The 575,104-nt window shown below is 43.6% G+C and overlaps 8 protein-coding genes and 9 long non-coding RNA genes across 33 annotated transcripts; 5 read left to right on the forward strand and 12 right to left on the reverse strand.

Moving 5' to 3' along the window:
• Positions 1 to 8,075: 8,075 nt before the first annotated feature.
• Positions 8,076 to 14,498, reverse strand: LOC137474287 (uncharacterized). Its single transcript, XR_010999274.1, has 3 exons — positions 13,648 to 14,498; positions 13,318 to 13,380; positions 8,076 to 11,215 (listed from the first exon to the last, which is right to left on the reverse strand). It is a non-coding gene; the product is annotated as an uncharacterized lncRNA (long non-coding RNA).
• Positions 14,499 to 18,608: 4,110 nt separating this feature from the next.
• LOC137474289 (uncharacterized) lies at positions 18,609 to 28,280 on the reverse strand. The gene is made up of 2 exons (XR_010999276.1): positions 27,689 to 28,280; positions 18,609 to 18,950 (listed from the first exon to the last, which is right to left on the reverse strand). It is a non-coding gene; the product is annotated as an uncharacterized lncRNA (long non-coding RNA).
• On the forward strand, positions 23,374 to 24,744 carry LOC137474288 (uncharacterized). Its single transcript, XR_010999275.1, has 2 exons — positions 23,374 to 23,893; positions 24,464 to 24,744. It is a non-coding gene; the product is annotated as an uncharacterized lncRNA (long non-coding RNA).
• Positions 28,281 to 67,772: 39,492 nt separating the features above from the next.
• MED21 (mediator complex subunit 21) lies at positions 67,773 to 71,529 on the reverse strand. The gene is made up of 4 exons (XM_068190776.1): positions 71,369 to 71,529; positions 70,985 to 71,099; positions 70,665 to 70,765; positions 67,773 to 68,491 (listed from the first exon to the last, which is right to left on the reverse strand). The coding sequence occupies exons 1-4, from the start codon at positions 71,408 to 71,410 to the stop codon at positions 68,315 to 68,317; spliced, it is 435 nt and encodes a 144-aa protein (XP_068046877.1). The 5' UTR covers positions 71,411 to 71,529; the 3' UTR covers positions 67,773 to 68,314.
• A 1,012-nt stretch (positions 71,530 to 72,541) lies between these two features.
• TM7SF3 (transmembrane 7 superfamily member 3) lies at positions 72,542 to 91,091 on the forward strand. Its single transcript, XM_068190761.1, has 12 exons — positions 72,542 to 72,674; positions 78,751 to 78,905; positions 80,733 to 80,883; positions 82,449 to 82,569; positions 83,336 to 83,507; positions 83,822 to 83,999; positions 85,237 to 85,323; positions 85,738 to 85,818; positions 86,492 to 86,644; positions 87,616 to 87,713; positions 88,276 to 88,438; positions 88,891 to 91,091. Exons 1-12 carry the CDS (start codon positions 72,605 to 72,607, stop codon positions 89,151 to 89,153), a joined length of 1,692 nt encoding a protein of 563 aa, XP_068046862.1. The 5' UTR covers positions 72,542 to 72,604; the 3' UTR covers positions 89,154 to 91,091.
• Positions 91,092 to 93,844: 2,753 nt separating this feature from the next.
• Positions 93,845 to 105,072, reverse strand: FGFR1OP2 (FGFR1 oncogene partner 2). 2 transcript variants are annotated; one of them, XM_068190774.1, is made up of 6 exons: positions 104,930 to 105,071; positions 101,945 to 102,081; positions 100,709 to 100,826; positions 99,632 to 99,774; positions 96,556 to 96,669; positions 93,845 to 96,207 (listed from the first exon to the last, which is right to left on the reverse strand). In XM_068190774.1, exons 1-6 carry the CDS (start codon positions 104,931 to 104,933, stop codon positions 96,070 to 96,072), a joined length of 654 nt encoding a protein of 217 aa, XP_068046875.1. In that variant the 5' UTR covers positions 104,934 to 105,071; the 3' UTR covers positions 93,845 to 96,069. The 2 variants fall into 2 exon arrangements, with proteins under 2 accessions (XP_068046875.1, XP_068046876.1); XM_068190775.1 differs by lacking the exons at positions 93,845 to 96,207; positions 96,556 to 96,669 and adding an exon at positions 96,685 to 97,091 and having other exon boundaries at positions 104,930 to 105,072.
• A 966-nt stretch (positions 105,073 to 106,038) lies between these two features.
• INTS13 (integrator complex subunit 13) lies at positions 106,039 to 123,556 on the forward strand. The gene is made up of 17 exons (XM_068190758.1): positions 106,039 to 106,525; positions 107,607 to 107,838; positions 108,751 to 108,825; positions 109,567 to 109,769; positions 110,017 to 110,097; positions 111,304 to 111,394; positions 112,348 to 112,476; positions 114,131 to 114,215; positions 115,980 to 116,069; positions 116,530 to 116,619; positions 117,581 to 117,759; positions 118,393 to 118,563; positions 118,949 to 119,103; positions 120,037 to 120,267; positions 121,133 to 121,272; positions 121,939 to 122,074; positions 122,859 to 123,556. Exons 2-17 carry the CDS (start codon positions 107,614 to 107,616, stop codon positions 122,896 to 122,898), a joined length of 2,121 nt encoding a protein of 706 aa, XP_068046859.1. The 5' UTR covers positions 106,039 to 106,525; positions 107,607 to 107,613; the 3' UTR covers positions 122,899 to 123,556.
• A 35,662-nt stretch (positions 123,557 to 159,218) lies between these two features.
• Positions 159,219 to 404,035, forward strand: ITPR2 (inositol 1,4,5-trisphosphate receptor type 2). Of its 11 annotated transcripts, XM_068190739.1 has the most exons (57): positions 159,244 to 159,429; positions 187,823 to 187,893; positions 195,017 to 195,132; positions 196,219 to 196,305; positions 196,983 to 197,141; positions 201,008 to 201,106; positions 202,274 to 202,357; positions 203,204 to 203,350; positions 204,557 to 204,652; positions 216,359 to 216,403; positions 225,028 to 225,182; positions 226,582 to 226,681; positions 226,802 to 226,962; positions 229,159 to 229,300; positions 230,063 to 230,221; positions 231,098 to 231,270; positions 233,126 to 233,245; positions 233,347 to 233,532; positions 234,126 to 234,377; positions 235,227 to 235,371; positions 236,288 to 236,438; positions 251,526 to 251,719; positions 254,014 to 254,146; positions 255,038 to 255,095; positions 256,630 to 256,795; positions 258,720 to 258,893; positions 263,306 to 263,395; positions 263,563 to 263,688; positions 264,758 to 264,880; positions 266,386 to 266,586; positions 270,015 to 270,266; positions 271,702 to 271,827; positions 277,176 to 277,304; positions 277,888 to 278,008; positions 287,741 to 287,931; positions 289,185 to 289,327; positions 290,929 to 291,037; positions 325,721 to 325,829; positions 327,398 to 327,585; positions 328,638 to 328,821; positions 329,415 to 329,671; positions 330,573 to 330,773; positions 333,089 to 333,199; positions 337,931 to 338,026; positions 339,195 to 339,314; positions 357,592 to 357,699; positions 359,241 to 359,433; positions 362,381 to 362,506; positions 365,559 to 365,734; positions 367,031 to 367,195; positions 369,254 to 369,449; positions 371,544 to 371,636; positions 376,255 to 376,382; positions 377,721 to 377,886; positions 379,127 to 379,287; positions 399,738 to 399,899; positions 401,135 to 404,035. In XM_068190739.1, the coding sequence occupies exons 1-57, from the start codon at positions 159,338 to 159,340 to the stop codon at positions 401,219 to 401,221; spliced, it is 8,103 nt and encodes a 2,700-aa protein (XP_068046840.1). In that variant the 5' UTR covers positions 159,244 to 159,337; the 3' UTR covers positions 401,222 to 404,035. The 11 variants fall into 11 exon arrangements, with proteins under 11 accessions (XP_068046839.1, XP_068046837.1, XP_068046832.1 ...); XM_068190733.1 differs by lacking the exons at positions 365,559 to 365,734; positions 367,031 to 367,195; positions 369,254 to 369,449; ... (4 more) ...; positions 399,738 to 399,899; positions 401,135 to 404,035 and adding exons at positions 170,426 to 170,794; positions 195,549 to 195,653 and having other exon boundaries at positions 159,305 to 159,429; positions 362,381 to 362,529; XM_068190728.1 differs by lacking the exons at positions 365,559 to 365,734; positions 367,031 to 367,195; positions 369,254 to 369,449; ... (4 more) ...; positions 399,738 to 399,899; positions 401,135 to 404,035 and adding an exon at positions 195,549 to 195,653 and having other exon boundaries at positions 159,226 to 159,429; positions 362,381 to 362,529.
• Positions 284,842 to 289,191, reverse strand: LOC137474291 (uncharacterized). The gene is made up of 3 exons (XR_010999277.1): positions 288,806 to 289,191; positions 286,894 to 287,045; positions 284,842 to 284,948 (listed from the first exon to the last, which is right to left on the reverse strand). It is a non-coding gene; the product is annotated as an uncharacterized lncRNA (long non-coding RNA).
• Positions 298,608 to 304,025, reverse strand: LOC137474292 (uncharacterized). Its single transcript, XR_010999278.1, has 2 exons — positions 303,683 to 304,025; positions 298,608 to 303,265 (listed from the first exon to the last, which is right to left on the reverse strand). It is a non-coding gene; the product is annotated as an uncharacterized lncRNA (long non-coding RNA).
• Positions 404,036 to 431,683: 27,648 nt separating the features above from the next.
• On the reverse strand, positions 431,684 to 448,996 carry SSPN (sarcospan). Of its 2 annotated transcripts, none has more exons than XM_068190741.1 (3): positions 448,480 to 448,996; positions 437,597 to 437,683; positions 431,684 to 432,694 (listed from the first exon to the last, which is right to left on the reverse strand). In XM_068190741.1, exons 1-3 carry the CDS (start codon positions 448,795 to 448,797, stop codon positions 432,329 to 432,331), a joined length of 771 nt encoding a protein of 256 aa, XP_068046842.1. In that variant the 5' UTR covers positions 448,798 to 448,996; the 3' UTR covers positions 431,684 to 432,328. The 2 variants fall into 2 exon arrangements, with proteins under 2 accessions (XP_068046842.1, XP_068046843.1); XM_068190742.1 differs by lacking the exon at positions 448,480 to 448,996 and adding an exon at positions 447,747 to 447,792.
• A 19,589-nt stretch (positions 448,997 to 468,585) lies between these two features.
• On the reverse strand, positions 468,586 to 475,024 carry LOC137474317 (uncharacterized). The gene is made up of 2 exons (XR_010999292.1): positions 473,886 to 475,024; positions 468,586 to 468,775 (listed from the first exon to the last, which is right to left on the reverse strand). It is a non-coding gene; the product is annotated as an uncharacterized lncRNA (long non-coding RNA).
• A 409-nt stretch (positions 475,025 to 475,433) lies between these two features.
• Positions 475,434 to 479,801, forward strand: BHLHE41 (basic helix-loop-helix family member e41). Its single transcript, XM_068190760.1, has 5 exons — positions 475,434 to 475,934; positions 476,192 to 476,255; positions 476,538 to 476,645; positions 476,867 to 476,978; positions 477,103 to 479,801. The coding sequence occupies exons 1-5, from the start codon at positions 475,441 to 475,443 to the stop codon at positions 478,107 to 478,109; spliced, it is 1,785 nt and encodes a 594-aa protein (XP_068046861.1). The 5' UTR covers positions 475,434 to 475,440; the 3' UTR covers positions 478,110 to 479,801.
• LOC137474316 (uncharacterized) lies at positions 478,765 to 484,188 on the reverse strand. The gene is made up of 2 exons (XR_010999291.1): positions 484,086 to 484,188; positions 478,765 to 483,724 (listed from the first exon to the last, which is right to left on the reverse strand). It is a non-coding gene; the product is annotated as an uncharacterized lncRNA (long non-coding RNA).
• An 8,607-nt stretch (positions 484,189 to 492,795) lies between these two features.
• Positions 492,796 to 513,252, reverse strand: RASSF8 (Ras association domain family member 8). Its single transcript, XM_068190768.1, has 4 exons — positions 513,085 to 513,252; positions 500,210 to 501,099; positions 498,146 to 498,290; positions 492,796 to 497,059 (listed from the first exon to the last, which is right to left on the reverse strand). The coding sequence occupies exons 1-4, from the start codon at positions 513,185 to 513,187 to the stop codon at positions 496,938 to 496,940; spliced, it is 1,260 nt and encodes a 419-aa protein (XP_068046869.1). The 5' UTR covers positions 513,188 to 513,252; the 3' UTR covers positions 492,796 to 496,937.
• A 1,004-nt stretch (positions 513,253 to 514,256) lies between these two features.
• Positions 514,257 to 562,926, reverse strand: LOC137474294 (uncharacterized). 4 transcript variants are annotated; one of them, XR_010999282.1, is made up of 5 exons: positions 561,034 to 562,926; positions 560,170 to 560,614; positions 529,609 to 529,691; positions 519,360 to 519,501; positions 514,259 to 514,376 (listed from the first exon to the last, which is right to left on the reverse strand). It is a non-coding gene; the product is annotated as an uncharacterized lncRNA (long non-coding RNA). The 4 variants fall into 4 exon arrangements; XR_010999280.1 differs by having other exon boundaries at positions 560,170 to 560,594; positions 561,019 to 562,926; XR_010999279.1 differs by lacking the exon at positions 561,034 to 562,926 and having other exon boundaries at positions 514,257 to 514,376; positions 560,170 to 560,935.
• LOC137474295 (uncharacterized) lies at positions 549,624 to 554,985 on the reverse strand. Of its 2 annotated transcripts, none has more exons than XR_010999284.1 (3): positions 554,828 to 554,985; positions 553,706 to 553,800; positions 549,624 to 550,330 (listed from the first exon to the last, which is right to left on the reverse strand). It is a non-coding gene; the product is annotated as an uncharacterized lncRNA (long non-coding RNA). The 2 variants fall into 2 exon arrangements; XR_010999283.1 differs by lacking the exon at positions 549,624 to 550,330 and adding an exon at positions 552,144 to 552,640.
• Positions 562,927 to 575,104: the final 12,178 nt, after the last annotated feature.

The raw sequence follows: 575,104 nt of genomic DNA on the forward strand, positions 1-575,104 counted from the left end.
CATGGACAGCAAGCTCCAACAGCAATGCTGAGCTGCAGCAGAAGCCCACCCTGCAGCACACACAGATACAACTTGTACTTGAATCTGCATAGTTTTATGGTCACTTAAACTCTTAAAGCAATGCCCAGTACCTGATCTATGGGAACACATCAGGAACATCCATTTAAAAGCCCATCCTAATTTCTCACACATACCTTAATGCATCTCCTCTCAGTCTACTCAACCTCCCTCCCAGAAGAGTTGTCAGCTCAGGTATCCCTAACAAAACCTCTAATGGTGACTTGAAGTGGATGAATCCTGCAGAATAAAATCACATTAAATTGCTATCAATGATGCAAGCATTGAAGTAGAATATGTGGAGTTTTCTGTTTCTAAATGCAGATGATGTATGTACAGAGGAAGGATGCTCTTGTGGCTACAGCATAGGAAACTACATTAAGTAACAGAGGATCTGGATTCCATTTTATTTCCTATGTGCAAAAACAAACCATACAGAAAGAAAAAGAAAACATGTACTTAGGGTGTGCCTCAGTCACCCTACAAGAAAGCAAACATCATTCCTGTAGCCAGCAGGTCATGTTAGGAGGCTTAAGGAGTTCACAGGCACAAAAGACTGGGGTCTTAAGTATTAAGAAGTTATTAATTCATTCTGAAAATTCAATATTTAACCTAAAACATATGAGACATGTGGGCCCTCCTTTTTAAGTGCACTTGTGTGAGCTGCCCATTTGAGGGCTGCAGCCAAGCATGGATCTGTATATTGTGGGTTTGGAAAGGTGTGTGGCAAGATAAGCACCCGAGACAGCTTGCACTGCTCCAAAGACAGGGCTGAAATCTCCCCATGGATTCAGAAACAGGGGGAAAATATATGGGAAAAAGCAACAGGAAGGACACTGAGTATCAATGCTCTGCAAGAGGCCAAATTTGGTAATAGCATTTTCAAGCTGAGCTCCAACAGCCTCGAAGAAATGCTGCTCTTGTGAATCCAGCTGAGAGCATTCCTCCAATGACTCCCCAGTCAACGTTTACATATTCGGTTGCTCATATGCAAATAACATTAATCAGCTGCTTTTAAAGTACTGATAAATAGGCAACCTTTGGAAAGTTTTACAGTTTCCCAGTAAAGCCACATGCAGTATCAGGAATGTAGTTTGTCACATTGATATAGCACAGGGTAAGAGAGAATATGTCCCAGTTTCACAAATCACAAGGAAGCAGCTGCTCTGCTCTATTCTCTTCACTTCTGAAAATATAAGGAGCACCAAAAAATAACAGAAAGTAGTCTAATAAAGTAGTATTAGCACAGAATCGAAAACATTTACATCTGTGATTCCTCAGATGATTAATTATTGCTTCAATTGAGCCTTAAAATATATTTTAACTTGCACTCATTTACAAAATGAAAAGCAAGTGAAAGCCCTTACTTTAGAACTACCCCTGGCAGCCAGAAAAGGTCTGGGAGAAACTAGCACTTTTTACTCCACAGATTGTGCTCCACTGATACTGAACCCTACCTTCCTAGCCTAGATCCATAATAAAAAATTCATTACTCTTGCCAGATCTAAGATGGTAACTCAGGGTTGAAAGCAAGATCTGGAGGCTAGTCTACTTTTTTTTTTTTTTTTTGGATCCCCTTGAGTAAAATTTTGCAAAATAAATTATGGAAATTTCAGCAAATCCTGAAATCACAGGGAAGCTGCTCTGCTGGCAGCCTCCAGGAAGGAAGGTGTGGACTCCCTCTTCCCAGCATGGCCAAAGCTGCAAAGGTCTCTTGGGGTTGCTAGCAAGCCTCAAGCTGCTTTCCTCTCCTCTGGGTTAGCCCTTGTGTTAATAATGCCAGAAAGGATCTCCATCTGGCAATGAACTGGAGCTGCAGGCTTTATTCTGCTTCCCTGTGTAATGTACCTTCCTCCCAGCCTTCAAGCAAATTATGTTTTGCCCCTTTATAACATTTTGCAACCAGATCTGGAGGTACTTTGCAAAACTGAAACATAAAACATATGATCTTGATAATGCAAGCTGGCAACTGTATCACCTGGACTGAGAAGGAAATGAAGCAAACCCAGCCTTCAGTCCTGGCAGGATTTTGAAGGTGCATGAGCAAGGTGTATGACTTGTAACAAGTATCTGCAGCAGCCTGTAGGGACTAGACCCCTTCCACTTAGTAGCAGAAATTTATCCAAGATAACAGAGAATCCTAAGAATCATCATGGTTGGGAAAGACCTACAAGATCAAGTCCAATCCTTGACTAAACACCACCATGTCAACTCAACCACAGCATTAAGTGCCACCTAAAATCATTTCTTGAACACTTCCAGGGATGGTGAGCCACACATGCTGACACAGCACTCTCCACAAACAGTTCTCAAAAAATGCAGACAATTTCAGTCTGATTTCAGAAATGCAGAAAGCAAGGCAAAACAAAATTAATCAGAGCCACCAAAAATAAATCAGAAGTTAACTATGCAGCACCAGTGTCTGAGGCACAAAGAGTAACTTGCAGAAGCTGCCAAAAACCTGAAGGAAGAGCTGAGACACAGAATGAGTGCATTAGTCCTGAATCTCACCTTGAGTTTAGTATTACAGTCAGATCAGGTCAGCTCTGGGCAAAGACACACTGCTCCTCTGGCAAGGCTTCACACAGACACACGTTTGAAACATAAAGTGTGTGCACTTCAGGAACATAAAAATGCTTTATGGAATCCTATTTTTAACACTAAATGCCACAATGAACTATGGGAAAATCTAGAATTACAGCAGGAAACAGAAGAAAAAGCTCAGTTGACCTAAGCCCGGGGATTTTTCAGAGGTGCAACTGCAGAGTACCACAGGAGCCCTGGGGCTCTCAGCTGCTCTTGAGGGAGCACATTCTTCACGCTCCTCTGGAGAAAAACAAACAGATCCTGACCACTCTGCTGGCAAAACAAAAGGAGGCTGGGAATTCACAAGTTCTTGCATGCACCTGCAGGGATATTTGACAAAAGTGAACCCACTAGATCCTCTTATTGTTGTCATTTCATCTGCCCCAGGGAGCTACTCAGAAGTCACACGGCAGTATCAGGGTGTTCACTCAAGGCAGCACAACTGCAAGTCCACCCAGGCCCTCCCTGCACCCATATTTTTTCCATCACCCTTGCAGGAGGCAGAAGCAAACACCTCCTCCCAGTGCTTTTCCAAGTCCACTGACTACCCAGGATGGTTAAGATGTCCAACTGCATTGGATGTGCAACTTTCAAACACCCAAGGCCAGGTAAATGAATGCTGCCTGGCATCTGACACAACTCCAACTCCCATTGTGCTGAGGATATCTGGAATGAGTTTTTGGATTTAGCAATTTGCCTCTCCTCATAGTCTCCAAAGGCTCTAACTGTTGGCCATGCCTGAAACAAGTTTTTCAAGCACCTTTAGAGACTCATCTTCAGCAAACAGTCCTACAGCAAACAGATTTCACTTTCAGTTAAATTCTGTTCCAAAAGCCCAATGAAGCAAACAAAATAGGTGGCATCCCTCCTCCCCCTCATCCCCATCTGCACCACAGGACACTGGACCCTCCAGCAGAAGAGAGCAAGTCTGTAATGTGGATAGACACAGCTCCCACCTAATTTAAGACATGTTGAATCCAACTGTGGCTTGAGCATCTTGTAATTTTTACAGCCTTTAACTCTGGGCACCTCACAGACAGTAAAAATATTCTCCACAGAAAGAAAGAAGATGAAGATCTGAAGCTCTATATATAGTGTCTGCTAAAAATACCTCTTTGGAGACATCCCTTGCCAAATAGGTGCCAAAACTTCAAAGGCTGAATTATCATGTTGAAATATTTGAAATGCAAGTTGTTATTATTCTTGTGAGGCATGGCTGGCAGGCAGAGATGGCATCTTTCAGCTCCAAGACCTGGTCCAGGCAGTAACTGGAAATTGCTCTTTGGTGGCTTACGTGAAATGAGTCAAGGGATCTCAGTCCAGCTCTCGGCAAATTAGGAACCACATCACAAAAGCATCTGTAAGAGTCACTTCCTTTGTTGATACCATTCTGAAGGCCAAGGGCTGAATAAGGTAGGGAAAAAGAATTATCCTTCCTCAAAATAGCTCTCTCCTTCAAAACACAAATTGCTTTTATCCAACATCTTTTGTGAAAGCATCCCAGTGCATTTTTACTAAATGTGAACTAATCTAACATTTTTTGAGTAGTAAAGCCCAAGACCTGCTGGCTTCCAACATGCTAGAACCATGCAAAAGGAGAGCAGGAATATTACCATCCCACATTCTGCCTGTACTTCTTTATGGAGCCAACAAAAGTTTCAGAGCTCTACAGCATTTTTCTTTAAGAACATTTAGCACAGAACCAGAGGTTCCCCTTGAACCAACCACTTCATTTCACAGAAATCAATCATTAGTTGTATTTGCCTTGTATCTTGCCAGTAAAAGGGCATGAAGCAAGTGATCCAAATTTAGAAAACAGTATTTTAGATTCTGCTTTAAGAAAACAAAGTAATTTTAGCTGGATGTGTCACAATTCAGAGCAATAGCTTTGAAAGCATCAGTCGATTCCATTAATTAACTGGACCTTTTTGGGATGGCACAAGGTAACTGAATCTAATCATACAATATTAGGGGATTGGTGTTGCTCAGTAAATTCAGAGATGCCAAGTTGAGCAAAAAGAATGTGCTTCACTCAGAGATGAAAGCCTTCTGAATTTTGGTGCTTTGTAAACAGCTGCTAAACTGATTGAACGATGCCTGTGAAGTACACAGGGTCAAACATGGTCGTTAGCTCAGAGTACCACATTTCAATATTGAAAAAACACTAGTGAAAAACATCTCAGAACACTCTTATCTGCCTAGCACTTCAAAAAATGTCCTAAGTATCCACAACAGAGGCAGGAATATTCTTTGTCAGTCCCCTCTCCCTCAAAGCTGATGAGAATTATACCACCTAATTCAACATGGGTAGTAGATTTATCAAAAAAATGGAGAATTCTTGGTTAGAATTAGCATTGACTGAGGTACCACAGGAAATCAAGAATTACAAGAAATTCTTATTTTATTCACACATTAGTCAATGCCATTAATCTGGAAAGCCTTTGGAAAGCATTCAGTAAAGCTTCCTTAGCTAAGTTTTATTTCACTAAAGACCCTACAGTCAGGGTCAAGCACAAACTACATTCCTGACCTATCCAAGGAAGAGAAAGCAAAGGCAGGTGCTTGTTACAGCTCAGGACAAAAAGCTCCTGTTTCCCTGCCTTGATGTACATAAATACTGGCAGCCCACTCGTGTCAGTGACTTCATCTTGTAAAACAGGTGCTTTGTTGACAAGATCATCCCCACCCCTGAAGAGAAGGAAGCTGCACCCAAAGCACCAATTCAGATGTTCCAGAGAGGAGTCTGGCCTTCCATCCAAGACATATATGGAGCTTGAGCTGCATTGCTCCTACCTGGGGTTTACTAGTTTGCAATATCTGAGGAGGATTTACTTTAGGATTCAAGGAGAAGGGGGTGGGTGATCCTTAATTAACCAAACTTTGTGGCAAAACCCAGCCTTGCCTTGGCACACAAGTGAGGAAGGGAAAGCACGTGGATTCCACATTGACTTGAGAAAATCTCATCCTGCAACTGCATTCTCCAGCTGCACACAGGCAGATGCAGATTCACTCTCCCTAATGTCCTAAGTAAGGACACAGAAGCTTTTGTCTTCTCCGTCTGTACATCTTTAAAGATGACACAATCGATGAGGAGCACTTCAGCAAAAGAACCAAGAAAATACATTTATGCTCTGGTTCTCAGACAGAGAAAATTACAGGCATAGAGAAATAAGAAAGACACTGTCACAACTAATTCCAAAAATTAGCTTCTACAAGGAAAAAAATACAAATAACACTAACAGCTTTCAGTTTCTTGGATTTTTTTTTAAAGCAAAACAGTATAAGCAAAATTCTCATTATAATTTTTTTCTCTTTCAGCCCTTGCTCCCCAAGCAGCACAAGCTCATTCCATGTCTGGGGGTCAACACCTGAAACTGGACTGCACCATGAACAAAACTGAAATTGGCTTTCTAAATATTGCTGCTTGTTTAACAAAAAAGGCAGAGAGAAAATTAGATAAAACTACTTTGCTTTATTAGAGTATAACAATTTCTTCCCCCCAATTACTTCATAACTACTTCCTTTTTCTTTTGTGACTTTCCACTATGATTTCAATCCTTTCAAATGCAGTGATCCAAAGTACACATTAAAAAAGTATGTGTATCCATTGGTCATTCCCCCAATGCTCCTTTTGACTGTAAAGATTATTTTACAGAGCAGAATGTTATTTTGCTTATTTGAACATTAAAAGGGCAAGCCTATTTCTTCTTTGTACCCTCACAGAGGCCAGAGTTTTGCACGTTACTGAGGACCAAAGGTGAAGGCAGCAGTATTTTTGGCAGGCTCCAAGGAACCTCTTTGCAGCAGAGGTGCTCAGCAAAATTATTCTGTCAGCAGCTAGGCTGCAGCACAAGCTGTGAGCAGCAGTTCCAGTCAGTGCTGTAGATCAGTGTGTATTCAGTCAGGAGAAAGTCTCTCTTCCCTGGTTTTGGTGATACAATGTTCACCTCCTTCTCCTCAGCTCTGAAAGGGATTTGTTCTTTCTTTTTTCATGCGCCTCTACAAAAGTGGCTTACGTGTCTGTGAGCAAAAGCAGACAGTTCACGTGAATCAGGTGCCCTCTGGGATTAAATGGGGCTTAAAGATATCCCAGTGTGAGCCTAAGACTCTGGAGTTATGAATGAAGCCCAGCTGCCAGAGACAATGTTTCCAATGCTTCCAGCCTGACCTGGCAGCAGGGAACAGGGCAGGTTGTACTCAGATGCCTCTGGGAAAAACAAGTGGAGAGTTCCTTTAGGTCACTCTACACCAGCATCAGCACCACCAATCCCCATGGAAGGAGCTGGGATTAGAGCTGAAATACATTTACTTAAATATCCACATACTGGTCAAGCCCACTGACACAGCCATGGCCAGAAATTCTCTGCACTGATCATATCAGTATGGCATTCATTTCACACTCCCCATCATGATAAAGCCCAGAGCAAGGCTGGGCTTGTGACATCATTCCTGTCACAAGAAACTTTCATACAAGCTCACATGCATCTAAATTACATGCCAGGTATAACCAAGCCCTTGGAAGGGCCAGGATTTACCTGCTCAAACTGATTAGCTGGTAAACACATTCTAATCCTCACCTGGACACCTCCATCCTTCCATACATGACTAGCACACCAGCACAGCTGGAATCCAAGGATTCATCCCACAGATTTGTTCTCCTGTAGCACTACCATAGCTACCTGGCCTCAGATATTGGAGACAGCCTTGCACATGGGGCTCCCAGCGACTTCAGTGTGTTCCTTCCTCTTGAAGGGATGGATGAATGTTGCCTGTAAACACTGTTAATTACTGAGAACCAGAGCAGTCAAGAACTGGTACAATGTAAGAAAGGTAAAAAAATTTCCAATTTCTTTGAAGATTTGCCAGCAAAGCTTGACAATTTAAAGCATTCCACTTTGTTATTTTCCCTTTATCACAGGCTCATGGGAAAAAAAAAAGACAAAAAGAAAAGAGAAGATTTAACAGGCAAGAATAATCCCCTTCTGTATTCTCTTCATCTTCCAAACAACTGGTATTGTTTCTCCAGATCTCCTTCTCAAAATCTTCCAGAAATTCAGTCTCTTACCTGAAACTATTTCTGAAGATGCTTGTTCCTACCACCACAGCTCATCATAACTTAGTGGTTTCCAACATGCGGTCCAGAGAGCTGGGAGGTGGATGATGGGCTGAGAACATGCTGTGCCTTGACAGCAGTCTGGGATTCACTGGACTTGGGAACCACAGCCTCAGCCTCTGTTGCTTATTGTCATTTTGTCCAATTTCAACTTCACTTAGATTTCACAAAAAATAAGCAACTTACAGGGGATTATTCCAGGTTTTCTTAACATAACTCTTGCAGTTTTTTTGTTTTGTTGTTTTTCTTTTTCTTTTCTTTTTTTTTTTTTAAGAAGGAAAAAAACCCACAGAAAAGTTTCTAATTGCTACTTAGGCAATTTTGCAGTGAGGTCACCATATCCAGACTACAAGTAGGCTAAGATGCTCAAGTGATACAGACTTTATATGATCTCTCCTTCTCTGTTAAATTAAACACAGAGCAGAAGAGTCCATACAATAACTAACCATAAGAGGAACCATCTAACACATTTCAACATAAAGTGGTCATTTATATTCTTTGCTCACAGCAGATTTGAGAGACTAATTAATGAAGAACTCCTGTTTGAATAAATCTCAATTCTCTGCCCTTAGTCACTACTTCCTAAGACTACCTATGGCTGTGAAGACTGGGGAAAGGAATAAACAAGACTTTACTAGAAACTGTGCTTACAATATCACCAAGGTTGGTTGGTTTGTTTCTCTCCTCTCTCCCCACCGCCCAATAAACCTGAATATTAATATTTCCTTTCCTACAGCATTCATGGAAATGGAGATACATGCTATAACTAATTTCACGAAGTGAAGGCAATAAATTAAACTATCAGCAGACAGATTTGTTTAGCAAGAGAAATTTTCTTTAGGCACAATAAAACTTCTGATTTACACAAGTGAAATATGGGAAGTCAGTCAAGGAACAGCCACAACCTGTACAACCAGAGCTCTTTATCACTTTAGTGGAACCAACCAAGCACAAATAAAACCAATAAAAACCAGTGACAAAGATGCAAGTTAATGACACCAGAAATTACACAATTCCTTTCCTTCACCTTATCTTGAAAGTCGGAATTTGCTGCGACGCACTTGACTGCCTTCCAAGACATGCAACTATAGGATCTGCACCACAAGGCAACCTTACTTCAGAGAATCACAGACTGGTTGGGGTTGGAAGGGACCTTAAAGAACATCCAATTCCAGCCCCCTGCCATGGGCAGGGACACCTGCCACTATCCCAGCCCCATCCAACCTTGAACACTGACAGGATGGGGCAGCCTCAGCTTCTCTGGGCAACCTGTGCCAGGGCCTCACCACCTCTCACAGGGACAGTTTCTTCCTCATATCCAAACTAAACCTCCCCTCTGTCACTTTGGAGCCATTCCCCCTTGTCCTGTCACTCCAGGCCCTTGTCAAGAGTCTCTCTCCATCTTTCCTGTAGGTTCCCTTCAGGCACTGCAAGGCCACAATGAGGTCACCCCAAAGCCTTCTCTTCTCCAGGCTGAACAATCCCAGTTCCCTCAGCCTTCTAAACTGCCTTGCTAAGTCTCACCAAGAGTATTTGCTACACCAGTGTCTGATAAGCCACAGCCATTACTCCACTGAATGGGAATGTGCTCTAACAGCTGCCTGTTACCTGTCTATACCAGCCACGGCTCTCACTGCTGAATGACTGCATCCCACATCCCACAGAGAACCTCGTACGCAGAACACAAAATTCCCTTATAGTTCCAGGTTTCACAGCTTGTTAAATTATACTTTTAATTACTGTTAAACAGGCTTCATTCTACATATCCAGTTGCTACTGTTTGAAGAAACAGGTACTCCTACTAAATCCTTTCCTTGTGATTAAATTTGTTCTCCTTTCCTGATCTGTGAACACCGCAGAGCACAGAACAGAGCAATCTAACTTCAGCTGTTGTTTCTGTTGTAAGAAACAGCAGCTGTCTTTAAACAATGCAGTGCAAGGCTTTTGTCTGGGGAGCTACTAATCTAAGCTTTCCTCTTCATACAGGACTCAGCAGGCTAAAAATTAGTGACATTTTAAGTGGAACAATTCTTTCATCATCAGGCTGATATTTGGCTGCCGTTCTGGTTACCTCCCTTATAAGGCACCAGCAAGAGGGAAGGGCAGGGAAGACATTATGCAACTGTTCATTGTAAAAAGTAATTAAACCAAATTTTAAGAAATGTAGGTAATAAACACTTCTCCAATATACAAAATGAAAAAGGAGTCTGATGTCATTGGTCTAAGGTCTGCCATTTCTACTGGGCTAATATGGGAAAAGCTGAATTTCTCCTGAAAGGAAAGGTTTTCCTCAGTTTTTATAGGAAATAGTGGAACACTGCAGCCTATGAATCACCCCTGCCTTCTCCAGAGTCTGGTTCAAATGTAGCCAATCAGCCAAAGAGGTAGTTCTGCCCTGGGGAGTGAAGGGGCAATACTGGGACATCTGCATCCTGTCCCCTCCTCTGTGCACAGGTGTGATCCATGGAAATCTAAGACATCTAATCCCAAGTAAAGTCTAAAGGGTTCTGCGCTGAGGCCATCCACATCTTGGCTGGTTTGTACACAACAGCCCTCCTGCAGACAAGGAAATATCCTTTGGAATTTACCTATCAGTTCAGACCTAAGCAGGTTTTTACTAGTGAAGTAATAAAAAAACTGAGACTTTTACCCACAGAACAGACTCAAGAGTCTCCGAAGTGGCAGGGATCTGGCAGGAAGAGGCCCCCTATCTGTCCTTTGTGGGGTTCTCAGTGATCCTGGAGAAGTTCATGGCACAGCACAAGCATGCCAGGGAGCTATCTCCCCCTCTGTTGCAACAGGGACAGGGACATGGAGCCTGTAGCACCAGCAGAGCCCCCTAAGCACACAGAGCTGCTCCTGCCCAGCTCCTTGGCTTGTTTCTGCCTTCAGCAGCCATTCAGGGTAGTCAGGTGTCCTACTGAAGTGATGACTTTCATTCCCTCCTTGTCCCTTGGTTATGGGAATGGAGGCTATGACTACTGCCCCTTCCATACACTCCTGTGAATGGAAGCCGAGTGTCTTCGCCACTCCTACGGTTTGGTGTGACCCAATATCTTCATTCTAACTGTGTTTCTCATAAGCATTATTCTACTACAGTGGCTCATAAAAAGGGCCTTCAACCAAGTACAACTCTCTGGGAAGGCCAAGTTTTCCAAGGGTTTGTCTGGGTGATGGTTGGCTGGGTTTTGTTTTCCTACCAGGAGATTTAATTGCTAAAATACCTTGGCACATTTTATAAATGCAGTACTTAATGTGACATTACACACAGTGCTCTCAGAATTGTAAACAATTCTCTTTATTACATGGAGTAGAAAAAGGTTTCACAACCTTTCATCTGGTCAAAGACAAGAAAAATATTTTTTGTTTCCCCTTCTGTGGAAGGAAATTTAACACACTCCAACATGCCAAGGTCTTTGCTAAGACTGGAGCTCCTCTACAGCATGCCAGGCTCAAACTCTGGAACATAAGAGACATAACTAATATAAGTTGCAATACAGTAAAGACTCTTCCTCTCCCATACAGATTCGAGTTATCCCCTTTCTCCTTCCCATTCATTCTGTCACCTTTGATAAACTCCATCTGTTTGCACAACCTGCACACACCAAACTATTACTCCATCTTGGCTGTTCCCTGTTACTAAAAGGTGAATAGTTGATTCCCTTTTTACTACTTCAGGACATTCTCACTCTTGTGAAATCCCATAAAACCAGGCTACCATTTTAATCAACCACTGCTCCTTTTACTAGTAAAAACAAAGACAACTGTTCCTTAGACAATCAAAATCCCACAGAAGTAGTCTTCCAAATTCTAGGTCTCTCTTTTCTTCACAATCTGATCAGTAGTAGCTCTCATAAAACCATGGGTCAGCTAACAAATTTGCAAGTTTGTAGGTATAAATATTAAAGACACGCAACACAAGCCAAGTTTCAAGTCTACAGTTCAAACCAGAATACAAAATCCAACACCTAAATTACCAAGAAACCAGAAAAACAGATATTTGAAGCATAAAAATTAATATTCTTTCTTGATCCACCATTTCCCTTCACTTTTTAATCATTAAGAAGTATTTAATGAGATATCAATGCATGCCTTACAAGACTACCTGATTTCACAAGTACAGCAGTATTGACTATGATAACTGCCCATTTTAATACTTCCCATACTGATCAAATTATTTACAACAAGGAAACAGTTTTTCTTGATCATTTATTTCTTCCCCTAGCTCCTGTTTTGTTTTATATTAAGAGGAAAATGTTCTGTTACTTCCCAATGCAAATACTGGAGCAGTGAGACTGCCAGAAATTATTCTGTAGTTTTAAACTACAGACTTGCAGGATTTTATGCACTTATCAAATTATAAAGACTGCTCTGCTGCACTTGAAAACTAATTTCTGAGTCTTCAAGACAAGACTCTACCACCTTAAATACAGTTCACTATTTAAATTCATAGCACAAAATAAATAACTCTTCCCCGAGTTCCTACCCCACAATACTAAATTGGCTTACCCCAGTATAGCAATTTTTTGCACAACAAAAGCTGTTATTTATTCACCAGACTTAGAAAAATTCTGCACCAACCCATCTCAAAAATTAGACTCTAGTTATTTATCAAACCCATATTTTCAAGCCACAGCAATGCAATTACCACTAGTGGCAGGTCTGCTCTAAGTGCAGCTATATGTTGGAACGAGCAACAAGAGAAGATTAAATGATTTTGTGGACAATTGTATGTTTGATTTATGTCAACTGCCATTACCCTAAGACACAAAGCCTCTTTCTGGGAGACTAAAAGCAAACCATTTACCATATAATATCAGCTTAGCAGGCTTTGTGCTGATGAATACTGCATTCAGAGAAGCAATTCTTTTCATTGCAATTTCCATGTCTACCCTGCACCTCCTGGAATACAAATATCAAAGTTTATCAACTGGCTTCACATTTTAACTAATGCTCAGCTTAAACTTGGTGGGAAGAACAACATTTTTATTGGAATAAACATAGACTGAGCAAAAACTGAATCTGTAGGGAGGAGATAAGCTTTGAAAGCAAGGCAAACCCACTGCCTAGACAGATCCAGCGGACACAGACAGTGACTAAGCTCCTTGTGGTCACTACAGGATTCAAGAGCCATCCCAAACTACAGCAGTAACCCAAATGATTAAAAAAAATTCCTACCCACCATTCAAAGTCTGGGGACAAAAAGACAGATGAGCCAAGGGAGGCTACACAGATCTCCTGAGGAAGAACAGGTGAGCACATCTCAGGCACATGCTCTGAACTCCAGCGTGACATCCCATATTGCTCCAACCCAGGAGAGTCCCACCAGGGACTCCACTGCGGATCAGAGCACCCGAGGGCAGCTCACACAAGCAGGTCCACAACAGATGATCTGACAGACACCCAAAAGCTCTGTTCTCCTGGGAACATTCCCTCACCAAGGCCACAGGCCTGGTCCAAGTCCACTCAAGTTAATGGTGGGGTGTGCATTTGCTGTTTGTTTTTTTAAGACAGACTAACTTTCTGAAAAAAAAAAGGTAGAAAGAAATAAAGCATGATACCTGTCCTCTGTAAACATTTGCTTCTGAATTCTGCTTAGCTAGTGGCTTGGGACTTGTTTTCCCCTGAAATGTTTGAGAAATAAGTGTTCAGAATTTTTTAAAGCTCTGTCAAGCAAAAATATTTAAATTGACCATACAGTATGCCATGTACATTATGAAAAACAAATGAGTTCCCACAGCTATGCAAATCTGACTTTTCCTATCCAAGACATTTCTTAACAAAGCCAGGAAAACATGTCTACATATGGCACAGAAGGTAAAATTGCAGCAATTCTATTGGATACAGTAAAAGATTCCTCACATGCCATGAGGGTGCCCACTGATCATCACCTCTCAGGTCAGTAGCCTGTGGGCTCCTATTTCTTTTCACTCTTCAGAGTCAAATTAAAATCTGATATTCTTTCATTCCTGAAGGATAAGGAATGAAAACAATTTTTCAGATTCCTGCATATATTCAGGCACTCTGCTTTAAGTGACTTTAAAAAACTGTAATCAAAATACTGAATCAGTACACCTGACAAACCCCAACAGCTACAGTCAAAAACCCCACTGCTCTCCAAAAAGAAGGTAAAAGCAAAACCAATACATCCCACCAAATATCTTAGAGCAAACTTCTCTTTAAAAAAACAAATAAACAAAAAAAATCAACAACAAAAACCACAACAAACCCAAAAATGAAACGTCGGCATTGCTTTTGAATCAGAGGCTACATCAAGGCTCACTTACTCGAAGTCTGGATTTTGCAAGAGGAAGCCAGGTACATCAGCGGAGGCACGCGTGTGAACTCTGCTATTCTAACCCAAGGCGCTCCACATCAAGTAAAACCAAACAACAACTGCGCGACCTCTGCAAGTTCCCGGCATTTAACTTTTACCTGAGTCAATGAGAATTGTCTAAAGACACAGAGCACGAGCTGGACAGCCAAACCACGGGGGCCCCAATCCCAAACTCCTCCGGCTCAGCACAAGGTTTGGGATTTGCTCCTCCCGCGAGTGGAAACTTGTGAAGGTTGTTTGCTTTTCTAAGCGCATTACGGAGATAATTTCGTCCCTTTATTTATTTATTTCTAAAGAGGGCAGGACACCCTTAAGCCCAGAGCCACGTTCTGCAGCACGAGTACAGCCCAGCCCTGACCCTGCCGTCGGGGTCTCCGCACGGCCCCGGCCCTGCTCCCCCCGCCGGGCTCAGCTCTGTCCCCGCACCGACACCCCCGGGGCACCTCAGCCCCCAGCCGGCGGCAGGGGGACAAGCCACCCCGGGGGCTGCGGGAAGAGCCAGCCCAGGGGCTGCGGGACGAGCCACAACTCACCCCGGGGGCAGGAACACGAGGCACCCGAGGGGCAGGCGGGCGAAGCGCCCCGCAGCCCAGAGCCACCCCCGATCGTCCCCGCAGCCGAGGCTGAGGCTGCGCTCCCACAGCCTCCACGGCGATGGCTGCTCCTGCTGCCTCACGGTGCGGGGGGGAGGAAAGAGCGGAGGCAGGGGGAAAATTCCCAGTCTCCAGCGGCAGCGTGCCGGGGCTGTTTCCGCGGGCAGCGCCGGGGCGGAGGATGCCCGGCTCCCCTCAGGACCCGGCTCGCCTCAGGACTCACCTCCCGCCCGGTCCGAGCGCGGCGCCGCCCCCGCGCTAATGGCAGCGGGCGGGCCCGCGGCGGGGGCCGATGTTTACCCGCCGGCTCTCGCGAGAGCCGCGCGCCGCCGAGCCCCGCGCCGCCATTGGCCGCGCCCGCCCAGCCCCGCCCCTTCCCTCCCAGCCCCGCCCCTCCCGCCCAGCCCCCCGTCCCGCGGTGGCGGCGGCGGCGGCGGCCCCGGGACGGGGCGGGCAGGGAGCGGAGCGGAGCGCCGGGGCTGGCGCGGCTGCTCTCGTGCTCCAGCCGGGCCGTCCCTGAGCGCACAGCACAGGGTTGTGTGTGTCCAGTCGGCTCTGGAATATCCCCGGCGAGGGAGACTCGCCATCCTCTCCGGACTCGGTCACTGCCCAGGGAAGAAGTTCTGCCTCCTGCCCGGGTGGAACCTCCTGGGATCAGTCCCTGCCCGTTCCTCTGGTGCCATTGCTGTGCCCCCAGAGCAGAGCCTGGGCCCTGCTCGGAGCGCTCCCTGCAGACAGGGACACCCAGGGCTGAGGGCCCCTCTCAGCTGGGGCTCCTCTCGAGGCTGGACAGCCCCAGCTCCCTCAGCCTTTCCCTGCCAGAGATGCTCCAGGCCCTAAATCATGTCTGCAGCCTCCGCTGGCCCCGCTCCAGGAGCTCCATGGCCCTCCTGTGCTGAGGAGCCCAGGACTGGACACAGCGCTCCAGATGTGCCTTGCAGGGCTGGGCAGAGGGGCAGGATCACTCCCTGACCTGCAATCCATGCTCTTCCCAATGCATCCCACGGTCCTGTCCCTCCAGCCCAGCATGAACCTTGGCACTCAGCGTGCTCTGCCAGTCGGGACTCACTGAAGGGTCATGGTTGTGACAGGTCTCACAGTCAGGAGTTAGACTGGCCTCAGCTGTGCAGAAGGCAAATCTGTGAGCTCACACTGGAGGCTTGACAAAGGACATAGAGCATGTGGAAGTGAGGGAAAATTTGTCTTGATGTCATCACTTGACTTGAGGAGAGTTGCTGATGAGGAGGACTTAACTGACAGATTTGATTTATTTTACCTCGTTAGTCTTTATGTAGACATAAGGAACTTAGGAGTTCTGTGCACTAAGGCAGATTTCTTGCCCAGAGACCTCACACTTTCAGGATCTACAGGCAGACCCAGAGAATCCACCATGGACCTCCCTGAGCAGTGTGAACCTACCTGCTGAGACCAGCTTTTGAAAGCATTAGATTTGGTAGGTTTGAAATAAAAGAAGCCTAAAATATGCATGGTTTGACTTGAATGAGGTGCAGGAGTGCTTCCTGAAGAGACTGACTGTCCTTTGGGACATCTGAACCCCGGTCCCACGTTTGAAACCTGAGCTAATGAAGTTGTGCACTCACGTTCACCACGTTGGAAGCACGGACACACAACCCAGAAACAGAATTGGCAAGAGGGGAAAAGACACTCTACAATAAATAAATGCAAAATAAACTGGTTATGGATCTAGAAAAGTGGTATTTCACTAAAGTTCTCTTCCCATAGCAGAAGTCTTTAAAAATCTGTGTCAGTAACAGTGGTCAATGGGAGTGACAGACATCCATACCCCCTAGGAGGAATGGGGACAGGTTTTGACTGGGGAATTTCGGGTGTTTGTGAGTTGTAATCTTTGATTTCGGTACCTTACTCCTGTCTGCTCCCCAAAGCTGCCACAGGGAAGTCAGGAGAGGCAAGGTCAGTCTGGGAGAGGTGAGGAGGCCCAGCTGTGACAATGAAAATGGAATGAATATTCACAATGTGACGTTCCAGTTCCTGCCTTGCTGCCGAAGCTCCTCTGGTGGGTCCTGCCAGCACAGCAGATGGCAAGCACTGAAAGGCTGTGGTGCCAGTGGAAAATTACTGAGTTTTGTTGATCCTGTGCATGTATGTGGATGTGTGAGGGGGGAAGTGGGGCAAACTTCCATTTATTTAATTATTTTCAAGAGAGAAGGGGAAACAAACGGCTCCCTAAGACTAAGAAAATTACTGGCACATAAGAAACCAGTCTCTTGTTTTAGAGGAATGAGGCATGTCCGTTTGCATTTTGAGTGTTCTGAATGATTCCATATAACTTTCCTCATAAGTCAGGAATGTGAATTTTTTCTAAATAAAAGTGCAATTAGAAAGAGAAACAGTATATTAATAAAAGCACTGGCTGTTGCTTAACAGACCTATGGAAAAGCGAAGTATTTCATGTTTCTATTTTTATGTGGCCATAAAGGTATTTATGTTAGCAGACATTCCATTGCAAAACACACACGGTTTATTTTAATTTTCTAATTTTAAATATATGTTTTTAACAGAGCTGTACACATAGAAGATCATCTCACTGCTATAAAAGTCTGATTATTGGGTTCACCGCTGTTGCAGTTGAAGTTAGAGGGCTGGTGCCTCGTGAATATTTGAACTTGTCCATAGTTTTTGAAGGTCTGCACACCTAAAGAAACTTACAACCAAATGTTCATCCTGAAATGAACCGTGGCAGAGCCAATCCAAGCAGATGAATTTGTTTGTTGTTGAAGGAGAGCTGACAGAAATACCTAAGGTTTTAACCCAAACTGCGACACAGTGTAACCATAACTAACAGCGCAACAAACATTTATTTCTGTGTATTGCCAGAGTGAGCCCATAACATAGAAATATAAGCACCTATTCACCGTGTAGAAGGGCAGCAGCTCTTTAAGCTGCCAGGCACAGGAGTTAGACAGACATTTGGAAACAGAATCTTTCCTCTGAGCATGCAAACTTCTGCGGGCTGTGTGCTGTGCCACTCCTGCAGGCTGTGACAGCCAGCCAGGGTCCTGCGCCCTCTGCTCCGGCGGCCCCGGCTGCAGCAGCAGCGGGATCCACCCCGGCGCGCAGCAATTAAAGGCAAACACAAAAGCCCAAATGCCTCTTGTCAAATTCCACCGAACCTCTGGAGCCTTCAGAAAACTCAGGGGAACGTCTGTGGCAAAGCAAAACAAGGTTGCCCTCGTTATTGTAGTTCAAAGGAGGGAGAGCTTGTCAGAGAAAGGACATTTATGCGAGGGTTTGACATTTCTTTCTTTGCAGTCAATTGGTGTAACAAATCCAAATTGCTGTATCAGAGTCATGCTGGAGGTGTCTCCTGGATAGATTCAGAGGGGGTTTTAACCATGAAAGCTCCCTCTCAGCATCAGAAATAACCTAGAAATGTTTAATTCACGAGTAGTTTGCGTCTAACTACTTCACCAACATTTAGGAATCAATTCTGACTTTCCTTTCTTTCTTTCTTACTGTTTTCCTAATATAGACTAGGTGTATTTCTTAAGAATAAGCCAGAAAAATTCCAGAACACTTGAGATTGGTCAGAAAACAATGCAGAGCTAGTTAAGCATAGTGCAAGCCATTCAGAGACATTCTCACAAATTTTCTACTGGTTTATTATGACCTTTTTAGCTGCTGTTGATACTACTTGTAAGCCAAATTTTACTTGTAGCTCCCTGGTGTGTCTGAATAACAGAAGTCTATGGTTTTTATATTCAACAGGTAGAAGGCCAGGGAAAAAAAAAAAACAACAAATGCTTTAATCTGTTTTTATAACACTTTAGCATTGTGCTGCTACACAATTCTGATAAGATCTCACACCCGCTGAGTGCACTGTAAATCTCTAGTTGTCTGATTCCTGTGGGGCACAGAAGTGAATCAAATGTTCAGAAAATGCTGCAGCACAGACAAAAATGTAATTTCTTAATAGGTGGAATGCAAATTTAAAAGGAGGCACAAACTTCATATACAGTGTCTCACAGTTGTATTAAACAGTTAAAATCTTGGGTCTGCAAACTCTTGAAGAACGAGACAGCTCAGAAAGTCATTGGGTTTACTTCTGTGAGACCTTTCATAGAAGTAACATTTGCTCACCCTGTTGTTTGCTGCCATGCTCCATCTTTAGGAAATCATCATCAATATTTAAAAATACCTAATGACATTGGAATGTCTGCCCTGGTTCAGAGCTGGGCTCTGTCTCAGTCACATTTCTGCCTTCCTGGTTATCATGGCCTGACATCTAGGGAAAAGGAAGAATGGAAAAAATTCACAAAGGATTCCTTTAAAACCCTCTCACCCTTCACCTATCCCAAGGCAGATGTTGTCTGTCTAAATAATAACTTGAAGGCTTTTTGCTCCTCCAAATGTTTGTGCAGTCTACTCTTAAAATCCTGGAAACATCTTGCATTCCCAGCACATGGGACAGCCTGTTGAATGAAATTCACCTCCTTTGGCTTGTCCTGAACCTGGTTCTGAGAGCATCTTGGTGTGGATCCTGAATTTGTTACCAGCACAGATGATATCAATCCTGGCAGTGCTACGCTTTATATGCTGTTCCTTCTCAGTTTTCTTTATTCCTAGCCTGGAAGCCATTCATACTCTCAACAGTCATGTTGCAATGTTGCAATTTCTATTACATTTTTGGAAGGAAAGGAACCAGAATTTCACCATTCAAAGTATGGCCAAAATGTGAATTTAACCAGGGGTACATAATTTTTACTTCATCTCTTAATCCAAAGGCAGAGCACATAATTTGCTATGTCTCTTAAAAATTGGAAAAAGTTAAATTATGTCAACATATAAGTAATATTAGTTCAGTTCTAATAATGAGGTGCCTTTTGAGGGTATTTGAAACAGTCCAGCTCTGTTCCATACAGGCAACCACAGACTGTTCTATATCCACACCCTTTCTGAGAAAGTTCTAGTTTATACTTTCCTGAAAGCCCAGATAACATTCTTTATATTAATAGCATCTATGTCAGAGGGAAACTGTTTATATTTCCATGTGTATAGTTTAAGGAACAAAGCAACTCATTCAGCTCTGCAAAATCAAGGAAATTGGTATAGTCACCTTACAGACTGTCAGTCATATCCTGAACATCTTAGCAACTCCCAGCAGCCCTTCCAAAACCTTTCACCAATTTTCAATACCTTTGAAATTACTTCTTTCCTATATAAGTAGTATTATTTTTTTAGCATGAATTTTTGTCTTGGCTGTGACTTTTGCAGGCAATTTGGAACCTACAGCATAGTTCTTCCTGGCACAGAGATACCAGATTCCTCAGGCAGGAGTTAAGGATGTGACAAATTTGATTTGTTTTTTAAGCAATTAAAATATTTATAGCTGAGTTCACTTAAACTACGTCATCTCTTAAAATATTATTCCTGGATTCTCCTTGGAGAAAATCCTTGGTGTACTTGCAAGAGACGTATTTAGTACATGATCTTTTTCCATAAACAAAGAAACATGGAAAGTCTGGAACAAACAGTTAATGAATACACTAACGAATTTAAACAAATTTTTAATTAAGGAAGCTCAGTATTATTTATCAGTTAGCACAGTCAGCACTGTCCTTTCTTCAAAATTCCAGAGAAAAATGAAGGTGACAATTTTCCCAATCAATCCCAGGGATACAAAATAATACACTAAACAAAAATACTTGTGTTTTCCAGACACCTTATTCTTAGTCAATATATTTGATCTGTTCTTACACTGGTTCAGCAGTGATCCTATGCTTTTTTCTTCTTAGCAAAGATTCTCTGCAGATTCTTTGCTAAATCCATTGTTTTTTTCACATTATCCCAAGACATGGAAGATCACTGTGTGTTGCAAGCTTAACCACAGTCTGTGTTCTTACTCAACGTTTGCTTCCTATATGGTGACCAAGTGCAGCTTTTCTGTCTGACATAAAGCTCTCAAAATAAATTAGGGAAAAAAGAAACTGGAACAAGATGTAAACAAAATGATGCAACTTGCTGTTACATTCTGTTCCCTGTTTTCCAACCCTAATGCATCTATTTTAGGGCCTGATACTGAAGTCCCAGTGAACACAGTTTCTGGAAGAGCCTAGGGAGAGGATGTTCTTGCTTGGAGGGGCTGGCTGGCATCACAGCACGGTGTAGCTGACACAGGAGCACCAAGGACAGCCAAACAGGCACAGGAGGCACAGAGACTGACCAACCTGACTGGAATTGGAGCTGCCACGTCTTGTGATGTGACTCAGAACACCACACTTCAGTCAGAGGGCACAGGCTGGCTCTGGTGCCACAGAATGGGGCTGAAGTGACAAGCTCTCCCTCTTGGTACTGATGTTCAGTATTGATTATCTCCTCTCATGGATTGATGTTCAGGTGCAGGAGAGTCAAAACCTGTGGTTCCAGAGCCTGTAGCTCAGTGTATGGGAGGTAAGAGGATGGATTACAAGGAAATGGGATAACTGTCAGTGAGGCTGTGAAGAAGCACTTCTGGAACCATGAAAGGTTTGTGCAGAAAGGACTGCTGTAAGCTTAGACCGTAAGCTCTGTGGTCATGCTCAGGCACTCCATTGCTAACATGAATGATCCAGCTGTACCTCGGAGGAGCTGCATGGAAGGGAGGAGAGTTTGGTGAGGGAAGAGATCAGAGCAATGGTCAGAGATAATCAGAGAAAACCACAGGTCCAAGGATCAAGGAGTCTTGAGAGCAGGGCTGCTGTTTCCATGGTGGAAGAAGCAAGGGACCACTGGAAAGAACTTGGAAGGTTTTTCTAACCCAGAGTTAAGCTAATCCAAGGTTAGGGAAGCACTGCAAATCCTTAAGGGCTCAAGAATCTTAAATCAGCTCTCCTCTCCTAAACTTTCACAAAATTCACAGAACCATGAGTCTGGAAAAAACGAGATGATTGTGATGAAATCCCAGGGTTTAGGCAACTGCTTTAGTTATTTAATCTTTTCTGCCCCGCTCCCCCACTACTCTCAATTTCAGTGGAATAATTGAAAGGCTGAAAAACTCCATCCTGAGTACTCACACAGATATGCAACCCCTGCTCTGCTGCGTTCTTGATTTACACTTTCAGACCTTTCACTCTCTGTCTTCCAGCTCCATTGCCCAGAGCCTTCCCTGTTTCCTAAGTCCACTTCGCAGTACCTGACTGCTCCTACATTTCCCCAACCACTGACAGCCTGGCAGAGGTTCTCCTCTGTTTCCAGGGCGTGTGAAGCATGTTCTTGTCATGCCTCTCATCACTGGTTCTTCTTACTGAAGAGGATAGGGGATGTTCTCCATGTTGTTTGCTGTTTGTTAACAGCAGAAGTCTGTTCTACATTTTTAATGCTAATCTGATCTTCAGTGACAAAGATGCAGAAAGCACATTTCTCCAACCAAAGAGAGAGAGAAAAATCTTCACAGAACTAGAGCTATCAGCCGTTGATGTCTGGGTATTTCTCACACATTAATGAAATGCAGGAAAAATCTTCAGGGTTAAAAAAATGTTAGTTCTCAGTTTGGCAAAGGTCAGTTCTGAAATGAGCTGGCTTTGCAAATTGGCTTAGCTACCTTTAGCACCTAATGTGAAGCAGGAGATTCTAGGTAAAACACTTCAAAACCAAAGTGTAATTCTGATTTGAAGTGGGGGTTTAAGAGCCAGTTTTTCTATGTCTTACACAATCACTCTGAATATACAGAAAACTAACCCATTTTTTAGGAGAAGATTAATTGTTTTGCTGGTGAAGTCTTAATAAGCTATCAAGAATCAGCTCTCAGATGACCAAAATATTATGGGATCCCCGTCCATTTATCTGTTCTAGTTACAAACACATCCACGCACAGTCTGTAATTGAATCTGGCACATGAAGATTTGAGTGTGCTGGCCTAACCCAGCAAAATCTCTGGCATTCTGGAGCTTTAATGTCAATAAAGAACACGTACTCTCTCCCATTCACCTCAAAAGTGACCCTCTGAAGGTTTCCAGATGAAGCACTTAATGCTCTGACAGCTTCCCAACAGCTTTGGCATTCCATCAAGAGTTCTCAAAGGTTCCTAAGAAGATGGACTGGTCAACCACTGCATCTGTTGGTCAAGCCTGTGTGAAATTGAGACAATCACTGTGTGAAGACCAACCTGCTAAATGGGATGACATTTTGGGGGCTCACCTGTGTTGCAGACAGTTTTTGCAGTGATACCAACATCTGCCCAATTTACCCTAGAGATTTGTTCAGATAGTGTTTTATGCCATTTTTCACAAAAAAAAAAAAAAAAAAAAAAAAAAAAGTAAACATGCTGTAATTTCCTTTTTGCTGCTTTTCTTTGTGAAACTTACTTTTGTTGCCATCCTTTTCCACTAGCAAGGTAATTGCAAGCATAAATTCCGTAAGTAGCCTTTTCACTTTTAATATACCACAACTGCACCCTGGAATATAATGATCTAAGCACAGTCTCCATCTGCAGAAGAGAAGAAAGTGATTTCAAGCTAACAAAATAGCTACAAACTTAATGCAGCCTCACACTTGTTTAGACTGCTAATGAGGGAGAGCAGGGAAAGGAAAACAATTCTGTTCCATTCCACTTATCTTGTGGCTTGGATCTTTAAATGAAAATAATCCAATTAATTGTCACAGCATGAAGAAAGTAGTTGGGTCTGATAAAAACGAGGCAGAACCCTAAAGAAAAAAATGTGCATAACCCTAAAGAAAAAAAATGTATGTTTAAGGTCTTAATTTAAGCCAAGAAAAGATCTGGTTCCCATGAACTGATTTCAGAGCTTTGTGTGCATTGTCCCTGAATGGGTCCAATGTCACAGAGAGGTGGAGCAGTCAGCTCAGGCACATTACACAGGATGAGTAGGACCAGTTGTGTAATGCTGGATCTCTCACTGTCCTGTTGGATGGAATTCTCATGGAGCCCTCAGGAGCACAGAGTTCTGTGTACTAATGGAAGCTGAGTAATTAAGCCTGCAGTGCTTAAGCCTGCTGTCAAAAAAGGCCATGGGGGGCCCAGGGCAGGAAAGCTTTTTAAAACTGCATCAAACATCAAATCCCCAGAACTCTCTTCTTACCCTGCCAGTTCCCAGTCAGGGATCTGCCATGTTTTTCAGGAATTACTGCGATTCAGAAGCACAGGCAATGAGCTGCCAGCAGGGTGTCAGTGGAGCTGGAGCTGCCAAAGCTGTTTCTCTGTCTCTCCAAAGGAACAGAATGTTAATCAATGTACTCATTTTTCTCCTTCCACTGTAATTAGCCATGCATGACCACAGCTTGACCACCTGAGTTAACTCAAAACTGTGGAAAAAAATCAGTGTGCTCAGAAGGATTACTGACCAAAGAGAAGAAGTCAAATATCTGGCCTAGTTTGGTGAGGGTCAAAGCAAACAGTCAGACGATAGGGAGTGCAGACAAAAAGGTGTAAGCATGGACAAAACCTCTCTTAGGTTTCCATGGTTTAACTAGTCTCCTGTCTCCCTGGGAAAGCAGCATTCCTTAGTAAAAAACATAGCTCCAAGGCTATTTCCAAAGAGACTGCATATATTAGAGTTCTTCCACTAGCTGGGAATTTTTCATCAGCTGAACAAACTAGGAAGCCCTGCTCTTTAATGAGACTCCTGTCCTCCTTCCAGAGTAGCTGTGGCTGCCCCATCCCTGAAAGTGTCCAAGGCCAGGCTGGATGGGGCTCTGAGCATTCTGGGATAGTGGAAGGTGTCCCTGCCCATGGCAGGGGATTGGAAATGGTTTTTAAGGTCCCTTCCAATCCAAATCATTCTGTGATTCTTTTCCATACAGAGGTCGGGGACTGACCCACAGAGCAACTGTAAAATCACAACTGAAACCTTTATTTCTGCATCCTAAGTACTGGCTACTAAGAAAACATGGCAGTGAATATGGAGAGGAAAAATGTGTTGAAAGCAAACAGCAACCAAATTCTTCAGAGAAGCTGGAGAAATTTCTCATCAGAAGAGAATATTTCAGAAGTGAACAACTGGTCAAATAGTTGAAGGGGGGAAAGAGTATCTTAACTCACTTTTCATAAACATTTGTTGCAACAAGTAAGATCTGGAAGTGTACACCAACAAGATAACATGGCAGAAATACTACCACATCATGTTTACCTCCTAGCATAAATGGAATTACTTTCTAAATTCCCTTCTAGATCTGTCTGTGCCTGTGAACCTGGAGCACAGCAACACTGGCTGGCAGGGACTCTGCAAATCATTATGTCCAAACACCCACTTGAACTGGGGCTGCCACCAACTCATGGGTTGTCTTGTCTAGCAAGGTCCTGGAAACCTCCAAGGCCATCTACTGCAGTGTTTTTCCATCCTCCCATTAAAAACATATCCTAATGTCCAAACTGGACTATCCAGAACACTTTGTGGCCTCCACGTCTTCATATACCATCTTACAGTGCTGAGAATTTGGCTCTTCTTTGGCTTGACATTTTTGTAGCTCCTCTCCAAGCAGTTTTGTTTTCTTTTTAATTTATCATTTTTAAATGATTATGCTACTTTGCAGGATGCCAAAAGTGCTATGTGATCCTCTTTGTAACTGGCAGTGGGGAATGGGTCTGTGCACAAGGAGTGTTTGCTTATCCTGTGGCTGTTTGCAGGAGGAGCACACCCAGTGAGGTCCAAGGACATCAGTCAGAGAGAGGAGAGTAGAATAAGGAGATCCAGAGATATTTGTTTTTCTTTAGGATGAAATGCCTTCTTTTAATTTTGAGGCATTTGCATCCTATATTACAAACCTATTAATCAACTGGTAAACATTTAAACCTCATAGCTGGGACTATGAGTTGCTTCTGCAGCTGATAATCTTCAACCAGCAGCGGCCAGCAAGGAGTGTTGCTTCTTTACTATTCCCTGAAAGGTGCATTGGCTGTAATCTCTAATAGCCTTGAGCATATCTGAAAACTCATTTTTCTACACATATGCCTATGGATATTGTAAGAATCACACTGCTCTCAGCTTCTGGGATCACCTGGAATCTTTCTGGAGAGCTCTAGGACTGGTGCAATGTATTCCTGTTAAACCATCTGGCTGAGAGATTTTTTCCCCCTAGAAGTTGTACTGGAGCCTGAGTTTAGAGCTCTTGATGGCACACCGAATGTTGCATAGATTTAGTCAGGCCTTTTATTGCTTTTTATTGCCCATTAGAGGTTTTCTGGCAATGGCATGCTGGCACTGAACTGCTGTCAGTGTGTTTCTTAGGCTGCCCCTGAGGGTGGTTTTGCTCTCTTCTAGTCTCATCTGATTTTGCTTTTTTAGATGATTTTTTGTTAGACAACATCAGTTGCTGCCAAAACAGGCACAAAACATACTTTGCAATAAGCAGGTATTTAGGTGAAACATTTTGTGGAAATGGACTTCACTGAACATTTCTGTACCCTGAGGTTTGGAGCGCTTTGGGCAAAATCCAAAGCTGTGACTCTCCACACTAATTTCAGGTGTAGTAATAGAGGTTTTATCACAAGAGATGCTGATCAGAATGTTCTGCTTGTTCTTCCCCTCTCTGGAAGGGCCTGTTTTATTAAAATCATGTTAAAGTAATTCCTTGCAGTCCTCTGCAAAATATTGGTGAAACTGAACATTGCAATCACCTCTACTTTCCCCTCATTCAAGAAAAAATCTATTCCAAGCAGGTTTTTTTTTATGCTCCTGCTGTTCTGGCTTCTTGGTCTGGTAAGCCACACCATTAATTTTAGCTAAGTGATCACTACGTTTGTGCTTTTTGGAGCTTGCTCTTTTATATCCATTCTTCATTTGATTTCAAGTTCACATGCTGTATTTTGCATGTAATTCATAATCTATCAGCTACATGAACAGAGGTAATCCTGTCAAAGAACAAACTATCACTATAATAATCACTATATAATATAATAATTATAATCACTATAAATAATTGTCTGAAGCCTGGTCCAGGATTTCTTTACTATTCTTGATTAGGTAAAAAGATGAAAAGCTACTTGTCTTGCCAGTAAAAATCACACTTCAGTAGATGGACTTTTAAAAAGATCATGATGTAGCGTAACTAAACCCAAGAAGGCAGAGCTTATGCCATTGTGTTATTACCCTGTCCCATTGTGCTATTCCCCTGTCCAAGAACTATTTTGAATCAAGTAGAATTGAAAAGAAAATCACTTAAGAACTCTTGGAAAATAGAACATTCACCAAGGAATAATTAATAAATAACCTACTGATAAAGCTGCTTCATGCTTCAAATGTTACCACATCTGGTCCAGCAATTTTGACTTATCTAATGGTAAAACTTCCTGGTTTTGTTTTAAACTGCTGCAATTTCTTCCCCTTATGTCTAAAGCACCAGGCAATGCCTTCTGTAAGCCAGAGCAAGTGGCCAAATGTCCCAGTTCTTTGTGGAGCAGTGGCAAATCACTTTTAGTACAGTAACTCCGGAGTTGCCACATCTTCTCCAGGCACAGACTTACCTCGTGGAGCAGATAGATACAAGCACTGATAAAACAGGGCAAATAGCTGGAGATCTGCAAGATTAACATGTCATTTGTAAAACTACATCAGCTGTAAGCAGGAGAGTTTCCCAGAGACTGGATGGCTGCAATGGCATGAAGCAGGTGACATATTTCTGCTGCTCTTGCCTGTAATGCTGCTCTGAGGTGTGTGGTAACATCAGTGAGACAATCAGGAATAAAAACAACAAATGCATCTCAATTAAAAATTTCAGCCAAGACTACACCCCTTTGCTTGTGAAAATTTAATCACACCTTTCTTCAAGTGACACCTCTGAACAAGTTTGGGATCTGCCAGGAAAGGGAGACCTTTGAGAGACAGCTCCCAAATGTGAGCGACTAACAAAAGTTGAAGCAATATTTAAACAGGCACTGAAACTCTCAATCCTGTTTCTTAATCTCTCTTAAAAACACTCTCTTCAGCAAGACTCCTGATTAGTGCCAAAATAAGGTATTTTCAGGTAAAGTGTTCAGAGAAGCAGGCACCATCCACGTCATTGTCAATGACAGAACATGGCAGCACTTACCCAGTTCCAGTTCCCAGCTGAATTTCAGTCCTACACTGTTGAACTCAAGGGATGCTGCTCTTCTCATCCATTGTCACCTCTGCCTTCTTATTCCTGCAGCAAGGTTGGCCCCTTCTGGCATCACTTGTGGGACGGAGCCTCCCTGACTTCTGTGCATGTGTGAGGTTTTGGCTTTAGTGACAGAGCTGAGGGCAGCAACCACATTGCTCACACCTTGCCTCCTTCTCTCTCATTAATGGGTTTTATCACCACAGTATCTCTTCTTCCAGTTGTTCTTCAGAGTGGGAAGGACCCTGTTAATTTCACCTGTCTTCTCTTATGTGCATTCTAATGATGAGATTTTAATTAAAAACACAGAGAAGGGCTTTGTTGTAAGGCAAGTTGACTACTAGAATGACATGGAGAATTAAGAGCAAACCAAATTGCAGGTCTTGTTGAGCTAAGGTGCTTGAAATAAAGGGAATTAGAAATGCAATAAGTTGTTGGTGATTTTTATGTAATATCTATCTTGCCAACAGAAGGTGATTTATCTTGTACTCAATGCCAATCCTATAAACACACAACAAAAGGAACTTTTTAAACTTTACCCGAATGTGGGAAGAAACAAGACCAGCATTAAGGGAATTAGCAGGAAATTTCTCAGGAGCTGTGCTAAGGGGCAGCTTTTTAAAATGCCTGTGTGTGCACGTGTGTGCATTCATGTGTATTTGAAGGAATCAGGTTTACAAAAAAAGTATCTATCAAAATCTCAGTGCTGGTGGAATGAAGTTTGACTCACACTCCTTAAGAAGGGTGGAGTGTGTGGATTCAGACCTGGCCCTTTGGTTTATGTATTTCTCCATTTGGTTTTACTGTATGAGTCACAAAGTACCTAAAAATTCACAGATGGAAAAGGCTGAGGAATAGCACATATTTTTTTTTTTACGATCAACTGGACCAATTTACCATCCCAGACAGAAGGACAATAAAATGAAATTAAAAATCTAACCTTTTACTGAAACTACTTCATGTATTTCCCTCATTCACTTAGGAAATATGAACTGTTCTAGGAAGCACCAAGAAACATTAAGTCATTTGCAGAAAGCTCAGATTATTACATCATCTGTCTGAACAGAGATTTATTGCTGCTAAAATTCTGTGCTGCAGAAACACAGCATCAATAAATCATCATTTACCTCGTCAATAGCTTTAATAGGAGAGGGAACAGATTTTTCCGGATGCAGTGATACTCCAAAAAAAAAAAAAAAAAAAAAAAAAAAAAGACTTGGAAAGGACTTGGACTTGAAAATTCTGCTTTGTGTCATTCCTTGTGGATGTTGCCACCTCTCTGGCTGCCAGAATTGCTCATGAAGGTACAGGTGAGTGTTTCTCACTCACACCAGTGGAAGTGACTGATAACCTCCAGCTTGTGCCAAAAAGCACCAGACTGGGAGGATTATTTATGCCCAAATAAATAATTGTGAAGCCTTTGCAACTGGAAGTACAATATGAATTCTGAATACTGTTGGTTAAGTGTGTTGAGCTCTTTGCACAGTTGAGGAACTGCAGTTTACAATGTGGCCTGTCTTTGTGGGGAGAGATTTTAAATGATTTGCTGTTCTCCAACTTGTGTTTAAGGTAGTTACTGTGTAATTCTGCAAAACAACAGGACTGTAATTTGAAGGTTGGTAGGATGGGAGTTTGTACAACTGAGGCATTACTAACTCATCTATGGTCTCATATGTACTTTCTATTTCTTGCTTTTATGCTATCCCTTGGCATTTTGTCATCTTTTTGAGTATTCCCTTACTGATTGGGGATTTTGCTCCAGAAATTTATTCCTTTATCTATCTTTAAAGAAGACTGGATAGGCAATAGGTTTTTTTCCCTATGTGATACTTCTGCTTTTCATTGTACTCATTAAAAAGTACACCCTACATTTAACTTTCCTTAAATTGTATTCCTAGAACTCTTAATTCTGAACTCCTTTCAATATAGTTTACATTTCTGATATTTTTAATCATCTGAGTGTTTAGCAACCACAGTCAAATACCCCTCAGTTTCATCCCAAGAAGACTTAAAAACACCTTCAAAAAGAAGTAGAATTTGTTCCAAAAGAAATCTTCAGTAAGGAACTGAAAACAAGCCTTGCTATTTCTAATGTCAAGCTATTTCACATCTGCTTTTACATCAGAAGAGAAACGAAAGTGAAAACACTCAGCATCTTTCCTCTTTGCAGGTTGTCTTTAGAAAGGAGCTCAAGGCTGGAATGGGTAGAGTGGCCCTGTATTTATTGATCTCACCTCAGTTGTCACCTGTCAGCTATAAAAGCTCTTAATGTATCGGAGGGAAATGCTTCAAATGCAACATGGGGATTTTACAGCACGAAAATTGCTTTAACTGAATGTCGGGAATTGCATCATTAAGCAGCAGTCTCAATGCAGAGGTCACAGTAATAAACTGATAAGTCCTTATATTTTTTACTGCATCAGAGCTGAGGGATGGAAGCTGCATGACTAAGGATTTATAAAACCAATCTCGTGGTGACTGCAGTCTTTAAACTAAAGAAGGAATTTATGCTGCCTGCTCATATTCACAGATGCTCAGTTTCTCTATTACTGTTTCAAATGCTAGAAAAAGTGAAGCTGTGGACATGGGATTTGTAAAATTTTTCTGTCTGCTTTACAAACTGTGGGACAGCAACCCATAAATGGTTTAATGCACTGCAGTACATGGACATTGGAAAATGAGATTCTGAGAAAGCAGCCAGTTAAGCAAGAAACTCCCCAAACCAGCCAGAAGGAAATGCAGAGAAGTATGCCCAAGGTGAGTGCCCAAAGTCAGTGCAGAGATTAAGCAGGTGATTCTCTGTGTGCTTCTTCCTCCGCATAAACTCCCTTGTTGAGTCTGGTGCCTAATCCAGGTGAGCTCCTGGCATATTAAGGAAAAGGAAAAAGCCCAAATCCAAAGATAAATTGCATCTTATTTCAACTGCATGTTAAGGCAGTTGGTAAGGCATAGACACTTAAAAAACCACAAATTTACTGGTTTGCAGTGGAGCTGTAAAAATAAGTCTCCTAATGCCAGTCTTGTTTGTGTTTTGGCCTGAGCCTCTCTTGGTTTCCATTGTGGGGGTTGCTTCCATTTGTATCCCTCATGAAAAGGTATTGGAGCAAGGAACCGTCCTTTTCCCAAGGAAAGGGAGAACAGCAGGGCAAAAGGCACAGAAGGCTGAAACTTAGAATCTGTGATCCCACCTGTGACAGGTTTTTTTGTGACCAAATATTTATCAAAGGCAGGTAAAGCACATCTGTTTTCATCCTGTGTATGGTTCAGGGTTCTATTTAATTGTTTTCCTGGAATCAGAGCTGAACAAGCCAGAGCCAGTTTTGTCTTGCAGGTGCCTCAGGGCTAAAGTGCAGATTGAGCACTCTTATATTTCTTTACAGGTAAATACAGGTGTGCCAAGAATTCATGGGTGCAGAAGGAAGTACCCAGAGCCCCTGCAAGCAAGGGGGGGAAGCTCCCTTAGGAAGCTTTGTTCTTGTCTGGGTTCTCTGTTCAAGGCATTTCATGGGAGGTGTTCCATGGATGAGCACTCGCTCCAGTTCTGATCCCAGCAGATCAGCAAATCCCATGTGGAGCAATGCAAACCTATGGCATGTGATCTTCCCCAGAATAAAACCAGGCATATTTGAAACCTGCACTGTTCACACTTGGAGGCTGAAGAGCATTTCCATCAAACACAAACTCCAAGTAGACAGAGGAGATCCTTCAGGGACTGGGAAGACCTCAGGAGGTAACAAAATTGGACTGGGCTGATCAGCCCTCCAAAACATGGTGCTTCCACTACTTGAAAGATGATTCTTGACAAAAAAAGCCTGTATCAGGGAAAAACTAAAAGACTAGATGGATTTTATGGACCCTTATGAGTGCTATAAAAAATTTATAGCTTTTTGTGGGTTGCTGGCTCATGGTTTGGGACGAAATCTTTAAAGGGAGGATGCATGTTCATTAAGATACAGTGACACTGGGAAACCAATACTTTTTCTGCAAGGGTATGAACTCTGAGCTGAGCTTGCTCTTTGCTTTGTTCTGGGTTTTGGAGTGCTATGGTTTACCAGCACAGGTGCTCCATCACTTTATTCTTCTTGACAGGATTTTTGGGGTTACTCAGTACTCCACGTGGGATCAGACATTCCTATGATCTCAAAAAATCAGCTGAATCAACTAAAAATGTAGCCTTGAGCATAACAAGAAGCACTAGTGTATGATGGACTTGTGAGAGCTGGATCCATACATGACAGCTTGATCTCTTGGCAGTCTGTGTTGTCAGGGACCAGAAGAAAACACCCAGCCTAAGATGGGAGCTCAGTGTGTGCAGAGCGTGAGTAAACATCTCAGTATCTCTCCACAGGTCCTCTATGCTTAGAATTGAATCACACTCTTCCCCCATATCCCTTATGGAAATGGGAACAGTTTTTACAGTAGAGGGATGATGCCAAGAGGGGCACCTTGTGGGTTGTTCGAACCTCACCACTGGAGAGCAAATCCAAGAAAAGCAGACAAAAGGCAAAGGCTTCCCTGTGGTTGAAAGGTTCAGCTTTGTGAGTGCTGATGCAGACCTATTTTGTTTACACACTTGCTAATTAATGGTGTTTGCCTAGTTGTCTCACTAGACTAATGGTTAGTTTTACTCTGTAAATAAGGCAATCTGTGGTTATAGCAGAACAGAATCTCTCACTGTGAATTTGTCAAATAAATGCAGATTGCAAAATACAAATATCTACTCTGTCCTGTGAGCAAAAACCCACATTGTAATTCTGCAAAGAGTTGTCTGGTTGAGCAATAAACCTCCTGTGAAACACACAGGGTCGAGAAAATACAGGTGGTGAATTTCAAATCCATGAGTAATTCCAGACTTGGTTACATCCAGCTGGTTTGTGTTGCTGAAAGCATCATTGCTTTCCCGGAGTAGGAAGGAAGGGCAGCATTATGGGGTAGATCACCCAGCATTTGTCTGATCACCCAGCATTTGTTGGGTGCACAGCCCTCAGAGCCTGCTGCAGACCAAGAGGTTGCACGGGATAGGGACCATAGGAAGCAAATATGACTTTGCAGTGAGGATAAGGATGGTAATCCTGGAGTAAGAGTAAGGCAATACCATAACATTGTGCTTGCTTATATGTTATGATGATGCTAATTTATATTTTATGATGACACACTGCCTCTGCCAACTGCTTAATCCTTAGGAGAACTTAGCACCTGCAAGCTCTTGTGGCTCTTGCAAGTGGTTGTGAGTAGATGTGAGCTGAGAACATCTCCCCCATGACCTTGAAAGGCAGGTCACAGAACTAGTCCAGACACCTGGTGCTTTAGGTGAGAGAAACTCCATCTTCGTGTGGCAGCAGCCAAAGTTGCAGTGCAGAGGTGTGCAAAAGGGCTGATCACTTCCAGTGACTGGGAGTTCAGGAGGTGCCTCAGAAAGCTCATGAGCAGCTTTATGTTCACTCCAGGCTTTTCCTGCTCTGCTCCTCTCTGCTGGCTGTGTGCTCTCATATCTCACTGCTACCTGCTGCCCTGGCCTATCATGCACAACATCCTTAATTAGCAAAAGCGCGAGAATGAGGCAGCACATGAAATTGCTGATGTGGATGAGTATTTCACAGACATTTCTCCTTCAAGTCAGTGAGAAAAGCAAGACTGAAGCTGAAGATGTGTCAGCATACTCAGAACAGCATCACTCAGGATGACCATGCACGTGATTAAGCAAATTGCTTTCAGGGAAGTGACTTATTGCTTTGGGTTGGCTTTTTTATTTTTTCGTGCATTATACATAATAAGTATATAACTGTGTTTTTGTTTATGGATGGCTCTGGGACAAAAATACACACTGTGTGTATCATCAGTTAAGTAATCCATGTCTGCCTTTATCCAAGGGTGCAGACATCAGGAAACTGAAACAACTGAAGAATGACCATCATGTAATAATTGTTTCAGTGTCTCCTCATATTGAGTCATATCATTTTGATGGAGGATAACTTCTGGGAGATTGTTCTTCCTAAGCATATCTTAGAAGTTGTGAGAATCAGCATGTTTTGCCTTGTTGTGTTTATTCTGAAGTACTCAGACCTATTTTGTCCTGTTGTTCTGGTTAATTTGTTAATGGATAATTGATTTCAAGGGAGAGGAAAGGTTCCTTTTCATAGTCAGCTTTACAATCCTGCCTGCCTGGATATGTAGGATGGCAAGATACTGGCTCCCAGATCCTATTTCTGATCTTCCACCTCCTCCCAGTAGGTATCTGATGTCCTGGTTTACCATGTGTCCCAGCCACCAATTATGCCTGAGCAAGTCAATACTGAACAGGTGTCCCAGGGTGCAGCTTATCAGGTGCAGATTATCATCTCAATTCTACTGGATTCAGGGACTTGTGTGCTCTTCAGAAACACACAGCCAGTCACTGTAGGAGAAGAAAGTTGGGTTAGTGGCTTTTTTGTTTATTTTCCCCCACTAACCAGGAATAGAGAGCTGTGAATTTAACATTGTGTTTTATGTAAAACTTCCCGTGTGGTCTGCAACAAGTCGTTAGTTGAATTTGCTGTTGTCTGTAAAGAAATAATGTTTCACTGCCATTTTTGCCCTTGAAAGTCATCCTTCAGTTCACTGGGCCTCTGCAGCCATTTGCAAATTGTTTCAATTTAGGAGCACGGGACAAGTGTTAGAAATCCTCTCTGCTTAAGAATTCTCTGCTTAAGAACATTAAGAAGCATTTCAGTACTCATAAAAGTGAATGCTGAGCAAAGGTAATTTGAAAATTATTGCTGTGATTATCAAACTGCAGTACCAGTAAATAATGTGGTATCATAAATGTAGTAAATAATTTGCATCCAATTTCCACATTTTATTACAGCGTCTGTCTGGAATTTGAAGTGCTTCATCTCAGCCAGTTTTTGTAGCTCAGCCCTGGGGGAAGATTAGGGTTTGCTGGTTTTGTTAACTCTTGAAAGCAAAAATCAAAGATGGCAATTGCATCAACTTCCTACAACCAGGGGTGGAGGAGGCTCCCCTCTCAATAGCTTCAGTGCCAAATTCAAATCCTCCTTTAACCCCAGAACCAAATCCCTTGAAGTTTAGCCCTGGTTTTATTGCTGATAACCCACCTAAGACTTCAGAGAAAATACTCTGTGCAGAAGGCAAGAGCCCATGGCTGCATCCAGCTCTGGCAAGGCAGCTCAGACAAGCCAAGCTGGCGGGACCTTGCTGTGCCAAGTGCATCCTGCTGGTGACTCACCTGCGTGGCTGGGTCAGTGGCACCGTGAACTATTTCCCTACTTACCGGAGCTGCAGGTGCAAGCGGGATGTGTGTGCAGGTTTTGCTTTTGCTAGAGAGAAGCGTAGCAAAGTCTGGTGAGCACTGACACGGCGCCATGCTTGTGTTATCCAGAGAGGTTTATTGTGGGAATAAATGCAGATGAGTGGTTGTGTACCTCACTTGCCACATGGCTGACAGCTCGGCAAAGCCCGGGGTCTCCAGCTGTCACACGCGGTGCCACAGCTGACAGCAGCACGTATCTCGCTCTCCCCTTGCCCCCACTCAAGATGTTTTGAGGCTGAACTTGATCTGTGTCACTACATGCCATCAATTTACCACTTGGCTTGCCTAAAAAGCTGTCACAGCTGCTTGTGGCTGACATCTTTCAGTTCCCAATGTGAGACAGTCTCTTAGGGCCCACCACTGAGTTCTTTGTCAGCCTCTGGCTGGTTTCATGGGAATGAGCAGATAAGGTTGCTTTTTTCTCCCATTGCACCCATTGTGGTCATTCCTCAAAAGGCTGTGGCTGCTTTTCTGAGTTTATAAGAATGTCAGTGTCAGAGACAGCTCTGCAGGCCACCAGTATGTGCTCCCTCAGCGTCATCCCACAGGACAGGTGGTTTCCCTGAAGCAGTGGGAATGCATTCGGATGCCTGTGCACCTGTGTTGTTCAGCATTCCCCCCAGTCGTGACAGTCACCCCCCTGCTTCAACATCTGATGCTGTTTCTGTCCCAGGTGGAAGAGGACATGCCCCTCCTCATCAGTGCCAGCATATCCAGTGCACTGTCACATGGTTTCTCTCTGAATTTCCTGCAGCTGATGAGGCTGCCATTGTAGGACAGCTGTAGCAGAAGAGCTGGATTCATCCCCACAATTTCCTTCTGCTGGATTCTGCTCGCACAGTGCTTTTCCAGAGTCATCTGTTCCAAGGGAATGTGTAACCAGCTATTGTCAGGATGGACCCATATTATGGACCCATGCTGGTCCCACATATGGCCAAACCAAGCTGAGGAGTAGCAGCTGATACACTGCACACACCTTCCATACCATCAGTACAGGTCAAATCTTCAGCATCCTTTAGTCTGGCCATCATAATGAAGATTCCTTTGGGAGAGCAGACCCAGAGATGCTTCTGCTGCTCAGAACTTTTTATGGATTAAATAATCTACTTCATAGACTCATAGGATCTCAGAATGGCCTGGCTTGGAAGGGACCTTAAAGATCATCTTGTTCCAACCCCCCTGTCAGAACAGGGACACCTGACACTATCCCAGCCAACCTGGCCTTGGACACTGCCAGGGATCCAGGGGCAGCCACAGCTTTTCTGGGCAATCTGTGCCAGGGCCTCACCACCATCACAGGGAAGATTTTTTTTTTTCCTGATATCCAATCTAAACCTGCTCTCTGTCAGTGTGAAGCCATTCCCCCTTGTCCTGTCACTCCAGGCCCTTGTCAAGAGTCTCTCTCCATCTTTCCTGTGGGCTCCCTTCAGGCACTGCAAGGCCACAATGAGGTCACCCCAAAGCCTTGTCCTCTCCTGGCTGAACAATCCCAATTGCCTCAGCCTTTCCTCATGGCTCAGAGTACAGTGCACTGTGTCTTTAGGTGGTTCTCCTAAAGGGACCTGCTGAAGTTTTTGGTGAGTTGCTGGGTGTATCAGGAGAACACAAGAATCTGTTGACTGACAGGCAGCCAATTCATCAGATCCATGCAGACATTGTTTGTTCAGAGCAGTTTAGTAGATTTAACTGGCTGCCATAATGCATGGGCATGTGTCTTTTAGCCTGGATTCAGCCTCACACAGGCTCAAAGCAGGTAGGTCACATCCACACCATGGCTCCTCTGCTATGCTCTGGAGCTAATTTTAGGACCAGAACATAGTTGTAACAGATAAGGAGCTGCATTTGTGAATTGGTACCAGCAACATCACCTCACACTGAGACGACCCCACTGTGGGTGTCCCAGAGCAGTGTCCTCAGAACAATGGCCTGTCCCCACCAGGTGTGGGGCAGTGGGGATGGCAGGCTGTGGGTGAGGAGCTTGTTTTCTCCTCACCAGCCTGTGGCTGCACCTCCATGCTGAGCTGCACAGCCTCTCTGGGGACCCAGCAGATGCAGCCCTGTACAACAGTGACATCCTCCTTTTGCCTGTGTCCCTCACATTCAACACAGGGAGCCCCTATGGCTGCCTCGGCTGTTTTGGCTTTCCAAGTTCAGTTTAGACATAAACCTAGCCTGGGTCCCGTTAGGCTTTTCAAAGGGATCTAGGTGAGCCTGAATCCCTCTTTTTTCAGTCTTGTATTCACAGGCTTCATAAGATCCCAAACTGAGATTCGGCTATTCTAACAGATTGTTTATGCTTTTCCTCATGTTTTTCTCCTCTAATCTGAAAATTCACATTTTGCTTTGTGTATGTACTGTGTTTTACCTTTCTTTACTTGAGTCTTGGGCATGCCATGCAGTCAGGCTGTTAATGCTGGCCTTGCTTCTCTCATCAGCAGAGCTCGAGCAATCCTTCCATGCTGGGCAGCAAGATCTGCTTCCAGATCTTGCTTCTAGGATCTGGCCCCACCTTTTGTAAAACTTTTTGCCAACAGAAAGATTTCATGCAGCCTGGACAAGGATTTTATGCCCGAGAGCTGAAGTCTGTCAGCTCTTTGTTTCGGCTGTGGAGAAAATCTCTTTTCAGCATCAAATGTAGGTGTGTCTGGTGCTCTGGTTTCCAGCTTCTGACAATGAAAGGACAAAACAAAAGGCCTTCTGTTCTCAGATGGTTTCAGAATAAGGTGAAGTGCTATATTTCTTGCAGTTATATCACATCAAGTGATTTTGCCCTTGAGGACAGCATTACCTCACACACAACAAGAGAATGTCTGTGTGCTGAAATGTCAGGCCTCATGAGACAAAGATTTCTCTTTCTAAGTGCTGTAGCTTTCCACAGATCTCCCTCCTGGTTGATATTTTATTGGTTCTTGTGCACAGCTGTGCCCAGGTTTCCTTAACACAGTGGACAGTTTTTATTTAACACAAGGGAGGGATCAGTCACAGCAAGTGGAGCAGCCAGGTCAAACTTTTTTAACACCAGAGCTCTCCTGCACAGCAGCGTGTTTGCAGAGCCCTGCTTCTCCCTTGGCACATTCTTGTTTAACAAATATCGCAATCTCTGTGGCTCTGCTTCAGCTCTGCCTCGTTTGTCTTGTCTTTCCCTGGTGCAAGTTCAGAAGGGCAGCACCTGCCTTCCTGTTTGTACACCAGTGCCTTCACCTCAGCCAGGGGCTCTTGGCACTGTGAGCTGCAGAAGCAGCATCTCCTTAGGCCACGAAGGAGAAAGGGAACACAGCTGACATCTGATTCCCCAGTTAATCCACAGGCCCCATGCTAATTGCCTTTACACACTAGGCTGCACAGCCTAAGTGCAGGAAAACAGCTTGTGTCAATGCAGAGAACAGCTAATGAGAATAACCAGCCATTAACACTTCAAATCAGATAATAAATGCTGGAGAGCACATCTGATGGCTCAGAGCCTCTCATAATTTGTGAGGGTTGTTGGTTTTTTTACTTCCCAGTAAAAGAGCAGCCACTCCTGCACAACTTGGCTTCATAGGAAGTGGCTTTTCTGAGGATTACAGATCAAATAAAAATGTATGGTGAATTACAGCAGCTGGGATTAAAATCCTAGACTTACCCATTAAAACTGTAGTCTACCAAGGCCATGTTTCACTCTGCAGGTCAAGGACTTCAGAGCCAGCTGGGGAAAGCTGGGGAGTCTGGAGCTCTGTCAGTCCAAACACTTTTACCAACAGGCTCAGGTGTGGGGACTGGGGGAGAAGGGGCAGAAGCACACCAGTGAAGTGTGCCAGAATTCCCTCATGTGCTGCTTTACCCTGGCCTAACTCACCAAGGGTCTGTATGTGAAGATTAGTCCTTACTATAACCACAGTGAAACTAATGAAACACATCTGCAAATAAACTACCTGGAGCTGGAACTTTGGGAATAGCAATTGGAGGAGTTTTCTAAACATTGGTTAGATATTTTGCTTGCCAGTTTCAAAGCTCTCCCCAGTCAATTAATGTATTTGTGTGGCACCTCTTCACAGTAGAAATTGGCAGATGATGAAAAGCCCTTCTCTTTGGTGTGGGAAATAGCTGAAAATCAATAGTCTGGAGAGTATAAATGCAGAAAATGAAGACTGCTGAGTGCTTTCTAAGCTGGTCAGTGGTGAGAAGGGGACTTGTATAGGCAATGCCATCACTAGCTGGGATTTGCTGTTCCTCTTCCAGATGAAGCTGCTGTAGGATCTTTCATGACCCGTTCCCATCACTAGTAATGTTACTGGAGTGGGTGAGAGCCTTTCAGCTTCTAACTTCATCCAAGGAAGGAGTCTTGCAGTGGCACAGAGCTGCTGGAAACCTTTCTTGGGTAATTGCTCCAGCAGATGGTCACTTGGAAGGGGCTGGAGCTGCCTGTTGCCTCATCCAGCTGCTGTGCAGAGCACAGAGCTTTTTTGTCTTGCAAGTGTCTCCTAAACACAGCTGATTTCCCCCCTGCACCATGCCTGCCTCTGGTGAACCACTGCGACCCTGGCCTTTCTCCTGCCTCAGGGCTTTTTTAGGATGGATTTCTTCCCTCCTGGTACAGCACTGTGGAGTAAGACACTGCTCATTTTTTTGTGTCTTTTGTGTGCATCCACTATGGGATAGAAGACCACAGTTCCCACCTAGGAGCAGAGCAGCATAACAGGATCTGCAGCTGGACCATTTTCCATACAAAGCCATCTTCTAAAGCATTATTCTTCTTTTTAATGTACTCATGTGGCTGTAGAGCTGGAAATAATATTGGTATGTTTTGGTATTGAGGCAGATTAATTGTATTCCAGCCATGTATTGTGCCAGGATGCTCTTTCCTGCCAGTTTTTAATGTCACTCTGAAGCAGCACATGCCCACAGCTCAATTTCCTCACCTGTCCCATGGGCATTATTAGTTTGGCATAATCAAGCAGTTGACAGCAGCTGCCTGGGTGAGTTTCATCAGAAGGACTGGCAGAAATATTTCCTCTTCCACCAGAGGACATATTTGAAATACTGGTGGATTTATAAAGCCTGCTTCATTGCATGGAAAGGCAGCGAGGATCCTTTCTTGGAGAGCTATTGAGAGCCCCACAGATGAAAATCCTGCTGACAAGCTTCAGTTATCACTAAAGTGAAAACATACTGTGTTTTTCAGTTATTTCTTGATCCCAAAATGAAAAATATCAGAGCAAAAGAACTCTTTATGAAAATTACAGGAAAATTGTCCCATGAAATTTGAGACCTTCAATTAGTCCACATCAGGTCTTCAGGGGGCAGAGAGTATCAATGAACAAGGAGAACATTTCTATTTCTGTGGCTCTAACTTGTTTTCAAATTGCTTTGAGCCATTTCCAGCCAGCCTAAATCCTAGCTAAATGTCTGTGCCTGTAGTGGGTTTAGTGCCTCTGGAGAGCAATTCAGAAAGCCTGAGGGAAGTGCAGAGTGAGTGTTTTGAATCAGACAGCAGGAAACAGGAGACAAAGATGACACTTGGTGGCGTTTAAGCCAGCTGAATATGCCCATTTTCTTCTGTTTGTTTTTTCTAACAGTGATACCAGCTGGTTTGTTTAAACATTTATTTCTATCCTCTCTTTTTTAGGAGATGGGCTGTGTAGGAGGATGAGAAAATTCTTTTCTTCTAAGGGGCACAAGGTACAAACTCAACCTTTGTCCAGTGGATGCTGTAGGATCCTTCCAGAAGGAGGCTCTTGTCCTGCTTCACATTGTATCTCACAAGGCAGTAGGACTTCTTCTAAGTGACTACAAGACCAGCAATTCAGAAACAATCATCCATTTGAGCTGCACAGGTTAAAAGATAATAAATATTTGTACAGTAATTAGAGTATCAAATAAAAGGACATACAAAGTTCTGGTGAGGAGGGAAGTGGGGGGTGCTATGTCAGAGTAACCCTTTGGGGGCCGGATCTCTGCATCCTCCTTTATGCAGTGCCAGGGGCTGTAGGTGCTCTGGAAAACCCGTGGTTTCCTGGATTTTCTTAGGCATGATGCTGTTAACCACAAGGATGTTATGCCTGTTGTCCTACCAGCTCTTCTCAGGAGGAAAATTATGGAAAGCATGGGTGTGAACCACATTGATTGTAGGACCAGTGCCAATCCTCCATCAAAAATATGTCATTTTAGACCATAAAAAAGTTCTGTCAGAGTTGCTGTGTGGTTCTGGAGACCTAAGAGCCTTAATATTTTAGGCAGGTTCTTTTTCAGTCATCAGACAGCAACAGCCACTTTCAGTTCTTCAGGGAATTAAAACCAAAACACCCAGTGATGTCAAACAATGACATGTCTCCTCTCTGGGGACTGCAGCCATCCAGAACACTGCTGGGAATAGGAAAGGAAAGGCAGAGAAGAGTAAAGTAATTTGTGCAGTGGAAACCAGACTGCCTTTTCCTAACCCCTGCTCCTGGGGGCTAACACCAGAGGCATTACTGGCATGTCCAGCCTGTGGCCCCAGGGTGCTCAGCTCCAGCCAGAGGTGTTGGATAAACCCATAAACCCCACCTCTTCCACAGGGACAAGCATTTGGCTTCTGCTGAGGCTTTTGGGAGGATTTTGTTTTGCTCCCAGAGCAGACCTGGCCTTCTCCTTTGTGAAAGGCACTGGCTTTGCTGTCATCTTTCAAACTGAGAACCCCTTATTGCCCTACAGGGAAGTGTGCCATGAGGATGGGCAGGTCTCTGAGATCCCATTTCTTTCTTCCTTGATTCCAGCCCCTGCACTCTCTCCACACTCACAACTCCGGGAAGGCATTAAAAACTGTGGCTTGTTTCTTTCTATCTTTGCTACTTGCACGGCCCTTTACACTGCAAGTATTTGAATATTTTTAATGTATTTATCTTCCCAGTAGCACACTAAAATAGGGAAGGATCATTATCCAGAATTTACAGGTGAGTAATTAAGACATAGCAGCCTTAATTCCTAGATTCTAGGATGCATCAAAAGCAGCATGGCCAGCACAAGGAAGAGATTCTTCCCCTCTACACCTGGTGTGCTGCGTCCAGCTCTGGGGTCCTCAGCACAGGAGAGGCATGGAGCTGTTGGAGTGAGTCCAGAGGAGGGCCACGAGTCAGAGGGATGGAACAGCTCTCCTGTGAGGAAAGGCTCAGACAGTTGGGTTTTTCAACCTGGAGAAGAGAAGGCTCCAGGCAGACACCGTTGTAGCCCTCCAGCACCTAGAAGGAGTTTGTAAAAAAGACGGGGACAAACATTTTGTCAGGGCCTGATGTGATAGGACAAGGAGTAATTGGTTTTAAATTGCAAGAGGATCGATTCAGACTACATATAAGGAAGAAATGGCTTTACAATGAGGGTGATGAAGCACTGGTACAGGTTGCCCAGAGATGTGGTAGATGCCCATTCCAGGAATGTGTCCAGTTCCTGGAAACATTCAAGACCAGGCTGGCTGGGGCTCTGAGTAATGTGACCTGGTCGAAGATGTCCTTGCCATTGGAAGTTCAAAGAGCAGTTTCCCCTGGTTTTATGATTACATGATTATGATTATAAACACAGCATGACCTTTACACAGAAATACTATTACAACATACAATCGTATGGAAGTGAAAAAAAGGGAAAAGCTTTGCTACTTCACAGAAAATTTGCTGTTGCTTTTATATTCCCCAGCCTTGTAAAAAGCCTTTGTGAATTTTCTCACCTAATGCTCCAGCAGTAGCTCTCCTTTGAGGTTCTTATCTGTCAGCCAAAGCATTTTAGATAACACTTTTTCCATACACCCAACTTTTCAAGCACCTTTTGCATGCAAAGCTGTGAATGAAAGTGGCAACTACAATGTGTCTCACATGCAGCCACCTGAGCACCTTCTTTCATTCTGCTTTCTGTATGAATACAGGATCATTTCCACCTTGTGCACCCTCAGAAACTTGGGGGTAGGTAGAATGGTACCTCCAGTGTGTTTTTGCCAATGAATCTTTATCTACACAACAGTCTTTGGCAGGATTAGAGATCCCAGCAACTGGATTGTCCCTACACAGATCCCTACCATAAAAAGAACCCTCTTTTGAATGAGGCAAGAAAATCATAGAATCACAGAGTGGTTTGGGTTGGAGGGGACCTTGAAGATCTGCCAGTTCCAAGCCCCTGCCATAGGCAGGGACACCTTCCACTAGCCCAGGATGCTTAAGGCCAGCCTGGCCATGGACACTGCCAGGGATCCAGGGGCAGCCACAGCTTCTCTGGGCACCCTGTGCCAGGGCCTCAGCGCCCTCACAGGGAACAATTTCTTCCTAGCATCCAGTTAAAACTATCCTCCTTCAGCTTAAGACCATTGAATATATGCATTTAATATCTGCCAAACATATGCTTTGGCTGATCAGACCATGACTGGTTTGCAGGCAGAGAAATGCAGTTAATTGTTTGCTCTTCAGGCACATTTCAGAGTATGTCTAGAAATTCTCCTTGAGGCCCCACAGTCCCGTGCATCACAAGCTGTTTGTTTATTTTCTTCTGGAGCATCTAACTGCAGTGCTTTGAGGTGAGGACACCAGTCAGTAATGTCTGTTTGGAGCAATGGGTACTTGGCTGAGGGAGACCTGAATCCCTGCTCAGATTCCAGAGTGGCATCTGGGAGTTTTGTAAAGCAACAGTTCTGATTTTTATCCCTTCCATTTTAGTTAAAATTTAAAAACTAAAGCAGGGAATGTAGGGGACTCTTCACCTCATAAATGCATCTGTAAGGGACACATCTATTTCAAAAGGCTATTTTTTGGAGAAAGAACCTGTAGCATGAGAGCTAACTTCAGTAACTATCCCCTAACATTTATGTAGGGCATTGTAAATCGGTGCAGCATAAACCAAGGTGGTTGTCCAGTGAGAAGGCTGATTTCCCTTTGTCCTTCACCAGTGTTTCAACTACAGACCTGTGAGGAGCATTTCTGGTTTGGAGATAAGATTACCCAGGAGAACACTATCTGAAAGGGAAAAAGAAGGAGAGCAACTAGTCTGAGTTATTAAAACATGAGAGTACCTTAATTTCATCTTCTGCTCTCTGCTGACTCACTTTGACCTTGAACAAGGCCTCTTTATGTTTTCCTGACTGTAAGAAAGGAGTAATAATATTTTCTGCTTCCTGGAAAAGGATGTGAATATAGCTCAACATTTATAATGTGCTCATATGGCATGAATGGAGGGGGGACCACAAAATTATTTTTTCCATGTGACACATGCAGGAAGGTTTATAACCACAATATCCATAGCATTACCTTTTTTACCTCTCTATAATTGTATTCTGGGTTGTTTGTTTTCTTTTTCTTTTTCTTTTTCTTTTTCTTTTTCTTTTTCTTTTTCTTTTTCTTTTTCTTTTCTTTTTCTTTTTCTTTTTCTTTTTTTTCCCTGAAAGAATCAATCAAAACAACTCTTCAATTCCAAGATTCAAGCTTGGAAAGAAAAAAAAAATAAATTTTTGTCCTCTTACAAATAGTTTGGTGATTTTGCTCAGAGAGATTCTGGCATCACTGTCTGATTAGGGGCAGTCACTACTGATTTGGGGTAAAGTCCCTTTTAGATCTTCTGTCACAAAACATCTGGCAAAGAAGTGCTCAGCAATGGAAAACCCTGGAAATGTCACTCCTGCCATGCTTGAGCCTCTGATGAGATTATAATTTGATGGTTGAAAAAGTTCTGAGCAAACAGTAGCAGCATTTCAGGTGGGAAAGGAGACCTGTATTCTGAAATGAGGATTTTGGACACTCTGTATTTTTATACAAGAGAAGGTATTACTTCTTTGGACCTGTCAGGGTGACTTTGATTGCTGAGAAGGTTCTGAAACAGCTGTTAAAAAAATAATTTTGCAAGTACCTCAATGATATAAACTGATAAAGGAAATAGCCCGCAAGGATTGTTGAGGATGGATCATGCCAAGCCTGTGGAGTTTCTGCCTTTGGCTGCTTATATGGCCGTGTGGGAGAAACAAGGAGGCTACAACTCATGTAGTATAATCTCAACCCCAGTGACATTTCTGCCACTTCTTAGTGACATTCCTAAGAGCAAACTAAGGAAATCGAGTGTTGATGTGGTTGTGAGAAGAAAGGTGTGCAGTGGTTGGAAACTTGCTCCCAAAGAGTGCTCACAGATCTTTTATAATGCCCTGTTCTGGCCCTGGCTCTGTTCAGAACTGCTGAGTTTGGAGGACAGTGACAGAACATGGTCATAGTGTTAGGGATTGGGAAAATAAATCAAGGTTGCAAGTGCTGTGAACACAAGCATCAGAATTCAACACATGCTTGAAAATTTAGAGGGAATCTGAAATGAAAGCAGCTAAAATTCATCAAAGTCTTTCTCCTTTCAGATGAGAAATTCAGTAAACAAGCACAAAAATGGAAGTTATCAGCTAGGAAGCATCACAGCAGGTTCCTCTGACTGCTCCCTACTGATTTAAGGTAGCATTTTGTCTCTTAAAACCTGAATGTGAGGACAGCGAAGCACTGGAATGGATTGCCTATGATGACAACGAAATCTCCACTTGGACATTTTTTAAGAACAAGGAAGACAAACATCTTTTGAAGATTTCTAGGTATGATTCACTAGAGAGTCTCTTTTTATCCCCTCACATTCCTGGTGTTCTGTGATCCACACTACAGAGCTCCAGTCAGGTACATGTCAATAATCGGATACTGCTGAGGAAGAGAAGAGCTTTGTTCTGACAATAAAACTCTCTTTCCTAGGCAGCAGTAGCAATTGTTCCACTTTCTGAAGTAGCAGTGAACTGCCAGCTGGAGTCCTTTGTCTCAGCTGGAAGCAGTAAGTAGAAACAGGCAAGGGAAAAGCACAGGAATGTAATCACCATAAGAGGGGTAGAAAAGAAAAGGCTGAGAAATGCTGCAGCAGCTTGGAAGGGATTGATGCAGGTGGAGCAACAACTTTGCATGTCCATTTTGGGATGAGCAAAAAAGAATCAGTTTCCCTTTCACCTGAAGGATTTCAGCAGGATATCAGGATATCTGTCTGAAAGTGTGGCAAAGCATTACTACCCAGGGATATCGATTTCTTAAGGTGAAGGTAAAAACGTCAGGGTGGTGTCCAGATACTTTTAGGCTGCTTCAGTGCAGGATGTTGGGCAAAATGATCTCCTGAGACTTCTCCCAGCCTGCCAGATCTGTGAATTTATCTCTGGCAAGCATTTCTTTTGGCATGGTGGGAAAGCATAGGGAAATGGAGCCAAATGAATGTATCCGGGAAAATCACTGACTCTGGTAATGAGTGTGAACCTTTCTGAAGGAAAGAAAACAACTCTGTTGCAACATCCCACTGCCAGGATGCTTTATAAACATCATTATTTTTATGTTGTTTTTGCAACTCAGACCCTTCCAGGCTCCTGTTAAGGCCTAAAATTTCTTACAGGGGCTAGACCACGCTGTAAACGCTGTAGTGTTTGTGTCCTGCTCTCATTTATGCTCTGATAAGTCTCCTGAATTTTGGAGGACATCTCTTGTGAAGCTCTCCATGGGTCAAAATGTACTTTCAGAAACAGAACATGATGCACACAAGGGTTGCTTTTGGTCTGCCAATATGGTAAAAAGTACATTGAAAGCTCATTCCATTGACAGTTAAATACATTTCTGGAAATTCTCATCCTGCACATTTATTTCCAATTTGCTAAAATCAACTGGTGAGGACTAGGACTGCTGCCAGAACATGCCTTAACATCAAAAGTCTTCTCATCTTCCATCAGCATCTGCTTAATTGAGGCTGTAGAAAAAAGCATCTGCTGCTTCCCCTCTGTTCAGTGGTGAAAAGAAACTGCCTTGGCATTTGACAAGCTGGAAAAAGTTGAAATATTTGACTGTTAGATGGAAAATCATCCAGTGAATGTGAACCCAAAAAATGACACTGTTTCATGTGTTTCAACATAGAAATCCAAGTGCAGGCGATACACGCTGTGCTCTTTCAAAAGCCAAAGACATTCTCTGCTTTTCCAGTTAGCCGGATTGCTGTTCATTTTTGAGAGGCAAACCTTTCAGTAACTTTTCCTTTTACCATAATAATTTTTCTGGAGGAAAAACGATTTCATGGTGTATTACTGGACCTGTCAGCAGGAAGAAATAATGAGCCTCACTTTGCCATTCTTTAGCAGAGAATTTGTTGAGAAAACAGCCCTCACCACTCTGCAGTTGCATTGATGTGAAAACAGCCATAAGAACTCTGGGATGTGGATTATTGGTGCAGTTACCTGGGGACTTAAGCAGCAAAAAGATGAAAAACATAGTAACAAACACTTTAGCCAGAATATCTGCTTTTTGTAAGGTAAAGAAGGGAGCTTAGAGGCAGGAATTCTTCCATGAACTGGCATTAGAACTGTGCATCTCAAAGTGGGGATCCAGCACCTGCTAGATCAGTCTGCCCTTCTGAAGACACTGAGATGGTTCCTCTGGCACACATTTACCCCTGGCATGCCTCTCCATGTCCCTGAGCAAGGCTGTCCTGAGCTCTCCTGATCCAGCAAGGTGGAACAGCTGCCTCAACCACACAAACAGCTCCACCCTGAGCCATGTCCTGTTGCCTCCTGCCCACCTGGGGCTCACACAACTGAACTTCCCATCCAGGCGGGGGAGCTGAAGCTGCTGGGGAGAAGGACAGCAGCACTGTGGTTGGATGGGGCAGAAATATCAGGGAACTTCCATTCTTTGGGAACAGAACTGTGTGCTCCCAGCCCCACCGTGGGTTTGCCCTGCAAGAAGAGCCATGGAGGGATTTGCAGTTCAGATTGATGCATGGTTTTATCTGAGAGCCTGGGATCACAATACTAGATTTGCCCATCACTCAGATTTAAATGTATAGAGGATTAAGGCTTTGATTCAGGAAAACATTTCAACAAAAAGTCATGTCTTTAGCAGAAGAACATTTCAAGGACTGTGTTGAATCTGTAATTACCCTTTTTCTTTGATACTGTAAAATCTCTGTCAGGAAAGGCAGATATCTCAATGTCTTTAACTGCACTAGATAACTTGTGCAGTTAGAAAAATGGAATAAGAAAAATGCTCTTAGAAGCAAAATTAAAAGTATTTGGCACTTATCAAAAACATTTTAAATGCATTTAAATGTGGAAAGCAATGGCATAAACCTGAATCAGTCACTACAAATCTGAAATTCCCATTAAATGCTGATGAACATTTTGCCTTAGTGAAGAGTGCAGAACTCTTCCCCCTGATGGCATGGTCTGATCTACAGTCAGAGTGCCTTTACTCTAGACACTTCTGGAACAGCTTTACCAGAGGTTGCTTTTTTCCCTCTTCACGTTTTTCTGAAGCTTATTCTGTAGGTCTGAAACTTTGGTTCTCCCCACGTTTAGAGTCAAATCTCATTAGATACAACTATATATAACTGAGGGATGAGCTCATCTTTCCCTTTGACAGAGGAAGGCAAAAACCAGACCAGGCTGGTACATAAGGTCAGGAAAAATAAAATCCATGTCTTTTGAGTGTCATTAGGCATTGGAGCAGACTAATATGGAACACAACAAATTCTCTTCCAGAAGTTTTAAATCAAGACTAGATCCTTTTCTCAAACCAGGCTTTAACCAAAAAATGCATTACTGAAGGAAATTGGATGAAGTTTAGTTGTTTCTATTACGGAAAGGGTCAGATAAGATGATACTCATGGCCTTTTCCTGCTTTAGAATTGCTGAGTACTTCATTGAATGAGCAAGAGAGTGAATTTTAAGTACTTTATTATTTTAAATTAAACCTCCCTTGCATAATGTGGCACTATATTTTCTCCTGCATTACCTGATGAAATTTTTCCTTCCCGAAAATAAATAAGGAAGTATGTCAGCTTCTCACAGTCTCTCTAAAATGAATAATGCACCACTGAAAGGGATCTGTTTTCTGTTTATTTCTGGCCCAAAAATTATTAGGACCTCTTAAGAATTTTTAGAAATATCCCATTTTTGCAAAGTAGGCACAGCAGAATTTGAGGGCAGATAGTAATTTCTCTGGATGTGTGTCACTGACATTTTGAATGTTTGTCCCTTGCTATAGGAGATGAGATAAACAGCATAATATTAATCTCATATTTCAGTGAAGAAGTAAACATTTAAAAGCCTGTGAAGGATGGATGACACCATCACAGAGCTGTAACACAACTCAGAGGGTCATTTCGTATTTCCAACTACACCTCTGAAGCAACCTGAGGAGGTATTTCATATTAGACCTGCTGGTTTGGGGGTGGGCAGACTCCAAGAGGGGCACTGAAATGTTACAGCACTCAACATGAAAAGTGCTGCAGGGCCCTGAGGAGGGAATGAACACAACACACCTTCACATTCCTTCCTCACTGTCCCTGTGGCTGTGCTCTGACCAGGATTATAAAAGGTTCAGGTTGGACATCAGGAAGAATTTTTTTTCATTGAAAAGATGGTCAGGCATCAGAAGGAGCTGTCCAGGGAGGTGGTGGAGTCCCCATCCCTGGAGGTGTTCAAGAAATGACTGGATGTGGCACTCAGTGCTCTGCTTTAGTTGGCAAGGTAGGGATGGGTCAGGAATTGGACTCAGTGATCTTGGAGGTCTTTTCCAACCTGAATGATTCTGTGATTCTATTTAAATAAATCATCAGTAGTTTGGATAATTTCTGTGTTTTGTTCTTCAAAGTCCTTCTTTTTGGCCACCTTTATTATATTTTTACATTGAATCTGCCAGAGGTTATGATCCTTTCTATTTTCTTCCTTTGCATGTGCCTCCAGCTTTTGAACTTCTTCCTCCTGCCCTTTCTCACTTGCTGCTGATCAGCTGCTGATCAAAGCTGGCTGTCCTCTGCCCTTTCCTCAATCCTTTCTGCAAAGGCACTGATCTATTGGCCTGGCACCCCTCAGCAACCTCCATCCAGCTTGCAGGAACTTAATTCTCAGAGTTGCCCCTTTTAAATCCTTTTAAAATGGTTTTTAATTCTTATATGGTTCCTCTTTCTGGAGCTGAGTACATCTCTAATGGATATTTGGCCTCTGTAAATACTGTACATTGCTCAGGTCTGAGCCAAGGGCTGGGTCTTCTATTAAGAACTCCTTGACATGGAAGTATTTAAAAATTCAGTTCCAGGAAGGGAAGGTGACCAGTGTGCACTGAGTGAAAAGTATTGAGGCATTGCCTCTGAAATTGCAGATGACAAACCAGTCTGTTTGTCCTGGCACGTGTGAGGTCACTGTTTGTGCACAGCTGGAAAAGCTTCCTTGAGGGGACAAGCTGGTTAAGTGGCTGATATTCTCCAGAAAATCAGGCACAAACCCTTCTCTCAAGCTGCAGTTCACAGGGTGGCAGGAATGATGCACATGTAAGGAAGTCAGTTCGGTGTCTTATCAGCCAGATAAAGCAAAAGGAAATAACAGACTTTTGTTGTATCCTCATAATTTCCCTGAAGCACGGGAGTAGATTCTGGAGTGATGGGAAAGGGTGGCTCTTATCAGAAAGAATGACTGTGCATTTATCAGTATAATGAACATGTGGCCACACCCAAACCCACTTCTGTTCCTGCCTCCTTTACCTAAGGATAGAAGGGAAGGCTGAGGATGCAGTCTTACCTGCAGACCCATTCTGAGAGCACAGGACACTGTCACATCCAATTTCAACATTCTTTCTAAAAATTTAGATCCTGAAGGATCAAGATCAAAAAACTCAAGCTCTCAGAGTGCCTGTCATGAATGTACCAAGTTTGTCTGGAAACATGCCAGGAGACCTTGTATCAAAGAAGTCTGGACCTTCTTTACATAAAATTCCTGTGTAATCCAGAAGAGCTTTTGTGTAGGGCTGGCTTTGGGTGCATTTGCATACATCCAGGAAAGGGAGCAAGCCTTAACAGTGAAGCCCAGTGTAGTGTTAACTTGGACAGGCAAATTTTGAGGGCAACTGATCAGGTGGGGAAGCGATGCAAAAATGTAAACTGAAAGTACTGATAGCAATTGCTTAAGGATCTGTTGCAGCAGCAGAACTGTCCCATTTACTAACATTTCCAGGTCTGTGTGAGGGAATGTCAGCTTCAGGATTCTTACCTGGCCCCCATGGAGCTGCCACTGCCGGAGGAATTGTCAAGTGCTCTCTCCATAGGGGTAGGTGCACAGGGGTTCTTTTTGCTCAGTAAATATGCAATCTCAATTCCATAGCTTCAAACAGAAGGAAAAACCATGCAAGTCAAGCTGAATGTTCCCCTTGACTTCTAAGCATTCTTGGAAGCCTCACAAGTTTCCATGTGAAACTCAGAAGGATCTCTTGTGGTACTGCTGTGATGGGAAGAGATGCTCCATGTTTCTTGGCTCCAACTTTGGATGAAGAAATTTAGCAAACAAAGAGTGAGCTAAAAGAGAAACAACCTGAACTGCAGCAAGCCAGAATTTGTTGTGGCATCATCTGGCTGAGGTAACTGCTGCCATTTAACTTATTCCTATGCACTGTCTTCCTCCTCACTTGAAGAAATAAGCTCTTTAATGACAAGATCCAGACAGCTTCATCAGGAACTGGCAAAGGGGGCAAACACGGCTGCACAGGGAAATTCCATCTGTGGAGCACTGCCACAATCCTACAAAACCTACACAAAGTTACATTTACCTTTCTGATGATGCTCTCCTGACTTAAATAGAGCTGCCTCAATAGTAGCAATATTGTTAAACAATTCTTTCCAAGGCTGGAATATGCAGAGCACCAAGTGGACAAGCTCGGGAAGGCTCAGGGCTGGGTGGAAATGACTAGCTAATGGATGCTTGTTCAGGGAATATCAGTTAACTCTTGTGACAGCTTGATACCAACTTGAAAAGCAAAGAATGAAAAAGAATTTATAACTGGTAAGCAGAGAAAGGGTTTAAAAAGCTGTCTGGGTTTTACCCACGTGGCTGCTCTTAGTCAAGGATTCCTAGGAGAAAAAGCACGAGGTCAAGTGGTGGCTCAACCCCACTTTATCTCCAGGACAGTGACAAATGAAGGGCTGGATGGAAAATCGCTTGTGACATGTGCAGACTTTTCCACAGCTAGTCTGAAACTCTACATTTAACTGGTTTGGAGCATATGGAATGAAGATGGAGCAGTGAATAATAATGTATGCTTCAGTGACTTTCCCATAACACTGCAGTAACAAATAGGTAATAAAAATGTCACAGACATTGACAAAATACAGACTATCCTGTTCCTTTGTTGTGTTTTTGTCCCTAAATATAACTCAATATTGTGGCCATGATCTTTGCTTAATGGTGACCTTCAAGCTTAAAAACAAATTGGTTTTGTGCCTATATAAACACACACACACACACACAAAGGCACTCTGCTTTCTGACAGCAGAGGTAAAAATCCATTTCCCCCATAGGCTTTCTTGCTCAGAAATAATAAGAAAGAAGCATAAAATGTTTTGGCTTTCCTGAGATATTTATGGGAACTGTCAGAAATACTGTTTTCCTAGCTTCTCCCTGAAGGCATTAGGGAATCACATCTTTAGTATACACATATTTAATCCTAAATGTTTCCCCAAGTTGTTACATTGTTTATTCTCAGTTATTGTCCTTTTTTTCCCCCAATGTAAACCATAGTGTACAGCCTGAATTAGCCAGTCTTTTCTCTATTCCTATTGTTTACCTCATTAACCTGTGGCAGACAGAATTAATAGAATTCAGGAAATTTTTTGATCCTCAAAGTGCCCCATCTCTCTCTGGTCCTTTTAATTCTCTTTCCTGCCCCTTCTTTGTCCTTTCCAGCCTCCTTCTCTGGTATCTTAAAACTATTTCAGGATACAAATCAATGTGTGTGTTATGGAGGAAAAAAATATTCTTTAGTGCTTTGGCTATGAGTAATATTGAAGAGGTTTTTATTTCAAAGGCTTGAAAGACAGCAAAACCTAAGGCAAAAAAAAAAATGTTTTTAGAAGGGAAAAAACAATCAGAGTTTGCCAATGGGGTGGCTCTCCTTCCTCCCACAGGAAAAGAAAAAAAAAAAAACCTGCAATGGCTTTTCCAAGATTTTTGGTTTTAATAGGATTTTATACCAGGAAAAGAACTAGTATGAATAATTTCTAAAAAAAGGAAGATAAAGAGATTGGTTAAGGAGCCTTCAAGGCAAACAGTGGTCATCACTGTAGGTCCCTGGCAAGATATTCTTGGGGAGGGCTGATGGGGAAGGCAATTTAGCCTTTGACTTCCTCGAGGCTGGGATTTAACCCTGAAGGAAAGGGAAAAGATGTGAAAACCTTCTCCTGTGCTGCACTGCAAGTACTTCTCAGCTCTTCCTTTGGGCAGGAGCAGCCAAAGGTTAGAGCCAGCTCTGGAAGAGATTTTGGAAGCCTGACAGCACTCCCAAGAAGCAGATGCTGTCCTGAAGGCAAAGAACTCTGAGCTGCACCATTGAGTAAGTGAAGAGAGCAGGAAAAGGAGCATTGGCATAGGAGGCTCCATAAGGAGACTTTGCTCCTTCAACAGAAATCACTCCTGATGAAAGCAGCATTTTCAGGATTACTCTGAGATGTCAGTGAACCCCCAGACAGCTCCTTGGCATCTCTGCTGGAACTCAGATGTGACCTGTGGGCACGGCCTTTCTGTACTCTCTTTCCAGAAGGCTTAATTAACTCCAGCTGGATTTGCAGGAATCCTGAGGATTTTCTCTAGGAGCACAACCTCTTGGAGCACAAAAGCTCTAACAAACACCTGGAGCTTCTGACAGCTGTATCATTATCTCACCTTCTTTGTGAAGCCAGGAATAAAAGAGAAATCTTTTGTGCTGTGTGTGTTACTTCCCTACACTGCACTTTTAAGCCACTCAGGCTGAAAATTTAAGTTTCTTTTCTATGCTCTTATTCTGAAAATTGCAGGTGTTTACCTCTGGCTTCAACTCTTATGGATATAGTTACATGGTTAATCACATGTACTTCTGTGAAATAGCTTTTGTAGTGCTGCTTCTTTCCCCCAGTGATACTAAGAGTGGATATTTCCCAGAACTGGTGTGCCATCATTTCTTCATGATGCTGCCTAGATTAGTTTTGAAAACACAACCACAGGTGCTACTACAGATTTCAGACTTTTATCACGTGCAGGGTCAGCCAAATGGGAGTTTTCCACGTAAGGAAACCCTCTTGAGGGTTTGTCTTTCCCAACTCTAGTTTCTCATCCAAATCCTAGAGTTAAAAGAGTTTTTGAAGTCCCACCACAAGCACGTGTAAGCACGAGGCAGCTTTTTCTCCAAACAACTTCTCTCTTGATCATCATCAGCCAGATTTCCAGGCTGCTCCCTGGGGATGCAGCAGGAGCATCAGGAAGCCCTTGCTGTTGTTCGGTATCAGCTCCACAGCATATCTCAGAAGGGCTTCTGAGGCCATGGTTCTGAGAGGTCTGAGAGGTTCCTCTCAGGAGGAAGTGTGAGTAAATATTTAAAGATGCAGTCAGTCTGCTCAAAGGGCAGAGTTCGCTCTAGATGGGCTCCTAGAGCAGAAGAGAGAGATTCAAGCACTTGAGAAGGTTTCTGACAAGCTCCAGCCATGGATGACTGGAATTATTCAGATCTAACAATTCAGTCTGATCACATTTCTAGCTTTGATAAGACATTTTTTGTAAATACAAAACATTGTGCCCATTGATCTCCAGCTTCATTTTAGAAAGTGGCTGAAAAATTTCCTGGACAAAGTGATATAGAACTGAAAAAAATAAAACAAGCACTTGACAAAACCAAGAAGTGATTAAAAAACCTCAAAGCAAATACAAGATTATGGTCCTTTTTCCATGAAGCATCATTTATATAACAACATTTATCACATCTATATAACATTTTTAAACTATGACTGTTTATTCTGTATGACTACATGAAACAGCATTTCAGAGGGTTTTTTCCCAGCAGATTCAAGCCATGAAATGCTAGAAACCTTGCAAGCTGGTTCTCTCAGAGCTTGTTCCCACTGCGGAGCAGGCACTCGCTGTTGGTGTGATCCCACAGCGTTCACTGCAGGGATCTGAGTTCCCTGCTGCAGGAAGTGAGTAACTCACTTTGACTTCAGTGGTGGTTACTCATATCCTGTGAGAAGATGAGTGGGAAGGGGGGAAACACACAAGGAGAGGAGGATCCAAGAAAAGAGGGAGACTGTGGTGGGAGGGAGATGCACTGACAGTGAAGCCTCAGTCATTAGTGGTCCTCACTTTTTGGCACAACCTAGAGAAATTTCTCCTAATGGGGGAAACACAAGTGGTAAGACACTAAGATGATCCCAAATCATTATAATTTCCTTGTGTTTCTTTTTACAGCTTATCTTTCAGTCACACATAGAAGAAAATGAAAATGTTAAATGCAGGTGCAAGTTTGTGTTCAGAGACAAACAATGTACATGTGTGGGGTGGCTATGCACATATATATATGCACAAGATATAGGACTGGGTTTGGATATTTAGGGGTAAAGCTGGAAAACACACTTAGGAGTGAAAGCCTTACTGCATGCACTACTTCAGTTATCAACCCTGACTTGCCTTTGCTTTATGGATCAGATCCAGGAATAATTGTGTGTAATACTTGACAAGAAGAGCCCTTACTCTGTGCAGCAACATGTCACTTGGAAGTCCATAGAGCACTTGACAGCTAGATTCAGGCTTGCTCAGTGCCCAGTTCAGGTACAGAAATGCTGGATCATAGAAATGGCCATCAGCCTTGGACCAGTGGTGACAGGAACACAGCAGCTGCCTTTGATGGGGCAGGAACCATCTGTGTTTCTATAACATTCATTCTGCCCCTCCAGCAGAGCCATGAAGGGGTGCAGCCAAAACTGAGAGAAAGCTGGCTGCACTAAAGCCATGCTTGGATCCACTTTCCCCTGTCATGTAGGGATGCTAGGGTCTGGCATTTGGGTTCAAGCTGGTGTTTTACTGCACTGTGTGGCCAGGCCAATAAACAGAGCTGGCTACAGCAGCCCCAGCTGACACTGGCATTCTCCAGTGTATATAGCTGGGATTGAATTGATTTAATCCCTTGCTTGGATCATTAATTTCTGCACCAAGTCTGGGGGCAGACAGGGAGCATGATGAGAAGCTGATCCGTTGCTTCCCAGCAGAGGCAGTTCAGGATGTGCACAGCTCGGAGCGAATGGTATTGTACCAACAAGCCAGGCTGTGCACACATTAAGTGCTGAATCAGGCTCAGAAAGAAGGCCAAGTCTAATGCACTGTACTTAAAATGCTTCCTGAAAGGTTTTGGAAACCTCCAACATCAGTGGAGATCGTGTTCCTAAGAAATGGGTTCAAAAGAGGTCAGGACAGGTTTATTTTTATATTGTGAAAAAGCCAGAGGCACTTAAAAAGCTTCAGCAAACCGCTTGTCTGCCATTAAGGAGACCTGCAGTGCCACCTGGGAAACACTGTGCCTAAAATCACAGGGGGACAGAGCTTCCCCAGGGGAACAGTGCTGCCATATTTTAGAGCTGGTTTAAATCACTGTGACCCTACAGCCCACTGCACACACAGTATCCATCCTGCCTGGGAGGGAACTATAAGCTCACAGAAACCTCGACCTTCACAAGTGAAATCATTTATAAGGGAGAAGAAAAATTAGAAAGGATGGGAAGAAACAGCTGAAGACAAAAATTATTCCTCTCCTCTCCTCTCCTCTCCTCTCCTCTCCTCTCCTCTCCTCTCCTCTCCTCTCCTCTCCTCTCCTCTCCTCTCCTCTCCTCTCCTCTCCTCTCCTCTCGCAAAGAATCCCCTTCCCCAAACCTTGACAACAGGCACAATAAAGCCCATGGCTAAGATGTTTCTGATCTCCTCTGTTCCTGATAACAGCTTCTCTTTCCTCAGACAGCAGCTCAGTTTTTCTGGAGGAAGCCCTGCTTCCACAGCAGCATGAAGGGTTTTTGGGCAGCAGAGCCAGCTGCGAGGCTGCTGGGTTTTGGGAGGACAGCTGTGCCAGGTCCTCGAGGGCAGAGAGCCTTTGAGGAAGCACAGGGAAGTGACTGGAATGAGGCGCCACGTGAGTTTGGCAGACACAGACAGCACCTGCCAGGCAAAAATGGGACATGAAAAGCTTTGCAGAGTGGATGTAGGAAATGCTGTGTTGAGGGGGAGCATCCATGGGATCAAGCTGGTGAATCCAGCTGCCTTAGCTTCAACTCAGTGTAAAGGTAGAAGGGGTGATGGGTCAAGGAGACCAGATGCAGAAATAGTAGGTGTACAATTGTGTGATGCCTGTAGTATGTTATCTTTATAATCTATTAGTGAATTACTCTCCTCCCTCTTTCTATCTCCCATCTTCTGACATTTGGAATCATTTTCCTGTATGACACACCTCAGTTTAGAATAATAATCTGTATTTCTCATGAGTCTGGAAATAGAGTCTGGCCCCAGGGACTGTGGGACAAGCACATAATTCACTGGCCTGAAGCAGAGGTACCAAACAAAGACTCCTCCATACCTGGAGACCCACCCTGGTTCTCAGGTGGCACACGACAAGCCCTAAGGGAGAGAAGTTGTTGAAGTCTGATATGGTGACCTCAGTACTCAATAACAAACATTGTGCACAATGTTCACCTTTTCCTTTCTATTACCTGCCCTATATTTATTTTAATTAGCCACCAAATCTGGCTAGCTGTGTCTGGGAGCTTCCTGGTTAAAGTCTGTTCCAGGAGTATGTAGGTCAAGCCAGCCTACCCTTAAGAGAGGCATAAGTTGTATCCCTCCAAATGCTGTGCCTGTGGAGTGAATCTGAGAACTCCCTCAAGTCTCTCAAATGGGATTATTCTTCTCCCTGCTCAGCACCTGAAGCTGTTTTTAACATTGATATGCCAAAGTAGGTATCTCCAAACATGTGAAAAGTAAACACAGCAGACTTGGGAATGAGGTACGTCTGCAAAGCCCCTGCCCCACGGCCTCTCCAAAAGGACATCAAAGAAAATGTGATCAGTGAGAAATGTCTGGTCAGCTTAACCATTAACACAGATTGAACTATTCAACCTTCTTTATAAAGGCAAACTTGTGGGCAGCTCTGGTGGGATGACATTTTCCTTGAGTGACATCACTCTACAGTAATTTCTTAAAAATACTGTGATGAAACATGCAAGGAGAAAAGTATTCTGGCCTTTCCAGACACCTGTGAGTCATCCTAGACCGCTTTTTCTACCTCCAAACAGAGACAGTTAGAAAAGGTCATTTTCTGAAAGCTGTAGCAGTGACAGAGGCATTAACACAAAGAGTAATTAAAGTACATTGTTGATATGTTCTGGCTCTCTAAAACCTTCAGGCAATCAGGCTATTTTCCCCCTAACTTATACCCATTTCACAAAGTTTATTTATTGTAAATCTCCATCCTTTGCAATATTAAGGCATGCAAGCTTAAAACACCTGATTAAATGGTTTCCTGGGTTGTGGAGCATTACTGTGCTGTCTGTGAGCTGGTGACACCTCACTGGCTGCATGGGGGAGAAAATCAGCCTCCGACAGGAAACTCTAAAAATACAGCTTTCATGTTGTAGTCTTATGTCCAGAGGACACTGTGGCTTTGGTCATTGTTTGCATCTGGCCCTGGTGACAAAGGGACACACCTCCCCTTTAAGCTGTTGTTGAATTACAGCAGGCCCTAGTCCTTCCCTGGTCCTTTTATCCTGGAGGGATGAAAGGCACAGCTGAAGCATGGTGGGCACACAGATCCTGTCTGCACTGGGGAACCTGACTGATTTGTCTTTTGAGTAACTTGCCCCATCCTTGCCCCTCACACACACATTTGCCACCCTCCCAGGTAACAAAGGCCAGCTTTGTCCCCAGCTGATGCCACCTCATCTTGTGGCCAGCGTGGAATGGAGCAGTTCTGTGGCTGTTTGTGTAGATCTCCTTAAAGCTGTTGATACGAGGGACACAAAGGAAATCCTTTCCCACTGCTCCAAGGCAAAATGCTGGGTTTGGATGGACAAACAGTAACACCTGTCCCTCCAAATGGGGTATCAGTGCAATCTATTACTTCACTAATAAAACCTTGTGCACAATGTTCACCTTTTGTTTTCTAATAACTCTTCTTTGTTTGTTTTGTTTAATTAGCCACCAAATCCAGCTGTCCTAGGGGCTTCCTGTCTCAAGTGTCTGTTCCAGGAGTATGTAGGTCAAGCCAGCCTACCCTTAAGAGAGGCATGAATCGTATCCCTCTGAAAGCTGTGCCCACGGAGTGAATCTGAGAACTCCCTCAAGTCTCTCAAATGGGATTTTATTCATCTCCACGCTCAGCACCTGAAGCTATTCATCCTGGGGTTACAGACTGTTCTGGAATGGTGAATCTTTGCATCCCTTTTCCACTTTTACTCTGTGTCTGCATGCAAGGAATATAGGCTGTGACTCCCCCCTCCTCTTGGATATATTGACTCACACTGGAACATGGACCACATCCATGCATTCTCAATCCATCTGTCTGGATAAGTGACAATGTGAGTGATTCCAGGCAAGGTGGAACATTTTTGAGAGAAAATCTGGCATTGAATCTAGTGTTTGACAGAGTGGTGTGTGGGTATCCCTTGAAAACCGTAAGCAAGCATGACCACAAACAGTTCAGAGACTCTTTGTTCTCTACAACTGTGTTCTTCTAGACTAAGAGACTGGCCTGAAGATGTGCTCTCAAAGGACTGAGCTGAAGATTTTGAAAGAAAGGAATCCATTCAGGTGCTCACAAGGAAGAGTGCGTTCTTATAACCAATTTTGGCACACTTCTCTCCTCAGCACAAGGTTAAGGAGGGTTAAAACACCAGAACAATGCATTTCTGGCAAGTGCAGCAGCTGCCTCTATTGTGTCTGGTCGAGAGTTCCTGAGTACATCAGGATTATGAATCATAAGGAAAAAAGAGAATTCAAAGCTGTGCAGTGCAATGTCTCATCACAAGCATTCCAGTGCAATCCTGCAGTCCTGTTTCTGGGAAATCCCATCCCCTTTGGCCTCAGTGGGGCAGAATAATAAATCTCTGCTAACACCAGAGATCAGGTTTTGTGCGTACGCTGGTCAGAATTAACGTAACCAGGGCTAAACACAGGATGAAAGTGGAAGGGGCTGCCAGAGTGAGCAAGACCAACTGCACAGCACCACGTGGTGTTTAGTTCCAAGAATCCAGTGACACAACCCAAACACAGAACCCAAACCACCATGGCCCAGGAGCTACCAATACTGGAAAACCACAGGAAGTGAGCACAGGTGATCAAGGGCACAGTTAAGGTGCCCATTCCCTGCAGGAGTAAGAAACTTGTTAGGTGAAGTGCCTGGATAATCTAAGAAATAATCCAGTTATTTCCAGTTACCATGAAGAGGTAACAAAGAATTTTAACAATCCCTGTCACTAAAGTTTGGGCTGAAGTATTTTTGAAGAGCCATGTCACAACATGCTTGGTCTGAACACAGGAGACTCTGGAAAATGTACAGTTAACTGCCAAAATCCTGCTGTCCCTCAGTGTCAGATGGGATGGACAGAAAGGAACCACAAGTTCCCTTTATGAGGGGAACAACAACTTGTTTGCACTTTAACTTCATTATTTCAGAAGTTACATTATTGCAGCTTTATTCTGGCAGCCACCAAGCATAAAGATCTGTGCAGGATATAGGCACAATCTTGTTTATCGTGGTAAATATTATCACTTCATTACTCTAATGATCAGATTCATTTCTGACTCTGCTCCATAGGATTCTTCCTGATAGATCTTCTCTGAAAGGAAGGGTTTTTTGCATTTTAGCCTACAATTTACTGTGTATTCCACAGCCCATCAAAATCTGGTTTTCAGATGAGGTTAATATCCACTGTTACACAACAGACAATTAAATATGACCTAGTCATAAAGAACAAGTCACACAGTTCAGGATCACTGGCATCTACAGATGCCAAGTCATTTTGTTAAATCATACAAGCTCATGACAGCTTTTGTGAAGAGAAAATTGATCCCTCACTACACCCAGCTACACCTGAGATTAAAACCACTGCCTTTTATCATGCCTCACTTCCTGAATTCCTTCTCCTGTTAGAGAGGTTGGCAGGGATTTATTACTCAAATACTTATAATTGGTCAATTAAGGACCAGGTGGAAGGAACCACACAGGTGCAAGTGGATCCCTACTCATTCACCTGAAGCTGCTTCAAAATACCTGCAGAGGAAGCAGCCAAACACAATTGTCCTCTGCTGAAAAATACTAATGCCAGAGCAGAATTGCCCTTCGCACACTCAAGCACACCAGAATAAGTTAGAACTGCTCCTTCTGCCTCACTGGAGGATTTCACTCCCTCTCATCACACAAGCCAGCCTGTTGGAACCACAGGAAGGACTTCTCTTGCTGTTGACCAACACCAGCAAGGGCAGATCCCACCCTGTGCTCCCCATGGATCTGTCTGGCACACTGAAAGCTTCAGGACTTATAGAGTGCCTGGGAGTGTCAGTTCTCCTTAGCTAAAGCACTCAGGTTTGGGCTCTTGGATGCCTGAAGCAAGCTGGAACACTCCACCCAGACCCACTGTAGGCACATTTCCATAGCTGGCTCCCACAGCACAAGTTAAAACCACGTAATTTGAACCAGTTCCATCATTTTATGTTCAAACTTGGTGCCTTTTGGGGAAGGAGGATGACATCATGCATCCTTTAGCCATCAAATTTAGGTGTGACCTGGCTTCTCCACTGCTGAGGATGAATGCACATCCATGCTGCAGCCCTAGCCCTGACTGATGCTGTAGGGAGCGAGGAGGAGGGACACCAGGAGATCTGCTGTGTGGTGGGCATTAACACTCACTCACTGCCCCTTGAATTAATCCAAGATGTTTTTTCTTCTTCTCTGCAGTGTTTCCCTTCCATGATTTTACACTGTGCCTCTGTAAACCGCACAGGAGCTGCACAGAGAGGCACATGCCCCACTTTGTGGTGCCAAGGACAGCCAGGGTGCCTCCTTAGCTTTACACACACGTACCTGGTACCAGGGAAATACAGAATCTGCTTCCACTCCATCAATCACCGTTTGACAACACCTGGACAATTCTGGTGGCTTTTCTGTAGCTGGACAAATTACTGCACTCTCACTGCACTGCCACACAGGGAAAGCTTCCAGGCAGCAGCCTATTGCTGTTTTTAGAACACCACCAAGAGAAAACCTCCAATACCAAAGCTGTGCCTTCAGCTTCAAGACCAGTAAACACCCAGGGAGCTCACTGGCATCTGAGCACTGTCCAGTTTTTGGAATGAATCCTTGCTTATATTGTTTGCTGACATCAGCATTCAAAATAAAATGGCAGGCTGACTGTTAGGAGAGCCCACACTTTTTCTGATACTTCCGGAAAGAAAACAGACAGATGGAACAAGATTTTTTTCTTTTCAGCAAGATTTGTTAGGTTGGGACCAATTGTATCCTGACTGCCCTGACATTTTTCCTTTTATATCGACCTTCTTCAGTGCTGCCTTCCCCTGTCTTTCCCAGTGGAAGGCACCAAGCACATATACTGTTACTTTTGCTTATTCATCATTCTGCAATACCTGGAGAAAGCACCAGAGAAACTCCTGCAGAAGCCCTATCTCCACAATCTCAAGTGTAAAAGCCCTCTTCTTCTGAGCTCTTAGCTACAAAGGTGTTGTACTTTCTTTTAATGAATGTAGCTTCTCTCTCTTGGATCATGGTTTGAGAAAACAATTGGGATTTTTCTCTAGCACTTGTGGAAAGTTAATGTGCATTTAATTGCTTTCCCACACAGCCACAGAATGGAGTACGTGTTTTCCTGAAAGATGGCTTTTATTCCAATCTTCTCTTTTTAAGTGGGCAGAGTGGAGGGAGGATGTTTCACAGCCAAATGACACAGTCCCTACTCGGCTACAAATTTCTACTTCACAAAATTATTCATTTAGGCCATCAGTGAAGCGTGTAAGAGGCTAAACCCCGGACCTAAGTAATATTTACAGTAAGCAAATATCAAGTTAAAATGGTCAGCGTAAAACAGTTTGCGCTGTTGTGTTATGCTTTTTGAGTGTTGGGTACAAACAGAAATTCAGAAGAAATGTGGTTCTTGTGTAAACAGCTGTAAAATAGACAATCCTTTGTGCTCAGAGCATGAGGTGAATGCATTCAGTTACTTGTCCATGCCAGGTGAGTGAGCAGCAGCAGCAAGAATATAAAATTCCTGGTCTAGCTACAGTGAACAAGCCTACAAAGCTTTCCAGGAAACAAAAATAAACATAAAACCTGCATCTAAGTGTACACAAACACCATGCAGTCATTGTCAAGCTGCACTCCTTCAAAGCATGTTACACTAAAAACATTGAAACAGACAGAAGCTTCCTTAAGATCATTTCCACTGTGGATGCCACTTACTGCAAGCATCTAAAACAGTGTCTGACATACCTGAAATGTGAACAAAAGCTCGCAAACTTTGTTTTCTGTGCTCTTTGTTGCTAGAACATGGGTTACAGGTAAAAAGTTACTGTCAGTCAAGCAATAAAATGTTTTTAAGTCAATGAAAGTCATTCAAGCTTTCTTCCACAGATCTTAAAGAAAAAGCTAGAATAAAACTTTTCCTCTAGCCTCAGGTTTGATGCCTGAAAATTGCACTTTTGTTCTTTCTTATGTAAGACTATATAACAAGTGATGTAAAACACAATTTCTTTCTGTAGAGGAGTCTGCCTTTGTCTAACAGTGAGTCAGCATCATCTGACAGATCAATTTTCTCTAAGTGTAGGATGTGGATTTTGCATATCACACTCTCCAAGGGCACCTGTTGGAAACTTGGGTCACTACAGCATGGAATTTCACACCACGCATAAGGTCAACTCAGTGCCCTCCCAGCACATCACAAAGTCTCATCAATTGGAATGAGGCTGATATGAGATACCTCAAGTTCTCTGCCCTCCAGATCTGCCTTTCTATAACGGGGACACAACATTCCTTAACACTTGACTGGTTCTTTCTGAAGCTGTGTGGGTCTCGTATCCACAGGATCAAGAGGAGGGACCTCAGGAGGAGTCTAATTCCACCACCTGAGCAGAGGTCAGTCAGCTGTGAGGTCAGATGAGGCTGGCCAGAGCTTTAAGCAGCCAAGTCTTGAAAAACCTCCCAGGATTTTCAGCTTCTCTGGGGACCGTGTTGCAAAATTTACTTGTCCCAATGTGGAAAACGCTTTTGTGACCAGTCTGAACCTCTGTTGTTCCAATCTCTGTCCACCATCACCCTCCTGCCAAGCACCACTGTGAACAGCCTGGTCCTGTCTTTTCATATGCCCCCCATAGGTGTGGGCAGGCTGCTGCTAGGCATCCCCAAAGCCATCCCATGGGCAGGCTGCTCTTAGGTGTCCCAAAGCCATTCCTGTACCCAGCCTAGCTCCCTCAGCCTCTCCTCACGGGGGATGTGCTCCAGCCCATGCTGAGCCCAGGGGCCCACAGCTGTTGGGAGTGTTCCAGGTGCACTCCAACACGTGCTTTACACAGGGAAGGGATCACCTTACTCCAGCTCCAGGCTGTGCTCCCCCTAACACAGCCCGGGATGCTGCTGGCCCGTTGCATTCCCAGGGCCAGCTGCTGGCTCACGCTCAGCCTGCTGTGTACCAAGGCCCGAGCTCCATCTGAGCAGAGCTGCTCTCCAGCCTGCCGGTCTCTGGCCTGTATTGTTGAAAACTCCCAAAATCTTTTGGTGTCAAGTCTGTGGCGATGGCCAAGACACTTTCCCCCATGCCATACACAACAGAAGCTCCCAGATCTGCCAAGATCATCTGCAATAGAAGCCAAGATTAACTCTATGTACACATTAAGCTAAAATAATGTTAATGCACTTTTCCCAGTACCTTTAAAAAGAAGTGTAAAAATTCCTCTGCATTCTTGTCTCTGAAAAAGAGAACAGCTGCTGTGAGGTGTCCCTTTCCTCCAAGCACAGTTGTTTATAGTAAAGAAGACTAGGCTTTGATCAGTTGCTTATGTTTACTAAATTGATTGCAACATCTTTGCCAGTGGGCTGTATGGATTCCCAGAGTGAGATGCTCTTGCTCATTTGAAGTGGTTGAGATTGTTTTTCAATGGAATCTTCCATTATGCTCTGGACTATCTTTCTTCAAAGCACAATTTGTTCACTGGGCAGTACTTCTTGTCCAACATAACATGCAGAACCATTGCTCAACACTTTTGTTTTCTTCCCACACGCTCTACCTCCATCTATTCTCTTGTCTCAACCTGAGTTTCCTTTCACAAATCTCTTGCAGGTAATGTGATACGTTTGTTACCAGCTGCTATGTCCACTTTGTTTCCCCCTGCTTCCTGCCCCTTTCTCTGGTATTAAAATTTGGGAAGCAGTCAAGGCTTCTCATGGAAGACACAATGTCACACAGGCTGGGGATGAGCAGAGGGAGCAGCCCTGGCAGAAGGACTTGGGGGTGCTGTGGGTGAGAGCTGGCCCTGCCCCAACCCAGAACCCCCCTGTGCTGGGCTGCACCCAGAGCCCCAGGGCAGCAGGGCAGGGGGGATTCTGCCCCTCTGCCCCGCTCTGCTGAGACCCCCTTCCCTGCAGGGCTGCATCCAGCCCTGGGACCAGCACAGGAAGGACAGGGAGCTGCTGGAGCCAGAGCAGGGACACCAAGGGGATCAGAGGGATGGAGCAGCTCTGCTGGGAGGAAAGGCTGAGGGAATTGGGATTGTTCAGCCTGGAGGAGAGAAGGCTTTGGGGTGACCTTGTTGTGGCCTTGCAGTGCCTGAGGGGAGCCCACAGGAAAGATGGAGAGAGACTCTGGACAAGGGCCTGGAGTGACAGGACAAGGGGGAATGGCTTCACACTGACAGAGAGGAGGTTAAGATTGGATATTGGGAAGAAATTGTTCCCTTTGAGGGTGCTGAGGCCCTGGCACAGATTGCCTAGAGAAGCTGTGGCTGCCGCATCCCTGGAAATGTCCAAGACCGGGTGGGATGGGGTGATAGTGGAAGCTGTCCAGCAGGAGGTTGGAATGAGATGAGCTTTAAGGTCCCATTCCATTCTATGATTCTATGACTCCCACACTTCTAATGCACTGAAGGTAGGAGTGTTATAAATGACCCCGACTCTGTAATCCTGCATGCCCTACAATTCTTGCTTGAGTACAAAGAGAGCCCTACCATCACAGTGTGTTCTGAACAGAGATGTTCAAACCCCAATAGCAGCAGCTGGACAAATCAGCACATGATAAAAAGCAAAGGAATCCACATCTCCAGCCCCAGTCTAATGCTTTGTCCATTAAAAAGCTGTAGCAAATCAATGTTTTTCCTCTTTTGTTGTGTCAGACCCAACAGAAGATACACACTTTGCTGACCAAGCTGCAAACTGTGAAAGAGCAGGTGAAAATCTACAACAGCTCAAGTGCTGAAATATCAAATATACTTATGAGGCAACTTATTTATACCTCTGGTTAAGGTTTACTTCCAAGTGTGACTACTTATTTGATGCTTAAACAGCAACTAGAAGTAAGAGCTTCCACAGTTAGGCAGTATCAGGCCGCAGAAATAGAGTAACTTTGAAGAATAAAAAAATAGAAGGCTATGAAATGAAAAGAACTGTGGTTCCTGAAGATGTACTGTCTCCCACAGTTCCCAAGATAACAAGTGTGAGGTGATGCACATGTTAAGCTGTAACAGGGAATCTACTACGAAGATCAAATTCCTTTTCCAGCAACATACAAATCTCAATTTAAGACTTCTAAAAAAAAATCCACAAAACCCAAACTTTTCCCTCTTTTCAAGTCCACTAATTCAAAAAGCAAACAAACAACAAAAATTCACCCCACCCTAAAACCAACCATCTTGAAATGCACTGGATGCAATTTTTCTAGGAAGAAACAAAAACCAGGCCCCAGGACTGACTTCAAATGAAAATTTAGCCTCTCAAACCTCCCCAGGACATGGGCAAAATAAATCAAGGACAAGCTGCCACAGGCCTGGGGCTGTACTGTAGTCTGTTCACCCTCCAATCTTTTTTTCCTTCTGCAGAATCTTATAGTACAAGAGTTCCACAACAGCAAATTAAATTTATGACTACAGATATGCACATTTTGTAAAATATTATTAAGCAATGAAATACCAATCTCATTAAGTACTTCCAGTTTCAGTATTTGTTAGAGGTAGGAACAGCTTTGTCTTTTTTAATCCTCCAAACATTGTTCGGTGCTACACTTGTTGCATGCTAAAGGCACTTTTGAATTGCTCTGATTTGTCTGGGTGCATTAGCAATATGTGTAACTTTCAAGTCAATAACAGCCTAGTCAATCTATAGAAACAGGCGGTTTTGATCAGGAAATGAGCAGATGTTATGTGGCAACAAACAACATCCTGCAATAACAAGGCTGGTAACTCAAAACAACAGAAAATGAGAACGTTTAACCCCAAGCTCATGCTTTGAACCCTACATTAGCTGCTGGTTTGGTGTTGGGGTTTTATTTTGAATATCATAAGAGATACTAGTATTCCTGTAGTCCCACAACAAAGAGCAGAAATTCATTCTGTGATTGAGTGTGTGAAGATAAATACACCTCCCTAGAGCACCCTGGGGACAACGGGAATCTTGCTGCTTTTGATCACAGCATTCATATGGCAGCCACTGCTTACACTGAAAAGCAACTTTATGTAAATAGCTATTTTCAGTTTTCTCACTGCTGATTTTTATCCAGTCATCCAATGCTTCCTCATCACTGCCTGCTTTAGAAGCACTCACCAGTTGACAAGAGAATACAGAATATCAGTAAAAGCAGAGAAATAGCACAAGCAAAAGCAAGTGTGTCAGTGGCAACAATGGACTCAAAGGCTCACTTGTGAATTACAAATACTAAATGTCAATATCAGACACCTGCAGGTTTATTTCTCTATAAATGCGATGCCAGTGACAAGAACAATCACTCTGTAAACATCAGAGCTTACTTATCCTTTCATACGCTCTGTAAAGGGTAGCAAACCAGCCAATCAACATTACCAGGGCTGTTAATTAAAACATGACCATCACTGCATTCACAGCATTGTCTCCAGGGAACTCTGCCCAACTAGTGTGTGTCTGAGGCTTACAGAAAAACATACCATGACCATAGTGGGATTAACTTATACAAATACTTCTAATATGTAACAAATTCGATTGAAGTCATATTTGTGAACAGAAAGCTCGTTCTAAGTCAAGGAAACAGACATCAATCCACGCAGATCCGTACCAGAGCCCCTGTAGAAGCGTTTCTCACACAAAACCCGCAGCCGAGCTGTGCCAAAGCCGCCGCTCCCGACGGGGAGCAGAGCGCGGAGCAGCCCCGCGGGAGGGCCGGGCCAGCCCATCCATTCCCGGCGCAGCCAGAGGCGTTCCCGAGGCTCTCGGCCAGGGCCGCGCTGCCCCCTGGCGCTACGAGTCGGGCAGGGGCTGGCTGTGGGTGCCGCTCCGCGTCTTCAGCTGCGACTGGGCGATGTCGGCCAGGGCGCTCTGGATCTTCTCGAGCAGCACATCCCCGCGGTACACGACCTCCTCCAGCCGCGCCGCCGCCTCGTGGTTCTCCTCCTCCAGCCGGTACAGGCTCGCAGCCTTCAAAGCAAAACCGGGATGATGCCCAAAGATTTTTGGCTTTTTATGTATTTTTCATTTTTTCGTAGCTCTGGATGCTACTATCGTAGTCCTAGTAATTTTTTCTACCGTTTCCCTTTAGAACAATAAGCTAACCCTTCTAATGCACACTTGGAATCTGTTTAGTCTTTTTCTTACAAAGAAGCCTGACCAGGATGTTTTGTTTTCCAACCAGAATCTGAGAACACACAAGAAATGGGGCAAAGAAGCCCCTACAACAACTCCAATGGGGTAGAATGCAGGGAAAACTACCTAACCAACTACTCCTCTAATTGGACAATATTTATTAGAGATGCTAATTTGTTAAACTCATAAAATTGTAGGAAGCTGATGCTGGGTGTGCCCATGACCATTGGGACACCTGGAAGCTTCCAATAAAGGCCTGCTTTTTATTTTACTATTTTAACCCTGTTGCAAGAGTTTCCTCTTTTGATATTAGGCAACAGGGAAAAGCAAGGCTCTTCAACAGAATCCTGAAGTGACTTTGCTGCTCAAGGATGCTGAGAGAACAGCTGGTGCTCCCTAAAAAGAAAAAGGTTCTCTTGTTTCATAGTTGACTGCAACTAATTCACAGATTAGAGCAGAATTTGTGCTGTCAACTTCACCAAAAGGGAACTCACAAGGGGCAGGTAAATTGTGTTGAGCATTCATGTAGCAGCTCCTTTTATCATTTAAGACAAGACTCAGATCTGAAACATACACCAAGACAACTTCAGTATAAAAAAAGCAGATTTCTATTAAACAAGTATTATCTACCACTTCTCAACTAAACCTAAAGTGCCTATTTGACAGTGTTTCAAGCATCCTCAAAACTATTTCTTTGAACACTATCAGAATATTCAATGCTGCACAAAATTATGCAACAGAACATGAAAATCAAAACTGGAATCCAAGTGATGGAATCCAAGCTAATTTGTCTTAAAACCACAACAGACAGAAAGTATCAGAAATTTCTGTGACATGAAGTTCTTCATTAAGACAGCAAGAAACTGTTGAAGTATCACCTCTAAGGAAAGCATATCCCTGCTGGATAACTAGCTCCTCCTTCTGGAGCACCCTGCTTTGCCCACACCAGCTGCCACTTTGATCAGACCTTGCTCAGTCATGGAAGAAACTGGAATTTGTCTGCAGCAGGCATTCTATCTTCAGCTATTAAAAATGCACTTACAGGAAATTATGCTAATGTTAACGAGGCTAATTATGATGTTCAGCAATTACTGTGACTAGCAAAGTTCCCAAATTTAACCTCCTCTGTTTAAAACCAAAGGTGATGCCACTGCCAAGTCATTTCTCTTTGACCCATTCAGTGTCAATCTTCTGTAAAACACTTTTGAATGGTTACAGAGTATGAATGCAAGTTTAAAACTTTCAGGTGATCTTAAAGGTGATCATCAGGTTTGTCAGAGAAACAGCACTCAGCATCCTTTATGCATTCCAAAAAGAAAATACTTGATGTAAATCTAGCCATTAAGAATCACAAGAAAAAAAAAAAAAGTTGGTTTTAACAAGTAAAATCTGTGAAAAAAATAGGAAAAAAAAAACAAAACAAGTTTGACTGGTTCAAAGGAAGACTCCTTGTTATTGAAAGGTGATGGTATTGTTTTGTGACAGAGCTGAAGAACTTAAATGACACCCTGCAAACTCTTTAACCAGAAACAATGTGGAAAAACAAAAGACTTCTGTAGCGTTGGCTCTGCGGCTACAAAATGAAATGTGAGAAAATATGAAATATTACCCAAGGGGAAAAAAATGATTAAAACAACACAAGCATCATTACTGTTATATCTGTTCTGTTAATATCTGAAAAAAAAAAAAAAAGGGTGAGCAGTTTCCAGTGTACTGGTGGTATGATAAAACCACCTTTTTTTTTTTTTTTTTTTTTTTTACATTTTAACAGAAAACTATGTCTAAAATATTGTCACTTACTATAATCTTATTTGGAGCTAGATGCAAGGTCAATATTTCCACTAAGCCTACAAAGTACTCACAGGCTACCCTAATGAAAAATTCAGGCTTGTACTAAAATCATTTTTCAATGATGACAGGGCTTAGAGGTGAAAAAATGTGTAAAAAAAAAAAAGGAGGAAGTTTGCCTTCAGGAGCGTTCTGATGCTGGAATTAGGAAAACTCCTACCTGCAAAGCTGCTGTGGATTCTTCACTGGGCAGGGAATCTATGAGAACATCGATATCCTTGGCAGTGCGAGCGATCAGAGCTGCGAACAGCTGGGCATACTCTGCACAAAACACAGCACAACTCAGCCAATCGCTCAGGGAATTTTTAGAAACAGGCACGACTCTGCTGTTACGCAGAAAGTGCAGCCGCCATCCATTCACGACTTAACCTGCACCACTCCCCCAGCTCGGGGGGAGCTCTTTGCGAGGCCGGATTTTGCGTTCCCGAGCGCACCACCCCGGAGCACGTTCGCGTGCGGGGAGCAGGGAGCCGGACTCACCCTCCGTGGGGTTCACGGGCTGATCCTTGTTTATGGCCGTCTGGATGTTGCTGAAGGAGGCCGGCGGGCCGCACTGCTGCAGCACTCCGATGGCGTTACAGAACTGGTCCGCGAGCTGCCGGCACCAATTAACACGGCGTTAATCACCCTGCCCCGCCGCTACAGCCACCTCCGCCTCAGGGCGCACCCCCGCCCGCCCAGCACCCCGGCCATGTGCAGGGTGCGCGCCCCACACGCGTGGCCGTTCCCCCGGCCGGGGGACTGCGGGCGGGGGGGGGGGGGGGGCGCATCACCGCATCACCGCATCACCGCATCCCCGCACGGGCGGCGCAGCCCGTGCCGTGTCCCGCGGCCCCGGGAGAGCGGAGGCAGCGGCCGCCTTACCGAGTTGACGGCGTCCTGCAGCTGGGTCAGCCGGTCCGCCATGGCCGCGCCGCCGCCGCCCCTGAGGCGCGGGCCCGCGGGGCGCGCGCGCCGCCTGGCGGCCGGGAGGAGCGGTCGGACAGCCCGGGGAATCCGCTCGCAGCCGGGCTGGGCAGGCCTTGGATCGGCTGCCCGGGGCGGCGCTGCAGTCACCGCCCCGCCGGGTGTTTAAGGAAAGCCTGGACTTGGCGCTCAGTGCCACGGTCTGCTTGGCACGGCGGTGTTCAGTCACAGGCGGAACTTGTTGACCTCAGAGGTCTTTTTCAAACCGAAGTGATTCTGTTACTGCCGCGGCCCGGGCAGCTTTTGCTGTGCAGCAGCCGCTCTGATCCCAGCTGGAGGCTGCAGCGGCGCTCGGGCGCTCCGCTCCAGCCCCGATCTGAGCCGGGAAAAGCCAGAGTGTAGTGCTCCCAACAAGCCAAATCAGAGCCAGCATCCGGCCTCCGAGCTCAGGGGTTGGAAAATAAATGCCATTCGTGCCAGTCGGTTTGTGCCCAACTCTCTTATCTCTGACAGGTGGGTAGAATGCCAGGCTTCTCCCAGGTGCACCTTAGAGATCATCTCTTTCCGAACCCCTGCCATTGGCAGGGACACCTTCCACTGTCACTGGTTGCTCCAAGCCCCATCCAACCCGGCCTTGGACACTGCCAGGCATGGGACAGTCACAGCTTCCCTGTGCCAGAGCCTTGCCACCCTCATAGGGAAGAATTTCTTCTAATATCCAATCTAAATCTTATTTTGAAGCCACTTCTGCTATCCTGTCACAACACGCCTCTGGAAATAACCGCTCCGTAGCCTTGTCACTGATGCTGCGGGTGCGGCAATGATACAAATAATCCGCCCGACGGCACGGACGGGTGAGGATTTTGTTTGTCCGCGCACGTAAACTGGGAGGTGGGCTCTCTTCACGCTCTGAAGTTAAACGCCAAGTCCCAGACCGCCGGTCCAAACCCCACCGTGCATTTTTAGGAGTTCGCAGCTGCTAGCGCGGCCAAGCGCTTCCCCTCCGCCCTTCCCGGCAGGGCCCTCCCGCCGGTGCCGGTGCCGGTGCCGGTGCCGGTGCCGGAGCCGGAGCGGGGCGGGAGCGGCCCCAGCCGGGCGGGCCCCGCCTGCGGCCCGCCCCCAGCGCCCGCCCCGCCCCGGCCGCCCGGCCCTTCCCCGGCCTCAGCCGCCTTCGCCCGTTCCCTCCGCAGCGCCATGTGGGTCTCGCCTCGCCCCGCGCTGCTCCTGCTGCTCATGGGGGTCCTGCGCCATGGCGGAGCCTCAGGTGAGGGCGGTGTGGGCCGGGGCGGGGGCGCGTGGGGCTGTGGCCGCCATTAAGCGGCCGGAGGAGCGCGGCTCGTACCGGGAACTGCGGGGCTGTGCCCGGGCTCACGGCCAGCGGCAGGGGCTTGCTGCGACTGCAGAGCCTTTCGGGGTGTCCCCGCTGCTGGCCGCTCTCCGGAGGGATGAGCAGGAGTGCGGAGCAAAGCTGCCTGCGGCGCTGCAGAAGCGCTGTGTGTATTCCTGGTAATCTTAATCTTCCATGCGGACAAGGAGAACCACCCTCTTTTTTAAATCCCCTTTCCCTCCCTATCCGCTTCTTCTTTTTTTTTTTTTTTTTTTTTTTTTTTTTTTTTTTTTTTTTTTTTAAACACCTTAATTGCTATGAATGCCATAATTTAACTGTTTCATGGATAATTCGGAATCATTTTGGCCGTGTCGTTGCGGGGGTGCGGTACAGCTGATGCGCTGGCGTAGGGCTGTATCCGCGAACAGAAACAAGGTGGCATTCTCCACCTGAGAACGTGAGTTTACATGACAAAGGGAACATGGCTAAAAGGAGGCTTGGTTTTATCCCCCGACTATGTACAGGTGTTCATGGGTTCCCACCACCATAGTGGATGGGGGGGTTGAAAACCACTGTTGCTATAAAACTAGGGAAAGGAGCAAAACCTAAAATTTGCAGCTTGGTTCCTAAACTTACTTTTTGTCCGTACTGATGTAATCTGACTTTATTTGGCATGGGCTTTTTTTTTTTTTTGTAATTTTCCTGTGTTCCTGCATGTGACTAAAATAGGAGTCCAGAGTTAAGTGTACTATAATAAGTATAGTTCAGGAAGATTTACAGTAACTTTTTTTTTTTTTCTGGTTAAACTCTTATCTGTTCAAATAAAGGAAAAAATAAACAGTTTCCACTCAGAGATAATTCAGAGATAAGCAAGCAGTCCTTTGTATCAGGGCTGATGTAAGCCTCCTCCTCTTAGTTTTGCTTTATTTTTATACTGCTTCTAGCCTTAGACTCATAGGATGGTTTGGGACCTCATCTCATTTCAACCCCACTGCTGTGGGCAGGGACACCTTCCACTAGACCAGGTTGCTCAATGCCCCACCCAACCTGGCCTTGAATGAATGAAGCTTAATTGTCCCAAAGGAGACTCTTGGGATACTTTGCAGGGCTGCATGCAGGACAGCATTTGGAACCAGTCTCAGGTGTGGAAGGCTTCTCTCTGCCCAAGTCTCATACCCAAGATCCTAACGGAGAGCCAAGTATTCCCTGTTTCTTGCAGGACTAAAAGCTTTGGCTGGGCACCTGATGGTGGCAAGCAGGTGTGAGAATGAAAGCTCTGCTTTCTTAGACCTTAATGTCCTTAAGATAACTTAAAGGATGCTAACAAGCAGTTTGTCTCCTGAACTTGATGAAAATGGGTCATGTGTTGAGTAATTTTTTTACATTATGTAAAAAGGCAAAGCAACTATGAGACTAAGCAAATGGCTTGGCCTTGAAGGAACCTGTTGCTGTTTTTCCTTGCACGAATGAGGGTGGAGGTGGAAAGTATTTCCCTACTGAAAAGCTAATAGGCTGTGTAATTTGTGTACCAGAGTCTAGCTGATCATTAGGGCCTTCAAAAAAGGCCACTTGCTTAATGGTTCACTGATTTGAAATTGTCTTGTGGTTGGTTATTCAGTTGTGGACACCCACTTTGCAGGGATGGGCTCTGCTAACTCCTAATTCCTGAAGATCCTGCTTCATTTTAAAAGTGCTGATTAGTGAAGTCTTTGTAAGATGGCTGGTGTTACCTCTCTGGGCTTCTGATGGGCTGCAGCTCTTCAAACTTGGTCTTTGTGCAGAAGTGTTTTATACATTGTGTTTGTTGCCTTCCAGGAAGGTCTGCCTTCCTGAGGAGGAGTTCAACTGGCTGTGTTTGCTGCATCCAAGCTGGGCTGTTCAGTTTTGTAAAAACTAAAGTGCATTTATAGTGTAATCAGGACTGAGCGGTGCTTTTGTAAAGGGAGCTTATCTGGGTGAAACTTTTTGTGCCAGCTGTTTAGTCTATGCAGAGACGATACTTTATAATAAGAAGTTCACGCAAATCTCTTCCCTCACTTTTCAGGCTGTAAAAGACCTCTAGCCTGGTGAGCAGAATAGTCCTCTGGGATGGGAATGGTGCAGATGGTGACAAGCCACATTCTGTGGTGCCATCTGCTTTAAGCATCGAGCAATTCTAAGCATGAGTTTCAGTACACACACAATCAAAGTTTAGAAGCTTTCAGAAATGTTCCTGCTTCTTTTGGGAATGGGGTAGGTGCTGTATTTTTTGGGGGGGGGGTCAGTAGTGTGGGAAGACAGATCCTGTAGCCAGACTCTCCCATTATCTGTGTCTGCATGGCCTTACAGGTCTGATAGGATATGGCTCCAGGCTTTATTCTGTTAAGTAACTGTATGCTAATGTTTTTCTTACTCAAACTGGTTGTCAGTCTGAGCTTGCACTTCATTAAATGTCTTCATGTGACTACTTGTTGTTGTACTCCCTGCACTGGAAAGTTCTCCTTGGCTCCTGGGGCTTGCTTACATCAGGTTGTTCTGCATATCCACTGCAAGGTGCTTGGCACCCAGTAGAAATGTGTTTTCTCTGACTGCACAGAACCTCTCTGAGGGAAGGATAATGTTTGAGCATGGCTCTGCAGGTGAAGACTGTTCTGTATGGGCAGAAGGGGCATTTCTTCAGTTGTTTTTCTTACTGGAAATTGGACTGCTAGGTGTAATCAAAACCCTGTGTGGTTAACTGCTCTGTGGTGGAGGGGAGTGACACTTGGCTATTGGAGCTGGAAATGTGGTTTACTCAAAGCATCAGAGGAGCCAAGAGCTCAGCACTGAATCAGCACAATGAAAACAGTTCAAACTGGGTGTAGCCTGGTGGGGAAACTGTGTGTCACAGGGAAGGGATAACAAGTGCAGAGGCTCTGGAATTGTTTGTCTTGTTGTTTAGAGTTAGGAATAAAGACTTTTGCTTTCAGAAGAGTTCCAGGAGGTTCTATTTCTCTGCTGTCTTTACCGGTTTTGCCCTTCATGTGGGAGAAGAGATACTGTGGGGTGACAGAGTGGGCTGTTTGCTCTGTTCACCAGTTCTGTGTGCAGGACTATCTATGCTACAGCTCTGGTGCTGTTTATGGAGTAATACATGCTCAGTGCTCCATCTCTGCTCTGCTGCTGCTTGGTTTCAGCAATGCTGACTTCCTTTCAGCATCTGTTCAGTTGATAAGTTCTGTAATAGTTTGGGTTTCTCTCATGTATCTAACCCCAAATTACTCTGATGTGCAGTGACTGTTACAGTCCTTCCTAGAGGTCAAGGATGAGAACATAGCCTCACACCATAGAGTGTGTCCAGGCCTTCACTGTTGGAAGCAAAAAAACAAGTTGGGATGCCTGGATTTTGCTCCTCTGTTGCTGACTTGCTGGATCAACTCTCTCACTTGTGAGGTGGAGTTAACTGTGCTGCTGGTCCTGCAGACCTGTCTGGTGGGCCACCTCTGGGCAGGTCAAGCTTGCCCAAAGGAGAAGGTTGCATGCTGTGACCAGCATTATGTGGTCGTTGAGGTCTCTGTGTCCTTCAAAGGACGTTTGACAAGACCGAGCTCTCTGTGGCTCAGGGAGTCTAATACCTGTCTGGTATTAGACCCAGAGAACTGGTGATAGCAAAAGGCCTGGTGAATTGTGAGTTGGTTAATTTAATCAATTAGTCTTGCTCACCATCTTCCCTTTCTGTCTCAGCGCACCAGGAGTGACTTGTTAAATAACAGAGATGGAGAAGGCTGGAAGGGTGCTGTGGTGTGTGGCTGTGGAGCAATTGCTCTTCCAAAAACTTCTCAGAAGGTTCTGTTGCTCTGCAGTGCTCATCATGTTTTAGGCCTGGCTGGAAGTGTGGTTCACTTTTAGGCCTGGCTGCAAGTGTGGTTCACTGTGAACAGCAAGCTGAACAGGACTTGTCTGATGGGTGTAGATGTTCTTCAACCTGAGTCTCTGCTCTTGTGCCCAGATTTTGGGATAATGTGTGTCACATGTGCTCTTCTCGGAGCAGTTATGCAAACAGTAAAGCAATATAGAACACCATACCTTAATTCACCACACTAATTAAACTTGAGAGAGTGCCTCTGACATTTAGAGTCTCATGATCACGCTGAAGTAGTGACTGTGTGTCCTGCTGACGAATCTGTCCTTATTTATGCAGAGGCCCCTGGGTATGGTACGGAGTGGAGGTGAGAAACAAGGCAGAGCAATGCAGTTCTTTCCCCTTGATGTAGATCACACAGAGAATGTGTATGGTTTCAACTTTTTTCTTAAAAGAACATCTAAGTGTGAATGTCTAGTGGTTCAGGAAGCTCTGCTGAAGTTGTTAAAGATCAAAGAAAAATATTTTTCGTGCATTGTAAGCATTCACTGTAAATTTCTGAGTGTATAGATGTATAGTCTGTGCATGCTGAATGCTTTTCTTTAGCATTCATACCGCTACTTGCATTTGTGGTAGAGATTGAGCTATGAGGAAAGATCTGAGGATATCTGAATGCTGCTCAAGGGACTCTGAAGAATCAGAAACTGAAGGATACACAAAGTTTTTTTTGCAGCTTTAATTTTACATTACTGTGTGAAAATTTGGTGTAGAAGCTTCTACCTTAACACAAACTGCAGAATGGAGCATCTTTCTTTCCTCACAAGTGGTTTATGAACCCCCATGTTTTAGCTGAGGTTTTTTTGGTGATGCAGTATTGGTATTAATTGAATTTTGGGAGTGAGCATGTAAGGGTTAAAGTTCTTTCCCTCACTGTGTATGGAGTGGAAGAGGCATAACAGCTCCCCTCTATTAACATATCAGGAGGCAAAGAAACTGGCTGGAGTTCTTGGCAGGAGGGACAGAAAAGTCATAGGAAAGCAGTTAGAGAGTACTGGGTATAGTTTCAGGTAAGAAAACTGTCCCCTCCCTTGTGAATGGGAGCCCCCCAGTGTCATCAGCAAGTGTCCCTCAGATGGTGCTGCTGGTGACTCTGTTAGGGAACTTGGCAGTACCAACCCTTTCCACCAGAGGCAACTTCATTGAGGAAGTGTGTATCTGTATGTGTTCAGGTTTGATAAGTTTATGGTCTGTTTGTGTACAGAGGCAGGCAGAGGAATTCAGGGAAAAGCCTGGAAGGCATTGTGCAGTCTGGTTGCAACTGCCAACCAAAGAGCATCTTGTGGCTTCTGCGTGGCTGCTTCGCTTTCCTCCCTTGGCATCCCCTGCCCCTGCAGAACCCAACACAGGGAGAAGCCAGGCTTGCTTGCAGGACTTGGATGACAAGCCAAAGCTGATTCTCAAAGGTCTTATTTCCCAGGTCATGTGGTTCTCTTTAAATTAAAATGACAGCAGATCATGGGGTTATGCTCATTGTAAGAAGAAATGGTCTAGGTTGTGTCTAGGAAAAAATAGTCAGATTTTTAGGTCTAGAGATGGGGATGCAGCAGTCCTAATGATTAAAAACCGTTTGGCAGTGAAAAACATGGAATAGCTGAAAGTGGGTAAGTGGATGTGTGTAAACTACAGATTTGACTCTGTCTTCTGGAACTTGACTCCGATTCCCATGGCCTGTAGTAATTCACCTGGAAAGTCTGATGGATATTGTGCAAGTTGGCTGGCTGGTACAAACATACCTGCCTGTATTTGCCAAAGATCAGGCAGTTCTCTGTGTCTTCTCTTACTGACTTTTTGGAGGGTAGCTGGCTGGTTGGCTGAGCTGGTGAGCTCAGCTCTATCCAATCCTGACTCCTGGAAGGAAGCTCTGTCCCTGTGCTCAGGTGAGTGCCAGGCTGCAGGGCGGGTACCCTGGCTGTGCCTGTGTCTGCAGGTACAGCTCTGTGTGCAGCAGTCTCTGAAAGCTTGGTACAGCTCACAGGATGAGAGCAGCACAAAGCAACATCCTGCTCTGCTCCCAGCTGACTAATGCTGGGCTATTGGAAGCTTCCAGGCTTCCCTGGTAATTGCTTCCCTCTGGACCGAAAGAAACCCCCTGTATATATATATATTTTTTTTTTTTTTGTGTGTGTAATGCAGGTCTTCTTGAGCTCTCCTTGGGAAAATTCAGAAACGTGCTACTTAACCAGACCAATCCAGTAGAGGCTGTAATCAGGAACATCGCCAGCAATGTGACTGTGGTTATTTTTCAAGTGCATGCCCAGCAGAGTGATGTGGTGATATCCTTTGATAAGGTAAGAGTGTCACTTCTATTAAGTGCTGCCTGTCTTTCAATGAAGGACTTGGCTGTGGTACATATAGGATTAATGGACTGAAGCTGTATAAATAAAAAGTGTCTTTTACCTGCTTGGCTTTTAGACGGTGTTACTGTAGCTTCAAAAATCCTTTCTTGTACTTATATGTCATAGCTGCTGTTTTGAAAGACTGAATGCCAAAGGAATGTCAGAGCTGGCTTGAAAATGTTTCAAGGCTCTTTATTTGGTGGAAGTGGTTTATTTTGTTATGTGGCTCTACTGACTGTTGTCCATCAGCTTGTCACATTAAAACCAGATCTGTGTAAGTGTTTGCCAGATGCTCCAAACATGATCACTTTGGGATGTTTAGTTGTCTGCTGTTCCCATGGCTTGGATTTAACCACTGTAGATATGATGTGTTGTTATCCCAGCTCCTTGTCCTGAGTCTAATCCTCCTTTGGTAACACATGGAGAAATTCCTCCACATACTCCAGTGAAAGCTGCTACTTCTAGACAGCAATAAAAACATTCCTGCTGCTGTACCCTGCATCCCAGTAATGATGGGACAAAATGAACCTAATCTAAAATACTGATTTTTGTTGTTGTGCTGCTGGGACACACTGGTATTTGAACAGAACATGGACTAAGCTGAAGGTGGTAGATGGAGATCTGACAGCTGCAATCCAGTTCCCCTCTCTCCACCAACATCTTTGAAATCAGAATATACTGAGTGCCAAGAAGTATCCTGGGAAGCTTAGAAGATGGAGGACCTGTAACACAAGTCACCCAGCTTAGCCATCCTTGCACTGGTGAAACAGCCAGGATTACAGGGCTGAGCCATTACTGTTACATGTGTTCAGTCTTTGCTTGCCATTGGTAGAATCCTCTGCTGCCAGTTCAGATCCTCTTTGCATTTATGGGCCTTACCAGGCCAAGGGCAGTGATGCATAAATGCAGCTGTACTGCTTCTAGGGTTGGCCTGCCTCTAGAAATATGAAGTTGAGCCAGACCTTGAAGTCTGCCAGGTCCAATGTGCTTCCTTGCAGCATTGCCTTGGGTAACTGTGACTGCCTTGGCCAAAGGCACTTTCCGTACTGAAAATGTGGCTGCAGGTCAACTGGCTGTTCCAGCTGTGAGATTGTGATACTGTCATTTCTGCTTATCTTTCCTCAAGAATTCTGGTGCTGGAAGGGATGGTGGTGCTGGGGATTGGGTCACTAGCTGGCCTGGCCCCAAAAACATCTGGCATTGCTAGTGTTAAGGCAGTTGTCATACAGTCATGTCTGTTCTGGTGGAGATAGGAAGGTGCTTCTGTATGTTGGTTCCCAGAACACTTCCTTGCTGCCATCTCACAACATTTTGTGAGGGATGCTCCAGTCCTTTTACATTTTTACTAGTCAGTCTCATTGCCAGATCTACTAGCTAGATTTTGCTGCAACTTGCTTGTGATTGTCAGCTCTTTAGTAGTCCCACACTTGTCACTTGGGTCTTTGAGCTGAGCCAGGCAGTGTGTGGTGTCAGAGCTCCCTTTTATCACCAGCTAGGGCTGCCATCCAGAGAGACCTTGACAGGTTGAGAGGTGGGCCTATGCAGAACTCGTACAATTCAGCAAGGCCAAGTTGAGGAAGGTCCTGCACATGGAGCTGGACCAAGCACAAATACATTTTGGGCAGAGCCTGATCTGTTGTAACTGGCACTGATGTGTGTGCCTGGCAGGTTTGTGGCAGGAATAGCCTCCAGTGATACTATCAAAATACAGAAATATTATCAAACTGTGGTACAAATCTTCTAAAGAACTACTTGTTTCTACATTTTTTTTCTGTGCAGACTCCGTCGGTGAACAGCTCAGGAATTGGGGTGGACAAAGGGCTGGTGTCCATCCTTCGGCCTGAGCAGACCGTGTGTACGTGGTACCTGCGTGCCCTGGGTGCTGGCCAGGTGCTCAGCACCGCCATCTCCATTCCCTACATGGAGAAAGGTACGTGCTCAGGGCATGACAGCTCTGCTCAGGCAAGTCATCTGTGGAATGAAGGGTTGACCTTTCAGTCTTACATGGTGGAAATCTGATAGAGGTACCAGAAATTCCTTTGAAATGGGCTGAAAATGTTTTTATTGTCACTGCTGAATTGTGAGTTGTGTATAGGATGTTCTCTATGCACTTGTCATGACTTAAGCCTTAGAATAGAAAACTGCTGTGCATGTGATCACGGAATCTGTTTGGATTGGAAGGGGGCCATAAAGATCATCCAGTTCCACCCCCCCCCGCCATGGGCAGGGACACCTTCCATTATCCCAGGTTGCTCAGAGCCTCGGACACTTGCAGGGATGGAGCAGCCATAGCTTCTCTGGGCCTCCTCACCCTCACAGGAAAGAATTTCTTCCTCATGTTGATGCCTTGAGAGGCTGAACCTGGAAGAGAGACTAGACAGAGCTAAGGGAATAAAGTAGGTATTTATTGAAAGGCCTTAATGGATATACCTTGGGCAGTACAAGAGCCTGGCCAGGGCTACAGCCAAGATGGACCCAAACTGGTCACAAAATGGATGACCAGTCAGGAGACCTTGCACTTTTATGAGTTTTGGTCCATTTGCATATTGGAGTTAGTTGTCCAATTATAGCTTCAAGTTATGAAGTCCCATCCTCCTTGTTGCTCTCTTCAGTTCTCCGTTGTTTATACCTTTTGGGCCTGAAACTTGTAATAGTTGTCCTTGGTCTCAAGCTGGAAAGGGATTGTTTTGTCTACCTACCCTGTGAAGAGAACTTACTGACACGTAATATGAAGCTCAGAGCTACACACCTAGGCAGCACAGAATCTGAAAAATATGGAAGCTAAAACTCAAGGCATCAATATCCAAGCTAAATCTACCCTCCTTCAGCTTAAAGCCTTTACCCCTTGTCCTGTCATCCCTAGGCCCTTGTAAAAGTTCCCTCTCCAGCTTTCTTGTAGGCTCCCTTCAGGTATAGGAAGGCTGCTGGAAAGGTCTCCCCAAAGCCTTTTCCAGGCTGAACAACCCCTACTCTGAGCCTTTGCTCATAGGAGAGGTGCTCCATCCCTCTGGTCATCTTCATGGCCCTCCTTTGGACTAGCTCCAGCAGGTCCACATCCTTCTTGTGTTGGGGTGGGGTCTTGCCAGAGCAGAGTAGAGAGGCAGATCCCCTCTGCCTGGCCCTGATGCCCACTCCTCTTTGCGTGCAGGATGTTGGTGTCTATCTGGGCTGTGAGCAGACGTTGCTGGGTCATGTCAAGCTTCTCATCAGCCAACACCCCCAAGTGCTTCTCCTCAGGGATGCCCTCAATCCATTCCCCACCCAGCCTGTGTTTGTGCTTGGGATTGCCCTGAACCATGTGCAAGACATGGCAGGAGCTTGTATCCTTCCATTCCAACACTCCAGTCACTGGATCCACCCATGTGTGGGGACCTGTCACAGGCTGCAGTGAAACCCTTTTGTTGCCTGCAGGTTCAGAACCTGATGATTTTCTGTGCTCAGCAATTGGATTGTGCCTGCAAGCATGTAACTGCAGTTATGTTCTCTGTGTTCTAGATCCTATTCCTGGAGGCTGCAATCTAGAATTTGACTTGGAAGTGGATCCAAATATATACCTGGACTACACATTGGTTGATATACACATCAAGTTTGCCCCTGCAAACTTGGGATATACCAGGTGTGTGGAAAACTTCAGTGCACTGAGCAAGACCTTATGTCCTGTGTTTGGCCAAAAGGCTAAAATAAGAATCTGCTGTAACAGCTGAACTATCCATCTGCTGGCAGGAATCTCATTCGCTGCAACAAATGGAAATGGGGAAAAGGAGGAGGGAAAGAGGTACTGCATGAGAGAGATAAAGGTTCAGAGTTACATCTTGTGGGGGAGGTTATGCAACTTCAGAAATGTAAGCAGTCAGTAAATACTGGATCTTTCCATTCCCTGTAACAGCTTAATTTGTTTGAGAAGCAATTGTGTGTTACAGCCAGTTTTATTTCTTTCCTAGTACTAAAGCATGATAATGACCCAGAGTTTTGTTTAACTTGAGACTTCAAGTTAAAAGGCATTATTTCCTGAATGGTGCCTGGTGTCACAAGTGATAGGCAGGGAATGGGGAAGACTGTTCGGAACTGCATGGAAAGACAAACAGTAATGTTGTGGTCTTTGGCTGTTGTGGTCTTTGGCTGTTATGGCCTCTTGGAATTTTTGTTATGGCAATTCATAGGAAGCCTCTGTAAGTGTAAAGGCAGGTACCAGCACAGCCACCACCTGTGCCAGGGTGGTTCTGTGTGATGCTGCTGTGCCCTGTGCTCACAAATACAGTCCAGCTTTGAGTTAGCTGCTGGTGTGCACTTCTAAAGAGTAGAGGCAAACCCTGTGGACAGGTAACTGCTGAAAACTAATGTTAAGGTCTGGGGCCTTGTGGCCGATGTGTTTCTCATTGCAGAGGAGCAAACCCGCCCTCCTGTGATTCAGGGACTGGTCAGAGCTCCCGGTGGCGGCTGCGCTACGATGTGTACCAGTACTTCCTGCCCGAGAATGACCTGTCCGAGATGGTGCTCATGAGCCACATACGGAAAATGTCTGGGGTGCAGAGTGTCAAAGCTAATGGCATTAAGGTGAGCCTGAAGCACTGGGTACTGGCCATGTGGCAGTGGGGCTCTCTTGTTTTCTCCTCCCCTGTGCTTATCTTCCTGGAGGGGAGACGTGAGCAAGCTCCCTGGCCCTGTTGGGGAGTGGAATGGCAGCCTTGCCTGCCTTTCCAGAAGGCCAGAGCTGGGTCAGTAGGCTGATATGGAACCTGAACTGTGCCCTCAGGCAGGGAGGAGCAAAACAGGAATGGAAGAATCTTCTCCCCTGTCAGAAATCACAGTAGTGCTGAAGGGAAGGGTTCTAGCCTGTGAGCCTTTAACAGAGGTATTTACTTTTCCAGATGCTTACGCTGACAGCTGATGACAAGACCAGTGTCTACTTCTCCTCACTTCCTGGACAAGGTGTGATCTACAATGTCATAGTGTGGGATCCTCTTTGGAACAGTTCTGCTGCATACATACCTGTGCACACATATGCCTGCAGCTTTGCTGACCTGGTGGATAACTGCTCTTCCCTCAGTAAGTTGGGAATTGTATGTCCGTGCCAACTCCTCTGCAGCTTGTAGTGCTCCAATGTGCCAAATGGGTTTTAAGATTCTCTTCTCAATTTCGGTAGGAGATCTTTGTTTTACACTGTGTATATTTTGTTACTTTATGGTAACTGCTTCTTGATTGAGGAGACAGTCTAGAATGATAAAGTAAGACTAAGGAGAACCATTTGCAATTAAAGTTTAGTTTAATGGAGGTTTAATATGTGGCTTGCAAATGGAACTCTGAACGCTGTAGTGCCGCCCCAGCTTTGTCCATTTCTACTGGATACATAATTTTAAATAATCTGTGGGACTGTGGATTCTGGATGTGAAGTTGAGTTAATAAAACACAGACTAGGCTCCAGCCAGATTTTTCTAACTGCTGGTGCTAACAGGAATCCTGCAGGTATTTTGAAAGGAGGCAGTCATCTAAAACAAGAATGAAGATAATGTCAGCAGTAGTGCTGTTTTCTACAAAGCTATATAATGATGGAATTTGTGCAGAAACAGCAAAGCTGATACTCCTCTTATGAATGCAGAAGGGACACAAGTAATTGGTAGAATTTGGTTCATAAAGTAAAATTTGTTCTCATTATTTTCTTATATACTGTGACACAAGTGACTGTTGTCAAATTCAGTGTTGGTCCTATGACAATGTGAGACAAATTATCTAGGCTAAACTTCTCTAATTCAGAGCACATGGAAAATATGGTTTACTTCTGCAAATAGCTTAAATATAGGTAAGAAATTTGCATGGAAGATAGAGATAAGCCATAATGGGATGCTGATGATAATTTTTGTTGCATATCAAATGTATGAGAGGGAGATAAATGGTGAAGGCTGTAGTGATTAAGCCTATAGCTGCTGCCTGGGTCACTAATCCTATAGAACTGATTTTTATAGATGACTGGATGTCCCTTTTTTTAAACCTGAGCAGAGACTTTTCAGGCAAATTTATATCTGTATTATAAGCAAGTTACATATACTTAGAGAAACTTCTTTTGAATGGGGAGGAAGCTCTTGATTTCTTAATCAGTCTGGGACTATTTCAGTATTCTGTTGGAGATCTTACCAAGCCAACTGCTAGTTCAGTCATTGCAGATCTGACAGAGTGGCAGCTCTCAAGTTGTTAGTAAAGTTTTGTGACAGCAACCTGACCTTACCTTAATCTCTTTGTTGGGACTACTAGGTGGAATGCTCTACTAAACCTACGTTTCTTCTTGTAGGTAAACTCTCTACCAAAGTATTCTTTACTGCTTTTGCTGTTCTTGGTCTTTTCACCTGCTTTTTTGGACACAGATTCTGGAAAACAGGTACTGAATATTTCATCTCATCTCGTAAATCTGGTTGGAACTTCATAAATGTTACTCTGTGTAACTTGGAATGGTAGTGTTATTACCAAAATTCACTTGATAGCGATGCTGTGACAGTTAGGTCCACTGCTTTTCTTTTATGGGCTCTGAGCCTTTAAGCTTGGAGCAAGAAGTTTTTGGGATGCAAAGAATAGAAACCTAGAACTAGGGTGTATTCTGGGCAATATAGCTATAAATAGGTGATTTTGGACTATCTGTAGTGCTTGAGGACACCCCTGTTGAGAACAAAATGTTGTCTGGCTCTCCTTTTGTGAGCTGCTATGTTCCTTCCCTGTGGTAATATGAAGATGTCTGAAAATCCACTGAAGTGGGCTAGGTATGAAGCTTGCTAAATACTTTTTCCTTCTTCTCTAGACTTATTCTTCATGGGCTTCATTGTCGCAGCATTCGTCTTCTTTGTGTTCATTACCAGGGTAACTGGCCTTAGTTATGATGGTGAGTAGATGTGTCAGGATATTCTATGCTCTTCCCAAACTTTTCTTAGGAACCCTTCAGGTACAATCTCAGTTGTGCTGTTGGCCAGCCACAGGAAGGATAGCAGGGTGATGCCTCGATGCTTGAGCTTTGCTTACCATAATAGCTGAAAATGCAGCAGAGTAAGTGTTCCTTCCAGCATCACAGTGATGCAGAATTAATAGCTGGATTTAATTTCAGTATCTATTCGAGGAAGATAAGAGGTGTTTGGAAACTCTGGAAATTTGCAACATACTTTCTTCCTACTTTCACAATGCACGGACCTCGGTTTCACATCAAATGTAGGTTTCATCTGTAAAATGGAAGTAGGTGGTCTGGGCCCAGCTTGTTAGACTAGACAGAATTAATTCTTTCTGTCTGTCCCACCTCATAGAATTCCTTTTTTGATACATGTGCAGTAGCTGGTAGCCACCTGAACTCCCTGGGAACTCAGGGTCCCTCCTTCCACTCTTTCAGCAGCACATCCCCAGCTGCAGGCTGGCATCTAAGTGAAGTGCGTGAAGCACATTCTGATACTTTTGTTACCTCAAACTCACTGAAAAAAGCCAAACATGCATGTAAATAAAGCTGCTGAACATATTACTGCAGGAACTGAAGTTTCCAGAATGCTGGAATTTTCTCTTCTCTCTTTCAGTGCGTCTCATTTTGACAGCAGTGGCTGGAATCATTGGAGGCCTGCTCTTGGTTGTGAGCTGGTGGAGATTTGGCTCTGTCCTGCTCAGCATGTTTGTTATTGGACTTGTGTTGGGATTTCTCTTCTCATCAACACTCTTCTTTACTCCCCTAGGTAAGCACTGTAATCCTCTGCTTGGTGAGTGCTGTGTTCCTGCAGTGCTGCAGGCACACTGCAAGGCTCAAGAGCGAATGGCACTCTCTGGTTTATCGTATTGGGATGGTTAACGTTCCCTTTCCAGTGCTGGGAGGAATAGAGATGTACCTGAAAGCTTCTTTCAGCTGCGCTGTAATTAAAAATACTTGGGGAAAAGGGAACTGATTGTTTTGCAGAGAACTTGGTGACTCTTCCTACTTAAACTGTGTGCCATCTTTGGAACACCCGCTCTGCTCCAGGCATGCACTTGCTCTCTTGTTCTCTGTCCAGAACAAATCCCAGAAGAAAATCTACAGTCTAATTTGAAGGCTTCAGGCATAAAGGCCTTAGACAAATTTCTTAAAAGCCAGTAAGCCTGCTGAGCTGGAGCTCAGCATCAACTATTGTAATTTTCAGTCTCAAAACTTCTCTTTCCCCCTGACCTCTGGTGAATCCATAGGTCTTAGAAGGCAGGGAGAACAAAGAAGGCTTTGACTGATTTAATTTTCCTTAAGCTCAGAAGAATTTGTTGCCTGGTGGTGTGGTGATAGCTACATATGCACCATCCCCTGGAGTCTGATGCAGATTTTTAGCTTGGAAACCCATAGAGGCAACAAAACAGCTTCTTATTGGGCAGTAGTAGTCTGGTACTTTTAATTCTTACGAGGTGAGGAATGTGAACCTTGTCAGAAATTGTTGTTCCATGGACAAGATCTGCCGTTCCAGCACAGAGTACAGGACCTGTGCTCAACTGGGACAGTTTTTCTGTTCTTGATTGACTGTTCCAATACATCTTAAGCAGGCAGGATTTGAGCTTAAAAGCTGGGCTTTTCAACAATGTACTCCAGGTATTTCTGAACGTAGAGAATTTTGAGGGGGGGAAAGCTGACCCCCAAACACTTGTGAAAAAGGAAATGTTTCCCTCACTGCTGAATGTGGTGTCTTGGCAGGAGACTACAGGGTCTTCCGTGACGATGTGGTGTTCTGGGTGACCTTTACTTGTGTAGCCTTGATGATTCCAGTGCTTTTTGTTGGCTGCCCAAGAATTGTAAGTAACTCTGCTGTCACCCCAGAAGGAAGGAGGGAGAAGGGGCGATCAGACTTCTTAATGCAAAATGTTGTCCCATGGAAGATGTACAGAAAACTTAGCACAGCTTTGTGAAGCTCTGCACAGGGCCAGTTGCAGGCAGTTCTTGTTTAGCCCCACTTGTGCTAAATGGTCCAGAAGCAAAGGAATCACTTGTTTTGCACACAGCATCCACTAAAACCAGCATTTAATTGACTTGTGCTCTCTTATCAGCTTGGCTGGATAACAGGTGTGTGCAGCCGATTTATCACAGAAGAACTGATAAAAATTACAAAATACTTGTCCAGAGAAGCTGTGGCTGCCCCATCCCAGGCAGTGTTCAAGGCCAGGTCAGACAGGGTTTGGAGCAACCTGGAGCAGTGGAAGGTGTCCCTGCCCATGACAGGGGGTTGGAACTGGATAGGCTTTTGGGTCCCTTTCAATCCAGGCCATTCCATAATTCTATGATTCCACTGTCTTAGGGAGATGGGTAATAAAGAGTGTTCATCAGTCTCCTAAAGGTGTTTTTTCTCTCCCTGTCTAGCTGAACATCTTGGCTTCTGGAATAGTGGGCTCTTACACGGTGATCCTGGCCGTTGCTTGCTATGTCTACACAAGCCTTGCTTACATCACCTTAGACCTGCTCAGAAGGGTCCTCAACAATTACTTCAGCAGAGCTTACACCAATGTGCCTTTTCAAAGGAATGGTGAGTCTTCCTGAGACTTTATTCCCTTTTTAAGGAGGAATTACTGCCTCTTTGGCTCTGTAAACAGTAGAGTGAGGGCAGGAAGGGGATGGAAGGAGAACACAGTAGTGTGAGATTTAACATTCACATGAGAAATTCTAGTCCTTCAAAAGCAGTACTGAGTAGATTCAAAGGCAGGAACCTTCCTGCAGGTGTTGTGACAAAGGCCCTTGTGAAAGGTGCTGCTCAGACTTGTGCTGGCAACTTGCTGAGGAGTGGGCAGTCAAAGACTTAATACAGTGAAGAGACTCTTCCAACTGCCTGTGTGTCCTGCCTCTGCATGGAGTCACTCTGGGCCTCTGAGGATGTGGGCATACTTCATTCCTTTCTGTCACGAAACTAGTTCAGTGTTTGTGCTTGGGAGAGCAAGCAATGTTCTGCTTTGCTACAGGAATCTGTTTCTCTTTTTCCAGACTTCATCGTCCTGTCAGTGTGGGCAATGCTGGCCCTCAGCGGGGTCACTGTGCAGCTCCGCCGGGAGAGAAGTGAGGTGCCCTTCCCACCACATCCCTATCTCACCTGGAAGAGGGAAAGGGAGCGTAGAAGCACCAATGTCTTAGACCCCAGCCATCATATCCCTCCCCTGAGAGAGAGGATCCACAACAAGCTGCTGCATATTAAAGAGTTCTTCCAGAAAGACCAGCCAGCTGGGGAGAGAACTCCATTGCTTCTGTAACTTGCCAAATAACTGGTGGGAATGGAGAGGGAGGATCTGGGAATGGTGAGATGATTACCAGCAACCAGCAGTGGTGCAAGATTTACCACTGCTAATTTGTCCTGCTGAATAAGAGATTGCTGCTTGGTCAGTTTGGCAGAGCAGTTACCTGTCCAGTACACTACATGCTGTTTGTGACTCCTCTGTGACACACTCTGCCTGCTGCAACCTGCTTGTGTCCAGCTGCAGAATCCTGTACTCCTCCTGCCAAGCACAGGCACTGATCCTGTGGGGTCTACTTTGCTGTTTGGGTATGTGAAATATCAAACAGGCCTTGAAAAGCAACCTACTGATTGTTCCCTTGCCTGTGGAAATGTCTGCTGCGGCAGTGCCCAACCCGCTCCCAAGGGTGGGCAGCCTGTCCAGCTGTGAGGGGAGGGGTAGGGACTGGACATACAAGGAGTTCTTCCGTCGGGAACTGAACATCTTCTAACAGGTACAAAACGTGTGGCTGCAGGCACACTGGTTTCCAAGAAGTGTTACTGAACCTTGCAAGCTGAACTGAGTGACTTGAATTGAAACTGCACTGAGTTAACTGTAGTACATGTGCACTGTGGGGCTCAGGAACAGGGACTGATCTGAGACAAGAAGACTTTTTCCTTTGCTTTTGGGTGGTTTTGTAACAAGCCAGTCATCTGGTCTCTGTGCAGAGATGGCTGCTAAGAGAACACAAGAGGTTTGTCTCTCTGTTTGCTTTCTGAACAGCCTGTTCTTGTTTCTGCTCTGGTATAGTATCTTTTCTAATGGTGCTGTCATAAAAGAAAAAAGTAAATAAGCTCTTTGTAGCCAATTGCAATTTTTTTCCCCCTGGAGTTGGCTGAAACACTAATTATTTATTTTTAATCATCTTTTAATTTTGTCTTTAAGGGGTGAAAATAGCATTCAGCTAGCAAGATACTAACCAGGAGCCTTGCCGACTGAATGTGTTCCTTACCCATTTGAATTGCATCTGCCCAAAGCAGAATGTTGTATAAAAACAGATGAGGGACCAATATCATGTGGTCTTCTTTAAAACAAAAAACCCCAAGAGCCATTTTCAAAATGTCAGCTGGAGCAATGTGTTTTTCACTCATCCCAGAGAGACCTGAGGGTGTTTTACCTGTGCTTGTCTCTTATGCCCTCTCCTGGTCTCCAGTGGGGGTGTGCCATGCACTGAAGGATGGCTCAAGTCTCACATGCTGTACCTTGGCACAGGGTATGGTGACTCTTCCTCCTCCTCCCTGTGTCTGAACCTTCAGTGAGGGCAGCAGAGTGCACAGTCCTGCCTGTGTGAGGTGACTGGCTGCTCAGGTGCCTGCATGGAGTCTCCATGAGGGAAGTCCCCAGGGGTGGAAGCTTAAGCTCTCAGCCACCACTTTAAATTCTTGGTAGGAAATCTGTAAGAAACAGCTCTGAGGAAAATGGCAAAATAACTTTTTCTGGGAACTTTGTTGGAAGTTAAGACACCTTGGCATAGACAAGAATGAATGACTTTTAAATGGCTTTTCTTTAAAGGAGTGAGAGCTCAAAGACAGTGTCTGAGGTAATTGAATCCTTCTGATGTTTAGAGAAAAATTTCATCCTTGCTTGGAGCTGGAGCATCTGCCTCAAACAGTAAAGCAAGGCTGAAATCCTGCAGTTTGGGTCTGGTTTCCCTGTGCTGTTGCGTGGCACATGGGGTAAACAAGGAGCTCTTCCCTGGGTCTCTGCCCATTCTCCCTGCACTCATCCTGAGCATGTCTCTGCCATGTGTCATGGCAAGCAGCAAAACCTTCTGTGGTATAGAAATGCTCTTAAATGTGTTTACCTTGGTGGATTTTTATAACTGCTGCAATTAACATTGTGCAAGAAACAAGTTTAACTTTAATTTTCTATATCTTTTATAATAAAGATGTCTTTTCAAAGAATACTGAAACTAAAGGGGTCTCTTTGAATTCAATGATGCTTTTACAGTTTAGCCTCTGCCTTTGATCTTGTAGGGAGAGTTTGCTTTGAAAAATTTCTTCTGGCCAAGGGCTGAGGTGGGGGAGTTTGGCTGGCATTGCAGTGACACCCAGAGGCTGAGAGTGTGGCATGTGCTCTGTGCAGCCACTGAGGGAAGCTCGTGGTCCAGAGAGGCTTTTTTTTTTTTTTTTTTTTAAGAGCTTTGTCAGATGAGGCTCTGGAGAACAAAGGAATGATTGTCATCCTTTCTTGCCTGAAAACTGGTCTGCAAGATCACATAGGAATCTTCTAGCAGAAGTAGGCGTTGAACTCTTTTTCTGAGATCCTGACTTGGAGATTGTATTTCCATTTTTTGGTTCTGCCAAGAGATGGTTCAGGAGTTTTCTTCCATAGTCCCTAAGCCACAGCAAGTAACAGTGATGATGATCAGAATACATGAACTGACCTACTGTGGTGTTGAAGGGGTATTTTCAAGGCATTTTTTTGTGCACCCCTTGAGGTCCAGGATGAGATCTGTTTAAGGTCTCTTTAAAATGCCGTTCAGCACAAACCCTTCTACGATTCTATGATTCCCTGCTGTCCTTGATCTGGAAAGGCTTCCAGAAAAGAGGGAGCCCCTCCAGAGGAATCAGTAGGGTCCATCTCAAGATACGCATTTTTCACTAAGCCTTGGAGCTTTTCATCTCTCTGCCTTCCAGCGCGTCAGCAGCTGTAGGTCTGCAGTGATCTTGGCAGTGTTTTCTGGGGCAAGCTTTAGTGGAACTTTGGTTCCTGGTTGGTTTATCCAGTGAAGAGTCAGCATAAGAAACACAGCTTTTGGGTATGCAAGGTATTGTGTTAGGTTATTGTGTCCTTACTCAGGAGCAGGAATGCATCGATATATTGATATATCCAGATTTATTTGGATTTTGCCAATGTCCATCTGGTTGCCCTCCCCTCCCACATCCTGGATTAGTAGGCTCTGGTATCAGTTTCCTCTGGAAACAGCAGCTCCCTTAACACTTGTGTGTTCAACAGATGATTGTTGTTAATGACATTTACTTTATTGCTCTCAGAGCCTGTCTGCTCCAGCCCCCAGCTCCAGGCAGCCAGCTGACTCCTGCTGAGCATGAAGGGCTTTGTGCTTCCTTGCACGCTGGGAGAAGTCAACTTCAAACCAGAGCAATGAGCTCATTTTGGGGGCGAGAGGGAGTGGCAGGAGAAGAGGGTTGTGTAAAACTTCCCTGCCTGCTTCAGAACTAGATCTTCACAAGGCTACCTTGTCAGAAGAAGCAGCAGTTCCAACTTTTCCATCCTATCTAGTGTAACAACAGATTATCTAATATGCTCAAAATGAGCTAGATTTTTTTTTTAATCCTGAAGCAAAGCACCACCAGTAGAGAATTGTAGGAGGCAGCTGCTGTTTGCTTACCCAGGAATGTAATGAGTTGCAGATGATGAGTCATTTAAAAATTTGTTTACGGTGTTCCTGAATATAGTATTGGAAAAGGGAAGGTGCTTATCCTGCATCCATTCGTGTGCTGTGTTGAGCTTCCAAGAACTGACTTCTCCAAACCAGCTCTACTGCTGCTGACTGCTGGAAGAGCCAGCCTCAGGTGTATGGATTGGGGGATTTCTGGTGCTGAGAATGCTGCAGAGAAGTCACTGTGTGACATTCTTCAAAACAGTAAACCTTCACCTTGGGAAATGGAAAGACTGCAGCTGGAGTTGGTGGGTTTCCCCTGTGCCTGTTCTCTGGCTAGTGCCTGAGGAGTGCTGCCAGCACATGCTCCTTCCAACACTGCAGTGACAAAGTGTTTCCCTCCTTGCTGAGCAGTTGGTTAAGGCAGTTGACAGGTGAGTTTTTTCTGAATGTGGGAAATAAGGATATTCCCGATACAAGGGCCACATTGGCTCTCAATGTCTGGGGACAGGAAGGTGGTTGCAGGCAGCAGGAATTCAGTCTCCGCTCCCATACAGTTCCTGTTCAGCTCCACTTGTGCTAAATGGTCCAGAAGCAAAGGAATCCCTTGATGCAGTTTTGCACACAGCATCTACTAAAACCAGCATTTAATTGACTTGTGCTCTCTTATCAGCTTGGCTGGATAACAGGTGTGTGCAGCCGATTTGTCACAGAACAACTGATAAAAATTACAAAATACTTGTCCAGAGAAGCTGTAGCTGCCCTATCCCAGGCAGTGTTCAAGGCCAGGTCAGACAGGGCTTGGAGCAACCTGAGATAGTGGAAAGCATCCCTGCCCATGACAGGAGGCAGCACTGGAGGAGCTTTAAGGTCTCACCTCCCCTCTGCCCTCATGCTGTGAGCAGCACCACAGTGCTCTCCTGGCCGATCGTGCCCCAGACACTCAGACTCCAGGCTCTCCCAAAAAAAAAAAAAAAAAAAAGTTCAAGTTTTACATTCCAGCAGAGGACTTGGAAATTCCTCTTTTTAGCAGAAAAAGTGCTTAAGGAAACGCCCTAAGCCTTTGGGCATTTACAAAGGGATCCCAGTACATGTAATTCTGCATGAAAACAGTGCCATTACTTCTGTAGTTTAACAATCTTCTAATCCCATGTGCTTATTAAAAAGTCAATGCTGTTCAAAGTTGTACAAACCAGCCAAATTTAGTTTCAGTCTGCCATCAGCTAAACAGCTGCCACATAGAACAGTTCTGGTTATTTTCTTATCTTGTGCTGCCAAGAAGGCTCATCTCAGAGCCAGCACCTTGCTTTAGTCATGGAGACATCCATGTTTTCAGTCAACTTTATTGATAAAATAAGTTTACTGTACAGTACACAATTCTAGCCATAAATCCTTTTCAAGCCATCTGCATTACAAAAATAACAGGTATGCAATGAAAAATAGTCACTCCACACACTGTGAAGGCTCTTTAAAATCCTGAAGTGATCAGGGTAGGGGAATGAAAGGGGAGACATATCAAATGTGAAGACTAGGAGTAGATAAATTAAGTCACTTTTTTTTTTTTTAATTTACAAAAATAAACACTAATCAAGCATTATTTCGTAATAGAGCAACCTCAAAGTACTGCCACAGACCAACAACCCTCTTCTGTATTCGGAAGCCAAACCAGAAGTCAGCCATGAAGCTGAATTCAGCATCAAATGGATAGAAATGCCTCTTGACACCAGTGCATGGCGGAAAAGATGCTTCTAGAAATAAGAAACTTCAACAACTGAACCCAAAATTCCTTGTAAGTTTGCAACAACAGAACACTCCAGTGAAAAAGATGTTGCTTCTGGTAAGTCAGCAGCTTGCAAGCCATGGCAGAAATGCAAAATCTAGATTAGAGAAGCACCAGCAAAGCTTTATAGATACTATAAAAGCAGACAAGGATATTTTGTGCTTGAGCTAAAATGTTCCCCCAGAATTCACCCATGGCTGTTTCACAAGTCTGGAAATGGCCATAACTTTTTTCCATGCATGTGAATGTCCTCAGTGTGTTCTTAAGCCTAACAAGAAGCCAAGGTGCTCTGCAGAGAAGCAGCAGCTTCTCCATTTCTCTATCAGGCTGTGAGAATGTGGAGACCTGATCCACCTGTCCTGTCAGCACGTGTATTAGTTCTCTGAAAACAAGCATTTACTGCCTGCTAATTCTCCTTTCTCGCTTATTTCCTCTTCAAAGCACCACGGGAAGGAGCAGCAAGAGAGAGAACAGAACAAAGGTACTGAGCTGCTCCTAAGTCAGTTCAGTGCCACTGAAAGCTCCCCCTTAGGCCTGTGGAACATTTACCTTGAGCTCAGGGAAGCTGTGCTGGGGCACAGGAAGCTGTACTGAAGCTGGCACACTTGGTTGTGTTGGATGCTTAGTTCCTTCTGTGTTGCTGTGACTCAAACTCAAACTTGACTAAGTGGTGGCTGATTTCAGGATAGCTCAGCTCACGTTGCTTGGTGGGTTATTGAACAGTCAGAATGTGAAACTGTGGGCGGCAGCTGTAGTTCCACAGTTTTCTGTAGCTGACAGCTTTCACTCTGCTTAACTCACTTTAAAACCTTCTTGAGGACTAGTTAGTACTGGAGAAAGGAAATTGAAGAATATTAATTGCAGGCTGCCAACTCTGCCATGAAGCTGCTTCTTCCTTCCTCCGCCCCCCCCCCCTTTCTGCTGCCCCTGCTTTTGTGCTTTCCAGTCGCCATTCCTCACTCAGGCAGCTTGGGCAGGCAACTGGAGAAGAAAGACATGGGATTCATATGGCTTCTTACTGACAGAGAACAGAGCTGGATTTCCTCTCCTAAAGGTAAAAGCTGAGGCAGAATTGTATTGCTGCCTGTGTTCCTGAGAACAACAAAGTGGGAACAGCTCTTTCCAGGTTCTCACAATACAATTCAGTGCACATATTTGAAAGAATCTTGTTTCATTTAAAAACTCCAAACTGTTGATTAACAGCATTCCTTACATTTAAAAACTGGCCTTGTATTTGAAAGTGATACCCTAAGGCTAAATGACAGAAATCCTTAAATTTTATGCCGCCTGTGTGCCCCTCCCATCAAAGAGGTTTTTTGCAAAATGAGAAGTTATTAAAACCAAAACAAAAGGAAAAAATGCTATGAGGATCATGCACAAAGCATATTCATAAGTTACTACTTTCTAAGGCAGAGATCAGACTTGAAATCTTACCTTTATTATCTAAGAGTTGCACTGAACTTTGTATGAGCAATAATTTATATAAATTACTTGAAATCTCACCTTTTATCTGTAAAACGAGTTCATATAAAAAGAATTTGCAATTCAGCAAGTGCATTAATCCATTTCCTACTGAGGTTAGATCTATGGCAATCAATCTGTCACCAAGGGTATTGCAGAACACCAGCTCAATTTATGTTACACAGTATAAAAGCCACTGAGCTGGAGTTGGATGCATTCTCTTGCTGGTGCCCTATTCAGTGCTTGACCAGTGCCCCCTGATGCTCCATTGGTTTAAGTGTGCAACTGAAGCTTGCTGATTCCCAGAGTCCTTAGCTTTTCCTCAGGCTCAGATCACTGCTTGTCACTAATCCTGAGAGGGACGTGCTCTCTGATGCATCATCTTTCTTGAGGTTCAGAAACGATTCTCTAGTGATTTGAAGAATTTCTCTCAAGCCTTTGTTTTCTTGCTAAAACCAGAGAGAGAAAAATACATTAATAGGACTCCAGAAAGAAATCAGGGTAACTGTTAAAATCTCCTCTTTACTCCAAACTAATGCATAAGGAGTAAAACCCTGACTTGAAATCAGTGCTGTGTTATCTTCTCCAAGGGAGCACGTGAGGTTTCTGACCCTCCTGCTCTCTTGGATGGGCTTTAAGCATCCCCTCCTTGAGATTAAGCTGTAGTGGTGCTTCCCCTGCTCCAGCAAGGCAAGAGTAACACAACAGCAGTGAGTGACTGGGACAGTAACTCCACAAAACACCTGGGAGGATCTTTACTCCCTTTAATATCTGTGCCTCTGCAGCTTCCTCCTCACCTCGAGCTGGGTGATGCGCTCCTGCTCTTTGCAGCCATGCCTTTCATCCACCTCAATGGCTTTTCTCATCACTGCTGCCATCTCTGTAATTTGGTCCACGTGCACTTGCAGCTCCTGAGACACAATATTTAGCAACATCTTAGTGATATATTTTCTGCATTATTAAAAAAGCAAAGCATTAAACGTGGTTTAGCTGCCGTAACATTTTTTATCACAGACCTCAATTTTGGAAAACAAATTCTCTCTAACTTTACAGTGTGGGCAGCCACAGTGGCCCTGTTTATTTAAATAAACCTGGTTTGCCCCACAGTGGAATGTGATAGAGGCTAAACCAACTGTGATCCCTGGCCTCAAAATGGCTACAAGATGGTGCTGTGCTTGCCCTGACCACGCCCTCCTGTGCAGCAGGAATTGATGTGTGTTACTCTGGATATGAAAAACTGCTCCACTCGTGTGAGAACAGCAGGGAAAGCCACATTTTTTCCAGGTGTTTGAAGCCTGATCTCCAGTAGCAGTCCATGGACAGGCATTTCTCTCTAAAAAAGAGTAGGTGCAGTGGTCATCCTTACTATGTCATATATTACAAAATTCAAACCTGACCTCCACTCTCTATTTTAGATACTTTTGTTTGACTCCACCTCCAAGTCCAGCTCTGGACTTCAGAGGTTGAGGATAAGAGTCACTGCTGCTTTTCCCTGCAAAGCTATGTGAGAAGCCAGTGGCCCTCTGGCATTCACTGCTGCTCAGTTAAGCCAGACAGTTTAAAAGTATTTCCAACAGCTTTCATTTTTCAACTTGTCTTTTATTCCAGCTCTGCTGTGATGCCAGTCTAGTTGTGCCTGACCTGGCCTTTGGACCAAATCCACAATATTTACTGGCTAGTATCAGGAAAAGCAGGGCAGGAGGGCTGAAATGAAGGACAGTAGAGACTAAAGCTAATCCCACCTTTAAATGATGAATTTGATGGGAGATCCATACAGTTGGCAGATGATCACCTTGCCTTTAAACTACCATGAAGAGCTGCCTCAGTTGGAATCATAAACTTATCTGACCAGAACAAATACCCTTTACTGAAATAAACATCAGCCCTCTCCTCTCTGCCATTCCAATTGCCCAAGCTATAATTTAGCAGTTGTTGAATGCCCACTCTCAATGTGAGGGGGTGGGGAAGAACTTGCTGTGAATCTTTATTTTCTTCTCAGTTTCCAATGCAGGTGATGACATGAAACATTTTTATTAAAGAACTCCCAAATTTAGCTTGACAGGAAGCTGTGGTCAGGCAAGGATGCACCCTTGAGAAAGACTGAGGAGGAGCTGTGGGTTTCAGATATACTGCTGTTCTCCCTACTTCCACAGCTCATGTGTGGGCTCTGGATCAATACAACTTCGGGGCCTTTTCCAAGGTCCCTGATGCTAGGTTGGATCCTAACACAAAACTGGAAGGCTCTGCTCTGGAAGGCACATGTGGAAAACTTAGATGGGGTAAAAACAAAGAGTGCAGTGACAGTGAAAGCCTCTGTGTATCTCTCTCTTTTGTACACAGTGGGTTTTTTCTCTCTAAAGAGATAAAAGCCAAAAAGGGGCCGCACCCATTTTTGGGCCTTGTTTCAGCTGAGCAAATTCAAACAGCACACTTAGATCAGGGCCACTACCACCAACACACACTTTTCTCTTGCAGACAACACTAACAAAAAGACACTGTTGCTCTATTTAAAGGAGGTGCTTCTTCATCGGCAGCAATCAATGCTCTTGTAATAATCTGTAAACAGGCACTAAAATAACAGCTAGCACTCAGGAAGACAGCATTACTGGAAACAGGGAGCTTAACTCCTTGGGTATAATGGATTTTTTACTAAACAAGAGAGAGGTATTTAAGAAGTGTTTCAACATTGTTCAATCTTCCCGAATATGAAGCTTGAGCTAGAGAATAAATAATGGAATTCCAGAAATCCTATGTGTCAGGATAAGGGTGATAAATCTTCTTCATCAGGCATTCAAGAAGAGGTTTAATGAAAATGCTGAAGCCTAAATCTCCTGTTCCAATTACATTGTGAAATGTTATTTTTTCTTTTTTGTTTATTTTTCCTGCCTTTCCATTGAAGTGCTCCTAAATGAACTATCACAGTTCATTTCAGGATGGATTTCATTTTACCCTCTTGTGTTGGATCTCCTGAAGCTGGAGCACATGCTATACCATATTCCGAGGTAACTTCTGTTGAAAATTATCTTTTTCTGTCATTTCTCAAGATTATATGTTAAAGATACAGTTCTAATCCAATAATATTTTTTCATACCAATGGCAATAATTACACACCTAGGATGCTGTAAGCAGGCAAGAAAGAATCAAATTCTTAAAATCTGTTTTCCCAGTAAGCAGACCCTAACTTTTCTTTGCAAACTTAAATTAGCTGAGGGCAAAGATTATTAAACACTTAGAACTTGTTTGTCAACACAGCTGCATTGCTCTAATGATTATGTTATATTTTCAATGAAATGTACTATTTTGCTAAAAATCTCCTGTTAGGTCTGTTAGTGACCTGGAATAATGGATTCCCCCAAAATTTAAAAGTCCTTTTGACTACTGAATAATTGAACATATACTTGTGTTTTCTGCTTCATCCAGTTTATCAATAGTCAAAAGGACTTTTAATTTGTAAAGTTTATTTACAATATTTAGGGGAAAAATATTTGAATATTGAATTAAAAAGCTTGCTTCTCATACTCTCCCTAAGCACAGGTTTAGCGATTATTGTTGGTGTCACAAGCATAAATTAAAGCTAGTCTAAAAGTGTAACAGGGCACTTGCCTTAAAGACTGAAGTGAAAGAAAAGTAAATTAAGCAAACGCAGTACTGAAATGCTACCTGCTGAAAGTTTTAATAAATGAGAAGTCAGTAAGGTTGACTTACTCAACTGATAGTTTCCTGTTCGTGTTGCATGGAGTGGATTGTAAAAATTAGGACTCATTAGTAGTACAATGGCACAAAAATTGACACAAAGTGAGCTTTGAATTGATCCACTACAAAGTAAGGGGTTAACTTAAAAAACAAAGCAAAAACCCTCAATGGAGTTATTACCTTGGAATGTTGCTCTTTTAACTTCATTATTATACTTGGATCATCCTTTTTGCTCGCCATAAGCAACCTAAACATCTGTTCTCTGTACTTGCTCATGATGAGTTCCAGAGCTGACTGGTGCTCTTCGAGAGATGTGCGCAGTTCTGTCAACAGGATTTAAAACGCAGTTAAGAGTTTAACACAGAGTTAATTTAATTTAAATGCAGTTCAGAGTTTAACACAGAGAAGCAAATAAAAATGCACAAGTATTTCAGCTTGAGAAAACCAAAATGAGCCCATAATTGAGTGTCCCCACTTCCTGCACCATGAAATCAACACAGGCTCTGCCAATGGCTTTGATGGCGACCAGCCTGGGAGAATTCCTGGTCAGTAACAAACAGTCTTTTGTTAGTGTGACTTCGTGTTCTGTCCCTGTAGCTGACAAAAGCCATCTGAAGTGTGGCTGAGCACCTTACCCCAGCCACTATAAGCCACCCTCTACAAAAGGCAGGAAGGAGTTCACAGATGTCGTAATCTGCAGCTTGGTAAAACCAGAATTGAAAAATGCTTCTGTTCAAAATCTACTGAGTCAAAGGATAAATAAACCCCCGAGATAAGGCAAGACTCATCTGAACTGAGATCACTGAATCCTCTGCTGAGTGGAACTGTTAGAATACCTAAGGCTTTCCTGGAGGAACAGTGCATTCCTAGTGTACAAAATTCCAGAAGGAATTATACTTCTCTGCTTACACCATAACTTGTCCTGACCGTTCCTATTATTTTCAGCAGTGGTTAAACATGTCTCCAAAAAGATCCCTATATTGAGAATTAAGTTCTATTTATCTCCTCACTTGTGCTGGACATTAGGTAAGGACTGAAAAAAAGGAATTTTTCCCAAATCTCTTTTTCTTCATCAGTCCCAGAGTTTGGACTTCAGGACTCTTGAATTGAATTATGATCAGTTAAACTGAGAAATTGAAATTAGAAGAAAAAAGTTTCTTCTACAGCTCTGTTTTGAATAAATATCAGAGGTAAAAGTCTCACTATTTCCAGTGTTACAGGCTGGAGCTTGGAAAGGATAGAATATTCATATTTTACCTTTGTTTTCCTGTTGCAACTCCCTAATCTGTCTGTTTTCCTGCTGGATACCCATCACTAGAGTAGACCGAGGGCGATGTCTTGCTACTTCATTGAGCTCTTGGATTTCTTCCTGGTACTGGTTATTACAAAAACAAACCAACATGGCACAGCACATTTGATTAACCAAAGGCAGGTATTACCCAGCAGGTCACAAAGCACCACTTCTACTGTCACTCACAGTCTGTAGCCAGGAAGACAATGCTTGCTTTTAAATAATAATATCAAACACACACACCAGAAGGTGCTGCAGATATGCTGTCCTTTAGAGACCCAAAAGCATCACCTTTGTTTTTAAGCAAGTTTCACACCTTAGATGCGTGTAGTGGATGCTATTTAACCTTCAGTTAATGCAGACCAAATTCACCATCAGGCAATTTAAAACTCATAGAGATGTGGTAAAGACAAACCATGAGGTATCTTGACATTTACTGTGGCTTCCCAAAACCTTAAACCACCAGTCTGTGTGGGTACAAGTCCCTTGGGCCCGAGTCAATGGATCCTGACTCCCAACAGATGGGGTTATGTAATACTCTTGATCTGAAGCCATGAAGCATCTGCCTAGTTTTACAGGGCTGAATTGTATGCAGGGTGTTATAATGTTATAGGCCTATTAACATATCTTGGGTTCATTAAAGTGACAGGATGGACTCCCATATGGAAAGTCACAAGACATCTTTACATTTTCCCAGGAGTTGTCTTATGAAAGTCACAATCTAACAATGTGCCTTAAGCAGCTTAACATCAGAACAGAAATGAGCAAAAAAAAGCCCATGAGGCTATTTGGAAACAAAAGGAGACAGTGCAAAGACAAAATATTCTGTACAGAAGAAAACATGTCAGAGCCTCTGTATGATTAAATGGGCATAATGAAATTAATAAAAATGTGTAGTATTGCATTGGAGAGCAAACCAAGAGACGCCACAGAGTGGTTTGTAAGATAGCAAGCCCATTTCTACCAGTGTTCTTCAAATAAATGTTTGCTTTCAATATTTAAACTGGAGTAGCTGTGAAAATGTTTTCACAGTTTCAAACTATATAAACAAGCTATTTTGACACGAGAGCTACACCTCTACTAAAAACACCAAGTCTGCATTACAGGATTAACCCAACACCACGCTCATTCCGTGCTGCACAGAAGCCCCCAGAGATGGAAGTGCTGCCATTCCCAGGAGTAAGCAGGGCTGGAGAGCAGACCTGTTTCATGGCTTCCACCCGCTTGTTGAGCGCCGTGGTCTGTTCGATGAGCGCCTCGGCCGCGCTGTCGTGCTCCCGCAGCCGCTCCACCAGCGCCTTCGCGTCCGCCAGCGCCTTCTCGATCGTGCAGCTCATTTCTGAACACGACAAAGGCAGCGTTGGCACCACAGCACCTCTGCACAGCACAGCCACCTGGGGTGTGGGTCAGCTGCCAGAGGCAGGGCACTGAGCACAGCAAAGCTGGGCAGCGCACCTGCTTCTGGCAGAGTGACGCACAAAGTAAAAGAATGTTACGTGAACTCATTCATTTTTAACACTACTTTTTTTTTTTAATGTGCCCTCCTAACAGATGTACTTCAGGATAACTGAGGTACAAATCCAGCACAAAATAGAATGCTGAAGCATTACAGTGGCCTGGAAGATTCTGGTGACTTGAATCAGCAGAGAAGGAGCAGCTCAAACTGATGGAGCAGAGAAAACTGCTCAGGGAAAGTTCAGAAGATGAAAGTTTTGTTCATGTCTATAAATGAACAAAATATTGCTGCATGGAATGGAACTGTGACATTTTCAACAGCAACTCACCTAATGAAAAGAGGCAACTGCACCCTTAAAACATTGCCCTTCTGCCTGCAGCACTTGCTCACAGGAATTACAGATTGCCAGAACTGCCAAACTTGCAAAATGCTTGTGTCTATTGCCAACAATACTGGCCTTTACGCTACCTTTTTTCATATTCATATTTGGTAGGCTAAGTTTCAAGACCAAGATTTTCAGTCTATGTTTTTATTTTCTTTTAAGGAACTTAAAAGAAGACTTAGTCTACTGAGAAGGAAATCTATTTAAACTCCTTGAACAGTCTTCAGCAATCAAACAGCAGTGATAGAGGTTTTTAAGATTTATGGGCCTTGTTGATATCAGGGTTAAGATTTGGTTTAAGAAATGTTCTAAGGTACTGAAAGAATCAACTAAATCGATTTCTTAGCCAGGCTGTTTGCAAAAGTAAAGATTTTTAGAGTCTTTCCTCAGCTACACGAAAAAAAAAATCACTTCAGGTTGATTTTCTAACTTTCTCAGGCACCTTTACAAATCATAGCCCATGATCTTTAAGCCAAAGTTAAAGAAATCCTCAAATTTGCCTCAAGTGACCTTTTGCTCCTATCCCAGGTAAGCAGTAGAAGGGAGGATATTTCAAACACTAGACATTTTAGCTGTGTTTTCTGGGATTCATGTGCTATCAAAAGCATCAGCATTTTAGCATGTGCAGGTTTCCTGTTTATCAGATAACGTTTGCATTTAACTTTCCATGGGATGTATTTGAGATAGCCAGGCCTCCAGCAGACTGCTGGGCTATCACAGGTGGTTAATTTATTCACTCTGACTTAGCACTTGGAGCTCTTTCAGATCCGACATGGAAAGGAATCACACTGCACCGTTTTTGGGGACCTGCTTTTCTTGCTCCTCCTTCCAGTCAGATCTCCTACAGAAATATCCCAGACAAAAGATGACCTTCCCCACTAACAGGCTGAACTGCTGCAGCAATTGATTTAGTGAGATCCATGCTGCTGCTGAAAAGCAGCCTTTAATTCAGCTTACTGTCCAGGAATTATCTGGCCAGTATAAACAAAGCCCCTGAGGCCTCTGCATGAGCTGGGAATACATTTGGCATTCAGACTACAATGCACTTAACACCTCTGATAATTTGTCTGCATCCACATAAATTTTTAAACGGTGTATGTTTAATATATGCACTTTCTCTTTTTTTTCCTCAGCCCAACCATGTCAGAGGAAAGGAAGTTTGTTGTGGCAAAGCCACTGATGTTTCTTTTCACAGGGAACGTGCTGGGAAAGACGTGTGGAATGCAGCCTTACAAATTCTGCAGTCACTGTCCCCTGTCAGGCCAGGACCCAGCTGCAGTTTCAGGCAGCATTTGTACCTCAGCAAGCAGAATTGCTGTTTGCATCATGGTAATTCACAGTGGCCCCAAATCATGGCTAGGATACCTTTCGGTATCCAAGACACTGGTCCTAATCCTTGAAACTTAAAATGCTTTCTGGCTGCTTGTGAAAAACAAAACCTTTGCCTGATCCTGAGACTGAGCTAAACCTGTGAGTTAGCCTAGCCATTTAGGGGGAGGAAAAAACGCCAATTAATCACATGCAATTGATTTAGGCAAATTCTTATCATATATTGCTTTTTATGAGCGTGCCTACGGGAGCTGAAGTGAATGATTCCTGAGCCCTGCCCTAGCAGAGATGCCCAGTTGCACAGATGCTCGTTACTGCAACCTTGTCAACAGGTAGCAGAGCACCAAGTCACCCCAGCAACACTCCTACTACACACTGCCACTTCCTGCTATTTGCTAATGGCTTTCATTACCAAATTAAACACCAAAAAAACAACACCAAGGAATAAAGATCTCTGTGCGACCACCGCCTTCTCCTAACTTTCTGCCTGTTTCTTTTTTGATCCTTACTGGAAGCCACCTTTTCCCACAGCTTGTGGGTTCTGTTACCACGGAGACCAGTTTGGCAGCGCCGAACCAGAATGCAATCTCCAAGGAATTCCAAGGAATTTAATGTGGTGCAAAGGTCCCGGCGTGACAGGAGCATCCCGGGGGTGTCACCGCCGCACGCCCGGCGTGACAGATCCCGGGGTGTCCCCTCCCGGTGTGACAGGGGCGTCCCGGGGGTGTCACCGCGGGGAGCGTCGCCTCCTACCCCCAAAACGCGGGGCTGAGGGCGACACCGGCGCCTGTCGCGACACCGGCGCGAGCCGAGACACGTGAGGGGTCCCTGGCCCGCCCCGGCCCGCGGGTCTGAGGCGGGGGCGAGGGGCGTCCTCCTCCTCCTCCTCCTCCTCCACGCCCCTCAGGGCGCCCCGGCCGTGGGGCGTCCCAAAGCAAGTCTGCCCGCGCTCCCGATCGCCCGGCGGCGGCCACAGCGGCAGCCCCCCGCCGTGTCCCCGAACCACTCCACGGAACTCACTCATGCCCGGGGCTCCGGCCGCGCCGGGGGTGCGCCCGGACCGGCCCGACCGATGTCAAATGGCGGCGTGAGGGGAGGGCGGCGCGTCCCGTCCCCGCCAGGGGGCGCCGTGGGGCGGGGGCGGTACCGGCCGCGCTCCGCTCTCGCGAGAGCGCGCTCCTCCGCGGCCGCCGGCTGCAGATCTCGCGAGAGGACGCCCCGCCCCCCTACAGCTGGCGAGGCCCGCGGGTGTGAGCCGGGCTCTGAGCCGAGCCTCGGCGCTTGTGTGCAGTTCCACAGCAGCGGCTCTAGCGGGACACTCAGCGTTACGCACTTGCTTTAGGTTGGATATTGGGAAGAATTTCTTCCCTGTGAGGGTGCTGAGGCCCTGGCAGAGGGTGCCCAGAGCAGCTGTGGCTGCCCCTGGATCCCTGGCAGTGTCCAAGGCCCGGAATGGACGGAGCTTGGAGCAGCCTGGGCTCGTGGAAGGTGTCCCTGCCATGGCAGGGGGGATGGACCCGGATGGACTAACAGGGTCCCTCCCAGGCCAGGGCATTGTGTGATTCTATGATCGTATTCTTGTCTCATTTTTAAAGAAAAAAATAAGGGAGACAGTCCCAAAGTGAGTGGTGCTACTTGGCTGAGAGCCATCAAGAGTGAAGTCAGCAGTAACGGGGGAAAGCTGATGCCGGCGACCGCAACCACCAGCCCCCTCCTAAAAAACAGACCCCAGACTCAAATGGACAGAACTCCGGCTGCGCAGGAATGAGCGTGAGAAGCCAGACACACCCAGCAAACGGGCTTGAGTACTAATTAACAGACAAATTACGTAACTCCCAGCCCGTGAACGCTGGTGCTGCTGTTTCTGAACATGCATAAACGGTGTGAAGTTTCGGTGATCGGGGAGCCTTTTGCGGGCCCGCTCCTGCTGCCTGCACACTGGAACGCGGAATTCCCACGCAAACAGAACGGAACCACGCGCGGAGCCGCCGCCCCTCGGCGTGGGCGCCGCGCCCCGAGATCTCGCGAGAACACGGCGGCCCGGGCGGGGCCCCCCACAGGGCGTCCCCGTGCTCTCGCGAGATCGCGGGCTCCTCCCCCGAGCCGTGCGGGCAGCGCAGGGACGGGCGGGGCGTCCGCGCCCGGGCGGGACCGGGGTCGGGAGCAGGAGCGGGAAGGGGAGCGGGGCCGGCGCCGGCCTCGGCATGTCGGGCGAGTGATCCCGGCCGGGCGCTGTGGCCCGGGGAAGTGCGGACAGGGGCCGGGCGCTCCCCCCGGGGGAGCCGCGGTGCCGGCGGCGCCCGTGGCCGCGCGGGGCCCCCGCGGGCTCAGGGGTGGGCGGAGCGGGGGGGGCTCCGGCCGCCTCTCCCACCCCCGCGGGCGCCGGGCGCGCAGGCCGGACCCGGGCCCCGCGCTCCCCGCCGAGCCGCCCGAGGAGGGGGAGCAGAGCGCCGCAGGGACATGGAGGGCGCCCGGCCGGAGGCGCCCGCGCCTGGCCCCGTCTAGGGCGCCCCGCGGGCCTCGTCCCTCCTCCTCCTCGGAGCGGGGCCGCGGGCGCGGCCGGGCGCGGCGAGGAGCGGGACCGGGGCTGCTGCACCACAGGAGGAGCCGGCCCAGGTGAGAAACGCTCGCCGTCGCCGTAACGCTTTCCAGCGGCGCGCCCCGGCACGCCGAGGGCAGGCTGCGAGCGCTCGGGCCGGGCGCGCAGCGGCCGGGGCTCACGCCGAAGGGGCCGCGGCAGCCCCGGCAGCTGCAGCCGAGCGCGGGGCCCAAGCCTGCCCCGCTCCCTCCCCACGAGGAGGCCGCCGTCTGGCTTCCGTGATCCTCGTTGCTTTGATACTTGAGGTTTTTAAAATGAGCTTACAAGTATATTTTGTTCTATGTGTTCTGTAATTCAGCAGAAGTACACAGAAAAACAAATTCTTACGCTAGGAATTGCCGTTTTCGGTAGTGCTCAGCGAGAGGACGAGGCTCAGTGGCAATAAACGAAAACACAGGAAGTTCCACCTCAACATGAGGAAGAACTTCTGTACATAAAAGGTGACAGAGCCCTGGAGCAGCTGCCTGGAGGAGTGGAGTCCCCCTCTGGAGGCATTCCAAATCCACGTGAAGGCATTACCCGCTCCAGGTCACCCTGCCTTGGCAGGGAGTTGGACCGGATGATCTCCGGAGGTTCCTTGCAACCCTGCCTGCTCCGTGATTTTTATAATTTCACACTTGGTATATTTGTTAGTGAGATGTTGAAGTACAGATACGACTATTCGTTTAAAAATAAGATGTATTTAGCAGAGCCAAGACTGAAAATCGGCTTAAAATTCTAACTGTGCTACTTAAAGGTCTTTAAAGTTTCATAATAATTTTTTTGCATGTTACTTATTCTAGGAAATAAGCTTTAAATAAGAAGCAGTTTATGTACTTCTTCTTTAAAGTTGGTTTTAAATAGAGAGGTGGGGAGAGTAATACTGTGCACTTTTGTTGCCTTTTCAGCAATATAATTCCGCTTTTCTCTATTTTTTCCTCCTGAGAAAAATTAGTTTCTTCTGATAAAAAATGTAGTCTGCTAAAAATGGACTCTAAAACTTGTATATTTCTAGGATATATGTGTAATTTGCACAGCCATCTTATGATGTGTCTTGTTCGGGGTTTTTTTTTGCACCGTGTGCAATTTCTTTTTGCTTTCCATGTCCGTTTCTTTTAGGAAGAAAATGAAAATATTTTCTGAGTCTCACAAAACTGTTTTCGTTGTGGATCACTGCCCCTACATGGCAGAATCATGCAGGCAGCACGTGGAATTCGATATGTTAGTGAAGAACCGCACCCAGGGCATCATTCCTCTGGCACCCATCTCCAAGTCCCTGTGGACCTGCTCAGTGGAGTCATCCATGGAGTACTGTCGAATAATGTATGATATTTTCCCTTTCAAGAAACTGGTAGGTTCTGCCAGCCGTGCTGCATATCATGCTTGGTACAATAAGGGATGTTTTCATGGTTTATTTAAGTCTTTTAATATCTTGGTATTGTTTTGAGTAAAGTATCAAATTACAATTTTTCGCTTGAAATTTGTTTTTGTTGTTTATATACTTTATAGTCCTTTAATTGGTTTTAATAGTATATAAATCTCATTACATATTTAATTTTGGAATCTTTCATTGTCTTAATGTCACTTTACACGCTGGTGCAAAACATGGAGAGGTGCTCTAGGGCAACTTAGAGCTTTATTATTGTGCTCTCCTGAACAATGACTTTACAAAAGCTTCAGTGAGGTATTTTCTTAAGTTGAATTTTATTGCTAAACACACACGGTAGCTCTCTGTAGAAGTTTTGGTATCAGCATTGAAGGAATTCTGGGCTTTAGGAAGAGGGTTTGGAAAAGTGGGAGGAGAGCTTCCTGGCACACACAGCTCCTTGTTTAGAAAACCATATTTTCTTAGTGATGTTTGTTAAATCATGGTAGATGTTTACCCCATGTAAATACCATGTACTGTGACAGACTTCGGAGAATGATGTGCAGTTTACAGTACTAGAATTCACTTTATTTTGTGGCTATCCTACTGAAAATATAATTCTTGAAATACTAATATTTTGAAAATCTTATTTGGTGTAGAGAATGATTTTCTGGTGTACAAATAGAAGTGGAAGTTGTTAATCATATTACTAAGGGGAAAACTGAATATAGCAGGAGTGTGTGATTTTTGTGGACTTGTTATTTTGAGTTTGGCTTGTCATTGCACATTATCTCCAGATTACCAGAAGAAAAAAAAGGTGCAATTCATGTTTGTTTAAATTTGGGGAAGTAACAATATAATGGCTGTTACCATAATGTGCTTTTTTGATCCTTGTAGGTGAATTTCATTGTGAGTGATTCTGGGGCTCATGTGTTGAATTCTTGGACTCAAGAAGATCAGAACTTGCAGGAGGTATGATTTGTAACTGTTCTTTTGTTTTGTAGTCCAGAGTTCCTTGCAAAATAAACATTGTGTGCAGTATGAAAAAAACTCTGGTTAATTACAGTATTGGTGGATCTAATCTGAAACTGTTGTATAACAGAATTTCAGATAGCTGCCTGGGAGCCTTGATTATTCTTTAGACAAAATTTTAAAAGAATCTGGTATGTTTAGGCAGAGACTTAAAGATTTAAAAGAAACTTTATGAAGAAATCAGTTACGTATTTGTTCTGTAATTTGGTGCTGCTTCTTGAATTTAAATTCTTTCTAAAAATATTTGCATGAGAGGCAAATAAACTCTGTTAAATACATTAATTGTTAATATCCTCTTTATGGTCATGTTGTTTCATTATGAAAGGGTTCATCCTCTGAAAAGTTTACTTTGAGGAGGAAATTCATTTCCAAATTCTCAGAAAATAAAAGCAGAAGGCAACGAACAATATTAGAATATCTTTTGGGTGTTGGATATAAGTTATTATGGTCAGGTCTTTTTCTGTAATAAATGAGAGTATTTTATCACAATGAATGAATTGAATTGCAAAGGATAATTTAGGGCCAAATGTTTTCCAGAAGGCTGCAGTGAGGCTCGTTAGTTGTTCCATTTGCCCTTCTCTGCACTGTTAATCTGCATGTCGAATGTGTCAGACCGCTGACCTCGCGGGGCTGGTTTGAAAGGCGGGGGCGCCTGCGGGTAACAGCTCTTTGTTTGCCCAGCTGATGGCAGCGCTGGCGGCCGTGGGGCCGCCGAACCCGCGGGCAGACCCCGAGTGCTGCAGCATCCTGCACGGGCTGGTGGCCGCCGTGGAGGCGCTCTGCAAGATCACCGAGTACCAGCACGAGGCCCGCACCACGCTCATGGAGAACGCCGAGCGCGTGGGCAACAGGGGCAGGATCATCTGCATCACCAACGCCAAGAGGTGGGGCACGTGGGGCCTGTGCTGCCCCTTCACCCGCGGTTCCAGACGGGCCCACGTGGCTTCAGGCAGCTTCTTTGCACAGATCCTTCTTAGAGCACTTCTCACCTTATCAAAGGTTCTTGTTTATGGGGTTCTGTGTAAAAAGCCAAAAGTTTCAAAGATTTCCCGCTTTAAGTAGAAGATTCAGGGGCTTTGAACTGGAGGATTGATGGTGCAGCCTTAAAAGAAATCCACCATTTCTTTGTAGTGACAGCCATGTTCGGATGCTGGAGGATTGTGTTCAGGAGACCATTCATGAGCACAACAAGCTTGCAGCTAACTCTGACCAGTGAGTATGCTTTTTACAGAGTTTCTTGTATCCTCTAGGAAGTATGGATGTATTTCTGTCACAAAACTCACTCTAATGAACTATTTGAATGAATGTGAAGTAGAAGGTAGTAAATCATGATATTGTTAGCTTAGAGCTGGTATATGATCGTTATCTTTCCAGTTTCATCCTTCATAGGACAGGATTTCTTTAGCTTGTTACCTTCTATATCTGCTCCAAAATAGAGCAGAGATACAGAGATGAACGTAAACAGAGATACATAACTGTGCCTTGTTACACATTGTGTTTTTAATCACTAATTCATCGGGAGCAGTTTTTCTTGATAATACTGTGTTACTTTCATGTTCATCTTTCTTTGGCTAAAACAACTAACTTCTTTGAAACTAGTTTTAGTTTCTAAATTACTGTATTGCCTGGAACTTCCTTGAGATAAAGGAATCTTGAAATACAGAGTTCATCTCCTCTGAGAGGTCTTTCTCCACCATATGTTTTGTTTAATTAAACTCTGAAATGTTTGTCTACAGCACTGTGTTATCTTGTAAAATTGTTGTAGATTGAGATCCTATTCCCGGTTGCTGCTCAGATGCTTCAAGAGCAGAAGCAGCGCGCTCCTATTTTTTCCTGCTTCAGTTGCAGTTTCGTGGATATATAAAGGATCTTGCCCAAGGAATTAGGTGTTAAATCCATTGTAAAGACAGGGATGTCTCATTCCTGTAGGTAGAGATGTAGTACAATGTCTGTATCCCTCCAAACTTGCAGCCACATCAGGATATCAGCATGTATCCCATTACACGTCCCATCTTTCTGTGCTGTGTGGTGGTAGTTCTCATGTTCCCTGGAATCCTCTCATTTATACTTACACATAGAGACACAGATCCTCTGTAGTGTCAACATTCAGCTGAATAAAGCTGAACAGATTGCACCAGTTAAGCACTTGACTCCATTGATGTGTCCAAAAAAGAAGCACAGTGCTATAGCATCTGAGGAGCAAGAAGTGTTAGGCTTTTATTTTTATTCTGATAAGAACTTATTTTGAAGTCTGTGCTTTTGAAAATCGTATCTGTAACCTAGTTTCTGCAGCACACTTTCAGAAACAACATGTTGCTAACATATGTTGTGATTCTGTGTTCTAGATATCAGAATTAATTTAATTTAAGGAGATAGTCTGCCACGCTGTAGGCTAAACAAAATGATTTTATTTTTAAGTCTAATGCAGATTCAGAAATGTGAACTGGTGTTAATCCACACGTACCCAGTTGGTGAAGACAGCCTTGTTTCAGATCGTCCTAAAAAAGAGGTGAGGAGCTTAAAATGGGAAAATTTATCCCAGGATTAGGAACCATGTCAGACTGAAAATAATGCAAATATTCTCAGTTGTTCAGTAGCAAAAGCGTATGTGGTGGTTGTTTGAAACCAAGTACATAAAAAAAATCTGTAATATATTCTGCTATTCAGCAGTCTGCTCTGCACTAGTGTGCTGCCTGTAAGAAAAGACCCCAGAAAAATGACTTAACATGAAAAGCATGTAGTGCTGTGTAGTATTTAATATCTAAAAAGGACTGTGTGGGGCTATCTTCCTGTGATTGACTTCTACAGAACTCTGCTGTAGTTGTGCTAAAAATTGTGAATGGAAGATAAATTGACTACTTCCCTCTAAGGCAGTCACTTGGTTTGGGTCTTGGGATTTTTTTGTTGTTGCTTGGGGTTCTTGTTTTGTGGTTTTTGGAGATCGTTGTTGTAGTTTTTGTTGTATTTTTTTAAAATTTATTTTGTTTTGTTTTTGAGCCCCAGCCCAATGTTCTTGTTGGCTAGGGAAAATCGAAATACATCTTCTAGCTTGTGTTTATTTGCCTTGTGTATGTATGATGCGCTTACAGGTAGACATCTAAAAATTACTTTGCTACTGTTACTCAGCAGGTAAAAGAATGTAGAACTAGGCCCAGAACTGGTGTTAAGATTTATTCCTCATGTTGTGATACTAATTTTTCCTATTAACAATTAGCGATTCAAATTTTTTAGCACACTTCTAATTTATTTTTACTGCTTTTAAGAACTGCATCTATAGCACTTGGCGTAAGCTCAAAATTCAGAATGAAAATAGCTTTTGCTTCTTGCTTGATCGTTTCCTCTGGTGTGGGTTTTTGAGTGGTAGTTTTAGGAGTATAAATGCTTATTTGAGAGTTGAACAGACTGTACTGTTGAATGATATCACAACCTAAACTATGAATTCCATGCATCAATTTATTTCAGCTCTCCCCTGTTCTAACCAGTGAAGTGCACAGTGTTCGTGCAGGGAGGCACCTGGCTACAAAACTGAATCTTTTAGTACAGCAACACTTTGATCTGGCTTCTACCACAATAACTAACATCCCTATGAAGGTAATATTGTGTCTACAGTTCTGTGTTAACTAGCTGCATCACTTCTAAATTTGTTTGAAAACTTTTGATGTTTATTTTAATCGAATTTTTACATTGTTTTTCTCTCCATATCATTTTCTGTTTTGTTTTTTTTTTTTTTCTTTTATTAGCCCACATTCAATGTCTGTGATCAGGTTAGTAAAAATGAAGTAGGGGAAAAAATAAAGAAGGATCACAGAACAAAATATTGTATTGCCAAATCTCAATTTTGATGTAGCAATACAAGTGTTATTTCAGTTCTGTTCATATTACTTTATATAAATACAGTCTTGTTTACCTCAGATCAATTTGTCTGTGATTCTTTTGTCTTTTTCTAGTTGTGTTTAGATATTCTTGACCCTTGTGCATTATAGTGGCATAGTGAGTCTCTTTTTCCTCTGTTTCATTATCATGCCCACCCAACATAAAGGTGTTTGTAACTAAAAGCTGCTTTTTTACCAAGGGTTTTCCAGTGGGATTTCTACTCTGAAATTCCATAAGTATGAAATGGGGACAGGATATACCTAGTTAAGAGAGCTACTCAATTAAGCATCTTGTGATAGAAGTTAATGTCCATATTTTTAATTTTTTTTTTTTTGCTACTTGGAGGGAAATTAGTGCAGTTTACAATGTCAGGTGTTAAGTTGACAGTAATTTTCTGATCAGGCAGCAAGAGACAATTAAGACAGAAGTGTCAGTATTCAAACAGAAAAAGAGCCATGGGCAGGTAACCTTCATGATTTAAAAAAATCATTAAGTTGTAACACACTCAATCATTGCATATTTGATAACTAGCAACATTGTGTGGATTTTATAAGTTAAAACATGATATCAAAATAATTTTCACAGTTTTTGTGAGAGTTTGACGTGGGTCATGGCATAAATGTGACTTCAGTTTGCAAATACCTTGTTTGTAACTTTCTGACCTGTGTGCTGCTGGTGTGCCTCTTCCTTCTGCCTTTGTCTTTATAGTAATAGACTATGTTGGGCTCGCTGTGTTTTTTTTTCTTTTTTCTTTTTTTTTTATTGTTTTTCTTTTTAAACTTGGAGTAAATTAGCAGAGTTACTGTTCTGTTTTTGCTGATCCTCTGCAGCTGTTTGAAGATGCAGTGTCCTCTTCACAATTTTTTAGTTATAAACTTGGAGCTGCAAGTGCACTTCTTATCATAAGCTTAAGAAATAAGACGTTTAAAGTGTGGGTTTTGGGTTGGATTCTTGATTTTTGGTTTTGAAAAGTAATTGTCACTCTACCCTGCAGTGAGCCTTTGTTGCTGCTCAGTAAGTTGTAACTGCTGGTGATTATGTAACATTTTGTAGGCTCCCTTAACTTCACTAATTTAGTGAAGTAGTCAAGCCTAGTTTTTACCTGTATGCGATGCTCTGCACCCTGACATGAAGCTTGTATAAAGAGGAATAGGGTTTCAAAAAAGAAAATAAGAGGAAAAGCAGTTGACTGCATCTTTAAACTGCTCAGAGCAAAGTTTCCTCAGCATTGCAATCCTGTTCTTGTCTGAGGCACTTGGAGACTTTTTTTGTTTTCTTCTGGTCTGAAAGACAAATGTAGAATCATTCATTTATGAAAACGGTGGCCTCTAGCTAAAGTCATTCTATTTATGTCTACCCTTATCTTTTGAAGGAAGAACAACATGCTAACACATCAGCCAACTATGATGTGGAGCTGCTTCATCACAAGGAGGCACACGTGGATTTTTTAAAGAGTGGTAAGTAGAAATAGCCCTCTGAACGTGGCTTTTGATCAGCCTCTTTGGGAGTATTCACAAAGAAAGATTGGGAGCTTCAAATCCATGTAAATTTCAGGCTAAGTAGCAAATATTTCAGTTATTCCTTGCAATCCAGGAAACTTCATTTGTAATGTGGGCATTGGAGTTTTACTCATTATTGGCATATTTTAATACAGCATTGAGAAAACAGGCCAAATTCACATATGTTCAGGATATTGCCGTGAGATTTATGGGGCATGTCAGTTTCTTACTGACATATAAAAAGTAGGTGAGAGACCAGATATGCAGGGAGATCTTACAAAATGAAGTCCCTCTTGTGGGTATTTGTGCAAAATTTTGCCTTGCACAATTGAACTTTGTTAAGTAATAATAACTGGCATCACTTACATCCTACAGGCCTGTTTATGATGATAATTGCTTTGGAAAAAGCAAGACTTGTTTGGCTGTTGAGCTTTTTTATTGTATTTGAAATACCTGCTATCTTTTTTTTTTTTTTTTTTTGTAAACTTGGAATTACTACTTAGTATTCTTCTGAGGTGAATTTTTAATAGCTCAACTGAAGTTAGAAAAGCACAACACTTAGCCTTTTTCAGAACTATTTTGTTGAGGAAACTTCTTGGTGTAAAACTCTGTTAAAAATCAGCTTATAACTTCTGTATTAGTAGAATTAAATGTCATATGATCCATAAGTAGCCATTTTGGGGAGTTTGTGCTTTTTTTTCCCATTACTTTGAGGAAGACGAGGTAACTCCTTTGTCATCTGCAAGTGCTGTGCTCCACATTTTAGGGGAGTGGATGACTAAAGATTGATGAAAAGCATAGGGTGTCACAGTACTGACCTCAGCCTCACCTGAACTGGTGATACGATGTTGAAATCTTAAAGCGTTATTGCCAGGACTCAGAAGCAGTTTTATAAAACCTGTTGGCTCAAGGAATTGGGTCTCCTGGGAAAATACAAAAGCAGCCTCCTGACTGCATTTCCTCTTCACATTTTTCCCATCAGGACTTTCAGAGGAAAAAGTCTCTTTTTAGATCCTGTAAAATTTGGGTTCTTTTATGTGTTTCTAAATAGGTATTTCAGCTGTAATAGCTCTGATGCTAGGAAAGCAGGAATTCAGTTGCACTGGTCTTATTTCTCTGAAATGTTGCCAAGGAGTTTTCAGGTTAGATAAGTTTGGCCTTTAGATATTCTGAGAGACAATTTCTAAAATTGTTGCAGTTAATAATAAAGTATTTCTAGTGTGTTAATATTTTAATAATATTTTAATAATATTTTAATAATAAAGCATCTGTGGTCAGTAGAACACATTGAGAGAATTCAAGCTGAATCTGACAGAGCAAAGAGACTGGATGATGAGACCAAATAATTCTTTCCTCAAAAAACTAAACTTGTCAAATGTGCCTTTAGATCAGTTTAATTGACTTTAGGAATATAATATGTACAAGAAAAAGTCAGCTCTGGCATTTAAGAGTTCTGAATTCTGAGTGGAAAATTCTGAAAAAAGATAATTGTCTTAAAGTCCTGAGTATTTTAGCAGGAAAAAAAAATGCCTGTTAACTGATAGAACTAAACATATGTGGAACTTAATAATTGTCAAATCAAAAAGTTAGTTATCTAAGTTTTAAATTTAGATTACATTGTGTGTATGTTCATGTTTCATTTTGTACCTTAAAAGTTTAGAGTTGTTTTGCTGTAATAAAGAAGCTCTGGTTGATCCCTCCTCTTTCTGCCTTTTTCTGCAGGTGATAACCACGTGGGTGGCAGTAGCAGGGAAGGCACATTTAAAGAAACTGTGACGCTGAAATGGTGCACTCCTCGAACCAACAGTGTGGGTAGGTGGCATGGAATCTTCCAGACCTGGTTGGTAACTTGTACAAATCTGAGTACAGGACAGAAAGGCAGGGCAGATCTGAGGTGACATAGGAATTGTGTGGCCATGCAGCTCATGCACCCTATTAACTATTAGCAATTTATGTTGACTCGTTGAGCCAGCAGGCCAAAAATACATATAAGAGAAATAAGAGCAGACTGACTGGTCAGTGAAGTGATTCAGGAGATGAAGACTTGGGGTTTTTGCTGGAAACAAGGCTTGGGAATGTATGAGATTCTCAGAGCTGTGGATTCTTGGGAATCCTCTCAGTGAGGAGGTGGTGAAAGGACTTTCAGATTGAGAGACGTCTAGACTTTTTGGTTCTGCTAATTGTGGACTAGCCTCTTCCATTCTTTTATTTTGTGGATTTTTTTTTCTGTCTCTGAAATTACACTCCACTTTTCTACTCCTTTATTTTTCAGAACTGCACTATTGTACTGGAGCATACAGAATTTCACCAGTAGATGTAAATAGCAGACCTTCTTCATGCCTTACAAACTTTCTCCTTAATGGTAAATTTGTGTCCTTGGCTAATTATTCAGTGTTACAATTTTTAACTTTATGAATGGAGCATGTAGCACATTTTGATTTGTATAGCCAGTAATGTGTATATACTGTAAAAATACTATGTTTATTTTAAAATGTTCTCTAAATAAGAGAAGAAAGTTGTTAAATGTCCTCAAAGGCAAATCTGTTTTGAAACTTAAAGATGGGAGGAAAGATGTAAAGAAGGAACAAGTATTGAAATGGAGGTTTGTATGTTTGCAAACAAAATGGCATTACAAACATTCTTTTAATGGAATGTTTCCTTCAGTCAAGTTATTTGATTGTCTAAACATGCAGTGGTTTTATTAAACACTATCTCTTAGTGTATTTTTCTTCAGAGATTGTGTAGTGAAAATGTCCTTTGATTAATAAAAATGGTTAGAACTGAAATTAATAGCGTATTTCAGATAAGCTCACTCTTCTGATTTTTGCCTCCTGCTATAAAGAAACTTACTTGGAGAGTGCACCCTTTCATGATTGGTGTATTTTACTGAAAATAAGACAAAGGGAGTTTTATTTCTCTGTCTGAAGAACCGTATCCATTTTAACCATTAGCAAGTGGTATCAGCTGATGCCTTTAATACTCAAGAGGAAAATTTGTTACTTATTGAAAGTTGCTTTTAATGAGAGTGTTTCTGCAGCAGGGCCATTTGAATGCCTTATGAATATATATTTTTTCCTAAGGAAAAAAGATTGGTTGGTCTAGGAGAGGCCTTTTGGTGTTGCTTTGCAAAATTTTAAGGAGCACATACCCTGTTCTTTGTCAAGAAGTGAGGAGATGGCAGTTCCTTGTTCAGCTGGGTGAAAACACCACCTTGGTGGGTTCAGATTCTTCTTGGCTGAGCACAAATGTGTATTTATGCAGCTCAGAATTTAAAATTGCAGCACACAGGAATGAATGAATGAAAGTGATCTCCCTTCCACCAGGTCGCTCAGTGTTGTTGGAACAGCCACGCAAGTCTGGTTCAAAAGTCATCAGCCACATGCTCAGCAGCCACGGGGGAGAGATCTTCTTGCACGTGTTGAGCAGCTCCCGCTCAATTCTGGAAGATCCCCCCTCAATTAGCGAAGGCTGCGGTGGGAGGGTCACTGACTACAGGATCACAGTAAGGGTCTTTCTGTCCTACACTGCTGCTTCTCTCACATGACAACAGATCCAGGGCAGTAGATGTGGGAAGTAAATGTTGGAGTGGATTACACGGTCAAACTTCCTTTGTAATAAATATCTTGATAGATATTTAGTAGAAAATACTACATTTGTTGATTGTTACGCCTGCTTCATGAAATACTTCGTGTGTCAAGGAATGCCTCCTTAATGCACTAGGAATGTTTAAAGTTTGTTCATGAAGTTGGCAGCTTTGAACCCTGATATCAGACAATCAGTTGACATGCCTTTTATTTATCCTTTATTTTTTTCAACACATCCTTGATATCTTTTGTAAATAAGCAGAAGTTCTTTCTGGAAAAGTAAAACTCTTCCCATACATTAAATACCTTGCAGATCCGGAAGTTCTGCTTGTCAAAACCCATACATTGATTTTTACCCCATATTTGTGTGCCCCTGTTTTGTGTTTTTCCTGGTTAATGCATGAGAGCTAGAGACAGGGCTGTGGTTGGTAGGGTCAAATGTGGCAGTGGGATGGTACAAAGTGATAAGCAAGGCTAAGCTGTTTAGCCCCTTCACTGAAAGTTACTTTGTTAGAGAAATGCCTAATTGTATCTTGTTTGGTTATCATTAGGATTTTGGTGAATTTATGAGGGAAAACCGATTAACTCCTTTTCTAGAGCCCAGATATAAGATCGATGGAAGTCTTGAAATTCCATTGGAACGTGCAAAAGATCAGTTAGAGAAACATACTCGTTACTGGCCTATGATTATTTCTCAGACCACCATCTTCAACATGCAAGCTGTAAGTAACCTGGGCTGTGTACATTCTTGTTCTGTTTCTAGGTTAAGTTTCCCCTTGTCACTTGATGAAATACCAGCCATATGGGATGATAAATCCCTTGCAGTATAAACAGTTTATTTTCAGCTTTATTTTTCCTGGACTACCTCTGTATTTAATGCAGTAGATTATTGGAATGCCATTTAAATAAAGTAATTTGAACCTGACAGCTCCAGTTCTGCTGGGTAAAGAAAGCATTTTCTTATACTTGGAGCTAGTGCTAAACTGAGGTTAAGATGGTGGGATTTTGTTGTGTGCTGTTTCGTTGTCTTAATTTTTTTTCTCCCTGTTGCTCTCCTGTGACACACACACACATTTTCTTGTTGTTCATTTCTGTTTTGTCTTGCAGGTAGTGCCATTAGCCAGTGTGATTGTAAAGGAAACAATGACTGATGAGGATGTACTGAATTGTCAAAAAACAATATACAACTTGGTAGACATGGAGAGGAAGAATGATCCACTGCCAATTTCAACAGTTGGTACTAGAGGAAAGGGGCCAAAAAGGTTACATGCATATCTCTTTGTTGATTCTGCACTATTTTCAGAAATACTCTGTTGACAATGTTTTCATACCAAATTTTAAAAATATAGCTAAAAGTAATACATAGTGAACTGAACACTGTATTGCACATCCCAAATGCTGTGAGTGCTTCACCTGTATCATTTAGGGGCTATAACAGTACTGATACTGCCGTATGTTAGGGAAAAAACCTCTACAATTTTATTATCTAAGAATTTAAATATGTTAAAAAATATGAAATCAAAGATAGTTATTAGCAAAGGTAAGAAATAGTTACAAATGGGACAGATAAGGTGGAATAATTTCAAATTAATCAAAAGGAAAACATAAGTATATTATAAATGAACAGTGCATTCAAATTGGGCTATATTAGAATCCTTATGGAACAGTTATTTAAACTATGGGATACGTCTTTAAAATAAGCATGGAATATTCTGATCCCTCAATCACTGGGATGTGTTCCTTGTATTTCCAAGAACTGATTGAAAAGAAATTCAGCTCCTGATTTGCCTACCTGACTGGGAGTTATTGACAGTAGTGTGGTGCAATTCTTTCTTATTTTTTTTAAACCAAATAATGTAATAATTAATTTGCATGTCAGTACATGTGACCCTCTGACATTGCGTCATTAGCAAGCACCTGAGAGGCTTCAGAAGTGCCTTTTGGCAGTGAGATCTTGATTCAATGGACATGATCCATTTCAATTTAAACTTTACTCTGGGCATTAACTGGGAAATGTTAATGTGGTTTCAAGCATGGAGTAATCCCAGATGGAGCAACCTCCAGGACAGATAATCTCTTTGGAGTTATTTTTGGTTTGGGGGTTCTGTTTTGTTTCTTAAGGTCTGCATTCATTCAGTCAGTAGTTCAGTGGTGTTGGTGATCCTTGATGTGGTGTGTTTTTCCTGGCCTTTTAGGGATGAGCAGTACCGCATTATGTGGAACGAGCTGGAGACCCTGGTCCGAGCACACATAAACAACTCTGACAAACACCAGCGAGTCCTCGAGTGTCTCATGGCGTGCAGGAGCAAACCCCCAGAGGAGGAGGAGCGCAAGAAACGAGGCAGAAAGAGAGAAGACAAAGAGGACAAGTCAGAGAAGTTGGGCAAAGACTATGAATCAGATAAGCCATGGCAGGAATCAGAGAGGTACATTTTCTAAAGTGAAATCAAACTGTAGCATAACTGTTGTTCTTAGCTGTTGACCATTTAGCCGGGTGTTTTAACTTGAGGAGTTCCTGCTCAAGCTAACCACACCAGCTATTAGATATTAAACTGCTTTATGGAAATCTAAAACAAAGCAGTTGTTTTCTTTTAAGCTGTAGATAGTTCAGTGCTCAGGTTGATTGAAACAACCCAGCTTGATTTGGCTCTTCTCTTCAGCTGAGCATCAGGATTAATGTCCATTTACCTCCTGTCTGTAATTCATGTTGTTATTGTAGCTTGTCTAAGTGGCAAGCACCTGCCAGGCTGTTCTATATTCCTTCTTTGAAACTACTTTCTACAGAGATCCAAAAAACTCATGGTAATAAGCTTAATTTGCATGTGTTCTGTGCATGCTGGAATCATTCAGGATGGGAGGGCCTTTTCATCTACCCTGCCATCACCATGCTGATGACATTCCATGCCTTCCTGTGAATGATCATTCCTACAACTTTGCTTTCACATGTGGAACAGAAATGGGGACTGAGATAAAAGGGATTTGGTGTGAATGGGTCTTAATTCACCTAGCAAAGATAATAGGAAATTGTATTGTATTCTCTATGTATTTATTTTAATTTAGTCTTTCCTTCAAAATTCAGATATCAACAACTAAAGTGAAACTGTGTATTAAGAACCTTTCCTATATGTAATGCTTTATACAGAGGGTTATTTGGCTTAAATTCCCAAGGGGTCGAAAGAAATTTTCTTATGTTATGGGTCTTGTATAATTTTGAGGAGTACAGAAAGCTATCAAGAATTATGTTCTGCTCAAGCATATTTTTCCTCACCCTTTTCCTTCCCTCTGAAAAAGGTTAAAAGGTCTTTTGGATCGGGAGAAAGAAGAACTGGCAGAAGCTGAAGTTATCAAAGACTCCCCTGATTCTCCTGAGCCCCCCAACAAAAAGCCTCTCATTACAATGGACGAAATGCCCACAGTTGAAAAGGCAAAAGGTAAACCAGAACAATTGCAACAGATAATTTCTTTTAAAGGTAGATGTTGTTGCATCAGTCTGTGTTTTCTAATATAATGAGGTGAATCATTTTGGAGATAAAGCTAAGTCAGTGAAGATCATGTTTAATTAAATGCTAAATGTTGAGAAATTCTTGGAAAACGTGTTAACCTCACCACGTCTGTGAAAAAAGGGAGAAACCAAGACACTGTGTGGGTCTGCTGGTGGACTCTTGGGTTGACAGGGGGTTGGCCAAGTTTCTGCTGGTGCTGTTTGACCTACTGTATGTGAGAAATGCTGTTTGAGGGCAGGTATCAGAAACCACTGTCTCCTGCTAATAAATAATCAACTTGCCTAAGCAGTGCAGTTGTCAGAATGGACAGGTCTCACTGACTTCTCTTCCTTAGTGTGAATTACTTTCTGTCACAGTGGCTGAGCTGATGCTGAGATTCTGCATTTAAAGCAGAGTCCATCTCATGTGCAGCAACTCCTCCGCCATTATCACTTTGCATATTTTCTATTTACTTAGCCCCTATTGTAAGTTGGTTTAATATTAGTTGTTTTAACGTGTTGTATTACCATAATCTGTAATTCCTTTTAGATGTTTTAATGATGTAATGTTATTCAAAATTTTCATCACTTAGACTCTTTTTACGTACAATTTTAGGGCCAATGTCCTTGCTGTCTTTATGGAGCAACAGAATTAATACTGCCAACTCTAGGAAACATCAGGAATTTATTGGTCGGTTGAACTCTGTCAACAACAAAGCTGAGCTGTATCAACATCTGAAAGAAGAAAATGGGTTTGTATCAGGAAATGCATCCCTACCCATATCTTGGTAGCAGTCTGTGTGGAGTTTATAGCATTAGATACTCCTTTGATGATTAAAATATCTACATACATTCCTTTGCTTCTCAGCATTGATAGAGAACCACAGCAGTGTTTGATTTTCTGCTTGCATCTTTGCTGAGTGAGACTGACTGCTGAGAGCTGGGCTTCCCTGGTCCTCAGGGGTTGACCCTGCAGCAAAACTCTTATTAAACTTCAGGGGGTTAAACAGTAGCTGAGATTTTCTGCTTGCTTTAGCTTCCAAAAGAATGGCTGATACAGAAATACTGGTGGTAATAAAGTGGTTTAATCTTAGGCTGTGCAGTAATGAAGTTGACAGTAGTCCATGTTCTACAAAAAATACTGGAAAACCAAACCAGCTTCCTCTGAAGGAAATCAGATGATGGTAGACAATGATTGGAGTAAGAGGGGTAAAAATGAAGTCCTTGGAAAAAATGGCCAAAGCTTAAGTTTTCAAAATGGATTCTGCAGTCACATGAGTATTTTATATTTTCTTGAGGTTGATAGTGGACGGTTTTTCACAGCTGAAATGTATCTCTGCAGATACCTTTCCTTTATGTACTGATTGCTGCTTAAAAAAGTATTAAGAGGAGATAAGTTTGCATATGTTGGGGTAGGGAGAGACAGGACAGTTAGTGAAGTAAAAAACATTTATGAAAGCATTTAAATCTGATTCTTTTAAACTGTTGATTGTTCTTCCAGTAACAAGCCTTACCAATTGTTGTCTTGCCTTTCAGAATGGAAACAACAGAAAATGGAAAAACAGGCCGGCAGTGAGGATTAATTCTCTTTCTTGGGACAAAACTTGGCCAAATTGCAAAAATATTTAATGCTGGAGTTGCTCTTGGTACTGTTTCAGTACAATTGTATAGCTTGATTGGTTTTTACATTTTTCTAGTCCTGTTTTTGCTATGAAGTATGAAACCTGCATATCACGTTAAACCAGCTGTGTGCAAATAGGAGCTGTCCTGAAGCGTTTTCCAGTTGTGCTTTAGGATGAAGAGAACCTCTGCTGCCATGGAGTAAAATCAAGTAATCAGAAATGTTAGTCCCCTTAAAGTCCTTGCCCAGAAGTATTGGATGCTATTTCAAAATCAGTGATGACTCTCTTAAAAAAAATTCAAGTAATTTACAATAAGTTGATAACATCATAATTTTGGTTGATGAACACCTTTTATTTATATGAGGATTCCTCAGGAGTTCAGAATTATGGAAGAGACTGCACACTGAGTACTCAGAGGCTGAGCTGAGAGAGTGCCAGTCTTGGTTTTCATCTGAGGGTGGGAGGGTGAGGGGTTTTACAGATTAAATTGTTGGTTTAAAGACTTTTAAGGAATGGAATGGAAATGGTCTTCAGAAAACAAAGCCTTTCAGATTGTTGTGTTGGAGTTAAGGCTTTGTAAGCAAAAGTACAATAAATTTTTTTGCTAATAATTATATTTTTGATGAAGTGTGTTCTGTAGGATACTTGTGGTTGTATGTCTGAGAGACTGAATGGCTGTGAATGTAAGGCAGGTGATCTGTCTTCAGTTTCTTTCTTTGAGTAGAGCCTTTTTCACTGGAGAATCGAATTCTCAACTGGGAAAACTCAGCCAATGTCTGATCTGATCCCTTGTCAGATTTTGGGTTGTTTCCCACGTGGGCTAAGATGAATTCCTGAGCTCTCCAAATGTGTCAGCCTTCCTCTGGTCTGCATCTGGCTTCTGTAAGCAACTGAAGGGCTCACAGGTTGGATATCTTATAGTTGATTTGAGACACATCTTTGAGATTTTCTAAAACTGAATCAATATTTTCATATTCACCTGCAACTTCAAATGCCATAGTTTATGATGTATAGATCTGAACACAAATATTCTTCACTGAACATTTGTGACTGAATCCTTTTTTCAGCTTTGCTGAATTACCGTGAATAATTTCAAGGTGATTATTCAGCCACTCTGATACAGGTGTGTTTTCTGTTAAGTGATTTTAGAACCATTTTTGCTGAGTTTTTAAATAGTGCTTGCATGGTAATATTTTCTATCATATTGTAAAATATTTGTAGCTTTTACAGAAGCAATGTGTAACTCTTGGAAACCCTAGTGTGAAGACTTACTGCTTTTATTTTTACTACTTCATTGGAAACAGAATGTCCTGCATCACCACATCTCTTGCTACCCTAGCTGAAATGTTCTGATGGAGAAAAGTGCCCCAAAATTATTGCTTCTCATAACTTTCTGGGTTATTTTAATGAGATTTTACTGCATTTCAGTCTGGATGTTTTTGTTTCTAGAAGAATGTTGAGGTCTGGAAGCTGGGGAGCATGTAAATAACAGCTCTGCAATTTGCTATGCTGGAGAGTTAGAGCTGAAAAGCTTATCCCATGCCTTGGGAATTGTGTGTTGCATCTCCTCATGTGCCATTAATATTCAGCTGCACTCCTTGAAAATATGCACAGGAATTAAATAGTTCATTAGCAGAAGAGAAATATGATAGCACCTGCTATTGAAATATGTATTTGTTTAGCTTGTTTACTAACTCCATTCTCCACATTTGGAGCATCTGCCAGATCAGACTGGTTGGTGATTAAATGAGCAGGGCCTGGTGACTGTGGATCTGTATTTCATGTACTTGAAGAGTCCCACAGGGACTCAAGAGACTGCAAGGGCTGATCTTAGCAGTTCTGGATATGGCATTCCATATTCCTCTCCTGCCCTGCACAGTGGCACTGGTGCTGCTTTGCTCCTATTTCACACACTGCCTTCAGGTTTAGGGACGGTTTTGTCAGTTCCAAAAAGAGTTTACAGATTAAAATTGGAAGTTACAGATTAAGTAGCTTAATCTGTAATTATGTGATTGCAAAAGGCTGTTCATAAATTATGGACTGCATTTTGTATATCATAATCTATTAAACTGGAAGGATTTCAAAATGTTTAAAAAGTCCTTATAAATTCTTTTGCAGAACTTCAGGAGTTCTCTGCTAGAACTGTCTCAGGTGGAAGGAGACAAGAGACAGTTCTACTGTAAAGAAGGCAAGCCTGGAACTTTAAAATGTATCTTTAAAGGTACATTGCACCAAATTACCTAACAGGAGGAGTTTAGGAGCTACTTTTGCCTTTAGGAATGCTACATATGATGTATTTATAGAAACACTTTAAAAAGTTTTGAAAGATTGAAAGGACAGAGACAATGTCAGGCATTTTTTTTAAATTCTAAAATTCCAAGATGGCCTAGACTCCAGGGTTGTAGCACCTCTGAATTTCAATGGAACCATAATGTTTAGAGGTGATCCTTCTGTGACAGTTCTGCCTCCTCTATGTAAAATGTATATTTATGAGTCAGGGAGACATAATGGAGTGAGATTTGCCCAGCACTGACTGTGACCCCTCATTCCCACCACCATCAGCTTGATGTGCATTTTCTTGTTCTGACTTTTACAGGGTTGTAATTCTACCCCTTCATCAGGAGATCCCTTTGCCTGCTTCACTTGGGTTCTGCTTTGGCCACTGCCTCTTTGTCAGGTGTGGGTCAAATATGTTCTATTCTAAATTGAGACACGGTGAAAATCACTAACTGCCTGTTTATGTTGGTTTTTTCTGGGTGCTAAGGATATCACCTTGTAATGCAATTTGTCTCTTTGTAGATTTGCTCTTATTACCATTTAAAAGTTTTTAAAACTTAAGCCTCTGGATGTTGCCCTGGCCATGGCAGGTGGTCAGACCTTCTGGATAGTGGGGAGGGAGTTGGTATTTTGGTGGCTGGAAGGGTGGTGTGATGTGAGGGATCTGCCTGGCACACTGCCCGTGGGAGGGAAGTGGTCTTGAAGGTGGGGTCCATAAGGGAGGTGAAAGTGGAGCCCTGCACTCGTGTACAGGGACTTTGCGAGGTCTCAGGGCATCCAGTTCCACATCAGCGTGGCTTAGCTGGGAGTTTGTCAACCATCACAGGCTGTGCTCCAGGAATCCTCCTGGCACACCTGCAAAGCCAGCAGACCACTACTGCCAGCACCACACCAGCAGTGGCACAAACACTGCTCAGTAGGGCACGAGGGCCCCTCCTCGCCGTGAAGTTGTTCTTGGCTTGCAGCGTCGGCCCAGTGCTGCTGCAAGGCCCGGGGAACGGCTTGGTGCTGGCTGGGCAGTCCTCACTGTAGGAAATGCTGAAGGTCACATCGATTCTGTACTCTGGCAGCATTGCTTGGATGAACTGTGGGCTCACAGACCCAGCTGGCACTCTCAGTTTCTCCAGTGCCTGCTGGGTTTCGCCTTCCCGCACCAGCTGGACGATGTGTTGGTGCTTGCACACAGCGAGCTGTTGTACCAGGAGATGAGTGTGGAGCCGGGCTGGAGAGCTGTCAGCACCATGTCTTTGGGGCTGCTGGAGTTCAGGAAGAGGGAGAGCTTCTCCAGGAACAAACCCACCCTTTTCCTCTCCCTCAGGAAAGAGGAGTAGCTGTTCTTGGTCCGCACGGTGAAAAGGTGGCAGGGTGACTGAGGGGGCTTCAGGAGCTCGATGGTGAAGGATTGCCAGCTGTCAAACCGCCGGAATCCGTGGCAGACAGCACAAACTCCTGCGGGGAATGCTGGAAGTCCATCTCTAGGGGATAGCCGTGCATGGCCTGCTGGGAGGTGTTAAACTGCAGCCAGCTCTCTGATCCCCATGGAGAGCCATCAGCTGGGAGGATTTGTAGGGATAACTGAGTGGAGTTGCCATCTTCCTTGTCATAAAATGTATTGGCAGGTATAGGGAAAAAGAACAGGCATCTGATGGTTGCTGTTAGGAATTTAATGGAATGAACAACCTTTGGGGAAGTGTTTGCTTGCCCTTTAGAGAAGAGGGAGAAAAGGGAGGGGAAGAATTAGAAGGAAAAAATTGCTATCTCTTGGTGAGTGATGGCAAAGAAATCTTGTCAGCCTCAGGATTGTGGAGTGTGCTGAAACTGAAACTTAAACTTTTAACAGTAAAATCTTGTCCTTGATCGCATCTTAACCTCATTTGTTACGCATATTTAGCTGTTTGTTTAAAGAGCTGTAAAGATCCTCAACACTGTTTTGTCGAGTCCAAAATATTAGTCAGGCCTTATATAGCCTCTTCCCAAATAATTACATCTAATTCTAGTAACTTTTACACAGAAATACCACAACATGGTTTTATCTTCTATTTCCAACATTAATCATGGATTTTTTTTTGCGTTGGGGGGGATTTAATGAGAGTATGGATGCCTGGGATGGGATTGCTGTGAGTGCTTCACGTCTGCCTGCTTTGAAGAGTTCCAGAGAATTTGGGAGCAGACACCAGGTAAGCTGGAAGATGATAAAGTGTGGGGACAAATTTGAAAGGAAATCTCCTCTCTGTGAATGACAGGTGAAGTGTGCTGCCAGGCTCAAGGAGCAAAGGATCACAACACAGAATTCCTGCAGCTTGTGACAAAAATGGTCCTCTCTTCCTGCCATTTCTGGATCTTGTGTACTTGTGCTTTCTATACTTTATAGCGAGGACTAGTAAAATCATGTTACATTATCCTCTCCTTGTATATTACCTAATGTAAATATTAGGGAGGGATGAATTCAGGACACAAACATTTGATCGTGATAGTCTGAGGACTGCATGGGTTCTAGTACGGAAACCAGAGACACCTTGCAGGGTGAATGAAAAAGTTGATAGTACATGTGTTCAGAAGCAAGAACAGAAAAGTAAACTTGTTTTTACCTTGGGTTACAGTCTGCAGCTCCTGTGAAGCAGAAGGTGAAGGAAGAATCCATGCACTTTCCAAAAACTGTAGTCTTTCAGATGAGAGAAACAGCTGGGTGCTTGGATCCAGGTGTGATGGCAGCAGTGTCTCGTCCTCCTCTGTGAAAGTGAGATCATTATAGTTCAAGGTGAAACACCATTTAGATCTATGTAAAAGGAATCTTATGTCAATAATGTGTTGCAGGGTTGGGAATACAGTTTGAAAGCTTTTATGGCATGTGGTTGAAGACCTTTGCCAGTTTCTGCCAGCACAGGAAGGACCGTGGGAAGCAGGTTGGAATTCAAGCTTCCCTTTAAAAAAGGAGGGAATGGAAGTGGCTTCAATCTCTGGTGAAGACTGATTAAAAAAAAAAATAATTCTATATGACCTGTGCTTGGAAGAGTGCTAATAACAGTAATATGTTAGGGCTATATTGTCCATCTGTGGCCTTTGACAGATCATGGAATCACAGAATGGCCTGGGTTGAAAGGGATGTTAAAGACCATCCCGTTCCACCCCCTGCCATGGGCAGGGACACCTGCCACTATCCCAGCCTTCTCAGAGCTCCATCCAGCCTGGCCTTGGACACTGCCAGGGATCCAGGGACAGCCACAGCTTCTCTGGGCAACCTGTGCCAGGGCCTCAGCACCCTCACAGGGAAGAACTTCTTCCTAATATCCAATCTAAACCTGCTTTCTGTCAGTTTGAAGCCATTTCCCCAGTCCTGTCACAACCCCACATGCTCTATCCCAATGATGCTTGCTGGGACACCCGATTGCAAACCTAAATACCTCGGACTATAGTCTGTGTACAGGCTTTGGGTACAGCCTTAATGTAGGTCTAATAAAGTTTTACCAATAAGATGGCTCTGAAGGGCATTAACAAGGCTGTGAATTCTGCATTTCATAGCTGTTTAAAATCTACCATGTGTACATTTTTATAGATTTAATGTAAGGCATAATCCCACAAATTTACCCAACTGGCACTACAAACAAACCATCTCTATTGTCTAATATGCACTTAAGCCTGAGTCACAGATTCATGCAGTTGGAGGAGAAGGCAGACTAAAAATTATGTCTGGCCTAATTCTTTGCTCCAAAGGATACTCAAGTACTTCTGTGTCATTTTTGATAAATATTTATTCTTCAGTCCTTAAAATCCCTCCACAATGTTCTTTAAGCATCTTTTCTAATGTTTTATTATCCTTACTGTGAGAAAGTTTATCTAATATCTAACTTAAATCATTTTAACTGCACTTGAAGATCATTAGTGCTGTGTTAGTTCCCAGGGGATTCTGAGAATGCATCTCATCTTTTAAGCAAGATATTATACAAACCCATGTATTTTCTCAGTCTTCTAGACTAATTATTTTAGTTTGACGTGTTTTCTAGACCTCTGACATCCATCCTTGTGTTCATTTGGAGCTTTTTTAAGGGTCCACATCTTTCCTTAGATAGGATGGTCAAAGCTGGGCCCAATCATTCAGCTGAGCTGTTATCTGCTGCCAGTGAAGCAAAATAAATTGCATTTTTTAATTGGGAAGACTGCTGCTGGCATATGCCTAATCAGGGAAGTTGTGCTTTTGCACAAGAAACTGTATAGAACTATTTTGGCAGGAAACAGGACAAAAGGAAAGTCAAACCTTACAGATACCTGGTATGCTGCTGGGCAGGTGAGAAGTGGCATTAAATAAAGTCATCAGAGGTGCTTCTACAGCATCTGGCTTGATGCCTGAGTTGTTGTGTGACTCCAAGGTAGGCTCGGTGACACTTGGCAAAATCCCACTTGTTCCCAGATCTTTGTCTGAAAGCAATTCCTCTGTGCCACTGGGTAAAATCCTTGTGGGCTGTGGCTCTGTTCTGAGCATGCTGCTGCTGTAAGGAGGAGGGAATGTTGGTCTGGATAACCTGGACACGTGAAAGGCAGAAAAGTCTTCTGGCACAGTAAGAACTGGAGTAGTGTCAGGGAGGGACAGAGTGATCAGACGTGGCTCATGAGGTGCTTCAGCTTTACCAGGGACAGTGCTGGTTAATGTGTGAGGAAAGCTGGCTGAGGCTTCAGCACTGAAAATCAATTTGGAATAGAGGGTCTGTGCTTCTCTCTGGGCCACAGAAGAAGCTGTGCTTTTCTCTCCAGCAAATGAAAAGCCACTGGGCTGTGGGATAGTCATAGAAGGTTTAGACTGAGGTTTACAGCCATTAGTGAACACTTGGCTCAGACTGCTGCTTGCTAGGACAGCTGAGAATGTGTCCTTGATGGGAGATGTGAAGCCAAAAAAGCTGTGGCCCCTACTGAAGCTTCTTGGAATAGTGAAGGGAGTGCTTCTGGACAAAGGGATGCATCAGAAAGCTTTTCAGGTTCTGGAAAGTGACTTTTTACCTCATTGCTGTAATCTGGCACTTCTGATACTGACATTGCCCCTGGAAAAAATGGGTGTAATTCTGTCTTGGGAGAAAATGCCACTGCTGAGTTGTGAGGCCACTGCTGAAGAGCGTTTATCACCCATGACCTGGAAAGCTGCTCAATGCCTGAAGTGACATCCTGTAAGAGGGGGTATGTGGATATATCTGATTTACTAGAAAGGAAATAGGAGTCTGCCTCAGGCACGTGGGGCTCTGGCTGCTCTGACAGCAAGGATATACCAGAAACTCTAGCAGGCAGCACTTCCAGTTCAGAGAAGAGAAGCCTCGTTTCAGTCATCAGTGAAGGTGAAAGATCTGGGAAATGAGAGTCTGCAAACATAATGGATACTGTGGGGTTAGTTGGCATGTCCCATGCTGAGTCCATTTCTAAGGTGACCAAGCTTTCTTGACTTGCAAGGTGGATATCACTCTGCATCTTGTAACTTGCCATGGATATACTTTCTGCACAGAAAGTTGATAAGCTCTGAGTAGCTCTGAGTGATAGCACAAGTGGTGCGAGTAACTGGCTTGGCAAAGGAAAGGACAAAGGCCTGGAAGCCTGTCCTGCAGCTGGTCTCTGGGTAATTCTAGTTGGTTTTAATGCAGGTGTTGGGGTGATCATTAATTGCCTGCGGTGTAGTTTTGGAGACTTTCTTTCATACTCCCCTCTGCTGAGTATTCTCCAGCCTGCAATTTCATACCCTAGCAGCTGAGAGAGGCGATGTGAGTCCATGTTGTGCTGCAGAACCTGGATGAAGTCATGGAGCAGGGCAAAGCCTCCACACGTGACGGGCCAGGAGAGCCCCACGTAGTTGTTGGCAGCGAGGTCAATGCGCCAGGTGTCCTCAGCCAGGACGTATGAGCCCCTGGCTGCTGGGCCTGTGTGCTGCAGCAGGGTCAGCAGGGAGCTGTCCAGGTGCAGGGACTCAGCCATCCTGCACACCACGGACAGGCGCTCCCGAGCTTCCAGGGCTGCTGCTGCAGCAGAGAGAATGATTTCTGCACAAGTGATGGGAGCTTCCTTCCCACACCTGATATTGAAAGTCCAGAATTAGAGTGGTTAAGAGTAGTTCTTCTTACCCCTCCCCATTTTTGTGAAGATCCCTGTTTGAATTTAGTCAGTCATTGCTCAAAATTTTACCTCTTAATCCAAAACTTCCTTCTCCTTGAATAGATGAAAGTTTCCCATCCCACTAACTTCACCGATTGCTAAGTTTGATCCTACTGCTTGTGCAGAACACAGCACCATGGGCTGAATTTCCAAACACTGTCCTTATTACGGAAATAATTCACTTCAGAGATATTCCCAGTCTGTTACACATCAAGTATAGGTACTTAGACTAAGAAAGTACCACCAGCAGTAACAAACAGTGTCTTGTGGAAGAAATTTGGAGCCTCACTGGGAGCTTGCCTCTCTCCCTGCTCACAGAAGAGTTAAGAACTGGAGCAGGGCAGCTGGATGCCACCTGCACAATGGAGAATCGGTGTCCCTGTGCTGCTGGGCTTGCAGCCTTCATGCCCATGTCATGCACTGTTGCTCTGGGACAACAAAGCCTCCTGCTTTTATATTCAACATGTGCTTGTTCAATATTTTGTGGGGTTTTGTTTTGCTTTTTGTTCCTTGATGTCACATTTCCACAGCAGGAAAAAACCCACCCTGTGTCAATTAGGGAGCACCCATCTCTTTTTTCTTAAAATTAGTTTTTCCCTCACTGATTAGAGCAGAAGCCATGGAGGCCAGCAAGTACTCACTGGTAGGTGTTTGGCATGTGCTTCAAATTCTGCATTTCCAAGGATAAACTGCTGTCCTGCACGTGGATGGTGAAATTTCCAGCAGCCCTCAGTGTTTCCTGGGCAGGCAGCCCTCCAGAAGCAGCAAGGTTGAGCAGGTACACTCCTCCCTCCCCTGCCATTGGCAGCTCTTGCAGAGTGTTTGCTTCAGGGTTGAATTCCAACCACTTTGGTAAATCTGCACCACTGGCTAAAGAGACCTTCTCCATAAGAGGATGGCAGAGAAACAGAATTAGTCATAAGAAATGGTGTTACAAATTCAGTTTTACATACTGTAAGCTCTAGCTGGACAAAAGTTCAGAAACAGCCCCAACTGATCCATTTGAAAATCTTAGAAACCACAGTGCTTTGGCTTTTCATGCAGTGCTTGTTTTGTGTATTTTTTAGCATAGTGGCAACTCTTTTTGTCCATTTCCAAGACCCTGCATTCTGTAGGCTACTGGTTGATAAAACACAGGTGTATGTAGGTTGTTTATTTGCTTAATAGGGAGCTGCTGCATTGGCAGTGAATGATTGTGAGATTTTTGCTATCAGTTCTACCTTTTCTAATACATGTGAGGCACTTCCTAGAAGGAGATTTTTAGTGAGTTCATTTTAAACATAAAGTGAATGTCTTTGCTGCAGGATTGCACCAGGAAATATATTGAATAGCATTACCTTGTACTGAGTTATCGTTCCCTGAAAGGCAAACGCTGGCACTGGATAATAGAATATTTTTCCCATGAGGACAGTTGCATCTGGAATTATTCCTTGCAGGCTCTTTGTTTCTTCCCACCTGTTATTCAATCCCTTGGCAACCTCAGCAGGGGAGCTCACACAGACAACAGTGCAAAGAGAAGAGGGAACAGGGGCAAGACCATCAGCCCTGGGAGCACAGGGGACCCCGAGGCAGGAGGGTTGTGCTGGGTGTGCCCTGGGTCCCTGCAGGCATCTTCCATCCTCCTCCAGCACCGCTGGCAGCCGGGTGCTGCTGCTGGAGCTGTAGGGGAAAGAGAAAACCCAAACCCATGGGCACGTGATCCTCAGAGCAGCCAGCTCCATCTCCCAGGCAAGCAGAACACTGCCAAATGGCTGAGGCTTCTCATTGCGTTGGTTAAAGCCCTGCTGGTCTCTTTGGGTCACAGTGACATTTGGGGTGGGCTCTGGGCTTTGGGAAGCCTCGGTACTCACCACGGCTGCTCTGTTCAGATGAAGGATTTCCACAGGCAAACAACAGGTAGTACAAAGCTGGTTCATGATGTTTTTAACCCAGTTGCCTTCAGTCTCACTGTTGCTCCCATCTCTGTTTCTGTTGTGATAAAAGCCCACTGAGAGGTGAAATGCTACACCAGGGCCTCATCAAGGGAGCCTCCAACATATGGCATAGGGCAGAGGCAGGTGAGCAGCGCAGTAACCTGACCTGCTGGGATTTTGTGGTGTAGTGGTACCAAAGGAAAAGGTGAGTATGGCAAATGGCATTGATCACAAGGACAAAGGCAGGCTGAGACTCACTGTCCTTTCCTCTGTAGCATCAAGGGCTGGAATTCGATTTGCTGTGTTTGATGCTGCTTCTTCAAGTGAGGATAAAAGTAGAAATAAGGGTTCTCATACACCTGTGAGTGGCTTCTAGCTTTTAGATGAGCAGTGCATACAATATGCTTGGTCTGTCCTGCTTAGGACAGCTTTATTTAAAAGCATATAAGAAGAAAATAACATAATGATAGAAAGCATGGATGATGTTTTGGAGCCAGATGACTGCAGCAGCAGGGCAGGGCAGGAAGTGCTCCTTTCTTGGGTACAGCTCTGACAGCAGGATGGCTTGAAAACCACAGCCTGCTTTCTGTTGGCCCTACAAATTCAGTAGCCATTTATCAAGGAATCGGGTTGTGCTCTGCTGGTTTTTGACAAGTATTTTCTTTCTTCTGTTTGTGGATGTGTTTGCAGTAGTTGTCAAGCTTTCTGTCGTGCTCCATTGCACAGGTCCCTTCTATTTTAGACACAAGTGGAGCATGCTTTGGATGGAGCAAGAAGTGGTGATGCAAATTTTACATAAAGACAGAAATAGTGTGATATTTGCCAAAAGACAATAGTTTGCTAGGACCTGCAGTGTGTTCTTATTCTCTGGAAAAAACAGAAACCCACTTGCCCTACAGATGGGTGTGCAGTGCTTGATGTCAATGTCTGCTTTTGGCCAGAGATGAATCTTTATTCAGCAAGTCTGTTTCCCTTGCAGCCATGATTGGCTCTGAATAAATCAAAAGTTTGTGCTTCTTTGATTATGCTCAGCTGTGCTGAGAAACAAGTTGCTACATTCACCTCTCCATTTTTCATTGTCAATGTCTCCTGCATTCCTTTCTCCTGCAATCCATGAAAACAATGACAAGTCCTCATTCACCCCTTATTAAATAAGAGGGAATAGGTGGTGGGGCAGAAGTTCAAGTTGGAGATGAGGACTTTTATTTAGGGAATATCAATCTTATGCAAGGGAATGGGTGCTTGACAGCTGACTAATCCCTCCTAATGAATTTGCCTCCTGAGAGCTGAGTAAATATTGCCATGTAACCATGCATGAATCATCAGCGTGCTCTGAAATGATGGGAATACTCTGAGATCCCTTTGTTGCTGTGAGCTGACAGTAGTCCAAACCACCTCTGGAAGGGCAACATCTGCCCAGTTCAGGGATCCAAAGCCTATAAACACACCTTTGCTTCAGGTGAGGGAATGTCAGTGAGTGTTTTACCTGTTTGGGTCCTGTCCCTCCTTAGTAACATTAGTCCATTTGCTTTGAAAGCAGCAGACATTGTGTATTTACTCTGTAGTGTCGGGTGAGGCTGAATATTTTCACACTGCTTGCTGTTGTGATGTTCTGGGTATAAATTTACTGAAATCTCACATGAATGTGCAACGGTTAAAAATAATAAGATTTTTAAAATTTCTCTGGAGTCTCCTAGTAATCCTCACTGTTGTATAATTACTGAGCTCATAATGAATTGTTCTTGCTAAATTGCATCAGAGGCATGTGGCAGTCTGTTGGGTAAATGCCTTTTGATAAAAACAAAAATGAGAGAGTGGGAGACAGACTTCATAGAGGAGCACGTAGTAGCAGAACTGGGGGAATGGCTTCAAGCTACAAGAGGGTGGGTTTAGATTGGATATGAGGAAGAAATTTTTCCCTGTGAGGGTGCTGAGGCCCTGGCACAGGTTGCCCAGAGCAGCTGTGGCTGCCTCTGGATGTCCGGCAGTGCCCAAGGCCAGGCGGGATGGGGCTCTGAGCAACCTAGGATAGTGGCAGGTGTCCCTGCCCATGGCAGGGGTTGGAACTGGGTGAACTTTAAGGTGTCCCTTCCAACCCAGGGCATTTTATGATTCTCTGAAACGATCTCAAATGCCACCCTCTGACTAAATGCAGGGAAACTTGGGAACAAATGTAGCTAATCTTTCCCACACAGAACCAAGAAATACCAAAAGTTTTATGGAATAACTTCATTCTCATGTGATTTCATGACCAGAGTAGAGATAAAGGTGGGCAACTGAATCAAACAGGATCTTTTTGGGGCACCTCTAAGTACTTGTAAAGACAAAAATAACTTGCTTATTTTGCTTCACTTCTACCTTTAGACACTTTTTCCTACAAGTGTGTGCTGCATTTATAGAAAGGCGATTCTGAAACCAGGGGAAGAAACACCCCTTAAGCCTTATCTGAAACACCAAAGGACACAGTTGAAGGATACACTATCTTCTTTTTGGATGACCTTGTAAAATGGAAATTGTGACTGTCTTGTTTCTCTGTGCTGCCCCAAGGCACTCTCTTGTCACTCCTCCTTAGAGAAAATGGTGAACAAATGTCCAACTCTTCTCTGTCCATGTTTAGCAAGCCTGCTTGGCAGGGCTTAGGGTCTCCTGCAACATCCCAAATAGCCTAGAATGGTTCAGCTTTACAGCCTGTAACACAAAGGCAATGTTTTTTGATTAGGTTGTTTTTTGTGTCTATTAAATCTCCAGCACCTGGAATCAAGTAATTGCTTGGCAATTTTAATTTCATTTCAAGTGTCTTTGACATTCCAGCCCCCTTCTCTGCTGCAAAGGAAGCCTAGATATTTTCTCAGTAGCCCCAGCAAACTCAGCAAGCAGAAGGTGATTTCAAAACAGTATTTTGGTGGCCTGATTCATTATTTTTGCAATGCCTGAAGCTGGCAGTGCTGGCAGCCCTGGAATCCATACATTGGTAACTTGCCAGGCAGTTTCAGAATGGTTTGTGTGGACATAATAGGAAGCCTGGTAGTAGCACATGTTCTGCTGAATTATCCAGTGTGAGTTTTCCACCTTTGACTTCCATTAAATTCCAGGAAAAGCCTCCTGTGTTGGAGTTGCCTAGAAACCTGTGGAGATATGCCTGCAAATTGGCTGTTGGTGCATTGAGTTTCATGCAAAATATGGGAGATGTTTTTGCTTGGACTGTTGCAATTAACACATTGCCTGTCTCTGGAAGGCAGAATCTTGGAAACTGGGTGTTGGGAAAGACAGAAGTTAATATGGTGGGAGAAAGGAGCCTGTATGTTACAACCTGCATGTCACAACCATGGCACTCCTGTGATGCCAAATGTGAATTAATTAGAAAGTCAAGGTTTTGGTATCTGGGATAAGTGTCAGAAAAATCACTGAGTTTCTTTTCATGCCTTTTCTTCAAAATAATAATGCACCCCCTCCCCACCCCCAATTTTATTAATTTTAATCATGCTAGTGTTTTATCTTTAAGTGGCTGCCTCAGGTTTTATTTCTTTTTCTCTTATTTTAAAACAAATGGGAGAAAGAGTGGAAAGGACAACGGAACAACATCTGAGGGAAAGCTGCTTCTTAAACCGTGTCTTTACTTGCTTCTATTTCTCGTTCTGCTTAGCAGTGGGAAAGTATTTTCACTTCCCACCCCACTTCCCTCCCAAACCCTCATGTTTCCTCTGAGAAATTGTCTATGTGGGAAAGTTTTAAACATGAAAGTCAAGAGATGATTTTATACCAAGGTTAAATTTTGTTTTAACTACCCATGTGAACACTCTTGTTTTGCTACAAGCTTTTTTTTTTTCTCCCAAATTATGGTTTTCTTTTCTTCTTTTAAGCTCAGTTTATGACACTGGAAACTGATTAAACTGAGCTGGAAAAGGTTGTACTAAAAGGACGCAGGGACTTACAGAGTTACAGCTGCATATCTAGCAGATAAAGCTTTCCTGCTCAGACAAGCCCTCACTATTTCATCTTAGCTGTTTGTTGGGTTTTTTCCCTGGGGAGATCTAAAAAGTGGAAAGAAATAATTTACTTCAATGATTTCACTTTCCAAAGCACCATGTTTTTGTCTTCCATTTCAGCTTCTTTGAAAATGAGGAAAATGGGTTAAATTCAAAATGTCCTTTTTCTTTTTCCTAATGAAAGATCATCTTTTCATAAACTTCGAAGTAATATTAAATTTTGGCCTTTTCAAAGTTATTAGTTATTTAATCCCTTTAAGGGAAAGATCACTAGGTTGGCCTGAATAAAGATGCTCTGTTGTAGGAAGGCTTTGTTTGTAACACTGTGCTCTGTGGGAAGGGAGGTGGGAGGAGATGCTAGAGGTGCTCATAAGGCAGGACTTTTGCCCGTACTTCTGTTAAATTCATTGTGAGACATGCAAACCTTTAAAACCTCATTAAAACTGCATCTCTCTCCAGCTGTTAATACCAACATGGGCTGTCACTTCAAAAGGGATTCTAGAAATCCTGTCAGCTGATACCACTCTGGGCTGTCCTTCATGGCAAAAAGAGCTAGTGGCTGAAGTCTTCTGGCAAAGTCTTCATTGTTGCTTTGGTTTTTTTTTTCCTTCTGCCCTTTTAATGTTCAAATGGAGGAGTATGAGCAGAGCTGAGGTTTGCACAAACCCCAGGGCAGGATGGAGGCTGGTGTGCCAAGTTCCAGCCTTGTGTGATTTTTCAAAAGGAGGTGGGATATGTACCAAACAAGGATACCAAGGCTTATAATGGCCAGGGCGGCAGGACCTTATTTATGGAACCTGCTGCTGCTCCCGGGCCCAGCCTTTGCATTCAGCCAGTGTTGCTGTCTTCCCACAGCAGGCTCTCAAACCAGTCGCTGTAATAACCCTAAAATGGTTTGTGTTTCACTCAATGGGCTCGGTTTCACCTGGCTCTCAGCTGATGTTACACTTTGGGATAGAGCTCCCTTCCCCTGGCACCAGCCCCAAATGTGGCTCACAGCTCTCTGCTAAACCCAGTGCTGTTCCTCCACTAACACAGATGCTGCTGCCATTGCCCTGTCTTTGTATGAGATGGTTTCTGTCTTCTCTGCTGGAAAGGAGGAAAAAAAAAAAAATCACATTTTTACGTGATCAGCTGTGGATCTTCTCCTAAGGAGAGTGAACTCAGTTGTGCCTAGAAGTGATGGGGAAGCTGCAGAGGAGATGGCAGCATTTCCCAGTGGGTGGGAGGCTGGCTGGGTCCGGGTCCTTCCCCCTTAGGCTCTTCCAGAAGTGCTGAAAACCGAGCAACTGAGCTGTTCTCCCTCCTTCACCTCTGCTTGTTTTGTAAAGCCAGTCCTAAAGCTCTCTCCAAAAAGCAAATAACAGCAGAACCCCGGTGCCTTTCTGTGTGGCAGAAGCCGAGAGGCTGTTGACTGATGGGGGAAAGGAAGGAAATTTACAGCCAGCCCTCTCACCAATTTCTCCTCCCAGATGTTTTTCTCTCGATGTTTGTTTTACTTTGGCAATTGACTAAACAAATTGCTGTCTGAATGAGTGCAGCTGATGGAGTCTGGTTTCCTTCAGGTTTTTCTGAAGTTCCCTTTCTTCTGACTTAATGATCTCAGCTTCATTCTCTGCTATATTTTCCATGGGGAAGGGCAGCCAGGAGCTGAGCAGGGCTGCTTTTCCCTCTCTCAGTGGGGACGTGGTTTTGATTTTCTGTCCTTTAGCCAATTTCAAGTTCTCAAAAAAAATCTTGAAATAACATAATTTTCAAGGCATCCATAAGATCCCTCTCCCTGCAAATGCTCTAAACTGGCTGATAATGGGATCAGGCATTTCTGGCTGGGGAGAGGACTGGGTTCTTGGAGGGGACAGGCTGCAATTGCACAAGCTTTGTTTCCTCATGGCACCGAGGTGGAAGTCAGTCCCTGGAAGCCTGTTTTGTAAAAAGGCCACTTGTTTTCTGTGTCCATTGGAGCTGTCTGGGCAAGCTGCTCCTGCTATTGCTAAAAGCACTTGAGCAGAATAAAAATCCATATCCTCAGCAAAACACTTGAGGCTGGGCTGCCTCAGTTGCAAAGGAGCAACAACAAGAAGGGAAGAAAGCATGGCATCACTTTAAAATAAAGGAGTTTCTATGATCGTTAAAGTAGTGTTTATGTTCACTCTTGACAATGTTTACAGCTTCCTTTCCAATGGATTGCCCTGAATTATGAGTGGGATTCAGTTTCTGCCTCTATTTTTTTTTTTCAGTTTATCCCAATTGTCCTTTTGTAGGTGGAGTGTTGCCCAGAAAACCACAGCTCAGGGAAAGTGCTGTCCTGTGTGTGAAAGCAATGACCGAGGCCTCTACAGAGAGGCAGCTGTGACTCTGCTTTCATCTCTTTCAGGAATTATATGACTTATCAGTGATGAAGCCAGATCTTTGATAGGGGGTTGAAAGTAATCCGTAAATATTTAATATGTGAGCATTAAAGACAACCAATTTGTCAGATTTTAGAGTGGGTTAAGACTTGCTCCAAGGCCCTGGTAAATATGTGCATGACTCATGTTGAGGTGCCTCAGGGTTTTTATGGAGGCTTATCAGTACAATAAGGAGAAAAAAAAAAGGGGTAGAAAGGCAGTTCTTGAGGTATTGAGTGAATTTAACAGAGGGAAAGTGCAAGAGCTATAAATTGTGTTGAACCTAGGGGATGGAGAAAACTAAAACCATTTAGTTTGTACAGATACCCTGTGCCTGAACTGAAATTGTGCATGAAACAATGCAAAAAGCCTTGAGCTGAGCTTTGTAGCTGCTCTTTTAAAAGACAGCAGAGGTTTTTGTGTTTTCACAGCCAGGCCTCAACAGCAGGTTTTGATGCTGTAATAAGGCATTTGATAAACTAGCTAAGTCTTTAGGAAAAGTTCAAGCTCTTTCCTTGCAGTCCTTCAGAGCTTCTACAAACAAAATTATCTATTTAAAGTCCTAGCTCTGGATCTAGAAGCCTTACTTCAGACAGTTATTTCTGCAAATATTAGTCTGGCTATTTTTTTTTCCCAGGCTGTTGTGCCTGGATGCTTTTATTTGCATACATAATGTCTGTTCTTGCAACAACCCCTGCTCTGGAAGTTGCCAGGGTAACAGCTTTGTCTGTTTCCTTTTGAAAGCAGGATGAGAGTGGCACCTCGACCTCCTGGCTGGGTGCTGGACCGGGAGCCAGCAGAGCTGGCTCCATCCTGCCTCGGCTGCTGCCATCTGCCTTTGCCTGAGGTGCCCTTGGCAGGAACCAGCAAAGCATTTCAGTGGTATTAGTTATTTATTTATTATTTATTTGTTTGTGTGCCTGTTGTTGGGCAGCCACCCAGTCCCTGCCTAGCAACCTCTGGCATCCACAACATTTACTTAAAGGAGTCTTCCCACGTCTAAGGGCTTTCCTCACACCTTGCCGTCCACCCCTGACCCCGACTCCCCTTGCCCACATCCCAGAGGGACTCCAGGCCTCCCTGCCTCCCCCAGATTCCTCTGTAGCTCCTGCTATTTGCCTCTTGGTGTCTCCATTTCCCTTCTGACCCCAGGCTAGCCCTGCTGACTTCAGGAGTGGCTGTCACTGTGGCTGTACCTCTGTTGATCTGTAATTGCCACCACGCTGTTGGGCAAATGTTGACTTTTTTCAGCACCAGCTGCTTGGAGAAAGGAATCTCAGGATGGTTCTTCTGTTACTGAGACTCACAAATGTTTTCTTTGTTTGTTTCTACCTACTTTCCTATTTCTCAAATATGCTTGTGCATGTCAAAACAGTGATGATCAGCTTGCATTAAATAAATTAGCTTAATATTGCTTGACATCATTATCTTTAGCTCATCCACTGAAAACACCTAAAGAGAAAGGTTGGTTTTGGTTTTGCTAGGATTTACGTTTTTTGTTGGTTTGTTTTTTGGGGTTGTGGTTGGAGTTTTTTTTTGGTGGTTGGTTGATTGTTGGTTGTTTTTAAAGAAGAAATGTTTCAAGCTCACCCTGCAGACCAGTGGCAGAGCAGGACTGTGGGCAGGTCTCTCTGATCCCGCTCCTCGATGGACCAGCCTCTTTCACTTCTCTGGCTTTGGGTCTGAGAGAAGTTGGGGCTGTTCAGCTGGAAAAAAAGAAGATTGTGTGGAGACCTCACAGCACCCTCCAGGATCTGAAGGGACCCACAAGGCAGGTGGAGAGGTGACTGCATCAGGAGCTGGAATGAAAGGACAAGGACTAATGGGTACAAATGGAAAGAGGGGGAATTTGGGCCAGATGTATGGAAGAAATTCTTCCTGTGAGGGTGGTGAGGCCCTGGCACAGATTGCCCAGAGAAGCTTCCTATCCCTGACAGTGTCCAAGGCCAGGCTGGACAGGGCTCTGAGCAAGCTGGGATAGTGGAAGGTGTCCCTGCCCATCGCAGGGTGGGGTGGAATGAGATGATTTTTGAAGTCCCTTCCAACCCAGGCCTGTGGTTCTAAGCTGAGTTTGTGGGACCAACCCACTGAAAAAAGCCATTTATCTCCCAGCTCTGTTTCTGTGTGTCTGCCAAGTGATAATTGGGGGGAAGAGGAGCCCAGCCCTCATGATGCCCATTTGGTCCATGACTGACAGATTTATGATAGGCTGCAGTTTCCTCTGTTTGTCCAGCAGCCAGTGGCAGGGCTGGGTGATTGTGTGCCGGCCTTCCCAACGGAGAGCGCTTCCAGCTGGATCCAGGGCACAGGAAATGATCTAGCGAAAGCCTTTTGGTGACAATTAACAGAATTCCTGCTGATAACTTTTTTTTTTTTGTCCTCTCCCTCAAACGTTTTTACAACAAGCCCTAAGTGGCTGTGGAGAGGCACTGGAGGTGGGTGGTTACAAATATTTGATGAGTGTGTCATGGATAAGGTTTATTTCTGTTGAAAGTATGATTATTTTTTTAATCTACACCTCCTTAGTATTTTACTCGATGACCAAAGCAACATAAAATTTATTTTTCTTCTGAGATGGTCAAGCCCTAAAACCCAACCCAGTTTGGCCTCAAGCAAGGAAGAGTTATTGTAAACTGCTTATTTTGCCAGGAACAGCAAGGGGCTCGAGTCCTGGGGTCACCAAGGTAGTATCAGCTTGGGAGAATATGTTTAAACTCCCTCCTCCCCCCAGTTTCTGTAATGCATTCCTGTGTGTGGCATCTCTCTTGAAAAGAGGGGAAAATAAATATTTATTTGTGGTTGCATGGGATTATCTGTGTCAAAGGAAGGAAAATACTGGTGTGGGGTGTTCTCCCTCGCAAAGTTTTTAAGAGTTGCCTTAGATGGAATGTTTGAGACCAAATACCTTTCCTTAAAGCTTCATGGTCTTCAGATCTGAGGTTTGTTTTTTACCATGGGTGAAAAAACATAACTTGAAATCCTTGGTATTGGTTGTTCTCATAGACAAGGAGGAGGAAAACAATTTTTTTTTGAAGAGCTGATACACGTGGGGATTAACCAGCTTTGTTTTCAGTAGATAAATTACAGCTCAGAAAATTAAATTTAAAGTGAGATTTGAAGTGATATTTGTCCTTGGGAATTTGACACCTGTAAGCAAAAAACCCTTTGTTTTGAGAGCTTAAGGTGCTGCTGTAGGCTTTGTGCTGGGTTTGAGCTTGAAGACTTCTTTTCTCCAGCAACTTTTATTGCACTGGAATCTCCAAACTGGGGTTTAGTAGAGAAGGGCAAAAGAGAGTGAAGCTGGTGTTGTAAAGACGGGTCAGGTTTTTCTGCTGTGTTGTCAGGGGCTCTTGCAATGAAGTGCTAAGAGGGAAAATGGCCTTTCCTTTCCTGAGCAGTGAGCAGAGCACAGGCAAACTGCTTTTATCTGCTGTGCAGCTGGTTTGAATAGTGACAGCTCGGACCTTTTGATCTGCCACAGCCTGGCTGCTGGTTTTGCCTGTGCAGGAGCAAGCCCAGGAGCAGAGAGGGGAGCAGGAAAACTGCAGTGGTCACAGAGGATGGAAAACAGGCAAGTGATGAGACCATGGAAAATACAGTAAGGAAGTGTAGGAAAAATGGACAGTCTGGAAGAGTCAAACATTGCAGTGGTACAGGAGAGGCCATGTCCTCATCTGTACTTCTGTGACTTCTGTCCAGAGGCAGCTTGGGCTTCAGCTAGAAAAGAGTGTTTTCTTTGTAAGCATACAGAGATTTCAGTAATACTGGGAAGCAAAACACCTTGTAAGAGGAAGCTAGTTTTTGAGCTTCAGAAATCATTTTGTAAGAATTCCCTTTGTGCTTTTACAAAAGTTCCTGTGCTCCCCTTTCCTTCCCCCACCTGCGTAAAGGCAGGTGAAGAAGGGCTGGAGTCTTGCTTGTTTGGTTGACTGCATTTTTGGTTTTGAGTGAAAGAGTCTGCATAAATCTATCTGTGTCTCTTTGATATGCATTAGTGTTGGCCCCACAGTGGGCAGGGTGAGCACAGCAGCTCTGCCTCACCAGCATACAACAGGCATGTGAAAAATCAAGAGGAAATCTCCACCTTGAATTCAGGCGTGAAAGAAATTGTTCCTGTGAGGGTGCTGAGGCCCTGGCACAGGTTGCCCAGAGAAGCTGTGGCTGCCCCTGGATCCCTGGCAGTGTCCAAGGCCAGGCTGGGTGGGGCTCTGAGCAAGCTGGGATAGTGGAAGGTGTCCCTGCCCATGGCAGGGGGCTGGAATTGGATGATCTTTAAGATCCCTTCCTAATCTAAATTACTCTATTATTCTACATAAATCCTAAATTCTTCCACTAGACCCAACTGCTGCTGGCAGATACTGGGGACTGTAAACCTGTGCTACCTCAAAACCAGGGGCTCTGTGATTCCCTGGAGATGGAGCAGGTCTGCAAACGACTGTGTGCGGCAAGGCTGGTCCAGGCACTGCCCATAGGATGAAATGATGCTGAAAATGATGTCAGCTCACAACTTTGAAGAGAACCTGCTGGTGGGTGAGGGAAGGGCCGCTCCTGACTCAAGTCAGAAACCCCAATTCCCTCAATCCCCCATTTGCAGCACTGGCTTTCAAAAGCTGTGCTTGTTGAGGGGCTGCTCTGTGGTGGGATAACCACACTGTTTTTTATTTCATCACTTCTTTTTTAAAGGAGGCTGACAATGTCTTGTCCTCACTCTTGGCTTGGTGGAAGAAGGAAGCTGAAAGAAGGAGGTGATCTGGCAAAGCCAACAGCTGCTTGAAGCGCTCCAGGCCTGTCTATGCACATCCTTTCTCCTGAATTCCTAGGGTTTCCAGAGCAGCTAGCCAGAATGCTGAAAAAGCTTTCTCTTTAATCTCTTGATCTCCACTGTGTGTTTTGCCAGTGCAGGTAAAACAGAAGTGCATGCTCCACTTACCGGTGTTTCACCAGGGTAAACAGGAGAGTCTGGGTAATTACTGAGAACGATCTGAACGAAACATCTTGTCTCTACAGCTGGCTCCTGGGACATGGGAGCGGGCAGGGCAGGCACACTTGACCTGCCAGGTATCACCAGTGTCTCTCTCTTCTCAAACAACAAGAAATGAGATTCATTCATTCTTTGCTCCGGCTAAATTCCAACTCAAATGTGAGGGGAAGTTTAGTCTGACAGGTTTGCTAGGAGTGGTGGTGGGGATTGCTGTGCTTTCAGAGATCCATTTGGTACACACATCCTAAATTCATGAGGTGGTTCTCCCCAGGCTGCAGCTTTGCTTCAGGAGCTGGCAGGCCAGGGCCCTTGGCATCACTTCAGCTCTCACTTGTGGTGTTACAGAAAATGACGAGATGCTCCAGTGTTTGCCCAGGTCCAACTCTTGGAATAGGACACCACCTTTAATAAGCCTCAGAGAAGGCTCTACTACTTTATTTTCTCAATTTCAATTTTAAGCAAAGAGACAACCCAGCTGACAACCAAGAGGATGACATGATATTAAGGAGAGTGGAATTTGGCATGCAGGTTACAAACCAGTCTGAATCCCACTGCGTGAAAATGTTCAACAATACTGCAGAGCCCGACTGCTTCCTCCCAGGCTTCAGCTGGGACTGAGGGCAAATCCCAAGGAGAATTCTGTCCATTAGTAGCAACGAGACTCTCCCTCCATGTGTGTGTATATATAGAGATATATATATATATATATATGTGTGTGTATATATATCTCCTCACTTTGCAAGCTGCATGCCAATCTTGTTGTAGCTTACCTTATAAACTTAGGCTTTCTAAACAAGTTAAATGGAACTAGGACCAGAAATATTAAAACCAGCTAAAGTTTAGCCATTTTTTTCAGTGGTGACAGGAATGCAAGAATGGGGACACCTGGTGTTTCACCTGACTCAAAATCCTCTCCCCCAGCAGTGGCCAGGGATGGGGGCCTGAGGAGAGACAAGAACCAGGTACGTGTGCAGTGACAAATCCCCCAGACAATTCAGGAAATCCATGAACTGGATAAGGTGTCTCTGCTCTCCCATGATGTTCTATAAGTTTTGGCAGTTTCTTGGGGGAAGGAGCCATGTGGATGTGCTGCCTGTTGAGCCTTTGGTTTGTTCTCCGAGTGCTTCCTCTCTGTGGCTTCACTCTGCACCTCTGAGCTGCATTATCAGAGATGTACAAGCATCAGTCCCTGGACACCATCCACATGCCAGTCCTGGTGTGGCAGACTGCTGGAGAATGTTTGTGCACTTCATGTTGTGGGTTTTATTGTTGTGGAGGTTTTTTTTGTTTGTTTGCTTGTTCTGTTTTTTAATGGAAGTTGGTTTTATCACGAGCTCTGGGCCAGTTTTAGGTTTATGTGGTAGAATAGAGCCTCTGTCTGGTTTGCTCCTTATTTTTCTCCTGAGGGGAGAAAAGTGTTAACCCTTAACGACCCCTGCACCACTTTGTTGCTGAGTACCAGGACTATCCTATTAGGGAGACTGGAAAGGACATTCCCCCTCTTCCAAGGGTTTAGCTGGCTGCAGCCCAGGAGAGCTCCCCAGCAGGAGTGATTTGAGGAAAGGCTGGAAGAAACATCATCTGTCTCATCCCCCCAGGACAAACATGATTTGGAGGGCGTTCCTGTTTCTAGACACCTCAGTCAGTGTAATTTTGGGCTGGTCAGAGACAGAGCAATTTATGGGAGCTGGGAAGGAGGAGGGAGCTTCATTTTTAGGCAGTCCTTGGATCTGCGAGAGGTTTCCTGTGTATGTTTGTGTATGTAGGATTCTCATCTGTTGAGCAGGTAGCAAATAAATGTAATTGAGCATGAGGAATGCAATTATTTGGACTTTGTCTACATTAGGAATATTCTCCAGCTGGGAGTTCAAGATTTCTTTCTCTCCATCTTCTCCCATGCTTGAGGCCAGTTGGTTTTGGATGGATGAGGCAGCAAATTTGAGGCAGAGGCTGGAAGCTGACTCCTCAAATGCAGTGCTCATGGTGTTTGGAGAAGCAGGGGAGACTAAATTACCACAGAGCTTATTTACCATCTTAACTGGCCACATCTTAGAGGATGTGGAGCTGTTAGAAAAAAATGTTTTTGAACCATCATCAATAAATGCTGTAAAATAAGTGCCACAAGCCAGATTATTTTCCACTCCAAGTCATATTTGCTTCCCTTTTTTCCTGTCTCTAATCCAAGCCATGACTAGTAATGCTTCCCTCTCCCACACAGCTGTCACATAAGTGTAATGTTTAAGCTTGTTGCAGAGCAGTCACAGCTTGCCTGTCCTGGCTACCATTGCCTTCCTGCACGTTTGGAGCTGTTGTCTTACCCCCAGTGCTCCTGGGAGGAAGCACAGAAGTGGCTCCTTTGTGGATGTGGAATTTTCATGGTTCTGCAGGTCCAGAAGCAAGGACCTGAGCTGTGGAGCTGGTGGGCTGGGATGGAAAAGTGGGTGCCAGGAATGTAATTGTCAGTTTGTTTGTGGGTTTGTTGCATCTCACTGTGAAGGTGAAGGAATGATGACTTGTGGGACATCACTCTGGTTCTGCCCTTGGTTTCATGCATGCAGATTTTGGAGGGAAGAGAAAAAAACCCTACACAAGACACTTTCATATCAGTAAACACAAAATACTGTACAAAAGGCTAAAGTTGAACTTATTCCTGTTTTGGAGACTGGGAGGATCTTCAGGCATCACAACACCCCTAGGGAGGATTGTGTGTAATACTAAAAAATAAATTAGGAACCTCATTTTGGGGCATTTACTCTCCCCATCTTTGGGAAATTTTAGTTCAAGCCCATTGCAGTGGTGTTAAAAAGCATAATTATATGACTTGAGGTGCTGTTAGATAGATGCAAATCTTCTGGGTATGCTATCTCTCCATTTAATCAGTTATTTGTTTGCCATTTGGGCACAGAAAGTACTTTGTTTAAAAATTAGCTGAATACATTTCCAGTAACAGCATCAGTGGGAAATAATGAAAAGTAGCTGATTTACTACTAGTAAAGAGCATCCAAGAGCTCCCTGGTGCATCTCATTTACTCTGAGATTTATGCAATACACAGTCAGCTAATTCCATATACAAGCAAACAATGCATGGCTCCTCATGCTCTCTGTTTATGCCCATTTATCTTTAACTTTGTTAGAAACACATAAACTGCCTCCTTTATTTGCTGGGTGTTCCCTTTCATTTGAATCCTACTTTTAATTTTTTGTGGATATCTCTTTGCTGTTAACATTGTTGTGTGTTGTGTGGTACACTGGTGCTTTTCTGGAAATGGGTTGTTAGAATTTTGCAGCAAGTTCATAGATTTTGTTCAGGGAATACGGATCATCCTTCTTGCAGCAGTGAGCTGATGTGTGATGATGTGGGGTTCGTGAGCTGAGGCTGTGTGTGCACACATGTGGGAATCTGGGATAGAGCAGTGGGCATCACATCCAGGTGAGAAACTTGAATAAAAGCCCACTGAAAATGGTGAATGTTTTTCTGCACTTCAGGGGCTGAACAATGCGTGCACAGATTTTTCCTTATTCTTTCACAGCCCTCACCTGAGGCCACATGTAAAGGTGAAATTGCTGCCTGGTGCGTGCGGGATGTGCATCATGCTGAGGTCCTAATGACCAGCAAGGGCTCTGAGGTAGAAGGACAAATATTCACTGTGAAGAACAAATGCCAGTTATTAGTTTGGCATCTGAAGGAAAGCAACTCCTTTCTCTGCAGAACAATGTGTGCTTTCCTTTTAGAGGGAGATGAGGGATGGGTACCTGCCAATAAGAAGCAAACACTGCCCTTCCCAAAGTCCTGCACCTCCCTGAAGGAGATCACTCTCTGCCATGTGTGTGACAGCCTTTCAGTAGGGATTGTCACCTTGCAACATAAACCCTGTCAACTTAAGCATCAATAAAGGAATCATGCTTCCATGCTAGCTGTGAAAATAGAAATGAAAACTTTAGCACAAATTAAACCACAGCAGTCTCTCCTGGGGTCCTGGGGTTCTGCACCATGTGCAGAACTTGCTGGAGAAGAATTCACCATGGAGGAATATCCTGTGCCTGACCTGCCACAGCCTGCTCCCTCTGGGCTCTCTGCCTCCACTTCTGTGGAGTTTCTGAGCAGTTGTTTTGATGAACAGATACTGCAGCTGGTTGGGGATCATCTGTGGTAAGCACTCCATTAATTCAAATTTGTGTATAGAGGACTACACCAGTCAGTCACGCCTGAATCCTCTTTTTCTATGGGATGGGTTTAAAACACACATCCTCTCCATGCCCTGTTGTATTCCTGGGATTTAAAGTATGGGATCCAGTGGATTTCCTAGTGCCAGGATTTCCTGGTGGGTCGAGCACTAACTTGGGACTTGGAGACACCACCATTGTGCCTTTGGATTCACTGTGTAAGTCTCTTTCCAAAAACATTTGAGATTCAGAGAGGAGCCTCTCAGATTTAAGATTCAGATAGGAGCCTCCCTGATTTTTCAAAGGCAGATAGCCAAGTTAAGAGCCAGTGTCTCACTGATCTCTGCAAGTGTTTCAGCTGGGTCACAAAAAAAATAAATATTTCTACATACCTGCTTCCCAGTGGCTTAATTCGTAAATATCTTCCCAGATCTCTCAGTTCTTCCATTCCTCACCTGTGCTGTATCCTACTCAGGTGATTAATATTTTGCTTTCTTGCATGGGGGTTGTCAAGATATGTTCATTAATGTGGTTTCATTAATTATGTACGGTGGGAACAGGGGATAAACCAGTTTTTCAGATGAGATGGCCAAGAGGAAGCTTTTATCTCTCAAAATACACTGAAAGATTCTTGGTGCTGGGAGACGGCTGCTTTTCTCCATGGCTTCCAAAATCCCCTGTGCTCGCTGTTCATAGCTCATGTGTATGATCCAGGGGCTGGAAAGGAGGAATGAAGACATCAGGAAGCAGCAGCAGCCAGACATGACCTGTCCCTGCCAGGGAAGGATGGAATGGCCTTGTGGCTGTTGCAGAGACTGAAAATAGGAGGTACAGGGGTGATGGGGAGGAAGAGCTGAGCAAGGATTAAATGAGAGCTTGGCAGCATGTTCTGGGAGCAGGAGTGGGCTCATCCCAGCATGGGAATGCTCAGGAATGGTGCCTTGCTGGTGCTTTTCACTGTCACAGAAATGGCACCGAGGACCAACCACATCCTCTGCTCCTGCCCTGTCCTGGAGAGGGGTTCAGCAGTGTCCTCGTGGAAGCATTTGCCTGTTCCTCTTTTGCTCTACCACCAGCTGCCAGGGAGGCAGTTCAGGGGATTTCTACAGCCTCTGGTTGCCACGGGAAGTGTTTTTCTCCTAGATGTCAGAAAATAAATTGTACCATGAGGGGAAAATTGATAGAAATCAGCATTTTTTCCCCCTTTTTGCCTTTACACCCTCATTTTCACATTAATAAGCTCTCTAATAAACTTGTGGGTGAGTGCCCATCCAGTCTGCCCTGATGTGATCCAGTCCTGTACCTCGTGAGCCTGTTCTTGGTGCTTGCAGCTGTTGAATAACGAGTGTGCACCAGGCAGGGCATCTCCAGTCGGGTTTTTTATGTCCCTGCCACTGAAGAGGTGGCAGTTCCCAGCCTGGTTGTGAAACAGAGGTGCTGATTGTGCTGATGTCAGAGGGCAGGCTTCACTTTTATGTTACCCATCTGTTTTCAACCAGCACCTTAATATCTCTGCAGATCACTGAGGAGATAATGTCAAGTGTAGTGCTAAATGTATCCACGTGCATTTTAAATGTTGGGCTTTACTAGCTATCTCCAGCAGTTTCTTTGCCTGTGACATGGTAACAAAATGCATTTCTTCTGCTCTTTTAAAGCAAAATCCAGTTTCACTGGTAAAATAATTCATCTGCTGCTAACTTTTCATTTCTTGGGCTGACAAAATAGAAATGGTGGGTGATGGTTCTGCTTCTTTAATGTACTCATTTGTGGTTGCCTACAGATTAGTTAAAATCTAATTTTCTAAACACATTCATATTTCTAACTTCCACTGCTGCAGACGTGCAAAATGTCTTGCAAGAGCTGCTGAGAAACAGGAGGCTATTTCACTGATTTAGGTGAAGTCCACTGAAACAGGGATTTATTTCATCAAGCATCCACATCACGGATCTATTTAAATCTTATGATGCCGGAGGATATGAAATTGTATGTCTCAGCTTTTCAGGATTCAGCTGTTCTGCTAACTTTTGTTGTGCTTAAGGAAGACACCCAAATGAGGAACATATTTAAAAACTTCCCACAAAATAAACACAAACAAAACCCCTCCAGTTCTCATGGACAAGGCACGAACATAAAGCAGTTTCTTTCTGACTCATGTCTTACACCTTTAATACAATGTTAAATACTGGTAGGGGACAGAGGCAAATGCACAAGGCATTCCTAAATGAAAAAGCAAATCAGGTATTTCCATCTGATTAGTATGTAGTTTTTTTGTTTGTTTGTTTGTTTGCGTTCTAGATAAATTTAGCAGTTCAGCATTCAACATACTTTTAGATAAGATTTTTGTTTCAACCCACTGCATTCTGGACTGGTAGGAAGAGAGAGACTCCAGTCTGGGGAATCCAAATGTGCTGTAATGTTTTGATGATGCTCATAATTCCATATTAATTGATAAAAAACCCACCAAAATTGTTTCTCCTTTCTTCTTCTTACTCAAGCTCTCATTTCCTGGGCTGAGATGACAGAAGTCCTTTGGGAACATCTTCCATATAGGGCACTTCCTTCATCTAAGCATAAAATCAGTTTGAAATAATGGTGGTGTGAACCTCAAGTCTTGGTCCATATTGCCATCAAAGACATTTTCTGTCTGCTTGGAATCACAGCCCAGTAATTTGGCTGTGCTAATTAAATAATTCCATAGTGTCCTGGAAAGTAATCTGCATTTGGGAGTGGTAAAAGTAGAAATTACCTTGGAAACAGCCAGCACCGATCAGAGCTGAGGGCAAGGGAGGCTGAGACTGTCATAGAGGATTTCTTGGACCTCCCCATCCAAAAAAATCTCTAGACACAGTGACCAATAGAATTCCTGATCTCTAATTTTCCCTTCCAAACACATTTCTGAGAAACATCAGTTCTTGGGGTGAGGGAGAGGAGTGATGGCTTTAAAAGAGCTTGAACGATCAGTTTATTTTACCCATCTGAAAGCTAGAATGGGCCTGAGGTGAAGATATGTGGCCCCTACTCTCATGAGGGAAGACTGGTTCTGCCGAAAAAAACCCTGGTTTTCCTGATGTTTCCTTGCCTGAACATGGACTAGAAAGAGAAATGCACTTCATCCCAAGGTTAGAAATGCTGGTGTGGCCTAGGAAGGATGGGCCTGGTGGCAGCTGCTTGGCCAAAACTAATCACAGTTTTCCCCCGCCCTCAGGTAATTTTTAATGTGCTCCAAAAAAGAAAAAACTGTCCATAGCCCTCTTTTTTTTTCCACTCTAAGCATGGCCTGTATGCTGGTGAAAGGAGACAATTCTGGCAAAAAAGTAGAGCTGTATTTATTTTGCAAAAGCTTTTCACAAAGGAAAAAAAAATGTTGATCAGAAAAAACATCAAAAGCACAAGCATTTTAAAGCAGTCCTGAAGTGTAAAGCTTCCACAAGTTAGAAGCATCTTTTCTGAGGCTCTGCATGATAAAATGAGGAAAGGTAGGGAGGTATTCCTCAGGTATGCTTTCCAAGCCCCATGTCTGCAAATAAACTGCAGCCATACAGAAATTACAGATATTTTTCACTTCTTTAGTTAGTTGCTAACAATTGCCACTTTATCCAGCTTGGAAATACAGCTGCATTTTTTTAAACCTCTTACTAGAACTGTTGTTTTTCTTAGACTTTACTGTGGAAATTTTTGCAAAACATTCTCAATTTTGGAGTTGGAAAAAAAAAAGGCAACATTGAGATTGTGTGGAATATTGCTTGCATGATTTAAAATACATTTATTTTTAAAAACTGCTGTATATTGCTGATGCTATATCCACACTGTAACCGCTGCCATTGGGTCAGCCAGTATTAATGACAGCACTCAAAGCACAATTGCTTTTTAATTACACTCACTGTCCTCTACAGGAGGCTTTTTTCCTCCCTTTTATGGCGATGATTCACTTTTTCCCCTGTGTTTTGAGGTTTCTGAAGTCTCAGGACAGCTGGCAAAAGAGAAAATTCAAACAAGGTAAGTGCCCCTTTCTGTGTTTGGTAGGGAAAGGCTTCATTTTGAAGCAGCTCAGCAGCCCCAGGAGACAGTGGCTGATTAACAAGCCTGTGGGGGCTGGCAGGGAGGGCTGCAAGGTTGGAAGCAAACCCGGAGTAGCCGCTGGCACTTGCTCCTTGCAGGAATAGTGAGTTCATTTTTGTGCGCTTCCTGATGCTCGCTCTGCGGTCGGGAGCTGATAGAAGGCAACGCTTCAACTTCCTGAATCCTCTAAATAAAGCATCCTTTCTGTAGGGGTTGGTTTGCTTTTTTTTTTTTTTTTTTTTTTAATGTTCCAGAGAAAGGCACATTGTGCTTTCTGCATTGGTTGGATTTTCGTGTTTGGCTCTTTGAATGGACAGCTTGGAAACTGATTCCAGAGAGGCTCAAATGTATGGCAAGGGGAAATATCTTCACTGGAATGGCTTGGAGCTGCTCTCAGGAGTTTATTTACATAGCTGCTGTGTCGTGCCACAGCTACAAGGGTGGCCAAGCTTCCTCTTTAATCTAAACTCCTTTTACTTAAGGTATTAATTCACAAATAGCTTCAGTTTTCTTTATTTCTAGGTTTGTTTCTTTCAAGAGATTATTATGGCAAGGCAGTGATTATTTAAATACTCGAATTAATGGGTATATTAGCTCTTGTAAATTCAGGCGTAGCAAAGAGCAAGTCAGACAGCCCCTGTCTGTTCATTCACACCACGATGTGACCCAGTGTGCCTGGACAGCGAGGATGCAAAGCTCACACCCATTTCCAAGTGAAACCCCCAAGAGGTCACCTGCAAGAGGTGTTCATTTTCTAATGTTAAGAAAAATGTGTTTCCCTTCAAGGGAAAGTCCTTAACAAGACAAGATGTTAGGAATTGAGCTGGAATTTCCTGTTCCTACCTAAGCCAGGTTGAATGAAGTAGGTAAACCAGCACTGAATGCTCCATATTCTGGTTTTCTCATTATTCTCAACCAAGTAATGACGCTTATTTTGCATGATTCACTGCGTTATTACGTTACTAAATCACATTTATCTCTGTCAGGCCTCTTTTTCCTGGGGTATTCTGTTGGTGTAGTTTTTTTTTTTTTTTTTTTTAACCAAATGCTTGATATTTTGTATGGCTCCTAACACCAACATGTTGTTTGAAACAACATCAGAAAGAGTTAACTCCCACAAGCAGAAAAAAGGCAAAATGAGTCCCCCACAGCTGGCTATCTCTCAAGAAATCGGCTCCTGCTCTGACGTTTGCTACAGGCAAAGTAAAACAAAGCTCTACCAGCAGTAAATCAATTCCTGTGTGCGGGTACTGTCAAAATGAGCTGTTCTGGAGCTCTCTGATCCAACCCGTGGGCCAAGTCACGCTGATTTTATACATCCCACTATTTTGAACTGCCACTGTGCTCAGGGAAGAGCTTGGTTGGCTCAAATATGAATATCCACAAGGTAATGGATGTCTTCAGCTGCTGTAGGAAACCTCATTGGGTGTCTTGAAAAACCAGGCCTTCCTCAAGTAAGCTGTTAATTGTGCATTGCTTGAGATAAGTTTATTACATATACTCCAGCTACAGATGGGCTTATAAAATCAGAGTTGGATTTTAAATATCAAAACATCTGGAATGATTTGTTCTTTTTTTTTTTTTCCTTGTTTATTAGAAAGATAAGAAACAAATCCAAAGCTTTGAGTCCAAACTTTCATATAGCTTCATGCTAAAGCTCTGGGGTGCCTGCCTGGATTTTGGCCTGCTCCCATCTACATCTATTGTATAAAAACAGTTAAAGGCATTCTTCTCTTCCCCCTTTTCCCCTGCAGCTGGAAAGCACTATCCTCTGCTCTCAAGAAAACAAACATCAATGCTGCCTGTTGTATAAGCCTCTGGTTGGTTCAGTTTGCTTCCCTGGAGTGGCCCATGTATCTGTAACTTCATCCAGCAGGGAGGCTATGTAGGTGTGAGATGAAAATCCTTCAAATCAGACAATTTTCAAATGCATAAAAAGCTCAGCTTCTGTCAGGAGCCTCCCCTGTTTAGACAAGGTGAGCAGGAAATTCAGACATCTTCCTATGATGTGAGGGGTGAAAAAGGAGCAGGAATAGGATGACATTGGCCTATTTAACTCGGTGAGTTTTTGGAGTCTGAGGACTCTCCAATATTGTGTATTTTCATGTCTAAGGTGGATGCTCAGTGCTGCAAATGAGGTGTTTGTGTTGAACTTTCTGTGGATAAACTGCTTCTCCTCTGTGCCTCAGCACTGGAATGAACATCAAAATCTAGGACCTAGACATCAAGTTAAATTTGCCTGCATTAAAATATAGTCAAATGCTTCTATAAAGAGACTTAATGTCAGAGTACCACTGCAGAAATTGCTTGAATATTTTCTTCTCTGAAAATAAGTAAGAGACTTGAAATGAGAATTGAGAAAGGAAGATTTCCCCACTTTTACAATGTACAGAGGAATATGTGCACCAGGGCAGTCTGTCAGCACCAACTGATGATTCCTGCATCTGGGTCCCGTTTCACAGCAAAGCCTGTATTCCCAGCTTTGGAACAAAAGATTACCAGAGATAACTGATGGAAAATATATCCCAGTTATTGACTAAGCAGTCTCACCTTCACCCTGCAGCTAATTACAAGGTTAAAAATGTAGTAAAAATATTCATATTTATCCAAGTAACCCATTTGGTGTATTTCTGCTCCAGAAAAAGGAAGCAATATTCCATTATAATCTCTGGCCCTGTTTTATCTTTTTCTATGTAGACTTGTTATGACAAAATCTCTTTCATTTTAATTAAATTTTCCCAGATACTATCTTCATAAAGCTAGCACTCAGAGAGGCATAATCATTATTTTTAATAGAAAAGAGTTAATACTTGTTAAAAATGCTGAAGGATTGTCACTTCTTATGTTTCCTGTCTCCAAGGAGAAGAAGAACAAGGGTTCCTCAGATCTGCTTTTCCAGGGTGATCTTTCTACCAGTTTAAGACCTGGTCTACAAAAGTGGGTAAGTGCTGGCTTATTTTGAGCATAAAAATCACGCGAGATTATCAGGGTGTTTCAACGGCACAGGTTTAAAATGAAGCCTAAATACTTGACTGCCTTCGGGATGTGACCTTTTCTGCAAAACTGCTGATTTCATAGGACTCATTTTTAGTTAACAGCTTTCTCTGCTTGGATTGAGATTTCCAGTTCATTCCATGTTTACCACCAGAGAGCTACAAGGTGGCAACCATGTTCAGCTGCTGGCACCATGCAGCCTGAGCCAAGATGAACAAGCCTAGAAGTGAAGGGGAATGCAGCCTGTGCCTTGTTTTCCTTGGGGGAGGGTGGGGGGAAAGAAGCAAAGATGACTACAAGTGTAGGACTCCTATCAGTTTCCAGCTTTGACATGGCAAGCACATGCCAAATATTTTCCAAAGTGACCTGAATTTACCTTCTTGTAGAGGCAAAACCTGTGGGCCCCTTTCTCCCCATGCAGGCAGAGCTGTCAAGGACACAGCAGTCCTGCCTCATTGCTGACAACCCACAGGTATGTCTCAGGTGCCAAAGGGCATTTCAAAAGGCCCCAATTACCTGTGTTTAGGCAACAGAGCTGTCCCCTCCTGGCAGAATGGTCCCAAATGGGGCTTTGCTCCCAGGCACACCAAGGACACACAGTCCTGCTGCTTGGCCAAGTTCTGAAGTTCATTCTCAGGAATACTCCCACTGATCTAAGGGATGCCAGGATTTCATTTACTGCTGGGAAATGTGAAACTGCTCTGGCTAAAGTGTCTTAATTAGGCCATTAGAGCCTGGTATAAAATGGCTGAGATAAACAGGGTCAGGAGGGCAAAGGATATTGTCAGTGCATTGTAAAACCTTTGCTGCTCAGCTCAAGCTGTCAAGAACCACATTTCCATGAAATAAAACACCGCAGCCCTCTGTGTGGTGGCTCCTGGAGGGCCCTGGGTCAATGCTTTTCACGAAGTCAGCACGTGGGCAGGAAGCCAGAGCTTCTCTGCCCTCTGGTGCCTTGTGCTGCTTGGACTTTCAGTTTCTAATTCTGGTGTGTTTTAACTTAGTCCAGCTTTGGGGTTTGCTGCGTGTGTTTGGGGCAGTTTGAAGGGCCTCATCTTTGGTTTTCCTGTCCAAGGGCTGGTTCCTGAATGAGGGCTCTGGCACCTGTTCTCTTTATATGGCTTTTCTAGGAAGGATTTAACAACTGTGGTGACTCCAGGAGACTGATCTGGAGTAATCTGGGGAAGTGTCAGATCTAGGGCCTATATTTGTGTGTACACAGAATCACAGGATGGATTGGGTTGGAAGGAACATCAAAGCCCATCCAGTGCCGCCCCCTGCCATGGGTAGGGACACCTTCCACTATCCCGGGTTGCTCAGAGCCACATCCAATGTGGCCTTGGACGCTTCCAGGGATGGGGCAGACGCAGCTTCTCTGGGCAACCTGTGCCAGGGCCTCAGCACCCTCACAGGGAAAAAAACTTTCCTAATATCCAATATAAACCCATCCCTTTTCAGTTTAAAGCCATTCTCCCTTCTCCTATCACTCCATGCCTTTTAAAAAAGTCACTCTCCAGCTTTCTTGTAAGCCCCCTTTAGGTACTGGAAGGTGCCTAAAATTTCTCCAGAGCCTTCTTTTCCACAGGCTGAACAAATCTCACTCTCTCAGCCTGTCTCCATAGGAGGGGTCTTTGCTGGCGTTTTTGTATCCCAGTGGGTACAAAAGAAAGTGGCAAATCCAATATATTCACTATAAAAGAGCAAAAGAGGGACCTCTAGGATGGCAATAACATACATCTAGATGCTTTTTTTTAAAATTTGAAGACTCATCATTTCTGATCTCAACAATTTATGCTCAGAAGTGCAATAAGGTTGGAAGTTATAGATCTGAGAGATTAAATCTAAGTGTGAAACCCTCAGCTTGTTACTCACTACCAGCAGTCTGCACACTCCTGTGACTAGATTAATATTCTTATAATTTCTTAATTCTTATAATTAATTTCTTATAAATTTCTTAAAATTCTTATAATTTCTTAAAAAGGGCCTTGATCAGGCCTTTTATTTTTTTTTTTATTCCAAACAGTATTTTTTTTTAATACAGTGGCTAACAAATACTGTTCCTGAGTTTCCTTGTGATTTGAAGAGCTGTCTCAGGTAAATTACACCTGAAAAATCATAAAAAGTAGAAATAGTTTGATTTTTGGAACCATTAGTGAAAATCACATTTCTGTTTAAAGAATGCCCAGTATTTCTAAGAATAAGAGTCCCCTGCTGGGGATAGCCTTACCTTGGAGCTGAACACTTCCATCCCATACTGGATGCGTGGTTTGGTGGGCTGGTCCGTGGTTTTGGGCAGTGAACTGAAGCAGAGTGAGGTTTGTGCAGCCCCTCGAGCCCCTTTGGCCACCAAGGCGTGGCCTGCAGCTTTTCTGGCAACCGTGCCCTCTTCCAGCTGGGCATGCTGGGGGAGCCCTGGCAGCCCCACTCTGGTGATCATGGGGAGGCTGCAATGGCCTGGGCACAAAGGGCTTCCAGATGCTCTCTACATCAAGGGTGGGCTTTTTTTATTGTTAAATTGGTGGTAATTTTCTTACGGAAATGTGTGCTTTTGGGGTGAGAGGAGCCCCAGCTGAGAGGGGCCCTCAGCCCTGGGTGTCCCTGTCTGCAGGGAGGGCTCCGAGCAGGGCCCAGGCTCTGCTCTGGGGGCCCAGCAATGGCACCAGAGGAACGGGCAGGGACTGATCCCAGGAGGTTCCACCTGGGCAGGAGGCAGAACTTCTTCCCTGGGCAGTGACTGAGGGGGTGTGGAGTCTCCTCACTGGGGATAGTCCAGAACCATCTGGGCACAATTCTGTGCCCTGTGCTCTGGTGATGCCATCTCCGTGCTCTGGGATGGCTTTGCTGGAGCACGGAGATGGCACCAGCTGACCCACTGTGCCCCCTTCAGCCTGACCCATCCTGTGATTCTGTGAACTCCTGCACAGCACTGCAGCATGCTCTGCTTCTCATTAAAAACATCAACTACAGGAGCTGTGCTTCCTGATGTTTGCAAGCCATCAAATAGAGGGTGACACTTTCGGCGACCACACCAAGCACACTCTCTCAGCTGTGGGGAAGGGTCGCTGTCCCCTCACGCCCCTGGTTTGGGCTCTGCGCCCCTCAGCCGCGGGGGGCCGCCCGCGGGGAATCACTGACCGTGGGTCTCGGCAGCCCCTCTCCGGGACGGCAGGGGTGCCGGGGCCGGCTGCTCGGAGGCTCGGTCCCCTGCTCGGAGGCTCGGTCCCCTGCCGAGGCTCGGTCCCCTGCCCGGGGCGGGGCAGGGGCGGGCGGGGGCGGAGGCGCGGGGGGCGGGCGGGGGCCGGGCCGTGCAGAGCCGCGCACCGCGCTCCTGTCAGCCCTCTCGGCACCTCCGGGGCCGCGCTCAGCCCCCCGCCCGCCCGCCTCAGCCCCCGGCTTCCCCAGGGATCGCTGTCATTTGCTTTGATTTCATTTTATTTTTTTTTCTAATTTTTTTTTTTCTTCCACCTCGAAGGGGAGGAGCGCGGAACCCAGCTGGAAAATGAACCAGAATGTCTGAGAAAATGTCCAGCTTTCTGTACATCGGGGACATCGTGTCCCTGTACGCGGAGGGCTCCGTCAATGGGTTCATCAGCACGCTGGGGTGAGTGGAGTGGGGCCGGGCGGCGGAGCCGTGCGCGCTGCGCGGAGCCGGCCCGCGGGCAGCGCCGGCGGCGGCGGCACAGGAAGGGGCGGCAGCGCTGCTCGGCGGAGCGGGGAAAGTAGGAAGTGATGGGGAGCGGCGGGGGATGAGAGAAGTTCCCGAGCGGGGCCCGGGCGGCCGCGGTGCCGGCGGCGGTGCCGGGATCCCCGCTCGGCTCCTGCCGGGGCTGCGCCCCCGCGCCGACCCCGAGCGCAGCACCAGAGCCCGCTCCCTGCCCTGCCCAAACGCCTTCCTACGGTCTTTATGTATAGCTGACCTTTTAATTCATTAATTAATTAAGTTTAATCGCCCGTCCGAGAATTTTTGACAAATACGTAAAAGGCAAAGCTTTTGCTTTCTTGCTCATCGTCGTAGTTGGCTCGTTAAATGTTCATCCCTTTATTTCAGGTTTGTGTCCAGCACAATCTGGTTGTCAGTGATGAGATATTTATAATCAGATGTTTAACTTCAACGAGATGCCTTTCCCGTGAGCTCTTTCTCTTTGCAAGGTGAAAAGATGTATTTTACTTCACTGAACCGCTGCTTGGTTCAGGTTTTTAGTGACAGTGACCGCTTCAAATCACCCTTTTGGGATCCAGGAGGGAAAGCCTCAGCGCAGAATGACAGATACACTGATACATTTCTTTACGTTGATACATTTTTTAAAACCATCCTGTAGTTCGATTGCAGTGACCTGTACGGAGGGCACAGTGCTTCCCTCTGATGTTTGTAGGAGAGCTGCAGGAGCTTCAGTGACTTTGTGTCATGTCCTGAAACCTTTACCGCTGGAAACAGCTCCTGTGCTGCATGGTTGTAAGTGACACGATTGGCAAGGCAGGTCAAACTCTAGTAAATATCTGCTTAAACATTAGTGGTACCCTCGGAGTAGCAGTGAAACTTGCTAGGGCAAATTAATGTGTGCCTGGGTATCGCTCCCATGTTTGTGTTAGGCTCCCTGTATTCTGAGATCCCTGCGATGGGGAGAATGTTGGTGTGAAAATGCAAACAATGAATGTCTAGGTTAACTTGGTGTGCTGCTGTTACTGGAAAAGAGCTGGTGTTCAAGGTCTTTTATATTTTTTGAAATCTTATTATTGCATCCAATCCTTGCTGTTCACTCTTTTGATCTGTTGACAAGTGTTTTCCATGGTGTGTTCCTCTATTTGTTAATTTGCCGCGTCGTCTCTCCGTGACTCCCCATGTTGACTCACATCTTTTGTTTTGCTGACTCTTACAACTTTAAATTCCGTCTGAAAACTTTTGCTTTCTGCAGCCGTTAATTGCTGGATATTGTTTCTTATTCTTGTTCTCCCCAGCACTTCCTTTTTGCTGGCACAGTCTTTTGCTGGTTGGTGGTGGTGTTGTGGCTCATCGCTGGGTTCTGTTATCCGGAGGAAGCCGAGTGTGCTGTGCTTTTGCTTTTCATTGTGTTCCTCCTTTTTGAGAGCACCTGCTCGTGTCATGGATGTTCCTGCTGTGACTGGTGCATGTACAGCTGTCACTTGAATACGTGTTGGCATCTTCCTGTCTCAGGATTCAGACTGCTGATCCTCCTCTGATCCCTCAGAGTTAAGGCAGGACATTTACTCCCAGTTTTATAGAGGAGAAGCCAAGATCCAGGCTTGCCTAGGGCACATGGGAGCTCTTTACTAGAAGAAACAAGAGAGCTCGAGCCAACATGTTCTATCCAGGCTCTCTTTTAGCCAGGAAACCCAGCTCAAGAAAACTGCCAGGGATGAGACAGGGGTTCAAGAATGCTGATGTACCTCTGTTGGCTTTTCAGTACAGCCCTTTTGTGCCCTGCTCCCTGGCACGGTAAAGGCAGCTGCAGAACCAGGAGGCTGCAGTGATGGAGCTCTGGGAAGCTAAAAGTCACCAGTGGAAAACTCCCATGGCTACTCAATGGGAATGCTGACCCCTCTGCTGGTGGTACAAGAGCTTGGACTGTAATTTAAAACTGTGATGCCAAGTGGCATCTGCGCCAGCTATTGCAATTGCTGCCTTTGGACTGGCTGCAGCAACACAGGAGGCAGAAAAACCTCTTATATTCAGGGAAAAAGCTTGGCCAGCTGCACTTTTGGTGTGCAACAATTGCTGAACTCCTGCACCTTCTGCATTCCTGCAGGTTCTCTGCAAATCTCTAGAAAGAGGAGGCCTCACCTTCCAAAGGTGCCTCTAGTTGGTGAGGATGAAGAGGGGTAGGATTGGGAATGATTACTTTCTTCATTTGATTGATGGGAATCCTTGTTTGATCACTCTTGCTCAGATTGCTCAGGGTGCTGTTCTGAAAGGTTAGCTTGCCCAGCACCTCTCTTACACTGCTGAGCCCACTGGGGAGTCTCCTGCTGTTTCAACAACTTGAAATCCAGCTCAGGGCTAGTGACTGTTCAGCAGAGAGAGAGTCCTGTTTATTTTATGCTGTCAAAGGCTAATTGTTTCTTAAACGAAGCATGAGCAAGGCCATTCTATAAATAAGGTAAAAAAGTGCACAGCACCTCTCCAAGCAAGGCAAGTCTCTCACATCAGTGGACATCACTCCTTGAAGGGTTGATCCAGCTCAACACATGAGTTTTGAGGGAGATTTCAAATCATAGGCTGTTTCTTGAATTTTGGAGTACTTTTTCCTCACTTGCCAGTGTAGAAATTTTTACATGCTCAGTGTCCAGATCATGTGCTGGGCCAGGTTGATATTTACTGTAACCTGAGTGTGGAAGTCTTGCTCTGGTGTAGTTCAGGAGGTGTAAACCATCTCTTTTTATGAGAGAGAGGATCTGTGGCCCTGTGTCCAGGTAAGCATGCTGAGAGGTGCTAGGTGAGGGCAGGAGTGCCTTTCCACACCTCCCTCTACAAAGAGGCTTTGAGAATTGCTGGAACTACATTCTGTCAGTGGGTCCCAAAGGCTTGGAACACTTCTGGGAGCTGGAAGAAGTCTGTGTCCTTGCCCTCACCCTCCTTGTCTCTGAATGGTTTCAGTGCCAGAAACAGCTGTTGGATGTGAGCATGAAGGCTCTGCTTTCAGCTTTGATCCCTCTTAGTCAGAAGAGGAAACTGAACCTCTCTTGTGCACCTGGGGCTTGTGCTGTAGGGCGGGATGGGAGCAGGGAAGTTGGGCACTGCTGCTCCAATTCTTGCTCCTCACTCTATATTTTAAAGGAGAGCAGTTTTGCTCTGTTTTGGAAGAAGAGGTGTAAACATCTGTATCCAGGAGAATGTTCCAGGCTGTGGATCCCACAAGGAGAGGGGCACCTCTGGATCATGGTAAAGGAAAGGGTTTCAGGCCTCAGCATTCCCTGTTGGCTCCTGCAGACCTTTGGATTCTTGAGGTACTGAGAACTCAAGAAATCCCCTGCTCTTTTTTTCTGCTTGGCTTTGGGCTCCCTCTGGATTTGGATGCTGCTTTGAGGTGCTGATGATGTGTAGTCTGGCTTTTCCAACCTCAGGGCTCTCTGAGTTTCCTCACCTGCCTTCCTTCCTTTTAAAAAATGAGAATGCTTTTGGATGTATGAGCTGATCGTCGAGAAATTGTTTGGGAAAAGCAATTTACATCCATTGGTAGCATTGGTAGCATTGAACTGTGCTAATTCTGTATGGCTTCCCCTTATTTCTTTAGCTTTTAGTGTGTTTTGGCTTCTGCCCAGTTGGAGGCCTGATGTCCCATAAGACATGTGTGGCAGGGCCAGGCAATGAATCCAGTGAGCTCACATTGTCCTAGGCTGGTGTTGAGACCACCTTTCCCAATGTTTTGGCTATGAATGCTCTCAAATGATGCATGGTGGCAATTAAAACTGCATTAATCACCTATCAGTACAATGAGGGGAAGAAAATATTCTTCACTGGAGAGGTGGAAAAAAAAAAGTAAGTAATGACAATGGCCAAGATCAGCTGTAGGAAAGTTTGACGATGGGCCTGTTAGTTGCCATGGGGAGCTGCATTCCTGTCTCACCTCCATAAATGTGCAGTGAGAGATCTCCTGGAACATAATTAATGGAGCATGCAGCAGGACCTGCCTGCTTTGTGATAGATAGCCCTGGGTGATGAGGGGTGCTGAGACTTACTTCTAATAAGCAGCAAAAATTGTGTTGTAAAATATTTTGGACTCATTTCCTTGCATGTAATGTTGATTTTTCTTGAACAACTTTCTTAATTTGTAGAAGTGCTTGCTGGAACTTTCTTACTCAAAACCCATATTTATTCAGCTTTCTTCACTGGGTTTTTGTGAATTAGTTGTCTTGTTGAACTTGGACTTTACTGAGGGGTTGAGTCAATCATACTCTGTGAAGAGACAAGATTAAGTGGAAAGTGCTTACGAAGCAGCGCAAATCAAAATGTTGCAAGTATAGCAGAGGCTAAAATATGTCATCTTGGTGGTTTCAGGAATGGTGCTAAGAGAAAAGATGTACTGACTGATGATGCTTCCAAGACACCAATGTAGTGTTTTCATCAGTGCACTCATTTTTTCAACCTTTCTCTCCTGCTGTCTTTATGTGTAAGCTACGGTTAAAGAACAGAGTATCTGTTCTTTAATTAAATAACAAACTTTTCTTTCATGTGCCAGCTGGAAAAAGGTAATTAGTCAAGAAAGAATAGAAAGCCTGAAGAAAGTGAGAGTGGCATAACTAGAATTAATCATAATTTGATTCTGACACACAGAGAATCAAATAATACCTAAAAGAGGGACAGGAGTATGAATTTCAGCTTTTCTGTGGGAAAAAGTACTTGCATGTCTTGTTTCCTAGGTACTTTATCCTCTAGACTGATAGAACAAATGAAATTTGACAGTTTTGATTGTGTGATTCTGATTTTTTTTAAATACTGCGTAGGATTGGCATTTTCAGGAACATGTTCTCTTGGTTGTCTTTCTAATGCAGCAGCCCTGGTCTGAATTCTGCAGCTGCTTTGGGTATATGGTGATGTACACTTTTCAGCTGCACGGTGTATTTATTTTCTGTGATAACTAATAAGTTATGCATTATTAACTACTTTCATTGATCTTATAATAAATGCCATGTAAGTGGAGATGCAGGAATATAAATACACCTCTGTATCTCACACACCTTGCTATTCAATCCATATATCAAAGCTCATATCCTCTGTAATTAACCACTCTCACCAGCAATTAGGCACCACTCCAGCTTTTATAACAACCTTATTTTGATGCTTGTCTCAAATACTCTAACAGCAGTGCCATCTTTAAATAAACAATGAGACAAAGCTTTCCACAAAGCAGCCTCAGGGAAATGCAGCAGGCCCTGAGCCCCAGGAGAAGTTGGTTTGTTTCAGAAGTTTAACTTGTTCACAGAGCACAGCGTTGGTGTGAGGGAACATAACATTAGGCTTAATTACAGCAGTATGATTTATGAGGCTGTATGCTTAAATGTAATATCCTTGGTTCAAAGGGCTCATTCTCAAACAGAGTTGGAGAGAAAATGGGGGTTACTGAAACAACTGATTGATTGATGTGGAAGTGAGTTTACCCATAAGCTGTGTGGTGGTAACTGGAAATAAAAGAGGACTTGGCTTTTGAATTGAGACAGGACATACAACTTCTGTAGTTCTCAGCTGGGCTGTGGGTGATGTGGGGAATAGTCAAGAAAGGGAGGGGAGATTGTTTGATCTGTGTGACGTGAAGTCTTTTTTACCTTGCTTTTACAAAATGAGGGGATTAAACTAGACCACTTGTGTGTGGTTCTTGGCATCACTAGAAACCAGAGTTACCCTGTATTTTAAAAGTACTGCAGAGGAAGAAGTCAGTCAATCTCTGCCTTCGCCAGCCTGGAGGATTGTTTCCCAAGGGGCGCACGGACCTTGGCTCAGCCGGGTGTTTCACAGCACGGCAAGGTCTGTGGAACCCTCCCCTGCCGGTGCTGCTCGGCTGGAGCCTGAGCCTCTTTGTTGGGCAATAGCTCAAAGCCGTGTCCTCTGCACTTGAAGGTCTGGTTTCTGCTTGCTTTGAAAGGTCTGCTACTTCTTGTAGCAGAAAAGGGATGTGGGTGAACCTCCATCACTTTGATACACTTGGTATCAAAATGGAGAAAACTAACAGTAGTTCAAGGTTTTCTTTTTACCCTGTCTGTGCTGTGTTTTGTAACTTGATCAGAGATGCATATTTTAATTCTGTTAAGGACACAATCCCCCTTACGACTGATTGCTTTAAACCTTCAAATCCTACAAATTTGTTATTTGTAAATCTGATTCCATCTAATTACTTGAACCAGCAGTTCCACCACTACGTAGATGTGTAGGCACTTCCTGACATGGGTCCTGGTTTCAGCTGTTTATGGTGCTAAACCTTGATGTTTGGGACCCAGGGTAGAGGCCTGGAGCTGAATATTTTGCTGTGGGAAATGTAAAGTAAAATGGCCTTTCTGAGAACAGGATTAGCCAAAAAACCCCAAACAACCACCAAACCAAACAAAAAAAGCATGTTATCCCCATTTTTTAAAAAAACCCAAGAGTCTTGCAGATGTGTGTCAAGAGTCTTCCTGAGTTCAGGGCTCTCTCCAGCACCACTTCTCCAGCATGGAGGGCTTGTCTTTCTCTGCCCCTGTAGAGTTTTGCCCAGGTTTAGCAGTTGTAAGTTGAGCAAGGATTTTTCCCTAAGACTTCGTGGGCTGTTGTGATACCTGCCTCTTGCTGGGGGGCAGCAGTTTTACCTGGCAGGGGCAGCTTCTCTCTGCTGACACTGGGCACCAAGAGCCCTCAACCTGACCTGCATCTGTGTGGGAGGTGAATCCCAATTGCCAGGATTTCCAGATTCCTTTCCAGGGGGGTCACAGGAGAGCTTCAGTTGTCCAGCTGCTTTGTGTTCCCTGTCTCTGCAGAAGTAAAAATTTCTGGTTTTAGTGCCTCAGTTCACTTCAAGTAAGAAACAAACTGAGAGATGACATTCTTGTGAGGTATGGTTTTGGAAAAAGAGTTAAACAAGAAAAACACAGGGTTAAAATGTACTTCTTCATGTCTGATATTATGTACTGCCTGAGGTTTTGAGGGGCTGTTTTTGCTGTGGTAGCCAAAAGGTTGTGTCGGAACGGTCCTGTTGCTGTTGTTGCTGGTTTTGTGACTCTGTGCCTCAGTCTCTGTCTACCTCTTATCCTCATTCGTTTGCATGTTTTGATTGCTGTTGAGTAGATATAAAGCATTTTCCAAAGTATATGATTTAAAAACAATTCTTATTCATTGCCTAGTAACAAAGGAAAGAGGACCCTGAAGAGTGGGCTATAGGCTGCAGAAAAGAATGTGAGGAAAACAGCCTCCCCTGTCCTTCCAGTGCTCCCTTGCTGGATGATGAAAAGGAGGAAGAGAGGTGTGTTGAATTCAGGATGAGAAATGAGCAGAGCAACTGTTAGAAGGGAAGTGGGGCTGAAGAGGAGCAGGAGCTGCAGTTACCGAGAGATCTGCAGCCCCTGCTGAGAGAAAACAGCTCTGAAAGCTACTGACAAACTCTGTTCTTTTCAAAGGGAAGAAGTCAGCTTGCCATTGCCACTGTTTACTTTGCTATTTCAAATGTTTGAGGCCTGTGCTAAGGCTGGTGAGGTTTTAAATACTTGAATATTTGTTTGTTTTTTGTTCTGAAGGTTTTTGATTTTGTCCAGGAAAATGAATGTTTTCTATCACCTTCTCCAAGAGAATGTCTGAAGTAAAATGCCACTTCCTTAGAAAGAAATGGCAGTTTTAAGATTGCCTGTGATACTTTTTATAAGAACAAAAGTTAGATATAATGCCTTGTGGTACTTGGTAACCTTCTTATATAATAAAGTTTGGGCAATTAATTTGAAATGTCCCTTTAGGTCATTGCTGCTGCATGAATTAAGGTATTGGGTTGAAATTTATATGAATTTCTTGTCAGGAGGAGGCTGGAAGAGCATATCCAAATGTGGTGGTTATCACTGTGGGTCCCTTCCAACTCTGCTTGCTCTGTGGTTCTGTGATTTGACACCAAGTTAAGCTTCCTCCAGCTCTTTTCTGTATGATATTAAAACAGTAGTCAAGTTTTTATTCTTTGACCTCTGACAGATAAAAATCAATGTCATTTAAAAGGAAAATCAACAAACAAACCCTGAAACGAGGCTCTTTATATGCAACTCAAAATACAGAAACTTCTTGTGATTCAATGCTTGGGCTTCTTATCTTGATTTTCTCTTAGAGGCTTGTTTGAATTTCAAACAGCTTTTTTATTCCCTGCTCTTGACACACACAAGTTAATCAGTGCTGCAGGGGCAGTTGAAAGCACGCAGAATTAGGGAAACAACTGCTTAAACTCTTAGTAAGCCCCAGATTTTTTATACCTGCTTCCCACAGTTAAAAAACAGTCATCCAGTTCTTAAGAGTAAATTTTGGGTAGTTGTGTCACGTTGAGCACTGTGATGTGGAAAATTTAACTTGGCAGCTTTAGAGGGCAGCAAAGTTGGATGTGAGCAGTATAGTTTTGTCCTGAATCTCGCAATACCTGACCTGATTTGCAAAATCCCAACTCCTACACCTCTCTTACTTTTTGATAGCCTCAGCTTCTCCCTCGTGTGCTTTGCTAAAATATTCTCAGTCACTTTTTCACTCTGGCTAATAACTTTTTACTGTTCAGAAACAATAAATAGAGAGGAAGCAAAACCAATGTATTAGGAGAGACTGGATATCACTTTTGAAAACACTGAGAGCAGATCTTTGTTCAGTTGTGAATGCTGAAAAATGTTCAAATGCATCACTAAGCAAGTTTCATTCTTCTGATCAAAGAAAAAAAGTTTAAAGCCTTCCTAGAAAGTTTGGGTTTTTAAAAAATCCTTTATTAATGAGAAAAAAAGGAACACAAACCAACAAACTGTATGGACTGAAGAAAGTTAACTGCCTGTTAATAATGGTTTTTTTGATGTTTTGGACAATTTTTTAGGTTATCAGTTTTTGCTAAGGTGGTCTCAGTTTCAGCAGAATGCGCTGTCCTTGCTTTGCTGTCTAGCACCAGTGAGGGTGCCAGTCCATAAACTCCTGTTCCAAATCTGACAGGGCTCAGTGAGCTTGGCTCTTTACTGAGAGCAGAAAAGTCAGGGTTTAGTGGAGAGTTTTGTGGAATTTCAATGGAGTAAAATGAGGTTTTCTATCAGGCTTGCCAATATAAAAATCAGGTAGTGCAACATCTATACTGCTTCCTAGACTGAAGACAGAACTTAGGAAATCAAACTTTACTGTCAAACAGGTTTCCTAAGTCCTGAACTGATGTATAAGTATTTTGGATTTTAATGTTGCTGTGAGAACTGTAAAGCTGATTACTTCACTAAATACAGGAAGTCCAAGTTTCAAATGAGATTTTCAGATATCTCTGCAGATATCCTTATGTACCATTGTAGCATGTTATTTATAAAGAATAACCTTGCTTTTAAATCATAAAAGTACAAAATAATATACAGAAAAATTAATTATTTTTTTATTTTGGTGGTGAGGAGGTAACAATTTATGTGTGGCAGGCTGGCCAAGCTGATTAAAGGGATGGAGCACCTCTCTTGTGAAGAAAGGCTTAGAGAACTGGGATTGTTCAGCCTGAAGGGAGCCCACCGGAAAGATGGAGAGAGACTCTTGACAAGGGCCTGGAGTGACAGGACAAAGGGGAATGGCTTCACACTGACAGAGGGGAGGTTTAGATTGGATATCAGGAAGAAATTCTTCCTGTGAGGCACAGGTTGCCCAGAGAAGCTGTGGCTGCCCTGGATCCCTGGAAGTGTCCGAGGCCAGGCTGGATGGGGCTCTGAGCAACCTGGAATAGTTGAAGGTGTTCCTGCCCATGACAGGGGGACGGAATGAGATGACTTTTAAGGACCCTTCCAGTCCAGGCTGTTCTATGATACTATATATTATTTTCCTCAGAAAAGGTAACCCACAAAATTATTGCAAAGCTTCATGACATTGTTTCCTGTATAAGTGATTTAAGATGTAGGTCCTGCACCTGCAAATTTGTGGACTCAAACTGCAAAGATGTCATGAGACAATTTTTTAAAAGAACCTGTTGAATAGGATACAAATTCAGATTTTTAACTTCCCTGGCTTGATCTTCATGAGTATTAAAAGGTAATTTAGGATTTGATCAAGAGACCCCTCAGAGGCAGACACTTGGCTGTTAGAGAGGGCACTGCTGTGGCCCCTGGGCAGCTGCAGGGTCTGGCTTAGAGGCTTGCTCAGTTTGTGTTAGCAGTGGCTTCTCTTGCAGACACAAAACAAGGTCAGGACCTGGCAGGCAATTAAGTCTTGTCTGTATTAACTTTTGTAGTTGAACAGGTTTTTCTGTCACTGAAGGCAAGGACCAATGAATGTCCCACACTCCCCCCCCTGTAATATCTGGGATACAGTAAAACCATGGTATGTAAAGCTTGGTTGTAACAGCTCATTTGAGGCTGTGCTGTGCATGGGGCTGGTGGAGTTAAACTCTGGATTTCATCTGATCCATTTCCTTTCTGTGCCGGATTAAACTGTCCCTGTGATTAGGTTGCTCTTAATGGAACTGTTTTCCTTGAGCATAGCTGGAAGTGGGAGAGTACTGGTTGGAGTTTTAAAGCATGGATCTAAAGTATGTTTGAAGGGAAACAGTGGATTAAAGGACACGAGCAGAGGAGCCACTTGCGCAAGGCTGTTGACAAATTGTGCAATACAAACAAAGACTCCAAGTTCTGGGCCAGTGCTCTTTTATAAGCATTGATTTGGCAAGCTGTTCAATGCATAAATTCTTTTATATTGGTTTATCTCACAGTAACTGGGCTTATGCCAGTAGTGACAAAGCTAGTTAGTTCATTAGGGTTCCCACGTGTCAAAAGTTGTGTTGTTTTATTTGAAGTATGTGTCTAAAGATGCAGAATTTATCATTTTGAGAAAACTCTGTGCTGAAGAGAGTCTTACGCTTGCTGGCATTATTGTTATGCTCACCCATTGGGGAACCTCGTTGACTGATAAGTATAATTAATGTTCTTCATTTGTAATGGAGGTGAGGGAGAAAATCCTGCTTCCTTTATGCAACCTGAGAAGTGGAGCAATAGAAGTCACCACCCAAAGCGCTTACGCTTGGTAAAGCTGTATAAAAACTGGGCTGTGTTACCCAAGAAACTTCTTAGAAAGAAATTCAGCATCATCAGGGCAAGGTGTACAGGCTTGAATGAGTACAGAGAACACAAGGGAAAAACATCAGTCATAGACAAGAAAATCTGCTGACTCAAGAGCAATAAAGTGAGTGTGCCACTGAGCACTCTTCTCTGAAAACTGCTGTCAAAGAAACTCCTGCTGTTTGATATGTCCTGGGTTCAGGAAAACAAGAATTCACAAGTTCTTGGGCTCATTGGACTCAATGATCTTAGAGGTATTTTCCAACCTAAATTATTCTATGATCACATAAAACTATTTCCAAATGACTAATGAAAAAAAACAGCTGACATAATCTCAAACTTTTCTTTATGGCAGAAACAGCCCTTAAGTCTCCAGAACTGACATAATTGCTCCTGACTAACAATAATCTGGTATCATGGGATGGATCCGACTTCCAAAGTGTAAATTTGTGACTGGTGTTTGTGTGGATACATAGTGCAAGAAGCAATCACAGAAAATAAAAGAGACCAGAGAGAATTGATACTATTTCTAATACCAGAACTGGAAGCCTTGGTGGCAGAAGCAATAATAAAAATGCCACCTGGAAAAAGAGCTGGGTGCATCAGTAGGAGTAAAAGCAAAGAGGTTTCCTAGTGACACTTTGAGTGATGATTTGCAGATGAAAGTGAAACATTTTATGGGCAGCAATTAAAAACTGTTCAGGCAAGTTAGGGAAATGAGTGGCAAATAAAGCCACGTCAAAAATATATTTGCTGTGGTTCTGATCTATTTTTCCACAAAATCTAGGTGAGGGGAGCTTTGGATTGCTTTGTGTTTGAACCTCAGCAGAGACTTGACTTTAGGAATGACCTCAAGATCAGTTACTCAGCTGTGGAAGCACAGGCATGAGAAGGCAAGGGGCAGCTCAGAAGACGACAAAGTAGGACAGAAATTTTTGAGCTCTTTGGGGAGAACTCCTCTTGGTGTTTAAAATTTTGTATGTTTTCATTTTAATTTATCTGAGGAAGAAGTACATGGTCAGTACTATGCTGAGGCATCTGGAGAGCAGCTGGCACACTTTGCTGAAGGAATTAATAGGGCTGTGCTTTCATGGGTGCTCACAGATCTGGGGAGCAACAGGGTCACCTTGATGCCTTACCCAAACTAACTTTTTGCAGATATTGCCTTAGGCAGAAGATCAAGGAACTATTTCAAGGAATGACTGCTGGAAAAGGCATCGCTTTTTCTTTCCTTCTCATAATTTGCAAAACCTTCTGAATAAGGTGCAAAACCTGCTGAATCACACACCTGATGAATGTATTGCCTCTGGAACAGATTGCAGATCAGCCAAAAGCCTTCACAGACCATTTGGGCTCTTGTGATCATCTGAAAGCCTAGCATCCCCTCAAAATGGCAAGATCAAGGTTTTCTGATCTTATCAGGCAAGTTTGGAATTTAGAAATGGGGTAGTACACAGGTGGTTATATTCATTCAGAAATTGTATCATGGCTTTGAAACTGGGGGTGCTGGAAGAGTCATGGCTGATTTGCAAAATGTATGATTTGGTGGCATGTAAGCAGGAAGTGGGAAATGGTGCAGGAAATGTGATGTTTGCAAGACAGATAAAAGAGAGAGAGCCCAGCTCAACAGTGTCTTATGGAGGCATTGCTGCAGTGTGTGCCTGAGGAGCTCAGGGCTTTTTTCTGCCAGAGAACTGGTAGTTATAATTGTCCACTGAGACAGTTGTGATGTATTTCATAAAATCACTCGGTGTTTGTGAAGTCAGGCACCAAAGGGCACTGCAAATAGGAAGAACTTGGCTGAATGACTTTTATAGATGTAGAAACAGGAGTAAACCATCTATGGATCAAAGGAGAATTTGGAATTCCAAGAATTTTTCTAAGTCTTTGAGGCCTTAGCAGGACTAAATCTTAGCAGGCTTTCAGAAAAGACACCCTATCTCAGTGTGCCACAGGTGTGGGTAGAAAAGATCATTATGGACTTCTACCTTCAACTCTCTTATTTTATAGATTCAAGGAAATGAGGGCACTGTGTCCCACTGCTTTTGAGGAATTTAAAACAGGAGTGGATGAGAATATGAATTATACTGCAGAAATTATTTTATTTCAATATAAAGCAAATTCCTACATTATGAAGGACTTTTGGGGTGATGTGGACTGTGTAGAAAATCAAACACTAGGCTGGAAAAGCTTGTTCCAGCCTGTTCGGTAACATGAACATCTCTTGGATGGAATTTTACAGGAGAGCTTATGAAGTCCAGGGATTAACTGGATGTGAATGAGACACAATGAATCAAGGAGTATTCAGTCCCAATTGCCCTTTGTGCCTCCTTTTTCTATGTAGCTGAAATATGTGTTAAAATAGTCTACCCTTGTAGTGACAAGTGCATAGACTAAGAAGACCAAGTTCATGTCCAGATCAAGAATAAAGATTTCCAACAAGCTGAGGTGAAAGAAAGCATTTTTTTCAGTAGCCACTTTTCATCTATTATCTCAGTTTACCAGAATTCATAGAAGAACTAAAGGAATTTTATTCCTTTAGCCTGAAAGGACTAAAAATATCTTGTGAGCTCTTCTTTTCAGTCACTTCACTCCTCTGAGGATACCGTAGATACTGTATTCACAGGCTTGCCTGAGTGATGAAATGTCTTCAAGTATCTTCAAAGGCTGTCAGAGTGGCCTCTACACCTTGATTGTGGGTATCTGTTGTTGGTGGATGATGTTACCCATTGAAGGAGGTTTGGAATTTCTATGTTTTGGCTGGGTTTTGGTTGTTTTTATGTAGTGGTAGCTTGAGGGATCAAATCTGAGTTCTTGTTTTCTAAAGATTGTTGAAGGTTGTTTGTTAAAAATCTGGTGCAGGTTTTTTCTCCCTGACTTTTGCAGCCAAAAGAAATATGGATCTGTTTTGTAGAGTGGACTTTAAATACCTTCTGTGAGTTCTCAGTCCTTCTCTGTATAAAATGGGACTGAATTATTGTGAATGCAATGAGGTGTGGGTTATTTAATCTAGTTGAAGAGGGAGCGGGATTTTCCTGTGCATTGTGAATATTGGTAGTTCTTTCCACATGATTTGGTCCTAGTCTGAGGATGAGGGATTTTCTTTATGGAGGCTGCTGTTCCCACCTTAAACTGGCATTCTGTGTGTCTGGATTTCTGATTCATATCAGCCCTAACGTGGCAGCAGCTGCTTTCAAATGGGTCTTGCCTAGAGGGAATTATGGGGAGTGCTGTGAAGTCTCCTTTTACTTTGTCCACCTTGGCCACAGTGGGCTGAGAGGAGGGGAAGTTGGATATTTGTGCCATCCCTTGCAGATAGAGAACTGAGCACTTGCTGGTCAGCTGTTTTCTGGGCACTGTGTTGCCAGAGTAAGTCAGCAGAATATCTGATTTAAATGCCATTGAAAGTCTGCTCCACAGCTATGACAGGATCTCTTCAAAGTTAGTTGTCAGGAACTTAGCAGAACTTTGGTGAGATAAGTGCGGTGATGCTTTTTTCTAATTTCAGGATGACAAGTTAGAGACAAGCTTTTCTGTTGTGTAAACACAGAGCTTTAAACACAAACAAATAGTTATTTTTGGTGCTCTTTTCCTATGACAAAAATTAAACTTGAAAGGTAAAAATAAACAAAACCATGTTCTAAAACCTTTTCAGATTAAAGGTTAGAAAAAAGAAAGAACAAAGACCCAAGCTCACTTCCAATTCACATAATTGCTGACACAAAGCTGCAGTCCAGCCAGATGAACAGCACATTGTGTGGTACAGGAATAATTTGTAGTCCTTTTAAGTAACCAGAGTAGCAAGCAACATACACATGCAGAGGAATAAATCCTTGTCTCTGCTTCAGTTTTTCTAAGAAATATGATAATATTTAGATTAAACCAATATCTGTTTCTATCTTAATGGATGACAAGAGAGCAGTTAACTTCTGATGTCTTATTTAGGGTGCTGTACTGATGGAAGAATTTATACGTGAGTGAACTGTGGTGTCAGAGATGATTGTGTCTTTTGCCTTAGTGAATAGTTTTTCAAACCAGCAAGGCTGTGGGTGTACACTTACTCTGCAAGCTGTTTTTTATCAGTGGCTTCACATTACTGCTCCCCATCAAAACAGTTTATGTGAGTGTTTCTCAGCTCTCTCCAAGCAATATGAGCTCATATACTTAAGCAATTTAGTAGATTATTTGTGCTAACGGGGTTGACTGTTGCTTAGAGACCCTCAGGCTTGGAAAGGTTGTAATGTGAAATGAATGACCCAGATTAATGTTTACTTTTGCCCTTGCCTGCGTTTGGGTCAACTTAGTTCTTTTAATGAATGTTATAATCTATGGGACTTGTAACTCAAAGGAGTGTCAGGTTGTAGGCACACAATTTGTGGTAATGGGGAGTGGGGCTGGGGCCAAGCCTCATCCCCAGTGAGTACAGCTGTGCAGGACAGGTGAATGATAGTGAAGGTAATGAGCCATGGAGTGCCCAGGTGCACTGACCAACCACCAAAGGGAACAGAGGGCACACACGTGCAATGCATGAACATGAGGGGTATAAAAGGTTGGGCTACAGAACAAGAAGGGCTGATGCTTGCAGCCTTCTGAAGTGATGTGGTGTTACTCTGTATGGATTGAAGCCTTCTGAAATTGTGTGATGATACTCTGTGTATTATGGCCCTCTCAAGTGTGCCATCTGCTGCTATGTCAGGTGTGCTGTTTTATTTCCATCTGTCAAATCAGAAAATAGTGGAGAATTCTGCTCCAGAGAGGTGCTTGGGGCAAGGCTGCCAGCTGGGATTTCCAGTCAGGGAGGAAGCTCGGGAAGAGCATGTCTGTTTTAGCAGGAAGCCAGACTTTCTTCCACTCTAGGCTGAAGCATCTCAATGTCCTCTTAAGCGGAAGTGTTAATCAAAATATAGCAGACTAATTGTTTATGTGAATGGATGAGATTGTCCCAGACAATGTGGTGCTGTTTGACTTGGAGAAGGAACTGTGTAACTGTATGCAAAGCTGCACCACAGCGATAGATGATTGGCTTTTTGATTAGGTCATAAAATCTGGGGAGGTGATAAAAACGGAGCTGATTTTTGGGTGGGGTGCTCTGCTATCTTTTCAGATCAGCTTATAGCTGTGGAGTATTATTTACTATGCACAAGTGAATAGGGAATAGTAGCTGAGGCAGTGGGCAGGTTTTTAATCTTAATGTGCCAGGCAGCAGGTTAAGCTCTTGTGATAATGTGTCCAAGAGCTTTGTGGAGTGATAAGGAAAAGGTTAGAATAGTTTTACTGTGCTAAATATTATTGTACCATGTTAGATTAGAACTTTTTAAATGGAGGTTGTTTGTACCAATTAGTTTAACTTGAAATTAGATGTGAGCTTGGTATCCTTGTTTTTGTGTCCAGGTTCCCTTTGCAGGGAGAGCGAGCAGTAGCAGTTGCTGCTACAAAGTCTCTATGGGAATGGAGGTGTCATGAAAATAAACCTCAGGATCTCAGGCTTGCCTGTAATTGCATTTATGACCTTGCACTGACACAGAGATGGAATGCACAAAGCATCCTGAAAAGCAGAATGTCTCCTTCCTGAGAAGAGCTGCTAAAATGTATCCCATTTACTTTGTCTGCTCTGGCCAGAGAGAGCTGACAGCTCTAAAAAGGGAAACAGGTGGCTTTCCATTACATTTGTGCATGGTCCCCACCATCCTGGTTGAGAGTTGGTCATGCAGGAGTAAGGAATGATGGCTGCTTAGTTCATCACCCATCACATTCTGACCTTGCTCCAGTTCCTTGTGGGAGCTGCATGGTCCTCTTCAAATCAGGTAATTGATTTCCTCCTGTCACCCCTCATATTGTTTCTGTCCCACTCACTTGTGTCTTGGAGCCCTATGCCATCCCATTGCCAGCCTTTCCCACACCCTGGATTCTGCCCTTCCCCACCCCCTATTGCTTGAGGGCATCAAGAACTTCTTGCAGGACAACCTAAAGCCCTGTATGCTCAGCCAGAGCTCTGCTCTGTGTGCAGAGGTGCTGATCCCAAAGCTGTCCCTCTGCCATGCCTCCTGCCCAGCCTGCCAAGCAGCTGCTTGCCCGGTGCTCTGACAGGTCCTGCCGGTGAGTGGAGAAGGGGAAATGTTATTTTTTCCCATGCATACAATGAAAGGAAGCGCTGTAATAAATGGAGTGAGGTAAAAAGGCTTTCCCGGCACATTACCTTCTAACACTTCTTCATCCTGTTTCTCTGCTCCAGGTCCCACTCTGCTGTGGGGAGCAGGACTGAATTCCCCACAGCTGGCTCCTGCCAACCCCCAAGGCCTGGCTTCCTCAGGCAGGGAAAGCCCTGCTTTGTCCTGTCAAGGGGATGAAGGATGTCTCTCCCTTGGAGCTGGGCAAAGGAGGGTGTCTTGCACCTCGGTGCACTGGAGCTTGTATCGGGAAGTGCAATTTCATTGCTAATATAGCAAAAGGAATAACAAAGTCTCCAGAAATTATGTAAAAAACAAGAGGGGTGGGTGGGAGGGTGGAGAGAGGAAACACTTGGAGATGTCTGCAGTGTTTCCTGTTTGCTTCTGAAAATTATGAGTCAGATCCCCCAGAAACAAAAGAGAGGGGTTTGAAAAATGGTGAGATTTAAAAAAAGTAATCATGCATGCATCTGTTCTCTTATTCTTCTGGTTTTTGAGCTCTCAGAGCTGGAGGCCATTTTTCACTTTTTTGGGGCAGTGGTGACAGCAAGGAGCACACACTCCTTTCCTTTCCAGTGAAAGTAGAAGGATTTTAATATCGCTCAATGCAGCATCAGGAAGGAGACCAATAGAAAAGATACCAAAGATCGCATGGTTTGGAATAAAATTTGTGATAGCATCACAGTTCTTCTAGAGTTGATTGCTTTGGCTTGAAGAGCTTTTGCAACAGGGGTTAGGTGTAACCCTGGAGCTGGTTTGCCTTTGCTTTCTGAGGTATATACTTTGGCACAGGAGGGAGAAGGTGCATTGTGTGTGCCCAGATTGTGTTTGATACTGATCCAGTTCCTCCTTTTTCCTAGGTCAAACACAGTCTGCATCTTTAAAACCCATAGATTCTGGGGATTTGTAGCATGAGTGTTGATAAGTGTATGTGTGTACAGCAGGATTGCACTTAAAAAGGAAAAATGAAGTGGATATCATTGTTCCACTTATCGTATCACCAAGTGCAGGCTTTTCTAGAAAACCTGATTTCTTTGTTTCTCTGCCAGTTAATTCCCAGTAAATGTGTGTAAGTGATAAAAGACTCCAGTTTTCCCAGTAGAAAGTGATTATTTGCAGGTGTTTTTCTTCTGTTAAGGTGTCAGGATAAGCTGTGTGAGGAGACCTGGAAGCATTTCCTTCAGCTGAAAAGAATGCTGCCGAACTGGAGGGCCTGAAGGTAGAAGGCCAAACTCATTTCTTTGTAACAGAGCTGCTTGTTAAGACACACTTTAGAAGGTGATCTGACTGACAGGTGACAGCACAGCCAGAGAGTCAGAGCTTCTTGGTGCTCAGCAGAGTCATTACTGAGAGCTCAGGTGGACCAAAAAAAATCTGTATTATTGAATAAATACCTGCTCTTGTGTGCTCTGGGTGCTGCATGCAATAGCCTGTACTGCTATAAGTGTTTCCTGGAGTGATTTTTACCACTTATGCTGTCCCCAGACTCTGTGCAGGGATGGGCCTGGAAGCTCCTCCTGGAGTGTGCAGCCACCCTGGTTAGAATGCTGAGCAGATGTGGGGTTTTCTGTGCCTCAGAGCCTGGGAGAGTCCTTGGGCCCGTGAGGTTGGCTGTTGTGAGTGCAGCCTCCTGGTGGGAGATGCCAGCTTGCCTGGTGGTTGGTTTGAGACAGGTCTGGAACAGTTTTGAGATGTGAGCCTGCTTGTTATGTCATTTCCTTGCTTTAACATGATGGTTATGAAAAGTTCCCACAAGCAGAACAGGCTCACACCTGTCCACTTGCACAGAAGTGACTGTTTTGCCACCCTGCTTGTGGCTGCTGTTTTGTGACTCCCCTACTTCCCAGCTCCTTCCGCTGTGGCTGGAGCATTCCCAAGCGCTTCCTCTTCAGCTTTCTGCTCTGTGCTGCTGCGTGGGACTCTCTCAAGCGAGTGTGTACAGGTTGGGGGTAGGTGTGGCAAAGGGCTCCCAGCAACTGGGAAAGCAGCTCTGAGACAATCTGGAACAGCTCCCAAAATGATCTCTCCCCTTAGGAAACTGGCTCTTCTTGGTTTTAAAGCAAGTAAAAGTCACTGTGATTTCTCAGCTGGTTTTTGTTTGGAAGGTTTTTTTTTAAACTTGCTGCTGAAGAAAGAGCAAAGAGAATATGCAAAAGTACCTGGCCCAACTGCAAAAATTTGTAAACATTTATTGTTGCAAAGTGAATATAGAAACCGTGCAATCCTTTGTTGAGAGAACTGGAGCACGTGTTGATGTGGAGGTTTCTCCTATGCACAATTCTCATTGCCACCGGTGAGAGCTGGACACATCAAAGGGTGAGCAGACCTTGTTCAGGGAATTCCTGCCAGCCAAAGTCACTGTCCCCAGGGGCAGGAGTAAAGGCTGGAACCAGCAGCAGGATTTTGGAAGCCAACTGCATGCTGGGTGCTGGTTATGCTGTTCAACCTGAGAGCTGTCTCCTTTTATCTGAAGACAAAACTAGGTAGCACTGTAATTCCAGAGCAAGGGGGTGGTCAGGAAAGGTTCATGTTCCCAATGTAAAGCCCAGGTTTGCACCCAGTGCCAGGACATCGCACATCTCATGGAAAGGGGCTGTGGCTGGGGGAGCTTAGGATGTGTTAAGTGTGTGCTTGGACAGTTTCTGGGGCTGCTGAAGGAAGGTGCACTAAAGGAAGAATATAAAAAGCACTGGGTCGGGTGCTGAGTTGCTGCAGAAAAGGGCTGTTTGACTAATTTCAGTGCAGTTACATGTGTTCACACTAGCCTGGGACTTGTCCCCATTGTTGGCCTCTGAAATGAGGTGAGCCCTTCCTTTGTTTGGTACCCTGACACATAGTAATGTGGAGGGTTTTATCTGTGTTGTCTGAAAAATTGTTGTTTTTTTTTTTTACTTAAAAAATAAGGCATGTAAAATTTGCCTCTCTTGTGTAAAATAAGCACTGCAGACACGTATAATGTCAGCACTTTGGTTGAGCAATGTTTTCCACTCACATTTTTACCTAGTGTGACATGGGTTGGTCTGCTGGATTATTGCTGTTTGTGTTACAAAATGGAGAAAGAACTTGGATTATTTTCCAAGATTTACTTTCCAATGTGTTTGCAGGATTGATAATTTCTTCATGTATATTTGTGTATGTATATATTTTTGTATGCACGTGTCTGCCTATATATATGTTGTCATTCCAGATGATGAGGTTTGTTATAGGCCTTACAGTAGCATCTGAGGCTGGTTCGTCTGCTTAAACAACAATATTTTTACATTGTGCTATTTCAGCAAAGTTTCCTAATTTTCTTTCTTTGGTTATGCTTCCTTTCTACAGTAAATGTTGCCATTTTGATGCGTAGGTGTGACTGCCTTCATTATAGGGATGAAGTCACGTTTTGATCACTGGACAGATATTGGCATTTCTCAACAGTGTTTTTCTGGGTAAATCTCTCCATTTTCATTAAGTGCTGTTAACTGAACAATCCAGCCTTTCTGACTCCTTTTATTAGCACATAGTTCTTCAAAGCAGTCCTTTCAAGTGGCCATTCACAAATATGTGCAAAGCAGAGAAAAACCCCTCAAATTCTTCTGTTGTTAACTAAATGTGGCATTTCTTTTGATTTGGATTATTTTCCCTATGCTGCTGGCTTAGCTTTGTTGTCTGTGGCTGAATAGGTAACTCTGCAATGAGTTCTGCTTGGTTTTGGGAACAGTGATGCTGTTACTAGGATTTCTTTTCTGAAGTCACTGTGCCATGGAAATTTAAACTGCTCAGTCTGATAGGGATTGGTTGGTGAGCTACATGCCAAAAATTCACACAAAGATGCAGGGCTGCCTGTGACACCCTCATTTTTAGTTTACAGTGGTCCCAGTGTCAGTGTTCCTAATGCGTGTTAGGTTGATATACCTAATAATTCTATTTTATCTGTGCTTTCTTACATTGAGACAGCTGACTTGCAGACCTGTTATGGGTGGTTGTAAAGTGTGAGGAAGCAGTTAAAGTCATGTGTGTAATCTTGATTAACATCTAAGTTTGGGCCAAATCCTGGGCTCGTTACAGTGTTTGCATTCCATGTGTAGTTAGCGGGATTAATTGGAAATGCTGCAGAGGTTAGATTGCAATTAAATCTTTTGATGAATGACCCTCAGTGTGAGGTGCTGACACTGCAGCTTCTTTAAACTTTATCTCTCAGTGCACTTCTGGGATGATGGGGGCGAAATCCTGGCATCAGAGACGTCGGTGGAAATTTTGTCCGTTCAAAGACAGCTGAGATTTCAGCTAAAAGGAAAATGTCAGTAATGGAAAAATTGTCCAGTCTGCCAGGTGATGTGCGTTATTAGTGGGTCTGTGTTCTGCAAGCCACTAAAGAAAGCCTTCAGAAAGCTTTCCTGATACTCATCTTATAATTTCAATTTTTTTTTTTTTTTAGCTTTTATACAAATTTCACCCAAAAGAGGGTTTGCCTGTGGAAGGGTTTTCCAATTAAATGCCTTTAGGCTGTCGTAACATCCTTGTATGATAGACTCTTACTTTTCATATTTAAAAAAAGTAGAAAAGAAACAAAGGAAGAAATCAACCATTTCCTTGGGTTTATGGGAATGTAATTTGTTTATCAAAGGCACTGAGACAGACTGAAGACAAAACCTGCCGGGGAGCAGAGCTCTGGTCTTGTAGAGAAGTACAGAAGGATTGGGTGTGCCTGGGGAGGGAGCTGGGTGGGACAGGGGGGCACACCTCCTCCCATTGCCAATTCCCCATGGAATCACAGAATATCCTGAGCTGCAAGGACCCACAAGGATCACTGAGTCCAACTCCTGGCCTTGCACAGCACACCCTCAAGAATCACACCCTGTGCCTGAGAGCATTGTCCAAACACTTCTTGAGCTCTCTCAGCCTTGTGACTGTGACCAATTCCCAGTCCCCTTTTGACAGCAGAAAATAGGTGTGCTTGGCACCATTGAAAATGACTTGATGTATGTTGTATTGACATGAGGATCTTGAAATGCTGTGCAAATGTTCATTTGCTTGGCAAAAATTAGTATGTCCAAGCAAAGCTCTGTACTGTTTTCTTGGTGTGTTAATGGCTCACCTATTAGGCAGGCCAAGGAAATTGCAAAACTGAGACTAAAATCCAAGAACCATGCTTTTTCCCTTCCTCTGTAACCTCCAAGTAACATTTTATTCCTTTGTAATAATTTATTTTAGCTCTGTTCTTATAATTTAATTAAAGTTACACAATGTTTTAAATGTAAATATAGCTATAAAAAGGGATAAATAAGTTCTACTTGAACAGAAGCTTTTGCAATCTAAAAGCATGATTAGATATAACACAATAGAATAGAATAACAAAATGACATTCAGGATTTATAGCTGGATTACTTAATTGAGCAGAAAAACTTCTGCTTTTACTCCCTCCCCCTCCCCTTGACATGCAAGCCTGCAGGTACAGTTACAAGAATATATGAATACACTATCAGATAAAGGAAAAACTTTAGGGCTAATTATTTGTGCAATTATTAGTGCAAATGTGGAGCTGCCTGCTTGTATGGTGGTGTTTTTGTTTCCCGGTATGTGCTTGGGATTGTGCTTTCTGCCCTTGTGTCTCCACACCATTTGCTAATACAATTCAAAGTGGCCCATGCAAGCATTTTTGGGATGGTGGGAATGGCTGAGTGTTCCTGCTCTGTGTAGCTCAGATAAAATACATCCACATGCTGGTTTCATACTGAAGATTGTTCATGGTGAAATTTGTCTGCAGTTTTAGGCACCTTGAGGAGTTTGGAATGTTCTAGATGCATAGAATTTTGCTTTCCCATTGTAAGGGTATTTATTAAACAGCTCCTTTCAACCTGTTTTACGCTTGGTGTTTGTGGCAATTAAAATTTGTTCAGGAAGGAAAGTATAAAGTTCCTAAGGTTTGAGGCAGGCAGAAGCCAGACTTTCTTGCTGCTGTACCTCACTGGTATGAAGTGAAGTTCTTTAAATATTGTGTCCTGCTGTCCTCCCATTTGTCAAAAGGGCTTTTTAATATGGAATCTTCCTAAATTTTACAGATGTTTAATAGCTCTTCTATAAGTGCAAGGAAGAGCCTTCTTATTTTCTGCTTGAGCTGGGATTAATGTAGGGTTTGCCTGATGTGAAAAGATAATGGTGAAAAATTTGGTGTTGGAAAGAGACAGGAAAAAGGACACATTTCATACAGGGTAGCTAATCAGAGCTGTAAATAATTTGAAGCAGGACTGGGAGTCAGAAAGGAGTATGAACTCACATTTTGGGAAGGGTGAGGTAGGATGACTGTAGATTTTTGGCAGGAGACCACTTGAAGCACACAAGAAGTGGGCTGACCTAGATGCCTGATAAGAGGCTCAATGAAATGAAAAGTGGGTGGATTTGGAGAAGAACTGGGTGGATCTGATTGTTTTGGCACTTAGGTATTTGTGTTTGATTTCCAGGGCAGCAAAATTTTAATCACCTATTGTTCGTTATTGGTTGGTTTCTTGGTGGTATGACTGGCACCTCTCTTCCCAAGTGTTTGCTGTGGTGTGTGGAGCATGGGAGAGGTTTTGTGCTGCAGTCTGGGAGGAAAGAAGTGTTCTGGGTGGCAGGTGCTCTGGAGGAACATTTCTGTGGAGGAGGTTGTGTGAAGGGATGTCTGAGGAGCAAAGCGAGGGAGGCTTTGTGGGCCGCTCCTTTGTTCATGAGGGGATGTTGAGGTTATGTGGTTTTGGGATGGAGTCTCAGCATTCTTTGTGAACAAATATTTTGCTGGGCTCCACTGGCAGTAAAAAATGTCCAGCTTCTCTTGCTGGTGACTGTCACCAACTTTGCCCCTCTCCCTGCTGTTGCCCAGGCCTTTTGCTGCTCAAAAAGGCAATGAAATTATGATACCATTAGGAGAGTAAGAGATGAGTGTCTTAGATTGAAGACATTGCCTCTAGCTTAGTTTATTCAGCTTTTTGAGGAGTAAAGTACTCCATAGATGTATAAATAGTACCAAATGTGTAATAGACAACAGCAGCTGGGTCTTGTACTTTTAAACAAGTGACACACACATGTACAGTTCCATGTATGGGAGAGTCTGTGTGCTCATGTGTGTATTCAGGTATTGTACTTAATAATATTGGCTATGACTATTGGATGGAAATCTCTGTTGGTAGGAAGAGACAAAATACATTTCAGGATGGTATTTTTGAAACTTAAGGCATAAAGCTAAGTGGTATGTGCCTGCTTTCTTTGACAATCTAAAAAGCATCCTACGTTATGTAAGAGATCTAAAATTCATGAAACCCACCATAATTCCTTTCCTACTGTTTTCTTACATTGGTGTTTGTTCTTTGAGAATGCAACTGTATCTCAGTAGAAAATCTAAAATAACTCATCCCTGGGAAGAGTCCTTCTAGGATTACAGCTGTACAACTATTCCTTGATTCTTGCACTACATCTGCAAGTCCCTAGAAACCTTTGGTGTATTTGCCTTTAGCCTGTGTTAGGTAATCAGGGGGGCTTGCAGGACGCAAAGACTTATGGAGCATATATGATTCCTATCTATGCACCCAGGCACTGTTAGACTTTTCTGCCAACACACTTTGCTTATCAGTTATCCTGCTGTTGCTCAGTCCTGCTCCTCCCACCCCTGTGTCCTTCTTCCCATTTCAGCAGAGAAGAGACAGCTTCAACTGCACCAGATGATGGGGGAGAATGAAAGGAGAGGAAAAGAGGTGTGGAACTCTGTGGGTTCATGCTTTGACCACTTGACATGAGGCAGAACTTTCTTCCTGTGCAGTGACTGAGCTCTGAACAGATTGTCCAGAAAGGGTGTGGAGTGTCCTCACTGGAGATATTCCAGAGCTGCCTGGGCAAAATCCTGTGCTCTGGGAGGGCCCAGCTACCCCACTGTGGCTCCTTCCACCCTGACCCATCCTGGATGATTCTGTGATGATAGTGGGGAGTTGAAAATGCCTTGACCCGTCCCCCTCCCCCCCCCCACCCCAGAGAAGCACACCTTGTCTCCTAGGCATTGCTTTAGGTAGCTCCAATTCTTGTTTGATGAGCCTTTGTATACTGTAGCTGTGTACACTTCTGTACACTCTGAGGCCTGAATAGCTTAAACACCTGCTGGCCTGTAAAGTTGGCTGCTTGTGGCACTATGATGAGGAACTGCCCTTGCTTGCCCTGCAGTGAGTGGAAAAACTTCCATTGGCTTAGGTGGGAGAATGACTGGGCATCTGTGACAAGCAATCCCATGAGCATTGTTGCTTTCAGCCCCTAATTCTGCAATTACTGAATACAAAGGGCCATGTGTAAAGTCCAGGGGTGTAATTACTGTTTTGACATTCCTTATGATTTATCTTGGGCACTACCAATGAACTGTACAGCTTAATTACAGCAGTTACTTGGAGGGATTGTGCAAACCCCAGGTATTTATTGTGTTCAGGGGAGAACTAGCTCAGCTAGAGATCATTTCATACATGTGCAGGGATCTCCTTTGTCATTTATGTGCTGCCAATGTATGGAAAACTGAAATGCAATTGTGTTCTATGTACCAGGTGCTGAATGACAGCAGAGAGCACAAAGCAGTATTGTCTGTGGTCCAGCTGAGGAATTAAACCCCTTGAAGTTAAAGCTTCTCTGATAGTACCATGGTTAAGTGGCTTGAATATTGGCACTGTAATTTGGATCAGTGTTTACATAGCTTGCACATTTTATGGTATAATACAATAAATTCTGCTTTTATCTGAAAAGCCTGGTCTGGTGCACTTTGGCCTCCTATTCAAACCTACAAGCAAGTGATCTTAAAACCTGCTGTGGTGTGGTCTGACAGTCACTGCAGGTGCCCAGGGCCTTTTGCAGCCAAGCCTGTTGTTTGGTTTCACACATCTCAAATGGATTTGTTAGCAGGTTACAGAGGTCTTGAATTGCTGCTTGTTTAATGCAGCCACCTTGCAGGTGTCAGTAACAAACCAGCAGCTGCTTTTGGCTCGCTATAAAAGTGGGATTTGAATATTTTGAATTGTGTGTCAGAGGAAGTGGTCTGTGTTTGAAGAGCCTCTTCTGTTCCCCTCCATAGAGCAGGCTGAAGTCTTGCGTCATGTGCAATGTGCAGCTCTGCTCTCCCTTTGGTACTGTAACAGGCACCTCCAGAGTAAACAAGGAGCTGTTACACTCTCTGAAGGTCATGCAGCTGGAATACAGGATGAATGGCAGTATGTGGAAATGCTGGGGATTAAATTGTTAATTTAATAATGGCTAAATAAACAAAGCAATACTTTCCTTGGATTTTTGTCCTTGTGTTGTAAGAAACAAAGGTGTGAGAAGCTGAGGTGCTGAGCAAGGGCTCAGGAGATGATGTTCCTGCTCTGTCATGCCACTGCCCTGCTTCATGTCAATCGACCTTTCTGTGCTCTGATTGTGTCCATAGGATGGAAGCGGCACCAGCTCCTTTTTCCTTTGTCTTCTCTGATGTCTTTGGTTCCTGAATGCTGCTGAACTCATTTATGGTCCTTATCTTTATGCCTTTAGAGAGTGCTCAACAGCAAGTGATTGGTATTAATTTTTGAATGTCTGTTCTCTGCCAGGCCAGTGTGTTTGAGCAGTACAGCTGGCTGGCTCAGAGAGTATGCAGGATCTCATTTGTTTTGCTCAGCACCAACACCTTGTTCTCTATCTGGCTTTTGCTGCAGTGACATGCCATGGTGAAAGTTTTGCATTTCACCCACAGTTGTGGTTGTCACAAGAGTGCACAAGTTGTCACCAAGGAACACAGAAGGTTCCTTGTGAGCTATGGTTGGCTTTTCAATATACTTCCACCCATAAGGTCAAACCTTATGGGTTCCTCCTTAAAAACCTCTGAGGGATTTTGTTGCGAGTGAGAAGTACCCCTTGGCATTAAAATCCTTTGGCAAAGCTTCTGTTAAGGTAGTCCTTTCCAGTCAGCTGCCTGTGACTCCAGGTTTTAGGTGCTGTTTATAGGAAGCTTTGGCCTATTAGAACATGGACAGAACAGCAGCATGTTTCCAAACCTCACTCTGTTCTTGTTAAGCCTGGCCTAACCTAGACTGTGAAGAATACAACTCCCTAAGGCCCCCTGCTCACTCCTGAAGCTGTTTCTTCAATTCTCCTTCCTCACTGACACCTCATGTTTGCATCTAAATCTGTTATGAGATTGGAACTGCTGACTTCCGAAATTCTTTGTTACTTTTGCTTCTGGGAGCTGCAGGCACAGTGGAGACTTTGTCATCTTGCTAGAGGTAGAAAACTCATGGTTGTGCTGGGGGATCGGCCTCGCTGCACTCCTGGCTGGAGGCAAAGCCTTCACTAACTTGAGTGAAAGCTGAATGCATCTATTGTGTAACTTGGCTAAAGCCAATTTGTGCTTTTTTTCTGGCAATTTCCAACAAAAATGCTGCTAAGAATGTTGCTGTGAAGTGGCAGGGCAGTAGTGTGTCCTTAAACATGATTTTCCTGAATAATTGTTTGAAATGGGCAAATTATTTACAGGATGCTTCCTGAGAGGAAGCTGAATTTATGTCTAGGAAGTTCTGAGATAAGTTCAACAATTCATATTTTAAATTTTATTGTTTATTTAACTTCTAAAATATTACAAGAAATATATTAGATTTGTCATCTAGATTTTCTGCTGTGGACTAAAGAAATGCTTATTCATTTTAGCACAGGAAAATGTGGTCTTGGGAGTTTTGATCAGAGCTGAAGCTTAATTCCACATGCCTCCTCAGAGGAAAAAGTTGGGAAATGGTGAAGAAGAAAATCTGACAGCTGCAGAGAAACAAACTGTTTCTGATTGAGGGTTAATGGCTCAGATGAAGGAAAACATAAATTTTACATGGAACATCAATGTATTTGGTGTGACAAAAGGGATTTTACCTGGATTTAAATGAAGTGGGATCTGAAACACAGACCATAATTCAGTGCTGTAGAAGAAATCCCTCTCTGGAAGGAAAATATAGACTTTCTTGGTTATGCTTAGTATCTGAATAACAGGGTTTCTAAGGTATTTTTTGTATTGCACTGGAGAAATGTGGAAGCTTTCTGTGGTGTGGCAGGCATGTCTGTGCATTTATATACATTGATGGCATGTTTTAGTGAGTGTGATAACTTTTGTTTTTCTAGGTTAGTGGATGACCGGTGTGTGGTCCAGCCAGAGGCAGGTGACCTTGCTAATCCTCCAAAGAAGTTCCGAGGTCAGTAAAATCATTTGGGGGGATCATTTCTCTTTAATGACAAACTGATGCAGTTCTAACTCCTTGGGCACTTTCATCATGTGGCTTCCTAGAGGGTTTGTGGCCACAGGGGTAAGTTTCAAACTGGAACATGAATGGCAGACTTTGAGAATGAATTACAAAATTTGCAAAGGCACAAGAGGCAGGTGGAAAATACGGGGGAAGGGGCTGAGTTTTCCTGTAGTCCAAGAGTTGCTTGCTCTGTTCTGTACATTGAACACAGATCCCATGCTCTGTGACAAACTCTTTGCTCCAGCCCTGCTCTCACTGTAAATGGGAAAGAAACTTGTGAGGTCCAAAGCTACTTGAGCTGATGGATTGTTTATTTTTTTCCAAGATAAGATACCATTTTAAGGAGTGCCCCCAAATATTTTGTCAGCTTTTTGTTTTGCTTTTGCTTAAGACTGTATCGGATTTTTTTTCAACTTAACCTTGTAGATTTGGATAATTCTGCTGTTTTGCTTATTGGGAAAAAAAAAAAAAAAAAAAAAAAACAGTGCACTGACCACTTGCAGTTTTTACTTGTTGACTGTTAAAAACGTACTCGTAACTGTGCCAGAGCAGAGCCTTACTAGCCTGATCCAGGCTTCTTTTGGCTTAAAAAGGCTTGGATTCACACTGGTTCTGAGATAGAGAGTATGACTTGCCTGATTTAGAGCAAGGGAAATGTGTTTCATGGCTGCTTGTATCTATTTTCAATGATCTTTAAGGTCCCTTCCAACCCAAACCATTCTGTGATTGTCAGGGGTTTCACTGACATCCTTAACCTTAGTATTTTATTTGCAGTATTTATGTATATGCTGCTATTGTGAAAAATAAAGCATTTAAAACATCAGGAGAGTGAAGTTCTGCTTTCCCAGAGAGTTCAAGACTTTTTTCCATTATATATTCAGGAAACATCAGCAGTTGGCTCCAGTTCCAGCTGTGAGCATTCAGCACACTGGCAGATACTGGAAATGAAGAAAGTGACGGTGCATACTTATAAACTAACAGTAATAAATTTCAGTTGCTTGTGTGACTGAAAAACTTTAAAGCAGAGCTGGGGGTAGCATCCAGTGTGGCTTTCAGGCTCCTTAACTGTGATTTCACCCTCTCACTGATTGCAAATGACTCACAGTTTCCAGGTTGTAGAAAATATCAGGTGGGGATGCTTTGGATAATATTTCTGTTGCTTTGATAATATTCTGTTGCTTCTGATGTGTTTCTGAAGTTGAGCATATCCGAGTTTATAGATGAGACCAAGGTCACTGGGAAAGATTTGTGATAGGATAATTGAATACACCCAAATGCCTACAACTAAGGATCTCAGAATTTAAGAAGACAACCATAATTTTTTTCACTGTCTAGTGTTTGGGGGCTTAATTTTATAACTTCAGTACGTTAGAGTTCTTTTCTTGCAGTTGTGTTGTTCATTTCTAACTTCAAAAGGCAAAGAAAGAAAAAGTTGATAGGTTTCTGTGTTGATGATTTGGGCACTTTGATGCAGGGTGGAAGCTGATTGAGCTCCCAGCACAAATGATTTGCCATCAGTGGTGGCCAGCACACGTGGAGCAGATGTCAGAGGGGGATGGGACACTGACAAATGTACAGCTGTTTTCAGCTGCTGGGAAAACGAAGGGCTGTACTCCTGAGTTACATCCCAGCTTCTGTAGGGGCGTGGTTTCCATTAGTTGTGGACAGTTTTGGCTCTGTCCCTTATTGTAACCTCTGTCTGTTGCTTGCATAACACATCCCTTTATCTCCAGTTGCCTCTGCTTCTTCTTCTCTGCAGCATCAAATCTTTCCTTCCCTCTAACTCAGATCCTCCTCTTTTTGGGGATTCCCTCTTCTCCCTCTCCCTCCCTGCCCCAAACTTTTCAGTAGCTACTCTCTTCCTCCCTGCTGCTGCTTAGCTCCTTTTGCAGTCTTTCTTCCAGTCACTCATTATCTCTCTTCTTTATAGTGCTCCATAGTTTAATTTTGGGACTGCTGCCATGGTGGTAGCATGCAAATTTGGATGAGCTGCAACACGGAATGATTTGGATTGGAAGGGACCTTAAAGCCCATCTCATTCCAGCCTCCTTCCATGAGCAGGAACACCTTGTACTGTCCCAAGCTGTTCAGAGCCCCATCCAACCTGGCACTTGCAGGGATGGGGCAGCCACAGCTTCTCTGGGCAACCTGTGCCAAGGCCTCAGCACCCTCACAGGACACAGTTTCTTCCTCATATCCAATCTGAATCTACCCTTTTTCAGTTTGAAGCCATTCCCCCTTGTCCTGTCACTCCATGCCCTTTTTAAAAGTTCTTCTCCATCCAGCTTTCTTGTAAGCCCCCTGAAGATAGTGAGAGGTGGTATAAGGTCTCTAACTCCTGTAGGAAGGCAAAACTAAATCAGTGAAAAAGTAATTGTCACATTAATTTATGCAATCCACCCTTCTATAAAAGCATGGCTATAGTGTTAGGGGCATTGAATATCACATCAGCTTCAAGTATCCATAAGCAATGTGTGTTCAGGAGGATGGCTGCAGGAATGATTTGGATGTTTTCTCCATCCTTTAAGTCAAATTCGAAGTGTGAGAACAGCAGGAGCTGTGCTGAGAGCCCAGCAGAAACTTAGTCTAATTGAGAATTAGTGGCTTGAACCACAGAGGTATCTCTACCATGAGACCAACCAAAAGCACATCTCTGCCATGCTTTGCTAAATTTCTTAGCTCTGCTCAGAGCCCTGAGGCTAAAGAGTTTCTAAATATTGTTCTTATAATCAAGGATCTAAACAAAATCCATATTTTTCTCCTCAAGAATCTTCTGGGAAATAGCTTTCAATTAAAGCAGCAAAGTTAACAAACCAAACAAAAACTGCTTTAAGTAGATTCTTAACATGAAAGGAAGATTTAGGCATGAATGATTAATTGTATGATTAGACATAAGCAACTGAAAATAACATCTAAGAGCAGGATGAGTAGGGCCTCTTCACTAATAGGAACTGCTGTCTGTATGGTTTACAATGTTTTTATCACTGATAGCTGAACTAGCGTTGATTTGAGGTTAGAGCACGACCTGGGAGTCAAAGAAGTATGAGAAAAACATGTTTCTAACAAGATGTTTAGATTTCGAGGACTGACTCTGAAAATTAATATCAGAGAGGACTGTGTTTGCTCTTTTTTGGTAATATTTTACCAACCCTTTGCCCAGTGGGAGGGACAAAAAAGAAAGATTGTGGTTTTGACTTGTATATCCCCTACAGGGTTCACTCAGAGATCAAATCAAGGTACTGAGCTGTTGGCCTGAACTGAAAGCCTATCTAAAGAGGTGTCTCAAAATAGCAGTTTCATTTTTGTTATGTGTTTACTTTTTTTTTGAGTGGGTGGTTGCTATTCTGGTTGTTTCCTGCAGCATGGAGTGTTGTTAAGCTGAGGAAAGATGTGGTTGCTTCTCATTTTGTGTCCATATGAAGAAGCTGAGCTCCCCATTCCTCCCCCAGTCACACTGGGATGAACCTGGAGTGGCTCTGTGTTCACCAGGATGCACATCCAGATTTGCATCAGTGCAAAGGAGGGTGGAATTTGGTCCCACACGTGTTTCCTGAAGCCTGGTGAAAAAACCCCACAGAACCTTTACTGTATTACATTGAAGGGACAAATCAAACGGGGTGCTTCATGTCTTAATCCCAGCTGAAGCTGGTGAGATCCAAGGCACTGAGTGTGGTGATGGAAATGCTTACTGTGCTGCAGGGCTGGGTTCACAGAGAGTGGCAAGAACAGTGTGTGCCTCTGAAGAAAAGCCACATCGTGAGCCATACAACTGCAGGTTTCCTTAGTCTGGGACCCTAAACACACTCCAGCTTGATGCTGCTATCTCCAGTGGGAAACACTTTCAGCTTCCAAGGTATAAAATAGCACAGATAAGACCTGCTTATTGATCAGATTTAGCAACTCCGGAAAAGGAGCATGAGTCTCACTCCTATTTTAAATGTAAAATGACTTAAGTTTTTTAAATGGTCTAAACTTCTTTACTTGTAACTTGTATTCCTTTGATTTCTTGAGGCTTCTGCAGTGGAAGTGGTGCTTGGGTTCCTAAACACCGTCCTTTGCTTTTCAGGTTTTAGTCTGATCTAAGATTTTCATGACATTGTTCTTTTTTCTTCTCTCCCTTCCATTAGCTTTCTCTGCACTCTGTCCTTTCTTCCTACCACCCTTTCCTCTTCCATCTGCTATTTTTCTTTTTGCTTGCCCTCTACATAATTTTGGTTTATCTTTTTCTTTACTTCTTGTTTCTCCCAGTTTCATAATTGCTCTAGTTTCCTTCTCTTTTTTGTTGTCCTGCCTAGGACACTTCATTGTCCCACTCCTTGCTCCTCTACATTTTTCCCTTTTAATTTTCACATTAATTCTTTTTTAACTTTCTGTCCTTTCTTTTCCCCAAAACAAGTAGATTTGTACACACTGTGATTTTATACCCCTGTCACTTCCACTTATTGATTTCTCTGGTTTTAGTAAAGCCATGTGATAATTTCTCTAGTTCTGCAAACCAAAGAGATCTTCCATGATGGGCAAGAGTTGAATTTTTAACACTTAAAAAAAAACAAAACCCAAGAGAGAGGGCAGGGAGAGAAAGCATCTGACAAATATTGTTCTAAACCATCTTTATCCAATATCAAGAAACATTTCAGGGGCATAATAGGAGTTATTTTGCTTTTCAGACTTCCTGAGTAAAGGTGCTATTTGCCTACCTTTGATATTCTCTCCTTAATTAGTCCTCAGGAAGAGGAACATTTATGTAAAACTCCATAAAGTAATGGATTGGGAACTAGGACTATCTGGGAATGTCTGGAGAAGTCAGAACAGACATTCTGTCTCATGAGTGGGTTGCTAGACTGACCTCCAGGAGGGAACGGCTTTTTGATCTGCTGTGTGGTGGAAAGTTGCCTTATAATCTTATGCCTCAGTTTCTCTTTTTTTTTCCTGTTTATTTGAACTGTAGCATCTCTAGGGCAGGCACTGTTCCACCTCCTTACAATGTTTAGGATAATTAAGCTTGAATTTACGTAGTTTTGTTACTCTAAAAAAATGGAAAAAAAACCTCAGAGAAAAACAATGAGATGACCTGATTTCAATGCATCTGGAATGCTAAAAAGTGAAATAAAATAGGAAAAAAGCTTGTCTGCGATCAAATAATATGATTTTTTTTGGTCAATAAGTTGAGGGAAATACAATTGAAGTAACACTGATTTGAAAAAGGTCCTCTACAGAGTGGTAGGTAGCACCATGCTCTGAGACTCTGCTGGAGGATGGGAAGCACTGTGTTTACTCAAAGTAGCAGGATGTGTGGGGAGTAACTGAGAAATGAAGACTGGTCCTATAAAAAGAAGGTATTGTTACTTCAGAGAAATAAATGTTTCACGAAGCCTTCTTAAAAGGCATGTTAATTATAGATTGTGACAGAAAATAATAGCAAACTTTTGTCTTATGAGCTGAAATCCTGATACTTCAGGTAAAATTTCCTATAATATACAGTACAGTTTAATGGCACGCACACTTTGGGGTTTTTTTCACCTTCTTGGCTTCCAGAATATTGTGAAAATTACCTGGGAGTTGTGTACTCTAGGTTGTGTGATATAATTCCCATTATAAATGTGAAATGAAAGCAAACACCTTTGCAGAGCGGCTGGGCTTGCTTTGATAAGGATTTGTAGGACTTTTTCCTTGGAACAGCATCTCGGGGCTGTGAGGGGGGTAAATCCATGAGCACTTTGGGTCAGTGCCAAGGAAGGTTCTACCCCTGGGGACAATTTTGTATGGACAAACTTTGCTGCTTGAATAGGGGCTGGGTCAGTCCATCGCTGCCAGTGAAATACGGAGGGCTCATATCTGGGGGCAGACCTTCCATTGACATCCATAGACTGCAGCCCATGCTGGGGAAGAGTTTCACCCTACAACAGCCAGTCCTGAGTGTCCTTACTCCCACAGCAGAACTCTTCCCTCTTCTTGCCTCTTAATAGATGTGGTGTGTGAGAGGACAATTACCAATGTTTGCTGTGTGAAATGTCTGTCAAGTCTTTCTGCTTTTAGAGCAGTTGATGATTGTGACTGTGCAAGACTGGATGTTATTTATCATTCTAAAAGTAATTGGCTTTGGATGAATCATGAGCCTCTATTTCCAGTTTATAGGACTTCCACTGGACACTGCCCCCCCCCACCCAAAAAAAAAAAAAAAAAACCCTCTTGAATCAGGGAGTTTAACAAAATTCAGTTTCTTGCCATTTAACAGTAACTTTCAATTAATTACAGTTTTGGGAAATAAAGATGAACAATTGAACAAGCATTTAGGGAAGAACCCCTTGGCTTCATTTCAGACATCTCTCCCCTTTCTTGATCTGCAGCCCCCTTACTCCACATGGGGAGGTGGTGGGGATGGCATGAGGGTTGGTGTATTGACATTCTCTTTCCTTTGCTGCTCATTTCTTATTCAGCATCTCAGCATTGACAGCAGTCTCCTCCTTCTCATCCTTTTCTCTCATTTGCACAGCCATCCTGCTCAGGTGGCTTCTCTCTCCTCACCTGTTTTTTTCCTGGTCTGTTGGACAGTGGTGATGTTCTGCTTGTGTCACTTTAAGAAACCCTAACAGTAAAAACAACTCGGTGAAGGCACAGAGACCCAAACTCTGTGAGGACCTGCTTGGTGGCTGGCTGCTGAATGCCCCTGCCACCCTTGGATTCAGCAGTGCCAGAAGGAGCTGGGCAAGCCAGGTGTGCGGCATACAGACAGCAGGACCACTCTGCTCAGATTTCAAGTGCCTTCAAACAGTGCCTCTGTGATGCTGGGGTGCTAATAAAGCAGCAGGCAGATAGGGTAGGATCATTATCTGGGGCTCTTACAGGGATTGCACAAAGTGGGAACCTGTGAGACTTTAAAGGCTTTAGGTTCAACTCTAATGTTGTGCCACCCTGTTTCTGGTATCATCGCCACCAAGATGACTTGGTGGCTGTGTTTAAGCACTGCTATCTGGACATTTCTGGACAGAAAAAAACTAACCAAAGCAAACTTACAAATGAAGGAAATGTCTTTCAACGTGACTTAGGAGTATTTCTTTCAATCTTTCCCCAGACTGCCTTTTCAAGGTGTGTCCTATGAACAGATATTCAGCCCAGAAGCAATACTGGAAAGCCAAGCAAGCCAAACAAGGAAACCATACTGAAGCAGCACTGCTGAAGAAACTTCAAGTAAGAGACATCTGTATTTGTAATCTTATCTCAATCTGCAGGCTGTAGAATTACAATAGCACCAGAAAGAATAATAAGTGCCTTGGGAACCACTGTGATGGGTATTATTATGCCACCATAGCAACTCTGTTCTCCTGATTGGCATTTATAGCCCCTGGCCTGGTGTTTATCTCACTTTGGGCTGGGGGTTTTGCCTTTGCTGTAAGCAAGGTAGTGCTTTCAGAAATTTTATAAAGTAAAAATGGAGCTGTTAAAATCAGGGTGGAGCCCTGGTTTAAATAATACTGGAAATCCTTACCAGGAATTAGACAGAAGAGTGGACAAAGATGTCCTCAATGCTTTAGCCAAGGAATTCCTCAAAATTCTGTTTGTCCTTGCCTTCAGTCTAAGTGATTCTTTTGTGAATCTTTTTGGAGATTCTATTTTGTCTCAAATACAGTGTGGATGGAGCAACTCATCTGTATCTGAAAAACAGCTGGCCTGATGTTGTAACTGAATGCATGAGATTAAATGAAAACAAGGTCCTGTCAAACCTGGATGACGGTTTTGTGGGCAGTGGAGAGGTCACCAGCGCTTCCAGTTAAAAAAAGCAAGGAAAGCACAGGGTGTGTGGCCAGAGTTACACAGCAATTAGTGCTGGGAGTGGAGAGTTTGCTCTGTGGCTGTGTTTGACCCAGTCTATTGTGTTTAATTTTAATGTTGCTAATTGTGAGCTACCATTTTTGTTTTGTTGTAAAGTCTGTGTTTATGTACAATTAAACCCCATCAAGTAAAAGGTGACAGTGAGAAGCTAATCATAAGCCTTTTTTTATCCTCTACAGGATCAAGTAAAGCACATGAAATTACTTTTTGGGCTTGAAAACTTTTAAAATAGCATGCATTTAAGGTGTGACCCATAAATTGTGACAGAGTCCATATTTTGGGTAATAAAAAAATCAGAATCAGCATCAGGATTTGGGTGCTAATATTTCCAGTGCAGTAATGCTTGTAGGTTGCAGGATTTAAATATGATGCCATTTCCTTTCTGCACTGTGTGTTTCAGGTACTTCTTTTGTAGAGTCTAAAGAAATAATCATTCTCTTGCAGCATGCAGCAGAACTGGAACAAAAGCAGAATGAAAGCGAGAACAGAAAGCTGTTGGGCGAAATTGTAAAATACAGCAATGTTATTCAGGTAAACCTATTGAAATCCATCTGTCTTCTCAGTGTTGGAAAGGAAACAGTTGTTTCATTTCAAGGTTACAGTGAAAATTAACTATCTACCCGCTGTAATCTGAATTGACAAGGGTCAGGTAAACAGAACTTGGTGAAGTTTACAATACTGTGCTTTTTCTGCCTGTTTCAAAGCCTACCAGAAGTGCTGCATATTCCTGTTTAAATAATATGTCATAATAAAAATTATATGTGTATTTCTTGGTGCTGCAATTTAGAATCTGAATGTAAATATGTGTCTTTTATTTTCAAGAGTTATTTCAGAATCATGCTATAGAGGTGCTGTGCAGCTCCTTTTAAATCATTGAAGTAATCTGTATCTCATGACATATAAATGAGATGGGAGCCAAGTTCTTAAGTGCAGTACAACTTTTCTATAATGGATGTAATTCCTGAAGGGAACACTGCAGTGGACACTTGCCCTGCTCTAAAATTGATCCCTGACACATTTCTCTCAGTCTGAGATAGATCATCTGTTTTCCTAAACTGTAGCATACTTTGATAACTGCCTTCTAGTTGTATTTATATTTATTATAGAAAATCTCTGCAGTGTGAAAGCCTACACCTCCTCTTTTGACTGGAGGGAGAAAAAGCAACTAAAACCTGTACTATTTTTTAAAAAAATTATTTTGTTCCCAGCTACTGCACATAAAAAGCAACAAATACCTCACAGTCAACAAGAGATTGCCAGCTCTGCTAGAGAAGAATGCTATGCGGGTGTCCCTGGATGCTGCAGGGAATGAGGGCTCCTGGTTTTACATCCAGCCCTTCTGGAAACTGAGGAGTGAAGGTGACAATGTAAGTGGAAATACTGAATGTGTTAAGAAGGAGAAGGGAGAACAATTCCAGGAGACAATTTCTTCACTGCTGGACTGTTTCATAATGGATTCAGTTCAGGAAAGAAGAAATTGGAAGAGTGATTGGGACTTCTACCTTTCTTGTGTAACTGGAAAGTGTTAGTAAATTATATGGTCTGGAATCTTTTGTGTTGCCACATTCAACCAAGCCTCTCTGAGCTTTGGAAAGTCTACCTTTTGTGTGCAGATTTATAAAGCTGACAAGAAATCACAGTTTATGCTAGAGACTTATTTTTTTTAAAGGTTTTGGGTTTTTTTCTAAATTTTGTGGCAACATTTTTTTTCAAGGGGTCAGTAGAGAATATCTCTAGGAAATACATCAGCTTTCTTTAAATTTGTATTCCCTTCTGACGTGAAAATGGTATCTATGATTGGAGTTGGGTTGGATATAGTCTGCAAAGTCTTTTCTGGGTAGGTTTCAGCAGGAGTCTTGCATATTGATGAGAGGAAGAATGCACAGGAGAGCTCTTTGCTGCAGATCTGAGAGCTGTGCCGTGAGATCACAACTCCCTTCTTCGTTCTGTGGCTTGGTTAAGTGCCTGATTTGGAGAATTTAGATCTGCCTCTGGGAAGGCCACAGGATGATGAACTTGTGTGGTTTTATATTGTAGACCTGGCTGGGAATATTTGTCTCCTTTCCCCTGTGCATAATCAGTGAAAGCCTTCTTAGGATTGTAGAAGGGAATGCCTCTTTTTTCATGTATTTTCTCTCATTAATTTTGTGGTTACCCAGCCCTTGGGATGCTCTCCAGGATGATGAGTGTGGTTGCTTGCAACTCCTTTTGCAATCTGTTGTCGAGAGGAGAAGGATTGCATTCCCTGCTCCTGGTCAAATATCCCTAGAGTCAGAATCTTTCCCTGCTCCACGTAGTGATCAAAAGGGTATGTGAAAATCCTCCTTTTTCCCAAAGCCTGTTGCAGAGAAATAGAGCAAGTATAGCCCTCGAGGTGGGGGGCCTCTGCATGGCTTTTCAGCTGAGGAAAACAAATGTGGCTCAAACACTAGCTTGGTACTTCTTTTCCTTCTTTGGAGAGAAAAAAAGGTGACTTATTATTTTGGCTTAATTTCTTGGAATAACATCAGTTCAGCATCTTTTAATTTCTCATGGCTAGAAAATAAGTGTGTGATGCTCTCCAGAGGGAGGACTTGGGGTTCCCACCTGTCATCTACAAAGCCAGGGTGAGCCCTTACAGCTGAGAGCAGCAGAACCATCCCAGGCCTTCTAAGTCATCCTCAGTACCGCAGAGGTTCTGATTCCATTTTCCACTGCTGTGCACACATGAGTGTTTGGAAGCAGACCTGCCCATCTACAGAGATTGCAGATCAATGCAGTGATGGCAGTACCGTCCCATTCCACGGACCCCTTTCCTGGTCTGTTCCCGTGGGGATTTATCTGACAGGCTCTGAGCCCTGAGGGCTGTGTGGCAAACTGGCTTATTCCTAACTCGGGTTCCTTTGGAATGGGCTGCTGCTCATTTTCTGTTTCCAGGTTGCCTTTCAGAGCTGGCAAGTGCCATTGGAATGTACAGAGGGAATTTACAAAGGGAGGTTGTTTCTTTTCTGCTAGGCCCAAGCGGATTGATGTTCTTTGCAAATTTCCAGCGGTGTCTATTAGTGCTCTGGTAGCCCTCTCCTAAGTGCTTTTGTACATTTCTACCTCTTCAACAGACACACCAACCAGGCAGCTGTTTCACAGAGAACAGGAGTAGCAAGTGATGGGGGGAATCTTCTTTTTCCTCTCACAGACAGAGGGAGGCTCCAGCCTTGTACCCACCACTTCTTCTCAGTTACTCCCAGACGTGGAAACCTCTCAATTCAGAGTTACCTTTGTATATCAGACCCTTACTCTGTTTAGAAACTTCTTTTTTTTTTTTTTAAACTATATTTCTGCGCTAAAATGAGGAAATTCCCTAGAAAACATGTTTTAGAAAGTCTTTTAAGCAGTAGGAGTGAGTATTGAATTATTGCTTGGATGGCTGCTACTGTGCCAGGTAATGCAGGCAAGGTAGAGCTAAATATGCCATATGTCCTAAAAGAAAAGGAATCTGATACAGGATGTCATACAGAATGAAAAGGAATCTGATAGAAAGTGTGACTCTTCTGGTAAGCAATCACAGTTTTTTAGCCTTGTGAAATATATTAGAACTTAGTTTTCTGAAATAAGGTTAGCTTAGTTTCACTAGCAACTGATTAATTTTGCAAGTCAATATAAGTAGCTAAAGAATATAGCTGAACATTTACAGTAATTGGCATAAGTACAGTATTTTCTGGAGACTTTTATTAAGTCTTTATAATTTTTGAAGCTGCTCTTCAATGGAAGCTAGGACTAATTAAGGCTAGAGCTGGTTCCAGATGGACTGAACAGCAAAATATACCCAGATAACAGGATTGGAGCTGTGTGGATTGCACTGCAGTTATTTGCCATTTAAGTGGTTTTTTTGTTTGTTTTTTTTGGTTTTTTTTTTTAATAAGATGCTTAATGTTATGCTCTCTTAATGATTTAGTTGTGATAGGCCTGGTGTACATACAACAGTTTTGAAGTCCTGATTCCACTTTGCAGGATGCAAACCTGGTGGTATTTTGGTTAATGAATTTTCTGGTCATAACTTCTTAAAACAGGCTGTAAGTAATGTCTGTGTGAAGCATGGCATGCAGGAATGTATTGCATAAGAAATGTCTTATAGGCATCTTGTCATTATTTTGATTCTGTTGGTGAACTTGTTCCCATGACTTGGATCAAGTAGGATTTCTGTGTGTGATCTGAGCATGGTGACACTGTCTTATGCTACTGTTTATTTTAGCTGTGTTGGTAAAGAGCAGGCAAACCTTCCTTGTCACCTCTGCAAAGAGGGGGCCAAATTCACCTGCATTGAAGTTGCACAAGGCTGAACTGGGCTCAGCTTTTTCATCAGAAATGTGCTGATCAGTGCAGAAAGTGTTTTTGTCTTCCAAAAAAAGCATGGCTTGTGCAGCATTTCATGTAGTAAAAAAATCACATGTAGCCACTTGTCTTCATGTTTGTGTGTGCTCAAAATTGCTGTGAACAACATAAGCAAATCAGGACCCAGTGCCAACCAATCTGTGTGGATTGATATTTTTTTATTATTTATTTTTCCCCCTTCCAGGCATGAATTGAATTCTCCATATGCATGTCTCACACAGTTTTTAGGTTAAAGAAGTTTTTCTATATCATAAAGAATTGCGAGAGCATGGGAATTTGCTTGCAGGGAGCCAGCCAGGATTACCTCCTGCAGAGAGAAGGTCTCTCAGCTTTTATACCTGCTGCCTGTGCTGAGCTCAAGCACCATTTAGGGAGCAACAGCAGAGGGGATGGAGTGAATTTCTGAATTTCCAGTGGTTTCTGTGCCTTTCTAGGTTGCAGTCAAGCTGACTGAATCACAGAACTCCTGAGCCTGTCAGGACATTTACCAGCAGATGGTCCACAGAGCTGGGGGCTCATGATTACTTCCTAAGCTTTCACTGGGATAAAGAGAACTTGGTGTGACTTTTGGATGAACTGAGCTGCTCCTGGAGTTCATAGATTCATATCTATTTCAAAGTCTGGAGTTTCTGCTGATCTAGGGGACATGCCTATTGGGAATGCAAGGGTTCATTAGTTGGAAATCTTGAACCCAAGTGATTGTAGATCATGAGGGAACAGACCTGATGTGTGAATTGTCTGCAAATAAATTCACTGAGCGCCACTCCTAGAGCATGCATTTGAGTAATTTTCTAAATATGCTGCATTACTTCATTTTATTGGCTGTCTACATAGGTCTAAATTGCATTTGATTTCTCACTTCCAGGTTGTGGTGGGAGACAAAGTTGTTCTCATGCCAGTCAATGCAGGACAGCCTCTGCATGCCAGCAACATTGAGCTTCTAGATAACCCTGGCTGCAAAGAGGTGAGTTCAGGAGGGCAGGAGGGGTAACAGCTGATCTGAGATGGTTATAGAAAGGCTGAGGGAATTGGGATTGTTCAGCCTGGAGAAGAGAAGGCTTTGGAGTGACCTCACTGTGGCCTTCCAATGCCAAAAAGGAGCCCACAGGAAAGATGGAGAGAGACTCTTGACAAGGGCCTGGACAGGACAAGGGGGAATGGCTTCACGCTGACAGAGAGAAGGTTTAGATTGGATATCAGGAAGAAATTGCTCCCTGTGAGGGTGCTGAGGCCCTGGCACAGTGTTGTAGGCACACAGTTTGTGGTAATGGGGAGTGGGGCTGGGGCTGAGCCTCATCCCCAGTGGGTACAGCTGTGCAGGACAGGTTAACAGCATTGGAGGTAATGAGACATGGAGTGCCCAGGTGCACTGACCAACCATCACAGGGTACAGAGGGCACACAGGTGCAATGCATGTAAGATAAAGAGTATAAGAGATTGTACTGTAGAATAATAAGGGACTGCAGATACTTGAAGCCTTCTTTGGTGTTGGTCATGCCTCCACCATCCTCCTGACAGCAGAGGTTGCCCAGAGAAGCTGTGGCTGCCCCTGAATCCCTGGCAGTGTCCAAGGCCAGGCTGGATGTGGCTCTGAGCAAGCTGGGCTAATGGAAGGTGTCCCAAGCCCATGGCAGGGGCTTGGAAATGGATGATTTTTACATACTTTCCAACTCAGGCCATTCTGTGACGTTATTCTTTACTGGTAACCAGAACCCACCGTGATCCCACCATAGGCTCAAAGCCAGTCTTAAAAACTGGTTCCAGCTTAGCTTCAAAAACCCAAGATTAAATATTCTCACTGTAGTGATGTCCTGGCACTGAAAACTCTGTGAGGTTTCCTTGAGTATCTCAAACTCTGACTGATGTGAGAGTAAATCCTCATTCAGCATTCCTTTGGGGGTGTTCTTGGTAGGCTGTCAGCAAACAGAGCAGCGTTTCCCCATGCAATCTTCTCCAATATTATAGTCATTAACACGGGACAGCTTCAGGACCAGTGTTAAGAACTGTACAGATATGTAGGCAAGCCATGTCCCTTGCCATCCTAGGTGTGGTGTGGTCTTTCAGAAGAATGGAATGTCTCAAAAAAAACCCCATCCCCGTATTGTATAACTGGATTTTTTTTCCTCTGAAGGTAAATGCTGTCAACTGTAACACAAGCTGGAAAATAACTTTGTTCATGAAATTCAGTAGTTACCGAGATGATGTACTGAAAGGAGTAAGTATGATTTTTAAGTTGTTTTTTGAATCCAGAAAGTCTTACTGTATTTGACTGTAGAGAAATATTACCTGATGAATAAAAAAAGAAATAAGGACTTTATGGAGATGTTCAAAGTGGTATTACAGGCTTATAGATGACAATAACTGTAATAAGACAATGTAGCTTTACATCCTGAGGTATTGCACAGTTCCATGCCTGTAGATTAATCTCTGAGATAACTTACTTTTTCATTTTAAAGATCAGCTTAATTTGTCCTCACATGTACCTTAATAAATCATTGTCAATGGCTATTTTTTCAATAGGTGTCAAGGTACCAGCAGTTTTTGAGGAAAAATTTGAAAGGGAAATTGATATATTTGTGTAGACCCATTTAAGGATACTGTTTCAAGTCTTGGAGAGAGGCAGGAGGAAACAAAAATTATTCCAGCAGAAGAAACAGAGAGTGGGTGTTGGTGTTGATTGCAGAGTAAAAGTGATAAGATAATACAATGCTAGAAAAATCTCTTCACTTCCCTTAAATAGAGAGATTAGAAATGAAAAAATCAATTTAGTAAAGTTAACTAGAATTAAAAATCATCATTAGGTTAATTTTTGCCCACTGTTCATTGTGGTGCTTTCCCAAAAGGCCATGGGTCTCCTGCAGGACTGAATTATCCCATCTGATTTCCAGACTTGGTGCTAAGATTGAATGCTCTTCATTTGGTACCTGCTCCAGCAACAGGAAGCTCAGAAGTATTTTCTTCCGATCAGCTCTGCTGGCATCGCTGGAGCTGTTACAAGTAGAAAATTAGTCTGGAGGCTTTGCCTACCACTTAAGAGTGCTTCTTTTTCATATTTCTTTAGGGAGACGTTGTGAGGCTGTTTCATGCAGAGCAAGAGAAGTTCCTGACCTGTGATGAATATGAGAAGAAACAACACATTTTCCTCCGCACTACGTTACGTCAGTCGGCCACGTCTGCAACGAGTTCTAAAGCACTGTGGGAAATAGAGGTATTTTTTTCTTCTTTTTATAAATATTTTAGGAGCTGAAGGCCAGGGCTCAGTAAAAAAACTTCAGCACAACATGAGTCATTCAGAGGCTCCTGATATCATCACACACCTCCCTGTAACTATTATTATTTCATGAAGCGGTTTGTGTAGGATGAACCCTGATGAGCTGCTTTATTGCTCTGTGTGTGTGGAAAGAGGAGGCTTTCTTACTATATTTGCCTGCACTAAAATGAGGAAGAGTCAAATTTCAAATTCAGACTTGACGTAAATGGTGTGATTTTATCAAAGCCAATCAAAGGACACTCACCTCTCCTGAGTTTTGAGTGTTTACGTTTAACTTCATGTGCAGTATAAAAAATGGAAATCCGTAGCTGACAGGAAAGCTCCCAAGCATCACACAGCACATCAACATTTGTTCAAAGTTAACCTGAATAAAGATGGCCTTGTGAATGAGGATGATTTTGAGAATGGAACTAGCAAAAGTTTTTGTTCAACTAACAAACATTGGAAATTGGTAGGTCTCAAATCCTTGCTGTTACAATGATGTAACTCCTATACCCAAAAGTTCTTGTGTGATGAACAAATTTTGTGCATTTAGAATAGTCTTCAGAAAAATGGTGGATTTTTGTATGGGTGAGGATTGTCTGGACTTATTGGAGATTACTCCTTGAAAGAGACACACACTGCTAGATTTGAAGAAAGCAAATGACCTACAGCTCAGTCAAGGGATAAAAGAAATAAGCTGTGGTATTTCTGATGATATGAGGATATATCACTTGAATGAAATTTTTTCAGAAGCCCCTAGTATTGACAAAAATAGAGCTGGTGTAATTGGTAAAATGATGTATGATGGTTTGAATTTTGCTTTTAAGTAGTGCCTCGTAGTGTAGAACAGCTCTCCTTACTTTCTTGAGCTGCAGATTCACACCATGTCACTTAAAAGCAAAATTTGGCTCATCATGTTTGCAAGGAATAGATTAATGAAAGCACAGAAAGTAATAGAAGGAGTATTTCCTGGCACTTTGCAAAAAGTAAATGTAAGTAGTTGTTATCTACGGTGGGCTTCGTGTAAGCACAGAATTCCTCTCTTTGGCAGGCTGTACTGATGTTGTTTGCATATTTTTATTAGGAGTGAGCTGCAGGAAATGTCAGTGACCTGAAGTATGATCTTGAGGAGCAGGATTAAAATCTAAATTCTTCTTTCAGGTTGTCCACCATGACCCTTGCCGGGGAGGGGCAGGACAGTGGAATAGCTTGTTTAGATTTAAGCATTTGGCAACTGGAAACTACTTGGCTGCAGAGGTAAGAATGCCAGTTAAGCAAGTGCTTGTGCGCTGCCTAACCAAGTCCTGCTGGTTCAGAACTGCTATAGCAGGTGGATCTGCAGTGTAGATCTTCACAAAGATCCCACCCTGGGCCCCTGCTGGGTCATACTTTATTGCTGCACCCAGGGACTGCAGGGCAAACAGCACTGTTAAATATCCACCATGTTTATACTGAAAACCCTTGGGTTCATTTATCTCTCTGCTCCTGTTTGCCCTTGATTTTTGGAGTGGTGTTGTGACTGTGTATTGGTGTCATGAGAGTCCATTGTGATTATATATGCTGCAGTGTTCCCCTATTGCACTCTTGCCTTTTGACTAAAATTTGAATTACAAAAGATCTGAGGAAGTCTCTGCCCCTTCTGATGGAATGGAAGGTCCCAGAGGAGAAAAGATCTTGCAACTTGTCTGGTTACTATCTGGTATTTTGTATTAAGGCAAAAGAGTATTATGACTCCCCAAAAGAGCAGTTTAATATATTTTAAGACTCCTTAAAAATAAAACATGGCTCTTGACAAGCTGGAATACAGCAGATAATACCAAGTGTATGAAATGGTATAGTCTTGGATATTTTAATGGTTGCAAGGAGCTGTGAACTTTTTGAGTCATGTCTAAACCATATTAACACAGGACTGTGTACAAATTTTATCAATGGAGTTAAAAGTAGGGTTTTTTTCCCACCTATTTAGATAGGATTGCTTATTTTAACTCATGCTTTGAAGTATGAGTGCAAAAATTTACTGCAAGAAGAAAGTTATAAGTCACTATACATTAGGGAACCCCTGAAAAAGGACTTGCTCTGGTTAGATTTACAGCAGTGCAACTTCTGTGTGCACACAACTCCTTAGTATTCCCAGGGTGCTGCTTTTGTGTTCCAGCTCCTGTAACAGCCTGCACTTAATTCAGAGGAAGAACAAACAGGAGCTATCAAACCTTCATTTATTTCTAATTATGTCAAGGCCCCTATCAAAACATAAATAGTGGACTGCTAATAATAGCTAATTTTCAAGAGGCAACCAGTACTCCTACCTGAGAATTGGGAATATTTTCCTTTCTGCTTACAGTGAGGAATGCTCCCAGTAGGAAGATTTTATTAGCTGGGCTGATGGAGAGTCAGGAAAAGCATTGAGCATACTGATGGGCTTCCTTCTTCCACCAGGGGATCTGTCTGGGGGATTTTTAGGTGAAAAATCTTCAGGTGAAGAGGTGCCACACTACACTCAATGTCAGACCTGAGCTTAGGTCCTTTCTGCCTCTGGAAAGGAAATCCCCATCAGTCAGACTTGTAATATGGAGAATATAATTAGCAACAGTGGAGTGAGAGCTGGAAGAGCTTTTGGATTGAACAGAGGTGATCTGCTGGGACTGGAGACCTGCATTGGTGACTGTGTCTGTGAGATGTAAAATACCTGTGGTGGAGATATTAAAGGTACTGCTGTAATAAAACCTTGTGAACTGTATTTTGCACAGTTCATATGTCAGGCACAGCACACCAGCCAGCCAGACAGGTCCAGGATTTATGAACAGGCAGGCAGACACCTCGTGTGCGTGACCTAACTTTAAATCAATTGGGCAAAGCCTATGAACACTTATCTGTGCTCTGGCAGCACAGGGAGATTACTCATGGTATGGATTATCAACAGCGTCACACATTGCCATGACCTGATTTTGTTTAAGCCTCCTTGATAAAGGTATCTAGAGTGGAATAAAAAGCACAAACACAAGAAGAAAATTCACAACTCTTTTAAGCATTCTGTTGTTGACTAATGATGCAATTTCTGTCACAGTTTGAGCTGTTGTAAATCAGGATACATCACAATTTATAACTGTCTTTTTTCTTACTTCATCCTCCCTTAAATCAGCTTGATGTGTGCCATGGAGGCTTCTGCAGGGGAGTCTTGCATGGGTCAGCTCTCAGACAAAGAGCAGAAGTGTCCTTCACCTGGGTGCCTCCCTTTTCTCCTCTCATACCTTGTGTGAGCAGCCTGTGCCTTCTCTTTTCCTTGGAGTCATCCTGTGCCAGATGTAACTGGTCAGTCGAGTCTGGGATTGGTGGGTCACTGCTGAGCCTCGTTGTGAAGGGGTCCCCCTGCAGCTTGTAAAGGCTGGGGAATGGTCTGGGGATTAAGAAAATTGAAGACGCTTGCCTCAAAGAACGGAGGCATTTAAGAAATAAATGATAAAGGTGTTTTAATACTACAGTAAGCGAATGAATAAAAAGTGAGGCAATATTGTTGTTCAGTAAAAAAAAAAACATGGGTAAGTACTTGTAAATCTAATTGTTATAAACTTGAGAGGATGAAGTCAAGATGTGTAAATCCTAAATTCCATGTTCCTTAGAAGTACAATCAGTCATCCAACTTTTGTTGCCTTTTGAAGACCTCTGATATCTCTGACTTCTGACACAGTCTCAAGTAGTAGTGTTTCCTTTAATCCTCTTTCCACTTGGCATTATTTAGCATAATTTTAATTACTGTGCTTTGAAGTTCTCTAAGACCTACTAATACCTTAGAACAACTTAGATCTTTCTCCCAGACTTTGGGCTGAAGGTGAGCCACCCTGAAAGACCCGCTGCTGAAGGAGTTACAGTGGGAGACACTTGGTGATTCCACACACCTGCTTTGCCATTCCACTGCTGCTCTGTGTGATCTGGGTCGCTGCGTGTTTCTCTGTGTGCTCTCACACAAGTACCTAAGACACAGGAGGAATATACTGAAGAGAGGGTTTGATGTTTGATGATAAGATTTGGGACATTGGAAATCTTGGTACTTGGTAATGCCGTCTGACATTAGGAAACCTTAAGCCACAGGCTTAGACATTCCCAAAAAAGTGGAACCAAATAGTTGGCTGAAAAATTGGAAAGAGAAATTGTCTTCTTTGGAGACAGCAGGAGTTCTGCTGTTAGCATCATAAGGGCTTGTTTTCACCCAAAAGAGCTGAGCCAGATCTTCAGCAGGAGATTTAGGCACTAAACCACCAGCTAAGATCCAGGCTGCTGAGTTTCATTCTCAGAACAGAGTTTTATTCTCATCTTCACAGAGTCAGCAGTCTTTTAGAAAAAGTTCTGCTGAAGATCATTTTTATAGCTCTAGTTACAGGAAAATGACCGAAGTTATTGTGAAGCTTTACATTTATAAAGAGAGGCTGTAAGGTTAGGTGAAAATAGGATGTTTCAAAGTAACAAAGATTTTCCCAGAAGTCTTTTCAGTGCACATAGCCCGTGTAGAAGGTACCCAAAGCTACCTCTGTGTGTGTGTGTGTGTGGGAGTGAGCTGCAGTTTGCTTGAATAGCTTTGCAGATGCTGCAGGTTGGGACCACACAGCTGTGCCTTTCTCATGAACACACATAACCTTTTCAATATTTTAAATTGCCAAGATAAAAGTCTCTTTGAACTGAATATCAGCTTATCAGTTGTGCTGAACCAAAATATACACTTTTAATACTGTTCTCCACATGTATAGCAGCTCTGGTTCTGTGATTTCTAAACTGGGCAATTCATACTGAAACTATAAACACTTGTTTTATGAGGCTGTTAAACTGATAGGTGTGCCCACACACAAGAAATGCAGGATAAGTCTGTTATTTCATATTCAACTTCTCAGGTGTGGCTAAAATAATGACAAAATATATCTGCATCTATCAAATCACATGCTGGTCTCAGATATTCCAGTAGACAATAGATAGGCCACAGAACATTGTTTGTGAAACCTTGTGAGCATGTACATAATCACTGGGCAGAATTTGTGAGAAAAAAATCTGTGTTAATTCTGTTTTACTTAGCTGAAGAGATTAGTTATGAGATACCTTGACCAAAATATGGCAGTAAATCCAGTGAGGTCTTTAACACCAAATTAGCTCTACTAAACTCAGTGAATTAAGATAAGGCAGGTAAAATGGCAGCCTGATTGTTCACATTCTATGCTTCTCCAGAACTGTGGCCATAAACAATTACTGCTGTGGAAAACTTCTCTGGCTTTCTTATAGAGTTCTCCTTCCTCTCTCTGTAAGAGTGAAAGGGCAGGTTTAAGCTGTAAAATGGATCAACTCTGATCAGAGTTTTGTTCTAAACCCTGTTCTTAAAATCCTGCCTGAAACACCCTTCCAGCTTTAGGAATATTTTAGCACTAAATACTCTTTTGAAGGTGGGAATGATTGAATCCAGTTGGGCTGAGCAGCACAGGCTTACACAGACATGCGATGATATGACAATTAGATGGATATTAATTGAACAGGAAGTCCAGTCCAACTTGCAAGGCTGTAGTTAAGTGGTGGAGTACTATAGGGGCAACACAGGCTTCAGAAATGCCCTTTTCCCTCAGGTATTGGATTGTGCAGACACAAGGTGATGTCCCTGAGGTGGTGTTGGCATGGACTCCAGGGGCATGGGGAAGAGGGAGTAGTCTGTGCTGGAACAGGGTCAGTGAGCTAGGGCACCAGAGCAATGTTTTGGGTGGGTTAACAAGGACTGCTGAAGCTTTGCAGGACTGTCAGCTGATTTTCACCAAATTGTGGTGTAAACCACTTGATGAAAACTCTTGGATCAATGGTCAGTAGAAGTTACTCATATTTCTCTTTCTTGAATAAATTTCTTCCCATATTACCTCACTCTACTCTTTGGTCAAAATTGCCCCAAACTGCCCCTTTCTTTTCAGAGAAGCTTATGTACATAATTCATTTTAAATTGAGAATTGCTGTTAAATTTTGCTTTTACAGTCCATGGCAGGGGCTTGGAACTAGAGGATCTCTAAGGTCTCTTCCAGCCCAAACCATTCTAAGATTCTGTGATTAAAAATAATAGCCTGCCTTATTATAGCATGTTATATATTGTGGCATGCATTTATGCAGATGGATAGGGCCATACACTTCATAGTAAATTTAAGCCTGTTGTAATAATCACTTGATTTGGATCATTGTGGAGATAGCTGAGTACATGCTCAAGTTAATATTGAGAGAAAATAATCATCTCCTGCCTTCTGAATAGTAAAGATTGTTACATGAATCCTACAAGATTAGAAAAGAAAACATTTAATGAGGTTTTAAGAAAGATTACATGATTGTATGGGTAATAGTATACTCAGCATTAGCTAAGATAAAAGAAATCAGTTCTTAAACTTGAGGCTATAAACCAGGATTAAACTCCTGGTGCCCTGAAGAAACTGTCTCTGTAGTTTTATGGACTTTTCTTCCACTTCCTTAAACTGTTGGAAAACAGAGTCCTGCATAGGATGTTTTATTAAGGCATCTGAGATTGATCATTTCAAGTCCATAATTTAGGCCTTTTGTTATCCACTTGTTGGAAATGGAATTACTGATAGAGATGTTTTTTATTTAGGAAGCAACAGCAGAACCACAGCTTGCCAGTATAATTTTATTTTCTTTTTTGGGTGACATGGAAACAAACCTTTGCAGAAGGACTTGTTTGTGCCCTGGTTATGCAGAGAGGGAGAACAGAGTGTTAAATGCTCTGTGGTTCCTTCTGCCTTCAGAAGAGTGAGGCAAGTAACAAATAAAATAAAAATGGCCTTGTTTAACTGAAATGTGAGCTACCTTTTGCTCAGGGAACAGTTTGTAAGCCAGAGAAGATGGCAGTAGATGGCAGCATCTACCAAGGCCTTCACACATCTTCTCACAGATTACATTCCTTGGTACTATGGGACCTCCTCACCTGGAGATTGCTTCAAAATCTTCCTTTGGGGCTGCTTTTTCCCAGTGTCTCTTCATTAAATTTTAGCACAGCCTTCTGATTATTTTCTGTCTGTTTGGCTCTGTGATTAAAGATTCTCATAAGAAAAAAGGTTTGCCAAGGTGACAGAGTGAACTCAGCACTGGAAGCCTTATTTCAGTTTTTCACTGTCTCATAGGAGTGTGGGTTTGTTTTAAACTCTGTAAGGAGTGAAGGATAATTTACAGCTATGCATGAGGAGATCCAGAAGAGGAGGATGGATTACTGATTTACAGAGCCAGCCTGACCTGTTCTGCAGACTTGGATATGGCTTTTTAAAGTGACAGATCTAGATGTCCATTTAGCTAAACCCAGAACTAGATTTCTCCAAGGTTTTTAAGAATCTTGAGAATGTGGTTAAATTTCTTGACCTGACTTGTCTTGACTTTGGTGGAATCTGCCAGTGTGCAAATACCTTCATAAATTGGGATCTCAGAGGAAAGGCTTTTCCCCCAGCCAACTCATTTGCAATTGTGACTTGTAAGAGAGTTCAGCTTTTTCGGTCCTGCCTGAAGCTGGCTGCACTGGGGCCATGTTTGTACATATACAAGCTTTAGGAGTGAGGAAGTACAAAGATGTTAATGCAACATTTATTGTCATTTAGTCATTACAAGGCCTAATTATGTTATTAAAAATACATCTTGCATTTTGATGTTTTCCAAAACAGCAAATGTAGACATGTGGTCTGTTCTTAAGTGCTTTATTTTTATTTTTTCAAGATCACATGAAAAGATTTCATTCAATTATGTTTGTGCCTCTTCATTTATGATGGTTGATGGAGGTTTCCAAGAATTCTCTCCTTTGGTTTTTTTTTTTTTTTTTTTTTGGTTTGGTTTTTTTTTTTTTTTTTGGGATTTTGTGTGCCTGTGGTTTTGGTTTTTTTAACAGTAGAAATGTCAGTCATGTCTAATTCAATCATCCCTAGTTGCTCCTGTGAGGACCACTGAAAGGCATAATGGGGTATAAGTATTTAGAACATCACTCTTAAAGAGATGAGGATGCTTTCTTTTATATAACACAGGTTGACATGGAGCTGCTGAAGCTCAGACTAAAGTTATGGCCCAGCATCCAAGTTACCCTCGAGGATCTCTTGAATGGGATATGTCTGAGTGGGGCTGAGCACTGGTTTCAGGTTCTCTGCCCTTGATCCCTGTCAAAGAAATGGAATTTCCCAGTTACCACTCATAACATGGAGCTACTCCAGCTTATGTTGCTTGTGTGAGACCTTTAAATCTGTGCTGATTTAGGCATGGCAAAATGCTGGCCTGCCATTGCTTACACAGCAGCTGAAAATGCCATCAAGATGACATTTCTTCTGGTGATGAGGGTGAAAAATCAGGTCAGGAAGGTGTTGGGGGTACTTCTCATTCCTGTTTCTGACTAGCAGAGGGGTCTGAAACAGACAAAAAGGTTCAGCTTTCCCAGTGCTCCCTGGAAACTTGTTTGATCTGCTAAGACACAGCTCATGAGGAAAATAAAATCCTGAAAGAAAAGGCCTTTTAAGATTTTTTAACTTTCCTTACATGATGATTATCAGTAGCTCTGTGCTGATGCTGAGGAGGGGCTGAATATGGAGTTTATCGAGGTAGAGTTGTAGCCAGTCTTTGTCTGGCAAGTTAATAAGATGGCAAAAGTCCTTTGAATGCCACTGAAAGTCTTTGAAATTGTGCAAAAGTCCTTTGGATTTATCGAAAGCTAATCAGTATGACATTAACAAAGAACAAAACAAGCCTAATGAAGATGAAAGATTTGAAAAGTGGATTATTTTTCTTTTGTCCTGGCTTTTCTTCCCTGAAACACTTGCCCTTGTTGGCTGGGTAACAGGCTGTGTGTTAACAGGCTGGTTATCAAATGAAATGGGGACTGTTTGAGTGTGTTGAATTAGAGTCTTTTATTCTTTGTCTGTCAGGGCTTCCTTCATAAATGCAGGTTTTAACCAAGTCATTAAAATGCTCATTTAGCTGAAATTTGGCAATCTAATTCTTCCCCTGACAAGATGCTTTAAATATCCTTTACCTTGTCAACAAAATTTGATTAAAATCAGCATGGGTGTTTCTTTCCCCAAACTCCTCTCTCTCCTTCTTAATTGAGTGTCCAAAAATAGCCCGTTTAGGTACTTTCCATGCATTCCTCCAAGAAAACAACATTCAGTAGAAATGTGGAGTTTCAAACTTCTTGGATTGTGAAGGATATCTAACTATGTGAAGATGCAAAAATAAAATTAAAGCCAGGAATAACCTATGAGATGATCTGGACAATAGTAGAACCCCAGGGAATTATGCACTGTAGACTTGTGAGGTTTGAAAACTTTAGGGTACAACTTTGAGGAGCTTTAATCGGTAGAGATGACAGAGCCTGGAACTTCTGGTGCTCGGTCTAGTGGAATCCCTCTCAGGATTAGCAGGTCACTGCCATTCTCTGAGCACCAAATACCAGAAGTAGCACATAAACACACAGAGATGAAAGTTGCCTTCCTGCTATGCAGACTTTACAGATTTTGTAAAGTCACTAGGTGAAAATTCAAGAATTCTTGCCTGTCCACGTGGTTTTAACCAGAAATAAAGACTTTGTCTATAACTCAGTTTTCCATGTGTAAAAGCTGACTTCTGTTGCGAGTTTGTCATACATACTTACTCCTGGGGCCCTTCTACTGCTCCCACAGGATGAGGATGTTGATGTAGGTATGCATTCAGACAACTAATCTTTTCACATACTACTGTGTACCAAGGCTGAGCCTGAAATCTATCCAAGAGACACCAATTTTTATACTCAGGAGGACTACCTGCAGCACTGACCCTGACCTTCAGGCTCTCTCAGATACACTGTGTGGATCACAATTTGGGAATTGGGCTTCTTGCAGAGGAGTGCGAGTAAATGCTATTTAAATGTAGATTTAAAAGAAGGTATTGCCTTCTCTGTAGTTGCAAATCTGTCGAACTCCAGAACTGTCAATGAAAAACTCTTTTTGTGGTACCTTTTTCTTTCCCATTCTTGGAAGGGTAAAAAATGACTGTACAGGAGTTTGTTGAAAAACAAGCAGCAGAGGATTAGAATTTCTGGATTATTCTTTACTGGAAAATAAGCTGATGGAGATATGCTCTAAAAATATATATATAATAAAGCTATTACAATAATAATTTATACAATTACCCTTAATTTATACAATTACAATAAGCTCTGCAGTTTGCAGTTCTTCTTGTTCTTGGTACATATTCGCTCCTTCCAGTGTCATTTTGCAGGAATATTTATTGCTGTATTTTATGTACAATTCAGTAAATTGAAATTTCAAGACATCCAATGATGCAAAAAAGCTTAAAAAGTGTTGAGCTTTATTGAGGCCTATTTTAGCATAGCATTCTTACTTTCTAAACACCTGCAGAAAATTTTACTTGATTTCATTAGTAGCAAAATAAAAATATTAATGTTGTTCTTTTCAAGGCTTCTTTTGTTTTGGCAATTTATTGAAGAATGTGGAAGTGATCTTACATCAATCAGAAAAAGCAATAGGTTTTGGAGTGCTGAGACTGTCACTGTGTCCTTAGGTCATTCTGGGCCAGGATATTGAAAGGGACTCAGAACAGGTGTAATATGACACACAACACTAGGTGATTTATGCCCCTTCTACCTGGAGAATGTAGCATGGGATAATAGCTACTGGTCTGTTTTTCAGAAACCCTCAGCACCAACAATCTCAGTTGAAATGAAAATGGAAGTGGCAACTGCTGACCAGAGCTGAAAATGGGCCCATGGATGTCAGCCCGAAAACTGAGTTCCATCTTGTTTATGGTTTAATGTCAGCATCTCAAAACTTTCTCTAAACAACATATTTTTGGTTTTATTATTTCTGTAACAGCAGGGCAAGAAAAAGCATCATTAAGGATGTACTTGATTTCTGACCTGAGCCTTCTGTCTTCATCATCCTCAGTCCACAAGTGTCCTGTTTTGGAAATTTGAGGGTAGTCTGTTCAGTCAATTTTCAAGCAGGCAGGAAGTGTCAAGGGAGGGAGATTCTCCTAATTTCTCCTGTTACTCTTATAAATAGCTATATATACTTTAATTGCCATTATGTTGAAAGCAAACAGCTGAAGGACATCAGAATTCACTTCATACTGGGTAGATAACTCTATTCAACTAGAGTCCTTCAATGAAAACTTGTAGGATCAAGGCTTAGTGCCAAGTTCTCTGTGCCGGCTCTAGTGACAAACCCAAGATGACCCAGGCTTTTTCTTGCTTGCTTGCAACCAGCAATATCTGAAGGTAGCATAGAAATTCAGCCTTCCTGTACCTCTTCTGCACCTTTGCTGGAAGGCCACGGTGCGTGGCTGGGACTGAGGGCACTGCCTGCTAATTTTGTCTCTTCTTGACGGGGGAACCAAAGGTAGAGAGCTCAGCTTGGCTGCTAAAATTGGGACAACAGGATTATTTTAAGGTGTCAGGTGGACAAATGTCATGCTGAAAGAACTGTGGAAGCTTAAGAAGGAACCAAAACTATTGAATACAGTCACATATGGGTATAAGTTCTAGTTTTTTGGTGCTCATCTCTCTTTCCTGTTGCTGTATCGCAGTAGCAAGAGGGACTTGGAGTTGGGAGACTGTGATAATGTCGGTGAGGAGCAAAGTAGAAGATTTGAGACAGATGTCAGCACAGGGAGGAGAGCAAGGTCTCTAAATTAGGTTTGTAATGGTAACACATTGGCTAATGCAAAAAAATGAAATGGAGACAGAATAAATCCTTGGTCATTTCTGTGTTAGCACATCAAGTTGTGACACATAGGGAAGGTATTTTCAGCCATCTGACAAAGATTTGAAAGTTTTCCTCCTTTCTTCAGGTTCATGTTGTGGAGATGAGTGGGCATTTTGAGAGGTTAAAGAGATAGAAATTATTATTTTTTTAATAAAACTGTTTTCAGCATAAAATCTCTTCGCAACAGTTGTCTGTGTAATGTTAGATGTATGATAATGTGATATTGAAAAGTGCCACCGGGACTTGTGCATCTTGCCCTGTGCAATTCTGACTCTTTCACACTGGTAATGCCAAATTCAAGCCAAGAAAATGACAGTTCTCTTCTCTAAGATGTATACACACTGTAATCGCCTAGGAACAAAATTGTCTTATATAGCTTATAATCTTACTTCAGCATTTTCAGCATATCCTCTGTCAGGAAATATTGGTAAATATTGACCCAAAATTGTTTCTTTGTGTAAATCAAATCTCGAAAGGTTTCATGAGTAGCCAGTAGTGGGTGTGTGTGTTTTTGTTTGTGAATATGTCTGCCTACATAATCCCTCATTTTATAGGCTAAACATTTCTCTTGTCACAAATATATTAAACAGCTTTTAAATAGTAATACTTTAAATTTATTATTGTATAGCGTCTTTCATGCAAGCTTCTCATAGTACTTTAGTATTAATTAATGCTTGATAATCCTGATGTGACATAGAAAATATTATCCCCGTTAATAATGATTAAACAGAACTACAGTGTAATGAAATAATTTTCCCTAGTGGCATTGTCACTCCTGTTTCAAAGATGTGTTAATTCTGAGTTCACTGTCTTCTCCTGTAAAATCTCAGTAGACATAGAGAATGTTATTTTTTATCTCGATCTATCTGCCCAGGGTCAATCCTGGAAGTGATAGTGTGTGCATGTGTGTGGGTGACTGTAACTGGCTGCATTTAGAATAGTAACTGTGCTTTCTTCACCATCCTTTTTGGGTTTGGTTATTTGAGATTCCTCTTGAGTTAACAAGCTTGATTGCAAGATGCTCTTTCTAGAGGTGAGGACATAGCCAGCTAAGTCAGCCAGAAATTAAAACAGTAAGTCTTTTACTCTTGCACTGCTTCTAAAACTCCACTCTCCTTTTGCAGGGTGGAAACATAATAGAGCTGAACCGAACCCTCTCCCCCAGTTATGAAATGTCTGAAAGCTATCGAGATAGTATTTGACTTCTTTTCTTTTCCAGCTTAACCCACACTACCCAGAAGGTAATAATGAAGGAAAAGCTTTGGTAAGTGGAATTTATATGTTGCATATAACCTGGGGAATGCTGTATCCTTAACCCAGCACATCCTGACATATGGAAGCTCTTCATAGCTTTCCTTTTCCTTATGTGTTCCAGCTGCTGGGATTGTTTTCCATATCCTATGTAAGGTGTAGGATGCATCTCAGAACTGGCAATTCAGAAAGTTTTCTTCCATGCTGAGGCAAATGATAAGTAACTTACTCAAATTCTGCATCAAAGTGCCATTAGTTGAAGTTGTTGTGCTTGTTATCTGAGTGCAGATATGAAATGTATTCATTCTTCTCAGCTCAGATGTGTTACTTCACGGCAACAGCCTTTGCCTGGTACAGCATCAAGAGCATTTTAGCTAATTCTGACTAATGAGGCAAGGCCAGACATGGAGATTATAGTGTGTGAAGGAAGTGGAGTTAAAACCTTGGGGGAATCTTATTGTTACTAAGTCAACAAATATTCCCAAAAAGAATCATTCCCCCATCAAATTCATGAGATTGCCTTGGAAAGGCTGAGATCTTCTTCAAAAAATTCAATTTAATTTCTTTCTCCTTGCCTTCCGGCTTTTGTTCTTTAAGAGGATACATTTTCAAGTTTTTCTCTGCACAGGGAAGAAATTTTTGATTTTTCATGACATGTAACCCAAAATTCTTACATAAGCACATGCCTTGAGGACTGCAATTTTAATAAAAATGGAGACTTTCATAGGAGTTGGTAACATTGGTTTTCCATCTTCACTGATATTTGGCATTAGTGGTGATACTGCAATAACAGCTAAGCTGTCCAGAGAAATGAGAATTCTCTCCTATGAATGTAGAAAAGTTCCACCAGTTGTTTCTCTTTTGTATTGGAATGAAACTTGAGGCTTTTGGAGCTTTGGAATGGAAATCAGGATCAGTTCTAGAATTCCCTGGTGAGTAGGTGTTAGGCCCTTGTCACTGAGAAGCCAATCCTATTGTACCACACCATACTTATTTATGGTGTAAGTTTTCTCTCTGTAGCCATTTCAATTCATCTAAATAGTTAAATATTCCCTGGACTGGATAATGACAAAGGCACAAGCGTAATCTAAGCACAAATGTTAAAGGTGGCTTCACTATCAGTTTGGTTTATTCCTCCTGGGTATTGGTTTCAGCTAAAACCCCAGACCAGATAAATTACATTAGAGAAATACTTCCAATAAAAAAGTAATCAAAGCTGATTGATGATCAAAACTGATATCTCTGTGGAAATTTTAATTTGTGCAGTCAGCACTTTCCTATGAAGATGTTTTGTGGAAGAACTTCTAGGAATTTTTGGTGACACCTCCATGTAAATCGAAGCCTACAGGCTCCATTAGTGTGATAAAAATCCTTTTGGATCCTTCACCCCTTTATAATCTTGTTGGAAATGCCATGATTCAGCAATGGCTATTTAAGCCTTCATTCTGCCCTGGAGCAACCCAATATAGAAACTTCACATCCCTGTGCAGGAATTTATGTTACAATGGTGCAATGTATTGAATTGTCCCTCAAAAGTAAAAGAGTCTTGTAATATTTGGAGTTCTTTGAGGGTCAGCTATGTCAGTCTTGTATCCAATAGCACATAACCTGGAGCACCCAGGCTTTCCTTGCTCTGTGGTTATCATCTAGGGTTTCCTCTGCTTGGTCACTGCCTAACTGACTCACAAGAAAGGCATCTTCTTTTCCATCCTTTGAAGAAATTAATCTTGAAATACTGCTCATGAAGTAAATCTGGAGGGGGGATGTTGAAGTGGACCTACCCCAGCAAAATTTGAAGAATAAGTAGCAGGGAAATGGGAGAAGAATAAATGAATCCTTGTGGCTGAAGGGCTGAACCTGTAGTCTGTGCCCTTGAGGCCATGAAGGCCAATGGTGTTCTGGGGTGCACTGGGAAGAGCATTGCCAGCAGGACAGGGAGTGATCGTGCCCCTCTGCCCAGCCCTGTGCGGCACATCTGCAGAGCTGTGTCCAGTCCTGGGCTCCTCAGCACAGGAGGAGCTCCTGGACCGGGGCCAGCAGAGGCTGCAGAGATGATTTAGGGCCTGGAGCATCTCTGGCAGGGAAAGGCTGAGGGAGCTGGGGCTGTCCAGCCTCGAGAGGAGCCCCAGCTGAGAGGGACCCTCAGCCCTGGGTGTCCCTGTCTGCAGGGAGGGCTCCGAGCAGGGCCCAGGCTCTGCTCTGGGGGCCCAGCAATGGCACCAGAGGAACGGGCAGGGACTGATCCCAGGAGGTTCCACCTGGGCAGGAGGCAGAACTTCTTCCACAGGTTGCCCAGAGAGAGTGTGGAGTCTCCCTCACTGAGGGTGTTCCAGAGCTGTCTGGACACAATCCTGTGCTCTGGGGTGGCTGTGCTGGAGCAGGGAGGTGGCACTGTGGTCCCTAAAGCCTGACCCATCCTGGGACTCTTTCTTTTCTCTGCTGGGCTGTTGGATGAAAGGGTAGCAGCTCCTTCTCTGTTGTCTGGGCTCCAAGGGCAGCACTGCCATCTGTGCTTTTTGTGCCAGTGCTGAGCTCCCCAGCATGTGCTGGGGCTGCTTGTTCATGGCCTGGTTTACAAGGCCTGATCCCAGTTGCTCAGGCAACTGAATTTTGGGAACCAGCAGTGGAGGAGGGTTTTCCATGATGCAGCAGTGGGCACGGACACCAAGGTTCTGCCTAAGCACATCTTTTCCGCCTTAAGTGACTCCAGGGTCTTGAAAGGGTTTTGGCTCCAAAGAACATAAATTTTACTGGAAGTCACCAGGACTTCTGTTCCCATGCATTAAAGGTGTGTTTGGACTGAGGTTCATTGCTTGTTTACGAGCTGCTTCTTGACAATCCAGCCAAATTGTCTTGTGAAGCGCTGCTTTTAATTCTGGTAAAATTTGGCCTTACAATGAGTTGATTAATATTCCCACATCTGAGCTCCAGAAGAATTTTTTTTAAGTGGGAAAACCTTTTTGAGATTTAAGGGTTTTCTCAAAAAAGGGCTTCTCCATCTCTTAAAGTCTAGAAGATGATAGTATATAATGTAAAAAAAATGTAGTGCTCTGTGTTACAGCTCCCACTAAACCCAAAACTGGTGGGTTAATGCTGCAAATTACTATGCTTGTTCTAAGGAGAGAAATGTACAGCATCAAGAAGAATGCTACGAACATCAGGGAAATGTCAGGAACAGCTGGGAACCTGGCATTTGTTAGCGCCTTTGTGTTACAGGCTAACTTTGGATGGGTACCTTATCTCCATTTGTCTGCATTTCCATGCGAGGACTAATTCTAACCAGTTCCAATCTGCCTTTTATTGTTGAGATTTTTGTTAGGATTGAGACTGTTATGCACTTACTTATCTTGTAAAGAAGTTGAGCATTTCTACCATGGGTTGCCAGGTGCAATTTGATGTATCTCCTTTGACTTGTTTATATATCTTTATGAATTCCCAACACTCTGCAATTCTAACTTTTCCTCTTTGCTGCCAACCCAGGAGATTATTTTTTGATAAACACTGTAAATTAATTTTTTTTTATTATTTTATTTTACCTTCCAGGAATGATCTTTATTGCACTATATATTTTATATGGGTGATGCATTTTAAACAAGTAGAACAGACAAACTGAAAAACATTTAAAAGAAAAGAGAAAAAAAAATCATCAGCTTAAAAATGGCAGCTTATAAAAAGCCAGCAGTCAGACCACTGGGGAAGCTGGGGGAGCAGGGGAGACACAGATGCCGGCACATTATTATTATTCTGCTGTTGCACACGGGTCTGAATCAGCTCTGGAAATGCATACATTGTTTCTTACAGAATGTCTCTGGCTCCTAACAACAGGATTGCAACGTGATGTCTCTGCTAAAAATGCGATGACTCACAAATGAGTCAACAGTGAAGGTGTTACAGGAGGCTAACTGCTGTGCTGTCTGCCAGGGCTCCTAGCAGGCAGGAGCAAGGCTGGCCATTCATTTACTCCATTTTCTCCTCATAAAGAATTTTAAAAATAATCTAACCTATGGAGTTCTGCTCACGTTACCGCTCTGTGAAAATGCTGGTTTTGTAAGAGCCTCCTAAACTGGGTTAACGTGTTGAGATACCACATTGCTCTGGATTTAACAGGCATTTTCAGAACTCTGGCTGCTATTAAATTTAATTTCTGCTTAAATCTGTAGTGCAGCTTAATGTATTCATTCAGGAGTAGGGCATTATCCTTGTCTGTCTCTATGCCACAAGAGGTGTCTTCACCAATCGGAATTGTAGATTGGGTTTCTAAAAGAAAAGGTATTTTAGGTCTGTCTCGTGTTTTTGGATTGCTTTTTGCAGTTGAAATGAAGGCCCTTCTGTAAGCAAAGCTCCACATAAATCTCTTGAATTTTAGGTATGATGCCCAGTTGAGTTAAATAAGGAAGTTTTGGGGTAGTAGCAATTAGTAGCAAATTCTGTGAGGAGCTGTGAAAAGGGTTATCTGCTGGGCTGTAAGTCTCAAGGAGGACAAATCTGATTGGACCTGATTATTTTGTCACCAATTCCAGCATGGGATTTGTCTCTCCTTACCTTTGCCCTCCACATGGCAAGCAGTATGTCTGTGCTGTTTTTTCTCTTCAAGCTTCTTTTTAAATCATGATGCACTGTAAATCAGTGGTGGTAGCCCAGGAGTTAGACTTTGCTGTGGGCCTGGATCAGTATTTCCCCTTCTCACCAAGATGGTGGTTTTTCTCACTACCTAGGACTCTTTTTTTGAATGTTCAGCCATTGCTTTCCTAGGTGGGTCCCACCCGGCTGTGTCATGGGGGTTTACTCTGTTCCCCTTCCTGGGTGTGATTATCGAGCTTTGCTGCTGCAGAATCGTGCTGGGGGCTCACAGCCCTCGGTGCCAGTGCACACTGAGGTTTTCTCAGGCTGAAGGAGCTGACTCTGCTCTTTGTACCACTGATAGACTGGGTTGTTTGGAAGGGGTGGGTCCAACTCCTGCCGGGCAGAAGCAGAACTGAATGTGTGATCTTGATCCTTGTGAGTGATTTAACCAGTGCAAAAGAACGAAGTGATTGCACCTTCCTCACCTTGGATATGTGTCTGATGTGACTTGTGACAGCCTGTTGCTAGTTTGTTGTAGTTCGGGACAATCAAAGCTATATACATTTTCCTTCCAGGAATGTACTATTTGGTAATATTGTTTTACCCACAGTTCTCTATACTCCTGGCATGTAATTCACCTGGGTTTTTTTTTGTTTTTTATTAAGTCTTGGAAGTGCTTTTCTTGGCTGTCACTGACCACATCGCCAACATCTCTGAAACTGTTCCACTGCTTTAAGTTGAATTTTCTTCTCTCTGCATTTGAGTTCCTTTGCAGTTCTTTTCTTCTTTTCTCTTAATTGAATCCAGTTTTGCTGGCTGCATCTGCTCATATGCCAGTTTCTACCTGAGCAAATGTCATCTTGTTTTCATCTGCTTAGGAATGCAGTGCTTCTCCTGAGCTATTGTCTAATTAATTTAAACTAGCCTAGTACTTTCACTTCTTTCCACATCCTCACATGGACTCATCTGCTGATTCAATAATGGTTGGGTTAAGTGCAAATTCTGACGGCTGCTTACTAAATTTAATTTATCGTGAGAAGCTTTCTGTATGCAAGTGTCTGTGCATTCTCTCTCTCCCACATAGGCATGTGCACGTGCACTGGGACATAAAATGAGACACAAATACAAATCCATGTTTGTTCCTATGTAATGATAGCATTGCTGTCTCTCACGTTCCCCTTGTATAAAACTTGTTTCCAGAGCTGTCAGGTTGAAGGTCATTTCTTGTTAGATTTTTTTTTCTCACGAGTAGTGCTTAACTGCCTTAACCCAGGTTGAGTTGGTGAGATTCAGATTCTGAAATAATGCCGTAAAGAGAGTTCTGAGGTTTGTGGGGGAGTTCAGCCAGGAACTGCTGTACAGCTCTTGTGCAGGTCTGATTTTGCTCAGCTAAGCTTGGCATTGCAGTTAGCTGTGTTGCAGGCACTGTCTTGCCCTCTGTTGAAGTGGAATTTCTTTTTAGGCTAAAAACCAGATCTTGCCCCTATGTCTGCCAGCTGCTAAGCCTGGTTGGTGGGATTTAGGGTTGGTGAACTCGTTGCTCAACTGGATCTATACGACTGTTGGGGTCACCATGGAATGAGCAGGGTTAGCCCCAGGCTGCTGGGTGAATTTCTCCACAGAGCTAATGGTTGGTGTGAACTGCTAAAGCACAGGAGACCTGCCTTTGACTCCTGCCAGCTCATGACCACTTTATATACTGGTCATGGTGTTCTGTGGTGGGGAATATCCCTTTGCCCAGTCTGGGTCAGGTGTCCTGTCCATGTTCCCTCCCAGTATGGTTTCATATTTTGGTCTGTATTTTACTCAGAGCCCCAGGATAAGAAGAAAACCATACAATTATGAAGTGTCCTGTGTTTTTGTATACCAGTCATTTCAGTTTGGAAATTATAGTGAAGTGGGTAGTTTCTGGGAAACCCTAATTAGATTTCAGTGTAAGTTGTGGAAAATATCAAAAAGTTTGGATGCTGTTCTAAACTATCCTGTACTACTCACTCCTTTACAGACATCTTGAATTTTAAACTGGATTTCCAGTTTTCTGTTTTGTTATGAAGTGTAGGAAGTAGTTTTTCTTTTAATATTAGACTCTGACTCACACTTGTTAGGCTCTCAGAAGGATTTTTTTATTGTTTCTATGCCTTTTCAGTTTGTGTCTCATCACGAGTATGTAAAACAAAATTATGTATGGAAATCACAAAAGCAATTTTCTATTTTCTCAGTCCTTGCATATAGGTTAAATTTTTTGTGCATTTTTCTGTAATATTTTTGGGCATGAGATACAAGAGGGTGTGGGGACTGCGAGATGAGTTTACTCTTGTGCAAGTCACAGGAGATGGTTGCTCTTTGTCTTAGCTAGCCTTCCTCTCAAACACTTGTGTCAGTACTCTTAATGACTAGAGGAGCCTAACTAAAATTTCTTTGTGTATTTTTTTCTGCTCTCTCCATCCTTGATAGAAGTCATGGCATGGAAAGCTGGCATTTATAAGCTTGATAATGAAAAAATTGATGTTTTGGAAGGATTCAAAAAGTGCCTTGAAATGAGTTCACTAATCCTTTCTTCCATAATTTCACTCATGCTTGGTTTTGTTGTTTACTTTCAATTGGCAATATGGATAATCAAAGCTTTGCCCTTGATTATCCCTTACAGTTTGGTTTTAATCAAACTACTAATGCAAACCAAGTACAGCCTGGCCTTTTACATTGTACAGCTCTTCCTTAGTGGTGTATTGTAAATCATTATAATAGCATTTCATGCTTCCAGAGTCAGATTTTTTTCTCTTTTGGCTTTCCTCATTCCTCTTCTCCTCTCCCTCTGTGATGTATTTTGTGTACATGAATGGCCCTGGGCTGCCAGTCTCTTAATTGGTTATCAGTCTTTTGTAGGATGTGTAACTCGACACCTCAGAGGAGCAGCTTTTACTCACACCAGTAATTCTGTTGGTTGCTGTGTGGATATGGGCACAGACTCTGACTGACTCCATCAAGCCAAGAAATGTTCTCAGGGAAGGTGGCATTTGGAGTCTGTAGGCAAAGATTTGGAGGTGACTAAAGATGTGAGGATGGTGCTGCGGGGTCACAAAATTCCTGTGAACTCTCAGCAGGTGGTGGGAGGAAGATCCCACCTTAGCTCATGTGCCTTGGTTGAGTTACTCTGTCCCTCAAAGGGAACAACTCCTGCCCTCGCAGGGGGTAAAATCAGACCTGTGTTGGACCCAGCCTCAGAGCTATCAGCCTGTGCTGAGATTTGTAATACAATCCAGCTGGGGCTTTGCCTGCCCCTCTGGCCATGACAAACTGGTCCTGATGGAACAGATGGTCTGGCTCTTGCTGTTTGGAGAGTGTCCACAGGACAAGAGGAAATGGCCTCAAGCTGCTCCAGGGAAAGTTCAGGCTGGGCATCAGGAATCATTTCTTCTTGGAAAGGTCTGACAAGGGGGAGAAGGGGCTGCCCAGGGAGGTGATGGAGTTCCCATCCATGGAGGTATTCAGGAAACAACTGGACTTGGCTTGAGTTTAGTTGACAAGGTGGTCAAAGGCTGGACTCGATGATCTTGGAGGTCTTTTTCAACCTGAATGATTCTGTGATTCTCTGAAAGTGTGCTGCTCTGATTCTACAACGTGAAAGGAAAAAGCCATCAAACTTACATAAAACAACAATGGATTGAAGCAAATTGCTTACTTTTAAAATCCCCTACTTGTCTTAAAAAAAACCCCAATCTAATATTCATTAATTCTTTTGTTTCAAACGTGGCCCTTTCCAGACCAGCACTGTGTAGTTGTGTCAGGTGGGAGTGAGGGGTCTGCAACTACTGCAGGTTTTTTGAAGTTGTAGGTGTCAAATAAAGCATATCCAGTGCTGCAATGCCTCTTTAGCTTGTGGCCTGCTGTTGTTCTAATGACTGCCTGAGACCCCATGGAGCAAAGTGCATCCTTTGTGTTACTCCAAAGCCAATTGTGGTAGATTCTTGCAAGAAGGTAAAAAAAAAATAATTCAGATGTATTACTTGTCTGCAAGGTAATTGAAGAATTTCTAATGGGCCCTGATGCAAGCAAATAACCCTTGTGCCTAATCAGCAGAGAGACGGCGACCTTCCTGCTTCAAAGAAGAAACGCCAGGCAGGGGAGAAGATTATGTATACTTTGGTCTCTGTGCCACATGGAAATGACATCGCATCTCTCTTTGAACTGGATGCCACCACCCTTCAGAGAGCTGATTGCCTGGTTCCAAGGTAAAATTAAAAAAAAAAAAAAAAAAGGAAATGAAAAAAGGGCAGAAAATAGTGCTGCATTGACAGGGTTTCTTCCTGGCATTATGCTGGTGAGTAAAGCGGAAAAAAACCAAACATGAGCAAGTATTATCCTTCTGTTAAAATCTGGGGTGTGTTCATGGATAAATAAGGGATGTATAAAACATGATGCTGCTGCTGTGACTGGGTAAAATAATTATAAGGATAAAACAAGTGACACTTTGAGAGAGTCTGTGAAGAGAAAAAATAATGGTCTAAATATTGCACAGATCTGTGTGAGGATAGAATTGAGCTCTGTGCACTGTTTGAAAAAAAAAATGTACTTCTAATAGATTTAACTGAATTGTTCCCAACAAAATAATGTGTGAGGTGAGCTGGGCTTCTGTTTCCCTGACAGATCATGATGCCACTGAGCACATTTGTTATTCAAATGTATTCAGCAAGTGGCTTCTTGGTTTTAATTGTCAATATTTGAAATTTTAGCTGTGTAGCATAGCTGAGATTGGTTAGATAATTCACACAGTGTTGGTTGTGACTGAATGGGCTTGCAAACACTTGGGGATGGTTGTTATGAGGGTGAATTTTAAAGCTGGGTACCCACAAATACTGATGTATGTGACTTTGAAGTGTGTTTGCTATGCTAAGTTCTGCCAGAAAATTTGCTTACTTGAATACTCAAAAGCCCATCAGCATGAAAGGGAGACCGTGAATGGAGACCACAGTGAATATATTTCAAAAATAAAATTCAGAGTTAAAATTGTAATTGATTTCTCAGCTCTGCTTTTTGATAATACCACAGATTATCATATGGAAAGAATTTAGAAGGATCTCATATCTGTTCTTTGTTCACTTGATTTTCAGTTGAGAACTGGTACTGTAAATGCTTGCTCTGGAACAAGGGTTTGCAGATCATAATGATGAAGCTGTGAAACCATGGTCAGCTTTACTTTCTGGCTTTTGTGCTGTGACAGCTTAAAAGGATTCGTTATTCTGCAGGAAAAAAAATAATAAAAGAATTGGGTTTATTCATGAAATGTATTTCTGTTCAGATGGGATTTTATAACATCTTCCTTTTAGGTTTTTTTTCCTTTAAAGAATATTTTACTCCTAGATTTATGTAAATACTTAAACTCAGCATCCTGCACAATCCCAAGATGCTGGCTGTTCTTGTTGCAGCTCTGCTCTGGGTGAGAAAGAAGGAATCAAGGGAAAGAGGGGTACTGCAGTGTCTTTTAGGTCCACCTCCCCTTTCTATTGCAGTGGCTGGTGTGGCTCCTGCTCTCCAGCCTCATGCCACAGGCAGGTGTGGCAGAGCATCCCACTTGACCACGTGGGCTCAGGACTGATCCATCTCATCTGCTGTTGGCTCTGTCCCCTTTAGGAACTCCTACGTCCGACTGAGGCACTTGTGCACCAACACTTGGGTCACCAGCACCAGCATCCCAATAGACACTGAGGAAGAGAGGCCTGTGATGTTAAAGGTAAACAAAATCCCAAACTCACTCCTGAAGCTGTCTCACTTCTAACCTGTGAAATGTGCATAATACTAAGGATAAAGGTAAGAGGATTGCTCATCCACTTTAAACCAAAAATGATTGCAGATTGGGACGTGCCAAACCAAAGAGGACAAGGAAGCTTTTGCCATTGTATCGGTTCCTCTGTCTGAGGTCAGAGACTTGGACTTTGCCAATGATGCCAACAAGGTTTTAGCATCAACTGTTAAAAAGCTGGAGAACGGAACAATAACCCAGAATGAAAGGAGGTTAGTGAGTTTTATTTTTTCCCCTGCTGAATTGGTGTTTGTTTACTCATGATAACACAACCATGGGTAGGTGATATCCACATGGACAGAGGCAATTGGGAGAGGACACTTCAGTTCTGAGAGTGTCAGCCTGGGGTTAGATTCCACCTCTGTTGGAGCATCCTTGCTGTATCTCAGCCTGATCTGTGTATCTCCTGTGTAAAAGGGGCGTAAACAGCACTTCCCCAACTCACTGGCCACATAAATAAATGGGTAGTTCCCTGGGCAAATCTCTTTGTCTGGATTTCCTTTGATAATCCGCTTCTGAGCTGTAATGTGTGGGTGCATTGCATCTGATTCTCATGTACAGGAAAGCAGCACTTCAGGGCTCTGGACTTGTGTCAAGTTCACCACACTGCAAATCTGCAAAAGCCTTGGAAGGAGGTCTCAGTGTGACTGAGAAGCTGCTCCATTTGCTTTCTCACATCTATTTCTCCCTGTTCTCTTTTTCTGTTTTACATAAATTTGTTGTTTACCCCTTGTATTCATCCCCATTTTGTCTGTGGGACTATTAGAATCTCTGCTCCTCACACCCCCCCCTGAATCAAGGGATTTTGTTGTGCATTTGTTGTACATTGTAGCCAGACATATGTATATATGTACAGATATATGTAGCCAGTGATGTAGTTCACGATTTATCTTCAGCTGCCTGTGGTTAAACAGAATATAAGACAGCATCTCTGGCAGTGTGAATTTATAACTGTAATACATCATACACAGCTTTTCTTTTTTTCTGAAAATGTTGATTTTTGGTGATGGAACTGAATTTTTGCTGTCAGTTTCCAGCAGAAATTAGACCCCGTGGTTTAATATCCTAACATGTATATTTTTAATGTCTGAGTGTTGGGACTCAGCCTTGAAAAGCTGTGGGGGCCATTTCATGATTGAGTTGACCCAGAGAGGGATACGACAGTGTCCAGGTGGGACATCCCTGTATGAACTTGTCACTGTCAGTATTGTCAGGTCTTGATGTTGTCAGATTGGTACAACAAACATGTAAAACAATTCAGAGCTGTTTCCCAACAGTGCCATTATTTGTTAGTTCTTGTGATTTCCTTAGGAAAAAACCCCAAACCAGGGGTTTTCCTGTTTTATCACCTCCTAGCATAGAAAAGTAGGAGTCCCAACAGTTTATTCCTTATTGCTTCATCCTGTATCTTCCATTTCCACTTTATTTTGTGGGGGTGACACACACTTTGCTGTTTTCTACAGGGGGCCTGAAGCTTTTAGAGCTAAAGCTCACTCAGAGGGTTTAGGTGAGCAGCCCAGCTCACTTGTAGATAATGGGAACTTAATTTCTGACTCCCACAGGTGACTGAAAATCTCTTGGGGTTCTTCCTGCCTCTTTCATAGCTGGCAGATTTGTTAGTTATAGACTAGACATTGACCAAATTGAGATGGTGCTGAGTTTTTCATGTAAAAGATTGCTAGTGCTATTAAGGGATATTCTTTGAAATCTGTGGACATCTGTGTTTCTCACTGCATGTCTGGCAAGGTGTTAGTACCAAGGAGGCAGCGATGACTCTGGGTTTTTTTCCCATTTATATTCTGTCTTTTTTGCATTTTCTGAAGGTGGGAGAGAAGGAATTACTACTGCCTCTGTTGTTTTTAGCACCTGCTTCTGAAAAATCTTTTGTTTAGCAAAGAGTGAAACAAATACAGTTTCTAGGGTCAGTATATATAGGAAAATAGTTATACATGAATATATATATGAAACAGTTTCATGGGTCAGTAGGGAAATTATCTAGTGGCAGAATGTTTTCATTCCTCTGGTGAGTCCATCATCTTGTTTATCCATGATAAAGCATAAAAATCATTGCTAGGCTGTGTAAGTTTCTTTTTACTGCTCCTGGGCCTTGAGGCCACCAGGTATAGATTTTGGGTCTCTGAAAACTGTGTATCAATCCAGCAGCCTGTATTTTTCTCTTGTTTTCCCTCTGGTTGTTGTTTAATGCCTTGATAAACAGCCCTGTGATTGATTTAAGCCTCTGCTGAACCACGGCTTGGAATACTTAAGTACATGTCAAACTTAACTTTGCAGTGGTGGAAGTTCCATTGTGTCAGGTAAAGCTTAGCATAAATGTGATTTTCGTTCTTAATGAATCCTAGCAAGTGTTGAGTGACTGTTTATAATAATGATTTGTCTATTCATTCTAGGTTTGTAACCAAGCTACTGGAAGATCTCATTTTCTTTGTTGCTGATGTGCCAAATAATGGGCAAGAAGTTTTGGATGTAATTATTACAAAGCCAAACCGGGAACGACAGAAATTAATGAGGGAGCAAAATATATTGGCTCAGGTATGTCCTACTGTGTTAATAACTTATTATTATACAGTCTGTGTTTGCAAACAGATTGTAGGAGAGAGTGATGTGAGAAGAAGTTATTTTTGGGTAAGTTGGCTTATGCCACGCTGGGTTTCTCATTGGATTTGGTAGAAATGACACTACTTGGTCATAGCTCATCCCTTGGTCCCTAAATCAGAGTCAAGCACAAGGGGCTGTAGAGGGCTCTCAATTTCATGTGATTCTGATAAGATCTAAGATCATGTTTGAGAGCAAATTGTTCACAAAATTTGAGACAAACATGGAATGTGGTCCCAATCCTGCAAGTGTGGCCCATGTAGTGCCCCTGTGGAACTCTGACTTTGTTTGCATGAGGGCAAACTTGCAAGTAAATAAAATTAATGTCCATTTTGTGAAGTCGACTGAAAGAAATTTAAAAAAAGGGGGAAAGGATGAGACTGGACAGAAGCCAGTGTTGTCCTCCTTTTTCATCATTAAATTATCCAAAGTTAAGACATGGAACTAAAACTGTTTGAAGTTGGGGATAGTAAAGAAAAAGCAATATCAGTCAGTTTGGTGGGAAATGTAAAGCTAACCCCAAATGAATAAAGCTGTGATGTCTCAGATTGTGTCCCCACTTGTGTTTAGTCAAGGCTGTTGTGCTGGCCCTGTCAGAGGACATTTCCATTGTCTTTGATTTCTGCTGATCTTCCATTCTGTAAGTTCAGCAGAAATCTGGGTGTGGTTTTCACTCTCAGTGATTTTGATTTTGAACAGATATTTGGCATCCTCAAAGCTCCTTTTAAGGACAAAGGTGAAGGATCGATGCTGAGACTTGAAGACCTGGGTGACCAGAGATATGCTCCTTACAAATACATGTTAAGATTATGTTACAGAGTTCTAAGACACTCCCAACAGGATTATAGGAAGAACCAGGTCAGTGGTATTGAGGATAATTTTCCTCCTGATTTCTATAATTACATGGTCTGGGTTTGACATGGTGCTCTGCACTTACAAGTGGGATTCTGCGGTAACGGGGAAAGGCCTTTTTTTTTGTGTGTGTGTAGCTTAGTAGTGTGTGAATTTAAAGTTCAACAATGAATATCACAAGTTCACTTTGTACTTTTGTAGACTCAGTCTGAGACTGGGGTTCACTGCTTCATTCATGAGCTTTCTGTTATTAAAAATATGTTCTTGGAGCCTGGATTACAAAGTGGGAAATCTGCAAAGCTGTCTGTTTCTCTTGCTTAAATATTTGTAGAGGGATGGCAGTGAGTCAGAGCAGAGGCTGTTATATCAGGTAGCCTGATTTCCCACTGCTGGAGACTCCCTGTGAGCAAGAGGTATTTCAGAACATGGACTAAAGGGACTGGAGATAAAAGCCTGAGCTGCTGTGTGGCTTCTTTGTTTTCTTTCCAGTGTTTTACAGAAATATTTCTGTCCTAAAGGGAGAGAAAAGGAGGAGGGAAGACTCAGGAAAATAGATTCTTAAACACTATAAAAACCTTTCAGATTTTCCTTTTTTTAATTTTTTTTTAAAGAGAGGTTGCCATTTCTTGGATTTTATATATATTTTTTCATTGATTCTTTCCTTTGGTTTATGAAAGAATAAGAAGAGTTAGTCATCCCTAATACAGAATCTGTTTCTCAGGGTACATATTTGAGGTATTCAGAAGTTCTTTTATTCAGGCCGGTTCAGAGAGGAAAGTTTTGAGCGTTATTTTGATTGCTAACTAAGCTGAATGCCTCTGCTTCTAAAAGAGAAAGCATTACTGCTCAGCAGGTCATCATGGAAATTTTTCCTTTTTTCAGGAATATATTGCTAAGAACTTCTGCATCATGCAGTCCCAGATTGGTTATGATATTCTGGCAGAAGACACCATCACAGCTTTGTTGCACAACAACAGAAAACTGCTAGAGAAACACATCACGGCTAAAGAAATAGAGACATTTGTGAATTTACTCAGGAGAAATCGAGAGCCAAGGTTTGAAGTCCATGTAGCATTTTTACAGTAGCTGTCAATTGCATGCTATTCATTGCTTTGGTGTCTCTTTCTCCCTGTTTTGACCTGGCAAACAAAAACCCCACCTGTACAGAAAATATTAGAACTACCTGTAATTCTTGGAATTAAACCATATCCACATTTTAAAACTAGAGCTTACTGAAAAGAGGGCTTATACTTCGTAGGACAACCTTGAAAATCTGATTTTTTTTTTTCTTTAAATAAGTTTCAGGTCAGAATTGGATTTCTTTATTTTTAAATGGAAAAATCTCTTTATTATTGGATTTTCAGTTGTAAAATGAGCAAAGTAATACAAGTATAAGAAATGAACATACTGAAGGCCAAATATTGTCCTCTGTAATTGTCAATACCATTTTCCAGGTAGCCTTTAAGGATATTGCTCAAGGCCTTGGTGCTTCATTGCCTCAATTATTTTCTATATGACTGTTTGGCCTCACTCTGTAATCTCATTGCCTCTCCCATGCTCAGCTGGGTTGGGCTAGGTCAATATGAAGAGAAAATCACAGGATTTTCTCTTCAGGGTCTGCGTTTATTGAAAATTGCACATTGCATTTTCTTGTGGTGGAGGATGTAATGGAATTTGTGCCATAACCACATAATGCAATTGCTGTGTGTCCACTTCTTTGAGGAGTTCAGGAGCAATAAATGTTTCAAAATTGCCCCTTGCCAGAATGGTGTAATGTGAACAGTAAAGACTTGATCTTGATACTGATTTTCCTGGAGAGTCTTGTAGATTTTTGCAGCACTGTTGGGATGAGTGAGAATTGTGGTATTCTGCTCTAAAACACATGAGCTACAAAATTAAAAACCTTCCTGAGTTTTGGCTCCAACCAGGTGACTTCCTCAGAATTCCATGTAATTATGTGCTGTTTGCTTAATTTTATCTTTGTGATTGCGATGCACTTTTAATTACCAGTTGCCACAAAGCTTCATTTCAACTATGGGTGGATTTTTTCCTAAGTCTACCCTAAAAATGCAGTCTGTACTCACCCACTACAGTTCCCAGACTTTAGTGGGGACTGTGGTCTGTGCTAGAGGTTCAAACTGTTGGATCCTTGGATGGCTGATAGCAGATTGTCAGAGTTTGTACCTGGATTTCTAAGGAAATAGAATATATGGTGTGTGTGTGTGTGTGCCTGCTCACATCTGCTCCCCCACCAGCTCTTGAGCACCTTGCTCAGTTTTAGCTACATTTGCTAGAGGAGTGGTGGGCTCAGAGATACTTAATTCCTATGAATGACATGGAAAGGGAAAACTACATAGAAGGAAGAGGCCCTTTTTATATTGCAGTGTGTCAGAGGCTGCAAAATGGATTACTGTTACTGCACACACAGGAATCCCTGAAAAGAGACAAACCCACATACCTAATGAATGTCCCAGCTGTGAGGAAAGCCTCAGCCTGAACCTTGTTAAACATCAGAAGACCTAAATTTGAGAGACAAATTCATAGGAAACTCATTTCCCTGCAAAGCTTTGTTCTTTCTGCTTTACTTGGAATGACCTCTTTGAATGCAGAGTCTTATCTGCAGGTCCTGACAGATCTGCACTCTTCGCTGGTAGCCCAGCATTCCCTGGCAGTGTTCAAGGCCAGGTTGGATGGGGCTTGGAGTAACCTGATCTAGTGGAAGGTTGTGTGAGTTGCAAGAGTACGAACTGACAAAGATCATGTGTTGATAAATATCATGACACAGAGTCCCTCTAGCCTACCCATCCTTTAGTGCTGAGTGCTAGAGATTTCTACTGCAGTTCTCCAGTAGTAGTTTAAGTCTCATGTTCTGCTGCATCTCTGTTTTTGTTTTTTTTTTTTTGACTGCAGATTCTTGGATTATCTGTCAGACCTGTGTGTATCTAACACCACAGCAATACCAGTAACTCAGGAACTCATCTGCAAGTTTATGCTGAGCCCAGGGAATGCTGATATTCTCATCCAGACCAAGTGAGTATCTGTAATCAGAACGTGCCACCGTTTTGTTGTCTGCTCTCTTAAATTCCAAGCACTTTGCTCGTGGCTCCATTGTGAATGGTTTGTGTTTGCAGGCTGGTTTCCACCCAAATGGACAATCCCTTGGAGTGCCCAGTCATCTCGGATGACATTGATGAAGAGGAAGTGTGGCTTTACTGGATCGACAGCAACAAGGAGCCTCACGGCAAAGCCATCAGGCACCTGGCTCAGGAGGCAAAGGAGGGCACCAAAGCTGATTTAGAGGTTCTTACCTACTACAGGTAAAACTGCTTATTCAAAGGGAAGAGAATATAAACTCTCTGAAGACCCCCAGTGCTGTTCTTATCCAGTTCATTTGCCAATATCAAGAAAGGAAACCAGAATCGTGAAAGAAAAAGCCATTAAATCAGTTTCATGCCAGAAACTGAGACTAAGAGTTCATTTCAAGTTTTTCTTGTGGGAGTTATCACAGTCACTGCTGCCTATTCCAGGCAAATTTTGAGTTTCCTTTGCTCATCACATCTCTCTCTGTGTCTTTTATTTTGCCTCTAACCTTTTATTTATTGAGCTTTAATTTTAGGTTGTGCTGCCCTGCAAGCAAGGCACGGTCTGAGAACCGAGTGTCCTGAGTGTCTTGAGGATTAGAGAAGAAATGGGATCATGGAATAATGTTTTTCGAAACTGAAACAACAATTGAACAAATAGTTTTAATGTCAAGTTGCTCCCTTGCTTAACAAGATCACTCTTGTTATTTTTTAGGATTTATATCAGAAAGGTTCACAACAAGCTTGTAACATGAGATTCTGAGGTGTGTTCTTTCATTTCCAACCAATTTCCTTGAATACCACGTTACTACCTCTTTTTTTTTTTTAAGGTACCAACTGAACCTCTTTGCAAGAATGTGCCTGGACCGCCAGTATCTCGCCATCAACCAGATTTCTGCCCAGCTGTCAGTAGACTTGATCCTCAGGTGTATGTCTGATGAAAGCCTCCCCTATGACCTGCGGGCTTCCTTTTGCCGTCTGATGCTGCACATGCACGTGGACAGAGACCCCCAGGAGTCTGTGGTGCCTGTCAAGTACGCCAGATTGTGGACTGAAATTCCCACCAAGATCACCATTCATGAGTGAGTTGGAAGTGTTTCAAGCTAAAGCACAAAAGCTCTTTGTAGGGTAGTCTCAGAACAAAATGGTTGTAGATGTCCAGTGTCCACAAAACATATGTGTGAAAAGGCATTTTGTTGCAGAGCACGGAACTATTAATTATTGTTACTCTTGGAAACTTCAATGGGCAGCTTTAAATCATTAAATATTTAAAGTTTGTTTTTCACTATGTTCTTTTATTGAACAAGCTGGAGAAGATGGAATGGCCTTTCCTCAGACCAGCTGCACTCCAAGTAATCCCATTGTATCTCACATGACAGATTTTCTAGGCTGGAACTCGGTTTTATACCTCAAGTTCAACAGGAAGCCACAGCTGGGAACCCAGAATTAAGATGCAGCCTCTGTCCACAAACAACTCACAGAGGCCTTGGCCTTCACTTAGTAAAGTACTTAAGCATGTGTTAAATTTAATTTTAGTGTAAGGATCATTGATTTCAGTGGAAACCCTGTCTGGCTCCACTGATTTGACGGAGCAGCACTGGGATGCTCCCAGCCAGGGAGTATCTGTCTGGAGAGACAGAGGAAGAAGCACAGCAGTGCAGCAGGCAGTGTTGTTTCTGGTAACGACCTCGTTGAATTGCCACAGCAAGATTTTAGAGCCCTATCTGCCACAAGAGTGGTATTATCCTGTCAGTATTCTTCCCACTCCTGGTACTGTTGAAGGGAAGGTTTGGGCATCCACTTTCCATATTTCCAGAGCACTGAACTGAGTAATTTCAGAGGATTGTCATTGGTTTGTTTTTTCTTTAGTGACAGCTGATCCTTATATTAGAGGTGTTTAATTTTCCTTCTTTCCGTGCCTTGTATTGTAGGTATGATTCCTTCACTGACTCTTCAAGGAATGAAATGAAGACAAAGTTTGCACTAACAATGGAATTTGTAGAAGAGTACTTGAAAGAAGTTGTGAATCAGCCCTTTCCGTTTGGAGACAAAGAGAAAAATAAACTTACATTTGAGGTACTTCTCAGCTATCTGCATCCTACTTACAGTATTACTCATTTCAGATAAGATGACATTGTTTTTTTCAAAATAAAGCCAGTTGCAGAATAAATGTTGGTGTAAAATAGCCTAAAGAAACACCTGTTCATGATTCCATTGTTCTTGGTGCTGATTGGTACTGCAGAAAATAATGTTCTTGTCTGCTGTATTTTTCCAACCTTTCTTTCCTTCTCCTGGGGTGGTTGCATTTCCATGGAGGGAGAGGGGATTTCTGGGGAGTGAACGGTGAATATTCCTGCTCTTTCTACATTAGTGAAATAACTTGTAAGGATTTGTCAGTATAAGTAAGTGCTGTTTTCTGTATAAGGTATTACACTCAATGAAACACTCTCAATAACCTAATCCTGTGGTTTAAACATTGTTTGAAATTCCTGACAGAAACTTTAGATAGGCCTAGTGTTCTAGCAAAGAACAAAGGGGAAATGCTTATAGCTTTTATAGCTCTTCCTCCAGCCTACTTCTCTTTGTTGCTTTTGCCTCTGGTCACCTGAAATCACCTCTGTGCAAACTTACCGCAGTCATCTTACTCTTCTGCTGACTTCCATCTTCTCCAAAGCTGCTGCCTCTCTAAATAATTTCCCAGAGTCTTTTTTCTTGATCTTATATATTTCCACAGATGCAATTTTATCCCCTCAAGCCTTCCTAAATCTCACCTTGGTTTTGCTGTCTGCTATAACCTGACTGACAAATTGCGTTGTCTAATCCTGACAAACATTTAATGTCATTTGCCTTTGTCCAAAAATCAGTGGCAACACTTGTGCTAGTTTGAATGTACTCAAGATCTGAATCTCTGTGGAAGCTGCTGTGTGAAATGCAATTGAAAACCACAAAGGCTGTCAGTATTTCCTTCATTTTTAATTTCTTTTTCTCATAGGTGGTACATCTGGCTCGAAACCTCATATACTTTGGCTTTTATAGTTTTAGTGAGCTTCTCAGACTGACCCGGACGCTGCTGGCAATTCTAGATATTGTTCAAGTTCCCATATCATCATACTTTGAAAGGCTGAGCAAGTTTCAGGATGGAGGTGAGATGAGCAGCAAAGACTGTTATTCCAGTGGGTAATTAGCTTTTTAAGTTGGAAATAATTTATGGAGAATCTCATTACTCTTTCAAGCTTCTGTATTCACACATCAGCCCACCTACAGGAATGCATTGCAGGGGACATTAAGATGATCAGCTAAAAAGGAATCTTTTTGATCAGAGCTGCATCCTCATGACTTGTGGGTACTGCATTGGTGTTGTTGCTCCTTTGCTTATTTGTAACTTTCAAATTTGGTTCTAAACCTCAGTGCCCCTTGCTCTGAACATCCTGAGGGAGTTCAAGCAGTGTTGGTCTGGGCACAGGGATTATGGTGGCTCATCTGTGGAACAGCTGATTGTTAATCTTCTTAGCACTTCACTGAAAGGGAGAATGAGATGGTTCTGGTCCCACAGTGGCAGAAGTACCCAAAGGAAGTCCAGAGGAGGCCATCCTCTGCCTGTGTTTGTCAGCTTAGAATATGCTTTTTTGAACCCAGACCACAATGCCTCTCTGACAACCCTAGGACTATTCTGTATGTTCCACTGCCTTTGCAACCACGTTTTAAAACTGAGTTGAAAAATGAGCATGCCAGGAAGGTGCTGAAACGTACCAGTTTAGTTTTCCTGTGTGAGTGGAAGAGGTGGGCTGAGGGTCCAGAAGACTGACTTGATGGCAAATTCTGTTTTAATATGTAGCTGGTGTTGCCAGCCAGCTGGCTCACAGCACCAAAATGGATGAGCTGTCTTGTTGGAAACAATTATTTTGTGTTTTCTCTGGGAGGCCTTTTCCCAGCCTTGAGTTTTTCTAATCATCATTTTGCTCAGTCACTCCCACGGATGCCCTGCAGGAGTGTGCTGTTCTTCACAACTTTTTTCATCTTTGAGGTTCACACACTCTGGAGAGGTGTAGACTGTCATTGTCATCTCTGAACCAAGTAGTCATATGCTTGGTTCTCTTGATCTTCTCTCCATCACTGCCAGCAGACTTTACTGACACCCTCTGGAAGTCTTTCCTGCAATGCAGTGCACACCAAGTCATGCTGTACCTGGCTGCAGTCCCTCCTCAGCACTAGAGAATGCCCAGACACTTGGAATTATGTTTTCCTTTTTTGTCCCTGAAAGACTGCATTGCAGACTCTCTTCTTAAATGGCTCTGGACACAGTTTGACTCCAGACACAATCTTGGCATATTGGCAACATGGGACATGCAGATGTGGTTCTTCTTCTTAGTTCTCACTCTCCCCAAGCCTTTAATCCTGATTATACATCTCAGTCAGTGTTTTTACTCACATTCATTACCTGTAAAATCATGTTTCATCCTTAATTCCCTTTTATTTCTGCAGAAGGGTTTCCTTTCAAGCTATGTAAGACAGGAAGGAACCACCCATTAAGTGCAAACAGACCTACTCTCAGTTATATGAATTTCTTTAGCAATTCCATGCAAATCAATGAATTTGCTTTGAAATAAATGATTGAAGGAATATTGCAAATGGCACCACCCTGTAAATGGAAGCTCAGTAGCCTTTTTAGTAATACTCAATCACGTACTGGAGCCTTGTTGGAAACTTTTTGTCAGAAACTTGGTTTTTTCTCATGTTCTTTCAGCAAAAAAGGCACAGAACAAAGGTGTGATTTCTTTGATTACCTTAAGCCTTTATACAGATTATTTAAATTTCTTTCCTGCTGTAGCTGTCTCCGTGGCTGTTTACCTTTCAAACACTGACCAGTTCAGGTCAGGATATGACAATCCATGGATGTTCTTTTAATAATTACTTGTGGGTTGGTTTCATTTGTTTGGTGGGGTTTTTCCTCTCTTTCTACTAACTCTATATCTAGAAAGCTTTGGAGAGGCTTTTTTGCTGGTGCAGATTGTTGTCAGTCCTTCTTATAGGAGTCTGGAGATACTGGCTGTGCTGTCTAGACTTAAAAACAGGCATGGAAACTTTGCTGTGGTGAGACAATGTGTTTTTATGTAGAAATAACTGTAAGACTTCCTGGAGAGGCCTTCTTCAGTCTTTGGAAAAGAAAAGGATGTCTTTGAATGCTCAGATCTTTTCTTCAACCTCCCTTTTCCTTTCTGATTGAGAAACTATAAACTACATAAAGTATACATTTGCTTTGCACTTGAGACAGCATGATCCTGAATATTTAACTGCTGTGTCCAAACATCTTGCCTTTCCTCCTGCTTTCCCTGGAGGTGCGCTTACCTACCCATGAGCTATAAAGATGCATGTGTCACAAGGATGAAGTTGAAGCAGTTTAATAACTCCTATTCACTATTTTTGAGCACCCAGCTCATAAAGCTTCATGTTCAAAGAACATATTTCATGTCTGAAAATCACAACTCAAGCAAAACAGAGGAGTGCTTTTCATTAAGGAAAACCACACAAGACTCAACCAGCATCACTTTAGCTGCACATTACACCACTGAGGGGTGGTGCTGGGCTGGAGCTTCTGGGCTTCTGCTTGTGTTGGACTGTAGATGATCCCAAGGGTGAGTCTAGAAGCACAGGTGTTCCCTGGGTCCTGTGGAGTCTGGATCTGTCTTGTCCAGGATCACTAGGGATCCTCAGGAATGAACAAGCAAGCACAGAAATTGGTCTTGGGAATTTTTTTCTGAATCTCTTACTCTGAGAGTAAGGACTGTTCACCACGCAAAGCTGTAGGTATACATTGATTTTTCATTTTATAGTAATTATAAGATTGTACACCCAAGGGTTCCCTTCCCTTTTTACACAGATATCCTCTCTTATAAAACTGTGTTGCTTGGAACATGTTAGTTGGTTTTATTAGCTACCTCTCCTGGCTTTTTATTGTCTTTTAATTTATGCTACTGGTCTCTTAGGGTATTAGAAAGGGTGAAAGTAGAAATTACCTCTGTCCAGGCTTTTTTTAGATTTTGGAAAATGTGATGGCAATTTCTAAAATCAGAATGGTCTGTTGATTTCTTCCAGCAAGTGTTTTCTTATTCATAACTTCCATAAAACACAGACAGATGGATTGTTCCCTGCCCTCTTTCAGGGTGGTGGGACCTCTCTCTCCAGTCAGGGAGGTGTGAGGGTGAATTCTTGCCTTGAGAGGACGTCAGATTCTATTTCCCACATCTCTCCACACTGCAGCATCCTCTCTGGCAGGTCCAATACTTATAACAGTCGCACCAAACCTTTGCAGAATATTGCAGATAGGTGTCCCTCCAACACATTATTACTCTAGGAACGTGCAGGTTAACATAGCTCCTTTCTAAAGAAAAAATAGCTTTCCTGAGTGGCAAAAATCATTACATTGATGTTCTTTAAACAAACAAACAAACAGATATGATTGTTTCTGTTGTGATTTTTGTGTATATATTGTGAATGTATGGAAGATTAAATTTTGGATTTTGTAGCAGTTGTGGGGCTTTGTTTGGGTTTTTATGCTTGTTTGTTGGTTGAATGTTTTTTTTAAAGCTTCCAGTCAGGGATCACAAATGTCTAGGCATAAGCTTTAATTCAGTAAGAACATGTATTTCCTTCCTTGAGCTTAGGGCTTTGAAGTGTAGCTCATAACTCCAGTTTTGACAAACACTGAAAGCCAGTCATGATGCCTGAGACTGACAGCTTATTGGTATAAACAAATATGTTTAAGTTTTATCAAGCATTAGGGGCGTGATCCTGTAAATCTTTTATAGAAAAAGTGCTACTGAATACCAGCTTAGGTTCTGTATATTTTAATTTTCATCACTATTTAAGTGTAAACTTGCATAGATTGATAGTAAATCTATATTTAACCACAAGATTTTGTCAATAGTTATGCCGATTCAGAAACACAGTTATTTTCAGGTTCTAAGAAAAATTACCTGAAAAGAGGTTTGCCCAAATGGATAAGTCATGTAATTTCTATTCTACAGCTGTAGTGGATAGAAGGTAGCATCTCTGTAAAAGTTGAGAATTTTGGTCAGGATCTATATATTTTACATGATAGGTTTTGTATTTTAGGTTTTTTTAAATGTATTGATTTCTCTGGGAAAATCAATGCTGCATAACTCTGGGGACAGGTAGCTTATGCTGCCTTTCCATTGACTTGTTCCAGGTCAGTAGCAACAAAAGCTTCCAACATCTGATTCTGGTAATGTGAAGTTGTTGGGAACTGGTGAGCTGGATTCCTGACTGGTTTGACCAGTCCACATTGTGAAAACTGTAGTCAGAACTTTGGAAAATATATTGATGATGGGTGGAAGAATGTGGTGAGTCTTGGCTGTGGAAGGCTTTCCTGGAGGTGTGTACCTCAGAACTGAAAGAACCAAATTTTCAACCAGCAGTCTTGAGTCTTCTTCCCTGTTTAATATTTATTTCTTAAGTACACCCACTTACTTCAGTAAAACTACTTGTTAAGTGAGGAATTATATATGACAAGTGTTGAACTGTTGAGGCAAATCTGCAAAATGGAATATATTTTTAGCTTAGTGGAAGTTACATGAAGACTTAATTAACCTTTTACATTAAGATGTCCTTTTCCCTCCTTTGCTTATATTTGGAGCTACCTTGGTGGCTGAGGTAGTCCTCGAAGTTTTCTGTGGGTTTCTCTGTCTTGGTTTGGCAAAGATTCTAAAAACACAGAATCACAGCATGGCTTGGGTTGTAAGATGATCTTGATGATCATCTCATTCCAGCCCCCTGCCATGGGCAGGGACACCTTCCACTATCCCAGGTTGCTCAGAGCCCCATCCAGCCTGGCCTTGGATGCTGCCAGGGATGGGGCAGCCACAGCTTCTCTGGGGAACCTGTGCCTGGGCCTCAGCACCCTCACAGGGAAAAATTTCTTCCTCATATCCAACCTAAACCAGCTCTTGTCATTGTGAAGCCATTCCCCCTTATTCTGTTGATCCTTACATAATTGTAAATGTTAAGCCTTACTTCCTTTAGAAAACTTAATTTTAATGTCACTGTCAGTTACTTGAACCAGAATTAAATTTAATGTACATGTAGTTTCATGGGTGACCTTATTTGATGAAGACAGATTGAAGAAAGCTGGCTAAGAAACATTTATGAGACAAGATCCTGTAAAAAGTAAGGATGTATATTTTTGGAAATGCTTCTCATCTAGATTGCACCCTAAAAATGAACTGACTTGAAAATCTTGCAACCAACTTCTTTTTTTGTTTCAGTCAGTGTGTCTTAACTTTGAATTATTTTTGTGCATATTTGAAGCAGTTTTCTGTTTGTTTTTTTTTTTTTTCACTTTTATATTCTAAAAAAAATTATGGGGTATACAAAATATACTACCTCTATTCTGAAGAGGAATTTTTTTTTCTTAAGGAGAAAATGAGGATTTCATTTAGTAGTGCTGTCATTCTGGCACCTTTCAAGAACATTATAATCTCTGCAGTTTTAATTAAAAGGTAAAGTCATTGCTTTCCTAGTAAGTGCACCCTGCTGTATCATTCCAGAGTAAGGAGCCAATCTGTCTTGTCCAACACCGCTAATTTATTCTCTGTGAATTAAAATGCACATCTTTATCTAGGTGCTATTTGCTCTTTCAAATAGCTGATTTTAGTCAAACCATGCAACTACAGCATATGTCAGGTCTGGAAGAGGAAGCAACATGATAGTAGCAGGTAAGTGACACATTTGCCATGCTGTTTAGTTACTGTTGTTTGGGAATGAGAATAATGACCTGCCAGGAAACACATCCCTGAATTTGAGCTGCATATGTCTTGGGATGCAGTTCACAGTCCTGGGCGCCAGCTGGAAAAGCCCTCAGTGGTAGAAACCAGGGTTATCTGCAGAGTGTATCTGTCCCTCAGGAGCTCCACAATTTTCCTGAGCCAGTGTCCACTGATATCAGTGGGAGTCTTTTGGTTTCCTTTGCTCAGTCTTTTGGAAAAAATAAGTTTTAAAAGCTGCCTGTAATAAGCTTAAATTGCTCCCACCTCTGTGATTCTCATGTTAAATATGTTGCCCACAACTGCCTAAGGAGATGCCTCTTTTTACTTGTTCAAAGTGGTGGTCAGATATCCCAGCTGCTTCATGTTGTGCCTGGGTCTGTATCTTGTGTCTTGGTGGTGTGTGTTCCTCCTGCAGATGGAAGGGACACAAGATTCCGTCCTGCTGGGGGCCAGAACAGGGGAGGCCTCACCTTCTTCTGGAGTCTTAAGCACTGGTGAGACCTGCTGCCTTCTCTCTGCAGAGGAGTACTTGTGTTTCTGTGTGTCAAGGGACTCTTGTCCAGACTTCTGTCGCTGCAACACAGCCCAGGAGCTTCCTCAGCTCCAGTTAGGTCATGTTTTCTTCTAGCCCTTTTGGCTGCAAGTAGAGGTACACAGTGACTGGAAGCACCAGTGAGGCCACTGAGGGTTGAGAACAAGGCTGCACCTGCCTTTTCTGTGGCCCCTATGGGTCCTCTGTGTCCAAGGACCAGATTTCATCCAAGACTATTCAAAATTACTGTACTGTTTCTCAGCCCTGCATCTGTTACCTGCACTTTTGTCCAGTTAACAATTTGCAGTATCTTCTTTGAGGTGTACTTTGATTAGCAGGGCTAATGAGGCAGTGGCTGCCTGGCAGACTGGAGTAATAATTTATACCAGCAGTTTACAAGAAAAGAAGGATTATAAGAGGAAAAAGGAAAGTTAACTGTGTTAGTCACAGATAGCTACAGAAAAGAAACTGCTCTTCAGTGCAGAGTATTGCCAGACCAAAGGGGAGGTTGGACTGAGAGCTTAATTCTGTGGCATGAACCATTTCTCTTTCCTCCTTACTCTTTCCCTCATTATAAGACCTGTGCATTAATGAGATTCCAGAGATCATTGCTCTTCTAGGAATCAATATCTGTCTTACAGATGTAACTCAGCTAGGAGGCTTGATTCCCATGGTGCTTTTTACCCTCAAGGCCAGCATGCTGATGTATGTATTTTTTTCCCTTGGACTTGTGTCCGTGGCATGAAAGCCATGCTTGACACTGCTTAGTGGTTTTGGGGATAGAAAAAAAGCCCAGAACCTGCAGAATGTCAGGAGAAGGTGAAGTTTGCTGGAGTTTCACCATAGCTGGGCAGCTGAGAGTTTGTATATAGAAAAGGGAGGGTTTGTGGCTATGTTGTGGTGAAGTGGAGGCTGGAGTGGCCAGATTCACTCAGGGGCTGGGTAGCAAATGTATGTGTGTGGCATATTGTAAGTTTTTTCCTTTGTTTTGCCTCATTACTTCTGAGGACTATAAAATATGGAAGTGATACCTCACCATGTGTTCTTAATGCCAGTCATTAGGTTTTCTGTAAGCCTTACCTGAGGTCAGCTAGTTACTGAGCAATGAAAAATGGTTTAATGAAGACATAAAATGTGATTCTTGGCCTGTTTATGGTAGGTTCTGAAGTCTTTATGAACAAATTCTGTAGAAAGCCTGTAAAAATTAATACCTCTTTCACAAGCAGAGCTGTAAGACTTTAATGCTCTGGCAAATAAGATACAGCTCTAAAGAGTTTGAAATAAAATGTGTTCCTTTAGGTAGTGTTGTTATTATATGTCCTTAAAATGGCTCTAACTTTTCATGCAGAAAAACTAAATTGCATGAAGCAATGTAGCCAAATCAGGAAAGAAATGCAGAGCTAAAGTTGCCATTGGATTTTTAATCTTGCCCTTGGTATTTAGACATTACTGCACACATGGTTCCCTGATGGAGGATCCCTGAGGACTGGAGGTGTTGTGTGCTTTAAGATGGCTTTCTTTGGGAAGCTTTTGGTGGAGCAATAGCGTAAATCTCACTGAAATCCCCAAAGCCAAAGATATTTGGAGTTTTGCTGTTGGGAATGTTGCCTTAAAACCTGGTTGAACACACCTGCACTGAATACATGGGTTGAGACAAGGTCCTGTGTGCTGGTTTTGACTGAAGTGTCAGTGTCCTAATCAAAAACATGCTCGGGTTTGATGACATCAGTGTTGTTTCTATAACTTAATACCTACATAGACCATGTGAGAATTGTCATGTTTTTGTAAAGCCTTTGACTTCTTCCTCCCCCCTCCTTTTTTTTTTTTTTTTTTTCCTTTTGTAAGCAAGATTGAATAATATATTTGATTTTTATGGGCAGGTTAATGAAGGTTGTTGGGGTAGTGGATGCACATACATTTGTCTTTTCTGGTCATTAACGCATCTCCTGAAGATCTGATGAGACCTTTCAGTACCTGAAAGGAACCTGCAAGAAAGGTTTATTGCAAGGGCATGAAGTGACAGGAGAAGGAGAATGGTTTCAGACTGACAGAAAGGAGGTTTAGATGGGATATTAAGAAGAAATTGTTCCCTGTGAGGGTGCTGAGGCCCTGGCACAGGTTGCCCAGAAAAGCTGTGGCTGCCCCATCCCTGGAATTTTCCAAGGCAAAGCTGGATGGGGTTCTGAGAAACCTGGTGGAAGGAGTCCCTGCCCATGGAAAAGGGGTTGGAACTGAGTGGTCTTTAAGGTTCCTTCCAAGCCAAACCAGTCTATAATTCTATGTGGCAGCTCCCATTTATGTACTTAGTTTCCAGAAGCCTGGAGTATCCAAATGGTCCAGTCCCTAATGAAAGCTGCTGGGTATTAAAATCCTTTTGAAAATATGGGCACTTAAAAAAATTCTGTGTAGGGAGATGAGCACTGTGGGAGCACTGTTCAAGCTAACAATAGCTGAGCAGTTTTCAAAACTGAGTCCTAGGAATCCATCTTTCATTTTTCTTCCCTCTGAGGAAGACTGAACAGCAATGATAGTAAGAGCAGGCTCTTTCCCCCCATGGCAACTAGAGACCAGATCAGGTGCCTATAGATAATTTTTAAATAAACAAGGCTGTGTGTTGGTTCCCTGGCATCTTGGACATTTCTATGGAGCAGAGGACTCTCGGGACTCAGAGGACTCTAAGGGGATCTGCCAGCCTTTGAGGCTTCCAATGACTATTCACCCTCAGGTTCTGCACAGTTCTCTGCACTGTGTGTGAAATATCCAGAATTCTGGGTCCTGGAGAGCAAACTGAGGATGCTCCATAGCAATGGACTGGGAACAATTGGAAGAAAAGGCATGAATTGCCAGCTGCCTTTGACGGTTGTTTTTCTTACTGAAATATGGTATTTTGTCACTTACCATCCATACTGTATTGCATAGCAGATTGTTGTTCACTTTTATATTCTGCTTTTAGAATTTTTGCAACCAGTAAATGACTTATCAAGAAAATATGTTTATGTAGAAAATGAAGTGTCAAATTATCCACTGTTTCGATTACTTGGGTGGTTGTTATTTTTTCCCATAATTGACTCCTCTGAAAAGCCTTTCTTCTCAGAGAGGCCGCTGTGTTGTCAATCGTGCCAAATTGTATGAGATTATGTGCTACAGTTTTGTGACAGAAACTGATACTCATTAGGAAGTTGTGATCACTGTAATAAAAAGTAATGAAAAGGAGATGCACAGTTGTCTATTCAAAACATGACAAGCATTCTCTTCTTTCCTCTTCTTTCAGTGTCTGTCAATCTGCAGCTCCTTTAAATTACCACTTGTTCACAGTGAATTCACTCTTCCATTGACTAATCTTGTTGAGACTATACATTAAATAAGAGACATTTCTAATGGGTCCACTGCTTATGGAAGGCTTTTGGCATCTGACTTGCCTTGGCAAAGGAAGGAACAGAGAAGAAGGGAAAATTGGAAAAAGATTTAAGGAGATTTCCTTGTGTTCTTTTCCTCTGTTGGTCAGTCACGGCTCTGAGCACTTCTGCAGCAGTTTGCTGCTGAGAGAAGTGGTTGGCTGCACACATTAGCACCTCACAACATTGCAAGGACTGTTCTCTCCCTGCCATGCTTCACAGCCATATATAAATGTTAGTACCTTGACCTCAAAGAAAACAGCCAAAGATGAGGTCAGCAGGTTAAGGGTGGCAGTACCATATGGAGGCACAGCTCAGGCTTCTCTTCACTTGTCTCTAGCAAAGTGCACATGAAAGTAATCAGCGTTCACATCTACTTGCTCTCTCTCCTGATTTATCTCAGTTAACTAGCTGAGGCAGTAAGTTAATTTTTCCTTGGTCATTGGTATTCAGGAAGCACTTTGGAGATGTGACTAAGATCAGAGCTCCCTTATTTTAGTCATCGTGTGCACATGTACTAAGAACTTAAATCTCTTTTATTGAGCCAATGTATTTTGTCTTGCATTGTTGCAGGCTTAGCAACTCTGTCTGTCTGAGAGAGCCAGTCCCTTTTTAAGCTGCAGTAACCTTCCTGTGTGCCTTACCTCAGGGAAGCACACCCTTCCCTGCTGGGATAACCACGTTCAAGCAAGACTGCTGCTGGCCCCTTGTGCTTGTGACAGATTTAAATCCATGCTTAACGCAGTCCAGGCTTCCAATCCTGGACAGACAATACTGAGTATCACCAGTGATGATTACTGGGGGATCTTTTGGAAGAGAAGCTGCTGCCCACTCCTTATGTACAAGGAAGATCTCTATGGCTTCCTTCACAGAGCAGAGCAACACTTCTCAGTGTTGAGACACATCAGCTGCTTCGCTGCCATCCATGAATGTGCTGCTCAACTGCTGTCTGCTCCTTGGAGAGGGTTGCATTTCATCAGCACCCTGCAAAACATACTTGCTGAGATACCTTTCCTGAAATGAAATGCTGAATTGCTCCAGTTGCTGCAGCATTTTAACTCTGGGAATGTTCTCTTCAAGCCTGCTCTGAATTAACTGAAAATTATAGTCGGCATCAGGCAGTTGGTTAAAAAGTTTTCCAAGATGACACCTTCTCTCCCTGCTGTTATTGACAGAAATAATGCAGTATTGAATCACTACCCATTTCAGCTGTAAATACTGAACTGGATTAAGTAGACTTTTCTCTTTCTAAAATCCTTTTCTATGCATTAATGAAATGCTGTTTGAAATGGCAGGGATAATAAGTGCCACCTTAATCCTCCTTCACTTTCCCATCCTTATATTTTGAGATCAGTTACACTAAGGTCAATAGTGAGGGAATGCTGTGGACAGAGGGTTTATCCTTGTTACTGATGCCATTGGGAAGCAGCTTCATAGCTGCCTCTCACTGGTTTGTGCCACCTTTGACCACTGATGTTCTGTGGGTAACAGGAAAGGACAGCAGTCACCTCATTTATTTTTATTTCCTAGATGCTTTTCTAGGCTCCAGTATCACATTAGCTGAGTGCCTCAAGAGTCTTTGCTATTGCAGGCTGTCATGGTTTGACACTGGCGCGATGCCAGCGCCCCCATGAAAATATACTTTTTAAAATAATTGCTGTGAGATGTGATCAGGAACAGAGCAGAGCAGGCCCATCTTAGTAACAAAGAAAGAACTTTATTAAACTACTACCACTAGAAAAAACTACAAACACTAAATCCTGGATGAAGACTTTCTAAAACACCCCTCCTCCTCCCACCTAATTCCTAAACAAACTCAACAGTGAGACACCACCCAGGATCCTGATCAAGTTGCCACCCTTCAGATATTCGAATACTCAGTCTTTCAAGGGAGACAGGAGTCTCTCCTGTGCCACAGACCCCCCAGGAAACACAATTGCCACCCTTGTGTTTCCATGCCACACATGGCAACCACTCAGAGAAAATCTGCCATGGTGACACTCTCCTTTCCATGTCACAGTGCTCTCACCACCGTGCATGGACAGACTGCTCACAGGGCTCTTTTAAGGATGCTTTGCCATGGACCAAAAGAGACAACAGTTCAGTTTCTCATTTTGGGACTACAGTCCCCCCCATTTTCCCCTGGGGCTGAGGGTCCAAGAACAGAGGTCTTCTGCTCCTCTTCTTCTTCCTTGAAGATAGAGGGCTTCTCCACACTTTCCCTCTACTCCTCTGCTGGTAATCACTGAAACAGGTCTCCTGGCACACCAACGCACCACCCTAAGTGCAGCTTCTGTTAGGAGAATTTGGTTCAGTCTATGGCTAACAAGAGAAGTCCAGCCACAAGCCACTCCATCATCTCCTTCCAACTCGAGAATTTCTTCTTCCATCATCTCGGATCCCAGACTGTCTCTCTTCTACTTCAAATCAAGAAGGAGCAATATTTTACAAAGCCTTCATTTTTCAGGAAAGGGTTAAAAGTTCAGACTCCCTGGACGGCTGATATCTCTGCCCAACAGCCGATTCCCAAGGCCAAGGCTGGGCGCCTTCCCCCCCCCCCCTTCTCCTCTGCGCTGGCAAAGTTACAGGTGCCGTCCGGACTCTCCATCTCTTCCCTCTGGGGGGGGGGGGGGTGACAAAGACATCTCCGCTTCTCTCCACCCTTCCGTCCACAGGAGCTGGCTCGGTTCCAGTCCTTCTACCCCTCAGCTCACCTCGACCAGGCCTCATGGCTCCCCCTCCCCCACCCAGCCCCATGGCTGGGCAGGGGAGGTCTGCACAGCACCTTGACCAGAACCAAAGAGAGCGAGCTCTTGGGAGTTCTTGCTTTTAACCCCCTGTGTTCTCAGAGGCGTATCCCTATCTTCAGTGGTCACTTCAGGTGCCAATATCCAAACTTGACCACTGATTGGTTTGACCCAACTTCCTGAAAAAAAAAATCACTTCCATGTCAAACCACGACACTGCCTCTCACTGTCCTTCCTAGAGGTGGAAAGAGTGGTCTACTCATTTATGGAGGTCATCCTGAAATGCAGAGACAGTGACTAATGCCTTTTTCATGGAAGGAGTTAAATCCCATTCCCTGCTATGCCTGTGCAGCACCCCAGTAAGAGCTGAGAAATAAGCAAGATACGGTCTGGGCAAAATCCCAGCTTTCTTTCTCCAGGAACTGAGGTCCACCCAAGATGTTGTCTGATATTTTGTCCAAAAGACACTAACTTTTTTGTTAGCTTTACACCAAGTAGATTTCAGTCTTGAAGGGTGAGCAGGAGCTTTTCAAGTTGAAGTGGAATTCTTCTTCCTCATTTGGGACAAACTGCAGTTGAATCTGGTTTTTGAGAAGAATATCTTCTGGACTAGTCTTAGACCTAAGTGGTTCCCTTATCATTAACCCCATTAACTGAAGTTTGCTTTTAAAGAATTCCTGAACTTTCCAAATGCCCTCTCTTTATGTTTCCCTCTGCCCAATTGGGCAAAAGGGATTTTGAAACGATGTTGAGAGAGATGATAACTTCTCAACTGAGGTGTATGCCAGGGGAGTTGCAGGCCATGATGCAGCTGCCCAAGCTACAGGTCTTGTTGTGGGCTTATCTGTGAGCATAAAGGACAGAATGAAATGGATTTCATTTATGAATATCATGGTTTGAAGATGAAGATGTAAAATGCTGGTTTAACTGAAGGTAGTTTAAGGGTTGAAGGTCCTTCACATAGCACCGTAGCTTTGCCTAGGTGCACTGGATGGCGGTCAATACAAATACTTGTTTAAGCACATGGGGAGAAAGGAGCTGGGGAGTGGGAGGGGGATATCCATCCCATGTTATTCCCACACTGTTTTACTTGATTTGAAAGGAAAACATACCATTTTCATTTTGTGTCATGGAGGATATTTGTGATGAATTTATTTGCTTTATGCCTGTGTAAGCAGTTAGAACTTTCTGTGCCTGCCTAATGTGAGGATCCAGCCTGTAGTTTGACTTCTAGGTTTTTTTCCTAAAAACATGTAAAATCTGAAGTACATTCCCCCCCCCCTCCCCCCCTCCCCCCGGTCTCTCTTTTGTAGGGACTTGAAGTGTTATTTTTAAAAGACTGACTTAGAGTGATTGCACACCAGACCAGATGCTGAATGGGACCTCAAACCTGACACTAATCTGCCTCATTCACTTTGAAAAAGCTCCTTCTTTGTGTGTTTCCCTTTTAAAGTCAGGCTAAAGTCATTCTCTTTCCATACACATTGTAGTTGAGCTATATGGACTGAAGAAAGAAGGGAATAAGAGGAGGATTTTCCCAACAAAATAAAATCCAGCCTTGGCTTTTACAGTAAATTATCTGGGAAGAGGGTTTCTTCAGTGTGAGTAAAGCTTGGCTGTGGCATGGTGATTAAAGTGTACTAAAGGACAGACAAGAACTATTCAGGCTTCTCTCAGCAAAGCTACGTTTCCTTCAGTCTTTTCTTTGCCTTTAGAGTAGCCTAGGTCCTGGCACTCTTCCTGTGAAGAGATGCTGTCATTCCTTTCCTTTCCTCCATTCCTTCCTATCTGTGCTTTGCAAGAAAGGAAACTGATTCATGTAGGTAGTAACACCATATTCTCATGCTTTCTTGTCCCACCTTTGCAAGGAAGCCACTGATTCACTGAGATGCTTTTCCCATCAAAATTCACTATAAAGACCAGTATAATCTGTGGGAACAGATGGTATTTCTTGATAAATTTTGCAGTATAACACTGCAACCTGGATAAAGGTTTTACCACATAAGTGTAAAATAATTTTTTCCCTCATGAATAACTTACAAAAGGCATTGTGATTACAGATACCAGTTTGACCTTCAGGACAGCTTTCAAGCCTGGCACTCTCATGGGACTTTTTTTTTTGAAGGGGGATGGTTGGCTTGTTGTGTCATTTGGGTTTGGGTTGTGGCCTGTCATTTGAACCACACAAAGAGATTGATCAGACTGGCACAACCTCATCTCTTTACTCTCTTTCAGTGTGACATATAAAACTCTTCCCATGTGTCTCCAAACTGCAGCAATGGATGGTATTAATAAAATACCAATAAAAGTTTTCTAACCATAAGCATAGTCAGGTACTGGAATTACTTGCCTAGGGATGTTCTATAATACTGGATATGCAATACTCAGTTTGCAAATATTCTTAAAAACAAGTTAAACAGACCTCTTGAGGAAATTATCTTGGATGTGGATAATACACCTTCAGGCAAAGGAATGGGTGAGATTTCTTTAGTTCTACTTTTTATCATTTGTTGAGCATGTTAACAGAACTCTGGAAATATTTTGGCATATTTACCATCTGTTGACGTGTAAGAAATTATATCTTGGAAAATCAGCATAGAAAAATTTTGCCTAACTGGGTAATTTGAATGAACTCTGGAACTGAGGGCTTCTTTTTCAATATGCCTTTTGAGACTGGAAAGGGGTTTGACAGTATGGGTGTATGTGTGATATATAGTGTTGTAAATGTGCTTTAGTCCTAGGAAATATGTCTGTGATTTTGTTTAATGCACAGGGAACAACGTCATGAGGACCATCCATGGGGTAGGAGAGATGATGACACAAATGGTGCTGAGCAGAGGGTCTGTATTTCCCATCAGTACCCCTGACATACAGCCAAGCATTCACCCAAGCAAGCAAGCCAGCACTGCAGACAGTGAAGATGTGATTGTAATGGACACCAAATTGAAAATCATTGAGATTTTGCAGGTAATAATGAGGGGTGGTATATTACACAGCAGTAATTTCACAGTTCTTTACTCACACAGTGGCCAGTTCTGTTACCCACATTCTTACTATTCACTGTAGAAATAACTCCTTGATATGAGGAAGAAGAGTCCTTTGTGTGAACAACTGTACAGTAGTGGTCCTCACCCTGTCGTACCAACTGCACTTTTGAAGGAAGAGGATGCTGCAGAAACTTTCTCACTGTAACTGCAATGACAACTTGTCCTCTAATCTGCCTCACTAGTGTTTCCTGAAGACAGCATGTCTGTTTCCAGTTTCCTTCACACTCATTTAACACTGGGGTGGTTGCTTGATTTAAGCATTTGCCCTCTGGATAAGGGCAGAATTGGCCCTGGCCTCACTGAAGTTGTGTGAGGCTGCTCACTTTTGCAGTGCATTTAATGCGTTTCAGATTTCCACTGTTGAGTTGAGAACAGTCTGTGGGCTGCTGTGATTTTCCCCCAGCTGATGTGACAAGCTGTGTGACACCAGCCTGCCTTCTGAGATGCAGTTTTCACTTTGTGCTGTTAATAAATGAAGTGGCACACGCTTGCTCTGTGTATCGAATCTCGGTTTCTGCAGTGCTTAGGCCCTGAAGGAATGTTTCAGTGTTTTCTATAAATTCTCTGGATTTGTTGGTACCAATGTCACTTTTGAAGGATTCCATTTGTTCTGACTGCTCATAAATTATTTAGATGACTCTAATTACTTGTCATCTGAAAGGCTATCAGTAGTTAGAATATACTCAATACTGCATTCTTTGGTTCTAGGCCTCCTTTACTTTAAAACTTACAGTGAAAGAGTGTTATGAAACTATATGACCTAAATAACGCCATTCATGTGTATTTTTCATTTTCCTTGTTTCATGCTTTCATGCTTTTCATTTTCCTTGTTTGTATGACTGAATTTCTCTCCATACTATCCTGCTTTACTGGTTGATGCCTAGGAGGATGATTCCAGGACCTTGTCCTGTGCATTCCCTGAGGGGATCACATGTTGTCTCATCCTTTCCTTTTTCACAGCACATTCATTGCAAGAGCACTTAGGATTGAAGAGCACTTAATCCTAATTTCTTATTTAATCTGTGGTTTGATAGTTAAGGATTAATCACATGGTCAAATTACTTCAGACAAGCAAGTTGTCATATGCTGGGTGAACCCCAGTAAATGTGTATATATATGATCCTAGCCCACAAGAAATACAAAATAATTCAGTTTTGTTTAAAATGCAATGAAGAAGGATTAATTTAAATCATGTTACCTTTCATTACTGTGCTATTAGCCTCAACGGCAAGTAAGAATATTTTGGATTTATTGTACTAAAATGCATAGCAAGTACAATGGAGATTAAAGCTATTCTAGTCTCAGAAATAGTTTGTAGTAATTTAATTCTCAACATATCTTCCCATTGCTTTAAGTAAAGACTGTTTAACTTATGATTTCTATTCTGCCCTCAGCCAGAATTAAACAGACGGTTTGATAGACTTAGTTGACTATGCATGGACTTGGGAAATTTTTATTTTTAAAAATCTTGCTTGTACAATTCTGGAGCAGCTTAATAATGGAACCAAAATAGACAAACCCTATTACAGTGGGTCTGGGAAGCATGTTGGGCTCTAGCTGTAGATTGAAGAAAGAGGTTGCCACCATTTGCTAAGTCATCTTTCAAATCACCTGTCACCTCACCCTTGGAAACTCAGCATATGTTTTTTATCCCCACTGATTGTAAAATATGGTAAATAATCTTAAAGATGTTTGATTACAAGCTTGCATTTCCTGTGGGTAAGAAACATCCATGTGTGTAAGTGTCAGCCCTTAATTTGATACTAATGCTTCCAGCCTAGTTATTTTCCTCACTATTCCAATATAAAAGCAGCACTTCCAGGTCTGAATTAGGATTTTTCCTGTATGAATTTCCACTTTCACAGCTGAGGAACAAAAAGTCATTTTTCAGGTATCTGAGAGGGTGGGCCTTGAGCCTGTTGTGCTTGCTCTCTATTCCACTCTGTGGGGCATTGGAAGTCCAGCTGAAATACGAAATAATTTATGTCAGTGTGGGTTTGAAGGTTCTGATCTGGCTCACAGGCACTGAGGACAAGGCAGCGTGTTGGAGCCCCTGCACACACCCAGTGGTACTCAAGCAATCCATAGGGCAGGGTCCAACATGTCTCAGGATGGGCAGGGTAAAGAAAGGAATCACAGAAAACTGGTGAATGTATTGGATTGTTTTTTCATAGTAAAGTTAAATTAATTTACTTCACTTTTTTATTCTTGTAGTTTATTCTCAGTGTTAGACTGGACTACAGAATATCCTACATGCTGTCTATCTATAAGAGAGAGTTTGGGGAAAACACTGAAAACGTTGACTGCTCTACATCATCCCCACCTGACACACCAGGGACTGCCTCAGGTAAACCTTGCTATTTTCTTTCAATGCAAAGTAATTCTGGGTAGGCAACTGCAAACACTGAGCTCAACTGCAGCAGAAAGACACGGGCTGCTGCAAGTTGAAAAGCTTGTGAAAAAATAAAAATTTTAAGGAATTCCACAATTTTTTTTGTTGGCCTGTCCTCCTCCTGTAAAAAAAAAGTGACTCCTTTTTCCGCACTATGATATTTTGTTCTTTTATCTGTGCACTTCCCAAAACACTGCATGGTGGCAAGTGGAGAATGGTTGGGGATGGATGAGGACAGGTTTAAGTGAGGTGAACGTGGTACAGGAATGATATCCCATGCACACAGAAGTGTTCAAAAGGTCTGTGTGAGCACCTGCAAGAAGGGGAGCATTACTCTAGTTGGAGGTGGGCATTTGTATAATACAGGGGTACTGAAGTCATAAGTAATAAGTTACATTAAAGCCATTCTAGAGCAAAATGATGGTGTGGCAAATAACTGGGTTTGTGGTAAATATTCTGAAGTTCATGTATATGCTTTGTTGGGGTTGGCTCAAGAAAAAGAAGAAAATGTAAGAAAAAATGTAAGTCTGTCATTTGTGGGTCACTGCTGGTGGCTAGTACAGCTCCTAGCCACCATGTGGCTTTGGTTCATCGCTACAATTGTCTTCCTCAGGAATAGTAATACAAAATTTAACTCTGCCCCATATCCTGTTTATTCTCTGCTACTCTTGCAGAAAGCAAATTTTGCATAGTTGGGGAATGACTAGTTAGACCTTTACTTGATACCATCTGCTTTAAAGAGGAACAGAATTCTATTTTGCTGTAGAGATTAAATGATGATCATTGGCTTTCTTTTTTTCTTCTTCTTTTTTTTTTTTAAATTTTTTCTTCTGATTTATTTTTCAGCAATTGTTCCTGACATAGATGAAATTGCAGCTCAGGCTGAAACCATGTTTGCTGGCAGGTATATTCTCTGAAGTTTTACCTCTATGTATATTTATATATCTTTTTGTTCATGTCAGTATTTCTCATGGCCAATCTCTGTTTATTCTGTGCTTATTTTTATAGCCCTTTCTCTTCCTTTGCCTGCTTGTTAATTGCATAAGCCATATTTGAACAGAAACGTGCCAGGAAAGACCTGGATTTCAATCAAGCAAACAGCTCAGCTGGCCTGGTTGGCTGTGGGATTGGCTATGAGCACTCTCTTAGGTGTAAGAGAGTTGGTAGAAAGTTTTTGTCGTGTTCCCAAAGGCAGCTGGGGAATGGTGTACGGGTGTATTGGGCTGAACCACAGTAATTTTCTGTTTATCTCACAATGCCTCACGTGGGTGCTGAAAAGCCACTCTGTTTCTGATGTGTCTTATGGCTACAGCCCCAAATGTCCTGCATCAGCAGCTTGCTGTTGGCCCTCAGGATTTCTCATAGTTTGCATGACCTGTTGCCATTGCACTTGGTGTTCAAATTCCTTGGGAAAATCATGCCAACAGTAATCTCTCCTGTGACTCCTCAGATCAGGAGTGGACCACTTGCCATGATCTCCTGGTCCACCAGAGGCCTGTAGATCACAATTTATGCTTGCAGAGTTTTGGAAGGTATTTCAGCTATGCTGTGAACAGAAAAAAGTAACTCATGGAAAACACTCACACTGGAGAGTTATTACCATTATCACTATATTGGTTTAATTTTACGGGTATAATTATAATTATACCAGTAAAAATTAATTCCATTTAGGCAAGGCCGTAGACTTTAGTTTTTCTTGGAGCTAAGGAGAAGGATCTGCAGTGTGGGCACTGTGATCTTTCCTCTCTCAGTCCCTCATGCATTCTCAATCTTTACCAACACAAGCAATGCCTCCAGGCCGCTCCTGAACTCCCATAATGTAAAACAACACACAGCCCTTGGCATCTGCATCTTTAAAATGAACAGAGAGACCGAATGGTTTCTTGGAAACATTATTTCTGCTTTGATATGTTAAGTGTAAATCTGCTTTCTGCCGTTCCACATTATAAATATGATTCCAGAAATATGATGCTTTTGGCAATTCTTGCTATTTTTGAGCTTATTTTTTCTTAAATGAAATTTTAATAGCAGCTGAAAAGGGAAGGAGGGAAAAGGAAAGGGTCAAATTAATCTCTGATGAGATACAGTTTACTTCATTTAATTTGGACTGGGGATGAACCTGGCTCAATTTATCCACGACATAAATGAATGCTTTTACAATATAGATTTTAATCACAATATTTGACACATTTCATTGATACTTCTGCTCCATAGTGTCCATTCTGCTACAAGATTGCTGCAATAACTGTAGGATAGAAGTCCTTACAAAATATGTTAAAGTAAAATATTTGTAATTTCCTTCCTGCAGCATATTTGATTTGATTTTAAGAGCTCTGTCGAGTGAAGATTGTGTATAGAGGCATATTTATCTCAAGAGCTTTTATTTTTTCTTATTTACTTTACTTTATTTGGTTCTTTTTTCCCCATTTCTGTTGCAGAAAGGAGAAGAATGCAGTTCAGCTTGATGATGAAGGGGGCAGAACTTTTTTACGGGTCCTCATTCACCTCATCATGCACGACTACCCCCCGTTGCTCTCAGGGGCTCTGCACCTGCTGTTCAAGCACTTCAGCCAGAGAGCAGAAGTTCTGCAAGCATTCAAACAGGTATGGATGGGCTGAGTGTTATCCCAGGAAAGTGAATGCAGGGAGCCTTCCCAAAGGCTGCTCTGCTACTTAAATTGCTGTTTGTTGCACGACAGTGTTATTTCCTCAGCAGTCAAGTATCAGCAGACTTCTTGGGCCATATGTGCTGGTATATGTTATAGTTCTGTGCCCCCCAGAAATTGTTATTTCTGGCACTGCATCCATTAGGGAAAATGTAGGTCCACGGTGAACCTCTCACAGCGATTCCTCAGGGACAGAGCCAGTGCCTCATGTTTGGCAAGCAGTGTCCCCTTGTCAGCAGTGAGACTTCCTTGTGTCCCCTTGTCAGCAGTGAGACTTCCTTGTCTTCAGGGCCACTGGTGCTTCTAATTCTAATTCAGGTGTCTTTGCACGGGGCTCCCCTGCCTGATGCAGCGATGCCCAAATAGCAGGATGGCAGGGATGGAGCCAAGCTTGTTTTCAGCTTTTATTCTGTCCCTCTGTAGTGGTGCATGTGCAGGCTCCATGTGTCCGTGGATTAGGATGGGGAGATCTGATGTCATGGGGCTGCAGGACAGAGATGCCTCTGTTACGTAACCCTTTTTTATAACATATGTTGGTAAGAACATCTGATGCTTATTTCAGGAGCTGGGTAGCTGTTGTCTCATCGTTATGTAAGGTAGGGAGGTTTCTCTCCTGTGCAAACATATGAATGATAAAGACCTGAAGAGCTTTTGTTTAATGTTTTTGTTGTGCAGCATAATGGCCTCCCACCAGGTATTTAAAGCTAGGCTGTGCTGGTGAGTTGCATAAATAGCTATTATTCCCAGGTAAGCAAGGACTGAGTTGCTTAACGTGTTTTTGTGAAGGATGGAAAAGGCTAATGGAGAAATAAACAAAAAAGACTGTAGAGCATGTGGAATAAGAATGCCTGCAGTTGAGCAGCATTCATAAATTCTGTAAAATAACAAGGTTTTGCCAAGCCAAGAGAGATTATTATGACGAAAACTTTATATTACAAAATAGTGAATATTTGCCTGGATGTAATGTGGTTTTAAAAACAACATCAATGTTGTCAGTGACCCTAATCTTTTACATGAGTATGATTTCTTAACTGTGTTTATTAATTTACTGTAAAGATTGCTGATAGTTTTTTGGCATATTATCTTCATTAATAATCTTGGAAGAACAGAGAGCATTACAAAGAAAGAAAATGTGTAGATCATACTAAATCAAGAACTACACATAACAGTGAAAAGCCAAGATAATTTGAGCAGTACAGGAAAAGGAAAAAATGAGATTAATCTTAATAAGTGGCAACCACTCAGATGGTGAGAAATTCCATGAACCTGAGAGTCAGTTTGTCAGCTATATTCAGAGAAGCTTTTCTAAGCTGGCCTAACAGTGTGAAAGTCTGGTTTTTTTCAGTATTTGATTATGGTGGTGTAGGAGATCATTAAAATTACTGGCCATTCTGACTTTTCTTTGGATGCCCTGATCCCTTGTCATACCATCCGTTTTTTTCCTTTTCCTTCTCAAGTACAGTGCTGAAGCAGTAGCTATTTCGAACTATTGCTTTAATAGTGTGTAACTGTATTTTATAATGCCATGAAGATCATGATCAGTGCATCAGAGCTCACTCTGCACAGAACTCAAGAGTCTGTAAATCTGCCTGTGCTAAAAATGTTTTGCAGTGTATTCAAGAAGGTGAGAGGATGTTGTGAATATTTTAACTATCCTGTTTTGGGCAACTACAGCTTCTGGCTCTGCTAAAGGTTTTTGATAAATGGGGGCTAAAAGCCTGCATGTGCCATGTTTCAATTGCACAGGGAAGGTTGCACAAGGCACTGGGAAAAAGGCTTAGAATGGGAGCTGTCAAGCAAATTACCCAGCCATAAGTGCTGGTGCTACTGCTGTAACAGCTTCACAATTTCTCCATTTCCAGGTTCAGTTGCTGGTGTCCAATCAAGACGTGGATAATTACAAGCAAATCAAGGCTGATCTTGACCAGCTACGTCTGACAGTGGAAAAATCCGAATTGTGGGTCGAGAAGAGCAGCAATTATGAGAGTGGAGAGGTGGGAGACAATCAGACCAAAGGGGGAGAAGAGCCAATGGAGGTGGGTTTAAAGCCTTTGCTGTCAGAATTGTTTCAATATTGATAGGTAGTTTCATGAACAACTGCAAAATCGTGGTCTGGTTAAGCAAAGTGTCAAAGTGATAATGTGAAGTATTCTGCCTGAGCTTGAGGAACTGACAGAAAGGGAAATAACACCTGTTATCAATGTATTCAATATTCTCTCCTGATGCTTTCAGGAACTGCATTCTTAGGTCACAGAGCTGCCTTCCTTTTTGGGTGCAAGCCACAGTGTGCAGCAGCACTCTGGAAATAATCTGGGAATTGTGTGCTGGCAGTTGGGTTGACTTGCTGGGAGAAAAGAGGAGTAGACAGTGTGCTGCAAGTAAGAGAGAGAAGCACAATCAAACTCATGTTTTCAAACATCACAAATAATTCCACTCTTCACCACACAAGACTGACCTAAGGATATTGAGATTTTGTAGGTGAACTAATGTTTTCATTTCTTTGGCCCTTGTCATACCACTTTCTCAAGATGTACTCTGATTTGATGTAGAACTTTAATATAGGACTGTGAAGACCTCAGTTAAATTTTTTTTTTTTAGATTTCATTGTTTGGATTTTTTAAATTTTACTTTTCAGTGCAAACAGAGGTCATGATTTAATCATTTAACTCCAGCATGAGCTTTTAAGAAAACACAAAGTGTTGCTGTGATTGAAGTTTGTGCCATAAGATTAGATAAAGCAGGCTTTTCCACCAATATTTATTCCCACATTTCTCTCTTCATCAGAGGAGGTGGGGAGAGATGAACAGCTGATCTATCTTAGCTGATGTTCTGATACCACATCTTTAGTGGTGTCAAAATTAGGGAGCAATCTGGAGTTGAAGCTTAAGTATGTGGTATTTCCTTCTTTCTTTCCTCAAACACAGCTCTAGTAGAAAAGAAAATGTTCCTTTATGTATTTAATGAATTGAAGAGGTAATGGGGAAACAGAAAATAGAACTGTGTCAAGATTACAAAGTTTTTTTAGCTATACTACATTTTTAAAGTGTCATTTATTCCTATGGGTAGCCTTGATAGCAAGGAAACTCCAGGAAAAGGGGGCAAAATAATGTTTTTGAAACAGAGGCACCTCTCAATGGGATATTTTCAGTGTTTTTTTTTCCCATGGGGCAACTGTGGGTCTGTATGGATTAGCACTGCTTCAGTAGATGCACAATATTATCCCTGGCAGATCAGAGAGATTATTGTATCAGAGCAGTAATACGTAATCTGCTGGTTAGATCATCTGCTGGTAATTCCCTGAGAGCTGGGCCAGGTTACAATAGCTCAGAATCTTGTCCATCTTTTTTTTTCCCTGCTAAATTCTTCTTTAACAGTGAAGAGGTGTTTTTACCTGGCAAAAAAAGTAACATTAGATAGTCAGTACTCTCTTTGAGGTCTTAAATGAGATGTTGGAGGTGTGATGTTGGGCATAATCTCCAATTTGTGAAGCAGGTGGCTGGCTTTAAGCACACAAAATTCCCACGAGATTCATGCTTCCTTGGAATGGATACTGGATATTCAGAGCTGGATGAATCTCTGGGTCTTTAGGGAAAATGCCTCATTTGCCTGTTTAATTTTTCACAATCAACATTGAAGTGCTCACAAGGATGTAAATGACATTCCAGAACGCTCTTATGTTAAGCCCAAATTTTTGTTGTCACATGAAACCTGTTGAAAGATGTGCATAAGAGTTTAAAAATAGCAATTTTTTTTGCCTGAGTCTTCCTAGTTAATTGTTTTTCACCTTACTGTCATAACCTGTGGGCCTTTTTTTCTTTTTTTTTTTTTTTAAAGTCATATGATTCCAGAAATAGGATTTGTATAGAAAGGGCCTTTTTTTAATGAAAGTATCCAGAGTTCTCCATAGGAAAAATGGCAAATCTTACATCCATGCAGGACTGTCTGGCTAGGGACTGGAGATCAGAGTTGGAAAGAGTACTTGGAGTAGTTAGGTCAGAGATAAATGAGACACCAATAGGGTTAGGAAGAAATGCTGAAATTGAGCTCATATAAGAGCCCTGCTTGAGAAGGGGAAATCAGATAAAGCCTGTTCACTTGTTTCTCTCTAGGAAGGGTATTCTGGGTCTGTGTAGATACCACAGACCATGGAAAGTGTGATTTTTATTTTCTTGTCCCTGGAGGATGCTTTGGTGGTGTAGCACCAGAAACACAGCTCTGAGGAAGAGCAACAGGCTCAGTGAAAGGACTTTAAGGTGAAGCTGGAGTACAGTACAGTGGCATTATGGAGCTCCTCATCTTTTCCATCTGCTGAGAAAGTTCAGCGAGGTTTCAAGTGATCTAAACTTTCAGTGCCTGTAAGCACCCGGTGTTCCCTCACTTCCTTTCTTTTCTGGATTGTGGCACCTTGCTTTGGTTCTGGGAATGTTTGAACAAGCATCACATACAGGTTGAGGTTGTGAACTGGGAATTCTGTGTGTGTCCCTCATTCCCCTGGTAAGGAAATACAGACTGTGGAGGGCAAAGCTGTGCTGTGGGGACACTGGCACATGCCTTGCACTGCTGTCCTGCTGGGATGAGGGAGACTGCTCAGACTGAATGCTGGAATCTGGGTCTCCACTGGCAGCTAGCAAGAAAGGATCTAAGACTGGTGCAGCGTGTTATTCCAGGAATTTTATGGGTAGAGGGAGTAGTCTCTTTCAGAAAATATAATTTGCTTAAGGTGGGATACTCGGGTGAGAACCTTTCTACCTGAGATCTCTATGCCTGCCTGTCCCCTGTGGAAAAGTGTGACAGGGAACGTCTATCATGGGGCATAATGAGGCCAGATCTTCAACTGAGTGTCTTTGGTATCCCAGTGGTGTGATTATCTCTTGGTAACTACATCCCTGGCATACTCTTATGGGTTCAATAAACAGTTGTTTGTTTTGTTAAGAGAAAGGATAAATTCAGCAGTTTAATGCTGATCAGTACTTCCAGATAAGACATATAGTTCACATGGATTATAAAACTGCTTTGATGAAAGAAGAATGCTGATAAAACTAACAGGTAAATTAATCTTGGTTAACCCACAATCCCAGAATGGAGGAGGGTGGTTAATTATAGCAAAAACCCTGAAACATCTCCCAAAGTATTGATTCAAACAGCTAGAGAGATGGCAGCCTGCATACTAACAAACCTCAACAAATAAAATCCACTGTTGTTACATAGATCAGCACTGAACAGCAGTGTTGACACTCTTATAAACAGCTTCCATGGCCAAGTGGTGCAGCTGCTCTTACCTCACTGGAAATTAGGACCAGATGGGATTTATGAACTTCACCATCAGCTAAGAAAGTTCAGAGGGAGGTTTCAGGACGTATAAACATTCAGCTTGGCGTGCATATGTTTGTTTTAATGTATTTCTCTTTTCTAAAACAGTAGGAAGTTTGAGGACACAATGAAACTCAGAAGTGCACCTGTTTCTTCTTTTTTTTTAATGCTGTTACACTGGTTTAACATCCTTGTGGTCATACTGTGAGTCAGTCTCAAAATCTGCTAGAGTTTTTCTTCATACTTTATAACATCAGCATCCAAAGTCCAATATTTCAATTTATTTATGTTTCCTGTTAAGAAAGGCTTACCACAGCTGACAGCAGAGAAACCCCCAACACTGCCAGTATACATAGTGGCAGTATTTGTGTACATGTTCTCCCATGTTTTGATTGAGAGATATGCATGGAAAGGTGCGTGGGTGTTGGCAGTTCCTTGCTGACTTGATTTCTCTTATTTATCATACCCAGCTGGGGCTTTCCAGGAGCCAGGGCCTGGAGCATACAGCGTCATGACTTGATGGTGCAGTTTAACATATGGTTCCTATTTGTTTTTAAATCTTTTCCTGCATCATCCAGAGATACAGCAGAAGCATCCCCTTTGTGGGAGGAACATCTCTAATTTCCACATGCTGCTTGTTCCTGTGCTGTTGAGAACTTCAACCTGCTTAACTGCAGAGATTGTCTTAAGCTCTTTCTCCAGAGCTCTTAAACTCTTTCTCTTTCTCTTTTTAGTGTTCACATCGACAGATTTTGTAGTCTTTCCAGCTGTAAATACAGATTTTTGGAACGTGTGGTGACTACTGAAATACACTTTTGGTCCATCTCCTCACAGTGTTTAAATTCCTTGGTGTGCCTAGTCTGTGATTTAGGGACATGCTCTTTCAGAACGATCAGAAGCATGAAGGCATGGAATAATTGCCTCAAATTACATTGGAAATTTGAAACAGAGGAAGGACTTGAACGTCAATCTTGTCACTCACTGGATAAAGAATAAACGAGTCTTTCTTTATTATCTCTGTTATATCAATTCCTTGTGACCTGCTATAATACTTTGTCACTTGCTGCTATTAAATACAATTAATTCATGGTGAGGAAATTGCAATAAATCCCCACTTGTCATGTGTTCTTTATTACAGGAATCAAACATTTTGAGCCCAATACAGGATGGGACCAAAAAACCCCAGATAGACAGCATTAAAAGCAATAACTACAATATTGTTAAAGAGGTTAGTATATCTGCCAAGAAACGTGCTTGACATACCTGTTTGATTAGTAGATTTAGTAATTATTTTGAAATAAAGTGTCTTTGGTTTGGTTTTGTGTGACATGACTGGTTTATTTTCTTGGTTGCATGCTTATTTATTTGTTTGGTTTGTTGTTTTTTAATTTGTAGATTTTGATTCGACTCAGCAAACTTTGTGTTCAGAATAAAAAATGTCGGAATCAACAGCAGCGTTTACTGAAAAATATGGGTGCCCACTTGGTGGTCTTGGACCTTCTGCAGATCCCCTATGAAAAGGTTATTTTCCTAATTTTAGTGGTAGAGAACACAAACTCAAGGAAGGGAAAGGCCTTGGCAGGCCCAATTATGAATGGAAATATTTTTTTAAATCTGAATTGTCAGCTGTGGTACAAACATGAAATGATGATGTAATTTTCTACCTTCAGAATAGTGAGTTTGGGCTCAGTTTAAGTACAGCTGCCTGCACAGTTTTATTTAATATTTAATATTTACTGCCTTGGGTACCTAGATGTCACAGTGCTGTCATTCCTGTACTCATTCCTGAAGCAGGCAAACTTTAGGACCAAAAGCTTTCACAGATCACATCTGAAACAACTTCTTTGTTTTTATGGGTGGACATCTCTAACCTAGTTCCACGTGCCATGTTTTTTCACAAGATAAAGTTATTTGGTACTGAATTGGTGACATACAAATCAATGAACTAGATAGGCTTTGAAAGAGCACATCTTTCTAGATCTTCTAGGAATCGCTGAGAGGAGGTAAAACCTTTGCTAGGCTATGTTTTCCTGCGTGTTATATTACAGACACTGGGTTCAGCTGTCGTCAGTAAAATAGGGCTTGTCCATACAGGTGGTTCATCAAATCATACTTAGGATGCTACATGAGAGGAATATAAAATGGGGATGAAACTAGAGATATATTTGTGTGGGAGTATGTGTATGAACACATGCACACATACATCTGTTTCTGTATGTAGCTATAGAAAAACCAAATGCTTGCCAGAGCTTAAAACTAATGCAGAGTGACATTTTTGGTTTGTTTTGCTTTTTTTTAAAATCAAGCAACTTAGCGCTTTTTTAATCTAGGAAATTATAACCACAAAAGAGGAACTCTTACCTTGATTTTATGCTCCTACCTGTGGTTCCCTATGGTTTGATTCAGAGTAAGATACAGCTGCTAATGGAATCCAAAGAAAACTACATCAGTTACTTTTGCCAGAGGGAGAATTCCTGCCCTATAAAGGCTCAGGAGAATCGGTTTATTCCTGGCTGAATTGATGTTGTGTGGTTTTAACAAGTATGTTTAGGTACACCCAGCTGATTTTGTTTGTCCTAACTTCCTGCAGAGTGATGAAAAGATGAATGAAGTTATGAATCTAGCCCACACTTTTCTTCAGAATTTCTGTCGAGGAAATCCTCAGAATCAAGTTCTCCTCCACAAAAATCTCAACTTGTTCTTAACTCCAGGGGTAAGTATTTCATTTGAAATAGAATATGATAATTGGAATTAAATTCGGGTTTGCTGAAACATCCCAGTGCTAAATAAATAATTTCACTAAATTATGCCTCCCCTCTCCTTTCCTCTCTCATTTCCCTTAGTGTTGCTTTTTATGTCATTGGCTTTAATGTTGCCATTTTAAAAGTGGAAAACAAAAACCAAGGAACCTGTGGGGTTTACTGGAAGGATCTATGAATATGTGTCACATCCTTGTCTTGAACTTGACTCTGATTTTATTTATCCTGACTCACTCACTGATGGACAGTAAAGTCAAGGTAGAAGATACTGTGACTGCTGTCTTAAACCTTGTGTAACAACAGAATCAGACTCATACATTTTTGTTGATGATGCTCCCATTTGATTCAAGTAATCTAAAGTCTGACCTTCTATTAAATCATTGTCTTCACAATACACTTTTTATCACAATCCCTTTGTATATATTTGTGTGTGTGTTTACAGACATATTCATATAGAATGACACTTGCTCAGTGGATCTACTGAGCAAAACACACTTTTATTAGAAGGAATTGTGAGTATGAGGATTGCAGACCCTGGCCTGTGCATTTTAGGAACATTTGTTCCATTGTTTTTTTATTTATGTTCTTTTGTGAAATTAGCGATCAGCTCTGAGCTGACCACAGTGGGAACCAGAGCCTGGATTCCATCACATCCAATGCTGACACTTCACTCGGGTGCAAAGTGTGGAGCCAGCTTGCACTTGTATTTCTGTTCTTTTGAAGCTGATTTCCTGATCATCCATCCCAGTTATTGTGCTTCTGTGCTCATTGTGGAGCAAACTTGATGTGGATTCCTATCAGATGACATTAAACAGACACATATACTATAGAAGCACACCTGACCCTCAGGAGCCTTTAGTCCAAGGGACCAACCTAGAGCAAAAGCCCCAAGAATGCACAAAGTCTGGGTGCTGTGTCCTCAGCAGAATCCCTTCTTGCTCCAGATTTGTTCCTCTTGTTCCATGATGCTCAGGGATATACAGCCCTAGGCTCCCTCTGGAGTTAATGTGGAAAGAGACATTCTCTTTGAGACCATCAGGCTGCTTGTGCAGGGATTTGCCTGCTGGAAATGCCTCCTCTGTGAGCCCCAGAGACAGCCAGAGCAGCTCATCATCTCATCTGGTGGCCTCATTGAAAAGTTTGATGGTGAGTGGGGCCAGGGTGGTCTCAGGTGTCTCATACTCCAAAGCCCCTGCAGAGTGCTCTAGCAGTGTGTGTGTTTGTGTGTTCACCTTCCACATGGGCACATGTTTAGTTTATGCCCACTTTAGGACTGTTTGTACTCATAGGAAAGTATGGAGAAATCCCGTCAAAACTGGAAGCTGGACCCTGAGATCATTGAAAAGGATTTCTCCAGTTTCCCTTTACCAGTGAGCCTTCCTGTACTCGAGAATCCCATGCCTCTCTCAATCTCAAAGCAGATATGCTGTACTCATGAGGCTGTTTTTGATGTGTTCAGCTCCTGGAAGCTGAGACCATGAGGCACATCTTCATGAATAATTACCTCCTGTGCAACGAGATCAGCGAGAGGGTGGTGCAGCACTTTGTGCACTGCATTGAGACCCACGGCCGACACGTGGAGTACCTGCGATTCCTGCAGACCATCGTGAAAGCAGATGGCAAATACGTGAAGAAGTGCCAGGACATGGTAATGACAGAGGTAAGCAAAGGCTTCGCATGTTAATCACTTGAGTATTTTGAGGCTGTTTTTCCTGCTCTTGATACCGATGAGATATAATGGCATCCTCGCTTTAGAATTTTAAGCGGCGTCACAAATAATGAATATTTTAGCAGACGTTTTGGGGAGTTTGATCTAATTTTGTAAGGCCATCTGTATAACTACTAGAAAGAAAACACGAGTGTTAGCATGGTGATACAGAGATGTCTATTTGTAGATGATGTAGCATGGAAATCTCAGAGTTACATAAACCTTCATTTTCCTGTAATGTAATTTAGGATCACTTTTACCCACTCTTGTAGCATGTGTTTGCCATACAAGAGGCTCTTACCTCTATGGATTTGTCTAAATGGTGCTGTAGACCTTTTTTTTAGCATGTAGCAATTCTAAATCCTAGCTTCTGCCTTTTTTTGTTTTGTTTTATTTCAGAGCATTTCCGTGAGGGTCAGTAGAGCTCCTCTAGCTTTAACTAGCTCGATCCAGCTAGTTAAAGTAAATTCAACCAAGTGGTTTGTGGAAAAATCTTTATGCCAATAAATTTCCTAGGAAAATACCTAATTGAGTTGCTCTGCAATTAGGATTTGATATATTGTGAGTATGATAAATGAAGTCTTCAACTTGCAGACACTTGTGCATTTAACTGTAATTATGTTAACAGCTCCTTGAGATTAGTAAGTGGAAAAAGTTGAATATGGTGAAAAGTCATGGTTGGATTAGAGTACAAGGAACATTTTTATTTGCTTTACAAAGTGTCTTCTTTTGTGGCTTGTTTTTTTTTTTTTTTTCTAAGAGGTGTCTTCTCAAAGAAATCAGATATAAGCTTTAGTTTTTTGTGGTATGAACAAAATTAAATCCCACTGAAATTTTATTCCACAGCAACAAGAGGAAAAACTTCTAATTAAGAAAATAAAGCTCCTGCCTACACGGATAACCTTTAATGAAATTCACCTCAACCTTTTCAATTTGACTGAAGTATTTTAACATGCAATATCAATTACAAGCCTTTGATTTACATAATTCAAACAGTTCTTGTGCCTTTGTGCTTTTAGGTTTTTCTGCTTCCACCGAAGGCTCTTGTACAGGTTTTTTTTAATCATCAAACAAAATTTTCAGATTTTTCTCAATTGCAATCTATTTTGCTATTGACCTGTAGCAGCACAAAGATAAACTGTCATATTACATTTTCAAGCTGACTCCATGACGAAAGTAGAAATGAACTTGGATATGGCATTCACATCATAAGTCGTGCAGGAATTTTCTGGGGGGAGGGAGTAACCCTGTTTTGATGAAATAGGGTAAGATAATGATCCGTTTTTCAAAAAGTAGGAAATTACAGGTAAGTAATTATGATTTCTTAGAAGAAGATGCTAATTGTGAAACTTGAATGGCACTCGAATGGCAATCCACTCTAAAGGGAACAAATGGTTGGAACTTGCTACCGAGTTGGGACAGTTTGTCTGTAGACAACTGAGATGTACTTTGTGGCCTGAAACAAATGCTGTAGCTTTTCCTGTACCTCCAGATGGGGCACATAAACAATTTACCACAAGATAAGATAGAATATGACTGTACAGCTTGCCTCAGCTCCTCCTGTGTTTTCTTTCACCCACAGGAAGTATATTGTAGCTTATTCCCATTTACTGGGAGTGAGGAATAATCCTCATCTTTACATGTTCTAGAAAGTGCATGCAGATGAAGGAGCACCATGGCAAGAGAATACTGTCATAAAATCCATTGGACATCCCCAATCTGGCTGATTCCTTTGTTCTCATCGCCTTGGTCTCCATGTCTGCAATGATGTTTACAAACCTGAAAGGTTCATTAGGGCACTTTTTGTCATTACAGGCAGGTTTTGAAGTTCCTGGAAGAGCCCTGCCTGTCAGTGCAAACACTATTACAGAAGGGAAAGCAGAATTTACTTTGGGCCAGTTCAGTGTGGCAGCAGAGTTTTCTATTACCTGTAGTATACTGGAGTAATATTTTGCACAGTATCAACAGCTGCTCCAATACTGGACAGCCTTCATTATATTACCATAAAATTCTAAACTTTCTCAAAATATACTTTAATGGCAGAAAGTGCTGCTGGGTTGTTTCATCCTGAGCTCTCATCCCTTTAAATTTTTCTTTTTCTATACTGTGGATTGTCCAGAAAATGTCTGAAAAGTCGTGGGTATAGAAATACTGTAGAAACCCAAAGATAAATGAGAAATAGGAATTGCAGGAGAGACTGAATTCACAATTCACTCCAGCCAAATGTCAAAGTAAAAATAAGCAAGAAACAGAGAAAGCACAAACAGAAATGCTGTGAATTCAAAATCTGAAGTGTTGAAACCCTGGAAAGTGTAATGAAATGCTTCTTGACTTATCATTCTGAGAGACTAATTTTAATTCCTGTTCTTGCTGCTTTCTCATTTCTCAGCAGCTCCAGCAGCCTTTATGACTACACTTGAATTGAGTAAGCTGGGATTTCATGTCACATATGGACTGGAATAGGTCAAGTGCCTAATTCACAAAATAAGTGTGATTTTTGAGCTGCCAGGGTGTGTTCCGTACTAGGAGGGGTTTGTGGGAGCTTGTTTCACCCACACTGAGAGTGGATTGTGCTTCAAAGGACAGTGATGGAGAGAGGATTCCAAACAGGGTTAGAGCAAAGCTCTTCAGTGAGATGTGCTGAGATGGGGCTGCCGGCATCCAGCGCTGCTCTGGATCCTCTTGAGATGAGCTGAGCACTTGTAGCAGAATCAAACATGTATCACATACACCAGCTTTCTGCTAAATGAAAGTGCTGACATGACACTGACAAAGTAATGACCCATCATCTGCCAAATTTGCACAGGGTGGGAAGAATCTCCCTTTGTTTCCAATACTGAGCAAGAGTGGGGAAAAGCTGGGTTCAATTCCAGGTGAGCCACAGGCTTTTTCTGTGTGAGGCAGCGTGGAAGATTTAATCTCACTGCACCTCAAGTGCTCATCTATGAAACAGGGATAATAATGCATCCTGGCCTCCTAGCAGGAGGTGTGGATAATTAATTAACTTCACACAAACATTGACATGGTAGGAATAATAAGGATGGCATGCTGTCTTAGGTAAAGACAGAGCTACACAGAAATTAAACCTGAAATTCACCTTGCATTAGTGCATTCCTTGGTGAGTTATTCCGGATTTGCACTTATGTTGATAAGAGCAGAAGTTTGCCTTGGGTTTTGTTCTGACATGTTCATTTGGCAAACCGCATTGGAGTAAATTTTGTTTCATTTGGGTTTTAGCTAGAGAATCTTTGCATACTTAGAGATAAAGTAAGAAATTAAGAAAATCATAGACTCATTTAGGTTGGAAAAGACCTTTAAAATCATTGAGTCCAAAATGATTGCAGTGCAGGGTGCTCAGAACCTTGTGCTCTCTTTCTCAGCTCATAAATGGTGGTGAAGATGTGCTGATATTCTACAATGACAGAGCATCCTTCCCAGTGCTGCTCCAGATGATGTGTTCGGAGCGAGACCGAGCCGACGAGAGCGGGCCCTTGGCCTATCACATCACTCTGGTGGAGCTGCTGGCTGCCTGCACAGAGGGCAAGAATGTGTACACAGAGATCAAGTGCAATTCACTGCTGCCCCTGGATGATATTGTGAGGGTAGTGACCCATGATGACTGCATTCCTGAGGTACGATTCATGGCAGGAGGAAGCAGACTTAGCATTTTTAGAAACACAGACAATGTTTTGTTGTTTATAATGTACTGACAAGTTGAATATTTGCACAGGGAATGGGCTGGAAATTGGTGGGGCTTCTTACAGCGAATAAGTGAGAAAGGGTAGACAATATTTATTCCACAGAAAATTCCTTGTCCTTAATGCGTTGTTTGTCAGCTTTTCAGACACCTTGCTTTGTGTTGGGTTTGTCCAGTCACTGTCAGAGTTTAATGTTCCCGTAACTTCTGGCTGAAATTGTGAAGACCCAGCTGAATGTTGGGTTAAGCCAATGTTTTGCCATCGCCTGAATTTCTTTGAAATGATGGATAAAGTTCTGTCCATGCTGAAGTCAGTGGGAATCTGGGTGAAGCCTCATTTTATTAAACTCAATTGCAGTCCTGCAAATGTTTTTATTCGCTGCAGATGAAGGCCCAATTCTGCATGTGTCATGCTAAAGTAGGACTGTGATATTACCTGGTGGAAAAATGGGGCTCAAAGCAACAGAACTGGGGCCTGCTGGAGTTAAAACTCCCTCTGTGCCATGAAAATTGCCCTTGTGATCAAATGATCTTATTGCTAAAAAGAAATATGTTTGCTTTGCCCAAAAGTTCCCCTTAACATTAATTTCAACAGATGGTAATTAGGAAAAAAATCCCAAACAAAAGAAACGTAAAGGTCTGAGTTTACTCTTCACTGCATTAAACATATGGAACTATCTCATCTCCCTTGACCGTGATAAGAAATTTTCAGTGCATTTGCATATGTTTATATTTACTCTATACATTTTGGGCACTGAATATCCATTTTTATGCTGTACACATACAGACTTGTCATGCCAGAGAGGAGTCCTGGCATGTCCTCCTCCTAAGCCTTGTGCTGCCATTGCTGTAGTCCCAACCTTTCTCTGGCCTTTAGATCCCAAATGCAAGTGCTGCATTAGGATGTGGAAATACAAGGACTTAGTCCCAGCTCTGCAAAAGACTTTTTATTTTATATTTGGCAAGCCTGTCACAGGGCTTCAACCTACTGCAGTCAACTGGGAAGTGCAGGGGTGCTCTGCATTTTGACAGCCTCTGGCTTTAGAGCCAGGCCTTGCTCGTCTTAATATCAGTTAAATACCGGAATCATTACTGGTTTGTCTTGTGGGGGTTTTGTCATTAGAGTAAGGGTGTTTGCAAAACCTTTTCATATTTCTTCCTGTGGTCTTTCAGTAAACACATTAAGGCATGTGTTGCCCTGCTTCTCTCTAAATCTTCAGAACCAAACATGTGCATTATTATAGTTATGAATGTTTGTTAGTACTGGGAGGTTCATCTTTATTGTTCAGTATTTTTGCAGATAGAAAACATTATGTTAATTGTTTTTACTGTTCCATTTCATAGTGATTGTGTTTTCGCTGTCCCTGCAGGTGAAAATTGCCTATGTTAATTTTGTTAACCACTGTTACGTGGACACTGAAGTGGAAATGAAAGAAATCTATGCCAGTAACCATATCTGGAAACTTTTTGAGAACTTCCTTGTTGATATGGCAAGGGTAAGCTTCACCAGGTGTTAAATATTACAGAATGGTCATGGGTGACAACTGAACTGGCAGTAATGGGGTTTTTTGGTGAACTTTTATTTTGTTAACTATTTTTATTCAAAGTTGGCAATAGGATAAGCGTGGTTAGTTGCTTTGTTTGTTTAACAAAGAGTCATTTCTATGATCTTTATCATCATTTAACCTGCTAATTACTAGCAGCCTTCTCTTTCTAAAAGGGGATCTTGGAACCTGTGCCTTTCTCTTTTCTTACAGAGAAATAAATTGGGTGTGTGTACATGGTTGAGAGCCTGTGTACATCTTTTGAGAACATGCATTACGTGTCATTGTGGGGGTGACTAAAAAAACCCCACATCTGTAATCTCTTCCTTTATTCTGTTGTTGTAGTGAGGATCAGGAACCAAGATCTTCTCTGGCTCGTGTTCCTTCTTTAGTCTCTATTTTTGTCTTTCATTCTCCTGTCGCTGCATTCTCATTGCCGATGTGAAAGGCAGGTGTAGAGCTGTGGTCCCTCAGAATACTAATTCAAATAGAAATTACAGCTGCAAGGTGACAGGGCACAGTACCCCAGGCCTGTCATTCCTGTGGTCCTCAGTGAGCCTCATGGTGTCAGTAGCTGCTGAATTAAATTCTACATTACAAGTTGAATTCAGCTTCCTTTCCCAGGGATTTTGAAGGCAGAAAACAGGAGCAATCTTATGACTTCCACAGGGATTAAATACAGCAGTAGAGCCATTAGGGGAAGCTAGTGTGATGTAACGATTATAGCCTGCACTACATATCCTTTACTAGGACGTTAATGCTTCTTGTAATCATAAATAATTACAATATTAATGCCAAACAATGGTGTTGCTCTTACTGCTCAAGTAGAACCATGAGTGTGGCAGGCACATTCTCTCAGGATTTTTTCATAGAGAAGCACGGAGAGAAGAAAGAAAACAATTTCTATTTCTGCTGCTTGTTTTTCCCATGTGGAATGTGTTTGGAGAATTGTTTACCTGGGGTGATTGCTTGATTGGATTCTGGTGAGGATTGTTTGAGCCTAATGGCCAATCCAATCCACCTGTGTCTGCACTGAGAGAGGGTCATGAGTTGTGAGTTGGTTAAATATAGTAGTCAGAAAAGTAGGTATGTAGTTTTAGTGCTTCCTTTAAATAGTATGTTAATGTATTGTAGTATGGTTATAATAAAGAAATCATTCAGCCTTCTGAACTGGAGTCAGACATCATCACTTCTTCCCACCGGCTTCACCTGCATTTACAATACATGAGTTTTTGGGTTTTTCCCAGTCCATGATCCATTAGATTTTATAATGCTTAAGTTCTCACTCCTTGCATTCATAATTTCATTGAAATTAAGAGAAAAGCTAAAGAATCTCAGTTTGGTCCTGCAGCAGACAATGACCCCAAAGTAATGGTGTGCTACAAAATAATTCCTGTGAGACCTATTAGGAGAAAATAGAATGAATTTTGGTTAAAAGAAGAAGGAATGCAAAAACTTATGCCGTACAATAGTTACTGGGACCTGGTCAGTTTATCTGTGAAACAGAAACCTTATACATGTTGGGGTTTTTTTTGGGTTTGTTTGTTTTTGGTTTTGTTTTTTTTTTTTTTTTTTTTTGTTTTGTTTGTTTTGTTTTGTTTTTTGTGTGGGGGGTTTGTTTTGTTTTGATTTTGTTCTGGTGTATTTTTTTTTAAACCTTTATATTTTCTGGGAGCAGGTTAAGGCAGGGATGTTTGTGCTCTCTTGTTTTGGTGGTAGCCATTTTCAGTAGCAATTAGTCCTCTACAAACGCTGTTTTCTTGCTGCTTTTTCTCTGTGGCTGTGTTACACAGTGAAAGCCCTCCCAGATAAAAACAACCTGGGTTGAAAATTAAGATGAGAAACATCCTTGGAAGAGCGTTCTGACTTTTAACCTTACTGGTTTTATCTCAAGAAGTATTCTCTTCTATTTAATTCCCTTTCTGGGCTGCCCTTTCCTGACATGTCCTGACCCTGACTATCCAAACAGACTATCCCCTCCTCCCCAGCCCTTGAACGTGGCCAATTTTCTGTGCCCCTGGGCTAGAAGCAGACAAGTAGAAAGAAGGCTCTGTACAGGTTTCCTCACATGAGCCTGGAGACAGACTGCACTGTGATAAATGCTGGAGGCTTGGCCTGATGCTGGTGACCACCGAGCTTGTTTTCACACACCCCTCTCCTAAGAGAAATTAGACCCTAGGTCTTCAGAGGTGAAGAGGGAAAATGGTGCATTTTCTGTGTGGGTGCTGCTGGCAAAATGCAGGTTTATTCTGCTCTCTTGCAAGCGTGTCAGAATTGTTCTGGCCTGTCCTGCTCTTCAGCCATGGATAGCTGTATTTTCCAGGTTATGGAGTGTATTTGTTCAGATTTGGTGCTCTGGGGCCCTGACAGAGCACAAGTGTTATAAATACATCAGCGTTCTCTAGCTATCAGGACAGTTAGAATGCTGTCAGCCTCATGAAAGATGTTACAATAGCTTTCAAAGCATTTAGAAAAAGAGCCCTTTGATCCTCTGTGTTCCAGTGAGCTAAAAGGGATGCTTTTGCATGGGGGAAGGGGAAATGCTTTTCTTTTAGCTGCTACAAATGCCTGTCAGTGGGTGAGTTTGTGAGCTTTGAGTCTGTTATCGGAGAGCACCAAGGTGAAAGACGGCAGTGTTATCCTCAGGTTGGATTCCTTCTGTTTTAGATATATATTAAAAAAAAAAAAAAAAGAGTAACTGATTTTTAAAATCTGTTTCTGGATTGAAGAAGGAAATATTTAGTCCCCAGCTGTCATTTTCCTTTCAACAACATGATACATTGCAAAGCAGGCACGAGGCGGATCCGTGTATAAACTGGGTTTGCCAAAAGCTGTCGCGCTTTCAAAGACACCCTGCTTCTGCAGCTTCTGCCAACCTACTTTCTGCTGGGTGTGACTTACAGCCTTGTGCTGAGCAAAGTGGGTGCTGCTGAAGGAAAGGCTTCCCTTTCCTGTGTGTGGCCCAGCCTGTGTAAGTCAGCAGCTGTAGTCTGAGAAGGATTAAAGACAAGAGTCGGGGATCTGACAGCTGTAAAGTCATCCTGGCTTTCTCTGCAGAATTTTTGAAGTATTATTCATGTGAGGTTTGGTCCCAAAGCCTCTTAAGGGGTTTTTAAACACTGCTTTCTCAATCCTCATCTCCATTCCATGCATTTCAGGTTTTTGGTTTTTTCTTCCACGGAGGAAGATCTTTCAGTTCCCAAAGGGCAGAGGGATAAGAACAAATGAGAGGACTTCCAAATTCCTTCTGTGCTGGGAATTTTTCAGACCAGTGTTTGAGCAGAGTGGCATTCCTCCCTATGGTTCTGCTTTTCAGGCAGCTGAAGGGGAAAGCTTAAAAGTGTTCTGGAATTTACTTTTGGTGATTTCTGCATTCACTGTGCTAACACTGCACGGCTCCCTATCTTCCTGTAGGGATTGCAAGTGCTGATCTCAGAGCTACTGGTTCCAGCCAAAATTGACATGCAGATTAATTAAAAGCAAAAGAACTTACAGAGATTTTTAGTTCTATGGTCTCTTAAAAAAAAAAAAAAAAGTTTTAAAATAAACAAGTTTTGATTATTAACTGAATCATTTACCTTCATGAGGACTGGGGGAGGTGGTGGTGTCACACTTTTCCCAAAACAGAAGGGCTGATGACTTTGCTGTTTCATTTTAGACACCGTTGCTTCTCTGACCAAAATCTTTCCTGGGGTGATAAAAAAAGCACTCTGTGGAGGCATGACTGATTTATCTGACACATTTTAGATAAGCAGACAAGCAAACTCCTCAAGATGCCTCATTTGTCGAGGTCTGAAGTTATCTTTGGTTATTCCTCTGCCTACTGCATGACAATGTTTGTGTGCTCGACCCAAGGTGCTTCTGTGTTCCCCTGAGCTCTATCATACCCTGAACACAGGTGCTTTTGGATGTCATGTCAGTAAACTTCCTTAAAACATTCCTGGTGAAATTGCTGTCTTGTAGTGACAGTGGCAGTGTGTAATTAGAGAGAATCTTTGCCCTGTGTGAGATCAGGTGCTGTGGATTATCTCTCTGCTTCTGTCACTAACTTTTTCCTGTGACTGTAAGTAATTCAAACAGCTTCTCTGGACTCCCCATCCCTGAAGGGATGTAATGGTAAGTGTGTGCCACTCAGGTTTGGGGTTATGTGTTAAATGCACAGATGGCAATGAAAAGGCTATCCCTGGAGTTTTTGTATACAAAATAAATTCTGTTTTTGCATAGATTCCCTAGAACATTGCAGTCATCTCTGGCTTGCGTAGGTGAAAGAGAAAACAACTCTGTCTTCATTTCTTGTTAAACATGACTACAGCTGCATATTTAAAGGCTGTTGAAGAGGTAGTATGACTACAGTCTGTACTACTTATTTGTCCAGTCTTGCCATTCTCACTGGTTTTGGCTCTCTGTAGACTCCTTTCAGTACTTTGTACACTGACACATACAAAGTCAACATAACTCTGTATAGATGTTCAAAAGTGTTGAAGAGAAATAAAGGAAATACTGAAGGATATAATCCACACCAGTAATTTTTCCCTTTCTTTAAGTGTGACATCTTTACGCAGCAACAAACTTTAAGTGTTGTACCAAAGGGAGTCTTCAGGAACCTTTTGTACAAATATTTTCACTCCCTTCCCACCATTCAATCATCCTTCTGTGCTCCAGAGCTGTCCTGGTATCATCCATTCCCTTCTTTCATTGTTTTAGCTTGGCTTCTGTATTTTCCCCATGTGGCTTCCCAGAGAAATGCTGCCTCTCTTCCAGTACCATCCTAAAGCCTGTTGGTATTGAGCATGCTGTTTCCCTTCCCTCATTTTAAACATTTTTCCTGCAAATGAGCTCCACCTTTTCCACCTAGTTGTGGTGATTAATTGTTGAGAGAAGCTAAATGTTGTATGAAATCTTTCTAACCTGAGTTGTTTATGTCTCATCTGTCTCTGAAGCATCTTCCAACCAGCCCTGCAATGGGAGGAAAGGTCCATTTTCTTCTTGAATCTGTCTGAATGTGTAAGTGGCATGCAGTGTGCTGATTTAGGGGGCTCTTTTCTTCATGGTATGGGAAAGAAGAGGCAGGCAGCCAGAAAGAACTAGTTCAGAAGAGAAGGCTGGACCTCTGAGAAGAAAGATAAGCTATAACAAATCCAGCTTCAATTCTAACATAGTTCTCTCTGATAGATACTATATCAAAATCTTTTGTTTTTACTTTAAGAAGAACTATCAGATGTGTTGTAATAAATACAAAATAATGAAGCTTGCTTATTGGGGAGAACTAAGTCTCATTGTTTCCTCCTCCTTCCCTGCAGGTTTGTAACACAACCACAGATCGTAAACACGCAGACACGTCTCTGGAGAAATATGTCACTGAGCCTGTCATGAGCATTGTGAGTGGCTTCTTCAATTCACCATTTTCAGATAACAGCACCAGCCTCCAGGTAAGGAGAAGAGACACAGACAAATCAGTTATTCAGACCATTAATGAGATACCTTCTGCTACCTGCATAGGAATGCTGTCTCTTTTCATCCTCCTTTAATTTCTCTGTCCCCTCTCACGCCACTGACTACCAGCCTAATCCCTCTTTAAAACACTTAATTCTTAATTTTAGTCACTTGCATCTTGAACCAGTAAGACAGCTCAATGTGGTCAGAGTTACTTCTGGCTCTTGTGAATTCATTGGAGGGAATATCCATGCAGAAAAATCTTTGTGTGAGGGAGATGCTGTGTCCTGTGACAGAAGGGACACACACCTGAGAATGGGAAAAACTCCTCTGTCCTTATAGTGTGTACTGTGTTTGCTTGATATCAGAGGCAATCTGAGGAAAAATTGCATGATTTGGCCTTTTTAGAGGTGCAGCATTGATTTCTGCTTCTGCCAGACCTAAAGATCAAAGAGAATTTAATGGAGCTATAAGTTGAGTCTACAAGCTAAAACCTCCTTGGTTTACGTTGTGTCAAACCCTAGGGCAGCTGTGAGGAGATCCTTAAGGGTAAAAATCTGTGTTTGTTTTTGTTTTCAGACACACCAGCCTGTTTTTATTCAGCTGCTGCAGTCTGCTTTTAGAATTTACAACTGTACCTGGCCAAACCCAACACAGAAAGCCTCAGTGGAATCCTGTATCAAGACTTTGGCTGAAGTGGGTAGGTGCTTTGATTATTGCTCTTTGTGTTTAAAGATCAGAGTTGAAGTTTAACAGTTTTTAATTTGACTTTACCATTCTGAAATTGTGTCAGTAGTGAATTCAGAAATCCCACTTTCTGAGGGTAAATTCTTCCTTCTTTTATAACCCATTCAAACCTGCCCCATCAAATTGGGTTGTCAGGGTGAAACTGGTAGGGCAGAGGGATGAGCTTGCTAAGCTAGTGCTGATTGAGCTTCCAGCCACCAATTTTAATTTGATGGTTGAAACGCTTGGTGATTTTAACTTTTTAATATCAAGCAAGTTATGCTATTAAATCACAGCATAAGCAAAAGCATCCCTGTTAAAATACATTTTTTAAAACTTCTTATCCTACATTAAAAAACATATTCTTCACCAGAACATAGCTAGGACTTGAAAAAGTTAATTAAATTAAATTTCTGTAAATATGACTTTAAAGTCTTCTGCCATGACAGAATAAAGGATTATTCAATGTAGTTTCCAAAAGTCAGTGGTGCTGGTTGCTTACAAGATAAGTTTCTGCTCGGTTTGAATGAAAGCTGAGTAGAGGCAGAGATACATAGAAGCTGGCTAAATTCTGTTGTTGATACATTTATTAAAAAGTATTAATAAGTAATGATAAAACAATATAAGAAGGTCCCACAGCCACCTGCAGCACTCTAACAATCTACTCTAAATTTAGATTCTTGGAATAGCTTTACAGAATTATCATTTAACATTTTAGCCAAAACATCTCATCAACTTTCTGTGTGGATGTGAATAAACAGTTACCTAAAATTTAGCAACCTTCAATTGTTTTATTTGCTGTGCAGATGATTTAATTATGGATCCATCTGGCAAAGGAACTTTGGAAACGGAAGACATTTTATTTCCTTTATGCTATAGCTACTACAATCTCACATAAAGCTCCATCTCTACAAATTCTTGTTTGTGTGTTTAACACTTATCCCCTTGCTCTTTTCTGGCATTTCTGGAAACGGTCATCAATAAATTACTTCCTCTGGGAGTCTGGGGAAAGGGGGAGAAATAGGGCAGGTTCAGAGTAGGCTTGAGACCAATCATGCCCTCTGTGTGCTTATAGACAGCTCAGTGTCTTCATTTCTGTAGAGCTGCATCTAAAATCAAATTCTAGCTCAGAGAGGTCGTTGTGTTATCTCATCAAGATGAGGCTGTTTGGAGACATCTGAGTGTGGGTTTATTTTCCATTTGGCTACGTGCCCACAAGCACACAGCTGATTCTAGCATGAAAAATTCCCAGCAAATTCCAGCAATGCAGAACTCTGCTGATTGCTGGATGAGTCAGGCCAGGCTCTCACTGTGGGCTTTCTCTTCTCCAAAGGAGCATGTGCTAGGACAAGAAGAAAAGACCTCAGGTTGCACCAGGGGAGGTTTAGGTTGGGTGTTAGGAAAAATTTCTTCACAGAAAGGGTTGTCAAGCACTGGGACACAGGCTGCCCTGGAAATTGGTTGAGTCATCATACCCAGGAGGTACTTAAAAGATGTGTAGATGTGGCACTTAAAGACTTGGTGTAGTGGTGGATATGGCACTATTAGGTTACTGTTGGACTCTATCTTGAACGTCTTTTCCAACCTAAATTATTCTATGAATCTGCCCTGTTGAGACAGCCAAGCTGAACTTCTCCCCACAGCAGCTTGAGAGGGAAACCACGGGTCACCCTAAGGGGATGGCAGATCCAGCTTCATGCCTGGTGTGCCAGGACATGAAAGGGCTGGTGGGCTTTGGTGAGCAGTGCTCTGTGTGCCTCTTGTTCCTGGGGGCTCCAGGGACGGCTGATGTCTGGAGTTTGCTTCAGATATGTGACTTTGTTCCCTATTTGTGGAACTCAATTTCTACCTCCACTACAGTCCTTTCTTTCACTCTATTTTCTTTTTTTTTTTCTGGAGATGGTTTAGAGTTGATTTGTTTTGGGATTTTTTTTTTTAAGTAAGCTCTTGTGCTGTCCTATGGGCCCAGGCTCCTTCTTGCTTCTCTGACTTCCCACCCATGGGCCCCCAGCCATGCCTTGGACACTCTCAGGCGTGGCAGAGCGGAGCTGAGCTGCCAGTGAAGGGCATCAATCCGTGTCCTCCTCTGGGACTTCCCTGCAGCAGCAGCAGAACTGCCAGGCTGGGAACCCCTGGGGTGCCATGGGCTGGCGGCCTCAGAGCAGCTCCCTGCAAGCACACAGCATTGCTGATTTCCTTGCCCATAGCCTAACAACTGTTCAGGGATTCATCACTAATAGCAATAGTCAGCATGGTGAAATTGTGTCGTGTCAGACAACCGCCACGTTTTTATTGAGTGTTTTATTTTGACAGTGCAGAAGGGAAGAGTAAGGCAAGAGGTGAGGGGGATTTCCCCAAAGAGCAAGCTAGCTGGAGAACAAGTGGAAGCAGACTTTTTAACAAACATCCCTGTGCAAAATTTGCCTGGCCAGCAGAGATTTTAACTGCGGATGGTACTTGGTGTTTTTAGGCATGGTGACAAACATGTTGTTGTGGTTTGCCTGGGTTAATGGAGGCCTGTTCTTCTCCGTGGAAATATTTGGAAAAACTGCCCCAGCTGGGGACACCAGAAACTTTTACAGCCAAGGCTCTTCTGTGATTGCAGTGGGTGCCTGGTGCCTTTCTCTGTCGGGTGTTCCTCTGCCCAAAATGATGCTTCACTTTGAGAAGCCAGAGGCATCTTCCATACTACAAACATAGCAACCTTCTTGTGCCTCTTTTGCTGGCTGCATATGTGGACCCTTTTCCCCCTCTTCTGACCTTAGAATCTAACAACTTTAATGTTAGGGCCTTTGTGTTTCACAGCAAGGCTTTAAAAAAACCTCTAAAAAGATTTTGCCTATATCAGAGAGATGGAGTATTGGACAGATTTACAGCAGGGACCAAAGACTTCTGAGGGAAAATAAGTGGAGTATAGATCTGAAAGAACAAACATTAATTTTTTTTGTTTGTTTGTTTTTGTTTTTTTTTTTTTTTTGTTTGTATCATTGCCTTGGATTTACAAATGAATCTCAGGGGGAAGAAAGAAAGATCATACACAGATTTCCTCCCAAGATATCAAAGATCCATATAATGACACACTTTTAAAATGACACACTTCAGAGCAAGTTTAAGCAACGTACACTCTGCTCAGTGCTTCCTGGTTTGTTGCTGGCAGGTGGATGCAAGCACTGCCTCAAGAACTTAAGATCATTACATCTGCTTTCTGATGAGCACTGTAAGGATGTGCATTACCTTCTAGGTCAACAAAAGGATGTCTTGCAGAAGCTTATTTTTTATAACCCTGGTACTTCAACTGCACTTTACCACCAGGGAAAAACTGCATAAGCTTTTCAAGCCTCACTTTCTGCTTTGTCTCCAAGCACCTTCCTGCCTCCAGTTCAGCAGGAAGCATAGAGGCTTGCTCCTCTTCTTCAGCAGATTCCTCTGTGGCTCCAAGAGGTTTGGAACACAGATACCAATGTGCACCAGGTTTCTATTGCCCAGGAAACATTTGGCTTCTTGGCATGAATAGAAGAACTTGTGAAATTACATATATATGTATATATACATACATATATATATATATATGTGTGTGTGTGTGTGGCTTGTTCACATGGATTTCTGAAGCAGGTTATCACACTGGTGAGAATGAACACATACATATATCACTTTGGCCTTTTCTCTTTTATTACACAGGACTGAGCTTTTGCTTGAAAACACAGTCCAAAAAATCAAAAACAGCTCCCATCTCTGGTAAAATAGCAACAACTGAAAAATATCCAGACCTTTGTGAAAACAGAGGAAATAAGACATCCAGTCATTTAATTTATTTCAAATGAATTCATTATCAAAGGACTTTCAGTTCATGCATTTTATGATCTTTGCAAGGTTGAGAAGGGTGGAGGCCAGTCTCAAAGTCTGCATTTTAAATCAGCTACTATCCTTCTCTAAAGATTGGGGAATATCGCCTCTCCTCATAACCAAAGCTTATATATCTTAAATTACATATCCTAAATAGTATTGAGGTAGAGTCTTTCCCAACCAATCCTTCAAGACCCATGCAAAGAACTGTCTTTGCTTCTTAATTAAGGAAGCAATTCTTGTATCTTCACCTCTGAGCATCAGTTTTCTGTTACAAGGGTAAATTCAGTTGTCTTACACTCTTGTCTCTGTAGCATCCATTAGTTTTCTCCATTATGTTTTAAAAAATTGAATCATTCCTCTGGTACTGTGTTTGTCCCAAGGATATGGTCTGTCTGGGACTGTGCTGTGACCACCAATAAGGAAATAATTGGAATTTCCCAGATGAGTAAACAGTGCCAGATAGGAACCTGCATTTTGTTACACTATGTCTCTTGGCAGACCCTTTAAAAAAAAATCTGTTAGCAAGCCAAATTACATTAGTCACTATCAGTTATGTTCTAGGATGTTGTGCAGGAGAAGCAAGAGGAGAATTCTTGTTTCCATCCTACCAAATTTGAGGTGAGCCCTGTAAAATTGCTATTTCCTAAGTTCAAAGCTGGAACAGAGTTCCACAGGTACAGAGGAAGCCCTGCTGGGGTGGTCAGGGGAAAGGAGAACTGTGTTACAGGAAGGGAATTCAGACCCCCCCCCCCCACCATGTTTTGCTTAGCAAAACACAGACCTGTGTTGTTGCTCTTTAAATGTACTTAAGACGATAAATACTCACAGAGACGTTTAAGCTGAAGGACAGTGCTGGCCCAAAACCAACTGGACATAAATTACACTAGGTTGTAAATAACCTAAATAAATTTAGATTGTAAATCAGAGGATTAGAACCCACTTTGGAAGGATGTCCTTGGTCAGTGGGCTGAGAGAAAGCGGAGGGAGGAGGAATGGCAGATAAGCTGCCATCATTTTAAATGGGGCTCAATAAATTTTTCCAAAGATATTAAAGAGCATGGGTTGTCCGTAACAGAGAGCAGATGGTCTGAAGGTGTACTGAAGTCCTTTCTAGTTGAGTATTTATTCCCTAATTTAAAGTCACCAATACCTCCTTGTACAGAATCCAAAAAAACCTCTCCTCTGGTTCTTCTTGACCATGTTTTTATGCCCTCTAAAACCCTTTACTTTTCCCTGACAAATTACAAAGAGGAAATATTAAACAAAAAATCTAGGTCACATTTTGTTGCATCTTTGAAATTATTATGTGTATTTTTATGTCCATATAGATGAATGTTCATATAACATTTTTTCAGTCCTGAAAATACGTTTATTTCACTTCCCATTTGAATTTTAAAATCTTTTTTCCATTTTATAAAAAGCTAGACCTTCATTTTCAATTTTTAGTTCAAATAAAATAATTATCCTGTTGTTACTTTTTTGACAGCAAGAAGAATACCTTTCAGATGAAGCACATATTTTATTCTATTTTAACTGTTTGTGTTTCCCTAATTGCAAGAAAAATTCAATGATGATCTTTTTACAGGCTGATAAATATTTTAGCATAGATTTTCTGTTGGAAAAAAGCATCCGAGTGAAGGGTACAAGATTGGCAGGTTTGTGTCTTGTCTACACAAAGCTTTTATTTCCCTTAAAAAGTCTTGCTGTCGCTAGCATTAGTGTCTCTCCATCCAAATGCATTTGTTAAGCAGTCAGTAAATGATTAAGGAGCTGGAGGGACTGATTTATGGAACAAAATTAATTGAACTAAATATGCATCACTCTGTTACGTGACAACTGGGAAGTGTGGGAGAACATGACAGAGCTGTCTGTGACTACCAGGGGGTGTAAACTGGGAGCACAGCAAAGGATTCACAGCCAGGTACAGCTGGGGCTTCTTCCTGACCCAGACTGCCCAGCACACTCCTCCTCAAGGGGCTCTTAGGGACCAAATGCCTGCATGTCCCCCTGAAAACCCACACCAGGGATGCTTCAGGGTTAATTAGCTGTGAAGCCACCGCACACTGGTGTGTTCTGTATCTACTGCAAAAGCTAATGGAGTGGCATTTGAAATTAGGTGTAGGTGGAAATAGCGAGAACGGCGAGGTTCCTTATGGCAAGGTAGATTATTCTGAAGAATGAGCATCCAAGGAAAATTACAGGCAAGGGCCACTTCCTGGAAATCCTTAGGACTAAATTGGTCCTTAGACACAGGCAGCAGCATAATGAAAGGACAGTACTTCAGGAGGCATTCCTGAAATAGGTCCAATTGCTGTGCTCCTGTGAAGAGAACTGCATGCAGGTAATTTAACAAAATAACACCTGGGCCCATTTCATCCTCTCTGGGAGCAGCTGGACTGTGCTCCTGGGACTTCGCTGGAGCTTGCTTGTCAGGAGTGCCTTGATTTTTACCCGCTTGATTCTTGGCATTCCTGGTGCCCTTTTCTTTTGAGTCTTCGAGTACTATTTCATTGTGTAAGCAGTAAGGGGGAGGAAAGCTGCTGATCACTGGATGCCCACAGACCCATCCAGCACGGGGCAGGGCATTTTGCTGAGACCTGGCTGAATTCACGGCGCTGCGTTTCTTACCACTGCCCTGGGTTGTGTTTGCTCGCTTGTCTTGGCTCCTCTTGGCTCTCTTGCTGAGAGATAATTGGGAGCAGCAGATGGAGAGTTAGTAGTTTAAAGGATTTCCTAGAAATTCCATCTCCTCTGACACTGGCAAAATGGTGTTGTGTATTGAGGATGTAATTAGCCCCGTGCACAGTGCCCTAGGTGGGAAATGGGCACTGTATAAGCCTGGGACGTGCCCTCCACTGCAGGGCAGAATTTACCTGTGCTGAAGACATCACAGAATCACACAATATTCTGAGCTGGAAGGGACCCACAAGGATCATACTTATGTACAGACAGCCACATAGCTTTTCCCAAGTTCACCAGATGAAAGACAGAATTTTACCCCCTCTTGGCTTCTTTGTCTACCAGCTCTAACCATACTTTGCAAGTTTGAGTGCTGTCCAAAAGTATTTCTAAGTGGAACAAAAATAAACATGCTTTTAAATATTTGATGTTGATACTTTAAGGGAGATTGACACATTTTGAAGAGGAAAGCAGCCTACAACACCTAAATTAAAAATAAATATTTATGTTCACATTTGTTCATCAGCTTTCCAAAATGTAAAAATATGTTTCATGTTGTTTTAAATAATGAAATGTGAAACAAATGAAAGATAAACTTTCTACAAGCTGAAAAGAAATAAGAAGACAAAGTCTTTGTTTATAGCTTAGACTTCAACAGTGCCCTTTGACAACCAATACAAATCTTAATTACAAATGGAATTATACATGTAAGAACTGCTCAAAACAAAGGAGTATTTTTTTTCTCTCTCTGGTTTTCTTTGTGATAGTTTTAATTAGCTCCAACTCTTTGAACAATCATAGTCCTTGACTGCTCCTCAGACACTGATGGAAGTTGTTAACTTCAAATGGCATCTCTAGGACTGCAGAAGTCTGGGTTTTCCTCTGAACAGTGTGCTCCCCATTGCTAAATTTATTCTTCGATATATCAGGATTCTGCATACATTCCACTTAATTGAGAAGTGAGCATTGTCCAGTAGCATTCCAGTGATTGACACTGGGACACAATAAATTGGATTAATAGGCTGCAGCACCCTACCCACACTGGCAGAACTTTAATGGACTTCTCTAGTAAAGTAGGCAGCAACAGGGCAAATGTGTTTTGAAAAACAGCCCAGTTGAATTATATGGTAAAACAATCATTAGAAATAATGGCCAGCCATACATGGCATTTTCAACATGTTAATCAGGAACTTGCCTTCAAAACAAATGGAGAGTGGAAAGGAAAAGTCAATTTGTGTCTTCCCAGCTTAACCTATTTTTTTTTTCAATTCCCTGTGGCCAACTATTTAAAAGAAAGCACCTACCAGAAATGGAATTAGAGAATTCTCTTCCACCCCAATGGAACAGCCTGATCCATGGGGGAAGCCCCAGTCCTGCATCAGGACCCAACCTTGTTGCAGTGGGAAGAGAGGAGGGTGCCCTGAACCTGTGGGATCCATTAAAGGGAAGAGAGTCCTCATGACAGAGTGCCCTTGCCACAATCTCTGAGGCTGGGGGTTGAGGTGTCACAGCTAGATTTAGGTTTATAATAAAAGCTGTCGTTTCAATCTAGTCCTGAGGGGAAGAGAAAGTTTGTGCCTGGGATCTGTGACTCACTGTGCTTGGCAGCACTGCAGCCTTCATTCATCAGAACTGTGTGGTGCCTCTGCCTGCACGTCCTCCCGTGGGGCTGGAGGCATGGGCTGCTTGGGACAGAAGGGCATCTGCTGACTTCACAGGTTCAGGACATAAAGCTGGATATATTTTAGAGCTGGGAGGAAGAGGTGGAATATTTTTATGCCCTCCTCCACTGTGGGAAGTGTGTTAGTGAGGAATAGTGGGGAAATGCCTCAGAAACATTGTGTAGAACTGCAATTTGGGCTAATTGCTTTTTAAAATTCAACTTGTTTCAATAAGGAAAACTGAAAAATTACTTTTTATTATCCATTATTACACATGGATTAGAACTGCTCCATTTTACTTTTTAAGTTTTTATTAAACATAAGCGGTGCCACAGCAGTTAAGCGAAATGACATGGAATACAGAGCCTAATCACTGGAACATGACCTGAACTTTTGGAGATATTGATCACAGACTCACAGAATGGTTTGGTTTGAAAAGGACCTTAAACAGCATCCAGCTCCACCCCCTGCCACAGGCAGGGACACCTTCCACTATCCCCCAGAGCCCCATCCAGCCTGGCTTGAAACACTTCCAGGGACGGGGCAAACTTTTGTTTATTGGTTGAGTTTCAGACTCCTCATGCTGAGCCAGAGAACAGTGTCACTCTGATCTCCAGTGGGATGGCAAGCAGCAGCTAACACAGAGTTTTTTACTGGGGGAGAGGGCAGATACCTTCTAACATTGCCTTTCAAACTTCCTTTTCAAACAACAGTTCAGGATGCAATAGTAGTTTAATAGTGCATACCCTGCAAGAATTCCTTCAAGTCTCTTCTCATATTTTTTATTCTGATAATCTCTCTATTGTCATTTCTTGCATCTAAAGTCTAAAAAGAAAAAAAATTTGCAATTTTTAGCTATTGATCAAAATTTTTAAACTATCAGAATATCAGATGCTTATTAACTACTGCATATTGCAGTGGCATCCAGGCACCATCCATGAATCCAGGGTTTAGCAACTCTAGCAGTACAGGAAACCCAGAGAGAAGAGGAGACAGTCTTTTTCAAATTTAATTTGTATGCACTTGGTTCCTCAAGGTCTTCACAATAGAAATATACAATAAAGCAACAGAGAGTACTTGGGAAAATTGGATAAATGTGCATATGTCCACTAGAAAGAAAAATTTCAGAATTTGCTTCTGAATAGAGTAAAACTAACTGTTGAAATAACACGTGCTCCTTTTGTTACTCTTATTAATATCTCTGGATTTTTTTCAAGTTAGTAGAAAAATTATTCTGTTTAAAAAAATATCTGTGTCTGTGAAAATATATACTGGAAATTATTCTCATTTAAAATAGTACAGCTTGCTTTCTTTAACTAGATTATGGCTGATTTCTACCACTTAGGTATGCTTAATTTTAAGGGTTCTTATTTTTAGGATCCTTATTTTTAAAACCTGTTGAAGTGATATCACCCTGCCCCTTAACTTCAACGAGATCAGGCTGCTGCATGCCATGATCTCTATAAGATTTTCTGGGTTTTGCCACTCTAAATGTCTTGGGTTTTTCCTTCCTATTAAAGCAAAGAACCGTGGGATTGCAATTCCAGTGGATTTGGACAGCCAGGTGAACACCTTGTTCATGAAGAGTCACTCCAACATGGTGCAGAGGGCAGCCATGGGCTGGAGGATGTCAGCCCGCAGTGGACCTCGCTTCAAAGAAGCTCTTGGCGGGCCTGCCTGGGATTACAGGAATATCATAGAGAAACTACAGGTACAGAAATAGCAAGTGGCTTGGGCAGCAGTGGGATTGCAGTTATCTCACGTGTGCCAGATGTGGAAAACACCAGAGACAGGCCCAGTGCATTTTTAGTGCTGGATGAGAGGAGCCACTGCACTTCTGTGTGGGGGCAGCAGAAGGCTCAGCTCTTCAAGATCAGTACTTGGCTCCTACAGAAGTCAGAGAGGGGTAGGAGGTATCACAGAATGAGCTGAGCTGGAAGGGTCCTACAAGGATCATCGAGTCCAGCCCTTGGCCTTGCACAGGACAATCCCCAACAATCCCACCCTGTGCCTGAAGTTGTTGTCCAAACGCTCCTGGAGCTCTGGCAGCCTTGGGGCTGTGACCATTCCCTGGGGAGCCTGTTCAGTGCCCCAGCACCCTCTGGGGGAAGAACCTTTTCTGATATCCACCCTAACCCTCCCCTGACACAGCTCCAGCCGTGCCCTGGGTCCTGTCCCTGGTCACACGGAGCAGAGATCAGGACCTGCCCTTCCTCTTCCCCTCGCGAGGAGGCTGCAGAACTGCTGTGAGCTCTGACCTCAGTTTGCTCTTCTCCAGCTGAACATACCAAGTGCCTCAGTTGCTCCTTATGTAGCTTCACCTCCAGTCCCTTCACCATCTCCATGTCCCTCCTCTGGACACTTACATTGTGGTGCCCAAAATGGCACACAGTATTCAAGTTGTGTTCTCCTCAAAGTTCTCCACAGAGCAGCATCTCCATTCTGCTTTTTTATGGCCACATGTCCTATTCTGGCTGCAGAGGAGATACTGGGGGTTTTAAGTCACGTTTGTGTCACTGGAGATTGCTATGAGATGGAAATCACCTTGTGCATGTAGAGTCTAAACCGCATCAGGGGTTTATGACCTGAGAAAACAGCAGGGCCCAAACAAATGGAGGGGCCCTAAACACCAAGGACACAAGACCTGAGGTGACACATTAACTGTGTGTGGTGAGCATTGCTTTTACAGCACACCATCATCCCAACTGTTGCCACAGTTTTTGTGAGCACGACTGCAGAGGAGAAATTTGAAAGAGGGTAACAATGGGCACCTTCTCCCCCTTGTCCTGCGTGAGGAGTGGTGTGAAGAAAGGCTTGAGGTGGCTTTACAGCCACCAGGGCTGCCCAGGGCCCTTGCAGCTGGGCATCACACTAGGCCAAGCAGTGCACCACACCAAACTGTGACTCCACAGCGACATTGTTGTAGTTCTCCTGCAGCTATGGATGTTCTCCTGTCTCCTCCAGGACGTGGTGTCCTCCTTGGAGCAGCAGTTCACGCCCATGATGCAGGCTGAGTTCTCAGTGCTGGTTGATGTGCTGCACAGCCCAGAGCTCCTGTTCCCCGAGGGCAGCGATGCCAGAATACGATGTGGCGCTTTCATGTCCAAGTAAGTGGCGTGCAGAGGGGCCTGTTTGCTTCTTTGGGAAAGATGGCAGGGTTTTAACATTTTCAACAGCACTTACCTCTGGTTTTCAGCAGAGACTTAAGCATGCAGGTGACCAAGTTTACTGCTGAAAGCGTAAATGAGGTCTTTTGATCCATATTTAATATTTCCAGACAGCAGTTTTGCTGTTTGGAGAACACAGAGAGAGAGGGACTGCTTGCCTTACCTGCTAGAAATGGGATTTTAGTGGCCTGTTAAGATTGTGGCAGGCTCAACCTACTTCTGTTTTCTCAATAGGCTACTTTGCTATTACATTTCACCAAACCTACAATAGAAACTTAGATTTTCCGTAGCAGAATTTTCAAGAATTCATAATGAAGCAGTGGGCTGCTCAAGGCTCATGGGTTTTTTGTAGGATTTTTTTTTTTTTTTGGTACAGCAAATTGATATTTTTATTTTAAACTGCCAACAGCTCCTTGAAAACACATTTCACTGGGACCCCTATCTGGTCTTGAATTATTAGATGTTTTATTTGCAGTCTGTGCATTGGAATAGAGTCTTGCAAATTTTTTATTAGTCCTCAAGTGAGATGCCCTCCTCGCCCTTGAGAAACTATAATTTAAACAGAGATAACTTGGGGAAAATGAATGCATTTGGCAGCTCTCCTGTTTCCTTGGTTATTTGCATATTCTGCAGAGGTAGCATTATAACAATATACTTTATATGTTTGGAAAAATTAAAAAAAAAAAATTAAATGTTGAGATTATCCCATCCCGTGTCCTCTGTCCAAACTCCTGTTTGAAGCCAGCATCAAAATGCAAAAAAAAAAAAAAAAAAAAAAAAAAACACCCAAAAAAAACCACACCAAAACCTGTCGAAGGCCTTCAGATTTCCTCCCTTCCTATTTTCACAAACATTTCTCCAGCAATGTGTGAACCAGTGCAAGGACCTGTGCACAGATCTGTTCTGCACAAAGACAGAAAAGCTGCTTCTGGTATCAGCTTCAGCTGACTGAAATCCAAACTCCTGTCACAGTCATTTCTGGAGACAGAAATGGACCTTGTTTTCTGGCTTGTCAAATGGTTGTGTGAATGTAAACAACAATTATGTTTCATCCAAATGTCTGTATTTCTGAACATTTCCATGTAAGATTTTTTGGAAATCCTTTTGGCTGAATACCATTTGCTAATTATATCATAAATATATTATAACCATCATAGAAGTTGGAAGGTATAAAGGTTGTAGCTTTTAAAGTTTGCAAGATGCATGGTGAACACTGGTTACCTTTAAATAATGGTTAAAATAAGTTACTTTTAAATAAAGGAAGGATGAAATAGCAAGTCTGGATCTTAAACTGCAAACCCTCAAATAAAGTGGATGTAAAATTCTGTCTTCTGTATGGGCAATAAGATATGGAAATTGACACAAAAATCTCCCAACACCTTGAAAGTCCCACTTCCTTTTTAATTATGATTTCTCTTGACCACTTTTATTTCCTTTCCTTGAGGAAAAATATAGTGATGGGCAATTTTTACAGAAAGAAATTGCAGCATGGCTTAGCAACAATGTGCAATGCTCTTTAAGTTTTAATATTTTACTTTCAGGTTGATTAATCACACAAAGAAACTAATGGAGAAAGAAGAAAAGCTCTGCATTAAAATCCTTCAAACTTTACGAGAAATGCTTGACAAGAAAACCAACTTTGCAGAAGAGGTACTGCTTCTATTTTAATATTAAATATAGAACTAACAGCATGGTATTAATAACAGAATCTGACATGATTTCAGTTTTTTTCATGTTTTAGAGATAACTTGGTGTCTTAAGAACAGTGTGGTAAGGTAGCAAGTTGGTTTGGAACAAAAGAAACTCTCTGCCTTACATAGTTTTTTGTGAGGGACTTGATAAGAGTCAAGGCAAGCAAGATGAAATTAATTAGCAGTAGCAAGTATTAGTATGTATAATTATTATATATTGGACATTCTCTATTTCTGGCTATTAGTCTTAATTTGTTACACCTGACTTTGCCATAAAAATCAGTGGAAATATAGGGATTTTTAATTGCAATTGTACAGTTTTTCCCTGCTGCCTGTGGTGCCAGACTTTTGTACTCCACACGCTTTTTAATGCTCCCAAATGTGTGAAAGGAAATCTGCAATGTTTAAGCAGAGCTGCCAGTTTTGGGAAGAAGTGACATAGTCTGTACTCTGTAAGTGCCTAATTATTTCTCGCATTCCTCTCTCCCCTCATTGCCCAGTTTTCTCTCACAAAACCAAGTCTTTCAAATGCCTCTTTCATTTTTCCTGTTCCTTTGGCTATCACTAGGCAGATTCAGATGTAGATATCAGCTGTCCCTGTTCTTTCTGAGCCTGATCCCAGTGTCTTTTGTGAAATTTCCTCTTATCTGTATTTCTGGGTATTCCCCAAACCCTTTCAGCTTTATTCACTCTTAAATATGAACCATGGAGCTATCATCTAATCTCTCAGTGCTGACATGAGACCTGCCCTGTGCAAAAATAACCAGTGTAAGCAGAGGAAACCAACCTCATCTTCACCTCCTCCTCGAAGAAAACTGTGGCTAGGCCTGGGCAGACAATTTTTTTTTTAATGTCATAAAGAGAATTTCACAGGGGAAGCAGATATTATTATTCTTTATTATTATTCATATTTATTCTAATAGCAGTCTGGGTGCATAATACCACTGCATCACATGGGAAAAATAATTTGCTTTTGTAAGTGACCTTTGCCAAACCTCTCTAAAAGAATTACATAGACCACCATAAGTTAACCTCATCTCAGGACTACAGGGGAAGGAAAAAAGGTAACACTTTTAATGTAGGACTTGAAACAAGCAAGATTTGCTTGTTTTAGTTGCTCCTTGTACCCTGCTGTGGCTGCTGATAAAGGGAGGCAGAGTTAAGGGAGGGAATTCCCATCAGAGGGAATGTGCTCCATCGGGCTCTGCTCTTCAGGAGTGGGTAAAGGAGGTGTATTCCCAAATCCCTCATGTGACTTCCACCATCTTGGGGATGCAGGGTGGGTGGAAAAGCTCATTCTAAACAGAATTTCTCCCCCGTGCTTCCTCTGGAGTCCCATTGGTTTTACACTGAGGAATGTGATGAATCAGTGCAAACAAATATGTGAATAAACAAGCTTGGATATGCTTTGCAAGTGCTTCTCTGGCTTGCTACTCTTATGAGTCATTGTTCAGTGCCATGGACTTCAGAACAGTAAAAATAGCACAATGAATAGCCTCATGTGCGTGTTTCCCATCTTTTTTTGGGCTATGATCTCACTGCCTGCAAAGTTACTAAACTGTGGTATGCAGATATTAAAAAAAAAAATAGTAGTAGATACATAATGGTCATAACCAGAACAAAGCTACAGAGGGACATGGGACATTTTGACAGGAAACCTGAGTTTGCTTATCAACCATCAATTTGTATTTTCTGTGATAAACCTGACAGAAATGGTCAACCTCCAGTTTCTGCAGACTTTCCCACAGTGAGAAAGAAGGAAGAAATAATGAAATAAAATTTCCTCCTCTCTCTTCATGTGAATTCCCACCACTAAGCACATTCTACTTTCTTTGTCCTTCATTTGACCACTGGAAGGTAGCCTGTGTCATTTGCTGAAGGAACAGGAGGCAAAAGAGGAGTAGGGGCTTATTTCAGTGATTTTATACCTATTTCTGCATCCACTATGCCAACTCTATTGTTGCACCTCCTCTTGGTGGTGAGTTTCAGGTCTCTGGTGCTTTCCTGGCTCCACTTCCTTGGATTTCCTGGCAGTCAGCCTCTGAGGCAGCACTCACTTGTGCTTAGCACCACAGCATCTAATTGTGCTGGGAATCAAAGTTTAATTTCAGAAGTTTGATTTAAGGTGTATAAATGACACCTAAAACCTCCTGGCCATTGATTGGCTTTCATAAGTAATTGTGGGTGATTATTGCAATCCCATGGGAGTTCCGCATTGAGTCCTAGCCCTGTTTGTATTGATTAGGTCACCAACTGGAGTGAAACCTGATCTACAGCCCCTCTCTTCCAGAACAGCATTAAAACACTTGGGGAAAGCAGTGCTTGGGGAGAGCTCACATTGCCTCTGTTCAGATAGCTACTGCGGCATCTAAAGCTTGCTTCAGACTAACTATTTGAGAAGAAAAGCAGGAGGGACAGAAAGGACTGCGCTTGGACTGGATGTGCCCCATCTGTATTTGAGTTTAGAATCACTGGCAGTTTTTATACCCATTTTGCAAAACCAGAAGGATCTTGGACTGGCATTTTTGAATTTATTTAGGCATGTCTTTTTGTGTTTTACTGTAGTGCTTGATATCAGTTTAATTTCTGTGTGAATGTTGCCTCTAGACCTATTTATACACCTCCGTTTGAATCTGAGTAACATTTCCAAAAGCACCTGAGACATGTAGACTGATGTGTGCTCACTTTGCAAATGATTGGAGCAGTTTAAAATCTTAGCATTACCTTGCTGCCCTGCTTAAAGTGCCAGGAAGTGTAGTCCAGCATCTTTAAAGAGGGTTCAGAAGCTTAAATTAAACCCTCCTCAGGGAATTGGATGAAGTTGTTGAACTCTTGATATAATGGTGCCCATATGGACTTCCAGCTGCTGGCAATGCCTTGGTTACAGACAACCTACTGATTTCCCAGTTGTTCATAAATCAGGTCAGCACCTCTGGGGGAAAAATATCCTCTCTGCTACCATGTGTATATTACATCTGATCAGATGTGCTAATGGATGGTAAGGCGTTACAGAACGTGGCAGAATCCAGGCCTGTGTGCCCCGCCCTAAGGCAGCTCCTCTGAGAAACACTACTGTAACTGAATGGAGCCCTTCAGGAAGGGGTGCCTGTGCTGCAGAGCACACACTTTATACTTCTTCTTCCTCCTTTAGGTGTTGAACTTAAATATACATAATTGAAAGCTGCATTTTTAAGTGTCAGTAGAACAAAGACTCTGTAAGCTGCTTAATTGTCAGAAATAAGTAGTTGCGCTTTTTGCCTTTTATGGAAAAACTCATGAAAAATGTTTGGTTTTCTCTTAGACATTTGTACTAGTTTATGATTTAAAATCATAGAAGTAGCTTCGTGGCCTTTTGTTTTGAAGGGTTAATGTTTCAGCATTCAACTTTAGATATTAAATGTAAGCTGTCCTCTCCCCTTTGTTTGAAGGAACACCACGAAATACATGTGAAAGAAACAGTACAGCTTTGGTGGAAATACAAATGTATTTTATTCCTGTAAGATGGGGTCCCAGATATGGCCACTGCTGGCTCTTGGTCATTTTGTGCCAGAAGAACTGAATCTTTTCACGTGGAGCTGTTGACAAAACTCCAGTGAGTTTGTCAAAAGCAGTCGTGCCAATTTATTATTGTATTGATCTACCAGGCAAGCTGAAGCCAGTGGGAGCTGCAGGTCTTTTTCTGCTGAGGTAAATGGCCTCAATGGGTATTAGAAGCCAGGAGATTTTGGGAGCCACTACAATGTCCCAGCATTGCAGCATCGAGACTCGCAGACATTCTCAACTTCAACTGCATTCTACTCTATGGCCTCATATTTTCAAGATGATTTGACTTATTTGCATGTGCAAATTAGGCAGCATTAGATAAACAGCATTTGTAGGTTAAAAAAAAAAAAAAAAGAGGAGGAAAAAGAGAATAATTCTGAAAATGTCTTGCTTGCTGAATGTACCATACCTCAAAAGAATGCTTATTTTAAATGGGCAAGCAGGATCCAAATTCCTTTATTTGTGTTACTACTCACATTTTGGGTTAGTGGCACTGCAGGCATTTTGAAGAATTACATTTAATTTTTCCCTGTTTCTGCTGTCAGTTTTATTTGTGCTGATGTATAAAAATACCTGTGCACTGGCCTGTTTTTCCCTGTTGTCAAGAGGCCTTTCTCCTCACTAAGCTCAGTGTGCCTGTGAGCTGACAAGGGGGTCAGAAACAGCACAGGAGGACATGTATGCTCAGTGCAGTTTGTACTGAATTTTTTTAAAATCACTTAACTGTTTTAGCTGATTAAGGATGCTTTTGCAGGGTCCTGCATTAGGAAACCAGTTCACAGGGAGGGACTGGAGATGCAGGGAGGAAGAATGTTTGGTTATCTCCAGCAGTGCCAGCCTGGCTGTGACCAGCACTTCTGGTATGGTCAAAAAACTGCTGTTGTGGCTTTGTCATGGGAGTTAAATGATGAGTGAAAACTCAAACACAAGTGGGACAAACCCCTCGGTCTTGGAGATGCTTTGAGTGAAGGTGGTGATCAGCTGCAGAACCAAAGCCTCAGGAATTGTTCATAGCACAGGATTCAAGCTTTGCTATTGCTCTGAATCCTCTGAGCCAGTAGTTGAAGTGGCAGGAGCACCAGAGCTTTCAGATATGCAAGACTAAACACTGGATGTGGTCAGAACCTGAAAGTGTGGTAATTTCTCATTAGACCCACGCACTGACATTTTACAAAAGAGAGAAAACCTACAGAAAAACAAATGAGCACAGTTTCACTTTTCCCCCTCTAGGCTTCAAGCTGGGATAATTAAGCAAAGGGATACCAGGAGGCATGTGATGGTGTTGTTTGTTCTAGCCAGGTGTTGTCAGCCACAGTGCTCAGAGCCTCGGGCCATCAGCCACTGTTGTGTTGGTATTGCTGCACATTTCTGGGGCTGTGACAGGCAGCATCAACCAGAATATTCTGAATTAGCATCTCTCATCTTTGGGGTGCCCCTTTTACCTCCTGTGATCTGCATTGTTCTGGACTGAAAGGACCACACTGCTGGACAGCCCCCAGATATTCTGCTGCATTTTCGATCACACACATTTGTTGCCGATGCAAAAACCTGTGAGAACTGGTATATAAAAAGTGTGACTTATTTTTAAGGGGATATTTTTTTTTCTGTAAGTAACAGGCCCTAGAGATTTACTCCAGCTTTGGACTGTCACCTGCTTGTGTCACCTTCAGAAGCCTGTTGAGAAGTACTGTGCTTGGGCCAGTTGTGAAGTGCCTACAGGGGTCTGTGCCGTGGGTGGTTTCAGGCAGAGTGCATTGCCCTTGCTGAGCTGGACAAGAACTTTAAACTCAAAGTTGTGTATCAAGGACAGTTAATTCAGGAGACAGCCCTCCTGACACCTTACAAAGTGCAGGTCCTGATCTAGTGAAAGGCAGGAGCAGTTTAATCTGCTGCAGGGACAGTGAACACAGGCCTAACTACATTGCAGGCATGATTTTGCCCTCTCTTTAATATGCATAATTGTTAACTCGCCATGATGCAAATAAAGTATCTCCAGAGACCTGCAGGTACTTCTGTCTCAGGTGATAGTTCAGTGAGCAGTGGTGCTCACTACTCTCTGTACTTACTCTTTTTTGTTTCAAAACCTTGGTTATTTTTCCTTTGTTAGTTTGTTCTTCAAGTCACAAACAAATCTAATGGCAGGATGCCTAGGCTGTAAAAACACATGGTTGCTAACACATTTCATCCAAAAGATTGTAGTCTCTCAGCAGCTCATATTTGTCAATTTTTAAGATTATGGTATGTTGTTATCCAGTTTTCTTTCAGAAATACTAAGCTCCAAATCCTGATAAATTATTTTGGAACTTTTATCATCTGCCCTTCTCACATACATCATCTCTCCTCTAAAGGAGCATCTGATGCTGTAAAATATTTTTTGTAGCTTAAACAAAACAGCATCAACCAAACCAATAAAACTGGAGTAGCTTGTTCTTTACTCTGAACTTCCAATGACCAATTTCTGCTCTGGAATTCGCCCTTTACACACTGTATGGGACATAGGAGGTTTGCCCTTCTTATTTCACATTAACGCCTTCCTATGAATGTGATCCTAAGAAAAGCAAATCAGCAAGAAAATCTTAACTGCCTGCAAACTGACATCCTTCTCTATTGATAATGCTACTCATTAAAAACAAATAAAAAAGAGTGCAACAGAAGGGAGCTGTTTAATAAATGGAACTGTTAGAGCTCTGAGGATGATTCATCTCACCTTACTCAGGTACAATATTCATGGAACTCATCAGGATCCTTTTTGTGAACAACAGCAACTAGATTGTCTTGTTTTGAATACAGGTGAAATGAATTTCACTAGAGACTTCAGTACATCTGGAAGTTAAATTCCGTGCTCGCTATAGCTCTTTGAATCAAATTCTACAGCATGAAGATATCAGGATCAAGGTTTTATCCCTGATTTATTTCTATAATTTGAATTATGAATAAAGCAGATTTTTAGGAATTTAGTGGAAGGTTCTAGCAGATCTTAGACTGGAAAGGGACTAGGTAAATGACCACGATATGTTGTAAGTTCATACATAAAATGAGTCAACAGTTTTATCATATGGTTCATGTCTCCAGGTGAGTGGAGTTTTGTGTGAGGATGGATTCATAAATATAAATATTTATTTTAGGTTATTTATTCCTATTAATTCTCTTTTTCTTTTACCTCCATAGTGGAGTTATATTGGAAGATAAATATTAGAATGTTAAATTGGTGTCGTAGCATATTGTTTTGTTTTTAATGGAGAAGATGGTCTTGTTTAGAATGATATGTGTTAATGCTCTCAGAGTTACTTAACAGGAATAAAAACATAATTCCTATGGCCACTGTAATTTTAGTGATTGGTGGTTGTTCAAAGTGCCCAGTTGACATCCCAACGAGCCTTTGTGCTTATTTGCAGAGCAGGAGCAATTGACAGGGGTACAACAGGGCTTTCCATACCCTGGGAGCAGCTACACTGAGGTGGGGAGGTCAGAGGAACATGTGAGAGAAACAAATTGCAGGCACCCTGAAGCTTGGGATGGTTGCAAGGTTTTTTGGGAGTTAGGAGAATAAGACTGCATAAACCTTTTTCTTAACTGTGATTCTGGAAGATGTTTTTCCCCACACGCTTCCCACTCCCTTTTCAGAATTAATTCCTGTATGAAAAGGCCACATTTATGAGCAGTTTCAGTACCACTGCCAGGTAATGGTTATAATTCTTGCTGGGAAGCACAGAGAGTGCTGCAGTATCACAGAGACCACAGTGTGGCAACTGTGGACTTTTCAGAAACATCTCCTGTCTGTGGGAGCAGGTCAGCTGCTGCTGCTGCTGCTGCACAGCTCAATTCCCACAGCAGTCAAATGTCTGCAGTAGTCGTGGAGGGGGCAAGAGAAAATGTCTCCTTTGCTTTTGGATTTCCTTGGAAAGGGAAAAGGGTTCTTTTGTTTTCTGTGTGGTTTGGGGTATTTTTTGTTTGGTTTTTTGTTTTGTTTTGGGGGTTTTGTGCTATTGTTGCTGTTGTTGTTGTTGACTATCACAAATTTGCTGCTGCTTTATTTAATATGTTTGAGCAACAACCCTGTTTGTACTTTGCAGTCGCACCAGAGATAGCAGTGAGCAGAATTCAATGCCTTGTATTAAGGATGGCCAATGAATATTTATGATAGACCTAGGGAGCCAGTAATAAAAATGAAATCGGCATGATGCCACTAGATCCAAATCTTTGATCTCTGTTTTAAGAGAAAATACAATAAAGCAGGGGATAATGGACTCATTATAATGGAATGGTTAGTTATGGTTACTTAGGGCAGCATGAATAGGTGGCATTACATAAACTGCTCTAGTCCAAGATTTATGATCCAGAAATGTGTTTTAGGCACTGAGTTTCTACAGAAAACATCAGTTTATGATATTGTTCTGGTTTAGTCAGTCCAAGCACAAAGAATTAAAGATACATCCCTTTCAGACAGCAGGATGGGGCGTGCTCTTGCCTTACTAGGGACAGCAAAAGCACTAAGAACCAGCAAGGCCCTTCTCCTCGACCTTTCTGTACTTCTGCTCCTTATCCATCACCCTGTGAGCAGGTAGAAGGAGGGCTGGGCATTGCACAGGGGTGGAAGTTAGATTCCACTCCCTGCCCAGGCCATCTTACCAGATACCAGGTGTCAGGGGCCACTTGGGGTTGTCAGGAGAGAGGGGACAGCTGCCGGTTTGGCATCACCAGGAGCACACAGGGGTGGTGGCTGGAGATGTGTGCCACAGCTGGAAGCACCCACCTCCACCAGGAGCAGGGAGAATCTCCTGCAGAGTGCTGAGACAGCTCCCGGGAAGCCTAATGAAGGAGCTGGTATTTGACAGGGATGGGGAGCAGGAGTGAGTGAGCTATTTTTCTTTTTAATGGTTGCAATTACTTGCTTAACACCCCTGCCACACCAAGCAAGACGCAGAGGAGGGCTGATTCCAGGCTGTGGATGAAAGCTGATCCTGAGGTCTCTGTCTAGCCAGGCAGGAGGAGGAAATGGAAACTCACTGTTTTCTGATTTGTTTCAAACTGATGTAATTTCTAAGGGACTTCATCACTAATGATATCTGGCAAGGGATTAGTCTGTAATGTGGCCCATCTCCCCCTTTTCAAGAAAAAGAAAATATATGCTATATTGAACTTTGGAAAACAGTTATTAAGCAACCACAGTAACTGCTTCTGATAGGATTTTTTTGGGGGGGTCTGATGAGGATTTTACCCAGCATGTTTGGCCTTGGAGGAGTGCCTGGATGGTATTGCCAGCTGGAATTGTCAGAGCTGCTTTGTCTTCTGTCCCAGGAAAACAGAAGCCTGGCGGGCAGTCACTCTCGCTCTTCTTTCATATCCCTGCTTAGTCAGAGTTGCCAGCCCCAAGCACTGAAAATCCTGAGTCAGGCCACAAACAAATCACGAGATTTGGCTTGAAAATCATGAGATTTTTTAATTACAAATAGTTTATTTGGGATTTCTCTGAGTCTTTAGAGTGTCTGTTCTTCCAATTCTACTGTACAAATCCCAGAGTTTGAAGTATGCTTCATTGAATTACGCACGTGTTTATTTACTGAAATAAAAGCCAGGTTTATTTATGGTTACCTGACCTCTGCAGTTCGTGGGGAAAAGACCAGAATATTTGGAGCACCCATGAGGGAATCCTTTCTACTGCCAGGGGTGCCAGCAAGAGGCACTGCTGGCCCTCAGCTGGGGCACAGGGAAATGTGCTCAGCAGGGTGGGACCAGTGTTGGTAACTCCAGGTGCAGAGCTGTCACTGGGGGCTGGGGATAGGGCCTTGTCACTCTGAAAATTCTTTTTGGCAGACTTGTCCAAAACATTTTGTCCCCAATTACTGAGCAGTTACACCAGCAAAGTCTCCTTATATTCCTTTTTCCTGCAAGCTTTTTACCCTTCCCCCCCACTTATATTTTTACTACTTTTCTCCTCTTTCTTGCAAAAAAAAAAAAAAAAAACAAAAAACAACTTGATTTTTTGACTCCTTAGCTGTCTACGGTAGCATTTGTGCCCCATTAGCCCTCCATCCAGTAGGGCTGGATACCAGTCTGCCTCTCTCTGCTGCAAAAGAAATTTTGATAACCTTGACTCTCAGGTCTTTCAGTTTTAAGACTCCTTACTGCTTCCAGAGGAATAACAAGCTTCCCTTGAACCAGGTGTTTTCTCAGCTGTGACCAGTTAGAGGTTCCCAGCTCTAAGGTTCCTCCCAGGCTGCTCTACTGGGTGCAGTTCAGCATTTTAAGAAACCAAACTCTTCTAAATATACAAATATTTTACTGTGGCTCTCTAAAAATGAAAATCTTTGCATTTAAACAAATGCTGGAAGCCCTGCACATAGTTGGGAAGTTCTGCTTTTACAGTTTTTTCGAAGGGGCTAAAAAAATGTTCCTGGAGAACACACTGTGCAGCCTGAGTATTCTTAATTTTGCAAGGAGACCCACATTAACTAGGTTGCTTTTGTGAAGCAGTGAATTACTAGCAGTAATTCACTGCTAGCAATAAAGTGTGGGATAGTCAGTAAATTCACCCAGGATGGCACAGAGGATTGTTCTGGTTATATGTCACAGTCTTTATTAAATTTGCCCTGGTTGTTGCTGGCACTTTGTTGTAGGCATGATAATTCTCACAATGAAACCAACCAAAAGGACTTAGAAAGGGCCATTTGGAAGTTGAATAATTTCTTCTTTTCCTTCATATTTAAGTATTCTTACAGCAAATAGCATCATGCCTGGGAGAACCTCAGATTTTATTGTTTGAGTTTGGATTTTGGTTCTGTGTGGGGAAGTGTTTTCATGAAGAAAAAAAACCCAAACAACCCAAAACTTCAGTCAGGGCAGCAAGTTTAGGAGATTACTTGGGTTTGGGGTGTGCTTAGACAGAAATGAGTAATTTGTACTGCAGAAATCTGGGCAAAGTGGTACCTATTTGTGCCTGTGCAGGGCATCAGGTGAGAGCAGTGCTGGCTGTGTGTGGGCACAGGGCTGGGAGGTGGCAGCTGAACTGGCTCCTCCTGGAGTCCCACCTGATGCTCAGCCAGGCTGCTGAGAAGGGTTTGCTGTCCCCAGTGTGGTCTGCAGGGAGCCACTTGACTTAGATGAAGCTGTTTATATAAAGAGATTATTTCCATACATGCAATACTGAAAGAGCTTGTTTTAACTCAGTAGCAAATTCTAGCACACTGGGTACTCTAAATGCAGGTCTTTTACTTCCCTTTTTTAAAGAAAAAAAAAAAGGTAAAAAACCCCCAAGAAGTCAGCTATTTGATATATACTTTAATTCATCATGTATTTAACCTATTTTTTAAACTATAAACAATTTGAAACTAAAGAAACAATTCCTTTGTCTCTTTAAGCTATCTCTCTCTCTCCTATTTTTGCACATACTTTTTCCTTTTTCTTTCTTTTTTTCCCTGATTTTTAGGTGAAGAAAGATTTTATTTGGGAGCAGGAAAGGAAATGTTGCTGGAATAATGTTTTCTTTTGATCTACCCCACAGTTTATGGCTTCTGTGTCTTAAGTTCAGTACTTTGATCACTATCTGTCTGTTTTGCTGCTAAGCCCTATGCACTGTGATTTTACTACTGAGCCAGCTGGGGCTCTGCCCCCTGCAAGAACCATGAGGTAGTAAAATCTGAGTAAATTAAAAGAGTTTTCTCAAGCCTCTTCTGCATGATTCTCAACTCTTCATTTTGCAGCTGAAAAGTGGCTGCTTTCTTGCCCCTGCCAATGCTGTGCCTGGCCAGCTCCATCTTCCAGCAGGGGCCTCCAGAGCCACAGGAGGTGGCAAAGCAGCACCAGGCAGCTGCAGCCCTGCACAAAGGGGCTCTTTCACACACGTTCCTGCTAGGAAAGCACATGTGCAGCTAAAACAAGTTCCACTGCCCATCTGACTTGAGCAACAGCCGCCCTGGGGAAGCTGTCTTTTTTTTTTTTTTTTTTTCCCCCGAGATTGGTCAACAGATATATTGCCCTAATGCTTGTTTCTGACCCGGTGAACGCTGTGTTTAGGCCCAAAGCTTTGGTAATTCTAGATTTTTTTGTGCTGAGGAGGGTTGCTGAAGGACAAGGGAAGGGAACGGAGGTTCCCCTGACAGGCTGCTCGAGCACAGCGCTGTCTCTTGCCCTGAGCTTGCTGCACAGGGAGGTACCACCACCGTGGGCACGCAGCAGTGCAGCACAGGGTACTTTTTAAGTAGCACAAGCTCACTCCCGTTTCGGGCTCCTCTCCAGGGGACTGAGTGACTCACCTTGAGAGAAGGTCTCTCTGAAAGTGGAAGCTGGACTTTGCCTATGACAGTGCAGAACCTCGCTGCTTGGCAGGGTGCCCATCTTCTCCCTAAATCAAGGAGTGTGCTCCTGGGCTTTGTGAATGAAAGATTTGTTGGGGGAAAAATGGCATGAAGTCTTTAAAAAAATTAATTTATTAAGCTTGGCTTACTTTGTAAATTCTTGTTCTGAAGTTGGCTTCTATTGGAGAAAAATGTGCTTTTAGAAATTTGCTGCAATGTTGGCATACACGAAAGGAGCCGCTTCTTGAGTTGTACGGACTCCAGAGACTCTTCCTGCTGTGTTGGCCAACTTGATTTGCAATTCCTGTTCTCCTGAAGGAGGATTTCTGGGTCAAGGTGGCTCCAAAAATCTGCAACCCAAGGGGGTGATCCAACAAAAGCAGAAGACCTTGTATGGAGCACCCTCCCCTACAAAGGTGCCTGTGGCACACAGGTGGGTGTGTACCCAGTGTGGGTGGGGAGGCTGCCAGCTTCCGAGGCAGCCAGATGGGTGTTGGTTAGGAGATCTGGGGCATGTGTTAACCCCGCACTCCTGTGATCTGTGGCTGTCATACCTGTGGAAATGTTTATATCCACCATACGTGTGGGGATGCAAACCTGCAGACGGTGACACTGGGAGGGACCCCCTTGCCTGGAGGGATGTGGCTTTGACACGGGGAGGAGCGTGTTTTATCACCCGCATCCAATGTATATCCATTATCAAATACCACCTGCCTTGTTTGCAGAAAATCCCTCCAGATGACACTTGGAGGCATTTCAAAACCCACCTGGACGCGTTCATTTGTCACCAAGGCAGGGGCGGTGAACTGGACGAGCTCCAGAGGTCCCTTCCAGCCCTAACAATCGTGGGATTGTGTGAGCGATCAGCGTGGTGACAGGAGAGGCCGGTCCCCGGCCCTCCCAGAGGTGCCAGGAGGCTGATTTGGGTGAGAGCCCCGGCAGCAGGAGGGGCAGAGCGGTGCCCCAGGGCCGCTCCCCGGGCCAGCGCGCTGTGCGGGGGGATGCGGGCGAGCGCAAGGCGCCGGCTTCCCCCTTTCCAGTTGGCCCCCGCGCTGTAATCGCCTTTGCCCGGGCAGCGATTTAATGAGCTGTTTGGGCATGTGACCGCGGCGCATGTGAGCGGGGCCGCCGGGGGAGGTGCGGGCGCTGTTATGTAATGGGCGCAGCGTCTGGCTCCGTGCGGCGGCCGAACCCGCGGGGAGCGCGGCCCGGGCCCGCGGGGAGCGCGGCCGCGCCGCCAGGAGCGGAGCCACGGCTCCCGAGCTTCCTGCGGGGCTGCCTTTGCACGGAGCGCGCATCCCCTGCGCCGCCCGGGGCAGCCGCCGGTCGCGCCTTATGTAACGCGGCGGCGGCGCCGGGGCACAAACGGAGACCCCGCTCCTTCCCCTCCGCCACAAGAGCACGGAACGTGGTTTTGTTTATTAACCCGCCCCTCTCCCGCTTTGCCGCCGCCTCGAGAAGGGGTTCCGCAGGCAGCAGAGGTGCCTCCCCGCATGGGGGATGCGGGATTACGCAGAGGATGCTGGAGTGCAGGCACTGAGGTTTGGGCGTGCAGGTGGTCTGTGAGGAGTTCCCATAAATTATTTTGTGTGTGGCTCCCCGGTGGCATTGCATAGGAGTGCCTGTGTGAAGCTACAGATGTTCGTGCCATCAACCTCTCACCTTTTATCTAGTTCTCTGCAAAAAAAAAAAACCCAAGATCCTGTGACTTTGGGGACGAAAAAACCCCCACCAAATGTGTAGCATCTAGGGCAGCTTTAAATTTCAGTAACAATTTTTATTGATAACCAGCTGAGGAGGATATTGACATAACAGAGCTGACAGACAGAAAAGCTCTTCCCCCATCCCCACCCAGCAGCATACACCATTTCTCCAAAGTACCATTTGAAATCCCATCCTTCCTCCTCTGAAGGAAGCTAATGTTCATTGTCTTGCCCTTGAAAAGAACAATAGTGCTGCCCAGGAGCTGTGAAGAAACCAAACCCTCTGAAATGCTGAGCTGTATTAAATCTCCCCTATTTTCTAGGGGCCAGAATGTACTGCTTACAGGCAGTGTGATTGCATGACAGTCAAAACATTTTCCTCTTAAACATTTCCCCTGCCACCACTACAGTAAGAAAATAGCTGTTTATAAAGCTGTGCTTGCAACAAACTCCTGTGCTGTTTGATAAGATCAGGTGTACTGCTTGTCCATCTGGGGAATATTCAACAAATAATATCACTTCATATGACACAGCTTCTGTTATCCTGTATTTTTTGTATTTCTGAGAGGAAGTTAGTGTTGGAGTTGTTTTTATATTAATAATCATCACAAAACGGTGTTTTGTTTTGGTATAAGGCTTTTGTCTTCCCTTCTGTTGCTTTTCCTCTATTCTTTCACTTCACCTCTCTATATACAGCAGACCCATGTTTAAATATACATTGTTATGTATAGTTACATAACTCTGTCTTGCAAGTGCTGAAAAATGATCCCTGGCTTTATCTTCTGAGTATTTATTAAAAGTAACAGGTTTTGTGTATAATCTAGCACAGTCAAAAGACAGAGGGAGGCATGCTGCTACTACATAAGGATAGTTTTCCACAAATCAGAACAAAAATAATAGAAATTATACCCCAACAAATATCATATGCTGTGCTTTTGCTAGCCAGTGAGTCTTAAAACCAAAGAGTATAAATGTGTTTGCTAGCGAGTGGATACTGAGTTGATTTAATGAGTTGGTGATGCAGTTGGTGACTGCTCATTATCATCAGAGAATTTAACTTGCTGCAGCAACTCGGAAAATAAATGAGTACAGCTCAGACTGGACTGTGTTGTGAGCGAAATGAGAACTTCTTCTCTCTGCTTCTTTAGCAGTCTTTGGTTTTTCCTGCTTCATATCAGTCATGCTGAGCTGTATTTCAGGTGCTTTAACCATCCATTGCTGATCCTTCCAAGGATGGATATGGAAGTGGTGCCAGACCCTGCCTCTCATGAGCAGAGGGAGTGCCCAGACAGGTAAACAGATTCAGAGGTCTTGACAGCTGGAGATTAACAACAGGCCTTCTCTCAGAATAAAGGGCCATTCTTCTCCCAAGTTGTGGAGAGGGAATATTAGGACTCTGGTTATCATCTAACAGACATTACAGGAGATAAAGGAGCTCCAAAGGTGTGGAAAGCTCTGACCACAGCTTGAGCAGGTCAGGTTGCTTATGAATAAAAGAATGCCAGGATTCCTGCTGGACTCTGCCAGTGCTGAAAGTGTTCCACTGGTTGAATGGAATCACCTTATTCAGGTACCACTTATGGAAAGAAAACAGCAAAACTCTTCCTATTCAGTAGCCTACATTTTATGGGGCTTCATTCCTTAAATACCAATGAGCCCTCAGAGCTGTGGGTTACTAGATATTGTGGGAGCACAGCACATAAATAATGACATTTGTTTTATTTTGGAGTTGTTAGAAAATCAGTGTCCCCGTAGGGTATAAAGGCAGTAGAAGAGGGTTTGTGTGTTTGCACTTCAGGACAAAAGTTCTTTATCCTTAAAATATACAGTTGCAAAGAAAACTGTATATTTAATTTTTTTTTTCTCCTTGGTGCAGAGTTTTAGAATCTGGTTCTGATTTCTCAGGCTTTGCTGCTATCACCTGGAACTCAGAGATGTATGCAGTGAAACTTTAAAACTGTGTTGAGTTTTGGAAATGTTCACCTGTTTAAAAAAAAAATAAAAAAGAAAGCCAGCCTACAGAGAGTTTTAAAAATAGCCTAAGTCCTCCTGGAATTCAATTACAGATGCCTACCAGCTGCTTCCCCTGCCCAGGACCTGCATTTCTAGTTTCTCTGTTCCTCTGGATGTTCCTTGCAGGGGAACAGCCCGTGTGACATGACTGATGAACAGAGAGATTGGAGAGAGAGGTGCTGTGGTATGGCCCCCTGCCATCCTCCCATCCCACCTGCTGCTTGGGCTGTCCTTTCGTAGTCACGATTTGAGCTGTGCGATTGTTGTACAATGTGGATGCCGGCTGTGCGGCCACTGCTGGGACTGGCACTTTATTCTCGTGCTATGTGCAATGACTTTTTCAAAAGCCTTTTATTTAGCCCCTGTAGCACTGTGTCTTACCAAAAAAAAAAAAAAAAAAAAAAAACAACATTATAAGAATCCTGTCTTCTTGGATCTGTATTCTGTCTGAGTTCACAGGCACACATTATGTCCCCCATTTGCTAAAACACCGAAGTGCAGACCCTGAGCTAAACTGCAGGCTTCATTTCCTCTGGAAATATATGCAGATTGTAATAGATTTGCCCATAAGTGCCCATGCTGGATTCTCCCATAATATGGACCTTGCCCTTAAGGAATTGTTTCCAAACTTGTGGTGTAGGATCAAAATAAAAAATTTAAAAAAAAAAAAAAAAAAAAGGCAAAACACCAAAACTCTGCTTACTTATTAAATTACATGGACTGTCTTTTGTTGAGTATCATCCTTTTTTTTTGGTCTGGTTGCAGATGATTCAGCTGTGCAGTTGCAGGAGAACATTTTCCAGCAATGTAGTTTGGATGTAATCCTCTTTCTGGTATTGTCCTGTTTTCCCCCCATAGGCTTTCTGTGTGTGCCCATCTGTGTGTGGCAGTGACAGGAGCTTTCCACCCAGTCTGGCTGTCTGCAGGATCTCACTGGTTCTGTGCTGCCTTGCTCTCTTGGGTACGGTTTGACTCTTTGATTGGGAAGAATATGGTTTGAGGGTTTGTGGCAGAAATTCATTTACTAATTCATAGGGGAGGGAAGTGGGGGAGGAGAGGAGAGGGAAGGGAAATAATTCTTTGGTACAGAACAACAATCCTCCAAGGACGTAGTTACAGTATTTCTCGTTAAAGTACAACGTGTTTGTTTTCAAATTGTGTAGAAAATGCGGTGATTCTGTGACTTAGGCTGTTGCCTGCTTAGCACACGGCTATGCTGCAGATACAGCTGTTCTGAGCTCAGCAGTCTCTGCTTGATGTCTGGTCCCACTGATTTCACGAGACAATTCTTATTCACAGGTCTTCACATAATATGACATGGCTGCCTGAGAGCTGGAGACATGAACACCTTGTTTGATTTGAGATTTCTCAATGATTTTTAATTTTGGTGCAGAGATCCCAGCAGAACTGATTTTAATTAACAACCTGATCCATAGCTCTTAGATTTAATGATGGGATGTGCCTGCTTACAGTGTGCAGTTCTGCCCTGCCTTAGGGATCTCTAGGCTGGCTCCAAATTAACCCATTTCATGATTTAGTTTCACAAGCAGAATTTTGCAGCTTCCCTTTCTGGTGCTGTGTTGTTTTGTTTTCTGAGGTTCCTCTCCATAGTGATGCATGGATGCACCCGCAGCCTCTTATGAACTGAGGTCAGATTTGGTGTTAAAATCAAGCAGTTCTTTGCTGTTTGATATGTAGATTGTTTTTTTCATCCTAAGATTTTAAGTTAGGCTAAAGGTCAGTGCTTCCAACTTTTATTTCTAAAGGAGGTTGATACCTGTGTGATATAAGTGATGAAGCTGATGTCTGAGAAACAGAAGTGTACACACACAGCAGGTCACTGGAGCTGACAGATTTCAAAGGGGTGTAGTGGTTGTGTAAGCCACTAGCTTGGATGGTTTGATGTAATGCTGCTTCCAGACACTGTGGGGATTACATGTGCCAGTGCTGGGTGTTGCCAGACAGTAACCACAGCAATTCACCCTCAACATAATTACCACCTACAGCAAGGCTAGCAGCTTTTAAATGAGGAGGAGTGGGATTCTTTATCTAGGAAAACACCAAGGACTTCATGTATTTCTGTAAATCCACCTAATTTCTTCATTAGAAGGGCAAGGAAGAGTGACAAACCTCAGCCAACACTGTGCATAATGAAATATTTGTTTAAATCTCCCTTTGATATTAAGCTGTAGCAAAGGCAGAATCCAGAAAAATCAGGTGGCTTTTCTTGCAGCTTATGCAGCATTAGCAGTGGTTTTGGACATGCAGCACAGCACTGTTACATGGGAGGCTTTAATGTGCATTTTGAGTACTTTGTTTCCCTTTCTCTGGATACTAAAATTAATAATATTGAAAGTATAGCTCTAGCCACTTACAAGCCTCATTTGGATGGTTGATTGCTTAAAATGCACAGCAACATTGTTAGAGGGGAAAATGCCAAGTTAAAAATTCGTATTTAATTATTTACTTCCTTTTCTTACCTACTTCACTAATTCATCTCATTAATAGATTAAGAAACAAGTTGTCCTGCAACTGCAGAGGTTGTTTGTGTGTGGATGTGGGATGATTGTATCCTTCATGGAGTACAGACATGAAAAAAAAAAGATGCTTGGGATTTGTTTGTTTTGCTGTGCTGGTAGGAATAACAGATATCAGGAATGTAAGGTGACTTCCTTGGCACCTGATCCAAATCCCATTAAAGCCAGTAAAAAGATTTCTAATGTTATTAGAGCCATGATGGAATCACTCCAGCTGCCCTTTCCTTGTTCTCTTGCATTGCCTGTTCAGAGTTCCCAGTGGGATCAATCATAGCAAACAGGAACTTTTGCACCCTTGCCCTCTGGGAAACTGGTATTTAGTGGTTTAAAGGTTTCCCAGTCATTGCACCTGCTCCTGACCATTACAAAACTTGTGTAGTTGTGGTAGAAACGCTAATGGGGAGAGCTGCAGGGGGACCTGAGCACCCACAGTGCTCTTGAACCAGCCAAGTGGGTCCTCCATGCTATTATTTAAAATCTGCCTACCTGGTTTGCAGATAGAATCAATTACTTTGCCAATTATGTGATCTGCATTATTCCTTCTTGTAACTATGGGCACAAAGTCTGATATTGAAAACGTGGTGTCCTGTGGCACGGGTCTAGGGTTTCAGCCATTTGGATGAGCCCCTTTTGATTTGTGCCATGAAGGCTGAAAAATGGTTCTGTGCTGGCGAAAACTCAGGGTGCCTTCAGTGCAAAATTAATTACAGTGTAGGGGAATGCACCCACTGCCAGAAATATTTGACAGAGCGTGGAAGGAGTCCAGTTTGCTCTGTTAGGTATGTCTGCAAAATGCTGGAGGGGTACCTGCTGTTTGCTTATGAAACATTGCAGGTATGCACATCTGTGCTCAGCTGAATCTCACGAGCTGACTGCCCCTCTTTGCCTCCCACACCAGCTCCAACTTCTTGATTTCTCCTCATCCTGTAACTTGCAGCTCTCCCAGCATGTCGTTCTCCTGTCCTGACTCATGGAAGGGTTTGGCCATCACAGCTTTGCAATAAGTACATCTATAATCTTGTTGTTGAAGCATCTTAATTAATGTTGTAAGAGCCAGCTATGAGTGCTGCTTTTGGTTCGTGTGAGCTCCTGGCTGTGGAATACTTGAAATGATCATAAATCTCCTTGAGATGGATTTTTCATTCCCTGAAACATAACTCCAGCCCCACTTGCACCTGAACTTCTTTTGTGTGTAATTTAATACCAGAAGCGGGAGAAAGCATCTCAAGTGATTTCCTGTGAACCTTTGCTCGAGGTGAAGGAGGAGACAGATGCATTCACTGCCTGAAAAATGGTTGGCTGTTGGATCAATAGATTAGATAGTTTGGTGTGAGGGAGTGAATCTCTTTTGCCACTATTAGAATGGTATGAAGCAGATTTTCTTTTCTCATTGAGACTGTCTGTGTGACAGGTGCAGTGGTAGTTAGGCCAAGAGATGGGCTTGCATTTGTAAAGCTAAAAAATCTCTGGCCTCTCTCGAGGCTGAGGGCATTCAGTAGGCACACAGCTTGCTGCCCAGCAGTCACAGTCAGCATCTTCCCACAAAGACCCTGTGCTCTTTGAAGGATGTGGGAATAATACATTGTAGTATCTCATGTGAAAGCTCTGTCCTTCAATGCAATCAGTGTGGGTGATACCATAAACCCTGTGGTAGTATATACAGAGTAACTTGTGCTGTTAAAGGAAAAATTTAAAATAATTGTGTTTTTTTGACTCTGACTGCATTTCCCTCTGCCTGTGCTGTGTTGGCTCAAGTTTGGAGTCCTAATTTAGGTAAAACTTTAGGCAGGAGGACAATATTCTGAGGCAAACTGCCTACTTGCAGGTCCCATTATCATCAGTGCTATCCAAAGACAGTAGCATCTTTCTGGAGCAGACTGTAAATGAAGGCCTGCATGATCTGGCCATGTCCCCTCAATCCTACTTTTGTCTTTTGCCTTAGGATAGAAGATTTATATTTGCATGTCACAAAGTAGATCATAACGGTTCTCTCCGAGCTCATTGTTATTTTGCAGTGTTTTTATGAGGCTGGCAGCCTAATGCTGCAAAGTTGTTTGTAATGTTAAGCTTCTACACCTAAAGCAGTGAGGTATCCATGGTAACTGTCTTGCCTGTACACAGTCCCTCGGCAGCCTTTTCACACAGGTCAGAGCACGCACATTCCCAGAAACTGACTCAATTTAGTCTGCCTTAAGTGTCAGGTAATTTTAAAAAGACACTGGCTCTGACTTTTTTTTTTTTTTTTCTTTTTTGGTAATATGATTTGGTTTTAATTAGCCATTCGAGCATTCTGCTAGTGAAAACAAAATAAAACATCTTTGCCACTGTAAATATGTCTGTTGCTCAGACCTATTCAAATTAAACCCGAGTCTTGTGCTAAAAATGTTAAGGGCTTTGCAGCAGGCAAATTCCAAATTAAAGTTTCTACTTAACACTGCAGAAACATCCTGCTGTGAGGTTTACAATAGCATTTCTTTCATCTGGGTCCTCTGTCAGTACTTGGTATACTCAGTTTCCTTTGACTTCTCTTGTAGTTGAGTCCAAGATTAGACTCCAAAAATTATCCTACTTCATTCCCCATCTCCTTATTGATTTGCAGAATACATGTTCATTAAGATGAGTTTCTGTTCTTGTCTATAATGATTTTTTGGAGGTACTTACCTGCATATACCAAAGACTGAGGAAAATTCTCTGCAGAACCAGCTGCCATGCTTGGAACTTTTTCATCTGCCAGCTTGCTCCCATCTTAAAGTTTTCCTGTCTAATTTTTTTGGACATCATTTTGCTTCATCTTGGTTTGTTCTGTCAGTTCCAATGCTTTTGCTATAGTGAATCATCAGGTGTGTTTCTGCTGGGAGTTTGGCTTGGTGACTCAAGTGTGGAGGAGAAGGAAAAGGCTCAACTTTTAATCAGATGCTTCCTTCCCGAATGCTCACTTGCCCTTTCCCAGTGTCCTCCAGAGCTGCTTTGTTAAACAAGAGGCAGGATTGCCAGAGTAACTGAGGGGCAAAAGCTACAAATCAAGTGTCACATGGATTATAATGTGTCCTTGGAACAGCCAGGGGATAGGGAGGAAAAAGGCAAATTCAGAGGGGACAAGGAGGAAGAATAAAGATGGAGGACAGGAAAGCAGGAGAGACAAAATCCAGATCCTCTCCTGGTCTCCTGCATCATTCCTTCTGCACTATATAAATCTGTCAAGCTTTTGGCTGAGGCTCAGCAGCTCATGGTGCCACAGTTAGAATACTAATGCTTGCTTCTGCTTATGAGGAGTTTTAGGCCAGAGAGGGACATTAAGTATGTAGGTGGAGACATTGGGTGGCACTCAGTCCTTTTTGCAGTCAAAAAGCCATTTCCTCATCAAGTGGACCCACAGGGAGACAGAAAGGCACTAATATGTGTAGGAAACCAATGTATGTAACAAAGCCTTTGCAAAGTGGTAATTAATTAACAGAACTAAATAACGGTGACGTTCTGGTCAGTGTTATTTAGGGCTAAATGAGGGATCTGGTGTTCATAGGCTGTCATCAGAGCTGAGAAGGCTGATGCTGTGGCTGTCTCTGCCATGCAGAGACATTCTTTAGTGCCTTAGAGGATAAGGTACTTTGGACTTCGTTAGTACAAACTAGAAGAGTATTCTGTGGGAGTGAGAGGGAGAATTTGGAGTCACCTGGCTGAGCAAGTGGGTGTGTGTCCCCACGTCCACACCAGCAGAATGTCTCACTGGGGAAGGGAGCCTGGAGCTTTTCTCTAAGAAGCTGCCTTTGTTCAAAAGCTGAAGTGTTTCTACCATTGTTTTCTGTATAAACCAGTAGTATTTTGCTAAGGATATTTATCATATAGATGAAATGCAGATCTTTTTCACGTTGTGATTTTGGTAACGTGTTTTCTTGCTACGGCAGTTCTGTGTTTAGCTTGTTGGAGTCAGGGTTCCAGCTGGTATTTTGGGTCACTGTAGTGCTCTCCATGTCTCCTCCTCAGAGATTTCATGAAAACCTCTTTCCTCTTGAATCTACTTTGGGTTGCACTGCTTTTTGGATCCAAGACAAGTAGACTTGGTACACATCATGTTCTCTTTTAAACACATGTGGATTGCTAAAGAGGGTCAGACCAGAGGATTAAGAGTGTTTCTTGCTGTGTGGCCATCACCAGATGCTTCAGAAGGTCTAAGAACCCCCACTGCAGGCAGACGTCAAGTTTTCTATTCTTCCTGAAATCTTGGGATAATCCTTAACAGTAAGATCATAAATCTGTGGGCCCTAAAGCAAGAGATTTTGTCTCCTTTCCCATAGTTGTTTTTTTAACATTTGCTATTGTAACTGGTTTTACTTGTCTATAGAAATGTCCAAATCCTCTTCTGAGTCTTGCTGAATTCTTGGCCTTGGTGACTTCCCATGGCCATTTAATTATATGTGGGCTAACAATTACTTCTTTATCACTTTTTCGTTGACCCTCTTCATATTCCATTGGGGGCCACTTTTTGGACGGGTGAAGAGACAGGAATTCCCAGCCTCCCCATCTCTACCCTATTAAAGCTTTGCTGTGCTTTTGCTGTGTCTTTTCCAAGGTGAGCAATCTCAGTGTGTAATACCAGAGTTTTTCCATATCTTTGTGCGCTCCCAGCACTTCTCTGAGCCTTCTAGGAAATGGCAACCTGTTGAAAACACAGGACTTAGATGAAACTGTGTCACTGATCCAACTTAGAGCACTAATTTTGTCTGTATCATTTCTCACCCTTGTTTTCACAAGGTTTTTTTCTGCATTCAGAGCAGAGGTTTTTACCAATAATCAGAATAGCCTAAGCAGTCAGTTCTGTAGCCCCTAAAACTGTTGGTGGGTTTTGTTTTGTGTTCACTAAAAGCACTGACTTGGTGCCATGCCTGTGCAGTTTAATTCCTATTTACTGGAACTGTAAAATTTTTCTTGGTTTTCATAACGCTGTTGATCCCTGATGTTGGGATGTTGTGTGGCATTTTTCAGAGAGATGTCAGGAGTGGGAATATCAGCACCCTTGAAACACAGGAGAGAAAAAATTGCTGTTACAGGACTTCCAGAGCAGGTTTCCTGCCGGCTCCCAGTTCCTCTGTGCTGTACTTAACACCTCTAAAGAAGCCTATGACATTGTATTTCCATAGCTACATGCTATGCATGTAGGAACATTCCAGTGATAATATATTTCTCCTTGGAAGCAATAGACACTTAGGCATTATAATGGCAACAGCTTCATAATAAATATATGCTAAAATCTGGTATGATGAAATAGCTAATGCACATGTGCTGCAGTCTTATCTGGGACATAAATAACTCCACAATTTTAGCAAATATTAAATATAAAGGGGCAATTTAATATTATGGGTGAACAGCTTGCATATTAAATTTTATATAAACATGAATCTGTTTTTTAGTAGTGGGAATTTGAAGAGCTGAGACAAGCTCATGAAAATGTGACTTCATCTCCCCCTTGTCTGTACCTGTGAACAGTTGATTTAATTTCAATCAAATTTTGGTCATTTTTTTCAATCAGTTATGGAGTGGCTTCAATGTTACTCTTTTTTTTTTTAGTTCAACATAGAAGATAACTTTTTCCTGATCTTGGGAAATCTGGCATTTAGAAATTGTTGTTGCTCCTGAAATAAGAGGACAGCTAAAAAGCTATTGGGCTCTGGTGTGACAGCCAGCATATCTCTGACAGTTATTAAAAACAAAATGCTACTCTCTTAATACAACGTCTCAGTTTCATGCAGTAACTTTGGCTAATAGAAATAGTTTATAAACCTTCTGCTGCAGTGCTGCATAAAGTCAGAATTATTTCCATGGCAGTCTTCAAAGCATGTTATTGGATTTATTTGTTTGAACTGATGAAATTTTTGACTCCAAGAGTGAAAAGCTAATATTGGCCTCTAATTTAAAAGGGAGGATTGTGAACTGCTTTGGAAAAAGAGAGATTTTTCCTAGCAAAAGTAGGCCTTCAAAAATCAGAATGTCTGTCTGTCATTTGGAAGAAAAGCTCTGTCATAAAAAGTTCAGATATGCCAGGGAAGACCAGCTCCATCACCAAGTGACTGCAGGTTTGTGAATCATTGGGTAAAATCCAGGATAATTCCTGAATGAGCCTGGAGATGTATTTAGCCTGCTCACTTAGGAGTGACATTAATGGGGGGTGAGGTAGCCTGGCCTAGCCCAGGTTCTGAGCCAGGTCCTGGTTCCTCATTGCTGGGGAATAAACTTACCAAAGGCTTTTATTCCAGCCTCCTGAGGAGCTCAACACCAGGGATATGGTAGAGCCCAGCTGTTCTCTGTGGCAGCACAGCCTTTGCCAGGTGGTGAATGACATTGTTTTAGTCACAAGATGATCCAGTTCTCATACTTTATCAAGGGGGGGGCCTTTCCTTCTGGTGTGGCTTTACCTCCTAATACTGTACTGCCATTATTTCTTAGCTACTTGGGAGTGGATTTGCTGTTTGAGGAAGAGGAGATGTGGCTCCTTGTGGTGACAGCCAAGTGTCAGCAGCTATGTCCTTGCTGAGAGTCAGCAGCAAGGATCTTACAAAAATCAACAAATCAACAAATCTACCAGAGGAGGTTGCTTAATATTTATTTGATATTTGCCACCTCTGGCAATCAAAGTCATGAGGTGGTTTTGGGGTTTTTTTTTGGGGTTTTTTTTTGTTGTTGTTGTTTTGTTTTGTTTTGTTTTTTTGTTTTTTTTCCCCCGGCCCTCTGGCTCTGGCCACACAGGTTTCACATTTCCAAGTACTATTCCTAGGACCAGGAGCAGTAGAAATTAGCATAGTGGTGGGGTCATTGGTTTTGTTCTGGACTTTTTTTTAATGTAGACTGGAATTCTCATACAAGCACAGAATTTTAGGTGCTGGACTTCAGGTGCCAGTTATCATCCTGATATCATCCAGAAAAGGATTATACATTGGGAGAGTTGACATAAATAGAAAATTCCCGATCAAGTTTACTGGAAATTTATTCAAGCTGCTACTACTACATGTTTGGTTTTTTTTTTTTTGGTTTTTTTTTTTTTTTTTTTTTAACTGGGGAACATGAATTATAAATATTTTCAAATTATCCCTGTCAAAATAGATAGCTAATAAAATGCTAGACTGGTAGTGTTTTCTAACTTTGCTCTACTTTTCTATTCATCTGAAATGCCACCTAATTTTGTAGATGTAGTGAAACCAGTTTGTAGATTGTAGTGAAAACAGTGCAGGAGCTGGCCTTGTTCCAGGTGGGAATTGTTCGCCTCTGCTTAGAAAAGGAGGGGGATACTTTGATTTCCCTGCCATGCTGTGCAGCACAGAGCGAAGGGACAATCTGCCCATCACTGAGTCACCACTTAGGACATCTCCTGCTGTATCTTTACCACATCCACATTAATTTTTGGAGCTGATTTGTGCTGGTTTTCCAGCAAGGTGGATGTTAAGACAATGTTTCCACACACCACTGATAACACTTTAAATATTTCTGCTGCCCTGAACCTCTGCAAGGTTTGTTCCCTTTCACCATTCCTGTTCTGCTGCATGGATGGAAGCTGCTGGAATATATTTGACCACCAGTTTTCCTCTGCACTAGCCACAAGTATATTTGGGGACTGACCCAAACACATATACACACTTGGTTTTTCCCCCCTTAATGCTTGAAATCCAAGAAACCAGCAACAATTTGGTATCTGTTTCCATCTAAGAATGCAAGAGGTGTTTCCCAGAAGCACAAGGTGTGTTGATCATTTTGTCAGGCTGGCTCTCAGGGCACTCTGGATATAGGGTTGCTGATCATTGTCCAAAGCACATCTTTAAATCATGGAAAGACAGAATCTGGCAGTTCTGTGTGTTGAATGTAGTGGTGTTCAGAGATGAGTGGCACTGGAGGAAAAAATGGTTGGTTTTGACTTGGGATTGTTTTGAGACAATTCATAAGTCCCTTGATTATTTGGCAAGAATGCTGAGAATTAGTTTCTTTTCTTATCACTTAAAAAAAAATAATATAGACATGTAAAGCACTTCTAACTGAATAATTCATATTAACTGTGAACATTTCTGTTGGTTGGAGAAAGTGACAGAGGACATGGTTTAACATCATGTACACAGCAAAATTAGAAACCATTAAGAACCAATGAGAAGTACTAATTTAGTATTATATTAGTACTACCCACAACTCATGTCAAATCCAAAGAAAAATTTCTAGAGTCCTATAACCTGGATTGCAAAATAATTCTGATAACCTGGTTTAGGGAGTGCATAGGTTCCTTCAAAAGTAAGCAGTGACATAAGTACAAATTCCAAATTTCTGAAGTGTCATCATCAGTCTTCAGGGTGACCTCATTGTGCCCTTCCAGTGCCTGAAGGGAGCCTACAGGAAAGATGGAGAGAGACTCTCAGCAGGGGCCTGGACAAGGGGGAATGGCTTCACACTGACAGAGAGCAGGGTTAGATTGGATATCAGGAAGAAATTGTTCCCTGTGAGGGTGGGGAGGCCCTGGCACAGGTTGCCCAGAGAAGCTGTGGCTGCTCCATCCCTGGAAATGTCCAAGGCCAGGTTGGGTGGAGTTTGGAGCAAACTGGGATAGGGGAAGGTGCCCCTGCCCATGATAGGGGGTGGGACTGGATGACCTTTAAGGTCCCTTTCAACCTAAACCAGGCTATTATTCTATGATTTTGTGATCTTTACCAGTAGACAAGGAAGAAGTCAAGAAATCAGTGGAACAGGTGGCAGGTGAAAATGAGCACAAAACTGAAATACAGGAGTGCCTCCTGAGCTTATTTGAAAGCTCTGAGCCAATAGGTGAAGATTGTGCTGTATCTGATCCAAACCAGGGCAGGCACTGCATCTGCAGAGAATCCCTTACCTAGTAAATCTCTGGCTTTGAAGTTCAACATAACAGCAACATGGCAAAAGAGAAAAATGTCATGAAATTGGTGTTTGGCCACTTCTATTATTTTCCATTGCTGTCTGTTATAAATTGCTCATAAAATGTCAAAGCACAGTAGTGCTCATAAGTATGCATCTGGAAATTAAGTGTCTGTTTTGGTAAATATTCACATTAGGGCACTTAGGGGTATTTTTTTTTTTTTTCTTGCAGAGCATGAGGAGTTCCACACAGAAATCCTGTTAAAAAATAATAGGATTTGTGTGCATAACTCCCTGTGCATCACTTTGAAAGTTTACCCCCTGCAGCATAAGAGTTAGATAATTTTAGTCTTTCAAAATTGTGCTTCTCAGATCTGGTCTTTTCCTACAGTCTGTTATTGATGGTGCACTCATAAATGCTTCTAAATAATCGTGATCAAATCTTACATTGTTTTCCTTCTCTGGTGGAGAACTTGAGTTATTGTGTGTCCCAGTGCTTTGTCTTGTACTGGAGGAAGTCTGAAAGGAAAAATTACAGAGGTGCAAACATGACCTGGTTTGTAAGTGCACAGTTTATATGCACAAGTGACAGATATAAACAATAATATTTGCCCACAGCAAAGACTTGTTCTCTCTATATATAAATGCATATCTAGAGGTCTGATATTTGAACAAAAAACTCCCATTCAGCAGCTACTAATACTTTATGGCCCAATAGAAAAAATATATAATTACAAAATCAAACTGTGTTTTTCAGTATTTTCTTCTCAGTCTAAGTCTAAATGTCCCAATGCTGTGGTTTTCACTAACCCAATTTTTCTCTCCTGCTGTATTCATAGTGGAGACACTTTTTAGAGTTACTGCCAAAAAAATCTTTCTCTTAATATGATGATTTCCTGAGTTTCTTCAGGGTGCAGAATTGGACAGTTATCAGGCAAAACCTGTGGGTTTTTTTGTGATGTATCCAGTGTTCTTTTCCCTATCCATATCGAAAATGGACTGGCAAGAGCAGTTGTTTTGCAATAGTTTGGCACTTAGGCTTCCAGCTTTCTATGGAACCTGGAACTGCAAGGGAAAGAGGAATTAAAAGACTGCTTAAAAAATGAACTTCTTTTTAGAACAACTGTCGTTTGGTTTTAAAGAAGGTCATGCTTGCTTTTTTTCTTTATCTGAACCTGTAAATGCATCTCTGCATTAGTTACAGTCTCAAGTTTATCAGTTAGTATTTGTGATGCAGGAAATTAGTATTGAGACAAGTGGGATTTCTCCCAGTTTTGTGTAGGATTGAACAATGGTACATTTTAAATGTGGGGTGTCTCTGCTTAATGAGAGACAGCTGAGAGGTGTGGGTGGCCAGCTCTGCTCTCCTAAGAGAACTGTGTCATGAAGTCTGGTGCATATTTTGGGTTGCTTTTTTCTTTTTAGACTTGGATAAAACGCTTTTGCCTGGCAAAGTGCATGTCTGCTCCTTCTCCTACTTAAGTTGCTGGCAAATCTCCTGTTGATTTTAGTGGAAGCAGAACTGGACACCAGCTGGACCCAACTTCATATTTGAAAGTGCTTTTTTCCCCTGGTGTGAATAAACTCCCCAGTGTGCAAATAACTGTGCTGTTGGGTGTCATATTTTATTGGTGAAAATATATCACTTTCAACTATCAGTTGGCTATGAAAACAACTTGTTGCAAAAAGATCAAAACCAAGAAAAAGCTCACTCTGTGTAAAAACAAACAAACAACTCCCCAAAACAAACAACTTTTCCCAGTTTGTGAGCCCCCTGGAAGTTGCTGGCATCATGAAAACAGAAATTTTCCACTTTGTGGACATAATAGGAGTCAAGACTTCGGGGCTCTCTTCCAAGCCCGTGCTTGTGCAACACCATGCGTGTGGTAGCCATGGCCTCAGCTGATCCCTTTTGGAGACAGGGAGATTTCTGTGTCATCTTGCATTTCAAGAGCAGGTTGAATCATAATTTAAAGGCTTATAAAACCACGTGTGGTATCTTCACAGAAACCACTTGCACAAAACTCCTTCTCCCACCATGTTTTGTCTCCAAGAGAAATATGGGAACAAAATGGGTGAAAAGCAACAACAACGAAAGCAACAACCAAAAAATCATCCTGAAGTGGGCACTCAGAATAAGTAGAATAGAAATTTCATTTATAAATAATGACAAGAAACATGTAGAAGTAGGTGTCTTTTAAACAGTCTTCATAGAGAGTCAGGCTTCTAACCTCATCTATATTTACTACAGGAAAAAGTAGCATGATGTCTTCATAGATTATGTGAGATGACATTTTTGTCACCCAGCTTGTTCTCCTAATGTAGACCACAAGATCTTCAAATAGTTTCTGTCTGAGAAGCCACCTAGTCGTGGTTTAGTAACTGCCAGCAGTACAGACTATCACACCTCTTCTTAAGCTGTTCCAATAGCTAAATGCCACTACTGTTATATAAAATAAAAATAAAATTCATAACCCACAAACTGAATAACCCAACTGCCTCTACCTCTTTTCTAGCTGAATTTCTCAGTTTTCAGCTTCTCACCAGTGTGTCTTGCACCTTTTATCTTTAGACTGAAGTCATCCATTATATCAGATTTGTTATGTAGATAGTCAGAAACAGAGTTCATGCTTAGACTGATAAACGCAGAAGATTGAATGCCTTGAATTTCTGATGAAAAGACTTGTTTTATTCTCTAATCACTCTCATGGAGCTTCTCCAAACCCGGTCCAAGTTGTCAGCATTCTTGAACTGTGGACACCAACTTGTGATGTGGTATTACTGCAGTAATGTGCATGTGAATAAGTGAGAGAGTCACAAATCCCACATAACAGCTCCTGTTACCCTTTGCAGAACTGTGGGATTTGGGGAGTTGTCATTGCACTGATTTTCCTCCTAGGCTTTTCATTCTTCCCCAAAGTCATGACCTCCTAGAACAGAATCCTCCATTTTTTTGTGTGTTCTGTATTTTATTGTTAATAAGACATACAGAGGTTTGGACATAATGACACTCATATTGTTTACTTCTAGTCAGTTTAATAAATGATGCCTAAATTGTTAGCAGTGACTTGATTTTATCCCCTTTTTTTATGTGTCCTTTCCAAATACAATTAATATTTCTTTTCTGTATGATCTAATTTCATTAAGAAAAGCCCCAAATGAGGTAGACAATACATACTTAATGAGTTGGCCCATTAGAAGCCCACAGATTTGTTTATGATTTCTTTCTTTAAATTGCACATTGAATTCTGTTAGTTACTGGGTTGATAAGCTATTTGATAACTATCCTTCTGGGCTTACTTAATCAAAAATGTTTCCTTACAGAATTGTGTCACACTGCACAGTTTATCAGACTTTACCAGAATGATATTGTCATTATTAGCAAAAGCAGAAGATAATCTTCAGAAGTTTCAGAAGGTCTGTTTTGGCAAACCTGTATTGAGGCAATTATTACAACAGGATGTCAACATTCAAACTGCCATCACTATATAGTAGCTTCCTTTAATTTTGTGTTAATGGAATACAAAATCAGCCACTCCTTTGCCTCTTCCAGAACTGATATCAAACTCATGGTAGGGGGCTGGATATCCTTTAAAAGTGTAAGAAGTACTCTCTGGAACTTTTGGAAAAGTATCATTGCATGTGAGATGTCTCACAGCTCTCTGGGATTTTGTGTCTCTTCCAACCTTTCTGAAAACCTGTATTAGTAGACCAGAGATCCCCAACAGCTCCTCTTTTAACTTGGCTGCAAGTCATTCAAATATGAAGATTTAATAAGCCTAGTTTTCATGCCTCTTCCTGGATTAATGCTGAAATATGAGCATTAATTACATACATGTGATACATCATCCACTGTATCACAGAAATACTGGTGGATGTAGCTGCCTTTTCTGTGTAATCACTGCTAATCTGAGCATTTCCACTTCATTAATTTAATACAGATTAAGAACCAGAAGAGATCACCAGACCCTCTAGTTCAGCCTCCAGAATGTCCTATGTATAATTCCAACTCCTTAAGAAGTGTGCAGAGCTATATAAGGCAGGACAGATAAGTTTTAGTGGTGTAGTAGGGAGAGCTGGTGCTGATGCAGGTATCCATGATAAGCCTTATGTGCCTCTCTCAGCCACTGCTTCCTGGCACATCCTCATGTGGAGCCAGCCTTTTGCAGGCTCAGAGAGGGCAAGTGAATAAACCATTGTATTAGGGTATTTAAATCAAGTTTAAAGACCAACAAACGTAATGAAATACGGACTGAGAAAGTGGAATTTGTTTGTGTGTACATGTTCCTACTAGAATAATTATTCCCTATTGGAAACTTTTGCCTGTCAATCCTCAGCTATTTAAAACTGCAACAACAATATCCAGTTGTTGCTTTCTTGTGTCCTCAGTCTCTGTCCTAGCTTTTGTTAGGGACAATGCAGTGGTATTCATCACCAACAATAAGACTGTTATGTTTCATTGTGTTTTTTTCCAAAGCTATACAATGTTCTAGCCATTATGGAAGGGTTGCAGTCAGCTGAGTGATGTTTACATGTCACTTCCATACCCTAATAAGAGGTATAAAAGAAAGCGTATTGTAGCCAGCAGGGGAGAGGTTCAGCTTGGAAGGCCAGGACTTCTGCCTCGTATAGAAACGTAACTGGGGAAGATAGCACTGCACTGCCTGGTGTGCTTTTATTTTTGGCCTCTGCTTTAGTGCCACAAGTGTCAGTAGTAGCTGCAGCAAACTGCTTATTCATGCTGCTGCTGTGATTGTTTGCTTTTGGGCAGTATTAATTTTGTGGCTGTGCTAAGTTAGGAATCCATTCCCAAGGACATCAATGGTGTGGCTGTCTGGCTTGTCCTGGCAGCGGATGGTCTCGTCTGTGTGATGGGGCTGTTCTTGACTGTGTTTGCTGGCATTCCCATAAAAGCATTCCCACACACCTATGCCAGCAGGATCAGCACTTTTTTAGAAGCAGGGTCTTTCCAGCTTTTTCTAGGATGGTGCCTCACAGTCACATGCTGGAGGTGACGGGCGTTTCTGATACATTCCTCGGGCGTTTCTCTGTGCATTTCTCAGCCCCAGTTCATGTGGCTGGGCTCTTGTGCTCTTTGTAGTGGCAGCTCATTTCACAAGACTCATGGAAGTCATATGGCTGCCTGAGGTCATCACAGAGGAGATGAAGATCCCGAGTTTGCAAATATGTGGGTTGAGCCTGGGGGTGCATTTCTGACACAGCTGTCAGGCAAAGCAGAGGTTCCACCACATTTCTGCTTTTCAAACACGGCATCCTTGACTCTTGACACTTTGGCTTCTGGGAACTATAACTATTGTCTGGATTCATGGGAGGTTGAGAGAGAGCAGGAATCCTAATAATTAAGACTTCTTGGAATAAGAAATGAAATTTGTTCCTTAGTTGGGATATGGGTGGAGCAGGATTCCCCTTTCTGTAGCCAGCTGGAGAAACATCTTCATATCCTCTGGTATCTTTGAAGGTAACAAGGCAGGAGGAAGATCTGAAATGTGCTGGTAGTTACTTTCTTTGAGATATTCAGAGCCCAGTGCAAAATCACTCCGTTTATTAGTCAAAAGCTATTTTATGGTTTTAAACATACTTCTTGATAAAGTAAGTGCTGTTTTGGTTGAACAATAAAGCTTGTGACCACAGGTAGTATTCTTAAGTATATATAGATGGCTTTTGGTGTTTCTTCCCATGACTGCTCTGTGACTGTTTATATAATGTACCATTAGTCATCAACAGACTGCAGAGGTTGCTGGTTGAGGAGGTTGACTCAAACTGAGTGGTTAGTCAAGTGCTATGGCAAATGCCAGCTTTTCTGTTGAAAAGATCATGTCTCAAGACAGTGCCCATTCTGGATTGGGTCCTAGTTGGGAGTTAGGAAGGGTTTCTGCTCTGTGATCCTATTTGTGTGAGTTTTATGATTCTGTGATCTATATGCCTGAGAAAGCTTGAAAAGGGGCTTTAGCCTTCTTCTCAGTCCATGTTTATCAGTTCTGGGGGGAACTCTTTTCCCATCACTAGTATGTTTTTCTTCTTCAGGAGATGAGGAAAATGAGGTTCACTTTGCTGTGAGACACTGGAATTTGGTCCCAGCTAAAGACAGGATGTTGAACAGGAGGAGCTGGTGCGCTTACCCACCTTAAAATTGTTTATGAGCTTGGTTACTGTACCTTGTCCATTACCGTACCACTCCAGGTTAAACCCCATCACAACCAGGCTGGAAAGGAATCTGTCTCTGTATGAGGTCCTCAGAGGCTTCTGGTTCTTTGCCTTGCTCTGTAGTGCAGAACACACTGGATTAATCTCACCTGGAAAATCCACCCAGTAAACTCCCTGTAGGTGATGCTTCGTATTTTTCTTGCAGATACTGCATTTATGGCTTTTGATATTTTACTGCAGGCTTTATACTCTCCTTGGCTGTATGAGGGAATTCTGTAGAGACAAGTATCAAATGAAAACATCAAAATGGGAGAACTAGGAAAGAATGGCTGGTTGGTATTGTCAGGCAAAAAGTCCTGCATTTTGGCACTTTTTTCAGAATGACAAGGCCATTGTCTTCAAGGCCCATGAAGCAGTGAAGCCCCTCCGTGGTGTGTGGTTGCCACTGGAAATATTGCCAAGTTAACAGGGAAGTGGGAGTGTGAGAGTGCCTGGGACTTGCTTCCCCACTGCCTGCTGTCTGTAGCGGCCACAGAGATGTTTTGATTGAAAACTTGACTGCTGCACTAATATGCAGGCACTGGCAAGCTGCTGAATGCTGAGAATGCTTCTAGTGCACATATTTTCTAGAATTTCTTTCATTAAAACCAGCAGTTTAGTAAAAGTAGGGGAAAAAATGTTCAATTTTAATGCCAAATGCTTGAAGTGACCATTTTTCCCCTTGTGTGTTGAGCACTGGAGACCTTACTTATTCCTCTTTATGAAATCTGAGGTTACACATACACCTACAGTTGTTGTGTCACCTTCTGTCTCTGTAAAGCTGAGTGCTGGCTGCAGGTGTTCTGTGGAGACTGAAGGCAAAATAAAAATGCCAAGTAATTGGTACCCTGACTCTCCATCCAGCGTGTCTTGTGTTGCAGAACATAAGTAAAATGAAAGGGAAGATCTTCAGAGAGCTGCATGCAAATTTTGACTGGTTGTGGTTTTGGAAGTCATGGAACAAGGCGATACAGAGAATGCTTTTTAAGCTGTTCTATCAGATGTCATATCTGTGTTTTAATATTTTATGTGATGTGGCTTCTTTCAGATGATCAGCTGGATTATCTGAGATCAGAGAAAAGGGAGTGGTACTAGTCAGCTGCAGAAAATAGGAAGAAAGTGCTGCCATGGCAGGGTAGGGCACAGACACACTGACTGCAGAGCACTGGCTATTTGTGGAGCTTGTTTCAATAGACACATCTCACAGATAGCCAGACAGAATTACTGAAGTGGAGGTGTTTTATTTATAATCAATAAGTTTAAAACAAACTTCAAAAAAAGTTTATACAACACTATTTTAGAATTTTTCCCCTGGGATTTGTTAGATAAGACCGTTAGATATTTGTTTTCTGGACAACTTTCCTGTTTGTGTGCTTACTAATTATAATGGAAAGACCTACTAAATTATGTATCTGTGTTAAACAGCTTGCTTTTCAAACAAAGGAAATTGGCCACAACGCTCATTTCTTCTATTTTTATCTTTCTCTTAAAGGGCAACACTTTAAGGAAAATCCTCCTGTATCGGTACTTTAAAGGGGAATATGGAAGTGGTATGAATGGGCCCCTGTCTGCCAGCTACAGCAAAACTGCACAAGTGGGAGGTAAATCAACACACATCATTTCAAGAGAGCAAAATTAGCAGCACCGTTTTTTCTAATAGGAACATTGGCCATGCTCCAGACATTCAGTTGGTAAATAAATCAAACATGTTCTGTGACCACTTAGAAGAGAGGTAGTATCAGTCTCTTCTATTTTTAAGTTGCACACACTTGTCTCAGATGGTGCATTTGGAGGTACCAAAGTAGGTACCAGTAAATCCCCATCCAAAACTTCAGTGAAGCAAAAACCTGTGAAGAGAAATGGTGGTGTTACTGGAAACTAAAGATTTTTTTTTTACAATCTTTTATTGATATATGAAAAAGATAAGATCTAAGGAAGAGCTTCTCACAAAAATACTGTTTAGACAATGGAACAGATTTTCCTGAGAGGTTGTAAAATGTGTTAGTTCTTGTTACAACTTTACTGGACAAGACTCTGATGAACCTGTCCTATCTTCCTGTGGGCAAGAGGTTTCAGTAGATGATCTCTGTAGGTCCATTATAAGCTGGTTTTTTGTATCATTCTGCTGTAGAAGCCGCAGGAAGTTACTGCAGGGTGGCTTCTAGGAAAACCCCTAAAAATGGATGTCATAGGGAATGAGGCTGGAGCTAGGTATAGAGCCAGGTCAGAACTGCATTTTGCATTTTCAGTGCACACTGAAGGCATGCCCAGATTTGTCAACTTTTGCAGATGTTGCCCAGCTGTTCCTCCTTAACTATTTCAGCGTAGACACTGAAAATCTTTGCACTCTTTACATCCTATATGCCAAATTTTGCTCTCTAACAAATAAGAGACTGAAGATTTACTATTTTTTTAGTTCCCTCTAAAAAGTGTGTGTGTGGTTTCGTCACAAAGTTTGAAGCATTTTAATCAGTTTAATCAAAGTAGTACTGGCTGATTAAAGCAGTACTGTATTTTTGCTAATGAAGTAGGCACAGTTACATCTTTAGAGAAGTAAGTATAGCAGGAAAGATGATCATCTGTGATAATAAAAGGTGGTTGATTTAATGAGCTAATACAATTTAGCAAAATTTCTTCAACCCGCACCTTTAATTTGGATTAACTCAAGTCTGTGTTCTTAAAAGAAGTGTCATGGTGATGATGGTGATGATGATGTTCTAGGAGCTGGCAAAAGCTTTTGGCTGGAAGGTCAGACCCATAACCAGGTGGATTTACCAGGACACAATTTTAGTGTAGATTAGGCCTGAGATTGAAGAACAGATTTTAAAAGGCTCTCAGAGCACTGACCCTACTCACAGTTTAGTGTATGCAGCAGAGGAATTAAAAAAGGGTTCAGTGAACAAATCAGTGTCCTTTCCATCTTATTTATTGTCTGAATATCCTGACAGAACAATGGCTTGGGGATTTGTTTTATTTCTTATTCTTAGAACCCAACATTGCAGTTTCATACAAAAATCTTGTTTTTATCAAAAGGAATTTTGCCTGACAGAATTTAAAAATTAAATTTATTACGTTGCTATTGTGTGCTTTATCACTACTAATAGGTTCATTTTCATACATGTGTGTGAAGCAAACACGAGTGGTATTTGTGTCTTTGTCTAATTTGCAGGTGGATTTTCAGGACAAGATGCAGATAAGTCTGGGGTGACCATGTTTGATATCCAGTGCCTCCTGGACAAAGAAGGTGCCTCAGAACTGGTCATAGATGTGATAGTGAACACTAGAAATGACAGGATTTTCTCCGAGGGCATTCTGCTCGGTATTGCGCTGCTTGAAGGTGGAAATACTCAAACACAGGTACTTGTTTAATCTGCTTATTCACATATTGATTTTCAGATGCATGTGGTCTGGAGACAAATAAAGAGAACCTTTTTGCTGTGAGTTCTCTGAAAGTTTGTCACTAGAATATGTACCACTGTAATACAAATGTAAATATGCCTTATTACTATGCAGTAGCTCTTTAGGAGAAGAAAATGTTTTTCAGGTCTCCCTCTCTGTGTAGCACTGTGCTGCTTTTAATCTGGTCATTGCTATGTGAGCATTATCCCCAGTTATTTTACGCACTCCTTGTAAAATTAAAAATTATAATACTTCTAACTTTATAATAACACATTATTTTCTGGAAACCTTCAGGGACATTTATCAAAATCTCCAAAGAGAAAAAAACCTGGTCATTTGAGAAGACCAGTATCCCAGTCAATAGAAAATATATGCTTTCAACTATGGTTTCTAGGTTTTCTTGTGAATTATATCCCTCTCACCCAGATTTAGCCAAATCAGATGATTGAGGGAAGAGAGAGAACTGATATGATGAGGAAAGGCTGGGAGAATTGGGATTGTTTGCAAACTGTTGCAAATGGTCCTCAGCCTGCTTGACAGTTACAGTGAAGGACTGGAATGAATAACCTAAAATAATATTTAATAATAAATTCTGTCTGTAGCACAAAAAAAATTATATAATCCAAGCTATAATATTACATATTTGATGTTCCATGCTTTCTCTTGTTCTTACATAATAAGTTACTTTTGACTGTTATTTGTAGATGGAATATCATGACTAGTAAGCCTGGAGAAATGGGGAGTGTCACAAAGTAATTTAACTTCAAGTACAATATTGTGACATTTAAAAGACTGCAAATAGCACTGTTCCCCATTTTGCCCAAATTTTAAAACATTATCATCAGCCTTTGTTACCAGCCTTGTATATCACTTCGTGAAAGAGCTGGTCAGGCAGTGGCCAACATTTGTTCTGTGTAAATGAAGTAATTATTCATCATTTGTTAAAAAAAAAATAGTGTATTTTTGTACTTCTTCCTTAGAAGATTGATATCTAAAGATTTTTTTTGCAGTATTCGACTTACCAGCAACTAAAGGAGCAGAAAAAGTCAGAAAAGTTCTTTAAAGTGCTGTATGATCGCATGAAAGCTGCTCAGCAGGAGATCCGATCCACAGTGACAGTGAACACTATTGATTTGGGGAGCAAAAAGAAGGAGGATGACAGCGACCTCACCATATCTGTTCCCAAAAAGAGAGGTAAGGAGGCACCCGTGGGAAGGAGGGGAGCAGGGCGTTATATTGACACTGCATGTGCTGCACCACTGATGCTCTGCTGAGCTGATCAATAAGCTTTAATATTAATCATTGCCAATTTGCATATTTTGCCTGTTTTTCTCTGAATTACAGTCCATCTCAGGTTGGCCGCAAGGAATTAGCTTTAATGAAATCAGTGAAGCTCTGCCAGTTGGCATCAATAAAAGATATTGAGCCGTATTTTTAGAGGAGCAGAAACAGAGGCTGCTGCTATTGGGGATATTTCACAAGAGCAAGCGCAGGAACTGATTTCCCACCCTGTGGTCTTCCCATTGTTCCCATCATTTATTGTATATGGGAGAGAAATAGTAGGGCTTTTTGTGTTAATGTTCTGTTTCACTCTGGTTTGTGGTTTATTTGGAACGTGCTATCCCTGCATGAATGTTGCTTTGATATTCTTTGTGAGTTGCCTAGAGGTCTTTGAAAAGTTAGGCACCAACAAAGAAAAAGTTGCATTCGTTATTATTGTTTTCTTATTGTTTAATCAAATGGGGAGAAAGACTTTCACAAATGAAGGAAAATGATCTTCTTTTCAGTTAAGGATTCAACCCTGCATCTGAAAGAGGGAATGAAAGGACAGTTAACAGAAGCATCTTCTGCAACCTCCAAGGCTTACTCTGTGTACAGAAGAGAAATGGACCCAGAAATAGATCTGATGGGCTCAGGAACAGATGCTGCAAATGCAGAGGAGAAGTCTGCAGAAGAAGCAATCATGAGCCCAGCCATTGCAATCATGCAGCCAATACTGAGATTTCTTCAGCTGCTGTGTGAGAACCACAACCGAGAGCTCCAGGTAAAGTGTTTTGAGCTGAGCTTTTATAGGGGTATTATTAGAGGGGCTGCACCTTCATAAGGGGAGAAAAACACACCTGTGCCTAGCCCCTGTTACAGAATAGGGCTGTCTGAAATGTTGGGGTTTTTTGGTCCAAGGGATAAAAGAGCCCTTTTCAAGAACCATTTGGGTTCTGTGTTGGAGGAGTGCATGTTTATATCCTCAGAATTGCTTGGGGATGTCAGCACAGCCACATGGAACTGAGGAGGGTCTAAATGTCCCTGTTAGTAAGGTTCCTATGGTCAGTTGGTGGATCACTTACCACAGGCTTGAAGAGCACAGGAAGTTTCTGGGTACTGCTCCTTTCTTAAAGTATCACAATTGAAGGCTTTAGGATGCTCTGCGTGTCCCTGCTATCATTTCTTTTGGTAGAAATTACTGTCCCCATAGCAACCTCTGCAAAATGTATTTTCTGCAAATATACATCAATGCCGTTGCCAGGAGTGGTTCCTCCCCTTCCAGCTGTGCTTGGGGTGGTTTGAGCTGAGCTCCATAATGTGCCACCAGACCTGCTTAGCTGTGGGGCAACAGCTTCCATGGGCTGTAATGGGTGACTGGGAGCAGGTCTGCAGGACATATAAAAGACATTTAAGGCCAGTGCAGATGTTTGCCAAGTTCACTTTCCTAAGCCCTCCCTGCTCTGTGATTTAATCAGATAATAGTTCTCAATTGCTGCATTAAGGCCTAATATATTTTCTATAGTAGTGCAGTGTACTTCAGTACCTGAGACACAGTGGTCATATGGTTATAAATTATATCCTTCAATGTTTTCATGAAAAAAGACTAAAAGACTTTGTTTGCCTTGACTCTCTTCCTGTTTTTTGTTTTGTTTTGTTTTGTGTTCCTTTCCTCCACCCACCAGAATTTTTTAAGACATCAAAACAATAAAACAAATTACAACCTCGTTTGTGAGACCCTTCAGTTTTTGGACTGCATCTGTGGGAGCACCACAGGTGGGCTGGGCTTACTGGGGCTGTACATCAATGAGAGGAACGTGGCTCTTGTCAACCAGACGCTGGAAAGCTTGACGGAATATTGCCAGGGCCCGTGCCATGAAAACCAGGTAGGGCTCAAGAACTTCTGGATGCAGAAGGCTGTACCTGAATGTTGGTGTCTGGGTGCTTATCCCAAACCTTTGAGTATTCCTGATAACATAAATTCACTTGGAGCTGCTATGACTAGACTTAACACGCTTCAAGCTTTCATGAGGCCTGAGCGACCCTTTTAAGACAGAACTCAAAACAGACCCTTCCTGTAGTGTTGCATCACTCTGGGAAATGGTTTCCACCCCACCCCCCCACCCCCCAGAGACCCCTGTAGCTGTAACCATGTTAGTCTAACCCTTCCTTCCTTTATGGACCCAATTGGCTGGGAGCCAATTATCTCTTCGTGAACAGGGGTCTAGACAATGCCCTGTTCCTTCCTTGTTTGCTCTCCTTCTCTCTTCTTCCCCTGGAAACCTCCAGGAATAAACATCTGGGACCACATCGGGGGTTAGAGCCTCTTTTGGAATCTTTTGCCTTAACCCTGAAATATTTCCCCCAAAGCTCTCTCAGATCTGGGCTAGCCTTGTAACTCCAGGGAAATTGCGGGGGAAAGTATTTCACTGTAGTACCTCTCTTCCTCTGAGAGTTTGCAGACCTTTTGGAGAGAGTTTCATGTTTTGTGTTCCCGTGTCCGTGGCTTAAACCTCACTTTGTGAGACTGGATTTGGAGTCCCAGTTTTGGAAGTGCACTGCAAACACAGGCTTGTTGGTGTTTCAGTGTTTCATTTTCACACATTTTGCCCTTGTTGGTGTTTATACACTTTGCTAACATTTACTTTCCTTATTTCATATCACTGCCACAAAGTTTAACTTGCCCTCCTACCATACCACCTAGCAGCATCTTTAATTATGGTTTCAGTAGTGAAATGGATAGATTAAGACCATGCTTCTGATCTCCTGTGCCTTGCTCACTGCAGCCTTTTGAAGTCACACAGCTGTGATTTTTGGTAGAAGTCTCTTTAGTGCCGTGCTGAAGAAGTGTAGGAAAGTAAAGGATGTGGTTACATGCTGCCATATTTGATCTGAAGAGAACTGCAGTATAATTGTCATAGTGGATGAAACTGCAGAATTTTTGCTACGGGTTAGCAGTGGGAAAATTGTGGTAAGCAAATTACAGAAGCAATCTGTTCTCTATGCTAGAAATAGTTGAAGAAATAAATGCAGCATTAATGCTTCTTCATTAATGTGCACCAATGAAATGTAAAGTGCTGTTACTGCCATTGCTGGTAATCAGCTGCCTTTACTTAGTATTTTAAAAACAAACAGAAATCCTTTAGTGGTCTAAATTTTGAACAGTAATATTTAAACCACTTATGAATGGGAAAAACAACTGTAAAAAAGTATAGCTACAGGACTGAAGATTAAAAAAAATATTACAAGTTAACAAGTTCTCCAACAAAGTTATGTGAGAAGCACTGGAGGAACACTGATATGGAAAGGAATGATGAATTACACTTTATTACTTAGACCTATCTGCTGGGAAGTCACTCAGGATTTGAGTTACATTTGTTTACACCAACTGCAAGTCTAATTCAATATATTTCAGGGGCAAATGCTCCACACTCTCATTTTCATTTTTCCCCCTCTCTCTGTCTTCCTGGAAGACTTTTTCTTTCCTATTGTCCCATAAGCCTGCCAGAGGAAAAGGTGCCGTAGACTCTTGTATAACTGATTGTTATGCACAAGGCCTAGAAGGTCCAGAACTCCAGTTGTAAAGGCATTTGGGAAGTACCACTGGTCACAAATACAGTTTTGAATTCCATATCCAGAAATACCCTTCTTTGCAGGATATGTCCAGATGCATGGAGACAACTTTGATTTTCCTGAACATTTTGTGCTGTAACAGCAATATTAATGCTGGCTGCTGAGGGCAAATGAAGAATCTGAGCGTGCAAATTTGGTTGTGCTTGCAGTCAAGCTTGTCTTTTATGTCTGAGGCTGGCATGTGCTCAGCTGAATCTGGCAGTGCTCCTGAGGGCTGCTGTCTGCAAGTTGTACCGCTTGGTGCCAAGCCCTGCGGGATTCTCTGGGAGCAAATTTTAGCTTGCACCACCTTTTTTCCAGTTGGGTATTTCACTAGTGGCAGTGCTTGGGTTAGTTCTCTACACACAAGTCTCCCCCAGCAGTTCTTGTGGTGTGTTTTCAGGTTGTTCTGCTTTGGCTGAAGGGTTCATTGCTCTTTTAAGGTGTTTTAAGTTCTGGGTCCTTCTTTTGGAAATTTGCTGATGTGCATATTCTCTTCCTCCCTCTGGCTGTATCATCTCCCTCTTTTTCCCATTCCTCCTCTCCCTTCTGCCCCTGCCCCGTTCCCTTCTCTTCTCTTGTTTTGCAGACATGCATAGCCACCCATGAGTCTAATGGGATTGATATTATAATTGCTCTCATCTTGAATGATATAAACCCTCTTGGCAAATACTGCATGGACTTGGTGCTTCAGCTCAAGGTACAGTATATGTAAATTTGTTTATTTGAATTTGGGCAGCAACAGAAGACATACCTATGGGAGAGCTCTAGGCAGCCTGACATTTACTTAATCTTACCATAGCGCAGTATACTCAGAAGCCTTTGAAAAAAAATTATTGCAAATGAGTTCATCTCAGCTTCTGAATCCTTATCAGGCCCTCTGCCACAGGCCTTTTGACCCACTGCTGTGTTTGGGTCTATGTCCTCAGCTTTTTTTTAAAAAAATCCTATCAATCAGGCATGACACAGCTAGCATGAAAAGTCTGTATTGTGGATGTAAAATCTCTCAAGATTGATAAATAGCCACACTGTACAGGCAACAAGTCAGGCCTTCTCTCCAAATACCGAACTCTTAAAAATTATTTGAGCAGGAAGTGCTGTGAAAAAGAATAATACATCAGATGGCCTGCAATGTCAAATAAAGTTGAAAACAAGGTTCAAATAAGTTGTACCTTATTTCCCTTCTCAGTGTCCTCCGAGGGGAAGCACAAAGTGTGGAGTGTGAGGGCAAAGCCTAGAGCGGGAGGGCTTGTAATGTAATTTTGTTCTGTATTCTGGGGAGAGCTGGACAGGCTTGTAGGTAAGTTTCTCCTGCCTGTGTGCCAGTGCATGCAGAGGGGAGCTCTGCAGCTGTACTATCTGCCAAGCAGGGTAGAATCTGTCCAGGATTATTGCTTTTTCTTGCCTCCCAAATTAAGTATTTCCATTGCAGATGGTCTGTTTCCTCCCCAAACCAGCAAATACTTTGTGGTAGCTGCATTGCATCATATTGGCAATGTTACACACGTCTAATAAAATAATTAATATAGTTATATATCATGTACAATGAAACATTGAATCAACAGTGCCTTACATATGATTTTAATAACTGTAATTACTTTTTTGAATGGTAATGTAATTCAGGCCCCCCTCTAGCAAAACACTTAGGCAGACATTTAACTTTGAACATGCAGACAGTTCTTTTGAAGTCCAAATTTCAGTCTCTGTAAAGATGTATCTGCATTCACTCCAGTGCCATTTTGATTTACCATTGTGATGAGGTGAGCAAATGCATGTAGAGCAGCTTTTCTGTGTAGTAACCAAACACAGAGCTAAGAGACACCTCTGCAAGGAGCAGTGTGACCCTGTTCACAGAAGGCTGGCTGTGCTCAGACTCACTCAATTTGCAAAAATTGTGGTGAATGATAGCAGAGGTTCAGACTGTGGAAATTATTCCGATTTTACAGAATCACAGAGTCATTTGCTTTAATAAGGATGTCTTGAGGCCATCTTGTCCAAGCCCCCTGCTCAAGCAGGATCAGCTAGAGCAGGTTTCTCAGGACCATGTCTGCCTGAATATCTCCACAGCTGGAGACTCCACAACCGTCCCACTGCTTCATTCCTCTCACAGTATAAAAGTGTTTTCTGGTGTTTAGATAGAATTTCATGGGTGTTTTATTTTGTCTTTTGCTCTCTCACTGGACACTGCTCAGAGGGGTCTGGCACCCTTTTCTGCATTTCCTCCCACAAGGTATTTATACACATTGATAAGATCCATCTGAGCCAGGCTGAACAATCACAACTTTCAGTGGCTCTTTATATGAAAAATGCTCCATTCCCTTCATGATTTTTATGGCTTTTTGCTAGACCCATTCCACTATGACCATATCACTCTTGTACTGGGTCTAGACACATTGCTGGGCAAGATATGATCTCAAGAATTGGATCCAAATTAAGAAGCTGCTGTTTTTGATTTTGAGTGGCAACACATTGAAATAATAAAGCAATGAGTTTACCAAGTAATGTTTAACATTGACACTCTGTCAGTGGTTATAGGCAACTTTGAGGTTGCAAATACATAAATTTTGCACTGAAAATACAGAATTCAAAGTATATAGGCCCCTATATGTACACTTATAAACAAGCTCAGACACTGTTTTCAGGGAACATTGTATGTTGAACTTACACCCTCCAACCAAAGGAAAGGCAATGCAGAGTTATATTTTCCCATGCCATCTTAGTTTAGCTTGTTTTGCACTTAGTTTTTGATGTGGCATTTAATTACATCTTCATGGATTATATTTTCCAGTGGACTCCCGAATCATTAGTGAGCAGACCAGACAGTGTTCACTGAGTTCACAAATGGCCAGTGTTCTATTCTGCTTCTTTTTATTTGGAGTGTGACCCCCTGGCCTTCCTTACTGAACAGTGTGTAAGCCCTGGCACACAGGAAGAGCTCAATATCTGCCACATCTGTGACAGGATGAAGAGACATTGTCAGTCTAAGGGTACAGTGAATCTAATACAAGTGTCTTCTTTTTCTCCCTCATAGCTGTATCTAGTTGCTTCACTCATTAATTTGTTTTTCCAAAATTTTTATCAGGAGATGAGATGGGAGCCCATGGGAGCCCAGGTAAAGGTGAAATGAAGAGTAGAAGTGCTTTGGGCTGTGCTGTTTTTTAGCACTTGGAAACTGATTTTTCACAGTACTAATGTGTTATGAACTTTGTGCTGTGTTTTCCAAGTGATGGATGTCTTTTCCTCACTGATGTTTGGGATTAGAAATCAGATCCTAGGCTCTCCAAATATGCCGAAAGTGAGGAATAAGTAGCCAAATAACCATCTCAAATGCCTGCTGTAATTCTCTGCCATGACAAGGCACTTCTGCTGAGTCAGTAGCAAGAAGCGGGCTGTTGATGACAAAGTCGTACCTACCCTCTACCTTTCCCAGCTTCCTGGAAGCTACAGCAGGCAGTCCATCCCCAGGGCTGTCTGCACTGGGAAACAGCTTCAAAGTCCTCCTCAGCCATGAGTGAGTGGACTCTCCCTCCTCCTGTTTCCTCCTTTTCCTTTCCTGGGAGCCCGTCATGGCCCCCTTCCTCCTCCTCAGTTTGAGATCCTACCACTACTGACTTGGCCACCACTGTAAGGGAAATCTGCAGCAGAAAAGGAAGCCTCCTGCTTTTCAGAGCAGCATCTTGTCAGGAATCCTCAACAAAATGCTGTCCTCTCCCTCCCCCTGGTCTCGTTCGCTGTGCACATTAAACTTCCAGTGTTGGTCACAAAGTAAAGAGTCTGATTGGACCTTTCCCATGGACGGTCCTGATTTGATTTAGAAGCAGAAGGAAAGGGACATGGCAAAACTCATATGGAGTGCTGTTCTCCTTGAGCCAGTCCCAGTTAGGTCTTTTCTTCTCATTTCTTTTTCTTTGTCCTTATCTCATTCCTGTGTTGGCAAGCCCAGGCTTCTCTGTCCTGGTTTCTGTCTCAGGTCCCAGTCTCTTCTCCCAGAAGTTTTGAATTCCCCAGTTATGTACAAATCATCATTCTAATCTACTCTCCTTCCATTTACCTTCAGTCTCATCCTTCATCCTCCAGTTAGAGATGTTTAATCCTCAGCCTAACACAGCCCTGAGCAAGCTGCTTTGAGCAGAGGCTGGACTCCTGGAACCTTAGTCCAGAGGGCAGCCTTTAGTGTGTAGTTTTATGATACCACCTGCACAGTTTTGTGATTCTCTGCTCACCAAGAATAACCCCTGTGGGCTTTAAATTAGTGTGTTTCTGCTCTATAGTACTCAATTTGTAATTTACAAAATGCTTCTGAGTTGGACAAGTTTGACTAGGAGACTACAACTTATGTGATTGTTCTATTGGCCTTTAGTGCTCCGTATTTTTTAGGTCTATTATCAAAACTTGGGGATTCAAAGGCTGCTTAAAATGCAAGTTGCTTGAACATGTAGGGAATAACATCTTTCTTTTTGCCCTGGTCCCAAAAGCAGCTGAGCCCTTTTCCTCTGAAACTGCCCATGCCGATTGTCTGAGGCACACCCTCCCTGGAGAAATTTCAGCAGGAATTGTTGATAATGGCAATAAGCAGCTGAGAATGAGGTTGTAGGGTGGGTTGGCAATTTTCCTGGCCCCTACCTCTTCCCTGGGGACTGCCTCCTGCTTCCAAGTGTTCCAACAGCTCAGTCTGTAACAGGGAATGATGGGGATGCTGTGACAGGTCAGCCAAGGCAACCCTGCTCTGCCAGAGGGCAGCCAAACCTCTAGGACCATTCTTCCTCTCCACTTCACCACAGCTGATTTAACTGGGAGGCAGGCAGGTCTCTGAGGCACCACGGGGCTACTGCAGCTAAAGCTCATGCTGTGTAACCCTGAGGAGCCGTCTTGGGGAAAAGCAGCCCAGTGACAGAGCAAAGGTTGTCTTTATATATTCCCCAGGAATATTTAGTAGTGAAACAAAACCTCAGGAGTGCATGAAAACAGTTTATTTCACAGCCTTTCAAATAATAACCAGTTGGAATTCATAAAAACCAAAGGGGAAGGAAATCTACCTGAATGATAAAACCTTTTGTGTAATATGTTTTGTAATTAACTCTGTTGAGTCTTGTTTTAACAGAAAGACAAGGCAAAAATTGCTAGCTGGGAAATAAGGAAAGGAAATGAAATTTAATTTCCTATGCACAGTCTGCAGCAACACTCTGTATTTAAGTCAAATATTTTTCAGTGTTTAAAATTTTCCTTCCGATATAGCATGCACAGTTAGTGTTACAGTATGCTGGCATTAAAGAAAACCTATTAAATATGTCAATAAAATAAAAGATGCAAGTGGTTGAAAATCTTATCCACTAAAAAAGTGGTCCTCATAATCTCAATTAAAACAAATGCAAGGGTCATTAATCCATGAAAGAGATTTAAAATTTGCATTAATTTGGTTTTGTATCTCTAGAACAATGCCTCCAAGCTTTTGCTGGCTATTATGGAAAGCAGGCAAGACAGTGAGAATGCAGAAAGAATCCTTTTCAACATGAGACCAAGAGAACTGGTGAGAAAACTTGTGAATATTCATAAATCTTTTGGCTGAAAAAAAATCTGTCATTAAAACATTTTTAAAATGATCTGTATCTAAGCTGAGATGTGTTGGCAGCGTATGGTGGCACAATGTATCAGGATAGTACTAATTCACAAAAAGCACTTTAAAAGGATCAAGCATGCATGATTTCAGTCTTTACGACTTCATTATTTTTATCCGTTCCAAGCACTTTTCTTTAATTGTTTCCTAACTAAATTATCATATTCTGGTAGACTGTCTTCAAGTGCAGTTTGTCAGGGGCTGGCAAATTAAGCTTGTACAGTTTGTGAAGCAGTGCTAACAGAAATGTGTGTGTAGACATAGAATATATTTAATAGACATGTATGTTATTTATTTATGTCTCATGAACAAAGAGAGTTCCAAGCAGTTGTTGCTGTGTTTTGGAACAACCTTGATGTTTATGAGGTCTCCAGGAACTTTAAATGGGTTGGAAAGCTGGGGAAGTAATTTCCAATACCACTTGACTGTGTAACAACAGAGTCTGAGAGATCTGGGAATTCTTGAGGGATTCTGGGGAAGAATCTGGGGACATTTTCCCTGCCCTTAGGCAGAGCCCAGTGCCTGCTGGTTTCAGGGAATCACCACTAAGGTGGCATCTCAGCAGGATGAGGCCATCCCTAGGGTACAGCTGCAGGATCAGGCCTTGTGTGGGGAACCCTATGGTGGTCCTCTAAGAGGCTTTTGAATATTTGGAACTTCCCTGGCATTCCCTGCCCAGATCTTCCTTTCCTTTTAGGTTTAGGTGTGGTTTTTCCTGTGAAATTCTGCTGCTGCCTGCTCTGGCCAGAAGAAGATCATGGCTGCACTCTTAGTGCTGCACAACACCCCCTGCCATATCTAGACCAGTCTTTAGAAGCATTTGTGAAAATACCTGCTCACAAAGGCTCAGCATTCCTGTTACTGTCTCATAGTTGCTGATGAAAAATGTAGTGGTTTGGAGCTTCATAAATCCTTTAAGCTTGTCTTTATTCAGAAAGTGTTTCTCAGGCTGCTTGCTCTTCTAGCAGAACTGCAGGGCAGCCATGCAGGCTGGAGCTGAACAAAGTGGCTGTGTTCAGAGTGATTTTTTTCCCAAGAACCACATTTATTTCCTCTCTCCCTGGCTGGGTTTGTGTTGCAGGTGGATGTGATGAAGAATGCCTACAACCAAGGTCTGGAATGTGACCACGAGGAGGAGAATGGAGATGACGGCATCTCCCCAAAAGATGTTGGCCACAATATCTATATTTTGGCACATCAGGTATGTCTTACTTGTTTTGGGACAGCTTCCAGAAAAGCATTACATAGTTAAACTCCACATTGTCACAGGTGGAGTCATGCCCTTCAAGGGTAAGAGAGAAGTAACAATGTGTTTATTGATAAAAACCAAACTTTGGTAGCAGATGAGGCAGTGGGTTAACAAGGTTCAATGGCAAGGCACACTTTATTGTTTACTGCATACAGGACAGGCTCAGCCAACACTGTCAGGGTGACCCTCCTGTTGAGTCATGATCTTAAGGAAGGATCCCCTTGCATTCTAAACTCCTTCTCAGAGGAGAGTTTAGATGCAGCTGGATCCAGACTCAGTCCCAGCCTTTCCCAACAGTTTGCTTAAAGGTTTATCTGCACATGATCAATCCTTTATATCATTTAGCTACCAAGAATTCAGAGTTTAGCATGCTCTTAACCACTTACCAAGAGTCTCTTGTGGTAAGGAATCCCTCGGTCTTGAGGAGCAGCCTTGAGAGCCATTCCCTGCCCAAGGGGAGATCATGAATATGTTGGTCCTTCCATTGAGGAGAAATTTCACACAAATTGTTATTTGTGTGAAATAGCAATGTAGAGCAAAACAGTGACTGTCTGCTTAGCTTTGTCTTCTTTTAACATTAACAGATCATAAATTCATAAATTGTGTTACCATTACTGGTGTATTTTAAATAGTGCCTTCAGTTGTGATACCAAGTGAATTTGATTTCAGAAGATTCCTATTATTTTAGATATATTACTTTGCCCATAAGAATAATTGGGCCTTTTCACTGCTTTCTCCTTTTGAATTATGCTGTAATGCCCTCAAGCCTTTTCTGATCACTTTTACTTCTCTACTGGTGAAGGTAGAATGTACACTGGAGGTTGTTATTTAATGAGCTATTTATTCTTCAGAGTAGCTGGTGTCAAAAATAGTTTATCTTTCAATTATGTTCAGAATATTGAAAGGTTTTTTGTAATTGAAAGAGTAAGGACCATGAACTTCTTGGTTATATCATCAATTACAGCATTTTGTATTTCATACAAGGGCCAAATTTTAAAAAAAGGTTTTTCCCTGAGTAAGAAGAAATAAACAAATGGGGACAGGGAGTGTTCCTCATTCATTATGTTTATTAAGTTGTTAAGTTGTTGTTAGGAATTGAATACTCAGTGGAAAAAAAATTTTTAAAAAAGCAATCTATAGTTACAGTAGTGTTATGCAATGTTTCTTTCAAGCAAGGAATTCACAAAAGCAGTTCCTGGGTTATGCTGGTGTGCTCACAGAAGATTTAAATAAGTAGGTATTGTTATTCTGTTGTTGGTGGTGTGGTTGACCATGTTCTACTCTTGTGCTGTATGTGGGGCTGTACATAAGATACCCATCAGAGATGACAGTATTTTTAGAAAGCATCTGCAGCTCCTTACCTTGTCTGAATTTACTCCTTGTCTGAATGCTTATAATGAAAATTTAAATGCCTGCCAAATGGAAATGTCGGTATTTTCTGTCTTCTGCCTACAGTTTGTGTTAAATTACTTAACAGGGTCTGTGACATGGAAAATATGGTTTGGGGGAGTGGAATATAGGCCTAAAGCTATATATGAAGTGACTGCTGGGGTCATTTTACACAAGAGATCACTGCCAGGGGTACACCAGCTGGCTGAGGTGTAGGTTAAGCTCTGTCCCTAAGTTCATATCCACACTGCTGGAGAGGTCCATGGTGCCACTCCACAGCTATTCCTGATCCATAGCTGGCGTTTCGGTTGCATAAGGGTGGATATTTTTACAGCAACTTACTGAGCTCCTTCCTGTTCTGTAAAATTAAATGTCATGATTGGCTGTGTATGCTGTAAAAATATCCATCTTTTTTACAAAAAAAAAAAAAGAAAAAAAAAAAAAGAAAGAAAAAAAGACTGTTTTCTTTTTCTTGCATTTCTGTAACATAGTACATGTGTTTACAATAGCTTTGCACCCATGTCAAGCCCCATATCAAAACAAAGCAATGCAAGGACAGGCAAGCTGGGGTCTTTCTGTGTCCTCTGCTAATTAAATGCTATAATTCTTGGCACAGACCTGCTGATCTTTGACCCCAAACTCTTTCCATGTGTGCCCTTTTTGCTTGCCCTGGGATGGGCAGGATATGAGCATGGACCCTCCTCAGCAAGGCCATTGTTGCTGGGTTCCTTTGCTGACTTCAATCTCCAAACACCCTCTGCTTTGCTGTCAGAGTGGCTTTTTGGTGCCTGGGCCTTCTGCTTGGCTTAGCTGACCCGATTTACATAATATTTCTTTGCTGCGGCACTTCATCTGACTTACCTTTTTTCTACAGTGTGGCTCTTCAGACACTTTCCTTACACTTCCTGGTGACCACTTGCTTCAGTTACAGCTTTTTGGTCCCTCTGTAATAGCAGAATAAAGACTGAGAGTTCCCCTTTTTGCTGTTCCGGCCCTCAAACACAGACAGTTTATTTTGGGGAGCTCTGACTTTCAGTTTTTGTCGTTGCACTCTTCAGGGCAATGCTGGGTTCTGCATTTTGCCACCACTACATCCTTCCTTGCCCTTCCTGTGGTTGATTTTACCAGAAGCAAGAGGCATTCTTGTAAATGTTTGACCCACAGTGCATAGAAAGTTGTACATATGTCACAAGCAAGGCTGAGATTTCTGTTAGTAAATCTTCCTTACAGCCTCCCAGCCCCTGCCCTGAATGTGCCCTTGCACATGGTGCACACACAGAGGTGTGTGGGTACAGCAGCTGTGTCATGCCAGTGATCACACGTCCTCCACATGGTTCTTTGTCCTCTATTTCTTCATCTTCCTCCAGTGTGCCACGTGCCATGGCTCTGCTGCTTCCCCTGCACTGCCCCCAGGCTGGCTGGGCACTGCTGCTCCTCTCTTTTCCTGCTCCTCAAAGAGCAGAGGGGAGAAGGGAGGGCCACTGGGAGAAAGCAGAACTGAGTTGTCCATGAGGAGCTGCCCTGAGCTGCAGCCCTGCTCTGCAGCCTGGTGTTGGGGCTCCTCCCAGACCTAGCTCCTCTACAGCTGCTTGTGGAGCAGTGACACGAGCTGGCACTTGAGGTCACATCCTGGAAAAATAAGCCTGCTATTGGTAGGTAGAAAGGGTTCACAATTCTCTTGAAAATCCATGGAGGAGATTCTGTTTTCTTTGGTTGAAATGTCATGCTCAGAGTCAAGCCTTGACCTTGCTAATTCCTTGCAGTAGTCTTGGTGAGTGCCAGAGGTGTGTTATGGACAGTGCCATCACCTCTTACACCACTTCTCTTCTAGCCTCAGGCAATAGGTATGGCATTTTTACTGCTGTTCTCTTAAGAGATTATGTTAGAGCTGGTCACACTTTGTTTTGCAAAGTTAGTAAGGCTGTCCACAAAGAGACTTCATTTTGACGTGATGTCCCTGTAGGAAATTACAAAAGCTTTTGACACAGGAGCACAAAAAAAAAAGTTTCAATCTTGTCCTGACCTGCAGAAGCATTAGTGTAGGAGAATCAAGTTTTTAAATGGTTACACAAAGAAAGAAATTAGAAAAAGCTAAAGGAATCTCTGGCTTTTCAGATGACTGTTTGAGCTGGCTGCCTGTTAGTCATAACAAAGTACTTCAGAAGTTTGTAAACTAAAACACAGTACTTCACTGGCAGTATTTCCATGAGGTTCATCATCCCTTTGATACCCTGTGAAGCAAAATAAGGCAGTGATTATAACTAGAGTTTCCTGTAGTCTGCATGCACACATATATGTGTGTGTGTGTGCTTCTGTTAACAGAAAATACTTTGGAGTGTTTGTGTTTTTCAGCTCATGCAAACTGTCTAAATCAGGCCCAAGCTAATCCACTGTACCTTTCAGCAGGGGCTTTATTCACGAGGGTCACAAGAATGTGAAATAACTTGACACAGCTTTTTGTCAGCTTGCAGCATGGCAAGAGTGCACTTTCATCTGCCTGCAGAGCTGTGGAGAGATGTCCTTGATCTGGAAGGATGTGAGTAGGGGGGAGTAAGGGAGCAAACTGTAACAAAACTTTCAGATTTCCAATGCCCTATAAACTCCTCTGCCTGGTTCCCAAGGCTGTGGCGGGAGTGGAGGGTACAGACACAGCGTGCCACCCCTTTCGTGATGCAGGTTCTGTGCTCCCAGGCTAGCAAAATTTTCTCAATTTTAAGTTTCTGCTTAAATGCCCTGTTGGAGGGGGAGCACAGATCTTGGAACTCCACGATACCTTTGTCACTTCCAGGTAAATAGAAGGCTATTTGTTTGGTTGTTTGTTCTCTTTTAATGAGATTAAGCTAAAATATTATTTAAAATCTCAACCAAGTAAACTACTTATATTTATACAATTATCTGGTGCCACCAAGACTTAATGAAAAATATTTCCTCACCCCATAAGATTAGAAGAATTATCACTGTCTGATATCAGTGCAGTGAAGACAAATTTGAAACAGGTTATCTTCTGATAGACTAACACAGTTGGAAGTGTCCTTCCATTTATAAGTTCTTAAAATAAACCAAGGAAAAAGAGGTAAATCTGCTGTGAGCTGTAAGGTTCTCACTGCAGATGCTGCTAAGGACACACATCTTCCTCTGTGGTGCTAATTTTAAATGGACTGAGCAAAATAAGTCACTCAGCCTTATACATTGGTTAGTATATTAATAACAGAATCAGGTTTTTTTATCAGAGTGGCAAGGATTATCAAACTAATGTCTTAGTGCCATGTTTACTTCATTGCTTAATAGTGTAGACAGATGAAGGGTATTTGCTAACTAGGGAATTAAAATGGCAAGAATTGATGGCATGGATTTATAGTTTGGGAGTAGACATACACTACCAGCTATTTCTTAAAAGTTACTATTTTGGACATTTGAAATAGGAGAGGTTTGATAATGAGACCTGGATATGGTACATTCATTAAGGATAAAGTAAAGTCAGTTTAAAAAAATTTAGCTATCCAAATAGGAAAAATTCTAAGAAGAACAAAGCTTTTTGTTTCTGAGGGTCTCTCTGTAGTCTGTCTTTCTGTAGCTTTCATCAGATTTGAGTAGACCCAGGATAGGGACCACCTTTATTTTCCACATCAGTACTATACCCACAGCTGCATGGTTCTGGGACTCTCACATGCTCCAGCAGAACAAAGAAATGGCAACAGTAATTGTTTCAGAATTTTTTAAAGAATTAATCTTACTTTTTGCAAGATTTTTGAGCAGTTAAAAACTCTCATTAATTTTATTTGCCCCTTTTTAAGTAGGTGGTACTACCTGGTGTTACAGATGAAGGCACCAAGGCAGAAGCAGGCACAGACAGCAAGTCATGAGCTGTCATGGGAAGCAAATGTGGTTGTTTGATCCCCAGTGCTTTGCTTTGACTGCCACGTTGGCTTCTCTCCTATGCTCACTCCATCCCAGCCGCTTTGCTAACGTGGAAAGTTGGCATTTATTGGGTAGTGCATAATCACTGAGCACATTAGTACTTCAGAAGTCTTTTAGAGACATGCTAACCTGTGTTTTTCAAATAAACTTTCCCATGCTGCTACTATTATGGGTTGCTGAGGCAAGAAGAGCTTTCATAAGGTAATGGGTGCAAATGTGTTCATGTGTGAGGGAGGTATTGTAGGGCTTAAGGGGTTTTTTATGGGTGATTATTTTTGGTGTTGTACTTTGGAGCAGTTCCTGGATTTCCTTCACTTTGCTGTATTTTAACTTTTAGACAGATTCACTTAGACCTTCATCCTTCTTTTCCCTTGAGTATGTGTGTGCATGTATAAAATAAAAGACAATTATTAAAGCTTACACTAAAAGGTAGATGTGGATTCTTGTACTCATCCATTTGTCTTGACCTGAATATAATTCAAGCCAGGCCAAGGGTTTCCATGGCAAGACCTGGCTTATGATGCATGCAGATCTTCCATGGTTTAATGTGTGAGGAAACAAGAGCACTGTAAATCTGGGCCTCCAAATGTGGAAAAGGATCACTGCATGGGACTCCTCCAAAGCTTTCTGAACCAAACACTGTCCTATGTGAAGTGTGATTGTGGTCATGCATAAATTCAGGGTGAAATTTGACTTTTTAAAAAGAAATGTTGCTGAAGAAGGCAGAAATTAAGTGCTCAGTACTGTGCATTGACCTTCTCAAGCACCTTCTCTAAGACACAGCAAAGAAGCACCTGAACTGCTGTTTAGGATAGGGAACTGGTGGGACCAGTTACAGCCCAGGAGTCTGCAGTGGGCATGAACTGGCTGAAATTGTAATATCATGGTTATACCATGGAAATAAGATGAATAGAAGGCAAGTGGAAAAGTCTTGCAAAAACACCTTCACCCTTTATAGTAGTGTTGCCATTACCGGGCCATAACATTTGCGTAAAAGAAATCTCCCTGTCCTTGTGGGAGCTGCAAGTTCCCAGAGCATTTTGCTTTAAAAGATAGGCTTATCCAATTGGGAAACACCTTTGAGGTCAGGCAAGGATTCTCCAGATGAGCTGAGGTCTGGGGACCACAATGGTTCAGTAAATGTTTTAAGCTTGTGGAGTTCTTTCTGCTCATGCTATGCCTCAGGTAGTTGCATGTCTGTCTTTCAAAACATTAGGCTGTGTTTAGGTTCTGATGACAAAGATTTTCAGTTGCTTATGTTTTGTGAATGAAATGTCTTAGTTCATTTGAGTTTTTACACTGACTAGTACACTCTCAAAAAAAAAAAAAAGTTTTTGTGTATGAGACTAGGATTTTGGGAAAAAAGACCACTGGCTATATTGAGTGAAAATGTGGATGGCTCACATTTTGTGTAGCAATGACCATTGTCAAATTGTGCAGCTGATGTGAACGAGAAGCACTTGGCAGGTATTGTTGGAGACTGTCCTCCCAAGTACCAGGTAACAAATGGAGAAAAACATTGTACACAATTAAATAGGACTACCTTTTGAGGCCAGAAGATGATGGACTCTATCCTGTAGGATAAACCTGTCCTTCAGGATGAATAGGTGTGAGTTTGTGCAATGAGGATGCTCTCTTTCTGCAGGACAGGATGTCATTTTTTGCAAGGCTGTGCTGAGCTTTGCAGATTTTTGGTGTTTTTTTGTTTCTCTGTCCTTAACAGAGAAGCTCTTGCAGATAGCAGTGCCAAAACAAAGGGCTAATGGGAACCAGTCCCAGGAACCGGGACTGTCAGGGGACTCGTAAGCTTGGCTGCCAGACCTGAAACTTTTCATGGAACTTTTATGCTCCACATGTTGTTTTGTAGTTATCATCCTGATGAGACAGGCTATGGCATCAAAATGACACCAGCTAATTAAATGTCAGGAGAATCAGAAGATGTTGCAAGGCTTTTACACTGAGATTGCCAAGATTGAAACAGAAGCCAGTGACGCACATCACCCTCCTTGTGGCTCATTAGGATAGGATATAACTCCATGTTCAGCCAGCTGCAGGATGGAGAGACAGGATGGAGGCTGCCACGAGGGCTTGACACTAATGAGCACCTGAAAGGTTAAATAAACCTCTGTGGCTGATGTTAGGTCTCAGGTTATAACCTTGGCAACTTGTCCTTTGATGTTTTCTTTTTCTCCCCTTCTCCTTGGAAGCATTCACCTCAGAATCCTGTTCTAGCTTTGATAGGGATCTACATAGGAACCTCTGTTTTCCATCTGGTGTTCTGTTGACTTAGGCTGCTAAGAGCTGCTAAGATTCAAGCTAGAGCTTTTTACCATAGGTTGGCCACAAAAGCTTTAGCTTATTTTAATTTTTCTGGTTCTACTTCTCTAGAATAAGATGAAGTGTCTATTCTACATATGTGTGTGATTTATTATATGTAATGTTAATGAGGGATATATCCTGTTTGAGTGGGGCAACCGCGCATTTCACTAGAGCACAGGTGGCCTTAATATTTCTGCTTTGTGGGTTTCTTCTTCTATCTTTAACTTCTGTAATCCTTGTGTTTTGTGGTTTACAAGATTTTTTGTCATTGGGAAATATGTTGAATTGGTGTCGGGGCCCAAATGTTACACCAGAAGAAATATCCTTTCTTTGTCAAATGTCTGCATTGTGAAATCTTCACATTAGTCTGTGGTTTTACTCTGAAAATTGGCTGTGGGACAATGAAATACTGTTCAAGACATTCTCTGCTCTCAGCTCTGTTTGCAGCCCTGTCCTAGCAATAACCACACTACCTTTTTATTGCTGTCTGAAGCAGCATGGGGTGGACACAGGGACTTCAGTCCTCCTTTGGTTCTCTGTCACCTGTGAGGCAGTTCCTTCTCTTCCCACTTGTAGAATGGGTCTTCATTTAGCTGTGTCCACAGCTGGTCTACGTGGGAATGCCTCTACTCAAAGTAGGCAATACTGATTTATACTCATTTATAATGATTTATACTGGTAGAGAACTTGCCCTGTTGCCCTCAAACCATACTCTTACCCTGGAGCTGCCTGCTCGCGTTTGTCATGCTTTAAGAGAGATGATATAGGGGTCACAAGGAGGTTGGCTTGACTTTAAACTTCTAGATTGAAATTGCTTGGAGAAGCATTATGAAGAATTAAGCATAATTTTCATTGGAAACTGAGTAAACTCAATCCAGAAGCCGTTGAGAGGCAATAAATGTGGGACCACACAGTGCCTTCTTTCCAAAGCCATCCTTCAAAGCACACTGCACACGCAGCCAGCCCTGAGTGCTGTGTGCACATTTCACTGGCTCAGAAATGTATGTAATGTAGCTATTTTGTTCAAATTGCTGCAAACTCCCCTCATCAAGGAAGTTGATTTACACAAAGTGTTGAGTTCTTGCACTGGAGTCAGAGCTGAAGCTTTCCCATTAGAGGTAACCTTCAAGTGAACCAAGGTGCACCTTTTTCTTCTAAGTACAGCTCAACTAAAACATTTTACTCTAAGCTGGGGTTTGGTTTGAAGAGAAGTGAGGTAACCTTGGAAATACCATGGAAGTGAAATCTGGTCTCATTTAATAGTATCAGAGCAGTTCTAATAGGCCTCAGATATCTGCATTGTGAAATCCTACACCTTAATTAAAATTGGGGGTGGGGGGGGCATCTTCTCTAACAAAGACATACTTTTTTATGTTCGGTAGTCATTGAAGTAATTACAGGTTAACAAAAATAAAGAGCATTTAACAGAATGTCAAAATATGTCTGTTCCTCACAGTTGCTCCGTTTTAACTCTCATCTCCTCTGATGTCACAATTTAATTAGGTATCTCAGTCACTATAGAGTTTTCCAGACAAGATCTGAATTTGTAATCTACAAATCAGCAGAGCTCAGTCGCCATCCTCTGTATTTCATTCATTTAACACAGTGCAGAAAAGTGAAAATGAGGTGCACCTTGCATTTTCTCTGAGGCAGCTTTATGAGATACTGAATAAAAATGTCCAGCTGTGAAATTTAGTTTTAACAGCTGATTATGCTTTTCTACACCAAGAGTGAGGTGATCAGTTACTTATGATCACCTTCAGACCTGCACACAGTTAAGCATCTAATCAACCTGGGGTTAAAGAAACCTTTTCTCTGCCTTTTACTTTGGGCAAGGATTTTCAGAGTTTGTTTCACAAATGATGGTCTCTGGTAACCTTAAATGAACTTCATTTGGAAAATCTTTCCAGTTTCTCCTGTCTTTGGGTTTGCAGAACACCATTTAAGTTGGTTGGGTAAAACAGCATTTTTTGTGAATATCTGATAAGGAGAGAGATGAAATTTTTACTCCCACCAAGAACTCTTATTTCATAGGTGCCAGGTGGAAGTGCTCTCCTGAGGACAATAGCCATAATACAGAGTTGGAATGAACAACTTATCATTTTACATTCTCTTCTTGCTGGTCCTATGCTCCTAGTTTTATTTTTTAGGGATGTTTTGCTCTGCTGATTGGAGGGGGAGGCAGAGATTCAGCAGTTTGGTTGAAAATGTTGGAAAATCTCACCATTGTAATTGTTTGAGAGGAGTCATCTCTCAGTTCCTGTCCATCTCCACACTTGTACACTGCCCTGTTTTGTAGCCTACAAAAGCATGTACATCAAGCCCAGCAGATAGTAGGAAATCCATGTCTGCTGTGAGTTCAACAGGTTTCAGCTTCAGCTGTTTGCTTGCTGCTTCAGTCTCGTATGGTTTTGACTCTGAATGAGCAAGTTATGCTTTTCGGAGTGTTGAGAAGGTGGGATGTGAACAGGACTGGCTATGAACAGGGTGTTTTAATTTGGCATCAATCACAAAGTCTGAGCCATGATTCCAGGCTGCAGCTGAGGAGTTAAGCCCCTCCAATGTGCCTCATTGAAGGCAGGGAGATGGTTTATCCCAGCCTTTGCAGGGGCTGTCTTCCAAGCCACACCTGCCTGTGGCAGAGCTGTTGACGATGTCAGGTTGGGTAGGTGGACTGCATCCAGCTGAAGGGGTCACAGTGTGCCAAAGAAACCATGGCACTATCCTGAAAATGTAAGAGAGAAGACAAGTGTGGGTAGATCCTGAAGAAGAGGATGAGTCCATTCTGGAAGGATCAGCCCACAAGGAACTTTGTGCTCATGGTGCCAGAGGAAGGGATGTTGAGTGCCAGCCAACGTCTCCTGGTCTTACGGCTCACAGAAGGAAGTCTGTCCGTTCTTAAGAACTTGAAACTGGTTCCCCTCACCACATTGCTCCCAAAGTAAGAGTCAGCAGCAATTCCTCCTTTTGTTTGTGCTAGCCTGCCTTTTATAGAGAAGCCATATAATAGACAGAAGAAGATAGCTGGCAGAGAGTCCCATTCTGCAGAAAAGAGAAACATTAGAAAATGAAGGGCTTGGGAGCAAAAGGATTTTAAGAGTTCCTGAAAAGGATGTGCCTTTCACAGGTCTCTTATCTCACGTGTATATATGTATTTTGGATGTATATGAAGTGTTGGTGGCTTTTAGAGGTGACTAGATCTCTCGCTGTGTGGATTTGGGATCCATATACCTGCTGGTTTGGGCCTTTCCCAGACAGTGTCTATACAACATTGGTGCCAGTGGTTTTGTCTGCCTTTTATGGAGTAGCATGAGGCCGGGATCTTCTTCTGCTCTGAAGAAGACTAATTGCAGAAACTCTGCTCTCCTTTTCCTTCTTTTCCAATGAACTTTCTCATTACCTCCCTATAATCATGTTAGACACTTCCACCATCTGATTTCTTTCCATTCTCTATTTGCAAATTTGCAATATTTGCAAAGTTTTGCTTACAGTAATCACGAGAGGCAGTCTCTGAGTGCAGTTGTGTCCTCCTGTTGGCACATTCTGGACTGCATACTGCTGTCCACATCCTATGTCCACTGCTGTCCAGTATGGCCAGTGTAGACCAAAATCCAAGTGTATGCATTGGGTTGGTTTGACTCAAGCAGGCGCAGCTGCCTGTGACAGTTTACATGTAGCCTGTGGAGATGTTTCACATCCAACCACCTCAAATTAATTTTGTTTGGTTGCAGTGCATTTTGTCTGACCTGAACTTCCCCACACATGTGTGCACTTCATGTTTTTGGAACTCAGCTTTGCCTGCAAAAGAAATTAAAAAGAAGGAGAGTGGAAGTAAAGTTCATTGAAATATTAACAAGTCATACTGTCTTCTGCTGGTTTTCATCAGGGTAAAAAAGAACAGCAAAACCACAACAAAAATAGCAATGAAATTACTATGGGGGGCTGCAAACATAATAGTGATAGAGTTCACTTAGCTGTGGTGGTTTCTTTTATGTGATAATATTGAGGTGTTTTATTTCTCCCCTGTGAGGTAGATCACTATTAGCCACAATTTGTAGTGTGCCCCATGTGGAGGCTGGGGAGGAGAGTTGGTGCCTCAGAGGTTACACGAGGCTGTGGAAGACCCAGAAACAGAATCCAAAGCGTCTGGACCACCCAGCGACCTGCTCATGTACCACAAGCCATCAGGGAAGGATTAACTCCAAACCCTTTTGGTTGCTCTGTACGGTATAATTGTCTAAATGAAATCAATGAATACTTGATTTGAGAGTCTCCCATTGCTCCATCCCTGCTGTTCCTAATGTTTGTTAACAGATTGCTTTGTGGCAGAGTGCAAAGGTGCCGCTCTATAAAACTGTAATGACTTCTGGAAAGGAAGTTGCCCTGTGTATTGCAGAAAGCACCATTCAGTTTTGATTGGAACATGGGGAGCTGAGGAGTTGTTATTGCTTTTAGTACAGCTACTTGGAATAAAAAATTCTGCTCAGTTATGGTTAAGATGACATTTCCTTTTTCCCTGCTTTTTTCTCTCCTTGTTTACTGGTGGAATTGGAATGTTCTCCTTTGAGCTGGCACGTGGTAAGGTCCTGGCACACCAGGGAAGAGGAGCTCCTTCTCTGTCTCCTGTGCTCCTCTGTCTGTCACCCATCCTGTTTGCTACTCCCTTAACTTTCTCTTGGCTGTTTTTTCTCAGTCCTTGGGGATTTTCTTGTCAGTCCCCAGTCAGCTTTTTTATCCTTTCTTGCTCTCTAAGCAGAAAATGAAGTGTTTGGTGAGCTGACTGGGTTATTCCTGGTGAGGGGATTTGGTGGTGCCAGATCTCACACTGCCAGGCTCTAGGAGCCAAGGGGACAGAAGAGGACAAAAGAGGAAGAGATTGAGGCTGTAAATGAGCCCCAGTTGCCCAAGCCTGTTGGCACAGCAAGGTGAGACTCATCTGAGCATTATTTTGCTGTTGCTGCAAGATACGTTTTGTCACAATTTCCCCTGGTGAAAGACCGTTGGCCTTTGGGCTGGCAACCCACACTGCAGGTGTGTGGTTACTGGCAGGGTAGGGGTGAAGATAATTTACAGCAGATCTCCCAGATGTCAGGCCTTGGGCATCAGGTACAAACACTCTCACCTCATTTCCCCCAAGGGCTGTAGTTCATTAACTTCCAGGCCTGTGGAGTGGCCTCCCTGCCCTGACAGGCTCGAGGGGGCAGGCTGGCACCCCAGAGGGGGAGTGAGGCAAGGGCAGAGTGGGAGCTTACAGGCATGTCCATACCCAGCTCCCTCCCCAAAACAAGCCCCAGTGCCCAGCGCGCTAGCAGTGCCGCCTGACCCAGTGCCCTTTCCCTGCCCCGTGTGCCCCATCACATGCCAGCCTTACTGCTGCCTTACAGCTGGGAGAAGAACTGAGAATTGGAACAGGGTAATTATTATTTCAAGAATTTTCTTTCTTTTTTTTTTTTTTAGATGTTTGTAACACTTCTTCGTAGTAATACTCTAAATGTATCAAGGCACAGGAGCTATGTGTGCTCTTTGTGCCTTACTCCTGCTTCTCAGCCAGTTATCCAGTGCTTTTTGTACTATTCCATCAGCCTCTCCTAGGAAATCAGTTTAACATGTTTGACACTTAGCCTGTGAACTGACTCTTCCTTGAAAAGCCTGATTGCTTACAGGACACTAAACCTCACTCCTTTAGATCTCTTTATACCATTCTAGTCATAAAAAGTCACTTTTACCCCTCCATTCCCCCCATGTTTGGCAGTTTTAAAATGCTGGGGAGTTAAATAAATCTCTCTGCTGGGGGTCTCCAACCTAGTGTTTCTAGCTTTGTATTTCTTGTACTTTTTTTCTTCCATTTCTTGTCCTTTTGGGGGCTTCAGCAAAGCCTGGTGTAATCAGCAGGAATTTTGACAAACATCTCAGCTGTGTACTGGGTTTGGGTAAGACCTCATGCCTTTGATGAGAACTTGAGAGGCCCCTGCAGTTTACAAGTTATAACCAGGGACTGACACATCCTTATTAAAATATGGAGGGGCTCTGTGTTTTACAGAAATATTGAAAAGTGGAGAAAAACTTTCTCTTATCAAGCAATTTTTCCACATGCACACATATATTCACACACTGGTTTTTGGCAAACCACTCTACTATACCACGTCAGTGAGTTAATGACAGGCTGCTGAAATGAATGTTCACAGCTTTAAATCAGTCTTTTCTTTAGGAGCATTTAAATAACTTCATTTTTGTTCAAGGTAATCTTGACTATAAAACTACAGGCCTGCAGGAAACCCATATATTAATTGCAAAAGCTGGGTCTGCTGTGGTTTTCCACACTGCTGATCATATATGGCATCCCAGATGAGTAGCAGATCTGATTTTATAGTAATGTTGTGTCAGGAGTTTAGACTGAGTATTACTTGTAATTCTGTCATTTATCTCTACTGTTTCTTTATTAATGTCTTCAGCGTTCTTGGTCTGTCCTCAATCTTTCACATTTTGTACTGATGCTTTATTACAGTGTTTTCCAAATTTCTTAAGTAAAAATCTTTCAAGATGAACAGCAGTCCTTCCTTGGGAGCTGACTGAAAGCCAAATGATCTTTATTCATATAGCTATTGCCTTGCACATCCCCTCTTTGGAAATCACTGTTCCATTATGTGCTATTGCTTCCTTGTCCCTACACGCCTTGATGAGCAGTAAAATACAGTGTTGACATTTAAAATATTGTCACTGGCATGGCTGATGTGAGAGAGAGTGAGTGAGTGAGTGAGTGAGTGAGTGAGTGAGTGAGTGAGTGAGTTTTCTCCACAATGGTGATTTTTCTGGGGCCCTTTGCAAATTCAGGCTCTAGTGATGGTTTGGTGGTTTGGTTTTTTTTTTGGTATCAGTTACACTTGCAGTGTATTTTTGAGGTACATTTCTGAGCTTCGCTTTGCAAACATAAATGGAACTGTTCTTCTCATTGTAGTTGCTCTCAGCCATGTCCATCCCATGCCACGTCCTCCAGCTGCTCCAAAAGATTTGTGCAGCACATTGGATATAGCACTTTACTGCATCACAGCAGTTAAATATGAAAAAAAAATATCACTCAGAGCTTGCACGGCCTTTACCCACCACGCACAAACTGTCACCTAGGGTGTATTATAAACTTGGATAAGCTCTCTGTATTTTAGGTTCACAGTTTGTCACTGCATTGTTATTTTCATTGCTGTGTCTTTGATCTCACAAAAAGCTGTGGCCTGGTCAAGGCATCTGTTGACACAGTCCCCCTGGCCCACGTGGGCCTCTGAGCTCGTTAAGGGGAGAAAGAAGGATCGTGAGAGAGAGCTTCAGAAAACACCATGATTGCCAAATAACAGCATTCCTAAAGCTGTTCTGTGTCATACTGTGGGCCTCTGCTTTGGATCTGAGATCTCTCAGATTGCTGTCCACAATGTTCTTTCATCAGTGTGGCAATACAGAAATATTAGCAGTAGTTATTGTTGTGTCACTGTAGAGGATCCATCCTGTGTAGAAACTGAGATATGAGCAGAAAATTGATGGGCCCTTTGCCCTGAGCTTACTGTCTGAATGTCTAGAGTACACAGAAGGTAAGTGGATATTGAGAGATTTGGAAGCTGAGAGAAATGAAGTTATGAGTGAAGAAGATTCAGCTTCACCAGCTGAAGATTGCTGGTGCCTTTAGGTAGGTTCCCCATCCGAAATGTGCTGCAGCTGCTCCAGCTTGGTCAGAAATCCCTCCTTGTTTCTGGTGTGCCTTTCTGGCAGTTGAGGGGCTGGAACAGAAAATCCTGGCTTGTTCTTCCAGTCACTTTGTCCAGTGGCTGTGCTGGAAAGCCCCAGTTGTGCAGTGCTAGGCTCTGTTCACGCATCAGCACGGGACAGTCACAGCCTGAAAGCACAGCCTCAGAAAGCACAGTGCAGATCACAAATACACACTGTTTCAAAGAGTGTGGCTGCTGTTCATGTGAAAACTGATAGCAAAATATGCTCAATCTCAAATCCCCAGCAGTCTCTGAACACCCTGTTCTAGCCAGTCCCATTAGAGCATGAGAGCCTGACATTGTTTTCCCTCTACTCCATGTGATAAGGGAATTTCTGTTACTAGTACTTTTCAAGAGAGACTTCTATAGTAAAAGTTACGGACAGTTCAAAGCATATCAGGAAGCAATATCTAGAGTTTTTCTATGGTTTATAAATGGCATTTCCAATTCTGTATGCAAGTTCAAGTACAAATACAGAAAGTTTTTTGTGGTACTAATGGAAAATTCTGAATCTATAGTAGTTCCTTTACTCCAAACTGGCATAGTTTTAATAAGAAGTATCCATTTGTCCTTGACTTGTCATTTGCTAGAAAACTGAAAATCTTAATGGTTCACATTGGAGAAATAAAGGTCAAGATACAGGCAAAGTTCCTCTGTATTACAGAAGATAATAAAAGGGGAATATATTTGCTCCTGGTTATGCTAATTCATCACTCCAAGCACAGTGTGATTGCATTCTATCTATTAAGTGCTCTTCTTCATATCTTAAAGAAGAGATATAGCCAAAGGAAAGGGCACTTGGAGATAGACAGGGAGAATAATCGAGTCACTGAGAGTCTTCTGTTTGAGGAGGTATGGGAAGGATAGGGATTGTTTTAATTTAAGGAAGAGACAAATAAAAGAGAACGTGACAGTAGTGTACAGAATGATGAATGATACAGAGAAGGTGAACTGGGCACCCTTGCTTGCCCTTTCCTATGTACAGAAGCAGAGGGACATCCAATAACGCAGAAAGGCAAAAGTAATAACACTGCTGAAAGGGTATTTTTGAACAGTAACTATCTTGTTTCCAATGGCTCATCTTCTTTATCCATGATTCTAGAGCATGGCTTGAGGGGCATGCAAGGACCTCTAGGAGATTTGTGGTCATGTTGCAAAAGCTGCTGGTTGGATCAGATTATTTGGCTTGTGTGAAGGGGAAAAACTTGTCAGATATTCTTAGAGAACCTTTTTAGTCTCAAAAATAAGTGGAAGTTTAGGTGAAGACATTGATGTGTGTAATTATACTATCCATGCAGTTGCTAGATAGAGTAAAAAAGTAACTATTCAGGACAGAAATCTACTACTGATGGAAGGAATATTCCTCTGCAGTTAACCCCCATGTCATTTCTTTGCTGGTCTCCCTGAATATCTGCTCATAACATTTTTATAAAATGCTGATGTTGTGCCACATTGGCTCGGGCTTTGCTGTCAGGACCAAACAGACTTCTGTCCCCAAGGAAGTTGCTGGAAGCACATTTATTCTTCCTGAATATCCCTTTCTGATATTCTCTTACTTTTGGATGATCCATTTTTTATTCATTTTTATATAATAAGTTTGTATTGAAATCCAGAAGAAAATTTATTTTGACCAGTATATTCTAGGGAACTTCAATAAATTGACTAAATTGTATATGTACCTCTCCCCTGCCTTTTTGTCCAAAAAAAAGGGAGATAATGAAACATGCAAATTCCAGATGAGAGAGATCATGTGCTGGTTAGATTATTACAGTATCTGTTTGGATCCATTGTTAGTTTTAGACTTAATCCCGGTCAGTCTTTTTGTAGCTGTGCAATTATTTTATAATTCCTCTCCAGGCTGTGCTATTTCATGTAGCACAATCCCAGCCCACCTGTGGTGATCATCACTTCAAAGCCCCGGTTCCTGTGGTCATTTTGAGTGTGTGCCTGCTTCATTTCTAATGGTCTGTTGTGGTAATGTCAGCTGTGATGATTCAGCCCTGGATCACATCTACAAGGTGGCTTTTCCTCTCTTTCCTGCTGCAGTATTTCCCATCTTAAAACAGGTGAAACGCCTCAGCTATTCTGGATGGAAACCACTTGTTATGATGTAGGGAAAATTGAATTTTTAGTAATTTCCTTATGCCTTATAATTAGGTCTTTGTTTCTCACTCATCTGCAGGACATCGTGAATGCATTTGTCAACACCTTTCTTTTTAAACTTTGTACAGCAATGGGGTATTTAAAATATCTACTACTCAAGATATAACAGATGTATTTTATCAGTCATGTGACGTGTATGATTTTTAAACGTTTATAGAAGATACATATTAGTGTGTATGTGTGTATGTATCTATTTGCTGTGTATATAAACCATACAGTTAAGGATGTATTTACCTGGCACTATGGTCCAGGTCCCTCAGAAATAATTACAGCTCTGGAATACCAACCTACAACCTAGTTTAGCCATTTGAAGTCACTGAGAAAAATTAATTGTAAATGTAATTTAGTATTCAGAGGTATGCAAATGTTATGTCTAAACTCAAGTGAAAAGACGTATTCAGTCTAATTTTTTGGCATTTGTCAAAAGCCCTCCAAAAACCATCCAAGCTGCAGACTAAGCTGCCTTTCATAAATCTCAACTGAAGACTTTCTGCTGGCTTCTTAAGACTAAATTATTTCTATTGTTCTCGAGTAATTACATTTTTGTTGTTATCTGTGGAAAGAGCCCCACTGGGTTGAGCATGTAAGTATATGGGAATGGGGGGAAGGAGGATTTGTTAGTTAAGTGGAGATGATACAGCTGAAAACATAGCAGCAGGACATAAATCAGATTTTTCTTCTTTTTCTAGTTGGCTTGTCACAATAAAACATTGCAACAGATGCTGAAGCCAGGGTCAGATCCAGATGAAGGAGATGAAGCCTTGAGGTTTTACGCCAAACATACAGCACAGATAGAGGTAAAGGATTGCTCTCCAGAAGATGGACAAGTCTGCATCTTGCGTGTGGTGTAGCTCCTCTTTTTAAGCTTCCAAATGGTGTGGGTTATTTTTGAGGAGAAGGTTGAATAATATGCCCTTGGCTGTGGAAGATAAAGGAATACACTTACATTAGAAGTGGCTCCAAACCATTGTTTCACAGTAGCTTTCCTGTGTGTTACCAAACACACAGGGAAAATATGTTAGGGAAATTGTTAGGGAAATAATGACTGTGGATAGGAGCTGTGTCATGAAGTCAAGAATCATCTTGTATGGTACATCACTCAAATAAATAATCATGAGTTTCAAAGCCACTGATTCTGGCTGATCAAATTAAAACTCTGCCTGGAGTACAAAGAGGTTTTGAAGTGGTGTAGACATTCAATATGGCTTTTGTTTAAAATACCAAGGCTTGGCCTGGTTCAGCAGTTCTGTTCTCTATTTTAAACTTTACACCTGCCATGGGTCAGACTTAGATAGAGGTCCACAGAGATATCCCACCATAGGATGGGTGGAAGATCCACGGCCTTGGCTGTCCAGGGGGCAGCTCAGTGCTTCTCTTAATGTATTTTAATTCTTTGGCTGCTGCTGAGATCTCTCTTAGCAATTATCAGCCAGTTTATCTGGGTAGCTTGTAAATTTAGGCATTAAACAAGCACTGTGGTCAACTTTTATGTGGCCAATAGCTTCTTCTAGAAGAGTGAAACTCAACCCAGCATTGCTGCTATACAGAATAGATAACTGTTGGTCTTTGAAAACAGTCCTAGACCTGTTTGGTGTGTCAGATATTATCTCCCCTATATTAATGTATCTCATTTGTTTGATTTGAAATTCAAATAGTGGTGTTTTTTAATTTTCACCAGTGGCTGCACAGAGGCATGGTTGTAGGAGTCTAAAGGGTTTTCTACCCATTTCTGTATTTTTACTAATGCAGAGTCAAGGATCAGAATGGGGAAGCAATTTTGATGGCAGTGTGGTGAGATGAAATAAAATCTAGCTTGCTCACCGGTAGCTTGGTAGGTGCTGAAATACAAACAATTCAAAACCTTGGGTTTTGTCAAGTAAAAAGATAAAGACTGATAAGATATGGGAGCTGCCTGAATAACAAGGTGATGTTTTTGCATGTTCACCTTTACAATTTATCCCATCATAGAAACAGATTCCAGATGAGAAAAGCATTTTGTAACCAGAGCAGAAAGCCCCTGATCTTCTCCACTTTTTACTGGGTCAGATTTGTTTCAATTTGCTGACAAATTGAAGCATTCTGAATTACATTTTTTATATTCGGCAAAGTCTGAACCTAGGTTTTTCTTGAGACTTGTATTTGTCACCTTATTCAGGCAGGCTTTTGAAAATAAAAACAGCTTTACTCTGTTTTGGGATTGATTGGTCCAACTTAATTGTAATGTTCAAATAATTAATGCTTTCATTTGCAAATAAAAGGGGAGCTGTGAACAAGAAAAGATATGACAAAATGATTGGATAGTCACTGACTCAGGCAAAAATGTGCATTTTATTTCTAGATTGTTCGCCACGATAGAACAATGGAAAAGATTGTCTTTCCTGTCCCCAATATTTGTGAATTCCTCACTCGGGAATCCAAAAGTCGGGTGTTCAACACAACAGAGAGAGATGAACAAGGGAGCAAAGTCAATGACTTTTTCCAGCAGACTGAAGATCTGTACAACGAGATGAAATGGCAAAAGAAAATTAGAAGTAAGTACTGTAATGTGAAAAAAATAGCTTAATTATGCTAAAACCTTATTTTTAAACCTTCAAATACTTTAATTTTAATGATACACTTTTCTCTGTTCACTCTGACACTACAACAGGCAAAACTGTTCTGGGCTTGAGAGTGTAGTTCTGCTGAGACACTTGCATGCCACCATAAAAGAAGTGTAATATGGAGCAGTTATTAATGTGTTCAAGATGATGTTTTGGACTCCAAAAGTTAAATTGAGGGATGGAAGAACTGAGTGTAGTTGTACTGAACTTGATAGTGTTGCACCTAATTAAACCAAGGCCCCTAATATTTAACAAAAACATGTGTAGCTGCATATTTGAGGTTTGCAGATTCCTGAAAGGCCATCAAAAGACTTGTAAATGTCAGTCATTTAAAAAACATCTCACACCAGAACCTCAGCTGCTTTAAATCTGCCCAGCTGCCACGGAGCCAGTCCCCCTCTACCAATCCAATCAGCCTGGCATGACTGGGCTGCAGGGTGTCCCAGCTGGCCCATACTGGTGCATGTCCCATGGTACTGGGGAGGCACATGTGTGGCCTTGAGCTGCTTGGTCAAGATCATGGGGGAGAGGTCAAAGCAGGGCCACCAAGAGGAGGGGCAGGGAAGCCCCACCAGGTACCCTGAATGTCTTTAGCTCCCCGGTGGGCAGTACAGCTGCTGGCCCTTGGCAGGAATGGGGATATTGCCAATGTGCCTGGATCAAGAGGCTCCTGCCAGCTTACCCACTGTCAACTCTGCCCTTGGCTTTTGGAGCAGAAAGTTGTATTTTATATATCGTAGAATCACAGAATGGTTTGGGTTGGGAGGGACCTTAAAGATCACACAGATCCACCCCTCCTGCCATGGGTAGGGACACCTTCCACTATCCCAGGTTGCTCCAAGCCCCATCCAGCCTGGCTTTGGACACTTCCAGGGATGGGGCAGCCACAGCTGCTCTGGGCAATCTGTGCCAGGGCCTCACCACTCTGACAAGGAATGATTTCTTCCTAATACCCAAACTAAACCTACCCTTAGTTTGAAGCCATTCCCCCTTGTCCTGTCACTCCAGGCCCTTGTCCAGAGTCTCTCTCCATCTTTCCTGTGGGTTCCATTCAGGCACTGGAATGCTGCAATTAGGTCACCTCAAAGTCTTCTCTTTTCCAGGATGAACATACATAAAAATGGCTTAAAGTGATCACTTCATTCACTGCTAAAATGCAGATGCTCTGGAGTGTCACACATCATCTGCTCACAGCAACTGATCAGGAAGGAAGGAAGGAATAGGATCTAGAGCAGCAGGATAGTCAGAGCAATGTGGGAGCACCCTGGATGTGATGGAAACGTGGATGTTATTGCAATTTCTTATATGTCAGTTCTCAGGCTTTAATTTGCAGCAGCAGCAAGTCTTCAGCATAAACTCCATCAACCCAAGTCTGCTTCTCTTGGTGGCACCCTAAAAACTTACCAGAATAGAAGTTGAAAGACATGATTCCAGAATCTAAAGAATATTTGGGAATAAAAGTCATTGTATTGTAGAAAAATTACTTCAGTAAAAAAAAAATAATATCTGGGGTTTTTGCATTAGAAACACAAAAGAGGCAACCCAACAATTAGATAGACCAGACCTGCCTAATGCTATAAACAAAGAAAATGGGTTTATTTTTATTCAGAGCAGAAATTTCTCAATTCCTTTCATCAGTGGAATAGCCCACAAATCTCCGTGTTGTGTTTTTGTTTTTGTTTTTTTTTTTTTTTTTTTTTTTTTTTATTTGAAAAGATATTTCAGTTGAAGCTGGGTTCATTCTTCAGCCAAATGTCTGTTAGCATGAAGTCTGTGCTGCTTAAATTGGCAGTTGTCATTTTTGCAGTGGCTCCAAATGCTTAAATCTCAGCACTCGGCAGCACAAGGTTATCACAGTGAAATCTGAATATTTACCTAATTGCTATTAAAGACTATTTGGCCTGAAGCCTGAGGCAGGATATGCAGTGGAAGGAATCTGCTGTTTATAAAAAACTTCTCTGGGTGCTCTGCATAATTGCAGGAAGTTTTCAGTACTTTAAAATCTAGTTAATAGGGATGTATCATGTGTGAAACCTCTCTGACCAGATGCATTTACACTATTGCACATAGGCTTTTGTTTCAAATGTTCATTTAAACATATTTTAGTGCATTAATGCATATGACGATTCAACCCTGTTTTGCACTATTTCCCTTTTTAGTCTTTTCTAGCTAGGCTGTAGATTCTTTGGGATATGGACTCTTTCTGTGTGTTTGTACAACACTTCACATACGGAGATCATGGCTTGTTTGAGTCCTTTTAAGTCAGAGTACAGAGCTGTTTGTCAGCAGGTGACCATAGGCTTCTGAGCATCACACAGGAAATAGTCAGCTTTTGTAGAAACAAAACCCAGGCAGACCAAATATTGCCTGCTTCCCAAGCAGATCAAAATGTTTTCAGTTTGACAGAGGTGGGGGAAATACTGCAGTTCTGAAACCATGCCCATTCCATGGTTCTTTGCCTATGTCATCAGTGTACTTGGTCCAAATAGGTCATCTGGATGATACATTCTGGGTGTTCTGGTTGACTGGCATTCAGAGTGCTAAAATCTATTTGTCTGCTTGATTTTATGTCCCCATGCACAGAAGCTGCAGATTCAGATGCAGCTAAAAAGACTCCCTTGCAAAATATCCAGGCCTAAAATCTTACCAGAGGCAAAACTTCAGTATATAATAAACAGTATTGTGATCTTTGGATTAAAAGCTCTGCTTGAAACTCTGTTTTATGGCAAACCTATGTTTAATATTTGTCTATTTTAGTTAATTTTAAAGATCTGCATATTTTCTACATTAATCTGTATTTAATCCCCTTGGGGCCATTGGTGATTGAGTTTCTGCTTGCTTTCAGCTTATTTGATTGCTGCTTTTCTCCCCTTTCTAGATAATCCAGCCCTGTTTTGGTTCTCCAGACACATCTCTCTCTGGGGGAGCATTTCCTTCAACCTTGCTGTATTCATCAATTTAGCAGTTGCTCTGTTCTACCCTTTTGGAGACGATGGAGATGAAGGCAAGTAGAGTTTGGTCTTATTTTTTGTTTTAATTTTAGATGCTTTCATTTCTAAGGTAGCAAACAAAGCTGCATTTTCAGGTGCAGTCATATCTGGAAGCCATTTAGTGTCTCCTGAGTAGGTACCAGATGTTATCTGAAATGTGGTGGTTGATCTGTGTGTCACGTGGCCCACACAGTGCAGAGCAGAATGGACAGAGCATAAGCTGGAGATGATCTAAATGATCTCAGCTAATTTTTTATAGTGCCATACTGCAGTGTCCTACTGCACACATTTAGCTGCAGCTTCTGAACTGAAGGAGGATTCCTGGCAGCAGAGGGACAGAGATTCCTTAAGGCTGACCAAATTGAATGACTTGCAGTCTTGAAAACATATGGAAGAGAATTATTTGAAAACTAGCTTGTTAGCTTTTGATTATGTTGTTTATTGGGACAAAAGGGCATAACTTTTGCAGAGGAGAAATGCATTATGTAAAAATACTCTTAAAACTTACGATTCTGTCTCGGCTTCATCCCATGTCACAGGAAATATTTAATGAAGTTTTTTATTTCCTATAAATGCAGCAGACTAGCAGGAGGCCCTTTGAAGCCCAAACAAGCTTAATTGGGATAAAGGACACTGAATACTTTAGAATACTGGTAATGGGAGCAGAGCCATTCACCTCTGGGCCTTTGATTGGTGGCCAGTCAGTAATGTGACTGAAAGTCACCTCTGTCCGATGGCATGTGAGCTGGGCTGGTGGAAGCAGTCCAGCTTCCAGTATATGCATGTGCTTTTCACAAACACCACAGCTGGCACCAGCAAACATTCCTGCTGGCTGGCAGAACAGAAAGGCAGCAGATTAAAATATACTGGTATGGGGACCATGCTGCCCTCGCAGCCCACAGGGTGGTCTCTGCAGGTCACAGCTCGGGAACCTCCACAGCCTCCTGGAGAGAGGCAGAGTGTGCAGGGCTGTGCCCTGGAGAAGGGAAGCATCTTGTGCTTTGTAAACTGGGGAGTCACTCAGAGCACGTTAGAGCCCACAGAGGATGAGAGGAGAAATAAAGGGTTAAAAATAAACCTTTTAAGCTACTAAATTTTAGCTGATCTATACTCGTGGAAATCCTCTAGTCTGCAATCAGTAGGTATTAATACTTATTCTGAACTGCAGATTTATATGGCATTAGTTTAAGTGGCCCCAGTAATCCAGTGACAGCGCATTTCAGGATTCCAGCTCCTGGTGTTTGTAAAGCCAAAGCAACTCCTGAGCAGTAAGGAATAGGTGTGGCCAAATCGGATCAGCAGGTTATGAGGCAGCCTGCTTACTTCCAGCCTCCCTCTCCACCAAAGCCTGATCCAACAGCTGGAGTTTGTCTCCCATTTTTCCCCCTTCACCCTGTGTAAATCCACCTCTGTTCACCTGTCTGAGGTGCCTGGGCTGATCTAATCATCCCAAAATGCTGCTTTTTAGTAGGTACTTGCAGTTCTTATGTAATATGACAAGCAAAACTGCTCCAGCTGGAGGCCGTTCCTGAAGGGAGCCTAAAATAAAGAAAGGAGACAAGAGCACGTGCTGATGGGACAAGGGGGTATGGCTTCAAGTTGACAGAGAGTAGGTTTAGTTTAGATATTAGAAAAAAACTCTTCACTGTGAGGGTGGTGAGGCCCTGGCACAGGTTGCCCAGAGAAACTGTGGTTGCCCCTGGATCTCTGGAAGTGTCCCAGGTCAGGTTCGATGGGGCTCTGACCAACCCAGGATAGTGGAAGGTGTCCCTGCCCATGGCAGGAAGAATGGAAATTGATGATCTTTAAGGTCCCTTCCAACCCAAACCATGATTCTGTGAAGACTCCTTGACTCCAGGGTGCCTGTTGGCACATGGTACTGGTGTGGGTCCTGCAGCATGAAATTGCTGGACCTGCAGTAGGGAAGAAGGAAAACTGGCTTATGAAAGAACCACAGGGAACTTTGGCCTTACCTTTCAGATGGGCTTGAAAGTAATTTTTTTTAGGATCCATTAAAAGTTTCCAAATCTTGCTGGCAAAGAAACTCTCTGACAGAGCTGACCTTGAGCCTCCCACCAGGGATAGAAACACTCCTGAACTTTGGAAAAGTTCAGATGCCATCTGAATGTTGAGGCTAGGGCCTCATCTCATTGTTTTCTAATCCCAGTGATGCTGCTCAGCTGTGTATCTGTTGCCAGAGAGATTCCTATTGTGAGTCTAGCTAAATTTTCTATTCCCTTCTCCCCGTCACTGACCTCTCAGTTCATCCCATAACAATAGAAGTCAGTGTACAAGTGTGACAGCGCCCTGAGATCTGAATGTGCTTTTTATATCCCAGCAACATGGTGTGTTTCCAGAGCTTTAAGCAGAGGGGAGAGGGAAAACAGGGGCATCGCTCAAAGCTCGGGGAGCGCCTGGAGCCGGCCTCTTGCAGAGCAGCAGGGACTGGCAGTGCAGGCGGCGGGAGCCGGGAGCCGCTGCCTGCCCGGGAGCCGAGCGCGGCCGCTCCGCTCCGGGCAGCGCGGCTGCCGCCTGGCCCTGCCCGGGCCGCTCCCGCTGTGCCCGGCGCTCCGCTCCCGTGCAGAGGCCGAGGCTCCCGCGGAACACCCGCGGCCCTTCGGGAGGGAGCTGCTTTTTCGGGAGCCGCGGCTGGAAACGTGGCACTGCAGCGCGCTGCCACTTGCTGTGCTGCCCCCAGGAGCGGCTATTTCTGTAGCTCAGCAATCATGGAATCAGACCGGAGGGGCCCTAATGATCCCTGCAGAAGGGAGCTGATTAGTGGCTTGCTCCAGGAGGAGAGTAAACTGTTCCATCTCTGAGCACTCCCTGGATTTTAATGGAAATTTCATTAGCTGCTCATATTATTACCTGTGCAAAAAGCAACAATTCTCCGAGAATAATAGCTCCTGCTGCAATTAGGACAAGCCGTGGTCAGCAGTTGTGATGCATGAATCACGCTTTTGTTAGCTCTGCTGGCAAAGGAATTGATCTTTTGGATCTGTTTCTTGGTGAAAAATGGAGTCTCCAAAGATGCCTTTCTCAAATCTTCCTTTCTCCTCTGCACAGGCACGCTCTCACCGTTGTTTTCCGTGCTCCTCTGGATAGCAGTGGCATTTTGCACAGCAATGCTGTTTTTCATCTCCAAGCCTGTTGGCATTCGACCCTTTTTGGTGTCTGTTATTCTCAGGTCTATATATACTATAGGGCTCGGTCCTACCTTGATACTCCTTGGTGCTGCTAATGTAAGTACTTCAAAAACAACTAGAATTTCCCTTTCAGCAGAAGGAAAGATATTAAGGGTCTCCTATTAAAAAAATCTCCTTTGATTAGAGCTGTGCAAAACTTCTTTTTCTGGTTCATTGGTTAAGCCAAAAAAATTAAATAATTTCCAGTCAACCTGAAACAGCAGTGTCAGCGAAGTGGGAAGCTAAGAAAAAAAGTTGGTTTCGTTTTGTGCATATGCAAATATTTTAAAAACAAAAACAATATGAAATTTAAAGAAATACTGCTGCATAAGGGCAATCAAATCTGCAGTTTCTCTTGTTAAAAGAATAATTTTCTCTACCAGTACTCTCAGCACTATTTACGCAAATTTTTGAAATGTTTCTGAGACCTTAAATATATTTTCAGGAAGAAAAGTTTTCAAAATTAAAAATTCTCTCAGTCCCTTTCCAGATCTCTTAACTTAGATATGAATAAGTCTGCATGCTTACTGAGCTTGGTAAGATACACAGTCGTGCTCACAAGTCATCTATTTAAATTTCTGCCTGACTGCTACAGCTCTAATTCACCCCTGCACGAAGTATTGGGCTGTTTGCCACCAGTTCTGTATGTGAGAATTTCACATACTGAAAAATATCCAGACATAAAGGTAAAGACAAGTAAGCAGCACTTGCCCACATCAAATTTGTGAACAAAGGAATCGTGTTGAGTCCTCATTCCTTGTCCTGGACTGCCAGAGAGGTGAGGTGAGGCCCTTTCCTGTTCACTGCTGCACTGCTGCTCGTGTGCAGGCAAAGCTCAGGAGCCATGGAGAATCTGATGTTTAAATGCTATACTTCAAAAATGTCCTCAGTTCTGAGGGATTTTTTTAGGGATTTTAAATTGAAGAACATGATCTGAAGGAAATAGATCTCACACACCCCCACACACACTTTCTGTTGTGTTACTATTGTTCTCTTGGTAGTAGCATGCCTAGCTGCTCTTACATAGTCTCGGGTATAAACTCAAAATTGTTGGGAGTTCACTCCCCAGCTGGATTTTAATGTATCGTGACATTAACCCTGCCCAACTATTCACTAATGTTATGGGAATAAATCACAATGTGATGAGGCACAGTGCAGTGTTGGAGAGGTGATGTACTTCCACTCACCCATGGGCTCATTCCCAGTGCGCTGTCAGAGCTGGATTTCCCTCACCTCACTCCAGCTATCTAAAGGTTGTGCATTTAGTCAAACCAACCTATCTAGACAGCAACCCAAACAATAAATACCAGGATTTTTCTGAGGCATAAACCTAGCCTTTGTTACTCCCCCCAGCTCTGTAACAAAATCGTGTTCCTGGTGAGCTTTGTTGGGAACCGCGGGACCTTCACCCGTGGCTACAGAGCGGTCATCATGGACATGGCTTTTCTCTACCACGTGGCTTATGTCCTGGTCTGCATGCTGGGCCTCTGCGTGCACGAGTTCTTCTACAGCTTCCTGGTAAGTACGTGCTGCTGTGGAGGGGAAAACTTAGCAAAAATAGAAAATACCGTTACCCGTGCAGCTGTCTTCAATTTCTTCCTGACAATCAAGCCAAATCATGTGTATTTTTAGCATGCCGTTGTGTTGCTGCCCCTTAGAAGCTGCTGTTTTTATAAGAACCTGTTTCTGTTAGGACTTATTTTATCTGTTTTAGAGCTGAAAGTTTGCTCCTTTCTTCTCAGGCAATCATCACCCAGCCCACTCCTTTTTCCCAGCTTTCTCCATATTCTCTGTCCACCGTTCCTGTGTCTTCTGTCACTCCTAACATTTCGGGGGCAGTTGTCCAAGGGTGTGTGCATCATACCTGTACCAAAGGATCCCATTCCTCATCCTCAATTTATTTTTAACAAATTACTTGGGAAGTGGGGATGGCATACCTTTGGTGTAGCAGGAGGATTCATCACTTGAAATGAATCCCACTTCATTTTCTTTTGTTGCCATTACCCAGATGGAATGCCTTTTAATAACGTGGTACAGGTGCAGTGAAAATGAATCACACAAAATTATGCTAAACTCCACTAACTGCTCCCTTCATGCTGAGTAGCAGTAAAAGGTGTTTCACTGCTCTTGTTTGCTAATCCTTTTGCTCTATAGTGGAACATGTGAAACTTGAAGGGAGGGACACTGACCACTAAATTGTGGTCATTACATTTCCTGTTGTATTTTTTCTCAGCTTCCTGAATAGTGGTGAACTCCCAGCATTTCAAAGATGTGTTAAGCACACTAAAATTTTCAGGGGTTCATTGCTAACTCAGGTAGAGCTCCTGTTGAAGTCAGACTTCCCAGATTTTGACATTAAAGTCTGCTTCAAAGTTTGGGCAGATTTCAAAGGAGCCAAGAATGTGGCTGTAGCTGCAGGACCCTCTTCAAATGGATGTAACTCTCCTACTTTAAAAATGCACAAATTATTTGCTGTTCTTTCAATGAGTTAGATTGATCTATCTTAAAATACTTTGCAAAGTGTCAAGCAGCTTAAGAAACACTTACTTTTTTTCAGTGACTGCTATTGACCAATGTCCATCATTCATGGACATTATCCATGTAGCCAGGTTGCTTCCAGGTGTTCACTTAGTAGTGGATGTAGTCTGAACTCTAATACTTGTTCATAACTGTCTCCTCTCTTTCTTTATTATCAATCCTTTCTCAAAGCTGTCGATTTCAGATCTTATAAATTGTGGCTAACACCTTATTCTGTGGAGCATTTTGATAAATCATAGTGTGTTGCTTTATATCTGTAATCTGAGTGTTTTGAAGTAGAAATACATACATTATAGATAAGGTCCAAAGCACTATAGAACATCAAGAAAATTGTAGAAGAAAAACAGTTACAGGTTCTTGTAAAGCTCCTGTCACGTTTAATTGCTGGTCTAGGCTTTTGACATTTAAAGCAATATTATCTTAATATATAGCTTTCTTTAAAGTTAAATACCAGGAAACCTTATACTGCAGGGTAGAGAAGAATAGAAGTTTCTAGTCTTATACAAACAGTGACATAAATTTAACTTTGTCCTACTAAGAGGTGACTCCAGTCCTTGTCCATGTGACATTTACATGATGCCATGAGCTCAAAGAAAGTTTGCAAATATGTAATTACTTACATTTATGAGTGTATTTTTGAGTTGCAGTCTGTGCATGTTTATCAGATGAGATGTAACATGAAAAATTACTTTGTAGATATAGATCCATAGTATGAAGACACTGTTTAAATTTTAGTCTAGCCTGGTTTTAAACATGGGGAAACAACAGATCTTGAAGGTAAGTGTTGTCCATCTCTGAACCAGACTCAAATATATTTTGTGGATTTTGCTATAATTAATTTTGAAATGTAAAGTTCTGTGCTAGATTTCCTCCTCCATAAGCATGACCAGCTCCCACTGAGATCAATGTGAGTTTATGAAGCTGAGAATGTAGAACACGGCTGGATGCAGGTTTCAGTAGTTCAGATTGTTTTCCTATGCAGTATCTATATATTGCCTCATTTGTATTCATTTTTCCTCTACTCTCTGCCTTCCCCAGCTGTTTGATCTGGTGTACAGGGAGGAGACATTGCTAAATGTGATAAAAAGTGTTACCCGGAATGGCCGTTCAATTATCCTCACTGCAGTGCTTGCTCTCATCCTGGTTTATCTCTTCTCCATCATTGGCTTCCTCTTCCTGAAAGATGACTTTATCATGGAGGTTGACAGGTTGAAAATCAGGACCCCTGCTGCAGGTATTGTTTTTTATATTAAAATTTGCTTCTGACGTATCCCTTTTTCTGTCTGCCTAACCTAACTTTTCATCTAAAGACATCAAATTTCTTTATTTGTGTCTGCGTAAGAGCAGAACTAATTCCATATACCTTAGAACTCAATTAAGTCTCTGTGTAAAATTTAATGTGTATAGGGTTGTTTTAGTCTGGGCTTATTTCTTGAAATGCTAAAATCTAGCACATTTGATTTATTATGTTTGCTTCACAAACTCATGATAACATTAAAAAAATAATCTGTATTTCCTAAGTATTTTCCTAAGTGAAAAGCAGCTCCAAGTGGATTGTATTGGTTCTCATCCCACCTTAAAAGCAGCTCCTAGTAATTTCTGTGTACTGTATGAGGCATGTGATCTTAACATGTTCATTAGCTGTATTCATTTCATTGCTTTTTAAGCTTCATCCAGCAGAAATTTATTACAGAATTCACATTTCTACTGCTAGGAGCATCTTTTAAATTCATGATCATTTCATGATCATCATCCTTAGTGTATAATCCTGGCTTCAGTAAAGTCATTGGGAGGTTTGGAACCAGTTTTTAAAAGGCCAGGATTTCAGCTTTCTGGAATGAGAGAGTTTAGCAAAGTGAACAGAGAGTTACAAACTTGCTTTGCTAGAAAAGAGCCGGGTCTGGTCTGTTGAGAGCTTTGTGTGTGCTGCCAACCAGCCTGCTGGGAGCATGGGCAGGGGAGTAACAACTGGCTGCAGAGAAATACTTGAGAATAGCTGCTGATTAAATTCCTCGAGGCATGATTTTCCCAAATGCTGAACTCTTCAGCCCTGTACACAAGCACAGAACTGGTGGAACCCAGCCGGGGCTGTGTGCACTCAGTGTTTGCCAGTCTTTTCCTGAAGTTGTTTTTTCAGGATTTAAAACTCACAAACAAGGCAAAGGTCATTCAAGACTCCTGGGCTTGGTGTACTTCTGCAGCTGGTTCAAAACCATATGAAAAAAAAAGGAACCTGACAGATTTCTTTAACCTACTGTGATTTTCTTTTAAATTTTTTTTCTGCCACTGATCATCCATTAGGGACTAAATTTGCGTATATTTGACTTACCATTCATTTTTGGGACAGAACTTAGGGTGTGAAGTTTCACTTTGAAAGGCAGATGTGAGCATCTTAATAAAACAGGCTACACACAGCTCTGGTCTGATCCAGGGCAGCAGCTCCTGTGTGTTTGTGTTGCTTCTTTTGAGTTCTTGGCAGATTTTTGTGGTGTGGGTATGTTCTTGCTGGCTTCATACATTGCCATTTCTGATCAAAAACTCATCAAGAAAATATGCTGACTGCATGTTGATGGAACATTATGCTTCCCAGGACAAGTGCTTTAAATTTTTTCTTTATAAAGTAGCAGAAAGAGTAAGTCAGAATGCATGTTTTCTGCATTACACATACTGTCTTAGGCTGTTATTTTGTTGTATAGTTTTGCCTTCTTTTTTTTCTCCTTAAACCTTTTTGTATCTCTAATTTGAAATGCAGAAAATTGTTGAAGGTGCACAAGAGAAAATTGGTTTGATAAAATCAAGCTGATGTATACATTTACTACTTCAGGAATGTTAAATTAGTGTTTTACACAAACCCATACATATTTACAAATGAGTACCAAACTGTGTTATAATCCTTGAAAACCCTTAAATATTCTACATTCAGGATAACTGAATGTCAGTTTGGTGTCCTTCTTGTCAGCTTTTGTGAATAATTTATCTAATGGTTTTTAAAACTGACATTATTTTCATATCTGACAGTTGTTTCTTGCTTTGAATATATTTTGTGCTCACCAGAAGCAGCCGCATTTGATGTAGATTCATTAATTTCAGGAGATGAAATGGGAATAGCTGTGATATACAGTAAATATAAAACTGTGTTTTTGTTCATTGTGATTGCTTTGAGCTGTTGAGGCAGAATCTTTCAAGGAGGGAGGAATTGCTGGTGTAATTTGTTCTGTTTTTCCTTCCTAACTATCCAACCTGGTGATTCGCTCCTAGAAAATAATGATTTAAAACTTAACATCAATGTAGTGCCTGTCTTTTTGTCAACATCCTGCTTTTTCCACAGGTATTGGTGAAGTTCCCACTACAACCCTGACATCAATGATGGGAACCTGTGCAAAAGAGAACTGTTCCACGAGCATCCCAGCTCTTAACCTAGGTCAGTACAGAGCTTCCCTCGGAGCGATGATCACTTTGAACCAAGGGATCCCTGGAAATGTTCAAGGCCATGTTGGATGGGGCTTGGAGCAGCCTGGTCTAGTGGAAGGTGCCCCTACCCATGGCAGAGGGTTGGAATGAGATGATCTTTGAGGTCCCTTCCAACCCAAACCTGTGTTTCTGGGATTCTCTGATCTGTGTGTTGCTGTTGCAGGGACTTCTGCTGGTGTGAGAAGTGACAATGACTCTTGTGAGTCAGAAGTGCTCAACTTCTACAAGACTTGGAGCTTAGTTGGCAGCTTTGCTGTTAATGGGAGTGCTTCCCACACCTGATTTCCAAATGCACTGACATTAATTTCGTTATTAAAAGAGCTTGCTGAATCATTATGCTTGAACATACAGGTTGCTTCTTGCCAAGTGATTTAGCTGAGAGAAACAGCTTGCTGCTTGTCTGCAGCATCCTCACCTGCACACACTGAGCCACTGTTAGATCCAGCTAGGGCCACAGAAATTCATTTTCATGGCATAGCATATCTATCAGAATGTATTTTACATTCTGAACTGAAATTCATTTTCATGGCATTAGCATATCTATCAGAATGTATTTTACATTCTGATAGATATGCTGTGTATTGTGTATGTTGTGTATTCTTTCTATATGCATTGGGGCCAAGGCTGTATTGTAGCCAGAAGACCTAAGAACCCAGATCCAGGCCCACATGTCTGTGTGTCTCCCCCTCTTTCCATGGGGCACAATCTAGCTGAGGTGGCTGGTGTTTCAGTGCAGGTCTTAAGTTTGGTTTGATGTGTTGTGGCCTTTGCAGTGGAGGTGTGTGCACAGTGGATGGTCTGCAGGCTCAAAATATTTATTGCCACAGTTGCCTGTGGTTGCTGGGAGCCGAAAGTAAAGACATAAATGGTCCCTTACTGTGTGCCAGTATAATGTTGTTTCATAAGCTTTATTCTTCCACTAATTTTTGAGTTTTTAGGATCAAAGCCTTCAGGGAGAGGGCTATAAAAGCAGGCTTTTTCTCCCCAGCTGGTGTGTAAATAGGCCTCATAAACAACATGGGAAGCTGTCTGGCTAGATAGAGAAAACAGTCTAAGAGCTATTGGCAAAGCTGCTGCATTCAAAGAGTAATCAATCAGTCAAAAAGATGCAGTATGGCTTTTGCCAAGCTCTTTAAATGATAGAAATCTCACATTTCTCATTGTTTGGGTACTGCTCCTTTAAAATCAAACCATAATGAAAGAGGACTGTACAAAACATCTAAGTGCACTCTTACTTTATCTTGAAGAAATTTTATTTATCCAGTACCATGAAAACCCACCAACATTCAACAAGAGCAGTTTTGCTCACCTTAGCCACCTGGTCAAAAGAATTGTTCTACTTTCTGTCTTTTCCTGGGACAGATTTACCCTCTGGCAGAAGTGTGAGCATGGTGGAATGCAAAGGCATGAGATCACTATCCCTGGAAGTGTTCAAAAGGTGTGGGGATGGGGAGCCTGGGATGTGGTTTAGTGGAGAACATGGCATGGTTGGGTAAGTGGTTGGACTCGGACTCAGAGGTCTCTTCCAGCTGTAATGGTGCTATGATTCTGTGAGATTTGGGGAGTTTCACATTGCAGCACCAGAGAAGTCCACAGCTGTGTGTGGGAGAGAGAAAATGTTCTCAGTGGCATCTCACGTCCCGAGTGAGACGTGAATTACGATGCTTTTCAGATCAGATCGCTGCTGATCGTTTCTTCTGATGGGACTCTGCTTCTTCCGTGGGTTTCACTGGTGGAGCCTGTGCCCAGTCATTGCTCTTCCTGGTGAGGGAGTTCCCTGGGAGGCAGTGTGCTGTGCCCAGGGAGCCTCCTCTCTCTGCAGCCTGCTGCTCACTGCTGCTCTGGGCTGTCAGCATAAAAATACTTCATCTCATGTGCCTCCGAGTCTCCCTCTCTCCACTCCAAAGACATTTCCCTATCACTTCAGTCTATGCCTGGTGAAGTGCCTAATCACTTCAAGGAACTTCACATCCTACAGTGCATACATCTCCTCATCCTCTGTAGCCCATAAAGACCTGTGCTAGAAAGGTGCACAGATACCTGTTTGTAAAATGGGACATTTCCAAAGATTCATTCCACTGCCAGGCCTTGTCCTGCTCTGTGCAAGTTCTGCTGGATCCACGTGGGCACAGGTGTGTCTCACCTGCTGTGCTTGTGTGGCCCAGGTAGCTGTGGGCCATCAGATGAGGATTTGTGAAGTAAATCTCCCTATTATCCCTCCCCTGTCCCGTGATTAACATTGTGGGGTGGTCTTAGCGCTTAACCTGTTTTGCCTGTGAATTAAATTTAATCAGAAGACAGCCTACCTAATGCTGCCCTTACCCTCACAAGCCACTTTCCAGAGTGGAACTGCTTGCAAATGACCCCCCTGAACCCCAATTAGTGTCAGTATTGGGACCTTAACAACAGTGCACTCTACAGAGCCACTCCTTTCTTTCAAGTATGGGCATAGCTGGTGCCTAGAGGGGCTGAGCCTGCACTGTGAATGCTGTTGAGCACTGAGAGCAGACAGCTGAGGCAGAGCATGTGCCTGTAGGGTTGCCTGGCTCCCGGCTTGAAGACAGCTCTTGTTGCTCCACATCTGGGAGTGGAATAGAACGGCAAAAACGATGTCTGTACACTCCCCACAGCCTACATTGCTGCATTAGACGTTTCTGCCAACTTTGGGCTGTCTGGTTATCTGGCAAAGATCTTGCAACCTGAGCTTGCTTTTCTGGGAGCTTTTCTGGCTGGGATACTGATTTTCTGTGTTGCAAGATGTGCAAAGTGATGTATCTTGTTTCTCTGAAGCCTGGCTTGCTCTGAATTAGCATCTCAGTGGACAGGGAGAGTTGGGTGTTAGGGCTGCTGGTAGATAATGCCCTCTTCAATTCTCAGTCCCAGATTATCCTCTCCGTTCACCAGAATCTGATCATCTGCTGCCTCCAGCACCTGAGTCTGGTCTTGTGAACAGAGAAAAATATTGTAGTTACCTAAAATAAATAGAAGCTGATAGAAGCTGTGGCTTTTTTGAAGGCTTTTTATTTATTTTGTGGATGGTGTCCTTCTCAAGCACAGCTCTTAAAAAAAAAAAAAAAAGAAAAAAAAAAAAAAAAGGAGTATTTTTTGAAAGATTTGAAAGGAGGGAATAATGGCAGGATACAACAGCAAAGATTAGTTGGTATGAATAACATCACTGTGCTAGTAAAAAAAAATCTAGGTATGACAGGATATAAAAGGTTTCTTGTTTCAATCCTTTCAGTTTCAATATTTAAGCAGTTATTTTAAATCCAGGATTATTTGTGGGAGTAGTGTCTGTAATGACCATATAGTTTAACAGGGAAGTCTGTCCTGATGTCTGCTTTTGCTTTTCTTTTTGCTCAAAGTTCCTTCAGCAGGGAGTTGTTTCTCATTTAATTTGCCTGTGGATCAGAAGCAGTGTGGTGGCAAAAGCAGCAGACACCAGCAATGTCCTGCCCATCCCAGCCAGGACACATGCACCACAATTTGGGAACCCAAATCCAAAATTAAATTTCAATCCAGATTACTTGTCTGCAGTGTGACTGCTTGCAGTCAATTGAATTTATCAGAGTCTGTCTCAGTGCCCCAAATGTGGTGGTTTGGGGCTGTTAAATATGTGTTTCAGTCAGCTCTCACAGCGGGATGTTATTTGTTAAACTCTTACAAAGAGTGAAGGGAGGGAACCGAGTGTGAATCGCCGCCTTCCCCACCCAAGCAAGCCTGCTGAAGAGGGAGGAGGGCAGGAGGAATGGCAGTCACAGCCCTGACCCTTCAGCCCAAGCCAGCAGGACACAGGGAACAGCTCAAGCAGGGCTCTTCACAGGGAGGCTGTGGAAGCAGTGAGTGTGTGGTGGGAGGGACTCTGGCCAAGGTGGGCCAAGTGCCCCTGGGGTTTGGTGTTCCAGCCCAGCTCCTCTGCACGTTCAAATATCTCCAGTACAATAGTACCCTCTGTGGCTCGGCCAAAACCACACAGCAGCTCTGCAGCACAGATAAGAACAGAATCCAAGATTTCAAGCTGAGGCCAGGGAGAGTCTTTCATTTAATGTCTGTCAGACTTGTGCTTGGGCACGTGTGCTGGTGGAAAGATCACGGACAGACCGACTCGAACAAAAGCCAGCCCCTCCTTAATGGTTTGAAATGCTGACATGACTTGGCTTCTACATGAGTAGGTAGAGGAATGATTTCACAGAAAGACAATCCTTTTACAAATGTGCTTCTAATTCTCTGTTCATATTGCTTCTTGTCTATGCTGCATTTTTAGGGGGGCCACTGGAAAAGCCATGGGAGGACTGCAAGGAGAAGGGGTGCTCCCATGAGCAGAGATGGTGGCTCTGGGACATTAACAGCTCTGGTGGGAGCCCTGCTTATGATTTTCTCTGTCTCTCTTCAGGCTAAGTGTGCCTGATGTGCCTAAGTATGTCACCAGCAGGGATGTGCACATGGATGGGGTTGATCACTGAGGTTCTGGATGAGAAATACGAGAGGCAGATGTGTCTTGCTTTCTCTAACAGAATTGTGGCTTTGTTTGAGGAGTGGTTGGTTGATGCTGTGGTTCCTGTTTGCAGGTGAAGAAGAGGAGGATGGAATAGAAAGGACCTGTGACACCCTGCTCATGTGCATTGTGACCGTGTTAAACCAAGGCCTGAGGAATGGTGGTGGTGTGGGAGACGTGCTCAGAAAGCCTTCCAAAGATGTGAGTGTTTTGGCTCAGGAAATGCATTACTCCCTGTGCATCTCACGAATGCCAAAGTCAATTTTTGGAGGTTATAGACAGTGTTTGTATCTAGTCTGATCTCATGTCACACAGTTGATTAATCCTTGTAATTTTTAGATCCCAGATGGGATATTTAACGGGAAGAGTTAGGCTTGGTGTGATGATGATACATGAAGAAAGGATGTCTAGGTAGCTGTTTACGACTTCTGGAAAAATGCAGAATATCATAACCTTCAAAGCACTGCTAAGAAGTCAGCCCTGGGAGGCACATCTGGAGCTCTGTGTCCAGTCCTGGGCTCCTCAGCACAGGAGGAGCTCCTGGAGTGGGGCCAGCAGAGGATGCAGAGATGATTTAGGGCCTGGAGCATCTCTGGCAGGGAAAGGCTGAGGGAGCTGGGGCTGTCCAGCCTCGAGAGGAGCCCCAGCTGAGAGGGGCCCTCAGCCCTGGGTGTCCCTGTCTGCAGGGAGGGCTCCGAGCAGGGCCCAGGCTCTGCTCTGGGGGCCCAGCAATGGCACCAGAGGAACGGGCAGGGACTGATCCCAGGAGGTTCCACCTGGACATTTTACCTTATATTCAGCATGGCATCTGCCCTGGAATAGGTCCTGTTGTTTACTTGTACCCAACCAGCATGAAGATTAAACAAGAATTTCATCTATTATGGCATATTTTCTCTTCCAGAAGTTTCCTCAAAAATGCAGTTCATTTAAGGACCTCCCTTAATATTTGGGCAGTTTCATGCATTTTTATTTAGGTTCAGAAAGAACATCACAAATAAAGGCAATCTAGCAGCACTTTGCCTGATGAGCCACACCATACATGTTATAAATAAATTCAGGATCAAGTAGGATCTCAGCAGGGCTTGCAAGAGTCCAGAGACAACTCAAATCTGGATGGAAGAGCTCCCTGTGCTGGTAGGAGGAGTCTATATCCTGTCTCGCAGACTGGGAGGTTCTGCAGGAGCCAAAATTTATCCCCAGTGGAGTCTGTAAGCACTTACAGACTTTGAAAGTGACCCTTTGAAATTGACTCTTGCCACTTAGCAGCTCTTTAATGCTAATTATATTGACGCACTCCCCAAAGGTTAGTGCTGTTATTCCCATGAATGTGTGGGAAACTGAGCAATTGGGTGACTTCAGGTCTCTATCATGGTGAAGAAAAGGACTTGGGTAGTCCCTCCCTAGTCCTGTGAGTAAGGCTAGCAGAATCTGGTATATGAAAAGAAAGATCTGTAGCTTTGCTTGAGCTAATGTGAAAATGTAGTTTAATATTTTAGATCTGTGCTATTTTTATGCCTTATTGCAACCTTGCTATTGCAGGAGCCTTTGTTTGCTGCACGAGTTGTTTATGATCTTCTGTTTTACTTCATTGTCATAATTATTGTTCTCAACCTGATCTTTGGAGTCATCATTGACACATTTGCCGATCTCAGGAGCGAAAAGCAGAAAAAGGAGGAGATACTCAAGACCACCTGTTTCATCTGTGGTAGGTGTTACTGATCTCTTGAGATATTTGAGGGTGATAGGAGTGAAAATGAACTATTCCTCAAGAAATAAAGCTTCGACCCCAGGCATGGTTATCTTCTACAAGAAAGGTCTGTAAAAATTCCAGAAGCTGATTCCAAATTTATTCCCTCTCAGTAGGAGACAGATTTGGTTTATGAATCAAAAGCTAGCTTTGCTGAGAGGTGGCTTCACAGTCTCCACCCAGAATCCGAGGCAGAAGAGCTGTGTCTCACACTTGCATCATCACCACTAATGGAGATGGGGCAGCTGCTGACTCTGTTTCACAGAGCTTGCTGCAGATCAAAGTGCAGCTTCTATTTCACAGCACAGGGCATTCCAGAGGGGAGGCATCAGCAAGAGCTGCCAATTTCAGAAGGTGATATGAAGCAGGGAACAAAGGAATTCAGTGGAAATCATCCCCACAAAGCCCATGGAAAATCACACTTATTTTGAAGTGCGCTCACAAAGAGGGGCAGACCTTCACTCCCTGGGGGACTTCACAGATACCTGCTTTTTTGTAGCCTTGGGTGCTGCTTCCATGGTTGTGCTGACAGGGGTGAAGCTGTGCAGAGCACAACATATCTTTAGTGTCTGTGGACAGGAAATCCAGGGAGGCAAACATTGGTGATTCCTCTCCTTCCTCACTTCTGGTATTCTTCCTCAGAGATCTGGACCATTACAGGGAAAAATAAAAAAAAAATTCTTATGACTACAGCTCTGTAAAGACTGTGTGATAACAGAGCTGCAGGGACTCACCCTCTCTGCCAGGTTTAAGCCCACAAACAATCTCACTGAAGCTTAAGTGGGACTCTTTATATGTTTGATGCTGAAAGTGTGCATAAATCTTTGGAAGATCAGGGCCTGGACTGCACACTGTGTGCTTCCCAGTATACATCCAGAAAGAGCCAGAGCCAGCACTTGTAAAACAGTTTATGGCCCTCAGCATAGAAGGCTCTGTAAAACTGTAACATATTTATTATATTGTTGTTGTTATTAAGAGGAAATATCACAAAAGAGAATAAATGCTGCTTTGAAAGACTTCTGTCAGGAATGCCTTCTGGCCTGGTATTTTTTGCCTGGCAGTTATGGCTTTTAAATTAAGATCTTTCAAATTTATGATCCTTTAAATGGTTAGGTTCCCTTCTCTAACATATTTAACAGATTTGCGTATTTCTATGTTGGAGTTTATTTTTTGGCTTTATGTTCTTCTCTTTTTGCAGGACTGGAGAGAGACAAATTTGATAACAAGACCGTTTCGTTTGAGGAGCATATAAAGGCAGAACACAACATGTGGCATTATTTGTACTTTATAGTTCTTGTCAAAGTTAAAGATCCAACTGAATACACTGGCCCGGAGAGCTACGTGGCACAAATGATTGTGGTAAGTCAATTTGGGCATGTGCTTTATGCAACTGAGAGATGCTCCTTGCAGCTAGGGCAGAGAGTATCTTCCTTTTCCCCTCTCTCTGAGCAATAGGAGGTATTGATCTGTATTTTTAAAGATCTTTTCACATGTCTTAGTCTGCAACAAAACCCGATCTTAAACATAATGGAAAAGATGAAGGTGCAGGCCTCAGTCTCCAGTTTGCTCTCATGCTCTGTGGGTTCTGCTGCCTCATTAGGCAGAGCTGGGGCAGGAGAGCATGCATCATAACATCTGCTGCTGCTCCAGCTTTGTCCAGTGTCTCTGGGCTGCTGTCCAGAAAAATAACATCTCCTGCTGCGCACTGAAACGCAGGGTCAGTGCTCAGGGCTGGTGCTTTTCTCCTATGGCTGCTCTGAGCAAGCTAGTGAAAAGACCAAGCAGAGCAGCCACAGGGATTTGAAGAGCCACAGAAACTGCCTTGTGAAGCAGGGAGAGTACTTGGATTCAGAGAGAGAAATGTGATGGTGCTGGGCCAGGGAGGTGTTCCATTACATTTTGTTTCCAGCCTGCTGCTGAAGAGGGTTCGTTCTGCTGAGTGAGAGGAGTGGATTATCAAGGCTGCCTGGCTTGGGGCTTCATTTTTGAGGAATTTTTTCTGCCTGCTGGGATATTCTGGTGGAGCATTTTCTTCCCATGGACTTGCTGGCAGGTATTGCACTGCTCAGGGCCTGTGCCAGGCTCTGTGGTTGCAGAGCTGGCATATGTCTGAATCCCGGAGGAGGCTGTAACCAAATGTGCTTCAGGATTCGCTGTTTATGCACTTCTGGAGCCACATTTCTTATCAAGACTTATCTCTCTGTTATCCCTCATGAAGCCTTTGACTGGACATACTACCCAGCCTCATTACTCAGGTGCTGGGTGGCCTTTTACTCCCCAGTTTAGCCAAGGAGAAGATTCTTCTCCTTTCACTTCAGCTGTCGTCAGCTCAGGCGCCAGGTTTCAATCGATCCCAGCTCCTTTCTGCCTTGACAGTGCAGAAAGCCGGGTTATTTATCCTGCCTTCAGATGGGTGTCCAGGATAGCTGGGCTGACTCACCTTTCTCACTCCACTGAGAGCCTAAATGGTTAGTTTAGACAAGATGCCTAATTGGGAGCAGGCTAAAATTAGAGCTGACTGCCACGCACTGTGCAGCCTTATGCAGAGCGTACCTTGAAGAACTCACATTAGTGGAAATGGTGGTGTTTAGACAGGAGTGTATGCTTGATTGCTGCAGTTAAATTGAGCTTTTGTAAGTGCTATTGCCACTGGAAGGGAAGGTGCTGTGGCAGATGATGGGAATTCAGTGCTCAGGTGCAGAGGAACAGCCTATTTCCTTCAATTTTGAACCATCAGTCTCATTGCCCAGCTCAGGGTGTTTATGCTGTAGGCAGTGATGGATCTACACTTCTGCAGTTTGGTGGGCGAGGCATAAAACCTAAAACAAATCCATGTAGATTCTGTTGCATTAGGAGAAATTATTCATAGTGGCAAGTTGTCCTGTTACACATGGAAATATTTTAGTTTATGTCAGAAATACATTTTAATCTGTGGAATCAGACTCTAGGGCCTGTCTCATTTGTTCATTCCTCCTCTTCCTCTCCCTGCAATGTTTGTAGGATTTTAAAAGTTTGTGGTATGTATGTTAAGTATTAATGTTTAATTCCAAGAGATGTATTAATATTCATAGTAAGTATATTCATCCTGTGGCAGCAGTGGTTTGACTTTTCTGATGTGTAATTCACTAATGTATTTTAATTCTGCATTAATGGCTGGAACTCCTTTTTGAATATCTAAAACAGAAAAGCACCAAAAACTCACGTGACCCCAAGCACTGAACTGATTTCTCAAAGCCCTTGTTCCTGTAAGGCAGAAGGTTGGTAGTTTAAGTGGCTAGCAGTATCCAGATTTTGGGATTATTAAACTCTCTTTTTCCAGTTAAAGGTGATTTTGGATGCTGGAGAGGTACCTATGGATCAAGAAATGTAAAGCATACGTGGAATGAAAGTATAAATGGTAGAGTGGGAGAAAAAAAGAGAAATAAATGGTTGAACAAACTACAAGTGTCTGGTATGGGATTAGTACTTGTGTCTTTGTGTAGTTTAAATTCCTAGTATGAAATCCAGGGAAGATGTGCTGCATAGCAGAAGCAATTGGAACTTCTTAAGTGAACAAAAAAAGAACACTTTCTCTTGGAGCCAGGGAATTTACTGTATGCCACATGCTACAAGGAATACTAAGAAATCAAAGAAAATAATCTGACTGCAGGAATGGAGTATGATATTTGACTGGAAGAAGAGATTTAGAGATACAGCTTTGCTTAGGACCAAAAGAAGAGTCAAAAAGAAAACTCTCAGAGGCAATTTTGCAGCTGTCAGACGTATGAGCTGCTGTAGCAAATGTGTTTGGTGTGTCCCAAACACAGCCTGATAGTAATGAATTACACCACAGGCACGTGAGATGTGCTGCATTCCATGCACTAATAAAGCCCGAGTATGGCTTTTGTCTTGAAGACAGATAAGCTGATTCAGACTCTGTGACAGCCTGAAAGCTGTGTGACCATCCTTGTGATGCTGGGACAGGTGACCAAATCCCAGGTAGGACAGCACATTCTGCTGAGGATCTGGCAGAAAAGAGACTTGAAATTAATCTTTTACAAGGGACTTGCCAATGGAATTGTCTCATTGCTGAAAAAGGCTTGTTGGGGGTGTATGGGATTGCAGGAAATATTTATAAATATGGGTGGTTGGGATAGCAGGGCAGTCTTAGGACCTCTTTGAAAAGGACAAGGTGGAATGAGATTTTATATTTCATACTATGCAGAATATGGCTGAAAAAACTCTGTGAATCATACTCCTGGAAGAACTCTCTTCATTCTAATTGTTTTTGTTATGATCAGGAATACCTTCTATGGCTGCTTCTGTAGCTTTAATGGATTCTGTGCTATTTAATGGAATTCTGTGTTTTCACAGCCAAATCACTTAAGGAGAACTTCTACCCAAATCCAGTCTTCAAGTCCTTCAATACACATAGGTCAGAATTTTGGAGTATACTGCAGTAACCTTAATAGAAAGTAGAGTTTAGCTCCAAGTATCATCCTCACTATCCCTACAACTGCAGTAAGGAACCAAGTGTTATTTGCATTTACCTACTCCTGTCTTGCAAAGTATTGCAAAAAGTAACATTGGAGTAATGATCAGTATTAACTAAGCACCAGGAAAAGCATCTACAATTTCTGATAATCCTTTTCACTACTGCCCAGCCTCCTCAGAGCCCAGAAATATGACTGTCTACTTTGTGGCTCTCAGTCTTTTCTATGTATCGTTTGTCCAGCAGACAGTGCAGCATCTGGTTTGAAGGCTTGCTGATAGCACAGCAGATAAAAAACCAGGAATACTGTGGTTGCTTTGCTTTGGAATGTTATTTGAAAGGCTGGATGCCAAAATGGATGGGAATTATTTACACATCATTGTTCACCTTCTCCAGTTTTTCAGCTCAAGAAGGGGAAAGAAACATGTGGGCAATGTTGTACACACCCCTCACTCAAATGCAAGATTCTTGCAGATTTCTAAATTCACTTGTATTTCTGTTCCAGGGGTGGTTTGCTCCAAGGTATTCCCATTATCCTGCATGTCTCTGGCCTCAGATGACCTTGGGGTAGAGCACTTCTTTTGCTTTCTTGCTCTGGACTGTGGACATTGTCTCTGCAAACTCCTGGTGTTCCCTGTGATTTTGATTTTCCCAGCAGCTCTGTGTTTGCTTCAGTGCTTAGCATATTGCTCTGAGCAGTAATTGAAGTAGTCAGGAGTTATCCAGCTTTCATAAAGAAAGGTATTAATTTTTCTGGGTTTTTTTTCTTTCTAGAAAAAAGCATCAAGCATAAAATGTATTCTAAAGCAACATGCAGTTTATACACCTCAAGCTTTATGTAGATGTTGGTGGGAATAAAGCACTTCAGCTCTTCCAGTGCTGCCCTTTCTTTTGCACACTATCTTTTATCAGTTATTGGGTGAAATATTAATGAATATTAAAGCAGGGCAGTAGGTTTTATTATTTGTTTGCTCTCCAGGTCTCTTTTATGAAGTCAGACAGGTATTATACAATATCCGAAGAGACAGAAACTTTGAAAAGCTGGCTGCAAGCCTTGTGTTTGCACTGAGAACCCGCATGAATGATTCCCCTATTGAATTTTCATTCCTGTAGAAAAAACCCTATTTATCTGACCCATTTGACCAGAAACAGCATCCCTAGCAAACCCAGACGTGCACATAACTTGTATTACATTGATACAGCAATCTTTGAATGTTCCTTGTGTCCATTTGTCAGAGGAGCCAGTTTAATGTGATAACTAGAACAATGAAGGTTAATGCCCAAACGTTTATACTTCTCTTTCCAGAGGTGTAATTTGTACACAAATATTTTACCCAAGCCTTGGTAGCTGTAAATAGATATATGGAGGTTAAAAAAAAAGGACATGATTACTTACTGAATTTTTTGCAGCTCAACAGAGATATGAATTAGCCTATGATTTATACCTCCATTCATTTGCAAAAGTAAAAGGCTGTTGGCTCAGCAATTAAATTAATTATTTTGCCCACTGGAAGAATGAAAAACTCTAGCAAATGAAGCCCTGAAACTTTCATTTTCACGTGCTCTGTCCACACTTCTTAGCAAGTTTTGTAATGGCTTTTATCAGCATTAGTGCTACCTGTCATAACTACATAATTACAGCACCTAATTATATTATTACTTATTTACCCTAGTTATGTAATTGGATGTAATTGTGCAATTATGTAACTTCTCAGAGAGCTGAAAAATGCTCTAAAACCAGCCTGTGCTCCTAAGAGTAAAGGATACTGCAGTGAATTGGACATCTCTCTAAAGCAAGGCAGTCTTTGCTGGGAAATTACAGGTTCTTTCTCCATTACGGTCAGTGGGACCGTGAACCTTTTATTCCCATCAATGTGGCAGGGAGGAAGCAGTACAGATAGGTTGAGCAACACCAGCCTGAAATTCTGAACAATTGTCTTCTGATTCAGTTCTTCTAAAAGCACTTATGTTGCACAGCAATGACCTGGCATTGGCCATGTGACAAAATATTTTAACTGTTTTATTTAAAATATTTTGAAAGTGTCAGCTTTTTTTCATTATTATTTTTCTTTTAAATTATTAAATAAAAGAAGTATTTAGGAACAAGGAAAAATGCATTCCCCTTTTGAAACATTCTGATTGTTTGCTGTTTTTAAATACTGAAGTTTTGAAAATTCAGCTGAATTTAGTGCTCCTTTGAGCTGGTGTTGTTGTTTCTGTTCTTCCTATCTCCAGCCTCATGGTTTTGCCTTCTTTTTCTATTAGATACCCAGAAGTGGGTGTTAGATTGAAAACCAGCGCTGGGAACAATGCCAAATGAGCCATTGAGAAGCCTCACAATAGTTGTCATTCTGCCCATGCTGTGTGCTGGGCAGCGCCAGCCCTTTTCCCTCAGCACCCTCCTCTCTCCTGCCTCGCTGCTCTGCCTTTTGCCGTGTTCCCACCTCGGGAGAGGAGGTGTGATGTGAGCCATGGCAGCTCCTGGCTGCTCCCAGGGGTCAGGTCATGGCCAGAGTTGCTCCATGTGGCTGTGACCCCCCGGTACAGGAGCAGGGCGAGGGGACAAGCTCCCTCCTGGAGCCAGAGCTGCTTGCATCCAGCCCCTGGCAGACCTTGCAAACCCCTTTTTTCAAAGGCATTTTTTTCATCTTAGCTAACCCCAGCAGACGTAGCCGAGTGTCAAAACAGCCGAGGTGTGAGCCAAGGGCACCTACAGAGCCCAACAGCTGCGGGTCAGGAGGCTCCCTGCCCGTCCCCTTGCACCTTGGGGGAGGTTGCTCCAGGGTTACTCAGTGAGCAAAAGGCATTTCACCAGTGCCAGACCCTGGTGTGCTCCCCTGATGTCTGACAGAGTCAGTGGCCATCCCTGAGCAGACCACATGGAGCTTCTAGGGGAGGCAGCTCCAAGGGAAATTCAGGCAGGAGAGGTGGAGACACTGAAAAAGTGCTGTACAGAAAGGAGAAGGGCATGCTGACAGCATGGGGGTTTGTAGAACAAGCTGTTCTTTACTGCTGTCGATTTTTGTCAAATAATGTAATAAAATTATATGTACTAAGAGGGCTGTTGACCTCTCCTCTTAAAATAAGGCTTCTTTGCAGAAGGAAGAAAAAAAGTTCTGACATCCAAAATTCTTCTATTGTGTTATCTGTCACCCTTTTGAATTTTGGAGGTAAAAGTTTTTTCTGCTAGTTCTGTAGATATTCTTATTACATCCAAAGATCACAAAACACCTTATGTGTAGAGAGAATGACTTAAAGCAGAGAAATGTCAATCCAAGGTAGCATGAATGCTGCAGAACGGGCACTTGGGATCTCGGGAAGACACGCCATGTGCTTTTCACATGCACTTTGGTGATTCATCCCAGACAATTCCAGGAGCTTCCTCCCCCAGATGTCCACCAGACCCTTCTGCTGCAGCGAGAGCAGAGAGGGGAGGACCAGGGATGTGTTTGTTCACTTCTGAGCTGCTGCAGTTCACAGCCCAGAGTACTAATGTGAAAATTGATGGCCACTGAAGTCACGCCAGTCTGAACTGCACTGGTTGAGGAGAGGACACAGCTCTGGTTCTGCTGCCTCTGGATGGGTGGGATAATATCAGCAGGGAGAAAGGGCACCAGCTGTTTGGAGTGACCCCTTCAGCTGCTGCAGCTGAATCTGCCAGGGACAGTGAGCTGCTGCTCCTGAACTGGCTCACTATAAATAAAGTGTATTTTTGAGGCTTCTTCATTATCTTTAATTCTAGTTCAACATGAACTTTCTGATCTGGCAACTCACAGGCTTGAAAATCTTTACAGGACCCATGCACACAAATGTTGTGCTGGAGTGGGGCATGGAGGTTATAGCTTTTGACAAGTTAGTAATGCTTCCATTGTCAGGACTGGGTTACTTTACTTTTTAAGACTGGCTTTGCTCCAAAAACTAGCAGATGTTATCGAAGCCAAACTTGCAAGGATGAAATGTATGTACATATCATTAAGCAATACAACTTTTTCTTAATTACTTTTAAAAGGCTGATACGATGCATGTCACGTTATGAGTAATTACTTACTGTGGCAGTAACACCAAGAGCACAAAAGCCGGCTGCTAAATAAGATCTGAGGTCTCTGAGAAAGGCTCATTTCCTAGGAAATGCAGTGTTGGTTTTGTCTGCAGTTGGGTTTTCATAAAACAAGCAATTAAAGAAATACACCTAAATAGATGATTTACAGCTCCCATTTTTCTTTTGCGCTCAAAATAGGAGAGCGAGTGAGAACACAGCTCTCTGTGTCCTTCCACGTGGGCATGGGCCCTGTGGTGAGTCCAGGGCTTTGGATTAGGTGCATCAGGTCCCAGAGAAAGTCCTTTTTCTGCATCAAGGCCTGCCCCAAATCCACAGAGGAGCTCAGAGTTGATCACTGTTGAGTGATACGGTCACTAAAATAGAGCCACCCTCAGATATCTGAGTGTTAGCCAGGTTTTACATGGACAGAATAAATGGATGCACTGTTCTTTCTGCTGCTAGGTGTTGAGTTATTTTTCTATTGTTGCTTTTCTTGTTCCTCAAAAATAATTTTCATTTCTGTGGGAAGACCACTGCTATTTTTGTTTCTCTGTACAATTTTGCCTCTACGCTATTATCTCATTAAAGTGCTGAACACCTCCCTCTCCACTTCATAAAATAAGCAATCACAGTAACATGCCTAATTAGCTGCTTTCTTGCTCATTTGTGTTTCTCAAAGCATGAAAAGTTAACATCATGTGACAACTTTGCATCTTTGCACAAAGCTCCCATTCTTCAAGAGAGCTGAGCATCTTCTTTTCTACTTGAAGGGCTCTGCATCTTCCAGCAATGGGCTATTTGGCCTGCCATAAATAATTCAGTTGGCCTGCTTGGCTCAGTGATGCATGAGATGTGGGTAAATAAAGGGAAAGGTGGGCTTCATTTGGTACCTCCTTGCAAAAGCTTGAGGTTTCCGTGGGTTTATGTTTATACACATCATTTTCAGACAGGCAAAATTAATTATCCTGCTGCTGCTTGAACAGGAAGCCATGGATCTGATCCTGCCTCCTTAGAGATGATGTCATTAGCTGGAGCAGGAGAGAGCTTGGTATCCAGGGCAGGTGCTGCAGCACAGGCAGGTTTGCTGTGTGCAGTGGGGGGATGGTGATGACCTTCGTCCCCCAGCTGATTCAGGGAGGGAATGGCCATGGCACAGAGCCCTTGTCTCTGCTCAGCCCCTCACATTCTTGTTAACTTATAAAGCACCAACACAATCCTGTCCATTTCCTTCTTTCCTTTAAAATCACTTCTGTGTACACAGCTGTGATGTAATTTTAAGTCACAGAGCAGAGCCTAAAACTCCTCAAAAGCATTGATATTTGGAGGTTTTTTCCCCCCTGAGATCCAGAATCAGCAGTTTGATGCTACCCAGACCTAGTCTTTTTGGCCTGTGTGATATTGTGGCTCACTTGTAAGCTTAGCTGGATTTTCTCTGTATTTTCAAGATTTGGCCACCTGTCTATTTAGGCTTCAAAGATTTTGCTACAAAAATGGGTTCTGCCTTAATAATACAGCGTAGTCACAGCCTCCTTGTCCTCCTCCCAACTTCTACCCGTTCAATTTGCAAATTAAAATAAATGAGCTGAGTTGGATTCCTGTTTGTTTGCTTGCTGCTGGCCTTAAAATCTCGAGGAGGGGTCTGGACACGAGGCTGTGTTCCTTGAAACTTGCACATCCCCAGGAGCAGGGAGTGGAGGTGTTCCAGCTGGAGCGCCCCGAGCCGAGCAGCGCTGCTGGCAGGACAAGGGCTGCAGTTCCCTGCTGGAATCCGCTCTCGCCTCGACCTGCCAGAGGCTGGAGCTGTTAACTTTCCAGGCAGCCTGCAAAAGCCATCTTTTATCCCTTTGTTAAAGAAGCCTGTGGCTTGAGATGGATCTGTGTGTGGGCAGGCCATTAGTCTGTGATTCCAAGTGATGGAAAGGCTCTCCAAGGCACTGCATAGGCACCTACTGTTGCACTTAAAATGCTGGCAGTGACAGAGCCCATATTCTCCTGGGACTGGCTGCACAGGGCTTTGCCAGTGAAAGCTGGACCTTAAGTGGGATCACAGCTAGTGATAAGAAGTTGAACCCCAGAGGAACAATGTGATGAGCAGATCCTGAAATGTGTCAACTGAATTAATTGGATTTTTCTCGATGGGAGAAGCAACAGACACAAAACACTTCAGTGCTGTTTGAGAATATTATTGCAACATTTGAAAACAATTATTGCTCTTTGTATTACAGTGATACTAAGCCTCTGGCTGCTTGAATGGGAAAGAGACTGAAAAATTGTCTACAGCCAAGACAGATAACTGCAGATGCTGAGGAAGGGAAGGACGGCAGGGTTCCCCAAAGACATGAGGGCAGTCAGTAAAAGAACAGAGAGGTGAATTTATTGCCTTACCAGGAACTACATTTAAAAGTAAATAGGCTTGAAGTTGGGACTCAAAATATAGCAGTGAGATTCTGCAAGATGCAAACCAGGGAAAGGCTACAAAAAATGTAGTTCTGCTTCTGACCTCTCACTGTGCAGAGGCAGCAAGATTTGGGGGGATTTGGTGCAACATTGGCTTGAGCTTGATTTACAAGGTACTACAGATATGATGAAGTTACTTGTTTGCTGAATCTGTCATGAGGAGAAAAATCCACTGGCCCATATTACTCTGCATGGATAAGTTTCTGAATTTGTGTAACTTTAGTCTCATTGTGCCATTTATCTTTTGGGATCAGCTTTATAAGATTTGTGTCAGGCTTTTCTATTTGGTTGCAAGGCTGCTTTGCAGAATCTTCTCTCTTGTTTGTGTGGTGGATGTGTGTATGATAAAAAGCTACGACTGCATCATCTTTAATAAAAGCAAAGATGTATAGCCTAAAGAAATCAGATTAGTTGTAGAGAAAGAAATCAATCAAGTTGGGAAATTGCATCTGTGGGACAAAGTTCAAAATGTTTGTTTCATACAGTATTTATTGAACAAATTTGTTGAGAAGATGGTTAAAAATGCTGTACAAGAAAAAAAAATAGGAACCATTTTGTTCAATTTAAATGGCATTGATGTATTTTTTACATCATGAATTCTTGCAATATTACCAACAACAATCCCTGATAAAGTAGTTTGCACAATTGCCTCACAGGGCATTTTGAGATAAAAGTATATATCAGAGATTGTAAAGTGGCTGCATCCAATTTATATATAATGGAACCCACTACAGCCATCCTCCAAAACTCAATAGATCAGGAATCACATTACACTTTGTGAATTTGGGGTAGTAGGAGCTCTAAAGAGCATCCAAAACAAACAGGCAGCTTTAAATCATGTTTAATGAACCCTGTGTGTTTTATACACATGTGATTAAAATATTTTGTTTCTGTTTTTCATTTTGCTGGGTGATGCTGAAGGGAAATCCTAAATTCGGGCCTGTGAAACTGATCATCTGCTTGTTCTCAAGTGAAAATTCAGTTTAACTGAACACAGCAAACCATTTAAAATGCTGGACTGAAAAAAAAAAAAAACCCAAAAAAGAAAAAGCAGATCTGTACTGAGGATCCATAATATTTCCTAGCAAAAGCACTAAATGAAAATGCCGAATAGGCAGATAAAGAGTCATGCAGTACCATGATGGTTTTTTCTTTTATTCATCTATGCCTGCAGCCTTGAAAACAACCCACAGTAGACACAAACCTGAATGAGTAGAGGGCCCAGTTTTGCTGTTTCCCACCTATTTCCTGAAGGGAATGAAAGTGCAAGTGGATAGGTGGCACCTTGTGTGCTGCAGCCAGACCTGCCACGGGGACAGTCCTTGGCCATCGTGCCTGCATGGGCAAGGAGCTGTTCTTGCTGTGCAGAGGAAGCCACAAGCAAGCATTTGAGCAGAGCAAGGGGTCAGAGAGCAGGTTGATAGTGTTCAAGCCCATAGGGCTGGAAGGTGGCCATTGCTTGATGTTGTTCTGTCAAGAGATGCTTCGTAGAGGAACTTACTTCTTAATCCTCTCCTCTGAGTGGTACTCGAGTATGTGTCTTTATGATCTTCCAGGTCTTTTCCAGCCTTAATTGATTCCATGATTTTGTGCACGTGTAAGGTGTGTGCATGATTGTATCATTGCTTAAAAATCTGTTCTGAGTGGTGATAGCCAATAATTCTTACTCATTTTCAAATAAAGTGTTGTTCTTTCAGTTGTCCTTTCATACTGCCCCATGTGCAAAATACATCAGAGTGAAAATGGTCCCGAAGCAGGAACATTCAGATCAGGACTCAAAATGCCTCTGCTCTGGCAACATCCTAAACCAGAACAATTGCACTGCCATCAGCAGAGCTCTGCCTGTGTAAAGCTGAGAACAAGGTCAAGTCCTGAGCCTCTGAAAAACGAGTCTCCAGCTGAGTCTTTGTATTTCCCAAAGATTCTGTTACACCAAATTGAAGCTAAAGCCAGGAAATGGACAGTACTTGCAAAATACAAGGTGACAGGACCAGAGAATTAAAGCTAAATGTGAAAAAATCCCCAAAACATAAATTTCAACAAATATGTTCCTGAATCCTGTGCTTCAAAAGCTAGGAAGCAGAGGTCATGGCTTGGAGTTTACCATGGAGTTAGACCCTGATCCATTGGATCAAACCAGCAGGCACACTGACAAAAGCAGGTCCAAATTTGTGGTGTCCTCACCAGCTGGATGTGTGTCTAAGGAGGAGACATCATCTGTGGCATGGTACCGCAGGGGCCGTTTCCATTGCAGTGGGATTTGTGCCACCGGCTTTTGTCTGGAGTTCAGCGTCTGGAGTGTGCTGCTGGCGTGTTTTGTGAAGGAAAATCAATATTAAAAGAGGAATGGGAGAAGGCGGGGGGCCTCAGCTTCCTGGTGCAAGCGGTGTGGGAGTGGGAAAGGCAAGGGGCCGGGGAGGCATCGGAATTCTGGTCACTCTAAACAAAGCCAACGGGAAGCAGCGACGCCGCTGCCGGGCTCGGCGGGGTCCTGGCCCACAAACCAAGCATGAACTCACTGAAATGCTGCGGAGAGCAGCAGGGGAAGCAGAGGAGGGAGAAACAGGTTAGAGTTGGAGGCATGTTGGTGGCAGAGCTGGGGCTGCATGGGCAGCTCGGCCCCTCTGCTGTGCCAGGGCTGCCCCGGGTGGCGCTGGGGGAGCTGAGCCTGTGGGGCTCCACAGCAGCACCCCAGGCACTCCCAGCTGGGAGGGCACAGACAGAGACCTGCCACATTCCCCTGCACACAGGCTGCCCTGGCGTTGTGCTGAGCTTCCCACACCGAGACAGCTGGAACTGAACCAGAGCCTCCCAGGCTGCCATTACAAGGTCCTTTCTTTAAGGACATGTGCTCTTAATGTCAGAATATTGAAACCATACCCACGTGAACAAAGTTAGTAAGCCAGTGATTCATTGCTGTTTCAAACCTCTATCTAGCCACAGTAAATTTCTGCTCAGTAGTGACAGCCTGTGTCCACATGCAGGCTATGATTTACAGTTCTGTGTTTTGTATCAACAACATCTGTTTAACAAAAGAAGGGGAAAAAAAAGCCAAGAACATTTATCTTCTAACCTCTGTACCAGATGTTTTGTTATGCACAAGATCCAGGGATTATATCAGAAATAATTTAATTATTTTAAATGAATTATCTGAAGTGTTTTTCCTAAAGTATGTCTCGTAACCACTAACAACATGAAAACATAGGAATGTGGAAAAATAAACTCATGTTTTACACAAATTTATAATTGTAACTATTTTAAGGGTGCAAATATTGTGGACCAAATCCTAGCTTTTGATGGTAGTGTTGGGATTCTTGAAGATTTGCACAGGACAATATCAATTTTCAGGGTTATGCGAGAAATAAGGTGGCAGAGAGGAACTGATACAGCAGAAAAAGCAAGAGCTCAGAAATGTGCCGTGGGGAAGGGACGACACCAGAAGCAAACATGTCTTCAAGGAGAGCAGTGCTGGGGTGGGACACAAGCTGAGGCTCTCCAAGCACACAGGAGCTGTACCCTGGCTCTCCCATGAGTCCCCTGTGGTCCCTACACTCCTGCAGATCCCTGGGTTCCACCTGGACAGTGGCTGCAATGTGCCATCTCAGAGGCAAAGCTGCTTAGTTTGGTTTCTGCTTGCCACCTTCCAGGGCAGAGTTGCTGAAGTGGGATCCCTCCCCTTGTGGCTGCTCTCTGGCTGGCTGCAGCCCGGGTCAGGGTGGCCTTTTCCTCTCTAGGGACACGCTGTGACTCACAGACCTGCACGTGGCTTGCCCACAACAGCAGTTGTGTGCAGAGAGCACATTCAAACTTCTGGAAAAAATTACTTCCGTGACGGTTTCCATCTTTTGGAGGTAAATGCAAGGTCCCTTAGGTGTGTTTGATAAGCAGAAATATTGTGGTGTTTGTCCTTTACAGAGCTTCAATTTGAGTGTCTAAACTGCCCCATAGAGCGTCAGAGAAAACTCTTTGCAATTTAGGGTTTATTATCATTCCTCGCCATAATTTTTGCAGGGGTATCGTAAGTGGGAATGCTGATACAGAAACACTGAGACATTTATAACTGCCTGGCCTGGATATCAGTCTTGAAGAACTTACAATTACTCAGAATTACGGTGATAGATTCTGTTGCAGCCCTCGAAAACATTCAGGCAAGTTAAAATGAAAGTAAATGCATCAATGACACTGCTAAAGCTGACAGTGGATCTGTGTTGTGGTTTCAACCTTCTTTCAGGGGGTAACAGGTTTTTCTGTGAGCTGTGGGAGCTGTAGCATGTATCAATCCAGTGCAGACCCAGCCAAACCTATTAGTTTTCTTGTTGCATAAAGATTTATCTGTAATTGCCAAGGTTTATTTTTATTTTCTTTGAATTACTGTTCTGGATGCATATAGATGCATAACAATTCCTAATTTCCCTCCCTATATTCTTGTACAGCACAGATTGCTTATCAAATACAGTCTTAACATTAAAGTGTCAAACAGGATTTGTAGAAAGCTATTTAGGTTTGTAGTTTAGGATGAACGTTTATCAAATTGTGGATTAGCTGAATCATGCACTGAACCAAATTATTATTGTTTGTGATTAAATCACAAAGTGGTTATTGCCCTGTGTCATCTAAAGCACACGAGAGCTTAAATCTTGAAAATCCCTTTTTAAGGTGAATCTAGGAGCTACATAATGCTGGACTTTTAGGACCAGACTGTGTCCCTAGACATAAAAATAATAGCTTTCAAAAGGTCATTTGGACTGATCCCTCTCTGCTTATATGGACAGCACATTGGGAAGGGAATGGATGGGTTTATTTGCATTTCAAACATACAGAATAGTTCTCGGTAAATAGATCTCTTTGTACCCAGCGTTAAAGTATTTATTCAAGGTGCTGGCCCAGAAAAGGAGAGTGAACTGTTCCTTCTTGCACCTGAAAGGGCAGGGACTGCCTGCTGGAGAGCAGTGATGCCCAGTTTGTTTGCCGTCATGCTGAGAGCACAGAGGACTGGCAGTGCCACTCCTCAGCCCTGGAGGCCACGGGATGACCAGCAGGGTCTCTCTTCAGCACCAGTGCAGCAGATTTTTACCACCCCAAAGGGGGACTTGAGGGGCTACAGTTTTCCTAAAGCTGTAGGAGCCTTTTCTGGGGGCTGGAGCTGTGGTTGCTGCCTGCCCACAAAGATGTGTTCCAGGACCGCCCAGCACAGCACATGAAGGTGCCGATAGCAAACCTTCCTGGTGACTGATGTCCACATTCCTCTTGTGCCCCCTTCAGCGACCACCTAGCTGAGGAGCAAGAGGGCTTCCAGCACCCCTGTTTTCTCAGCCTTGCTGTTAGGGCACAGCCCTCCTGATGACAGCCTTGCTGAGTCACCGAGGAGAGAAGGATCCTTGCAGAACTGTGGGCTGGGAGACACAGAGGCTGTTCCCCTGCCCTGGCGCATGCAGCAGGGCAGGTCACAGGTCACACCGCTTTTCCTGGTGAACAGATAGGAGGGAAGTCCTGAAAGGGCTTGTTTTCATGTTGCAGCAAGGGGTCACGGGGTGGAAAGGGCTGAGAGTCACTGCATTAGAGCGTGCTGGAGAAATGAGTCTGGCACAGCTGACAGCGGCATGGCCCTCGCAGCCCGTGGCAGTAGCACCAGCTGAAAGTCTGCATTAGGCTGCCTTTGCTCCTCTACTTCATCCCCCTTGTCCTACTCTTTGACCTATTTTCTCTTACTGTTATCTAGTAATCTATTTTTGAAAGGCTCAGCCCAGTCTTTCCTGCTGGTTGCAGCTGATCCATCTCGCTGCTAGCCTGTGAAACCAGCACCTCCTAAAGAAACATCCCTCTGCCAATTACTCCGAAGGCATGGATTCAGCTCAGCATGAGAGCTTCATTGAAGCCAGTTGGCTGTGCCAACAGGACAGGGATGGCTCAAGAGAGGCTTCGTACAAAGTATAGAAACTCTCAGCAGATTTCTTCAGTCTTTCCTTCATCCATGCTCAGCTGGACCCAGCAAAATCAGATAAATGGCAATATTTTACCGAAGGGAGGACTTATCCCACAGCTCTGCCATCCCCCTGGAAAGCCCTCAGAAGGGAAAGGAGAGAGTTGCACAGAAAACTGCAGGAGGCAGACGCAGACTTCTGCTCTGAGCCTGCCTCTCCGAGACGGGTTTGAGGTTTTCCAGCGAGCTCAAGGAGCAAATCCTCTAAGCCCTGTGATTTCTCAGGCATGTGCCCTCGCCGTGGGCACCTCGAGTACGTGCACCCGGAGCACTTGCACAGAGGTCTGGCCCTGGGGGAGCTGTGCCTGCGGCTGGAGCCCCGCCAGCTGAGGGGGAGGACGGAGGGAGCGAGCGCGCTGGATCACCTCACCAAATGTCTGCTCTGCTCGTGTGCAGTCTCTCTGGCCCGCAGCCTTTTGGCTCGCCCCACCTGCCTTTTTTCCCTTTTTTTTTCCCTTTCCCCCAGCTGAACTGGTGGAGAGGAGGTTGCAGCTCCTTTCTGTCCCTGCAGCTTTCCTGTCTGGCTGACGCTGTGCCCTGGACACAGATGTCTGCTTAAATATGGATCCTGCAAGGCACAAGTTACGCTTGCAGGAAGAGTGTGGAGCAGGAAGATGCTGTGATCTGTAGGTGGGCTGTGAATTGCTGCCGTCCTGTGCAAGAATGAAATAACAATATGGAATAACAATAACAACATACTGCCTTGAATGGTGGTTGTTTAGAAAGAAGATTTTGGTACATTTTCACAATTAATTATTTATCCAAGCAGCTACTTCTTTTAAAAGCATCCCGTCCACATAGCTCACCCTCTGTGAGCTCATTAATGCTCGAGCTGTGTCACCTCAGGCTAACCTGGTGGCTGTTGATTGAGTCCCGTGACAGCTGTTTGCAGAGGTTTGCCCTGCTCCCTGCCAGCAGCCTGCCTTCCTCCTCCAAATTGCCTCTCCATTCCAGGCAGGGTTCAAATTTCTGAGTGAACACTATCCTGGCCAAAATGGTTGGAATTCTAAGAGTTATAGGTAAAGCATGACAGGTAACATCCTGCACACCCCCAGGAGTGCTCCTGCATGTTACAGCTTGAACGTGTTGGTCAAGGTGAACCCTGCACCGAGCGCAGAAACATTTAAGTCCCAGAACAAATGTTTGGGGGTGTACAAACACGTTAATAACCTCCAGTTAATTGGCACGCAACTACCTTGAAGTATAAATAGCTTTCCCATTGCTGAGCAGTCACAAGAGTGTGTGTCCCCCTATGAACACTGAAATTTTTGGCCAAGGAGCCTTGTCCAACTTGCCTTCTGGATCCTGGCAGGTCTGTGATCAAAAGTTTGTTGTCCCCAGTGCCAACTGCTCTTTGTTTGTGGTAGAGACTCAGCAAACAGAGCTGTCTGCCAAAGCTACTTTTCACGCTGCCCTTTAATAAAGTTCTGCAGTTCATAAAGCAATGAAAAAGTAAGATCATATTGACTGGCAAAAGCGTGCAGTTCAGCAAGGGAAAGTACCTGCTGTGTGCACTATAAAGGAACTATCAGTGAAAGCTAGGTAAGTATTTTTAACCTCAAGACAGCTTGGCAGGGTATAATGTGTCTCCTACCGAATTTCGAATCTTTCTGATCCTTTGCATGAGAAAAATACACAGCTGGACTGATTTCATCAGATGTGTATTGCAGCTGAGAACCAAGAGGCCTGCACCTAACACAGCTCTTGGGACTCCAAGTGGGACCTGTGGGCAGATGATTGACCTGCTGCCTCTCTGCCACCTACAAAAGTCAGCAGCATCTTTTCATGAAGTCTCCAGTCCATGCAAACCATCAGCTTCTCTTAGAACTTGGATCAAGTCCTTCCTTGATTCTCCACAATACTTTGGGCAAAAAAAGGCCCAGATTTTCCTGATCTGTAACCAAAACACACCTGGGTTTCATAACCGGAAGAGATTGTCACAGCATTTCTAGGAAGGCAATAACTGGGCACACGTGAATGAGCAGAGTCTGTCGCTGAAGTCCCATGACTCTGGGGCTTGTGGTGGCTGAGATGAGCTGGCATGTGGTGCAGGGTGGTTCCAGATGCAGAGCCATGTCTGCTCCGTGTGCTCCACAGCATCGTGTGGCAGCGGGTGAGGTGCTTGCTGCCTGTGCCATCCCTGTCTCCAGCTGCTCCTGGCCATCCCTCTCTCCAGGCAGTGTAATGTCACGCCGAGGAGGAGGGAAGCAGGTGACACTGGGAGCCTCAGGACAGCCAGGGTGTCTGGCACGCACACAGATTCCTCTGGATGCTGCAATGTGGTGCAGGGTCAGTCCACAAAAATCTTTCCAAAGCAGCCGGAGGTCTCTGCCTCGTGTCCTGGAGGAGTGAGGGAGTGGCAGATGGAAAAAACAAAACTAGCAAAATGCATTTCACAATCCTGGCAGCAGTACTCGGCAAACAGAGGAGCCACAATGATGGAGTCTCAGATTGCTTTCCCTGTGCAGCCTGGCTTCAGGAACTTTGGCGTTGTTGTGAGCCTTGAAAGGGCTCCTGTTCCCTCCGCTGGCTCCTATGGCCTTGCATTTGGTATCTTCAGGTGTTTCAAGCAGGAGGAGCTGTAATGAGTGCAGATACCAGAGCTTTCCAGGAAACATTCAGGTACAAGTGCAGCTCTGTTCACTGTAGCTGCCTTGAATTGAAGTTCTGTGCCTGTAGTGGCAGACAAATTTGCTGGCAAACATTAAAAAAAAAAAAAAAAAGAAAGAAAGAAAGAAAAAGGCATCAATCCAGAAAGGCACTGTGCACAAACTAAGCTTAGTGTAAATGAGTACACCTGTGCTCGACACCAGGCACGTGATGAATGCTCTGCTACATCCTAGCCAAAATAAATTTAAAATAAATATCGGCGTGTACTGGTGGAAGATGAATGCTGGTCTTGTAAGCAGGACCGCATGTGGCAGAAACAGGATCCTCCCACTCCGCGTGTCAGCTGGGGATATCCACAGGGAGGGTCACGTGCGCTCCTCTCGAGCTCACCAGCAGAGCTGGTGAAAACAGGTTTTGATTTGAATGAGTTATGACCCATTGAAAATGGCATCATGTGTAACCACAGTAAATTGTCATAATGAGATCACGAGGCTCGAGAAGTGAGCGGCGAGAAAAGAGGCCGCGCTCCACCGGCGCCCACGGCTGCCAGCCTGGGGCTGCAAAATGCAACCCAGGGACACGCTCCTGCTCCCTGGGCATCTTTGGTGATTCAGTGATAGGACCAGGGGTTGCACAGCCAGACAAAAACTCATTGGAAGTTTTGAGTTAAAAAGAAGAAAAAAGCTAAAATTCATGCAGCTTTGCATTTAGGCTTTATCCAGAGTAACAGAGGGGACTGGGCTAACACAATGAGTGGACAAACACGAGTACTGTTAGTGCTGCCATGCTCACTCAGGCTTAGCCTGGTTGTTTCTAAATCATGCTGCTGTAGGAGGGGAGGGTTTGGTGTTCAGGACAGAGCACTACAGAGGTGAAAGGAAATCCTCCTGGAAGCATGATAAAGCCTTGGTGTATTCCAGGCTCACAGCTCTGCCAGACCAGCCCTCCTGGACCCTGCTCAGGCATGGCTGCCCTGGGCTGCCCAGCTGTAAATGCTGCAGATTCATCACTGCCTTCTCTACTTCCACAGGAAAAATAGAGTCAAAGTCTAAGACTATGATCAGTTTGATGGACTTAAAGCTTTACCAAATACCTGGATAACACAAGTAGCAGAGCTCCTGCCTTCCAGGTGTCTTGTAGGTGGGCTATCGGAAAGAGCTCCTTTCCACTCCTCCCGACACAGTGCTATTTTTGTGGGGCCATTCACAGCTCAGGGGACTGGAAGGAACACACTCATTCTGCTTCTCTTCTCAAGTTATCAAGTGCACGTGGCCCAGCCACATCCTCCCGCTGCCCGCAAGGCACAGGGCAGAGGTGTGTGCGCGCTGCCCGCTGCAGGGCCTGCTCTGTTCCCTTGCTCTCAGGGCAAAGCAGGTTGCTCTCCACGTGGGTGCCACACCTCCTAGTCTTGCACCCTTCTGTCTCTGCTGTCTATTAAGCTCTGCACACAAATATCTGTGCCCTCGAGCCATGGAGACAATTCAGGCTCGTGTGGATACACAGCACCTTCCTGACTCATATTGTCTGTTTACAGTGGTTTGGTCATGGCTGAATTCATAGCCTGAGTCCATGGATAAAGAAACACCCAGCTCAGTGCTGTTCCATGCAGTGCAGGTTAGCTCTTGGCCCCGGGTTTATGCTTGCATTTATCCAAGATGCACAGTCTGAACTGCACATTGAAGCCTAAGCTGTTCTCAGGACCCCACATCGCCTGTTGTGGGCAGTTGGATCCAGGTCCTTCTGCTCTTCCAGTAGAAGCGCTTGAGGCTGCTCTGGAAGGCTCTTGTCTTGTTTTCCTGGTGTTGCCTTGCTGACATTGCTGCAAGGACAGCCGAAATAGATGGAGACCAGCCAAGCTGAAGAGACAGAGGAGAAATGTGTCCCTGCATACACTTAAGAGCAAAGCATGGGGAGCACTGAGGCTTTCCTTTCCTGATGTACCAGAGGAGTCTTCCCAATGGGGACATTTCTGCCTGCCAGAGCCACAGGTGAATGTGCCAACACTGCCCACTCTGCAGCACAGGTGCAGCTGTGGGGAACTCAGATTTTCCAGTTGGTACCTTCTCTGTAGCTAATGAGAACCAAGAATAAAACTGCTCGTTTGAAATGCTTTCTGAATTTACTGCTTAAGCTCACTTGCTGTGTGTCATCCACTGAGCAGAAGTCCTTCTGAGCTTTCATTCTCTAGTCTCAGCTTAGTAGCCATGCATAAACCCCTACTAACACGCCTTATTTTTCTGATACCCATGTAGGAGAAGAATTTGGACTGGTTCCCTCGGATGAGAGCCATGTCTCTGTTTAGCAATGAAGGCGACAGTGAGCAAAATGAAATCAGGAACCTGCAGGAGAGGCTGGAGTCAACCATGAGCCTTGTAAAACAGCTTTCCAGTCAGCTGGCTGAGCTCAAGGAACAGGTAAGTGCCCTGTGTGGGTAGCAAAGTGAGCACGTGTGGGTGAAGGCGCTGCCTTCCATCAAGTTGCAGTCAGGACAGCTTTAAAAAAGAGACTTTTGTCTCAGGAAGGTTTTATCTTTCCCTCCAGCAAGCTTTCTGGGTAGATACACTGATAAGGGTTTGGAGTGAAATTGTACTCTTAGCAACAGCAGAGATCAGGTAAGGAGAAAACTCTGAGGGGGGAATTAGTCATGCAATGCTCCTGGTGAGTGTGCAAGGACAGAGGGGAAAGTGCAGAAGGGATGAGGGGCCGCATAACCCGGCAGGGAAAGCAATGTAGTGTCAGGAATAGCTGCACACAGATGGGAGCCTGGAGGGGAAAAAAGCCTTCTGTGCCCAGCCCTTGGGTTTTTCCCCCACTGAGAACATCAGCAGTGCCCTTGTGAAAACAATTTGCAGAGCCTATTGCTTTGCTTGTGTCACCCTTGTGCTGGTGCCCCTCCTGCGGCTCCCTCTGCTCTCCCGTATGGAGCACAAGCTGCTGGCCCCTCTTAAAGCCTCCCTTAGAGCCCTGCTCCTGCCCACATCGCCTGCCTGGTGTGTTTGCTCTCCCTTCAGGATCAAAAGGCCAGCTCCTTTTTTGCTACAGGTGCTGGTCCCCTCTGCTTTGCTCATTACAGTTTCAGAAAAGCATCTGTATGAGTTCTTTACAGGAAGCCTTTCAGTGGCATCAACAGAGTTATCTAATTATTCCCCTTCAAATCCCTCCTTAAAAGTTTTCCCTGTGAAAAAGCCAACAAAGGTTTAGGCTGGATGTGCTGAGACCATTGCTCATTGTGCTTACCCACAACATCCTGGTGGGATTTTTTTCATCCCCCTCTGGCCGAATCTGTTCTCTCCTGGCTTAAATTTAAACTCTGTGTGGCCGGGGCCATCTTTTAATTCCATGATTCTACAGCACCAAGTGCAAACGCTGACCCTCTGTAGGGCTACACAACACAATAGCAGCACAAATAATACTCTGGAAGACCTGCCGGGGGATAAGAATAATGTATAAATGAGAATAAAATGTCCACACTTTGCAGGAAACAGATCTCCCACTTCAAAGACATCCCTTACTTGTAATTTTCTATGCTGAAGAAAAGAATTCCACTCCCTGTTGTTTTGCTTATATGTATCTTGCTCTGTGACTGCTAAATAATAGTAAAAAGAAAAAAAAATCTCAACTCGTCTCTCTCTCTGCCTTTCCACCTTAGATGACAGAACAAAGGAAGAATAAGCAGAGGCTGGGCTTTCTTGGATCAAACACACCCCATGTGAATCATCACATGCCACCACCCTGATACCACGGGGAGAAGCCGTGACTAGCCTTTCATCAGTATTCCTGCTTTATTATAGAATAAAAAACTGAGATTGAGAGGAGTGAACAGTGCCTATTGTTACGAAGTTAAAAACAACCAAGTGCCAAGATGTTAAGTGGTTTAGCTCTGGGAACAATTTGTAGCTGTTTTTCATGGTTGAGAGGGACCACAACCTAGAATGTGAGCGATACAAGGCAGCTCGTTTGCATTCCCTGCCTGGCCCGACTGGGCTGCGCTCGGCTCCGGCTCCAGGGCTGGCTGGGACAGAGGCTGGGACAGCGCTTGGCCACATCCTCGGAGCCCCTTTCTCCCCGGAGCGCTGGGAGAAGCGAGCTGAGCAGAAGAAGGAGAGGTGTTTATTGAGGCAAGCACGACAGCCTGGCTCAGAATCAATAGGTCGTCTCTGGCTCACTTGCCAAATAGCAACATTAGTCATATTTGCTTGGCATTTACTATTTTTTAATTACTGAAAATATGTCAGTCCATAAGCGGTGATGTTGCTTCAAGTAACTTCTACTAGGAGGGAATGGGGAGAAGCCTCAAAAGACTAGGGGAAGAAAAAAAAAAGGAAAAAACAGAAAAAGTTGCAAAGAGAAACATTAACGCTTTTGAATTTTACTGTCACCATGCAATTTCTTATTTATAACATAGAGCACAATGGATCTACAGCTGTGGGAATGTTATGCACATAATACTGACAACATAACTGGAAGTGATTTCTTTCTCCTGGCTTCAGATGTTCTCGATTAATGTGGCCGTGAGGTTTCACATACTGAGGAGTTAAACTGTGTTTTAAATTCAAGTTCCAATGGAGGATTCAGGGGGAAAAATTACACCTGTAGTTTGAAGCACGTATGGGATTTTATATTTTAAAAAAAGCTTAGAAATGTCTTTCTGTACATAACTGTAATGGTATCATTACCTTCCATAAACTCACCTTTAGCAAGAGTTGACTTGAGTAAATAACACCATATTCTGTCAGCTTTCCTCTGAGCAAAAGATCATGGGTTGATGATTTTGCCTGCCCTTCCCACTTCCAGGGGTTTGCAGGGAAGCCTGGTGGGGAACAGGGGGGCAACATCAGAGAAGCTCCTTCCAGTTCTCGGCCCTACAAAAGGCAGCAGCTAAGTCACCAGTGCAGGTTTCTGCTCTATCCTGTATTTCTTGGGATGGCTTGAAAGAAAAGTTACAGGGTTTCCACAGAGCCCTAGGGGACTCTTTTGTCTTTTAGGAAAAAAACTGAGGGGCACAAATGGGAGTTGTGTCCTCAGTTCGTTTTCATTTTCAGTGGGTTTTGGTTACCAGATCGTCTCACATTTGAAAATGCACCTCTTGTTACATGGAGTCACTTTTTAAACCAAAATATTTTTGAAATTATTTGCCCCTGTGAAATTTTCATTTTGTTATAAAAGCCATTTTGATCGAAAGAAAAAATATTATTGATGTAAATATTTTCCAGTTTCTTCCTGGAGAAATGCTGTTGTCCTGATTAAGGCACTGTTCAAACCAACAGGCCTAGAGTAAAGGGAAGGAAGGGAAATTTCACTCTCTTTATCCCAAATTCAAACCAGTTCTTGAAGCTACTTTTTTTCTTATTTTTTGTGGCAGTGATGTGGCTGAGATAAAAGTAATATATTTTAGCAATATATTTGTATCTTCTACCACTAAAACATCTCCTGTTCGCTTCAGTTGTGTCCTTCAAAAATAGTGCAGAAATCAGAGGTTTGTGTATTTTACTGGAAGGAAATCTCTTTCTGCTGGCCTTAGTCCAGAGCTCACCTGGCTGTGAGAGGTGATGGCCAAAGGAGTTGCCCACAAACATAAAGTCAGCAGTAAGTTGGTAGAGACTCAGACCCTGTAGCTGTATTAATTCGAATTAGTTCATACAGTTAATCAGATCTATTCACAGCTTCTGTTGCAACAGCAATTTCCTCTTTCTCACAAGTGTGTTTCTAAAACACAAAGCACTGTTCAATTATAAGATAAGTTAAACTCTCATTATTTATTGGGGGTGTGTGGTTGGCTAATACTGGAATGGGTTGGCACTTTTCTTGTTTACACTCAGAAAAAGCAGCTGCACATCAGGGGAGGCTTCTGCTGCTGGAGCTGGAAGAACTTGAGGCTGGATGGGTTTGTGCCCCAGCTCAGGGCTGCAGGTGGGTGCTGCTGATGCTCCCTCTGTCTCACACCCCAGAGCACATCCCCTCAGGCTCAGGAGCCCAGCTCCTGCTCTTCAGAAGGGAGAGTTGCAGCATCCAAATCAGAGAACAGATGCTGGTTCACCTTGGCCACGGTGCCTTTCTGCTGTTCATAGCTTCCCAGAGAGACCTCCATAATCAGTAACAGTAGGTGATGCTACTTGCACAGACTGTAAATATATTTCACCGAGAATTTCGACATCTTTGCTGTTTCTGTCAAAACTCAGGCCCTGCCCTGCTCTCATCCATGTGGTAAGGCAAACAGGAGGCTCCTTGCATGGATAATTGTTGCAGGGCCAGGCCCCAAGACTTAAGGATTGTGAAATATCCCCATGAATGAGTTTATAACAAAAATCATTGTTTTATACATATATTTATGTGTATATCTTTGTTTAATGCAGCTGGGGTAACCTCTTCCTAGGCAAGTATCATTTACCTTACCTATTTATATGAAATGATTGCAATGAAGTTAAAACATCTAAGAGCTTTTAATGCCTTAGAGAGATTTATAATTATAAGCTCCGTGACAGTTAAAATCTACTTAAGTAAATGTGTCCATTGCTGCTGGATGTAACTTTTAATAAAGTGTGCCATTTTATATACGTCTGTCTCATTCTTGGTGCTAAGGCTGGGGGGAAATGTGTGTTCTGGTTTGGGAAGAACAGGCTGGCTGGGGGGCCAGGCTGTGGATGTGCACCCATTCCTTCAGCCCTGAATGGACGGAGGCTGAATGCAGCAAGGAAAGCAAGAATTTGTTTTATTGTAGGCACACATTGCTCCATCCAGGATGATGGATCCAGGCATGCCGCTTTTCCCGGAGGTTGGGTGGCAGCTGGGTGTAGGATTTGCTGGAGTGCTCTTTGTTGAGGCCAGGGGAGCCCTGGGTGAAGGTGGGCAGAGGCAGGGATGGGGATGGGTCGGGTGTTACCAGGTGGGGATGAGCAGGCTCAAGGCAAACAGCCTCAGGAGTTCTGCTGCTGCCTGGTCTTTTCCAACCTTTATGATTCCACAATACTGTGATGCAGGCTTTTCTGTGTGAGATTATTTTGTACATTTTTGTCTTTTTTTTTTTTAATGTTTTTAGTGTAACTCTTTCAGGTTGCATATTGAGAGAGAGACCAAGGGCTTTCCCCACTCCTCTCGGTGAAAGATTTGAGAAAGACAAACTGTCTCTCAACTGGGACAACTTGGGCTAAGGAAATATGTGGTCTTGTGAAAAAAGGAAGAGCCCTCCCTACAAACCTGTGGTCAGTAAACTACACCACACAAGTGCTTTTTTTCCTTTTTCACAGTGTTGTTTTTTTTTTTTTTTTTTTTTTTTTTTTTTTTTTTTTTTTACAAATAGTCAATATTAATGAGGAAAAGAATAAGTCTTCTTCTTAGCAAGAGAAAGCCTGCTAATTAATTAGTAAGCAAAATCCTATTAAACAGAGCATGCTGTTTCTCCTGTGCACTTGTTCCACCAACTTACTGAGATTTTGAGTAGAATTAACTTTCTTTTCTATTCTCTGGTATGATTTTAAGGCCAAATAGAAAGGAGCTTGTTTACTACTAGGTTTGTTAGATGGTTTTGCAAAAAGGATATCCTAAGAGAAAACAGGGTTTCACACAGCAAGCTTTCAACCTAAGATTACAGTCATACTTAAAAAGCCCCCAAACCAGTATTAAGCTTCTAAGCCCAAAGGGGAGCAGTTTCACATGCAGGACTGAGAACCTAATGCCAAGGCTTTTCTTTTTCAAAATGTTTGCCCCCAAGGCACATTTTAATTCAAGAGGTGTTTCAGGGAGCAAACCTCTCCCTGGGCACTGGCTCAGCTGTTCTGGCCTGCAAGTGAATTCTGCTCCTCGCTTTCCACCATTGCTGCTGCTGCTGCTCCTGTGACAAAAGCAACTGCAGGCCAGGATGTTTTCTTTGGAAAGCATGTGCTTATTTTCTGGGGAAGGCTGCCAAGTTTATTTTTGAGGGGAGAAAGCTGAGATTTAAGGCTGCTAACCTCTCTGCTACCCCGGGATGCCCGCAGGAGCACGACTCCTGCTTGCAGATGCCTGTGCTGAGCATCCTGAATTTGCACAAAATCATACAAAGTGCCTCAAAAGGAACTCGGGCTGTGGGGGTTTGAAATGTGCAGTGGTGCATTGCTACCATAAGCTCACACTTGCCTGCTCTATTTGTATGCTGCACCTTTTCAGGCTGAAGCAGGATGCTGCAAGGCAGAAGACAAGCAGCCTTTCTAACCTTGCTATTTCCACGTTTTTCTCTTGCTGCAAACAGCCAAGAGTTAACTTTCTTTTTGTACTTAAAGTTTCCTTCTCCATGTCTCCACCTTTGTCTGCTGCCACTCAGGTAAGGTGAGACCTGGGCATGTCCTGGACCACGGAGTTTACTGATTAACCAAAGAAATAAGCTAAAATGTGTAGGAGCATGGTGTTCTTAAGACTTAATAATTCTGTTTAAATGTTGTAGATCGTCAACATCCAATATGTGACTCAATGAAAGCAGGAGGTTTTCCTAGCAGCCCTTCTTGTGGTAAATCATTGCACAGTCTCCATCCCCTGACGGAGCAGCCATGTGGCCTTTGCCAAGGCAATGCACACCCGTGTGCAAGGCTGTGGGGTCAGCCCAGCCACTGCTTTGTGTGGGCCCTGTCACCATTCAGATTTCATCCAGATGGCAAGAGCAGTGTGGGGATCCACTTACAGCCCAAAGGCTCCAATTCCCTCTATATATTACTCCCTTCTGGCCCCCAAAATCTGCCACATTTATAGGTTTTGTTCCCAATAACACTGAGCTGCCACAAAAACTGTGGATTTTGGGCACATCCTCAGTGTTTCCTGTAATGGTTTTCAACTGGGATATGTCAATCTGAATTTCACAATCCTCTCCTAGGAGCACTTGCTCCCTTACCGAAAATATAAGGATATTCGTCCTTGCTTCTTCTTCCCTGCCTTGCCAGCATTACAGGATGAAACACCTGGGACCTGTCTTAACTCAGTCCCTGCTGTAGAGACCCACAGTTGTGTTCAGCAGAGCACAGGAGAACCTTGAAACAGGGTTTAAGAAATCCAATTTCAGTCATGGGTCTCTGTTGGAGGATAGAAGTTGGCTCAGAGTTTATATTATTTTTTTTCAAGTCAGCTTTTGCTGGCTTTGAGGTTGGTTCCGGCCCATTTGCAGCCCCTGAGGAGCTGCAGCTTTGTCTGGCACGAAAGCTCCCACCCCAAATTGATAAAGCCAGCAGAATTCCTGATGCTCCCAAAAACCCCTCCCAGGCCTTCATCTGTCTGTTCTCGGAGCTGAGGGTGCTCGTGCTGTGTGTGACGTGTGTGGTTTGTGCACACACAGCCCAGTCTGAGGGTATTTGGGAACACTGGAACAGGAATGGGGACAGGTTGGCTGCAGCCCTAAACAAGCAAAGCTGGTGTGAGCGCTGCTCTCCCATGGGAAATGCAAATCCTGCTGCCTGTGGCAGGGCATTGCCACTGATGGAGGAGTCAGGAGAGGAGATTTTGGTCCCTGGGGCTGTCATGGCTCTTCCTATGCAGGTGTAAACATCTGTCCAGGCTCCTGGTTGTCAGCTGGGATGTGGGAAGATACTAGCAGGGTATTGTGCACCTGGCCTCAGACTGTGAGAGTTGTAAACGTGATGTGTTACAGTGCAGGGAAAGAAAGGGAAGGAAGAAAGTCCAAGGGAAGGTCTCAAGGGTACAAGAAAATGTTGTCAGGGATGGTGATTTTACTGGTGGGATTTACTAAAAGTTTGTTTTTGAGTTACTGTGAAGAATTAGTGTTACCAGCAGCTGGCTGTCCATGTCTTTGTCAATCTTGAGTGTCTTCAGAAGAGAGGATTCACTGGTCCACTGAAATCTCTATTGCTCGGGGTCCTCGCTCTATGAACTCTGGGGGTTTTTTTGCAAGTTTGTCCACAGCACCTCACTTGGGATGAGTGATCTCTTACATGGCTAGCACAAATCTAAATAAATACAGAAATATAAACTGAGCTGGAAATTTACTGAGTACAGGCTGTCTTGCAAAACTGCCTGTGTTTCCTGGCCCTGGATGGGATGGAAATACCACAAAACTCACTTCTCTCGTAGTAACGTGATACTTCTGCTTCCGGGCTCATCCCAAAGCAGGAGGTGGAAGCGTGTTCAAGAGAGGAAAAAGGAAAGCAAAAGCAAATGATAATCATGCTCATTTCTAACATGGCAAAATCAAACTCTTAATTAGAGTGCTCGAAGTGGCCACTGTGGTAAACTACTCAAATGTCTTGTGTAGGGCTTGTCTTGTGCAGGGCTTAGAGTTTTATCCATGTGCTCCTCTGTGGCACCGAGCTGGAAATGGGAGCTAACCTGGCCTGGAAGTCTCCATGGGCAGAAGACAAGGGGAGTATCTGCCAGCTGGTTCTCATCTGACTCCTCGTCAGCCCAAGTGCTGCATCCTGGCCAAGCAAACCTGGTTCCCCACGGGCCATGCTGGTTCCCATTTCTCCAGGAGAGGGAAATCCAGTCTAATGCAATCTTAGGATGCAAATCTTGTTCTGCAGCACAGTCATTGTAATAATAGCCCACATGTCTCAGCACATGGCCTTGGGTGGTGACTGGGGCATTTGACCACCAAGCCTGTGGAAGCAGAGCCGTGCCCACCCTGTTCCAAGTCATCAGCTCCAAGGCAAGGAGCACATATGTGAAGTTGCCTCAGGGGCTGAATGTGGTTCTTCTGCACTCACACCAAATCTAGGCAGGTTTGGTGCTGCCAGATCACCTCTTTTTTCCTGCAGATGCCTTTTATTTTGCCTTGTTTTAGTGGCGAGGGCTCCCTTCACGATGGCCTTCCCTCAGCCAGAGGTTCAGATACAGTTTCTCCAGGCAAGTGACAAGTTATCTTATGGGGTCCCTGTAATTTTCCCCATCTGGCCAAATATTTGGGGGCAGAAGTTATGTCAGAAGGTGGCAGGGAAGGAAGCAAAGCTCTGTGTCACTGCTGGGACACTGTGATGTGGCTGTGAGATTGCTGTGGCAGAGAATGTCCATGGTGTGAGCAGCCATGTCCTAAGAAGAAGATGGCTGGGAATTTAGGACACTGCACAGCTCCTCTCCCGTGATCCAGCCTCCAGCACAGCACCTTCCTCAGGGTGAAACAGGGACATTGATCCAACCTGCCTTTGTCACTGCTCCCCCCTCAAAAGAGAGGAGTGAAAGTCTGTGTCCTCAGCACTGCCCATGCCCCGGGTGTCCCCTCCTGCCTTTGCCAGAAAATGCCCTATTAACAGCATCTTCTGAGAACTGATGGAGACCACACATGTCCTTTCAGCCAGGCCAGCAAATAACCTTCAGCTAAGTCTGCCCAGGGCTGTTTAGGATCTGGTGATCTGCATTTAGAAATAGTCTCGGTATTTTTAAATGTTGCCTGAAGCCATCTGCTCCCCTCTTCATTTTATGTTTTAATTGTCATTTATAACATATTCTATGAGCTATTCAAAATCCAGACAGACACTGGAGGGAAGTGAGTGAGTCCCGAGCTGCAACACACAGAAGTCTCCAAAAGTCTTCCTGCAGCTTTCAAAGGCCTTGGGGCTGGCACCCCCAGCCTGAGTGGCTGCAGCTCTGTGGGATCCTGGCTCTGGGACACACCCTGTGCATTCCACATTTGCTGCCAGGGCCAGGGACTTGCTCGTGGCTGGAGCCAGGCAAGTCCCTGACATCTGCAGGGCTCCTGGTGGCCGCTCTCACAGCCGGGCACAAGGAGGTCAACTGATTTTCTCAGGTCACCAGTGCGTGAGCAAATGATTCATCCCAGATTTTCCTGGCTCCTAAACCTTTGCTCAGACCACAAGGCTGCTTAGTGACTTAGCAGGGCTCTGAGGAAGTCAGCTATAAATTGCAAACACGCTATGGCCAAATGACCAGCTGTGGTGTTATCCACGTGCCATTTGTGAGTCTAGAGGGGCCGGCTGGTAGCTGGGAATTACTGCCAGGGTGAGGAATGTGAGTTGTTTGATGAAGCAATGGCTTCAGACAAAAAAAATTGTTTGCCTTGCCCCCTACTTTATGGCAAAATCTTTCCACCTCCATCTTTTCTGCAAGACTCCGTGCAGGGCCCTGTGCTATAACCCTGCAGGGAGTTGCTACGTGGAACTCGGGCTGGTTTGTACAGCCTGAGCTCAAACTGATGCCTAGAGAGGCTGCCAAGAACAGAGGCTGGACAGTCTTAAAGGAAAAAAGCAGGTATGTATTTATTAAAAAGTTCTTCAAAGGATACACCTTGGGCAGTGCAAGAGCCCGGCCATGGCTGCACCCAAGATGGACTCCAGGCCACGAGTTCTCACACTTTTATAAGTTTTGCTCCGTTTACATATTGGGGTTAATTGTCCAATTACAACTTCAGGTGTGAAGTCCAATTCTCCCATGTTGCTCTCCTCAATTTGCTGTTATTTGTACTTTTTGGGCCTGAAGCTGGAACAGTGTCCTTGGTTCTCAGGCTGGAAAAGGATTGTTTTGTCTAATTCAGCTGTGAAGAGAACTTGCTAACACTTTATATGGAGTCCAGAGTTACACACTAAGGCAGTGCAGAATCTGAAAAATATGAAAGCTAAAACTTAAGGCATCAAAACCAGCCCAGGTGACAAAGCCATCGCCTGAGTCCTGCAGCCTCAGCAGGGCAGGATGGCCAAAGGCCACCCTGCTGCCCCTCAAGGCTGAGTGACACCTCCCAGGAGCACAGATGTCCCAGGTCAGGCTCAAACACAGCTGCCTACCAGCGTGCCAGTGGTGAGAGGATGGGCATGGATTTACCCACTCAGCCCTGTGGGATGGCTTAAACTCCAGCTAAGATCCTCAGCTTTTGGGAATGACAGCTAAATGAGCTGACCTGTGCTGGGAAATGTGCTACTGCTCTTTGGTGACATCTCAGCTTAACTCTGATGGCACCATGGTGCTGGTGACCATCTGAAACCCAGAAATATTTCCTTTTAGAAGATGCCAATTGATTTCCTCTTGCTGGTTGTGCTAGACTTGGACAGCAGCCAAGGACCAGTAAGTGCAGATGGGCAAGAGGGCTGCAAATGCCCCAGGCCAGGCTGCTCTGGCTTCTGAGCATCCTCACAGTATGGGGAGTTATTACCACACTGCTCTATTTTAATAATAATCTATTACATTTCAAACACATGAAATTAAGCAGGACACTGAACATCAAGCTGACTGAATAAGGATGTTATGGGGTTTTTGGTTTTTTTTTTTTTTTTTAGGAAATCCCTGGACATCAATGGGCAAACTGAGGGAGTCAGATGCTACAAAGAGAAGACAAGAGAGGGGGCCGAGCTCCAGGCCCCCTCTCAGCCCTGCAAGGAGCAGTTGAGGACAGCTGGCAGTAATTGGCACTTTCCTTGGCGGCAGATGAAGTGTGGAGGAGACAATGGGGCCTGGGCTGGCTCCTCGTGCCCGGAGGTGATCCCCAGCGCTGAGAGCAAAGCTCACTGAGAGCACAGCCAGGAGAGGCTGCAGCGCCTGCTCCGCCCAGGGGGGAAAAGCCAAGTTTGGAGTGCCAGTCCAGGTGCACAGGATGTGTGCCCACCACCAGGGCACTTGGTGGCAAGGCCACGGGCCCGTGGTCACGCTGGCTGGTCGTGGGCAGCTGCTCAAGCCCACAAGTCCCAGAGAAATGCTCAGCATCAGGCGTCCTGCAGGGTCCCATGCTGGCAACTCCCAGCAGGAGGGGAAAGGGCTTATGAAAAGCTCTGTGCAGCGATGGTGGATGGTGTTGCTTCGTGCAGAGCTGGGAAGAATTGTAAAGCTGTGACACCTGGGGCACAAACAGGCAGCTAGAAAGGGCAGGCAAGAGGAGGAAACTGCTCCATAACAGGACATCGCTCGGCAAGGAGGGATAAAGGAAACATAACTTTTTTTTATGAAAAGAAATTACCATGTAACTTCTGGATTGTGTTATAACGAGGGTTTTTGTGTGTACAAGCAGTAATTCCGTCAGCACTGCACTTTTTTTTGGTAAAAAGCGTATTCATTATCTTAGACATCTATTGGCAGCTCAGAGGTACCGTTTCCTTTTGAACTTTGTGAACAAATTCAAATGGGGAGGGGGAGAAAAACCATCCCCGCTTTCCAAAAAGTTCTCTATGGTCAAAAGGGCCCTGAGCTTAAGCTGCACCGAGGCTCTGAGCCAGCTGCAGCAGCACCCCAGCAGTGTGACATCTGAACCCCTGTGTTTAGGATTACCACCCAGGTTCTCCAAAGCTAAAGATGCTTTTGAAATTATTTCATGAAATGCAAGCCAAGTACACTCGATGATGCTCTCCCTGTTTGTCCCCTGGAGTGGGAACACACAGTTTAGGCTTTGCTGCCTTCCCTCGTCCCTCAGCACAAACAGGAGAAGCAGCTGAAGGACTTGGAAGCTGCAAGGATGAAGTGGAGCTCTCAGGCAGTAACCAGAGCAGAGCTGAGGGAAAACAGCTGCGAGCTGGACACCAGCAGTGTCCAGTGCTGTCCTCAGGGAGCCATGGGAGGGGTGGTCCTTCACCTCGGGAGGTCCTCAGCCCTGCCGCTGCTGGGATTTGTCCCCATCCAGCCCTGCCCGGTGTGGCTGAGCAGTTCTGCTGCAGCTGGAGGAAACAGCCTGGTGGGGAAGAGGAGGTGGGGAAGGAAGGAGAGGAGCTCGGCAGCCCAGCAGGATAACGAGCTCACAGAATGCAGATGCACGTTTGAGCTGGAGCTCCCACACAGCCACAGCAGCCTGGCAGCGCCCAGACACAGACATGTGGAGTCATAGATTCATCCAATAATTCGGGGTGGGAGGCAGCTTTAAAGGTCATCCAGCCCAACCTCTCTGTGACAAGCAGGGACATCTTCAACCAGATCAGGTTGCTCAGAGCCCCGTCCAACCTGACCTTGAATGTTTCTGAGGGTGGGGCATCCCCGGCTCCTCGGGCAGCCTATTCCTATGTGAAACACATCACTGTGGAATACTTCCTTATCTCGAATCTAAATTGACCCTCTTGTAGCTTAAAACCATTACCCCTCGTGCTATTGCTACAGGTCCTGCTAAAACTCTGCCCCTATCTTTCTTATTAAGCCCTTTTAAATGCTGAAAAACGCAGCTATGAGGTTTCCCCAAAGCCTTCTCCTCTCCAGGCTGAACAATCCCAGTTCCCTCAGCCTTTCCTCCCAGCAGAGCTGCTCCATCCCTCTGATCCCCTTGGTGTCCCTGCTCTGGCTCCTGCAGCTCCCTGTCCTTCCTGTGCTGGGTCCAGGGCTGGATGCAGCCCTGCAGGGAAGGGGGTCTCAGCAGAGCGGGGCAGAGGGGCAGAATCCCCCCTGCCCTGCTGCCCTGGGGCTCTGGGTGCAGCCCAGCACGGGGGGGGGTTGGGGGCCAGTGCACGTTGCTGGCGCAACCAGCCCCAGAAGCTGATGTCCAGCTTGCACTGATTTTCTCAGGGCTAGCTCCTGCTTTCACACATCTTTGCACCTCCCTTTGCAGGCTGGAGAAAGGATTTTTGGCAATTCCATGACTGACTGATGTGTGCCTCCAGGGTACAGCCCAGGACCAGCTCAGCAGCGGGATCTGGCCCGGGCTACACTCAGCTTTACACTGAACTCTCGTTTCCACCCCTCTGTACTGATCTTGGCATCTCTGGGGATTTTCCTGTAATAATCCTGTCTATGCCATTGACTTAGACAATAGTAATTGAGCTTCAAACTTAATTACAGTATGAGAGCAAGCTGTCACTTGACTGAAGACGCTTCTTGATTATTTACTGAAATAAATAATCTTACCTGACTCTGCAACTTGACATGAAGGGACTAGACACTAGGGTATCTTTTATGGCTGTGTTTATATCCTTTCTGTCAGGTGCAGCATTTCAATAAAATACCAAGCCCTGGCTTCCAAAATACTCCCAGAGACTCTCCTTCCCCTAAACTTCCATTAGTGGTAGTTTAGAGAAAGACAAGACCAGAGAGGGATTCTCTCTGATCCCTCACTTCAAGTCCTTCCTCACTCCCACCCAGCTGATCCTGCTGCCAGGCTGCCCTCTTCCACTGGGACCCGGGGATGCTGGGCAGGCAGGATCTGCTGTGGCTATAGAGTCACGCCCTGGGCAAGAAATGTCTCAAATTAAAGGATTGATAGAATGAGGCAGGGGCTTCAACCATTGCTCTTACAGGGCTATTGGGGCCTTCCAAACAGGCATTGTGTCCCCAGGCTCGTCCAGGGAACCTGAAGCAGCTGCACATGCTCTGAGGCTTAGCCTGTAGTTAAGGGAACTCATTTGCTTCTCCAACAAGTAGTGAGCAGCATCATTTATTCCAGAGCTGTTTGCCTGGAATTCCTCTGTGGGACCATATCACCTCTAAGAAGGTGATGAATTCCCTCCAGCGTTTACAGTTACCCTCTGTAATGATCAATGTCCTGGGCATTTGGTCTTAGAACAACAGTTTTTAGAGAGCAGTTCTTCCCTGCTGTGACTTGATGTCTGCCTCTGTGACTTCACAATCTGAAATAAATCCTTTGCCAGCTGTTCCAAGCCCAAAAAAATGCATCTGGACCCGCAGAAAGTTGAGCTCCAGGTTCAAAACACAAACCTGATTCGCACCTGCCAGGAGGCTGAGCTGCCAGAGACCACCTAAGACTCAGAAAAACCTCAACTTCTGCCAAAATTCATAATCAATGCCCATTTATATTTTGCTGGAGTTGTTTCCCACCCGAAATCTTGGCTTTATGAAGAGAGACACAAATTTTAAAGCTGATGCTAATTTTATAATCCCAATCTGGTGATTTTTTTGGTACCCACTTAGTTATGGGTGAATCACACACAGTTGCTGATGCACTCACACCACTTTCCTCACAGAGGTATCAGGTGGAGGTGTGTCAGAGAGAGAAAACCTTCTCTTGTTGATACCTGAGCCTGAAGCACACTATGTTTCAGTTCTCCTGCTTATGTTTCAGTGAATTCCACTCTCAAAATGGAAACGTGGGAGTCCTGGTTCCTGACTGCCACATTACAATGTGCAGAAAAGTTACAAGAGTGGGATGCACACGCTGGGAGTGCCTCAGTGACCCTCACCCTGCTCCTGTCCACCAAGGCAAGGGGGTGTGTGAGCAAAGCTGTATCTATCCATCCAGGGTTCTGCCATCTCCTCTTCCTACAAACTCAAACATGACCTCAGATCCCAGCTTTCCTCCTGCTGTCCTCTTTGTTATTCCCTTTTGGGCCTGGGTGAGTGTTCAAAGAACATCCTCCCTTGTCCTTCTAAGGGGCCAAACAGTCTTAAGCTTTATGCAGGCAAAGTTTTCCTGTCACATTCATGAACTGAGGCAAACAGACAAGCCTTAGGAAGAAGGACCAGGATGGTTTCTGTCCCATTAAGGGAATTTATGAGAAACTCGTTACGGTTTTAGAAAAAAAAAAAAAGTGTTTGCTCAGATGACAGACATCTGTTGAATATTAATCTTTTCTGGGTATATCGCTTCTTAAAGAAAGCCTAAATTATTCAGGAGTATTTGCATGCTGAGATACGGCAAATTTACAGGCAGTACAAATCAGACTTTTGCATCTTAATATGAAAGGAAAGCAGGTCCCAAATTTGGCTTCTTAATACTTTATTGGCCATCTCCCGCTAAGTAAAATAATTAAGCTGCTCATTAAGACATAACATATACCATGCTGGAACAATGGCCACGTTAATCCTTATTCACAGCATCAGCAAAATAACTGTGAGATGCCACAAATCCATGTTTTAGGTTATTCTTTTTACCCATTTGCTGTTTTACAGGATGGCAGTGACAGGAACGTCACCGGTGACAAACAGCAGGCACACAGCAGCCTCTCCCCCAGGGAGGTGACAATCTGTGAGGGTTGGGGAGGTTAGTGGTGACCAGGGCTGCCCTGGAGGGTGTCCCCCACTTTGTCCCCCTCTGTCCAGGACAGTGATGTCATCCTCGGGCTGTGCTGGCCCCTGTCCCCACTGCCACCGTGGTGCTCGCAGGGAAGCGCCAGCCTTATTTATGTAACAGCTGCTGTTTTTAGGTGCTGTCACTCACACGTTTGCTGGAAAACATGGTACTTGAAGAGCTGCTACACTAGTACAGCATATGCCGGAGGCAAAACTATATATATATTAAAAAAAAAAAAAAACCTTGTAAAAAAAGAATTAGAGCAGGATATTATCACAGCGTGTCGGCCTCCCATCCACAGCTCAGCTGGTGCAGCGCCTCACCAGGGCCACATTTTGGAAATGCTGTGCTGCCTGGGTTTAAAGCCTTTGTGGATGGAATTGATTTTATTTTATTTCTCTGGTCAGGATCACAGGGGACGCTATTAGGTGATCCAATTCCTGCTTGTGTTAGCAGCTCTAGGCTGGTGCAGGTGATCTTGTGTGGAGGAAGGAGCTGGGACTCAGCAGTCAGGCAAAAGCAGCCCCTGTCAGGCTGGGGCTGAAGGCACCCTGCCTTCCTCTGCTGCCCTCCACCTACCTCTGGGTCACAGGTTTCTCCCCATGCCCAGTGCAGGGACAAAATACTCTCAGATGTGTATACACAGGTTTTAAATGCATTTAATGCATTCTGACTGAAGTCCAGCAGTGCCAGTTCTGAATGGAGATATCCACAATGATTTCCATCAAAAGTCCTGTTCATGCAGTCATAAACTGTGATGCAAAAACCGAGCTGCTGCTGGAAAATGCCCCCTCAGAGCACGGCAGTGGTGACCTTCATGGATCTGAAGTCTTTCAGTGATGATGGCTTACCATCAGAGCTAATCCTTCAGATTCCCATTGCTTGTTCTCAAAAGCAGCTCTCTGCTATAATTTAAGGTTGTTTTAAAGCAGCTACATCAATTTTCCTCTTTCCTCCAGTTTGTAGAGGTGAATGTGTATAGGCACCCTGTGCTTCCTGGATGACTGGAAACCTCCCTGCTGGCTCCAGGGGACTTTGGGTTTGGCTTTCCCAGAAATCTGTCCTCCATGTCCTAACCAGCATCTCATGTTCCCCACCATTTCCTTTCCATCACACACACATTTAATACTACACCCATGAGCAGCTGAGTGTGAAAGAAGGGAGAAGCCTGAAAGAAATTAAGGAAATTAATTGAATAGAGTAGAATAGAACAGAACAGAGTATTTCACATGGAAGGGACTTATGATGATCATCCAGTCGCACTTTGGGGCTGGCCAAAGGTTGAGGCACGTTGCAAAGAGCATTGTCCAAATGCCTCTCAAACACACCCGGGGCACTGACCACCCATTTAGGAAGTCTGCTCCAGTTTCCCCACCCTCTTGGTAAAGAAATGCTTTCTAATATCCAGTCTAAACCTCTCCTGCACAGCTTTGGACCTTTCCCATGCATCCTATCCCTGGATACCGGGGAGAAGAAATAATCAGGGCCTGCTGCAGGAGAGAAGATGACAGATGGATGCTTGGTGGTCCCCTGTGTACCTGGGTGATGGCCACATCTTCTCTCACTTTGCCAGCTGCAGGTCTCTGTGTACACAGTTGTGGGAGGAGGAGGGAAGGGGTGCTATGGGTGGTACAAAATCTCAAGGATCTGCCATATCCTGCTTCCTGCCCAGACCAGAGGAGCCAGGAGGGAATCCACCTAATGAAACACTTCAGCTATTGCATGGAGCAACCAAGAAGCTGTTGCCCCGGCCCCACACCTCTCCTGCATGCTTCAGGCCCTCCTCAATGCATCTGGCCAGGCTGGTGTAAATGAGAACCTCTCCCCCAAAACCAGTGCAGTGACCTGCAGCAGCTGTGAATTGGACGCGGCGCGCCGGCTTGCAGCTCACCCAGCTGTGTTTGATTTACATCTGGAGCCACTTGGAAGTTCACGTCAGAGGAAGGAAGGGGCAGAAGCGGCGCAGGAGGGACGGCTGAGAAAATGCCCTCTGCTGGAAGGAGCCAAGCCCCACGGAAGGCAAACGGCTGGGAGAAGAGTCAGGCACTGATTTTCTCCCTCTTCCCCTTGCCCTGACGATGCCAGGCTTCCTGCAAGTACTGATTATGATGATTACAGTGTTTCTGGTGTGTGTATGTGTTTGTGCACACGTGTGCAGCGGTTTCTTGCTAAACCTCACTCAGTTGGATGCTGCCAGATGGTACAAAAGCTTACCGGAATTTCATTTTCAAATAAACCACAGACTTGGATGAGCTAATGTTGTTCCACATAGAAAGCCACAAAATTCAACAAAGTGATGTTGTTTCAAGACGAGGACATGTCAAGCGAGGGAACCGTCCGGTTGGCTCTCAAAGAGCTACACACTCCCCCTCATCATTTTGGAGGCTGTTTATGTACCGATGCCGGGCATGTGGCACTGCAGCTCAGGTTAAACCTCTCCCCACAGCTGATGCCTGTGAAGCAGAGCCTTGGCAGCAGTGGTGCAGCAACCACATCTGCTCATAAGCCTTCCTGTTTTGTTTTAACCTCTCCTGGAAGGCTGGTGGTCCCCGAGGATCTCTTTCTCCACAGGACTGCTGGGGGATGCAGGTACATGCAGATACCCTCGCTGTCACCAGGTGACCTCCTGTGATATACAGCTCCTCCAAGCCCAGAGCCTTGGGGATGTCCTGGGAACCAACCTGGGACCAGTTGTCCATTTGATATGTAATTCTGTGCTCTCACAGCTTTGCCAGGAGTGGTGGCTCTGGGTGGGGCGAGGACGAGCCACTTGGACACCAAGGGATAAAGCAGCAAAAGGACTCCAGCACTGCAGCAGTTCCTACATCCAAAAGCACATCTCCAGAGGTCTTCTCTCCCTCCTGTACCTGCAGGGTGAGAGTCACGACTCTGGCAGCAACAGAGGCTGAGCAGGGCAAAGATTCAAGTCAGCCACAGGAAGAGAGCCTGCTCAAAGACCCAGCTCTCCCTGCATCACTGCCCCAAGCTGTCTGGCAGAACCCAGGTATGTCATTGCTGTGCATTTAGTCCCAGACAGCCTTATGCTGGCATGAATAGTGCTGTGATTTAATAACAAATTGGCAAGAGCCTTCCCTCCCCAGTGAGAGCCACCTCCAGCCTGTGGCCAGCAAATTAGGTCTTGGCCTGGCTTGAGGATGTGTGGCTGGGGAAAGTGAGCCGGGTGCTGAGGGCCAGCAGCCACAGCACAGCCTCCCACGGGATTCTGGCACAGGGCAAGCCTGAAAGGGTTTCAGTGTTGTGACAGTGAGAGTTTGCAGCTCCCAGGCTGGAGGACCCAAAAGCACAGCCCTAAGAGAGGCCAGGTCTCCAGAAGAGGCAAATGGAGTCACCACCACTGCTCTGAGGAGACTCACCAGTGGTGGTGGCATTTTTCCATGTCCCAGCACTGCAAGAAGCACCTACAGCCACATTTGCCACAGTTAAGATTTAGTTTCCTTTTAAAAATGCATTTACTACTGATGTCCTGCTGTGGAGGGTTGAGCAAGCACCGGCTCAGTCTGATGGATGTTGCACCGCTCTGCCTTGGGCTAAGGGTCTCTCTCTGGCTCCTTTTCATGCCTGTTTTCAGCTGTTGCCATGCTGCCTATTTATTTCAGCCTGTTGTTTCCAGGGATGTCGCCTTCCCGCTCCTGAGGAAGCATCCAAACCTCAGCAGAGAGAGCAAAGACATACAGTAAAGGCATTTTTCCCTTCTTAAACACTAAGAGCTGTAGGATGGATTTTGTTTCAATTGCATCTTTATAAATAAATTTCTATTTCACACTCACTTGTTCATTTTCTGTCCTAGTTAGAATCAATATCACTGGTAATTGTCTGTCAGAGCATTTATACATCACTGGAAGGTGACTAACAAGGGAAAGTCTTTTTCTTCATCTATATTTTTTCAGACAACTTTCAGTGAATTAACCAATGAGAGATGGCAGATTGATGTAGACTAAGTCCTAATTTTTACCTGCAAATAAATGCATTCTTAAAAGGAGAAGTAATCAGAGCCTTCCTGGTAGCTCTGACAGCCCCAGCAGGAGGGTCATCCCATGGAGATGTGACCTCTATTCCTGAACTATCCAGCCTGATGGACATCTGTGTTGCATCCCTGGCTGCTCTCGGACTCCTGCACGTGCCTACCCCACCAGCCCTGCTCTCAGCAACTTCCCACCCCAAGGATGTTCTTCTTCCCTCCTCATCCTCCACCCAGCATGGGTATTTTCGTGGCTGAGCTTCTTATTTGACCCCTAATCTATGTTTGGAAAGTTTTCTTAATCAGTCAAAGCGACTTTGGCTGGACCGGCTGCTAAAAGGATGAATGAATACCTTGGGTCAAAATGTGCACTTTACTGGTGAGCTGTCCTGTGTCTCCTTTTCTTTCTTCCACCTTCCTGTTGCAGGGGTGAAAAACAACCTTGTGAGCTCCTTCTTAGGTAGAAGCAGCCAATTTATTCCTCATGTGTACAGCACCAAGTGCTCTGGAGCCACTAGCCACTGTGGCACATTGTTTTTTACAGCACATGAGCTGCAGACACCCCAAATATTAACACAATGTCCTGGGTTTGACTTCATGATGCTCATATCCCCATTTGTCTGTTTAGCCCAGAAATAAGTTTTGCACCTTTACACCCACACAAACCCCTGGTTAAATCCTTTTGCTGAAGCTTGTCCAAGCAGCTCCATGGGGTTGCCCAAGGGAGAGAATGAACCAAGATGGCCAGGTTGCTTTGGAGGCTGAAGAGCAGCAGCTAATGTTCAGCACCACACAGCAACCCTGCCCTGCTCACCTGGAGGGCAGAGCAGTGCTGGGGGCCCGTGTGGCCTCTCCCCAGCATGCTCAGGACAAACCTTTTGCCCAGCCTTGTCCCGCTGCTGCCAGCCTGCCAGGAGCCTGGAGCAGGTGGTCGACCTCCACTTGCTCCGTGCCTGGTTCTCTGCGTGGCCCTGGTGACAGATGGTGGCGACAAACGAGCTCAGCTCACTCGTGTCCTCTGTCATTCTTCGTGGGGAGCACATCCTTGTGCAAGGCAAGTGGTTGCATGATGCTTGGCAGCAAATAAATCATAAGAAATTAATCTATGAGGAATTTCTCCCACTCCCTTCTTTGCAGAGTTACCGGGACCCTGTCCAACAAAATAACAGCATTTTTGAAAGCCGAGGCAGTAATTTACAGCGGTGTAAATCAGAAACGCTGCCCCAAGCCCAGCGGGTTTGCCCCACATGATTCACACGCTTGTTTGCAAACATGAAAACCACGGTCCCCAGCCAAAAGGTTTGCAGCATGGGGAGGGAAAAGGCTGGGAGCAGGAGCACAGAGATGCCATGGCTCTCTGGGACCATGCTGGAGGTCAGCAGCAGAGCTGGGTTTGTGTTTCCTGGATTTGTGCTCTGCTGTTAACACACATGGAATTGTGCTGCCAGCTTCCAAATGACCCAAAGGACAGCTGGTGCTACCAAGCTGTGACAGCCTGCTTGGGGTTTGGATCCCAGTAGGGGCATTTGTCAAGTCTGAGAGCTTGGTCCACGATGGGCAAATCATTACCCCTCTTTCCTCTCCTCTCTCCAAGTGCTTTGGGGCTGTTTTCCCACAGAGCTTTGCCCCCTGTGGTGCTCAGAGCCACACAGGCCCTTTACTCTGTGTGTGGAAGGGAATAATCACCATGGAAATGAGTAGCTATCAGCAGTGAATCTTCTAATCCCACAGGATGAACTTCAGGCTCAGTCCCAGAGAAGGTGGTCCTCCCATCAGCATCTGGTGGCACTGCTGAGTGCCAGCCTCTCCTGACCACAGTGCTGCTTGTGAGGGTAAAGCAAGGGCATTTTGGATGGAGGCTGTAGGGTATCTTAGAGGAGGAGAAAGAACAACATTTCTACATTTTTCCCCTTTTCTTGTAGATTTTGTTTTCTTTTTTACTTGCCCTAGCTTGCTACAATAATCACAACACACGTGGCCCACTAAAGAGTGAAAAAGCCCACCAATTTCAAGCAGAAATGCTGGAAGATTGGGGCCATCCTTCTCCTTGCAGATGACACAGCCACATTCAGGCTTTCTCACTGGAGCAGAAGGTGGGTCTGGGAGGCAGAGAGTGACATTTGGAGGAGGGCTGGATTCCATATGCTGAAGTGTAAGTCTTGGGGTTGTGCTGCCACAGCTTGTTCAGAGGAGCCTGTGGGATACTGCTGCCAGAGCCAGTGTGCCCAAAAGCCACACATTACCACTGCTTGCACAATGTCTTGGGGGGGGGGGGGGGGGGTTGCTTGGGCTCCTCAGCCCCCAGGGTGCTGCTTTGCACAAGCACTGGTACCCTTGTGCTTGAGGGAGGTGCCCCCAGCCCCTGGTGCCCCAGGGATGAGGAATGGCCACTCCCAAGTACCACACACACAGAAGTTCACTCCGGTCACCCGGAGGCTGATCCCATGATTTAAGGCAGGAGGGGCTGATTCATTGCTCTCAGCACCCAGCACAGTGTGGGTGGCTTGCTTTGTTTCCTAACTCCCCTCTGGGACACTGCCAGTGAGGGCATCCCCGGAAGGATAAGGTGCAGCTGATGGTGACAGGGCTTGCAGGAGGATGACAGCTCCTGAGAAGGTGAGCAGAGGCCCTCCAGCCAGCCAAGATGCCCAGGTGCATGGGGAACTGCTGGGATGCAGCCCTGGCATGGTGCAGAGGGAAAACCTCTGCCAGCTGCCCCTATCACCTTCCACAGCCTCTGGCTGTCCCCGATAAAAATAGCCACTCGCCTCTGTGCTGTGCCTGCAGCAGGCAGCTGGGCACTGGGACTTTCTTTTCCAGCTGATTGCATGGCATCTATTTTAGCAAGTAGCTGCTCTCAAGAGGTTTTGCTGATGGGAACACCTGCCCACTGCTGTGCTTGCCCCAGCCAGCCCCTGGGCTCTGCAGGCAGCTGGTGCTCCCACTGTGTCCCTGTCCCACAGGGCTTCTGCCTCCCCACGAAGCCCATGGCCCTCAGTTGGTCACTGAATTTGTCATGCCTCAAAACTGGGTCTCCTTAAATCACTGCAGGGGATCAGCTGGGCCCTCTGCCTTCTTGGTGAGCATTTCAACCAAAACTTGTAAAAGCAGGTTTGGGAAAAGGGACCCACATTCTCCCACTATCCCATGAAATGAACAGGTTCAAACTAAAGTTCCAGGGCAGGCTTATGCCTCGCTTCAACTGCCTTGGAGCATTTAAATTGTAGGTCCAGGAACTCCACAAATGGGGCTCCAAGAAGGAGGTGTGTTGTGAAGAGAAATAACAACACACCCTCTCAGCCCACTTCTTGTCTCTGGAAGCAGCAAAGGTGCTGGGGGCAAACTGCTTCTGGCTTGGGAACAGCTTTCTTTCTCCATTGTGCCTTTGAGCTCCACCTGTGGCTCCACACAGCATTGCTTTTTCCAGGAATGAGTGCTGACCACGGGAATGATGGAGCAGACACTTCAGTGGGGCTTCTTGTGCTGCACCACACAAGCCAAACTCCTGATCAGCCCTCAGCACAGGTAGGGCAGCTTCAGCTGAGCTGTTTGCAGGGGTGGTAGCTACCTCCTATTCTGGAAGTCAAGGCCTTTGGAGGCCTTTCAGGTGGGAAGAAAGGGACTGGGTTGCTCTGCCATTGCTGAAAAATGCAGCCCAGGAATGCAGCCATATGTGGTCCCCAGAGGCTCCCCAGGCTGCTCATCCTGCCACTGCTGGCTCAGCAGCGTCCCCTGAAACTGAGGGCTGCCAAGCCCCACCAGCAGTGATGGGACACAGTTCTTGCATTGCAGCTCTCCCTGTGTCCCCTGTAGGATGCATTCGGGGTTGGGATGGGCTGATGGAACCCAGTGTAGGGAGGGCAGGGAAGGAGCTGAACAGCTGCTGTCTCCTTTTCCTCCTGCTGTGTGCTGCAGGAAGCACCCTGAGAGGAGTCAGGTTCCTCCTGCTCCCACTCTCTTCAGGCCTGGAGTCTGTTTGGTGGAAAGAGGGAAAGGGGACAGCAGATGAGAGCCTGTGGTACTTCCCATGGTCAGCAATTTTCTCATCCTTCTTTCACAAGTTCTCCCAAACCCTCTCTCACAGGATCTCCAGATGGAGGCTGGAGGACATCAGGCATCCCTTTCATGGAGCAGCAGCCTCCCTGTGGATGCAGGTCCTGCCTCTCACGTAGCTGCAGGAGTATTGCTCTCTCCCTGGCAGCCTGCCCAGGCACTGCCACAGCTCAGGGGTGGCCCTGAGTCCCAAGGACCTCAGCAGCAGAGACCCACTGCACCCTCAGGTTTTTGGTATCCCCTGCAACCCCGTGCCACCCACCCACTGCCAGCCAACGTGCCACTCACCCAAGACACACCTGCCATAGCTGGTATGCACCCTTTTGCCTCTGAAAACAGAGCTGTGGGTGATGCTGGAGAGTGGTGAGGCGGAGGGAAGGGGTGCAGGACTCCAGCTTGCCTCTCGCCGTGTATCCTGCTGGCCGTGCGAGCTGTTTGCTTGTGCTGCTGCAGCCAGCCCTGGGATGGTGCAAACCAGCGGCTGCCAATTGACGTCAGAGGAGCGCCGGTGGTTTGTGTGAGCTGAGGGACTGCTTCTACTCAAGGTGCATTTCCAACACCACACAGAAATGCTTAAATCCCCCTGCTTCCCCTCCCTCTGCTCCAGGAAACAAGCGCCTTATTTCATTCATTGGCTGGTTTGGTTATGGCATGAATCCTGCCCATATTTTGGCTACTTGGTTGTTTGCTGAGGACCAAGCAGCCCAGATAATACTAGCAAAGAGCAGGGGAGTGAAAAAGAAGGGGGGAAATAGGGCAAAGCCAAGTTTAATCTCCTCTGCCTCAGTTTGTGCCACATGTTCCAGACAGGACTAAAGCCATGTATTTTTTTTCTTCTTGTATTGCCTGCTATGTTATTGAGGCTTGTGAAAAAGAGGGATGCTGAGTTCCTGCCATCCTTCTTCTCTCCCCCTTCAAATCACTGCATGTTCTGCGCAATGTGTCTGGGCCAAGGCAGTTTGTTTGAACTTGCTGCATTTTCCCTTGACTGCTCAAGTTTTCCTTCAGCCACTTTATTTTTATTTTGTGTTGCACTTATTAGCTACAACCCCTCTAGTTTTCACTTGTCTCTGGCTGGATTTGACAGTGACAGTGGCAGTGTCAGTACATTTTCCCTAAGCCCAGACCAATGTCTTTAACTGCAACATATCTTTCCAAACCCGGAGTGATTCCTACAGGGAGTGCTTGGAGGAGTCACTGCCTTGACTTCCATGGACTTTGGATGAGGCCTGTGCTCTCGGATCACTCCATATGTGTTGCTGCCAATCCATGGGGCCGGACCCTTTAGGACTGTCCAAAACAAACACTCTCCGGGTGAGATCAGTGCACAGACCATCACGTGAAACGCTCTGTGATAACAACTGACTGCGTGTTTGCTTTCATATGGCATTGATTCTTATTTCCCTGACTATTTTTAGGCTTCAAGGTTGTCCCTTAATCAACCCACTTTCTTTAATAGCTGGTGTTTCCCCTACTGTGCTGCAGCAGGGCTAATGATGCTTTGTATTAGGTGTGGGAAATATGAATTAGTTTCTCATCCATTTCAGTGGCACAGGAAATATGAGTTAGTTTTTTGTCCATTTCAGTGCCTTGAATTGGATCCTCATACAGCCACTGAAAGAAAAACCCCATCAGACTCCAATCAACATGTTCCTGTTAGTGGGGAAAGCCTTACAGTAAGATGTGCCATGCTCAGACAAAGACAAATCAAACAAATCTTTATTCCTCTTCTACTCTACCTGCTTCTTCCCTCCAGGGGTGAGGATTTGTGGCCCCAAAACTGTCTGGGAATGAGGAGTAGAGCAAGCCTGGCACTGAGCCCCAGCTGGAGTGAACCTTTCAAATGGAGTCAGCTTCCCTCAGGGATGAGGATGAGCCTTCTCACCCCATGATCCTACATGCCCTGCAAGCCTCTCTTGCTCAGTGCAACATCTGAGCATAGAGCCCTGGTTGTTGTTTGCAGGTCCTGAATTTCCCCTTTCAGGTGTAACACGGTGGCATTAAGACCAGGGGCTGCTGTTCTCACCATGCAGAAGCCACACTTGCCACTTGGGCTAATGAAATGCCCTTGTTGTATATTAGCAGGCAATTATCCTGTGGGATTTTCAAGCACTGGACCTCTGTCATTTTTTGATAATTTGCTGTAAGCAACAGCATAATCAATGGCTGGAGAACTCAGGAGAAGTCTCAGGAGCCAGGTTGCAAATCGTGCCTCCCCTGCCGTGGCTAAGCAGGGGCAGCTCACATGGAGCCCACAGACCAGTGCTTTTTGTGGGGTCAGGGGAGGATGTGCCAGGAAAGTTCTGCCTCACTGGAAAATGGAGAAGCAACAGAAGCACTGAAACCTGGGTGGGGTGACTGAGAAAAATTGTATTAGAAATATAGTGGAGATGCAATTCCTGTTAATTCAGAAGCAGAGAATTTTGCCAGCTGAGATCCTACCATTTCCTTTTGTACACAAGAAAAAAAAAAAAAAAAAAAAAAAAAAAAAAAAAAAAAAAAAAAAAAGCTGAATCTATGCAAAAAGTAACCTTACCAGAATATATATATATATAGATATATGAGTACATCCTGTAAAGTGCCCTTTCCCATCCCTCCCCTCTCCCAGTCAGGTTACAAAATTTCCTTCCTTTGGTGACAGCAAAGAAGCCTGTCTGCCTGGGTCTCCAACTGAGGCAGTCTGGAAGAATTGGACAAGCCATAAAAATACACTAATTTTCACATTCCTAACCTAACAACACTTTGCATTCCTAACCTAACAACACTTTGGATCTTGAAAACCTGAAGTGCCTGATTTCTGAGAGTTTATTTTCTGCACGTTTTCACTGTTTCTCAGTGCGTTGGCAGGTTTGGGCAGCAAAACGGAGTGGGAGGATTTTGTATTTCCTCTTGGGTCCCTTCATGTGCGTGCTGCTCTCCTGCCTGGATTCACAAGGTGGAAGGGAAAGTGTAAATGTCTATCTTCTTCCCTTTTCAGTGTGATTGTTCCCTAAACTATCCCACCAAATCCCTGGTGACCATTAGTGTCAGTATAAGTGGGGATTGCTGCAGGGCTTGGTTGACTCGGGCACATTATGGATCTGGGACACCAGCTTCCCCTGCCCTCCCCGTGTCAGCTCTGGCAGCTGTGGAACTAGAAGAAAATGTCCCAAAAAAGATATGAGGGTGGTTTCCACACACCTCTGCAAGCGTGCAGCTCTGGTTCCAGCAGTGATGCTCCCAGCCAGCCTCATGGAAGACAGATCAGGGAAAGGATTCCTCTCATAGTTTTGGTGAAAGAGAAATCCTACACTGAAGTGAGGAGAAATCCCTCTTCAGTTAGCTTTGGTCTAATTAAAAGTAGCTCTCCTTACACAGCTATGAGAGTGAAACGGGGTTAAAACCCTGTCTAGCTCAAATATCCCATTTCCAGGACAATCATGGCTTGGGAAGCTGAGGGCTGCCTTAATCGGTGTCACTCTCTATATCTCCTGAAACTTGAGGTCAGCCTAGCACTCATCACTCATAATCCATCTGACTGAAGGAGAGGCAGATACTCAAATCACCCTCTGCAGGTTATTCTCTCCTCTCAGACCAGGCTGCTGCTCACATTTGGTGGCTGAATCTCAGATGTCTGTGCCAGGCAGGGATACCTGGGTGCAACTGGGTGAAGTGGGGGGTCACTGCTGACTTTGGGGGGCCTCAGCTCCATGCTCTCTCTGCAGCCAGTCACTGTAAGCCAGCCTTAGGGCCTGCTGCATCTGTACTTCAATGTAAAGATGGCTTTGCGGAGTACTGAGGTGACAAATTAAATAGGTATTGCCCATATCTTCTTAAAAATTAAAGGAAAAAGAAATCCCCAGCTCCCCCACAAGAAGTTTGAAGTTTAGATGAGGCTTTCAACCATTTGCTCGGACAAAGGCATGGAGACCAAATACCAAAACCAAAAGAAAAATGTACCCCAATCTTTGTAGATGCAATCACTGTTTATGATGTCTGGCTACAGAGGCAATTTAGCAGAGGGCAAATGCTAGTGAATAATGATTACTAGGGACAGCCATTTAGCAGAAAGCAAAAATCCCTGGGGAGAAGGAACTGCAGAGACCTGAGATGAGCTACCCCCAAAATTCACCTTCTTGTAGCCCTTGCTACAGGTGCGTGGCCACTCAAAAATGACCCGGTGAAGATGCTGCTGGCTGAGGGTCCAGCACTGCCTGTGACACAGAACAGGGCTTTCCTAGGCCTCAGAACAGCTTGGCCGTGCCTTGGGATTTGTGTTACAGGCCAGGAGGAGCAGGGATCCTGCACTGCAGCCACAGGAGCCCTGGGTCCCCAGTGCCTGCCGTGCCTTAAGGAGGCCTCGAGCTTCGGCCCAGACCGAGCTGCTGTTGTTCCTCTGCACCTCCCTCGAATCCCCCTAAGCCAACACCCTTTGCTAAGACCGAAAAACATTTTCCAGACGCAGGCATGTGTACGTGTGTGGGTGGGTGGGGTGCAGGGGACTATGAAAATTTCAAGGCGAGGTATGACATCCTGGCTTTCTAAATATAGAGGACCTGAGCTGCGGCTTCTCTCACACGCTAGCAGCGTGCTTTCTCTTTCGAAAGGGCCCCAGAGCAAATATTGCACTGGCTGGAAGCGTGAAAAAAGGAAAATAAACAACAAAAAAAATTAGAAAAAAATTAGCCCTGCGAGTTGATTGCAGCTCCCGGCGTTCTTGCGCAGAGTTGTTTTTTAGGCAACGCTCCAAGCGGTGCCCACGCAGAGGTGGCCGGGCCAGCCAGGCGCAGATGGCCGTCACATGAACCTGGTGGCAATCCCAGCGTGGGGCCAGGCCTGGCCGGGCTCCCCCTTCGCCCGCCAGCCCCTGGCCCTGGCCGGGCTCGCCCTTGGCCCGCCAGCCCCTGGCCCTGGCCGGGCTCGCCCTTGGCCCGCCAGCCCCTGGCCCTGATGCGGCAGCAGGGGCGGGAGAGCGGCACAGGCCCTGGCCGGGCTCGCCCTTGGCCCGCCAGCCCCTGGCCCTGGCCCTGGCCGGGCTCACCCTTGGCCCGCCAGCCCCTGGCCCTGCGGCGGCAGCAGGGGCGGGAGAGCGGCACAGGCCCTGGCGGGGCTGAGAATGTGACATTTTGGCTCCCCGGGAGGCGCCGCGTCTCGGTTCCCTTTTCGCTGCCGCTGTTGCTGCCTCGGCATTTGCATAGCACGACATGAAAATGCTTCAGAGCCAGAGGAAAGTGGTGGCTGCTGCTGCTGCTGCTTCTCCTTTTAAAATCCCGAGCAGTTATCCATGCAACACCATCACTCTGTCTGTGTTCGGGGTGGAGGAGCAGGCATGACACCAGAGGGTTATGGCCTTTGGAAAAGTTCTGCAGAACTGAATTTAATCGAGACTGATGATCTCTAAGCCAAGCTATAAAATCCAGCTGAGAGTTATATCCCTGTAATAGACCCTATTAGAGGGTCTAGCACAGTCTATAGAAAGGAGCTCCTCTCTATTAAATTCTCTAGGGCCTGAGTTCTCATTTACACAAAGGGCCCTTTTAGCTGTGTAAAATGGCCATGAAGTAGGTGTAAAGATGATTGATGCCGTCTTTACAACCCCTTTACACTGGGAAAACAGTGTAAAGTGGCCAGGGTGCAAATGAGAATCACACCTGGGTTTGTGAGAGTAAATTACATGGAGCTATTCGCAAATTCTGTGTGTCCATAGAGGTTTAATCCTACTCCTTTCTGTGGAATTCACCTAGAAGATAAATTTCCCAGTCCTATAAAAATTTGTTTTCTTCTTCAACACCTCTGTCCTTTCCAAGCCTTTTAGTCCCAGCCTTTCTCCTGGTGCAGTCCATGTGGACTCTGACACTGGGAAAAGGCTGGGAGGTGTCTGGACATGCTGTGGTAGGTGAAAATCCTTTAATTAGTACTTTCCAAAATTCTTAATGCAAGCAAAATAGACATTGTAAAACCATACCCAGGGGGAAACCAGTTCCTAAACCTTCTGTGTCTGTTTCTTCACCTCTCCGGTTTTGATTTTATGCTCTTGAGATACATGAAAAGGAAATAGAGAAGTTCATCTTTGCTAGATCGAAATGCCCCATATTTATTCATTAAGCGTATAAACCACCAACAGAATACATGATGAATATTGCTTTCTTCCAGAGCAAAGGGTTAAGCTGCATTGTGCTGATTAGCAAACGGAATTCGTGGCTGGAAGTGGAGGGTGATATGGAGGTGCACAGCTTGTTAAGCAGAGCAGGCTCTGTTATCCAGACCTCCCTTCTCCTCCCTGCCCACACGCAGGAGGCACTTACAGCAGCTCTGCGATCATCCCCGCTGTGTCTGCCGTGCCCTAGAACAGCCCCAGCAAATCTCAGCCCAGGGGTGAGCAGGCGGAGGCCAGGCACGGCCAGCCCAGCCCCATCCCACAGCACCTGCCAGGTGATGGGAGACGGCCAGTGAGAACGTGCGGGTGAGGCCGAGGTCAGAGGATTAAGGAGACAAAGGGCAGCTCTGGTGGAATGCCCCGGGCCAGGGCTGGAGTGCTGCACACCAAGCTATCCCCTGAGCAACAGGGACGTTTGGGATGGGGGGACGGACATGCCCTGCTCTGCCAGCACAGCCTTCCTCTTCTTGTGCCAGCCATCGTGCAGTGGTGAGGGTGGGAGGAGGCCCCAAAGCTCAGCTGTCATTCAGACTCCCTTTGATCCCTCTCTCGCTCCTTGTAATCTTCTGTGTGGAGAGAGGATCCCACATTTTTGGCTGGAGGGGGTGGAGGGAGGGGCAGGTGCACCAGGGTCGTGCAGGTAGGAGGAAGGTACACCCCCTGCCCTGAGCTTCCACAGACAGCACGGCTGGAGGTGTGTGTGGGATGGGGGACAAACCTGAGCACACCACAAGGTGACAGGCACCCCTGTGTACCCATCTCCCGGCAGGATGGCCCTGCCACGGGTCTGTGAGCACTGCTGGCAGCACGTTCCACCAGAGCCCTGGGAGATGGGCTGGTTCCTGCCAGATCCACATGGATGGCCCCAAGGATGAGTCTGATACCACCAGCCCGCCATCCCAGTGCTCCCCTGTCTCAGCTTGCCCCAGCAGTTCCTGAGAGGCAGACTGAGGTCTTTGGATGGGTGGTGACACGGGCACCCTTGCAAATGTGCCCTGCAGCCAGGCTTACGAGTGGTTGTTACTTCTGGTGCAATAAAAAAGGTCATTTGGAAGCAGATCTCAAAACCCCTCATGTTCCGCAGCTCCTCACTTTGTGGCTGGGCAGAGAGCACCTTGGTGATGCTATGTCTGCTCCAGAGGCACTTTCCATGACTAAAACTACAGCCCCTACACCCAGCAGTGCTCTAGGTGGGCCACAGGAGACTTCACTACGCTGTGATCTTCTGACCCTGGAGGCTTGATGGTGTAGCCCCTGGATGATGTGTGATCACCGTATGTAAGACAGTTTTTTTGGTAGGATTAGAGCTCCTTAGACAACTAGGTTTTTGCCAATCTGGGTTTTTGACTTTTTGATGACTATTTTTGTTGCAGAAAGTTGGCTGCTTTTTTCTTCCTTATATAAATTTCATTTGCTTCCTCCTAGCTAATGATTATGGCACAATTTTTCTGGCACGTGATTGCTCCACCCCACCTTAGAGACATCCTTGTTCTGGCTGGGATCGGGAAATCCCTCGTCATGGCAGGGTGTGAGCACCAGCTGGCTTGCCCTTGCACAGATATGGATCATGAGGCAGTGCCAAATGCTGCCAGTTAGGAATTGCTCCTAAATTTAGCTGTCCATGCTGTGTAAGTGGAAATGGCAGTTCAAGGGACAAACCAATGTAGTTGTCTTGGTATAAGGCTAATGAGATGTAAAGCACTTCTAGAGCTGCACTTCCAGGGAGAAAAGGCACTGCTTAAATACACTTTGTTTTTCCATCCTCATTAAGAAATCATTATTCTGTTGCCCTCATCATTATCAGAGATGTCTTTGGGAGACTGGCAGTCTCTTCTTGCTTCCCTCCCTCCACCCCATTTTAAAAACATTCATTGTTGCAGGGATATATCTTTCAGGGCTGTTGGCCCAACTCCACTGCTGGTGTGTAAGGTTGATTGTCTTTAGAGGAGTTACACCAAAAATGCTTTTGGCCTTTTGTGCTTGAAGTATAATTGGTGGAACTGGCTAAAATCCGGGTTTGTCAGCCTGCAATTAGAGCAATATGGACATAGTTTTCAACATGACTATTGATTTAGGGTCCCTCTACTTTAGGAGTGCAACTCAAGGTTCCTTAAACTGATCTTTTCTCCCAAACATCAGAAATCTTCCTGATGTCTCAAGCAGGGCCCACCAAAGAACCTTCAGTGAACTCACTCATATTTGCTGTTTATTAGTAATTGGGTTAGGTAGCCTATATCATTATTCACTCTGAAAAGTTATATGTATATTTTATATGGCAGCCATCAATACGTTCACTTTGGTGTTGGTCTCAACCTGCACTGGAAGAGGTCTTGACCTCCCTCATCACTTTCCTGAATGTTAAATTCCCATCAGGTTAGCATGGATTACACTCAGAGCACCAAGATATGATATATTCCCAAAGCATGTTCCCACTGATATAATTAAGCAGTTTGGATCAGATCCATATCTGGTAGAAATTGGCATAGCTTCTCTGAAGGCAAGAGGGAAATGGACCCTATTTTGTAATGGCTGTAGCCCTGCAGATGAGTTCCCAAAGATTTTATCCATGGCTATTAAAGATCCTCTGTGGGGAGCATTTGTACAGCTGCATCTTTAGGACTCTGTGACCTCTAGCTAATCTCACAAGAGGCCTTTTCTCAAGAGCAGCTGTACAAAATGTTCCCAAAATGATTGAAAAATAAATTCATTAAAGCCGTGGGAGCGTTTTTCCTCATCAAACACTTCCAAGCACCCATCCCTCTGCGGTGCCTGCGGTGGCAGTTCCCATCCCTGGCCACAGCCCCCTGCCAGCCCAGCCCAGACCCTACACTTGCTGCCCATGGCCTTCAGCGGCCGTGAGAGGCTGGAAGCGAACGCCCACGTAGAAGACCTGGTACCGGTGCTTCCACACCACGAAGCACATCAGCAGGCACACCAGGGCTGCCACCAGGTTGAGAGCCATCTGCAGAAGGAGGAACAGGCTGAGCATGCTGGTCAGGCTGCCACAGTCGGCCGCGTCCTGGTACACGAAGGTGCGGCCGAGGGGGTCTGCAGTGTCCAGTTTGCACTGGCAGGAATCCTGCATGGTGTCACAGGTGAACTTGGTCAGCTGCAAGTAGTGGTGTGCAGCAAAAGCCACTGCCAAAACACAGGCAACCAGAGCCAGGGCGCTCAGGAGAAAATACAGCAGCTGAAAGAAAGGGGGAAAAAAAGAGATAAAACCCTTTTTTCCAGCTTCATAGAGATTGAGGAACTCACAAGGAATGCAGCACATGTACTTTGCAGGGAATATACCCACAAATGTACTGTCTGGAGGTTGGGTCTTCAACAACTGCAAGGCTCCTTGGGATGAGAAGTTCAGCAGGTCCTCTCAAGAATTTGCCTTGCATGTTTTGTATGAGCATTGCCTTGCAATTTGGAGTCCTGGGGAGAGCACCAATGAACTGGTGTGTCTATACATCCAGAAGCTTTCTAGAGAGGGAGGGAGCATTCTCCTCTCCAATCGTACCTGCATTGACAGGAATCGCGGTCATCAGCTGAGACAAATTCATGCCTGGAAGCAGAGCTGAGCAGACTGAGCCTTGGGCTGCCATCTTCCCCCAGGCTGTGCTGAGCTGTAGATGCTTTTGAGACTTTGCTCATGCGTTATTCTTGGTTTGCATGTCCAAACAAATCTGATTTATGCTTGCAAATCAGGCAGTGGGGTGGCTGATCTCCCACTTTCGGCCCTGTGGATGCAGCCAGCCTTTTGCTTCCCAGGTCCCACTGTGGAATGGGAATGCAGATCTCCACAAAAAAAGTGTATGCTGTGCTCAGTCTGCTTCTAAAACCTGTCCCATAAACATGGGGAAATCTTTCACAGGCATGAAAGGGCAGCAAGCACCTTTCTTTTCCCAGTGCTACAGTGTGAGAAGGACAAGGGTCTGCTCATCACCTCCACTGCTCCTCACAACAGTGGCAGCTTAAAAATAGCCTGGCTTTTATCAAGGGTAGCTCTGCAGAGTCCACCCCCACAAACACATGGAAGCTGGCAGCAAGTCAGAGCCTTTGACACTCTGGGATTCACCTGAGAGCTTTGGATACCAGCACATATGGGCTTCCCTTTGCTTTTGATAGCTGGAACTGGCAGTTGCTGCACTGCGTACAAAATATGTGTGAATGTATATCAAAATCATGTTCTGTGTTTAGCCAAAATTGCATTTTTTGGTTCTGTTCAGCACTGTAAAAGCATTTATTTTCCTTGGCGTCTTATCTGTCAGACACATGGCATGGTTGGGAATCTGTTATTTTAAACAGCAGCTTCTCTCTCTCTTTCTCTCTCTTAACCTCAATACTGCAAGCAAAATATCAATATAAAAGCATTTTTTATGACCTTGAAACTCCAAGTATGTATGTCTTGATAAAATTCACACTCCTGGTCTATTTGTCTTAGAACTACATGGTGAATCAATTTTCTGTTTGGTTGCCAGCTTGAAAAAAAATATTTGGGATTATTGCAGGTCCTGAAGCACTATGTACATTTCCCCCCTCATATCACCAAATTCTTACTGAAAGATCTTAGTTTCCAATACTTGGCTGCTATTAAATTTAATTACTTCCCCTGTGGCCTTAAAGCAAAGGCAGCTTCAAAATGAGGGTGGCTCTTATTAAACGCAATTACTTTGCCCCTGCAGGTTTCAAGGGAAGGGTCCATGGGAAAGGTGAAGCTGGAAAATGGGGCCACCTCCTCATATGAAGCATACAGAAGATGGCGTGCTGCTGACTGATGGACCCCCTCCAAAGCAGGATGTGGTAATTCATAAACCAATGGCATTGTTTTCAAAGATGGTGCAAATGTGTTCGATGAGGAAAACAGAAAATGGACAAACGTTGGTTGTTCTGTGATACAGAAGTCCTGGTGGAAATCCCTGGATTCAGCCCAGCAGAAGACAGAATTAGGCCTCCCTAATAGATGAGATACTAAGCCAAGACTGCACCATGTGCCTGATTCTCCCTTGGCAGGTATTTTATTTAGCTAACAACTTCTATCCAAAGTCAGGACACAACAGCCTAATCCATGCTCCAGGTACAGTAAAGGAGAATTTGTCTGTTATGTTCCTAAAGGGAAGGAAATCTCAGAATCTGAATACACAGGCAGCTCTTATGATAATCCTTGGAGGCAAAGGGAGATGCATGAGGGACACAGGGCAATTTCCAAAAAGCTTATTATTCTCACAAGATGTTTGCAGTGAAATCTCTCTGCAAGCTGCTGAAAATGAACACGTTCCCAAATATCAAAGGTGAGCCAAATGCAAGCACTGCCTCTGAGGGAGCACAAGACAGCGAGTGCTGAGATTCCATCAGCAGATTAATCACATGCCAGACCTGGAGGCAACTTCAGCATCACAAATACAACTGTGTGGTGGGCTCTGCCCAGGAACCAGGACTTGCCACTGGAAAACTGTTTTTTAACAGCTTCAGAGACAGGCACTGCAATTGCTGCTTGAATAGAAGGAGGAAAGGGAAGTGGGAAAAGACAGTGTACAATGAGGTCAGAGCATGGCAGCTCATCCTCCTTCATGTTCCTCATACGAGGAAGAGACATTTTAGCAATATTTACTGGCAATTGTTGTCCTCCATGACTAAATTGAAATAAATAACAGGAAGATGGATTAAGTTCCTCATGGAAAAGGCTGCTCATAGTTGTCAGAGGTGAAAGCAGAGGCGTTTGCAGAGGTGGATCAGGAGGCCCTTTTGAGGGCGGTGGTGGCTCAGGCACGAGCCCCTGCAGAGAACAGGAACCGTGGTGTGTCACGGCGTGGGCTTGGCGTGCGGGAGCAGAGGGTGTCACTACCCCAGGCTTCTGGGAGTGATCTGCCAAGTGACAGCACAGAGCCCAGGAAGTCCCCAGGATGGCTCAAGATTTTCCTGTGTGGCACTCACTGGCTGTTGCTGTCCCCCTGAGGGGCACAGCCAGCCTCGCTTTGGGTGGCCTCTCTTTCCCAGGGACACATGGCATGCTGCGGGTACCCACAGCAGTCTCGGGAAGGGACTTCTGCCGAAAGCAGTTCTCACACCTCCTTCTTTAACAGGATCCAGGGCTCATGCAAGTGTGAAATGAAAGAAGCAGCTGCCAAGAGGGAGGAAAGCAGAGAGGACGGCACTGGTCTCCTCCCATTTTCCACCCCAAGGGAGTCGCTCGCAGTGGTCAGAGGGTCACCTTGGGGGTTGACCCAAACCCCCCAGGCCTCTGTGTGTGTGTGTGTGTGTGTGTGTGTGTGTGTGTGTGTGTGTGTGGTCCTCCTCTCACAGTGATCCTTGGGCTGTGCAAGGGAACTTGGGGTGCTTAATGCACTCCAGGGAAGTTCAGCCAAGATTTTCCTGCAGAATGATGCTTGGCTGATGGGAACCAGCTATCAGTGTGAGGGCAAGACCTGGGCCACACCCCATAAGGAAGGTCAGAGCAGATTGGGCTGAACCACATTGCAGTGCTTGATGAAGCTTCAGGCCCTCCAGGAGAAAAGAACAACATTCTGAACAATCTGTCTCATGACTGCAATCTTGCATCCTCAGCCTTGTCATAGCTAATGTTCGTTTTTAGTTCAGAGACAGCCTTTAACTGAAATTCAAAGATTTGAGAAGTGATACTGGAGATGTAGATGAGTCCTATGTGATCGAAGTCCTGGAGAAGAGTTTTAGCTCCTACTTTGTTAAAATAGGTATGAGCCCTTCAGACAGAAGCTTTTTTTTTTTTTTTTTTTTTTTTTTTTTTTTTTTTTTTTTTTGTCCTGTTATCCCAAACTGTGGGATAACAGCTCCCAGCAGGGACATGGGACGGTAGAGGTGAACAGCCTGGGAATGATGAAGTTCTGTGGCATGCTGCAACAGGAAATGCTGGGAAGGGCGATTTTGGGGAGGAGGGTGCCTTGGATAAGCAACAGTCCATGGGCTATTGACTGAACCAGGGAGATTTAAGCTCTAATTCTGCCAGGTGATGAGGAATGGCCCATTTTACATCACCTCGGGAGCAATTCCAAAACGTCTGTTTTCCTGCGGGGAACGGGGAACGATGGCTCACATTCCTTACCGTCAGGGTGGGTGGCAGAGACATCTGAGCTGCCCAGCCCGACATGCCATTCCCAACTCGAGGGATGACTCCCTTCCTGCCTGGATGCCAAATTCAATTTAATGCTGCGGGGCTGGCAGAAAAAAGCCTGGAGTGGCAGCCCCCACCCAGCACAGTAACCTTCCTTGGGGGCGGAAAGGTGACAGGGGACAATGTAGAGGCAGCCACAGGGCAGGCACAATTGTTCTTCTCCCTTTCTTTCTTTAAGTACGGGAGAAGCTCGAGAAAGACACAAAAGACACACCGTGGTCTAATTTCTTAAGGGAGGATGGATGCCAGGGTTTGAAAAGCTGCTCCTTGCATTTTGTTTCCTTCTGCTTTTTTCCAGTTAATAATCACTGTTATTTTGTGCTGCTTGCATCTGTATTTTTCTCGATTATTATGTGTCTGCAAAATATTAAGAGCCCTGAAAATTACAATAATAAGGAAAAATAGCACAGGAAAAATGGTGTTAAAAACAAGAGTCCTCAGCCTTGCTCTTCTAGTTGCTCACCAGTGTCAGCAAAGCAGTTTTGGAGACAAAGGTGAGGTATGGTGCAGTTCCTGCAATGCTCAGATGGGAATTTGCTCTGTGGGACAATGCATGTCCCTGTGCTTTCCAAGTACTTTCCCATTAAATATTAAACCTTGGTTTAAGTGGACGCATTTTATGCCACCTTACTTCTTACCCTGCTCACTATCTCCACTTAACCTACTTAAACTCTCTGAACACTTCCCAAATTATTCCAGCTTTGTCTATATTCCTAAAACATGGTGAGTAAAATGGTATCTTGTTCTGATTTGAAATGTTGTTAGAGCTTCTCCTTTATAGGATACAGTTTCTTCCTTGGCTACCTGGAAAATAACAGAAAACCATTCCTGCATTTCAGGTGCATTTTGACTTCTTTTCCTGTGGTCTTTAAAATATCCCCTGTATCAGCTTTTTCTGATTATATTTAATGACATGAGAAGAAAAAAAAAAAAAAAGTTTAAAAAATGTTCAGGTACCTTCACTGTGAACTGCGCACACGTCTTCTCATCGGGTTGGTACGAGATACAAAGCATAACAAATCCCACTAAGGCCACCACACAGACCTGCAAGGGAAGAGATGTAAAATGTGTCAAGGTTAAAAAAAACCCTACAAAACACAATTTTCCTCCCCCCACCCCCAAGCCAAGACACCTTTCTGTGTTTTCAGGACCACAACTCAAGAAGCAGTGTGGAAGCAAAGTGATCAAAGACACAGCATAGCAACAGCCCCCAGCATGTGTATTGAGTTTTTGCCCACACAACCATCAAAAAAGAGCAGAAGGCTTCTGAAGTTGGGCTTGCAAGCCCAAAAAGCACCATCTGATGTTGCTCTGGGTGCTACAGGGTTTTTATGTCACCTATGCAAGCTTTAAATCATTAAACCAGGGCTGCCACTGGGTAAGAAGCAGCAGAGTTTATTGCAAAGGCTTTCACTCTCCTTTGGAGTGGACACCTTACTAAAGAAGATATTCATCTCCCTTGCAATCTGAAACTGTGGTCTAGCCCTGTGGCAGTAATTGATGAAGGCTAAAAGTAATGGAAAAGTATTTGCACGCTTGTTTATTCATTTAGCTGTCTTTATTATTAATTCTGGATTTATCTGCAGGAGCAGATACTCACAGGTTGGTATTTTCCAGGTAAGAAGGGATGATCCTCCTCTGAGGAACTAGCCCAATGAATGTGATTTGCTTTTTTGTGTCTAGAAAACACAGTGTGTCCCCACACTGTGCTAAGCACTCCAGTCAAGTGCCCTCCTCTCCCACTTTTCGGAGGGTCAATGAGCAAACCTCACAGGAGGACTTAAGAGCACAGACTGCTGCTTTTTGGCAGTTCATCCCCTGGATGGAGGAGTTGGGTACCCAGGCACCAGGTGAGGGCTTCCTGTGGGGCTGGATCTGGGCATGACAGAGGCTGTTGGCAGCTGGAGCTGTGTTTGGAGGAATCTGTGCATATTTGAGCTGCCTTGGAAAAACAGGTGAGTTGATGGCATGCACGTGTTTTTAAATGACCCTTCAAATCACACTTTTAAAAGCCATTTTTGGTGTGATGAGCCGTAGTGGGGATTTTGGATGAGATCAGGCACTGTCCTTTCAGAGGTTCTCTCTACACACGGGGCCAGGAGCAAGTCTTTGCCTCCCTGCTAGGAGCATCTTGGTTATAAATGACAGCTTTAAATTCTCAGTGACTACTGATTCTAGTAGCAAGATTCTATATTATTTTACCCTCTCCATTTTACTCCTGATGTTTGGATGAGTTTTTAATGTGAGGGTTTCTGCCTTCCCAGAGCAGTGGGATTTCCCTCTTTGGCCAGAGCCATGTGTGAGCTGCCTTTGCCAAGGTGGGGCCATGCCATGGAGATGCCTACAGGAGTGTGGGGCTCCATCACAGCCCCATCCCCAGCTGCATGCCCTGGAAGTGCTGCTCACATCCAGATTTCCAGCTCCACAGGGAGCTTGACCTGCAGTGAAAATTGCCCAGGTGTCCTTTTGGACAGTAATGGATAAACAGGTTCCTTTTATGATCTGCTGCAGAAAGTATCAAACTTTTTGCATCTGCATTGCTGGTGCAAGCCCCAAGGCAGCAGCCCTGCAAAGGAGAAATGCCTCCCAACAAACACAGAGCCATGTCCCTCAAGAACCTGGGCAATTAGTAACACTTTTGCCCATGAAGTTCTATTTCATGTCATTTCAGTGGGACATGAATAGGAAGTATTGCCCGAGAACATTTCTAAAGTGTGCGTCAGTATTATTTACTCCTTTCCATGTCATGTGTATTTATATTCTGGTCCTGTGACTTACACACGGCCTCCAATTTATTTGTTTCCTTCTTTTTGTTGTTGACAGCCATAGCTGACAGGGTTGTCTGGGGAAAAAACAACCTTTCTTGTCAAAGGTCCTTCAGTGCTGGGGTTTTTTTGCCCTGTAGTGCTTCTGTGTGACTGAACCATGTTTTAGTTCTCAGGATTAGTCGCCTATGTCCTTGGTCCCTTATGCCATATATTAATCTTTTAATTCAATTAACATGCCCATAAAACTTAAATCATAAGAAATCCTATTGCTGATAATATCCAAATTATTAACTCCTCCAGTGCCAGTAATGGCTGAAGGAGAGAACCTGCAGCAAGAACTAAAAAAAAAAGCTTAAACACACTGTCTTAACATCATATCCCCAAAATTAATGACAAATCATAGGGGCTCCTCACATCAAAACTGGACCTAAGTATTTTCAGGATCTGGTGCTGAAGGATCTTGTTATGAGCAATAAATCTAATTTGCTTTGCTTCAGCTACACTAGTGGGCATTGACACTTGCATGGACCAAGAGCCAGATTTGCCTCCAGGTGACTGCCATGAGACATCATGGGACTGTTCCCACTCCCTCCTTCCCCTTCCATTTAACCACAGAAGGCTGACAGGGCTGCATTCATTTCCGAGGGCAGAGACCAATGCTGGAATTTTCCCTCTGCCATCAAGTGCCTCAGACAACTTTTGCAAAAGTCCTGCTGGCTTCACACGTGGCAGGATCAGACCTCCCTCTTCAGAAAGCTTCCTATACAAAGGGCTATCAGTTAAAAGCAGCTCCATTCCTGCACACGCTTTCTAAAGGTCCTCTGGGATTTAAATAATATACTCAGGGACACTTGAAGAGGCACATTTGTAGAGAGGTATTTATAAAGGATTACACTGGGTCAGGATTCCGGCAAGTCTTGGCCAGGATATTTCGAAAAGCTTAAGCATTTCTTTTATAAGAATACAGTAACATTTAAAAATTTTTTTTAAAACTAGAGATGTGTGTTTTTCTAAGTGGCAATAAAAAATAATGTGGCTGAGAATTATGACCCACATATGTTTAACATTTCAGCTCTTTAAAGGTAAATTCACTCCTTGGAGGAAGCCAAAGCATGGAACATTTATATAGGAAACAGCTCTATGTTGCTATTTTATACATTATTAATAGATCAGCTTTGAATTACACCTGTGAAGTGTAACAGAATAACTATAAAAATCCACTGGTTAGTATTTTTTAGGAGCCTCTAAGTAACTATAACAGCTGCAGGCATGTTACAGGTGCTGTTGATGCTGATTGCTAAGCAGCATTAGGTAATCCCACATCCTGGTGCTGCAACAGCCACTGCCACATCCCAGTGTGAAGCACACATTTCCCATGCCTTATTGACTGAGCACACGACATAAAATGCAATTGAACACACTTCAGCACGTGCTTGCTACCAATCGATGTGCATTTGTTACACAAATAAAACAGATTCTCTGAGACCTGCGGGATGGCACTTAATTAGATCAGCTCTGGTCAACTGTTACCCAGAAATCCAGGAATTTGCATTTCTGGGCATATTTCAACTCGAGTTTATTTCAAGATCCTACTTCAAAATTTCCATATGGACTAACACACCCCTTGCTGAATAGGTAGTGACGTGAAAGGTTATCCAAGGGAAGAATTTAATTTTGGAAAGTGCTGCCTAGAAAAAGACCCAAATGTGATACAGAAGTATTTAGGAAAGGTAGAGATTTCAGTTTGCTTAAGGCACACCCTGTGAAATCCCTTCAGTTCACAACCCTGGAGAACAGATATTTACTAACACTGGCTGAAGAACTTAAATATTTAGGCTGTACAAAATTTTTTATAATATTTCTTTTTTGGGGAAGCAGTAGACATTCTTCCCATTGGGCAAGAACACCTCAGGGCTGAAAAGTAACTTAAGAATTATTGGTTTTTTAAGCAATAACAGTCAAAATAGAAGGAGAAATTTTCCAGCTTGCTCCCACCCCAAAGAGGGCAGGAACCTGTTGTCATGTTATCCCATCTGCTCCTGCAAGGATTCAGCACAAGGTGTACGAGGAGCACAAGGACACCACGTGGCAGGGATGAGGAAGGTTGGGTGTAATCAGGGGAAATATGAACACGCAGGGTACAAATTTCCACTGTGGTTTGCACTCATTATCTTTGTACACTGACATATTCATGTGGTTTGCTTTATTCTGACAGATTTCAAAACCACAGATTGCTCTAATCTGTCTCCATCTCTCCCTTGTATGCTTGTGAAACTGGTTTTCCTTTTGTCATTGCTACAATTTTAGCCCAAATGTAGAATAGGTGGTTTCCTCTAGCAAAATACCTCCTACCCAGAGCATCTTGAAAACCTTGGCTGGTAAAGCAGGAGGGTTGGGAACATCTACCAAGAAATGAAGGCAGGAGACAAAAACTGACTCTAAGGAGCATCTTGAGTCTGTGCCACATCACAAGGCAAATGCTGCAAACACTCAGAAAGACACAGTATAGCTCTTTATATGGGGGCTTCGTTAGTGAGAACCTCCTGCCACAATTTTTAGGGGCAGAAAGCAAACAGGACAAAATCTCTCACAAGTACACCTTGCAATGCCACACAGCACTGCTGAGATCCACAGGGGCACTCTTCCTATTTAATAAGAATGTAAACTAAAACTTCAGGAGGGAAATTGCCATTAATAGAATTAGGAAGACAGTTCCATTATGGACAAGTTATTTTGTAGTTGCTCACTTGGAGACACTGGGGATCTTTCTGTTTTTAGGGACACAGGTAAAGAATGATCTCTTGCAGCTGTCTCTGGAGTTTCTGGCTCTCCTTCACAGGTGATACTTGGCTAATGGTTCTCCCATCTTATCAGATACAGCAAGGCTTAGCTCCTATCTATACCTTTGGAGAAGCTGCTTTATCCACCAAATCTTAACACTCCCACTGGACACAGATTTTGATGCAGGAAAGAGCCTGTCCCTGTTGGCTTTGCCATTATAAACCTGGATCACCTCTGGTGCCAGACATCTCTACAGGCTGTTGCAGACAGCAGCACTGAAGTTCATTTGCTTTATGAGGTTTGAGGAAGCTGTGATGAAAGTGGGTGCTGCAGGCAGCTTTCACTGCCAGCTTTCATCAGCCTCAGGTCAGCCTGGGTCTCACTGTCACGTGGGAAAGAAGCCAGTCTGCAGCACACAGGTACTGTGCCCTAATTTTTTTTTACCCCTTAACAGACTTCCTGTTAAATTTAAGGACAGTTTAGTTGCATATAGGTTACTCCCAGAAATAATAGCTGTAATAATAATAATCATGATAGACATGTATATTGTGGTTGCAGGCAAAGGCCATCATCATCATCTAGGAAATCATTATTTTAACAGCTATAAACCCAACAATAACTGCCCATCCCTGCCCCACCTAGAGAATAAAATAATGTCTTTACTACAGGTCCCTTCAAGCCATGCAATAACACCCCCTGGCAGATCCACAACTCTCTTAAATCCTGTAAAGTCATCAAAACTCTACAAGAGCATCCACAATCAAATGAAATGCTATTTTTTCCATAATAATCTTTGCTGTTTAGGTCAGTTGCTCATCACTTGTGCTAAAGTATGATTTCATTCCCCCAGCAAAGGCAACGATTGCTTACACAGCCAGGAGCTGCAGCAGCAGTCCATTGCTGCTGTTAAACCAGAAATACAGTCCAGGCTGAACAAACGCCTGAGGGATCAAAAAATAAAATAAAATTAAGAGTTCACAGAGCCAGCAATGATTTTCAGCCTGAGAAGTGCAGCATGGCTGAGAGTACTCGTGAACACCACTCATGGTTTGGGGTGTGTCTGTGACTGTGATGAAAGCCACCGTCTCCATAGTCATGAGGCTACCTGGGCTGGGGAAACCTGTTTGATATCCCTCTCCAAATTTTACCTAGGCTTTTTGCACAAATTCCAGCTAGGAATTGTGCAGTCAAACTGTGGGCTAAGCCACAGATGGGTCCAGGATTAGACCAGCCCTGGCCAGGTATCAGACAGACCTCAGTGTGCAGTTACCTTCTCAAACCATTCCTTCAGAATGTTTGAACATGTCTCCCCATCAAAGTTTTCCACTCCACACCTGAGCAAAAAGAAAGTGTGAATTTCAGTTAATCAGTCCATAGTTACTCTTGGAAGAGGATGAGATTTAATGGCAGAGGGTTCTGAAGACTCCTGCTCTGGTGCTACACATGGCTCTAAACAAGCACTGGCCTCTTCTTCAAGGCAGTCCTCCCTTAAACCTTCTGATGTTTACTCATGGCTAACTGAAGCTAGCCTGTACCAAAAAAATATGGATGCCTGCATGGCTTTTTGGTGGCTACTTTGATGGCACCAAGTTTAAGAGTCACCTTCTATTAGAAATTGAAAACTGTTTCCCTAAAAACAAGCAAAAGTTACAGAGGCATGAACATTTCTGATTCCAGGTAAATGAAGGTCGATTAAACTGCTTTTTCAGTTCAAAGTCTGCCTGCCTTTTGCACCACACAGCCCCCCATCAGCCTCACCTCTACCAGGGCAGAGAAGCCAATGCTTGAGCACTGATGCCAAAAAGCCACAAGCCACGGCCACCCTTTGAGTAAAGCTCAGGGACCTTCTGGCCTGAGGAACACCTGGGGAGATGGAGAAGGGCTGGAGCAGGGAGAAGTGTCAGAGCTTCTGGGCTGAGGGCTCAGCCCATGGCAGATCTTTTGGGATGCTTTTTGCTATAAAATCAGTGACAGCTGGAGCCACAGTTGCCGCCTTGAGCTGCTTGTGAATCAGATTTTTAAAAACGTATTTAAAAGTCCTAATTTTATGAACATCTATACATATACATTTAAAATACTTCCTGATAGAAATAATAAACACCCTGGATAATCATTTCTGATGAGCACTTCTGTAACTTTCTTAACTCCCTGAGTCTGCAAAACAGGGCTGTAAAGGGAGCATGCCCATGAAAACTCTGATACTCCCCACTTTTGATTGCAATGGAAATAATCTAAAGTAGGTTTTTCAAGGAGAAATACATCGTTACTTCTTCTGGGTGTCAAAAGGCCACAAGCTAATGAAAAAGAATGAAAAGGATACCATTAATATCTACTGTCTCTGCAACACTTTTCATCCCAGGATCTCAAAGCAAGGGGTGACGGATGGCCACTATTAACCCCACTTTGCAGGGGAAATAACAAAGTCTTAGCAAGGTTAAGTAACTTGCCCAAAACTATGCACCAAGCCAGTGGCAAGACACAGGAAAAAATAAAACCCTGCACTCATGAGTGGGTTTGTGAAGAGTTTGTCCAAGCTCCTGCAAAGCAGCAAGAAGGAAGAGACTGCCAGGGTGTCCAGTGCAGTTTGGGGAGCTCAGGACAGGTCTCACGGGCACCTTCACTGTAATGGGCTCCAGGCAAGTGAAACAAATGCTACCCTCAGTGCTTTCACTGTATTTATCTGCCTGTCCTTAGCAATAGGGGAGAGGCATTTTACAGGGAATAGGTTGCTGAAGCTGAAGCAGAAGTGATAAATCCCGTAGGCTCCGTGATTTCTGTCCATAGAATTTTCCTTTGGTTTTTGACCCCCCTCTCCCCTCATTTTTGGACTAAATGCATTTGGTTTTAACTGGGTTTTTTACTGGTTTTCACGGTGAAATGCTCTTGGTGCAATGCGAGTTGCATCGTTTCCTTCTGCAGAGGCTCAGGAGGCAAGGGCCGATGCTCTGAGGAGGGAGCCCTGCAGGCTTGGAGTCTTCCTCCACTCCCTATCAGAGGATCACTGGCCACATTTATTCCCCAGGATGGTGAACCCAATCCCTGGCCTGCTCCAGCCTCACAAACCTACACAGTCAGGTTTTGAACCCATTTAATTCTGAATTCTGAAATGGGAATTCTGAATTCCCATTTAATTTAAGACTGCCTTGCCTGGTTTTCCTCACTAGCATTTTCCATTGGATGCTCCTCAAAAAACAGTTCCTTTCCATTCATGGTAATGCACTGAAGCACTTGATTTTCAGCAAGGAATGGTGTCACCATTTTGCCACTAATAAAGAAGAAAAAAAAAAAAACAGCTTTCAATCAATCAGGGTCTATTTAACACATTAGCAATTTTCCTTCATTTTTCTGTCATCCTGCATTAACAGCCATGGGGTCAGATCCAGCCTGGTGTAATTCCAAAGAAGTAACACCAGGAATGAGCTTCACCCATTATATCTAATGTTGCTAAAAAGGTCTCGATAATAGATTTTTAAAGTTCTTGATTCAGAATACTAATCAAGTCCTTTAAAAAGTGCACTTGAGTGGGATGCTACTAAAACAAATATGCTCTGGTGTTTTACACCACATCTTTCTGTCCTGTTGCTCATTTCTGTGTGAATATATGAGTTTTGGGAAGTCACTTTCTGCCACGAGGTGTGTTCTTGAGCAGCACATCCATCCCCTATCTAACACCTTCCATGCAGCCCAAAAACCAGCCCACAGGACATCCAGCCCCATGCAGGTCCTAACCAAGGGTTCTCCTTCATGGACCAGTTTTCCCCAGATCTCCAGAGGCCAGTCCTTGGCACAGTCCCCACCACAGCTCACCAGCAGCACCCTGTGACTGCACATCTGGAAATTTCCAGCTCAGCAGCTTCTAGCTATCTCCACCTGATGTCCCAGTGGGCACCAAGTCCCTCCATGGAGACACCAGAGCACAGGAGCAATGTAGAGCAGCACGGTGTGGCACCTGCTGCATTTTGCCCCTCCGATGTGCTTTGCACTGCTCCCATGGCACCACAGCCAGTGCTCCACACAGGCTTCTGCTGCTGGAAGGTCTGGGGCTGCCCTACCTCTTCACCCTCTCCTTTCCAGCACCAGTTTCCTTTTCACTTCCCTCTGACCTGGTGCCAGATCCCTCCTTCCCTTTTGCTTTGGGCTTTGACAGGAGAGCAGCGTGGTTGCCCAGGAGCCTGCCTGGCCACGTGCCCCCACAGCAAACAGTCCCTGTCATCATCCTGAGGGTAAACAGAGGGGCACCAAAAGCCAATTTGAGCCAGGGAGGAATCAAACCACGCTGGAGTGTGCTGGTGACTCAACATCTCACCAGAGTACCCCAGGTGAGAGTCACCATCTGACTCAGAGCCTAGGTGCAGTCATCCTTCCCCAGGGGCAGCCCACAGCTCCTCCCGACAGCCAGGGCACCCTGCAACACAAACCAAAACTCCCACAGTCCCAGGAAATGTTTCCCCAGGAAATGTTTCCCCAGGGATTACCCTGGCTGCCGAGTGCAGAACATGGCCACCAACCACAGCTGAGAGCTGAGTCTTGCTCTGAGTTGGGAATTAGCTCAGGAACACACATGGAGAATTATTCCTGATTTTCAGGGGGGAGCTCTGAAAGTGACTGAGCTTGGCCTCGTGTGGGCATCTAAATGTCACTACTGCTGGCAGCTGCTGCTAAAAACAACAGGGGTTAGAGCTCTGTTTTCAGAAAGCAGCAACTTTGGTGGGGTTTCAGGCCTCCTCAGGGGAGGCCAGCCATTTGTGGATGTCTCAGATGAATGCTGCTGGGGCACTGATGACATTCACACGGGCCAGGGGCTGCTTCATGGCTTTTCTCATATCCCTGGCTGTACATTAGTTCAGTCCAGCTCACTCTTGCCCCACCTTTTTCCAGTGAAAAAGCTATTTCAAACCTGTGATAGCAACAGTGCTGTCTGGAAAAGACATAATCTGACCTCCAGAATCCTCAAAATAAACAGGAGCGAACATGCCACATATTGCTATTTTATCATCAGTATTCCCCTCTGGTTTGTAACAGCCAGAACTTCCCAGGAGGAAATTCCTCTTCCAAGCAAGGGCAGGCTCTTGCTCCACAAAACACCACTAAACTCTTGGATACCTCTTCAGTCAGAAGAGAAACATGAAGAGATGAGTCAGAGGACCTCTTCCTCTGGGAGCTCAGGCCCTGCTCCTTCCACCCTCTGAAGGGATGCCCAGCAGGATTAACACAGCAAATCCCAATCAGTTCAGATGCTCAGATAATCTTCCAACCATAAATTACATTTACAGAAGATGCTCCCATAGCTGTTCAGGACTTCGAGAAATCTTTTCTCCAAGTACCTAAACACGAATTTATTTGCTGGGAATTCTTACGATCTGACAACACCCAGGACTGTGCTAACACATCAGGGCATATTTTCAGGACATATTTTCCTGAAACCTGTTGCCTAGGGAAGAAACCTGCATGCTCCGTTATATCCATGGCCTATCCCAGGCTCATAATCACTGAGCCTGTCCCCAAGCCCACAGCCAGCAGAGTCACACCACGGATGGCACCACACACCCTGTCCCCACCTCTGCAGGGGTGGCTGCTGCTGGGGAACCACCCAGGCTTCCCCAGCAGGGATGCCTCTGATTCACACCCAGCAGGACGCTGCCCTCTGCCCAGTTCCCCCAGCCCACGCGGCGAGGCTGGCGTGTCACTCCAAAGTGACTTGGCAGGAGCCACCAGCAGGCCCTGGGAAGGGCTCCCTGTCCCTGCCACGTCCACCAGTGCCTTCCCCTTCCCCATGGCCACGTGCAGTCAGGGGCAGTAGCGGGAAGAGGGTTAAATCCCAGCGGTTCTCCAGCACAGCACAGCGAGGAAGCTCCGGAGACAGACATTGCTCTCCTCGCCCAGCTAAAAGTTGAAAGTTACAGAGTTATGCTCTCACTTCCAAAACCCGATGGCTGTGGTTTGGTGCGCAAAGAGGGTAGGCAGCATAAGAAATTAACTTTTTCTTTTCAGCATCACCAGGCAGGAGTTCACTGCAAAGCACAAGCTGATACATACATCCAGTGAACAGCAACCTTGTAGTTTATTTCAGGTCTGTTGGATACTGCAGGGAAGAATACGAAAGGTTGTGTTATTCTGCAGGAGCAGTTTTCCTTGGGAAAGTATAGCCAGACACTTAATCCCAGGAATATTTATAGTTAGCATAACTCAAATGGTGTTGTGCATGCAGTTGGTTAGTCTAAAGTGGAGCGTCATGCAGCTTGCATTAATGCTGGCAAAGGCACTTTATGGAGAAACAGACTTTATGCTTACAATTATCCCAGCCCAATATGGAGTGTCTCTGACTAGCAGAGAGGAACTGATGCCTGCCATAAGGAAGCCCAGCACTGTTACAGAGGTGCCTAACACCAGCTGCAGCAACGCAAACAGCAGCGGGAAACGGCAGCCACAACAAGTGTGGGATTCCTCCTCCTGGCCAGTTTTGGGATCCCCCTTGGCTTTCTTCTGTTTCTTCTTCATCGCGGACTCCTGCGTCGAGCCGGTGCTTTTCTCCCCTCCGGGTGCCTTCCCTGTCTGGCTCTGGGTATTCGGGGACGTGCCGTGCCGGGCTTTCTTCTCCTCCTTTCCCATGCCGGCGGGCTTTGGGCTTTCACGTGCGTGTGTGTGTGCGCCCGCCGATGGGGGTGTGAGTTTTCTGCCCCCCAAAGCTTCGCTTTGTGCCGGCTGAGTTGTTCCTGGTATTTGAATCAAGGAGGCTGAACAAATATGGAAAACATTTGGAAGCAGATTGTCAGAGCTTCGAAATGCCACATATAGCCCGGAGAAGGGGGGGATGCAAGGGGGGTAGCGCACTGCCAACGTGCAGGCGCCGGCTGGGAGCGCACGGGGCTGGGCGTGCGCGCTCTCACGGCTCCGCAGGTGGGAGCGCGCCTCTGGGGCTTGGGGCAAACGGCAGGGCAGGAATTCCGCTCTGCCGGCTGGTGAACAGCAGGGAAATGTGCCTCGCCAGGGAGCCGGGAACGCCGCAGTGCCTGTGCAGGGAGCAGGCAGGAAGGAGCTCACGGCACCGTGGCTCCCCTGCGGGTTACCGGCAGGCAGAGCCTGGCTGGGGGCACCCACGCAGCGCCGTGCCCATTCCACACGCCCGCTGAACCACTTTAAACAGGTGCATCCCAGGGGGAGGGAGGTGATTGCGTGTATGGAAAGTACGAAGTAAGTACAAAGGAAAACACAAGTTAATGTCCTGGGGAGCCAAAAGGGATCCTGTCTCTTCCCAAAAGTTGCAAAAGCACAGCTAGACATGTTTTATGGTGAAGCAGACAGGGACCAGCAGTGAGGACTGGTGCTTCTGGGCAGGCAGTGGTAGAGCGTGGAGCAAACATCTGCTGAGTGTGTTTCCAGGGCTGCAAGTTATCCATACCAGAAAGATTGTTTATGTTACCTAAAAGACAGAGGGATGTCTTATTGTGGACATGTGGTCACTGCACTTCGTCCATGTGTGGGCTCAAACTGGTGCTTGGAGACAGCACAGCAACAGAAGGGGTGGAATTTCTCCTGAAATACTCAAAAATTGCTCTAGGGCTGAATCCAGCGCTGGGAGCTCTGGCAGAGCCTCTCAGACACCAGAGGGGCTCACCCATGGAGGTGCCAGCAGGACTGGGGTCTGCAGAGAAGAATTCTGGCTCTGTGAAGAGGAAGGAGCAAGAAGAGGTGGGTGCTGAGTGGTGCCGTGCTGTGCCAGCAGCCCTAGGTTCAGCCAGGCCACGGTGCACAAATCCTGCAAGGGAAGACCAAGGGAAGCAGGGAGGCTGTGGGAAGCTTGTGCTCAGCTCGGGCCGGAGGAATTACTCAAAAGCTTAGGGGTAAACAGGTGTTTAAATGCTTTGCTGGCCTGGGGCCGAGTGTGTACAGCCTGATGTACAGCATCGCTTCTCCGTGCATGCAGCTCCGTGTCCCCGCTGGCACGGGGACACCCTGAGGACACGTGGGCTTCTGCTGCTGCCCCACAGACACCAATGAGAGAACCTTAAATGGTCCAGCCAGCTCGGTCCCCACCACGGGGCTGTTGCAGTTTTTTTCCTTTTCCATAGAAGCAGACAGCAGGAGCAAAGCGTTGGGAGGAGTGGGGCAGGTGGAAAGAAGACATCAGAGACTGGAGAAATCCCCACCAAAATTGCCTTTGGATGTGGCAGAGCAGCTCAGCTGGGATTGGCCAAAATGGTGAGGTACTCAGAGAGGATCTTACACATGCTGGTATAGCATTGAGGAAATATTTCCTCTGACACACTGGCACTGCCTTCTGAGAAACGACTCCATTTCCAGCTCTTTATGGCATTTAACAGCAATGAACTGTGTCTTCTGTATTAATAAATTATGATGTCACTTTGTTTTATGGATTAAGCAATATCCTCTTTGGTTATTTATAACACCAAACGCATGAAAGAAAACTAGAAACAAAGTGGTTCAGATGCTTTCTGCACACATAACTCTCGTGCTACATCCATAGAGAGAGACTAAGATACATTGTTCAAAAAAGGAAGAGGAAAATAAACAAGAGGTGAAAAAAATTGAAAAAAAATCTTCTTTCTCTTGTTGTGTTGTGTAGAGTACCATGTTTTCACAGTTTCCCACTAAGATGTTTTGTTGCTATCATTCACTTTTTAAAATATCCTTATAATAGCTTGCACTGACGGGTGTATCTTGCCTCTCAAAGCCACACAGAGTTATATTTAACCACAGTTTTGAGAAGGACAGGGTGTTCAAGGATCATCACCAAGGTCAGACCAGGAAGCAGTGGCAAAGCTGAGGGCATGTTTAAATGATGGCCAGTTCAACATCTATCCTAATAATAATTAAAGTGAAATTAAGTTCGAATTTTATTTTCCTTTATGCCCATCCATTTCCCTAGTTCTATCCCAAGGATCTTTACTGTAGATTTCCCCCCAGGAAAATCCCTGGTTTAGCACCTGGATTTGTGCTGGCAGCTGGATTTATGATTGCTGTCTTCTCAAAGGGGCCAAAATCCAACTGCTTTATTCGTGCCGACATTCATATTGGTTTCAGTGGGAGCAATTGCCTGAAGAGGATGAACAAGATTTAACCCAAGGTAAATAAAATTAACAAGAATTTACTCTACGGCCAATAACAACCCTTGTTTATCTCGGGGCTGGAGAATCTCTGGTAAAACAGGTGCCTAAATATCTTTACTGTACAGCAAGTTACAAAAAATGAGGCCATGCCCAAGGGCAGCACGTGGAATATCTAATACAGGACATACATGGGATGTCCCCTCGGGTCCCAGATCCCTGCACACCTTTTGAAAATTCCAGCTGGTGCCGAGATGCCTTGGGGCAGGAGAAGTCTAGGCCAGCTCACGGGACATCATCTGTGCAGTGACAGAAAGGTTTGGGTATGAAACCATGAAATGTGGTCAACACAGAGCAGAGTTGCCTTCTCCCAGCTGCTGGGTCTGGAGTAGCTGTGCCACGTGGTTTTTGCAAGGAAAACAAAGACATTAGTTGCCATCTACCTGGGTCACACTGAGATAGGGAGCCTCTCCTTGGCTCCTTGCACACTTAAAGGCATATCCATCTTAGAATCCCACCATTTCTAATCTCTGCAGCAATTCATGGCTATTTAGAGAGAAAATTGGGGGTCAAATACATTGAAAAAATTCTGGGCAGGGATATTGCTGATTTTAAATTATTAAACAGTGTGTACCAGATGTTCTTTTGCTGTGGCTAGCTGTCCCTGCAAAGTCAAACTCAGATATCTTACATGCTGGGAAGTTTAATGGGGACAGAGAAAAGAGACGGATGCAGGATTGATCTTCCATACTTATTATCTGAACCAGATTGTGTTTGCTGATTCCACTTGGCATTAACAATCGAGTGTAAAACAGCTGTGAAGGAACTCATAGCAATGACAAATTAAAAGAATTACATTTTTGGAAATTGAAAGATTAAACGAGGACACTGAAATAACACTAAATTTTCTCAAGTAATACATCTTCCGGATGTCACTTGGATTTTCCCAGCAACACAAGAATAATCATTACCCTTTTATGCCCAAAGGCCCTGATTAAGTATGTTCTTAAATTAAGCACATGCTTGAATACCCTTCCTGGATGAGGATGTTTTTTTGATTTGAGCCCAGCTAGCATCTCTCATGTGGCACGCAGTTGTAATTTCATGTCCTTTACACAAAATGAGTCATGTTGCACAGCTTTTCCATGGCCAGACACCATCCTCTGTAAAACATTGCCTGCTCTTGTTCCTCTCCTTGCCAGAAAGCAGCGCAGCCCGGGTGACGGTGACAACAAGTCAAAGAGCACACACAACGCCAGGCGTGGAAAAGGCAAGGTCTGGGCTGCAGCTTTGTGGTGACACAGTCTTTCCTACTGCTTCTCCTAGGGCTGGGGACGCACAGCACTGCATGGGACTCCAGAAAGCTGGGATTTTTTTCCCCACTGCCATCTTTGCCCTGGAACTAGAGCGGGATTGGTGTGGTTGGGCTGCCAGAGACGCACGGGTGCTCACTCCCACATAATTGCATTTACACTGATATTTCTCCCAGGCATCAGCACCCCGGCCAAGTGCCAGAGGCAGGGTTGCAGCACACAAATCCAGAGCAGCAGAATTATCAAGGAACAAAGGCTTGAACAGGGCTGTCCTCGTTGCTCCAAGTACTGTGGGACATTTGGCTCCCTTTGCCCAAGGAGCAACTCCACAAAATGCTGCTGACCCAGGGGTCCCCTCGGAGATGCCACCCCCAGTGTGACAGCTGGAGTTGGGAGGGAGACAAATGTGCCACAGCCAGCCAAAAGATCACCACTCTCCAAGCCAGTCTGGGCCAAGGAGAAGCTAAGACCCTGCCTCACCCTTGCTTCTTGTTCCCCTGATCCCCTCACCCCGCAGCAAGCCACGGACTGCAGAGCTGGGCCAAGCACTGCCAAGTAGCCAAAGCTCAGCACAAAGGCTGGGCCAAACTGGGAGGGGGGGCTCCCCATTAAAGTAAATGATGAAAGGTTCTCCCTGAAAAAAGGTTTAAAGTCAAGCTGTGATTTCCAAAACCTCATGCCCATCGACAACAGCTAGTAACAACACGTAGCTCTTGAAAGCACGTTTGCATGAAAGAAAAGGCCAATTAGAAATGAGTCCAACACATGCAATCCACGCTGGCTTCTGCCACAGCCACTTTTAAAGTTCAGGTCATCTGGAGGTGAGGCTTGTTTTCAACAGGCTCTTCTGAGGCCAGTTCATGTGTTTTGAGTGTCTGTAGGCTCTGCTGTGAGAGCTGGGTTGTTCCAGGTGACCTCCACAGGAGCCATCCATCCCACAGTATTCTTTGCATGTGCTCCATGTACCCTTTTGGCATCACTAGGGTTAAGACCAAGGTACAGAGCATTTCAGTTTAGCTGGCTGGGGTGACAGATGTGGAAAGAAGTACAGAACAGGCGTTGGTTTATGTCAGGGCACTCCACCCCTGGAGGCCACGTATTTAAAAATGCACCTTACTCTCTCCGTTGCCTCTGTCCATGAAGTAAATTTGTGCATATAAAAAAAATCAGCTTGGGAAGAAATGGCGCCTTGCAGTTTCCAAAATGATTGTCCTACACCAGTTCAAATTCCTAGACCTTTGCTTTTGCTAAAGCTTTTGCTAATGCCTCATGCCTGGGGCTCCTCACCTCCAGCTGTGGTTCCCTGAATCCAGTGGCCCTGGCATTTTTGGGGGTCTCCTGTATAACTTAACAGTGTTTAAACTGTCAGTAATGATCTGACTGTTTCTGCCTCATCTTCTACTCTTATGGCAGGCTCTTTGGGGTGGAAGGTACATATCAAATTTCTGCATGAGGCCTGCAGAGGATCCTTAGGGGCTACAACTGATAGTCCCTCCAAACTGGGCTGGAGAAGTAAGAAGTGAGAAGCTGAGATGCTGCACAAAAGCAAAGCTAAGTTCTGCAGCTTGCTCTACACATCACCACGCTCTGGTGAGTATTTCATACCTGCCCAGAGACCTTTGCATCTCCCTGAGCAGGGTTAAGGAGTGTGAAAACCAGGGATGACCAGTTTACAAATGCTCTGTGCCCTTTCCAAAGCCAGTCCTCTCTCTCTCGCATGCATATTTGAAAAGGTTATCGTCTGTCAAAGTACGTTAATGAGATATTGTGGCTGTTAGATCTTCTCACCAGGTGTTAATCACTACCTGGTTAAACAGAGGCAAATCCTCTCAGCCATGTTCTTGCTGAGGATAACAATTAGGTCTGTTCTATGTCTGTGCTCACAGGAATGCATTCACACAGCCCCATGCACATACAGCGCTCAGGATGCTGGCTTAAACCATCTACAGAAGTTCCAGGAAATCTGCCTGTGGCTTTACACCAGGACATTGTGGGCAGCAGAGGGAAGGGCATGGGCTCCTGCTCTCATTTTTCATTAATGAGAGGGATAAAACGAAGGACCTTCATGGCAGTGGGTGCCACATGTGCTCAGCTTGTCCCATGAAAGTGGATGTTTTGTAATAAAATTAGAAAGGCCTTATTTTCAAGAGACACATGAAAAAAAACCTGTTTCTGAGCCAGTGTAATGCTACCAGCAGCTCTAATAAGGTGTTCTCTCCAAAGATCCAGGACAAACTTTGTGGAGCATATTCACACGTATCTCATTTCTTGTGCTTTCTGGAACGCAAAGACACTCAGGGCTTTGTTTCTGCAGCTGGCTCAAAGTCTCACGCTGGCACTTGGGCAGTCTCGCTGTGTTACTCACTGCTCCAGCAGTACTTCAAGGCCTGATGTACTCACAGGCACTGCATTGCCTGAAATACAGCTTTGGGTCCTCTGGAAGGCACCAGCTGTAATTTTCTGAGAAGGCAGTCTTTCGAAAGCAAGTGGTTGTGACTCTCCTCTGTCCAGGGTCCACCACAAGTGCTGGCTTTTCTCAAAGTAATCTTTGGAGCCCTGAAGCGCCTGAGCGCTGGAGCTGATTTCTTCAGCCCAGTTGAAGCTGGTTGCTGACCTTGGTATGGCCAAGATTTGCCTTTACCTCTTGGCTGGTTCAAAGGTGGACCCCATGATCTTCCCTGAAGACAAGAATGTACTAGGGTTCATCTTTTCCAGTCTCCTCCTGAGCTTGCCTTAGCAAATACAGGGCCCAGTGGATGCTGGGCCATAATCTTCTGCCTCACAAAGAGCTGGTTGCTCCCAGAAATCAGTATCCTTTTGCTTCCTGCATTGCTACATCAATGTAAACCACCTATAAATCATCTCCACAAATGACCAAAGCTGTCTGGTCTTCATCTGAGGTGAAACAGAGGCCTAGGGTCTAGGCTAGAACTGTGTGACGTATTTGGGACCCTCAAACTCTGCCCACCTCTTCCCTGGAACAGCCCCCTGGCCCTTGTCTCTGCCCTCCACCTGGGCTCAGTTTCCCTCTGAGCAGCAATACCAACATGTTGTAATGTAAGAGGGCTCTTGAGGACACAGAGCTCTCTGTGCCGCCAGAATTACCGCATGTGCTCCACCAGATGTAGAAGAATATTCCCTTCCATCCGAAGTTACCCTGGGTGTTATATTTCCCTGGCTTGACATTGTTATGAAATGTCAGAGCTTCGCAACTTGTCTGACTCTCTTTTGCAATGTTCCCAAAGGAACACAACCACTTCCAAAGCATTGCTTGGGTCCAGCAAGCCCTACGGACTTGCACCATCTTTCCCTCTGGAAGAACCCCAACCATCTCTGCAAGATAGGTGAGGCATAGTGGGGTAGGAGGTGAAAGCCAGATGAGCTGAAAGCAGATCTGGAAGGTAGTTGCTGGTGGATTTGTCTGAGGGCTGCCTGGGGACTGCTTTTAGTCCATATTTTTCTGTCACACAAAAGAGGGAGGAGTGCATGGTGATATTTCCTGATGACACAGACATGCGAGCGCTTGTCAATACAGAGAGGCCCCAGCCTATCAAACAGGAAGAACTCTGTGACCTCGAGGGTGGGAACAATGGGAATAGGATGAAATTCAATTGTGCCAAATGTAAGGTTTGGCACGTAAGGCTGAAGGGCCAGAGTTTCTCCGGGAAAATAAAATGTCTCAGGCGCCTTGGATGGTCCCAGGACTGCCTTGCAATGGCAGCACAGCACGGCCATAGAGAAAAGTAAATGTGAGAGAAGGTGAATCAAGTATTTCCCACAGGGGACTGAGAAGTATTGGTGATGGAGAACAAGTACTGCTGGGCCCTGTGAGGAGGCTGCACTCAGCTTTATTCATCTCTATTAGAGAAAGATGAACTGTGACAGGACCAAGTGTGCTAAGGGTGCTCGGAGGGGGCTGCAGACCCTGTGTAACAATAGGAAACTCAAAGGGATTGCCTGGTTCTGCCCAACAACATTAGCGGTTAGAGAGGACACGATTGATCTATAAATATCCTGTGTTAAACTTAAAACAATGTTGGCACAAGGACAAATGGATACAAATGGCCATGAGTGCATTTAGCCTGGGAACCATTCTGGCCACTGGAGCAGTGAGGGGAAGGAACAGCAAGGAACAACTTGTTGTAAGGCACTGCAGCATCAATTTTTGGATTGTACCATTTGACATGGGGCTTGAGATGATTTAGTGATGCAGGAAGTGCCCCCCCCATGATGGGTACACTTTTGGAGCCTTCTTGCTCATATGGGTGCCCTAACTCGGCCACAGGAGAAGGCAAGGCTGTCAGTCCCCTGGTTATCTGTGTTAGGGCTTGGCATAATCAAACTCCTAATTTGTTAGTGGCAATTATTTTGATTTCATGCATTTCTTACAGGATAAACTGAAGGCTTACATCAGTAACCAGTTCAGGGTGGTTTTTTTTTTGTTGTTGTTGTTTTTTTATTTGTTTTTTGTAGTTAATACTTTGTACTTATATAGCATCTTTCATCTTTCAAAGTGCTTTACATACATTAATTATTTAATTCTCCCCGTACCCCCTTTGATCTAGGCAAGTATTATGATGCTCAGTTTACAAGTGGGGAAAGCAAACATAGAACAAATCCTTGCTGCCAGGCTCATCCCACCAGGACTGATGCAGCTTTGTGGCTCGAAAAGGCCAGGTAAGGTTTCATGATGTGCACAGGGTCCACAAGCAATCCAGTGGAGGAGGCAGGCTGATAACTCTCCTGGATATCCCCTTGTTCCAAAGAGGGAGAAGACAGAGAGGCTGCCAGCGAGGGGTGTGTGCAGGGCCACTCATAGGATGCTGTATGGATGATACAGGACTAGGAAATGATGTGCCCTGTGCTCCGGAGAAAGACCCAGAATTCAGTTTCATCAGAGCATGCAGAACAAAGCCATCACAGTGGCTAGGTGACTACAGCCCAAGAAACAGGAGTAAATGCACACAGTTAGAAGTAGCAAATGAATAAAGGCTGACATTGATCTGTGTAGACATGCATTCAGTGGAATGATGTGAGTCTTCCCTCTCAGTTAAAAAAAATAACATCTGATGTAGTTTTGATTGTTCTTGTATTGAATGTTTATATAGTTTTCCAGAGTGACTGTCAGAGTCTGATTTGGAGATTTCATTGCTAAATAATGGAGTCATTTTTCTTGCAAATTCTCAGTGATGTTGTTTGTGTGTTTGGGTTGCTGTGACCATGTCAGGACACCGCAAATGCACTCTGCCTGGCTCCAAAGAGAAGTCTCACATTCCCCCTCTCTTTTTCACCCTTTTTAAAGGACATTTCTGTCCTACAGAGGCAAGAAGTGTAGTTTGTGAGGCAAAACAGGAACCTGGGAATGACACACTTGAGGCCCAGCGCTCATTCTGATGCTGGTTTGGTGTCTGACATTGCTGCATCTCCAGTGGCCAGTGCCCAGAGTGAGAGTAAAAACACCAGGGTACTGATTTTGACAGGTACTGGCTCATTTTGAGGCCAAGAGAATGTCATTTAGCCCTAACTCACTGCCCAGCCTTATGGGATAAGGAATTGTGGCCATGTGTATCCTCCTCCTGGCACAGCAATCACAGCTTGTGCGCAGAGCAGCTCCTGTGCTCCTCTGGGTCAGTCAGCACTATAACATAATGTCCTTTTGTGGGGAAAAAAAGGGGAAAGGGCCTGAATTTAGTAACATTTTTCCTGCAGCAAAACTCTTTCCTGTTTCTGCTAGCATTAATTCCTAGAGAAGTAAAAATGACTAAGGTTTTTTAATTTCATGGCCATTTTTATATGTTAAATGGTGCCAAGAGAGTCAGTGGAAAATTAACAGAGTTCAAATCCCCATGGAACATGGAAAATGTAGTTAAAATAGTGCTGCTAAAGATTTTGTAATTAGCAGAAATTATTTTAAAGTGTAGCACTTTTAATTAGCTGTGAATGCTGCTCACTCCACATCAGTCTTACCCACAAAATTGGCTACACCTAAGACAGTTAAGCTCCTCACCTGCACAAATCCCTCAGGAATCCACAGGTTAAAACTGAGATCCATGAAAGGGAAGCTGTGATAATGGAACAACGCTGAAAGCACAGTCTTCTAACAAGCCCAGAGTAAAGTCAAAGATGCTGTTGCGATTGTCTTGTTGTGTCGCTCCCTCCTGCCAGAGATCCTCTGTGTTTCTTAGTATTAATTTCTTCTTATCCATTTCTTAGGACCTGTGTTGAAGCAGGGTTCTCCTCAACCCCATCCTAGCTCATCCCAGCTCACTGCAGCCATGGGCTTCTTCAGTATTTGGTAATGGTCCTTAATTCCAGAAAATCTCCTGCAGCTGTGGACTCATCCTTCTCTCCAAGCCTTTCTCTTTCTTTGGGAAGTCCCACAGTGTGAGAGGAGCAAAGCAGCACACCTCAGTGCCCAGCCTGGCAAGGTGTGCAGGGATCTGCCAATGTAGGAGGAGACAGAGGCGCTGCCCAGATGATGACAGAAGGGCTCTCTTGAGGACCCTCAGTGCAGTAGGTCCACAGGGTGCTCAGGTTACCTCCAGGTAATGCCAATGGGATGTGCATCCCTAAATGTGCCTGGTGAGTTGGGTTGAGGCCTGTCTGAGGTCACACAGGCAGCCTGTGCGGGGATGGGATCTGTCCTCCTGCCATCTGAGCCCAGGCAAGTGCCTTTACAACAAGGTCACTCATGCCTTTAATTCCTCTGCTGCAGAGGAGTTATTAGCTGTATATTAGAAACACTATGCCCAGGGAGATTTAAACTTCAGTTGCCTGCTCATGTGGCACTGTTAAGGTGACATTTATAAAAATCAGTTCACGCACAACAATGAGACAGCAGAGAGAGACAGTTACAATGGGCTGTCCATGTGGCTGAAAACCCACTGACCATCCTGTGATTCAGGACCATCATTCACAGGGCTGTGCCCTGTCAGTGCTAGCCTGGGGACTCTCGGGTATCCTGACAAAAATTGGTGGGTTGATGGCAAATGGTGGGCCCTTCTCCTAAACATCTCTTCCATGCCATTGCTGCACAAGAGGCAAGGAAGAGTGTTTCTTTTAGGATGCACAGCAACATTCATGAAATCTCAACTGGTTTCAAATATGGAACATCCAGTTCAAGCTATGTTGAAAAAAAGCACCAAAAGTTTGGGGGTTATCAATACATTGTAACTAAAACTATAGGAAACTTCAGATGGAAAGGCCAGCTCTGTGGGATGAAGAAAGCAGACATAGATATCTCTTTTAAACCAGCTTTGGACAGTGAATTGAATTTGCACAGGTCAGTTCAATCTTGGCACTTCTAAACCTCTCAATAATTCACTGCGCAGCTGTAATAATTTATAGCACAACTTTCTGAATGTAGCTTTTCAAATCACAAAAGGACAAAAGTCCCACACTCTCATGCCACTCTGGCAGTCCCATGGCTCATTAGCAGGGCTGTAAAACCAGGAGGTACCAGGTGAGACACCTCAGACGATCCAGGGACTGGCAGCAGCAGGGTGGGAGGCAGTGGAAAGACCCATGGCAAACCCCTGGCATGACACTGAGCCCTTGTGCCAAATTTCAAACCCTGCTCTGAAGCAAGTCTATGCCCAAGCCATTCAGCAAAAAGGTCACCAGAAGCACTTCATGTGGTGCAAAACAGCTTCTTCTGCCCTCTCCTCTTGTGCTTGGTGCCAGGTGTTGGCTCAGCCCATTTGGCTGGATCTTTCCCTCAAAGATGTCAGAGGCAGCCATACTGCATGGAAAAAATCACCTCAAAATGCTTGGCAAAGCTTTAGTTGACTGAAAAGGGGGTTGAATAATGGGATGTCTTGAGTAAGTTGAAAAGCAAAATCCCTACCAGAACTGCCTATAGTGCAGTTGTCTGTACAAGGTGTGTAAATGCCTTTTTTTATCTCATGTTTTTCCAGCTGCAATTTGTTCACCCAGCCTTAAAATTATGTCAGTGGTATCTGTGACTGTCATCTGCCTCCTGCCAGCACAGGCCACTTTATATGGGTGCAGTCACGGGGAGTTCTGCCCTTGGAACATCCACTGCTCCGGGAGTGTCCAACCTTGAGCTCAATCTACAAGGCAAAAGCAAAACCAGCCTTTTGTCTCAGGCATCCATAAGCAGCTTAAACAGGCATCAAGAGAACCTCCTCTGCAGTGACAGCAGTGTTTTCTGGCAGCTCCCTGCTAGCTTTGCCTGCTGTCCAGAGCCCAGGAGCTCTCCTCTGGGCAGCCACAGCTGAACTGGAACACTTGAAGGATCTGTTTTGCTCTCACAGGCACTATCAAAGGGATGCTGCCAATCAAACCCTCACTCTGATGGCTCTCCATGTGCCATGTGAGTACCATGTCTGTGCTAGATTAATTTTTTTTGTCACTCTGATGGCTGTAATAACTCTTTCAATCCCTCTCCTAACTTTTTTACACCTGTTCCATCCACCAGCACAGACTGCCCGCTGCCAGCACTGTGGATCCCAACCAGGGATTATGGACATACACATTTGCCTACAGAAAATGAAGTCTCTGGTGCAAGCGAGGCCTTATGCAGCTGTGTAAGGAATCCTGGCACGGGCAGGTCGAGGGCCTCAGTGACACAGGGAAGGTGAGGGTGGAGGTCTGGCTTGCCAGGGTGAAATAGAAGTTTCAGGAAGGAGTTGCCAGGCCCTGACTGATGTCCCTGCTGTAGATATTGGCCCAGATCAGAGTAACAAGAGCAAATCTTAGTATCTTGGCTGACAGCTCTTGATTTCAACACAGTTTTATCTATAGTGTGAGTCCCTGTACCCAAACATCAAAATAATCCATACCACATCTGCAGTCCTGGTGAGGAGCAGTAAAGGAGGGAGAAGGATGTTCTGGAGGGCAGGCAATTCTGTGCCTTTATGGCCAAAGAGATTCCTGCTCAAGAGGACTGGAAAGCTTTTGTGCAAAGGTGGCTCATGGGGTGGAAGGGAATATTAATAAAGGTGGTACTGACTGATGGATACAGAGAGCAGAGAGCAAAGCCAGAGGGAGGCTGGGGCAAGAAAGTCCAGGGAATGGGAATGGGAATGCTTGATTTGATTTTAAAAATGAGCAGTGAATGGCAGGAGGAATGGGGATGTCCTCAGCAGAGCATTGCAAGATTGGGATTCACTGCCACCGGAGATTGCCAAGACACAGAGCTCAGGAGGTCTGAAAAAAATGCATGGGCATTTATAAAGGCTGTGGATATCTCCAGGGTTACCTCATTGGAGATAATCAAGCAGAAGGGATATAAACCAGAGCTCTTCAGGGGACATGCCAAGTGATATATGCCTAGAGCTAGGAAAATATTTTCCTATAAGCAACTTAGGATCGGCCATTCTGGTGTTTCTCGTTCTGGGTTTGCAGGACTTGGCAACTGAGCGCCTTCAGAGAGAAGAGAGTGGAGTAGATGAGCTAGGAGCCCAGTCCAAGGCAGCAGTCCCTCTGGTCCTGTGTCCTGCTGCGTGAGAAAGCATGTGAGGAATTATAATTCCCTTTGGACATGTGACCCAAATTGCAGCGGGAATTTGCATTCCTGGTGCCTGCTTCCATTTCATGTCTGCCCCCCGCTGCACAACAACACCTGCAAGAGGGTTTGTTACCGTCTCTGAGAGCACAAGCTCAACAATCTTTTCAGAGACAATAAGAAGAGTATATACAAAGGAAACCAAATGGTGAAGAGGAGTCAGAAATGTGTCAATGCTGTGTAAAAGCTTATCCATACAAAACAAACTTGCTCAAAGAAAAATCAGCTGTCACTTTAAAATCTGATGTTAAGGTTTTCAAATCGCAGACCTTAATCAGGAGTAATACTTGAAGAGGAACAAAGAGAATTTATGATGAAAAATCAGGACAGTTGAGTGCTAGGCTCAGCGGGACTAACTGCATGACAATATGGATAAGAATGATAATTGCATTAGCTTAGCCTGAAATCACTGGCCAGAGCTGTTTTTTTTTTTTTGTTTTTTTTTGGTCAGCTGAATTTCTGAAATGGCTTAATTTACTTTTTAAGCAAGTTTGGAAGGAGAATTAATTACAAATAGATTATAACATGTCCATCCACTCTCTTAGGGGAATGGAGCATTTCAGAAAAGCATCCTAACATTGGCTTAGAGCTTTTTGAAATGGGTTAAACCAAGTGCCCTTTAATGGGTCCTTCTAAAGTGACATTAAGAGGTGAAGGTAGCTCCTACTGATGAAAGTTAGAGGATACAAACCCACGATGCTCTGACTTTATTCCACACATTGTACTTTGACCCCAAGCCCCAGTCAGACCCTCCCCATGGTGACATTCTCACTTAATCCAATTTTTGCATCTTATTTACCCTTTTAAAAATCAAGATGACTTCAAACAGGCACTAATCCTCTGCTTGTTAAAAACAAGAAGATATCTCTACCTGAGTCTACATTTTCTGCAATAGGAAACTGTGGGTTTACCTCCCAGCTCTACAGTCAAATTCTGGTTCAAATTCCATCCCAGTGATCCCAGTTCCAGCTGCCAGCTCCACATTGCTGAGACCTGGTGGGAATAGTTGGGGGTTCCCAAAGCAGTGTTCTCCCAAACCAGAGCACTGTGAGATTGCAGACAGGGGAAGCAGAAGCCAGTGCAGATGGGAGAAAGGAGCAGACGTTCCCCCACAGCCTGTACCTGGATCACTGCTCTCACTGGTAAGCATTGCTCTGATGGAACATGAATTTGCCCTAAGCAAAACCTGGAGCCCGAACCGGGGAGCATGATTGAGGCAAGGGAGATGTGAATTGCAACAAAAATTGGCTGATCATGGCAAATCTGCTGCTGTCCACTGCAGCATCAAATATGTGGCAGTGCTACATCTCTTGGTGCTGCACAGAGGGACAGAAGCTCTGTAGGACTGGCCTGTCCCTGCTCTCGAGGCAGGAGGCAGCGAGCCCTGTGGCACAGGCAGCACTAGTTGGGACCAGGCATCTGGGATTGATGCCTCTCTGCAAAAGGGAACAAGTTACTTTAACTTGTTCTGCACAAAATAACCAAAACATCTGTGCCTCTAATTCAGCAGCAGCAGCTCCAGCACCCTGATCCCGCAGTGCTGCCTGGCAGGCAGCACAGCTCTCCTGCAGCCAGCCAAAGCACCAGCTGCTGCTGGATGTGCTCAGGACACCTTCTCTGAGCAGCCTGGCTGCTGTGCAAGACGCTGCTGGGTCTGTGGGGCTCCGGAGTGGCCGGACAGGCGGTGTCCACTGTCACACAGGCTGCCTTCGCCGCGACCCGGACAGCACACGCCGCTCCGATTGCAACACAGACCGCCTCGCTCACTGGCTGCTTTTATTCGTCTTCCTCAAAGGCTTAAATAAACAAGAAACAGGTTAAAAACAAAATCTTGGCCCTGGCCCCTTCCTGAGCTGGCTGTTCCATGATGGCTTCCGGCCCTGTGCACAAGCTTCCCCCTGCAGAGGGAAGCGGCGCCGTCCTGCAGCTGCCTCGAGTGGCAAATAAGGCCACGTACCTGCCTTTGATATCGGTGCCAGGCCACTGGAGAAGCGCTCTCCACACCATCCTGGTGCTTTCCACATCAAGTGGGAACTCGAGTGTGCTGGTGGGAGCTGGAAGAGGTTTGCCTTCCCAGGGCCGTGGCACAAGGGGACAGTCCCTGCCAGCTGGGTGCCAGCTCCATGTGAGAGGGCATTCCCAGAAGATAAACCTTGCACACCTCTCCAAAGCCTTTTTTGAGGGGAAGAGGAATTTTATTCCACTTGCAATCTGTCATGAACATAAAAACAGTCTTGGAGGAGCCCATCAAACCAAGAGCTTTTGCCCTCAGGACCTGCAGTGCAAATTGCAGTGGAGCAAAGCTCCTCCAGCCATTTTGCTGAAGGGACATTGGGTGCTCATGGCAATGATCCCCTGCCCGAGGTCACTCTATGACAGCTGGGCAAGGCTCCCAGAGGTTTCAAAACACTTCACGTGCACAAAATTGCCTCACAGCACCTTTGCAATGGATGTTTTCTATTCTTGCCATTCAGAACTTCCAGAAACAGATAAAAAGATGCCAAGGTACATGATGGGACTCCGTGCCAGCTACTGTGCATTTCTTCCTGCCCCAAGCTCCCTACTTTCTTGACAAGGCCCAAATTAGTTTCCTCACAGAGCATTTGAGGTCTGGTTTTCTGTGTGTATTAAGGAGCTTTATGTCCATCATATTGCTGCTAAAACATGCCACTATCTAGCGCTGGCAATATGTTCCTTACTAGGGCTTTAGAGTTATAGATAAGTTATGTGGCATTTTCCATTTAAATTAAAATAGATCAAGCTAAACTCAAGGGAAGCTGATAGCTGCACTTTCATTTTATTTCATTCTATTTCCTCTTTATGACCCATGTTACACTAATAATCAAAACTTTGATTATAGGTCCCTAAGGCACCGTGTTGCACACAGGCCAGGCTGGAAACTGCCTCCAGCTCTCCTATTGCCAGGGTTCCAGCTGCCAGACAGTGGCAAAAGCAGGGTGATTGATATCAATGTGGCATCTTTGGGTCTTTTTCCTTCCTCTACGGACAAAGTCTCTGCTTCTTTTCTCATCTGGCCTGAGTTCTCCAGGCATGAAGATCCAGATCTGAAATTTGCCTGATTCTGGCATCTGGTGCTGGTGCCAGTGGGGATCTTGAACTGCCAGCGTGGACTTTGCCACACTGAGCTGCATAGAAGTGCTTTGAGGGGACTCTTGCAGTGGTCAACCCCAGAAAGGAGGCTAAAAAACCCCATCTGTTGAGGGTAGTGCTCCTGGGAGTGGATGGATTGGCCTCCCAGAAGATGGAGACATAAAGGAGACACACTGTCCTGCTGCAGGCGTTTGCCAGCACCCAGCTGCTGTCCTCCCTCTGCAGAGCTTCAAGAAACTCCTCTAAATGGTTTTGGCTACACCGAAAAAAATGTGTTTAAAATGAAAAATATAACAGGAATGATAATGCTAATCTGCAAAATGGGAAGGTAACAAAAAACTCTAAGCTTTCTTGAGGTTTGTGGGGCTGAGGAATCAAGGAATCATAGAATGGCCTGGGTTGGAAGGGACCTTAAAAATCATCTACTTCCAATCTCCTTGCCATGGATGGGTATGAATGGGGATGTGGCCCTGCTTGCCTGACTGCCCAGCTGAGCTCCCACACCTCAGCTGAGCTCCAAGGGCAGGTGCAGGTGTTTGTACCTCACAGAGCCTCTGATGTTCAGGAAAAAACTGTGCTGGTCAAGGTCTTATTGCCTTGCTAAAGACTTCACACATTGGGGATTTTAAAGAGTGGTTTGTACCATACAGGAAATCCCACAAGTGAGATCTCCTTGCAAAGGCCTGGACACTGTGCCAAGATCCGCAGGCTGAATTTTGGCCACAGCTGTTTTAGAAAAGTCACAGAGTAAAGTTCAAAGAAAATATTGAAATGGCTGCATGGCTTCTTCTCCTTGCAGCAGAGCAGATTTGTGGGGACCTGCTGCCTGCCCTGCTCTGAGTGGGAGGGTGGGGTGAGCACCACCCACTGCTTTGCCTGGCTTGGATGTCACGCCTCACCCACTCACTTCCATGAGTCCTGCACCACTCCAGCCTATGGCTTCCTCCTCACACCTTGTCAGGACAGCAAAGGAAGCAAAGGGCAATAAAACAGAACACTGACCTTTGCATAACACAGACCTTTTCCAACTTTGACATAAATTCATGAGCTTTAATGGGCACATGCTGAAGCCTTGGGTTTGGTGGTTTAATGCCTTTCTCTTTGCCAAGGCCACCAGCAGGCATGGCAGGTTTGTGCTTGGAGTCTGGGATGCAAAGCATTTTTATGTAAAGGTGTGGGGTGTGTGGGGCTGATGGAACAGCAACCTCAGCAATGCCTGGCTGTGGACAGGGGTCCCTGGTGGTCCTGCTGGGCTGCACCACCTTCTGCCCAGGGGCCAACACTAAAGCCAAGCCATGCTGTAGTGGCAGCGGGTGCCAGCATGTCCCACAGGTGGGCCGTGTGGGTGGCACTGTCCCCATCCTGTGGTGCGCCCCGGGCTCTTTCTCCAGCACCCTGCAACCCACCCCACCAGGGTGCTTTTATCTCCCTGCTGCTCCTGAGATAAAAACACTACTCCTGGGGAAGACCCGGGGTCACTGCCACCCTCGCTGTCCGTGCCATCAACGTGGGAGATCGAGACCCAGCGTGGCCTGGGTGGGCAGGGGCTCATTGTCAGGATGTGCCTCGGGCACGGCGCCTCTGCCCAGCCCAGCTTTCTGACCGCACAAAGAAAACATTTGCCCAGACACAGCCAGCCCGGCCCCTTGCCACGTTGAAAGCCTGGCTGCCGGCAGCTGGAGGGGGTCATGCATTGCCTCCCCAGCAGGACACAGAGCACAGGACTGGGAGACGAGTTAAACGAGGCTGGGTTGTAGAGCCTTCCTGAAATCTGCCCTCATAAAAGGCAGCTGTCTGGAAACCTGCTCATCGGGGGGAGGAGAGTCTCCCTGTGAAGAAGGGAGGCTTGCCAGGCCTGCCACCGCGGCTGCTCGCACGCAGGCAGTGCTCCCGCCCCGGCTGCAGCAGCCTGGTGAGACAGCGGGGAGGTGAATAGCACTGCGGGCAAGTGACCCTGCAAGCAGCACTTGCAAGAGCTTCAGAGCCCCACATACCATGGGGTAGCTCCCTGTGGCACTGCACACCCCAGGGAGCACTGCCAGCATGGGGGACCATGCTGCCATCTGGTCTGGGAGCAAAGGGCACGCTGGAGAGAGCAGAGAATTCAGGCACAATGGCTGAGGGGGTATTTCCCAGCTGGTACAAGGTCCAGAGGTATCCTGGATACATCCTGACAAGCTAGGATGGGTCTAAGGGCTGACTGATCCTTCCCTCTGGGACAGTAGGTTCTAGTGATCATCACGCATGCCTGTCCCTCCTCCCGAGTGTCTGTGCTGAGTTCGGTGCTGTCCTGCTTGTAGTCTGGGGCTGCACTGCAGCTGGTGCCTATGCCTATGGAATACTTTGGCTTTCCAGCCCAGTGCTGCTTATACAAGGCAGAGGACTTCTCCTTGCTTGCACATTCCAGGTAGATCTGGGGTGGTGGCTGAAGCAGACAGGCATCAACAGATCCCCTGATTTCTCCTCCTGTCCTTCTAGCTAAAAAGCTCTGTCCTTCCCAACCAGAACCCAGGACTCATACAACAGCAGTTGGGCTCTTTGCTCAGAGCCAGCGGTTCCAAGTAGCATCTGTACCCAAAAACACACACTAGGCTTCTCCTCTGACTTCTCTCACATCTTCTTAGCACTCACCTGTCTGCAGCCAAGTGTCCAGAATGGGATGGTTTCTGTTTCATAGAGGAGGGAGACTGTCCCGCCTGTCTTGCACACTTGGTTTTAGAAGGACTTGGCTTCCCTCCCACACCTGACCTCTCAGCCTCCTCCTTTATTCTGAAGGAGCTCAAAATGACAAGGCTCTAATAAACCCACCATCCTATGAATGAGGGAAAATAATTTAAGAAGTGATGAATGACACATTCTTATTTACTGTAATTACACAGTGTGCTTCAGCAAGATATTTTCCTATTGCTAATCCAAAACATTTATAGTCCCCTTTCTCGCAGTTTTCTGCTCCTTGATTTCCTTCTAAGCAGCCACTCCCAGGTGCATGCAGTGTTCCTGCAAATCTCTGGCCCTTTGGAGCTTGCAGGGAGGAAGGGGATCTGTGCTTCATCTTCTCCAGCCTCAGCTTTCCACAGCTACATTTGCAGTGAGGGAAGGATAGAGGAAGAGTGAAACCCTGAAGTTTTGTTTCCCCAGTGTGTTATTTTCCTACTACATTTTCTAATGAGCCTTGTGACAGCCTGGGACCCCACTGTAATGTGTAACCACCATAAATATCCAGGTTAGTACCATATAGCCTTATACAGCAAGTCCAACAGTATTGCTCTAGGTTTATCCTTTTAAAGACTTTCACACTGTTTCTTCTAAGATGGTAAAATATCCCAGATTTCCACTTGATTTAAAAAAAAAAAACCCAAAAAAACAAAGGAACATGTGCTTCTATGCATGACCCAAAAGTCTTTCTTCTTCTCCTAGAAGTCCATAAAAAGGCACGCAGAAGGTCTTAGGTTTTCATCAAAATGGTGAGGAAGAGCTTTGCTTCTCCTGGGGCCTCCCAAAGGACTGGAATATGCTGGGTGTTACCACTTCAGGCAGTTCTGAGGAGCAAGCCACTTGACTGGAAGACTCTGAAAAAAAAAAAAAAAAAATCCCACCAACCCTTCAGGCTGTGGTCACATGGAACTGTTTTAGAGATCCCAACCGCCCCACAGATCTGCTGAAAAGTTCTGGATTCAGAGTTTCTCCCTTGAGCTTTGTGCAATCCTCCCATACCTCCTAGGACTTGGAGGGAGAGGACATCTTTCACTTGGACATCTGGCACTGGTGTCCTAACAGACAAGCTCCAGGGCATTTTGTGAAATAGTCTGCAGCCTTTAGAATCTGCTCCAGACAGAAACTCAAGGACACCAGGCAATGCAGCCCATTAATGGAATGAGTCTGTCAGATACTGTTTCATGGGGTGTCTCTGTGTTTCTGTGGGACTGTTATTTGCAATAGGGGCATTCATCTCCTATTGCAAATAACAGTCCCACAGACTGCATTTTTTTGCATTAATTGCGTGCATTTTCTACATCCTTCCTGATTCTTAACCAATGTAGGACTTTTTCACTTAGCTTCACTAAGGCTTGTTGGAAATGCACAGAAACACAATGTGGCTTAAAACATTTGCCAGCTTTTAAAACAATCATGTCAGAACTTCCTGCTCCAGACACCACCTAACAGTGTGCTCTATAGGTTGTTTTCACGCACTAGAACTTTTATGCCTTATTTGATCTTTCACTCCAGACTTTTCCAACCATGACCAGAAGGCTTTTCCCTTGGTATCCATCACTCCATTGTGCTCCAAATGTATGTACATTGTGCTCTAGGACAGTGGAGGTTCCCAGCTCATTTTCTAGTTTTATCCTACTGGGATTCTTTCTGTGATGAACCTTCAGGAGCCCACATTTCTCCTCTGGCACTTCCCCTCCTTGGTTCGCCTGAGTCAACTGGAAGTATTTGCACATCCACGAGTGGTTTGAGAGGAAACAACATCTCCCTCTCTGCATTCATCCCTCTGAAGAATCAACTCTTTGTGACACCGTTGCACTGCATCCCAAAGGTTCTGCCTGGATTTGGCATCCCTGCTACTCCACTTATGGCCAGAGGTGTAGTGAATGGTGCAGTTGCAAAATTGCCATTTTCCTAAAGGCTTGGGCAAATTGCATTTGGGAATCCCACAGAATGAGCTAGTGCAGGTATTCACAGCCTACACCTCTGTACAAATCAGTACACTGATTACACTGTTCCTCCTGTGCAAATACCAGCAGAGCCCATCAGTAAATTTAACCAGGGGCAAGAATTGCACAGGTGGAAACTGCTAAATCTCATTCTGCTGGCCACTAAAATGGTCTCCCATCTGTCACTGTGCCCAAGCAAGGTTTTGCAATGTTAGCACATCTACAAACAGCACATCTCCCTCTGTAACAGGAGCAGAGTCCTGTGGACCTGCAGCTCCGGGGAGCGGGCCAGCTCCGGGCAGTCTCGCTTTTGCTTTTTTCAGTGGAAATTCCCCATCACCAGTTGGTGAAGCAGGCTGAAGTCACCTGCTCTTGGAACAACTCCCATTCCTTTGGGATCAGTTAGAGACTGTCAGCCTTGAACTTATCACAGGCCACGTTGTCCATGCACCTACCACTTGTTCAAAGGTCTCAGTGTGCACCCATAAATAGCCTAAGCACAACAGACTTCTTGGAAGGTTGAGGCCATCTAAGGCCTTCTGTTGGCATGGTGTGCCCTACCTTCTCCACCAGCCTCTCCAGCACAGCTGGGGCTTTACATAAGCCCCCAGCCATCACTAAACTGCCAGGTCAGGCTTTGCTGAGAAAGCAATTTTCCCTTCTTTGTCTTTTCTGCCTGTTGATATACACCTTTTAGATCTCTTGTGACTGACCAAACTGAACCCATCATCCAAGGGGCCTTCATGCTCAGACAGAGCTTCTTTCCAGGGACTTCAGAGGGGGAACTTAGGGGGAAGGTTGTTTTACTTGTTCCTGGTTGATGTTCCTGAAAGGCACCCAGCAGACAGAGGGAGATCCTATCTGTATCACATACCCCAGATCTGACTGACCTATTGGGGAAGAGTCTCTGAAGGTCCCAGGATTCCAGGCAGGCTTGAGACTCTCCCATCAGTCAGGGCTGGCAGTGACCTCAGAGTGGAGTCACCTTTATTTTTTACTGTCCTCGAAGGCAGGACAGGTTCTCAGCTACCTGCAAACCATGGGCTTCACTGGAAACACACCTTTAAAGGGAATTTCCAAACTGATGGGATAAGGCACAGTTCCTGGTGTTTATCAGGACATCACCATGCCTTACTTATTGCTCCAGTGCCTTGTTTCTGACTTCCCCAGGTTTGGGAAGTGTCTATGTTCTCCAGTCACCAGCCACTATCCACTACAAGCTGATTGGCTCAGTCACCATTAGCCCAAGGGCTGGTTTGGGAGACTGGCCCATCTCTGGTATCACCCATTTCACATGGCCTAAGATGAGCCAAAGTATAGCAGACTGTGACCAGTGTCCCCCTGGTAAGATTTTTGCACCAGTCCTCCACAAAAACGTGGTCCTGACTCTGTCCCCCAGCTGGATCTCCCCCCATTTCCTCATTTTGCAACTCTGCAAAGGCCTCGCTGCACGTTGTGTCTTGTCTTGGCCCACCACCTTCCCACACTCAGGTTATTTTATTTCTGCTTCTGAGCTCAGCTCTGTTTTTGCATGGCCCCTGTCTCTCTTGCTTTACATACGCTGGGTGCGTGCGGTACTCTCTGAGGTGGAAATTCTCTTTTCTTGTCCCCACGTGAGCCACAGTGCTGAGCTGACAGGACTGACCACCTTCTCACCACTGCCTGCTAACTGGCCCAGTGCTCTGCTGCAGCCCATCATTTAAAGACTTGGCACATTCCTCAGCCTCTTAGGGCATCTTTGGCTTTCCATTAAACACAGAGATATCGTTCCTGGCTCAGGAAGTCTCTGCCCTGCAGGTCACCAGGACCTGGGACACTGGCATAGGGAGCTTGCATTGTGTCCATGCTGTTTGTCTGCTCCTCCCAAAACATCTCCTCCTGGACTCCAGGACCTTTTGTCTGACCCAGCTCAGATTTTTATGTGCTTCCATTTCCCTTTTTCCCTGATCTCAATCTGGTCATCCCCTTACTGAAAAATCTGTTATTAGGTCAATGTCCCATTTCCTCTGGTTGAATACCTTGTTATTCAACCAAAATAATCCAGATCCTTCAACTGAATTCTCTTTGTCCCCCCACTGTGGCACACAGCTGACCAGCTCTCTCTAATTTGATGGTTGATTCTAGTCATACAGCCAGACTAGATAATTTAATCTCTTTTCCTGAAGGCTAGTGCTCACTGACTTAAGAGCTGACCCCATCAAATTGGCTCCTAGGCCTCCCATTTCAGAGCCATTCCTTCATGCCGTGGTTATGGACAGAGCTGAACAAATCTCCCAGGTGTATTTTCCTCAAACACCGTGGCTTTTGCACTGATTCAGCTGGGACTGATTCCTTCCACCTGGAGACTGGAAATGCTGGTAGATGATGGTGGTAGGCTGTGTGCCGGCCAGCTCGTCTGAAGCAGGAGGCTGTTTTTTCCCTGTGGTAACCTGCAAGCCTTTTATATCCTTTTCTCACTGATTTTCTCCATTTCTTAACTCTTTGCTGTGGTTCATCTTGGCTTATAAATTGGCCAAAGCTTTTGTTGTGCCTGTTATTTTCTAGAAAACATTTTGCATGATACTCGTGCTGCTAATCACCTCTTTGATCCATCCTGCCTTTTTAAAGTGGGAATCTTCCAGAATAATTTTGCACTCTCTCTGGACACTGAAGTCTTTTATCCTTGTCTCCAGGTGACCTCTTATAAAACTCTTAGAAGTTTCCAGATGTTGTTTGAACTCCTTTTGCAAAGTCTCCAGCTGTCTCAGCTCATGTTTTGAGTCTTTGGTAATTCTCAATTTCCGCTCCCACTTGGTTCCAGAGGAATCCCAGAATTAGGACTTTTCCTAGAAGCTGGGTCTCACCCTGGACATTCTTTCCATATTTTGAAGATCTGCAGGTTGTTCCAGAGAGGATGAAGCTGGCAAAGAAATGCTCCAGAAATGTTCCAGGTGTTCCATAAGTAGGTTGCTCCAGAAATGCTCACCCGCCCTGCTCCCCACCCTGTTTGTTACAGAAACCATGCAAAGCCCTGCTTTCCTGCCCATGGGAGGAATCACCTGCAGGGAACTGTCTTTTCTTTCAGAGTTCAAGCTCCCTTTGAATCAGCACTCCCCCAAAAGGTCTCCATGTGCTTTAGTTCAGTGTTAAGCTCCTTTTACTTGGGCTGTTTTCTTGATGCTTTTTCAAGGACCAGTCCAGTGAGGAGGAAAGATATTTCATGCTGAAGCTGCTTGTTTCTCTCCACTGACTAACAAGAGAGCCTGCAGCTCTACCTTAGATGTCCAGCATGGATGACTGACATGGGGCAACCAATATGTCCTTGATGAGCAACTTTCCCTTGGAGTCTGTGGTCCCCCTTCCCTAGGGAACTGCTCTGTAGTCCTGGCTTACCCAAGGTAATGTCCCAAGGGAGATTTAGGTTGGATATTAGGAAAAAGTTCTTCCCCCAGACAGTGGATGAGCACTGGAACAGGCTCTCCAGGGAAGTGACCACAGCCTCAAGACTCACACAGCTCAAGAAGCGTTTGGACAATGCTCTCAGGCACTTGGTAGGATTGTCCTGTGCAGAGCCTGGAGCTGGACTCCAGGATCCTTGTGGGTCCCTTCCAACTCAGAATATTCTATGACTCTGTGAACATGTGTAACAATTTGCTTCCCGCACCAGCAGCAGATTCTTCCACCCACCTGTGTAGCAGTCCACAAGCCTCTCCTTCTGAGCCCGCACCCCTATAACCTATATGCACGTGGCACAAATGTATGTTTTTTTTTTTGTTTTTTTTTTTTTTTTTTTTTTTTTGTCCGGTTTAGCTTCGGACAGTGTGGAAATGCCATCAAGTTAACAGGGAGAGAGCTGTACAAGCCCGCAGTGCCGCTTGCTGCTCGCCAAGCAGGAGCCTCAAACACCTCATCAGAGCCTTCGCTGCTCCTAAAACCTCATTCGCACTTTACAGACGGGCAGTGCGGTTCGGCAGCCCCCCACCCCACCCCCCCCACCCCCGCACACAAAAATCACGAGTTACCCTTCTGGCCAGATTACCTGTAAAACACGGTCTTTAGACAGGAATGATGTGAGGTTCCCGTCTCTATTTTGGCAGCCGGAGGCGTGTTTGGTATTTATTGGGGTAATTCCCCCGCCTCCCCCAGCCGCCTGGATTCTGTGGGAGCCCGGGCTTGGAGGTCACACACCTCCAGGAGCCGGAGCCCGCGGAAGGGAGGGAGCAAAACTGAACCAAGTGAAAAGCAAGCGGTCAGCGCTGGGGATAAACACATCGCTGTGGATCGCCTCAGCTGACACTTTCCGCCTGCGGTTCCCGCCGGGAATACCGGAGAGAAACCCGCCAGCCCGGCTCTGAGAGGGGGTGGTGGTGTCGGGGGTGTCCGCTCCCCCCGCCCCGCACGTGGGGCCGGGGCCGCTGCGCTCCCCGCACACGCTGCACACCCCGCACGTTGCAGGGCCACACATGCCGCGCCGGCGTGCAGGCACGGCGCACACGCGGGGACACGCGGGGACACACAGGCCGGGACACGCACACGCGGGGACACAGACGCGCGCCCAGACAGCGCCTTTGCCCGGGGCACGGGAAGGAAGAGCATCCCTTTCCCTCGGACACCGGCACCCCGTCCTTCCGCTGACAAAAGGGTCCTGGCGGGCTGCCCGGCGAGGGGCGGGGGGCGCGGGGCTGCCCGGGGCTGGAGGGGCACGGCTCGCGGTAGCCCGTGCCGGGGGTGCCCGGTGCCGCCCGGTGCCGCCGCCTGCTAGCGGGGGGCGGCGGGGCAGGGCCGCCCGATGCAGCCCGGCGGCAGTGATGTGGCAGCAGGTCGGGTCACGTTGCCGGCCCTGTGCTCGTACCAGTGTGAGACGGGATTAGGGAGGCGGCTGTCGGTGCCGCCGCCGCCGGCGGGGAGCGGGGGCTGCGCGGGCGCGCCCGGCGGGCAGGGACGCGGGCGGGGGTGCGGGGGGCTTCCCGGGGCTGCTGCGGCCGGTCACGCTGCACCGATGCAAATCCTCTGCCAATGTCACCCCCTAAGCCCCGCAGGGATGCGGGCTGCCCGAGGGCAGCGTCAACAGCAGATGTGTTTACATTAGAGATAGACATATTTTTATATGTATGTGCCTCTATACGTGAGTCCGTCTGTATAGAAGGAGCGCTTCTGCCGCGGTCTGGCCTTTCAGGCAGATCCGGCTCCCGTCCAAAGGTCGGGAGGGAGAGCTGCCGGGAGAAGCGGCGGCCGGGCGGGAGCACCGGGGGACGAGAGCTGCGGCACAGCGGCGCCGGGCCAGGGACCGCTCCGCACAGTGACACGCGTGTGCGTGCGCCTGTTCGCGCCCACGCATCCTATAGAAATCTATGGAAAACGTATAGCAAACGTGACCCCCTAACCGCACCCACCAAGAGAGGGGCTCGACTATTAGCCCCTTGATCCCGTGGGCACGTTTTTTCATTGGCGGGTCTCCTCCCCGGATCCAAATAAAAAAATATAGAAATACAATAATAAAAGTAAAATTATTTCGTAATTATTAAAATTAGAAAAATCATAAAAATAATAAAAACACAGTGAGAGTGGCAATCATCCCGGCGGTAACGCTGACGATGACAGCGGCAGCGGCAGCAGCAGTAACACGGGGGGAAGCCGCTGTCTCGCAGGGCGGCCCCGGGCGGGCGGCGGGACCCCCCCGTCCCCTCCCCGGTCCCGCCCCCGCCCGCTCCGCACGTGAGCCGGGTGCGGGGCTGGCTGGCGGCGCGCGTGCCCCGCGGGCAGGCGCGGCGGCGGCGGCGGCGGCGGGAGCTGCGGGCGTGTGCGCGGGGAGCGCAGCGAAGGCGGGCGGGGGGGAGCGGCAGCGGCGGCGGAGGCACTTGTGGGGGGGGGGGGGGGACGAACCGCCGCACACTTTTGGCCACTGCACGGGAGAGGGGGGACGGAGGCTGCATGTGCGCAGCGTCGCTCGCGGATCTCCCGAGACTGATCTCAGCATCCCGCAGGCTCAGTCAAAAGCAGCGACGAAACATCAGCCGCTGCCAGACATGGATGAAGGAATCTCCCGTTTGCCGGAGAGGCAGCTACTGGAGCATAGGGATTTTATAGGGTAAGGCTCCGGGGCACTATCTCCGTCTCGTATCTCTACGGCGTTTCGTCTTCTTGAGAAAGTGCTGCGAAGCGCTGGGAGCGGCGCCGGCTGCCCGGCGGGGCGCAGGGCTCGCCGCCTCCCTCCGCTGGCGGACCCGGGCGAGCCCTTGCCCGGCCCTTCGGGCAGAGCGCTCGGCGCCCGTGTGCCCACTCGAGGAGGTGCTAGGCAAGCAATCGCTGCACTTGCCGATGCTGGATGTTTGTGTTTTTCTCCAGGCTGGACTACCCTGCCCTGTATATGTGCAAACCCAAAAGAGGCGTGAAGAGGGACGAGAGCAAGGTAAGGATAAGTTTCTGGGGCTCTCTTCTCTCTTAACCGCTTGCTTGGGGCTCGCTGAATTTTGCAGAGTAGCTTCGCTCCCAAGAGCATCCCCGGGGGGCTGCGCATACAACTTGCCCCCCGAATCGCAAGTGGGTTTACGAGCGAGCTGGCACGGAGGGGAGAGCGGTGCCTTGACGATAATTTGCGCGGCATGTGGTCCGCATGACATTTGTTTTGGTTTTGATCGGCGTTCCGAGGGACTCTGTCTAACACTTAGCTTTTCCGGGTTTTTCCAAATAGGAAACGTACAAACTGCCACATAGACTGATAGAAAAGAAGAGGCGAGACAGGATTAACGAATGCATCGCCCAGCTGAAGGATTTACTGCCCGAGCATTTGAAATTAACGGTAAGGTGCCCAGGAGCGTATATGCCTGTGCGGATGCAGGCGCCGGCAGCCTGCCCGCTGCGCAGCCCCCGGGACGCCGGGCTGCCTGCCTGCTGCCCGCCCGCCGTCCTGGCCCTAATGCCTCGGGGACCGGTCTCACCGAAGTTAACGGAGGCGGCATTTGGCAGTAGCCAAAACGTGCCGGGAGGTAACCAAGCCGCCCCCTACCCTTGTCTTTGCAGACGCTGGGACACCTGGAGAAAGCGGTGGTGCTGGAACTGACTCTGAAGCACTTGAAAGCGCTGACAGCCTTAACAGAGCAGCAGCACCAGAAGATAATTGCTTTGCAGAATGGTAAGCGGGGTCCAGGGAGAACCGCTGCTGGGGCGCACGGGGGGCGGGCAGGGGGAGGCGCGGAGCGGGGCACCCCATGCCGGAGCCGCGGGTAAACGCAGTCCCCGCTCGGTCTCCCCCGCAGGAGAGCGGTCCATGAAGTCTCCGGTGCAGGCCGACCTGGACGCCTTCCACTCGGGCTTTCAGACGTGCGCGAAGGAAGTGCTGCAGTACCTCTCCCGCTTCGAGAGCTGGACCCCCCGCGAGCAGCGATGCGCGCAGCTCCTCGGCCACCTGCACTCCATCTCGTCGCAGTTCCTCCCCGGCCCTCAGCTCCTCTCCCCGCCGCCGGGCCCCCTCAGCAAGGGATCCTCCTCCTCCTCTTCCTCCCCGCCCGCCCCCCCCTGCGCGCCGGGCCACAAGCCGGAGGGCCAGGCTAACTGCGTGCCCGTCATCCAGCGGACTCACGCCGCCGAGCTCAGCGCCGAGACCGACACGGACACGGACAGCGGCTACGGCGGGGAGGGCGAGGCGCGCCCCGAGCGCGGCCCCGCAGCGGCGGCCGGCGGAGCGCTGCCCGCCCTGGCGATCAAGCAGGAGCCGTCGGGGGACGAGGTGCCCCCCGCGCCCAAGCGGCTGAAGCTGGACCGCGGCGGGAGCCCCATGCCCGGCCCGCCGGGGCTGGCGGCGCGGGGAGCCGAGGCGGCGGCGGCGGCAGCGGCGGCCGCGCTGGTCAGACCCGACGCCGCCCTGCTGGGCTCGCTGATGGCCCTGGGGGCGGGCGGCGGCGGGGCCCCCTTTGGACAGCCGGCGGCGGCCCCTTTCTGCCTGCCCTTCTACTTCATCTCCCCCTCGGCCGCCGCCGCCTACATGCAGCCCTTCCTGGATAAAAGCAGCCTGGAGAAGTATCTCTACCCCGCCGCCCCCATCCCTCTCCTCTACCCGGGCATCCCGGCCCAAGCGGCCGCCGCCGCGGCCGCCGCCGCCTCCTTTCCCTGCCTCTCCTCCGTGCTCGGCCCCGACAAGGCGGCGGCGGCCGCCACCGGGCTGCCCCCGACGCCCCACCTCCCGCACCCTTTCGCTGCCGCCGCCGAGCCCGGCGAGGAGCCCGAGCCCGCAGCTGCCGAGGAGCCCGGCGCCGAGGGCCCGTGAGACGCCCCGGGGGCTCCCCGCCGCTGCTGCCCTCCCCTCGGACTGAGGGGCCGTCGGGCCCGCACTTGCGCCCCCGGGTTCCTACGGAGGGCAGGGGTCGCTGGGGCCGGTGATCGCCGGGAGCTGGCGGCCGCGGGATGCCGGGCCCGGCCCGGGGGAGTCCCGCTGCCGGGGCAGCAGGTCCCGGAGCAGCCCCCGCAGAGGACCGTAGAGGATAAAGTTTGCTACTCAGTATTTTTTTAATGTTTGGCTTTATAAATGCATAAATAAGGAAAACAAAACAAAACAAAACAAAAAAAAAAAAAAAAAGAAGAAGAAGGAAGAAAACATAGTAAGGATACTTTTTTTTTCTCTATATTGAGTAATTAAATGTGGCACCTTATTTGGAATGGGTTTATACAATGTGTCCCTAAGTCCCACTTGGGAACTTGCACTTGTTGTCCGGGAGACCTGGATGGGTTCAGGGTGAGGGCGGGGAGTGAGGCGAGGGAGGAAGGGCAGAGCCCAGCACCTGTGCTAGCACTTTATGGAGAACTGGAGTGTGGAGGATGCACCCTGAGCCCAAACCTGCAGTGCCTTGAGCACCCGGGGATGCCGCTGGCTCCAGCAAGTTTTGGGTGTGCAAGGAAAGGAGGGTCAGACCCATTACATAACCTTGTGTTTATTTCTTTTTTTTTTTTTTTTTTTTTTTTTTTTTTGGCTAAGGTATACAGGTGTGGCAAGTGCATTTGTTCTCACCCCATCTTTATTTAATTCAGTATGTACCCGAGAGATTTCTTTTCCCCCAAAACCTTGCTGTATAAAATGAATGTTACTGCACTGAACTACAAAAAGAAACCCCCTTCTCTCCCCCAAGAAAACAGAGAACAGCTTGTCAGCCTGAACTCATTTTATCCTAAATTCCGAGTGACACAAACTGGAGGCTGTAGGTAAACACCTTGCTGTGCAACCAGAAACGATTAACCCAGTTGGGGTAAGTTTCCCATATGGGTTTTTCCCTCATCCCATGCTCAAATACTGCGTTTTCCCTTTCTGGAGACAAACCAGACGCTAGATAATCACACAGATAAAGCTTTTATAATAAGGCTTAAACCAAGACCTTGCCTAGATATTTTTAGTTTGTTGCCAAGGTAGCACTGTGAGAAATCTCACTTGAATGTTATGTAAGAGGTGAGACACCACAGCCTGGCGAGGAGTGTGTGCGTGTCCGGGGTCCGTCAGTCCGTTTGGTGCATCTGCTGCTGCTGTTGCTACTGTTTGCCTCAAACGCTGTGTTTAAACAACGTTACAAAAAAAAAAAAAATCTTACTAGCCTACAGAGTGGCTGTATGTAAATAGTTGTTAATACATCCAATTAATGACGTCTGACATGCTATTTTTGTAGGGAGAAAAATATGTGTTAATGATATTTTGAGTTAAATATCTTTTGGGAGGATTTGCTGAAAAAGTTGCACTTTTGTTACAATGCTTATGCTTGATACAAGCTTATGCTGTCTTAAATTATTAAAAAAAATAAATCCTGTCTGCAAGAAACCAGCTGTTTTAGAACAGTTTAGTATGTGATATATTAGAAATCAATCTTTATATTCAGTATTTTCCAGCACTCCATGAATTCTATTATCTAAATATTTCCACACTATTTTGTGATTTAAAAAAATTCTTAATAAGGAATAAAAACTTTAATACACAAAATGGGGCTGTCTACTAATTAAAAATGCAATGATAATACATAATAATTGGTGCATTGAGCTTCAAACTGTATGATTGTGTGGCTGATGATTATTTAATTCGCATTTTTAATCTGGGTTTGAATTTGCAGGGTTTCCTTTAACTCTCTCTGGCAAACTCTGGTCTAATATGTGCACATTTCACAAAGCAAAGTGTGGAACACGCAGGTTTCTTCCTGACATTTACTTTTTTTTCCTCTTCTTTTTTGCAAAACACTAATCTTTAAAATTAACACTTGTCAGCCCTGGTGCTGCATGGGAGCTCTCTTTGCTCACAAGGAACAAACTTTATGATTTGTCTGACAATCTAATGACGTATGACAATCTCTGCAGGAATGAATGATGGGTGTCCCAACTTGGAAATACTCTGCAAAAACCGAGTATTTTGTGGTGAGGGAGAGAGGGAGAGGAAAAGGAGGAACAGAGTGGTGGAAGCAGGCAGATCGTTCCTAGCATGATGAAATGCAGCACCCTAAAAGTTTCAATAGATTGAATAGCAGAGCTGTAGATCACCTTTCCTTCCAACAATACTTGCAGGGAAATAAAATTAAAGGAACGCCTCAAACAGTAGCCAGTGTTTACGTAAGAGAGAGATGAAGGGAACGTTCCGTGCTCCCTCTGCTGGTCCTCCAGTACCGCTGACTACACTGACAAGGAACGAAGTTTTAATGGAATAAAAAGCTCCTAAGACTCGTGTTAAATCCATCAATCCCTTAAAACACAGGACGAATTATGAATTGGATGAAAAATAAGCACTTCTTTTCAATTACTCGAGTAGGATTGCTAAGAAATAGGCGTCTTCACATGGAAGCTGTAGTAAATTTAATTCCAAATAGAGATACAGGCGGGCTATCTACAAATACCAGTGGACACATAGACATGTTTTTTTTTCCAAAAATAATGGACCAAAGGTTGCTACAGTGTAGAACTCTACCTGCCGAAGTAAATTACTAGGCAGGGAAATGGGGAAAAGTCTGTGTCTGCCTCCATCTGTCTTTGGATCTGGTTCTGCTCCCTCTGTTGCCACAGGAATGAAAGTGAGCTGGGCTCAACCCTTCCCTCGGTAACTTTGACCTGCATACTTGAACAGCTTAACACTTGTTAGGCCAGCATTTAGGCTGGGATGAAAGCGCTTGTGTATTCCAAGTCCTCCTGCCAGCCAGGCAATCGGCCTGACTGAGCACAAAGCCCTTGCTGCCAGATCACTACCCGAACACAAAGGGTGGAGCCACAAGCACTTCATAAAAAGCTGTGCCCCTCCTGAAGAGCGCAGTTTAAAACCTGAGCATGAGCAAGGCTTTAGGTTCCCCTTCAAATTTCCTTCCTTTGGGAATATGAATCCGTTTAGGTTTCACTGGGCTATAAACCCAGGTCCTTAGAGGCCTTTACCAGTTTCAGTATTTACCATGTACGGTAACAGGAAGGCTTGTTTTTATTAGCCCTTGAATCAAACGTGCGAAATGACTTCATGCCAAGTTGCAGCATCAGTGAAATGTATTACATTTTATGACATAAAACATAAAGACAAATTATGTGTGTTCTGATAATCCCAATGCCTAACAAAAGCAAATATGGGGGAAAAAGGTTTGTAATTGAGGCTGATAACCGACTGCTGCAGGAGGCAAAAGGCAAATGACAGAAGGGACCATAGTGTCAGCCTTAGTTATTAAATTCCAAGCTTCCTCAGATCCCTTTGGATTCTAAATGAACTTGTATGTCTTGAATTTTCTTGAGGTTAAAAACAATCACAAAAACACTGGAAAAGAGCTTCCCATCTTTAAAGATACATTCCCTTATGGAAGTGCTGAGAGTGCAGGACTGGGTGCTACATTTAGTGTTTACACTTGAATCCATATTCTGTTGTCCCATAACCCACAAGGTAAGTGATGCAAACTTGATTTCTTAAGCAACAAACGTTGAAAACAGATTTTATAATTCAGTATATTATGGTGGCATGACAGGCTCCATTAGAGTGTGTTAAATCAAGATGGTTGGGATTGTTAAGCCAATGGAAGGCAATATAATGCACTCCCAACTGCAGGACAAGGAATTTTTGTATTTGGAAATGTTACAGTTACAGAACTTGACAATCAACCCTGTTTGAGAAAGGCCTGACCTACCATTAAAGCCATGTGTGTCCTTTTCTGGAGCACAGTGGGCCTTGGAGTAGGTCCTGAGTTTGTGTTTTGGGCCTTGTTTGTTTAATTTTCACTTTAGTCAGGGCAGACTGAATGTCTGACATCCAGCAAGCCCAGGGACTGTGTGCAAGGTGTGTTTCAGCACCTCTAAATTCCTGGCCTGCCCTGTAGCCTGGGTCTTGCAACACATTTCCTTTTCCCTTCAAACTTATGCTCCTGGAATAGTGTGATTCCCAGCCTTCTTTGAGAAGTTTCCTGCCTTCCAGTTGCAGAAATGAACATGAAAGTACAACTTCGGAGAAAAAAAGTAACAAAAATGCCAAATTTCCTCACTGCAAAAAAAGCCTTGGCTTTTTTAAAGCCAGTTTCACTCAGGGAAGTCTGAATCTCTGTTGACTGTCTCTGGTTCACCTGCAGGCTCAGAGCAGCTCGCTGGGAAGCAGCAGAGAGAAGGCGGTGGCTCACCTGCTGCCAGCAGCAGCTGCGTGAGCCCCGGCCACGTGTGCGCTGGATGTGAGCAGGGCCGAGCTGCTCCGCTCTCTGCATCCTCCCCGTGGCTCCAGCATTTCAGCCTGCAGGGCTGTCAATCTGTCACAAGCACTAAATTCAGGGCAGCCTCGATGGCGGCGCTGCCGCGGGCTGCAGGAGCTGCCCTGCCTGGGACAGGCTGTTCTGCCTCGCTGAACTCACGGGGCACCCAGTGGCAGCGCACCTGCTGCTGCTGCCGCCGCTGCGAACATTCCCCGCCCTGCGTGCCCTCCCGGCGCCCCAGAGGATGCAGGCGAGAAGAGATTCCTTTATGTTTCAGCAAGCAGGGACTTTGATCCCAGGCAGCTCTAAGGGGTCATAGGGACCAAGGAGAGCTGTTTCTCCTGCCTCCATAAAGCCCTGCTGGTTCGTTTGTGTTTTCTACTTTGCTTTTTGCTAGATGTTTTATAAGGATGAGACCAAGGCACTCTCCTAACTAAGTCAATTCTAGGGAATAACCTCAGGAAAATAGCCATGTAGCTATGGCACCTTCTTCCTCAGCAGAAAATTGTCTCTCCAAGTGTGTTTGGATTAATACCTGCAGCACGGAGCCAGATGAGCGGACAGACGCTGAAGTGGATTCTGTTCTCACCATACAAAGTTGCCAAGGCTCCAGCCCTTGTGTGAGTGGCAGGCAGGCCCACAGCCTTCCTTACATACGATGTTGTTTGCAAAAGAGCCTATCCAGGTGGGAGCAGCAGCCCCTCTGCATGGGCCTAATACTTATAGATGTGGTTGGAATGCACTGCATTGGCTTCAAGTTTGGAGCCTGTGAGTAGCAACCCAGATCAGCATTTCTGTGGTATGGATATCACAGCTTCCAGCACAGCTTGTAAGGCTGGGCCCTAGGTTTCAGCAGCAAGACCTGGAACATGAGTATGTCCATCAAAAACAGTCATAAGTCACCAAGAGCAGACTGTAGCAATAAGGCAGCCCAAATCGCAGGGGAAAAAAAAGCTTCTCTTCACAGAATCCCAGAATGGGTCAGGCTGGAAGGGACCACAGGGGGTCATCCCACCTCCTGCTCAGGCAGGACCATCCCAGAGCACATGGCACAGGATTGCATCCAGATGGTTCTGGAATGTCTCCAGTGAGGGAGATTCCACATCATCTCTTGGCAGCAAGATTTTCAGAAGTGTTTGCAGGACTACCAGTAGGAGAAACTGAGTGTCTCCTTTTAACATGTAAGTTGAACTCTCTTGTTCTGCATGGGACTGAGAGGCTGGAAAAGAACAAAAGCTGGAAAATCTTATTATGATTTGCTTGAAACAAGAGGGCATCGGTCTTAAGCTGTACGGGGGGAGGTTTAGGTTGGACGTGAGGGAAATTTTTTTCACTGAACGGGTGATCAGACATTGGAACTGCCTGCCCAGGGAGACAGAGTCACTGTCCCTGCAGGTTTTTAAGGAAAGACTGGATTGGCACTCAGTGCCATGGTCTGCTTGACACGGTGGTCTTCGGTCATAGGCTGGATTCGAAGATCTCAGAGGACTTTTCCAGCCTAAACGTTTCTGTGACGCTGTGAAAAGCAAAGGTTGTCCCACGCCGGGTTTGTCCGGAGGCCAGGAGCGCTCGGGCAGTACCTGCGCACGCACCGGGCGCGTCAGTGCGGGCAGCACTCCCGGGAGGCACCGCAGGGGGGCACGGGGCCCCTTCGCGGTGACTTTGCCCGAGAGTGCCCGGCCGGTTCCCTGGCGCTCCCGCCCTGCTCCGTGCCGCTGTCCATGCCCCCGCCCCGGTCCCAAGTGCGCGCCCGCCCCTCGGGCCGCCGCCGCCGTCACGCGCGCGCCCGCGTGACCGCCGCGCACGCTGCCCGGCACATGCGCGCGGGGCCGCGCCCGCGGCGGGGAGGGCGGGCGGGCGAGTGGGCGGGGCCGGCGGCGGCGGCGACCGCCATTGGCCGGCGGGGGGCTCGCGCTCCGCCTCCCCGCGCGCGGCCCCACCTCCCCTCAGGAATGGCCGCCCCTGGGACGGGAGAGGCCGGGGCTCCCCCGGCAGAATAACGGGGTCAGTCAGGCTGGAGAAGTTCTCCTGTGACCGAACGCCACCGCGTCAACCAGACCGTGGCACCCAGTGCCACGTCCAGCCTTTCCTAAAACACCTCCAGGGACGGTGATTTCACGGCCTCCCTGGGCAGCCCACTCCGGTGTGTGATCGCTCCGTGAACAAATTCTTCCTACTCTGCACTCTTGCGGCCTCACCTTGCTGATTGTGTGCAATTTCGGTCACTGCAACGTAGGAAAGAGACTAAGCTGCAAGAGAGTGTCCAGAGGAGGGACATGGAGATGGTGAGGGACCTCGAGGTGAAACCACACCTCTCTGTCAGTGTGAAGCCATTGTCCTGTCACTCCAGGCCCTGTAAACAGTCTCCCTCCGTCTTTCCTGTAGCCTCTTGCAGATCTCTTTTTTTCAAAAGAGTTGGTGGTAGCAGCACTGACACAGTGGCACCTGTCGGACAGAACAGCAAGATCAAAAGATAACACAGCCACCTGAGAGGAGAAACTGAGACTCCAGCCCTGATATGCTGCATGTTTATGCATTTTATGTTGTAAACTCGCTGGAATAAAAACAGATCTTCACGGGAGCAGGGGTAGGAGCTGGCATGGTGGTTTCCTCTTCCTCAAGTGCAGATTCTAATCAAACAGGCTAAAGCTATTTCCCAGTAACTGCTTAATCAGTCTGTGCAAAGTAGGGCAAGATCCACCAGAGGAACAGTGCACATGTCTCTGAGAGCAGCTTTCGGCACAGGGAGCAGAGATGCAGAGGTGAACCTCTTGGGAGAAAGAATATTCAATCCCAGTCACCTACTTAGAGATAAATACTCTAGGTCCTGAACTATGACTCAAAGGCAGGGCTGCTCCTCTTCCAGCGTTTTGTGTGAGGAGTGGTGCCCTCTGTTGTTTCAGGGAGAAGCTGCTGGGAGTTAGGGAATTGAAATCACGACTGTGAGGTAGGTGGGTTTGTTTACTCCAGTGCCACAGACTCTTACAGATGCTCTGGTTTTACACTGGGTCTGTCATACAGAATGCACTGCCATCAGGACTTCATTTTCCAGAGTAAAGTCAGAAATGAAATGTGTAGAGACAAATCGACCAACATGACTAGGAAAAAATGCTTAAACATTAGAAAAGCATGTAGAAAAAGAATTCCTTAACAGCTGCTACAAAAGTAATTGAAGGGTATGGGAATGTGTGTGGACAAGGATCCGAGTTAAGGCTGTGTTCCCTTCGACATATGTTCCCTGAGAGAGAAGGAGCTACCTTTGCTTATCAAGCTGCCATCATCAGATAACGCCCCTTGGCACTCCTAGTCTGTCTGCAAAGGAAAATGTGTTTGTGTGAACCTGGGCTGCACGAGTTCCTGCTCCTTGGCACAGCAGAGAAGTTGTGTTTGGAGTGCAGTTTGCTCTGCAGAGTACGGAAACAAGAACATAAAGATACATCCAGGTCTGCAAAATGTGAAGTGGCTTTGAAAAATGCCTAACTGGTCACGGGGCTAATTCTGGTGTTGTAAATGACGAGGTAAGTACAGTTATTTAAGATGACCTTTGAGAGCAATCTGTGTGCCATACCCCAGGAGCCACCTGTGGGAAGCACGCTCCCATCAGTGTCCTGACTGGCCCAGAAGGCATTTCCAGGACTCCAGCTGTTTGCTATGATTGCTGAACATGCAGAGTCTGCAATACCTGCTTTTAAAAATACACAGCAATGTCACGGGCTTGCTTGAGTTTAGTAACCCTAGGGCAGTGCATTCCAAGGAGTAGAGGGCAATTCAGCTGCCTGGCAGAGCCAGCGGGAAAGTACTGCATGTCCCTGACTTCTGTTTTCCACAGAGATCACTACCTGTACCTTCAGGAACAAAGCTGCCTGAGCTGGGGCAGCACAGTGGTAGTTTAGGGCTAACCTAGCACTTTCCCTAGTGTGTACAGTCACATTGTAGAGCAGAATGACAGAATGGCCTGGAATAGAAAGGACCCTAAAGATCATCCAGTTCCACCCCCTGCCAGGGGCAGGGATGCCTTCCACTACCCCAGCCTGCTCAGAACCCCATCCAGCCTGGCCTTGGACACTTCCAGGGATCCAGGGGCAGCCACAGCTTCTCTGGGCAACCTGTGCCAGGGCCTCACCACCCTTACAGGGAAGAATTTCTTCCCAATATCCAATCTAAACCTCCTCTCTGTCAGTGTGCAGTCCTTCCCCCTTGTCCTGTCACTCCAGGCCCTTGTCAAGAGTCTCCCTCCATCTTTCCTGTAGGCTGTCTTCATGCACTGGAAGGGCACAATGAGATCAATCCATCTTTATTTGTACAAGCCTGTGAAGAGGGATCTCCTCATTTCCCCAGATGTTCCCGATGCACCCGCACAGCAGTGCCGTTGGGATGCAAGCCTGACTCCTCAACTGAAGGCACTTCCACAGTGTAGGAATCTTGTGAGCTTCTGGCTGACAAGAGAAGCAATAATATAATAATATAATAACTAGGCAGAGTTACCTGAAGAGGAAGTCAGAACACACTCAAATCATGCAAGGAGCTGAACTCCTACATATGCTGAAACCAGCATGCTAAAATCAAGAGTAAATGAAGATACCGATTTTGCAAAGTTTTAAGTTTGAAACAGATGAATCACTTAGATCTCACAGGTAAAATCTTTATTGGTCGAACCTAGCGCAACACTTGCTAAAGGAGAGAATAAGTCTCACCTCCTTTGAAGCGCTCTCATTATTCAGTTTAGAAGGGATATAAACCCTCTGCTACCAGGAAGAGGTCTAACCTCTGACTGAAGGGTTAGGGAAAGCTTCCTCTGCAAGTAGGTTATTTTGGCAACACCGCACCAAGGGTAGTTTACTGGTGAGCTGCATGTGCCCAGTCAGCTCTTTCTATTGAGCTTGAGGCAGAATGTCAGGCCAGGTGGCCCCCAGCCTGACTGAACCATTGCGGGACAACTCTGTGTTGCTCAGAACAGACTTTTCAGCAAATGACCCATGAGCAAAAGGCAGTAAATGGAGACGAAGGGCCTGTACCCCTTCTGGGAAAGCCCTGCACTTCCCTGGGCTTTAGTTTCCCAAGCTGACAAAAGGGATAATGATATCTAATAAGCTGACTACATACGCATATGTGTGTGTGCATACGCATAAACTGTATGATTGGGATCATTGCAGTGTTATAGTAACAAAAGAAAATAGTTTTTCCTTGGGAATTTTAGGCTGTGTTCTGCCACTGAAAAAAGATGTTAAGGTACTCACACTGCCCAGGTTCCTGCTTTTGCAGTTGCTCACAACACCTAAATTACATGCTTATCCCATGTGACTGCACCCCGGGGGCAGTCCATTCTTCCTAGCAAAGGAGGAAGATGTTCCTAGAAGTAGGTACCTCCTGCTGTAAGGTTGCTCAGATAATATACAAAGGTAGCAGCAAGAACTTTATTGAGCAGGACATAAGATACTGCAGCACTGATTATTTACTGTCCTGTCAGATGCCAGCAGCTGCACTAACCGCTACTGAAGTGCATTCAGATGGCAACATCTTTAAATGATCTTTGACCTCAGAACTGAGCAGCAGGGACTCTCTGTGCTCAGACATGCTGAAGGGTGCTCATTCTGGGCACGACTCCAGTGTAAGTGCAGCTGAGGTGTTTGTTAGTTAATTAAATTTATTTGGAACCTGTAGAAAACACTTTGGAGTTGGCAAACTACAAAAAAAGGCACTTTCCTAAAATTCTGACTCTTGTGTGCTTTATCTCTTAAACTGCTAATACCAAAGGGCACTTGGGTATCAATGGAAAATTGTGAGATGGCAGCCTGTCATGGTGCATTACCGGTGACATGCACATTGCTAGAACATCTTAAGACATGCAGAAACACTGGAACACTGAGGACTACCAAGCAAAACCAGCCTGTTGAGTCAATTGATTCTATTGATTAGGTACAACACATTCCCAAGCAACACTTGCAAAAGGATTTAGGCTGCCTTTGGTAATAGCAGCACTTTGCAAGAAGAGTGTTGAGCAAAAACTGAAATGAGGTTTTATTCCTTTACTTGCTTTTCCTTTTTACCCCTTTAGAAAAATAAATCTACTTGAAGCTAAACAAGAATTCACTTTCAGAAACCCCCAGCTTCCCTCAGCACACCTGCATCTTGCTCTCACTGCAAGGTAAAGCTAATTCTGAGTGACTTCTGGTCACCCTCTGAGTAGGATATTAAAATACACTTCATGCTGCAGTATCTGGATGGCACAACCAAGTTCAGGACCACGTTGTGCTCAGTACTATTTGCCAAACAAATAGGAATCGAGACGCTGTTCCCCACGGGGCCTGCCGTATATATAAAGTCAAAGGGGATGAGGCAGCCTGATTATCTCAGGCTTACAGCTGGGGGACTCCAATCCACAGGGATTAGAGTAGCTTGCCCAAGGTCACACACAGGAAATCTGTGGCAGAGCTGGGAAATGAAACAAGAGCTTCCCAGGAACGGGCAAATACACCAGTCACAGAACAGTATCTAAAATGGAATGTTTCAACCCACACCTGTACAGGTTTCAGAAAGCTTCCAGGCTTGCTCAGAAACTGCAGGAATGGCACCATTTGTGCATCAGTTACACTGACACTGTGAATTAAGTATTACTGCGTCCTTTCTAAAAGAACACCTTTAAAGTGGGAATGCTGGGTGCCTTACGCAATTCCCTACCATGTGCTGTGTATTCCTAGAAAAACTGCTTCCCATCGCAGTGCGTGGCTGCTGTGTGTACTGCTGCCCTCTCGTGTGGGCCTGCTAGGAACTGCAGCGTTGGCACAGTAGAGGTGACCCGATTATGTGGTGCTAGCCCCTGGCATAACCTTTCACCCCAGCCCTAGAGCTAATGGACATTGTTGCCTTTCTCATTTGCTCTGTCACTGTCTCCTCCACGCTTGTTTTGTGCGTGACACGAGCAACATGACAGTGCAGAATCCAGGACATAGTCTTGGCAGCCACGCTGCAGATCTGCCGGGTCAAGGAAACGCTTAAGACGGCGTTGTAGCAACAAAATGTCAAAGGTCAGCTGGCACTCTGGGGTTTCCCTTCAGTGTGCCAGGAGGGCCAGTTCCACCTCATTGATCAAAGTTCACCTCAGGCTGACTGGGACCGCTAAAGCCAAATCATCTGTTCTGGGCACATAACATTTCACAAACAGCAGTTTGATACACACAATAAAAGTTGTGGCAGGTAGTAATTTAGGAGAAGCTCCACAGGCAACCACAAAGAAATTCCAGTTATTTCACACTTAAAGGCTGGCCTGCATTTCATTTTAGCAATAGCTCCTGATGGTACTTCTGTGATACCGTGTCACTGGCTCCAAAGACGCATGATTCGCTTTCCATCACACTGGCACTGGAAGAGACTTCAGGGTAAATACAAATCAGGTTAAAGGTGTTTTACTTGGTCTACATCTCACTCCCTTCCTTCCACCAGCCTCCCTTTTTTTTGTTGTTGTTGTTTTTTGTTTCTGTTTTAACCAGAAGCCCTCCTTTTAAAAATACCTAGGCAGGTAATTAGTTGCACTCATTTGTGTTGCATTGGAGTAGGTGAATTTTTTAAGCTCACTTTCCGCAAGCCCAGCTGGAGCTCTTCTGAATACTTTTTCTTCAAACTTTTGCTCATTAAAAATAAATAATAGAAAACTTTTCTTCCCTATAACTTGACCCAGGATTGAATATTAGATCTTTTATGCTGCATTTTCCTACAAAGTTTTCCAATTACCAATGATCTTCCTCCTTTTGCAAAGAGGTAGAACAAGACAAAGCATGTAGCTGAAGCAATAAGCACAGTCTGGTGTAGTGCTATTTCACCTCCATCAGCTTCCAGATGTCTGAACAGAAGTGTGATGACACTCTCACTCTTCCAGAGATCCCTGTTGTCTTTCCATAGCCATGGATTCAGATCCAAAAAGCCTCTAGAAATTAAGCTTCACATTGCACGGGGGAGAAGCTCCAGGGCTGCCTGTGTGGCAGCAAGGAAGGAGGCACACACAGAGCCATCAGAAGTGGCATGAGGACACCGGCAGTGCCTGAGTTGCTCAGACAAGTGGTGAGATTGCTCAGGGAAGTTTATCAGCTCTAATTGCATCAGTTCCTTGTTGCACTAGCAAATGCCAAAGAGGCTCCTTTCCAGTCAGCCCTGGACAGTACACAGAACTCATTGCAAAGGATTAAGAAAAAATGCACACAGCATACCCAATATTTCCATTCTCTGAAAAAAGGGAACAAAATAGACCAACTGAGATTGTCTCCATCCAGTATTTCTGGGGAAAGTTAATGATGAAGCAGTGGCTGACCCAGAAAATACTCATTAACACTAGCTACAATATCAAAGGTAGCAAATATATCATTTTCAAGTAAGGCAATAATAGGCACCACTGCTCATTGTGCCCTACTTCAGACAGCAGACATCTTAGTTTAAACAATCATTAAAAATTTGGGTTATAAAGGAATAATACCTAGCTGACACAGACATGACAGGCAGAAGACTTCAGTATGGCTTGTGAACAAAATGGATCATTGATCTGGTCTGGTTCTGCAACTCATTAGTGGTCCAGTTACAACTGAGCTAGTTAGTGCTGCAGCAGCCACACACAAATACATCACTTTGTTCTTTAAAGGCAAAGCAAAAGATCAGAAACATCAGCTGTAGCCCTGGCTCTGCTGGGCACGCTGGGAAACCTTAGTTACCACAAAAGCCAGCCAGCTGACTGGCACAGGAGCAGGAAAGGGCACCTTTCAGAGCACAGGGCCTCTGCAACTTCCACAGCCCTGACGACAACAGTGCCATGTGCTAGGGCTTCAGTGGAGTTCATGGCATTGTCCTATTGCCAGTCAACAGTGCCACTACTGTTAGCTCACGTCTCCTCACATCTAATGAGATTAGGCTCCAGTTAGCTTAGGAAAATCCATTTGTTGGGATATTAGACTAAGGACTGCTTTTGGATGGCTTAAATCACAAGTCTCCCGCTGTATCAAGTTCCCAGCCTTGATTAGCTCAAATGATCTCAAGTAAGTTTCATATCCTCTCTAGTTTCAGCACAGTAACTACACCTGAATCTGGCCTAAAAGGCCTTCTACTCCTTGTTCAAAGATTAATTTCTTCCTGCTCCCTAAAGCATCAGGGCACCCTGCATTTGTTGTGGAAGAATCTGTACATTCAGTTCACCTCCAAGTGAACCTCTGCCTCTGTGCTTTAAGTTACACTTCCCCCAAGTCACTGACCAATTCTGTCATTTCAGGGTTACTGTTAATTTTAGTAACAGTTCCTCAGCTGAAAGCAAGCTCCTCTTCCCTCTTGCAGTGCCTGGGCTTTATCTGATTGAGATTACACTTACAGTAAAGGAGCCTTGGCCCTGCCTTCAGGCCCGGTGTTCTCTGACAGAGTCCCAGCAGCTCTGTAGTGAGACGTGCGTGACATGAACCGTGCAATCCCAGCAAACCATGAACTGTAAAGACCCAAAGTTTCAGAGGGGAATTTATTGTATGGGAGCATATCCAATACTTTTTGTCAACCGTTCATGAGAATAATAAAAAATAGCTTTTTAAATGACAAAAAAATATAGTTACATATAATACAGATTTTCATCTTGCATTGAAGCGGAGCAGTAATAAAACGCTCACTCGTGTTTTCACAGTTTGTGTTGCTTCTCTAGGTTAAAGCATCAGCAACTCAAGTGTTCCAGTCAGAACCCCTAGTTAGCAGTTTCATGGGATGATGGTGAGGGTGAACACTCTCAGCATTCTGACACACTTCACAAGTACAGCAGGCACACTTGATCCATTTCAGAACTACTAAATTTTCAGAGGTACCAGCTACACTTGAGGCATCCTTGCTGCAACTGAAAGGGTTTTGTATCAGAACACCTTTTTTAGGCTCCAGTCAGACACACATCTCTGGAACACTCAAGAATGTCCTTAAGTCCAGTCTGGTTCAAAGGGCTCCAAGTTGATCCTTTGTGACCCGCTTGTTGTGCCCTCACACACACCACACATGGGCACAAAGCTCTAACCAGTACTTGGTCACATGTGTAAAGTGCTTGCAAGACCACAAAGGATTTAACATTCTTCAGCACTCCACTTAGAGACCTAAAGGCATTCACTGCATGCATACACATGCATGTGTGTATTTACTACACACACTTATACCCAGCTCCCAATATTATTGCAATAATTCTTTGCTGGTGTAACAGCTCATACACCAAGTTTCACTTATTTAGTTTTCTACAAACATAGGAAAAAAACACCTGAATAGAGCTACAACAGCTTTCAATCAGTCGCTATATTGGCATTGAAAGCTTTATTTTGAAAACTTTAAGCAGCAATACTGAATAAATAGACAGAATGATTGTTTTGTCATCTCCATACAACTGATGGCCTTCATCCAAAACATTAAAATACTGTAGCAAATAGAATAAACATGCACATTTCAATGTTCTAAAAAAAAAAAACCAAAAAAAAACAACAAACAACCAAAACAAACAAACAAAAAAAGAGGTGTAATATAAAAGTAACACTTTGACACTTTTTTTTGATACAGTACAGACCATTAGAGACTATTTTCTGGAAAATATATCTGAATACAGTTCTGTTATTTACATGTATCATTAAGGCCCAATTCACTCAAGTTAATGCACATCAGGAATTTATATGCTTCAAGGTAACTCACTAAAAGTTACAAGATCGATGTTTCTTTGATCATACTCATATGCTCCCAGTTCACTAAAATAATACAATACTCTTCACACTAAAAACAAGGCAATTGCTGCCCCAAGAGGAGATGTTTATTTCACTAAAGGATCTTTTTCCCTCTTACCTCATGTTTGCATATTGCTAATGCTAGTGGTGGTAGTTCTCTTCTTCAAGAACTTCCTCCAAACTTGCCAGGGTTTAGAAAAGCAAGCAATCTCAAAGCTAACATACCATTTCCAGAAGCAATTCAGGCACTTGGGAACCTAAGTCCCACTGAAAGATACTGGGAGCTGACTTTTCAGAGTGGGACTTGGTTTCTCCCTTGCTCAGGCATTCAGACTGTTCACCTTAGCCTTAACCTACTGGCTTTTCAGATGGTCACCCCCTCTTTTCCCCTAACAACATAGCATCTCCATCCTCATGGATGAGAGAGGTAACACAGTTAATTTCCATTAGTAATAAATTACAGGAGTTCTCCATATAAATTCCCTGTGCACTGGAAAATAGTGCTTGTGTATTCAACTATTTAACGCAAGCAAAAAACCCCATTTTTATCATGCTGCCCAGTAAATAATATGGCACTTGTTAAAATTAGTATGTGTAGCTTCCTTTCTGCTAATGCCCTAGGAGGTTTGGAACACTTCTGAAAATGGGCTTTTTGTACAGTTGTAAAGAAAGAGTGAGCTTCCGCAGTTGATCAGAAGCAAAACTCTAAATGCCATAGTGTGAGGAATTTTTCTAACTGTTACACAAGGGTCAATTCACATTTAATGCAAGGGCATGCCATTTCTTTTTGGTTTATTTACAGAGAGAGTGAAAACACTATGGAACTTCAGCCTGGGTGAAATTCAATAAGCAAGAGGAGTATGGTGGGGGCATGGGAATTTGTCAGTGTCTCACAACTGGCAGGTTTGGATACCAAAGCCTCTCCATGGCCACAGGAGTGGCTGAAGCTGCAAACTTTTTCAGATCACCTTGACATGTGCCAAAGCCCTGGCAAAGAGGAGCCACTCAGGGGTGCTGAAGTGGTCACTCCTGAGCCAGCTCCAGGCTGGCCCCTGTGTTCAACAGCTGCTGCAGTCAGCAGGTGCTATTTTTTAACTCCAACGGCTAATTCCTCCCTTGATTCTATGACAAAGCTGTAATTCAAGCCCTCCAAAGCTGCTCTTACTCTTCCTTTTAATCCTTTTCCTCCTCCCTCTGTCTCACAGAATAACCTGGCAGAGAAAGAGAGCAGGCTTTATGATGCAAGAGCCCAATTCAGCTCAAACTGACATCTGTGGAAGATGGACCAGTCACAGAATATGACAAAATCATTAGCTGGGGTAAATATGCTGATCTGCCTTAAAAATACTTCGTCTCAGGACAAGACTCTTTCCCCTCACCCCTATGCAGCATAATTTGGGCCAGACTTTGCAAGGTGCTGAGTGCCTCAGTTCTCTAACATCAAGAGGTGCTGAAGATGCAAGATATCCACTGGAGAGGGCCATTTAATTTCTGTAAATTGAACCCAGAATGTAAGGCATATATGCTCAAGTACCTTGGACAGATATTGTCCCCAAACTATGTATATTTTACACTTATATATATATATATATATATATATATGTATATATATACACACACACATTCTTTTCTTTTTTAATACAAAGTTATGGGCACAGTAAACATGAGCACAGAATTGTGATAAACTAACAGTAAAATGGGTGAGCACTGCAAAGGTTCCTCATGTAGGAATATCTAATTTTCCAGTTTGCTCACAAGGGAAGATGCAAAAAAAAAAAAAAAAAAGACCTGATAAGTCAAACAGTAAAAATTCAGAGTCCATTTGGAAAAGTCCTTTATATATTCACAGCCTTATCTGTTGCTGTAAGTCTAAATACAGCAGCATTTTTAGAATATATGATGCCATTAATAAGTGGAAAGGAAAAAATTCATTAAACACTCAAGAATCCTTCATCTTCTGCTATATCTTTTAAAATTTCCATTTGTCAGGAAGCTCCTTTTTTAGAAAATGAGACTTAAATTAACATTTATCTGCACATCAGTGAATCAACACAAGAGGCTGCTAGGAGTTAAGTATTTTTCTATGGCTAAAAGCTTGGAGTTTCCTAGCAGTGGTAAAATCCTGATCCTGCCAAGGAGGATATGAGGAGCCCAAGTCTTCAGCACTGCAGTGAGGGCACAGTGTCTCCCCTTGTGCCCAGGGGATCTCCAAGGTGGGGGTGATGCTGGGAGTTGCTGTTAGAACCAGAAATCCAAACCAGGGAAGGCCCATCCCGTCCCTAACTCATCCATGAGGCCAGCCCCCAACGTTTACAGTGTGTCCCACTGATGCCAGTCCTTCTCTGCACAAACCTGGTGTCCCCTGCAGCAATCTCACTTCAAGGCCTGCAACCAAGGAGCTATTTGGGAGCGGCTGCTTTCTGCAGGAAACCCTTTTTGTCTCATTCTTTCTAGCTTTGATTGCATTAGAGCAACATCAAATGTGATAATATTCTCTTTTCATATGCTTTGAGAAAAATGACCACCAAATGTGTTAATTTTCTGCTTAGAAGCTTTACATTCTCTAAGTGACTGTCTTTCAAAGGGACCATCTGTCTCCACCAGGGAGCTGAATGAAATCCTGGCCTCACTCCTGTCAATAAGAACTCTGCTATTGACTTCTTAGGACTCTGCCAGGTTTATTCCCTTCACAAAACTTGAGTGGATTCTGGAAGGCTGGAAGTGGATACTCATTTGTGTTGTGTCTTTCTTACCCTCCAACAGCAAGATTTGTAACAAAACAAGAACACTGTAATGCCTAGTGGAAAAAATGAAGTACAAAATCACACACAGTGAAGAAAGCCTCCTACTCTCTTTTGGTAAGATATATGAAGACAACTTCTTACATTGTTCTTTTCTCAAAAGGCATATACAATGTGGCAAAATATTTCAAATATACATTCTATATAATAAAATATCATCTAACTAGTGCATCCTCAATCATATGCTGGAAATATTTTTACCAAGCCAAGGTTTAAAATCCATAAATCTTTTGAACACTAGGTGCTTCATTCAAGGCAGATACAACAGCAAGTAAATCCCACAAGCTCACTTCTCAAGCCTTAAAAGGTAGCAATGGATGGAAGATGACATATGATGACCCATGAAAGAAAGGAACAAAGTTAGTGGTGAGAAACCACTGCAATGGTTCAGCACCCCTCAGAACTCTGCATTGCAGGTTGCTGTACTTGATCAGATGGGGGATGTTGGTATACACAAAGTCACCTTGTCAGACTGACACACAGCCATACGTGATAATTCACAAGTTAAAAATAAAAATATAAAAGGTCAACATTCACAGGTCCATTGATTAAAGGGAATAAATTAAACCTCAGATAAGTTGCATACATGGTTTCCTTCACCCTCAGTCTTCCATTTATGACTATACAAGGAACAATACTTTCCCAAACACTTCTGAAGTGGCAAAAACAATGAAGGTTTTTGCACTCAAGCTGTGTTGACAGCAAGGTCATCCTCGCCAATTATGAATCGAAACAGTTCCTGTCTCTTTAGCATCAGTGCACAGGGTATGGCTCCAAGTGGTGTTGGAGGAAGACGAAAAAATAACACGGTGGTGTAACAAAAACACAAAACAAGACAAACTTCTTCCATTCATCATTGGCTGCGTAAAATAAAGTGTATCTTGTCCAGGGTACCTTGCTAGGTCCTCTCTAGAAGAGGTACATACTGTCATACATAAATGCCCTCTGGGTTAAAACCAGATGACAGGGGGTTCTGTAGGATCCGAAGGTTACTGGGGAGTTGCCTCGATGAGCCAGGGCGCTTCAGTGACCCAGATTGAAAGGCTGGCTCTGCATGAGAAAAAGAGCAATTAGAAAAGTCATCAGTAGGAGTGCAGTCTTCCTCCTCCTCCTGCTTAATGCAATACACAAAAACAAATTACTGAAGTGCCTGGCTAGGAAGTGAGGAGATCCAAGGTGCACACTTCCTACTCACTTCATAACAGAATGAAACCACACAAAAGAATTTCCCTCCCACGAGAAACGTACACAGATACACACACACACACTTATATGGTGACTTGCAGAAGGAGTTCCAACTGTAACATGACTCAAAGCTTCAGCTTCCTTCCCACTTAGGAGTTCCTACAAGTGCTGCATTTGAAGGCCTGGTTGTCTTCTCTCCCCACCCCCTTGGCCCTCCCAGTGCCTTTTGGTTATAAAGTTTTCTGATCAGAGGGTCAGACCAGCACAGGAGAATGCCGAGACAAAGAGCCCCTAGAAGCAGAATGCCGGAAAAACCACACGACCGTGCTGGTGCTGCAGCTCTGACACGCATTCAAAACGCTCCCGTGGTTCTGCCCAGGAAATTCGGAATCCAGATGTGGGCACGTGCAGGCTGCGCTGATCTCGCTAGGGGCAAGGTCAGTTCGCACCTGCCGTAACAGCCATCTGTGCAGGACTTCTGCATAGCTAGCAACCCAGCTGGATTGGCTCCTGTTCCTGTGCGGCTGCTGTCTGGGGTTTCTTGGGATCCAGACACATTCCTTTTCCTGCTTTGACAACACCCCCACAAGAAGAGGAAGAGCCCAGACGAACAGCAATGTCAGATGTACGATCACGTTCTGTGCTGGCAGCCAGCCATGGCGGCCCCTCTTGAAAGCTGCAGGCTTAATGCGCTGCTGATGGGACAAACGCATGCCCAGGCACAGTGGGAGAGAAGTTCTCTACATACTGCTCTTTATTTAGAGCCTGCTAAACCCTTGCAATGAAAAGAGGTACTCGACAATGCGCTCTCGTAGTGCTTTGCTAATGTCTTCACTAAGGGAGCATTCACTCCACGTAGGAGTGCCAGCATTAAAGTAAATGCAGCAGTAAATGCACCGCTTGCCCCTTCTCCCTCCTTCCCTCCCTCCCAAAGCATTGTGAGGGCTGCACCTCTCTCGAGCTCCGCATGTGGGGCCTCCACCTCCACGGGGTCTGCTGGCAGCACCGTCACCTTGGTTCCCGTTTGCTGGATGAACTGCTGCAGGTTCACCTGGCGCAGCTCCTTGGTCAGTTGCTCCAGTTCTTGTTCCCTGTCCTGCCAGGAAAAAGAAAACATCTGCTGAGAAAATAAAGCAGCATTTCATGACCACATTTACAGTTGGGCAACTAATGCTTTTCCTTTTAATGAGAAAGCCTCCAATTTTTAAAGCTCAACTGCAAATTGATGAGTTGAAAAGTATTTTAATCTTGTAGTTTAAAAAGCCAGTCAACATTCGCTAGCACTTACAGAATCACAGAATCAATTAGGTTGGAAAAGACCTCTGAGATCATTAAGTCCAACCCATGACCCTAATTGGGTTTTTCTTAATATATTTTATTTTTATATTGCTTCTTGGATGCCTAGCAGCTGTTTCTCATACCACCTGAGAAAAACCTTGGCACAGCAAATAAAGGTAATAGTGTGAATTCTGAAAAAATAATCAACTGAGCAGCAGTCTGGCACCAAGTCTTACTTCTTCCTGAAGTGTCCAGCATGGCTTGGACAGCTCATTTAATTCTTCTGATCTTAGATGGAGTAAAATTCTTTTCTCTTCTTGTTCTTTTCTATTTAAACTTTTTTGGCCAAGACCTTCGCACTCTGCAAGGGTTTTGTGCAATGAAGCCAAAGCCTGGCTGCTTCCCCACCCTAAAGCACAGATGATGATTTAGGATCTTTTTCTGTACTTCTGTCACGATATGCAAAACTTACAGCTCTGATAGATTACAACAGTCTTGGACTATTATTATTCCCACACACAGAGGCAGAGCTGCTTTAATCTTTAACTTCAGGTATGCAATAAAATATTTGTCTACTTCCTCCCCTCTAAAGCTCCAGAATGCAGAGCTCAGTTTATTTTCTTATGGACTTCCAGATTTGTGCACCTTTAGGTTTAGAACAAGACTGGAAGATCTGAATTGAATGTGAGCTTTCCCAAGAAAACAGACTGTGAAAAGAACCAAGCCAGAAATATTTTTAATTCCATCATAGCCTCAGTAGATAAAACACATAAAGAAGGCTTGAAGCTTTCCATCAGTGCAAATCCTTAAGCGTAGCATGTCTGAAAACTTAGCATAGATAATCATGGTCAAAACTGCTTACAGTTTTCATCCATTTTGCTTTGGGTGAAAAGATTACTTCCCCCCCCCCCATCATCTAGTAGAACCAGCTCATACTGACAGGGTTCTAAGGCAGGAGTAAGGATACAAAATCCCTTTACATATTCACAGTGGAATCACCTTAATGCCACTGCAGAGCTGCAGAATATACTAACTGTGAATCCTGGGAATCAGCAAGAACCACAACTCCAGCTAATGTATGGTGCCTTAGGACTACCTTACATGGCACATAACAATCCCAGGAGCTCCAATCTTTCCTCCACCTTCATCCAGCTAGCACCTGGAGTTCCTTTATTCTTTTATGCTCTATCAAGATCCAGGTGATATCATTAACTTAAGCAAGGAAACAGGGTCTGGACTCTCTTTTGACACATGTGCCACAAATGCCTGAGGTGTAGAGAAAATAAAATCCTGAACACCAGCCAGACAGCCAGGAAAAGAGGGATGCTATTCTTTAAAACCAAAGCCCTGTAAGGTTGCAGGTACTTTAGCTCTGTACCTTTCCAGGTGCTGCTTTTGGACTGTTCTTTGTTATTCATCTCTTTTGGTGGCAGACAAACCTAGCAAAGATCAGAAGTTTATCCTCAGAAAACGCTACGATGGTGCAAATTACTGCTTTTCTTCTCAGATAGTCTGAATGAACAAGTTAAGCATAGGTGAAATAAAAACTATCTGCTCTCCAAAAAAACCCCCACTAGCTGAAATGTGATTTGAAAATGAAAGCAACGCATTCTGCCTTTTACCCTGATTCACTTTGGAAACTTTCTTGTGTTGTCTTTCATAGGCTTCAGATTTGTGTGAGAGAAATTAGTCACAGTCTTTGACTTTCTTTAGCTATGGATAAAATGACAGTCTTACCTGTAATCGCTTGGTAGCTTGGCCCAAAGACCTTTCTACCGCTTTAATGCCATTTTCCAATCTCAGACTCTGCTGGCCCTGAATATCAATTTCTCCCTTCACCTTCTCGATCTTTTCCTTGACCTCTTCTTCATTCACTTGGGACTCTTGAACTTCCCGCTGCAGCTTCTCTGCTTCAAGGCCACTCTCCATGTTGTGGATCTGACACACATAGTCTTTGAGCTTGCTCTCACACTCCAGGATCCTCTGCCTCATCTCCTGCAGCTGCTCCATCAGCTGCTTTTCATTCTCCTGTTCGATCTGCAGCTCATTTTCCCAGAACTCTTCCTCCTCAATCTCCACTTCGTTCCGTTTGATCTTCTGCTCCAGTTTGAGGATTTCTTCTTCCAGGCTGGCGTTGTACTTTTGCTCCCAGTAGCGGATCTCGGCTTCGTTGGACTCCAGCTGCTTCTCGATGCACTGAAGCTTCTCCGTCTGGAGGTGGATCAGTTTCTTCAACTCGTCGGCTGTTGTTTTACAGTTGTTGAGCACCTTTTGCTTGAACTCGGATTCCTTGCTCTTCCCGAAGATGTCCATTAGCCCCTTGGCGCCGCCGGTGAAGGTGAGGGATTTCCTTTTCGGCTCCCTCCTCTTCATGGCCTTGTCCCCAGGCTGCCTCAGCTTGGCCAGGGGCGGCAAGCTCTGCCGGTACAGAGTCCTCTCGGGGATGCGCGCCACGCTGTCCGACGTGGGCCGCTCGCTCAGGGAGGGCCCGGTGCGCCGCAGGATCAGCTGCACGTCGCTGGCGTACTGTCCCCACTTGTTGAGGGACACGATGGGGTTCTCGTGCGGCGCCAGGTGCCGCTCCGTGTCCCGCCACTTCTCGATCAGCGTGTAGCGCCCGGTGCGCCCTGCAAGGGAGCACAGCGTCAGCGCGGCCGCGGGGGGGCGCCACCGCTCCGCCCGTGAGGGACGGCACCGGGACGCGGTGGGACAGCACCGGGACAGGGGGACACGGCAAGACAGCACCGGGACAGGACCCTCCCGTCCCCCACAGGCTGTTTCAGCGCACCTGCTCCTGTGCCCGCACATCACCGAGTTCGCCTCTAAACCCTCCCCGCGCGGGGCGGGGGCGGCAGCGGCAGCGGTGAAGAAGGATAGACACACCGTGAGAACCGCGGAACTGCGCAACCCGGGGCTGCCGGCAGGCTGGGACGGACTGAGATTCACGGAATCGCACAATGGTTTGGGTTGGAATGGACCTAAAGATCAGCCAGTTCCATCCCTCTGCCATGGGCAGGGACACCTGCCACTATCCCAGCTTTCTCAGAGACACATCCAGCCTGACCTTGGACACTGCCAGGGATCCAGGGGCAGCCACAGCTGCTCTGGGCAACCTGTGCCAGGGCCTCAGCACCCTCACAGGGAAGGATAAAGCAAGTGACCCGGCAGTGTTGGTAACCACCATGTAAATACACCCAATGCGAACCTCTAGACCAAGAAAACAAGAACAGGAGTCCCAAGTTTTTCATACAGGCACGTAGAAATATCAAATGGAGGCAGTGTGTTTGCTGTTACACTTTCATCAATCAGAGGCAGCTGTTAATGACTGACAGAGCCTCAGCTCCCCTGTTCATGGCCTCCAGTTCGTTCAGACACCGATCCAGCCTGGGCCACAGCCTGTGATGCCCACGGCAGTGCTGCTGATGTGACAAACCTACACTGAGGAGAGCTGAGGGACAAGAGCAGCAGGGCTGCCTAAACTGCAAACGAGCCATCGGGCTCCCTGCACAATGTCGTCATCTGTAACAGCGGCTCCCACACCCCCACTGGGCTAACCCAGCCTTCAGGAGGAAACTCGAGTCCTTTCGTAAGTGCTGAGAGTTTTTCTAATCGCTCCACTGACAATACAACTTACGTTCATGGCTTCATTTGGGTTCTTACCAAACACACCTAAATTCAGCTCAGCAGTCTTCCTCCTCCAACACCACTTATGGGATATTTTTCTAAGCACTCTCACTGCTCTGAAATACAGCATTCTCCCTCTCCAGAAGAGTTTCCCCAGTCAAAGTATCCTCACTTAAAAGCCACAACATTATTTACAAAAATATAGGAAAGATCAACTACTTTTAAATCATTTGATGCTAATGAATTTCTGAACAGCTCCACAATTGCCATTAACCTTAAAAACATCATTAGCTACTTTAATACATTACCTACATTCATTTTCATGAGAAATGACCATTCAAAAGATTTATTTCAGCACATAAAAGCCTGAAATACCTGTCATATATGCAACTACAGAAGGGAGGAGTTGGAAGAAATGTAGTTATCGGTGGTAATGCATTTAATGTGTTCTCTTACCTTAAACTACCTGCCCAATCATCACACCTTTCTCAAAAGGACAAAAATATCCTAATCTCAGGCTGGAGATCTGCCCCTGACCTCCCGTCACAACACTCACATGGACTCCTCACTTCAGATCTGTAGGAAACAAGCTGCACTATGGTGATTAGCACACTGTGCACCCCTCTAAAATGGGACACTGACTTCTAAAGAGCTTCCTGAGCTACAACTACTGCATTGGAAATGTTCTTCTGCTCTCACTTTCTCACAATTAGCTCTCCAAGAAAAGAATAAATACAACTGTCTGCAGAGGCACCTGGAGAACATGTGGCTTTGGCTCATGCTCATCCCAGAGGGATTGGCTGGCCCAGTCAGACACCAAAATGCCCACGTTCACTTCCAAGTTAGGAGTGAGGGCTGAAAGACTTGGCTGATGGAAGTCAGCAAAACAAGGCAGGCAGTATGAGAACATGAATCCACCACCCCAAATGTCATATAAATAAATGACTCTGGGTAGGGACTGGGGAAAAAAAGTGGGGAAAAGCCCCAAACCTATCAGCATACTAACATGCTTGGCTAACACTCTCAGAAAGAGATTTAAGGCTTTTTCTAATAAAGTTCTTCAAAATCAAGTTTATAAAGGTATATGGTGTAAAGTGAGAGATTTTTGCTAACTCCCAATATTGCTAATTGATCCATGAAGATTTATATGTTGTAGTAGGCATTGGTGTTATTACAGGAAAAATAAACCTACTACTGTTTGCCATAGCATATGAACAATAATCCTGGAGAAGAAAAATTTAGTGAAAACATGGCAAAGGCTGCACTTCACTGCTCTGTTTTGTTCATCTTAGAAGTTTCCACCTTGTAATCATGGTTGTGCTACTAATGTTCACGTTGTGTCAGAAACAGTCAGGTTCAAAGAAGTCCTGAAATTGCAAACTAGAGTAGGGGAGCAAGCAGAGTGCAGTTTCTATTCACTCTGCTATTAAATTCATTACTTAAAAGAAATCTAACAGGAGACAAAAAAAAAAAAAAAAAAAAAAAAAAAAAAAAAAAAAAGAGGGGGGAGGAGAATGAAACTCTAACAACCTTGACCAAAATGAATTAAAGAATTAAGCATAGACTTGCCAAGAACTATATTCATCTTAGCTTAGGGTTCCAAATCAACATGCAGCCCTAAATAATGAACTCGGCACTCAAGATCCACATAAAAGAAAGTGTTTTGTAGAAGTAATACTTGCACAGTTCAACAACCACACCTGGAGCTCAGGACAGCTTTAAAGCAAAGTTGTTCTCTTTCGAGATCATTACCCAGGTCTAGTGCTCAGCCTGTGCATGACGCAGATTAACAATACCCAGACAACCACAACTGTGATGTTTGCCTGCATTAGAGGGGATTAATTCACAAATGAAAGGGCGAATGAGTTAATTCAGAACTAATGACAGAGTATTTCAGAACACAGGCGTCCCTGTAGCAAACTGCTGGTTTTGGTGTGCAGCCACCACTGACAAGGAGAAAGCAGCTTGCCCGTGTTGTTGATGAGGAATAGTTTGACGCCTGCATGCTGCTTCTTGCCCTGTGTGTTTGTCCACAAGCTTCTGGACACAAAAAGCACCTGGCAGAACTCAGTCCAGCCTCTTTCATGCAGCCTTATTATTTTAAAAATTAAGTTACAGTCTCATTCAGGTAATGGCCATGTATGGGCAATGTACAGCATTCCTCAAATTACAGTGTGTTTCTCCAGCTGAATAGTATATTGACACCCACCCAGAATTTTGCACTATCTCCAGGGAAGGTTCAGTGACCAGTTCAGCAGTGAATCCCCCTGAAACAAAATTTTGCTTTAACCGCAACTAGAACATACTAGACTTTTAAAAAAAATACTTCTATCTAAGCCTTGTACTGATGGGAATGGTAGAGAAAACCATCCAGACAGGCCCAAAAAAGCACAAGTAGTGCTGTGTTCCATAGTTTCTTCTTCAGAAAACAGGAATTCAAGCTGGAAAATGCACAGAACCTCTGCACCCTATTTCAGGTCCAGCTACTTCCTGCGCAGCAGGGGAAAGGTGGTTCTGCTCCACTCTGCTAAGACCCCCCTGCAGGGCTGCATCCAGCCCTGGGCCCAGCACAGGAAGGACAGGGAGCTGCTGGAGCCAGAGCAGGGACACCAAGGGGATCAGAGGGATGGAGCAGCTCTGCTGGGAGGAAAGGCTGAGGGAACTGGGATTGTTCAGCCTGGAGAGGAGAAGGCTTTGGGGAAACCTCATTGTGGCCTTGCAGTGCCTGAAGGGAACCCACAGGAAAAATGGAGAGAGACTCTAGACAAGAGCCTGGAGTGACAGGACAAGGGGGAATGGCTTCACACTGACAGAGAGCAGGTTTAGTTTGGATATCAGGGAGAAACTCTTCCCTGTGAGGGTGGAGAGACCCTGGCACAGGTTGCCCAGAGAAGCTGTGGCTGCCCCTGGATCCCTGGCAGTGTCCGAGGCCAGACAGGGCTGAGCAAGCTGGGATAGTGGCAGGTGTCCCTGCCCATGGCAGGGAGCTGGGATGGCATGATCTTTAGACCCAGGCCATTCTGTGATTACTACATGGTCCCCCTAATGGGGACCTTACATGTACCATATGATACTGCCATCTTAAAACAATCACCAAAACTTTTATCTGTTTTGCAGGCAGCAAATGACAAGCAGTAACAGGAGACACATATTTACATCCATAAAGCACACTGCATCTGCACAAAGGGCAGTGTCAAGGTCAATAGGTTAAGTTTCCACCTACAGCTCCCTAAGCACACAAATTTATCACAGGTTTTATTAATACAGGCACACCTTCAAAAGAATAATTTATTTCAAAATTGAGAAAGACATCAGAAAAGGAAATATATGGACTCCAGAATGCTGATGATCTGACAGCCTGCAAAGAGCTGTCATGAGTGGTTTGAACCTGGATTTCTTGTGACATTAAATGGCAAACTGCACTCAGTGTCCTAGATCTGGCTTGCTGCACAGCCAAACACAAACTCTGGACCCAAGTGCCCATGCCATGTGCCCAGGCACTGTAGTCTTAGCTTGGGATTGATGTAATTTGCTAATTTAAACACAGATTCCATCAAAATCAACAGTGATTAAACTAATGAAATATAGGTACAAGGTAATGAACATTTTCTTAGACTCTCAAGAGGCAGATTTTAAAATTATACTCTGTGAAGGCAGTAGGACAACATTACTCATTTCAAGCTCCTCTATATGCTTTAATATTTGCAGCTGACACAGTAGACAGAGCAACCATTTCTGCTGCCAAAAGTGAAAATGAAACTCCAAAGGAAAGCAGCAGTAGCAACACTCTTGGCAGGACTGTAACCTGAGAGGTCATCAATTCCCTTTTTCAAGACAGAAATGATTCATCCCATTACTCCCACCCAAAAGTCCATCATGTTCTACAAGCAAAGCATTTCAGGCACTACATTTATTTTGCTATGCAAGTAGTATTATACACCATGAAAAAAAAAGTATCTGTGCCTTATCTTTTCCATCAGGCTATAAATGTTTATGCCAAGCACCAAGCAAGATCCATCTTTCCATTAAGTGTCTCCCATGCTTCAGAGCCGGGCCCTACAGCAATGAGTCAGTGCAAGCAGGTGACTCATTGCCCTGGTCTCACATCATTGCTGGGAAAAGTGGTGGGATGAGCAGTCTTAAACATGAGGGTACCTCTCCTTCCCTAAAAAAGGGCTTGGGGTGGGCCGGAGCAGGTCTTTGTCACCAGAGGTCATAGAACCATTTAGGCTGGAAAAGACTGCCAGGATCATTGAGCCCAAGCTGTGCCCAATGCCCCCCTTGCCACCCAGCCCAGGGCACTGAGTCCCACATCCCAGTCATTCCCTGGACACCTCCGGGAATGGTGACTCCAAACCTCCCTGAGCAGCCCCTTCCAATGCTTAGCAACCTTTTCCATGAAGAAATTCCTGCTGATGTCCAACCTGACCCTCCCCTGGCACAGCTTGAGGCCATTCCTCTTGTCCTGTCCCTTGCTCCCTGAGAGCAGAGCCTGACTTCCCTTAGCTGCCCCCTCCTGTCAGGAAGTTGTGGAGAGCCAGAAGGTCCCTCCTGAGCCTCCTTTTCTCCAGGCTGAGCCTTCATAGCTCCTTGTTGTGGAGAGCCAGAAGGTCCCTCCTGAGCCTCCTTTTCTCCAGGCTGAGCCTTCATAGCTCCTTCAGCCGCTCCTCACAGGACTTGCTCTCAAACCCTTCAATGCAGTCTTACTCCCAGTTTCTCCTCTTTCCCTGAGGCCACCAGGATGCACCCAGTGCAAGGGAAGTTCCCTGGCAGACACATTTCTAGCTCCCATTTTTCCCAGGGGTCCCATCACCTCTGCTGCACAGCAGCTGTGCCAAGAGTCTGCCCTGCAAAGTGACACTTTGGACAGTCTTGAAAAAAAAAAAAGGTAAAAAAGAAAATTATCACCTAAGACAGAAGTTGTAAGACAGCCACACTAAAAGGGAAGCTGCACTAGTCTCAGTCTCGAGCTGAATCTGAATGAGCACTCCAGACTTATCACAGTGCATAATAAGAATAAACACATTGTCACCTGCCTGCACACAGGTCTCCATAGAGGTAAAGCCAGACCTGCCAACACTTGGCTCAAGCCAAATCCAGACTGCCCAGAGCACTGAAAAATGCACGTGGCTACAGCTTTCTGACCCGCTTGGGTTGCCAGAGACAGCCTTCCAGCCTTAGGCTGTCTTCCTTAACAAGGCAATGCAAAGAAAAAGTGGGTAAAAGTGGGCATGTGGGTAAAATCTTCTAAGAACTCTTAATATGTGGAACACGTGGGTGAAAATGCTCTGCTTACCAGAGGGACAACAGCATTAACTCCTGAATCTTTAACAGCACTGACAGAAAAGTAATTGCTGGCAATTTTAATCAATCCAGGATGATCTGAACTCAGTATCTTTGAAATATGAAGCTGACATTTCATTCATTATGTGATACTTAAGTTAACATCCACAGCAATTAAAAAAAAATACCATTCTGGCTACCTGAAACTCATTAAATACCTAAGGTTAAGAGAAAAAAAACCTTCAAAATAGAGATTAGAGTTTGCATTACTCAGATTTCTAAACTCATGCTATATTTTGCAACCACAGGTATGAAATATAATAGAAAATAAAGAGTGAGAGGAGTCCAGTCCTAGGAAGAAATATCCACAGAGATATACAGGTTCCGTTGAAAGTCTCCTGAGTTCTCCAGGCTCAGCCATCTCTCCATGTCTTTACCAGGACTGAAGCCTTAGTTCATTACTTTTATCCTTGCTCTCAAAAAAAGGGTATGCAGGAGTTTATCACAACCCGACAGAACAAAGCTCTCAGCCATCACTTCATACTTTCAACTGCCTTTTTTCTGAGCACCCTGAGATACCGCACTTGTTTTAGAGGTGTGTCCTAAATAGGTGGAACAATGGGGAAGCTTGTCTGAGGTCACACAGCAATATGTGGCAAAGCACATATAGCAGCCCAGGTCCCTCTCGGTGAGGTTACTGTCACCAGATTTCTGAACCAGAAAGTTTATATGATCACACCATGGGATCACCACAAAGCACAGATTTCTTGTACTTATTGTCCCTCTTAATGTCACTATTTGAAGTGGCAGAGAATGAAATTTTGGGGTTGAAAAAACACAAATTCTAAGCAGATCCTTAGCAGAGACACCTCCCACTATCCCAGGTTGCTCAGAGCTCTGTCCAACCTGGCCTTGAACAGTTCCAGGGATGGGGCAGCCACAGCTGCTCTGGGCACCCTGTGCCAGGGCCTCAGCACCCTCACAGGGAACAATTTCTTCCTGATATCCAATTTAAACTTGCTCTGCCAGTGTGAAGCCATTGCCCCTTGTCCTGTCACAATATGGTTTTGTAAAATAAGGGATTTGATCTTTCCAGATACAACTCTGGCTGAGCCCTACAATGCTCTAACACACATTTGAGACAGCACTCACATTTTAATAAATACACTCCATTTAACTTGGAGGAAAAATACTCAACTGGAAGGAAAAAAAGAAAAAAACCCTGATGGCTGCATTTGTTTAATTTTAAAAAGAGTCAGCTGTACTTCTTGTTCAGTGAAGTGCTGCTCATGATTCTCCAGCCAGAAGCACCAAAGTCCACAGCACTGTTTATAGCAAGTCTGCCAATTTAATTATTTGCCACAGAAAATTACAGGGAGGAGGGCAGAAGGTTTCTTTTGGTAAGAAATTCAAGCTTCATGTCTCTAGACTGAAATATTCACTTTCTAGGAAACAAACATGTCATTCTGAGCAGAGGAGATGCATTCTAGGCTCCAGGGGTAAAAGAAATCACAACAAATGCAATAAAAATCCTCATGGGGGCTACAAGTGAGAGAGCAGCACTTCTTAAGGAACAGGACAAGTGTATTTGTGACTGCACTATTTGTAACCATATTCCTTTGGAAGATTTTTTTTTTGTGTTTGAATGGAAAACAACCAGTAAAAGCCAATTTAAAAAAATCTATAGTTAAACTCCTTTCGCCTAACCATCAGCTGAAACAACTGACTCATTTTTTTAGGATACACCTCCTTTTCCCCTCACTATTACAATGACTTTTTGAGAGGAGTCACTATACTCACACACATTCAAAACAGACCTTTGGCTGGATTCATCAAACATCTCATCACACACAAAGTTTAAAAGTATCAGCAACTCTCTTTTTACTTTTTTCAGTTGTCCAAATTATGAAGAGGAATCAATATGATCAAGCAATGTTTATATGAAGCCATTCTGTTTTTCACAGAATGCACAGAAATCTTAGCAGAGAATGGGCTGTCAAATGCACATTTTTAAGAGACAAGGATGAACCCTGGAAAAGTTCATCTTTCCTGGCAAAAATATTTTTGAAACAAGACTCATAGTTCTCTATTTAAACTGTGTGCTGAAGTGTATTTTTGTTTTGGTGAGGGCTGTGTTTCTCATGATGAAACAATCACTTCTCTTATTTGTATTAAAAAGCCAAATCTTATTTGTCACTTGCAAAGAGTTTGATTTAAAAAGAAAATAAAGCAGACCTAGATAAAACCCATAAAAGGTAGTAGCAAGTGTTCTTTCAGATCCCAGTGAGAGATGATTTCACTCTCTGGAAACTTGTACTGAATAGTTTTATGTCTGTCTTGAACAGAATTCCAGTGACCCACCCTCCAGCTAAGGCAATTCCAACTCCTTCTAAGTTACAGATACTGACAATTTTAGTATCCAAAGTTATATTCAACTGATATTATTCTCTCTTGCATTCAATAAATTACATACACATTTTTAAAAATAAGCTTTATTGGGACACCAAATGAGACAACTCTCCCTTTTTTATTTTTTGTTTTGTTTTAAAGAATGAAGGGGCGTTTGAGACTGAGATTTAACTTCAATCCAAACAGAAAAAAAAAAAAAACAACCACCAAAACCAACCAAAAAAAAAAAAACCCACAACCAACCAAAAACCCCTAAAATTCTTACTTTGGGTAGTAATTTCCTGTACTGTGGTGATCAAGCAATGGGCAACAGGGGAAAGGGAAGGAGCTAACAGTACAAGAACAGGTAACACAAATGTTATTTATCAGGAGTACAGCCCCAGAGAGAGACTTTTTACTGGAAGAGCTCCAATTTCTAAGGAATCAAAGAGTGTTAGCCAGGCAAGTTTTAGTGACAGAATGCCATGGCCAAAGGATTAGGCACTGGATATGGAACAGAACTTCTTACAAAGGCCCATAGCCCAGTATAACTTGATTTTTTTAATCCTAAAATACCCCTAGATTATGAAAAAAGAAAACAAACAAACAAAAAAAAAAAAACCAAGAAGCTTTTGTATCCTGAAGTTGTTACTGAATTTTCATGACATGGGGGAAGAGTTGGAAAGTGCATAGATGGAAATCTTTTTGCTGCTTTTATCACAGCAGGAGATCAGGAGACAGGACCCTGCATTTGATCAAGTGACAGCAAAAGGCACTTTTTAAAATACAAGAAATTCCATTTAAGGACAACACACTCTGACTGCCAGGGTGAGTGAACAGTGCTACAGTCAGGTCTCCACACTTGCTGCACGTTCAGCACCCAGCTGCCCCTGGTCCTGAGCAACCTCCTCTGCCTGGCCCTGCTCTGAGCAGCAGAGTTGGATACTGGCCAAAAGGTACCTTCTAACCACAGCTCTATACTAATTCTGATTCTCCTCTTTTTGAAATACTGGACAAAGCTTTATTTTTTCACATGGCTAGAATAGAGGCTGCTTCATTTGTCCATGAGAAGCTTCTTAATTATGGATGTCTTAATCCAGGTATCTTTGGCTTGTGCTTTCCTCAGTGGATATGGCTGTAAAATGAGCCAGTTTTCAGATATTCCAGACACTGCACTTCAAGAAAATAATATATTTTTTGCAATTCACATTTCAGGCTCAGTGAAGAAGACTGTGTTTTGTGCATTGTACACTTTAAGTCAAGGACCTAGTAATAAACTGGAAGGCACAACAAAAGGAGTATCTCACAAACTTTACAGACAGACAAAATAATCCTGAGTGCAGCCAAGTTATGTGACTGCTGAAGGAGCCAGACTGCAAAGTGGAAAATCCCATCAGAGCCAAGCAAGGAGGAAGCCAGCTAAGACTGGCTACTTTCCACCACCAAATGTCAGGTGAGAGTTAGAGGGATCCATTTTCGTAGATTTCCATTCAAATTCAAGTGACAATTACTCCTGGTAAACTGGGACCTACAGCCAAATCACAGGGGCAGCCAGATGGTTCTGTCCTGATGAATGGCCTGACAGGAGGGCTGGGAAAGCCCTCCCTGCCAAAGACACACAGGTGTAATTTATATGGTGCTTGATAATGTCCTAGCTGTCCCAGCAAGAGGGGAATTGTTCTGGGGGTTTTCTAGAGAGGGTATTTGCCTTGGGAAGGAATTTCCAAAGGATTATCTTGATTTGGCTCTGGTTGCAGCTGAAATTTATCTCAGCATGGAAGCAGAGTCGCCTGTCCCAGACAAACTGGTGACATGTTACAGAAAAGGAAGTCTGCAGAGCTGACAAAACCTGTGTGTGTTTCCAAGGCTGAGGGAGTCTTTACAGAGTTCAGGCTAATAACTGAGGCTACAGAAGAAAACCCAAGGAGAAATTACATAGGAGAACATTAAATTACTGTCCAGAACTGGGAGTCTGACATTTGTGTGTGAGAAGGCAAAGGAAACAGAATGAAAGGGATATTGAAAACAAAGTGAAGAACAAAAGTATCACAACCACTTCATTATTTCTAAACATGTATCACTTAATCACGACTAGAAAATGATCATGCTAGCAGAATTGTTTCTCAAAAATCCTGCAGGCAGAAAAAGATATGGAAGCAATTGTTGAGCCAACCACCATTAAACAAAAAGCTGCAATTAAACCAGTAGAGAAACATTTAACAGTTTGACATCAATTACAAGATTTGAGAGACAAACTGTTTTCCTGCAATTTTTAAATGAAGCTTTAAAAGTTATTTGGTGTATATAGATAAGCACATGCTAGCATTTTGTTCAATCCTCTTAAAGTATAAAACAAATAAATGCCAGTCTTCCACTACATCAGATATAAGTAGATGGAAATTATGTTTAGAAGTTTAACATTTAAATAAATAAACATCAATTTCAGAGAAATCGACTTTGTGCTTACAGGGAAAATACCTTGCTGATATTCATAGGTCTAACTTTCTATTAGAAAATCATTGTTTTCTAATTGAGTCATTATTTTCAAATTGCTAATACAATCTTGCAAAACTGCTGGCATACTGAAAAGTGCAGAAGCTTATGTTTAAACTATTAATTTTAGGTAAAACATAGTTTTTAATGCCTAAATCTAAATAGTACGTAAAGCCAAATGTAACATTTTAGCAAAGAGTAAGTATTACATAGGAAATGCTGACGGGATGAGGCTGAGGCTTATTCAGGATGCCCTTAATCACTGAGGAATATCTTACAAGACTTTCCTGTGTAGGAGCCTGAGAGATTTTATTTTTCTCTTCTAAACTGCTCAGCAAAGGGCTAACAGTGTAAAGACTTCCAAATTACCCTTTCATGAGCAGTGAGTTATGTGGCATGCAGGAGTCAGAGATCTGTTTCAGTGATCTATACTATTCCCAATATAGCTAAAGATACAGTGGATATAATTTCAATGAACATCATTAGCCAACCAATTATCCTGCATTGCTTTTATGTTTTCTTTGGTACTCAGAATACTGACAGTTTAGCACCTTCCTTAGTCCAGGCTGTATTTACAGCAACCAATGGCAGCATAATTATTATTACTTAGAGAATAATTTTTTACTGAAGGAAAGGTTATAGATTTCAAAATGTTTCTTTTCTTTCTTTTCAGTCTCTCTCTGGCAGATGAAGAATCCAAGGCTAAAAGTTTACACTGCAAGATTATCCCACTGTGCATTGCATTTTCTGCCCTGCTGGTTCCCAGTGCTCCCCCACCTCCCCTGGGTTTAGCTTCACCCCACTTCCCATCTGGCAGTACTCACCAATAGCCTGAGCAAGGGCTATTACAACTTCCTGGCATGTTGTGACTTCGGTGACCCCGCACACGATTCTCTGCACTCCATCCACCCATACTTTGAGCTCCATGGTTCACCAGATCATCCAAGAGCCATGAATGCAAATCAGTCAAGTCATTTTTGCAGCTGCACCAAAGACAATGCAGCTGACTTCCCGCAACAGCTGGAATAGAGAAAAATCCTGGTGTTTAGAGCAAAGAATCACCAGTTTCAAAAGCTGACAATTTCACCTTGACATCTATCAGGTAGGAGAGTCAACACAACCTCCTTTCTTTCAAAACAACAACAGGAACCACACATTCACGTATTCTGGGGGCAGAGTGGCTGGAAAATGCCCAGCAGGAAAAGGACAGGGGGTACTGGTCAACAGCAGCTGAATATGAGCCTGATGTGCCCAGGTGGGCAAGAAGGCCAATGGCTCCTGGGCTGGGTCAGCAATGGTGTGGCCAGCAGAGCCAGGGCAGTGACTGTCCCCCTGTTGTGGGCACTGGGGAGGCCACACCTCAAATCTGTGTCTAGTTCTAGGCTTCTCACTTCAGGAAGGACATGGAGGGGCTGGAGCATGTCCAGGGAATGGAACAGAGCTGGGGAAGGAGCGCAAGTCTGATGAGGAGCAGCTGAGGAAGCTGGGAAAGGGGCTCAGCCTGGATAAAAGGAAGCTCAGGGGAAACCTTCTGGCTCTCCACAACACCCTGACAGAAAGGGAGAGCCAGGGGTAGGTTGGGCTCCGCTCCCAGGGAACAGCCTCTTCTTGTGCCAGGGGAGGCTCAGGTTGGATATCCAGAGGAATCTAATCATTAAAGGTTTGTCAAGCACTGGAAGGGGCTGCCCAGGGAGGTTTGTAGTCCCTACCGTTGGAGGTGGCCAAGAAAGGATTGGATGTGGCACTCAGTGCTCTGGGCTGTGTGACAAGGTGGGGATAGGGCACAGGTTGGATTTGGTGTTCTTGTCCAACCTCAATAATTGTATGATTCCATTCTAGGATCCCATGCTTTAACAATGTCTACCTCTTCTGCAGATTTATCCAAAGTTTCATTACATTAAAGTAAGATTTATCCAAAGTTTTCATTACATTAAAATTTTATGAGCTGTTACAAAAAGAACACCCAGAGAAATAGCACTAAATAAACAACTCCAGAATAAACTCATAACAGTTTTCAGTAACAGGTGCCCTTAATTCCTTTATATGCTGCCTGAATGTTTCCAGGGACTAGTAAGGATGCTTTCAGTGTTTGTTCAATAATTTCTAGGAGGCAGAGCTGCAGAAAAACAAGGGGGAAGCATTTTTAGTTACAGCCATCCATGAGAATTCAACTTTTGTCTCTCTGCAGAAGCAGCTGAACATTCCTATTCCCAACAAGCCTATGCATTTTGCACCAGAACCCAGAGAGCAAAGCGAGCAGACAGATTGCTTCTCTCTCCCTCTAAAACAAGGGGATGCATCAGGGAAAGTGTTGTAGGGATGGTTTAACCCCTGCCAGCACTGTGCTGGTTCTGTGAGAAACCAGATGTTGTCTTATGTCTTCTCCTAGGTTTTTTCTATAGGCTCTGCAACAATACTACACAAAAAAAAAATTTGTAGTAAACCTACTAAAAACTGTTGTCTTCAAAAGATAGAATGTTCCCTCAAAAATGAAACCAAATCCAATGATGATGATTAAGTCTTAAAAAACCCCAGAAACTAACAAGAAAGCAGACCAAAAACAACCTACAAACCAACTGAGAATAAAAAACCAAAATCAAATAAAGAAAACCTAATGAAACAGCTGGGCTGCTTAAGCAGATAGAGGGAAAATAAACGGTGATAACATGACAAAATAAGCTCATGTACTCAGGTAATCCCACATGGATAAAGTGATAAAACTAAAGACAATATTTTTGAAGAATTAAGTGCAAAGAAAACGGGTAACACAGGGATGGAGTAAAAGAAATCTGACAATTAGGGGAGATGAGTGAAGACAGGCAGGGTGGGGTTACATGAGAAACATGGAATCTGATGATGCTGATGGACTGAACAGAACTGCACCGCATGGAGGCAGAAATGCAGAGAACACTACACAAATACCTAGTGCTGCTCACATTTACAGTCTAACCAGAGCTGCTTTCTCCTGGAGATGTGAACATCTCTTCCTGCATCTAAAAGATGCACCACAGCAGCCTCCAAGCTAGAGGGGAAAAGTGACTTCCCATCTACAACCAAAGAGTTCACCCAGCAGGTGACAAATGCTGACACATGATGCAGAGGACACATGGAAGATCCTCACTGGAGAGGCTGGTGCAGCAACAACCTCAGAGCCAGTTAGAACCCCACCACACCAACAGGATGAGCTTTAGCAGAAAAGCACCAAGCAGTAAAGTCAGGCCAGCAAACACCCACAAAATCCTACCCAAACCTACCTGTTCAGAAGTATATGTAAAACATATAAGTAAAACCAGATCTCAAGTAGACTTGCACACTCAATAGAAAAGTGATCACTTTTAAGAATATCAGTGTATACAGAAATAGTCTTTTGAGACATGAACAAGAACCTGGAAACCCAAAGAGGTTTTGATAAGTATTTTCCCACATAAAGCTAGGTAATTCCAAGAAAACTTCTATCTGCACAAACATTAACCACGTACAAACACAGAAACACTTCACTCAGGCTAACACCATTTTAACGTACCAATAAGCTAAGCAGAAGAAAATCTTTTACCAGCCTATAACATAGCAGTGACTGAGAAAACACCTCACAGGTCTCATCAGTGACCTCTGCTATTTATTCTTGGACCATTTGTCTTCACAAATAAACAGACCTCACATTCCAAGCCCAGCTGTAAGAAACTTTATTAATTAACTTAATAACTTGCTGAGGGTTGAACAGTTCAGATTTCCTGGCACCGACCAAGCCATCTCTCCAAGTGACAACGCACAGGTCAGCAAAGCATCCGATGGCTCTAATTGTTTTTCTGTCTGTCAACATCCAAAGTATTATCTCAATTTAGCAAGCCAGCAAATGCATTTTTCCCCCAGTCAGCACACAATGTACAGTCTTGTGCTCAGTGCAAATCAGGTTTGCTCATTTGTTTTCCTACGGTCCATCTTTTAAAAAAGCAAAGACTAAAGAGAAGCATCATATAATAAGGAAATATTTGCTGACACTTCTGAGTTTGAAGAAAGCATTCACCAAAGCTGCAAATGATCTGAACAAAGTGCCTTTGAATCAGTTCAAGCTCAGGGGAAACATTCCCTTTCATTTTTTACAGGACAAATAGTTTTAATAGACCAAAGAAGATAAAGAATCTGTGGTAAGTGCATCCCTCAGACCAAGAGGCAGGGCTGAATTAAAGGAGTGTGTTGATAAAAGGGCCGCCCAGACAGAGTCCCCGTCCCTGGAGGTGTTCACAGAACAACTGGATGTGGCACTCAGTGCTCTGGTTTAGTTGACAAGGTGGGACTCAATGATCTCGGAGGTCTTTTCCTCTATGGATTCTGGGATTCCATGTGACCCAGAAGAGCTCACAGAATTCCCCTTTGGGGACCTGCCACTAGGAACATACACTCACATCAGAAATGGAACATCTCTGTGCTGAAATCACTGTGTCTCATTAGAGTTTCTAAGCAAAGCTCATTGCAAGTAAGTTTAAAAAAAGAAAGATCTAGGACTAGTTTGGTTTCTAGGATTGTGCAGTAGAAGTTCACAGAGAGGTCAGGAAACCAGAAAATTTTCTGGCCACGTGCTTATCTCTGCTTCCCAAATCTAACTCTGTTGCACTGTTTTATTAGTCTTTGGTTTTCCTTCATAGGTATTCTGTTCTTTATTTGCTGTTAGTTAACTTTTATAGCAGTAAAAGCTGATTTGCCTCATCACTGATGGTTATCTGACAGTTCCAAATATATTTTTCATAATCTGTACCCAGAATACACATTGTGCTTTTATGTTAGAGGAAGCAAAATAAGCCGTACCTCTAATTCTGTGCAAATTTCTTTCTGAAGCCAATGGAAGGGCTGGGGGGGGGGGAAAAAAATCTCACTTCAGATTTCTTAATCCCGTAAGTTCAGAACCAGTTCACCTTATGCTTATTAATTTCAGCAATGACTGGGAATAGGAATGCAAAACTAATTTACTGAGAGGCACACAAGCCAAAGCACGCCTGTGATCACAGCTTTTCCCCAGTTTGTCAGCCATCAGCTCCACAGCCACACATAGCTGTGCTTGGAACCAAGCACTGGAAATTTGGCATTCCACAGCTACTTCCTTCCCCCACTTCTCCATTACCTTGCCTGAAGCTCCCTCAATTACCTTGTTTACCATGCATTAAGTATTTTCCCTAAATTCCCCTTTTATCCTAATTAGCTGATGGTATCTTACTCTTTCAGGTATTTGTTCAGTTTTTAAGCATAAAGAAAATCCAGCATATATATACATATACACATACAAATATATATGTATATATTTATATATAGCATATATATGCTACTATTTAGCTACCTCTCCACAACTTGTTTACAAAATACAGAAAAGGCTGAAGCTTCACAAAAGACAAGCAGATCAGACTAAGTGCAAAGGACTTTTCTGGCATTTGAGAAGAAACAATATTCCAAGCAGATGTTTGCAAGACATCTTGTCGTAAGCACTAAGTCACAAGGAAACCTGAGAGCTAAAATCAAGATGCCAATTTCACCTAATTTCTACTTTTTACAAGGTTCACACTGCCTGAAAGCATCATGCACCTCAAATCAGGGCTAAAACCCTGCTGCAGCAGAATTTTAACCAACCAGTTCAGTGACTTTCTGTAGCCCCAGCAAGTCACCAGCATGTTGTTTAGTACACTTGAAAGTCAGGGTGCTTTCATTTGTAATTAGCAATAACCAAACATCATTTGGAGTTTGGCATTTACCCTTTATTTTCCATTCCCTGTGCACTATGGCCAAGTTGTGCTCCTTGTTTTTCCCTGCTATGACACCAGGTAGGGCCCAGGACAGCTTGTTCCACCCATGCTGTAAGCCATATAATAAGAATTACTCAGTGCTAGTAAGGCTTGATTGGAAAATACCAAACAAACGAGCACAAAGAAGCCAGTCCAGCTACCCAGAAAGTTTATAAGCCATCCAGAAGACCATGAACAGGGATTCATTTGTAAGGTCTCCCCCAGCAAATGAATCCTGAAAAAAATCCATTTTTCAGATGAAGTTAATAGCAAATACAGAATCGGCTACTGGAAATAAGCTCCCTAGTATTTACCAGAAAGCCTTCTCCTTTAGACTGATGAAGAAGAAATATCCTACAAGATATTCAGACTCCCATCAGTAAATGAGCAAAAATATTTCATGTCAGGTTCCAGTAAAAAATATCAAGTCAAAGTCTTCTGCAGGCAAAACCATTACTGAAAGGAACAGGTTGTAGGTTTGAAATCAGCCTATGATCTTTGAAAACAGGAGTGTTTACACAGTTTTTTGTGTGGGACTAACCCTCATGGAGGTTATTATTTTGCTATTCCAGAAGAATGCTCTGAGATAATAAGCACTGCTTGAAACAAATAAACCAGAGGTCCCACAACCATGACGATGACAGTGTTGACAACAAGCTTGAGAGAGAGTTTCGGACCAAGAATTTTCCTACATGAGACTGGCCAAAAAATATTCTGACATCTGTGTCAAATAGGCCAAAATCCCGATGCCACAAGTGATACCTAAATACACGCACCCTCACCTGTGAGAGGACAGCACAGCACCAACACAGGAGTTTGTACAAGCATTCACGTGCAGGCAGTTTGATTGTGCGCTTCTGGCAACAAAGGCTGCATGAAATCGTGCCTCTGGACAACCCAAAATTCCCCAAGTCAGTTTCCCAGAAAAATTACCAGTTGACTTCCATCCAGGAACCCTCAGCTGCCTAGAACATGAACTGCTGCTTGCACTGCAATTTCTCCTGCTGCAATACAGCTAACAATTTGGTGGGAAAAAATAATGGAAAGAAACATTGTTCTGAAGCACAGAATGCTACAACTGGTATTTTGCCTAATTACAGAACATTTCTGACCTCTCCCTGAGCTACAATCTCTCCTTGAGCTGCAATCTTTACAGCGCAGAAAAAAACAAATTGTCTCTTCTCTTTGTAATGGTGAGAATTAGCTACAAGGAATTAACTTGTTTTCTTTTGGGGGTGGAGAAGTGGGAGGAGGAGGTAAAGTATTCATCCGCACTTCTTGTCATCTCTTACAAAGATACACTTTGTTAATGGCAACTATTCAGTTATTACCTGAAATAATTCTTCCACCTTGAAAATTTTATTTTTGTCTTCAGTATTTTAATTCTAAGACTGATCTCTGACTTCAGCAAGTGTGGTAAGCCTTTAGGACATGTTCCTGCACAGTGTTTTAATCTAAATCACATGTGATAATCTGAAGAAACCAGAGACACTACTTAGTAAAGATTTAACTGCAGCACAGCACAAAACATTCATCCAGCCTGGGATACAAGTGATGACATAACTACAAACCTTCACTATTATTAACTGTGTCTAAAATTCTCATGGCCTTCATAGAAAAGTGGGTTCCAGCCAGCTGTCACAAACACAGATTGATGGCTGGAGTGATAGTGCTCCCATCACAGTCTGTAACACTTTGTATCTTTGAAGCTACCAGGCTTGACCCAACTGTGCTGCAAAATATTTTGAAATCCCCACAAAATATTGGAAAGGAAACAAGCCAGCAGGTAAACCAAGGAAACAGATGGCTTACTAAAGTTCCTTTGTATTTGATCACTGCTGAGAGCACAACCTTGCATTTTTAAGAGTAAGTTTCACACTCTTGCACTTGAATTAATTCAACAGGAACAATAACTCTGAAATTCATACTCTCCTTTCAAAAAGATTAGATATAAAAAGCATCTGAACTCCACATGGACTTGTGGCACAAAAACCCAAGGTTGTTTTGGAAATGGTGACAGCACTCAAGTCAGAGCTTCAAAGATCCTTGCTTCTATTAGATTCCAGTCAGTTTCTGAAGCAGAAATTGAAATATTTAAAACTTAAGAGCATTATAGTTAGGATATGTACCAGCAAATCAAAACAATATCTGATGCAGCACTTCTTTCAGCTCTTGAGATAGGATTTACTGTGATACAAGTGTGAATTCAACACAAGTGAGTTTACTCGCTAAATCCCAACCCTGAATCTGTTTCGGGATTAGGACTGAAGTATCGCCTTCCTTTTACACACAGCACTCCTTTGCCTCATTCTCTAGTTTTGCTACTAACAAACAAAATCATCAGTATAAAACATCACAGTCCTAGAGAGGCAGGATTGAGTGGATTCATCCTAGAAAGCCTCACTGGTGACTAATGCTCAAGGAAGGGCTGGATCATAGAATTACACAACGGTCAGGGTTGGAAGGGACCTTAAAGCCAATCCAGTTCCAGCCCCTGCTACGGGCAGGGACACTTTCCACTATCCCAGGTGCTCTGAGCCCCATTCAGTCTGGCCTTGGACACTTCCGGCATGGGGCAGCCACAGCTGCTCTGGCAACCATGGCCTCACAGGGAAGAATTTCTTCCTCATATCCAATCTAAACCTGCTCTCTGTCAGTATGAACAGAGATGACAGTTTGAACAGTATGACAGATGTCCTGTCACTCCAGGCCCTTGTAAAGGGGATCTCCATCTTCCTGTAGGCTTCCTTCAGGCACTGCAAGGCCACACTGAGGTCACCCCAAAGCCTTCTCTTGTGCAGGCTGAACAACCCCAGTTCCCTCAGCCTTTCCTCCCAGCAGAGATGCTCCATCCCTCTGATCCCCTTGGTATCCCTCATGTGGACTGGCTCCAGCAGGATAGCTGGTGGCAGCACCGCAGAGGTTCAGACATTAGCTGGGACACATTTATTCTGTGGCAGAGGAATATCCTTTTCCAGATACATTAGCCAAGGAGCCTGCACTGCATATAAATGCTGTGACAAACAGCTCAAGAAAAGACATGTGCATTAAATAAACATCTCCTGATTCATCATCTCGGTTAACAGGCAGACATTTACTGCACTGTAATGTCTTCCAAAGCTGTGTAAGTATTTGTTCCTCATTAGCAGCAAATATATAGTGCATTTGAGAAAACAGCTTTATTGCACACCACTTTATTAATAAACAGCAGCATTAGGTGGAAGTCACATCTGTACCTCTCTAATATGGTCTAAATAGCGTGTGGGAGTGAAAGAGCAGAGAAATAAGCAAGCTGGTCCACTGCAAGGGAAATATTTATACAAAAGCTACAATACACACACACCTTACTTCAAAGTTGCCTTAGACCTGGAGATGCCCTGGCTTCAAAGAAGACAAAATAGGTCATTCTCCAAACTGGTTCCAAGGAAGACACAGCTCCACCCATTCCACTTTTCCCCTCTCCCCTCATGGCTTGTCCACAAACACCCACACCCAGCTGAGGGACTGAAGACATTCGCGTGTAATTGCCAATATTTACAGTAATGAGGCAATGAGCTCATCTGCTCCCTTTTGGCAAGACCTGCATTAACTCTTGGTTTTATAGGGCTGAAGTTCTTTACACTTCACTCAAACCCAAGTGCAGCATTTGCTTTGTCATTTGACTACAGCCACCCTGAGTCTCACCTGTCAGAGAGGTGTTCCCTGCACCTGAAACGTGAGTTAAGGGCAAATTCCAGAAAAAAACATACAAGAAACTTGTTACACTTCCCACATTTCATGATAAGAACCAAAACACAACACCTTCTTCCTCTATATTGTGGTGAACTTTGCATACAAATGAGCCCATTCCTCCCCTTCCAAGTTTGCACTGAAGGATGCAGGAAACAAAATACATACTGCAACTGAAATCTACTTAAATTTGAATTAATAGAAGTCTTAAAAGTCAGTAAAGCACAGGGTTTAAACCCACGGTATGACACGACTATAGAAATCTCGCTGTAATGAAATGCAATTTCTGAAACAGAAACAAGGTGAGGCACTTTCAACTTAAGCAACATAACTGTTCCAAGAAATTATAATCTCAAAGCTTTATCCAGTGAGCAGCTACATTATTCATTAAACATTACCTAAGAAATTTCAAGTTGCTCTCCTGGAAACCTAGAAAAGTCTACAAGACAGACCAGAACTTATTACTATGATGACTCTTTAAACAGTTAAGCAAGATAAATGAGTTGGGGGAACCCATCACTTTCTAAAATTTACACTTGGCTGTGCTTACTTCCATATTTCCCCAAGCACAAAAGAACTTCTTGGCTTCTTCTATTCTCTATTTATAGGACTCAGCTGGATCACTTAAGTATTTCCCCTCTCTTGACAATTGTGAGCTTGGCTAATTTTATTAGAGCAAAATCTGAGGTAATCGTAACACATAGCAATAGCTTATGGGCTGAAATACTCTGAGCATATTACTTAATTCATGGAATCATGGAACATGTTGGGGTGGAAGAAGTCCATCTCATTCCCATCCCCCTGCCATAAGCAGGGACACCTTCCACTATCCCAGGTTGCTCCAAGCCCCTTCCAACCTGGCCTTGGATACTTTCAGGGATGGAGCAGCCACAGCTTCTCTGGGCAACCTGTGCCAGGGCCTCACCGAGAACAATTTATCTCACCTACTTTCCCCCTCTTTCAGTTTGAAATTCCCATAGTATGCAATCTGAATTCCCATAGTTTTGTGGCATTGCCATAGGCAGCTCCAAGAGAAGCCTACATCACTTTGGCCAACTGGCCACACTGCACAGAATGGATATGGAACCAAATTCCACTTCAGGAGGTGAGGATGCTTAGGTTCTCTATTCAGCTGATAATTTTAGGGAAACTGTTACAAACTTTGTACTTTTTAAACCACTAATCCACTTTAAGTTTTGCTGAAACTCACCTAAACTCCAAAACTCACTGGGAGGAGCGAGAAGTGCAGATATGAACATCATTATAAATACACTTTCCCTTGTAAGTCTAATAAAGGTCACTTATTGAGTTCTTAGAAAGACCCAGCAAAGAGCTCTTCAGGAGAAACATTATTCTCTGCCAAAAAACTGACAGCAATTAACAGAAGTCAGCCAGCAATGCCAATGGAAAATAGATGTTAGGTCAAATTCAATGTGGCAAGGGGGGGAAAAGTTTTCTTTTTCCTGCTCCTGCCTTCTTTCTCCATGGCAACAATTTCTAAACCAGCACAACTTGCCATGTATTGATTTCCCTCCGTATTTTCAGACAGTATCTACATTTTGCACCTTCTGAGATGGAGCCTTTCACTGCTGGCCATGCAGTCACAGGCTTTCATCTGAGCTCCTAATGGCTACATCCTCCTCCTAACTGTACCCCCAGCAACCCCATCGCATCCATTTGCCCAGCACAAGAATGTCAGGACAGACTTCTGGAGTCAGCAGACTTGCCAAATACAGGCAGGGCAAAGCAGCCCTCCCCTTTCTTCACTTGATCAACTTATTTTCCCTCAGGAACTCCTTCCACCCTGATCTCTGCCCTTCTTATTCACTTCTTGCTCAGTTTACCCAGTGAACTCTTTATGGCTCACTCATCAGAGTTACCTCACACAGACACATGGAAGTGCAACTCCACCAAGTTACTGGGTAAATCTCTTTATCCTCCTTCATGCTGCCCCTTAAGCCGCTTCTGCAGAGCACCTACCAAAACACAATGGATCAGCAGGTGAGACCCTACTACTTTTCAGGCTGACTGAGCTTACTCTGTTGACCTCCACACCCTGGGCAGGGTGCACCTTCTCTTTGGGGCCTCTGCTTCCTTTCAGAGAAGCCCCAACAAGCACAGTTCTGCTTTAAAGAGCTCCTGCAAAGCACCCAGATATGGGCAATGTAATCAAGACCTTCTGGAAGTACGCTCATCCCTCCAGAAGGAATTCTATCATCATTCCTCCTATCATGGGGGATCTTCATTTTTTCTGAACTAACAAGATGCCTGGGATGCCAGACACTGGTACTGAAGAACACAGAATTATTAACATTGGAAAAGATCTCCAAGATCATTGAGTCCAACCTCCGACTGATCACCACCTTGTCAACGAGGTGCCACATCCAGTTTTTTCTTAAAAATCTCCAGAGATGGTAACTCTGCCACCTCCCTGGGCAGCCTCTTCCAATGCCTGATCACCCTTTCCATGAAGAAATTCTTCCAGAAGCCTTCCTGACATAAAGCCCAAGTTAAAATAAACCAGCATTTCAGCACTGCTGCATGAATTGCTGTGATGAGTTCTCTGGGTTATCATCACACTGCTTATGAAGGACAAAGCCCAGCTTGCATTTCTCTTTGGAAGCAGGAAAAACCAAACAAAACAAAAACAACAAAATCAAAACCAAGAAATCTGATCAGGACATTTTTAGTTTCCCCCTGATCTTTCTTACTTAAAAACAGCCCAGTACCTGTGGATTCTGTTTCTCCACAGAAAAAAAGGAGAGGCTGCGCAGTCTGGAGAGTCACTGGCAGCAGTGACTAAGTTAATAGGCAGGGTTAAGGATTTAGAACTGTGTGAGGGAGCTCAACAAAAAGAGCCTGGCCAGTTTTCTTTTCAATAAAAAATGGTTGCTGGGATTTCTAATCTTTATTGATATGCAGCTATGGAAGTGTACAATACCAGGTAACATCAGGAGGCCAGAATGGCTTATTAAGCACAATTGCCTAGCAAACCTAAAGAACTCAAGGGGAAGTGCCCACAGAAAGTTTGTGTTAATCATAAAATAGTAAGCAAATAAAAACCTAAAACTGTGCAAAATTTAAAGCATAGATGATATGCTTTGAATCATAAAAACATCCAAAACATAACATTTAAATTAAAATCCAACTACATGAGTTTCCTCAGACCTAGGAAAGGTTATATGAAAGAAATCTTATATTGTTCTTTATAAAATTCTTATTTATAAAAGTACAAAGTCAGGCCTACCAAGTGAGGTAAGCCAGAAATTCAGACTTCTTTTCTTCTTTGGTTATGAATGACCTCAATATTAACTTGAAGGTATCTGGAAAATTTTTGCAATTTGACGAGTGAAATGCATTTGACTTCATTTAGCCACTATTTTCCCTTCCTCACTCCAAGATATCAAATACTAAAGCAGGTTTCCTTAACAACTACAATTCAAAATGTAAATCTTCATTTCTTTAAAGCCCAGAAATTCTCATTTTTAAACATTGTGCAACTATCCTTTGTAGGAAGCAGTCTGCAGAACTGCCAAACCTACATGGAACAAAGAGAAGAGATTATATCAGAATGACATGCCTTCAAAAAGCTGAGTTTCTTTCCTGCCAGAGAGAAATGACTAATGTGCATTGTAATTAATGCAAAAAACAATACTATTTTTGCAGTTGCAGACTGGGAAAAAACTACAGTTTGATGTTTACACTGCAGTAAATAAATTGGAAAAACTTTTGAGTTGGGTAATAAGCACATTTTTCCTCTCAAATGTTTAATGACAGTGAATCATTAAACACTCATGAGGTGAGGTCTGCCCCATTTTGCTACTACAAAGATTAGAATATTGCAGACTTCTCTAGTGATTGATAAATTAATAAAACCCAAACTAAGTAATTCTAACTTTAGAGTCCACAGGAATTGCATAATTCTGATAATTCTGTTTTTCCCACTGTTCTACAGCAAGTGAGAGGATGCAAACCTTGCCAAAGCTTGATAAATTGATGAAAAAAAAAAAAAAAAAAAGGAGGAAATGTTTTGCCTGCAACACCCAGGGCTTGGATGCAGCAACCCACTTCTCAAGAACCAAACATTTATGAAGCAGAAAAGCCAGAGACTACTGTCTCTTCATGCAAGTGGCATTTCCACACACCAGCCCTCCTGCCATTTATTATCAATACTTCTGTCCTTTCCAGACATCCTGTCTCCACTTACATTCCATTTTCAGTTTGCCCTCAGCTGGCAAGCACAAGATGAATCCCAGCTCTGAAAAACCACTGGAAGAATTTTTTTTCCAACTACCAGACCACTGTATTTCTTCAGAAACATTTTCAAAGTATTCAACATTAAATGCGTTTCAAGTACTTCAAGTACTGCTGTCTCAAATGCAAAGAAACCATTCAGATGTGGATATAAGATCCAAGTTTTATGTAAGGACAGATTTACACTTCACTGTAAAGTAAAGGAAAAGAAGCCTTAAGTGAGAAAGCAAGAAGCTGCATGTAATAAAAATGTGACCAAGTGAGGAAGAGGAAAGAAATGGATGCACATGCCATGGTATCTTCAATTTCAGGTCTGCCACCCCACCAGTCTGAACAAGTGCAACAGAGACAGCAAGGAAACAAGAGGCACTTTGTGCAGTGTGCAGTTCTGCAGTGGGGAAGAGAGATGAAAAGGATCTCTTGTAATGCAAGGAATGCAGCAAAACTCAAGGACTGCAGCAATACCACTGTCAAAGAAAACTTGCTTTTTCCTGAAGTGACTCAGTGCCCAGGCAGCAGGAGAAAGGTGTGCACCCAGCAAAGCTGAGACAGGCAGGAGAAGCAATGAGAACATGAGAGGCAGCACTTTTCTCTTGAGATTATTCCTCACCACAACCAGAACTTGCTAGCACATCAGAACAAAACTCTCCCTGAGCCAGAGATCCTCTCAGAGAGCACCCAGGTACTTCTCCCACCTATTAATGCCTGTCAGTAGATACCAATCAAAGGTGAAGGGCAGAAAATCATGAGCTCAATGAATGGAGTATTTTCTGATTCATGACCTGGGGCACTCGGATGAAAAAGGAATTGCACTCTGCTTCCATGGTTCTGGAAGGGAGCACACAGGTTTTTTAGCCCAGCCAGCAGAGGTATCTGCCCAGTTCAGGTAGGTCAAGACATCTAAATCACAACAAACATAGGCCACAAAACAGCTGGAGGATACAATTTAATTGTCAGTGCTCACAAACCAACAAAGACTGGTTTTGTTGCTTATCAAGCATCCCAGAAAATGCAGTATCACTATGCAGAAAAAACATGAAGCAGCATTCTGCAAGTGAAACTTCTGAATTTTTGTCAACTGTATTTAAGATTTGTGTGAGTTAATTCAATTTAAAACATCATTAGACCTACTCTGAACTTCAAAGAAAAAGTTCTATTTTTGTCTGCTTTTCATATTTAAAGTTTAAGCATTGAATGAAAACTATTTCCCAAAATTAACTACTCTGATTTGGTGTCCACTTGTGCTGCCAGAGTGAGTAGGTTCTGTTCCTTTTCTTCATTATTTTATTTATTGATTAACACTGAATAAAAGTGGATTGATTTTTTTTTCCCTTAAAAGTACAAAATCTATTATTACTCCATTATTTCAGCTGGGGAAAAAAATTAATAAAACACATACAACAAGCTGATCCTGCTTTGTGCCCCAAAACAGACAATAAAATAAAGTCACATAACAACAACAAATTACATTCATGATGCTTAAGGCAAAAAAACCAAACTGGTTTATTCAAAACAAGCGAAGGTAAATAAGTAACTCTCCCTGTGTGAGGATGGGCAGGCACCATCCTGATGAATTTCCAGCAGGCAAATACCTTCTGCTCTCATACAATAAAATCATTCAGAGACAGTAACTCACATGACTTGTTTCAAAGTGACAAATAAAGGAGTGACACTGCAGTCACCTGGCAGCCAGCCACAAACACACTCCCACTGAAAGGAATTTATTTAAAGTAGAGTCAACAACAAATTCTTAAATATTTCAACTTGGCAGAAGAAAACCTGGCTCAACACCACCACATTCCAAGCTTCCTGGAGTTCCAGGTTAACATACATATGTATGTGCTCTGGCTAAGTGTCACCTGGGAAAAAGAAGAGACTAATGTCTGTCTAAATTCTGTGTGCTGGTTCAGCCAGCAGGACTGTGCCCATGGCTGGTACCACTCCCCAAACCATCACACCCCTTTAGCAAGAGAATGATGCTGGCTGAAGGCAGTAATTAATGCTCTGGAAATGTTTGCTTTAGAAACAATCCACTGATGTACAGAACATGCCTAGAATGTAGGGCTGAAAGTGCTTTAGTGAATAACCCAAAACACCTCTCAAATATGAGGCAATTTAAGGCAAGTCTGAAGCCAGACTCTAGCCAACACAGCATTTTGAGTGCTGTACATATGGACAGATGCATCCATATGCAGATGTGCCACCCTTCAGCAAAGTTCCTCTTCACCACAGAGAGTGCATTTTCTATATGTGCATTGATATTTCTACCAGTCCTACACTGTATTGAGGATAATGAAAGTATCCATCCCATGCTGCTTTGCTTCAGCTTTTCCTGTAGTAAGATAAAGCTGTTGTACCTTTATCCTTATCTGTACCTCTGATACACAGAGCATGGGACAAGCTGTCATTGTGGCAAATGAACAAAGCATTTTAATTTATTTAGCTCTATTGGTCCCTCAGCTGCTTCAGTTATCAACAAAATACTGCATTTGCAATAGAAGGAGTGGTAAAATGGCAATATACACAGAAATGAAAAAGGTGGCGTGACTGCTATGAAAGTCTATCACTGAGAAGCTATGTGTGCACAAAAGGCAAATCAGCTTTAAACAAGGCCTGTAAATGGTGACAAGCCAGAGAAGAAGCTGCATTCTCAGTTTTTTTTCACTTGCTTCACCAACCTCATCTACATCATAAAACAGGGACTCAAAAAATCAAACCAATATGAAAAATAAACCAATGCATAATCTGAAAGCATGTATTTTAGTCTAAGTTTGGATATTTTTCCTGTATCAAGGATTCATCATGTTGTCAGGAAAAACACCACCTGCTACTGTTTACTTTTCCTGACAACTTATTTTTGATTTTTGGCAATGCCTGAGTGGAATCACAGAATCATTAGGTTGGAAAAGATCTCCAATACCACGGAGTCCAACCTTTGACCAAACACCACCTTGTCACCCAAACTACAGAAGAAAAACCAGTTGTTTCTTGAGCACCTCCAAGGTTGGTGACTCCTCCTCCTAGGGCAGACCATTCCAATGCTTGACAAGCCTTTCAGTAAAGAAATTCTTTCTCAAGTGAAGATCTGCTGCCCAGGATCGTTGGACAAGCAGAGGGGCCAAGGAAAAAAGCCTCCTCCTGTTTCACACTCCCCAGTGACAGGTTAGCTGTGGGCCTCCCTCTTACACAGCAGGAAGGTGCATATCCATGGAGATCCCACCATCACAGGAGAGAGAAACTCAGCAGGTCTGCCCAGAACACAAATGGTTAGAGAAAATATTGCACAGAGCAAGGGAACTGGGATCTTGCTCAGATTTCTCATCTCAGGAAAAAAGAGGGAGTGATGAACTTAGGAAGCTGCCCCATCCCTGGAAGTGTTCAGGGCCAGGTTGGACAGGGCTCTGTGCAACCTGGTCTAGTGAAAAGTGTCCCTGCTCATGGCAGGAGCTGGAAGGAGATGATCTTTAAGGTCCCTTCCAACCCAGGCCATTTTGTGGTTCTTCAAGCTTTAGAGTTTTCTGAATGCTTTATGTGCAAGTACTTTCAGAAGGGAGCAGGGAATCTCTTTCTTGGAGGGTTTTGGTGCTAACCTCTTACCTGCAGATGAAGACAGAAATGACTGCTTATGCACAATCTGCTACTCCAGGCATCAGTGTTCACTATGCTGACAAAGGCAGTTCCTAGAAGGAAAAAAAGAGAAATATTGCTATACATTAGTGAAACAACCTTCTTGAGGATGAAGTTCTATTCCTCCCCCTTCCTTTTAATGCTTTGGAAAAACACCATGTTCACCTGGCACCTCTAGATCTACAAAAGCCTGGTACACACAAGCAGTACTTTATTTTTGAAAAGTTAGTTCAAAAGAAATGTGGAATTGCTGCTTCTTATACCTGGTGTGACATGTTCCTGCTATAAATAACTAAGGGTGGTAAATAACATTTCAACAGCTTTCCAGAACATTAGGAAAAAAAAAATTAAAAACCCCTAAGCACTCTATTAGGTAGTCACAAGCATCTGCCACTGGTAAATTGTAAATATAGGAGATTGTGAAATAATCTTCTTTCCCAATTTTCTTTTTAAGGAAAATAATCCTCAGACTGGAGCACTTCCAGATGTATAACCCTCCAAGTGCTCTGGAGCTGCACACCCTGACTCGCTCACAGCGGTGAATCACGAGCAATGCATGCACAAACAGCCAAACAAACTGGGCAAAAGGTAACAAATCCCAAACTGCTGATTAAGACTAATAATCAGCTTGGAAGGGATGCTTACTACAACAATGTTTAACAGCATCATTGTGACAGACATTGCCTAATATTATGGCACAGCCAAGGAGAACATGTGAGATGTGGTTATTTTTAAGCCTTCACAACCAAAGATTTTCTGAGTTATATTTTAAAGGAACATATCTATTATGTGTAACTCTACATGGAAACTTTATAGAGTGCAGCATGGAAAAACAGCTCTAAATCAGAAACTTTCCACTGGTATTTCAGTATCTCATCTACCACCGCTGTCAGACACTGAATTTTCTCCAGACAAAATGTTTGTCTCCTAATATCTATCAGATGGAAACATGTAATAAGTACCAACTCCAGCATATAAACATCACAAGAGTTCAGAAAACAACAAAAACCTCTTAAAGATCTGGAAAGAAGGGAGGTCTGTAAAATACTAAACCATACACACCATGCATCAAAGCCCTACAGAAGTAATGGCATCTCTCGTTATAGACCAAAACTCCACAATAAGACATTCAAGAGCTCCAAAAGTCTCAGGCACATATCATTTTCATCATGACTGACTGAATAGGCAGCTTTCATTCACAAACTGATATTAATTAAATTCCTGGGTTGCCACAATATGTTTTTGTGATGTTTTGTGCTTTCCACTCTCAGACCCACTAACATTCACCGACAGTTCACATGAACCTTTTACTCTAGCTCCGAAATGAATAAATCATTTCTGGAGAGTTTATGTGTCTCAGCTGAGAAAGTGTAATTTAACAGAAGGAAGATATGCTTATTAAATCTCTTTAAAGTATTTGATTGCAGTTCCATTAGAGAACATTCCTTTAAGTTCTCTACTCAGGTTTATTCACCACCTAGTCCTAAGTAGGGTCAAACTTAGTAAGTCAAAGAAAATGCAGAACATTCATCTAACCCAACATAATCAGGTTAAATCACTAGTGCTTGAGCCCCAGTGACTTACCAATCCCCACTTACACATGTTAGATTAGGAAAATAAATCTGGTTTTGGGATACAAATGGTGAATCAGTTAATCCAGATGGAGAGATGCTTGAATTTTGCTGAGGGAGGGAGAGATAGAGAAGAGAGAAATAATCACCCCACCCTAAACTATGAAAATTCAGCTTTGAGAAAAGTTGTCTTCATCTACTGCAAACTGATCAACTGTCAATACACAAATAGCAAACATTTCAATTACCACTGTTTGTTAATTACCCCAGGACACTTTCTACAGAGAAGAAGAGTGGATTCTGAACCTGAGAGTGCAGTGGCCATGATGCTGATCCAGCAGCAGGACCAACACTTCCACTCCAACAGAGCTGCATTATCTGAGGCTCTACTGAAGCCCTAAAGCTCCTCTCAGACCACTCTGCAAACTGAGTGGGAAGGAGTAAGGATAAGAGCCACATTCTGTCCTTAGGGACCCCTATTAAATCAGATTCCCAACATCAGCCACTTCCTCTTTGTTTTCCTCAAGCCATATGGCTTCCTGACAAAATCTGTACAAACAATAAATCTATTAATCAAGCCACTGCTGGAGGAAAAGGCTTCCCTTCTTCCCCCCTTCCCCCCCCCTTCATCAATCCAGACATTTTCATGGAGATGTTTTATGTATTTTATTTTATGAAAGTCCCAAGGAAAATACTAAAGTAGTCCTTGTTCTCACACTGCAGCCCCAGTTCCAGTTCATAACTGTAGAAGAAGATCCACATATAAAATGCAAAGAGATACAGGAATAGAGAGAAGTCAGTCAAACCAACAAGAAAGGAGTCCAGCCTAATTGAATCTTAGCAGGGATACAGCATAAATTGCTACCTAGGTTCACTGGCATACTGTCTCAAAAAAAACAAAAGTTATAAAGAAAACATAATTAACAGAAGTGTGTAAAATAACAGAGGCATTAAAAGCCTATTTCCACAAGGCTCTGAGGATATGCACACATGCAAATGCCACAAGCAGCTCCAAGGAAGAGCTTCTTTTAAGAGATTACACAATTCTAGGTCTTCCCCACATGCAGGGAGGGAGGAAACACAGAGAGCAGCAAGATTTCTACCTCTGGTAGGTGGGAAACTCCCTTTCCAGCAGGTGGAAACATCTCCCACTCCTCTCAAAGAAGGGAGAAGAACACTAAACCCAAACCTAATCAGGCTCATTCTTTCACCAAATGAAACGTACACCTGAGGGACTGCTAGAAATGCAAACTGCCTGTTTTGATGATCGGTTCCCATGGAGGCTTTTCCTAAAACTTCTTTGACTGAAACTTTATTAGTCAATAGTCTGCAGTGCAGGAGGATTGGGAAGAACAAGAAATTACTTTCCAACTCCGGTGGTCTCTTGCAGTCACACACTTCTAAAGCAACTATGACCTTTCCACTCACATGGAAGGAAAGCACGACTGGCATGGTAACAAATCTTTTTTCCTTAAATCATGTTTTATTTTCTTCACAGGTGGTCTACAGCTTACTGGATGACCAAAACTGCTCCTCAACTCATGTGAGCAAAACCAACTCTGTTTAAATGAAGTTCAGGAAACACAAAGCAGCTTATGACACTGACAAAGATCTTACAGAGAAAGAGCATTTAAAAAGGTGTGAAGTTCACTTTTCAAAACTTGGAGCAGGATTTTTTATTGGGGGGGGGGGGGGAGAGAATGGTATTTGCAGGTTTTTTTAAATACAGAAAAGCAGCATTCTTGCTTAAAAGCAGGAAATCTTTGAAATTACATCCCTTTTGTTGAATTAAGTAACAATTAGCCACAAAGAAGAAAAAAACCCCAGCGCTTAGAAATTTTGTGTCATTATCTCCAAGGAGACACATCTGCAACGTTAACAAGGTCAGAACATTTCAGTCAGTTCTTGTGGGTAATGGCAGATACAAGATGTTAGCTTCTGTTCCTATCAAGGCAATGACAACTCTGAAAGACTGCAGATATCATTTGGAGCCTAAACCACTATGAATTATTAGCCTTGAGGCCACAGCCTAGAAAGATACCACATCATATCCACAGAACAGATGGATTTGTGGATGCCTTGAGGTAGTGATGAAAGGTATGTTTGTTTTGGACAGGGTGGTAAGGAGGATCAGGTGCTGCCAGCTAGGGAGGCCTTTTACCACATCTGGGGCAGATGGTCCCAATTATCTTCTCATCACTGCTAATCAGAAGTCATCCTTCAGCAGCTATATAATAAACTATGTAAAAATAAACCTGGGATTGCTGTTTGGCTTCTAGCAAGAGGAGAGCTTGCCTGTCCCAAGTCAGTCAGTGCAGGCAGCATCCTGTCTTGGAGTCTCATTTACAAGCCTGTGGTATGGAGCTCTGCAGGTGCAAGACAGTGTCTTCTCATCAGGTGTGAAAACGGAACACAGGTAATGCTGACAAGAAAATTAAGGGGCACGCCAGTGCAGAGGAAAAGGCAGTTCTCCCTCCTGCCAGCTCACTCCTCTGCCCTTTCTGACCCTACCGATAAACAGCATGTGCTCCCAAATTAACAGGATCTCTCACCCTGCCTTGGCTACTGCTCTTACCTATGGGGTCAAAACTGATCCAAACTGGAAGCAAGATACATTATTTGGAGAATATGAAAAACATCAAGCTCTTCATGTCTTCACTGACTGAAGCCACTTCTTCATGTCCTCGCTTAACTGTCAAAGGTGGCCAGTCATAATAAGATACAAAAAATTTACTGCCTCTCTTCCCTGAGCAACCTAACACCCCAAATAGAATCGAGAAAGGATTTGTCCAGCCCAGACTTCACTGCACCGTTAAGTCCCATACCCTGTGTTAGCAGGAGCAATACCATTTACATCCCAGAAAAGAAGATGCTTCTTTGTTACTGCTATTAAGCTCTTTTCGGAAAGAGAAAAAAACTGCTTATCTTCAAATTCAGCTCTCAACTACTCCTTATTTGCCCACAACACTGCATCCTAGTTCTTTAAGCTCTACTGTGGTGTTGAAAAGCAAGGGCTACAAAAAAAAAAACATGTTGACACATAAACTAAGAAGAGTGAAATTAAAATTATAAAGCAGCTTGATGTACAGAAAAGTCTTGACTGAGATCTCCAGAGTCCTGCCTGTCATTTGTCTCCTTGCAAGTACGTGAAGGGCATCCACTTTCCAGGAACAAGAGGCTTGAATTCATTTAATACATTTCTAAGCCTTTAGAGTTACAGTTGTTGAGAAAAAAGAAGAAAAACACTTGAAGTGATTTTGTTTCTTTTTGTTTAAACAACACAGCAAAGACAGCCCTGGCACATGAGCTCAGAGGACATCAGAGCAGAATACCCACAGGTAGAGCACTTCTCTTCCTCCAAATCAACACTTTATTTTGCAACCCCTGTGATTAAAGCCCATGAAACCGTTACTCCAGGATGAAAAGGGGGTGCTGATACAGCAGAGAGCCATCACAGCTCACCCACAGACTCACCTACATGTCCTACTCCCTCATCCTCATGGCTGCGCCTGGAAAACACCAGGGGAATTGCACAGAAACCAGGAGCTTCTCTTCTTGTCAGCAAGACCTCTTCATTTTCTTCAACACAGGAGGCACTGAGGTGTCACACTCACTGACAGGAGGAATGCTTTCCTCTGCTTCCTTCAGCAGCCCTGGAAGCAGGATGGTTCCAACAAGCTGCTGATCAGAGGATTCCCTCCCAAAACACTGCCCTGGCAGCACCGCTGTGGTTCCACACACTCAGGATTACTTCACAAGGTAATTATTCTACAGAACAACAGAGAAAGTCATGGCAAGAATTTGCTTTGCTGTTGAAAACTTCTTTTTCACTCACAGTCAACCCAAGTCTGCCCTTTGATTTAAAGAGAGCAGCTCCCTCAGTTTACATTCTTGCCTTACCTGCATGATTTCACACTTGACTACTAATTCTTCAAACACAGCAAACTCTTGCCATACCTACCTATGACTAAGTATTTTGCACTGGTTCTCAGAAGAGCACGTATGAGAAAGCATATTTAAAGAAAACGAGCAAGAGTCTGAGTAATAGAGTCAAGCAGCATTTAGCAGAAATCAGGATTAGGCCTGGGTATTCACATACCCACTGACCTGCCTGGGTTGGAGGTTAGCTCATGTTATTAATCCTAGTGGTTAGAACTACAGGAAGGCATTTTAAAGGAACAATTCAAGTTAAAACATGCATTTCATTACCATGCACATCTCTGAAAAAGTACATTTGGGCAAGTCATCCAGGTATTTAGGCAACATAGAAGGGGTAGCACACAAAAATAGAAGTATAATGACATGGCATTTATTTTCATTTCATTCCTTGAGGATATCTGATAGTAACTGAAAAAAATAATGGAATAAGATTCTGGTTTATTTCCATTTGTCTAGTTAAAATTATGTAGAACTAATGAAAAACAAACCCAAATCTCCCTTTCCAGAGGAGCTGTGGCTGCCCCATCCCTGGAAGTCTCCAAGGCTGGATGCGGCTCTGAGAAAGCTGGGATAGTGGAAGCTGCCCCTGCCCATGGCAGGGGGATTGGAATGGGATGGGCTTTAAAGTCCCTTCCAACCCAAGCTACTGAAAGAGTTTATGATTCCGTTAGCACTGAGCAGATGCTCCTGCCAGCAGAATGACTGCACTGGTGGCAAAGCAGTGGCTCCATGCAGCCTGCATCTGCAGTGCAGCCAGAACCCAACAGCCCCTCCAGCTCACTCACAGTCGATACCACGATTCTTGAGTAAACAATGCTCCACTTTCTAGGCACTGCCAGACAATTTCCATTTCCACATCATATCAATTTATAGGCAATTCTTGAGAGCCTGTTCTATTTCTGAAAATAATGAAAGACTGCTGCTATCTTTGCAAGTACAAGCCCTTCTTTTCTGCTTCTCTGGGTTGTTTACACAGCATCCCTTTGTGTGATGATTTAGCCTGGTACTGTATGAGCACCGAGGTAGGTTAGTTTGCAGAGCCCACATCAGGAACGTAAAATAATTAAGATATCAGGAATAAACAGTCACTGTTTGTAAATTCAAATTGGTTCAAGTTTAGGAATAGAATAACCCAAGCCAACAAAAATATCCAGTGTCAAGTCAATTTCATCTGTAACTTCAGCAGAACATTCAACATCGTTCTGCATTTCCAAATAACCCTTTCAGTACAAGACAGCTCTCACCCAAACCAGTGATTTTCCAGAGGGTCTAAAGGTTAACTTCAATTACCCTTTTCTTGGCAAGGAGTCATAAGCCACTGCTAATAACCCCGATTCCAGGCTTCTTAGAACTGCACAGGACAAAGCAAAGCATTTAAGACAGTGCTCTCAGCAGCAGCAAAATCTGGCAGGTGACAGAGAAATCCCACCCTTGTTCCAAAGGCCTGCAGTGCTCTCTTTTGTGACTGCCACCTTGCAGGCAGTGCACTGCTGCAGCTTTCCATCTGATTCCACAAACTCATCTTTTCCCCATTTCCAAAGCACACAGCTCCACTGACACTTGAAAGCAAAATTCTGAACTGTACCATTCCCCCTGACTGCTCCATTTCTGTCTGGCCCACGTGGCACCCCTCAGTTCTGAGTTGAACTGGGTCAGCAATCAAATCCATTTTTGTAAGAACTAGAAGCTCACAAAGAGTCCAGCAATATGCATGAGCCAATGAAACTACACTGCTGAGAGGATAAAATGAGCCAGTGAATTCCTCCCTGGCCATGCCAGCGCTCATCCACAGGGAAAGGACATCACCAAGACAAACCAATTTCACTCGTGAGAGCCATCAAAAGCCCACCTCTTGGTTCTGCCTTTGTACACAAGGCAAAGTGCTCAAGGGCCAAAGAGATATATTATCATCCATACATTAAGAGATCTTTATTTGAGATGATGTCTTGAAAACAACTTCATTAATGTATGTGAAATGTGGAAAAATGGACAACATGTAGTTTTCTTGTTTATGTTGAAACACCCTCGAAGTAACTCAATTTCAGTATAATAATGTAGTAAGTTTGTTAAGCAAGAATTTCTTTCAGGTAACTTGTGTCTGCAAATAGCTTCCATCTAATGAACTTCAAATGTCTTTAACTGAAAGCACACAGTGGCTAATAAGAGGTAAAATACTAAAGCGTGCAGCTGTTACATGTTTCATGGCTGTAAAAAACAGTCACAGATGGCACCTGCAGAGAGCAAAGCCAGGTCTAAAAGCTTGCAGATTTCCAGCTTCCTCCACAAGCATTTGTCCTTGGGGAAGATGAGTACCCTCCATCAGTCCTTCATCCAATGTCCCTGTCCTGTGCCATCGTGTTCCCCACCAAGAGTGTGTGAGGAAATATCATCAGGATTATAATACACCCCTTCTTAGTTACTAACCAAAGAAATACACATCTTACAGCAGCTACTGCTATTATATAATCACAGATTTCTTCTCATGTGGAGCTTTAATCTCTCACTTCATTATGTAGTCAAGAGATGCCAAACTTCCTTTTTCTTTCCTTACAATTACCCGTGAGTCAATGGAAGACAAACATGGAGCTGATTTTTGCTGGGTTTACTGCACTCTGCCCAAGGGAATTTAATCAACCCTCTGTGCAACAAATTCGAAGTACTCTTGCACCTTGCACAGGTGCAAGTGTAAAGCAAATGTGAGAGAGAGAAAAGTTAATTTCTCTATTGCAATCCACCGCCTCCTTCCCAAACAGCAGGAAGCAAAGCCACAGCATTTGTCTCTCTTGAGACTTTAACTTAGGAGAAACCCCGCAGAAAGTGATCAAGGCACAGCAGTTTCAGAACCAATTACAATTTCTAGTTGGACACTTACTGGTAGTTAATTAGTACCTGGGAGAGACAAGGGCCAACTCATCATCAGCTACCAGGAAATGCAATTGATGCCATTAAGTCTTTGAAATTTATTTATTTATTTGATAGCAAAAAGGTACATAAGTTCTTGCTTCATCTACTACAAAACTTAATCTTTGTCATTGGCAACACAACTAAACACTTCAAAGGTCACTAATAATCAAGAAGAAAGCAACACTTTACTGTTCAGTTCTACTGTTCAGCTTATTGCAAAGACTGGTGCTATCACTGTTAAATCCACTTCCTCACATCTCAAACCAATGGAGTTGCTAAATGTAAATAATTACATTTAATGTAAACATTAAAACCAAGTTTTCTGATACAAACATGACCCCTAACAGTCAGTACTTGAATTCTCTGAAAAAGGTGTATTTTGGGGGGTGACATGCATGGTATGGGATGGGAGACAAGGAAAAACTACTTTAACAGATGACTGCTCAAGTCTACTAGCTCAAATGAAAAACAGAAAGCAACCCCAAAAAGGTTTTTAACAACAAAGATAATGGGCTGGTTAAAAAAATACCTTGTATAGCAAAGTGAAAATAAATTCATAAAGCTTAGCGGCATCCCTGCCTGTGGCATGGGGTTTAGACCAAGATGATCTTTAAGCTCCATTCCAACCTAAACCAGTCTGTGATCCTAGATAACCAGACTCCCCAAGCACTGGAACAGTGAAATGAGAGAAAAGTCTCCATATACAAAAGCTTTTTCTTCTCAAGATCTTCAAAGCAGGGAATCCTTTCTTTTTTAAATTTTCCCGACTAATAAAGTCCACACATTAACCCCAGAGTTAGACCAAGGCAGAACTCAACACTTTTATACAAAGACCCTTCCTTAGAGTTTAACAACCACTTATTTATTTACATTCTTGTTTCCTTGGTTTTGGTAGGGGATTGTCAGACTCATTACCTAAAACTAAGTGTTCAACATAAGCCCGACAAAATGGAAAGATTTCTTCAGAGTTCAAAAGCAGGACTGAGATCCTGCTGCCATTAGCAGAAAAAACAGGAAAATAATCAAGATAGAGAAAAGCAGCAATAAAGTCCATTGTGCCTCTTAAGCTGTTTTCAGACTTCTGTGGAACTGTCTCTCCTGATTTAGAGCAGCGGCCAGCAAACCCCCCAAATTCCCTTTGAAAAGGGCCCATGCACTGTAACAACATGTGGGAGGTCCAACTGCAGTTCAAAAAAGCCAGAGAGCTGCTAACACACAGGACCAACATGTTGTAAAGATGTACTGATACCTTTCAGAGTCCTGCTCAGTCAAGGGACACCTGAAGCCAAGTGGTCAAAAATAGGCTGTCCTGGTCTGCTGATACACAACACTAAGCCTGGCTCTTTTCATGACTTTGCCATTTTTCCATGTGTTTTTATCAAAGCTCTTCCTTCATCTAGACACCATTTTATAAATTCTCCTCTTCCTCAAACATACTTGTTTGCTAAACTGCAAATATTTTGTTAAAGGCATTACAGATCTAATTCACAGTATCTGAGAATGGCCTGGAATGGAAAGGACCCTAAAGATCATCCCATCCCAGGCCCCCACCAAGGGCAGGGACACCTGCCACTGTCCCAGCTTGCTCAGAGCCACATCCAACCTGGTTTTGGACACTGCCAGGGATCCAGGGGCAGCCACAGCTTCTCTGGGCAACCTGTGCCAGGGTCTCTCCACCCTCACAGGGAAGAGTTTCTCCCTGATATCCAAACTAAACCTGCTCTCTGTCAGTGTGAAACCATTCCCCCTTGTTCTGTCACTCCAGGCCCTTGTCCAGAGTCTCTCTCCATCTTTCCTCTGGGCTCCCTTCAGGCACTGCAAGGCCACAATGAGGTCACCCCAAAGCCTTCTCTCCTGCAGGCTGAACAATCCCAGTTCCCTCAGCCTTTCCTCCCAGCAGAGCTGCTCCATCCCTCTGATCCCCTTGGTGCCTCTCCTCTGCACTCTCTCCAGCAGCTCCCTGTCCTTCCTGCGCTGGGATTTGGACATGATTTTAGTTAACACTGACTCAGATCCCATCCAAATTACACCAATTCTGATGAGTTCTCACACTTTCAATTTCCAGCATTTCAATGAAAACCGAGAAAGAGCTAATTAATGCCTTAGTTAGGACAGCTTCTTCCCTGGGGGCAAATGGAATCCACCTACACAAAAAACTTACAAACCAGTCAATAGCAAAGTGTAAATATTACCCGAAACTTACACTCACAATCAATGAAACAGCTTTTGAAACTGCAAATGTAACAAAGAGGCTGAATAGAATGTTTCTACCTTCTTTGAAAATGACAAAGACTAACAATGTTAAAAGGCTTTTGGAGGCTAAGAGATGCACAGATTGTTTCTATCAAAAGTCTAATTTAAACTCAATTTAAAAACACTCTCTTGCTACTACATGCAAACAGCAGGTGGGTACACAACAACACCAGAGAGCTGAGACACAGAAACAAACCAAACTGAGAGCACAAGACTTGCACAGTGGCCAAACTCCATCACAAACCTGCAAGACAGCACTACCTCTCTGAAAATTATTTAAGGAAAACATCTGTTTTTCTCCTGTATGTTTCATACCACTTAGTGAAAGGCTCAGAAGATACCAAGTGATGAAACCACCTGAACAAAATCCTCAGATCTTGGGAGTACTTATCAGATCTTGGGATACTTGGGAGCTGAACAAGAAAATCCTCACTAAGTTTCCTGTATTTACTCAAGACACATACAGACCAGGAATTTGCCTGGCTCTTTCATCCCTTTGCTAATTCCTACAAGGACACAAGACAATTCCACCTCCAAAGAAACCAGCACAAACCAGTAATTACTTCAATGATGCCCTTAAGCAGGCAAATATTTCCTTATGGAAATGCAATACAGGCATCTAAAATTCCACTGGGCAGAAACAAATATCACCAGAAGGTCGGCATTTGTATTCCTTCTCTTGTGTGCTTTCTTGCTGCACCATCAAGTGCAATCTGCACAGCTTACTCTTTAAATTAATGCTTTGTGGAAAAAAACACAAAGAACACTCAGTTATTAATAATAATCCTTAAGTATTATGTTAAGAACACACCAACTCAGTTGACTTAGCATAGTTATGCATTAAAGCTATCAAAAGCTTTAAGGGATGCTTACATAGTTTCTGAGATTAGCCAAACACTAAGTGAAAATCCCACTTCATGGTGAGAAAATGGGCCACTTCTCAGTACAATACTGACATCTTAATTTTTTGAGTTAAAAGCCACATTCAAACATTTTTACTAGACACTGCTGTTCATAATCACTGGACAACATCTGAGTTCAGGCAATCTCTTCAGCTGGAAGAGACATCTATAGCAATGAAAATTTTATTCAGCTTCATAAAAAAGTATCAAACTACAGCACTCTTGATTACAATACACCAGTTGCACACAATATTAAATTCAGCTGCAGTAACTGAGAATCCTGTTTGCTGACAGAAGCTCAAAAAATAATTCATTTTTCACCTGATGGATTACAGCTAAATCATTCTATACTGTAGACCAGTTCTCTGCCACAGCACCAACTCCCTGTACTGAGACTTCTCTGTGTTTCCAATATCAGAGTATCCAACTGAAACTACTGCTTAGGTAACTTCTGGAGTTCTATAAACAAAACAACGTTCTGCAGATTGGTTATGAGGGCCTTATCTTGATTTGCCATGTGGATGCTCTGTGCTAAAGAAAACAGAGCAATGGGGCAACAGTGCCAGGCAGAAGCACTTTTAACTTGTCACCAAAAAGATCTATTTTGCTCCCAAAATCTACCAGTTTTGGGTTAGTACTACTTTCCTTTGCCAAATTTCTTTCAGGAACACTGTAGCTCCTTATTCTTTGTGTCTGCAAATCCAGGTCTGCAAGGCGCCAAGGAAAAGAAGAGATGTAGAGGACAGGTAAGCAGTTTTAAAATAATTCTGTATGTACATGATTATCACAGGAAAGTTAGGAATACTGGCAAAAGGACTCCAACAATGTGGTTGGCAAAGCATTCCATCAGGTTTTAGGTTTTTCCAAACATCCACAGGAGGCATTCAGAAACCAGGAGAAAAATCAACACGAAACAAAGCAACACAAGCTTTCCACCGCTGGGCTACACAGGAATCAAACTCAGTGACTCACTCACTGCTTATCTCAGCCTCCTATCAACATTTTCAGGAGCAAGCCTTCCCTGACTACAAGTAACAGCCTGCTAGAACTGATAGAAAAATCTAATAGCTGACCCACACACCAAAAAAACCACACAAAAAAAAAAAAAAAACCCAAGCACAGCCACACCATGAACCAAACCTTAAAAAGATTTGACAGAGCATGAGGAGATTGTGCTGCACTCCCCACTGTGCTGGTGGTAGAAATTCTGTTCTTCAGGCATTTATTCACCAGGAAAACGGGAGAGCCACTAATGGCCAATGCAGGAGTTCAACAAGACTAAAAAAGCACTACACAACCTGGAACAACTTTGCAAGTGATGGAGAGAGGCTTTGGAAATCCAGATGTTCAGCAAAATAGCCCAGGAGTGCCACATTCCCAGGCACTGGATGCACTGATGCTCATGGTACCTTCTCTACAGAAGGCAAGAGCAGAGTGAAACATTACTTTTTTGTTTCAGAAGATGAATGAAAGTTTAATTAGCCCAGATCTTCAGAGGAGGGAGCTAAATTTTTTAAAGCCACGTCCAACAGTGATAAGGATTAGGAGTAACAAGAGTTATCTATATTTGATGTGTAGCAGAGGAACAAAATTATCAGACTCCACCAACATTAATACAACCAGACATTTTTGTTGTTCATTTTTCTCAGTTACATTTTAGAAAGGACTTTTTTTTTTATTATTTGAAAATAGAAATCTTATTTCTCTACTATTTATTCCAGTCATTTTTGTCCTTCTTGCCCTTGAGATTCATTTGATGTAGAAAAGCACATACTATGCACAGGACCTAATACCTCACATGAGAACAATGACTAGATTTTACTAAAAGAGACCTGGCATCACCACAAAATTATTTCTTTGCTACACAAAATATTTTTAAGATGGATATAAGACAGGACAAAAACATTGGTTCAGTCACCTCCAAAAGAACTCATTATAATAAAAAGAGTGCATACAGGTAAGACATTTCACTAAGATATCATATTCACAGTTTTAAAAAAATCCACCATATAAGACAAATCCCATATTCTTTATGTTTCATTCTCGGAAAAACAATTTAAAAAAAAAATTAAAATCAGTTTTTAGAGCAAAGTCACCAAAGCTGCAGTGTTAACATCCCAATATGCTGTTATGCAATTCTTAATAAATAAGTTTTGGAAACACATTAAAATTAGAATCAGTATTTTCTTGACAGTTTGCTATTAACAGACAAATAATTATTTCATTTCTGCCAGTGTAGCAAGCTGGCAGCAATCCAGCTTAAAAGGTATTCCATTTCAAGCTTGTTTCCTACCCAACATTAGGTGAAATTGGTTTACATTACTTGACTAATGCAGTACAGGCAAGACTCCTGTCACTTGACTGTAAGAGTGCCTCATACATTGGCTATTACTGCATAGCTGAAACAAAAATATAATTTAAATTTAATAATATTTAACATTGCAGCACCCTATGTCCTAGAAAAGCCCTTGCCCACAGGAGCAGCTTTGCCATAGATGAAGTCTGAGGTGTAGATGGAAGCCCCACAGGGAAACTTGAAGGGTAAAACACACTCAGACCATGACTTCCTCACACAAATAATTGCTTTCATTGCACCATTTCAAACTGGAAGTTCATTCATCAAAACAAAACTGTGCATTTGGAAAATAAACCTATCCTGTGCATTTTTTATCCAAAAAGAAGCAAAAATTAGACTAAATGGAGAGTTCATTTGTGTAAGTATAAAGCAGAAGAGGTGGTGCTCTAAAGTCACAGCAATAATGCACAGCTACAAAACGCCTCACCCAAAACCAACCTGAAAACCTGAAAAATATGAGTGGAGTGCCTGTGGTACAATGCATCAAGTAATTACAGTGGTTTGGGTTGGAAGGGACCCCAAAAATCATCTTTTTCCAACCCATTCCACTACCCCAGGCTGCTCCAAGCCCTGTACAACCTGGCCTTGGACACTTCTAGGGATGGGACAGCCACAGGTTCTCTGGGCACCCTCTGCCAAGACCTCCCCACCCTCACAGGGAACAATTTCTTCCTAAAATCTGTTCACCATCATTCAGACTATTTTAGCTGTTATTGCTGTAGGAAGGGGAAGATCAAATCTTTCACCTCTATTTGCAGCAGGAAGAAATAACCCACGTGCAATCCAGTTCAGTGCTACAACAGATGCATATCCAAGGACAGAACCAGCACAGCTGCACCACGTGAAAGCAGATACCAAGCACCCCAAAAGGCAAGTTACAATGCAGTTACAGAAGGGAAAATCCCATTTTCACACACCACATGAAGGAAAACAGACTAAGCAATGGCTTGACACCACTGTTAAGATTTAAGAATGTTTCACATTAAAATCAAAGTAGGACACAGTATCTCAAATAGCTGTTTAGACTCCAAAAGGAATTACCATTTGGAGCATAGAGGCTGATTCTGTTCAGCCAGCCACATTAATTAAATACATACTGCCTAAAATAAACCTGGAACTATGCATAGGTAGACTGTCATAAAGGGGTGCTGGGGAAAACCATCAGTTTAAGGCATATGCCCATAAACCAACCATAACTACTATTCAAAGGACTTCAGAATTGACTTCTTATGCATATTAGTTGAAAGGCCAAAAGCTATTTTTATGGCATGATTTATGGTCTCCATAAACCCTAGAAATATAAGATTTGAAGCTAAGTCACAAAGCAAAACCAGTTTTTTAACTCAAGGTGTTGTTGTCATCAGCAAGGGGAGCTCTTCATCTCCAAGTCAAAAGTTAGAAGTCACCATCTTCTGGAAGCAAATCTAACAGCAGATCTGCCCCCACCAACATCCCCCTGGGTTTGAGAGGCATGAGAGATGTGGTTTTGTCTGCTTTTGCTCACAGCACAGTACACGAAACCCTTACACAAAGTAAAATCAGTTAAGTACAAGCCCATACCTGTTTTATAGAGAGAATAGCCAAATGTCTGTGACCCTGACTGCTTCCCTTTTCACTCAGCTGTGTCACAACACAAGACTATGACATGCTGCTGGTTTTTTTCCATCCTTAAAACCATGATTCTGGGTAAAACATGTATATTCTGAGTACTAATGAGGTTATTTTTTAATGCCATTAAAAGCCACTTGACCAGGACTGAGTGTGTGCTAGATAATGGATCAGAACACTCTTTACAGTAATTCAATTACAACAGAACTCCTTCAGCTTCCTAAAAATAAGGAGTATAATGGAAGGAGAGTGACTACTGGTGAGCAAACTGCGTCCAAGAATGACGTGAAAGAGAATCTCAGCTCTAAGATTCTGGGTGGGACAAGGAGCTCCTTTGCAGCCATCAACAACAGACTACTACCATCAGAAAACACTTTGTTATTTATTTGTTTATATGTGGTTATTTTTATGTCTATTATCCACACATATTGCATGAAGGTGGACATCTTGGCTTTCTACATACACTGAACAGAGCCTAGGTAACAAAATCCCTGGGAAACATAATCTGTTATGCTCTAACTGCATTAAACAGCATGGACCAATGAGAACAACGTAACTCCCACTTGTGAAAAGGATGAAATCTCACAAGGGTTTTGAGCTAGTCAGTAATGACATACTTCTTTCACACAAGGCTTTCATGCACTAATATTCTTTTCCATTATTACTGATTTTTTAAATTTTTTTTTAATCTCTGACCTATGTAAGTGGTGAGAAGTCAATTATAGGAGAACTGAGCACCAGGCATGAAACAAGCAGCTGAATAATTGCCCAGCTGGGCACACAGATCTCCTATGTTGATCCTTTGAATAACACCCATGACACAGGAAGAGAAGCAGTGCTGAAGCTTCATTCAGGTTTTCATATTTCTCCATTTAAATTAATGTACAAGATCAGAAACACCAGTACAACAAAAGAATTTGTGCTTGTTAAAGCACCTCCTCAAGTAACATTTCAAAGAAGATTAGAAGCTCTGTTGGATTACTCCATGTCCCTGCATTCAGCTGCAGGTAGTTTGGGAATGTTCTCCCGAAGTAAAGGTTTATTACCTTGCACATGTACCTTTTTAGAACTTTTCTTTAGCTTTTAGACTTACTGATTGCTGGAACAGAGAACAGAAGCCATTGCCAAATTATCATTATGGAAACACCTTTCAAACATAAGGCAATTTTTCTAATACAAACAGATATCTTGGTTTTACAGGTAGCATCAGAATTATTTATGCCAATTTCTGTCTGTTTCTCTCATAACCCTGTATTTGTGTTGTAAGAAGAAAATCCAAGTCTCTTTCTCCCAGCTCCTGGTTTATACTGGCAAATTCCAGCCATCACAGCAGGGAAGAGTTGCCCATATTTTAGAAAAAACCTGGAACTTTCTACCTGAAGACAGACAAAGCCATCAGAGCAGTGATGCTACGTGTTCCTCCCCTTAAACAAGCCTGCCATACTGCACCTAAAAAAGCACCTGGAATTAAGGAAATCCAGGCAGGAAGATGGATCTCCAGCAGATTTCAGCTTACGACAGAAGAGTATGTGCAAATGAAATTATGCTCTCTTTTCACTCTTGATACTACTTATCTTTCTGACCTCATGGTCTTTAGAGGAAAAATACACTAATGATCAAACTAATACTTTTGCCAGATAACAGAAACCTTAAAATGCACAAAATTACATCTAAATTCTTAATTGTAAACAAGTTTTTCATTAAGTGTTTGGAAGACTTCTCTTCCAAGATCTCAGGCACTGCTTCAGAACCACCTTACTCATTTTTCAAAATCAAAATGGCACCTTGCTGTAACTTATTTACAAAGCTGAAAGCTTAGGTTTTTGGTTTTTTTTTTTTTTAGTTTTGTTTTAAAAGTAGCCCTATTTACCTACCAAAAAGATTATCTTCTTTCAAACTGCCTTATTACTGCATAAAAGAATTGAGAGAAGCCCTCTCCTTCAATGTTTTTCTTCAAACACATCCAGGACAGCCAGTTGTGCCCACAGAATACAGCACCTATGGGGAAGGTCACCTGCCCTGACTGACAGCTGAATATTTTAGGACTTAGAGAAGAGAATTTGAAGTTTAAAGCACCTGTTGAAAGCTGGCATCAGTGTTTCTGATGAAGCTACATGCAGGATTGACACCCAAATATACAGAGTTAATAGCCCACAGAGGCACTACTACACTACTTTTACACTACTATTCCGCACCAAGAAAAAAGTGAAAAAATTTCAGGTTACAAGTCTCTAACATAACACTGCTTCCCCTGACACTCAATATACTGTTACTGTGGCACTTTCTTGCACATTAAAGTTACAGAAACACAGAAATGCCAATCCATAAAGAATCCCTGCTTTCAAACAGTGGTTGCAGTGATTATAATGCTCCCAAAGCAGCTCTAAGTGAAAGTGGAACACTGATTAAAATATGTCTGAATCATTAGCAAGAGTTTCACTTCACCAGCTAAGCTTCAAGAGACGAAAAGTTACCTTCCCACACTTACTGACTGACCAAAGGCCTGCAGGTTTCTGCTCTCAGCTCCACATCATAGTGGTACATTCTTTAGAGTCTCCACAATCTTGCCAATTCCATTCCACTCAGAGGCAGGAAGAGCCATCAGCTCCTTCAGGGCTTCTCCCAGAAAGTTCAGCCTTCCCCTGCTTCCCTCCCAGGCCTGGCACAGCCCTTCTGTCGGCACACACTCCAGGCACAGCCGGCCTGGCAGCTCTGTTTTGCTGGCAAGGGCAGCACCAGAATTCGGAAAGTCTTCATGCTGATGTCTTCAGGGGTAAAGTTGTTGATGCAGATGGTGTGTGCACAGCAAGGGAAGACACCTGCACTACAGCAGTCAGCTAATTAAATAAATTGGGCTTGCTTCAGCAGCTGCAAAGCCACACCAGCAATGAAGAAACCATCCCCACCAGAAACTATGATCTTGGACATTATGCATATGACGATTCCACTATTAGACAACATGGCTCTGAACATTCAGATTTCTTATCTGTAAGCAGCTAAGGTTAAGCAATCTCTCAGAAAATAACTGCATGAAGTAATTATAGTTATAATTTCTCAGTCTCCACAAAATATGTCATGCTAATATCCTGACATGACTCTCAGTTCTGGAAGGTTTAGTGTAAGTGAACAATTTTAGTCTCCCCAAAGCCAGCGAGAAGCTGAAGTTGACAAGTGAGAGTACTAAACTTCCAGTTTCCATGGAAATGGAATTTGGATCAGTAAAAACAGGGATTTCAGAATTTAAAACCCAACTCTCTCCATCCTCCACGCTCTACTCCAGCATTCATTTTCCTGGGTAATAAGGGGTCAAGAGAGGCACAAATGCCACACACATTTGTGATCCAGTAACTCACCCTGCCTTGTGGCTCCTCATTTTCATTTAGAGGTTGCCAGCCCCTTCCAAACCAGGCACCAGAGCCATCAATTCAGCAGCAGCCAGCCAGACACATTTACAAACACGACAGTATCCCAAAACTGTCCATCTGGGAGGACAGCCGGGTTCCCAGTTACGTGATGCTAATACACATGAAATAGCTGCTTTACAACCCCAAGCTGAACCACCCAGAACAGGGAAGTTGCGCCATACAGCACAATCAGTAACAAAATTCTCATTTTTATTGTTTATATGCCCCAACGGAACCACACAGAACTGTGGGATTTTCCAACTGTAAATCTTCAGGCAAGAACAAAAAAAATTATATTTCATCACCACCAATGCAACACTCCTGCAGCAGTGGCTGCCTAGTGCTACAAGGGAGAATTCCAGCTGCAAGGGTGCTCACTGGCAGCTAAAACATTTTGCCAATGGTTTTTATGGCTCCTGTTCCTTCTGTTTGGCAAGAGCAGAGGAAGAGTAATTTTCTGGAAGTATTTACATTGATTTTGCAGCTGATGACAACACTCCATCTGCTCTCAGACACTTCAGTGCCTTTGCCAACTTCTTCCCTAATCTGGTGCTTTCTCCAAGCTTTGCCGAGGCTTCTCTGCTTCCTGCACTTCTTCTACCATGTTTGAAGAGGACATTTCAAGTTGAAATGTGAACACCTGTCCCATGCCCAAACCCACAGATCAGCAAACAGCTTTCCAATTAACTCCCCCTCTTAAGGCCATGACCTCCAGAAGGCTGAGGATGTGGCTGATACCATCAACAGAGTTGGCAAAATCCCTGAAATAAAAGGGTCCAGGCCAATGAGAAGAAGCAAATTTTAAAAGGACCTAAACTAACTCATTATTTTAAGAAAAGCCCAAAAGTCCTATGGAAATCAAGTTTTTCCCTAGCATTTAAATATGCAAGCAAGTCAAGCAATATCCTCTCTATGCAAATACTGGCCTACCCCCCAAAAAAGACAAAATTTCAGATGCTTATGCAGCAAGTGCAATTCTACCCACAAAACTTGTGGTGTAAATCAAAGGGAAGGAAGAATTCCGTTTGTACCCATTTGCTTGACACTTTTCCTAGAGTTAAACATCAAAAGAAGAAGCAAAAGCAAATAAAGATTAGGAAGCCTGATTTTTTTTTTTAACTTTAGGGCATTTATCAAGGCAGAAGCACACACAAGTAACTTGGCTGCTGTCTCTTTTATACAATGATCACACTACCTTGATGCCATGTCTTATCATTCCAGATAAAGTAGTCCTAAAAACGTAAGAGCTCATCTTACAGCATCATATAAGTGAAAAATAACCCCCCAAAAGTCACATACCACATTCTTTTTAAAATGAATCCACCACAGGGAAATAGATTGCAAGGTCAGAGATTCCTGAAAAGTGACTATGACTTTCAGCAGCTCACATAAGAATTGTGAGTATTTAAACCCCAAAAACTGAGACAGCTCATCTGCATTCTCATGTTTCATTTGAAAATAAGAAAAGTATGTTAGTGTGAAATGGCATTCCTAGGAAATAATCCCAACACGGTAAATGCAGGAAATAAATGCTTTAATCCCTTTTGTATCAGTACATATTTATTAGGCCCTGGCCAGAGATAAGCAGGATCTGTGGTGTGCAGGTTGGATTCGACATCTAAAGGTTTCTTTTAGCACACCACCTGTCTCAAATTATCTATCCTATTTGCTGACAACCAGAAAAAGGATTACTGTGTTTACAGGCAAATTCTTTCTTCTAACAATTTGCCCTTTTCTTCTCATTTCATTGACCACCTAAATAGAAGAAAAAAGCAAATCACAGCACATGAAAAACAGGCATCAGCCTCATTTCACTGCTGCAATTTGTCTTTGTTACTTCAAAAACCCAGGACCACGGCGATAAGCCCAGAAAAAACAATGGATCTGAAACGAGCCTTTTTCTCTTCCAGAACCCCTACAATAAGTAAGCAACTTCCTGCTTCAAGTTACAGGCTCAGAGAGAAGCTGAAAAAATTTGGAAATTACCAACCTCTTTGCATTTAGGCATTTGACTCAGGTTTGCCTTTGTAGCATATAAAAGACCAATTCAGCAGCTACATCAAATACAGCAGCTTGTTTTGGCAACCTCGTTTTTAGGAGATCAGATTTAGCTACTCAGCTTTAATACTCTTGGTTTTGAATTAACCATCTGTTCTGTAACATTGAGACAGACCTGGTGAAGTGCAGTGTCAGTCTAAGGGGTCTTGAGGCTAAAAAACACAAATACATACATACATATGTGTATATTTTTTAATATGTATATGCCCACAGCAGGTAAAAATAGCCTATCAAAATAACAACTGACTTTCCCCAAAATGAAGCTGTAGTGATGATTTTTCTGTCTATTCTGGGGCTTCATTTTACCCAATTACCAAGAGGAACTTGGGGCCAACCCAGCACACATTTTAATCAATTAACACAAAAAGGGAACAACTCTGCAAGGCTTTAGAACAAAAATACTTGCATTTACAACAGCTGTAGGTCAAAGATCTTAATCTGGGTTCTTTTGAGAAGGCTGCCAAAAATAAACGTGCTTTTCCACTGTAAATTGTCGCTGCAAAGGAAATGCAGAATTCTCACATGAAAATACACAGTTAGAAAAAGCTCCATAGGCAACAATAGGTATTTCTGAAGTATTGCTGGGAAAATATGGAAGCTTCTTTTTCCCCTTTCAAAAAGACAAATGCAAGTACACAGTTGCTCTGCTATTTAAAGTCCCATCAAAAGAAGACAGGATTTCTAAGTGTTGCTTGACTGGTGAACTTTTAACAAACACTTTAATCAATTGATCCCTTCAAGAGAAGCACATCATCAAAACACCATTTATTTCAGCAGGCTACCAACACAAATGGCTGAAAGTTGGCTAAAGCATGCTAAAGAAACACAGAACAAGCTCAGAGTTCCCAGATCTTCAAACGCCATCTATAAATAAATAAAAAAAAAAGCTCTCAGTAGCACCAGTGCACTCCCACACAGTATCATCAATACTATGGTTTGCAGCTGATCCACTGCAGGAGGCTCTCCAAGATCCAGCAGGTCTTACTCCCACGCGTGGTCAGTAATGAGGGCTTACAGGTCCCAGACTGCCACTTCAGTGACCTCCTGGACCTGCTTACAGGAGCTGCTACAACTGCTTTTACAACAGCTCTGGCCAGGAGCCTGCACCTTGGTGTAAGGCTGGCAGCACCCAAACACTACAGGGTTTATTTCAACTCTAAAGTATTGCAGCTCCACATCCCAACGGACACAGCCTCCACTGCAATTAACCCTCCTATTCCCATCTATCTTCTCAAAAGAAAAAAAAATCCAATCCAAACTATGTGTTACTCCCGCAGACAACCCCCTGTGCTCACTGCACAGCAGCTTCCCATGGCACAGATGATTGTGACTGCAGAGGTGTTTAGCAGTGGCTCAATTCCAGCTCTGCCCACCCCAGCTGGCACAGGGCCACTGGCTGCAGAATCAGTGCAATATGTGCATGTTCAGAGCCCTGTGCTCAAATTCCAACAGATCACTTTTTGTAAATAAAATAAGGAGCTAAACCATAAGCTTACAACACAAGCCGGCAAGAACTTAAATCAGCTTTTACATTTTACCAAAACTGGGAAGGGATACCAAAATAATTCTCAAGAAAACACCTGAGATATCACAGTGACTCCAAATTTCTATCTAACTTTGATTTAGAAAATTGAAGTTACCATTAGGGTAGATAACTATTGGTGCACATGACCAACAATCAGCAGATGATGCCAGAACATACCGCTGTCCTGACATTCCCTTTAAAACTCCCCCAATTCATGGTGTAAGTTCTATTAAATGAACTTTGAATTTACTGCTTTTTAAATTAAGAAACTCAAGATTTTGCAATTCAGGTGCCTTTACATAAATAACTAAACACATGCTGTGATATTCAGGTATTTGCCTAAATTTCTAAGAACTTATGCTCTAGTTGCTGACTGATTTTGCACAGGTGACCACTCAGTGAGTTTCCTTTGTGTCCCTACTCCTGCAAAGTTTGATTTACCTCTATTCCATCTATCATTGCCTTTCTCAAGATTACTTCACCTAGAAGTAAAAAATAGTGATGAATTAATTAATTTGTCCCTTTTTCATAGTATGTTCAAGCATTGCTTTACCAGAAAATAAAAAAATCAATTAACTGAAAGGAAGAAAATCAAATTTCCATGAAAAAGGTACATCAAGCCACCTACACAACATCAACTATATAAAAATTATATGACAGTACTTGAACCAAAGGGGAACCCTTTCACTCAGCAATTAAAGAGACAGCAGAATGGTTTGATCAAGGATTTAATTTCAAGAAAAAATTCTAGTGATGTAGCACCTAGTGAAGCATAGGATATTAATCACTTATTCCCCTTCAACTTCATTAGAAATCTCTTCTTCTGCTCCCACTTCAAAGCTTCCAGCTGAAAGCCTGATTTGTCCTGTTGGGTCCAGAGTGGGATGACTCTCTAAATCTCAGCACCAGGGAGTGACAGGCACCTGTGTGACACAAGTCCAGACACAAAGGAATGCTCCTTCTACTGTCCCTTGCACAAAGCAAGCCAGCGTGTGAACAAGCAGCCCTGAAATCCTGGATTCATTACCAGGCATGTATTTTTCCCATATCACCTTACTCAATATGTGCATATATATTCCTACAGAAAAATCTGTATTTTTAACTGCTTGTTAAACGTCTAATCACATAAATTCATACATTGCATTCTGTTAGAAGTACCTTGGATAAAAGAATTTTTCATTCTCTTCTTTATCACATCCAATATTTGCTTTGTTTATAGGTTTTTTCCCAACTCAGTAATTCATGGGTAGTTTCAATATTATACATTTTTGACAAGTTTCCTTAGAACACAGTTTGTCTGCTGCATTCAAGTACAGAATCACTAGATTCCATATAAAAACACAGCTCCAGGAAAGCTGAGAACTTATCCTACAGTTTAGAGGAAGGTCATAATAACTTGCCCTACTCCACCTCTTTAAACAAAGATTCTGCAGTAGCCAGAAAACAAGATGCAAAGAAAATCCTACATGTTCCGCATTTATCCAATTGCAGTGCTGTAAAGATAAGCAAAAAAAAAAAAAAAAAGGTTTTTTTTTTAAATTACTTACGAGCAAGGATTTATTTACCCCTCTGGCTTAACTGCTGGCAGTATCAGCAAGGCAATCCCATTACAGCTGACAGTGGCTGCGTGGTACAAACACCTCTTAAAGAAAAAGAAAATAAACCAAAAGCCAGAACCCTTCAGGCTGGAAGGAGCTGCTGAAGCCCTCAAAGCAAAGCCTCCTGCTCAAAGCAAGGCCAGTGCTCCATTCAGACCAGGTTGTCTTCACCAGCTGGGTCTGAAAACTGACTCAAGGGACGAAGATGCTTCCCTAGAAAATTAAAGCCTTCTTTACATATGGTCATTAATAATGACATAGATCAGAGACCTCCCACTAGCCCTAAGCCAGTGACAAATCTTAAATGGCTTTCTTTAAATACTTCTACAGCTAATGAAGGTCAGAGCCACTGAATTACTCCAGTTTCCCAATGCATTCCAAGAGTTTTTAATAAAATGCAAAAAGTATCCCCCATTATTGATGCTGAATACATTTTTAAGCAAGTTGTGCTCACAAATGACTACATCAATGCAGACAGAGTTGGAGTGTCAGCTCTGAGGGCAACCAGTGTTGACTCCAAGAAAGCAGCTAGTTGTCTCCCAGCCTGGGAGTGGAATAAATCAACTTGAATTTCATAAAAATAATCCATGTAGGTAATTTTGCACACTAGTTTTTAGTATCAGCCATCACACCTGCTTTGCTGTCCCCTTGATCCAAGACACAGCACAAATAAATCAGTTCCCAGAGTCAAACCCAAACAAGCAAACACATAAAAGCAAACTTACCTAAGTGATTTGTGTCACAAGTTTTGTTTGGGGATGATGGCTCAAATTGACTTGCACTCACTCTTTACCTCACCCTCTACACACATTTCCAATGCTTCAAATAAGCTTCAGCATTTATTATAAGTGTAAGAGCATCTTGCATGAAGACCAACAGATTATTTCCTACATATGGTATATTTTAATAGCATAAGCTAACAAAGCAACACATATTTACAGGCCTACATAAATCCATACTTTAAACTTTTTTTCCCCTCTTCCTTTTCAAATAAAACCCACGTCTGGTAAATGTTAATAGAAAAAAAAAATGAAATTTCCCTAAGAAGAGGCAAATGCAGACACAAATCACCAATTCCCACATAGACAAGCTCTGCCTCAGGTTCACACATTGTCAAATTGGTGACAATAAGCAAATAGGTACCAGGAGAGCAAACAATATTTTTACAAATTTCAGGACATGCTTGGCCTTTGCTTTAATGAAATTAAGCTATGTGGACAAAGCACAGAAAGAACATCTCTACACACATCCACAGGGTTCAGTGTGAACAGAAGAACAGAAATTTGCACCTCAAGAGTGCTAAGAATACAAGGAAACCAGTCAGACACCCTGATGATGGGCTCAGCACAGCAAAATAGAACCTGGAATTCTTCCTAATAGAACTGATGGTAAAGAATTTCTCAAAGGATGCTCTCGCCAATTTGCTACTGTATGAATTTAAAAAAAAGAAAAAAAAAAAAACAAAAACAGTAAAAGCTTCTAAACTAATCCTGATTCTTTACTTTGTGATCACTTTTGAAGGTCTGTATTAATTCTCAACACCAGGAATAAATCCACTGCAGGAAATCATACGACTAAAACACGTTTTGGAAAAGGACTACGAAAATGAACCAAGTAAAACTACTCAAGATTTGCCTTGGCTTTAGTGTCTTACTTGAATGTCAGGTGTAGTAGAAAGAACCCATGTTGGAGCATTACAGTTATTTCCCTTTTCATAGCTCAACGAGCACAGGACTGACTTTATTAAAACATTGCAGGAGTCAGGAAGACAGGGAGAAGAAGAACACAACACAGAGCAAAATGAAAACAGTGGCTGTACAGCAAGATTATTTTGAACTTCCATCAGAGGAACACAAACCAAGCCAGAAAGCTCTGTGTGCTCAAACAGCACTGGAGCACTGCCATTAGGGTTCCTATCCTGCAGGAAAACTGAAGTAGAAATTGCAAGAAAAGATGTAAGAACAGCCAGTGGTTTATTTGCTACACAGTAACTGGGTACCAACTGCTGGATTACACTTGACACTCTTCCCAGCTCCTGGAATTGACAAGGTACAGTAACAACTCATGGCTGCCTCCCAATTATCTTGCAACAAATCTGATTCTTTCAGTCAGCTCTTATCATAAAAGGATGAACCTTTCGTTGATACTTGTCCCTTAAAAGGTTCAGTATTCCATAAGAACACTCTGGTTTACATTTCCCTGAGCTTCTCGCTAGCAGAGAAGCTGTACCTCAGCTACGTGCCTGCTGTCATCCCACTCAAGGTGCCAGGTAAATCAGCTTAACATCATTCCTAGGCATTTCCCCTCAGTTATGTGACAGCCACAGCTTCAATGACTCACAGAGTGGCTCGCAGGTGGCACTGTTTGGCCATCATCACTCTACATCTGTGCCTCTGCCACTCCAGCCTGGCTGGGGAGCCTTTCAGGGTGCAACAGAAGCTGTCACGTTGCTACACAAGTTAAACAAGAACTTGTTCAAGAGCTGGACTTTATTACAGAGGCATGATCCTGGGCATGCCAACAGTCTCACCCACTGGGGATGGGACATGCACCTACCAACTGCTGATTTAAGGTCTAATTATTCATCTAGTAGCCATACCTTTTATATTGACAGGAAAAAAGCCACTGATAAGTAGTGGTCGAATGTCTAAACGAATTTCACCCTGTAATCTTGTACTAAGGTTTGAACTCTGAATGAAGCAGCTCAGATGGCTCCCCCTGCCAATATTAAAATCAGACCAGATATTCCCATCTGCCTTGTACTTGAAATCCCAGCAATGAAGAAGCTCAACATTACAGCTACACATTGTCACATCACCACAAGGGATTTAAATACTTTTTTTTTTCATGAGATCCTTGAACACTTCCAGGGATGGGGCATCCAGAGCTTCTCTGGGCAACCTCTTCCAGTGCCTCACCACTCTCACAGCAAAGAATTCCCTCCTAATATCCAATCTAAACTTCCTCTCTATAAACTTGAAGTCATACCCACTTCTTCCCCCTTGTTTAATTTTCTATTCCATTATAGAACTGTCTTCACCCTACCACATGCTTTATGTCCATGTCAGCAAGAAAAAGAAGGGTATTCTTAAAAATGGTGTATACATTGAATGCTACTGTCATTCATACTGGTCAAGCTGAGGATAATGGAGGTCTTTTGAAATAAAATACAGTTTGTCCAGAGATCATTGTGGACTATTAAAGTAAACCATGCTCAGAAAGCATATAGATTTCCAATTATTTAGGCTTTTGCATATACACCTACAATGACAAGCATGAAGGGCACTGCAAAATAGGAAAGAAATACCTTTGCAGCATATATTTAAATAAATCCAGTCATCCTCTGCTCTGCTTTCCACATTAAAGCAAACATTTTTATGAAAGTTGAGGTAGTATTTGAATTTTTTAGAACAAAATAATATTGTTTAGAGATGACAGAGCATTTGCAAGCACTTAGGAAGCCACAAGACTAAGACAGGAAAGTGTATATGCCACTTCTTTCTATTTCTGTCACATTATTATCTTACAGTGTGTAAATACAAATTCAGAAAATGTTAATGACTTTAAAAAAAGTCAGAACTTAGTACACTAGTTTATACTCAGAGAGAGAAACAGGGCTCTTACAGCTGGTAATATTGGCATATAGTAATATGAAAATACAGCCAACTGCATTTCTTTACCCTGTGCTGAGGATGGATATTTTTGTCATGACAAGTAGTGTACATAAGAAATATTTACCTGCCACAGGCACTTTAGTATTAGAGTATACTAAAAAAAAACAAAACACTAAGGAATGTGACTGTATTTGACTGTTCTGTAATGGTTAATGTTTCTAAGCAGCTCCTGGAAAAATAATCAAAGCTGAAGAATGAAGGGAAAAGCTGCTGATAAATGAAACTAAGCATCTTGTCAAGAAAGATAAAAATGTGGTTAGAGGTCAGTGAAGGACAAGGGGAGGGAGAAGGTAGAAGAATTCTAGAATATTTCTGGTTGGGCTTCCCTAGAAGGCTAAGGCAGAGAGCTGCCAGCAACAAAAACACTGTCTCTCAAGGAGCAGGGGAAATGAGCGCTGACAGGATGTCAGGATCACAACAGGACAGGTGCTTCGCGCAAGTTAAACCCAACTCCTGGACAACGGAGCAGCAAAGCAAGTGTTCCCCCCCGCTCTGCTCCAAATAGCTCAGCAGCAGAGGAATTGGAGGAATGCTCTGTGGCTGGGAGACATGAAAAGAAAGTGCCAGTGTCTTTCCCTCCCATCCAAAACCAAAAGCTGGGCTGCAACTGAGAGGGGCACCTGGAAAGCCACAGAGTCACAACGGATTGTTTAGGAAGCCTGGTGGCAGTGCCATCAGGCACACACAGGGAGCACAGGACCAGTCACCAATGGGAAGTGCTAAAAGAATGGCAGCAGGAAAGCAGCAAGGGCTGGAAAAGAGCCCGTGTTTCAAAAGGCACACTGCAAATCCAGCACAGAATCACAGAAAGCTCTGGGTCGGAAGGGACCTAAAGACCATCTCATTCCAACCCCCTGCCATGGGCAGGGACACCTGCCACCAGCCCAGGCTGCTGATCAAGGCTGATGAGGAGCTTTACAATGAGTTACAAACAGAAGACCAACAACTCCTAAGAGACCCAAACTCCCTTCTGTCTTGCCAAGGGTTTAAGTAAAACCAAACCCACCATCAGAGAACATTTTAAATTGTAATTCCTGGCTGCTGTCAGAAGCCCAGCTCTCTCACCCCCTACCTAAGAAAAGTGAGCCTCTTCCCCTAATTTCTGCCACAGAAAAATGACCAAGCCATGGCACACAGAACTTGCCAACAGCAAAATCACACCCAGCTCTCCTCCTGTAGCACACACCACCTCCTAAAGGTATGTGCCTCTTATCTTCCAGCCTTGCCCACACGGACTGCAAGTTCCTTTGAGTCACTAAAACCACAAGGGAGGCAAGCAGCAGGCCTAAAGTAGAATATTATCTTAATTCTTGCATTATGAGATCGGACTGGGTTTTCTTAGAGCTGATCACCCTCACAGATGTCCATCCTCACTACATCAAAAGCCATCTAAAGACAGTTCTCTGTGGTCCCACACAGCACAGCTTAACCCCAAGTAGCACTACTGTGGTCTGTACCAAGCTGGTCACTTTCTGGTCTGTTCCTGGGAAGTAAGGGAACAGCAGGGTACCCGATTTGTTATGACAACTTCGTACATTTCATTTTGTTTTGTTCCCCTCTTCCATTCTTGGAAGAAAAGCCCAAAGGCTTTTAATTTATGGTATATTTCAGTTTCAAACAAAGACTAAGTTCACAGGACATGAGGGAAGCAGGTAAACTGCTAAGCAAATACATGAATTGCAGTGAAAGGACATGGGTAGTAAAAAAGAAATTTCAATTTCTATTCAGAGTATTTAGTAAACTCTTATTAATTTAGTCATTTTCTGCCAGAACTTGTTCACTAGAATGAGTTCTGACAAAAGATTCCGCTACACTCAACCAACTCTTAAAAAAAAAAAAAAAACACTATGTTCCCTTGTATGCTAAATAGCCTTTGTTATCTCTTTGGAGTATCAGGTTACCAATTCCAATCCCATTAGCTGCATGAAAACACTGCATTGTATTCAGTGTGACTGTTCTTTGTTAGTCCCATGTTCCTCTGTGCCACTTCCACTGCTCCAAATACAGTCTCCAACTCAGCTTATTCAAAGTTTCTGTCCTTGCCCCCAATGAAAAAATGCTTGGATTGACTTGCGAGGCAGGGATAAAGCCCAGGGCAGACTTTCCAAAAAAAAAAAAAAAACACACACAAAAAAAAAAAAAAAAAAAAAAAAAAAAAAAAAAAAAAACCCCACCACAATCTCTTCCTGGTGGGCAAGGACAAGGGCATTCAACCACTGCCATATGTTTCTCTCCGGATGGGAATTATTATTCCAGGTACAACTGCTAGTTAATATTGCCAGCTACACAGCTGCAATGGCATACTTATACATTTGCTCTCTTGATTTTCAGTATCAACTTCTAAATATTATCAGCTGTGGCATCTTCCTACTTTCTTCTCCAGGAAGACTCTGACATGTACAGTCACTGATGAGTTCCTTTTAACTTTCTCTCATATGTCACACAGAAGAGGGAGAAGAAAGACAAGGACAGACACAGATTTTACAAGTGTTTAAGTGCCTAAAAATGGTGCAATTTAATATGCAACTGGGGGATTTGCATCAATGAGTGCTCTCTTCTGTTTGCAAGGAAAACTGATTTCTTTATAAATTTCACTTAATGCCACACTAGTCAGAATGAATGTTAGTATCAATCTACTGCATAATTGCTATTAATTCACTAATTGTCAAGATACATGCAACTTTTATATGGCTTCAAGCTTAGTATTTAAGAAACACAGACTGACAAGCAAATACCTACCTTTTAGAAAGCAACAAATTAAGCTCTGCTCTCAATAATCCCATTTTACTCAGAAGGAAGTAATCACCATCAGCACAGGCATGGCAGGAGGGAGTGGAAGGGAGAGGAGAGAAAGCAGATCAGATCTGCAGAAGATCTCCAAACAGCCCTGTGACAAGAACAGCAGACCCTTCAACCCCTAAAGCCACACTGTCTCCCCACTTTAGCACAGACACAAAACATCTGGCTGCCCAGCGGAATTACAGCCTCTCTTTATCCATGCTCACAAAACTGCTGACTGAGAATAAAACCTAAAGTTTCCAAAGGTTCTCCCGGAAACTCCAAACTCCTTTCAAACAACAGCTTGGAAACACTGATGAACACTTCAGGAGTCCAAAAATATTTTAGCAAAATACTTCCAGTTCACTTGAAGCAAAAGGAAGTTCCTTTGAAGCTCTGAAGATTCCTGGGGAGAACACAATACAAAGAAAGCACCGAGAGCCTGGCCAGTTTAAAACTGGACAATGCAGAGGCACAGCGAGGTACAGGCTGGAAACACATCAGGTACTGTTGCAGTAAGGGAAGTAAAACTCAAGGTTACACCAAGTACAGCTTTCAAATCAAGTAAATAAACTCAAACTACAACATCAAGCCTGGAGCAAGGGCAGAACCTGGAAGTCAGTTGCATTACACATTTCCAGAAGTTTCCCTCCCCTTTCTGCTCAAAGGGGTAGTAAGACATTAAAATCTGACGTCTCAAAATACCATGAAACCATCACAACTGCCAACACGGGGAAAAAGAACTCTCCTTTCAAAGGCATAGATGTCACATCTCACTACCAAGGAGGGAGCAATACCACAGCAGAGGACAACATTCAAGCTCACCTTTAAAGCTGTGCTGCTTGCTTGCAGGTGAAAAACAAATCTTGGAGTGCCTCACAACTTTTTCAAGCTCAAATATCCTCTTAGTGCATCTGCATGAGCATTTTCCATTGACAAAGAAGGTTAAACCCTCTTAGCTGAAACACACATTGCTCTATCTACAGTGCTCATTCCAATCCTCAAAATTAATGTCAGACCCACACAAGAAAACTTCAGGGATCTTCACAGGTTATCCACAGATTACTTGTAGCCTCTCTGCTAATATTTCCTCCGAGTTCCACTATCTGGGACCACAGAGAACACACAGGCCATGATATGAAGATTCAGTCAGCAACGACAGGTGTAGACATGTCTTGCACAGCAGACCCCAATACTGGAATGGAAGTAAAAATGCAACTTATAATACTTGGAACTGGCAGCATCCTCCTGTATTATAATGCAGTACACTGGAGTTTTTTTTAGTTACCATGGATGAAGTTGTGAAGTGTTTCCCCAAACTCACTTTGAAAGAGCACAACATAATTGGCTGCAATGTAACTTTATTGCTCATGTTTTGGAGATGAAATTAATCCAGTAATGTATATCATTACCTTTGGAGACACAAGTGATCAACAGATCACTCTCTGTGAACTATCCCATACATATGGGGAAAAAAATCTTTTTATAAATATTTACTCATTTAAATTACAGATCTATCTTGCTACCCACACAGAGGAGAAGACAGAGATGACCGTCTGTCCTCATTACCATTCCTCCCTTCTTGTGCTAAAGATAGCATGGAGAGTAAAAATAAATAAATCCTCAACAGCATTAGGAATTAGACAATGTCATGTTGAAAGATACCCTAGATGAGGAGCCTTATCTCTCCTGGCTGGCTGGGAGGGCAGGGGGGCTCTGACCCACAGAAAGGAGGTAGCACTTAAGCCTCCCCTAGGTGGTCTCTTGGAGCAGGCTCTGCTCCCAGCTGTAATTGCTCCTCAGTCCTAACTGGATGCCTGACCACTCTGGAACAGTTCAGCAGAGTATTTAAACAGATGGATGGTACAGGCCACTGGAACAAACCCCATTTTTCCCTGGCTGCAGCTCTCTTTCAGTGCATTCCTTTGAAGTCTGTGCCACTGAGGAATCAACAACAGCTGAGAAACATGTGCTATCATACAACACTGAGAGCAGCCACAGCACTGCACAGCAAGATGCTTTTGTGCAATAATCCTGCACTACAGCAAGCATTACAGGTCCTTTGGTGTGGGTGAGCCCCTTTTCCAAGCACAACAAGAAAGTAAACAGATTCCTCCTGCCTTAAGGAGCGACTCAAAAGCAGAAAGGTGAATTATGTGGATTTCTCAAGCACCTGCCAGCTGAAAGCTCACAGTGGCCTGTCTCCTAGAATCCTCTCAGATACATTAACACTCTCCATATTTAAGTCATCACAAAGATGACCAGATGCTTGCAGAGATCCGAGTGAAGTGACAACCCAGAGGGGTCTGCAGTTCCCCTGGCAGATGTGACAAACCCCTGTATCTACAGCTCGAACCCACCTTCCTTTCCCAAGCAGGATAAGTTCTGTGATCTCAGCTTTGCAGGTGACAAACCGGAGGGAGATGGAGCAGGATGGCACCGCTCAGCGCATACACAGAACTCTCAACCCCCTTCCCATACTTTATCAGCACTGAGAGAGATAACATACAGCCCTCAGAACAGCCAAGGGAGAAAACACCATGACCATCCCCTTATCAGCCAGGAAAACCACTCCTGTCAAAGGCGTGAGATCACCACATGCTTTGAAGGGGAATGGGAAGGGTAGGAAGAATTAGTTATTTATGAATCTGAATTTGAAATTAGATTCACTGTCCAGATTGGGAAGCACGGAGCTATGTGCATATGCAGGAGGACAGCAAGTTACCACACACAACACACATACACACACAAACACACCTATACTTGCCCAACAAGAACTTCCTACAGAACTGAGCATCATTTTCACTGGAGAAAAGCAACAGGCTAGAGCCTCACATTCACAAAGTATCCTAGTCTCAGGAAGGCAGACACTGAGATTATAATAAATCTCATCACACTGTGAAATCCCAACCCCGCCATGAAAAAAAATTACAGGAAAACCCACGCTTTCAAAAAAGCCCCAGAAAACCATAAAACATTTACATTTAATGTCAAGATAGAAGTCTTAAAGGCTTAAAAACCCAAGCAAAAAACCTAAAATTAGAAAGCAAACACACTGGTGGACTAAGCTAAGTTCATAATTATAGACCTCACAAAATAAAATTACCAGGAACAGCAAGCCCCACGCCGAGGGGGGTCCTCAGCCCAGACCCCACAGTACAGTTTTCCACCCTGTAATTCAATTTAACAGTTTCATTCTGGAGAGGTCAGTGCTGTCCTTCATGGTCAGCTTGAGGCAGACTTAAGGGACCATAGAAAAAGCATGCACTGATACTGTCAAAGATATTCAGGGGATAAAAATAACCCCAGTCTCAAAACCTTTGCAGCAATATAAAAATCCAGTGTTGTTCAAAATAAACTGTGAGGCTCAAGATCCCTACAACTTTCCAAGAACAAGGATCAGCACGAGCCAAACTCCCACCTGCTCAGCAATCAGAACAACAACTGAACGTTTACGTGCAATTATTCTTACAAATCATATGGAAAAGCACTTAGGAGAATCGGGGCAGCCTCACTATCCCGGGAGGGGCACGCAGAAGGCAGCTTAGGCAGGAGGTCACACTGCCCTGCGATGGCAGAAGCAGGAACAGAACCCACCATCCTCAGTGACCCGCTCCGCGCTTTCAGCAACTCAGACTCCTTCGTTCCTTTTCAGAGCTTCCCTCAAACAGATTTTAATAAGTTAGATTAATCAACTTAATTTGGCTCTTCAGAATTGTTGCTGGCACTTCCAGTAATGGTTCGAGGTAGTTTTGAAAGACTTAAACTTCTTGCTAAATATGACTTGGTATTTTTCTCCTCCTATTTCCCACTATGGCAAACTTTTTCATCTCCAGGAAGGATTAAAAACAAGATTAACTCAAACAATGGATCAAATTCTGCTGGGCTCAAAAGGTGGAAAGGATGGAGAGATTACTTAAGTGTAAGAAGTGAGTCACCTTTATCTTTCAGTTGTCCTAAAGGGCACACAACTAAGTACAATGAATCCCAAGCAGTCATTTCAGTTCCCTCAGCAATTCATTCAGTATCAAAAAAAAATGTTTTGCTCTAAGACTCAGAAAAGTACTTCCAATTTCATGTCTAGCCTATTTTCCAATGAGATATCATCAAACAAAAGTTAATCCGAAATTAAATTTTCTCTCTTTAAAAAAGCAGGGGGGAAAAAAAGTAAGGCTGATTTTATTTGCAGTTCAGCCACGTGGTGTTTTGGACTTTTGGAAGATATCTATCAGAATAGGCAATGTAACAGAAAGAACCACCTCCAATCAAAAGAGTTGACAGTTCATTCACAAGCTACATAGTCTCTACCGAAAAAAACAGAGCCCTTTACTTTCACAGCACTTAACACAATCGCACCGCGCCCAAACACAATTAGCAGGGAGCCTGAAAGCCCTTAAACAGGTGCCTTGCAGAAATCTTTAGGCAATTGATTTGCTCGCTCTTCACAGCCCGGCAAACACTCAATTTCAACGTGTGATACTGACTAGAGCTGAGGCAGAAACTCACAGGTCCGAACCAGACTTCCTAAACCCCCGACAACACTTTTTGCCACGGATGCGAGCAGTTTTCAGCGGTTTTGCTGAATGTGTCAACCTCCGACACACCTGCAGCCTGGGGACGGGAGGCGTGACAGGTGTAATTCCAAAGGGGTCACCGGAATCTGTAACCTTCCCCCGCCTCCTGATTTTCCACACTGACGAAACACACGAGCAACACTGAAACGCAGTTTAGGACTGCGTTTATTAAATCACCATTCTGCTGGACAGAAAACAGGCTGGCACACACCGGACTAGCACAACCCCAAACCGGACCCTGGAGCAGACCTCCCTAACACCGCTTCAGAGCTGGAGAAAGCAAGCAGCAGAACCCATTCCTTACCCTTTAAAGTTCATGCCTCTGTATCGTCCTACCGCACTCTATTTGCTTAAGCTTTTCTCATCAATAGTACCCCACGAGAAGAAAAAAAAAAAAAAAAAAAAAAGAAAAAAAAAAAGAAAAAAAAAGTCTCATGCATTCCCTGCTGGCAAAACACATTTTCTTCTAATCTTTCTTCTTACTGAGGAAGAAAAGGAGAGAGGGAGGGGTTGGGACAAGAAAAAAAGAGATTAATCGTGAAACAAACCGGCACTGCCCGAAGAAGGGGGAGAAGAAAAAAAAATACCAAAACAAACAGTCCACGTAGCAAAAGGGGGGAAAAATGAAAAGGAGAAAAATAGGTTTAATTTTCTTTCCGGTGACAGGAAGAGAAGGGGAAAGAAAACTACTACAAAGATCTCCCTGTGTAAGAAAAGTAGGTTTTGAACTCCCTCCCTCAAGGACACCGAAAAATATCCCTTACTTTTCCACGCGATGCCCAACGGATGCCAGGAGAGAGGAAAAGCCGGAGGAAGCCGGGGAAGAAGCGAAAGGACAGAAGCGAGTGCCAGAGGGCTGGGAAGAGGCGAGAAGGGGAACGGCAGAGCCGAAAACGCCAAAAAAAAAACAAACCCTCAGAAACAACAGGAAAAGAATCCCAAAAAAAACCATGAAAATCCGAGGGGAGATGGGAAACGGGCGAGAAGGACAGGAAAGTTGGCGAGCGAGGAGGCAGGGAAGGGTCACAAACCCGCCAGCGGGGACGAGCCGGGAGCTGCCGGAGAGGGGACGCGGAGCCGGGAGAGCGAGCGAGGGACGGAGGGAGCGGGCGGGGCAGGGGAGCAGGACTTACCGCCCGTCCCCGCGCTCGCCGTGCCGGCAGCGGCTCCGGGCGCCCGTCCCGCGGCGGCTGCGGGGCAGCGCCAGCGGCCGCCAGCCCCGCCTCGCTGCCCGCGGGGGGCGGCGCGGCCGGAGCAGCGCCCGGGGCTCGGCGCGGCGCGGCCCGGCCCCGCTGCTGCCCCGCTCCTCCCCGCCGCGGGGGCGGGAGTGCGGGGAGGGACGGGGGCCTCCGCCTCCTTCCTGCCGCTGCCTCGCTCCCCTTCACCGGGGGAGACATGTAACGGAACTGGGGCGCCAGCACGGCATTGTGGGAGCTCTTAAAGCCGCAGCCGCCCCCGCCGCCCCGGCCCCGGCCCGGCGGCCTCGGGAGGCGGCGGCGCTGCAGGCTCGCCTGAGTGGAGCCCCCGGAGCCGTGCCCGGCACCGGGAGCCGCCGCCTCCGCAGCTCAGGCGCTGCAGCCTCGCCCGAGTGGAGCCCCCGAGCCGTGCCCGGCACCGCGGGGCAGCGGGGGCTCGGGACGCCCGCCCTCCTCCGCACCCCTCCCAAAGCACAGGGCGAGCCCCGGCCGCGCCGCAGACCTCGGGTTACTCTGTTGTTCTCCACGAGATTTTATTATTTTTTTTCCCCCGATTGTTTCTGGAAGAAACAAGAATGCCTTTGGTACTTGTTTGAACCGGGATGCGAGAAGCCGGCAGGCAGTGTTCTGTGTTGTTGATGATTTGGATTTTGATGATGGAAAATTCCCCGCAAAAAAAAAAAAAAAAAGAAGTCATAAACCTCAGAGCAGCAAAGACCGCAGGCGGCTGTTTGGGGCAAAAAGTTTTGAGTATGAAGTTTTAATCAGTTTTGGAAAAATGATCATAAAAAAAAAAATCCGAAACCTCTTTGGAAATGAACTTCAGCGCTGTGATGCACAGGCGTTTTTCGCTGTCTGCAAACATTGGCGCAGGATCTGCGCTCAGCTCCCAGCGGCTGCAGCAGCAGAGCAGCAGTCAGTCCCAGCTCTTCCCTGGGCTCGTGGCCTTCCCAAAACTGCCTGTGCCATGTCCAGGACACGCTGGTCACCTAAAGAGTCTCATCAAAAAAACTTATCTTGTTTTTGTTATCACTATTCCTCTTGCAGGTTTTGAGCATCCCAAAATGTTTTTGTGGAGGTGGTTTTTTCGTAACTCCTGATCCTTCAGAGGAGAGCAGGGTTTTGCTTCCATGCAGGGTGTTTCTTCCACACAACTCTGTGCTGGTGCTACATGGAGGACATTTTCAAGAGTACAAGCATAACTTCAGTTTAGATACAAGCAAATAAATATTTGTGAGATTTGGGTTTGGGGATGTTTGTACAAATATTCCTAGTAGGTCTGAATCTTGGGTTATGATCACATCTTTCTTCCTGGGTTCATTTTGCTGAGCAGATTTTTTGTAAGCACACCTCCAAAGTTCCTGCTGAAAAAGTCTTCATAAGGCTGTCACTTTTATTTCTTTGTTTAGACCTTTTTATCCTCTTTTACAGGAAGAGGTGCTAAGCAGTCTGTGAGAAGAGCCTTAAGCACAACATGAAGTGGAGGTTGTAAAAATCAGATTATTCTGTTGGGGACCATGTGCTTTCTGTGGTCAGTTAAACACACTCGCCTTCAGTTTAAGAAACTTTGAAAAAAGCCCACTTGAGGGATGAAAGGAAAAAGGAGTTGTGCTGATGACCCGTTCTGCGCTCTACTGGATGAGATTTGTTTGCACTAGGCATCTTTTGGTATGACTTTCAAGAATGCCAGGCGACATCCTAAAAGCTTGATGCATTTTCTAGGTAGATTCTTTGTTGCAAAATATTTAACCAAATATACCTGTCAAGATGCTGCTGTTCTCAGAATACACCACTGCTTCCTTTTGTTTTTCATGAAGCCTGTAAACACAACAGGAGCTGTAAAACTCATGGAAGAAATTTTCCCAAAATTCAGGCTTCCCAGGGACTCTCATGGAGTGAATGATCTGGGAAGCTATTGAAGCTATATGACCTGGGAAATTATTGTTTAGGAGGAGAAAAGCCTTTTTGAAGGAGTTAATGGTTTACTGAAAACAAGTACTTGATAAGTCATTGAGTTTGTGTTGTTTGCCTGCTCCAGGTATTCAGCAGAACCGGGGGCCACAACATCAAACATCGAGTTTTCTATTCAAAGTTAACTCACCTATTAGATTCTCAAGCCCAACAAATAATTTTTATACACTTTCTGTGTAATTTCCTGCAAGAAAGTTTAGTGAATGAAAAACACCCTTTTACAGAGGGGAAAATAATGGCCATAACTAAGAAATTTCCCAATGTTCAGTGCATGCACAACAAGGCATAAAATGTTTATGCTCAGTGTTGTTGTGATGTTTGATTTGCTGGCTGAGCACTGGCATTTTTAATATTCCAATGTCTTATTTCTTCCTATTTCCCTTCTGCAATTTGGTTATGAAGTCACCAAAGGAAACACATTTCTGCTGCTTCAAAATTGTGTTTGTGAATTTTTCAGAGGAATTTTTGCACAGCTTGATATGACGGGACATCCAGAGAGGGCATCTAATACATTTTCAAGAGTGATTTTTTTACATCAAAAATGTAATTCTTTTGGAAGGTGAGGTGGTGGCAAAAAGAGAAAATCGAATTTTGTGTTGCTTCAATTGCATAAATTTGACCAAGGCTAACACAGGGAACATGACAGTGGTCATTTAAGCGAAAAGAGGGGAATCAGGTATAAATCCAGCCATGAAATCGGGCTAAAATTGTACAGATATATGTAACACAGCAGTCCAGCTGCTCTTTTGTGAAAGAGCAAGATGCCTCGTTTCCCCAGAAAATTGGTTAGGAAGATGTTACGGAGTGATGCTAAATTGTACCAGCCAAGGGCAGGACTTTGTGCTGCTGCAGAGTGACTCTGCTGTGACAGCTCTTCACTCCTGGTGCCCACCCCAATCACTTCTTAACTTTGTTACTTTTTATGTAATCCCAATAATTTGAGTCACGTTCACCTTCACTCAGTCCTTTTCCAACACTTTTCTGGAGGAGGTTAAGTAGGATCTTGCCAGAGAAGTTTTCCCATAAAGATCCTGCTTTGGTTTTGCCAAAGGGGTAATTTTAAGTATCCCAGGAAAGGAGTAAGACACCCTTTGGATTCTAGTTGCACAGGGAATTCCTTTCACCACACAGCCACACGCATGCAGAGCCTTACACATACGTTCTTAATGAGCACAGAAAGGAGAAAATAGGTCCACATGCCTTTTGGTTATGTAAGTTTTCCAAGAATGATGCCTTTTTGACCAAAACCAAGAAGAAAATGTTCCTGAGGTTCCTTAATTTCCTCCTGTCCTTGATCTAGAAGCAGGTACCCCCTTGCCACTGTCATTTCACCTTGGGAAATACAGTGTCTCAGTGGCCTCTTCAGATTTAATCCAGACTATAAAATCCAGCTCACTGAGAATAGAAACAGCTATGTGTGACCAGTGACAAGTGATCTGTGCTGCTTTCACTGTCAAGGGTTTGCAGGAAGCTCTTCATGGTCGGAACAGAACAAACTCTGTCTCTGCAAAGTCCTTCTTGAGGAAAACTAGGGCTGGATCCAGCAAATTCTTTAACTGTGTACATGTATCCGAGCATGTGAACAGTCACAGTGGGACTGCTTGCATGATCAAAGTTAGGCATGTGCTTAAGTACTTTGTTGAATTTGGTCCATAGCAAATAAATCTGAACTGATACCCAACAAGCAGAAAAACAAGCTAATTTGGAATGAGGTTAATTTATATCCAGTGGTGTATTTGATTAACTGTAAAATGAACATTTCAAGAGCCTGGTTTCTTTTAAAATAGAGTTGCTGTCTGATATTCAGGGGAAGCAAACAAACACCAGATTAAAATTTAAGTGTATTCTTCAAACTCTTTCTTCTTAGTTTTGTTTTTCTTTTCAGTTAATATTTATTTCTTGCAGCCTGAGGAGCAATAATTCCTGGTTGTTTCTCCTCTGTGTTTTCTAGGTCTTGCCTTGCTGTGCATTGAGTGTGAGTGATGTGCTCTGTTCAATATACAGAAAAATGCAACCTCAGTCTTCAAATGGTTGAAATTCAAAAGACAGATATTCTAAGATGGGAAATAGGTTCTATTTCTGTTTCACACAGCAGATTCTGGGTACTCACAGAGACTGCAGATTTCAAGACTCAGCTCTGTGGAAGAGATCCGAATGAGCTCAAAAAAAGAATCCCAAACTGAATTTTTCCCCTTTCTTTCTGACCTGGACATGAATGTTAACTCATACTAACTAGGGAATTAGCCTTGAATAAGCAACCAGAGCAAATTTATTTTTGTTGTCAGTACAAGCAGTAACTCTCCCAGTTCCTGGGTCCAGCCTAAGCACAGTATGAATATATTCAGGCATAGTTACAGTTCTGGCAGGCAAGATACTCAATATTCATGAGTGTGGCTCTTCTGTTTATTTCACAGGAATGGGAATCAGGTGAGCCTGGTTCTGTCTGTTCATCAACAAATGTTTTTTTTTTTCCCTCTGTTTTTTCTTGATTAATAGAAAGTCATCTTCTTCCTTCAGAGATAGACCAGTTGACTCAGGTCAGAGGAACATGTTGAAGTCTAAAGGGGGGCAATGTTACAAAAGAGTGGAACATTACTAGCAGACCTCGCCCTTGTGCATTGGCCATAAGACTATAAGATTTGGATAGGACCTTTAAACCAGTTTTTAAAGGCCTGTTTAAATCAATAGTTATCTGGAATGGTCGATAGTAAACCGTAATTTTTAAAGTATTTTTCTTCAAGTTCTGTCTTCTGTAGATCACTGCACAAGAATCTTGGCTTTCATTAGAGAAAAAAAGTAAGTTTGTAGTTGCCATGGTTACAAAGAAAAGCAAGAAAGATGTGCACTTTGACAGTTCTGGAACCAAAATGCAAATAAGAGGAAATCTAAATGTCGTATGATAAGGGAAGAGAAAAAATTTCCAATAACAGTCTTCAGACATTTAATTTGAACATAATGACAACAAAAATGCTCTGCCTGTTAAGTTTTATGCAAGTACTTTGCATCACCTTTCTGCCAAGTCCTGGAAAGAAATAACACTATAAATCTCAAGAAATTCAGAAGAGAGAAAATTATGTACTGTGGATCTGAGAAAGTGACCAGATATCAGCTAAAACAAATTAATATCTCTGTGGGGACTTGCATCTCTCTTGCCTGGAGGACATAGATGGAGACAGAACCATTGTACCAAGCAAGGACTGAGTAACCATCTGAAGATCAAACTATCTGCAACAAGTCTTCTGTTGAAGAGTTGGCTCAGCAGAGAAAAAAACCTCACACCTTAAAAGAAATCCAGTGATGGAGACAAAAATAGTTGACTTAACTAGGAGGGAATGACAAGGAGAAGATTTTAATTTAGGAACCTGGAAATGTGCCCTTGAAATGGGTGTAATATTTAATGCAGGAGTTAATTTGCTGGGTGTCTGAGAATCTGTGCCCTTCTCTGATCAAGGACATTTAGACAGGAATATTCTTTTATAATGCACAGAAAAGTTGTAAAACCTTTGTAATTCCAATGTTTCTTTGGGTTGGGTGTTTTGGTTTTGTTTTTCCTGTAAAATATGGCAGAATCCTCTCTCTTCAGGTGTGATACTAGACTTTAGGATAGTAGGATATCTTTCCATGGAGTTCAAAAACCAGGAATATTTAAAGGGTCTGGCATGATATTGTTACTTTTGATTTAGGGCAATTATAATTTCCAGTGTAAGACATGGCTTATGAGCAATATTTTAAAATATATTTATAACTATATTCACTTCAGTTTATAAATCACTTTTGTTGTTATTCTTCTGTATGTTTGGCAGGTGTGCCAAAAGACATGCCTGCTATTCTATTATGCACAGATTTTTATCATGCACATTAAAAGGAACACGAAACCTCTTTCATATTTTCACCTCTTTCACGAAACCTCATCGATAAATTCTAGACCCTCAATTTTTTCTTACTGCATTTCATTTTTCGTAATACATTTTTTCCTACAGTATTTCATTTCTATTGAAAATGATAGGAATTACCTGTCCCCTGGAGCAGCAAAATCAAGTCTAATAGACTTTAAAATACAAAGAGTGCAAAATTTCAAAAACACCTCAGTAGTCCCAAGATTAAGCCCCATTTTCATAAGTAAGTTAGGGCCAGATCTCCAAAGCTTTTGGAAAATGCAAATAGATGCCTCGAGGGCTTTCAAAACACACATTAAAATGAAGAAGTTTAAAAACCACCACAGAATAAAGTATTGCTGCTGAGGTTTCCATCTTAAGAAGTTTGCATGGGAAAAAAAGAAGAGTTTTTTACTTCTCAGGGATTTTTGGAAAAGCTTGGGAATAAACACTGACACTTCACTGCACCTCCAGAAAGTTTGTAATAGAAGTTTTAGGCTGTCCTACAAATCTGTTGCAGCAAAAATTGGTGCTTTGCTCTTCAAGGTCTGTATTTAACCTGAGTTCAGCAGATTAATTTCTTTGTTGAAAACAGTTTCCCTGTTGTCTTGTAAAGTCTTTTTCTCAGTCTCACTCCTTGCTTTTGTGGTAGGCTGGGAAACATGAGAGGGCAAGATACCCTCTTTCAACAAAGAACTAATTTCCTGGTCCTTATGACCCAAGTGAGCCAAGCTTCCCCACAGAGAAACAAATTGGATGACTCTTTTAGGATAATTGGTAGTTCTATGCCTTACAAGTAAGTTATTGGAAATCAGAGCTGTGAAAAGCTCTTTCTTTGCTTTACCTGTTGCTGCCCATGGTTTTCAAGAGGTTTCATTTATTGTCTACTGCAAACTGAAAAAGAGCAAAGAAACTGGCAAAGTAAGTTTCAGATATTTACATGATCAACTGGTTGTTATTTGGTTTAAAATTTTCTTCCTGCTGCTCTCCTTGTCCCTTCTCTTCCTTTTACGCAGTGTCTTTTTTTTAAGGCCCAAATATTCAAAACTCTTGTAAGCCTGTGTGATGCTGCATCCACAACCATGCATTCATTTACAAATCTGTGCACATCCTTGCTGGATTAGGATTTTCTGGATTAAACTTTAACAGTCATGTGTCTTGGCTTCTAAAATCTTTTGGGAGCAGAGAGTTCAGTGGTGAACCAAGGTGGGATATTCTCAATATTGGTTTGTTCCTCGTGTTCTTCCCCCGAGCCACAAGTCCTGCACATTTGTGTTGCAACACCCTCATTCCTTGTCCTGTGGGAGCACGGATGGATCTGAGCAGCGATGGCAGTAGGGTCACAGCCAGGTTGTACCTCCACACACCCCACATCCCGGCTGATGTGAGGAAAGAGCAGAGGCTGCCATCCCTTCCCACCAGCTGTTTTCTGCACAGCCAGCACCCAGTGTCCAGGAAGCAGAAGGGAGGAGCTTTTTCCAGCATCCTGATACAAGGGAGAGCCTCCCCTGCAGCTTTGGGTATAGATATGCCCACGGTCACACCTGGAGCGTGGTGTAGGGATACCCAAGCCACTCCTGGATAGCTGGAACAGTGGTGGTGTAAGCTCAGGCCCAAGCTGAGATCAGGGCAGGCTAATTTCCTTTTCTGGGAAATAATCCCAACACAATGTACTCTTTTCTATGCTAGGGAAGTATTTTAGGGCAGTTATTTCTTTAGAGCAGCTCTTTTGCTGAGTACCAAGCCCCATCTGGCCCAGCCAGTTCCCTTTTTGCAGCCCCACATCTTTGGTGACTGGGAAGGGCTGGTGAGCTGCAGAAGGATGTCAGAGTGGTGGTGGTTGTCTAAGGTTCCTGTGTGGGAAGGAAAGGGGAAAAGTCATCTTACAGATCCCCTAGGGCATTCCTGCAAGAAGGAGGAGCAGAGTCCTGCTGGGAGGGAACTTTCTGGGGCTGTCTGCTGGTGGTTGAAGGCAAGTGGAACCTTCTCCTGGCAAGTGGCACCTTCTCCTGGTTGTGACTCCGCAGGAGTGGCACCTTCTCCTGGTGGTGACTCCGCGGGAGTGGCACCTTCTCCTGGTTGCGACTCCACGAGGGAGCTCTGATCTGCAATAATCTATTTTCGCCCAAGAGAAAATATCACGCTCTTATGTGAAAATATAACTGCAAAACCTCTGAAAATGTCCATACTTATAACCACAATGGCCTGTAGAAGGGTAATTTTCATTTTGGGTCCAAGGCCACATTCTCAACATTGCTTCAAAAAAGAGCTATAATGATTTGTACTCAATGAGGATCTGGTCTTTAATTTTGTATACCAAGTGAAAATGAGCACTGGTTTGATTTTTTTCCGCCACTACTCCTGAAGCACAATCCTCCAGTGAACAGAATGATGAAAATTCCAATGTCTTGAACATGATGGATTTTAATTTCTTATTAGAGGAAGCAGAGGAAGAAAGTAATAGCTTTAGAGAGAATGGCTCTGTTTGTTTTTTTAAGTATCTACATTTGCCTGGTAGTCTGCTATGTAAGTGAATTTCCTTGAAATCCGATTATTGATGTACCATTTTTTTTGTTATTATATCATTTATGTCAGGCAGCCCACCAGCACAATTCCTCAAAAGAGAATGAAAGTGGTGTAAAAACTGTAAGGGCTGGAATGCTAAATGGCAAGAAAAATATTAGCATCAAATGTAGTTGGTCGAAACTCAGCAAAATTGTTAAATTATTGATGTTTTTCTGAGGAATTCAGCTGCAAAAGGCATCTGTTAATGACATGGTAGAAATTTCCAACACATAGACATAATTTAACTTGTTCACTAAAACTTTCAGTGTAAATGTGGGCACGGGAGGTGGAAGTGATGCAGGCACAGCACTCTGACACTGACTGGATGTATTTTTCTTCCCTGCTGTAAAATCACAGCTCCAAGCTGCTTTCAAGGGTCTGCTCTGAAAGGAAAGGCTAGCAGGAAAGCTGAAAACACGCACTAAATTGATTTAGGCCAATTTTTATTCTTCCAAGCAATAACAAAATGACCTCTAATCTCTTTGTTTTTCTGACCTGTCCCTGACTTCTGCTGTTTGTTTGCTCTTTGATGTCACTGGGTTTGTGCCGTGCCTAAACAAAGAGATGGACTGATCTTTTGTTCCTGGTCAGTTTTAATTTGTTTTCTACGACCTGTATGTGCAAACGGCAGAGGTGTGAGGTTTGAAATGCTACGGGAAGCTGAAAAACAGGTCTTGAATAAGACTCTTTTTAGGTTATTGTAGCAGAGGAGAGT

The sequence above is a fragment of the Anomalospiza imberbis genome, chromosome 5 (genome assembly GCF_031753505.1).
Source record: "Anomalospiza imberbis isolate Cuckoo-Finch-1a 21T00152 chromosome 5, ASM3175350v1, whole genome shotgun sequence".
NCBI classification, from domain to species: domain Eukaryota; kingdom Metazoa; phylum Chordata; class Aves; order Passeriformes; family Viduidae; genus Anomalospiza; species Anomalospiza imberbis.

Bases quoted from the DNA above. Each gene is read 5' to 3' on its own strand.
- MED21 (XM_068190776.1), bottom strand. From the start codon at position 71,410: ATGGCGGACCGGCTGACCCAGCTGCAGGACGCCGTCAACTCG. The intron at 70,766-70,984 runs GTGAGTCCGGCT...TGTTTTGTGCAG, and splicing joins GCCCGTGAACCCCACGGAGG to AGTATGCCCAGCTGTTCGCA. The intron at 68,492-70,664 runs GTAGGAGTTTTC...TTTGCTTTGAAG, and splicing joins AATCCACAGCAGCTTTGCAG to GCTGCGAGCCTGTACCGGCT.
- TM7SF3 (XM_068190761.1), top strand. From the start codon at position 72,605: ATGTGGGTCTCGCCTCGCCCCGCGCTGCTCCTGCTGCTCATGGGGGTC. The intron at 80,884-82,448 runs GTACGTGCTCAG...TCTGTGTTCTAG, and splicing joins CATTCCCTACATGGAGAAAG to ATCCTATTCCTGGAGGCTGC. The intron at 86,645-87,615 runs GTAAGCACTGTA...GTGTCTTGGCAG, and splicing joins ACTCTTCTTTACTCCCCTAG to GAGACTACAGGGTCTTCCGT.
- FGFR1OP2 (XM_068190774.1), bottom strand. The intron at 100,827-101,944 runs GTCTGCTCTCCA...TGTAATAACCAG, and splicing joins GGGTGGAAGCCATGAAACAG to TACCAGGAAGAAATCCAAGA. The intron at 96,670-99,631 runs GTAATAACTCCA...ATTGTGTCTCAG, and splicing joins TAAAAGAGCAACATTCCAAG to GAGCTGCAAGTGCACGTGGA.
- INTS13 (XM_068190758.1), top strand. From the start codon at position 107,614: ATGAAAATATTTTCTGAGTCTCACAAAACTGTTTTCGTTGTGGATCAC. The intron at 107,839-108,750 runs GTAGGTTCTGCC...TGATCCTTGTAG, and splicing joins TTTTCCCTTTCAAGAAACTG to GTGAATTTCATTGTGAGTGA. The intron at 119,104-120,036 runs GTTACATGCATA...CTGGCCTTTTAG, and splicing joins AGAGGAAAGGGGCCAAAAAG to GGATGAGCAGTACCGCATTA.
- ITPR2 (XM_068190739.1), top strand. From the start codon at position 159,338: ATGTCTGAGAAAATGTCCAGCTTTCTGTACATCGGGGACATCGTGTCC. The intron at 233,246-233,346 runs GTGAGTATCTGT...TTGTGTTTGCAG, and splicing joins GATATTCTCATCCAGACCAA to GCTGGTTTCCACCCAAATGG. The intron at 236,439-251,525 runs GTGAGATGAGCA...TTTAATGCACAG, and splicing joins GAGCAAGTTTCAGGATGGAG to GGAACAACGTCATGAGGACC.
- SSPN (XM_068190741.1), bottom strand. From the start codon at position 448,797: ATGGGAAAGGAGGAGAAGAAAGCCCGGCACGGCACGTCCCCGAATACC. The intron at 437,684-448,479 runs GTAAGCATAAAG...CTTCCCTTGCAG, and splicing joins CATATTGGGCTGGGATAATT to GTCTGTGTGGTGGCCTTAGT. The intron at 432,695-437,596 runs GTACCTGAACAT...CCTTTCTTTCAG, and splicing joins GTGCGCAGTTCACAGTGAAG to CTGCTGTATTTTCTCCTGAG.
- BHLHE41 (XM_068190760.1), top strand. From the start codon at position 475,441: ATGACAGCGGCAGCGGCAGCAGCAGTAACACGGGGGGAAGCCGCTGTC. The intron at 475,935-476,191 runs GTAAGGCTCCGG...GTTTTTCTCCAG, and splicing joins GAGCATAGGGATTTTATAGG to GCTGGACTACCCTGCCCTGT. The intron at 476,646-476,866 runs GTAAGGTGCCCA...TTGTCTTTGCAG, and splicing joins CCGAGCATTTGAAATTAACG to ACGCTGGGACACCTGGAGAA.
- RASSF8 (XM_068190768.1), bottom strand. From the start codon at position 513,187: ATGGAGCTCAAAGTATGGGTGGATGGAGTGCAGAGAATCGTGTGCGGG. The intron at 501,100-513,084 runs GTGAGTACTGCC...GCTCCCTTGCAG, and splicing joins AGCCCTTGCTCAGGCTATTG to GGCGCACCGGGCGCTACACG. The intron at 498,291-500,209 runs GTAAGACTGTCA...TTTTCCTGGCAG, and splicing joins AAGCTACCAAGCGATTACAG to GACAGGGAACAAGAACTGGA.